Source organism: Dendropsophus ebraccatus, chromosome 14, assembly GCF_027789765.1.
Source record: "Dendropsophus ebraccatus isolate aDenEbr1 chromosome 14, aDenEbr1.pat, whole genome shotgun sequence".
In the NCBI taxonomy this organism is placed as follows: Eukaryota; Metazoa; Chordata; class Amphibia; order Anura; family Hylidae; genus Dendropsophus; species Dendropsophus ebraccatus.
The window spans coordinates 41,201,374-41,778,089 of NC_091467.1; the positions used below are offsets into that span (position 1 = coordinate 41,201,374).

The 576,716-nt window shown below is 41.8% G+C and overlaps 1 protein-coding gene across 1 annotated transcript; it reads right to left on the bottom strand.

Moving 5' to 3' along the window:
- Nucleotides 1-134,822: 134,822 nt before the first annotated feature.
- Nucleotides 134,823-423,152, bottom strand: ANKFN1 (ankyrin repeat and fibronectin type III domain containing 1). The gene is made up of 17 exons (XM_069953139.1): nt 422,973-423,152; nt 400,982-401,192; nt 347,034-347,228; nt 342,779-342,892; nt 297,727-297,824; nt 291,492-291,582; nt 262,166-262,273; nt 234,872-234,971; nt 232,789-232,921; nt 232,522-232,638; nt 231,284-231,499; nt 225,155-225,321; nt 223,016-223,166; nt 216,892-217,060; nt 191,314-191,480; nt 166,991-167,204; nt 134,823-135,622 (listed from the first exon to the last, which is right to left on the bottom strand). Exons 1-17 carry the CDS (start codon nt 423,150-423,152, stop codon nt 134,823-134,825), a joined length of 3,231 nt encoding a protein of 1,076 aa, XP_069809240.1.
- Between the last annotated feature and the right edge of the window lie 153,564 nt (nt 423,153-576,716).

Below are 576,716 nucleotides of genomic sequence, written 5' to 3' on the forward strand. Positions count from 1 at the left end.
AGGTTTTCTAAGATGTGCCATCTTATACCTCTATGTAAACTTCCTAACGCTCGTACTCTAGCCACGTTGTTCATCAACCATATTTTACGTTCACATGGTGTCCCTGAGAACATTGTCTCTGACAGGGGTGTTCAGTTTGTGTCCAGATTCTGGAGGGAGTTCTGTGGTAAGCTGTGGATCTCTTTGTCCTTCTCAACTGTGTTCCATCCTTAAACCTATGGACAGACTGAGAGGATCAATCAATCTCTAGAACAATTCCTTAGGTGTTTTGTGGCAGATGCTCAAGACAGATGGAGGAATTTTATTTCACTTGCCGAATTTGCCCTCAATAATCATGTACAACGTTCCATTAACATGTCGCCGTTTTATTGTAATTATGGTTTTAACCCTAGGTATTCATCCACCCACTCCGCCGAATCTGTGAATCCCTCAACGGAAGCCATATACTCAAAACTGTGCACAGTTTGGGCCCAAGCTCATCAGAGCTTGGTTAAAGCCCAAGAATCATACTAAAAACAGGCTAATAAAAGACGCATATCTGGCCATCATTATGTACTGGGCGATAAGGTATGGCTCTTAACCAGAAATCTGAGATTGAGGGTGCAATCAGGGAAACTGGCACCCAAATATATTGGGCCATATACTATTGTGGAGGTAATCAATCCTGTCACCTTCAGATTGAAACTGCCTACATCTCTTCAAATTCATTCAGTATTTCATAAATCACTGTTGAAGAAGTATGTGCCGCCGGTCTCTCTGTCATCTCCTCCTGCTCCACTTGTCATCCAGGGTGAGTTGGGGTATGAAGTGGAGAAAATTCTAGACTCACGTTGGGTCCAGGGCTCACTTCAGTATCTTGTCCACTCGAAAGGCTTTGGACCAGAAGAGCGCACATGGGTTTCAGTTAGAGACATGCACGCTCCCTTGCTGGTCCGGCAATATCATGCATGGAACCCTTCCAAGCCTGGTCCAGTAAATAAGGGTCCTGAGGCCCCTCCTGGAGGAGGGGGTAATGTCAGGAACTTACCCGACCGCGCTCCAGCGACGTCTGTCCCGGCCGGAGCGCAGCGCTGCCTTCCGCCGCGGGCTCCGATGACGTGCGGCGGCTCAGCTGAGCATTGTATGCTCAGCTGAGTAGTATCAGGCTCAAGCAGAGTGGCAGACGCCTCTGCCACCCGGCTTGCAGCCTGCACATGTGAATTGATCAGGACTCAGGAGTCCAGACCAATCACATCCTGGTCTGGGCTCCTGGTCCTGTATTTAAAGAGCCAGCAGTCATTCACTGATCGCTGGCTATTAGGTGTACTCCTGGTCCCAGCTCTGCCTTGTCTATTCCTGCATTCCCCGTCCTAATCCCTCCTACTGCTCGACTCGTTATTCTGACCTCCCGCCTGACTTGTGACTACTCTTTTGGATTGCTGACTTTGTACTGCGTTGCCCGTGTGGTTTGACCCGGCCTTGATTACTACTCCTTATTGTGTTTGTCTGTCCGTATTGTTTTGTGTACCACGTATATAGTGCAGGGAACATCTTCGTGGTTGTCCGTGACCGCCTAGGGTCAGCTGAGGCAATTAGGCAGGGACAGTGGGTGGTTCAGATCAGGGCCCACTGTCTGGTTGTGTCTGTGTTAGTCTGACACAGCTCCCACAAGTTGGATTGGTTGGATGGTCAGTTCTGGCGAACCATACGGTCAAGCTGCTCCCACAACAGCTCAATGGGGTTCAGATCTGGTGACTGTGCTGGCCACTCCATTACCGATAGAACACCAGCTGTCTGCTTCTGCTGTAAATAGTTCTTTCACAATTTGGAGGTGTGTTTAGGGTCATTGTCCTGTTGTAGGATGAAATTGGCTCCAATCAAGCGCTGTCCACTGGGTATGGCATGGCGTTGCAAAATTGAGTGATAGCCTTCCTTATTCAGAATCCCTTTTACCCTGTACAAATCTCCCACCTTACCAGCACCAAAGCAACCCCAGGCCATCACATTACCTCCACCATGCTTAACAGATGGCGTCAGGCATTCTTCCAGGATCTTTTCATTTGTTCTGCATCTCACAAACATTCTTCTTTGTGATCCAAACACCTCAAACTTGGATTCATCCGTCCACAACACTTTTTTCCAGTCTTCCTCTGTCCAATGTTTGTGTTCTTTTGCCCATCCTAATCTTTTTCTTTTATTGGCCAGTCTCAGATATGCCTTTTTCTTTGCCACTCTGCCCTGAAGCCCAAAATCCCGCAGCCGCCTCACTGTAGATGACTCTTGAGAAAGGAACCGGTGCGGTTCCGAAACGCGTTGAGTCTCTGTAATAAAACTATTTTATTCTTCACTCTGCCTCGATCCCAAGTTGGACCTGCGCCTCATGATCCGTGTATTTTGGTGTTGGAGGTGTTTCTGTCAATTGTTCCTTTGGATATTGGGAGTGGCTGCGGTCAGTGATCTATATGTTTCAGAGTGTTGTGCCTCCATATTTGCACAACCACACCAGGTGAGGGTTGCCGTGCACCCCATACCCCTTAACATCTTGTCCTTCTGATCCTCGCTATGGAGCGCTGTCGCCCTTTGTTTTGTCACTGTAGATGTTGACACTGGTGTTTTGCGGGTACTATTTAATGAAGATGCCAGTTGGGGACCTGTGAGGCGTCTGTTTCTCAAACTAGAGACTGTAATGTGCTTATCTTCTTGGCTTCACACTTTTTTTTCTACTCTGGTTAGAGCCTGTTTGTGCTGTCCTCTTAAGGGAGTAGTACACACTGTTGTAGGAAATCTTCAATTTCTTAGCAATCTCTTGCATGGAATAGCCTTAATTTCTAAGAACAAGAATAGACTGTCGAGTTTCAGATGAAAGTTCTCTTTTTCTGGCCATTTTGAGCGTTTAATTGACCCCACAAATGTTATGCTCCAGAAACTCAATCTGCTCAAAGGAAGGTCAGTTTTGTAGCTTCTGTAACGAGCTAGACTGTTTTCAGATGTGTGAACATGATTGCACAAGGGTTTTCTAATCATCAATTAGCCTTCTGAGCCAATGAGCAAACACATTGTACCATTAGAACACTGGAGTGATAGTTGCTGGAAATGGGCCTCTATAAACCTATGTAGATATTGCACCAAAAACCAGACATTTGCAGCTAGAATAGTCATTTACCACATTAGCAATGTATAGAGTGTATTTCTTTAAAGTTAGGACTAGTTTAAAGTTATCTTCATTGAAAAGTACAGTGCTTTTCCTTCAAAAATAAGGACATTTCAATGTGACCCCAAGCTTTTGAACGGTAGTGTATATATTACAGTTTATGGAATGCTTAGATGAAAAATTTAAAATTTAAAAAAAAAAAAAAAAAAGTTTTTGGGCCCTTCAGGCCTATATTGGGCTAGATTGAGATTAACCTGCTTTATGCACAGATATTTGTAGCTGTATATTTTAAATTGCAATAGATAACAGGATTTATATAATCCTTGTATATTTTTATATATTGTTATACATTGTTATAATACTTTGTACATGACTGGTGGGGAAGTAGTTAATGTGAGGATTTCTGCAGTGTATAGTTAAATTTATCCTTCAAAGTAATGCGGGTCGCAACATTAAACCCGAGCTATCTGCTTTACAAGTAAGGGGGGCAGAGTGTATTTAACCTTCCCAACAGAAGAGAAGGGTTACACAAATACAATAATGTGATACAACATGAGTGCACCGTAATTTAACAGTTATCACAGCTGCCTTCAAAAAATCTTTAGGGAAAAATAAGAGACAGCCAGGCACCTCCAGTAACCATCACAATCTTATCAAGGAGATATAATTCCTCTAGTGCAACTGAGCAATGTACAATACATAGACTTTTAGTTTAAGCAGTTTAACCCTTTATGATATACATTGCATGAATAAACTATTTATACCTTTAGAAGTTAGACAGTAAGGATAAAATTATATTATGGTGGTGTAAAATGAGCATAGCATTATTAAAGTCTTACATCTAGAAATGTTTCAATATGATTGTCCAGGGCAGGGTTATACATTCCATTAAGTGGTGCAGAATAAGAAAAGTTTTTTGAAATGGGATAGGGGCTGCTGGATGCGGCGGGGGATGGGGGGATGTGGCCGAGGATGGGCTAATGCGGAGGTTAAAGCACATATTCACAGCGGCATGTTAATCCCGCTGCGAATATGTGCTATCATAGGGGTGAATGGTACCGAATCCGCAGCGGTTTTCGCTTCGAATGCGCAGAAGTGAGATCCGCTGTGGATTCGGTAGGTGTGAAGACACCCTTAAAGTTTTTTCTTCCTGTTTCTAAATGTTGTTGCATCCCCGCATTCCTGAGCAAAGGTGTGTTCCTGTGTTTTCTATCCTGCTGCTACCATGTATCCTGACCTGTCCTTGCTCCTCAGATTATTTTGGTGTCCTCTAGTTGCAGCCCATAGTGGGATAAAGTGTAAAGTGGGCACTAGACTTCGCTCCTTGAAGTGTGGCCCAAAGCCAAACCAGTCCGGTAGCACAGCAGGACCACATGTGCTGCCCCTTACAGTAAAATACTTTTTAGGTACCCAAAATATTTTATGGTAATTTCAGACCTAGGTGCTTATTATAATTAAGTACCCTCCCCAACTTCAATTTTTACCAACTTGTCTATCAGCTCTTTATGGGGCACTGTATCAAAGGCTTTGCTGAAATCCAGTTTTCTGATATAGTTAAAGAAATCAATGAGACTGGTTTAATATGATCTCTGCCCCCCCCCCCCCCCAACTTTAAGGCCACGATGGGTATGGTCCATTGAGTTGGTTGGTTTTTAGGTGATCATTTATCATTTTTCTAAAAAAGTTTTTCCATTATTTTTACTACTTCAGATATCAAGCTAACTGACCTGTAGCTACCGACTTCTTCTCCACCAACTTTCTTGTTGATGGGTTATAACATTGGACAATTCTCCAATCATCAGGATTCAGCAACATCTCCTTTGTGCAAACTTTATGTGGGCTTCTATGTGTTTTTTTCTGATAAGCGGCTGCTTTCTGGCCACTCTACCACAAAGCCCAGATTAGCAAAGGGCTGCAGTAATGGTTGGCTTTCTGTAATTATCTCTTTTCTCCACACAGGATCTTAGGCGTTAAGTCATTTAGTTCTTGATCACTACTCTTACCATGACCCGTCTCTCCAGGGGCGTAGCTAGGATGGTGATGTGGCGGGAAAAAAATTCTCTTGTGGCCAGAGGCAGAACCCTGTGTGCAGCCACAACAGTGACTGGCAGACAAGAAAGCCAATGTCTGCTTGTTCTGTCCATCCACTGTATTTAACTATAACAGCCTATTAGGAGCCTCATGGTTATATACATAGGTGCAGGAGCAGACTACCTTTTGCTTAACCCCTTATGTACTGCAGTGTGTAAGTGACCCAGTGTTCTCTTACATGCTGCAACACAAAAAAAGGGTTAATACTGAAGACAATTAGCTCTCCTTCACTACTCCTGCACTGATAACCCCTAACCTCTGCAGGAGCTCAGAGAACAGAGGTCAGAGGTTATCAGAGTAGTGAGGCAGAGAGCTAATTGTCTTTAACAAATTAACCCTTTATTGTGTTGCAGCATGTAAGAGAACACTGGGTCACTTACACACTGCAGTACATAAGGGGTTAATGACACAGGAGGCTCTTATCTTCTCTGTGCATCCGGGCCCCCTCCCTCCATGGGCCCCATAGCAACCGCCTTCCCTGCTTCTATGGTAGCTACGCCACTGCGTCTCTCCTGATTTCTTAGTTTGATGGGGCGGACAGCTCTTGTAAGAGTCAAGGTCTTCTGGAGGTCAAATATGGAGGTCAGTGCGCTCTTAGGAACTGTTAGCACCACACAACTTTTTCTACCCTTCTCCAGATGAGTGCCTTCACCTAATCCTGTCTTTAAACTCTACAGGCAGTTCTTTCCACCTCCTGGTTTGGTTTATGCATTGTCAGCAGTGAGACCTTATGCTGACAGGGCTGTGTCTTTCCATATCATGTCCAATCAACTGAATCTACTATGGGTGACTCCAAACAAGTTATGGAAACATCTTAAAAATGATCAGGAGATATAGGAGATTAGAGCTACATTTCAAGTTTCATTAGGGGGGTCACTAAGCATTAATATTTGCCGTTCCCCCAGATAGGAAGGTCACTGCCCTGTCTACCAACACATGGCAACAAACAGCACCCCCTGCTATTGAACAGAGGGTGGCAGGAACAGGGGCAGCACATACTAAACTGGGTGCTGCATGTGGCTCTTTAACTATGAGTGCCTAAGAAGTGCTTACAGTTAAATAATGCAGCACTGTTATTGGCAGAGCAAAGAGCCATTGACTCCCTACCCTGGCATTAACACTTGGCCGCAGGCAGCATTTTGCCTCCAACCCCAAGAAGACTGTGGTGCATGAATGATGTTGAAGTGAAAAGACACACGCCAGAGGGAATGCAGAGCTGCAAGGCACACGGGGAACTAACTAAGCAATGATTATATGGGAATGGGGCTGCCTACATGGGGGATCTTTGCATGGGGAGGGGGATACCTAAAGGGGAGTTGTCTACATAGGGAGGAGGCTGCCTACATGGGGAGGAGGCTGCCTACATGGGGGGATGTCTTTACAGGCGGGGGCTGCCTACCTGGGACATAGCTACATGGGGAGGAGCTGGGGGGGATGCCTACATGGAGGGGGATGTTTACTGGGTCATTACCTAAAGAGGGGATGCCTACATGGGGATTACATTCATGTGGAATATTATTTACTAAGGGATGTAGGGAACTGCCAGGGGGACTACCTACAGGGGGGATGCCTACATGTGAACTATCTACATGTGGGATATTATTTAGTTAGAGGGGCCAACTACAACAGGGACTACCTATAGGGGATAACCTACATTGTGGATATGATTAACTGGAGGGGCTAAGTATTAGAGGTACACTAACTGCAGGGTGAGAGGGCGTTGGCTGCTGCATAGGGGATACTATCTGTTGTGGGCCTACCTGCACAGAGGGGCTTAACTACTAAATGTTGGCAAAGATGGGATCTAATTACTATATGTGCTGGAGCAAGGAGACTAAAATGTTTCTCTAGCAGATTCTAAAGAGAAGAGTAGTGGTGCGGGTTGAATGGAAATGAACAATTAAAGTGAGCAACTACAATTAGAGAAGACATCAACTATGAATCACTACATATAAGTAACTATATCAAATACTTTCATATATATCTTTTTAAAAATAAAATAAGTGATGTTCCTTCTTAATTAATTAGCAAAAAAAAAAACAACAACCCAGCATTAAAACAGCTAAAGGATATTACAGCTTCAATAGTAGGACTAAAGGGACTTTATTGCAGCAAAAAGCAAGTTTTAATGTCCCATTGATTTTAATAGGAGAAGCGTCTAAAATGCAAGTTTAAAAGCTGTGCGTAAAATTGAGTGACGTGTAATTTTTTTGGAGTGTCTGTTCTTGTTCCAGGCATTAAAAAGCACTTTTGCAACAAAACTTGCAAAATTCTTTCACCAGCGCTTTTGATGTCATTTAATAGTTAGTGGTTGGGTGAAGCCATTTATCGTCTAACTACTGTGTTTTCTCTTTTAAAATCATAATGACAACGAAAACCATCCAAATGTCCCTGATCAAAAGTTTACATACTCCAGTTTTTAAAGTGACTCTGTACCCACAATCTGATCCTCCAAACCGCTTGCACCTTCAGATAGCTGTCCTGGGGTCCATTCGGCAGGTGATGCAGGTATTGTCCTAAAAACAACTTTAAAACTTGCAGCCCTGTGTCAAATTGGCGTGGCCTAGAGTACCCATGTCATAGGATTGCAACACCCCTCCGCCCCTCCTGCCCACCCTTCTCACCATTAGGAATGCCCCTGGAACATTTTCTCCTATTCCTCACCTCTGTGAACACTGCACATGGACTGGATCATTAAGGCACCTTTGCAGTATTCAAACAGGTGAGGAATAGGAAAAAATGTTCTAGGATCATTCCTAGTGATGAGGAGGGTGGGAAGGAGGGATGGAGGGGTGTCACAATCCTATTGCACACACACACTCTAGGCCATGCCAATATGACACAGGGCTGCAAGATTAAAAGTTGTTTTTTAGGACAATAACTGCATCACCTGCCGAAAAGACCCCAGGACAGATCTTGGATTAAAAGCAGCTATCTGAAGGTACAAGTGATTTTTGGGGGTCAGATTGTGGGTACAGAGTGTGATACACTTTAATACAGTGTATTGCCCCCTCTAACATGAATGGCAGCTTGAAATCTTTTGTGATAGGCTCTTTATTTTCTTAGATGGTAAAGCTGGCCATTCTTCTTGTCAAAAATTCCTGGGCTGTCTTGGATAAATTGCATGCTTGAGATCTCCCCAGAGTGGCTCAATGATACTGAGAACTGGAGACTGAAATGGCCACTCCAGAACCTTCACTTTGTTCTGCTGTAGCCAATGACAGGTCAAATTGGCCTTGTATTTTGGATTGTTTTTGGAATGTGGGAATGTCCAACTATGTCCCATGCGCAGCTTCCGGGCTGATGAGTGCAAATTTGCCTCCAGTATTTGCTGCTAACACGCTGCATTCATCTTTCCTTCTACTTTGACCAAGTTTCCTGTGCCTTTGTAGCGTACACATGCCCAAAACATCAATTATTCACCTCCCTGCTTTACAGTAGGAATTATGGTGTTTGCCTCCAAATGACCTTGTTCCAGAAGTTTGAGGCTTGTCTCTGTGCTGTTTGGGATATTGCAGGTAAGATACTTTGTGGCATTTGCGCAGTGATGGCTTTCTTCTGGCGATTTGACCATGCAGCCCATTTTTCTTCAAGTGCCTCCTTATTGTGCATCTTGAAACAGTCACACCGCTAGTTTTAAGTGAGTCCTGTATTTCAGCTGATGTTATTTTGGGGTTTTTCTTTGCATCCCAAACTATTTTCCTAGCAGTTGTGGCCAACATTTTTGTCAGTTCGTGTCAACTTCTGTGCGTCTTTTCAGGCCAAAATCACCGGGGTATGTAAACTTTAGATTAGGATCATGTGGATGTTTTTGGTTGTCATTAGGATTTCAAAAGAGAAAACACAGTAGTCTGACAATAAATTGCCTCACCCAACCTCCTTTAACCATGAGTGGAAAATAAAAGTGTTTGTGTTATCATTCATATTCTCTGAAAAAAGGACAAGAAAGCATATATATATATATATATATATATATATATATATATATATATATATATCAGCCTTCTCCCTAACTAGGGAGATTATTTTAAATTGGAGGGCATTTCAATTTACCACAAGGGCATTTTCAATTAGCCCCACCAGCTCCAAATATCCAAATATCCTGGGAGAACACACCTCAACTTTCTACAGTTAACGCTAGGATTCAGTATTTAGCACTTAAAGTGTACAGAGTCACAAAACAATTCTTTTGACATCTTATAGATACGTGTTACAGGGCATCACTACAGATTTTATTTTTGTAGTAAAACAAAAATGATCCAAATTTGGTATAGTTGGAATTGTACTGACCAATAAAATAAATTAAGCGTGTCAGTTCTACTTCATGCTCGTTCTTAAACTCATTATCCTTTCTTTGCATTGTCTCAACATTTTGTCTTACAAATATTTTTTTTCTGGCTTTGTAATATATTATATGGTAAAATAAAAAAAGGCAATAAAAAGTCCAATTTTTCTTGCAAAAATAAGCCCTCCTAAGACTTTATCAGGTAATACACAAATGTTCTGGTTCTAAGAAAGAAAGCTGAAATTCAGGGAGCTTGGAAGGGGTTAAATGCAACAATTTGTCACAAATTCAAAGAGCACCACATGTGTTCATCAGAAGAATTTCCTGGAGAATAAAGCCTGAACACTGTGTGTGCCTAAGCTGTCACTGCACAGTTCAGTAGTGTTACATCTACACAGGTCTCTTGCTTGGTGGTATTAGAGATTGCTAGCTCTTCAGTCTAGGTGTAATAGAAGTAGCTGCCCACCATGTCCTTTTATTTTGGTGACAGCCCCTGGCTGCTCTCCATATCTCCAGCAGAGGACTGAGCCTCACACATGAAGAAGACATGACTGTGCCAGTAAACAAGTGTGGGCTGTGGGAGCTCCTTGTAGTGAGGAGACCTCCTCTCTCCTGCAGTCTTCATCTGATCCTGCCCATTCTGTGAAGCTGGCGCCAGAACATTAGTGCCTGCTCTGTGTATATGTCATTGAGACTAGGACAATCTTTCAGTGTGGAGCCAAGCCACAGGGATCCACTCAATAAAACCCTCACTAAAAATACCAGTGCCCAGCCCCCACACACACCTCTCTGTGCTTCTAGTCATTGGCAGGCAGGCAAGCATGAAAAAAGAGCTGAATTTACCAGCCCAGGTCCATTAAGAGACCTGCAGCCTCCGCCAGCTGATGGGGCACTGCTGCTCAATACTATCCTGCGTGAGGACTGCTATACCACCAGCACTGGGAGCCAGGGCAAGCAGGAACAGAGAACGCTGATGATAGATAGATCAGATTAGACAGATAAATAGATAGATAGATACCTATATGAGTAAACCAGTACTATAAATAAAGCATTATAGCCTGGAGCCCTGTTACAGATTTTGCATTAGGGCCCAACATCAATTTATACCGATAGATAGATAGATAGATAGATAGATAGATAGATAGATGCGATAGGATAAATAGCTATAGATAAAACTCTCTCTCTCTCTCTCTATATATATATATATATATATATGTAGAATAACAGACACTGACATTAGATGAAAAGAGATAGATCGCTGGTAGCTTAATAGATTTGATAAATACATCCATAGATAAGATAAAAAGGTATAGAAGACAACTAAGATTGGACAAAATAGATGGATAGATGGTAGTTATAGAGATAAATAGATAGATAAATAAGAGATTAAAGATAGCTAGAAGACACTGAGATTAGACAGATAGATAGATAGATAGATAGATAGATAGATAGATAGATAGATAGATAGATACTGAGATTAGATGAAAAGAGAGATACAGGCGACAGAGAGAGAGAGAGAGACTAGATACATTAGCTAGATAGAGATTAATAGACACTTGATTAAAAAAAATGATAGATATGATATAGATGCTGAGATTACTTAAAGAGAGACAGAGAAATATAGTAGATAGATATGAGATAAATAAAAGATAGTTGGATAGATAAATAAACATATACAGAGGGGGGGGGAATTGATAGATATGAGATAAATACATTAGATAGATGCTGAGATTACTTAAAGAAAGACAGATAGAGGGATACAGTAGATAGGTAGATGGATAGATAGATAGATAGATAGATAGATAGATAGATAGATAGATAGATAGATAGATAGATAGATAGCAAAATTCCGCAGCACTTTAGCTTCAGGTGAAAAAAGAATAATATTTATTGCAAGTAGCAAAAAATAATAGGGAAGATGCAACATTTCTGTCTTCTCACAAGACCATTATCAAGCTTGATAATGGTCTTGTGAGAAGACAGAAACGTTGCATCTTCCCTATTATTTTTTGCTACTTGCAATAAATATTATCCTTTTTTCACCTGAAGCTGGAGTGCTGCGGAATTTTGCTTTGTATCTACTTGAATCCTGAGCCAAGTGACTTACTCTGTACAGCACCCGCTACACACACTTGGAAGTGCGGCTTTCTCCTTTATCTAGATAGATAGATAGATAGATAGATAGATAGATAGGATACATATAGATAGATAATAGATAGATAAATAAATAGATAGATAGATAGATAGACAGACACTGAGATTAGATGATGATTAAAAAATTAGAAATAAGAGAGAAGATAAATATGTAGATAAATGCTTAGATAAGACAAAAAAGATAGATGATAGATATTGTTAAAAAAGTTGATTGATAGATGCTGAGATTAGGTAGAAAGAAGATATATAGACAGAGATATGAGATAGATATAAATACTGAGATTAGCTAATAGACAGGAGATAGTTAGAAAGATAGATAGATAGATAGATAGATAGATAGATAGATAGATAGATAGATAGATAGATAGATAGATACTGAGATTAGGTAGAAAGAAGATATATAGACAGAGAGATATGAGATAGATATAAATACTGAGATTAGCTAATAGATAGATAGATAGATAGATAGATAGATAGATAGATAGATACTGAGATTAGATAGTATGAGCTTTCTTAGAGCTTGAAAATGGCTTTGTAAGAAAGCTGAAATGTAGCTGTAACTTTGGATGGAATAAAACACTCTCTACACTTGTTAAACTGTAGTGTGCTGCAGACTCTTTTAGCTTCTGTAGATTGAAAGATAAAGAAAGATAGATACATTTGGAGATTAGATTTGGAGGTTAGAAATAGATGGATAGAATGCTATAGATAACTATAGATAACTAAAAGAGATAGATAGATAGATTGTTAAATAGACTGAGATTAGATAAATACATCCATAGCTACTAAAAAGCTATGGATAAATAAATAAATACTATATGTGCAATCCAGAGAGTGAATAAACGTATGTAAACAATGTTTTATTTCAGGGTGAAAATGGACATAACAGCAAGTACGATTCACAGAGCAATGACCCTTTTACACTATTCATGCTTTATCCGGCTCTAAGTGCGGATAGCATGAAACAGTCATTGCTCTGTAGATCATACCATTTTCACCCTGAAATAAAGCATCATTCACACTTGGAAGTGGGGAGTACCGCAGTTATTTCGTCTCTGGATTGCAAAAATTTTACTGACTTTTCTCAAGAAGCATGCACCGTGAGAGTGTTGTGTGATCTCCCGGGTGGGATTGCAGTCCGAAGCTGTGGATGGTGAAGAGTATTTTGTTGTAACGACAAGTCAGAGACCCAATATTACAAGACAATGTGAGGTCCTGGTGCTGTGCAAGCCAAACTGTTCCTACCTTTTGGGGAACCCGACTCCTTAACAGGCCAGCCCCAACCTGAAGACTGCAAGCTACTCTGGTTATGTGCATATAAGACAAAGACAAGACAAGACAAGCTGAACACAATAAAGAGGGTCCAAGATACCGTGTCAGAAACTGTTGGGCTAAGTGGTACAAAGTTAGATAGACAAAGTAAGTCCAATAAACTAAGTCAAGGTCCAGATACACAGGAAAAAGGTCAAGAAGATTCAGAATGCTAGCGTATGCATTACAAGTAGTCTTTATAGCAGGCAACTAGAACATGATGGGTGTTATAGTTTTGTGGAGACTGGAGTCCCAGCCCCAGGATGTGATTGGGGCACATTGCCTTATACCGACAGCCAAGCTGCAATTATGCCCAACAAAAGTGTAAGGTGTACTAACTAACCTCTCCCCATTCCTGCGGGGAGTGGCAGATCCAGCCATGTGACCCCTCCTGGAAGGGACTTTCCTGAGGAAAAGGCCTGTCTCGGCTGATGGACTGGCTGCTCAGCCAATCAGTAACTGGAGTGGCGTCCCGTCCCAGTCACTGACTGGCTGAGTGGCCAGTCCATCAGCCGAGTTGTGATGTGTCATCTCCGGAAATCCCAGAGCAATGGGAGAGGTAAGTTAGCACTTGTAATCATTTTCCCCCCTGCCCCTGCTGGCTGCCAGATTTTATAATACGTTGTTCTTCTCTTTTAACTGTGGAAAGAAAGGAAGATACAGTTTCCTTATCTGAAAAAATGAAGATGGCCTTGGCCAACAAAGGGGTCTTAGTACTATGATCGTTGTTCTACCACATACATGTTTATAATAGCTGTGCTGCCTATAGTGTACAGCATTATACTGAGAACTGGTTTCCCTCATTGACAGGCCTACTCCTACTATAAATAGAGCAGGGAGAAGGTTAGCACAAAGTTTTCCTTTGTTTTCACCTCAGGATAAGTGTAATTTGGTATTAAGAGCCATTAATCAGAAAACAAGAAAACTCTCGGGACATTTCAATAAGGTTTCCATAGTCCAAGTACATTTTCTATCCTTGTAGATAAGAACTAGTTTCTACTTTCAAACTAGACTTGCTGCCCTTCATTTACAAGATAAACAAGGAGACGTTAAGATAAAGAAAAAAATATTTTACTCTGTGACTTTTTCTTTTTTCCACTAAAAGTTCCATCTGGGTCAACTTACATTTGTCAGACAAAGGAGAGTGTCGGATCTAGATGCTAGGTAGAGATTTGTTTAAATATGATCGATTTGTTGTAATAATACTTTCTCATAGACTAGAAGAACAATGGGCCACATTTACTAAAACTATGGGGGAGATTTATCAAACATGCTGTAAAGTGAAACTAGCTTAGTTGCCCCTAGCAACCAATCAGATTCCACCTTTCATTCCTCACAGACTCTTTGGAAAATGAAAGGTGGAATCTGGTTGGTTGCTAGGGGCAACTGAGCCAGTTTCACTTCACACCACGTTTGATAAATCTCCCCCTATGTGCAAAGGGGCTGTCAAGGGAGCAGAGGACGCCAAACCTTCTGCCGCCCCCATCCCCCCGTGTTCACTTATAGGGATTCCGTGTCTCAGAAGTAAGCCCTTCAAGACATAAAGGGAAAAGCATGCATACCATGATCATTGCCTGTAGGCCAAACCAATCTTGATGCCTGATAGCTGCACAATGTTGCCACAGCAATTTATTTATCAACCATTTCTCCCTCTTCTCCACACAAAACAAATTTAATTCTTTTAATCCTGCCTAATAACTAAAGCCCCTATTACACGGGGCACTGTGGAGAGCAAGGCCTGAACTGTCAGGTTAGCGCTCGCTTGCTCATCATCGTCAGATTATCCGGGAAGCCCATAGGAGATAGCAGATCGTTAACAGGCTGATCATTGGCGTTTCAGCCTGTTGGAAGACAACGATTAGCTGACATTGTTCATGTTGGTTGATCGTTGTCTTTCATTACACAAAGCGATTATTGGCCGTGAACAAGTGAACAAGTATAAATTTGGAAGGGGAAGCCATCAGAGCCCGGGGAGGTATTACCAGAGAAGGATACCAGTGCTTCTCGCAATTCGGCTACTGTAATAGCCCCATTCAATCCAATTCGATCCTCGTCAGATAATGTCGGCAATGGAAGATTATTAATAATACTTTCTATTCTCTCCCTATCAGCACCCCCTGGCGAAGTATATAATCCTGAATAGAATTCTGTTATCACCCGCTCCATGCCTTCGCCACTACTTAGTAAAGATCTTTAATACATACAATTTCATGACTTTCCCGTTGACTATTCAGAATTCCACTCAACATTCTGTTCGGTTTACCTCCGGCTACGAATTTGTTATAACCCTGAAAGTACACTCGATGTTGTGCCTTAGAGGCCACAAAATCGGAATAACGCTCCTGGGCCGCCTTCAATTCATCCCAAGCCTCGACTGTTCTTCTCCTATCCCTTTCCTGAGTACATTTAACTACTTCATCCCTTATACTCTCCTCCTCTTCTCTAAATAATCTTTTACTCACCGAAATCTGTTTAATTAGTATCCCTCTCAGGAATGCCTAGGCTACCAACGGACAGGCCGTAGCCCTATTACTCTGACAGAACCATGAAATTTCCCTTTTGATAGACTCCTCTTTATCCACAATGGATAACCAATGCGGATTAATTTTCCGCATTTGAAACCCATTAGATTTTTTCTGCCCCCTAAACTCTACGAATAGCAGGGCGTGGTCTGATATTGTCTTGGGTTCGTATTTGATTACCTTAATTGTACTGACTCCAGCTATGTCGCACAGCAATAAGTCAATCCGGGAAGCCGCATCATACGATGCACTGAAGCAAGAAAACTCTTCCCTACCAGGGTGCAGTACCCTCCATGCATCCTGCAGACCAACTTCTCCACAGAAGTCACGAAGGGGAGAGCACCCAGCCCTATCCCCTCTATTACTCCCCCTTCTGTCCTTACTAGGATCCATAGGACAATTTAAATCCCCCAGAACATATACATGATCGTAGGATTTCCCTTCAATATACTCCATAAGTTTAAGTAAGGCGTTCAACCTAAAGGAAGGGGGGAATATAAACGAAAGGCAGTATAACTTTAATGTTATCCAAGATCCCATATAAAAAAGCAAAACACCCAGATTCATCCACCTTGGAGTCGATCAGATGAAACTTGACCTTATTATGTATATAAACTGACACTCCAGATGAATATGTAGATAACACCGAGTGCCACTCATAACTAGCCCATTTTTTCCTAAACCTAGACACTGTCTCTTTATCCAAGTGGGTTTCTACTAGTCCTACTATTGCCGGTAGGTATCTACTAATTATATCCGCAATAGCATTTCACTTTACCCAATCCGCCATTCCTCGTACATTCTACATCAGCACTCTAGTCATAACTTATATAGATAGGCGAAGGAAGAAAAGAGAGAAAGAAAGGAAAAGAAAAAACAAAACAAAAAAAAACCCATGCCGCTCCCGAGGCCCTCCCCCCCCTCTCCCCCCCAACTGCCATGCATAATTCTTTACACACAGCCCTATACCTGGCATACCACCTCACCCCCCCCCCCCACCTCCAATCCAAATAAAGGAACACTAAAGGATAAATCAGGTTGCACTTAATCACACATTTATTCCCTCCCGATCTAGCCGCTTCACCAACTCTGTAGCGGAATCAAAAAACTGTATTACATTATTATAAACAATATGCAGCTTAGCAGGAAATAATAATGAGAACGGTATCCCTGCCTTTGCAAGTCTTCTCTTTCCATCCCTAAATGAACTGCGTTTAATCTGGGTCTCCCTAGAGTAATCCGGAAATAGAGCAACTTTAGAGCCATTGTATCTAATTTCTCTGAGGTCCCTAGCTCTCTTAAGAATGTTGTCTCTATCATTGGAACACAAGACCTTAACAATTATCGTTCTAGGGGGGGCTCCCTTTGGGGGGGGGCCTTCGCAGGCACCCGGTGTGCATGCTCTAATCCAAACAGTTGTGACAGCGCTTCTTGGCCTATATTGTCCCTAATCCACTCCTGGCAGAACTGTACTGGATTGCTCCCTTCAGCTCCATCTGGAAACCCTAACAATCGTATATTACATCGCCGATTCCGATCTTCCATGTCCACTGATTTTGCTTTTATCAAACTGTTATCCTTCCGGAGCTCCTTGATGTCTTGAATAGCTACTGACATTTTATTCTCTAACTCTGGCAGCTGTTTCTCAACTACGGCGACTCTATCTCTATTTACTTGCGCATCCTGTCTGATCAGTGCTATTTCCGCAGAAACAGAGCCAACCTGCGACACCAGACCTGCAATAGTACTATTACATTTCAAGATTTCTGCCATAATTTCCTCTAAGCTCACCGATGAGGTCGGTCCCGTCTCCCCTCCCAAGATACTGCTATCCCCCTCCCCTGACAGAACCGAGTATCTAGAACCCGAAGACGGTCCTGGGGAGGAGGCCATCCCAGAATCCCGGGCACCTGCCACCCCTGGAGATTTTAAATACTTATTCAAATTGGCCACATTAGCAGTACTCTTTGCTGTAGTCCCTCCCCCTCTCCGATTCTTATTAGACATACCAAAAGAGTATATAATTTACAATCCAGGACAGGACAGAATGCAAATGAACAAAGATAAAATTATCACGGAACAGCAGGCAGGTAGAAAATAACACACTTTCTGCTGATCTTAGAGGGTCCGTCTGATAATCCCTCTGATGGCAGTCAGATTACGATTACTCCAATACATCCGCCATGCCTCCTCACTGAGGTAGGTTAAAGCTGAACACTCCCACCTCTTGCATGGTCCAATAGTCCATTCACTTCCAATCACCTGGATATAAGGTAGCGATGTTAGCAATACGCCGATAGGAGTCGAGTAGGTTTAATTCTAGTGCGTCAATACACTCTCCTCACCGGGACAGACTCAAGAAGGGCACACTCCACTTTTGCATAGGTCAGTAACGCGTCCACTTTAGTTCTTATATAGGAGAGAGAAGTAAGAGGTGACTATGTTAGCAATGCAGAAAAATTAAACCGATAGCACCGCCCCACCTCACAAGAGTGTAATTCCAATATTTGGCTAAATGAGTTATGTCCCAGCTTTCTAATCCATAAGTCACTTGGGCAGGGCAGTATAAAACATCACATATTCCCCTGTAAATAGCGAGGTCAACTGCATATAAGTCCACTGTTCATCGCCTCTCCTCTCTTTATGGTACTCCTACTTTCCCTATTGTTTGTTTACAGTAGCCTCCCTTCCACTCCCTATAGTCTAGAGAGCGTTCCAGGGCCCTGTGAGGAGGGGAATCACATATGGCATAAGGGAAAGTCAGGCAGAGTCACCAGATAACGCTCCCCATAATTTCCAGCATAGTATATCTGCAAAGATGTATCGCCATGTTACATTACCCAAAAAGCGCCAGCCAGCCACTCCACTCAGGGGGAACGTTTTTGGGGCGGATTGACCACTTCAAATCATGTAGGGGCCCTCGGGCAGTACACCATGCTGCCGACACCTCTCTCCAGGCATCTTGGCGTCCAGGTGCGTCATCAGGCTCGGCTGTTCCTCCTCTGGGCGGTCCTTTGTACACCTTCCCTTCCGTGTCCTAAAATTGAGGGAAGACCATGTGACCACACAGAGCAGCCTCACAGCGGGTCGCAAGCACATCCCCACACCCTACGTCCACCATCTCCAATCAGAGGATCCCGCACCGGACCACCACCGCAGCCCGCAGGCGTCCCCTCTCTAACAGCCTGGATCTGCCAAGACAGCCATCCCGATCGATCGTTGTCTGCATACACACAAAAAGATTAAAGTTTAAATTTGAACTATATAACGATTTTTGCGCACTATAATCGTGCTGTGTAATAGGGCCCTTAGAAGCAGCTGTTCTGTAGTCTATTATCTACAAGTCCTTCTCTACTAGTGACTCTCCCAGTTCAACTCCTCCTAGGACACAGATAGGGAAGCTTTGGTCCTCCAGCTGTTGAAAAACTACAATTCTCGTCATGCCTGGACAGTCAAATCCAGATGGAAATTGTCGATTTACAACAGCTGGAGTGCCTCAGCGTGTCAATATTCACTTGTAGCTTAGGCACCTCTTTCATAGACTGTACTGTACAACAAGTTAGTTCCACTCCAATATCATTTATAAAAAAAGTTAAGGTAAAGCGGGCCCTGTACTGAATTTTTGGGTACACCACTTATAACTGGGTACCATTTAGAGTAGGAATCATAGACCTCCACTCTCAGGATTGGACATTATTAGATCGATGTCCCCGACATGGACTCCCTCCTCCCTCCTATGGTGATATTTATCCTTATTTTCCTTTGGTCCTTATTTCTTTTCAGTTATCTCTTGCTAATCCTAGTTCTGTGTCCATCGGAGCATAGGCCCATGCACACATATGCACATTTACTCATTTACACATTGATATACTTTACTTATATACTACTTCTTTTTTGTGGTGAATTATTGTTTAGGCCAATAGGAGGGGGTGTTACATTGGTTCCTTGTCGGTGCGTTCTGGTACCGTGATTATCAGACACAGTCCTCTGTATGTTTTAGTGTTTTTAAATGATTTCTCATGTTTGTCTTGCACTTGTAGTCTGATGCATTAATGAAGATTTATTGTTTATTTATTTGAGGGTACAGTCTCTTATTTTGGTTGTGCCACCCATATGTATATGACATACTTTTCTTCTTTCATGTGTTGTCATAGGTATAGCAGATCCACGACACCCCTTCCATTACAAATGCTAATTATAGTAGTCATTTAAAAATCATACAAGGTCGTTTTCTGGAATCTTTTCAGATGTGTACCTAGGATAAAAAGTTACACACCTCTCCATTCTTTTTAGGTATGAAAACTAACAAAATCAGCAGTGTATGAAATTCTTATGTTCCCAACTGTATTTTCTGTAGTGACACTACTGCTTCTGTCTTCCATTCTATGCTACATCATATAATGTCATAGACGGGGAATTGGAGAGTATTGTAAAATATAGTGATTATTGTGTGTATTGTACGGTGGCTACATTTACATAATAAATGTGTAAAAGAGGTACTTTTGCTATAATAAATTTTTATATAAATGGTGATAAGTTCAGTGATTGTTAATACAATGTTTCTTTGACAAAGAAGGCAATTAAAATAGCACCTGGAAGTCCCCCTGATCAGACCGTGTCTCTTGCTGTCTGTCGCCATGTAGCCAAACTCTTATATTAATCTAATCTCCCAACTGAAAAACCCCCAAAGCACGACAGAGCAAGGAGACGGTCTTCTTAATTATGTAGACATTTTTCAATAAAAAAAAATACCTATGGGATAATATGTAGTCAGACTGTAGACAGCTTTTGGATGGTCCCCTGTGGACCATCTTCAGTTAATCAGATTATGGATGCTGGTCTCACAGACATAGATCCCGTTTTTTTGATAGCTAATAATGTTGTGGAGTCAGTGAAAGTGACTTTCTGGCATTCTTTTCGTTCACTAAGATGTCTGACAGATACGTCAGAATACTTCTGTGGTGCTGCAGGTTCCTATGCTCAAGACTGTGGACTCAGATTTATACATTTTAAATTATAGCAGTTTACAGCAAATGTTTAATCCCTGTCATTAGAGAAAAACTTTTCACATGTTGGCGAGAAAAGTTTTGATCGATTCGGGTCTGTTTTAATCCTTACTAGAGATCAGCGAGTAGTACTCGATGGAGTAGCTATTCGATCGAATACTACACTCTTCGACATACTCGTCTTTTATCGAGCATCCAACTGAAAACGCAATAAAAATTTGATTCTTCTCTCACCTTGCCTGGTGCCTTTTTCTAGCTAATAACTATGCAGGGTGTGTGTGTGACAGGCCTTAGAAGCACGCTGGCATTATGACAACAGCATTTACATTCCTTGGTTGCATTACTCATGTGACTTCCAGAGTATAAAAATTTGGCTTTTCCTGTTCGTCATCAGATGCCATCTTTAAGGTAGTGAGGGAGAGATCTTGGAGTAGGGACAGTAAAGATTTAGCTGATTGTAGGCAGGAAAGACCCCCAAAGCCCTTTTTAGGGCTACAATTATATACAGAAACGCATTTATATGTGGATAATCAGCTACCAACACATCATCTTATTCTTACAGACAGGCAAGCAGCTGCTGCTCACTGTGAAGAATAGGCTGCAGTGTATCCACTTCCTCCTTCAGTGTATGTGCTGCAGGTAGTTGGGTGGACAGATTTTGGAGTAGGGACAGTGAGGATTTTAAAAGATTGTAGGCAGGAGAGACCATAAAAGCCCTTATCAGGGCTACTACTTAGCCCAGCATATAGCTGCTTCCTCCATTAAGAGTGCATAGACTGTATAGCAGCATATCAGATAGTGACACAGACAGGCAGTTACGCAACTTAAAATAATCTTGCATAGCCTTGTGTCTGACTATTTTATCATAGTTATTGTCGCGGTAGTTGATTGCCCTCTGCGCCTCATTGAAAGCAGTAAAACACTACGCACCTGTTGCCTGTTGGCACACGCAAATGTTGAGATATAGGGGGAGATTTATCAATTTATCAAACATGGTGTAAAGTAGAATTGGCTCAGTTGCCTCTAGCAACCAATCAGATTCCACCTTTCATTTTTAAAAGAATCTGTGAGAAATGAAAAGTGGAATCTGATTGGCTGCTAGGGGCAACTGGGCCAGTTCTACTTTTCACCATCTCCCCCATAGTATATACACCTGTGTAGGCATAGTTTAACCAAAGAAAAAAAAAGAGTAAAACAACTGGCATCTGTCGCCATATATTTTCTTTGGAGTGTACCTGTGATAGTGGGGTAATATTGTGACTTTGGCGTGTAAGATGCACCCAGGCATGCTGCCCCTGCTGTCCCAGTTGCATTCCGGAGGTGTGCGCATCAATTTCTGAGGTGTCAATGTGGGCCTAAATTCAACCACTTGGAGGTCACCAAGAAACAAGGATTTTTCTCCTTTTGACTTTAATGGGGTTCGATATTCGATTGAATAGTTGAATTTCGCGGTGCGGTCTGTTCAAAATGAATATCGAGCTTTCAAATATTTCACTACTCACTCATCTCTAGTCCTTACTAGACTCGATGGACTCGAACCCGAACCCGGTTCGCTCATCTCTAGTCTTTACCAATCACTGAAACTTCTCACTGGCTTTTCTGTCATACTGTACAAGACTCTTTTTTTGTTAGCAATTTAGAATAATGTTTTTTTCTTTTTTTTTTTTTTTTTTGTATGTGTGCATTCAATTCATTGATTGAGGTAAAGCATTTGAGAACCCTGATGCAAATCTCTGTATAGTGTTTCAGACTATGAAAGCACTATATACAGTAAATAACAGAAATAATAATACATTCATGTTGGATCTGGCAGTCCTGTCCTCAGGAAAAATTTCCAAAATTTGAGAAAAAAATCGGATTTTCATAGAATATTTGTTTAAACCATACAATGAAAGAAAGGTTAATAATATAAATTAGATCACAAAAACTTCATTTTTACTCAAATTAGTCGGGGCAAAAATGAATGCACCCCATATCAAAAACTACTACAACTATTATTGTATACCTCAATACTAATTACAGTACCTCAGTAATATTTAATGACACTAAGTCATCTAGGCATGGAATGAACAATTTATTGACATATTGCAACATTTATCTTTTTCCATTCTTCAATTTTTTTTTAGTGCCTGGATGCTTAATAGTCAGTAAATGAGTGATGTTCAGCTTGCCTCTCCAGAATTCCCCAAGGCTATGTTCACACATAGCCTTGGGGGTCTAAAATAACAGATGTCATTTCGCTGTCTGGCCTTCCCTTCAAAGGAGAAGTCTGGCGAAAATATTTATTAAAAAAATTGCCCACCAAAAGTTATACAAATCCCTAATATACACTTATTATGGGAAATCCTCAAAAAGTGCTTTTTTCCCTGCACTAACTACTGCATTAAGGCTTCACTTATTGGATAAAATGGTGATGTCACGACCCGACTCCCAGAGCTGTGCGGGCTGTGGCTGCTGGAGAGGATGATGGCAGGGGGACACTGAGGAACACAGGGCACTGGAGGGACACTAAGCATCCCTCTGCCATCATCCTCTCCAGCAGCCACAGCCCGCAAAGCCCTGGGAGTCGGGTCGTGACATCACCATTTTATCCAGGAAGTGAAGCCTTAATGCAGTAGTAAAAGCAGGGAAAAAAACACTTTATAAGCATTTCCTGTAATAAGTGTATATTGGTGATTTGTATAACTTTTTGGGGGCAATACAATATTTTAATAAAAAATTTTCAACTCTGTTCTGGGTAAGTTCCCAAGGGCTTTTATACATAGGAATTTGGAAGCGATGCACGTGACCTCCAGATTCCTCTCCTGCAGGGCACTCTTCTAACCAATCAGTGCCAGGCTGGAGAAGAGAGAGGACTGTGCAGCTGTCAGTAGCTGCACAGGCCACCTAACAAGTGGGCACAATGCTTAATCAGCACTCTGCCTAAACATTAGTGAAGTAGTCAGAGCAGTCTGACACTGTCGGGCCCTCTTGCCATCCTGTCTCCTAAGATGCAGTCACTTTTAAGCATGATATTTTCGTGCAAAAAAGAAAATATTCCATGACGTTCCATAAAAATACTTATGCATCACCCCATTATGGCGGTTGGTGCTTTGGAACAGGCAATTATTCAAAGGGTCAACATCAGCGACTATAGTATGGTCAATATCAGCGACTATAGTGTGTAATGTGGACAACTCGACTGAGGAGACATTACTTTTCTGCAAATACCAACCAAGCTATTTTACTTTACTCACCATGAATAGCCTGTACCTTTACTAAATTTAAGCCTTCTTATAAAGTGAAACAATTTCAAACCAGTTATGACTCTAAAAGGAAACCAAGAACTTGAAAGGAAGACTCCTACAGCAAAGTACATAGCCCAGATTTTTATTTCCTTGCAGATTTTTGTGGGAAAGAAGAGGAGTTATATTCAACTTTATTTTCTTCCTGAGAAGAGAAAGAAGCATGGCACAATGCCATCTCTTCATGTGCCCCGAAGATTCATTTACTGTATTTTCAATGTAAACTATATTTTGATTAATTAATTGATTAATTAGAAAAATACGATGTGTGAGCCATAAACAACTACAATGGTTGTATACTACTTTTGGATTAAATAACTTTTGAGATATGCCTTTGCCTAACATGAGCTTAGACTTATAGGAATAAAACCTATACTCAACCTCAATTATTCCTTGAAGAAAGAAAGTCACAATTGATCTAATTTAACATACCAACATAGCCAATAAATTCATGACAGGTTTTCTTTAATATCCTCACCTTTAATATCCTCCTTTAATATCCTCACCTCTCCTATACTCTCCTATCTTGTGCCATATTACTATTTAGACACTTCAAACTAACAAATCTTATTCTCAAGAAATTAGCCATTTCCCCACTTCTCCTTCTCATAATCCTATGACCGTCTGCAGCAAGAGGCCCCTCCCTCTGCCCTGTCTTCATTTGGACACAAATATTGTTCAGGCCCACCCCCTTTGTTTAACCCCACCCCTCAGTCATGCCCCAGTCAAAACTGGAGCAGATGAGCAGAAGTAACCTTTATATTCTCAGCAGGATTTCAAGACTATTTCAAGAAAATTCAGAAAATAGTGGACTGAGAAAGAGTATAGGCAAGTTTATTTCCTGCTTACATTCATCCTACGTTTTTTTCTTCTTTTTTTTTTTTTTTGCTTTCACAGTAACATGTCTATTAAAGTCAAACTCTTCAAAGAGTATAGTCCAGCACCTCTGCAACCAGCTGGAATATCTGAACTGTGTACACAGGTATAATGCACAAAGGTTAAAGTTTAATTATGAACTAAGCTGTGCTATATACTGTTTTAATTGTATTTTGTTTTTATTGATTAGCAGCTGTTATTGCTAGAAGTAGCATTTAGAGCTTTCCAGTACACTATATTCCAATTCCAAATTTTCCAATGGGAAACTGGGCACAAGAATGTGATTTTTACATGTAGACACAATTATTTTATTGGAAGAGTTTTTCAATTATATTAGAATCTTATCAGACAACACAAAGGTACCAAGTTATAATTTGAATATAAAGGAAAAACACTTTTGCTTAAAAAAAGAATAACATTAATAATACATTATGTTTAAAATAAAGAGATAGCCAAAATGTGAGTCTGGAAGCTTCTGTTAATAAAGGGTTAAGTGTGTGTTTCATTTTCCCAAGCATCTGGAACTGTGACACATTCTCTAGGAGCAGGAAGTGGGCAAAGTGCTAATTGGGAATTAATCACTTCAAGGAAAGTGTGGCCCCTAACAGAGCATTGTGAGAGGAAGGAGAGAAAGTCGTAGTGAAGTCACTAATAATTCTGTAAACTAAATCATTGAGGGGGCGAGTACAGAGGCAATAAACCAATAACAACAGTTTACTTACATGTATTACCTAACAGTCAGCATTGACAGTCAGCACCTTGTCTGTTTTAGAACCCTGATTAAAGATATTTAAAAGGATTATATTGTGATGTTTCTCCTCTCCAGGTCTTGTCAAGCATTTGGCACCCTTATAGGTATGGATTGTAAGAAACTGATCTAGATTTAATTAAAATCAAAAAATAAAATAAAACTTGACTATTCTAGTTTTTACTAGTTTATAACCAATCGGAAATCGCCAAATGATGAGCAAAAGCACATTAGATTAATAGCTTCTGAACCCAACAATTTTGGTGGGGTCAAACCACCCACCTAATGTGTGGGGGCCATACACAGATGCTTATCTGGCCAGAAAGAGAAACATCAGATAATTTACATTCACCATGCCCAATTTTATTATAGGGGAAATAGGCTACAGCGGTGTCCATGGCATGCCTTTTTTTCTGCATAGTGGTTTCCAGCGCAAGGATGGAAAATAGAAAATATAAGCTTTTTTTTTTTATAATATGTAAACGAGACTCCAGGGGGGCAGTCTCCAACACAGTAAGGCCTCATGCGGAAATTCCGTGAACAGACGTGCGGCTGTGGCAGTGCAATACCACAAAGATTAATACTGATTCTGAGCTCCTGGCATCATAATGATACAAGATGCCGGGAATTCTAATAGTTCGCTCCATTGCACACTGTCCATATATTCATGTACATGTAACGTGTGCATGAGTCCTAAAGGCCCAGGTAGGTCCAGCTTCTCTTGCATCTGCCTCCCCCATTGACTGAAAGCCACTAGACATTGGATGGAGTTACCTGGGCTTTTGCCATGCTGGAGAATGCCTCTTGGGCTTTTGAGCCTCATTTATATATTAACAATTCCTGCTAACGGGTCTGCTTCAAATGTTCTTCCCACTGAAAGCGCATGCGTACTCAGCTTACATGCTTAGGTTGTTTATACGGGGGTCAGGAGGAATGGCTATCTTAAGTCAATGGCTATCTAAAGTAGTGGCAGTACTTTATTGCAGCTCTTCATTTCAATACAAATGTTGTGTCCCAGTACCTGTATCCCAATCTATAGTTGTTGTGCGACTGATAAATACCTTACTAAACATCTTAAACTGTGTCTGGGTATTGAAGGGAGGGAGGGAGTCCCCTAGGTCCACCTCTTTATGCAAAGTTAAGTCCAGCCCCTCTGCACAGAGGGATGGAACTGTCTAGGTTAGTTCTGAATTGTCCAGGGAAGAACCCGTTTTAGCACTAGGCCTAATGCTGTATTTACACGGAACGATTATTGTTCGAATTTTCACAATAACAATCGCATTTGAGCGATAATCGTTCCATGTAAACATGGCAAACGATCAAGCAACAAGCATGAAAATGTTCATTTTGATCTTTCAACATGTTCTCAAATCATCGTTCGACGTTTGCTAAAAATTCGGAGATCGCTTCGTGTAAACAGTCTTTCAAAGATTCACCCTATGTTAAACATAGGCTTAAGCGATCTTAAAAACTATCGCAATGACGATTTTTCTTATGAATATTTCTAACGATTTTTTTAACGATTTATTTGTCTAAACACAAATCGTTGCTTCAAAATCCTCAAATGGTCAATTGGGCGAATTATCTGTTTGTGTAAACGCAGCATTAGGCTATGTTCACACGTCGCATAGAACGGCCGGTCTCTGCAAAGATCCTCCTGGCTGGATAATCTTTCCGGCAGCAGTGTTCTGATGCGGGCGCATCAGCGCGCCCCCGCATCAGAACTCTCATAGTACACAATAAAGCAAGCTGCTGGAGCCGCTTGCTTCATTGTGTGAACTGACAGGTCTTTCTGTGGCCGCAATTCACTGAATTGCAGCCACAGAGAACTGACATGTCAGTTCTTTGCGGCGCCGCTTGGGATCCCGGCTGGAGCGTATACACATTGTATACACTCTGGCCAGGATCCCATAGAAGATAAGGCAGTGTGTTGCAGCGTACAAAGTACGGCTGTTGTTGCCGATGGCAACAACGGTTGTACTTTTACGCTGTGTGAACATAGCCTTACACAGCAGCATTACCCTACAACTACTTCCAGTTGCTCTGCTTAAGGACAGATCTGGCCAGCATCATGATTGAGGTTTCTCAAGCTTTACTCAAACACCTGTTCCTATTTCAGACAATGAAAGTTGGCTAGTCAAAAAAGGTAACAGTTCCTCAAGAGCTCTGATGGTTACCTTACTTCTTGTTGGCATAAGTTAAAGTCAGTTACAATAAGTGGCAACATGTGGCAATATGTCACAACCATCTTTTCTGTGTACACCCTTTAAGTAGGGCCGTACCACAACCTCAGCCATGAGTAAAGTGTACTTTGGTTCACTGAAGCAAGCTGAGCAGGGTGGCACTTTTGTCTATGGAATAAAAGTCCGCTTAGTTAATCACTGGCCATGGCGGTTTCTGATCTCAGTCAGTGAGTGATTGGCTGAGCAGGCTGTCACTCCCAAGATGAGCGTGACGGCATTCTCAGCCAATCACTGACTGAGTGAGACATGACAGTGCCGCGGCCAGTGATTGGCTGAGTGGGCTAGATGCGGCTGGAGACACTGGAGTCCTACAGGAGGACACTGGGGGAGCATTTTATTTTAAAGTATGCTTTTGGTTTCTAGTTAAAAAAAAAGTGGTAAAAACAAAACATATAAAAACTATAAAATTGAGTTTCATTGCAATCGAACTGAAGTGAAGAATACAGATAACATTTCAGTGATTGATTTACAAAAGACACCCTTCCTCCATTTGTCTTTTTTAGGCTATGTTCACACAACATCAGAAATAAAGAAAAGGCAGCAGCTTTTGCAATAAAAAAAACGTCAGTTATTGCCGCGTTTCAACTGACTGCAATGCAATGCATTGAAGTCAATAGAAAGACGGACGTACAATGCACACAATGTATTGAATAACGGACGTTATCACCGTGGACGTCAAAATAATGATCATGACAATTATTTTCGGACATCTTTTGGGCATTTTTTATTAGTTGTTCACACAGTTCTCACAGTTTTATTTTGTCACCGTTCTTTCTCCGTTTTTACTATTACATTCAATGGACTTTTCAATTAAACCACACCCAAAGGCAAATTAGTAACCCAAACTAGAATAATGTACCAACAGCTGTCATTGGGGAGGCCAAACAGATAAATGACATCCGTTATTTTAGACTCAAAAGGACGGCCGTCATTTTAAACAGAGCTGAAACGTGTGAACATAGCCTTACTTAATTTTACCTCACATATTTTGCTTTTTTGTTTCTCAGTACATTTTTATAAAAAAAATAATGATATTCTTACACAGTACAATTGGTTCCACAAAAAAAACAAGCCCTCACATGTCTCTGTAGATAAAAAAAAAAATGAAGATTTATGATCTTTAGAAGGAAAAGAAGGAAAAATCAAACTACTGGATGTTTTAGCGTCTGGTAATGCACCTGCTTTCCTCAATTTACTTTAACAATTCTTTTCTTGGCTAAACCCTGTAACAATTATTGATAATCACAACAGCTTCAAAATTGTCACGGTTGATGGATGGTTGCAAAGTATGTTACATCCTTTACCAGAGAAATTAAATGCCTGTCACTGTTCTTATCCTTGATATTCTGTTATATGACCGCATTATTTCCAGATGCTGTTCATTAAACAGCGCCCAGAAATAATAGGCAGGTACATTATTTTAATGCCCGTTCTAACATAACTCTGTGTGAAAACAGGGGGCGGCATTGCATTGACTTCTATTCCATTGCGATCAGCGTCCGTTCTTTGATGAAAAATTATGTTGTGTGAACGTAGCCTAATAGTGATCGGTATATGGTTTATACTGGCCTTACATCCTGACAATAATATCCTGGTATTTCCAGTTACGGCTCGGTTAACGTCATGTAAAAATGACGCCTGTCTTTCATAATAACAGCCATTATTTTTCAAACAATCACTGTTATTTGCACAATGAAGGCCGTTGTTATGAAAGACACATAGGGGGAGATATATCAAACTGGTGTAAAGTAGAATTGGCTTAGTTGCCCCTAGCAACCGATCAGATTCCACCTTTCATTTCTCGAACAATCTGTGAGGAATTAAAGGTGGACTCTGATTGGTTGCTAGGGGCAACTAAGACAATTCTACTTTACACCAGTTTAATAAATCTCCCCCTTAGTGTGAACCTAGTCTAAAACCTAATCATAAAGGCTTTATATTAAGCAATATACATAGCCGATTTCTATTTTCTGACTAGAATTTTCCTTAAAAGTCGCACCAACATACCTACATGTTCCAGGCCTCCCAGCTCCAGCAGATCTCTTTGATTTACCACACAATGGTACCTAACACTTACCTGTTCTGCCCTGTCAGGTTAGTAGTGCTTCAGTTCAGAAAATCCTGTCAAAACATCCCAGGGACATTTTACTGGATTATATAGCAATAAGTTGAGAAATGTTCTTTCCTAAACAGTAACAAAGAGACCACCCAAGGTGAAACGCTCTGCATCCTTCTGACCCTCCTAACAAGATGACTTTGAATGGAAATCTCTTTCAAACCACCACCTCCATTCAATCCTTATATCCAGCCACCTTATTGTGTAGAAATAGGAATCCCACTATTCCGTCACCACTATTGTTTTTCTGGAGGTTGTGCCTTCTCACTTGACAAATTAGATTTATATTATTCGCTAATGCCATAAATACTCTTCCTTAGTTCTACTTTGGCTGTGTTTTTACTCCCCACTGCCACACAAATTTCCTCTTGTGACATAAAGTCTGGATTACTGTTTAGAGAAATTGTTATCTTTGAGGAAAAACCCAGCGATTGCATCAATTTAATTAAAAATTATCCTAATACATTACATCTATTCTAGATCTTACCAGTGTTGACTGGATTTGAAAATTGTTGCATTAGTGTTTATAATTTTTTATTTTATTTTTTATTTATTTATTTATTTTTTATTTAACCCCTTAACGACCGCGGGCGTAAGTGTACGCCCCCAAAACCCGTGCCTTAACGCAAACGGGCGTACATTTACGCCCGCAGTTTCCCCGATCGCTGCGTGTACACACGCAGCGATCGGGGAAGATGGCCTGCTATAATGTATAGCAGGCCATCCCTGCTTGTCGGCACGGGGGGTGATTAACCCCTCCCGTGCTGACGATCGCCGCTATTGGCTGATCAATTCAGATCAGCATATGGCGGCGATCTGCAGCTTTCCGGGTCACCGGTGACCCGATGGCCCAGAAAGCAATGGCGGTCGGTGCTGTCCGAGGACGAGACCGACCGCCATTACTGTTAAAAGTAACGGTGGCCACGGTGCCACGTCCCGATCGCCGGGACCGGCTGGCCAGGAGCGGCCGGCCGATCACGGCGATATAAGTACCCCATGAAAGGGTTAAATACCTGCTGTGGACACCTCAGCTAGGTAGCTGAGGTGTCCAGAGCAGGTATTGACCCATACTCACCGGATCCAGCGTCCCGATCGCGTCTTCCGGGTTCCGAACGCGACTTCCGGGTTCCGAACGCGTCATCGTCTTCGTCGGCGTCTTCGTCTTTTTCCGGCGGTCCCCATCGGTAATCATCGGCTCCAGCGTCGTCAAACTTCGGCTTTTTCTGGAATTGGCGTTCTACTGCCCCCTAGCGGCTGATAAGTGTATATAATACACATATCAGTAGCTATAGGGTTGAAGAAAGATTTTTTTTTTTTTCCCAATTTTTTTTTTTCTATTTTCCGCACCCTATCGCCGGTGAGTGCTGATCAGCATCGCACGTAAGTGCGCCGCTGATCAGCAACTCCTCCTTTTTGACGTAGAGTGTTTTTTTCCTATATCCTACAGCCACGGTCTGCTTATAAGTGCCGCACATAAGTGCGCCATTTATCAGCAACTCCTTTCTTGGCGTAGTTTTTTCTTTTATACTTAATGTTAAAAAAACATGTAAAAAACACCATTACACTACACGGAATAAAGTTTTACACTACACCACTACATACCCCATATACCAATCCCCGTATAAAGATGACCCCCAGGGTGTTTTCGGTGTCGGACGCATACGCTATTATTGCCTCCGACACCGAAACAGCCAGTGAGGATGAATGGGGGGGTCCTTTGTTCCTCCATTCATCCTCATCCTCATCATCCAATGACGTATCTGGGCGTAGCGTAGCGTACGCTGCCCCCCAGACACGTCTTTTCCGCCAGTACCGTCCCAATAAGAGATGACGGTATGGCGTGAAATTCTACAAACTCTGTGAGAGTACCTCAGGGTACACTTACAGATTTAGGGTACGTGCACACTGCGGAATGGCGAAGGATAACCCTTTGTGCATTCCGCAGCTGGCACCCGCCGGCGGACTGATGCAGGCGCGCGTCTCCACCCGTATCATAGACTCCATGTTATGCTTGGGCGGATTCCATCGTCCGTCCAAAGAATGAACACATTTGACGGAGAGCGGAATCCGCCCGTGCATAGAATGGAGTCTATGACACGGACGGAGACGCGCGCCCTCATCAGTCCGCCGGTGGGTGCCAGCTGCGGAATGCACAAAGGGTTATCCTTCGCCATTCCGCAGTGTGCATGTGCACTTAGAGTGTATGAAGGAAGGGACACCCAAATCCAGCCCCCAGATGCCCCCCCCCCCATCCTCTGAGTTAGTGGGGAGATCGTTCGGGAACTGATCTTCCCACTGCTTGGTAAAGGTTACCACCTGTACGGGGATAACTTTTATACCAGCACCCCCTCTTCCGGTCCCTCGCTGCCCTGTAGCTTGCGGCACGATCCGAACATATCAGAAGTAGTAATAGCGCCCTAATATTAAGCAGCCATGGAGCGGACCCAGCGCTTCTGGATATGAAGGACCCCGTATCGCACCAGGACAACATTTTCCAAGTGACGTCCCCCACACTGGAAAACAGGAGACCCCAGAAGAAGTGCAGAGTGTGGCGTAACAGGGGGATCAGGAAGGACACCATTTTCCAGTGTGACGCCTGTCCTGATCACCCCGGCCTCTGCATACTGGATTGCTTCAAGGCGCACCACACGTCACTGGGGTTCTACATTATCTAAATTCTGTCCCTTATTCCTATTTCAGGGGTCACGTTGATCCGGGGATTATTCTGATCGCCATTATGGAGTCGGGAAGGAATTTTTTCCCTGTGATGAGGCTACTGTCGTCTGCCTTACGAGGGTTTTTTGCCTTCCTCTGGATCAACACAGGTTGAGTTTGATGGACACCTGTCATTTTCAACCTTATAAACTAATAATTGGCCTAATACCCCCAAATAAATTAGAATTGTCCCTTTTCCCCAGCTAAATAGGTATGGCCGCCATTCCCATTAGAGGATGCCATGATGCAATTACAAAGCCTCTGTGCGGCCAGGACAGTAGAAACCCCCGACAAGTGACCCCATTCTGGAAACTACACCCCATAAGGAATCTAACAAGGGGGGCAGCGGGGATATGGCCCCCTGGTGACGGCCACATTTGGGACGTGAAAATGAAAAAAAATTGTATTTTTTATTTTCACGGCACATGTTCTACATATGTGCCTGTTACCAGTGGGGTCCATATGCTCACTGCACCCCTTGTTAGATTCCTTATGGGGTGTAGTTTCCAGAATGTGGTCACTTGTGGGAGGTTTCTACTGTCCTGGCAGCACAGGAGCTTTGTAATTGCGACATGGCCTCCATCCTCCATTCCAGCCTCTAAATGGCGCTCTGTCCCTTTGGTGGCTTGCCCTGTGCCCATATGGCACATTATGTCCACATGTGGGGTATTTTCGTACTCAGGGGAAATTACCCTACACGCTTTGCGTTTATTTTCTTTTTTAACCCCTTGTGGAAATGGAAAAAAATCAAGGCTAGACCAACATTTGGTGTAATTTGTTTTAAATTTTTACTCTAAATCATTAATCTTGTCTTGATTTTTTCATTTTCACAAAGGGCTAAAAAATAAAAAAACCCACAAAATTTGTAGAGCAATTTCCCCTGAGTACGGAAATACCCCACTTGTGTACATAAAGCGCCATGCGGGTGCAGGGTAAGCCTCCAAAGGGAAGGAGCGCCATTTGGTTTTTTGAGGCTGGATTTGGCTGGAATGAATTTCGAGGGGCCATGTTGCATTTAAAAGGCCCCTGTGTTGCCAAGACAGTTGAAACCCCCCACAAGTGACCCCATTATGGAAACTTTACCCCTCAGGGAATGTAACAAGGGGTGTAGTGAGCATATGGACCCCACTGGTGACGGGCACAAATATGGAACAATGTGGCGTGAAAATGAAATATTACATTTTTTACACTATAATGTTGGTCTAGCCTTGAATTTATTATTTTCACAAGGGGTTAAAAGAGAAAAAAACACACAAAATGTTTAGAGCAATTTCCCCCGAGTCCGTAAATACCCCACATGTGGACATAAAGCGCCATGTGGGCGCAGGGCAAGCCTCTGAAGGGAAGGAGCGCCATTTGGATTTTGGAGGTTGGATTTGGCTAGAATGGATGATGAACGCCATGTCGCATTTATAGAGCCCTTGTGCTGCCAAGACAGTGGAAACCCCCCACAAGTGACCCCATTCTGGAAACTGCACCTCTCAGGGAATCTAACAAGGGGTGCAATGAGGATATGGACCCCTTGATGACGGGCACATTTTTGCTGTGAAAGTGAAAAAATGAAATTTTTCACTTTCACGTCACATTGTTCCACATTTGTGCCCGTCACCAGTGGGGTCCATATGCTCACTGCACCCCTTGAAATCCATTCCAGTGAAATCCAGCTTCCAAAAGCCAATTGGCGCTCCTTCCCTTTGGAGGCTCGTCTTGCGCCCCCTTGGCACTTTATGTCCACATGTGGGGTATTTCCGTACTCGGGAGAAACTGCGCTACATGTTTTGTGTTTTTTTTTTCCTTTTATCCCTTTGTGAAAATGAAAAATTGAAGTCTAGAACAACGTTTTAGTGTAAAAAATACTTTTGTCTTTTTTCACGCCATATTGTTGGGAAAATCTGTGAAGCACCTGTGGGGTCCTGATGTTCACCGCACCCCTTGTTACATTCCTTGAGGGGTGTAGTTTTCTGAATGGTGTCCCTTTAGTGGTGTTTTTTAGGTTTTGGCACCCCAGAGCCTCTGCCAAGCTGAAGTGATACAGTCAGAAATGACCAAATATAACGGAGCCATTGAAATGCACTAGGCGCTCCCTTATATCTGAGGCTTGTGGTTGCGTCAAATAGCGCAATAGGGTCACATATGGGGTATTTCTATAAACTGCAGAAACGGGGCAATAAATATTGGGGTGCATTTCTCTGGTAATAAGTTTATAATTATGAAAAATATTGGATTACAATAAAATCTCTGCACAGAAAATTAAAATTTTCTAATTTCTTACACACTTAGCTTTTATTTCTGTGACTCCCCTAAAGGGTTAAAAAACTTTCTGGATCTGCTTTTGCAGAGTTTGGGGGGTGCAGTTTCTGAAATGGGGTGCTTTGTGGGGCTTTCTAACATACAGGCCCCTCAAATACACTTTAAACCTGAACAGGTCCCTAAAAATATCTGATTTTGAAATTTTACTGAAAATTTGGAAATTTGCTACTAATGTTTTACGCTTTCTATTGTCTAAAAAAAATGAAATATAGTTTAATAAATGCTGCCAACATAAAGTAGACATGTTGCTAATGCTATTTAATATATAATTTATGTGGCATAACCATTTTCTGTATAAGCAGAAAAGGTTTAAAGTTGGAAAAATGCATTTTTTTACAATTTTTCACGTTATTTTGTTTTTTTTCATAAAGATTCGTTATAAGTATCGACTCCAATTTACAAGAAATGTGAAGTACAATATGTCACGAGAAAACAATCTCAGAATCAGCCGGATAGGTAAAAGCATCCCGAAGTTATTAATGAATAAAGTGACACAAGTCATATTCATAAAATTTGCTCCGGTCCTTAAGGCCATTTTAGGCCCGGTCCTTAAGGGGTTAACTGGGCCTTATGACTCCTGATATCCATGATATCCTAGGAAGATACTATTCATAATTACATACTGTATATGCACCTCACAAATGACATCTTTGCAGGGAGAAGCAGTTGCCATAGGCCTAGATGCACACACATTTGATAACATTTTTAAGCCATTCTTTTAGGCATTAATTTTTAGTATTGAAGTATTTTTCAAAAGATAATTTTTTTGTTTTGTTTATTTTTTAATTTTGACACTAAGGCAATTTTGTGTTTAGTAACAGCAAACAGTAAACAGACATCAGGTGTCCCTTTGCTGGCCCAATGAAGATAAATGCAGTTCACACCCCTATACCCTGCTGCAACTTTGTAGATCATGGGAAGTCATGTGATTAGTCACATGACTCTAAAAAATGTACAGTTCAGATACAGATAATGTATTTAGGGACAACCTCTATTAAAATTTACATGTGTGTCTGTATAGATTTAGCACAGCTGTTTGTGTATGGTGATCAGATCACTGATGTCAGGGAGACCAGCCAAGGATAACACTGTTGGCTCCCGGCCAAAGCACTCAATGCAGTGAAATCCCAGGTGCATTGCTTTCTGGGATATAGGAATAAGGAAAAAACTATCCTGTGGAGCCTCATTTAAGAGCCTCAAAACACAGGACTAGCCAGCTATCCCTCCGGGAAGAGCTCAGCCAAGGTGTGGCTCCTTTATGGATACCACCAAAACCACCATATTAAGTGGCCCTATAAGTCAATGTCATGACAAGGGAAAAACCAATGCCAGGTATCCATCCACAGACAACTGTTTCTGGGTGTTGCCACATATCAGTTTGGAGCAGGGTTCTGGTTCGGTGGGAGCAATGCCTAGTAAAGCCATACGGAAAACAGAGTTTACTGATCTTAGGGAGACCAGCCAAAGATGTCACTGTTGGCTGCCATTGCTTCCTGGGATATAGGAATATGCAAAAAAAAAAGAGTCCTTGGAGCCTCATTTAAGAGTCTCAAAACACAAGACTAGTGAGATATCCCTCTGGGAAGGACCCAGCCAAGGGTCTCCTGTAGGGAGATGATGTAGCAGAGGTATTTGTGTATGTATATATGTTTATGTAGCAGAGCTGTGTATATGTGTGTGTGTCTGTATGTAGCAGAGCTGTTTGTGTATGGTGATGTAGCAGAAGTCTGTGTCTGTATACTGATGTAGTAGCACTGTGTGTGTAACAGAGTTGTGTGGGTTATTTTGATGCAGCAGAGCTGAGAATGTACAGTGCAGCTGAGCTGGGTGTGTATTGTGCATGCATGATGCATGATCATGAGGTACAGCTGGGGAGAGCCATGTCTATGAGACTACCTCTACGGACAGAACAGGCAGCCAAGAAGTGGATCTGCTGCTGCCACAACCTCCCCCTGCCTAAATCTCCGGATCCCAGCGGGTTTCAGTGAGTCTCAGCAGTCAGACCTAGTGGGGTCAATAACTTAACATGTCTGATGACATGTCAAAAGTAATTTTTCGTGAGAGCACCTTTGATGTGTTTCAGTCATTGAGGGAATTTTTTTCTTCATTTGTTGATGTTGCTCACAGTGCACTATAACTATCACATTTACCAGATATATATGCATATATGTTGCACATTACATATGTCCATAGCAAAGCATTATTTTTAATATTATTTATTACTGAATTGCACTATTGTAAAAGAAAGAATAAGCTGTATCAATATTTCCAGAATAATCTGTGCAGATAACCTGCACCAACTACACAGTCACATTCTTTACATTTGTTTTAGGACATGGAAATAGTTAAAAAGAATTTTACATGTTTTATCACTAAAAAGTCCTCCATTGCAAGTCCTAGGCTGTTCTTTTCAATTCAGTTATTGACTTTGGAGTCAGTTCTATCACGTAACAATGGGTGCTTGGCGCCAGATGGATTTTACATGTGGTTAAAAATAAAACTGTTATATAACAAATTAGTTAAGTATGTGAGTAACACTCTGATTCTAGGCGATAAGTAGAATATTACTTATGGTAGCTATTGAGTTTGTTCTCTATTGGTACTTGTGGACATCAGAGTTAATTCCAAAGGACTGTGGACTATGGTTGAGTTAGTAAAATAATGCAGCTAAATATTGTAAAACCTAACCAGTGTTTCAATGAAGTCGCCCAGTGTAAAACCTCCTGTTTGGATTTGCAGCAGGAACAGTGCTGCGAGGCAATAATGCTAACCACTGAGCCACCATAGAGTAATGGTATGGGTCCTGTATCCCTAAACTTGGTCCTTCCTCTTATCTTACCCCTGCTGCTCTGATGGGCAGCCCTGAACAGTGTGTCATGTAACCTCCATTCTAGTACAATATGCTACATTACCCATCATCCCTCACAACTCCCCTGCGTTTGTGTACTTCAGCAAGAACCATTACAACAAAAGATTAAATAAATAAACAAGCTATGCTGCTACAATTCCATATAATTGGGACGTGTTTCTTTTGTATGCCGAAGGGTTCTTGCCCAAAGACAAACGGGTATTCAGCATCATCCAAGACAAAAGCTCCAGCAATATTCTTTAAAATCCAAATTTTATTTTCCTCAGTCCATAAAAAAACATTAACAGGAAAAGCCACATCCTCTCAAAAGCGTCTATGTGGTTCGGCATGCATTAGGCCTTGATAACAGCAAAAGATGTTGGTTTCCTCAAGTACATACAGGCGGGGCTGGGTTCACACTATGTATATTTGAGGCTGTATTTGTGAGGCTGTATAGCAACCAAAACCAGGAGTGGATTGAAAACACAGAAAGGCTATGTTCACATAATGTTGTAATTGAGTGGATGGCCGTCATTTAATGGCAAATTTTTGCTGTTATTTTAAAACAACGGCTGTTATATTGAAATAATGGCAGTTATTTACCGTTATATGACGGCCATCCACTCAATTTCAACATTGTGTGAACAGAGCCTTTCTGTGTTTTCAATCCACTCCTGGTTTTGGTTGCTATGAGGACCTGACTTGAGGACCAAATACTGCCTGAAGTATACAGTGTGTGAACCCAGATACACTGTTAAACTATAGTACACATGTTTGTCCTGCTGATAATGCAAGATGTATTTGGGATCAAGGTCAACAGTAGAATAGGATTTGAGGTACCTGGGCAATTATTTCTTGTCAACTATAAAAACTTGCTTGGTAATAGAAATTGCAAATATTAATAATTTATTATTTCCTTTAGATTGCATCTGAACAGGGTGCTATTTGGGCTAGTATTGCAGCCACAAGACTTGGTCACCTTGCATGGGCAAAACAGTTTTGTCTTCAGATGGATTTATAAATCTGGGTCAAGAGTTGGTTATAAATACCTCTGTATACCAAAGTATTCTAAAGTGAGAGGCAATGTATTCAACAGCTAAGGCTTTGCTAAAATTGGGTCAAGCAACAGGACAATGATTCCAAGCACACCAGCAAATTTACAATATAATGACTGAAAACAAAAAGTACCTGTTGTAATGTCCTATTTAAAATCCAGACCTGAACCCAATTGAAATGCTGTTGAAGTGCTGTTGGGAGGAACATAATAAAGAACCTTATATACTTACCTGTCCCTGTGCCCCCACAGTGCTGCATTCTCCCTCTCTGACCCCCGTCAGCCTTCTCTAGCTCCTGCTAATGCAACATTACAACCTGACTCAAGAATGCCCATTTAGCCAGTCAGTGTCTGGGGCAGGACACTGCTGCAGTAACTGATTGGCTGATCAGGTACTATCCCCCGGGTCATGATGTAGCAGGAAGTCCCTCCCCCTGCCTGCCGTGGATTTTGCCCGGAGTTCACCTTTAAGAGAGTTGTACATAAATCAATGCCCTGAAACATCAAATAACTGAAGTGTGATGGTAAAACATGTGGATGTTGTTGTTCATTTGAGATTGTACTTCCTGATTTTAGAACTTCCCAAGGGCCAGATATGTATATCCTGATACCTAAAACCATTAAATTTAAATAGATGTACTTTTCTGAAGTATTTAAAATGATGTGTCACAACCAAATCCGTGTGCCACATCATCTCCTGTTAGCTGTGTTCATCTTTTTGTGCAGGCTACATAGTCATCCATTGACTATAAGTAGAGAAAAAGGAATATATTTAAAACTAGGTGGCAACTCATTGGCAGTATGCAACTAACAGGAATCTCACAGGAAATAGTAGAACAATTAACTAAACACATTGTGCACCTTGCTTGGTATTCATTTTTACTATGAATTCAGAACTTCATCTTCATTTGAATATTTCAACCAGTCTCATGTAAAAAAACTTTATTCGGAGGAGGCTGCACAATTTATGTTACAATAAGAGATGAGAGAATGTACAGATTTAACAAAATGAAGCGCTTGGTTAGCTCAGCAGTCGGCCAATCCTCTGCCTTTGAATTCAGTGCTGCTCTGCTCCAGGTGCCTGAAAGCTGGACCCAGTCCAGGAAACTGGAAGAAGTTTCCTAGGACTGGATTCAGCTTTTCCAGGCACCTGGAGCAGAGCAGCATTGAATTCAAGGGCGGATGATTAGCCAACTGCTGAACTAACCAAGTGCTTCACTTTGTTAATACTGTAAATTTGCATATATCTAGTTGCAATCTTTTTCTATGCCAAAATCATTGCAAATATAGTTTTCCATTATAACATATACCATGTAAATCTCAGCTCTTTTTTTTTTTTTATCAAAGTAGTCAAGTAGGCAGTCCCACTCAATGATTGATAGGCGTCTGTCAAGTCATACTAAACCTTTTTCTACAAAACTATGTACAAAAAAAAAATCTATAATAACATTTTGTCAAAGTGCTAATTACTACAATGAATATTTTATGGTTCAAAATATTGCATTTAGGATAAAAAAAAACACAAATAATATACAAATATGAAAGCAAGAACATAGCCCATGTACATTAACAGAATATTTTAGATATAAAATATACATATCTTCTTATGCAACTATTCATTCTGTGTCTAAAGCTGAAACAAAATGGAACATGTGTGTTATTCAAACTCTGTTTCATGTGACTCTGGTTCTTTATTTTATATATAAAAAAGTACAAAAAAATTGTTGATTCTTTAAAATCTGAAATAAAATCTGAACAAAACAAAGAATTTACGAGTAAGTGAACTTGAGACCCCTGCACTTTATGTTAAACCACCTTATAAGGTGAAATCACGATCCTCTCCGGTCTTCATGTGCTACACATGCTGGGCCCCGCACATCTATATAAGAGTCAGAAGAAATATTATGTCCTTGTCTTAATCTGGCATAGTGGCCAAAATAAATAATGTGTGTTTGCTGGAGTGACTAAGTGCAATAATGAGGGATGCAGTGGAAAGGTTTAGGTAGATTAGAAACCCATGGTTTAATTCCATTAAGGACTTACATTTGTTTTATAGACTTCATCCGTTCTCTTTTGAAACCCAAAGTCGTAGCAAACAAGTAGAGTACTAAGTATTTGTTCACACAGTTATAATTTAGTCAGCAAGGTTATTACTTACAACTATTATTACCAGGTAACTATATTATTACTTACACCTAATACTAGGTGTACAAGGGCAGTACTGCCTGCTCCTGTAGAGCAGGCAGTAAGGCTCAGTGCATGGTTTCTGATTGTCTCTCTCTAGCCAAAATTAGGTAAGTGACAATGCTGTGCTTCCTAGTTTGGCATTGAGGATATGTAAAGTAGCAGGAACCCATGTTAAAGGGGAAATCCAGGTAGAGGGTAGAGGCAAAACAAAACAAAAAATAAACCTGCTGCAAAAGCATATAACATTACCTGTGTTACCTAGTTTTGAAACTACCAAAAATCCATTTGTTTTGGGGGTCTGCATCATCAGCCTGTGCTCAGCAAACAAACACATTGTGAGACAGAGGCATGTAATCTCTGTCTCCTGAGGAGGGAGAGCAGAGGGAGCAGGAGACAAAGTGGATTGGCACAGAGGCCAGTTTTCTTAAATTCCTAGACGTCAATCAACTAACAGTGTGGCAGAACTCTGCTATCAGCATGACAGCTAAGCTCAATTCATATCTACTAGGATTGGAGAAACTCAGGATCCTATCAGTTTAACTCATCACGTGCCACAATAAGATTATGACAGTGGTAATGTATTTGTAGCACTCTGTGACCCTATCAACAGCCCAGGAGCTTATCGGTTTCCCTGAAGACCCCCTGGTCTGCCATGTATGTCCCTCTTTACAGCTGTGCTGGAGACACGGCAATATAGATTGCCTGTCAGCATATTGCTTACAGACATAATACCCTGCAATACAATGGTAGTGTAGTATAGTATGTGGAATGTCATATGAAAATGGGATTAATAAAAAGTAAAAAAAAAAAACTTTCAACATATTTTCTCCATATAAAACAAATGTTTAAATAAAACATAAATAAATGAAAGAAACATATACATATACTGTATATTATCTCAACATCCACAATGACCTAAGCTATAAAATTATATAATAACATATCTTGTTTAGTGAATGATGTGAAAAAAAAATCATAGATGTCTTACAAAAAATGAAGAAAAAAATGAATTAAAGTGTCACTGTCAAAATCTAAATTAACAGTAGATGTAAAATTAAGCAAGTTTGCAGTTTACATTCATTATTCTTTTCAGTTATCATGCTGTAAAACAAAGCTGAACTTACCAGAAATCCAGGTCGAGTCTCCTGAAGGCAGATTTTTATTCTTGTGCTGTTTAAATAATCAGACTAAACTCAAGAAGTCTGACCGGTACAGAGTTTCACTGATCAATGTGTCCATCAATCACATGACTGCCTTCTCTGTGAATGCTCAGGTGACCTGAGAAACACGGGACTTCCTGTGTTTGGATTCTAAAAAAAAAAAAAAAACTGTCAGAAAACAGGAAGTGCTGTGTTTTCCACAATAACTTAAAAAAAAAAAGGAATGTAAATTGAAAATTTGCTTTATATCCCATGTAAAGTTGATTTAGCTTTTGAAAATTATAATGACAGTGACACTTTAAAAAAAGGGGAAAAATTTTTAAGGCATGTGGTTGGGTTGTAGTATAAGCCAAGGCAAGCGTTATGAGCTTGTAACTCTTTTTATCAAGGATTTCGAGATTGGAGATATTATTACACTTTCTCATTACTTTGTACAAAATGTTATTGTACGTTACATTGCAGTCATCACATTTCATGCTAAGATTAAAGCCTCATGCACAGGGAGGCATACAGAGTTCTTGCGGTTCCATGCCAGTGAGCTGTGGGCACCTTACATGACACTTGATGGGGCCACTGTTTTTATGGCATACATATTTAATGCAATCCTTAAAGTGTCACTGTCGTTATAACTTTCAAAATCTAAATCAACAGTAGACATGATATGAAGCAAATTTGCAATATACAATATATATTATTATTTTTTAGTTATCATGGAGAACACGGCACTTCCTATTTTCTGATGGACACATTGAGCTGTGACTCTCTGTACTGGGCAGAATTCCTGTCTTTAATTTTTTTTTTCAACCAGCACAAGTCAGAAAATCTGCCTTCAGGAGACTGGACCTGGATTTCTGGTAAGTTCAGCTTTGTTTTACAGCATGAGAACAAAAAAAAAATAAATAAATGTATGCATTTACTGTTGATTTAGATTTTAAAACGTATAACGACAGTGACACTTTAAAGGGGTTATTCAGTGAAAATCTTATTCTTTTAAATTAACCTCTAGGCGACCCTGGACGTACATCCAGGGCCACCTCCGCCGCGGTCCCGGGTGGCGCTCGTAGCCCGGGACCGCTGCTATTAGCGGGCAAGGTCCAATTGCCGTGCCCGCTAATAGAGTAATCGGATGCAGCTGTCAAAGTTGACAGCTGCATCCGATTACTTGATGCAGCCGTTCCCTGGTGTCTAGTGGGGATGATCACTCCTCCGGGACGTTGTCCCGGAGGAGCGATCGACACATCTTACCCCGTCCGGGGTCAGCGCCGTAATGGCGCTGATCCCGGCTCGGCACTCGATTGCTTCCGGCTACAGCAGCCGGAAGCAATTGATGTGCCTATCTCATCGATCTGTGCTGGATATCTATGCAGGTCAGATCTCAATGAGAGATCAGTGCACTTACTGTATACTAGAAGTCCCCCAGGGGGGCTTCTAGTATAAGTATAAAAGTACAAATAAAAGTGTTGTTGTTAATAAAAAGCCCCCTCCCCTAATAAGAATTAATTAGATCACCCCCCTTTTCCCATGTTATAAATAAAAATAAACAAATAAATAAACAAACATGTTTGGTATCGCCACGTGCGTAATCACCCGAACTATTAATTTATCCCATTCCCGATCTCGCATGGTAAATGGCGTAAGCGCAAAAAAATCCCAAAGTGCAAAATTGCACATTTTTGGTTGCATCAAATCCAGAAAAATTGTAATAAAAAGTGATCAAAAAGTCGCATATGCGCAATCAAGGTACCAATAGAAAGAACACATCATGGCGCAAAAAATGACACCTGACACAGCCCCATAGACCAAAGGATAAAAGCGTTATAAGCCTGGGAATGGAGCGATTTTTAGGAACATATATTTGTTAACAATGACAACAATCACATACAATAAAAGTTATACATATCGTTGTAATCGTAACAACTTGAGGAACATGTATAACAAGTCAGTTTTACCACAGGGCAAATGGCGTAAAAACAAATACCCACCAAATAAACAAAATGCGTTTTTTTTTCAACTTCACCACACTTTGAATTTTTTTCTGTTTTCGCAGTGTACTTTATGAAAAAATTCAGCCTGCCATTGCAAAGTACAATTAGTGACGCAAAAAATAAGGGCTCATATGGGTTTATAGGTGAAAAAATGCAAGTGCTATGGCCTCTTAAGCACAAGGAGGAAAAAGCGAAAATGCAAAAATTGAAATTGGCCGGGTCCTCTAAGGGTTAACTGGTGTCAGAAAGTTATATAGATTCGTAATTTACTTCTATTTTAAAATCTCCAGTCTTCCCATATTTATCAGCTGCTGTATGTCCTGCAGGAAGTGTTGTTTTCTTTTTAGTCTGGCACAGTGCTCTCTGCTGCCACCTATGTCTGAGGCAGGAACTATCCAGAGCAGCAGCAAATCCCCATAGAAAACCTCTCCTGCTCTGGATAGTTCCTGTCTCTGACAGAGATGTCAGCTGAGAATGGTGTGTCGGAGTGAAAAGAAATTATATAGTGCAGGACATCCAGCAGCTGATAAATATGGGAAGACTTGGAATTTTTAAAAATTAAGCACATTTCTGAAACCGGTTGATTTTTGCTGGATAACCCCTTTAAGCTCCTACTGGAAGACTTCTATTGGGGGTTGCCTCATTGCTGCATACAACAGTACATAAGCAGTAATGCACATATGAAAAAATATGAGAAAATAATTGCACTTTACTGTTTTGCAGAGTGAAAAAGAAATTTTGCTATTATTATTATTTATTTATTTATAAATCACCCTTGATTCTAGCGCTCTGTACAAATAATTAGGGTTAATATAAAAAATGTAACACAAAATCAAGAAAAAAAATTACATGAATAAAGTAAACAACAGACTGGGGAGTGATGATCCCACATGTGAGGGCCTACAATTTACAAGGTGAGAGGAGGGTGACTTTAGTTGAGGGGCAGCTAGTCAAAGTGTGGTCCAGAGTTCTTGTAGGTTGTAGCCTAGCCTGAAGAGATGGGTTTTCAGATTGCTCTTGAAGGTGCACCTAATCACCTCCCTATTAAAGCTGCAACTGTTCTGACATTCCCTGTTGGAGCCTCTGCATGCTTCCCTTTGTATGTGGTCCCAGCTCTCCGTTGTACCTGCTGGTTGTTTCTGCCCGTGGTTCCTGCCTGTGGTTCCTGCCACCTGTGCTTTCAGTCCAGAGTCCAGAGCTGTGTTCCTGCTGCCTGTGATCCCAGCCGTGAATCCTGCTGTGTTCCTGCTGCCTGGGATCCCAGCCGTGAGTCCTGCTGTGTTCCTGCCTGCCCGCGTGTCTCCAGCTGCACCTCGCCTACCGTCGTTAGCAAGGCTGGCCAGGGGTAGGGACCTGGGGGTCGTCCACTGCAGCAAGTCCATCATGCCCTGTATTGGGCACTGATAAAGACCAGCGGCCCCATAGACTCTGCTCCCTGATGCAGCTTACGCCATCGCTAATAGTGGTACAGAGGATCCTCGACTCCAGTCGTTACATTTATAGAGTTAAGCTGCTCCTTCTATGAGTGCCACAAACCAAGCTAAAAAATGAAACGAAGCATAGAAAACAAAAGGGGTTTATCCTATACGGCTTGCAGCATGGAAAATCTTTGTAAAAGATAGAAATATTTTTCCTTTGACATCACTTTCTATCTTAAGATCTCACAGAGATTTTTTATTTTTTTTGCTGATTAGTGTACTTAGTTTTTCAGACTTCTAACAAAAATAGCTTTTTTTTTTTGGCAGAAGAACGACTTAAAATGGCACTGCCAATTTGGAAAAAAAGGTTTAAATGTTATGAAAGGTTTTTCTTGTAAATAAAGAAATTTGCTGTATTAATTTTCATAACACAAATTGAAATTAAAATTTTCTACAGATGTTGTAGAGATGATGTCTGTCGTTTTGCATATCACATGTGATCATTTGTCTTCACTCAGAGCTGAGAGGAGGCCAAGGAAAGTGATCAATGCCGAGAGCTCTGGGCACTTAGCGAATATGGCCCACCTTCTGGATGCTTACCCTAGTCATAGGCAGCCATTAAAACATGTTTTTCTCAACCATGCAGTTTTTATGACCAGAACCTAAGGTACGACTGCAATCTTCTCCCCATCCTCTATATCATGCTGTCAGCAGCTTTGAAGGCTTAAAACTGTTAGCAGACTCTTTTAACATGCTAGATTTTTCTGGCTAGCATAGCACTACTTTTCTTTTGCTTTGTGTTGTAACCAGACATACAGATAATTTATATTTTTTTAATCTGACTTTGTATGAATTTGACAGGAAGAAAAGGAGGATTCATCCTTTGCATCATCTATGTACAGAGATAGTCTGACCTAGAATCATATCTCAATACATGACTCAGGATACTACTGTGTTACTTCCAGCTACCCCTTTTCTAAACATATCCCACAAACCATGGACTCGCAGGTTAACGTTGGAGTAAATGGCCATAACAGCTTCTTTAAGTGCTTAACAGAACAAAGAAATAAATACCGTGTAAATAATTTGAACATATGAACATATCCAGATCCACAAAGATAAGGGACATCTGGCAGTCTCCCTTCCGCAGGCTGTCATTGACAGAATCTAAACAAAAAGCCCACACCGGGACACCATTACATTTGGATTGGTGCTACCCAGGGTGGGTGGGCTGAAGCTGGTCTGGCAGGCAACTGAAGCTCCAGGTGAGCTTCACCTCTTCTTATAGGCTTGGAGCTCCACCTCTGGTGCGTGACCTAATACCCCCCTTTACTTAGTTAGCTTGGCTCTACACATCGGGACCAGCCTTTAACCCTTAAAATTTCTAACTTACTTCCCACACCATACATTATCAATATTAATCCCTATTCCTTTGCTTTCTGCCCCAGCTGATCCAGTTATGCCAGGCCTGTGCTAAGGCTGTGCCACTCGCTCCATGAGTACAGTGTACTGTACAAGGATAGACAGTGTAAACTTAACAGACATGAAAGTGAATCTGCTAAATGGAATTTACACTCCAAACTGCTGAAACAGTTGGATAGCTATTAGGTTAGGGAGACACATAGTAACTTCCATACATGCATCTGTGCTTCCCTCACATAGAAAAATGTTTTTATTCTCCAGTGCAAAGGATCAAATATGTAAAACTTTCAAAGTTCAAGCAAAAATTCGGGTGCATTTGCTGAAGTAAATCTGGGCCTCTGAGTTTAAAGGGGGAAAAATGAGCAAGAGTAAGAAACTCAGATGCGGCCGGAGTGTAGAGCAGGTAATGTATCATCCCGGTGGCAGGGGGTTAATGGGGCACGGACTTACATGCTCGCAGCGGGATGCCAGTATGTCTTCTCATTCTAAATGAATTAATGCAAATTTGCAGCGTAAAATCTGCTGCGAATCCGTTATGTGTGAAGGCACCTTTAGAGCAATACCGCTTGGCAGTGCATGTTAAAATTAATGCAAATTTGAAAAACACCTTAGTCTGAATTGAAGGGTATGTTTGCACTGTCAATAAAAAACACATCTAAAAACTATAGATTTTGAAAAGTATGGCCCGCCATGGCACTTTCTGTGGGAGAAGGGCACTTATACTTACCCTCCAAGGCTCATGTCTTTTTACTTTAGCAGCTGCAGCATCCTCTGTGCAATCTCTGCAGTCGTGTCCCACCTCAGCTACGGGTTGGTTGAGAAGAGATTGCAGGAGAGGCCATCCCAACACACAGGAAACACTGTGTGCCATGGCTGCTGAAGAAAGGAGACATAACCCCCCAGGGGCCCTGACTGGTGTCTATTTTGGGGGTTGCTGTGACGAAACGGAAAAGGTTTTGGTTTCACCTGAATGTGTCTCGTAAAAATCATACTGACTTTCAAGCTATTTTGGAAGCCATTTTTTTCCAGGTGGTTCAGGCACTTTTAGGGGTTAGATTCTGAAAGATTCATAATAGAAAGAAACTAATATGGCGCAAATTTTAGCACAAATCTGTGCTTGATATGACATTTTCTGTCTTCGGGAACATCTAAGATGTGCCAAATTTCTTAGGAGGCATGCACTTCTTAATATATTTGGCACATTTTACTCCAACGAACTTCAGTTTAAGACTTTTGTATAAATGCCGCTCTTCATAAATCTTCTCTAATTTCTCTTGGAATATCTCCAGGGCTCAAAATAGAAAAAAAAAAACCTTGTGTAATTTTGTTTTTCACAGGATCATGCAATTGCTTCTCTGGGGCTAATAAAAGAATATAATTGGAAGTGATCAACCTCCTTCTCATTGGAAAACCTCTAAGCATTGCCTACACCACTGAAGATAGTTGCAGTCATAACGCTGTTACACTGGGATGTTCAGTGTAGGGCTGTTCACAATCTTTAGGCATTAGGCAGAAACTTAGTGAATAAATCACAGTTTCTAATAATATAAAGCAGATCTTTAGCATAATAATATTTACTCTTAGTAGCTGTTTAGAACATGTTTATGAGGGTTTTGGAGGTATCTCTTGAATTATGTATATTCAATTGAATTAATTTATATTGAATTATGTATATACAGTAACATGTTATATTTATATAGTTTACATAGTACGGTTTAAAGAAGACATGCTCATCAGCAGTACATTTGCTTCAAGTTTTTGACATGGATAGATTGGAGCCAACGCGGGGAAGCCGGTGCCGCTATCCTTTTTTTGGATAGATAAGCCAGTAGGGTAAGGGGTATGGGTAACTAAACAACAATGTGCCCCCTATTGGTTCCTTCATTGAGAAAGTATTGATGGACATGGTGTAGGTAATGTGTCTCTTCACTCGTGCTCATACTGCATTCTTTTGATTTCCTCACCACCTATGGCCCTATTATTACTCAGGCAATCCCCTTAGTACTTACTTCTTAGGACCATGATACTGCTGACACAGCCAATGCACAATGTGGGGGCTGCCCTCCAAGATGGCAGAGAGGACTTCCCTGAACACAGTACTGCCCACCACCAGGACATTGTGGTTCAGCTAAAATGCTTACTCGCCCTCATATGAACAATCGAAGCTCGGCTACTTTGCTTGCTGGGGTGAAGAATCACTTGGATTGTATACCACTGCTAATCCCTTGAAGGGTCAATAGCCTACTGACACTAAGATTATTGCTGTGCCCAATGGAGTGCCTGGAAAGGGGAAAGAACCAACCCTCAGCTCTCAGCTATACAAATGCTTTCCTCACAAGTGGGATATTTCTATTGTATGTTACAATTCGATTGGTGGTGAACCCCTTTAAAGCCACGGTGACCATCATATGAAAACAATGAAGAAAGATAAAACATGGTTAATGCGAGTAATAAAATAGAAGCTTATTTAACAGATTAATTATGGGGAATGATAACATGAGAAATATATAATAGAGACCATGGGGCAAATGCTTAGTCAAAAAACTGTTACGTGGCTTATAGTGTCAAATGTGATGCCTATTGTACAAGCAACTGTTTTATTATATAGTTGTTACTGACATAAGGAATACCCTAATTCAGCACTCTTTTTGCCACCAAAACTCTTTTTGCCACCTGAAGGACCCCACTGTAAGCCAATCGATTTTCTCTATATCTTTAAATCTATATATTTTTTGTTAATAGCCGTATAGTGTTAGCCACAACTGTTTACAACCCCAACCAATAGAAGCTTCATTACATTTTAGTATCCGTACACTCCACTTTAGTAGGAGCTGAATTTGTACACCCGTGTTCTTTTACTTCTTATTACGCCTAGAGAAGAGGTATGTTTTTAGTTTTACTTAAAGGCAGAGCTTCTTTTTTGATTATCCGCTTCATAGCACCACATTGGCACTCTATATGCTTCATGCTTGTGACTTCCTGACGCTGGGTGGAATTATACAAACTTTACTTGGCTTTGTAATGCTATAGATTTAAAGTTCCATAAACATTTCTATATACTTTTTTATTCATGACAGAATGCCTTCTAGACACACCGAGCATTTAGTCACTGAATATTTACTCACTGCAAGGTTTCCTGATTGGCAGGTTCATGGTACATGCAGACATTTTATGGTCTTTACTGAGAAAAACAAATTCTTAGACATAAACAAAAATGAATCAAGACAAAATGTAAGATTTTAATGTGAGCCATTAATCTATCAAATGCCACCTTGGCGAGCAGCGACAATCTATAATACAATAACGTTTGCAAAGTAAGCAAGTGCCTGAGAAATATGTCTTGCCAATTAATTTACGATGTCACTAAAACTTACCTGCAGTGAAGGCTTGTAAATATGAAACACTATACAGTGACACTATTGCTGACAAGTCAAATCCCAAAGAGGTATTTTTCTGGAAGGGTCTGTTTGGGTTAATATAAAATCTCAAAATTGTAACCCAGTGACAGCCTCAAAGTAAAAGAAAGATGTTTTTAAGAGTTTTTGAATAGAACAGACTTATTCCTGGCTTGTTCTTAATAGTGATTGCTATAGTACAGGGCTGTGTAAGAGCCCTGTTAAAATGATCTATTGGCATAAACTTACATAGGTACATAGTAACATAGTTATTATTGTTGGGGAAAAAAAAGAACATGCCCATTAAGTTCAACTAAGGAGGGGATAGATGAAGGGTGGATGATGGGTAGGCTCTATAAATCTGCATTTATGTTATTTTGTTCAAAAAACTTGTCTTAGCCTATTTTGAAGCCCTCTATTGTTTTGCTGAGACAAGATCCTGGGGTAGACTGTTCTACAGATTCACTGTTCTCATGGTAAAGAAGGCTTGTCTCCTCTGAAGATTGAACCTTTTTCCTTTTCTCCAGGAGGAGGCAGTGCCCCCCCCCCCCTTTTTATGGCGTTTTACATGGAACATCTTTTCAACATATTTCTTGTAGGGGCCATTTATATTATTAAATGAATTAATCATATTTCCCCTAAATGACTCTCCTCGGGATTAAACTTCTTTTAAATCCATGCCTGTTTTAATGCATTACAATATCCCGCTGACCTTAGAAGCTTCTAATTGTCATTGCGTGCTGTTCTGTAGATCCTTCTCTACCAGTGACTCTCCCAGTGTAACTGTCTCTAGGACATATGATGCCTGTAGGTTATTACCTGAGAAGAGCGAATCATTCGAAAATTCGTTTCGCGAGATTTTTGAATATTCAGTCGGATTTGCGAACATTCGCGAACCGCATGCAAATGAATCTCAATACCACAGCCAAATTATTGTAGCTATAATAGTGGGACTATCACCAAGTAATGTTTTGTACAACAGCTGTTGCCGTGACGGTGCCAAAAATGTAAAATGTAAAAAAAAATCAGCAAGTCAATCATGAAATCTTCGCACTGGATGGCAGTGGATGTTGGTAAATCAGTGGCATAAAATCAATTTTCTTCCAGGACAGCAGTGAACATTAGTGTATGAGTGGCGAAAAATCTGAAATCTTTCTAATAAACTATTTAACATGTTGCAATCCCCCTTCAAATCCCCTTTCACCTTACCTTGTGTGGCACCCTTTGTATCCCCTGTTATTTTAAGTTTGATTAAAATAAACCAGTTATCCCAGATGAATTTTGCTTCTGCAAGCATGTGGAAGCATTCAAACAAGTCTGGCCTCTGTCAGGGTATGGCTAGTGGCATCGGCAGAGGTAGAAGTCAAGGGGGGTGGAAGTGGTGAAACATGGAGTCGTGGTAGTGGTGATCCTAACAGGCTTGGACAAAGGTTGCAGCTACCATTAACACCAAGTGGTCAGGTGAATACCAGCCAGGCTGTTAGGGGAGCAAGGGAGGGGGAGCCTATGAAAAAAGTATGTAATGCATGCCACTGGAAGAAGAGAGCTTAAGAGAGGAAACCTTTGTCCCAGACTATGATGATGATGTTGCAGACCCTACTTAGAATCTGGGTCCACAGATGTCATCACTATTAGGGGATGAAGATGTATTGTTCAGCCGAGCCAGCGTCAGTTCTCATCCACAGCTTGTCAAAAACCTCCCACTGTGACCACTGGTGTGGCCTCATTTATCATAATTTTTTCTTGCTCACAGGCGTAAATCATGATAGAAGCAGGCGTAAATTTGTTGCAACGGGTGCAGTGTCAGGCACATGGCCGGCCTAATTCACTTAGAGGCATGCGCCAGGCATTCAGCCAGGTAAAAGGTAATTTAAAAATTATACTTATAATCCCACCTGGACATACAATGATAACTCAATCTATACCCCCAACAGGTATTAGTCCAGATAAACCACAAAACATCAACACCTCTACATAAATTTGTATACTGAAAAAACACTGAGGCTAGTTCCCATAAAAAACCATGTACTTTATTGTTAAAATAATACACAAACACTAAAAAACAACAAAGAAACAGACCAGGAAGAAAAGTGGAAGTGTGCAAAAAATGGCATGTATTACAAAAGATTACATGTACAAAAGAGTAATTCATGGGGAGATAAATTCATAAATCTCACAATATTGTGTATGGTTAACTACCTATCTCACTGTAACCCCTACAAGGAGTCTTAGTACCGGTCTCCCAATACACATATATGATCTTAAATAAACATTAACAGAACTCACCCATTGTGATGTAAACTTATGCCACTGCCACCAGATCCCCCTAACGCACGTTTTCGCGTCTATCGCTTCCTCAGGAGGACGCCCGTATGCGTACGTCATATGTCCTCAATAGCATTTCAAAGCGCCTCGGTCCCGGGTGCCGCGTGTAGCCCGGGACCGCTGCTATTAGCAGGCACGGTCTGATCGCCGTGCCCACTAATTAGCTAATCGGAGGCAGCTGTCAAAGTTGACAGCTGCCTCCGATTACTGGAGGCAACCGTTCCCTGGAGGAGCGATTGTCCCAGAGGAGCGATCTCCCTGTCTGATGCCGGCCGGGGACTCATCCAAGATGGCGCCGTCCCCGGCTCGGCACTCGTTTGTTTCCGGCTGCAGCAGCCGAATGCAAACGAGTGCCGATCTCATTGATCTTTGCTGTATATCTATACAGCAAAGATCTCAATGAGAGATCAAAGTATATATACTAGAAGTGTAAAAAAAAAAAAAGTGTTGTTAATAGTAAAAAGCCCCCTCCCCTAATAAAAGTCTGAATCACCCCCATTTTCCCAGGTTTTAAATAAAAGCAAACAAATAAATAAATAAATAAATAAACATGTTTGGTATCGCCGCGTGCGTAATTGCCCGAACTATTAATTAATCACATTCCTGATCTCGCACGGTAAACGGGGTCAGCCCAAAAAAATCCCAAAGTGCAAAATTGCGCATTTTTGGTCGCATCAAATCCAGAAAAAATGTAATAAAAAGCGATCAAAAAGTCGTATATGCGCAATCAAGGTACCGATAGAAAGTAAACATCATGGCGCAAAAAATTACACAGCCCCATAGACCCAAGAATAAAAGCGTTATAAGCCTGGGAATGGAGCGATTTTAAGGAACGTATATTTGTTAACAATGGTTTGAATTTTTTACAGGCCATCAGATACAATATAAGTTATACATGTTATATATCGTTTTAATCGTAACGACTTGAGGAACATGCATAACAACTCAGTTTTACCCCAGGGCGAATGGCGTAAAAACACAGTTCCCCCAAATAAAAGAAATGCGTTTTTTTTTTTTCAATTTCACCACACTTTGAATTTTTTTCTGGTTTTGCAGTGTACTTAATGCAAAACTTCAGCCTGTCATTGCAAAGTACAATTAGTGACACAAAAAATAAGGGCTCATGTGGGTTTCTAGGTGGAAAAATGCAAGTGCTATGGCCTTTTAAAGGGTTAAAGGAGAAGTCCGGAATTTTTTTTATTAAGGTATTGTTTTGCCCCCCAAAAGTTATACAAATCACCAATATACACTTATTGTGGGAAATGCTTATAAAGTGCTTATTTCACTTACTACTGCATCACTTTCTGGATAAAATGTTGATGTCACGACCCGACTCCCAGAGCTGTGCGGGCTGTGGTTGCTGGAGAGGATTATGACAGAGGGATGCTCAGTGTCCCTCCAGTGCCCTGTGTCCATCAGTGTCCCCCTGCCATCATCCTCTCCAGCAGCCACAGCCCGCACAGCTCTGGGAGTCGGGTTGTGACATCACCATTTTATCCAGGAAGTGAAACCTTGATGCAGTGGTAAGTGCAGGGAAAAAAAGCCCTTTAGGTGCATTTCCTTAATAAGTATATATTGGCGATTTGTATAACTTTTAGGGGGCAATACAATACTTTAATAAAAATTTTTGCTGGCCATTGGTGGAGATTTATCAAACTGGTGTAAAGTAGAATTGTCTTAGTTGCCCCTAGCAACCAATCAGATGTCACCTTTCATTCCTCACAGATTCTTTGAAAAATGAAAGGTGAAATCTGATTGGTTGCTAGGGGTAACCAAGACAATTCTAGTTTGATAAATCTCCACCATTGTGTCTAAGTCAGTCTGTAATTTCTGCACATCTTCCATAAACTATACTGTACTACAAAGCTTGGTGTCATCTACAAACATAGAAACATTTCTGTTAATTCCATCCTCTATATCATTAATAAATTAGTTAAACAGAACTTACCGTAGCGGTGTAAAGCAGGGTTTATCATTTACAAGATCTTTGCATTATGTAATTTTATGCTATCAACCACTGTGACTTCTCTTTTAAAAGTTGTCAACCAGTGTTCTCAAGCATCTTAATAGGAATTCGGCCAGGCTTCATAGTGAAACTCTTATAGAAGAAAAATATAGGCAAATAACTGATAAATCCATACAGAACTAAATATGCAAATGGCAGCACCTCCGGTTGGCACCTGAAAAAGTGTGACAAAAATCACTAAATATTCTTCTGAACATCAAAAAGTTACTAATACAGGTAACTAGAGATAAGTGAACCGAATTTCACGAAAACAAATTCATTATGATCTTTGCAAAAATTTATCTATTTTTCTTCGTCCATCCCCTCCTTGGTTGAAGTTGATGGTCTTTGTAAGTATGTAAGTTACAGAACTGTTTGAAATGTTTGCAAAGTTCATGATGCACCAGGTCCAAGATGGCACCTGCACACTGCTGCTACATAGTAACATAGTTAATAAGGTTGAAAGAAGACAAGAGTCCATCAGGTTCAACCTAGGGAAAACCTACTGTGTTAATCCGGGGGAAGGCAAAACCCCCTATGGGGCAGATGACAATTGCCCCATCACAGGGAGAAAATTTCTTCCCGACTCCAATGGCAACCAGAATAATCCCTGGATCAAAGTATCACCGTAAATCTAATGCCCATAACTTGTAATATTATATTTTTCAAAAAAAGCTTCAAGGCCTCCCTTGAACTTATTTAATGAATTGTCCATGACAACATCATGTGGCAGAGAGTATCATCTGCAAAAATGGAGATTCTACTCTGCTATATAGAAAAAAAGAGCCTATGCTTTTATCAGTTCATGCTCCCCCGATGTTCTCCTATGGGTCTCTGGTGTACCCCGATGATCACAGTCACCTCCAGTTCTAAGACAAACTTACACCAAGACGAGAGTGACAGCGCTACAGCCAGTGATTGGATGAGCGGGCTGTCACTCTAGGGTTGGCACATATAGGGCATAGCTCTAGATATTCAGTGTGTTGGCATATTGTTAAACTTTTAAAACTGTTAAAAAGGCCATCCATAACAATTCCTATGTATTATGCTTATCCTCATTCTGCCCTACAGTGAGATACCTGATGCCAAAAACACAATCATTTTACCTGTCGAGAACGTCTAGAGTCTGGGTACCACCACTAAGCAGGAGAGCACATATAACGTCATTTCTGAACAGTCTCTGTGTTATCTAGACATTCTTGACAAGAATTACTGAGACACCTAACAAACACTATAGCTATGTAATGTTGCTGACAGATCCCTCTTGTTGCTATTTTAACTCAGCCTATTATTTTGACAGCCAGACGACTACTTACAAATGAAGATGTTATAATCTTAAGATTGTCCTAAATTCCTTTTAGGCTGCAGTAGAAGCACATATGAGTGGGATTGGCAGAACAGACTAAAGCAAGATCCAGGACTGTATGATAACTAAATAAAAAGGTGAGATAAGGTAGTAAATGTACATTGGTATAGTCTTTAGAACAGGGCATCCAAGGAGAAAAGTAAAATGGAATTTTTCGTTAGGGCATTTTCTTTCTGTATAAGTTTTTTTTATCGCATAAAGGGAAAAAAAAACTTCAGTACCGGCCAGGATGATCTTCACTTCTGGTAAATTCGGATGCGCCTGCATCCCAATTCACCGTTGCACACAATGGAGCGTGTGGCCGAAGCCGCACGCTCCATTGTGTGAACTGACTGGTTCTCTGCGGACGCTATTCAATGAACAGTTGCCGCAGAAAACTGACTCTCGGCCGAGAGGAAGCATGGTGATTAGACACAAGAAACAGGCTGTCGCCCATTCACTCGTCTCTATCCATGTACCTGCATTTATGTGAATAAAAGAAATTTATTTTATGAAGACGTGGTGGTGAGTGCCTCAATTTTCCAAGTGCTTACAGTGAATGATTCTTTATACAGTCTACCTGTTGATTTAGCACCACTTGCGTGTATTGAGGATCAAGGGACTGTTTACATGGTGCGGTTTCCCCTCCGGTTGGTAGTGCTGAAACTATCTTGATTAATAGATTGCTCTTTTGTATATGCCACTGTGTCTGGTATCTCAGCTTATGGCTCTCTTACACAGGCCAATAATGAAGAGCAGGACGGCAATAATTGTCCAGTGTAAAAGGGCCATCAGCCAATGAATTGTTGTTGTGAGCCTTCCTTCCTACACCAAAACACCAAGGATCTCTTTAAAAAGCTAGTAGGTAAATATCCTTTGATCCACATGAATCTCAAGACATTGCATAACTTGATTTATCATTGTTGTGGACTTTTGGCCATTGAATACTTTCTGCAGAGTAGGCGTCACCAGTATTGTGCCCACAACCTCTTTCTGCTAGACTTGCTCCAGCTTATTTTACTAGTACCTTACTTTCTTTTTGACAGAAGGGTCTACCACCCCATTAGCATAGTGGGACTGCTGTGAAGAGGTATTGTGCCCTAGTTTATGTTATAGGGTTGCCTGGTACTCAATTCCGCCGATTTCCCTTCTCAAATGCATGCAATGTATAATGGCTGCACAATGTCACCGCAACCTGTTTACATGCACTCAGACCAGACACTGGCACACATAAGACCATTCTGTTTTGGCAAACCATGTTTCTTTGAAGTGTTGGTCTACAGATTATTGAGTGTTCTATGGTAGATGATGTCTGAGGAATGATCATACTCTACTTTTTGTTTGGTATTGTGTATGCAACTATCTGTTTTGCAAAGTATTTTGTTTCCAATAATTCATTCTGTGGAAACCAATACTTACCTTAACTCCTTCAGGACTGGACTGATTTTGGCCTTCAGGACCAGAGCCAAATTTTTAAATCCAACCTGTCTCACTTTATACTGTTGTAGCTATGTGATGCTATAACTTTTCTTTATGATTCTGAGATCATTTTTTTGTGACATATTGTACTTTACGTAAGTGGCAAATTTTTGGCCGATATGTGGGAAAAAAATTTTGTGGGAAAAAAAAACTATTTTTTTCATGAGAAAATTAGCATTATTCTCATTTTAAATTTTTTGTGGTCACTGCACAGGTTTAATAATATAATAATTTTACTGCCAGCATCCTTACGCATGCAGCAATACTAAATATGTGTATTTTTTTTTTAAATGTCTGTACTTTTTTTATTTATTTTTTTTTCTCCCCAAACATTGTAGTGGGGGATTATATGTGATTTTTAATTTATGACTTTTTGTGTGTGTGTGTGTGTTTTTTTTAACTGTATTTTATTGTCCCACCGTGGGGACTTTACTGTACAATTGCCTGTGCTAATCAGCACTTCAATACAATATGCCTGTAATAGGCAAAGCTGATCAGATTCAGGCTAAGGCTGAGCCCACTGGCGTAGCGACCGTGGTCGCAGCGGTCGCTGCTGAGACCTGGCCCGCCAGCGAGGGGGCCTGTGGCCCCCCTCCTTGCCTCAGCACTGAGGCTACCTATACCCTGTGCCCGCCCGCCGCCGCTCTATTGATCGATCACTCTTGTGACCGCAAGCAGTGTTTTGCTTGGGGTCACAAAAGTGAGTGTTGGACGGGCCCCCTGGGGTGTCCTTGGGATTCTCCGGCAGCACACGCTCAGTGTACGCCGGAACTGTTACTTCCGGGTCAGGGAGCGACACGCTCTCTTACCTGGAAGTGACAGCCCAGGCACACACAGCTTCGTGGTGCGTGGAGGGAGCCAGCATCAGCCGGGGGCCTCCCAATACCGCAGAAGAAATGAGAAGGGAGCTGCGACGGGGGAGCAAGATTTTAGGTGAGTTGTTTTTCTTTTTTTTTCTTATTTTTTTTGCTTGACAAGATAAGGGGGCTATTTACAAGGGGGGGACAACACAGTGGGGGCATCTACAAGGGGGGCAACATAAGTGAGGCATCTATATGTGGGAACAGATAAGGGAGCCATGTATAAGGGGGCAACTTAAGGGGGGCATCTATATGGGGGAACAGATAAGGGAGGCATGTATAAGGGGGCATCTATATGGGGGGCAGATAAGGAAGGTATGTATAAGGGGGCAACATAAGGGGGGCATCTATATGGGGGAACAGATAAGGGAGGCATGTATAAGGGGGCAACATAAGGGGGGCATCTATATGGGGGAACAGATAAGGGAGGCATTTATAAGGGGGGTATCTATAGGGGGAAGCATCTATAAGGGGAAATAAAGGGGGGACAACACAGGGGGGCATCTTTAAGGGGTACAACAAAGGGGACCATCTATTGGGGCAACATAAGGGGTACAACACAGGGGGCCATCTATAGGAGGGGCAACACAAGGAGGCCATCTATAAGAGGTAAAACACAGGGGGCCATCTATAGGGGGGCAACATAAAGGGGCCATCTTTAATGATGGGCAACAAAAGGGGGCCATCTATAATGGGAGGCCACATAAGGGGGCCATCTATAATGGGAGGCAACATAAGGGGGCCATCAATAATGGGTTGCAACATAAGGGGGCCATCTGTAAGAGGAGGCAAAATAAGGGGGCATCTATAATGGGAGGCAACATAAGGGGGCCATCTATAAGGGGGACAACACAGAGATGGGCAGTCTGTAAGGGACACTACACAGAGGGGGGCATCTATAAGGGGGCCATCTGAAAGGGGGACTACACAGAGGGGGGCCGTATACTATAGGGTATACACAGAGGGGATCATCTATAAGGGGGGCATCGAAGGGGCCATCTATAAGGGGGACTACACAGAGAGGGGCTCTCAAGGAGATGCACATGGGGCCATCTATATGGAAGACTGAGCAAGGGGCTATCTCTACATAGTGGGGGGCATATACTATAAGGGGGATCACATGGAGTCAGCCTACCCACTAAATGAGGGTGTAAAAGAGCCAATACAGATGTGCAGTGTTTAGAGAGATTATCTATCTATCTATCTATCTATCTATCTATCTATCTATCTATCTATCTATCGCATCGCTTTGTCGAGGAAGGGGGGGGGCCCAAGTTGAACTCTTGCATCAGGGCCCAAGGGACATTAGCTATGCCCCTGGCTGAGCCTAACCAGCTTCCATAGCTGTGACACCAGAAGGCTTCAGGGAAGCTCCCTGGCGTCACAGCTCCATCGAGCTGTGTGATCTCACTGCACAGCCCCGATGGGTGATGAAGAGAGGATTCTCCCTTCTTGCAGCACTATAGGTTCTGCAATCGCACTGATCGCGGCACCTATAGGGTAAAATTACAAGATCCGGGCTCGGCCTGGATCTCGGCAGTTGCGGCGGTTGCCCGGCTATCACAGCCGGGCCCCCCGCAGATGACACAGGCGCAGGTCAAAATGTACCTACCATTAAAGAAACTTTTGACATGTCAAAAATTTTGATCAGTCCGACTTTGAGTGTTCAGATCAATATTGATCACGAGAACGAGCCGGGAGAAGACAGCTCTGAGCGCGTTCCTCTTCTGGCTCTGTGTCACGTGATGAGTCCGGCTCCTAATGTCAGTCTGCCTTTTTTCTGACACAAAGTGTCACATTACAGGTCTTAATACTTAGACCGATCAAAACTTTTGACATATCTCTATGACATGTCAAACGTTTTTTTATGATGACAGGTATCGACTGCTTTTAGCAGAGACTACTAAATTGTGTCTAAACATCTTGATGCTGAGACCATAATGTGTAGATTCTGATGTTGCGCCAACTCAAGTCTGGCCTTTGTACCCTCTTACTCTCCTGCATATCATATCCCCCTGTAATCTATGTAGAAAAATTATGGTTCTAGTACAGTGTATGGCAACCATTTTACCTAAAAGAATCCCCGATCTAGGCACACTGACCCTGAAATCCCCCCCCCCCTACACACAAACACACACACACACACACACACACACTGCAGAGCATGCCACAGCTTGGCTTGCTGCCAAATGGCCACTGATACAGAGTTTCCAAGGCTTGTGGTTGCTGCATATCATCTGAAATAGAAATTAAGCTGCAAAATATTATTTTACTCCCTTGCTCTACTGCATGGGTCTCCAAACTGCAGCCCTCCAGCTGTTGCAAAACTACATTTCCCATTATGCCTGGACAGGCAAATCCAAAGCTTTAGCTGTCCAGGCATGATCAGAGTTGTGGTTTCGCAACAGTTGGAGGGACGCAGTTTGGAGACCCATGCTCTACTATATATGTCTGCTGTACTTCTCTGTTGCAACCAGGACAAATTTTTACTATGTCTATGGCTCTCCTATAACTGAAATTTACAAGTGTGTTAAACTCTTCCTCTTTCTGCACTCTTGTGTAATTCAGCCATTAGTCACTCTCCTCAATCTATATTAACACAGTGTGCATGCCTATCCTGTACAATGAGAATGCCCAATGTATACTGTAGGGATCTTCCCGGGGGATGGTGTGTTTGGACACAGTTCACAGCAGACTTGGACTTGTAAAACAACAGCTTGGCGTTTATTTTCAGCATAAACAGTCCATAACAGAAATATAGCAACACTGTGCTTTAAGAACAAAACAAAAAGGTCTTGCCCGTCTGGGCGCTAACTAACAACGCAGGTTACCTCTCTGGCACTTCAGTGGTCAGTTTTGCGGGGTGTGAACAGGCCCCAGCAGCTGCTGTCTTCCCAGCTCTCACCAAACAGCATGCAGGCTGTTCACTCCTGGCTGAGAGAGAGAGACCTGTATACTGAGCCCACCTTTTGCCTTCTCAGGCTGATTGGGATCAGAGCTCACCTGATCCCAAAACCCACACTGGATCGAGGGGGAGGGAATGGCAGATCCCACTACCAACCTATCCACCATTCCAGTAAATCCAGGCCCGGTAAAAATAAATAATAACTCAGCAGCATAGCACTGCTGAGCAACAGATCCCTCCTGGACTTACCACCTCACACTACGCATCAGCCTAGGTGAGATGTACACCCCCTCGAACACATCTCCAGTGACATGTCCACATATCCCCCCCCTCTTCTTCAGACCGGAGGGCTGAGCGTTTTGTCCCCACAGGCAGTGTACCCTTGATAGGGCGTCAGCATTCGCCTGTAATTTCCCTGGCCGGTGTTCCACCATGAAATTAAAGTTTTGGAGGGAAAGAAACCACCTAGTCACCCTCGCGTTTTTCTCCTTGTTTAATTTCATCCATGTTAGGGGGGCATGGTCTGTCACTAACTTAAACCTCCTGCCTAGTAAGTAGTACTTCAGGGATTCTAGGGCCCACTTCACTGCCAGACATTCTCGCTCAACTATGGCGTAGTTTTTCTCGGCCGGGGATAGCTTCCTGCTTAAGTACATCACCGGGTGCTCCTCGCCATTCACGACCTGTGAGAGGACAGCACCTAACCCTGTGTTAGAGGCATCTGTCTGTACTAGAAACTCTCGCCTAAAGTCAGGGGTAACTAGCACAGGTTGTTGGCACAGGGCAGACTTAAGGCTTTGAAAAGCCTTCTCGGCCTCTGGAGTCCATGTCACCATTGCGGACTTCGCACCCTTTGTCAGGTCAGTTAGTGGGGCTGCAACTGAAGCAAAATTCGGCACAAACCTTCGGTAATAGCCCGTAATACCCAGGAAAGCTCTGACCTGTTTCTTTGTGAGGGGTTTGGGCCAATTCTGTATTGCCTCAATTTTATTTAGTTGTGGTTTCACTAACCCCCTCCCAATAATGTAGCCCAAGTATTTGGCCTCCTCTAAGGCTAGTGCACACTTCTCTGCATTGATGGTTAACCCCGCATCACTTATGGCATCTAACACCGCCTGGACCTTACAGAGGTGACTTTCCCAATCCGGGCTAAAAATGACCACATCATCGAGGTAGGCAGCGGAGTAATCACGATGTGGTCGCAGAATCAAGTCCATCAACCTCTGAAAAGTGGCAGGGGCTCCATGTAACCCGAATGGCATCACTACGTATTGGAAGAGCCCATCAGGGGTGGAGAATGCAGTCTTCTCTCTAGCCTTAGGAGTGAGTGGGATCTGCCAGTAGCCCTTAGTGAGATCGAGGGTAGTTATGTACCTGGCATTACCCATCCTTTCTATCAACTCATCTACCCTGGGCATGGGGTAGGCATCGAACTTGGAGATCTCATTTAACTTTCTAAAATCATTACAGAATCTCCAAGTTCCATTGGGCTTTGGGATTAACACAATCGGGCTGGACCACTCGCTCTGGGACACCTCAATGACTCCTAGGTCAAGCATACGTTTTACCTCAGATGATACCGCCTCCCTCCGTGCTTCTGGTATCCTATAGGGCTTCAGGTTTACTCTGCTTCTAGGCTCAGTTTCAATATGATGACTAATGAGATGCGTACGCCCTGGTAGGTCAGAAAACTTGTCTTTATTTCTCTGCAGGAACTCCTTAGCTTCCTGCTTCTGGGATACTGATAGGGTGTCACCAATCCTGACCGGAGGGATTGGTGGTGACAGATGACCAACAGGCTTTGTCGCCACCAAGGATTCCCTGTCTTTCCAGGGCTTGATCAAGTTTATGTGATAAACTTGGAAAGGCTTCCTTCTACCTGGTTGGTGTACCTTGTAGTTGACCTCACTGATCTTCTCTACAATTTCATAGGGACCCTGCCACTTGGCTAAGAATTTGCTTTCTACCGTGGGAACAAGTATGAGTACCCGGTCACCTGGGCTAAATGTCCTGACTCTTGCAGAACGATTGTAAATTCTGCTTTGGCCCTCTTGCGCCCTCTGGAGGTGTTCCCTTACTAGGGGCATTACAGTGGCTATACGGTCCTGCATTTGTGCTACATGCTCTATAACACTCTTGTATGGGGTGGACTCACTTTCCCATGTCTCTTTCGCTATATCCAACAAACCCCTAGGGTGACGACCATAGACTAATTCGAAGGGAGAGAACCCTGTGGACGCTTGGGGTACTTCCCTAATAGAAAACATCAGGTAAGGTAGTAAGTGATCCCAATCACGACCATCCTTTTCCACCACTTTTTTTAACATATGTTTCAGGGTTTTATTAAACCTCTCCACTAACCCGTCTGTCTGTGGGTGATATACAGAGGTACGTAGGTGTGAGATTTTAAACAGTTTGCATAGCTCTTTCATCACCTTTGACACAAATGGGGTACCTTGGTCAGTCAAGATTTCCTTGGGGATCCCCACCCTGGAAAACATATAAAACAATTCCCGTGCAATTGTTTTAGAGGCAGTGTTTCTTAGGGGTACAGCCTCAGGATAGCGGGTCGCGTAGTCTAACACAACTAGAATGTACTGGTGACCCCTAGCTGACTTTACAATGGGACCCACCAAGTCCATTGCGATCCGGTCAAAAGGTACCTCTATGATGGGGAGTGGGACCAAAGGACTGCGGAAATGCGACACTGGAGCGCTAAGCTGACATGTGGGGCACGACTCACAGTATTTTTTTATGTCAGCATAAATCGCAGGCCAATAAAACCTCTGGAGGACTCTCTCCTGCGTTTTATCTGTCCCCAAGTGGCCCCCAAGGACGTGATTATGGGCCATGTCGAGTACCTGACGCCGGTACGACTTAGGCACCAGGAGCTGTTCCACAACCTCATCATTAATTTTAGTGACTCTATAGTAGAGATCATTAGCCATAGAAAAATGTGGAAACTTTCTCTCAGCTTCTGGTTCCTGAGGTACCCCATTCATAACAGTGACCTGCTCTCTCGCATTTTTGAGAGTGGGGTCCTGTAATTGTGCAGTACCAAAATTATCCCTAGACACCTCTAAGTCTGGAACATTCTGCGCAGTGGGAGGAGCCTCTTCCTCACCAGCCAGGACCTGCAAAGGAAAAGCATCATTTTCATCCTGTACATTTTTATCATTTACCGTGGGTAATGCAATAGACTTAGGGGTCTCCTCACTCCTTTCAGGGGATTGTTGTTTTCCCCATAGAGCCCAGAACAATGGAAAATCACGCCCCAATATCACATTATGCATAAGATTTTTAACCACACCCACTTCATATTGTACAGCGCCTAGTTCAGTCCCGACATTAGCCCGTACTATAGGGTAAACCTTTGTATCACCATGTATGCATACCACACTCATATGTCTTGCTGGCACAAAGTCCCCAGTCACCAGACTGGCATGCACCAGGGTGACAAGGCTTCCTGAGTCCAGCAATGCCTTAACAGGAAAGTTATTTACAGTAATGTTGCAGATTTGCGGTTCAGTCTCTAGTCCAGTGACCGCAACAAAAGACGGTTCCGCAAATAGCGACTGACGCCGGCTAGCGTCACACTCCATGGGCTCAGTGGTAAGAGGGCAATGGGCAGACATATGTCCCGTCTCATGGCATCTCCAGCACTGGATAGGGCCTGGTCTCCTTGGCAGGGAGTCCTTTTTAGGGCCACTTAGCCACCGGGGACCATCACCAGTCTTTTGCCCCTGAGACACCTCCTGAGCGCTCTTCCCTCTATCAGCACCCCTCCACACTCCCCCAATAGATGGAAGTCTCTTACCAGCTGATGGCACAGATCTGGCACTCCGGGGAGGTGACGGTGCTGCAGGAACATCACGGAGGTAGTCCTCAGTCGCCTGGAACCTCTCCACAAGGTTGACAAGTTCGTCGGCACTCTTAGGGTCGCCTTGTCCCACCAAGCGTTGCAGATCAGCAGGAAGTGCACGGAGGTAGCGATCCATCACGACCCTCTCTAGGATCTGGGCAGGAGTAGAAGTGTCTGGCTCCAACCATTTTCTTGCCAGATGAATCAGGTCGTACATCTGGGACCTCGCTGACTTGTCCAGACTGTAGCTCCAGTTACGGACCCTCCGGGCACGGACAGCAGCAGTAACTCCTAGTCGGGCGAGTATCTCTGCTCTTAGCCGAGCATAGTCCTTGACCTCTTGCTCACTGAGGTCATAGTAGGCCTTTTGAGGTTCGCCTGTTAAATAGGGCGCAATCACTTCTGCCCATTCAGTGGAGGGTAGCTTTTCTCGCTCAGCCACACGCTCAAAGACAGTTAAGTAGGCCTCAACATCGTCATCAGCAGTCATCTTTTGCAGCGCACGCTGCACAGCTCTTCTTACAGACAAAGTCTCTGGCGCGGCTGCTGCCACCAGCTGGGGATTAGCACCTGCAGACGCCTCTTGCTTTGCTATCAGGTGCTCAATAAGTCTCTGTTGTTGAGCCATTGCTTGCTGATGTGCAGCCATTGTCTGTTCATGGCGCAGGTTAGCGTCTGTCAGAGCCTGTTGTTGCTGCCTATTAGCCTGTTCATGGCGCAGGTTAGCGTCTGTCAGAGCCTGTTGTTGCTGCATATTAGCCTGCTCATGGCGAAGGTTAGCGGCCTCCTGATCCTGTTTAGCGGCTGCCTGAGCCTGTTGTTGTGCGGCCAATGCCTGTTGCTGTTGCAGACTCACTTGCATTAACTGCTTCATCATCTCCTCCATGTTGCTTGTCTGTTTTTGGAGTGAAGCAGCAGCCTTCACCCAGGACATATGCCGCTGTAGCCAAGTTGATGCACACCGTTGCCCCTAGCAACCCTTTTGCCCGCATCCTCCACCAATTGTAGGGATCTTCCCGGGGGATGGTGTGTTTGGACACAGTTCACAGCAGACTTGGACTTGTAAAACAACAGCTTGGCGTTTATTTTCAGCATAAACAGTCCATAACAGAAATATAGCAACACTGTGCTTTAAGAACAAAACAAAAAGGTCTTGCCCGTCTGGGCGCTAACTAACAACGCAGGTTACCTCTCTGGCACTTCAGTGGTCAGTTTTGCGGGGTGTGAACAGGCCCCAGCAGCTGCTGTCTTCCCAGCTCTCACCAAACAGCATGCAGGCTGTTCACTCCTGGCTGAGAGAGAGAGACCTGTATACTGAGCCCACCTTTTGCCTTCTCAGGCTGATTGGGATCAGAGCTCACCTGATCCCAAAACCCACACTGGATCGAGGGGGAGGGAATGGCAGATCCCACTACCAACCTATCCACCATTCCAGTAAATCCAGGCCCGGTAAAAATAAATAATAACTCAGCAGCATAGCACTGCTGAGCAACAGATCCCTCCTGGACTTACCACCTCACACTACGCATCAGCCTAGGTGAGATGTACACCCCCTCGAACACATCTCCAGTGACATGTCCACAATACTCACTATAGAATAAGTAAACTGCACAGATTCCATCTAAGTAAAATACACTACTAAAGAATGTAGATATGGGGTATCCGTAATCTTGTAACATGGCAATTTTTGAGAGTGAGCATCAATCACCTTTGGGGGTTTTGAGTTTCAAAATATATATTTTTTTACTTGAGCAATGTTACTATAACAATCAATAGTGTGAATGTTAAAGGGGTAGTTCACCAAAATGTTATTCTTTCAAATCAACTGGTGCAAGAAATTTGTAATTTACTTCTATAAAAAAAATCCCAAGTCTTCCAGTAGTTATCAGCTGCTGAATGTTCTGCAGGAAGTGATGTATTCTTTCCAGTCATAGTGCTCTCTGCTGACACCTCTGTCCGTGACAGGAACTGTCCATAACAGTAGTGATTTCTCATAGAAAACCTTTTATTTCATATTGAAATACTGCAACCATCTGTACTATTGGAACAAATGCATTGCAAGTGTTGGACGCGAAGTTGAAAGGTATATTAATCGACTTTGCAAAAAAACATGAGGCTAGGTTCAAAGGTTGCTGCTGCAGCCTGGTAGGGTTACCCGCTGCTGAGAACTGCAGCTGGTGTACTGCAAATTGCTTCATATTCTGATAAGTAGGGGTGAATCATGTAGAGTTCAATTCATTTTATTAAATCAGACAACTGACTATTAACTATGGGTGTTATTGCTGCATTGTTTTTGGCCATCCCATATTATTGCCCTTTGACTACAGTCTAACCATGTATGTACAGCAGCAAGCAGGTGTTTTCTATTTCTCAGCATAGGGTAGAAGAATCAATAAACACCGTTTACATATAGAATTATAAAATTTTAAATAAGATATTATAAGCAATCTTAAAAAATAAATAATAAATTTAAAACTTAAGGCTCTTTTGAGCCTATATAAACTCTTACACGATAAATACAAAAAAAATATTTTTGGTTCGGGAATATGCAACAAAATCATTTACAAGAATTTCAAATCCAGTACTGAATCAACATCTAAAGACTAGCCTTTGTATATAAGACTCAGACCTACCTGGATGAAGATTCACGGAAACTGTTTTCTTTTCTCCTACGAAGCCTTTGAAGATTAAACAAGGAGGAAATCTTTTGTGGGAGATGTCAACTGCGGCTCCTCTCCTGTGAGTTGTATTCATAAAGTTCTCACTAGTTTTGAGAGATTACAGCAATGTAAACAGTGGGCCTCAATCTCGGTTGCATACAGGAATTTGTCCACAAAACTAGTAAGTTTCTGCTTGTGGAGCTTTAGATGACAATTATTTTACATATTTTAATGCACTTTTTTAGTTTATAACAAAGTATATAAAAAAGATTGCCCACAAAACTAGTCACTTCTTTGGATCATTAGTTTCAATAGATTGTTATATTTTCATATACTTTTTACATTTTTGGCTGCTAGTGTTTTATGATTTTAGGGTATGTGCACACTGATTCCGCTGCTTGTCCCCGCGCGCTCCCATTTCACTCTCCGTCCGAGCCATAGACTCCATTCTATGGTCAGGCAGATTCCGCCATCCGCCAAAAAATAAACCCGTTCACTCTGCCTGACCATCCAATGGAGTCTATGGCAGCGGAATCTTCCACAAGTCCTCCTCGTGTTTTCATCAGTGTGCACATACCCTTACTTTACACAAGGGGCCTGATGTGATAAAGGGGTTATTCTTTATGAGCAAATTGGATTAAATACAACTATCACCTTAAGATATATAACTTACTAATAAGGTGTTATTATTAATAGTACTGGAGGCTTGCCTCTAAACCCTCCCTCCGAGTCATTCACTATCTCTTACCCACTCCTAAAACATCACCATCTCTCTGAGTGGAAAAAGGAGTAAAAAAAAGTAGGTTCTGCAACTTCACTAATGATAGTCTACATTGAAAGGAGATGTTCTGCAACAACTTTGGGCAGGGAACTAACAGGAGTGCTGTGGGAGGGGAGTAGGCAGGGTGGGAGGACTGTGTTGAAGAGCTGATGGAAGCAATGCATTCTGGAACTTGTAGTCCTAAGCACCTGCTTATATAGTAAGTATAACCACAAGACCCCAACAAATGGATTTTTGATAGTATTAGAATTGGGGAAGACATGTAAGTTTTATTTACGGGATGAGCTTTTCTGAGACCATTTCATGACCCGGCCAGGTTACAGAACGGCCGTTCTTTTATGAGGTCTGAACATAGCCTTAGCATATTGCTCAATCAAGCTCGATTGGGCATCTTGGGGTGTTTGGAGAGCTCTTAAAATATTTATGCTACTGTATTTTTACAATTTCAAAGCTCCCGGCATAATTGTTCATTATGATTCTGGGAGCTCCAAAACTGTTTAAGGGTAGCTTCACAGTAAAAGTACCCTGAACAGTAAAGTAAAAAGCAATAAAGCAGCCATACTTATTTGACTCTGCTCCTCTTGATGCCCTACGATCCCTAGTCAGCCAATCACTGGCTGCAGCGGGACAATGCAGTGATTGGCTGTGTGGTAGGGATGGCCAGAACCCTCTGAGATTCGGGTTCGTATGAACCCGAACGCTCGGCATCAGATTCCCGCTGTCTGCCTATGGCTATGGCTGTATCCCAGTTTTCCAGGCAGTCCTACCGCTGGATCCGCCCGCTGCACGGAGCGGGCAAACAGCGAGAATCATTAACGAGAGTTCGGGTTCGTACGAATCTAAACCGAACTCGGTTCGGACCATCCCTACTGTGTGGATTGTTACTGAACAGGGGACCAGAACCGGCGATGGAGGGCATCAGAAGGAGTGCGGACAGGTAATTATGACTGCTTAACAGTATTGTATTTTATATACATTTGTTCTTTCTCATTTTTGTATATTTTGTTCAAACATCCAGGAACAAACTATAATGTAATAGGTTTCTGTAAGACACATTATAACTGTTGTGCAAAAACCTGTAATATTTTTTGTTATCATTTTTATTTCTCAAAGGGATGTTTAAACTAAATATACAAAATTAGAATACATTTTTTATAGGTTAACAAGGGACCCTCGCTCTGCCAAGCAGGTGGCATGTGGTTAAATACTCAAGTCTAACATTGATTTAAATAAGGTTGGTTACTTAAGTCAAGCACTCAAGCATCGAAAAAGTAACAAGCACTAGTGTATTTAAGTGCTCGATAAACCCTACTAGTTTGCCGTGACTTTTTGCTGATATATGCCTTGCTTGTCTGATGGACGGGCGGGGGGCGAAGAACAGTAAGTAGGGGGCATGACCCCCTTGCACCTGATTTATCATGATTTATACCATCATTTAAATCATGGTGAAAATTTACACCAGTTCTGGAAGGCAAGGCAGTCCTGGATTTACTAGACAAAACTTTATTACAAAGAAATCAGACTTTATTACAGCTATCTATAATTTATTTTTTTCAAACAGTCTCTGAACCCCTTTAACTAAGGAAGAAACCAGTCAGGGTCTGAAATGTGTACTACAGGACACAAGAAAATAAAGATTTTAAAATGCAGCTGTCTGAAGGAGCTGAAAAAAATCTAATGTGTTTTTTTTGCCATTACATAGTAACATAGTAAATAAGGTTGAAAGAAGACAAGAGTCCATCAGGTTCAACAACATCATGTGGCAGAGAGTTCCACAGTCTTACCGCTCGTACAGTAAAGAACCCGCGTCGATGCTGATGATGAAATCTTCTTTCCTCTAGACGTAGAGGATGCCCCCTTGTCATTGTTACAGACCTAGGAGTAAAAAGACCACTACAAAAATCTCTGTACTGTCCATTCATATATTTGTACATTGTGATCAGATCGCCCCTAAGACGTCTTTTTTCTAGCGTAAATAACCCCAAGCTTGATAACCTGTCCTGGTACTGTAACCCACCCATTCCCTTAATGACCTTTGTTGCCCTCCTCTGCACCCGCTCTAGTTCAGCTGTGTCCTTCTTATATACCGGTGCCCAAAACTGTACACAGTATTCCATGTGTGGTCTGACCAGTGATTTATAAAGAGGCAAAACTATGTTCTCATCTTTAGCATCTATATCTCTTTTGATGCACCCCATTATTTTATTAGCCTTGGCAGCTGCTGCCTGGCACTGATCACTAAAGTTGAGTTTACTGTCCACCAATACCCCCAGGTCCTTTTCGGAAGTAGTTTTACCCAGTGTTTTATTATTTAGCACATAACTGTACTTATTATTTCTATGGCCCAAATGCATAACCTTACATTTATCCACATTAAACTTCATTTGCCATTTCTCCGCCCAAGCCTCTAGCTTCTCCAAATCCCTCTGTAATATGATATTATCCTCCTCTGTACTGATTACTTTACCCAGTTTAGTATCATCTGCAAAAATGGAGATTCTACTCTGTAGCCCCTCTACAAGATCATTAATAAAAATATTAAAAAGAAGTGGACCCAACACTGACCCCTGTGGTACCCCACTAGTAACTAAAACCCAATCTGAATATGTTCCATCAATGACCACCCTCTGTTTTCTATCACACAACCAGTTACTTACCCATTTGCATTCGTTTTCCCCGAGTCCCAGTATCCTCATTTTGTAGACCAACCTTTCATGCGGCACAGTATCAAATGCCTTTGAAAAGTCCAGATACACAACATCCACAGCCTCCCCCAGGTCCAGTCTATAACTTACCTCTTCATAGAAGCCGATCAGATTAGTCTGACAGGACCGATCCCTCATAAATCCATGCTGGTGCTGCGTCATAAGATTATTTTCATTAAGATACTCCAGTATAGCATCTCTTACAATCCCCTCAAATACTTTACCTACTATAGATGTTAGACTTACAGGCCTGTAGTTTCCAGGATCACTCCTTGACCCCTTCTTGAATATTGGTACCACATTAGCTATGCGCCAGTCCTGTGGAAGAATCCCTGTCGTAATAGAATCTTTAAATAATAGGAATAATAGGAATAATAATAGTCCAACACAGTATTTAATTCTTGCAAAACTCTAGGATGGATACCTTCTGGGCCCGGTGACTTATGGATTTTAATTTTTTTAAGGCGTTTCCCCACTTCTTGTTGTGTTAGGCAGGTGAGATTTATGGGAGGATTAACATTATCCCTAGTCATATCGTCTGTTATGGGATTCTCCTCTGTGAATACAGTAGAGAAGAATGTATTTAGTAGATTGGCCTTTTCCTCTTCCCCCTCCACCATTACACCCAGATTCTTTTTGAGGGGACCAACATTTTCGGTTTTAAGTCTTTTGTTATTTATATAGGTGAAGAACATTTTGGGATTTGTTTTACTTTCTGTGGCTATCCTTCTTTCTGTTGCTATTTTTGCTTCTTTTATTTGCGTTTTACACATTCTATTCTTCTGTCTATAGTTGCTCAATGCTTCCCCACTACCTTCTTGTTTTAGTTGTCTGAATGCTTGTTTCTTATCATTTATTGCACCCCTTACAGCTGTAGTTAACCACATTGGATTTCTCTATTTCTATTTCTACTACGTTTATTCCCATATGGTATGTGTCGTTCACACGATTTACCCAGGATGCTCTTAAATATGTCCCATTTCTCTTGTGTACTTTTATTTTTGAAGGCATTGTCCCAGTCTATGTTCCCAAGGTCCTCTCTTAGTTTTTGGAAATTAGCCTTCCTGAAATTTAATGTTTTTGTAGCCCCTCTGCTAATCATTTTATTGAAGGATAATTGAAAACTTACTATGTTATGGTCACTATTACCTAGGTGACCCTCCACCTCTATTTTTGATATTCTGTCGGGCCTATTGGTTAAGATCAGGTCCAGAAGGGCCCCCCCTCTTGTTGGTTCCTCTACTAGTTGGGAAAGGTAATTATCTTTTACTATTTCCAAAAACACGCTTCCCTTCCTGGAGCTGCAGGTTTCTGCTTTCCAGTTGATATTTGGGTAGTTAAAGTCCCCCATAATAATGACTTCCCCCTGCTTCGCTGCCGCATCTATTTGTCTTATAAGAAGATTTTCTGATTCTTCCACTATACTTGGAGGTTTATAACTCACTCCTATAAGAATTTTATTATTCTTTGTCCCTCCCCTTATTTCTACCCAAAGAGACTCCTTATTATCATCACATATATCCTCCCGCAGAATAGGCTTACGGCATGATTTAACATATAGACAGACCCCTCCCCCTTTCTTATTTTTACGGTCATTTCTGAATAGACTATAACCCTGGATATTAACGGCCCAGTCATAGGTCTCGTTCGTCCAGCCATGTCTCGCTTATCCCCACTATATCATATTTCTCTTCAACCATTATGAGTTCTAATTCCTCAGCTTTATTAGTGAGGCTTCGAGCATTAGTATACATACATTTAATATATTTGTCCATATTCCCTTTCCTTTTATCACTAGTGACTATTCTAACCCCTCCCGCCGCTCCACCCCCAGTTCCATAATCTAGGCCCAGCTCTCCATCTACTCTGTCTTTACTTACTATATTGTAGTTGCCCTCCCCCCCGGTCCCTAGTTTAAACACTCCTCCAACCTCTTAGCCATCTTCTCCCCCAGCACGGCTGCACCCTCCCCATTGAGATGCAGCCCGTCCCTACCGTAGAGCCTGTAACCGACCGAGAAGTCGGCCCAGTTCTCCATGAACCCAAACCCCTCTATCCTACACCAGCTCTTGAGCCACTTATTTACCTCCCTAATCTCCCGCTGTCTCTCAGGTGTGGCTCGTGGTACAGGTAATATTTCGGAAAATATCACCTTGGAGGTCCTAGTTTTAAGCTTCCTGCCTAAGTCCCTGAAATCATTTTTAAGGACCCGCCACCTACCTCTAACTTTATCATTGGTGCCAATGTGCACCATGACACCATTGATATTTATAACAGTGTCATTTTTCTTCCAGTAAAAATTTAACAAATTTTTATGTCATACAGGTTTCTTTGATTTGGTCCTGAAACTGTATATAGAAACATAAAGTATCTCAATAATAATTTAAAAAATAAAATAAAACAAAATGAACCACAGTAGTGACATGTTAGCCTATTAAATAAACATTCCATCAAGTGTCAGGTGTATCATTTTCTTCACACAGATCTGTCACAACAAATGTAACATTAGAATCACAATGGTCAATTTGTCATTTCAAAAACTGTTCCATGATATATAACTGTCAGCAGTTATTTGGACTAGGAACTGTTGTGCAAGGCATTTGACAGTACTCACAAACTGATTTGAAGTAAATATTCACATGAATTTCCCCAGTATTGCATCACCACTATGATGAACAATCACATCTATAAAGCTATATGTTGCTTCCATGTAAATTGGCAAACTTTACATAGATGAACATAAGAAGTGCATATAAGAAACTTTGTAATGTAACTTATCAGAAAAAATGCTTCCTTCTCCTGTTATCAAGCATCTTCCCTATGCCCTCCTCTCTGTTCAATTGATAAATATTGGCAAGCATGGCAAGTCTATGGAGAGGGGGTGGAGAGAGATGGGGGAGAATTTGGGTACACATGCAGAGAGAGAGAAAGAGAGAGAGCGAGAATAGGAAAGTGAATTGGTGAGAAGGCAACAACTGTAAGTGAAATTATTAGAAAATGGAAGAAACACAAGATGACTGTCAAGCTTCTGTCTGGGGCTCCGTGCAAGATCTCGACTTGTGGCGTAATGATTCTGAACAAGGTCAAGAATCAGTCCAGAACTATATGGGAAGACCTGGTCAATAACTTGAAGAGAGCTAAGACCACAGTCTCAAAGATTATCATTTGTAACACACTACACCACCATAGAATAAAATCCTACATGCAAAAACACGTAAGATCCCCCCGCTCCCACCAGCACATGTCCAGGTCCATTTGAAATTTGCCATTGACCATCTTGACAATCCAGAACATGCATGGGGGGAAGGTCATGTTGTCAGATGAGATCAAAATAGAACTTTTTGGTATAAACTCCACTAGCCATGTTTGGAGGAAGAAGAAGGATGAGTACAACCCCAAAATCGCAGTCCCAACCGTGAAGAATTGGGTTGGAAACATCATACTTTGTGGGGTACTTTTCTGCAAAGGCCACAGGATAACTGCACTGTATTGAAGGGAGGATTGATTGGACCATACATCATGGCAAACAACCTCCTTCCCTGAGTAAAAGCATTGAGGATGGGCTGTCGCTGGGTCTTCCAGCATGACAATGACATGGGAGGGCAGTTAAAGGGGTTATCCAGTGCTAAAAAAACATGGCCACTTTTCCCCCTACTGTTGTCTCCAGTTTAGGTGCAGTTTGCAATTAAGCTCCATTTACTTCAATGGAATTGAGTTTCAAAACCCCACCCAAACTGGAGACAACAGTAGGGGGAAAGTGGCCATGTTTTTATAGCGCTGGATAACCCCTTTAAGTAGTAGTTCTGTAAGTCTAGCCAGTTTCCAGAACCTAACCCAATAAAAAGACTCGCAGGGCTCTGAAACTCTTTCCAGCAACAGCCCCAAGACTTTAAAGATCTAAGGAAGATTTGTATGGAGGAGTGATTTTTCTGTATTTTTTATAGATTATGTCTCTCACAGCTTGTCTATGTTAACACAACGTACAAACAATGGCCATTATTTGGTACGGTTCAGGGAATAAAAAGAGTGCTGCACCTCACACCTATGGCTGATACTAGTACCTCTCGGCTGCATAAAAAACATCAGAATTCTGTATGTGAATTGATCAAGCCACACTGCCCCATGTACCGCGTGCAGATATCTGATACACATGGGTCCCTACACTAAGTCCACACTGTGCCAGTCAGCGACCACCACCCCCGCAGGCGTGCACAGTCAGGGAAGGGAGGCCATGGAACGGCCCTGCAACCCCCATGCCACAGGACCAGACCCAAAAATGCCACACCAAAACCCAGCCAGCACCACCGGCGGAGGAAGCTGCCTCCAAACAGCACAAGTCTGGATAAGGTATTGCACTCACCATAGCTATCAAAGATAGAATGGGACAGACAGGAGGGATTAAAACCATGAGCACTCAGGTGTCTCCTGCTAATTGCGGTCATGTGGGTCTCACCAGGAGGAGTGCAAAACACGGAGAAAAGAGAGAAACCAAATACGGTTCAGGGAAGAAAAAGAGTGCTGCACCTCACACCTATGGCTGATACTAGTACCTCTCAGCTGCATAAAAAACATAAGAATTCTGTATGTGAATTGATCAAGCCACACTGCCCCATGTACCGCGTGCAGGTATCTGATACACATGGGTCCCTACGCTAAGTCCACACTGTGCCAGTCAGCGACCACCACCCCCGCAGGCGTGCACAGTCAGGGAAGGGAGGCCATGGAACTCAAAACGACGTCCTAACTCAACAGCTGACAACTGCATTGACGTCTATGGGCTGCTGCCAGGGGCGTAACTACCACTATAGAAGCCATAGCAGCTGCTATGGGGCCCGCCACATCAGGGGGCCCCATGGCCTGCTCCTGCAATACACTGGGCCCCCTGAGCCGTCATCATTTGCAGCACCGGGTGGCCCTGCTGGTCTCTTGGGTTTTTCAAATGTCCCTTCAACTGCAAGCACTCCTGACCAGAGCTAGCAGTTATGTAGTTATGACTTCACTTGACCGTTTAGTGGTCAGTCGGGGGGGGGGGGGGGGGGGGCCCAATCAAAAGTTTGCTATGGGGCCCAGCCATTTCTAGTTACGCCCCTGGCTGCTGCTGGTATTGCTGGCGTGATGCCAGACAAAACCAATGAACAAGAGTAATGCTATATATTACTATATATATATATATATATATTGCTATATATAATATTTTTTGTAATTATGAACAATTCCTTAAAAAAAGTCATAGCATAGGAATCATTTATAGCAACGTGTCAAAAGTTTTGTTTGGTGGGGGCTCTTTGAGTAGAGTCAAGTGTTGACAATGATGAAAACTATGACAAAAATACTGGGCTATTCTGCCGTGCTGAAGTTAAAAGTGTACTTTAGGAATTTATGAATTCTACAATTATTAATTATAAAGTCAATTTGTTCTACATTTTTTACATCTTATAAATTCTTTTGCATCATCTTGATCATTTTTCAAGCAGGTAGGTTTTGTGCTCATGGACAACTGTTGACTGACAGAACACAACACAGAGGAAGTAGAAGTATGTACTCACATCCTTATCTGGAATGCTTTCACGAGATGCGTGACATTCCCTTCCCCCACATAAGTATATATATATATATATATATATATATATATATATATATATATATATGTGTGTGTGTGTGTGTGTGTGTGTGTGTCATTTGTATGACAGGATTTATACTTATTTTGACCTTCTTAACATTTTTCATGACATTTAACTTTTGAGTAACACAATTCAATATTCCTCTGCTGCTACATATTTATTACAGTATATATAAAAAAGTAAATACGTATTGACCAGAGCTCAGTCTATATATATATATATATATATATATATATATATATTATATATATATATAGTTTGCACAGTTATTAAAGGGTAGTTTGGCTTCTTTGCTTTATACAGCCAAAAGTTTTGAGAATGACACAAATATTATATTTTTACATTATCTGCTGCCCTCTGTTTTTTATGTGTGTTTGTCAGATGTTTTTATCACATACAGAAATATAATTGCAACCATATTATGAGTAACAAAAGCTTATATTGACAGTTAGAATGAGTTAATGCAACAAGTCAGTATTTGCAGTGTTGACCCTTCTTCTTCAGGACCTCTGCAATTCTCCCTGGCAAGTTCTCAATCAACTTCTGGACCAAATCCTGACTGATAGCAGTCCATTCTTGCACAATCAATGCTTGCATTTTGTCCGAATTTGTTGTTTTTTGTTTGTCCACCCGTCTCTTGATGATTGACCACAAGTTCTCAATGGGATTAAGATCTGGGGAGTTTCCAGGCCATGGACCCAAAATCTCTATGTTTTGTTCCCTGAGCCATTTAGTTATTAGTTATTGTTTTTAGGCAAGACTTGAGAGAGCCTATTCCCTTGGCTGAGAAGCAACCCCAGAAGTGTAGCTAGGCTCTCCTGCACCCGGGACAAAGATTCAATTTTGCGCTCCCCCCCCCCCCTTGTGTGCGCAGTAAGCACAGGGGGGCCCAGTCGTCCTTTCACTGCTGGTATATATATATATATATATATTTTTTTTTTTTTAATGAAGTTTAGATTAGCGATTCGCTTATCTTTCCCGGCAGCACTAGTGTGGTGTTCACAATATGGGATAAATAATGTCATATTTACTGTGTGAACATGTAGTGGATAGTGTCAGCCCACCGATCCCAAACTCTCTGTTGCCCGGACTCACATATGGCTCGATGCGTAGATGCACAACACTGAAGAATAGATTCGACAGTCCAGCACTTCACAAAGACGTTTGTTTTTTCAGTCTTGAGCAATAAAACATCAAAACACCAACGTGCAGTGACTCCACAGATTAGACGCTTTCGAGCACATGCGCACTCTTGTTCACCTAGTGTTTCCCCACTTCCACCACCCTTAAATCATTACCATACAGGTGTACATACAAATGAAAGAAGAGATCCAATTAAAAGAACTAGTAACACATGCTGTGATTACATAGACAAAGGTTGCGGTTGCTAAATGAAAGTACATATATATATACAGCACTAGGATACAAACATAAATATCAATGAATATAATTAAACAATTAAATGAATTCATATTATAATAATGTGCATGAATTTATAATTTATGTTAGGACAAATAATCAATAAAAAGTGAATAGATAGCAATGTAAGTTGCATCAATATAGAAATTTCATAAACGAATAGTAATAATTTACATTTCTATAACTTATATACCTATATTGACACACCAATCAATAAGTTGGACTATATTTTTGTAATGTTATTATAAATTATATATTCCAAAATACTAACCCATAGATCATAACCGGCAGGGCTGTATTTACCACTAGGCACCCGTGGTCCGGTGCCTAGGGCAGCACAAGGGAGCATGGGGGACAGAAATTTCTTTTTGTTTGTTTTTATTTTTTTAGTTTCCCTCCTCCCATTCAGACTTGCCAGTAAATCTGTCGTCTTTTCCAGGGGTGTGTGTGTGTGTGTGTGTGGGGTACGGTGGTATTGGTCAGGTCTGGTATCGCCAATAGGTGCGTTAAGATGGGGCGTCTTCAGGTTTAGTGCCTAGGGCAGCAGCAGCTGTTAATACAGCCCTGATAATCGGGCCATGTGAATACTGCCCCAGCTACCTCTAAATGAAACCACTTGCTAAATAACTACCCTAATGTATTTGTCCTCATAGTGCTGAAATAAAAATACATGTGCACAAATTATTGCGCAACCATGGTGGTCATGTGGAAAAATGAATTTAATTTTTATTGAAAATTACATTATTCGTTAGTAATGATACATTAATTCACGTCATACTTTCAAACCCTCGAGTGCTCTGGTACCCAGCATGAATTGCCTCTCGGTTTCTAAGAAATTTTTCTGTGTCTCCTCCCCTAACTTTTGGGGTGATTTTTTTCAATGCCATATTCGTGGAATTACAATCCATCCTCTGTTTAATAGTAAATTGTTTATTAATGTTTTTTAATACATGTTTTAACATATGTGCATGTTCGACAGGGATAACCTCCACATTGAAAGAAGCCATGTTTTTGTAACCAAGTGGGAGTCCTTTTTTCAGTAACAATGAGACTTGGGGAGAGTAAATCCCCCAAAGTCTTGGCCTTTTTAGGGACAATAGCACAACCCTGTGCCAGTATTTCCCCACTTTGGCATCTTCAGTTAGAATATGAATGTGATTTTTTATTATATATTTAATTTGATTAAATATAGAGGTGTATACCATGGATAGTACTGGCTTGGAAATAGTTTTTTTTAGGACTGGATGTATTCTGTTTGGGTTTAACAAGGTTGTCACGATTTTTCCTAGATACGATATGTTTACCTCTATTAAAGTGATGATTGGCAAAGTCTCTGTTCTTCTTTGTCTTCTTTGAGAAAAACTTCATTATCCGTACAGTTCCTCCTGAGCCGAGTAAGTCCCCAACAGGAATCGCACGGATTGTATGTATCGAGTAATTACTATCTGCCCGTAATAGAGTATTACCCGAAATGGGTTTACGATATGTGGAAAATTGTATGTTGCAGGAAGGTATACCCTGCAATTGCAAGTCTAGAAATTCGATCTTTTCTTTCTGTAAATTATAAGTGAATTTTAAATTATAATTATTAGATCTCAAATACTCCACAAACAATGGTACGGGAGAAACATCTCTGTTCCAAATGATGATGACATGAAAGGTGTCAGAAAAAACAAAATGTTCTTCCCAGAAAGACATGGTCAAATTTGCTAATGAAGGGGAGTGTCTAGCTCCCATGGAAACTCCACTTTTTTGTAAAAATTTTTTTCGATTAAACATGAAAACATTTGGAGTAAAAAAGATGTAATTTTCATAATAAACTCATTTAACTCTTTTGTGTAATTACCATATTTTTCCAAATGAAACTGGAGTGCTTGTAAAGCTACCTGCCAAGGAATGCTAGTGTATAACGAGGTGACATCACATGTAAGCCAGTGCCACTCTGGCTGCCACGTGACGTCACTTAGGGAGGTCAAGACATCTCTAGAGTCTTGTAGATATCCCGGGACTCGTTTAACCATTGGTTGCAACAGGCAATCCAACCATTCGGACAATCGCTCCAGTAATGAGCCAGTACTGAAGACGATTGGACGCATTGAAGGTGGGTTAATGCCTTTTTGTGTTTTTGGGAGAGTATACAAAATGGGAATAACTGGTTGTTTCACCATCAAATATTCTGATTCCCTCTTGCTGAAAATACCTTGACTCAAACCATAAGAGATGATCTTCTGTAATTCCTCACTAAATTTTTTTGTTGGGTTATATGTAAGTGGCAAGTATACTGTTGTATACGTAGTAGACAAAGATTACCGGCACTACTGCTGGAGGAGTTCATCAGTCACCGTGCTTCCCATTAGCAGCCGGTTTGACACATACACTTCTAACGATCACTGGTTGGTGCTCACTAACTCCTTAATAAATAAGCAAGTCCAAGATCCAAAAGAATAAAAGGGAATCGGAGAAGGCACTCACCCTATAAACGTGATCTTCTTTATTGCATGTGGATCGATAAAATAGTACAGGACATATCAGGATTCGGGCATCACACGCTGCACACGCCAAACACCTAAAGGAGATAGGTAACAGCTGGTTCGAGCTTGCGAAGAAGCGCGCAAGAAGTGCGTCCCTAAGTTTGGTCCCTAAGTACCTTAACGGAGGCACCATTCTCTCCGATCCCTGCTGTCTGTACCTGAGGAGGCGCTGTTGTCTCCGCTCCCTGCTGTCTGTATCTTAGGAGGGGACGTTGTCTCCGCTCCCTGCTGTCTGTACCTGTGAATTAGGAGGCTAAGCTTCCTGATCTATCTCCGGTGTGACACCCAGTGTAATGTGATTCTATGGTGCCGTCTCAGGCATTCCATCACCAAATTCTAAATAGAAATAATTTAGAAAAATGACTCTTGTATCATGGTCACTGTATATACAGATACAGGTGCTTTATAGATTGGCGTAGGGAACCTCGGCTCTCCAGCTGTTGCAAAACTACAACTCCCATCATACATGGACAAAGCTAAAACTTTGGCTGTCCAGACATGATGGGAGTTGTAGTTCTGCAACAGTTGGATAGTAGGTAAGGTTTATATAAATGTGATATATATTTGGAGAGGACAGTAATTAAGGGGTTAAGTATAGAATAATGTACAACCAGATCAGACCCCTAAATAAACACTGGACCCCAACTCTCTTATGTGTCTCCCCCCATCCCAGACAAGCATCACCCTGTACCCCCCTGTCCCCCTCCCCTGCCCAGACTGTGCACGCCTGATTGTCCTTGCCTTCCCATGAAACATAAATCCTCCACTCCAACCACTGGGTAAGTTCGGGCGCTGGTCCAAGATAGGCCAAAAATAAATGATGAAGATAAAAAACTATTTACTAAAACACAACGCGTTTCGAAGTCGTGCTGACTTCTTTCTCAAGTGTATAACAAAAGAATGTTTTTCAAGATCTATAAAAAGGGTGGTTTGCACATGCCCAGTAGCAGCCAGAATACAGGTGATGTCTAATTACATACATAGTACCTCCCAACAGGGAGTAGATCAAGTTGCAAGTAAACCTGTTTTCACTTAGTACATAAAACACTTCTACAAAAAGGAAATAAAAAGCAAGCAAACCAAAAGAGATAAATACAAATATAAGAAAAATATATATAAGAAAAAAGTTATAATTTTTTTTTATATATAGAAAATTTAACATATATATCAAATTAGAAATAATAATAATAATAACAGCCTATCTTGTATTCTCAATGGTTTCATTTAATCCCTGCGGTGTAAGGGTAGCTAATTTAAAAATCCAAAAGGATTCCCGATTTATCAGTTGTCTATATCTGTTCGGGTAATTTTCTGGGATTTGTTCTAATATAATAAGGGTTAAGTCAGTGGGATTATTCTGGTGATAATTTGAAAAGTGTTTGGATATACTATGAAGAAGGAAAGCTTTTTTTATATTAGACCTATGTTTATTCATCCGTGAACGCACTGTCTGAACAGTGCGGCCAACATACTGCAGTCCACAACTACATTCCAATAGATATATAACGAACTGTGTTGCACAATTGAGTTTGCTACGAATAAAATATAATTCCCCTGTGGTATTAGATTTAAATGTAGTAACTGAAGTCGGGGGCATCCATTCACAACACTGGCATCGATTATGCCCGCATCTTGTGGATCCCACCTCTTTTCATATATTTTGTATTTGTTCAGGATTCCTATTCTGAACCCTTCTAAGTCTACTAGGGGCAACATGACCCCGCATAATTTTTGTTCTGCGGAAAATAATATTGGGTCTCTTAGGAATCACAGATTTTAATATTGGATCATCACGTAGGATAGACCAATTTTTTTGTAGATAATTTTTAATTACAGACACTCCACAGTTGTACTGAGTACAACTGTGGAGTGTCTGTAATTAAAAATTATCTACAAAAAAATTGGTCTATCCTACGTGATGATCCAATATTAAAATCTGTAGTTGTATCTGTAGAATGTAGTTGTGGACTGCAGTACGTGGGCCGCAATGTTCAGACAGTGCGGTCACAGATGAATAAACATAGGTCTAATATAAAAAAAGCTTTCCTTCTTCATAGTATATCCAAACACTTTTCAAATTATCACCAGAATAATCCCACTGACTTAACCCTTATTATATTAGAACAAATCCCAGAAAATTACCCGAACAGATAAAGACAACTGATAAATCGGGAATCCTTTTGGATTTTTAAATTAGCTACCCTTACACCGCAGGAATTAAGTGAAACCATTGAGAATACAAGATAGGCTTTTATTATTATTATTTCTAATTTTCATATATGTTAAATTTTCTATATATAAAAATTTTTTAAATAACTTTTTTCTTATATATATTTTTCTTATATTTGTATTTATCTCTTTTGGTTTGCTTGCTTTTTATTTCCTTTTTGTAGAAGTGTTTTAGGTACTAAGTGAAAACAGGTTTACTTGCAACTTGATCTACTCCCTGCTGGGAGGTGCTATGTATGTAATTAGACATCACCTGTATTCTGGCTGCTACTGGGCATGTGCAAACCACCCTTTTTATAGATCTTGAAAAACATTCTTTTGTTATACACTTAAGAAAGAAGTCAGCACGACCTCGAAATGCGTTGTGTTTTAGTAAATAGTTTTTTATCTTCATCATTTATTTTTGGCCTATCTTGGACCAGCGCCCGAACTTACCAAGTGGTTGGAGTGGAGTATTTATGTTTCATGTTATACCGGTTTGGTTTCTGGGAGTGGCTGTGGTCCACACACATGTGAGCATTGAGAGTTGTGCCTTGCATTTGCACAACCACGCCAGGTGAGAGTCTTCCCATTACTCCCCTGCTCTCACCTAAGTCTTGCAGACCCAACACATTGGAGCGCTGTTCACATTTATCTTCCCTTCCCACACACCTGTATCATCTTTCTTCCTTCTCCATAGTGTACATACAGGACCTGCAGTGACATCATAGTCACATGTCAAGGTCCTTCACCATCTACACAGTAACTTGGCGGTACTGTTTCCTTGCTGCTGTTTAGCCCTGATTTGCACAAAATTGCGGTAAAAATGCAGTGATTTTGCGCAAATTATAGCTAAACAGCAGCCAGGAGACAGTACAGTATGGGAAATACCTATTTTGATAAAGTAAAAATCGTTCCCTGCCTCCTCACACTGACAGAGGGCAGGAGGCTTCCAGGCTGCCTCATCCACTGCCATCCTCTCTCTGCTCCCTGTGATGGCGCCCCCCTGGTTTCGGCGCCCGGGGCAGCTGCCCCCTTTGCCCCCCCCAGATACGGCCCTGAGCAACCCCACACATGAATGGCTTCAGGATGCTTTACAGTTGGCACGAGACAAGACTGGTGGTAGCGCTCACCTCGTCTTCTTCGAATAAGCTGTTTTCCAGATGTCCCAAACGATCGGAAAGGGGATTCATCAGAGAAAATGACTTTACCCCAGTCCTTAGCAGTTCACTCCCTGTACCTTTTGCAGAATATCCGTCTGTCCATGATGTTTTTTCTGGAGAGAAGTGGCTTCATTGCTTCCCTCCTTGAGACCAGGCCTTGCTCCGCCTCACAGTGCGTGCAAATGCACTCACACCTGCCTGCTGCCATTCCTGAGCAAGCTCTGCACTGCTGGTAGCCCGATCCCGCAGCTGAAACACTTTTAAGAGACGATCCTGGCGCTTGCTGGTCTTTCTTGGGCGCCCTGGAGCCTTTTTGGCAATAATGGAACCTCTCTCCTTGAAGTTCTTGATGATACGATAGATTGTTGACTGAGGTGCAATCTTTCTAGCTGAGATACTCTTCTCTGTTAAGCAATTTTTGTGCAGAGCAATGATAACTGCACGTGTTTCTTTAGAGATAACCATGGTAAACAGAAGAGAAACAATGATGCCAAGCCCCATCCTCCTTTTAAAGTGTCCAGTGGTGTCATTCTTAATCATGACAGATTGAGCTCCAGCCCTGTCCTCATCAACACCCACACCTGTGTTAATGGAGCAATCACTGAATCGATGTTAGCTGGTCCTTTTAAGGCAGGGCTGCAATGATGTTGAAATGTGTTTTGGGGATAAAGTTCATTTTCTAGGCAAATATTGACTTTGCAAGTAATTGCTGTTAAGCTCTTTAAGATCACTCTTTATAACATTCTGGAGTATATGCAAATTGCCATTTTAAAAACTGAAGCAGTAGGCTTTGTAAAAATTTATATTTGCATCATTCTCAAAACTTTTGGCCATGACTGTAGCACTACAAGGTTACTGCAATGAAACTGCAATGTGTGTGAACACAGCCTAATGGTTTGTTCCCAAATCTAAGCTGCTGGCATGTCTCTGTTGCATACTGCACATGGCACCCAGGATGAAGGTGAGTCTCTTATCTACATAAACACAAGCACGCCGCTCACCGCTCTCCCACAGGACTATGGATGGGGCACAGGACTGCTGTTTAGGCAGACAGCCATTCAGGATCCACGAAAAGAAGAGTGTCCAGCTCCAAAATCCATGTCCTTGCAATGCTTTTTTGAGGTTAAAACCAACACTTCATAGTCCAAAGACTGACATGTTTCGGGCATTAGCCCTTATACGTGGTGTACAAGACAAATACAAAATTCATTCAAAAAGTTTCACCCATCAGGTCACATGGTGTCTAACTCCCCCACATGGGGCGACACATAAAACCCGGAACCCGGCATTTAAAACCCAGAAAATACATGCATTAATTGGAACAGAGATGTTCGTATACATTGTTAATTCATTCAAATATAACTCGTACATGATGACTTCTAGGCTATACTGAATTACTAAATCATAATACACAACAATGTAATATTGCTAACCATATTATGTTATATTGCTAACCATGGGCCTTCGCCTATGATCACCTCCTCTCTCCGGACGAGTAACTCTTTCAATACCTGTGAATCGCAAGGATTCTGTTGACCCTGTATGGATGTTCCGAAAGTGTCGTGTCAGCATGGAAACATTAACAGCCGAATTATATACATCTGATATATGTCTTCTGATACGTTCCTTGAGGGGGCGTGTTGTACAGCCCACGTACTGTATCTGGCATGTTTCACATGTGGCCAAATAGACCACATCGGAGGTATGGCAATTGATATACGAATTTAAATCATATTCATTGTCAGTTACAGTGGAATGGAACTTAGAATCTGTTCTGAGATGTTTACAGGTGATGCATTTGTTGTGTCCACATTTACAGCATCCTTTATGTCGTAGCCAAGCCCCCTCACATTCATTTGTGCACTTGTGTTGTGGAGCCCAGAGTATGATCTCGCTGTGAAACCACCCTGATCCCACCACCCACAATTCTATCAAGAACGGCATCTTGTCTGAGAACAGGTATATATTTATTATTGATAGATTTTATTTTTGTAAACTGGCGGCTATATGAGGTGACGAACGTGGGAGATGGAGAGGAATTGAATTGTTATTTTTGGTTCTGTTACTAGAATTATTAATCAGGTCTTTCTGTTCAAACCACATGCTCTGTGATATGCCTGTTCACACTGGTGTTCCGTGTACCCTCTGGAAAAAAAGTCGCCTTCACAACCCCTCCGATTCAGAGTCAAAAACTGCATCCACCGAGCAGTTGTGATGCAACCGATGCCAACCATTGCTTAGTTAAGTACTATATAGTCTTTTAGTCCAGTTGTTCCTGTGTATGCTGCACCATCTGTATCTAGAGCCAGAGCATCCTCTGTCTGGCTGCTTGCCAATGTCAGTGCCTGTGCTGCAGTATTATCTGTTCCAGTTCATGTGTCTGCTTAGCATGGATTGCTAAACCACCAGAAGTGCAACTACCACCAAACATGTCCACGCTGAGGGGCTAATTTGTCAAGTCCTTAGTCAAGTACTGCGTTCTGTAGTGTTCCTAGTCAAGTCAGAGGTTGATGTAGTTGCATCCCACCCCTCTGCGAGTCCTGTTGCCTAACATCGAAGGTCAGCTTCTACCATTGAACCTCCTGGTACCATGTAGTCCTTGATGTACCGCTCTGCATACTCACACAGCATGGATGAATGCTCAACCGTGAGTACTGAAGTCTTAACCCCTTAACGACAAATGACAGGTATACGGCCCTCTCTGCAGCCCGCGGTCCCCGGTTGCTATGTGTAGCCAGGGACCCTGCATATTGGCCGCCGGCTAATTAACTATTCAAATGCAGCTGTCAAAGCAGACAAAATATATGAAATAATAATATAAAATATATATACAAAAGGAGGAAAAAACGAAAATGCAAAAACGAAAATTAGCCCAGTCCTTAAGGGGTTAAAGTCATTGCAGCCAAGTCAAAGTTGTTTTGACCCTTTCCAGTAGCCTTCTTTACACTTTAAACAGTGCCCCTCTAGGTAGTCAACCCTGTCACCACTCCCTAAACTTTCTTCTAATTGATCAAAGTAAAAGCTCAAGTCCCTGTCTATTTCAAAGCTAAAGAATTCTCAAGTCTCAGTCCATCTGCCAGAAGTGTTGTCTCTCTGTTGAACTACTGACAGATCTATTACCAAGCTAAAACACCTTCTTAAAGCGACTCTGTACCCACAATATGCCCCCCACAAATCACTTGTACCTTCGGATAGCTGCTTTTAATCCAAGATCTGTCCTGGGGTCCGTTTGGCAGGGGATGCAGTTATTGTCATAAAAACAACTTTTAATCCTGAAGCGATGTGTCTAACGGCCGGGGCTTACATTTGTATATGCATTAGGCTGGCACACCCTCTCTGTCCTTTCTCCCCACTCTCCTCATCTTTAGGAATGATCCAGGAACATTTACTGCTTTTTGAGCTTTGGACAGGTGTATTAACGATCCAGTCCGTGTGCCGGGCTCACACAACTGACGAATAGGAAGAAATCTGCCTGGAGCTTTCCTAATGATGAGGAGGACAGGGAGGAAGGACAGAGAGGGTGTGCCAGCCTAATGTATATACAAATGTAAGCCCCGGCCGTTAGACACAGTGCTGCTGGATTAAAAGTTGTTTCTATGACAATAACTGCATCCCCTGCCGAACGGACCCCAGTACAGATCTTGGATTAAAAGCAGCTATCTGAAGGTACAAGCGGTTTGGGGGGGTGGGTCAGATTGTGGGTACAGAGTACAGAGTGGGTACAGAGTGAACAAGGACTTGTTTTCTGAAACTGTGACTGTATCCTGTATTTCAAAGAACTTTGCAAGTAAATTGTATTGTTTTGAAGTTACTTCTAAACTCTCCGAGATTGTGTCCTGCACCAACACACTGTAGGAAGGAACTAGTCTTGTAGTGTTTGTTGGAACCTAGGGAGAGCTAACTACCACTTAGGCCCTGTAACAAGTGCCGCTGCAGTACCACAACACCCCTAGCTCCTCCACAGTAATAATGCACTAATGTACTAATATCAGTCCCAACTGTGACCCCACTCTCATGTAATGCTTCTATGGTGATCCAATTCCCAAATGATACATATTAAATGTGTCTTAGTTTGCCAAGTATTCCTGATGAACAGAGTTTCTATGTCTCTTTTCTGACATCTAGTCTGTGGGCCACAGAGACAGGATCCCCAGGCAGGGGATGATGTCACATTGTTGCGGATGCTAGTTTCGGGATCGCATCCCAGCAGCTCACAGGCTGGTGGCCTGAAGTGATGCAGTGAAGAGAGGCAGTCATCTAGAAATTGGGGAGGCTGGGCTAAAAAAAAAATAAAAAAAAATCAAGGGCTTGCACCCTGGGTGGCTGGTGCTAGCCATACCCCCACTTTCGTACAACTAAAATCTGGGCTAGCGTGCTGGCATCCCTAGATTATTAATGAGCTGCTTCTTTATGGGTTCCTCAGTTTACCTGAGGAAGTAGGTGGTGGACATAATATTCATTGTATGTTTATGGATTTAAGTGTAAACACACGGCTCGTTGTTCTCTTCTCTATCTTTACTTCTGTAAAGCATAAAAGTTTGTTGGCATAAAACAGCCAGATGCGACTTAATTTTTTCACAAGCAGCCGTTTTGCGAATAAAATATTTGCATCTGGCCATTTTACGCCACCTTCGTCAGTGGAGAGGGGGTGTAAAGGGGTCGGGATGGGGGCGCAAAGAAAAATGATACTAAAACCGATGCCAGCTCTTCGCATGGAGAGGCTCTGTGAAATCGGGATTTATGTAAAGGGCTCTACATAAATCCCCTGAGCTCCGGAGCTGCGGGGACATTTTTACACCTGGCGTAAAAAAACGCCTGACTTAATAAATGTCCCCCTAGGTCTATTTTCACCTAGTCAGATGTCTCTGAGAACTTTCTCCCTCACCGTTTCTGCACGCTACACTCTACAGAACAGCACTAAACAAAATTGTCACTATCGTTAACATTTTTTTCTGCAGAAATCAATAGTACAGGCGATTTTAAGATAATTTGTAATGGCTGGGCCCCATAGCAAACTTTTGATTGGGCCCCCCTTAAAATATCTTGCCATTTAAAAGGATCCTTATCCACATAGATAAGACAATTTCCTATGCATATTAACACAGTATACTTAGCCCTTAGGCGACCCTGGACGTACCTGTACGTCCAGGGCCGCCCGCATGTGTTCAGAGTGGGGCCGCGCGGCAGCCGTGCTCTGAGCCGCCGCGGTCCCGGGTGCCGCATGTAGCCCAGGACCGCCTCTATTAGCGGGCACGGTCCGATCGCCACACCCGCTAATTAGATAAACGGATGCAGCTGTCAAAGATGACAGCTGCATCCGATTACCTGATGCAGCTGTTCCCTGGGGTCTAGTGGCGGAGATCGCCCCCCCCCCGGGACGTTGTCCCAGAGGAGCGATCTCCGTGTCTGTTACCTGCCGGGGTCTCCGCCAAAATGACGCTGATCCCGGCTTGGCATTCAGTTGCTTCCGGCTGCAGCAGCCGGTAGCAATCGAGTGCCTATTTCATTGATCTATGCTGCATATCTATACAACATAGGGCTGCGTTCACACTACGTATATTTCAGTCAGTATATTTCAGTCAGTATTGCAACCAAAACCAGGAGTGGATTAAAAACACAGAAAGGATCTGTTCACACAATGTTGAAATTGAGTGGATGGGCGCCATATAACAGTAAATAACTGCCATTATTTCAATATAACAGCCGTTGTTCTAAAATAACAGCAAATATTTGCCATTAAATGGCAGTCATCCACTCAATTACAACATTGTGTGAACAGATCATTTCTGTGTTTTTAATCCACTCCTGGTTTTGGTTGCAATACTGACTGAAATATACATATACTGACTGTAATATACGTAGTGTGAACGCAGCCTAAATCTGTATGGGAGATCAGTGTACTTATACTAGAAGTCCCCCATGGGGGCTTCTAGTATAAGTGTAAAAGTAAAAAAAAAAAGTGTTATTATTAGTAAAAAGCCCCCTCCCCTAATAAAAGTGTGAATCACCCCCATTTCCCATGTTATAAATAAAAATAAATAAATAAACATGTTTGGTATCGCTGCGTGCGTAATCGCCCGAAATATTAATTAATCACATTCCTGATCTCATACGGTAAACGGCGTAAGCACCAAAAAATCCCAAGTGCAAAATTGCGCATTTTTGGTCGCATCAAATCCTGAAAAAATTTAATAAAAAGCGATCAAAAAGTTGCATATGCGCAGTCAAGGTACCGATAGAACAGATCATGGTGCAAAAAATGACACCTCACATAGCCCCATAGACCAAAGGACAAAAGTGTTATAAGCATGGGAATGGAGCAATTTTAAGGAACAACATATATTTGTTAACGATGGTTAACAAGCCATCACATAATATAAAAGTTATACATGTTACATATCATTGTAATCGTAACGACTTGAGGAACATATATAACATGTCATGTTTTACCCCAGGGCGAATGGCATAGAAAAAATACCCAACAAATAAAAGAAATTATTTTTTTTTCAATTTCAGCACACATTGAATTTTTTTTCTGATTTCACAGTGTATTTTATGAAAAAATTCAGCCTGTCATTGTAAAGTACAGTTAGTGGCGCAAAAAATAAGGGCTCAGGTGGGTTTCTAGGTGAAAAAATGCAAGTGCTATGGCCTTTTAAGCACAAGGAGGAAAAAACAAAAATGCAAAAATTGAAATTGGCCTGGTCCTCTAAGGGTTAAAGAGGCTTTCCAGGAATAATTGACTTTTCCCCTATCCACAGGATAGAGTTGAAAAGTGAGAGATAAACATGGCGGACAACTGCTGCATCTGTTGCGACTTCTGTGCAATCTGGTTCTGCTGGGTGACCATTCCTGAGATTTTATAGATGTCTGGCACCTTGACAGGATCCTTGGTTGAAGCCTACTATAACAACTGGAGTCATGGATCCACTGGACTGCCACTAAAGATGCGAACAAAGTCTGAGGGGCCGCTGTTCTTTACCTAGCTGCTGTGATAGTTTGTGACTTTCCCTAAACATAAATGCCCAAATAATATAGTCCAGAACGTACAAAAGAATATAAATCAAAACAAAGATCCACAGGGATCATACGAAGTGCAGGACAATCATAGAAAAATATAATTAAATTCTTTATTCAAATGATTACATTTAAAATACACAACAATAGATAATGAATGAGAAAATGAAAATAAAAAAACAGGGAAAATGAAACTGAACCAAATACATAGATTAGTGAGGGGACATAAAAGCAGGGGCGGTCTTGGCATTTCTGGGGCCCCAAGCGAAGTTATGTCTGGGGCCCCCCCCCTCGACACGTGTTCCAAAACAATAGACCACTGTGTGTTGCCTCCAGTAGTATATACCCCTTGTGCGCTACCGCCAGTAATATATACTCCTTGTGTGCTGCCCCCAATAGTATATACCCCTTGTTTACTTCCCCCAGTAGTATATAGACCCCTGTGTGTTCCCCCAGTTATATATAGCCCCCCGTGTGCTCCCCCAGAAGTATATAGACCTCCTGTGTGCTGCCCCAGTTGTATATAGACCCCCTGTGTGCTGCCCCACAAGTATATAGGCCCCCTGTTTGCTCCCTCAGGGGTATTTAGCCCCCCTGTGTGCTCCCACACTTGGATATAGACCTCCTGTGTGCTCTCCCACTTGGATATAGACCCCTGTGTGCTCCTCCAGTAGTATATAAACCTCCTGTGTGGTTCCCCCAGTAGTATATAGACCCCCTGTGTGCCCCACCAGTATTATATAGACCCCTTGTGTGCTGCCCCAGTAGTATACAGACCCCTGTGTGCTCCCCCACTTGGACATAGACCTCATGTGTGCTCTCCGAGTTGTATATAGCCCCCCTGTGTGCTCCCCCACTTGGACATAGACCTCATGTGTGCTCTCCGAGTTGTATATAGACCCCATTCTGCTGCCCCAAGTAGTATATAGACCCCTGTGAAGCCCCAGTAGTCTATAGCCCCCCTGTGTGCTCCCCCTGTTATATAGCCCCCCTGTGTGCTCTCTCCATTTATATAGACCCCCAATGTGCGCTCCCCCAGTTTAACAGACCCCGTGTGCTCCCCCTTCCATATAGTATATAACACAATAAAACAAACACTTATACTCACCTGGGTCCAGGCGTCTCCTCTTCTCTTCACTCTTGTGGCCGCAGGAAGGGTTTTCCCTGCGATCACAAGAGGCTGCACTCCCCTTGTCCTGGCGCTGATGCTCCAGTGATGTCACTGGAGCGCCGGCACCACATGGACAAAGCTGCCACTTGTGACCGCAGGGAAAACCCTTCCTGCGGACACAAGAGTGACTGACAGGAAGGGGGCCAATGTCTCCCGCTCTGTCAGTGCTGCTGCATGTAACTATGAGCGCTCATTACGAGTGCTCATAGTTACAGTTCAGATGGCAGCAGCGAGCAGGGCAGCGGCCCTGTCCAGCGGTCTTGAGCACAAGAGCGGGGCGTGGGGGCCCCCCTGGATGTTGGGGGCCCCAAGCGACCGCTTGGGGTGCTTGGTGCCAAAGACCGCCACTGCATAAAAGTATATTTTATGGAATCATATATTGCACTTGCATAACAATTGATGAAGATTATAATAACCGTGGCAATGCAGGCAACCTCCACTGAAAAATAAATATTGTACATATGGGTAGATAGCAACAAAAAATAGGTTTGTAAACAGACAAAGTCCTATTTAAAACTACAGTTGCTCAATAAGGAAAATACACTGGTGAAGTCACCAAAAAATAAAGTAGTGTAAAATCTAGGAGGAAACATGCATTGCAACAGGTCCCACTCACCCACTCACCCTACGCACGTTTCGCGTGGCTCGCTTTGTCAAGTTTGTGACTTTCCCAGCATGACTAGTGTTCTGTTGTTCTAACTATCTGTGTATCCGATCTCTGCTTGTTTCCCTGACTTTGGTTTTGTCTCTGAATATGTGCCGTGCATCCATCTGTGTTTCTAACCTAAGCTAATTTTACGGTTCAGTTTTTGCTCTGATTTTGTCCTGTTTTTGCTCCCTCCGTTCTGACTCTTTTGGGTTTTTAAGTGACTGCTCTCAGGTTATTTAGCTATTTGGGAGGGGAGGGTGACCACAATGAAATGATAAAGTACTGCAAATAATTCAGTAACACAATGAGGCTATGTTCACACTGCGTATGAGTCCGGCCGCATTTCATACGCCGCCGTACATGTGCGGCTGAAACTACGGGCGTGGGAAAAGTAGACATGCGGCCGGATGCGTACAAACCGCGAACATACGCCCGTAGTACAGTTATGCTTCCCTAGCTTGTTTCAAAGCGATCTGAGGCAGGTCATTTACTTGGAAATCTTCGCCCAGCCCCGTAAACCACACAGAACCTTTTGGATCGAAAAATCAAGTTCAATTTGGCTGAAATAAGTACTTCGTATGGGAGCGCATAGAAATCCACGGCCATGAGTTTCAACATTTCCGTCCTCAAACAATGGTCTTGTTTATTTTTCACGGCACCGTATACGATCCGGCCATAAGCTCATACGTAGTGTGCATTGTGCGGGTGTATATCGTATACTTTCAAGCGAACGCATCAACCTCAAAACTACGTGCGTATATTCGCGGTTCGCACTACGGCCGGAAACATACGCAGTGTGAACATAGCCTGAAACTACAATGTGTTATGCCTAGATGTTCTGCAACAGCTTTGGGTAGGGAATAGGCAGGGTGGAAGACTGTGATGGAACAGCTAAGGGAAAGCATTGCATTCTGAAACCTGTAGTACTGAGTACATCTGCTCAAAAAAGACGGTTCAGGGAAGAAAAAGAGTGCTGCACCTCACACCTATGGCTGATACTAATACCTCTCGGCTGCATAAAAAACATCAGAATTCTGTATGTGAGTTGATCAAGCCACACTGCCCCATGTACTGCGTGCAGGTATCTGATACACATGGGTCCCTACACTAAGTCCACACTGTGCCAGTCAGCAACCACCACCCCCGCAGATGTGCACAGTCAGGGAAGGGAGGCCATGGAACAGCCCTGTAACCCCCATGCCACAGGACCAGACCCAAAAATGCCACACCAAAACCCAGCCAGCACCACCGGCGGAGGAAGCTGCCCCCAAACAGCACAAGTCTGGATAAGGTATTGCACTCACCATAGCTATCAAAGATAGAATGGGACAGACAGGAGGGATTAAAACCATGAGCACTCAGGTGTCTCCTGCTAATTGCGGTCATGTGGGTCTCACCAGGAGGAGTGCAAAACACGGCGAAAAGAGAGAAACAAAATACGGTTCAGGGAAGAAAAAGAGTGCAGCCTTCCCCGCCGGTGGTGCTGGCTGGGTTTTGGTGGGGCTTTCTGGGTCTGGTCCTGTGACATTGGGGTTGCAGGGCCGTTCCATGGCCTCCCTTCCCTGCATGTGCACGCTTTGCGGGGTTGGCGGTCGCTGACCGACACGGTGTGGAGTTAGCGTAGGGACCCGTGTGGACCAGAGGACCTGCGCGGTGGTACACGGGGCAATATGGCTTGATCAATTCATATACAGACACTCTGGTGTTGATTTTTAATATAGGCCAAGCGGCATTAGTATCAGCCATAGATGGGATGTGCAGCCGTTTCATTCTCTCCAGTTCGTGTTTCTCTGCTCAAAAAAGAAATATAGAAACATAAAACAGAACAAAACCCCCCAAAACAAATGGATTTTTGGCAGTTTCAAAACTGGGATAGATAGGTAAGTATTGTAATATGCTTCTGCAGAGGTTTCATTTTTTTTTACCTCTATCCGGAGTTCCCCTTTAAATATTCAACTGAAATGAGCGGGGAACCCTGGCTGCAAGTGTTCAGTCCTTCTGCAGATCCAGGACACGGCAGATAAAGCATCACATGGTGTTTATTAAATCAAATATTATACAGGCATGTGAAGAGAAGAGTTAACTCAGAATGTGCTGGCCGGACAAATGGGTGATTCCCTACTAATAAAATATTTCACATTGTGCTTTGAAATGAATGCAGTCGCATCGATAGCAATTCTCTCTAGCATCTATTACTACCATAGCATCTTGTCTGATTGCCACTTGAAGTGATAAGTCTACCTCACAAGGAAGTCTAGAGTATACATGTCATGTATAATCCACAGCACTTAAAAGGTTTTCCCGTGTGTAACAGCTCCTCTCTTCAGACATGCTCAGCCCCCAGCATCATTTGTCCCTTGGACTCTTGAGTTTCTAAGTGTTTTATCAGTTGGCCACTTCAGAACCAACAGGGCAAGATAACAATAAATTGAATTTTTTCAAGTACCCACCTTTCAAAGCAGAAGACAGGGAATGATCATGCATAGTTCAAGTAAAAACTGAGATATGATTTGATAAAAGGTCTAAAAAGGCAGAAATTAGAATGTAAAATTAGGCACCTATTAGTGTACCTGTAAGAGAGTGTAGGTTAAAAACAGAGTTTATAAAGTATAAGCTATACGGGAATTGTGAGCTCAACCTTACCCTATGTGGATCGGAGAGAAAGAGTACCTGGTTTTCAATAAATTGGGAAAATAAATACAAAAAATAGTGGTAGGCTCTCTAGAAAATCTATTCTTAAGACATAGATACTATGTTTAATTAGACAATTATTTTTTTATTGTATATATGCTGGTGGATAACCACCTCTCACCCTTCTTCTGGCTGATGCGATCATATACTTTAAGCCAGCATATGGTCACATTCGCATCAGCCAGAGGAAGGGTGAGAGGTGGTTATCCACCCAAATATATACTATATATACCACATAGACTTTTGTAATCTTAAGGTGGCCTATACCTCTGTGTACTGATAAAAAGTTACAACTCATATACATACAATTACGAATTTAAAGCCACAAAACAACTAGAAGCGGTCAACACCTTATTAACCCTTCCTAAACTATAGACTGTCAAAAACACAGATTACAATCACAAATGATGCAAGGAAAACGCAAGACACATCCTTCTGTATGAATGTTATACTCCAATGCATGAATGCTCCAATACTAACAAGTGGGCATATACTTACATCTACTTCAGACAGCTTGCAAGGGCCCTGCAATGCCGTATATAGAGAGACATATTTCTATATAAATCCGATGCTATCCACGATACATTGCATATCATCTTATGTTTAATGCATTTTCATTGTATACTAATGTCCTTGTACTGCATTGTCATTAGTTTGGGCTAAAAGGGGAGATCCATATATCCTACAAGTAAATATTTTCTAAGGTTGTCCTGATTTGAAAATCCTAATTTAATATTATGCATAAAATTAATCCACTTAATGCATATTGTGAAGTTTATGTATCCCACATGGCAGTGACATGTAACTACTTTACCACACATCAACTATAAAAATGCTTTGTCGACTTGCAAAGATTACGTGTTTCCACATTCATTTACAAAGTATCAATCAAGTGATAAGAATATTGTGTTAATAGGGATATCATTCACAATGTTATCAGACGTTCACCGAACAAAGACTCAGTGTGAGGCAAATCATATGTCAAAGCATCAAGAATTTCAATGTAACACGAATTTCTCCCTGGAACTGAATGGACACTAAGTAGATGGTTCTCTCATGATTAAGGTCACCTCAGGCTACTTTTTGGTTGACAAGCAGTTTTCTGATTTTCTTCGTTGCAGACAGCGATGTCAAAACGATTCAATATAAGCAGAATATTCATTGCAAACAGTAAATCTTAGAAATGGGTCTTACTTTTTTTATAAGCATAGGTGAAATAACATACTAGAAGGGATTATGTATAAATAATGTGGAAATAAAGTGATGCTGGCTACATTTCATATGAACACTATGGAGGACATTTATAATCTGGCGCCAGTGGTGCAGAGGGCATTTATGGGACTAATTTATGTGCAACCACTTATTTCAAACATAAATAATTTGCACAGAGGCAAAGAGGCGGAGAGAGGGCGAGCAGTGGACGTGGCCACACGCAATGGGGGTTGGTAACAGGTACGACAATTTATGTTGGCGAGATGGAGTAAATAGATGTCAAAATTAATACCAGCTATAGGCTGGCATAGATTTTACTGTGTGCGCATAAGATTTATGTAGAGGTGTGCACCACCACTAATATGGGCCTGTTCACAATGTTCACACTGTTTGACACTGAGGCAGGCGGGATTCACCATGGAATTCCACCAAATTTGCTCAGTGTGGCTCTAAGTGTCATTAGAGCTCCAATGAGCTGAGGGGCTGGACTATTGTTCAAATCAAGCACTTCACCTCTTGTGACACCCCTGCTACCTCACAGTGCCTCACATTCAATGCTTTTTGCATAGTTGTTAGTGATGATCGAATAGTGAAATATTCAAATATTCGATATTCGTTCGAATATCTCCCCGATATTCGAATATTCGATTGAATATTCGACCCCATTAAAGTTTATGGGAACAAGTATTCATTTATTGAAAAACATCTATTTGACCACTTAGAGGTCACCAAGTCCACAATGATGCCAACACCTCTGGAATGCAACTGGGACAGCAAGGGAAGCATCTAACACCCCAAAATCGCAGGTAATAAAGTCATAAGTCGATGTTATACAGGTGAATTACCTGGTTATTAAAGGGTGTATGAATATTTTATAGGTAAAGCTGGACGGCTGTATTATGTAGCACGTAGCACTTGGTAAACAGAGTGCCTTATAGTAGCACAGCAGCCTGCTTGTACCTCCCTGTGTATTTATGCATGATGTAGCAGCACGTAGCCAGAGGTGTAGCTAGGGTCTCCTGCACCCGGGGCAAAGATTCAATTTTGCGCCCCCCCCTCCTGTGTGCACAGTAAACACAGGGGGGCCCATGTCGTCCTTGGTATATAACATATACAGTATATATATATATATTTTTTTTTATGAAGTTTAGATGAGCGATTCGCTCATCTCTCCTGGCAGCACTAGTGTGGTGTTCACAATATGGGATAAATAATGTCATATTTACTGTGTACCTGGAATGTTTCTATGAAGAATGATTATCAGGCAGTTCTGGGCCCTAAGTACCCTAATTTGGTCCCTAAGTACCTTAACGGAGGCGCCATTGTCTCCGCTCCCTGCTGTCTGTACCTGAGGAGGAGTCGTTGTCTCCACTCTCTGCTGTCTATACCTGTGGAGGTGCCGTTGATGCCTTCCCGGTCTGTGGGGAAGGAGGAGAGTGCCCAGGTACTGACTGGAAATCCGGGATTCAGCCTATTACCTAGGCTATTACCTAGGCTGAATCACGGAATTCCAGTCAGTACCCAGGCAGTCTCCTCCTTCCCCAAAGACCGGGAAGGCATCAGCAATCTAATGCGGCAGGTTCATGAATGTTTGAATTCTATAGAACCTAGGATTTCCCGATGTTCGATCAACTAAACTCAGCAGCAGAGACAACAGCAGCAGCAATACCTTCAGTAAGGTATTCCGTCACCTCCAGTAAGGTATTCCGTCACCTCCAGTAAGGTATCCCGTCATCTCCAGTAAGCTATTATGTCACCTCCAGTAAGGTATTCCGTCACCTCCAGTAAGGTATTCCGTCACCTCCAGTAAGGAATTCCGTCACCTCCAGTAAGGTATCCTGTCACCTCCAGTAAGGTATCCTGTCACCTCCAGTAAGGTATTCCATCACCTCCAGTAAGGTATTCCGTCACCTCCAGTAAGGTATGCCATCACCAAATTCAAAATAGAAATAATTTTGAAAAATGACTCTTGGTATCATGGTCACTGTACACTCACCGGCCACTTTATTAGGTACACCATGCTAGTAACGGGTTGGACCCCCTTTTGCCTTCAGAACTGCCTCAATTCTTCATGGCATAGATACAACAAGGTGCTGGAAGCATTCCTCAGAGATTTTGGTGACTGTGGAGGCCATTGGAGTACAGTGAACTCATTGTCATGTTCAAGAAACCAGTCTGAGTTGATTCTAGCTTTATGACATGGCGCATTATCCTGCTGAAAGTAGCCAACAGATGTAGGGTACATTGTGGTCATAAAGGGATGGACATGGTCAGCAACAATACTCAGGTAGGCTGTGGCATTGCAACGATGCTCAATTGGTACCAAGGGGCCCAAAGACTGCCAAGAAAATATTCCCCACACCATGACACCACAACCACCAGCCTGAACAGTTGAACAAGGCAGGATGGATCCATGCTTTCATGTTGTTGACGCCAAATTCTGACCCTACCATGCGAATGTTTCAGCAGAAATCGAGACTCATAAGACCAGGCAACGTTTTTCCAATCTTTTACTGTCCAATTTCGATGAGCTTGTGCAAATTGTAGCCTGAGTTTCCTGTTCTTAGCTGAAAGCAGTGGCACCCGGTGTGGTCTTCTGCTGCTGTAGCCCATCTGCCTCAAAGTTTGACGTACTGTGCGTTCAGAGATGCTCTTCTGCCTACCTTGGTTGTAACAGTTGGCTATTTGAGTCACTGTTGCCTTTCTATCAGCTGGAACCAGTCTGCCCATTCTCCTCTGACCTCTGGCATCAACAAGGCATTTCCGCCCACAGAACTGCCGCTCACTGGATGTTTTTTCTTTTTCAGACCATTCTCTGTAAACCCTAGAGATGGTTGTGCGTGAAAATCCCAGTAGATCAGCAGTTTCTGAAATACTCAGACCAGACCTTCTGGCACCAGCAACCATGCCACTTTCAAAGGCACTCAAATCACCTTTCTTCCCCATACTGATGCTCGGTTTGAACTGCAGGAGATTGTCTTGACCATGTCTACATGCCTAAATGCACTGAGTTGCCGCCATGTGATTGGCTGATTACAAAATAAGTGGTAACGTGCAGTTGGACAGGTGTACCTAATAAAGTGGCCGGTGAGTGTATATACAGATACAGGGGCTTTATAGATTGGCGTAGGGAACTTTGGCTCTCCAGCTGTTGCAAAACTACAACTCGCATCATACATGGACAAATCTAAAACTTTGGCTGTCCAGGAGTTGTAATTCTGCAACAGCTGGAGAGCCAATGTTCCCTACCACTGCAGATAGTAGGCAAGGTTTATATAAATGTGATATATATTTGAAGAGGGCAGTTATTAAGGGGTTAAGTATAGAATAATGTACAACCAGACCAGACCCCTAAATAAACACTGGTCACTCTTGTGTGTCTCCCCCATCCCAGACTGGTGTCAACCTGTACCCCCCTGCCCCCCTCCTCACTGGGCAACCATCACCCCCCTCCAGACACTGTGCACCCCTGATTGTCCTCCCCTCTCCACACACCTGTATCTTCTTATTTCTTCCTCCTCCAAAGTGCAGTGTACATACAGGACCTGCGGCGACACCTGCGGTGACATCATAGTCACATGTCAAGGTCCTTCACCATCTCTTTCCTGCACTGTCTCCTGGCTGCTGTTTAGCCCTGATTTGCGCAAAATCGTGGTAAAAACGCAGCAATTTTGCGCAAATTATAGCTTATCAGCAGCCAGGAGACAGAACAGTACGGGAAATACCTCTTTTGATGAAGTAAAAATCCCCCTGTCTCCTCACACTGACAGAGAGCAGGGTGCTTCCAGGCTACCTTATCCACTGGGATCCTTCTCTCTCTGCTCCCTGTGATGGCGCCCCCCCTGGTGCCCCCCCTAGCTACAGCCCTGACGTAGCACTGGATGAACACGCGTACTACAATTTTTTTAGATCGAGCAGTCTAGCGCGTATCAGCAGCACAAAGCACTTGGTGAGTAGAGTGCTTGCACTACCCTTTGTATTTATGTATGACGTAGCAGCACATAGCACTGGATGAACACACGTATATATGTTATTGGGTCATCTGACTATGCCAACCAATCATTGTTATTCTTGTTTCTTGCGATGCTACGTTCACCAAGGGGCTGTGGCAGCCTCCCTGCATGTTGATTGGCTAAAAAAAACAGGGAAGAAGGGGGATTTGAATGCTCATCGAATATTTATCGAATATTCGGCAAACTATTCGATAATATTCGATACAATTGAATACCTTACTATTCGATCGAATATCTATTTGATCGAAAAGTATTTGCTCATCACTAATAGTTGTATATTCTGTTACTTTATGTCAGATTTTATTTTTAGTTTGAAGGCTTTTTGTGTATTGACACAATATTAGGCTGGGTTTACACGTCGTCACAGAACACAGAAAAAAAGACATATTTGGTCAGCTCTCCTAGAACACCATTAACACTAGGCAGGAGCACATTGCTACAACTGAAGTTGCAAACACACAAAAACACAAAAAAATGCAACAGCTCACCGCAATGGCAAGATACAGGCCCACTACAGACATGAAAATAGTTAAAAGCAGCCCCCCTAACTGCAAAAAAAAATTTCATGTGTCACAGAACGCCCGCTGTCAGTGAAGATAATCCCGGCCGGTACTGATCTTCATTTGTGTTGAATTGGGATGTGGTTGCATCTGTGTGCACCTGCATCCCAATTCAGCATAGCCGACAATTGTTGTAGGGTTGTGTGGCCGCTATTCAATGAATAGCGGTCGCACAAAACTGACATGTCAGTTTTTCATGCGGCCGCTAGGGATCCCAGACGGAGTGTATACACATAGTATACACTTCGGCCGGGATCCCTAGCAGCCGCACGAAAAACGGCCAGGATTCCCTTAGGGTACTATTACATGGAATGATAACACTATGTAACACAAGTTTTGTTGGCAATTTTTTATCATTATATTCCAATTGCTTATGTCTAAAACAAATTAAAAATTGCTTATATTCATCATAAACTTCGCTTTTGTGACCACGGCAATAAAAATTATGAATTTTGCATCTTCTCATTTATACAGTCAGACTAAGAAGACTATAGGCATTGCACATTTACACAGATTACCAAAAACTGTTCAGAAGTGTGTGTTTTTTTTCGAGATTTATGACTATACTGAAAATCAGATTCACGAATCAATCCCCAAATATAGTGGCCCATCATGTTCTCATTATATTGTCCTTGGTAACGGCCTTCAAAGTTCATAATGTCCTGGTGGAAGCGTTCGCCTTGCTCCTCTAAATAAGCTCCCATGTTTTCTTTGAACTTATCAAGATGAGCATCAAGGATATGGATTTTGAGTGACATCCTGCAGCCCATTGCAGCATAGTTCTTTATCAGACTCTGGACCAGTTGTACATAGTTTTCATCTTTATGATTACCTAGGAAGGTGGGACAAAACGGTTCCAAGCCGCTCTCTCCTTCCTATTCAGCTTCTTGGGAAATTCACTGTACTCTACACTATGATCTTCTTGATTTGTGGTCCGACGAAGACACCAGCTTTGATCTTTGCTTCTGACAGCTTAGGGAAAAGATCTTGTAGGTAATTGAAAGCTGTCGACTCCTTATCTAGAGCCCTGACAAATTGTTTTATGAGCCTCAACTTGATGTGTAGTGGTGGCATCAGTACCTTGCGTGGGTCCACCAGTGGCTCCCACTTTACATTGTTCTTCCCCACAGTGAACTCTGTCCGCCTGTGGTATCCCGGCTGTCCCAAAGGCAAATAAAGCAAGGATACTTAGTGAAAACACCTTGGAGGCCCATCAGGAATGACTCCATTTTGAAATCTCCAATAACTTCCCAGCCATACTCATCATACTTCAAGGCATCTAGCAACATCTTGACAATGGTGTATTCCTCTTTTAGGTGCACCAAGTGAGCTACAGAAAGAGATGGATACTTGTTCCCATTGTGAAGCAGCACAGCTTTGAGGCTCTTGCATGAGCTGTCTATCCGCTTACCTTCAAGAGTTTTCTAGCAGTGCTCACATCTGAAATGAGGAGCCCATGGTTTGTCTTGGTCACCAACAGGCATGCCGAAGTGTGCTTTGTAGGCCTTACACATCTTAGCAGATGCTTCCACAGAGTACTTTTTTGATTTTGTCTTTATAAAATGGCCACATACATAGCAAAATGCATTTGCTGGATGTATACAACCTCTTGATGCCATCTAAATTGACTAAGTTGCTGTATACAGTAAGGAAAAAGTATGTCTCTCCAAATTGCAAATAAAAATGGTCAATCTTTATACCATGCAATATCAAAGTACAAGAGTGTACTAAGGATTCAGCGGAGCAAGACTGATCACCCCATCAGTGTAACACACAATATATACCTTTGAAAGTACTGGTCCTTCCTAAGCTCCTCCGATTCGGACGATTATCACTCCATTTAATAAAGACAACGATCAGCCAACGTGTAATAGCGGAGCGCGGCCGGCGACCGAAGATCTACATTACCTATCCCCGCTCCAGGGCTGCTCCTGTTGTCCGCTTCTCCCCGGGTCTCCGCGGCGGTCCTGGCCTGTGATTGGCTGAGCGGCCTGTCAGCTGACAGGCTGCTCTAAAGCTAAAGCGTGCGGGACCCGGGGAGAAGCGGACCGTAGGAGCAGCCCTGGAGCATGGATAGGTAAAGTATACCGTTTAAGCAAGGGCTGCAAGGGCATCGGTAACAATGTCCTTGCAGCCCTTGTTAAACGATTATCGGGCAGTGTAATAGGCCCAGTAAACGAGCGCCGATCTAGCCGATTGGCGCTCGTTTACAGGTATTACCGGGCCTCCATCGGCCCCTGTAATACCACCCATAGAGTTCAGTGCAACGGAACCTTTGTATTTATCATTGCCGTTACAAATCAACAACAACGGCCGTGATTAATACAAGAGTTGTGTGAACATAACCTTGAAATGTCACTGTCGTTTTTTTTTATCACCTTCTTATCACCCTCTACCCCTCCCTCTCCATAAGAGAACCATGAAGACACGGGGGGAGAGCTTCTAACTGCTTTTTCATTATAAAAATTCATTTTTCAGCTAATAAACCCAAATTCAATGTTTCTTAAAATCACCTGTACTATTGATTTCTGGAAAAAAAAATAAAAAATTAAACGACAGTGACACTTTAATAAAGGTGACGATTGTAATGCTGATGGTCAGAAGACCTTTTTAAATCATTGTTCAGAGTTATAAAATGCAAGCATTCACTAAAGCTTACAAAGTCCTTGGTCCATTAGATCAACAAGAGGTGTTGGGTGCCTGACGCTGCCAGTTCTCATCCATTCCATTGATATTCATATTGATAACAAAATAAAATATGTTACTGGGCAGAATAACATCCTTTATTTTGGCAATTTGCTTTAATAAGATGAAAAAAAATAAATAAATATAATAATGTATTTTTAATGAACCGTAAATTGAAAAAAAAAAAAAAAAAAGAAAATATCAGCATTTTGAGCATCAACTTCTAAATATATTTGGATAAATTGTTAAGAAAATGTGGATTTAAAAGAAAATAAAATCTCAAGCGGAAAGTTTTGTTCTTTAATGATCTAAACATAAGTAAGTAAAAAAAAATAGAACACAAATAATTAAATGAAGAAGTAATTAAGTTGATTGCAATTAATAAACATTTTCCCAGTAAATAATTAGCATGTGCCAAGCTTTGTTTTATGTAGGATTTGGAAAGTAGTTTAGTGTATCTTTGTTAAAGAGGATGCGTCGCCTAGATTTATTTTTTACTGATTAGAGGCAGATACTGGAGCATTACACTTTTTCTGTTTCATTCTTCTGATTGTAATTTTATTTTATTTTTAGTCCATTTTTGTGTTGGCTGCCATCTTGCCTGAGCTGCTTTTGGCTATGTTCACACATCAAAAATAGAGAAAAGGCGCCCTCTTTGCAATTCGAAATAACGTCTCTTATTGACGCAATTTAACCGACTACAATGCAATGCCTTGTCAATGGAAAGACGGACGTCCAATGCACAGAATGTACTGAATAACAGAGGTTATCACCGCGGACGTCAAAATAATGATCATGACAACTATTTTCGGACATTTTTTATTAGTTGTTCACACACAGTTTTTCTTTTGTCACCGTTCTTTCTCCATTTTTACTATAAATGTCATTGGACTTTTCAATTAAGCCACACCCAAAAATTATGTTTAAGATAAAACTTACATTGCCTTAAAATATCAAACCAACTCACATACAATGTGTACAATATGTATCTGTAACACTTTGTTAAACTTATCTGAGTGAAATACTGTATATTTGAGATAAAGGTGTGACTTTACGTGGGCAGACTTCCTTTGTACTCAAGCACTGAGTTACACTGCAAACACCCTCTACAGCATGTCTATTAGGGTATGGGGTCTGATACATTCTGTACATATCCGGAATTGTTAAAAAAAAAACGTTAGTTCATGGTTATGTAAGTCGTACTGAAGTGGATAATATTTTTCCAAGGATATGATATATATATATATATATATATATATATACACAGTGTATATATATATATATATATATATATATATATATATATATATATAGGCCATGTTCACACAATGTATGTTTTGTATAAACCACGGCTGTTGCTGCACTTTGCAACAACTGCTGTGATTTATACAAAACATACTTGTATGTGCATAAATGGAATTCCGTCCGAAGCGTATACACATAGTATACTGACATGTCAGTTTTCTGCGGCCGCTATTAATTGAACAGCGGCCACACAGAACATGTCAGTTCACAAAATGGAGCTATTGTGTGCAGGGGTTAATTGGGGGGGGGGGGGGCACACTGATGCGCCCGCCTCCCAATTCATCAGAAATGAAGATCATCTAGCCGGTACTGCAGTACTGGCCGGGATGATCTTCCGTAACACTGGCCTTTCTGTATATATATATATCTTTACATCACTCTGAAGGTTTATTCACGAGAATAAATGCTTCTAACCAGCTTTGACTGACTTATGTTGATTTAGAACACCATTGACTCCCATGCAGAATAGAAGATTTGTAGAACGCCCCTCTGTTGTGTACTCAGGGAGACACCTTATTTTCAGCCCTTTTAGCCCGTTTTTGATAATGTGTACTTATCCAAGTGTTGAAGTGAGGCAGGAAATTCTTCTTTGTTTTAGCAAATCTCTTACCTTTGAACTACTGCAGAATAGGTAACCTAGAAAGACCCTATCAATAGCATATCACAGCATGGGTGTTTGTCAGATAACAGAGTGCTTGTGGCCTGTTAATTAAGTGACAGAATTAACATTGCATTTCAATAGGATTTTATAAGTTCTCTCAGACCACTAAGAATTTTTATGGAAATTATCTATTTTTTTTTTTAAATTCAAGAACAGGATATGTTATCCCTCCTTTAAATATTTAGCTGATAAACTGTATGTTATAATGAAGTCTGATACATTTTTCTCTTGAGTATGCCAAAGAGGAAGCACCCGTTTGATTTGCACTATGTACTATGTTCCTCACAGCCAGTATTATAAAAAGCAAACATACTGTAAGATATATTCTAAGTTTCACTAAATATTTGGTTGAATCTTACAGTATGTATATTATATACACATTGGAAATGCATTCAATCCCCTAAAAGTAAAAACATGTGTCTGAATTACAAATGACCCTCTAAACCAATATACTTTTAGGCTATGTTCACACACAGTATTTCCAAAAATAGAGTAAAGGCGGCTGCTTTTGCAATTTAAAATAACGTCTGTTTTTGGCGCGATTTAATGGCAATGCATGGGAGTCAATGGAAAAACGGACGTCCAGTACACAATGTATTGACTAATAGATGTTATCGTCGTGGACGTCAAAATAATGATAATGACAATTATTTTCGTATGTCTTTTGCAAATAACTGATGTTTTTTATTATTCGTTCACACACATTTTTTTTTGTCACCGTCCTTTCTCAGTTTTTACTATTAAATTCAATGGACCTTTCAATTAAGCCACACCCAAAGGCCAATTAGTAACCCAAACTAGTAAAATGTACTAACAGGGAAGGCTAGACAGCTAAATGACGACTGTTATTTTAGACTCAAAATAACGGAAATAATTTTAAACGGAGCAGAAAAAACGCAGTTGCATACAGATTGGGTACATTTGTCCTAGACATTATCAAGCGCAAAGTGTAAATTACACAGTTGCATATGTTTGCAAGTTCGAATATGTTAAAAAATGATCGTTATAATCAGTCCGAACATTGAAGAAATTGTTGTGATCAGCGAATATGAACAATTAGCCTCATGCTCTTATAAAAATACATACATTTACGAACATGTTCGCTCATTGCTACTATAGATGAGCGGACCGTCGGACTTTTAGTCCAACGGCGTCGGCATTCTCTCATCATGCCTTTGATCCCGGCCACATACTTGCGCTCCCGCAAATATCTGCCAAGATACTCCAAGGAATTCAACAGGGATTCCCTGAAATATCCTGGCCGCATATTCCCGTGAGCGCAAGTATGCGGCCGGGATCAAAGGCATGATGAGAGAGTGAACTGCTTTCGGACCAAAAGTCTGAGCAGTTTGCTCATCTTTAATTGCTAGCTGTGAATAATGAGAAAAAAAAGCAAATAGTAACATTGCTGCCACACAAATAACTATCATCAGGACCGTTCACATTGACATGAATGGGACACTGGGTTACTGGGTATACTCTGTAACCTTCGAAAATATCTATATACTGATGTTAGTTTTCAGTGCAAAACTATGTTCCCACAATGTTTTTTCATGTCCATTTATTAACTTTTAAAATGAAGTCCATCATTTTGTGTTTCGGGCACATGTGCAAAGATGGCTTATGGTACATTATTCTAGTTTAGGATTACTAATTGTCCTTTGGGTGTGTCTTTCATTGAAAAGTCCATTGAATTTATTAGTAAAGATGGTAAAAGGACGGTGAAAAATGAAAAACTGTGTGTGAACAATCAAAGAATAACGTCCGTTGTTTGCAAAAGAAGTCTGTGACAAATCGTCATGATCATTATTTTGACGTCCGCGGCAGACAACATCCGTTCTTTAATACACTGTGTGCATTGGCCAGCTGTCATTTCATTGACTTCTGAAAGCACTAAATGTATTTAGTAATGCTGCAGCTATTCTTTTTCTTCTTCCTGTCACTTATATATCTGAAGAAGGTTTTATTCCCCTCCCTAACAGATTTTGCCATTTCTTTTTCTTTTGAGGCTTTAGCAGCTTTTATAATTTCCAGTCTCTTTATACCTCCCATAGGCTTTCCTTTTTCCTATAAAATAGCCTTATCATCTCTAGTAAACCAAATTGGTTTCTTCTTCCTTTTCCTAATTTCTCGTACATGTGGTCTGGTTTCCTTTAATATGGCATTTTTTTAGCACTGACCACTGAACGTATGTTTTATTGGGAAGGAAATTATTTAAGTTTTTATAGTTTTTTTAAAATATTTTTTTTTCTACATTTTTTAAAACTTTTTTTTTAACACTTTTACACTTTTTTTTAACAGTTAAATATGCAGTCATTAGATTGCATATACTGGTCAATACTTTGCCATAGCATAGTAATGATCAGTAGTAACGGGAATTTCCTCATAAAGCCTGCTTGAGAGAAGACTCAGATGGCCGATACATTTGGCGTTTTTTCAGCAAACTGTGGCGCTTTTCTCCTGTAGCAGTTGCTACAATTTACACTGTATGTCCGAAACGTGTTGCAAATAAACACACCATCTGAATGCTACTCTATACATGGCTCTCTGATCATTTTGAATTATAACAGTTACCAGATGTTTCCTGTTACTTACCTCTACTTGGCACCTATGCTGATCCATCTGTGGGATTCTTCTGGTCCATCGGTCCGTTGTGGATAATCTCTGCTGCATACTCCTTGACCACTTGGTGGTATCCCCCAGACTAGCTGTGGTGTCAGCTATCTTCTACAATAGAGTTGTGCTTAGTCCATTAAACGCCCTCAGATGAGCACATTTCATCTTGTTTTCTATCTGGGGACTACCTACCTATTATTATTACACCACCCCTGCATTGTCTTTTTTGTTATTCAAGTTTATGTTTGACATGGCTGTTTTTTTTTTATCACCTTTTTGGGTGTGTTTATTTTAAAGTTCCATTCAGTATTGTGTAAATGACAGTAAAAGGACAGGGAAAAAATGTGTGAACATCTGTTCTCTACTTTCTGCATTATTGATAAAAGTCTGTAATTTCCATAGACTTTAAAGGAAATCATTAAAGGGTAAAAAAAAGTTTCCATTATTTTAAAGTAAAATAATTTGAACCCCTTCTGCTATGTCTTTGAATGGGAGGGCTCGCGAGCCCTCTCATTCAAAGACATAGCACACGGGATCTGGCGCCGAATCTGCAGTGTGAATGGGCCCTAAGGGTAGAAACACACACACTGGATGCGCAGCGGATTTCTCGCTGAAAATTCACAGCAAAATCCAGTGAGGATCCCTTGCTGGTAATTTTCAATGGGATTACATACTCGCAGCGGGATTGATATCCTGCTGCCAGTATTTAAGTGACAACCCCCTTAAACCCCCGCCAGCAGAAGAATACTTTACAGGCTCTGGCCTGCTTCGGGGGTTCCCCGCTGGATGTCCCGCTCAGCCAATCACTGCGCTGCCGCGCTGCAGCCACTGATTGGCTAAGCCAGACATCCAGACACTGGGAGCCCCCGAAGCAAGCCGGAGAGTGGAGCAGGTAATGTATGCTCCGGCTGGCAGGGGTTTAGGGGGCTGTCACTTACATACTTGCAGCAGGCTGTCAATCCCGCTGTGAGTATGTAATCTCATTGAAAATGACTGGCAAGGGATCCTCTGTGGATCAGGTGTGTGAATCTAGCCTAAAAGGCTATTTTACTAAAAAGACAGTGTGTGAACAGGGCCTTACAGTGCATTTGCTTCATGGCTGGACCCCTATACAAACCCAAAACGGAGGGCTTACTTTAATGTACTTCTATTTACAGTTCGCTACAAGACTTGATTTGTCTTACGATCTTGTTCATGGACCATTTAAAAAGTTTTATTTTGAAACAATGTTAGTAAATCTTTCTAGCAGTTTTTTCTTTTTTTATTTAATGGCTATTCCTTTGAGATGGTTCTAAAACTGAATTTCAGTAGTGTTAATACATCTGAAGCTATTTTACTTGTATAAAGGTTTCCCTTTGAAGTGCACAGAAAGTGTTTTCTTCCTAGTTTTTGACTGGATATGGTACAAAGGTTGTGTTTGTCATTGGCAGAGCAGAACTTGCAGTTTGTCTAATATTTGTTCTGTACATGAAATCATCTGAAGCTCCTTTAATGACCTCATTTATCCATTCAAGAAAAATAAAAAGAAATATTTCAATGAAGAAGCCATTAGACATTGTGAGTCCTAAGGAATGATTAGGTGTTTGAATAGAATTGGAGTTTTTTTTTATGTAAATGCAAAACAATAAATAACCTTAAGCCTCTTAAGGACGCAGCCTGTTTTGGCCTTGTGGACTTTTTCAATTATGACAATTTAAATTTTAAAGGGGTTATCCAGATTAGAAAAAAACACTGCTACTTTCTTGCAAAAACAGCAGCACACCTGTCCCCAGGTTGTGTGTGGCAACTTGCTTTACTAAAAAGGGTCACCAGGTGATGTACCGGGGGAGTAGTGGTTCACATGAATTGCAGGGACAGGCCGAGGTGGGGAGAAGGGAGCTCGACGGCCAAGAAGCCCCACCTCTATAACACTGACCACCAAAGGAGCCCCAGACATGATTTTAAACTGTGGCTGCTGCTACGAAGAACATAACCTCTGCCAACAGGGATGACAGTATCCCTTTAATACATTTGGGATGATTTTACCTATCCTAGTGCTTTTGTCACATTGTCACATTGTACTTTATGTTACTGGCAAATGTTGGTCAAAACTTGCAGCATTTTTTTGCGAAACTTTGGGTTTTTTGAAACTTTAACCCTTTTATGATGATGGGTCATTGATTCATCAATGCCCAGGTTGTTTTTTAAATTCAGCTTATGGGATCATAATGATCCCATAAGCTGAAATCCCTATCTCTGCCCCCTCCCCTCTGTCCCCTGCCACTGTTAGAAGCCTGTAACAGTGGCAGGGGAGAGAGGAGGGGCCAGAGCTTGCGGCTGCAAGCTCAAGCCGGCCTTACCTCCCTTCCTTTCTAGCCGGCCTCCGTAACCAGGACACTGGGAGCCTGAGGCTTCCAGTGTCCATGGCTACCTTCAAGACCCTGTGATCACATAGCAGAGCCCCGATGGTTACCAGACAATTTTTTTTTTGTAGAGGGAGACTTCTATTTTTGAAGCCCTGTGAATGTCGTGCTGACTGCAGTATCGATCGGGTTAACTGTCAACGGCTCGGGTGCTGATAGTTGTGGCGTGTCCCCGGGTATCCCTGACAGCCTAGGCCCGCCATGGATGACAAAGGCACAGCTTCTGTGCCTGTATCATCCTGTATCGTGAATTAATGTCGCTGCTGCCTCGAGCATAGAGGGCAACAACGTTAATTTACTGTGTGTCGGGGGGAGAGGGTTAAGAAAGGTTTTTAATTTTGCTTTTTCTTTTTAAGACATTAGAGGTCTCAAAAGTTTAGCAGCAATATTCCAATTTTTGCATTGTGGTCAAAGTAAGGAAATCCCTGACAAACATGTTTTAGCTAGAAAGAGCCTTGGTTGGTTGTCCTATTGGACATCACTGGAGGCCTCTTGGATTTTTCTGCAAAGTACTGCAAGCTTTAAGGGACTGGAACAGTGGAACACTGGTGTAGAGGTTATCCCCATAGACGTGTTAACAAATGTTGAGCAAGCACTAAAATTCTTGAGTGCTTGTTACTCATGTCGAGCATTTTTTTTATGCTTAAGTAATGAACCCTATTTAAATAAATGGGAGATGCAACCATTTAACCAGGTCTCCTCTGCTAAGTACCTGGTTCAACTATTGCATTCTTTTGTTCAAACCTTTCTATATTTGGTCCCTGAAGGGACGTGTAAATGAAACATAAAAAAATTAGAATGAAACCTGGGAATAGTCTTGGGGTACCTTCTTGGGCCCTCCTCATCACTGAATGATGAAGAGGTAGAGGAAGAAAGAAAGAATTTAGAATTTTTTTTCTACCACACTGGCTGTATTGGTGTCAGAGGTAAATGTGCCCAGTCAAAAAAATCTTTGATTCATTAAAATTTTTGTGCTTTACATGTGTTTTTATTTTTTTATTTTTCACAGTTTAAAGTGACCACAATCTGCCCAGCCCAAACCGCTTGTACCTTAAAATAGCAATTTATAATCCAAGATCTGTCATGGGTCCGTTTGGCAGGTGATGCAGTTATTGTCCTAAAAATAACTTTTAAACTTGCAGCCCTGTGCCAAACTGGCGTGGCCTGGAGTATCTGTGCCCTAACTTTGCACCACCCCTCCTTTTCTGCGCCCCACCTTCTTCATCATTAGGAATGCCACTGGCAGGATTTTTCCTATTCCTCTGCAGTAAACACTGCACAGGTGCCTTAACAATCCAGCCCATGTGCCATGTTCCCACAGCTGATTAATAGTAGAAAATCTGCCTGAGCATTCCTAATGATAAAGAGGGTGGGGAGGAGGGATGGAGAGGTTGTGCCAGCCTTATGCACAGACACTCTAGGCCACGCCAGTTTTGCACAGGGCTGCAAGTTTTAAAGTTGTTTTTAGGACAATATCACCTGCCGAATGGACTCCAAGACAGATCTTGGATTAAAAGCAGCTGTCTGAAGAAACAAGTGGTTTGGGGAGGACAGATTGTGGGTACAGAGTTGCTTTAAGAAAAAAAAGGTTAAACCCAAATTATTCTTATAGCAAGAAAATAAATAAATAAACAAGTAAATAAATAACATATGCCATAAAATAAACAGTTGCTGATCAGAGAAGTGTGTCATGATGGTAGACCTGATGATTGATCGCTCACAGTTATAATGTTTGGGTATGTCATGTTGCCTAAAGTACTAAGCAGCCATGAGGTACAAGGCTATGTTCACACAACGCCAAAAATAGTGAAAAGGCAGCTGCTTTTGCTATTTAAAAAAATTTCCGTTATTGCCGTAATTTAACTGACTGCAATGGCAAAGCATTAAAGTCAATGGAAAGACGGACGTCCAATGCACACAATGCATTGAATAACAGACATTTTTACTGCGGACGTCAAAATAATGATCATGACAATAATTTTGGACATCTTTTGCAAACAGCGGACTTTTTTATTAGTTGTTCACACACAGTTTTTCTTTTTACTTCGTCCTTTCACCGTTTTTATAATTAAATTCAATGGACTTTTCAATTAAGCCACATCCAAAGGCCAATTAGTAACCAAACTAGAATAATGTAACAACAGCCATCATTGAACGAAGGGGAGGCCAGGCTGCTAAATGACGTCCGTTATTTTAGACTCAAAATAACGGATGTCATTTTAAATGGAGTTGGAAAAAACGTTGTGTCAACATAGCCCATGTATGTTGTTAAGGAGATAAAGGGGTAAATCAGCTAAAACATTTGATACCTGGCCACCGGATAGTCAGCTGGATCCATCTACCAGAAGTAATTGCCATTTTACTTGAATGAAAACACTGTAACTAATAGGAATGCTAGGAATACAGTCCTAGATAAATATTCTCAGCAGCAATATATTGGTAAATGTCTGTGAAAGTTTTGCCAACAAAATGTAAACTATGTTAATGAGTACAGCAATTAATGTTTCTCACCTCTAATTTTAAAGCCTGATATCAAACTGTGAAAATAAATATTGAGAATTAACTGCGTGAGACATTCACAACTACTTGTTGTTTAGCCGCCTATGGACACACACTGATATTCTGGTGAATTCTACAGCACTGGTCAACATTAGATTCATTGCCACATTGAGGTGCTAATTCTGCATAAGGCATGGGTTTTGCTGAAACTGCTTTTTTTATAAGGGAAATCCCATGAAAAAAATAACAAAAAAAAAAAGTTAAATATTTATTGGTTTATAGTTAGCCTATAGTTTATGCAGGGTCATATGTGTCATTATGCGACACATGACCTTTCTCAAGGGCAGCAGTGTTCAGGGGGCAAAATGAAGAGTAAAAATAAATTACAAATAATTTTTACCTCATTTGGATGAATCCACATGGGTCAGAACTGCTGTGATCTGCAGGTTTGCACTAGTGACATGTTCATCATGTTGTAGATTTGTGATTGAATTCTACTTTCTGTGTATGGCTATGTTCACATTTTTTTTAAGCTCCGTTTAAAATGACGTTTCTCATTTTGAGTCTAAAAGAACGGACTTCATTTAGATGTCTGACCTTCCCTTAGTGCATTGACAGCTGTTCGTACATTATTCTAGTTTGGTTTACTAATTGGACTTTGGGTGCGGCTTAATTGAAAATTCAATTGAATTTAATCGTAAAAACGAAGAAAGAACGGTGACAAAAGAAAAACTTTGTGTGAACAATTAATAAAAAATGTCCGCTGTTTGCAAAAGAAGTGCAAAAATAATGATCATGTTCATTATTTTGGCATCCAAGGTAAAAATATCCATTATTCAAAACATAATGTGCATTGGACGTCCGTCTTTCAATGACTTCAATGCATTGCCATTGCAATCAGTTAAATTGTGTTGTGTGAACATAGCCTATAGTGGTTAAATTTTCGCAGAATTTGCAACAAAATCTGCATCCACATCCAAAGTTTTTAGTTTTTTGCTGTGTACAGATATTTTTGACAGATCTGCATGCATCTGCTTACTCCGTTTTTACCAATAAATTCAATGGACTTAATTAAGACACACCCAATGGCAATTAGTAATAGTAACCCCAAACTAGAATAATGTACCAACAGCGGTCATTGCAATAAGGGGAAGCCAGGCTGCTAAATAGGGTCTGTTATTTTAGACTCAAAATGACGGACATATTTTTAAACAGAACAGAAAAAAAAGTTGTGTGAACAGAACCTTAGGCTATGTTCACAAAACGTAAAACTTCATTAAACAACGCCCTTAGTTGCATTTTTGCAACTACGGACGTTATTTAATGAAATTGATGATTACATTGATTGTAATGGAATACAGGCTGGAGTATATACACTCTGTATACACTCCGGTCTGGAATCCTTGCAGCCACAGAAAAAAACGACTTGTATAGCGGCCACACAACACTGTCAGTTCAGACAATGTTAAGTACAGTTCCGGCTAGACTTTACATTGTCGGCTATGGGTAATTGGGATGCGGGCACCCCGGAATGTGTCTCCAGATCCCAATTCTAAAAAAAAAGGAAGTTTATCCGACTGGTACTGCAGTACCAGCTGGGATAACCTTCACTGACACCAGACGTACTTTGACACAGCTGATGTGTGAACCCCGGCCTAATGGGGCATATTCAGACTGAGTGCCTACAACAGCACAAGCTGTAGATATGCCCCTCAGTTTATAGACCTAATGTACTCACAAATGTAAAAAAAATTGGTTCAACTTACAGTATGTCAGCAGCTACAGTTCGTTTTGGGGTAAAATCATAATTTTAGAAGCATCCAGTATCTTAAAAAATAAAGCCAATTTGGTGACACTAACATTATTTTTGAATTCAACATCCCTGAAATATTTAAAATTTCTTCAAACATCATTGAACAACAAAAAAAACAAACACTTACTTTTAGTACGGCTGTCCTGATATCAGTCATCTCCAGCTCACATCACACATCATAATATTTTTAGCACAAATTTGGTATACATTTGACTCATCTGTATTAATAAATAATCAAACGATATTAAAGGATAGATAGATAGATAGATAGATAGATAGATGTAGCAAATAATGTAAATAACACCAATTTACCACTCTCTGTGCATTGGAAACCCTTTTATTTAAATATAGATTTTAGAAAATAATGCTAGTCTGCATAAAAAGTTGACAATTTGCCTTGGAAAAACAGTACATTTGTAAAAGACAAAAGCACACACCCATGAGTCAAAAAGAAAAATAAATCTCAAAAATAAAAACAGAAATTACAAACGTGCCAATACATAATTGACCTTATTTTCATTGTGAAGAAGTTTTTTTTTTGTATATCTGTGCACAATATAGGCGGAATGATCCCAAACTGCCTAAGAAGATGAACATGTGTGAAAGATGAAGATGGGTTTGGTCTTTATTAGCACAATATAGTCACTTGGAATTTTAATAATTACGCTACAATCCTTCAAACACAAAAGAGAATAAACAACAGAGGTATCAGCCAGATTAAAACAACTCACAGCAAAAATGCATGAAACATGCAAGAACAGCACCCAGATACATGTAGACATGCACATATAATATTTGTTCAGGAGATGCATTGTTCTTCCAGTTAAACAGTCTATAATTCAAGTAGAAGCTCCCGTGTTCTGAAGTTCTTTGGAAAATAAATCTTCCATTGAAATATTGTTCCCACCTGGAAATCAGTCTAAATATATCTTAGCAAACTATCAGATGTGATTCATTTAGATCTATAAGGGTTTGCATAAGTAACAAAAAATAAGGAACAACTTGCGTATCCAATGCTGTCAAAGGGATTTTGTTTGGCGCCAAACAGGAGTAGATGTGAATATTTACCTTTTAATGTATTTATGTTTGCTATTTCTGACCACTTACTATGGAATCCAGAAAAAGGGAATTGAGTATTGCCATGGCTCCCTGATCCTATCTAGTAGTTATTGATACCAATTTGACTTAGATCTAAAGGCCTGCATACATGTAGTCAGACATTAATCAGATTTTTTGATATTCTATCTTAAGGGCCAGTTCACACTGAGCAAATTTGCTGGAATTCGGCAGAATCCAGTCTGCTTTAGTGTCAAACGCCGTCTCTATGTGAGGTCTCGCGTGCCTCCGCTCTCCTCCGCTCTCTGCTCAAAGAATTGACTTGTCGTGAGACCTCACACAGAGACGGCGTTTGACACTAAAGCAGGCGAGATTGCCGTGGTATGCAGCCATATTTACTCAATGTGAACTGGCCCTAAATCTGTAAGTAAAATGCAAACTTTCATTATAGTTTACAGTGTGGATATCCTCCAAAATAAGTAATGCATATGCTCTTTCATACTATGAACATAATGGAAGCTATGCCATAGGCTCCATGGGTTACTTTCTGTTGTCAAGACGTAAACAGGTGAAAATTCAAGACAAGAGGATTAAGACTATTACTATTCTTCTATATAAAGCTTATAGGATTGGTACAGCTGAGATAACACATAAATCAGACAAGAAAATAGAAGCTATGATAACAGAAATATTCTATTTTTAAAATTAAAAGGTAGGGACATAATTTTACTAATTTAACCAGAAGAATATTAACCTGTTTCATACATTTGACCAAATAACAAAGATCATTAACCCCATCCTTATGTGTATGCTCTGACAAAGTGGAAAATGACCATGCAATAAGTAGTGAGCACTATGGGACTAGCTCCTAAAAAGTTTTATTTAGTGGGTCAAATTTCCTCTAATTTAAAGGCATTGTCTGTCATTAAGCAACCCAAAGCTAGTCAATTGGATCTAGTCTATGACGATGCTCAGGAGATGAGCTATAAACAAGAGCCAAACTTTGATAACCATGTGGCCAAGGTTGCACCAACAAATTGCTGGCCCTATATCTTCCTGATCTAACAGATAGTCATCCCCTTAGACTTGAGATTCCAACCACTTGGCAGATGGATGACCAATGAGCTATTCTATTGTCTTTTGGGTCATAAAATATTGGCAACCATGCACATCCATAACCTTTAGCTCATGGTTAACTTATCCCTAAGATGATGGACAACAGAAGAAAACTATTTTTCTGGAAATATTTTTTTTTTCATATCTGTGGTCAGTGTAACTAATCTAACTTAATGAGTAGTTTTAGAGAATAAAGAGGCAATGTTGCCGTTGATTCAACCGCTTGAGTTTACTGGGGTTCACTTTGTCTACTATTACATTTTGTTTGCTGATAAAATCCCATGCTTAGCTATTGTGTATTTCAAGAGTATAAAACATTTCTTTACAACTGACCCCTAAAATACAAAGTTAGATAAAAACAGATTTCGTACAAGTTTTATAAAGTCCAACACTTGCACCTCAAAAATGCACATCCAGTTTTGACCGACAGTCAAGACAACATAAACGGCTTGTTATCATTGTGCAAAAGCAGACCGACATTTAGTCCTTTGCATATTTATAGACCAGCCTCACCAAGAACAATTACCAAAATATCTACTATATACAGTAAAGGCAGGATTTCAATAAGACATAAATATAACATTCTAGTAGAATAGGATTTGCAACCTGAATTATCAGGCCAGATATTATCAATGTATTTTAACAGATTAAACAGATTGACCCCGATTCTTAAAACATATATCATATCTGGTTTATGTAAACAGCTTCTTAGGGACAACAGGAAATTATTGGTATTATTGTAAACAATACTGTGGATAAAGTACTGAACCGGTCAGACTTCAATTTACATTTTGAACATTATCACGATATATTATTATATATTTTCCTATTATTACACCTCCAACAACAATCCCTACAGATAGCAAGCATGCCCAAATAATTTTTTAAGCATAGGCTGGCTTTGCATAAGGAGAGCATTAATGGGATTGAGCAACTTCATTTGACTATATAACTGCATAAACTTCATTTGACAAGTGACTGCATATGTACAACCTTTGCTTTGCCTACAAAGCCCCTTTAACAACTAGCTCCCGTACACTCAAGGTGGCATTTATGACAAGTCTGATGGATATGTTATAAAAGTCACTCAGAATAACACATTTATAAAGCTAATTGAATGAATAAAACGGAAGTTACTATTAGAAGAGAGAGATGACATTTTTACATAATAATGAATGACACTTCCGCAAATAATAATCCATAATTGTAAGCTGTAAATGTAAGACTACGTTGAAAGAATCAGTTTTTACAAAGGTCACACATTTTTGAGCAATAAAGCAGTTCCACAAGAATCTATAACATTTTGAAAAACATAGCCATACTAAACTCCTTAGTTAATCCCCCCATCATGTTTAGCACATACCGTCAGCTTAACTAAATGAACATGTACTTTTATAAACATTAGTCTATTATTTCTTCTGCTAGCTATCCCATGGCATTAAAGGGGTTGTTCAGCGAAAATGTTTTACTTTCAAATCAACTGGTGTCATAAAGTTATATAGATTTGTAATTTAATTGTATTAGAAAATCTCAAGTCTTCCCATACTTATTAGCTACTGTATGTCATGCAGGAAATGTTGTTTTCTTTTCAGTCTGACACAGTGCTCTATGCTGACATCTCTGGCCGAGACAGGAACTGTCCAGAGGAGGAGAGGTTTTCTATGGTGATTCATAGAAAACCGAGACAGAGTTCATGTCTCGGCCAGAGATGTCAGCAGAGAGCAGTGTCAGACTGAAAGTATCCTGCAGGACATATAGTAGCTAATAAGTACTGGAAGACACGAGATTTTTTAATAGAAGTAAATTACAAATCTATATAACTTTCTGACACCAGTTGATTTGAAAGAAAAAGATTTTAACTGGACAACCCCTTTAAATCCCAACCAGTCCGCCTGCTACTATAAATGGCAACTGTATGGTAATCTATAGAAATGAAAAGAGGAGCAGAAAGGGCTTCTTAGGCTCTGAGATTGGCGATTCTGCAGGACTGCAGTTTTTAGGGAATACAGTTTTAAGGCAGACCATTAGGTTATGTCAACCAAACAGATGATTTTGGACAGAGACACACTGGCCCGTTGATTTTTAACATACCCAATCCTTTTGGGTATGTTGCCAGAGGTGTTTAGTAGTGGTTTACCCCCTCTCTCCGTTATGAACACATGCAAGTTCGATGGAGCTCAGTGTATATTTTTATTGGGGGGGGGGGGTGATAAAAGACATTTGTTAGGCCAACGGCTATCTACTGTGTATGGCCACCTTAAGGATTGGTCATTTAGATATGGCCTAATATAAATGGAGCTGCCTGTCTTGGTAACATGTTTCTATGCTCGGAGAGCATACGTAGTTGGAGTTGCCCACAAACAGTAAGTATAGAGTATAGCTACAACCTGTGCTATATACTTATAACATAAATGAATGAAGTTCTGTTTTTATTACAGTGTATAGTGTAGATTGTGCTACAGTGCCGCATGTTATTGCTGTGAAATAACATGAAAAAGCTACAGTTTCATATGAGCGCTAATAACATTAAAGGGGTTATCCAGCGCAACGAAAACATGGCCACTTTCTTCCAGAGACAGCCCCACTCTTGGCTCCAGCTTGTGAGGGGTTTTGCTGCTCATGTCCATTGAAGTGAATGGAGCTTAATTGCAAACCGCACCTGAACTGGACACAAGAGTCGTGTTGTCTCTGAAAGAACGTGGCCATGTTTTTGTAGCACTGGATAACCCCTTTAATAGTGCTGGTATTAGCTCATTAAAGTCAATAGCATAAAGCTAAATATACTGAAATCCAGTTAACATAACGAGATTTGTCCATTTCATATTACGATTATATATTGCTTCCAATGTGTCTAAAGGATTTTCACAGTACAGTATCTATTAGGATAATTCAGTTAACAATGAATCAAAAAGCTTGAAAGTGTTTACAGCTTATGGCAAACTATGGTGACAAGTGAATGGGGTTTTATATCATTGTTTTCCCAACAATTCCTTGTCCTCATCTTCTTGTCATAACTGACCTGGTTTTAAAACTATATTTCATCCTCAAAAATATTTTTTATTAACAAACATCATATACATTTTGTCTATAGTTATTTTCACCTACTTGATTTTTTTTGTTTTACTAATACCCTGTTATTTTAGGAATTTAACCTAAAGGCTATGTTCACACTATGTTCTTTTTATGTAAAGAACGGACGCTGATTGCAATGGAAATGGAAAAAATAGCTGTTCACACAATGTAAAGTGCAGCGGTGGCTGCACTTTGCATTAAAGTGAATGGTTAATTGATTTGCGGGCACACGCAATGGTGCCCGCAAGTCAATGTTAAAGAAATGAATGTTCCTGCAGCCGATACAGAGGAACGTCCTAAATGTAGCCCAGCAACTGGCAGTTTAACATAGCCATAGAAAGGTTATGGGACTAAGATGGACCTACATATTAGATTAATTTAACTGGGATCGACTGACCATCTAGTGTATGGAAGGCTCCAAATGTTACCCTGATGGCAGACATAAGGAGTGGGGGAAATGATATGGCAGTCAACATGTCCATTCCCTCCTTGTTCTCTTCCAGCAGCAGCTTTTTTTTTACTCTTCCCAACTTAAACCCACTTATGCTTTGCTGAGGTAAGTGTGCATATCACCTATTAACACATAATGGGCAGAGAATTGTTCATGGGGAGGGGCATGAAATGGTAACACTACCATTCTGTCATGGCTGGCAAACCATGACATCATAATAGGGGCCCATTTTTGTTTAGGTTCCCCTTACTTCTATGACAGCATGATGATATCTATGATAAAAATTTTAATCATAGGCATTCAAAACATTTGAGTTAAGCAATAACACAATAAGTTTTTAAAAGATAGTCCAGTAATTTCTTTGCCATCTGAATAATCCTAATTCTGTACACAATGTGGCTTTGTTCCCACGATGTTAAAATAACATCTGTCTTTCCGGACAGCTGTCATTTTAATGCTAAAAGACGTCCGTTTATTGATATCAATGGCTGCAAATATTGTTCATTATCAATAGAATGGAATCTGTCAGCACCCCGACACTACCACTGGTGCTGGCAGTGTCCCCTTATGAGTATAATACGTTTTGGTAATTTGTCCATGCAGCCGATTGTCTCAGGTCTCCTATTGTAATAAAGAGTCAATGAGGAGTTGTAGCTCAGCATTTGTATCACACTCTAGCAACCCTCACCACTCCTTACTCCTCCTCCTTCTTCTTCATGAATAATTAATGCTGCCCAGCCTCCTGCTCACTCAGTGCTGTCAGTCAGTATCTGCCAACAGAGGACAGATCTTCAAAAAGATATAGTTGAATCTCCTAGCCTGTGTGGGAACTGTGATCTAGCGGTAAATCACGTGTCTAGAGACCAGCAACATTTTTTTTTCCCCTTTGGTTCGATTCCCATGATGGAAATGAAATATAGTTAAATATTTCTTTTTTCTCATTATTGTATCAACAAGTGCAAAAAATTTACAATCAAGTCCAAATTAGTTTAGTTTAGTTTTGTTTTTAATATAATCATGAGAAAAAGCCACAACTCCTCCTTGACTCTTCATTACAGTAGTAGACCTCAGATTGCGCATAAGCCACACCACGGACAAATTACCGAAAAGGTACCATGCTCACAAGGGGATGGCCAACTAACTCACACTGTCAGCACCTCAGGTAAGGCCCGGTCGCTGACAGGTTCGCTTTAAGCATAAAATGTAAATTACATGAGAGAAGAATCTCTGAACTCTTTGCCACATGGGATCCCAATTGAATACATTTTTGATTGAGGAATGAATGATTTTTTTGATTCTCTTTAATAATGCCATGTTATACCATTTAAAAATAAACATTTAAAACCTCCAAGGCCCAGATTTATCACCGTGGGTAAAAAACAAACAAACTGGTGTAATCTGCCCATGGCAACCAATCACAGCTCAGCTTTTGTTTGTTTGTTTTCTGTAATAAGATCCTATACAAATCTAAAATGCATATTGACATGCAGATCTATTCTCATTCACCCTTCCTCCAAACAGTACCATCTGTACATACACCGTCAATATGTTCCTTGCTTTCATTACATAAACATCTCTTTAATTTTTGGTCAGTTGTCTTATCCCTCTGATATTGAATGTATTTTTGATCTATTTTTTTATGAAAAATGCATATATGAGTAATGTAGGAGGTAGATCATGTACAGCGATCATGATCTATTATCTAATATGAATGCTCATACACTCCTAGATAACATAGAATTGCTTTACAGTGGGACATTTGTGAGTGTTATAAAAGCACTTGTTAACCTGAAGGCTACAGTTGCATAACATGTATAACAGTCCAATGCCTTATACATTTCTCCCACTTCACACATAGACTTATTTATGCATCATTTACAGTTGACCGGCAACTGCATTTACTTAAAATTTGCACATACACGCATGCTACGTATACAAAGACGACCTTCAATAGTGTCAACACAGAATAAACACTTCTATAGAAAGCAAATGTAGAAATACACAAAACATGTCCAGAAAACATATTCTCTTTTATCATAAATACATTTGATGCACAGATAGGTTATTGTGAAACTATTTAGGTACAATGTGACAGACCAGATGGTATCAAAACTATAGACTTATCCCCTCAGTCTACAGGCACAAGACAGGGACCGCAGTGCCAATGGATGTTAACGGGCACATTCATTTAATAGGGAGAATGCTCAAAAGATGTTTGATAATTCTGCAGACATGAGTGGCAGCTGGAAGAAATCATAGAGGTCTAGGCTGGATAAAGAAAAAAAGGAAAAAACCCTGCAACCAAAGAAAATACTACTTATAAGTGAAAAAAATTCTATTAAAGGGAAGGCAAGTGAACTTTCTGGCAAGGAGTTGCCAGCTGGTTTGTTTGCATAAACTTGGTGATAGTTTCCCTTTAAGGGTACTATTAAACTTAGCATCTTTGCTATGCATTGTTTGCATGTGTTTGATTGTGCTTTAAAAATGCACTACAAGACAATGTGTATAGCAGCACTCTACTGTGCAGTTAAAAAAAAATTGTCCTAAAACTACATTTTGCTTGGGAAAGAAGAATTAAGGTAGACACAAAACCCTATATACTGTTCTTCAATTTTACTTTTATTGTAAGAGTTAAAAGGGTACTCTGGAGAGTAAAAAAAAAGTAAATATAAATAAACAAATTAATATATCCTTAATAAGGTTATCTTATTTTTTTTTACACTACTACTGAATATGTTGAGTGGCAGCAGTGAGAAAAAGGCCTCTAAAGGAGGATGGCTTTTTAGTAGCTGTTTTTTCACTCCCTTTAACCCCTTAAAGTCAAAGCCAATTTTCTTTTTTGCACTTTTGCTTTTTCCATTTTATGTTTAAAAGTCCATAGCGCTTACACTTTTTCACCTAGAGACCCATATGAGCCTTTATTTTTTGCGAAACCAATTGTACTTTTCAATGATAGGCATTATTTTACCATAAAATATGCTGTGAAACCGGAAAAAAATCATTTGCACTGTTAAATTTAAATAAAAAATGAATTTGTTTTGATTTCGGGGAGTTTTGCATTTAAGATGGTTTCCCTATGGTAAAACTGACTAGTTATATATGTTCCTCAATTCGTTACGATTACAAAAATATGTAGCATGTATAACTTTTATTGTATCTGATGGCTTGTAAAAAATTCAAACCATTGTTAACAAATATATGTTCCTTAAAATCGCTCTCTTCCCATGCTTATAGCGCTTTTATCCTTTGGTCTATGGGGCTGATTGAGGTGCCATGACATGCACTTTCTATCGGTACCTTGATTGCGCATATCCGACTTTTTGTTCGCTTTTTATTAAATTTTTTCTGGATTTGATGTGACCAAAAATGCGCAATTTTGTACTTTGGATTTTTTTGGGCGCTAACGCCGTTTACCGTCCGAGATCAGGAATGTTATAAATTAATAGCTCGGGCAATTACGCACACGGCGATACCAAATATGTTTGTTTATTTGTTTATTTATTTATATTTATAAAATGGGAAAAGGGGGGTGATTTGGACTTTTATTAGGGGAGGGGATTTTTTATTAATAAAAAAACATTTTTACTTTTATTTTTACATGAACTAGAAGCCCCCCTGGGGGACTTGTATATACACAGCACTGATCCATCAGATCGGTGATCCATTGCTATGGCCTGCTGCAGGCCATAGCAATGTATTGCCGAGCCGGGATCAGCGTCATTGCGACGCTGAGGCCCGGGCCGGCCAAAAGAACGGATCTCTTCCCCGCGATCGCATCGCGGGGGGGGGGGGGGATCCGTCACACTAGACACGAGGGACAGGGAGAGCAAAGCCTCTAAATGCAGCTGTCAGGTTTGACAGCTGCATTTAGAGGCTTAATTCGCCAGCGCGGCAAAGGGACCCGCGCCGGCTAATAGAGGCACTGCCTGGCTGCAGATTACAGCCGGGAGCTGTGCCGTTCAGAGCGGGGTCCCGGTGGGACCCCTCTCTGAACACCCCCCGCGGCACCATGAGGTATCAGATACGTCATGGGTCGCTAAGGGGTTAAAGAGTTTTTAACCTAGATAGACCTTACCTATTAGGCTAGGTTCACACAGTATATTTCAGGCAGTATTGTGGTCCTCATATTGCAACCAAAACCAGGAGTGGATTGAAAACTCAGAAAGGCTCTGTTCATACAATGTTGAAATTAAGTGGATGGCAGCAATATAGTGGCATATTTTTGCCATTAAATGACGGCTATCCACTCAATTTCAACATTGTGTGAACAGAGACTTTCTGTGTTTTTAATCCACTCCTGGTTTTGGTTGCAATATGAGGACCACAATACTGACTGAAATATACATAGTGTGAACCCAGCCTTACAGAGTATTAAGATGCTATTAAGAGGATTATTTATTTAAATTATTTGTTAAGTTAAACATATATCCTATGTTCACACAACGTCCAGAAAAGGAAAAAGGCATCTGCTTTTTTTTTTTATTTTTTTAAAAACATTATTTTAGGTGACTTGAATAAAATGCATTGAAGTCTAAAGAATAACATATAATAATTAATATTCTATATTAATCACTGCCATTGTTGCTGATTTCCCTAGCAGCAGCAGCGGCGAAAACTGACATGTCAGTTTTGTGCGGCCACTATTCATTGAATAGCGGCGGCACAACCCTAAAAGGTCACATAATGGGGAGTGCTGCTCCGCACACAACGGTGAATTGGGATGCTGGCGCACACGGATGCGCCTGCATCCCAATTCAACAGAAATTAAGATCATCAAGCAGGTACTTCAGGACCAGCTGGGATGATCTTCCCTGACACTGGTGCCTTACATAGTGTGAACCCGGCCTTAGGCTATGTTCTATTTTCTCTATGTTCTCGCTCTAATTAAAAAGACGTCCGTTATTGCAGCAATGTGATTAACTTCAATGCAATGTATTGCAGTCAATGAAATGACGGACGTCCAATGCACACAGTGTATGAAATAACGGACGTTGTCTGCACAGTCATGTCAAAATAATGATTGTGACAATTATTTTCGGATTTCTTTTGCAAACAGTGGACGTTATTTTTTCAGTTGTTCACACACAGTTTTTTTTTTCATTGTCCTTTCACTGTTTTTACTGCAGTGTAATGACGGGCATCATTCTTTCTTCTCAAAAACATTGGAGGAAAAAACATTGTATGAATATAGCCTTAAACAGAAGCAGGGAGCCTTATATAAATCTTTGCTGTGGAGCCCTGACACAACTATTATAAGGAAGCTAAAAAAAATGGTAATTGTGCCATTATACGGAGTTATGAAATGAAAACAATAGCAGCGTTGATACTTTTGTGTGCCCATGTATTCATGGTTAAATATCAATACTGTTTTTTGCAGTTACATAATATACACTATCTTTATAAGGCAAATTGCAAAGGTTAAAGTGCAAATAGCAAGAGCTAAACACATCTTGAAGGATCCTGTCAGATTACTGCTGCGTGCTTATGTATACTAAGAAGGAGTAGAAGTGTAGGGGTTAGTAAATATTGTCTTTACAATGGTGGAACATGTGATACTGAGATGGAGTCATGCTCGTGTGTCTCTAGTGTTTCACTGAGGATAAGAGACATTAAGATTTGCTTCCAGGGTTAAGAAAACAAACAGATCCTGACTCCACCATGGCTGGAGTGAGACACTTCAAAAGGAATCACCATGATGAGTAGATTGGATAAATAAAACCCTGTCAAGAGATTGTAAATGACAGCGCTCCCTGCCTGCTCTGTGGAAATGGAGCTGTCATTGATGGGAATGTTCTCTATAAGCTTAAAGGTGAAAGAATTTTAGTGAGGTTAAGCATGTTTTGCTAGAATTGCATAGCACTTAGTAGACCCTGAAGAATATTGGTAAAGCTTAAAAAATAGCTTAAAAAATTACTAATTTCTATTGTTGGGGCAGAAATGCTGATGATACATAGGTTGTTAGGGAAGGAAAAGATTAATTAAAGAAACGATATTTAAAACATACTGATTATTAGGAAGTAGATGTTTTTGACCCTTTTTATTGCTCCAGATACAAGAAAATATTTTAAACTCTATCAGGAAAGATTAATTTTTTTTTTTTTATTAAATCTGAGAACACTTTTAGGCTATGCTCACATATTGTCGTTTGTGGTCGTCTTTTTGGACAGCCGTCATTTTGATGGCAAAACATGCTAATCATTTTGATGGGAAAAGACCATAAAATGATTGTTGTGTGGACATAGTCTTAAAGGTTTTTTTTCCAGTCAAAAGTTTGTTTCTATTCACAGTGAGGAGTTGGCAACCGGTAATTGCAGCTTAACTGGTGTTGAGTTAAACGGGAGCTGAGCTGCAGTTAGAGGTTGCCACCTCTATACAGTGAACAGAGACAAACTGCTTGCGGGCGCTTGAACAGGGCAGATAACTTATCCGGTGGATAGCTCATCAGTCCATTTTGGCCAGAAAACCCCTTTAATATAATATGTCAGCATTTATGCAGTTTGTAATTTTGAAAGAAGACAGAATATTTCAGCTTTATACATTTGTGGAGACCACCAATCTGGCATAAGGAGTCTAAAAAAGCTCCCTGAGAAAAGGATGTGCAAATGAGCTCTTCTCCAGAAGGAAGAAAGCTAGGTTTTTAAAATACCATTATGTATTGGTCTATGGTACTGTAGCTCAGTCAGAGTGCTTAGATACACACAGAGACATCTGTCCAGTGTGGGTTCAGAGTACTGAATGTAGTGAGCGTACTGGCTCAGATCCCAGTGGGACAAACGTGGCAGCTTAGTAGATATCGAGCTAGTATGCGGGGGTAAATAGTGGTTAGAGCGGTGAGTGTGTCTTGTGTTTATCACTCACCACTAAGTATCAGTAAAAGTCGACAGAACATAGGTTCATCAGTTTAGCACCAACGGCCGAGGTGCTGCTTATGTTAACCACTTACCTACCGCTAACCCGTATGTTAGTCCATGGGAGCCCGTATGGTAACCAACACCTGGATCTATTTTAAACTCACTATCACTGTAGATTGAGCACATTATAGTTATTTTAAGACATCATTAAAAGCTAAGTTTTAGTCCACAGGGAATCACAGGCATAGGGGTTAACTCCCAACATAATTCCAATCAATCACATATTAAAAAGTTATCCTAGGGGTAGGCTAACCTATACAGATGTTTATCGAGAAAACTTATTGCTCCACAAGAAAGCTATGGTCTCAGTTCCTAGTGTGTCCAAGATTTCTCTGGCTATTATGAAAAATTATACAAGAACAATTTGAGCTGGAAGACTAGCAGGCAGGCAATCAGAGACAGTACACCACAGTTCAGCGCTTGCCAGCTACCTACACTCCTACAACTTTCATATTAAAGAAGTGCTCTTAGCCATAGAGGATGAAGAAAATAGGAGCCACGGAAAATATACAATTGCCGTGTACCCCTGAAACATACACCCATGAGGCCCTTGCAAAACTTACTTTTATCCCAACTAGGCCCAAACAGAGACGCTGAAATTAAAATTTGAGTGAATCCATAGGGCCTTGAGAACTAAACCTGGCACAGGGGACCCTTCAAGAAACGTCATTTGTGCACTTATATCTTACGTCTGCACAACTGTTAGACCGTTAGTTCAGGGCTTCCTCACAATTGAGGGATTCACCTACTAAAGCTTCCAGGACTCTGCCCCATGACACACAATTTGTGAGATTGTGTGCTGACAGTGAGCTTAGGCATTAATTGGGTTAACCCCCCTTCCCAACCAGACATAAAGATGCTTAATTAACAATATAATTTTACCATCATTATTATCTGTCTAACACTCTACTTGTGTGTTTTTCACGTGACCTTATTTATGTTAAAGGACAACTCCCGCGGGACCCCCCCCCCAAAAAAAACACAGACACACACAGACACCATACTCACCATCCCTCCGGTGATGATCGCCACTCCATTCGCCCGCCGTCCGCCTCACCGTCACTGCCATCCGCCGTCCAGCGATGTCTCTGATTTCCGGGTCCTGTGGATGGAAAAGGCTGCCAGTGCGCTTGCGCACCGGCAGCCTTTTCATTGGCTGGAGCGCATCACATGGCTTCCAGCAACCTCAGCCAATCAGGGCTGACGAAGCTGGAAGCCATGTGATGCCCTCCAGCCAATGAAAAGGCTGCTGGTGCGCATGTGCACCAGCAGCCTTTTCCGTCCCATTCACTCTCTATGAAGACGCCGAGGAGGAAGAAGACCCGGACCGCCCCCCGGCTCTGACGTCATCGTCACCAGATGCCGCCTGGGAGAAGAGGACCGTGACGATCGTAATAGGTAATGTATATATTCTTTAACTTCCGGGCGGGGGGGTCGGGGGTCCGAAAGTGGGGGAAGGGGGCCAGACCGGGTATTTAACCACATTACAAAGTTATATAACTTTGTAATGTGTGTTAAATAAGCTAAAAAAAAATTTCGTGGGAGTTGTCCTTTAACCCTTTGAGGACCAGGCCCAAAATGACCCAGTGGACCGCGCAAATTTTGATCTTAGTGTTTTCGTTTTTACCTCCTCCCCTTCTAAGAGCTCTAGCACTCTCAGTTTTCTATCTACAAGCCATGTAAGTGCTTGTTTTTTACAGGAATAGTTGTACTGTGTAATGGCGTCATTCATTTTACCATAACATGTATGATGGAATTCCAAATATATTATTTATGAAGATATAAATAGGTGAAATCGTAAATAAGAATGCAATATGGTAACATTTGGGGGGTTCCTGTGTCTACGTAATGCACTATATGGTAACAGCGACATGATACAATTATTCTATAGGTCAGCCCGAACACAACCATATGCAGGTTACACAGATTCTCTAATGTTATATATATTTTTTTTTATGAAATCCTTTTTTTTGGCAATTAAATATTAATAAAATGGGCCTATTTTGACGCTTATAACGGTTTTATTTTTTCACCTACGGGGCTGTATGGGGTGTAATTTTTTCCGCCATGATCTCTAGTTTTTATTAATACCATATTTGTGAAGATCGGAAGTTTTGATCACTTTTTATAGATTTTTTTAAATATATAATGTAACATAAAATCGGTAATCTGCGCACTTTTTCCCATCTTTTCGTGTACGCCGTTTACCGATCACAATGACGCTTGTTATATTTTTATAGATCGGACAATTACGCACGCTACGGTATATTATATGTTTATCTATTTATTTATTTTTATATGTTTTATTTATATAATGGGAAAGGGGGGTGATTTAGACTTTTATTGGGGGAGGGGCTTTGGGGTAGTGTAATAGTGTTTTGAACTTTTTTTTTTTTACACTTTTGAAGTCCCTTTGGGGGACTTTTACATACACTACTTTGATTTATACACTGATCATTGCTATGCCATAGGCACAGCATTGATCAGTGTTATCGGCGATCTGCTCATTAAACCTGCCTGTGCAGGCTCAGTGTAGCAGATCGCCGATCGGACCGCACGGAGGAAGGTGAGAGACCTCCGGCGGTCCGTTTCAACGATCGGGACCCCCGCAGTCACACTACGGGGGTCCCGATCGGTAAGTGACAGGGGACTCCCCCTGTCACTTACACTTAAACGCCGCGGTCGCGCCGCGATCCGGCATTTAAGGGGTTAGTGACACGCGGCAGCGCGATCGCTGCAGCGTGTCATTACCGGTGAGGTCCCTGCTGCTGTTTGCAGCCGGCCCCCACCTGCTATGAAGCGCGCTCCGCTCCGGAGCACGCTTCATAGCGGGAGAAACACCTAGGACGTAAGGTTATGTCATGGGTCGTCTGGGGACAGACTTCCATGACGTAACCCTACGTCCAGGGTCGTCTAGGGGTTAAGGACCTCCATACAGTCTAGCTACATTATTTCTGTATGTTTATCTGTAGGTCACAAATGTTATGTATAGTGTTGAGCAGACTTGCCAAACTGTTTAGGGTTGGCAACATTCTGCAAACCCAAATGCTCGGCATTTGACTCCCAGGGGCTGGAGAAGTTGAAAGCTGCCCTAGGAAAGCCTAGAAAATATGGATACAGCCACGTACTTCTGTCAGCTCTAGAACGACAACCAACTTCTCTGTGCCGAGCGTTCGGGTTTGGAGAGCGTTGCTGAACCTGAACAGTTCAGGAAGTCTGCTGAACACTAGTTATGATGCTCCTTTCATCTTCACCTGTCATGTCCTTGGCCTCCGTCCCCCATAGAACTCCTCAGTCCCTTAACAAGACACTAACAAAATAGACTCTTCATCTTGGAGAACAATTCACCTGAAGTTTGAAAACGAATATTGTGCAAGACTTAAGGCCTTATTACACAAAACGATTATCGTCCGTATTTGTCCTATATTGGCCATTATGGCCGATAATTGTCTTGTGTAATATAAGGCAACGATCAGCCACCATAAACGATGTTGACTGATTGTTGCAGTCGTTTGTCTTTCAACATGTTGAAAGACAAACGACTAATATAGCAACAATGCTGAAGTGGCTCTGCGGAATAGGAGCGGTGGCAGCAGACCGCTTCTATCTGCTATGGGCTGCCCGGACGATCTAGCGATCACCCGTGCAGCCCCCCCGCAGCTCCCCACGTCCCCCTCTGCACTCACCCACTAGCTGCCACCATGTGTAATAGCCCAACTTTACAAGTTGGTAATCAGCTGAAAAATGTATTAAAAAAATATTTTTCAGATGGGAGATTGTTCACATGATTTGAGGATATAGCTTCAGAATTTTCAAAATTCTACTAGTATCTATATCATTTATGCCCCTTAATGATCCCCCTGACCCTCAAGACTATAACTATTTTACTAGCTCCTTTTTAGACTCCCTCTCCTTACCACCATGTGTCTCCCACCTAACAATCTTCTAACCTATAACTTTAGATTAAATATTCTCCACTATACCCACTGACAACACCCATGGACTGGATGGATTCACCATCTCTTAATAGAAGAAATTCAAATCTATGTTGCTTCGCTACTTCTCTCCCCACTGAAATGCCTTCCTCCAAGCCTCCCCTTTACCCAGCTATGCTTCCTAACTCAACACCTTGGTAAAATGGTGAGCACTCTATTGCCATTCCTTATTGGGCCCAAATAATGTCTTTAAGAGATGGCAATACACCTTCAAAACTGAGGTATAAAAAGCAGGCCTTAATAAACCTTCCTCAACATGTTTCACACTTTATTTAGAAATATAGAATGCCTTCAAGTTCCTAAAAATAGATGTACACACAATGTTTTCAGTTTTTGAAGCAAGTGTTTAGGTATGTCCAGGCTTACCTAGTTTATCCTAGAGCTGCTCAGACAGCAAGCAACGTTGAGGATCATGCTTGTTTGGAAATAGCTTTCTAAAATGAATCCAAGCAGTCTGCACTATAGAGATATTTAATTATTGATTGAAATAAATACATGGCAGTTATATTTAGAAGTCTATATCCTAGAAACGCTGCCTATATAAGCTTATGCATAAATACAGCCTGTACCAGTCATAAATGACTTGTCTTGTACTCTAGTTAGTGGTCTGAAATAGTTTGTACAGAAATTGCACTGGAAGGGGGTTTATCTCAGGTTATTTTACAGCTCAGGTCTTATGTAAAGAAAAAATAACAACCTGTAAGTATTATTGCTATTAACTCTACTTAAACTATGCTTCTATTTTCCACCGTCACTTGTGTACTTTAAGAAACACTCTAAAGTATGTTGGTTTGAAATGCAATGCAATGCAAACACCTCAACTCAAAAAAACATTTTTTTTCCACTCATGCAGTCCTTAAAAACTTTTATGCTCATTATTTTGTCATTTACTATGTTCTAATATTAAGCCATTACTTATTCACAGTGTCTGAAAATGTATATATTTATTGCTAATTTAATTTAAGGAGTGTCTTCCTTTAAAATAATTTTATGTCACTTTGGTTCTTTTAAAGGGGGTTTCCAATTAAAATCTATGGAGCCACCCGAGAGAGCTGGGTACAGCACTCTGCTCTTTCTGCCTGCTCCATAGAGAATGAATAAATCCACGAGTCACACGCTGACCCGAAGTTTTATTAAAAATTAAAGTGCTGTGGGACTATCTGGAGATTGCTGGGGGGCACAGTGGTCGGATCTTGTGGATAAGGGACAATTAAAGTTTTAATTCGAAAACCCCTTTAAGACAAAAAAGAATAGTTTTACTGCTAGAACTCTTCAAAATCAGTTGTAATCTGTGGAAAGATCCAGCAGCAATTAAGCTAATCAGTGGCCACAGTGGTTTCCTGCCTCTGATTGGTTGACTGGGAAGGTTCTTGTGTGACACAGACACAAGGAAGTACAGCACAGCAGGGGACTACAACAGAGATGGTGACAGGGGTGTAAGACGAGTGAGTATAAGGTTTTTTTTTATACATATCGCTTTGTTGGTTGTTCCGATCAGTGAAACAAACGAGTGCCAATCAGCGACACATTTATGGCTGGGCTGCACAAACGATCCTTGTATTGCTCGTGCAGCCCTGGAAATGAACAGATATGTACATAACTGTGCTGTCAGTTTCCAGATTACAGGCAGTGTATCCAGAGATGTTTGTGATCCGGCAACCAGCTGTCCAGTCCTCCGGACACATCCTTATGCTCCACTTCCTCAGGCTGTCAATCATTCTGGAGGAAGTGGCATTTTGAAGATATGGCAGTGGCTGAGGATGGGAGAAAAGTATACCAGATCACAAGCAGCGCTGATGGTAAGAATACACTCCTTATGATCTGGAACCTAACAGCATGGATTTATACATATCCTGTTATAACAGGAAGCACACATAACTCTGTTTACACAGGAAGATGTGCGACCAATAACACATTTTGAAGCAGGCTCAAAAGACACAATCACCTAAGGATCAGGCGTTTTCCCTCTCCTCACCTAATTGCTGTCACTTTTATTTAAGCTAATTATTGGCTAAAGGCGTGTTTCTAGCAATGTTCCTGGCCCTGTAAAAGGCCCTTAAGTTTTCTTTCTATTTTTGGGGGGGGCCCTGAACCCAGTTTAAAAGAAAAATAAATTCTCCAGAATACCCCTTAAAATACATTTTCTTATGCATAAAGACAAAATATATAAATAAATAAATAATGATAATTAATGATAAACATAAAGAATTAATTTAACATGAATAAAGTAAGTAAACAAAATGAAAAAAAAACACAGTATTTTATATATCCATGACAAAATATATAAATATATATGTTAAATAGTGTTGAGCAGACTTGTCAAACTGTTCAGGTTCAGCAACGTTCTCCAAACCCGAACATCCGGCATTTGACTCCCCGGTATGTTTGAAGAAGTTGGATTCTGCCCTAGGGAGTCCTGGAAAACATGGATAAAACCATAGGCTGTATCGATGTTTTACTTGCAGCCCTTGGGAGACAAATGTCAAGCACTCGGGATTTGGCAAGTTCAGCCAATCTGCTTAACACTACTCTTAAACAGTAATTTCTAAGTATTTCCAAAGAGCACTGAATTGGATTACCTATTGGCTGAAAAGTTGATGATAATTGGGTTTCACACACACCTCCTGTGCATCAAACGTTTAAAAGGAATTCTGTATATATAAAGTTACGAACACAAAACACAATAATACCAAGTTATGATGGGTTGGTTGATAGGCAGCAAGATGAAAAATGGGCGTGTAGGATTCTTAAAATTTGAACAAATGTTCCAAGTTTTGCTACAATTTGTCTCTTTGACATTACAATGTGCTGCTAAACACCTCGGGTAACTGCAAGTTGCTCTTCTCATCAGGGTCCAAATCTGGAGCAGCAATAATCTGCACGGAGGGCTCCTTGGCTGGAGAATGGGAACCCTCTATATTTAAGGTCCACGTTTTACTCTCATCTTCCAATAAGCTCTGTTTGTAAGGCTCAACATAAATCCTGCGTACATTAGTCTTTGTTTCACTGTACTTGCATTTGCTATCTTCTGGCAAACTTGCAGTATGAGGTAAAAAAGTGCTTCTAGGGCTATTCACCGGTATTGGGATATGTTGACCAGAGGTAGGCTCTTCATTGAAATCTACGGCTCTTGACTTGTGCTGTGTGTAAATGCCTTCAGACAGAGACAATGACTGAGATTCACTATGCACCCGAAGCCAGCGGTGATGACGACTAAAGTAGCTGCAATGCTGATGTTTCCCAGACCTCTTTTTGCCTAAAAGACTTAAGTGCTGCTTGGAGTTGGATGTTTTCTCTGTGGTTTTTGATGGGAAACCCATTACTGAGAGGTTTTCCATATATCTAGAACACAACTCTGTATTGGGATCTAAAGCACTGCACTCTTCTTTCAGAGTCAGACAAGGCTTCATATCATGGACTTGGAGAACGTCAGGTGCACTTCCGCTGAGGCCAGAAAGAGCTTGCTGAGAGATGTCCTGGGAAGATGAATACACCAAGTCTAGTTCACGAGGACTCAGGGCATCACTAGAATCGTAATCGCTGTCTGTAGGGAGAAACACCTCGGAGCAGCCTTCTTCATCAGAGCATGTTTGAGAATCTGAAAAGTAGAGAGCAGAGTCCATTATTTCTAGTTATTATAATTATTTTATTATATTTTATATTATATTTTTATATTTATTTTTAAAGTGCCTTTGATTCCAGAGCGCTATACAACCAAAACTGGTTAAGAATCAAAACATTCCAAAATCAAAACACATTACATTAATCTTGTAAATGGCATACTGGTACGTAAGGAACGAGGACCCTGCCCGCCAGGGAATACAATCTACAAGGTAAGGGGAGGGAGACAGCTAAAAAATACTTGAAGTAAAATAAGCCTATTACAAGTCAGTGAATTAAAGTGAATACATAGCAGTGGTTCCTAAAGTGTGGCTCAGGGTGGGGGTGGGTTTGTCGCAAGCCAGTGAATGAAATGTTGTGCAGCTGTTGTGCTGCTGGCTACTATTGGCTCAGCAGCAAAAACGGAACTGCCCATTCCTTCTTCTGCCCATGGCTTACCCTGCTGTGGCTGTTGTGTCAATCAGCAGACCACTTTCGTCATTGGCTTTCACTTATTGAAAGTAAATTGAGAGCCTATGAAGAAAACTGGGGCCTGTATGTGCCAATTATTACAGGTTCCAAATCTAGAGGCAGTATACAGGGGGACAGGAATATAGAGGCAGTATACAGGGGGGCAGAAATATAGAGGCAGTATACAAAAGAATAGGAGTAGGGATGGTCCAAACCGCCGAGGTTCGGGTTAGTATAAACCAGAACGCTCGGCATCAGATTCCCGCTGTCTGCCCGCTCTGTGGAGCGGGTGGATACAGCGGGAGGACCGCCTGGAAAACTGGGATACAGCCTATGGCTATGGCTGTATCCCAGTTTTCCAGGCGGTCCTCCCGCTGTATCCACCCTCTCCACGGAGAGGGCAGACAGCGGGAATCATTGCCGAGCGTTCGGGTTCGTACGAACCCGAACCAAACTCGGTTCGGACCATCCCTAAATAGGAGTATAGCGGAAGTATACAGGGAGACACAAAAAGACACTATATACAAGAGCATGGAGACAATGTACAGGAGGACAAAACAATACACTATATAAAAGGGGTATAGATGCAGTCTACAGAAAGACAGGTGTATGGAGGCAGTATGCAGGTGGGCAAAAAAAAACAAAAACATATAAGGCCGGGTTCACACTAAAAAACAGTTGTAATTGCGCAAAAAAATGGGCGTTCTTTGTGAAATAACGGCCGTTGTTTGCGCAATTACGGCTGTTGTTATGAAATACGTCAGTGTTTTTTACATACTGTGAACATAGCCTAAAGGAGTATAGAGGCAGCATACAAAAAAAATAGATGCTGCATATAGGAGCATAAAGGTATCAGACAGGGGGACAGGAGTATAGAATGGACAGGGAAACCAAATGATGTTCGATCGATGGTCATCGATGTTTGTTTGGTAATTTGGTGAGTTCCATCACCCCAGCCAATTATCTTCAATGAGATCATTATCATGTGCCACTGCACAATGGATATAGGTCATCAATGTAAAAATCCTGGAAAACCCCTTTAATGGGTACCTGTCACTATACACTGCCATATCCTCTGCTATATGTTTGGCTTGGAGAAATGCAGATTATGCTGGGGGATCAGGCTATTGGAGTAACACTTTACTTTTTCACCTACAGGGATGGTTGGGGGTCATTTTTTGTACTGGTGTAAATGGAAATTTTGAATAATTTTTTTTCTGATATATAATACATAAAATCAGCAATCTTGGTGTATTTCCTCCTCATTTACGCTGTTCACCATGTGGGAACAATATTATAACTAGAGATGAGCGAACCTCGAGCATGCTCAAGTCCATCCGAACCCGATCGTTCGGCATTTGATTAGCGGTGGCTACTGAACTTGGATAAAACTCTAAGCATGTCTGGAAAACATGGATGCAGCCAATGACTGGATCCATGTTTTCTACATAGCCTTAGGGCTTTATCCAACTTCAGCAGCCACCGCTAATCAAATGCCAAACATTCGGGTTCAGATGGACTTGAGCATGCTCGAGGTTCGCTCATCTCTAATTATAACATTTTTAATATTATGGATCAGTATCATCGGTGTTATGCACATAGAGTCTGCCTGAGGCTGATCCGAAAGGATGAAGGTAAAAATTCTTCCTCCGTCTGTCAGGGAGACTGATTGGGTCTGCTGCAAGTCCTTATCAGTCAGTGACAGGTACTGTGTTTGTCACCGACTCCTTTAAATGTCACAATCGCTATAGATTGCAATGTTTAAAGTGTTAAAGGCAGAAAGCTGTGTGATTGTGGCTGCCTGGCTCCTGGCACATTATACCAGGAACATATATATATATATATATATATATAGAAAAGTCTGCTTTCCTCCCAGAAACAGCATCAATTTAGTTATTGGGCCATCTCCTATTGCAGTTTAACTGAAGTGCAACGCCAGAGAAAGGCCACTGACAGTGGTGGAGCTGTTTTTCAATCTCGTATAAGCCTATGAATATAATAGGAGCAGTAGGACAGTATCTGATAAAATACATCTATATTAAAAAAGCGAGCAACCACAGCAAACTAAATCAATGTTTACTGCCAGCAACAACTGACTATATTCAATGGATAACACGGAAGAGCTGACAACAGAGAAGGTACTTTGCTTGTAATAGACAAATTCCTATACAGCATGTTTAAATTTGTCGCCCCTTGCTAAGTGATCCATTGAGAACATTCCTATTAAGACATCCTAAATCAGGAAGAGCCCTTATTTATTTTTTTGGCTTCATTTACTTCCTGTGTTTGTACTTTGCAAACCTCCCTTTAGTATCTGTAGAAGAGTGGGGGCAGTATTGGTTTCATCAGTAGCACTCTGCAGCACCAACCCTGGGGAGACGTTCCTTTCAATCCTCCATTTAATTGCCAACACCACAAATCTCGACCTCAGTAATCAGGCATAGTTCCCTTGTTTTGTCCTCTCTCGCTGCCTTTGAAAGAGATTTGCACCCCTTCAATGCCGGTGGAGACTGTGATGCTCATTTTTTTTTCTTTATAAGGGTGTTTATGTCACAGACAATCTGCCACACTGGTGTTACTTGCACATTGCTAGTATATTATAGTTTCCTACCTTCTGTCTCCTGTCTAGTCTTAGTTATGTCTGCAAAGGATTCTGCTTTGTTTGATGAAGCTAATCTTTTCATGCCAGGGTTATGATGAAGAGAGAACGGTATTCAGGATTATGCCACTTTCTTTAAATAGAGAAGGAGCCACGTGCCTTTGTATGACTGACATTTTAGGGCTAGGAACGTAGGTACTGTAATACTTCAAACCCAGTTCAGACATATGTTTTTTACTAAGATTATACATTTAAACAAATTAAATGTGCTTTTGTAACCATATATGATTTATTCAGGTTGCACGTTGCTCTATTTGACGTCAAACTTCTCAGTAGACAGCAGTGATCACTGAATGTTTAATACAATGTTAAAAACCTCCAGAAATTATATATTTTACTGTACGCTGAAAGAAGGGCAAACTTGTATGTCTGCTTTTTATGATAATAGCAAATGCTTAAGATTAAAAATAAAAAGTGAAAATAGAAGCACACAGCACCCCCCATTCTCACCCTGGCCCCCCTTGTTCCACAGAGCTAACGGGCCATGTATACTTGTTTTTTTCGCCAGCAGGGGATCCATGGGGCAACATACAGTTTTTTGCTATGTGATGTGGCCCCATGAATCCTACCTACACCTTGGCAGTACAATGAACTGAACACACACATGTACATTAGGTAGAGAGAGATAGGTAAAGGCAGGGAGAGAGAAGGTTGATTAGCTATCAGGGAAAGTGTAAGGAAAGTAGTAGTGTAAGCTGTGTAAAAGTGAAATTGCTCCTGCACATGCTGTCCACCACTGTTCCCAAATCCCCTGGGTGAATTTAAAGCGATTCTGTACCCACAATCTGACTCCCAAACCCCTTGTACCTTTGGATAGCTGCTTTTAATCCAAGATCTGTCCTGGGGTCCGTTCGGCAGGGGATGCAGTTATTGTTTTAAAAACAACTTTTAATCCTACAGCACTGTGTCTAACGGCCGGGGCTTACATTTATATATGCATTAGGGTGGCACACCGCTCCTTACCTCCTCCCCACCCTCCTCAGCATTCAGTATGATCCAGGAACATTTACTACTGTTTCAGCTTTGCACAGGTATCTTAACGATTCAGCCTGTGTTCATTATGCACAAAGCTGGGGAATAGGAAGCAATCTGCCTGGAGCATTCCTAATCATGAGGAGGGTGGGGAGGAAGGACAGAGAGGTTGTGCTAGCCTAATGCATGTAAACCCCGGCCGTTAGACACAGCGCTGCAAGTTTAAAAGTTGTTTTTAAAACAATAACTGCATCACCTGCCGAACGGACCCCAGGACAGATCTTGGATTAAAAGCAGCTATCTGAAGCTACAAGTGGTTTGGGGGGGACAGATTGTGGGTACAGAGTCACTTTAAGCCTGTGAATCACCTGTCTGGTTATACCTTTAGACCTTTCGTAAAACTGTATCTGGCAACATAATAACTGCCATTGTAAGGCTATGTTCCCACAATGTCACTGTTATTTGGTCTCAAACAGGCAAAAAAACAAACAAAAAAAAAACCCAAAAAAACTTTGTGATCAGTGATCCACCTCTGCTGGGTGAGTTATCTGTCAGGTTATATCTTTATTCCTTTAATAAAACTGCATCTGGCAGCATAATAACTGCCACTGCATGTTAGTGATCCACTGCTGCTGGGTTAATAATACTCTTATCTCAGTATAGATACTGTAGTCCATGCAAGTCAAGATTGTGTATTCAAACTCAAAGCTTTAATGGGCACTGCCGATGTAACCTTCAAAATCTAAATTAACAGGGGATGTGAAAAATGCATGTCTGAAATTTACATAATTTTTTTTTAGGTATCATGCTTTAAAACACAGCTATGCTTAGGGTACTATTACACGCAACGATAATCGGCCGAATCAGCCCTATCTGGACAATTATCGTTTTGTGTAATAAACACTGTTTGGCAAAGACCGCGCATCGATACGTGTAATAGCGGTGCGCGGCCGGCGGCTGACGATTTGCAAAGTGCATACATTACCTATCCATGGTCCAGGGCTCCTTCTGCGCTCTGCTTCTCCTCCGGTCCCGCGCTCTGCAGCTTCAGAGCAGCCTGTCTTAGCTGACAGGCCGCTCAGCCAATCATTGCCAGTGATCGCCTTCACACCAGCAAAGTCCACTGCGGATCCAGTGTCATTCAATCCTATGACACTACATACTCGCAACGGGATTGACATCCCACTGCGAGTATGTAAATTAACCCCTTTGGCGGCCGGAGAGTAACTTACACTGACAGAGGCACCCATCACCCCGCCCGCACAGACCTCTGTTAGATCGTGCAGGCTCCCCTCCAGTGTGTTCAACTGGGAGAAGTTTCCCAGGATTGGATCCAGCTTTTCCTGGAATAATGGGAGGTATGGCAGGCTGACAGCCGGTGGCTTGATGAGCGGAGTGCAGATCAAATAAACGCTTCTCTTCATTTGGATCTGAGATTCGCTCATCTCTATGTAAAAGCATGCTACTCTACAGTATGTGACTGTTTTATTTGTGTATTCCCAGATACAACAGTAGATCTTACATTCATGTTCTAGAAATTGTGCATATTAAGACGGTAAAGGGGTACTTTGACATTAGATTAAAAAAAAATGTATCCATTTATTTTGTGTGTAGATAATTCTCTTCTCTACATTATCCTCTAACCACTGCCTGGCTGAGCAGCTGCTCAGCACTACAAATGTCAGAATGCATTGCTTTAGAGGCCCTACCACATCACTTCTGATAGTTCCCCACCCATTGCTGTTATAGAACATCTCAGTACACATCACACTGCTCTGCAGTTAGTTAATATGCAGCACCTGCTGTGTTTATTCATCACAAGACAGTATTTTTTTTCCTTTACTGCCAATGTTTTCTTCTATGGGCTTGTTTTCTCTTGGACCCCATCATATTTTTAATAGTTGGGGTTAGATTTGAGTGAACCTAACTTCCCGGACTGAGATATGTTCCAAACTTTGCAAAAGTTTGGCTAGTACACACCCACCTTAAAAATGGCGGCCGCACATTGCGACTGGGCGCCTATGCCAGGGGGGCCCGCCAGGCCCCCCTCGCCACTTTCTCCCCTGGACTCTCCACCCCAACACCTCCCTTACAGGCCTTCTGATAGTCCGAGGCCGCTGCACTGCTGGCAAAGCTAAGGGTCATAGCATACTGTCATCTGACTGGGCCTCCTAGTCAGATGACAGCAAGTACCAGCAGCCCCTGGCCCCTCCCCTTGACATATGTGCCTGTGGCTGTGCCGTACCTATACGGTGTCGGCTTGTGGGAGGGTCCTCGTCAGGCAGGCTCTGCACTTGAGAGGTACAATAGTGGATCGCACTGCTGCAATCCACCTCTCCTGTCCTCAGTAATGAAAGCCGGTGCCAGCAGAGCTGAGGCCCCGCCCCCTAGGCTGACATCACAACATCACTGTATTCAATGATTTTCACTTGCCTGCTGAATAGCCATGCTGTGATCCGGTCTGGGGGAGGGGCCTCAACCCTGCTGGCAGCGGCTTACACTACTGAGGAGAGGAGAGGTGGATTACAGCAGCAGGATAGTGAGTGTGGGAGCTGCATTCTCTCTGCTCCTTTCCTCTCTCTCTCTGCCTCTGCTAAGCCTCTGTTTCCTGTCACTGCTGGAAGTGACGAAAGATGCTGCTGAAGCGCCACTCCCCCCACTTGGTGGACTTCTATAGATGGGTAAGTATGTGTTTAATTAATTTTGAAGGAGTGTGGGCTTTTAACATGGGGATGCTACCTGTTTCAATGACTACCTATTGGGGTGCAGCAATAGGATTACCTGCTGGGGCATATTTACTAAATGGGGGATTAGATTAAGTGGGGTGCCATCTACATGAGAATACTGCCTATTGCTATGGCTACCTATTGGGGGGGGGGCACTATGGGATTACCTACTGGTGGATATCTACTATATGGGGATTAGATTAGGGGGGATATCATCTACATGGGGTATACTATTTATTGGGGGAACTACCAGGAAGAATTACATGAGGATGCCTGTATAAATGCACAGAAGGGCATGACTACTATAAGAAGGCACAGAAGGGCATGACTACTATAAGAAGGCACAGAAGGGCATGACTACTATAAGGACGCACGCACAGAAGGGCATGACTACTATAAGGACGCACAGAAGGGCATGACTACTATATGGATACACAGAGGGGTGCCCAACTACTATATGGATGCTCAAAAGGGCACCTAACTACCATATGGATGCTCAATGGGGCATCTAATTACTATATGGATGCACAATGGGGAATCTAATTACTATATGGATGCACAATGGGGCATCTAATTACTACATGGATGCACAGCGGGGCACCTTATTACTATATGGATGCAAAGTGGGGCACCTTATTACTACATGGATGCACAGCGGGGCACCTTATTATTACATGGATGCACAGCGGGGCACCTTATTACTGTATGGATGCACAGCGGGGAACCTTATTACTATATGGATGCAAAGCAGGGCACCTTATTACTATATAGATGCACAGCGGGACACCTTATTACTATATGGATGCACAGCGGGACACCTTATTACTATATGGATGCACAGCGGGGCACCTTATTACTATATGGATGCACAGCGGTGGCACCTTATTACTGTATGGATGCACAGCGGGGCACCTTATTACTATATGGATGCACAGCAGGGCACCTTATTACTATATAGATGCACAGCGGGGCACCTTATTACTATATGGATGCACAGCGGGGCACCTTATTACTATATGGATGCACAGCGGGGCACCTTATTACTATATGGATGCACAGCGGGGGCACCTTTTTACTATATGGGGACACTGAGAGGGTTTTACCACTATATGGATGCACAGCGGGGCACCTTGTTACTATATGGATGCACAGCGGGGTACCTTGTTACTATATGGGGACACAAAAGTGAAAAATGAACAGCTGCGATCAGAGAAGACATCACCTGTGAGTCACTGGATGTTACTGCATGGTGTGCAGAACCTTTGTACAGCTGGTATCTACCTAAATGGGTCAGTGTATGGGGATGATCCTGGTATTTGTACAGTGGATGTTATATAATAATGGTATGAGGATGGTAATGGTGGTGATGAAGGTGTTGTGATAATATTTGTTTCTTATATACTGGTATTATTGGTCTTGGTATATTAGATTTCAGTAATTGTATGGTGGTATTAGTCACTATATGTTTGTAATGATTGTGGTCACGGTGAGGTGATGATAGTTGTTTCTTATATACTGGTAATATTTTTCTTGGTTTAGTGATATGTACGGAGTGGTGATAAAATATATACAGTATATATATATATATATATATATATATATATATATTATATATATTTTTTTTTTTGTATACCCTATTAGTGTAACTATGCATAACTATGTGTTCTGATCTCCCACAAAGCATTCGGTGTACAATGCACCAAGAATCCGCCAATTACAACAGTTGCAAACACTACAACTCCCAGCTTCCAGCATTTACTGACAGTCTCCAGTCCTAACGTTATGCTGGAAGATGTAATACATTTGAACAGAAAATCTTGTGATAACCAATTAGCAATTAGCTCTGCCCCCATACACAGCCCTAGAGAAGAGCAGGAACCTGGAGAGGTGAGATTATCCCTAGAACTACAAACCCCATCATGCCCTGTTAACAGTCCATGATGGGAGTTGTAGTTTTGCAGTCTGTGGTTCTCCAGGTTGCAGAACTACAACAACCATCATGCCTTGCTGACAGTTTATGATGGGAATTGTAGTTGTGCAGTCTGTGGCTCTCCAGGTTGCACAACCACAACACCCATAATGCCTTGCTGACAGTTTATGATGGGAGTTATAGTTGTACAGTCTGTGTTCTCCAGGTTGCAGAAATACAACCTCCATAATGCCCTACTGACAGTTCATGATTGAAGTTGTAAGTTTGCAGCATGTGCCTCTCCAGGTTGCAGCACTACAACACCCATCATATCATACTGGCAGTTCATGATGGGAGTTATAGTTCTTCAGCTGGAGAGTCAAAGATTGGGAAACAATGATTAGAGAATGACACAGTACAGTCAATTAACTATAGGGGGCAGTGGCACAGTACATGAGGGGACATAGTGACAGTTTATTAGGACATGGTGGCAAATTTGGGGGCGTCACCATAGAGTAATTGTATATAACGCTTTTTGGCCTCTGACTGCGCCTGATTGGATGGGGGATGGGGGGGGGGCAAGGGGGAGCTAAAACCTTGCACCAGGGCCCATCAGCCTTTAGCTATGCCCCTGTGTAGAACCCTGGGTGCAAGACATTGTCCAAGGCAGCCCACTTTACCCAACTGCACTTCATTGAGCTGAAGATTTATTATCAGTAAATTTCCCCGTTGTTACTATACTATGGTATACCCAGCTATAAGGTTTTTGATGCATGGCATAGGTGGCACATGGCATTGGAAAGAAAATTTTGGGGAAGTCAATTCTTCCTGATCCCTCATGGAATTCAGACCACATATAATGTAAATTATTTGATGCTGCAGCCAATAAGTATAATGCAAGGCTGTCAAGGCCAATGATTGGTTGGACCATCACGTAAATTATATGCAATGTCATTATTGCAGTACCAGTGGGGAACTCCGGAGCAGTATAGGTGGAATCACATAGAATTAGTGGACGAGGAAAGGTTTTAATCCAAAGTCATTTTCAGCTCTTAAACAATTTACAGAAACCTGTACAACCCTTTAAGCCTGAAAAGGGTGGGTTGTTCCCTAATACTGAGGGGATATATAAAAAGGTGAAATGTCTTAATGATTACACCTTTTCACAATAGACTGACGGTATTGTTATGCATGATAAAAAAAAAATAAGCAATTTATTGAAAAGTAATTTCTTCATTGTAATCAATTAAATTATTTATTTAGTGTTCATAAAACATGGTGGCTTACTGCTAGTAACAGCACCACTTCTGTCCTCAGTTCAGGTATAGTTTTTTATCTCAGTTCCTTTGAAGTGAATGGAGCTGAATTGTAATAACACATACAACCTAAAGACAGGGGTGGTGCTGGTTGTGTTAGAAGTAACTCCATTCATTCTAATCCTGGATGACACCATTAAAGGGGTTATCCAGCGAAAATCTTTTCCTTTCAAATCAACTGGTGTCAGAAAACTATATAGATTTGTAATTTACACAGTGCTCTCTGCTGCCATCTCTGTCTGAGACAGGAACTGTCCAGAGCAGTAGCAAATCCCCATAGAAAACCTCTCATGCTCTGGACAGTTCCCGTCCCAGCCAGAGATGGCAGCAGAGAGCACTGTGTCAGACTGAAAAGAATACGCCACTTCCTGCAGGACATACAGCAGCAGATAAGCATGGGAAGAGTTGTGATTTTTTTTTTTCACATAGAAGTTACAAATCTATATAACTTTCTAAAACCAGTTGATTTGAAAGAAAAAGATTTTCACTGGATAACTCCTTTAAGTGAAGTGATTTTCATGAAGAACCACTAAAATCCATCTGTTTATGCCCCAAAGATAAAGTTTTAATGCACAGAACCATGCACCTTTATGCAAACCAGTCAAGTTTGTCAAGGAAATTATATTTTACTGGTGCAATTGTATCATTTATGTGCTGGAGATAAAGCTCACAGTCATTTTGTAGTTTTTTTTTATTTTACGTTAAAACTTTGGTGCACATAAGAGTTTCGAAAACGAGAAACTTTGAGATGCCTCTGTAGATTAAAGGGGTAATTTAGCGCTACAAAAACATGGCCACTTTTCCCCCTCTCTTGTCTCCAGTTCAGGTGTGGTTTGCAATTAAGCTTCATTTTCTTCAATGGAACTGAGTTTAAAGGACACCTGTCACCCCCCGTGCCGGGGTGACAGGCTCCCGACCCCTGTTAGATCCCCCTATACTTACGTGATCCCGCCGGGTCCTGCTTCCTGAGCCGGCCGGGTCCCGGAGATATCAGCTCCCGAAGCCCAGCGCGCGCGCTGACAGCAGAGTCAGATGCCCATAGAGAATGAATGGGGAGTCCGATGCTCCGTCATTCTCTATGGGCATCGGACTCATCTCTCAGCGCGCGCCGGGCTTCGGGCGCTGAAATCTCCGTGACCCGACCGCATCAGGACCCGGCGGGATCACGTAAGTATAGGGGGATCTAACAGGGGGTCGGGAGCCTGTCACCCCGGCACGGGGGGTGACAGGTCCTCTTTAAAGCCCCACCCAGACAAGAGAGGGGGAAAAGTGGTCATGTTTTTGTAGTGCTGGATAACCCCTTTAAGATTTACTAAGAGAAGGCAAAGTCGCAGAAAGCCAGGAATACTCAAAATCTCAAGAATACTCAAAATGTCACCAGCTCCTTCTGTGATGCCCATATTAACCCCTTAAGGACCGGGCCAATTTAGATTTTTTGCTCTTCCGTTTTTTTCTTCCTTGTACTTAAAATGCCATAGCACTTGTATTTTTTCACCTAGAAACCAACATGAACCCTTATTTTTTGCCCCACTAATTGTACTTTGCAATGACAGACTGAATTTTTTTCATAAAGTACACTGCAAAAGCAGAAAAAAAATAAATGTGTTGTTAAATTGAAAAACAAAAATGCATTTTGTTTATTTGGGGGGTATTTGTTTTTATGTCGTTCGCCCTGGGGTAAAACTGTCTTTTTATATATGTTCCTCAAGTCATTACGATGACAACAATATGTAACATGTATAACTTCTCTTTTATCTGATGGCTTGTAAAAAATTCAAACCATTGTTAACAATATATGTTTCTTAAAATCGCTCCATTCCAAGGCTTATAACGCTTTTATCTTTTGGTCTATGGGGCTGTGGGAGGTGTAATTTTTTGCGCCATGATGTGTTCTTTCTATCAGTATCTTGATTGTGCATGTGCGACTTTTTGATTGCTTTTTATGTCAGTTTTTCTGGATTTAATGCGACCAAAAATGCGCAATTTTTCACTTTGGGATTTTTTTTATGCTTATGCCGTTTACCGTGCGAGATCAGGAATGAAATAAATGAATAATTCGGGCGATTACGCACGCGGTGATAACAAACATGTTCATTTTTATTAGGGGAGGGGGCTTTTTATTAATATTAACACTTTATTTTAATTTTTTTACACATATACTAGATGCTCCCCGGGGGACTTCTAGTATAAGCACACTGATCTCTCATTGAGATCTATGCTGTCTAGTTACACTGCATAGATCAATGAGATAGGCACTGGATTGCTCTTGGCTGCTGCAGCCGAAAGCAATTGAGTGGCGAGCTGGGATCAGCCCCATTATGGCGCTGACCCCGGCTGGTAAAGGATGTGTAGATCGCTCCTCCGGGACAACGTCCCGGGGGGGGGGGGGGGATCCACCCAACTAGACACCAGGGAATCGGCTGCATAAAGGTTTCAGATGCAGCTGTCAACTTTGCCAGCTGCATCTAAATTCTTAATTAACAGGCACGGCAATCGGAATTCTTAATTAGCGGGCACGCCGCGTGGCCCCGCTCTGAATTCCGCTCTGAATATATTAAATATACGTCCGTGGTCGTTAAGGAGTTAATACTATTAATGGGTTAAGGGGTTAATACTATTAGTATAGAAGCTATTACTATTTATTACTGCTATTAGTATAGAGACTATTTTTAGGTATAACCACTATAAGTATAGAGCCTATTACTATTTATTACTACTATAAGTATAGATACTGTTACTATTTATAACTACTATTAGTATAGAGCCTATTACTATTTATAACTACTATTAGTATAGATACTATTATTCTTTATTACTAGTATAGAGACATCTTTAGTGAACATAGCATACATTTAGTATCCTTATATAATAAGAGAATATTATAATAAGAGAATGTTATATTGATAATCCACAGAACAGATGTGGAGAAAAATATACAACATGGCTGAATTCAGATCTCAAATTCTCTGCTGGCAGTGCTGACATTTATACCTTGTTCACCTGTCCATAGGGCCCCTGTTCTCTTGTAATTTGTCTGCGCCATATACTATGTGTTATACCAGTTGACATGCCATTTGAGCTGCAGTAAAGCTGGCGACACTACGGAACACTGTACATTTTCAAAAGTGCTGCTAAACAGAAGTGGGGTCAGGTTTCCTAATGTAAACTGTAATATTATGGCAGGGGAAATATATTCTTCAGGGCCTGAGTATTTGATGAGAACAGCTGAAAGGCATTAATAGAGTGGAGTTTTCATTTACTGAAATAAGATTTTTTTTTTTTTAAATTAGCATTAATAATAAAACAAACATAGTTATTACCATCTGTGTTATTAGGTGTCATGTCATTAAACAGTTAATTTGCTTAATTTTCTGATTAGAGGTTGTGTTTTGACCCCTGCGGTTCTGAAAGCCGAATATTTAGAAAACTGTGGAAAATACGCCTTTGCAACTATTTATAACTAGAATGATGACTCACGCCACTAGCAAAAGCATCTTGACCACAAGTACGCAGAGATTTCAGGCAGGCATCTAGTAAAAAAAAAAAAAAGGGCTTACACACATATATATGTATATGCTGTATCCTGCTAGAATTCCACAATGATGGGATTGAGTAACTGGGAGTCCAATAAACCCTGAAGCAGTTGCAAGGAGGACATTACCAAACCTGAAGGAGCTCACTGTTCTACCTAGACTACATCCCCAAGGCACCACTGTATTTTTAGTGTGTGGCTGAATGATGTCTCTATGTGCACTGAACGCACAGGACTTAAGCGACTACAGGGCCCTCCTGCATAGTCACAAAAACCAAGCAGCTTAGTTTTTACAGGGTCCATGACTTACAGCAGTAGCAGTATAAATCTTTTAAATTACATCTGAGTATCCAGTGTTTAACTCTGCTTAAGTACACAGAAGGGGGTATATAAAAAAAAAAAGTAAATTAAATCATATACACAGTATATACTTCATATACTTATAGATAGATCGATAGATATAAAGAAAATACTTTATAATTACATACTAAGGTGTATGGTGTATTAAAAACGCATTGTATTTTACCCTTGTAATATTATTCCTAGAAAGGAATACCATGGCCCTGATTTATCTATCTATCCATAGGGTTTTCCATTAGCAACCAATGAACTGACGACAGCCACTCTTTCATCCGTGAACCCCTTCATGACCAAGCCCAAAATGGCGTAAATGACCGCGCCAATTTTCATTTTTGCCTTTTCCTTTTTTCCTCCTTGTCTTGTAAGAGCTATAGCGCTTTCATGTTTCTATCTACAGGGCTTGTTTTTTTCAGCAACAAGTGTGATTTGTAATGGCTCCTTTCAATCTAAAATAACAAATAGGATGGAACCCCCAAGAAATTATTCATAAAAATTGGTGAAATTGGTAAAAAAATAATGCAATTTTGTAACTTTTGGGGGTTTCTGTGTCTATGTAATGCACTTTATGGTAAAATTGACATGATACTGTAACTATATAAGTCAGTCTGAACACAACAATATGCTTACACAGTTTTTTAATTTTTTTTTTTTTTTTGCAATTAATTATGATTAACCCCTTAGTGCTGCAGCTAGTTTGGGCCTTAATGACCAGGCTGATTTTTCAAAATCTGACCTGTCTCACTTTATGCGCTTATAGCTCAGTGATGCTTTACCGTATGCTAGCGATTCCGAGATTGTTTTTTCGTAACATATGGCAATTTATGTTAGTAATTTGGTCACTACTTTGTGTGTTTTTTTGTGAAAAACATCAAAATATCATGAAATTAAAAAAATTGAAATTCTCTGCTTCTACAAAAAGGAAGTCATAGCACATAAATTAGTTACTAAGTCACATTACCAATATGTCTTCTTTATTCTGGCATAATTTGGTAAACATATTTTACTTTTTTAGGGTGTTATGGGGCTTAGAAATTTATCAGCAAATTATCACACTTGGGGTATGTGCACACTGAGGAAAAGGTGAGGAATTCAGCTTGAAATTCAGCTTGAAATTCAGCTTGAATTTCCTCCCGTAAAATATGTACAGAGCAAAGTCCCATTGTGTTCAATGGGTTTTCTGCTCTGTTGTTCACACTGCAGAATTTCCGAGCAGAATTTTCTGCTGTAGATCTGCTAGAGGAATCCTACAGAAGTCAATGGGGGGCTTAAATTCTGCTTGAATTGTGCCTGAAAACTTTCAGCTACAATTCCTCGAGAATTGCTCAGTGTGCAAGGGCCCATAGATAAAAAAAAAATTCCAAAACAGATTTTTTTTTAGGGACCAGTTCTTTTTTAAAATGGATTTAGGAGGCTTGTATCCTGAAAACCCCCATAAGTGACCACATTTTGGAAACTACACACCCTAAAGAATTAATCTAGGGGTATAATGATTAAAAAGTACCCAAAATTTGTAACACTGAGTATAATGGTACCTCATATGTGGGTATAAACCAGTTTTGGGGACACAGCAGGGCTCAGAAGGGAAGGAGCGCCAAGTAGCTTTTTCAATGCAGATTTTGCTGAAGACGTTTCTGAGCGCCAGATGCGTTTGCAGTGCCCCTGTAGCATCAGCAGAGAGAACCCCCCTGTAAGTCACCCCATTTTGGAAAGTACACCCCTCAAAGAATTCATCTTGGGGTAGGATGAGCATTTTGACCCCACAGGAAAAACTCAAATTTTTCCAATATGTTCTTTTAGTTTGAATTTTCTCAATTCCACGAGAAACAGGAGGAAATGTACCCCAAAATTTGTAACGCAGGTTCTCCTGAGTACAATGGATCCTCATATGTGGGCATAAACCACTGTATGGGCACACAGCAGGGCTCAGAAGGAAAGCAGTGCCAATTAGCATTTTCAGTGCAGATTTTGCTGAAAAAGTTTTGCAGTGCCCCTGTAGTGCCAGTGGAGTGAATCCCCTCCCATAAGTTACCCCATTTTGGAAAGTACTCCCCTCAAATAATTCATCTTGGGGTGCGGTGAGCAAGAACAGGTGAACAGGAGAGAAAATACACCCCTAAATCTGTAAAGCAGGTTCTCCTGAGTACAACAGTACCCCATATGTGGGCATAAATAACTGTATGGGCACACAGCAGGGCTCAGAACGGAAGGAGCGCCAATTTGCTGGAGCAAAACCACAGCTAGAAACAGTTATTAGAATAGCGCTGTTACTAAAATGAGATTACAGATAATCTGGAGGTGGTTACAGGCAACCAGCGGTGGTTACGGGCAACCTGCTGTGGTTACAGGCAACCTGCGGTGTTTACGGACAACCTGCTGTGGTTACGGATGATCTGGGGTGGTTACAGGCAACCTGCTGTAGTTACAGCAACCTGGGGAGGTTACAGGCAACCTACTGTGGTTATGGGCAATATGCGGTGCTTACAGACAATTTGGGTTTGTTATGGGCAAAGTGGGGTGGTTACGGGCAACATGGGGTGATAACGGGCAACATGGGGTGGTCACGAGCAACATGGGGTGGTTACGGGCAACATGGGGTTGTTAGAGGCAACGTGCAGTGGTTAGAGGCAACGTGCAGTAGTTAGATGCAACGTGTGGTTGTTAGAGGTACAGTGCGGTGGTTAGAGGTAACGTGCGGTGGTTGGAGGCAGCATGGCACAAGCGATCAGCGGTACATAGTATATACCACTGATCGCTTGTACCGGGACATACACAGGGTGGTCCCCGATCGCTGTCCTATGCTCTCCTCCGCTGGCGGAGAACATGGGGCTTTGATTGTGTTTTTTATTTACATCGCTGTGAACAGACATAGTCTGTTCACAGTAATGGGGGCAGCCATCTTGGATGCGATGACCACCCGGGGAGGGTTAGTGACTGGCTACTAGGGGGTTAAACTGGGGGGTGAGACACTTTTTCATGTCCCCTCACTGTGGATTCATGGTGAGGGGAGATTAAAGTATGCAGCAGCGCCGGTAATGCCCGGTACCGGTGGCCGCCGTTATAACGTTAATAATGACGATTAATAACGTTATAATGGGGGACCGGCCGGGACGGACCCCACACACTACGCCGACCACTCAGCAACCTTCGGTAGGAGGGGGGAAGGGGTGGGGGCCTCCCCGGCGCCGCACCATTATTCTCTGCCATTGCCGTAAAAAGCTGATGACAGCAGAATAAGGCCCCTTAGTGACCGCTGTAAAAAGCCGTATCGGCGGTCACTAAGGGGTTAAACTGGCCTGATTGTGACTCCCAGAATATTTCCCCCCCCCCCTACAGGACTGTATAGGATGTAATTTTTTTGCACCATGATCTCTCTTTTTTTTTTATTTTTTTTTTTACTAATACCATTTTTATAATTTTTTTTAATGTAACAAAAAATCATCAATCCTGTTTTTTTTTCTCTTTTCATTTATGCCAAGAACCGTACAGGATGACTGTTGTTAAATTTCAATAGATTACGCACAACAATTACGCACGCTAGGACATATAACATGTTTTCTTTATTTAATTATTTTTACATGTTTTATTTGTATAATAGGATGGGGAGTTATTTTAAATTCTATTGGGGGGAGGGCTTTGAGGTATTTTTAAAAATATTTTCACTTTTTATATTTCTTTAGACTACATACACTGATCTTTGCTATGCCATAGCATAGCATTGATCAGTGTTATTAACGTTCTGCACATAGTAGGCTCTATGTGCAGCACGCCAATAACACTGATCAATGCTATGCTATGCCTGAGGCAGACTCTATGAGCCAAAAGCTGGCCGGAGGGCACGGAAGTACGGAAAACTCATCCGGCGGTCAGGGAAAGTGATCAGGACCCCCGCAAAAGCAGCTTCTGAGCTCACTTTATAGCAGCCATCTTGTACCGCATTTTTTTTACATGGATCTGCAAATATGGATGCATTGCAGATGTTTTGCTTTTAAGTAGTTTGTGGTAGTTGTGGATAAGGCTCTTTATTTTCTCAGGTGGTAAAGCTGCCCATTCTTCTTGGCAAAGAGTCTCAAGTAAGTTGTAAGTTCCTGGGCTGTCTTCCATGAACTGTGCTCTTTAGATATCCCCGGAAGGCTCACTGATATTGAGGTCAGGAGACTGAGATGGCCACTCCAGAATCTTCACTTTGTTCTGCTGTAGCCAATGACAGGTCAACTTGGCCTTGTGTTTTGGATTGTTGTAATGCTGGAATGTCAAAATACATCCCATGGGCAGCCTCCAGGCTGATGAGTGCAAAATTTCCTTCATTATTTGCTGATAACACGCTGCATTTATCTGTCCTTCAACTTTGACCAAGTTTCCTGTGCATTTGTAGCTCACACATTCCTGAAACATCAGCGATCCACCTCCCTGCTTTAGGGTGGGTTTACACTGAGGAATTCTCGCAGATAAATTCCGCGGAACTCCGTCGGCTGTATGTGCGCACGGCCATGCGTCTCTCCGTCTGTGCCATAGAAGCCATTCTATGCACGGGCGGATTCCGCATTCCGACGAAAGAATTAACACGTCAATTCTATGGAGCCAGCGGAAAGGCGTGCGGCCGTGTTCCCGTACAGCCGATGGAATTCCGCAGAATTTATCCGCGAGAATTCCTCAGTGTGAACCCACCCTTACAGTAGGAATGGCGTTCCTTTTATCACAGGCCTTGTTGACACCTCTCCAAATGTAACATTTATGGTTGTGGCCAAAAAGTTCGATTTAGGACTTAATAATTACCTTTTCTCAGAAGTTTTGAGGGATGTCTCTGTGCTGTTTGGTGTATTGTAGACAAGCTACTGTGTGGCATTTGCGCAGTAATTGCTTTCTTCTGACTACACAACCATGCAGACCATTTTTCTTCCAGCGCCTCCTTATTGTGCATGTTGAAACAGCCACACCACTATTCTTCCAAGAGTCCTATATTTTAGTTTAATTTATTTGTGTTTTTCTTTGCATCCCGAACTATTTTCTTGGCAGTTGTGGACAAAATTTTTGTTAGCGTACCCGATCGTGGTTTGGTTTGTACAGAGCCCCGGATTTTCCATTTGTTAATCACATTTTGAACACTGCTAACTGGTATTATCAATTATCAATATTATCAATTATCAGAAGGAAGTGAAGGTTCGGGAGCGGTCATCTGAGTTTTCTGACCCTAATATCGTTGAGCCACTCTAGGGAGATCTCAGGCGAGCAGTTCATGCAACACAGTCCAGGAAATTACAGGAACTGGAGGCTTTTTTTGCCAAGAAGAATGGGCAGCTTTACCATCTGATAAAATAAAAAGCCTTATCCTCAAACTTTCGATCAGGATCATTTGGATGTTTTTGGTTGTCCTTATCATTTAAAAAGGGGAAACACAATAGTTTGACTATATATATATATATATATATATATATATATATATATATAGTCAAACTATTGTGTTTTCTTTTTTTAAAACATAAATAGTGATGAGCGAGTACTAACATGCTCGGGTGCTCGTTACTCGAGACAAATATCTTCCGATACTCGAGTGCTCGTTTCAAGTAACAAACCCCATTGAAGTCAATGGCACACTCGCATTTTTGCAGGGGACCCAAGTTTGGTAGAGGGAAGGTCGTGTGAAAGCCTGTCAACTTCAGAAAATTATGGAAACACCACGGAAATAGACAGGAAAAAGCAGGGGCAGCATGTATGGATGCCTCTGAGGCTGCCTAATCGCACCATTATGCCAAATTCTGGGCAACAGCTGTGGGATACAATCTGTTGGTGGCTGCACCTATACACACTCTGTGACACCCCCTTTACACTGAGCAAGCAGTAGTGAACTTAGATATGTCTTGCCTAAGACATACAGAAATCAGGAAATATAGTAGAGGGCCCACTAGTTTTTAGGGGGCTGTGGGATACAATCTGTTGGTGGCTGCACCTATATACACTCTGTGACACCCCCTTTACACTGTGGAAGCAGTAATGAACTAAGACATGCTTTGTGTAAGAAATACAGAAATCAGAAAATATGGTAGAGGTCCCAATAAAATAGTACTGAGCATTTCTTAGGGGTCTGTATGCAACACCCAGTATCTCCTTTCTGCCAGCAGCCGATCACCACAGTGTGCTGCTGAAATCGTGGTAGCTGCACTGCAAGTCCCAGCCAGCAGTCTGTAGTAATAGAATTCAAAGCGACCCTGCACCCACAATCTGACCCCCCCAAACCACTTGTACCTTCAGATAGCTGCTTTTAATCCAAGATCTGTCCTTCGGTCCGTTCGGCAGGTGATGCAGTTATTGTGCTAAAAAACTACTTTTAAACTTCCAGCGCCATCCCAAACGGGAGTATCTGTGCCCTAACTTTGCACCACCCATTTTCTCCATGCTGAACATTTGCACAGTTGTCTTAACGATGTGCCGGGCTGACACAGGTGGGAAATAGGAGGCAATCTGCCTGGAGCATTCCTAATGATGAGGAGGGTGGGGAGGATGGACAGAGAGGGTGTGCAAGTCTAATGCATACACAATCTAGGCCACTCCCGTAGGGCACAGGGCTGACAGTTTAAAAGTTGTTTTTTAGCACAATAACTGCGTCACCTGCCAAACTGACCGCAGGACAGATCTTGGATTAAAAGCAGCTATCCGAAGGTACAAGTGGTTTGGGGGGGGTCAGATTGTGGGTACAGGGTCGCTTTAAAAACGACTTGAAGCCCTTACAAGGGCTGTTTGGTTGTTTTGCTAGTATTCCCTACTGGAACGCTAATTCCCTTCCTAAAGCTTTCCCTGACCAGCAGCAGCTCTGTCCCTAATCTCTTCCAGCTGAGCCTCGGCGACCGAGATTTTTATATGGCAGCTTCATCTGATCTGGCCAACCAATCGCTGCTATGCTATGCTATCGACATGGGTCCCACGTGATCGCAGGATGTACCAAAGAGTGTCATACATGTTTATAGGCTGAGAAATAGCACCCAAACTTACAGGAAACGGATGAATAGATTTTCTCGAGTATCGCGAGATGCTCGTCCGAGTAACGAGTAACCTACTGTAATACTCGAACGAGTACAAAGCTTCGACGAGCATGTTTGCTATATAGTATTTCCACATTGTAGTTAAATTGTGGTTATATTGTGGTTAAATTGCCCCCAATATGTCTTTTTTTCTTGTATTGTTAATGTAATCAATCCAATCCCTTAAAGGAGTGCTCCTTATACTAAGGCGACGTTCACACAACATATTTGTTAATAAAACAACGGCTGTTGTTGCAGCTTGAAACAATGGCCATTGTTAACTAAAAATACTTGACTGCATTGAAGTAAATAGAACACCAGCTGAGGTATATACACACTGTATACACTACGGCTGGTGTTCTATGCGGCCACACAAAATAACTGACAGCTCTATTTTGTGAGACCGCTATTCATTGAACAGCGACCATAAAGAACAGCCTATTCTCACAATGTAAAGTACGGCTCCCGACCAAACATTTTGCTCTATTCCTATTTGGAGTGTGGGCACACCTGAATGTGTCTCTCTTTCAATTAAAATGAAGTGATGTTTACCCGGCCGATACTGCAGTATCGGCTGGGTGAACATCTGAGACATTGGCCGTTGTTTTACGTGTCAAACACAGACCAATGTTCATACAGTGTCTGAACATGGCCTAAAAGTTTATGTTTAATACTTTTCTTCATAGCCCCCTCTGCTGCCACCAACATTTGTGTCGGGAACTGCGGGGCTACTAAGCACCACAGTTCACAATTCCCTGCACTTGTTTTTTAAACAATTTTTTTTATTACTTCTTTTTATTAGCTGTTGGGCTCCTTACAAGTTATATATAAAAAGAATAATTTTCATCCGATGCCTAACAGGTTTATTCCCATAGCATACAGTATATTGTTCACAGGAACTATTTGCGATGCTTTCAAGAATGTCCCATTCAGCTTACTTTTATTTGTGAGATCAGTACCCCAATTTATACACTGTCACTCCTGGCCGTGGTCGCTTTGACAGCTTGTGCAACGCCACCTCCTCATGCTCCCTGTCAGCCATGCGTGAGTCTCCGTCTCCTAGGGAGTGTGTACGCCAACTCTGCTTAAATTTAAAGGCCAGCGTGCCCTTAATTGGCTGCTGCACAATTGCAGCCTTTCCTGGCTGTCCCCAATTGGAGCCTCTGCATGCTTTTCATAGTGTGTGGTCCCAGCTCTCCCGTGGTTCCTGCCCCATGTTTGCCATTTATGGTTTTTGCTACCAATGGTTCTAGCCCTTGACTGCTATTCTGGTTCCAGTTGTGAGCCCTGCTGTGTTCCTGTCTGCCTATTTGTCTTCAGCTGCACTTCGCCCACCGCCGCTAGCAAGTCAAGCCAGGGGTAGCGACCTGGAGGTTGTCTGCTGCAGCAAGACCAACGCACCTTGCTGTGGGCCCCGCTCCCTGGTGTGGCTACGCCATCACTAGCGGTGGTTAAGCGGATCTACGACTCCTGCCATTACAGGCACTCTGATAACTCTTTATTACACATAAAGGAGGACCTCATGCACACACTGTAAACATTTTGTACGAGAGCCTGGTGACGATCCTGCATGTAATTGGGGGAGAGAGCATGGTGGTGACCCTATTCAAAATTGTAGAAGAGAGTCTGGTGCGACTCTCTCAAAAATTGTGAAGCATGACCTTCATTCCACCTTGTTAGGTGCTTTGCTGACATGTGCTAGCAAATGCTAGAGGTGACCAACCTTGTAACAGTGGCTCCCCTGTTGATCTTTGTACGACACACTTTTCAAAGGACAGTGGGAGAGATTTATCAGGGTGTAAAATATACACTGGTGTAAACTGTCCATAGCAGCCAATCACAGTTCAGCTTACAGCTCTGGTACAATGAAAGAGAAGCTGTAATTGGTTGCTGTGGGCAGTTTACACCATTGTATATTTACACCCTTTGATAAAAGAATGGAAAAATGTGTGGAGAAAAACTGACTGGCTAAATTGTAACACCTGTTTGCGCTGCTGTGGATTTCATTGTGGCATAGTGTGTGTGTTTTTTCACTGCTATGGTCAATATTGCTGCTGCATAACAGAATCTCCCAGCCATTTTCCTCACAAGTTTATTGGCTAATTGTAGCTGCCAAACAAGACAGTATCCTTTTTAATTGGGCACCAAGCAGTACTCGTTTGAAAATCGTGAACTTTCAAGTACCCCAATACTCAAGCCAATAGTAAGCTCGAACTAGCATATTTTCTCATCTCTATGCATTATATAACTTGCAAAGCCTGTATTTTCAGGTGTTTCAGGTATTTTTAGTGTTTTACTAATAACAACAAAAAACAAACAAAAAAAGATTTCAGTTAAAAAGAGTAGGTGAGGTGTATTGTATTTAACTTCATAATTCAGAGACCAGATGACCATTTTTATTATTATTATTATTATTATTATTATTATTATTATTATTATTATTATTAATTTATTTATAACGCACCCTTAGACCATAGAGGCATTACATTCAAAGAACATATACAAAAATCTAACGCACAATTATAGAATATACTTTATCTTCTCTCTTTACATATGTTTTTAAAAGTGTAATAATTACTACGCTATGTTTAACTATATTAAAGGAGTACTATGGAAAACATTCTCTCTTTAAAGTGACATATCATACGTCATGGTGCTTGTTCAAGTAAAAAGTGTCCTTTTATCAACTGCAGATTGTATTAAGTAGGCGTGGCCTTGTGGCATTAGCGCCACTTAGCACCGCCCATAACGGCACCGTTGGCCCCGCCCCTCACCGGCCATTGGAACCGGCTGGCCGAAAGGTCTAGACTCCACCCCCTTTACGTCGGCCACCCAATGGACGTCAAGGGGCCGGGCCAACTGTGCCGTTGTGGGTGGGGCTAAGTGGCACTAATGCCGCGAGGCCATGCCCACTTAATACAACACTTTTTACTTGAACAAGCACCATGACGTATGATATTAAATAAGGTATGAAAAACGCTAAATTTACCCTTTACACCGGTGTCAATATGTCAGAATGCAAAAAGGAGGTGACAGTGTCACTTTAAATCAGTTGGTTGCATAAAGTAATAACAGATTTGCAAGTGACTTCTATATGGCTACTGTATGCCGTTATGTCCTGCAGGAAGTGGTGTATTCTTTCCAGTCTGACACAGTGCTCTCTGCTGCCACCACTGTCCGTGTCAGGAACTTTTCAGAGCAAGACAAATTTTCTGAACAGCAGACACATAGAAACATTTAGTGTAGTTTCTAGATTATTCAAAACACTATACAATGTTCAAGTCAAACATATATTATTAACAGGACACAAGTAAAGTTTTCTTTCTTTCTTCTTTCTTTTTTAATCATATTTTTGTAGGTTTTATTTTTTATCATAACAAAGAGACTCTATTTAAACACAAGTTAAATTAAGTACTATGTGTCCTCATGGGGGATATTAAATTACAGGGATAGCCAAACAAATAAGCTTTAGCTGTCTGACCAGGATATGAGATAACAAAGGGGTTAAGTAACTGATAAATGGTTATTATTGTATTCCTCTTTTATAGAACATTTAGGCTAAAACTAATTTAGGCATTTTTTTTTAATTTACTAAGAAAATTAGCAATAGTCTATTCTGTCTGGAATAAGACTAATTAATAAATGCCCTCAACAAAAAGGAGTCCTTATGGCCAGTTTACCCAGACTGTAAATAATGGGGGACTGCCAGCAGTTTCTACTAACAGAGCCCTTTCCCCAGAACTTCATCTGTCTGTAGAGTGATTTTAGCTCCTTACCCAAGTGTGTTCCTTCTTAATGGAGATCTGTCTGTGAAACAGAAACTCTTTTCAGCATCGAGCAAACTCCTATTTGTCTTCACGCTGTAGCATTTTTTTTTTCTGTCGAAAGAACCCACGCTGAAATGAGTTAATGGGCTGTGGAGCCTTTCAGACAGTTATAGGTATAAAGGATTAAGTATCAGGATCATATTGTTGCTGTGTAATGTGTCAATGGGAAAAATATTTTACTTTCTGGAGCCTGTATTAACTTGTAAAATCAAGTTTCAAGGCTTTTTTAAACATGTACTGAAACTGTGACATGTTATCAGCCCTATGTTAAGTTTTTGTTTTTTTTCTTAAATAACATATATATGGTAAGAACTGTACACAGGCTTCAGGAAATGAGACAATAGTTTTAGTAAAAACATGGTAATTATACAATAGAAATGCTGGGAAAAAAACAACTATAATCTTTTTAATAGTAATTGTTGAGATTTCAATGATATGTACTGTTTGGTTCTAAGCACCATGGGAGACATGTATAAAAAGGCGAATATGAAATTTTCTGGCGCAGATGGGGCAGATTGTCGTCAAAATATTCGCAAAGGGTATTTTTGCAAATATTTTGTTTGCATCTACCCCATCTGCGCCACCTTCGCCAGTGGGGCGGAGAGGGGGCGGAGAGGCAGGTGCGGCAGCACGCAGAGGGGGTGCGGCCTCTGCGTTTGCGCATTTATAATTTTTCCGGTGGAAAAATGACACTGAAACCTATGCCAGCTCTGAGCTGGCATAGGTTTCAAAATCTTTGCACGGACCGGCTCCGTGCAATCGGGATTTATGTAGAGGCAGTGCGCCTCTACATAACTCCCCTGAGCTCTGGAGCTGCGGGGACATTTGTAAGCCCGGCGTAAAAAACGCCAGACTTCATAAATGTCCCCCCATGTGTCCCTGTGCTGATATATCATTACGTAAGGTTCCTAGAGCTCCATGTCCATATGACAGCCCTAGGCTATATTAATATACCATCCTGTTTTGGCTGCTTGGCTGCCGTCTTTCTGGTTTTTGTATAATCACGGCCATCATTATAAAATATTGTCCGTCATTATAAAATAATGGTCGTTAAAAGATGGCTGTCCATTGGCTATGGAAATATGGTATATGAACATAGCTTTACAGTACAAAATTCAGGTCAGAGGTCATTTGTAATGGATCTTTTGTAGAATTACACTGTGATTGTCTCTTTTATCAGAGAGATATGTTGAAAGGATGTCCTAAAAAATACATGTGAGTTAAGGCTGCAACATACGCCACTTTAAAGCCATACAGTTATGTACATGACCAATAGGTCCCATGGTATAAAGGAACACTAAGATATATGTCAGGTGAATATGACCCTATGCATATATTTGAGCCTTAACCTCATTTATTTGCTTTGCAGAGGTTAGTGTCAGTGTAAGCACTCATAATTTTCCTTGAGAGTAGTTAAAGTTGAACTAAACAAGCTTTTTTTTCTGTGTTTCTTTTTGATATTTTTAAAATTAATGTTAGTGCAGTCTTGTAAGAAAGTAGTTGCCTTTTTTTTAAACTCCTGTGCTATAATAATATTTTTTGAAGCTTTCCATAATGTATACATACTGTAGAGCAAGCAGAGAACAAGAGTTAGGTGTGTGTTCAGTGATTTCCTGGCTTTCTGTCCGTTTTTATTAGATGTCCGTCACTTCATGGTAGATAACATCTATTATTTTGTAATAATGTCCATGATTTCTATAATAACAGCCGCTATTTGGCATTAAATAATGTCTGTCCAATTAAAGCGGCTGTCATTTCAACATTGTGTGAACATAGCCATAGTCTGTACATTGCACAGGTCTGGTGATAAAGACTTGGTATTTAAAAGTTTAGTAGCCATGTACCTGTAATCCTGATCTGGCCACATCTCTGGTGTCTAGTAGTTAAGTGCCATTGTGCTTGATGTTTTGTAGTTTCAATTCACAGTCCTGTCTCAGAAACGAAGGGTCCTATCTGGGATCTGTTAGATCGGCGCTCATTTACTGAGCCTATTACATGGCCCAATAATTGTTTAGCAGGGGCTGGACGAACATCGATAGCGATGTCCATGCAGCCCTTGCCCAAACAGTTAATACTTTACCTGTCCATGCTTCTGGTCTTCCCCTCTGCTCTGTATGTGTTCCAGTACTGCACACTGCAGCTTTAGAGCGGCCTATCTGAGCTGACAGGCCGTCTGCCAATTACTGGCTGCGGCGCTCCTGGCCAGTGATTGGCTGAGCGACCTGTCAGCTCAGACAGCCAGCTGTGAAGAAACTTACAGAACTTAGGAGAAGACTGGGAGTGTGGCCAGGTAAAGTATTAACTGTTTGGGCAATCATCAGCCACCAGCCGCGCATAGCTATTACTCGTAGAGATACGCGGTCGTCGACCAATGATTTTAAGCCTGTGCCTAAAGAAACAATTAGTTAATGATGGTTTTATCATCTAATCGTTGTCTCCCACAGAGCGATAATCGGACGAATCAGGCATATTTTCATGTTTAAAGCTCCCTGTAATAGGACCCAAACACTGTATATGTGATCACTGATCAGTGTACACCGATCAGTTATGACTTTAAATCCACCTGCCTAGTATTGTGTGGGCTTCTTATGCCACCAACATGATAGCAACAGACATGAATGCATTAATTCCAGGACTCAAAGATTTTCCACTGACCAAACTATCATTCTGCCTACATTGGGTTTCCTTCCGCCTGTAGTGTATTCTCGTACCATCTGTTCACCAAGTAAGGAACGCACATGCCCCTGGCCATGCATATGAGGAAAACAAATGTGATTTCTAAGGTCAGGCCACGTGTTCCCCACGTGGTCCATATAACACTTTAATTGCATACTGTATATATGCAACTTTTTGTTCACCTTTTATTACAATTTTTTCTGTGACCGTGCGTGATCAGGAATGTGATCATTTGATAGTCTGGGCAATTACGCATTACGCAGTGATACCAAATTTCATTGATTATTTACTTATTTTTATCTATTAAATGGGAAAAGGGAGGTGATTTGAACTTTCATTAGGGGAGGGGATTTTTTATTAATAAAACTTCTATATACACAGCACTGATCTCTCATAGAGATCAATGCTGTATGTATATACTATACAACACACACACACACATATATATATATATATATATTTATATATATATATATATATCTGAACAATGATATCAGTGAATATATATATATATATTTATATACACAGTATATATATATATATATATATATATATATATAGCACTAATCAATGAGATCAGTGATACATTGCTCTGGGCTGCTGGAGCCCAGAGCAATGGATTGCTGTGTTGGGATCAGTGTCATTGGGGTCCTAAGGTCTGGCCTGGGCAGGAGAATGGATGGAATGGATCCGACCCACTAGACACCAGGGATGTGCTTTTCAGAGCATTTAAATGCAGCTGTCAGGTTTGACAGCAGTGTTCAAATACTTTATTAGCCCGTTAAGGGGCAAACCCCGGCTAATAAAGGTGTTCCCCAGCTGACTATAGCAGCTGGGAGCCGTGCCGTTCAGAGCAGGGTCCCGGCAAGACCTCTCTCTGACCCCTTTGTGCCGCCATGATGTATGAGGTACATGTGACATTAAGGGTTAAGAATAATATTTCTTCTATGTTTCTCTCCATGTATAACAAGGCTGAGGAACATACCAAGCATTTTTAGCGCTTACTAAAATTTAAGAACTACTTTAAACATGGCTAATGTAATGTTCGCTTTGTTAGTCATTCATTGACAATGGTTTGTTGTCTGTATTTTATTGCATTCCTATCAATTCCTTTATTATCAAAGTACAAAGAAAAATCAAGTCCTTACATAAAAAAGAGAGAGGGGGGGGGGGGATAAACCACAAACCTCCAGAACATTTACAGCTAAATCAAGTGACCTATTTCAACCACATCAAGGAATGTAAAAGCAAACAACTTGAGGTGCACAGAACCATGTACAAACTATGTATAAATCCCAGCTTTTCCTAAAATATAAATAAGCAAACACCCAATCTTTACCATGAGCCCATTTTACTTCTTCTCAAGTTAAAGTAGATCACTGGAGCAGATCCATGGGGCATTATTTTAGCTTCTAAGAGGAATTGTCACTTTTTTCATGCTCTGCTCCAAACCATAGACATCCAGAATGAGTTGATTGCACTCACACTTATTCCACCACCTGTCTGGAACTGTTTAGATGGGAGGGTTTTCATTTAGTGGTTTTCTGGTTAAACTGACTTAGTGGTAAATTGGACTTGTTTGAAGTGGCGAAGCCTGTAACATTTACTGTATACACTACAGCTACCCACTGTTATTCTTCATTAGAGTTTTGCTGTATGAGATGGGAAATTTGCGGGAAATTAGAGGATTAAAGTCTACGCACAATAAACTGACACTATATAAATCGTATCGATTTAATAGATAAGATAAGGTCAGAATAAAAAAATCAGATATGTGACAGAAAAGGACATTTTGGTGAATCCATAATAGCCACCAAATGGCTAGATATTCATAACAGTTCATTACTTATTTACTTTAGGGGTTTTAACGGTTTTACTTCCAGGGGTTTTTGGTTGTGTCAAGATTTTCGTTGTTTCAACAAACAAATTCTCAAAAATTTAGACACTGGTCACATTGTCAAAATGACACTCAAAGCTATATAAAGCTATCTATGGCCCAAGAGGAAAATGAAAAGATATAAAACCACAATAAAAATTCTTTAAAAAATTATTAAATCATGATTATTTTGAGTTATTTTGAGTACCAAACAGTCGTTGTTTATCATACTTTGGTGTCCGTCATTGCAATAACGGGCGTTGGTACATTATTTAAGTGTAAGTTGAATGATGGCCGCGTTCAACACTCTTTGGCTGTGTTTACACAACTATACACTGTCTGTGTATAATTTTTTGAAATGATGTCCATCATTTTGAGTTCAAAATTATGTCTGTTATTTTGAGGATTGGCCACCCATCAGTGCAATAACAGCTGCTGGTACATTATTCTAGCTCAGGGTCCCTTTACACAGAAAGATTATCTGACAGATTATCTGCCAAAGATTTGAAACCAAAGCCAGAAACAGACTATAAATAGAGATCAGGTCATAAAGGAAAGCCTGAGATTTCTCCTCTTTTCAAATCCATTCCTGACCATTTGGCTTCAATCTTTGGCAGATAATTTGTCAGATAATCTTTCTGTGTAAATGGACCATTAGATGGACTAATTGGCTTTTGGTTGTGTCCATTGAAATCAATAGTAAAAACGGAGAAAGGACAGTGAAAAAAAGAAAAAAATTACGTCCCCCTTAATTGACCTTAAAAATAGCCATACCCAAAAGGCTATAGCTATTTTTAAGGTCAATTAAATATTGTTGATAAGACAGTGAAAGTATGGCCAAAAAAAATAAATCTGTGTGTGAACAACTTAAAACGTTGCTTGCTAAACAATGGTCACCAATAAATGACCTGAACATTAATTTGACAGCTGCTGCAAACAGCGGGCGTTATTCTATGCGTTGTGTGATCTAATGGCTGTTGTTTCCATAGACATCAAGACTGAAAATAACAGCTGTTATTTTAGGTATCAATAACGACCGTTATTTTCCTAAAAAAAAAAAAAACAGGGTGTAAACCTAGCCATAGGCTAAGTTCCCACTTCAGGTACATATTGGGGGAAGGTGGCTGTCTCGTTATATAGATGGCCGCTTCTAAAGATCCTTCTTGATATGTTGATATAGATGGCCGCTTCTTGATATGTTCCCAAAGTGGCAACATAGCTACAAGCAGAAGCTTACACACACACAAATTAAGAATAATAAGATTAAGGCAATGCAAGTTCATATATACTATACACGTGCTTGTGCTCTCACAAACTCTGAAATAGAGGTTATGATAGAACCTGTCCTATTTTAATCCGGAATTCCATCTGGGGTGTCCCCATAGAAGTCTATAGGAACATCCAGAATTATGGACACTTTCCTGATGCTCATCCAGAAAGAATTCTGGACGCAACAATACATTTTTTTTCTTGATCAGGAAATCCTGAAGGCATTCCTGAAAATAAATACTGATTAGTGGAAAGAAATCCTGATGGTTCCCTGAAGACTCCTGAAGGGGACCATAGCCTAAAATTCTGGACTTGTAAAATCCAGCTTTTCCCACCTTAAATCACCAATGGGGGAATGGATGGAGCACAAGATCCAAAGGGCAGAAGCCACATATAATATAGAAATGCTAAAGTTAGTGAGTACAGTCAATAAAAGTAATATACCTTAATTTAAAATAAATATGCTTAGTCATATTACTTTTATTGGATGTGCTGGCCAATTTCCTGAATTTCTATATTTTATGTGGGGGAGTGGCTGCTCCCATTTGGATCTTGCGCTCCACCCATCCCTCATGATAATTTAAGCTGGGAAAAGCTAGATCCTACATTTGTAGGCTTGGTGCTAGAGTAAGAGAGGTAATGTACTGAAATGTTGAGAGGATAAATAAAAGGATAGATAATTAAGACTTTGTTGTAACCCGAATATGAATATTGTATCTCCATCTATCTGTGAAGAGTAAGTGACCAAAAATCATCTTACCACTTGCAGTCTTCCTCCGATGCAGCTCTGGTGATGGTGAAGGAGAAGGTAGACAGTCTAGGTGAGAGGATGTAGAATTATTTTTCTTTTGATTTTGTTCTTCTGAGAGGTCCAGAAATCTTGTGATCGGCAATCCAGCTACTGGTTGTTTATATCTAGCATACTGAAGAGCATCCATGATCCATCTCATTTCACGCCAAATTTCATCTGTTTGCTGCAAAACATGAATCATTCTTCAAACTCATGATCCCATGCTCCACTCACTTGGAATACTACAGATTATATTCTATACAAGGTTCACCATGCATACATGTTGAATTCATTCTGTACTACCAGATATATTAAGATTTTTTTTTTAACGTTTAACAATTTTTTTCACAATAAAACACTTTACATTTTCTTTGCATTAAGGTATTTTAGGAGTCAGATTTTTATATTTCTGTCAACAGAGCTATGTAAGGGTGTTTTTGTAGGATAAGCTTACATTTACATTGGTAACCATTCAATGTACTTGAATTTATTTCATTTTATTTTTCATAGTTACATAGTTAATAAGGTTGAAAAAAGTCCATCAAGTTTAATCTATAACTAGAGCAAGCTAGGCCAAGGTTTGGGTTCGTAAGAACCAGAACCATCAGCATTTGAGGCCTATAATTTAAAAGAAAAAATCATTGATTGTTGTTTGCTAAATGAGTCCTTAAGTGACTTATTTGTATAGGTTATATGGGTTGATTGCCCTTGATAATACTGCTATCTTTTACTTGAATAGTTTTCTTAAATTTTTTCACATATATGTGTCAATATAAAGCAATGCAATTGCACAATATCCACTTATGTACATCATACATGTATTTAAGAAAATAAGCAAGTACTAAATATTGTCACACAAAAAGTCATTTATTTAGGTACAGAACATGGCATTGTGTAACCAAATAATGTAATAAAATAATGCACTTGAAGAGAAGGAATCCTGTATTCAAGTATCATGTCGGCAGTTCTGCATTAGGCTATGTTCACACAACGTCAAAAATAGAGAAAAGGTGGCTGATTTTGCCATTTAAAAAACATCCGTTATTGCAGCGATTTAAGTGACTGCTATGCAATGCAATGACAAATATATGTGGTAGATGCACCGACAAAATTACAGGGTGCTCAGAAGATGTCAGGAATATGAATAATACCAACAAAACGAAAAGGGAAGGCCTGTCATATGCACACCGAACAAGGAAAAAAAGAAGAAAATATATATCTTTATTTCATCTAAAAAAACCCCACACAAAATATATCAAGGGGGCCCAGGACACTCCGACAAGCAAAAATGGCAAGGACCATATCTAACCAATGAATCTGGTGTCATAACTGTGCACCACTACTGTAAACAATAATGATGAGGTAAAAAAAACTGCCAAAAGATGGGCAAAACAAGCAAGGGCAGGTATGACCAAAGAATGACCAAAATATCACCAAATTGTCAGGAGGTCCATGTTGAGGTCCATGTCGAGGTCCACTGCTTCCCACGCATTCTGTTCCTCACTGGGAACTTCCTCAGGGGTTAATGGCCTCATTGTTGAAACCAGATATATATGTGAAAAATAATGAGATAATAGAACATACCTGGGCCCGTGCAACATGCCAGAGATGGAGATCAACAAACAAGATGGCGACGGTCACCTTAGTGGCTAAACATATTATTAGAGATGAGCAATTTTTGGAAGTCCGCTCCGATTTTTTTTTTCTTGCTTTCTAAAATGGCAGCCACCATTTTAGAAAGCAGAAAGTGTTCCGGGCAGGAAACGCGCTTTCCCATGATGCCCGAAACACATCCAATCAGCAGGGATCTTGCAGTAGCCCACCCCCTGTTTGACGTCGGTATTGCTTTAATAGGAGCGGCCACATGACCGCACAACGCAGTCTGCAGAAAGAGAGAGAGGAAGGAGACTAGCAGTGCACAGAGCTTGTCATTGTCAAAACGCTGCTGGTGCTGCTGTACTACTGACTACTGAGAAGATATTGAAGAAAAGCAAAGACCAAAAGATTAGGAAAGCGGAGAGGAGAAACATATAGTGATTGAAAGAGAAATATATAGAGGGCGAAACATAGATAGATAGATAGATAGATAGATAGATAGATAGATAGATAGATAGATAGATTAGGCATAGAAGAGCAAAGGGTACGCGGAACAAAAACGTGCTCTACAGATAGACAAGTCCTATAGTTGGATCCTTGTGATAGTGTCTATCACATACGTGTTATCCTGAGAGGAAAATATACCTGGTGCATGTGTCTAGCATAAAACAAAAAAAAGTGCTATACAGATAGACAATTCCTATAGTTGGACCCTTGTGATAGTGTCCATCACATACGTGTTATCCTGAGAGGAAAATATACCTGGTGCATGTGTGTAGCATAAAACTATAAAAAAAAAGTGCTATACAGATAGAAAATTCCTATAGTTTGACCCTTGTGATAGTGTCTATCACATACGTGTTATCCTGAGAAACAAATATACCTGGTGCATGTGTGTAGCATAAAACTATAAAAAAAAGTGCTATACAGATAGACAATTCCTATAGTTGGGCCCTTGTCATAGTGTCTATCACATACGTGTTATCCTGAGAGACAAATATACCTGGTGCATGTGTGTAGCATAAAACTGTAAACAAAAAACTGCTATACAGATAGACAAGTACTAAAGTGGGACGCCTGCTAGACTGTATTACAGAAAATACTGTTCTCATCTACCAAGTGTAGAAATCCTAATTTGAATATAAAGTCATGGCACAGCGGCAGCAGGAAACCTCACAAAGAGTTTCAGGCAGAGGGCAGGGCAGAGAGTCTGGCTCAAGAGGCAGAAGAGGAAGTAGTGCAGGAAGAGGGTCCAGTGGCAGTGGAATCCGTCCGCCAGCAGGCCCGCCACAACTAAAAAGCAGGCAGGCAGCAGTACTCAACTAACAAGTCGGAAGCGTAGCCGGGACAAGCACATGACCACTGGGGAACCCTACTCCACTGCAGGTCCTAGTATCGGCAGCGCCCGCCCATCCTCGCAGCCTGTCGGTACTAGACTGTACACCTCGCCTGTATGGGAGTTTTTAAAAAAAGTACCAGGAGGATACCTATGTGGTCATCTGTCACCTGTGTGACAGGCGCATTAAAAGAGGCAAGAGTTGCCATCCTGGCACCAGCGCCATGGCTGCCCATATGAAGCGCCACCACCTTTCCACCTGGGAGAAACGGGGTGATAGTGGGTCACAGAAGGACCAACAGCAGCAGGAAGCAGCAGTAGTCAGGGGGGCCTTTCACAGAGTCAGACCTCCTCTGTGGAAGGGAGTGTGGCTTCACTCCCATCTTCAGCTGGTGGCCCCTGTGTTGCTAGTAGTAGGCAGCCTGGCATCATGGAGTCCCTATACCGCAGGCAGACCTACAGTATGCACCCAGCAATCCCGAAGCAGTCAAGCTGAACGCCCACCAGGCCAAGTTGCTGGTGCTCCAGGCTCTGCCGTTTAAAGTTGTCGACTCGGCACGTTTCCCTGAACCGATGTTGTGTGTGTAGCCACGGTGGAAGGTGCCGAGTCGACACTATTTTTCCAACACAGCTCTACCGGCCATGTACAGCTATGTTCGTGAAAAGGTTGCTTACTCGCTGAGCCATTCAGTGAGCAGACATGTACATTTAACCACAGACATCTGCAGCTGTAATTACCGGCAAGGGCAGTATATGTCCATTACTGCTCAGTGGGTAAATGTAATATGGCCGGCGGACCCCCAGCAACTTGGCCAGGGAAGGACGATTACATCACCCCGTTGTCACAGCAGGGTTCCTGTGTCGCGGTCCTCCACCACCTCCTCCAGTAGGTCCAAAGCCTCCTCTAACGCCAGTGTTTCTCCCTTGTACCACTTGGGTGTAGCACGGAGGTGTCACGCTGTGCTGCACCTAGCCTACCTGGGGGAAAGGAAACACAGAGAAAGAGCTGCACTGCCTGCTCGAGATGGAAATCCTCTAGTGGCTAACTCCACGCCATCTGAAAGTTGGGACAGTGGTAAGTGACAATGGGAGCAACATTCTGTCCAAGCTGCGTCGAGGAGGTATGAGGCACGCCCCGTGTATGGCACATGTTTTAAACCTAAGTCTTCATCTAACTTACAGACTGTGCTGTCTATGGCTCGAAAGCTGTGTAACCATTTCAGCCATTCAAGTCGCTCTCACCACATCCTCCTCGACCTGCAGCAGAGGAATGGTCTTCCCAAACATAGTCTCATTTGCGATGTAGCCACACGGTGGAATTCCACCCTTCACATGCTGGACCGGCTCTATGAGCAGAGGAAGGCTTTGACTGATTTCCTCTTGATGCAGGCGGACATGGCGACCCCCCTGTGTAACCTGGAGCTTGGGCAGTGGCAGCTCATGCGTGACACCTGCCGCTTGCTACGACCCTTTGAGGAGGCCACCTTTCTGGTCACTGTCGCAGCCTGGGTCACTGGAGTAAGGCTTGGCGGAGGAGGAGGTAGAGGAAGTTGAGGAGGAGGAGGAGCACTTGTAAGCACAGGAACTCTTAGGGGAGACGGGTGGAGGAGAAGGATATGAGCCTTCCTGCCAGACCAGAGGAGGATATGCAGGGCTATGAGGAGGATGGAGGCAGTACCCATTGGCAGTATGCTGTGGAGAGACGGAGGCGGGGACTCCTTCCCACTCTCTGGTGGAAATGGCTAAGCGCATGTTGATATGCTTTCGGGCTGACCCACGCTTGCAAAGGATTCGTCAACGGGGCGACTTCTGGCTGGCAACACTACTGGACCCACGGTATCGCAACAAGCTGTATGAATTCATTTACCCTTCCCAACGGGAGGAAAAAATGAATTATTATAGAGAGGAGCTGGATGCACAGTTAGTGGCAGCCTTTGGAACACGACGCTCTCATTAATGCCATTTCCACCAGGGCCACACCTACAGCGCTGCCTCCTCCACATCCTCCTCTAGCAGCTTGGGTGGCATGAGCAGGGGCACCAGTCTAAGCCTGATGTCCGTGATGCATGCTTTCATACAGCCACAGGCCGGGGTAACAGGGGCACCTGCACAGCATCAAGACATGGAGGCACACCTCAAACAGAAAGTCCAGGTGCTTTTGGACTCTACGTTGCCACCTAACGTGCCGGAACCCCTTGACTACTGAGTGGGAAAATTAGATGTCTGGCCACAACTTGCTGAATTTGCTTTGGACATACTCTCCTGTCCGGCCTGCAGTGTGTCATCCAAACGAGTTTTCAGCGCAGCAGGTCATATTGTCAGTCCCAGGAGAACCAGATTGTCCTGTAATAGTGTGGAGAGTCTGACTTTCATCAAAATGAACGCCACATGGATAGATAAGGACTTTGCGACACCTGTTCCTGATACCACAGGGTAGGATTTGGTCCTGTTGATTATTATGGCCTATATGTGAACTAGACCTTACTGGTCATTCCACCATTCCTGCTGCTGCTGCCCTGCCACCTCTGCCTGTCCATGGACCTCATTATTCTGCTTCCGCTGCTCATGTCACCTGATTACAACTGCTACCCTGCTCTGGCCTCCATGTTGGCTACTGCCGCTCCTGCCCTTGCCTCCATGTTGGCTACTGCTGGGCCTTAACTGTCATCGACGTTGACTACTGCTGGGCCTTCACTGGCATCCATGTTGACTACTGCTGTGCCTGCCCTTGCCTCCATGTTGGCTACTGCTGGGCCTTTACAGACATCCATGTTGACTACTGCTGTGCCTTAACTGGCATCCATGTTGACGGCTGCTGGGCCTTAACTGGCATCTATGTTGACTCTTGCTGTGCCTTAACTGGCATTTATGTTGACTACTGCTGTGCCTGCCCTTGCCTCCATGTTGGCTTCTGCTGGGCCTTAACTGGCATCCATGTTGACTACTTCTGGGCCTTAACTGGCATCCATGTTGACTACTGCTGGGCCTCAACTGGTATCCATGTTGACTACTGCTGGGCCTTAACTGTCATCCATGTTGGCTACTGCTGGGCTTTAACTGGCATCCATGTTGACTACTGCATTGCCTGCTCTTGTCTCCATGTTGGCTACTGCTGGGCCTTAACTGGCATCCATGTTGACTACTGCTGGGCCTTAACTGGCATCCATGTTGACTACTGCTGTGCCTGCCCTTGCCTCCATGTTGGCTACTGATGGGCCTTAATTGGTATCAATCTTGACTACTGCTGGGCCTTCACTGGCATCCATGTTGACTACTGCTGTGCCTGCCCTTGCCTACATGTTGGCTATTCCTGATCCTGCCTGGCCTCCATGTTGGCTACTGCTGATCCTGCCTGGCCTCCATGTTGACTACTGTTGCTCCTGCCTGGCCTCCATGTTCGCTACTGCTGATCCTGCCTGCCCTCCCTGTTGACTACTGTTGCTCCTGCCTGGCCTCCATGTTGGCTACTGTTGCTCCTGCCTGGCCTCCATGTTGGCTACTGCTGCTCCTTCCTGGCCTCCATGTTGGCTACTGCTGATTCTGCCTGGCCTCCATGTTAGCTACTGCTGATCCTGCCTGCCCTCCATGTTGACTACTGTTGCTCCTGCCTGGCCTCCATGTTGGCTACTGTTGCTCCTGCCTGGCATCCATGTTGGCTACTGCTGATCCTGCCTGCCCTCCCTTTTGGCTACTGCTGATTCTGCCTGGCCTCAATGTTGGCTACTGCTAATCCTGCCTGCCCTCCACGTTGACTACTGTTGCTCCTGCCTGGCCTCCATGTTGGCTACTGTTGTCCTGCCTGGCCTCCATGTTGGCTACTGCTGCTCCTGCCTGGCCTCCATGTTGGCTACTGCTGCTCCTGCCTGGCCTCCATGTTGGCTACTGCTGATCCTGCCCGCCCTCCACGTTGACTACTGTTGCTCCTGCCTGGCCTCCATGTTGGCTACTGTTGCTCCTGCCTGGCCTTCATGTTGACTACTGATGCTCCTGTACTAGTCTCAAATGATTATTGCTGGACCCCCACTAACCTCCAATGACTACTGTTGCTCCTTCATTGCATTTGTGACCTTTTTCCTGCATAGACCCTGTAATGGTGAATATTGAAGTAAAAAAAAATAAAAAAAAATGACTTTGAGATATTGAAAAGATAACGATGTAACGGACATGTAGAGCCCTAAATTCAACCAAATACACTACCCCCGTATCATATAGATGCTTTAAACTATGAAATCCAAAAAAATACAAAATTCGGTCGAACTGAACTTTTCAAAAAAATCTGGAAGTCCGGTCGGAATGAACTTTTGAAAAGTTCGCTCATACCTGGAAGGGAGAAGCCATAACTAACATGGCCCGTACCATCAAACATCCCACTGCATATGCTCAAATCTCTGCACATGAGAGGGTCACATGAGCAGCTGACAAGCCATGTTATACTCCTTTATTGAATAACTTTATTGACAATAACCCGATGAGGATCGTGCTACAGCTACCATTATACTTAAAGTGACTGTACCAGGCCCAGGCTGAGACACTGGAGGTGGGCCGACACACCCTTAGTGGGAAGAAACTCCAGCCCCTCCATGACGTGACTCCATTAGAATCAATGGAACCCTATCATAGAGGGGCTAGGGTTTCCTCCCACTAAGGGTGTGTCAGCCCGCCTCCAGTGCTTCAGCCTGGGCCTGGTGGTACAGTCACTTTAAAATGTGTAAATCATCAGCAATCAACTAAATAAAGCCGGACATATCATATATACCTAAACAGATACCTTCATATAAATTAGATGTGTGAACAGATGCACCAAACTCCAATGAGCAAATCAAGTGTGTGAATATGGCCCAATGCAGAGCAAACACTATAGTGCAAGTGATTACTCTAAAAATAAATAAAAGAGAAACCCAGAGAATAAAAAAAGTATACAAATAATAAATATATATATATATATATATATATACACACACACAGTGTATATATATATATATATATATATATATATATATATATATACACACACACACATATATATATATATATATATATATATATATATAAAATAAAATATTTTTTCCCCTTCTACCTATTCAGTCATGTGATACCATGTTCAAGGTAACAACAACCTAAATGTGCCTATTGAGTGATGGGCAAGGGTTTCATCGGCAACCAAGAAACAAAAATGGTGCTTAAAGTGACTGTACCACCAGGCCCAGGCTGAAGCACTGGAGGCAGGCCGACCCACCCTTAGTGGGAGGAAACCCCAGCCCCTCTATGATAGGGTTCCATTTATTGTAATGGAGTTAGGTCATAGAGGGGCTGGAGTTTCTTCCCACTAAGGGTGGGTCGGCCCCCTGGGCCTGGTGGTACAGTCACTTTAATTATAGGAAAAACACCAAAACCGCACATCTGTTCTAGCGATATTGACACCGATATTTGATTCCTGAGAATCAAACAGTTAGAATTTGTGTGTTTTTAAGATGTTTTTAAATGTTTATGTCCCAGTGTGATGTTTGTTACTTTGATTTATGTGAAATAAAGATATATATTTTCTTCTTTATTTGTTTGGTGTGCCAGTGAGTACATATGACAGACCTTCCCTTTTCATTTTGTTGGTGATGTGCAATGCATTGAAGTCAATGGAAAGACGGACGTCCAATGCACATAATGTATTGAATAACAGACGTTTTCAGAGAGGACGTCAAAATATTGATCATGACAATTATTTTCGGTCGTCTTTTGCAAACAGCGGACATTTTTTATTAGTTGTTCACACATAGTTTTTCTTTTGTCGCTGTTCTTTCTCCATTTTTCTATTGAATCAAATGGACTTTTCAATTAATTCTCACCCAAAGTGCAATTAGTAACCCCAAACTAAAATAATGTGCCAACAGCCGTGATTGCAGTAAGGGGAGGCCAGACAGAATGACGTCCGTTATTTTAGACTCAAAACGACGGGCATAATTTTAAACGGGACTGAAAAAATGTTGTGTAAACATAGCCTTAGGCCCCGTGCAAACAGAGCAAGAGAGGCGGAATTATCCGGAGAAAGGAGTCGCTCGAGCCTCCCATAGAGTGTCATTATGACACGGAGGCTGGCGCCATTCCGCGGTGGAATTGTCCACCTTTCTTGCTCTGTGTGCAGGGGGCCTTACCCTGTTTCCCCGACAATAAGACATCCTCCAAAAATAAGGCATAGTGGAGGATAATAGGATAGGTTAAAATAAGGCATCCCCCTAAAAATAAGGCATCCCCCGAACGTAAGAACCCGCCACCATGCGGCTAAGGGAGTGGGTTTTCTGGTTATATATTCATTTGTTTGTGTTAATTCTTCTTCATGGAAAAATAAGACATTCCCTGAAAATAAGACATGGTGCATCTTTTAGAGCAAAAATTAATATAAGACACTTTTTTTAATTTTTGGGGAAACAGGGTAGCAAAGACTTCAGAAGAGAATGATTTAGAGGTAGTGATTTCTGGTATTCTGGGCTGTATAGCTAGAGGTATAACCAGTAGGAAGAGGGAGATTGTGATCCCGCTGTATAGAGCTCTGGTGAGGCCACATCTGGAATACTGTGTCCAGTTCTGGAGACCTCACCTACAAAAAGAAGTTGACAAAATAGAATGGGTATAAAGACGGGCTAGAAAAATGGTGGAGGGACTCAGGCATAAAACATATCAGGAAAGACTTGGGGATCTAAAGCTGTATAGTCTGGAGGAAGGAAGGGAAAGTGGGGGCATGATCGAAACCTTTAAGTGTGTTAAAGGACTAAATAAGGTTCAGGAGGGAAGTGTTTTTAATAAAAGAAAGATGAAAATGAGAACACGGGGACACAATATGAGGTTAGTTGAGGGAAAGATCAGAAACAACACAAGAAAATATTACATTAGTGAAAGAGTAGTAGATGCTTAGAACAAACTTCCAGCAGATGTGGTTGGTAAATTTACAATAACAGAATGTAAACATGCCTCGGATAAACATATAACTATCCTAAGATAATAGGGCTATGTTCACACATAGCATTTAATGTGTGATTTTGACAGAACTGCAGCAAAAATATTGTTATTGTTAAAAAAAACCAATAAACACTAATTAAACGCTCATTAAATACTATGTGTGATCATATCCTAAGAAAGTATTACTAGAAGGGCAGACAAGATGGACCAGGTGGGCTTTTTCTACCGACAGGCTCCTATGTTTCACGGACAGTTAAGGAATTTGAACATTTTTTTTTAATTGCTAGTAAAATATTTTTTTACATTTCTTTACTCCTTTTATGGGCCATATTATAGACTATTATAAAGTGGTTTCTAGATAATAAAAATTAAAAATGTTGAAGGCATCAGAAAAGAACAATGTATTTTCGGCGTTCTAAAGTAACGTATTATCAATTTGTGTCACAATCTGTATATAAACATGCAGGAAAAGCTTCTCCCTTGGTATGTCTGGTGCTAGATTTTCATAACTATACCATATTTACATAGCCTTTCCCTGCTCTCTGTAATGTGCGGTTTGTAGAATGACTGTTGTACAGTTTTAATGTATGATCACACACATGTTCCTGTGGTTTGTGGTCAGTGCCGAAGATCACTGTGGTCTGCACAGATGATTTATTCCTTACAAGGTATGGTACAGCTGCTTTTTATTAGCAGGGAACCTGGGGCAATCCTATAATCAATTTAGCGATATTCTTTGCTTATGTGTGGACAATGATAAGCAGTGAGATCAGGATACCTACTGTCTAGTGTATGCGAGGCAAAGGGATTACATATTACTAGACAAGGGCATCATTTATCAATGTGTCAGAAGAAAAAACAAACAGTCACTGCCGAGTATTATGAAAAATGAAGAAGTTTTCTTTATTTTAAATGTATTATTAAAGTGACATGGAAAGATGAAGAATCTTTTGTGCGGATTAAAAAAAAAATCTGTTGCTCTAGCATGCCAGTGCAGACACCGTAATATAAATGTTTAACATTGTCACGTAAAGGTAACACTGTAATTATTCTATGTAAGGCTAGGTTCACACTACGTTAGCCATGTCCATTAGACATATATGTCGGAGGGAGTCCCCATACAGTATACATTTTTTAATTGGATCAAGCCAGGTGGAGAAGTGTGATAGTCTTTGATATTCCATCCATTGGGGCAATGTATCAATAGAGACTCTTAAATGTGTACTCTGTTGTATTTTTGTTTGTTTTTTTTGTGCTGAACTTGATGAGCTCAGTGATTGTTGCGTTTTGTCCATCCAAGAAAACCCTTATGTATATGTCCTGAATGGAGGCTAAAATGACACACTGTAAGGTGAATGGAGCTTTATGGATGTGTTTAACGCATATGTCAATACTTGTATAAAATGGAGGCTGCCAGATCACTGCTAAATGTAGTGCAAACATATACTTACCCCAACAGTCTATAGTCTAAGGTGGGGAAAAAAGGTAAAAGGATACAAACTTATCACCCAGAACTAGAATTGAGCGAACTTCCAGCGTGCTCCAGTTTTTCGAACCTGAGCGTGCAGCACTTGATTAGCAGTGGATGCTACAGTTGGATGCAGTCCTGGAAAACATGACTGCATCCAACTTAGGCAACCATCACTAATCAAATGCCACGCACTGGATTTTGTCTTTGAAGCATGCTCAAAGTTTGCTCAACTCTATCCAGGACCTAAAACATATAGTAAGAAATACTTCAGACAGGCTATATGCAGCTCTGTGAAATGAGTACATATTTAGTACATATTTAGACCAAAAACATTTTGGGGCAGATGTATCATCTGCACATTTTTTGTGGTACTTTTTATGGGATAAATATTGCACAATTTTTGAACTAAAACAACATTATGAAGTTACTACAGTGTATGATTATGTGTATGGTAGTTTTATTTCAATTCTGTATGGCAATTTTTTTCCTCAACTTTGTCCCATTAATATGCAGTCACTTAATAGCTGTACAGTGATACCTTGGTTTAAGAGTAACTTGGATTGAGAGTGTTTTACAAGAAGAAAATTGTAACTTGGTTTAAGAGCATTTGTTTGGGTTTAAGCGTGGTCTACAGCACTGTACTCTACCCTCACCTTCCAATATCAGATCCACTTCAGGTTGGGGCTTGTATCAGGGGACAGGACTGTGGAGGTAATCTCTTTATAGTTGTAACCCCTCTCTCCCCGGACAGAGGGCTGCATTTATGTGCCCACATCTGCCCTGCTCATTCCTTAATACTCCTTCCAGACTGTTAGCCCTTGTGTTTCACATCCTCTTCATTCCTGCTATAATGTACCTGCACTCACAGTCAGCTATACAGACTGCTGCTATAATGTGCCTGCACTCACACTCAGCTATACACATTGCTAATATAATGGGCCTGCACTCACCCTCAGCTATACACATTGCTGCTAAAGGCTATGTTCACATTAGGTATCAGACCGGCCGTTCAGCACGCCCCCGCATCAGAGCTTCCCATAGCCGCAGCCACTCGCTTCACTGTGTGAACTGACAGGTTTTTTTCCGGCGCCGCTTGGGATTCCCGGCCGGAGCGCAAACGATGTGTGTACGCTCCAGCCGGGATCCCATTCAAAGTAAGGCTATGTTCCGCCCCTTAAAACTACGGCCGCAGTTCTGCGTAGTGTAAACATAGCCATAATGTGCTATTCACACTGCTGTATAGAAAAGTTTCTCTCAATTTCTGACTAGTCCATGCTAAACACACCCTTCCCAATTGCTGTCATGTGACCACACAGACTTCTAACAGCAGCCCTGCTTTTCTATTCTATCCTGTTGTACTACACTACTGCATCAGGGGGATCTGCAGTTCCATCCTGTATCTACAAACTGCTGCTTTTTTTCTTCTTCAGATTTATGCACTTACTGTACATTATACACCACATGCTGAGTGCTACTGTACAGTAACTTGACATATAACATATTCAGCTTCTTCTCATTGTTTGTTTCATCTATTCTACATGTTGTTCAGAATATAAAAATCATTATTTTTGGAGTGTGGAACAAATTGTCGGCATTACAATGATTTCTTATAGGAAAATTTGCTTTGGTTTAAGAGTGATTTGGATTACAGGCACAATCCTGGAACAAATTATGCTTGTAATCCAAGCACCACTGTATTAGGGCTTCGAACAGGGGACCTTATACTATGGGGAATGCACAAAGAGGTCCAATACTATATAGGGCTCCACACAGGGGGCTAATAGAATATAGAGGCTTCAAAGAGATGGCCTATAATATATGAACAAATACTATACAGGGACTGTACAGGGGACATGACTATTATATATGGGCACAGAAGGGGGTCTATGAGGGCTGAACAGTGTGGCCTAATACTGAATGGGGGCAGTACAGAGGGACTGACAGAACAACTACAGTGCTGCATTTAGTACAGTTATTGTGTTTATGTGGGCCTACTCCTTTCTGTGTTGTTTACTGATCACTGTCACTCACAACAATGCCTCTGTCTTCTCCCAACAATGCCTCTATCTAATATGGCTACTAAAGCTATGTGCATAGAGTGGCTTTGGCATTACCTCTTTACTGCCTCCTAATGCAAGAGCTATTTGCAAGGAATTATAGAATACCCTGAGGTCATGTGATCATTCTCCATTTGCTATTTAGCAGGATAGAATTGCCCAAGGTTTCAGTTTTCACTGAACCAAACTTTTAATAAAATTTGAACCAACCTTGGGTACGACTAGTTCTCTTTATTTCTATTTTTTTTCCTTTAAAGTTATTAAATTAGATTTTGTGCATATTTTTTTTCTGTGATATTTACTGTACTTTTGTTTATATGTCATTTTTACATTATTCTTTTTTCTGGTATAAAAAAAAAATGTGCACAAATACTAAAATTTCCCCCCCCAAAAAAAATAATTCTGTTTTGCACAAACGACCATTAAAATATTTCCTATATCCACTTTGAATTATTATGATCATTTTTATATAAAGGATATATCATTTTGGGTTTTAGGGACAGGGCTATAAACTATGGTTTAGGCTATTGGTGCCTATGTTTATGTGTTTTATTATGTTTTATTTATTTTTGAGTTTACTTAAATATTTATCTTATACACAGTATAGTTGCCCCTGGAATACAGCTCCCTGACACATCCTGCAGTTCTGAGTCTAACAATACTGAGCAGCTCTTACAGCTATTTGGCACCTATCGATCACATGATCACCCGGACAGAAGCGGAAAGTGTCATCATGGCAGCTTCCTGAACATTATAAAAGGGGTTCATTAAACACTGTGTATACAGAGATCAGGAAGGTGAAAATAGTAATATACCATGCATTCTCTATTGATGTACAATGTATGCTGGTGCACCTGTTCCATGCACAGTTCAAGACCATTCAGAAATGTCATATGTTAATCAGCTGGACATTTCAGTAATTTGGTGGCCTGTGAGACTTTAATAATGCCAAATAGGAATATTCCTGTAAAGGGAGGGAAGTATCAGGGAAGTATTATTATTATTATTATTAATATTATTATTTTAATTATTGTATGTGCCAGGACCTAAAATATTATTATTAATAATAATATTGACCATCCTTATTTTCATCATATCTGTTATCTGTTATCTCTGCAATCTTCTCATCAGCCAAGTTACTTTTTATCTCACTCCATGCCACTCTTCCCTGGGTGCTGGGAAAAGCTGGACCCAATCCTGGGAAATTTCTCCCAGGACTGGATACAGCTTTTCACAGCACCTCGGGAGAAGCAGCATGGAATGGCAGTCAATTAAACGGCAGCAGGCTGATGAGCGGAGTACAGAGATAACGAAGCGTTTCGCTACGTTATTAGTAGAGATGAGCGAAAAGGGTTCGAGTCCATTCGAACCCAAACTTTCGGCATTTGATTAGCGGGGGCTGCTGAACTTGGATAAAGCTCTTAGGTTGTCTGGAAAACATGGATACAGCCAATGACTATATCCATGTTTTCCACATAGCCTTAGGGCTTTATCCAAGTTCAGCAGCCACCGCTAATCAAATGCCGAAAGTTCGGGTTCGGATGGACTTGAGCATGCTCGAGGTTCGCTCATCTCTAGTTATTACTCATCTCTAATCATAGTTGTTATTATTCATTTAGCATTTATTAACAAGATTCATTTTGTGAATTCTGTATGTAGAAATACTGTTAGCCTTGTGTACTTTTTTCCCATTTGGAGACGTACAAATTTATTTAATTAAAATGTGGTGGCTTTTCCATATATCTTGGATAATGATGCTATTGTTAAGTAATAAGACATGACAGGATGCCTTTTATTAAGCTGTTTACCCATGCTGCGAGTAGGCTGGGAGGTACAGAGTCAAAGGCCAAGTGATTTCAACCATCCGAGACGTGCTGAAAAGTGCCAATAAAACACAGTTGAGTGTGTTTCTTGTAATGTATTTTGGACCTGAGAATGAATGCAAGCTTACAGGGAGGGTGTGCTATAAGTGTGAAATCTAATAGGCATGTGTGTATCAATGCCCCGGGCTGATAACAAGAAGAACATGTTATTTTAGTGCTAATAAAGTTTAAATAAAATCCAAACTATGACTGAAATACAAATAAACAATTCACCTTTTTTGGCAAATGAAAAATACAGATAATGTAAGTTTAATATATATATATATATATATATATATATATATATATATATATATATATATAGTAGTGGATGGTCCAAGCACAAGGAGATGGATCCCCTGGATCACCAAGGAGTGTGGCATTCCTTCTCTGAGGAGTGGAGTCTAAAAGGCTCCTGTTTCCCACCGGCGCCTGGACTTGGTTGTGGGAAACTTCCAGGTGGCTACCCTCAGAGAAGGACTGGGGTGACCAACGACTGAAGAGCTGAATGAATGTTGGAGTCCGGGACTAGGTGCTCTTCCTCAATAGTAGAAATGCAGGATGCAATGTAAGTATATAGTTCAGACTAAAGCTAAGCTGGAAGGAGAAATGGACTGAGATCAAAATTGTAAGAAGATCGCAAGGAAGTGGTGGAAAGCCAGGGAGCACAAACACGGTTGCTCACTGACAAACAACTAAGCAAAGAGGAGGTGGAGACTATATACACCCTCGGGAGAACATGCCCGAAGATTCCAGAGCCTGTGGGCTGAGCTTATAAATACAGGTGGACAGGCCCATGTCTGCCACTAGAGGGAGCCCTATCCTCCAGAAAGCCAGTACAGAGCAAGAGAAGGTGCCAGTGAACGGCACAGTGCGACCCAGAGCAGGTAGGGGGTAACAGACATGGCCGTGTGCCGCTACAAAAAGTATTTTAAAGGGGTTTTCCAGGAAAACCAAATAGTTAATGCATGATACATTAAAGGAGAAGTCTAGCGAATTTTTTTTTTTAAGTATTGTATTGCCCCCCAAAAGTTATTACAAATTACCAATATACACTTATTACAGTAAAAACACATAAAGTGCTTTTTTCCCTGCACTTACTGCTGCATCAAGGCTTCACTTCCTGGATAAAATGGTGATGTCACGACCTGACTCCCAGAGCTGTGCGGGCTCTGGCTGCTGGAGAGGATGATGGCAGGGGGACACTGAGGGACACAGGACACCGGAGGTACACTGAGCATCCCCCTGCCATCATCCTCTCCAGCAGCCACAGCCCGCACAGCTCTGGGAGTCGGGTCGTGACATCACCATTTTATCCAGGAAGTGAAGCCTTGATGCAGGAAAAAAAAAAACACTTTATAAGCATTTCCTGTAATAAGTGTATATTGATCATTTGTATAACTTTTGGCGAGCAATACAATACAATACAAAAATTTTTAGCTGGACTTCTCCTTTAAAACAAAAGCCTGCATACCTAGCTCACCTGTTCCCCTGGTGCTGAAGATTTCATATCTCAGGGTCACCATTCCCATGCTGTTCTCCAGCATGGCAACCAGAATAAATGGCACCTGGTAATTATGTGGGATTTTGTTGTTTTAATGCTTAGGGAGGCATAGCATTGATAAAGTACATGGTACACAGAGGAGAGGTGCAATGATTCACATAATATTGAGATCCCTCTGGCTGCCATTGCCATCCGATTCTATGGGTAACGGACCCACTGCAGTTAAGTCTCTAGTATTGTCAATATCCCTCTACTGCTATAGATTAAAACATTGGTTCTGCTCTCCTCAACATGTTTCAGCACTGTATGTGCCTTTTTCAAGAGGTAAGTCGGCACTGAGAGAGGGATCTTCAACCATTGGTCCACAGTGACTATAGTGGATCTGGCGCTGCTCCTGTCACTGAAACATGATTGCAGCATTTAAGAGGTTAATATCTGACATCAACATGATTACTGATGTCAGTCATTAACAGTATGTATTGACTACTGATAGCACCCTGCACTTACAATCTATGACCCTAGCCCAGCTCCTGCATTAGCATCATAGCCTGCCTGTAACTGCATAATGTACAGTTATTACATGGTTTACCAAGGTCAAGGCAGCCATGCTGTAACTGTGCGACATAGGGGTTGTCATTTCTGTCATGTAATTTCTGACCCTGCATGCTGTGCCTGTTCAGCGTTCCCCATCTGTCCTGCGTTGATGATGTCACATTAGTCATTCTTGTGAGGCTGCAGCTATCAGTGGTGATGCTTGCATGTATAGTACAATACTGTGGAGGCCAGTGATTGTCCTTTGCATCACTTGAACAATGTATGGAACAGCACCAATGCAGGGAACACCTGAGGGGTTGCGATTAGAGATGAGCGAACCTCAAGCATGCTCGAGTTCATCCGTACCCGAGCGTTCTGCATTTGATTAGCGGTGGCTGCGGAAGTTAGATAAAGCCCTAAGGCTATGTGGAAAACATGGATATAATCATTGGCTGTATCCATGTTTTCCAGACAACCTCAGAGCTTTATCTAAGTTCAGCAGCCCCCGCTTATCAAATGCCGAACGTTCAGGTTCGGATGAACTCGCGCATGCTCGAGGTTCGCTCATCTCTAGTTGTAATGCTAAGGCAGCAACGGTTTTATCGCTGTGTAAAGATCATTTTCTTAATTTTTTTATATTTCTAGAGAGTTTTCTGAAAATCCCAGCCAATACCTTTCTTGGCAAGGGTACTCCTTTGCCAATAGATTAAAATGCACTTTTTTTCTCTACTGTTTTTGGTCTTGGAAAGCGAAAAATTTTAGTTTTAACCTCAGAAACATATCAGCAATCTGCTAACAAAATAAACAAAATTAAAAGGCATAATGAGTTTGAAAGAATTAAAAGTTTTTTTTCTAGAATGAAATATAATGACCATAGTACTTGAAGTTAACTTGAAGCGACTCTGTACCCACAATCTGCCCCCCCCCAAACCACTTGTACCTTCGGATAGCTGCTTTTAATCCAAGATCTGTCCTGTGGTGCGTTTGGCAGGTGATGCAGTTATTGTCCTAAAAAAATACTTTTAAACTTGAAGCCCCGTGCCAAACGGGAGTATCTGTGCCCTAACTTTGTACAACCTCTCCGTTCCTCCTCCCCACCCTCTTCACCATTAGGAATGCCCTAGGCAGATTGCGTCCTATTCCCCACCTGTGTCAGCCCGGCACATGGGCTCTATCGTTAAGGACCTGTGCAGTGTGTTCAGCATGGAGAAAATATTCCAGTGGCATTCCTAATGATGAAGAGGGTGGGGAGGAGGGACGCAAGGGGGAGGAGGGGTGGTGCAAAAATAGGGCACAGATACTCCCGTTTGGCACGTGCTTCAAATTTAAAGGAATTTTTTTAGGACAATAACTGCATCACCTGCCGAACGGACCACAGGACAGATCTTGGATTAAAAGCAGCTATCTGAAGGTACAAGTGCTTTGGGGGGGGGGGGGGGTCAGATTGTGGGTACAAAGTCACTTTAACCCCTTAAGGACAGAGCCTGAAATGGCCTTAAGGACAGAGACAAATTTTATGAATATGACCTGTGTCACTTTAGTCATTAATAACTTCGGGATGCTTTTACCTATCCGGCTGATTCTGAGATTGTTTTCTCGTGACATATTGTACTTCACATTTCTGGTAAAATGGAGTCAATACTCATAACGAATCTTTATGAAAAACACCAAAATAACGTGAAAAATTGTGAAAAAATGCATTTTTCCAATTTTGAAACCTTCCTGCTTATACAGAAAATGGTTATGCCACATAAATTATATATTAAATAGCATTAGCAACATGTCTACTTTATGTTGGCGGCATTTATTAAACTATATTTCATTTTTTTTAGACAATAGAAAGCTTAAATCATTAGCAGCAATTTTCCAAATTTTCTGTAAAATTTCAAAATCAGATATTTTCAGGGACCTGTTCAGGTGGGGGCTGGGTTCACACTATGTATATTTGAGGCTGTATTTGGTCCTCATGTCAGGTCCTCATAGCAACCAAAACCAGGAGTGGATTGAAAACACAGAAAGGATCTGTTCACACAATGTTGAAATTGAGTGGATGGCCGCCATATAACAGTAAATAACGGCCATTATTTCAATACCACAGCCGTTGTTTTAAAATAACAGCAAATATTTGCCATTAAATGATGGCCATCCACTCAATTACAACATTATGTGAACAGAGCCTTTCTGTGTTTTCAATCCACTCCTGGTTTTGGTTGCTATACAGCCTCACAAATACAGCCTCAAATATACATAGTGTGAACCCAGCCTAATAAAAGTGTATTTGAGGGGCCTGTATGTTAGAAAACCCCACAAAGCACCCCATTTCAGAAACTGCACCCCCCAAACTCTGCAAAAGCACATCCAGAAAGTGTTTTAACCCTTTAGGGGAGTCACAGAAATAAAAGCCAAGTGTGTAAGAAATTTTAAAATTTTTATTTTCTGTGCAGAGATTTTATTGTAATCCAATATCTTTCATAATGATAAACCTATTACCAGAGAAATGCACCCCAATATTGATTGCCCCGTTTCTGCAGTTTATAGAAATACCCCATATGTGGCCTTATTGCACTATTTGACGCAACCACAAGCCTCAGATATAAAGGAGCGCCCAGTGAATTTCAACGCCACCGTTATATTTGGTTATTTTTGACCGTACCACTTCAGGTTGGCAGAGGCTCTGGGGTGCCAAAACATTAAAAACACCCCTAAAGGGACACCATTTAGAAAACTACACCCCGCAAGGAATGTAACAAGGGGTGCGGTGAGCATTTGGACCCCAAAGGGGCTTCACAGATTTTCAGAACAATGTGGTGTAAAAAAGGAAAAATTCTATTTTTTACACTAAAATGTTGTTCTAGCCTTCATTTTTCATTTTTGTCAAGGGGATAAAAGAAAAAAAAAACACCAAACGTGTAGCGCAGTTTCTCCCGAGTACAGAAATACCCCACATGTGGACATAAAGTGCCAAGCGGGCGCAGGACGAGCCTCCAAAGGGAAGGAACGCCAATTGTCCTTTGCAAGCTGGATTTTACTGGAATGGATTTCAAGGGTCATGTCGCATTTACAGACCCCTCGTGCTGCCAAGACACTGGAAACCCCCCACAAGTGACCCCATTTTGGAAACTACACCCCTCAAGGAATCTAACAAGGGGTGCAGTGAGCATAAGGACCCCACTGGTGACTGGCACAAATGTGGAACAATGTGACGTGAAAGGGAAAATTTTCATTTTTTCACTTTCTCGGCACAAATGTGGCCGTCATCAAGGGGTCCATATCCTCACTGCACCCCTTAATAGATTCCTTGAGGGGTGTAGTTTCCAGAATGGGGTCATTTGTGGGGGGTTTCCAGTGTTTTGGCAGAACGAGGGCTCTGTAAATGCAACATGGCGTTCATCATCCATTCTGGCCAAATCCAGCCTCCAAAATCCAAATGGCGCTCCTTCCCTTCGGAGGCTTGCCCTGCACCCACACGGCGCTTTATGTCCACATGTGGGGTATTTACGGACTCAGGGGGAATTGCTCTACACATTTTGTGTGTTTTTTTCTCTTTTAACCCCTTGTGAAAATGAAAAATTTAAGGCTAAACCAACATTATAGTGTAAAAAATGTAATATTTAATTTTCACGCCATATTGTTCCACATTTGTGCCCGTCACCAGTGGGGTCCATATGCTCACTACACCCCTTGTTACATTCCCTGAGGGGTGTAGTTTCCATAATGGAGTCAATTGTGGGGGGGGGTTCAACTGTCTTGGCAACACAGGGGCCTTTTAAATGCAACAAGGCCCTTGGAATCCATTCCAGCCAAATCCAGCCTTCAAAAACCAAATGGCGCTCCTTCCCTTTGGAGGCTTACCCTGCACCCACATGGCGCTTTATGTCCACATCTCGAGTATTTCCATACTCAGGGGAAATTGCGCTACACATTTAGTGTTTTTTTTTTATCTTTTAACCCCTTGTGAAAATGAAAAAATCAAGACAAGATCAATGATTTAGTGTAAAAATTAAACATTTTTTACACTAAATGTTGGTTTAGCCTTGATTTTTTTCCTTTTCCACAAGGGGATAAAAAAGAAAGTGAACACAAAACGTGTAGGGTAGTTTCCCCTGAGTACGAAAATACCCCACATGTGGACATAATGTGCCATATTGGCACAGGGCAAGCCACCAAAGGGACAGAGCGCCATTTAGAGGCTGGAATGGAGGATGGAGGCCATGTCGCATTTACAAAGCTCCTGTGCTGCCAGAACAGTAGAAACCCCCCCACAAGTGACCCCATTATGGAAACTACACCCCATAAGGAATCCAACAAGGGGTGCAGTGAGCATATGGACTCCACTGGTGATGGGCACTTACGTAGAACATGTGCCGAGAAAATAAAAAATACAATTTTTTTCATTTTCACGTTCCAAATGTGGCCGTCACCAGTTGCCCCTCTTGTTAGATTCCTTATGGGGTGTAGTTTCCAGAATGGGGTCACTTGTGGGGGGTTTCTACTGTCCAGGCAGCACAGAGGCTTTGTAATTGCATCATGGCATCCTCTAATGGGAATGGCAGCCATACCTACTTAGCTGGGGAAAAGGGACAATTCTAATTTATTTGGGGGTATTAGGCCAATTATTAGTTTATAAGGTTGAAAATGACAGGTGTCCATCAAATTCAACCTGTGTTGATCCAGAGGAAGGCAAAAAACCCTCGTGAGGCAGACGACAGTAGCCTCATCACAGGGGAAAAATTCCTTCCCGACTCCATAATGGCGATCAGAATAATCCCTGGATCAACGTGACCCCTGAAATAGGAATAAGGGACAGAATTTAGATAATGTAGAACTCCAATGACGTGTGGTGCGCCTTGGAGCGATCCTGTATGCAGAGGCCGTGGGGATCAGGACAGGAGTCACACTGGAAAATGGTGTCCTTCCTGATCCCCCTGTTACGCCACACTCTACACTTCTTCTGGGGTCTCCTGTTTTCCAGTGTGGGGGACGTCACCTGGAAAATGTTGTCCTGGTGCGATCCGGGGTCCTTCATATCCAGAAGCGCTGGGTCCGCTCCATGGTTGCTAAATATTAGGGCTCTATTACGGCTTCTGATATTTTTGGATTGTGCCGCAAGCTACAGTAGCTCAGGCAGCGAGGGACCGGAAGAGGGGGTGCTGGTATAAATGTTATCCCCGTACAGGTGGTGGTGACCTTTATCCAGCAGTGGGAAGATCAGTTCCTGGACGATCTCCCCACTAACTCCGAGGATGGGGGGGGGGGCATCTGGGGGCAGGATTCGGGTGTCCCCCATTCCGCAGCTGGCACCTGCCGGCGGACTGATGCAGGCGTGCGTCTCCGCTCGTGTCACACTCCATTCTATGCACGGGCAGATTCCGCCCTCTGTCCAAAGAATGAACGTGTTCATTCTTTGGACGGACAACGGAATCCGCCCGTGCATAGAATAGAGTCTATGACACGGGCGGAGACGCACGCCTGCATCAGTCCGCCGGCGGGTGCCAGCTGCGGAATGCACAAAGGGTTATCCTTCGCCATTCCGCAGTGTGCACGTACTCTAAATCTGTAAGTGTACCCTGAGGTACTGTCACAGAGTTTGTAGAATTTCACGCCATACCGTGATCTCTTATTGGGACGGTACTGGCGGAAAAGACGTGTCTGGGGGGCAGCGTACGCTACGCTACCCCCAGACACGTCACTTGATGATGATGATGATGATGAGGATGAATGGAGGAAAGAAGGATCCCCCCCATTCATTCTTACTGGCTGTTTCGGTGTTGGAGGCAATAATAGCATATGCGTCCGACGCCGAAAACACCCTGGGGGCCATCTTTATACGGGGACTAGTATATGGGGTATGTAAATGTTTATTGTAAAACTTTATTTCATGTAGTGTAGTGTAATGTAATGTTTTTTAAGTTTTTTTGACAGTAAGAAAATAATATCCCTACGCCAAGAAAGGAGCTGCTGATAAATGCCACACTTACGTGCGGCACTTATCAGCAGACAGTGGCGGTAGGATAAAGGGGGGAAAAACGCTCTTACGCCAAAAAGGAGGAGTTGCTGATCAGTGGCGCACTTACGTGCGATGCTGATCGGTACTCAGCGGCGTTAGGGCGCAAAAAAGTAAAAAAAAAAAAAAAAATTGGGGGGAAAAAAAAATTAAAATCTTTTTAACCCAAAGCAACTGATCAGTGAATGATATTCACTGATCAGCCGCTAGGGGGCAGTAGAGAGAAGATTGCCGGAGATTACCGAGGCCCGCCGAAAACGAAGACCCGAATGTTTCCGAAGATTTCCGACGCTGGACGGACGAACCCGGAAGCGACGCGAAGAAGACGCGAGGATGGCGCGGACCGCAGATCTTCGCTCCGGACGGCCAGATCAGGTGAGTATGGTACACCTGCACCACACACACCTGTTCTGCACCTCTCAGCTACCTAGCTGGGGGGTGCAGAACCCGGCAAAACTGTTTTTTATAGTATGATCGCCGTGATGGGCCGGCCGGTACTGGCCGGCCTATCACGGCGATCGTGGGGGTGGCACCGCGGCCATCTTTGTTGGGGACACTAATGGCGATTGGTGCTATCTCGGACAGCACCAATCGCCATTGCTTTCCAGGCCACCGGGTCACCGATGACCCGGAAAGCTGTTTTCAGCTGCTATATGCTGATCTGTATTGATCAGCATATAGCAGCGATCGTCGGCACGGGAGGGGTTAATCACCCCCCGTGCCGACGAGCAGAGATGGCCTGCTATACATTATAGCAGGCCATCTTCCCCGACCGCTGTGTGTGAACACACAGCGATCGGGGAAACATCGGGCGTACCTATACACCCGTTTGCGTTAAAGCCCACCCTGCGGGGGCGTATAGGTACGCCCGATGTCGTTAAGGGGTTAAGGCAACATATCATACCAAGCCTAGCAGTTCCACTGCTGCAAATCAATTTTTATTTTATAATATATTTTTGGACATACAATATCTTATCATACCTGTATATAATCTAAGACTTGCTGGTGTCTCTGCTTTGCAGCTCCAACTTCTTCATCTGTAATTGCTTCCCGCAAAGACTGCTGGGAAATTAATGAGTCCAGCTCTACTATTGCAGACAGGCGACAATAAAGGTTGATGAACTTCTCTTTGTAGCAGCAAAAGTGAACTGCATTTTTGAAAAGAAAACAAGAAAATCATTGTGACAATATTGTTATTCAAAGGGTGGGGTATATGAGGGAGCAAATAAAAAGTCAGTTCAATATTGATCTGTTGTATCCTATGGATACCCTAATAAATAGATAGCAATTGCCAAAAGTGTTTTGCGTCTCCAGATTACTTTGTGTACTAATAACGCTTGGACATGTTTCTATCACTAGGAGTAGCCTGCGTGGCAATTAACATGGAGAAAATTTGTTATCTTGAAACACATTCTCTCTCATAAAGTACAGTGATACTTCTATACTTAAAAAGGTTGGCCACTTTATAGTAATAATTTTTTTTTTATTAATAATTTATTTATTTATTTTATTTAATTTATATAGCGCCAACAGATTCCGCAGCACTTTACAATTCTGGGGTACATACATAGACAGAAATCAGACATTACAGAGATATACATATAATTATCCATACATGAGGAGTGAGGTTCCTGCTCGCATGCATGAGCTTACACACTATCGGGAGGGGGTTTGAGACAGTATGGTAGAGGGGCAAAGTGCATCATCGTTCTTATGGTCCGGCCATCTTTATAAATAAGGCAGTGCAAGTAAGGGTGGGTGAACCTGTCACCAGCCAATGCCTGCATGTGTAGGCCTAAGTGCTTAAATGCTTGGTGTGTGTGTGTGTGGGGGGGAGGGGGGGGGGGGTTGGGTTTTAGGGTTGCAGTCAAAATGAGGGAACCTGGTAAGCCTGCTTGAACAGATGAGTTTTGAGGGCACGTTTGAAGCTTTGTGTATTGGAGGTGAGCCTGACGGTCTTGGGTAATGCATTCCATAGAGCTGGTGCAGTTTGGGTGATATCCTGGAGACGGGAGTGAGAGGTGCGGATTAAGGTAAAAGTAAAAGTAAAATAGTTCAGTGTACAGTATTAGTAAGTGTACTCACTGTATATACTGACAGCAGCTCCCTGTGTACCTCATAGAGCTAAAATCAGGCTCCCCTCCTTCAGGCTGTGCTGTTCTGCTCTGTGGTGAGTCTGTCCTTAACCCTTTTTCTCCGCAGGACATCCTGCGGGGGGTGGGGAGGTACAGAAAGGGGCCGCGCCACGACCCCGCTCTGAAGTCTGCTTTCTGCAGCCTGGGACCGCAGCTATCGACCGCAATCGTCCTACGGTGCCCCCCATCCCTGGTGTCTAGTGGCGGATCGCAATGCGGGGGGACTCAGCGTCGAAATGATGCTGATCCCGGCTCGGCACTCCATGTATCTGGTCTGCAGTGTTCTATTATGTATACAGCATTGATCTCAATGGGAGATCAATGCTGTGCATATAGAAGTCCCCCAGGGGCTTTAAGTTACTGTATGTGAAAAAAAAAAGTGTTTTTAATAATAAAAAATCCCCTCCCATAGTAAAAGTGAGAATCACCCCCATCCAATTTTATAAATAAAAATAAATAAATAAATGTAAACATTAACATATTTCGTATCGCCGCGTGTGTAATCGCCCAAACTATTAAATTATCACATCCTGCACAGTAAACAGTGTACGCACAAAAAAATCCAAAGTACAAAGTTGCGCATTTTTGGTCGCATCAAATCCAGAATAATTGTGATAAAAAGTGATCAAAAAGTCGCATATACACAAGTAAGGATACACAAGCACAAAATTGCTCATTTTTGGTTGGATGAAATCCAGAATAATTGTGATAAAAAGTGATCAAAAAGTCGCATATACACAAGTAAGGTACCAATAGAAAGTACAGATCATGGCGCAAAAAATTACACCTCACACAGCCCCATAGGTCTAAGGATGAAAGCATTATAACAATGGGAATAGAGCTATTTTAAAGAACATTAATTTTTTAAATGCCGTTAAATAAAATAAAAGTTAAGCAAGTTACATATAGTTGTAATCGTAGCGACTTGAGGAACATAGATAACATGTCAATTTTACCATAGGGCGAATGGCGTAAACACAACACTATCCCAAATAAAAAATATTTTGTTTTAATTTAAATTTCACTATGCATATATTTTTTCATGGTTTTGCAGCATTGTTCATGTAACAATTAAGTCTACTTTTGAAAAGTACAATTAGTGGCGCAAAAAATAAGGGCTTATGTGGGTCTGTAGGTGAAAAAATGCAAGTGCTGTGGCCTTTTAAACATGAGGCGGAAAAAATGAAAATTGTTATGGGAGGGAAAGGGTTAAGATGGTCTACATAGACGAGCATGTGACCATGCCACGCCCCCAGTGTCCTCCATAGGAACATACAGACTCAGTGGTGGACCCTGGGGTCGGGGCATGGTCACATGCTCCTCTATGTCAGCCATCTTATGGACAGACACACCATAGAGTAGAACAGCACAACCTGGAGGAGGGGAGTCAGATTTAGCTTTATGGGACACACGGGGAGCTGCTGTCACTTACTTATACTGTACACTGAACTATTTTACTATAAAGTGGCCAGCCCCTTTAACCACAATCGAGAACTAAGCAATTTGAGAACCATGCAATTTTTTTCCTATAAGAAACAATGTAAATGTGCTTCATTGGTTTTATCATCCACCAATAGCTTGTACCTGTATGTTTCAATCAAATATATACAATTTAACCACTACAGTACAGTACTATACAATTAAAACCCCATATACATTTACTACCTCATTCTTAATAGTGCATAGTAGCTGGTCAGTACAGACAATACAGTAGAGGAGGCAAACAAGAGGCAGTACAGCCACACAGTGATGCGGACATCATTGGTGACAGGGTCACCTTCCACCCTCTGCATTTACTCTATAAGGGTGGGTTCACATTGAGGAATTCTCGCGGAAAAACTCATGTCAATTCTTTCGGCGGAATGCGGAATCAGCCGGCCCATAGAATGGTGTCTATGGAGCCGGCGGAAAGGCGCGCATCCGTGAGCGCGTACAGCCGACGGAATTCCGCAGAGTTTATTCGCGAGAATTCCTCAATGTGAACCCACCCTAAGTGTGTGTCTTCCTTCTCCTTTTAAATACTGTAGTTTTCATTCCAATGAACAACACATTGAAATAAAGCTTGAAATATTTTCCTTTCATCTTCAATCAATTTGCCTTTGTTAATGTATTTGTAACCTCTAATGTGTGTGTGTGTCTGTGTGTGTACTCCTAGTGTATCTGTACCCAGAATGAATTCATATTGCTGGCTGTACACTTGATTTATGAAGAGTAATATGATTGATTTATTAGACATGTACTTTTCCATGTTTGGAGAATGTAGAAATTGATGAATGTTTTTCTAGTCTTGTTTTAGTCTAGATGAAGAACGCAGGCTGACATGCTTATTCTGCAACTATAATACATTATTAATGGGAAAAAAGGACGGTATCATGTAATGATAATGTTTCTTTTGGCATGTAGAGTCAGCCCCCTGCTGAAAGAACAATTCTTTTAACAACATTTTTTTCAAGATATCTGAAGTAATAAATTAGCAATGAACATATAATCTCAATTAAAAAATTACTTGTAATACTTTGACACATAAATATGCCTATACAAATTTATATAAAAAAATATTTCAGTACTTATCAGCTGCTGTATGTGCTGCAAGAAATGGTATATCCCTTTCAGCCTGACACAGTGCTGTCAGCTGCCAGCGCTATCTGTGACAGAAACTGTTTATAGTAGTACCAAATCCCCATAGAAAACCTCTCCTGCTTTGTACAGTTCCTGTCACAGACAGTGGTGGCAGCAGAGTTTATCATGTCAGATTGGAAAGAATACATCACTTCCTGTAGGGCATACAGCAGCTGATAAGTACTGGAAAGATTGAGATTTTAATATAAAAGTAATTTCCAAAGCTGTATAACTTTATATGACCAGTTGATTTGAAAAAATAAAATAAATTCTCCGGAGCATCCCTTTAAGCTTATTTGACCACTGTTGATGTTGCAGTGCTAACAAACATTCCCCTAACCTCTGGCATCAGCGTGGGTTGGTCTCTAGCCCTCACATTGTATAATTACTTAGCACAATCCCAATTAACTTGATTACTGGAGCATTTCAGCATGATGGAATATCTTGTCATCATGATTGTAATTTTAATCTGATAGTGATGATGAACGAACAACAGATATCTACTCATTGCAAACTTTTCATCACAATGGCAACCAATAGGAAAACGTTTGACACCTACAATTATCCATTGACATCTGAAAGAACTGTCAACTGCTTACAAAGATGGTAATAATTTCATAGCTAAGCCAGTGTTTAGCTTGGAAAAACTGATATCACTAGAGTATCGTGTAACTAATATTCTCAGCCCACTAGTCATATTCACTGTTGCCGGTTAAGTTATAGTCATGCAGTAAAATTCTCCATAAATATGCAATGTTTGGTAGGTTCATACTCTATTCACATTTATTTTTAGGTATAGTCTAGAAATTGCCAGTATGATGCATTGTAACTTATTTTTTGTACCTAGAACCTTACCATAAATTAGAAAATTTGTTCATGATTTTCATATTAGTAAAACTGATCCCATGATCAAGGATGTTATTAACTTAAAGGGAATCTATCAACACCCAGGCCCTACCTGACATTGGTGCTGACAGTGTGCTATAGCTGGCAGTCTCCTAGTGAGCATGATAGCTTTTGGTAATTTGTTCGTAAAGTAAATTATGCACAACCTCCATTCTCCAACTGTAATGAAGAGTCAAACAGCAGTTGTGGCTCAGTGTTTGTCCTCTTCTTCATGAATAATCAATGCTACCCTCAGCTGTATCTGCCAACAGAGGACTGATCTGCAATTAGATATAGTTGAATCTCTGAGCCTAAGGGCGGGTTCAGACTATGGAATTCTCGCAGATAAATTTTGCGGAACTCACGGCCGCACGCCTTTCCGCTGGCTCCATAGACATGTGGAATCAGGCGGCCCATAGAATGGTGTCTATGGAGCTGACGGAAAGGCGCTCGGCCGTGAGTGCGTACAGGTGATGAAATTCCGTGCAATTTATCAGTGAGAATTCCGCAGTCTAAACCCACCCTAAATGTGTTGGAGCTGTGGCCTAGGAGAAAATCCCCTTTCTAGAGCCCACCAGCAGGTCTTTCTTTGGTTTGAATCCCATGATGCAAATTAAATGTGATTATTACTATTTTTTTTTCATTACTATATAATTGTTCAAAGAATTTCCAATCAGGTCCAAATTAGTTTAGTTTCTTTTTAATAATTGAATTATAGAAAACTAATTTTCAAATTATTTTGGACGTGATTGGGAATTCTTTGCAGTTTTAAAAACTATACAATAATGAGAAAAAAAGAAAAAATAAAGACGTATATTTAATTTTCATCAGGGGCTAGAACCAAAGAAAGACCTGCTGCAGGTCTCTAGACAGGTGATTTACCCCTAGACCACAGCTCCAACACATTTGGTCTCAAAGATTCAAATATATCCAAGTGTTTCTTTCAGACATAAACTGCCTACAGAGGATTGATCTGCAATCAGAGACACTGGCTGACAGCTGAGACAGCAGGAGGCCTTGCATCATTGAATATTCATGAAAAAGAGGGAGGAGGAAGGAGTAGTGAGGCATGCCAGAGTGTGGCACAAACTTCTCCTTTTTTGACTCTTCATTAGACGTACATTAGACCTGAGATTTTCCGTAATCCACTGCACAAATTACCAAAAGGTACCATGCTCACAAGGGGACTGCCAGCTACAGCACACTGTCAGCACCTTAGGTAGGGCCTGTGAGCTGACAGATTGCCTTTAAGTTTATTGCATGATTTTCTTTGTTTGCCCCCTTGGTGCTGCTGCTAGCAATATAGTTCTTTGTTGCTTCCCCTGCAGATAGACTCTCCTACTACCATGCCGCTTTGTTGTGGATACTCTAGAGAAACTAGAGAAAAAAAATATACTTCTGATTTTAATTTAAACTTTTGTTTTAAACAATAGGTAATGTTCTGATGATGCTTTCCCTTTACCAGTCTTAATTTAATGTTTAGTTTGACCTCAACTTGCAATAACACATCCCCATCCAGCTTCAGGATACATGATATTTTACATATCCCAAATTGTGAAAGGGAGACAAAATGTCAGATTTTGTAGGGTGGGGGGTATCCATGTCAGCAGGAGACAGAAGAAATGAAACTCCTCCAAGGGGTCATCTGATCTTACATACAAGATGATGAACTACATTTCACTCTGAACGCTCTGGTCATTGGAAGGGTTGACCCCTTAAACATGACATGACTATTAGTACACTTTGGCCTTAAAAAGGATCTGACCCTATAAACATGTCACTGCCATTAGGACACTAAGTCATAGCAAAGACCGACCCTTTAAACAGGCTACTGCCATTGGCAGTGTTAGGAAACTTGCTTAAGATAAAAGAGACTTGGTCTATTTGCTTCTATCTATGGTTAATTAATTAGGTTAATTTAAAGGAAGCATAACAAGTAATGTATGCAGCATACTGCTTCATCAGTGTCAGGAGTGTCAGTGATGGAAACATCCAGTATAAATTCAAATATTGAAAATGTTCTCAGGTTTAATGCTGCTCTCACATCTGAGGGTTGGGTACAATTTTTTTAAGGTAATTCTATATTGAAAATTATTGTCCTGTCCTCTACACCAACAAGAACTTAGCTGTGTGTGCAGATACAGGCAAAAGTCTCAGGATACCTTTTTAAATCAGAAATGAAAGATAAAATGGTAAATACGCAAGCAAGTAATGGAAGACAGAGCCTATGTTTTACGCTATTTCTGGAACATGGACCCAATCTTGAAACAAGTTTTTCAATGAGAAGGTGGTCGTGTAGCATATCAAAGAAGACCAGAGTTTTCAAAGAAATCGATTGCTTCAATCAGATCTGCAATATCTCTTGTTCTGCAATTGATTTCTGAGGCAGGGTTTACACGCTATAAAACACTGTTCTGTGACCCGGCTGGTGAAGATGAACTTTATTTGTGCCCGCACCTCAATTCTCCATAGCACACAATGGAAAGTGCAGCCGGAGCCGCACTTTCCATTGTGTCAACTGTCAGTTCTGTGCCCTCGCTATTCAATAAATAGCAGCTGCACAAAACTGACATGTTTATTTTATAAGCGGCCACAAAGAATCCCGGCTGGAGTGTATACTATGTGTCTACACTCCTGCCGGGATTCCCTCTAATTTTAATGCAATGTATCTTTTTAAATAATCACAGGCGTTGTTACAATTTGCCACAATGGCCATGATTAATAGAAAAGATACGTTGAGTGAACTCAGCCTAAAACAAATCTACCCATTGGAAAAAAAAACTTGCTCTTGATCCAATATGGCAGCATTCAAGATGGTGGCCATGTTCTGGACATAGCCTTAAAGATAGCCCCCTCATCCATTACATGCTGGGTTATTAAGAAATGTATTTTTTATTTTGTTTCTTAAAGAAAAGTGTGTTCTGAGACTTTTGACTTACCCCGTATAGAATATTAGTCCAAAGGATGGCAAAATAATTCTCTATGAAGCAGAGTGGCAAGTAGTAGCTTCTCTTTAGGCTGTAGTTTCTCCCCAGTCATCTTTCAGGCTACTATAATCTAGCTATTCTATATTCAATAATATTTTATTGAAAATTGATTTATAAAAAAAAATGGTTTTCCTATTGCTCAGCTCTTCCGATTCCTTAGCTTATCCTTCTAGTTCTAGAACATTGTTTGGCTGTATCTGAAAATGTATTCTGTCCTCTATTTCATGCCACAGCCATAGAGATGCCAAAGAGAGCTATATCCCAGAGCACACAACAAACTTTGTTGTCTGGAACTAAGATGAAAAATTGCCCTCCTGTAAGATTGAAGTTTGACTGAGGAAATCTGTCGGTACACTATTTTCCATAGTGTAATAATCTTAACATAAAAAGTCTCTTGACAGTCAAACATATAAGCCATATTTATGTAACAGTATACAGGAAAAAAAATAAGCACTACTCCTAAAATGGCTCAAAAATTATGTCAAGCGGTAAGAATGAAAAAAACAACAAAAAAAAAAAACACACACAACAAGATTTTCAAGTTAACTCAATGACAGTCTTTAAGTAGAAAGATTAGAGCAGCCTTAAGACCATTTCACACAGCCTGACTGGGGCACAATAACAAGCACTGATGTCAATGATTGGCACATGTGTAATGAGCCTTCACGTGGCTCAATCCATCATAGACCAGAATGAATCATTCTTGAATCTTTAACTTTGAAACTGATATGCTGGAAGCAGGTAAAATGGGCAAACATCAGAGTTTTAGTGACAGGGGCAAAGTCTTAGATGACAGAGCATCTCCAAAACAGCTGGTCTTATGGACCCAGTTCTTCCTGGTAAGCATTGGTTGGTACTTGGTAAAGTAGTAACTACTAAACTGGCAAGAACCAGGACACAAGTCTGTTATGATATTATACCGCTTGGAGATTCTCCTTGGTGGTGTATGATATACTGGATTTCCCTACACCTGCGCCAGGCTTGTTTGGAAGGTTCTTTCCTGTCCCAGTTGGTTGCTGCTGGGAATTCGCTCTACTGCTACTAGTTCATTCCCAGAGAAAAGCTACTGTAGCACAAATACGTAAAACAAAAAGTTTATGCATCATCTAGTCACCAAACTAACTAAACTTTGTTGTAGACCAGGTACACCCCTGCACCATAGTAGTATTCCTTAATAGCAGTGGCATCTTTCAGGTAGGATAATGCTTCAGCCACACTGTGTAAATTGTACAGCTATGGTTTGGGGAACATGACAAAAAGTTCAAGGTGTTGCCTTTAAATTCTTAATCTGATCAAGATCACAACTCGCAATTTACTTAACTTAAAAGTTCTACTGCTATCGTCTTGTTGCTAGATACCTCTGACACAATCAGAGGTCTTGTGGAGTTAATACTATAATGTTTTAGAGCTGTCATGGCAGCCAAAGTGAGAACTATGAAATAATAGATGGTTTAATTGTTATGGCTGATTATTATATCCCTGAATTTGGTCCGTTCCAATATACACAAAGTAACACCTAAGAGAAGATGTTTTCGAACTTGAAGCTCCCAGGCCACAGTGCAAACTGTATAACAGGGTCTCTCTGTATCATGTGCCATTTATAATGCAGGTTTCTGATTTTGTGGCAAGATAGACCTTTAAGGCAACTTATCGGTCAGAGGTCTGCTCACCTGTGCCTTTAGTATAAGCAATAGTATTGACACAAGATCATTTATTAACTATGATGTTCTCTAGGTCTGCACGTAAGATGCAGGGAGAAGATGAGAGCCAACACAAAGAGGTAAAGAGAATTGGTTCTATGGGGGGCATCAGTGGCAATTATCTAAATAATAGAGGACAGTATCCTTGCACCTACATAAAGTATTCCCCATAAGAAACAACCTTCCTGTGTTCTTTTAAGTGCTACATTCAGATGAAAAACTATATTTTTCATTGCAGAAATCTTTATCTAGGTATTTACTGAAGTCACTGCTTAGGCAATCACGGTACGAAATGGATACCATTATTCCAAAATCCGCTATTGTCAGTATAATGTCCCTGAAATCCTCAACCTGCCAACTAGACTCCTTTTTAATACAGGTGTTTTAAGTTCTGGCCTCCCACCAAAGATCATAAAGCTTTCCACAAACAACGCTGTCATGTCCCAGTCATGTCACGCATCATTTCCTACAAACTGGGGCCATGCATAATTTTTAAAATGAGTCTTAAGAAGATACTAACGTGAGGAATTTGCCATGCCGTACTTAAAAATAAATACACTTAAGAGTCTAGACAAGCTGTCTCTGCGGGTGATGGAGCATAAGTAAATTATACACCTCATGATTCGACCATATTGTGACGAGTCTTTGTTTACACCCTAGGAATTATAACTTGGCATAGCAGTGAACTAATGCTGTATTAACACAGCTGTCATTAAACTGACTGATAAATTTTGTGTGACATATCAATGTACAGTAGATATATAAAGATAAGACACAAATCTGTGTACTGGCAGTGCTGTCTCCTAGGAGGACTTTTATTAGGTTAACTCTACAAAGGAAAAGTCTTAGGTTAAAATATGTAAATGTTAATACATTTTTAAAAGAATGTGTTGCAGGCCGCGATGGGCACGTAATCATGGCTCACCTTCTTTGTAGGGTGAGGTCAACAGGAAGGAGGAGTGATAGATTTCTTATTAGTTACAGTACAAATTATAGTGCAAAATCTATGCCTGCTTTCAATTTCTATATACAAGGCTGAGGGCACTCCATATGTCTGTGGTGCACAAGGAAGAAAAGTCCCATGTGTAGAAAGTAGAAGACAAAGCACTCACCAAATCAGATGCCTTTAGTACTTTACTGCAAAATCACAACTAAAGATGCAGAAACATTGAATGTAGGATACGTTTCAGCAGATGTCTAGAAGTTTTCTGTCATTCGAACAGCCCAGGATGCACCAGATTTATTAAGAGGCATATATTTTAAGCAAATGCAATGCCATTCTTAGTAAATACCTCCCAATGGCTTCAAATAAAGCAATATGTTAAGTTTTAGTCCTCAGCCGTCCCTACTGTACATTGACAATGAAAAGGCCTAAGTTAAGCAGGAAAAAACCAAGCTCTGAGCCATGGATGGTTCCCTAATTCCTTGTAGAGTTTGTATGGAATAACCTGTGAATGCTTGGCTTGTAATACCATTTTAAGGCTATGTTCCCACTTCGGGAACATATCAGGGGACTGCGGCTTTCTTGTTAAATCCTGATCTTTATTAGTGGCCGTCTATTTAGTGGGACGGCTGCGTTCCCCCAATATATTCCCAAATGGGACCATAGTCTAAAGGGGTTATCCGGATTAAGCAAAATATGTCCACTGTTTGCAAAAGACATCCAAAAATAATTGTCATGTTCATTATTTTGACGTCCACGCAGACAACCTTCGTATTTAATTTTGTGCGTTGGACGTCCGTCATCCAATTGTTTTCACCTTATTGCAGCAAAACGGACATATTTTTAAATGGAAAAAGCGGCCGCCTTTTCCCCTTTTTTTTTTTTTGGACGTGTGAACATAGCCTTTGTCAGAAATTTATATAAATTGTAGTGATGATCTTGTAAAAAAATAGATTTTAATTTGTGGCACCTAGCTAACCACAGTCCAAATTTATTAAGAGGTTTTGTTACAATAGATTTGATACTTCATCTAGCATCATTTACATAAAGATGATTTTTGTAGTAAATCCCCCCCCCCCCCGTGCAGTCTAACAACAGTGTTTACTGCTCTAAAATAATAATAATAATAATAATAATAATAATAATAATAATAATAATAATAATAATAAAACACTTTTACAGTCCGAGGCTGGGTTCACACTAAGTTTTTTTCATCCGTTTTTTTTTCATCCATTTTTGCAAAAACTGTTGAAAAAATGGATCCGTTTGTGTGCATCTGTTTTGATCCATTTTTCCATTGACTTCCATTATAACAAAAAGGTTCAAAATGCATCTTTTTTTTACGTTCATAAAAACGTTTATCACCGATGTACAAGGACCACTATAGGGCATATAAAATATAGCTTTTAATAATTTATTAAAAACACAGTCCATATACAACATAAACAGACAGACTATCGTGTACTATATATACAGTGTACTTTCCTCATGGGCACCAATAAATGGGGGAAATAGCCAAATGGCATACAACCAGAGATGCTGGTATAATGCAATGAGAAGATAGTAGGGAGAAGGGGGGGGGGGAGGGGTGATGGTGCACCCTACTCTAGACCCAGATACCCTCTTTCCCTGTCTTTTGGGGTGCCCACCTCCTTAACAGGGTGGCCCCAACCACGATGACAGTCCCTCTCCTGTTGCAGGTGCCCAGGAGAAAATAACAAACGAAGAGACAGAAGACAGAAAAGTGTGCAAAAAAGTGACAACTCAAACCACCTACAACACAATAAAATGCAGCAGTAGGATATACGCTTGTGACTATTAGGAGTACGTATTGGGTAAACCGCACTCGTTCCGACGCGTTTCTGCCGTCTGGTTCTCAGACGGGTTCATCAGGGAACAACTCTAGCACTCCCTGCATTGTAACTGCTGTAAAGATCTCCTCTCAACGAAATGGACCTCTTATGATACACCAATACATAATATAACAAACTCGTGATACATACGGCAGCAGGAAATACAAGTAGCCAGCCCACCAGATGTCAGTTATACTAATCCCTAAAACAATATAACAGGTATGGAGTAAAAAGCCCAATGTATATGGATACAGATATACCAGAGTATTAGATATAGATGAGGTTACTTAGCTGGAGCTTGCTGGGTCAGAAGGTGGTAGTGGTCTGATCACTGTGTCTCAAGAGAGTCCATGATCCCCCCACGATGAGAGGGAGATGTTATTTTCTCCTGGGCACCTGCAACAGGAGACGGACTGTCATCGTGGTTGGGGCCACCCTGTTAAGGAGGTGGGCACCCCAAAAGGCAGGGAAAGAGGGTATCTGGGTCTAGAGTAGGGTGCACCATCACCCCCCCCCCCCTTCTCCCTACTATCTTCTCATTGCATTATACCAGCATCTCTGGTTGTATGCCATTTGGCTATATGTTTCCCCCCATTTATTGGTGCCCATGAGGAAAGTACACTGTATATATAGTACACGATAGGGTGTCTATGTCTGTTTATGTTGTATATGGACAGTGTTTTTATTAAATTATTAAAAGTTATATTTTATATGCCCTATAGTGGTCCTTGTACGTCAGTGATAAACAATAATTACGTTTCGACCACTGGGTCTGACAGTTATTGTTGGGAGGCAGTGCCCTGATTTCCGCCATTTTGGATTTTTGGGTTCATAAAAACGTAGCTGACCTCCTTTTTTTATATTGGAAGTCAATGGAAATATGGATGAAAATGGATGCACAAAAATGCATCAGTTTTTCCATCCATGATGGATTAAAAAACATAGGGTGAACCCAACCTAACCACATAAAAGAAAATGAAAGAAACAGGTTTGCATAGGATCGATAAAAAAAATTGGTTGTGGAAGTACATTTATTTCTATTCGGGGCATTTGTATCAGGTGATGTGTAAGTGGAGGATGTTGGCACATTTCTTCTCAATAACATCAGTAGCTTTCTGGTTATATCAAGAAAATAACATAAGTTATAGATAGATAAACCTGCATAAAACTGCCAGCTTGCACACTACTACAAGAAATGAATAATCTTTTCATTAGGGCTAAAGTTGACTACTTCTCCCTGCCCTGTCACTTTCCTACTTAGAAACTAGCTGCACCCGTATTACAATAACCCAGGTTTATCTGTCAGGGTTCATTACCTGGCATTCTATGACATATGTCTTAAGCAAAGATTGTTTGCATCATTCAGGTTAGTGACGACGGTAAGCGGCTATCAGAGAACGCATAGAGCATCTATATGCACGCACAGTTTCAATTAGCCAAAGGAACATTGTTTTTCATGACAGAGATGACTTATGCAGAATCAGCTCAGTTTACATACACAGCTTGCCTATACCTGTATACATGCTGTAAGACTACAGTGGCTCAGTGTATGCATGTCCATTACTTGCCAATATCAGCCCTGAAAGGCTAGCTGTTGAGTCTAAAAGTCGTAATTATGGAGAATGTGTGGGAAGCATGAGCTATATTTTGCTGTTTCTGTTGAAATTTAACGGGGCGGCCCAATCCTGCCCTCCCACTACCACCCATAACAACATTTCATTGAAAATAAGCATAGTCTTCTACAGTGCTGTGTTTCTTCATAGTAGCCTTATTTTCCCGATTCCTAGTAATTTCTTATATTTAAAGTCCTAGAATACTTGCATTACAATTTAAAGTAACTGTTCAGAGAAAATGGTTTTCTTTATATATACCATATGGCAGACTTTTTAGTATGCTTTTTTTCCTCTATTTAACTTTAATATCATTGTTCCAACTAAAACTAATAATAAAATAAAGTATTAATAAAAATAGATCTAAATATTTTCTATTAATAACAATGGAAATATTATAGCAGCCTTTTTTTCAGCATGTTCAAAAGGGTCAGAAAAAATGGGGATACTTTTGTTTCCCATGACTAGTGAGGGTGTGAAATGAATAAACATGGTTCATCACTAGTCAATGCTCCTTCCTGTTTCCTGTAATATGCTGGCTACACAAGAAGTGCCCGTACATTCTTTGGGCAGACAACGGAATCCGCCTGTGCCTGTGCACTGCATATGACACGGGCAAAATGCAGTGTGAACAACAGAGTAGAAAATTCTTTAAACACAATGGGACATTGCTTTGTTTTTATTTTACGGGAGGAATTTCAAGCGGAAATTAAGAGCGGATTCATCTTCAATTCCTTGCCTATTACTCAGTGTGGACTTACCCTAAGGATATGTGCACACTGAGGAATACGTGAAGAATAGGCAAAGAATTAAAGAGAAATCACTCTTATTTCAGCTTGAAATTCCTCCTGTAAAATATGAACAGAGCAATGTCCTTTTGTGTTCAATAAAGATGAGCGAATACGATTTAATCGTGTAGGTATTCGATCGACTATTGCGATATTCTAAAGATTTGAATTCAATCGTGTAGTGTGATGAATACGCGGGAAACATTCGAAAGCCCTCCCATCGCAGTTGGCGCTTTTTTTAATCCAATGACCATGCAGGGAGGCCATGAGGGACCCTGAGAGTACGCACGCAGCGCAAAAAACAGCGTCTACCCTCATTGGATAGCTGAACCACATGACCTTGAATCTTAAATACTTGACTTCCGCCTCTCGACCGCAGATGAGCTTTTAACCTAGCCAGGGAGAGATCTTGCAGCAGGAAGAGATAGGTTTTAGTACCGTATTGGTAAGGCAGGATTACTACAGAACTCAAAAGTCCTTTTCAGGGCTAAGATCAAGCAAAAAAGTCATCTCTGAATCAAAAGCTCTTCTCAGTGCTAAGAAATAGATGATATAACAGCAGCATCAGCATCAGCAGGTGTATTCATTCCAGTACCCTGTGTGTACAAGTGACTTATAGTGTCCCTGTTTAACACCACTAAGGGCATGTTATACATATTGTTCCAGTAGCCCACTAAGGGCACTTGATATATACTGTTTCAGTAGCCCAGTAAAAGGCACGCCATACAAACTGTTCCAGTAACATTCGTACAACATTATGCGCAATACGCGGGAATAACATGACGCTCTGCGGAGACACATTGGAATCATGTATGTAACACTGCACAAGAAATACGAACAAAATGTGTGAACATTGCCATAAATGTTCGTAAAGCGTTCGCAAATATTTTTCCTTCGCAACTGCATAAGCTACATGACTGATAAAATATATGAGGGAACTATAAGTCTAAGAAACTCTTATAGGTCATAAGGCCAGATTCGGCCGATTATCACCCCGTGGAATAGAGAGAACGATCAATCAATGATCGTGTCATCGGCTGATCGTTCATTTAGGTTCAAACCTAAAATCATCAGTCGCCACCCGCGCATCACTATGTGGAATAGCGGGCGCGGAGGGCGACCGACGATTTCACAAACATCATACATTACCTGTCCAGGCGCAAGTCTTCTCCTTCTCCCGGTCCCGTGCGGCAGCATCAGCTTTGGAGCGGCCTGTCTGAGCTGACAGAGCATTCAGCCAATCACTGGCCAGGACCGCCGCGGCCAGTGATTGGCTGAGCGTTCTGTCCATTCAGTCAGGCCGCTCTGAAGCTGATGCTGCGTTGGACCGGGAGAAGGAGAAGACTTGCACCTGGACAGGTAATGTATGAAACAAGGGCTGCAAGGACATCGGTAATGATGTCCCTGCAGCCCTCGCTAATGATTGTCGGGCTGTGGAATAGGCCCAGTAAACGAGCGCCGATCTAGCAGATCAGCGCTCGTTTACATAGTTGATCGGGCCCTGCTCGGCCCGTGGAATAGGACCCTTACTGCAGAGGCATAGCTAGCCTTTCCTGTCCCAAAGATTCAGTTTGGTGCTAAACACTCCACTCTTCACCCATCCTCCTTGGTGTTAAAGTATATTATGTACTGTGCCTCCTTAACTCAATACATTGTGTCCCCCTAAATTTAGTATAATGCACTGCATCCACCCTTAATACACGGTGCCCTCCAATGAGATATAATGCACTGAAAGGTATAAAGAACTGTGCCCCCTTAATGCAATGCTCCCTCTGATAGGATCTAATAAGAAAGGGAATAGTGTATTATATCTTATTAAGGGGGAGGAGGAGATCATGCATTATAATACACAATGCCCACTCCTTGCTTAATGAGATATCATTAAAGATGAGAAAATTTACAGTAATGAAGTAGTGATGCGCTTCATTGTCGTTATCTGGGTGCTGGGAAAAGCTGTATCCAGTCCTGGGAGCTGTATCCAGCCCTGAATGGTAACTAAATACTAAGTGTGAACATAGCCTTAAAATTGTAGCTAAAATATTTTCCAGGGTTTTTCGTTTGTTAACTATCATGCTGGAAACATTTGAAAACACAGGGTTAACTAAAGAGGATGGTGCCTTTTGGGGTCACTTAGGGCAAAAAGTGAATCTCTCTATACATTGCATCATCTTGGCACTGATGTGATAGCTGCACATGGTACAGTACACAACATGTTCCACTAAATTAAAAGTTTAATTAAAAGCAATTAAGCTGAAAACGCCGGAATATGAGGTAATATAATGAAACATTTTTGCATGCAATTTTGCAGTCTGGAATAGTTTGACTATTTGCATTTTTGCTCATTGTTCAAGGACCTGGCTCGACCTGGCTGTACAGTAATAAAGGTAAAATGCTCAGAGAGAGAAATTCATAGAATATTTGATGTCTGATATGGGGAGGGGGTGGGGGGGTGGTTAGAGTGACAGTGGAGGCTCCATTGAGTAAATTAGTATGCCAAAATAGTTTCAAAATATAGATAAACAGTACTACTGAATATTTTGGAATAAAAGTAATGATTCGGTAGTAAGGATAACCGATTCCCCTTAATGAGTATTATAGGATTATTTTATGGCTCCATGTGAAAAGTGGTCATATTGATTATAGGCAATAGTGTGATAAATATAGATATTATAGATCGTAAATTGAAAAGAAAAAAAATCTCCAAAAATTCTTCAAATATATGTTTAACCCCCTCAAGGACCCATGACATACCAGTATGGCATGGGAGACTATCACTTAAGGACCCATGCGGTACTGGTACGCCAGTGGGTCCGGCGGCGCAATGAAGTGAGTTTAGTTACTGATCTAGTGTAAGGCTATGTTCACACTATGTAAGTTCCACGGAAATCACGGCCGTTGTTTCAACGGCTGTGATTTCAACAGAACTTACGTAGTCCTGCAGGCTGAAGAGATAGTATACACTCTGGCCGGGATCCCTAGCGGCACAATAGAAAACTAACTATAAATTTTCTGTGGCCGCTATTCAGTGAATAGTGGCCACAGAAAACCCTGTCAGTTCACACAATAGAGCGAGCGGCCGGAGCTGTGCTGTGGGGAGATGCGGGCGTCTGCATCAGAACTCTGCGGCCCTAAAGATCATCCGGCTGGTACTTCAGTACCGTTCCGGATGATCTTTTCTGAGAACGGCCGTTCTGTGACTGGGCCGGTCTTATACTGTGTATGAACATGGGGTCCTAGTCCTAGACTTCAATTTAAAAAAAATATATACCATAGCCCCTCCCCGATAAATGTTTAAATAACCCCCTTTCTTAGTTTATAAATAAAACATATAAAAATAAATAAACAAACAAACGTATTATATACCATAGCTTGAGTATTTGTCGATCGATCAAAAAAAAACCAATATTGTTCCTGCAGGGTGAACGGCGTAAACAAAAAAGCAGTAAAAAACGCCAGGATTGCTGATATTTTATTACATTTTATAAAAAAATAATAAAAGGTGATCAATACATCCGATCTACACAAATTTGGTACTAATTAAAAACTAGAGATCATGGCGCAAAAAATAATGTCCCATATAGCCCTGTAGGTAAATAAAATAAAATCGTTATGGGAGTTACAATAGAGCCATTGTAATCACACCTATTTGCAAAAATATTTTTTTACTGTAAAAAAAAACAGTAAAACATTATAAAAGCTATATAAACTGCACACCACAGTATTCAAACTGACCTATAAGTAATGTTATCATGTCGGTTTTAACATGCATTTCGTAAATACGGAACCCATAAAAAATTTGCGAAATTGTATTTTTTACCCAATTTCACCCATAAGTGATATTTTGGGGGCTTCATCATTAACTTTATGGTAGATTCAAAGGTGCCATTACAAAGTACACCTGTCTCTGAAAAAAATAAGCCCTTACATGGCCCTGTAGGTGGAAGGCTCTTAAAAGGCGAGGAGAAAAAAATGAAAACACAAAACAGGAAAATGGTGCAGTCCTTAAGGCCATTTCGGGCTCCATCCTTAAGGGGTTAACATAATACCTTAAGTTAAACAATAGGTCAGTTTCTAATTACTTAATCCCATTCATTCTGCAGCCTAACTAATTCACTCCTCTCTTGCTCGTTTCTTTTTCCCCTCTTCCAATCTCTTCACTAGCTACCTGTTGCCCAACAAATTTAGTTTAACTTGTTTGTCATTAAAGGGGTACTCCGTAGACAATTTTTTTTTTAATACACTGTATTCTAAGGCCATGTTCCCACATTGTATGATACCAGCTGTTCTGTGACCCAGCCAGGTCACGGAACGGCCGGTGTCAGAAAAGATCATCCCATCCGGTACTGCTGTACCAGCCGGGTGATCTTTACTGCAGCTGAATTCAGATGTGGCAATATACACTACGGTTGGGATTCCATAGAAGGCAGCACTACGTAAGTTCCATTACTACACAACTTACGTAGTGGGAACATGGCCTAATACATAAAATTATTTTATTTTAAAATATAACTTTAAGAAATAAAGAGATTTTTTAATTTACATATTTACTTCTTTTTACTTCCATTTAGACATATGGGTTTATAATGGGTTTATATATCAGGGAATTGTTAAGTGGGTGTGAACTTTGTTTTAATAATGGAAGTAATTATTAGGTAATAGGCATGATTATACAGTCAGCGGAATGTATTAGATATATATATATATCCTTCATTTTAAAGCGTTCCCATCCCCCAACTGTATCATTATGCCCGTCCGCTTCCATTATAAAATTAGGGTTATGCTCATCCATAACTTCCCTGCAATGTCAGACTATGAACCTAATGGGAAGGCCTATCTAGAATCTGTAAAATGTTTGTTATCAGGATATTTTATTTCTTTTCCCTCTTTACGCCTTCATTTAATCAACAGCTGACCTGCTAGGCTTTTCACATCTCCTTCATGTTGTCCCCACCCCATCTGTCATCTTGGTTATGGATACAGACCAGTGTGATGTTAGTGCTCTTGCCTGTATCCAGTTGCAAGCCTGGTTTCCATTGAATAGGGGCTCCTCTATCTTGAGGCCCTGTTACACGGAACGTTTATCAGCCGAATTCGGCCTAATACTGCACTTATATAGCTGAATGATTCTCATGGAGAATTTGTATTTCCCTATATAGTTTTGCTAGATATTTACCAGCCGCCTATAGGCTGTGACATATACTGTACTTGTGGACAAAGATTCTTTGGCTACAGGTTATTAGCGATTCATTACATTCTCAACACTCTCAAGAGCTATTAACGTTCAGCAGCCTGCTTCATAAAGGGTTAATACCAGACTATTTCTGCAGTGACATTGTAAGTGCTGGGCAGGTCAGGACAACCAGTGTGTGACATATCACAAGGGGACTACAATTCCTGGTTCCATCCTGGCTGGCTCCATAGCCCCTCAGGCATGTCACCTTATCTTACTATTGTGAACTGATATTTCTCCCTTGTCCAACATGGCATAGTCCTACTGTCAAACAAGCAATATTATGGGAATACATATACATCCAGTGGTAAGATGAATAAATGGAAAGACAATTTTTCTAAAAGAGTGGTAAATATACCAAACATCTGCCTCTATTCATCAGCAATATTCGATATATGGGGTATATTCTATATATGGAAGATGAAAAAATACATCTAACCCAATCATCATACATTAGAAATGATAGATTATGTAGCTCTAAAGTCATTGGCATTTTTAGAGTCTTTTAACAATATTTAATTTTCTAGTATACAGTATGTGTATTATATTATACTTATTTTCTTACTTTATAAGTGGTCAAATTATCAGACTCTGCAGTATATTTAATGGCACTACGTCTATTGTAATAAAGGGTTGTCTGAATTATTTTTAAAAACTATTATTTCTAAATTGGTAAATGTACAAAAGGGAAGGGGGCAGTGTTTAGAAACCATGTGACTCTCCAAAACTACAACTCCAATCATGTACTGCTAGCAGGACATTATGGGAGTTGTATTTTGGCAACAGCACAGGAGTCACTTGTTGGGAAACAAACTGTGATTTGTAGGACGCAGCACATGATGGGAGTTGTAGTTTGATTACAACTTAAGAGTCACTTGTTGGAAAACAGTGATTTGGGGGACAGTTTATTAGTGCAGTGTTCTCTAACCTGTGACTTTTCAGTTGCTTAAAAACTACAACTCCCACCACGCATAGCTAGCTGGGCATAATGAGAGTTATAGTTTGGCAACAGCTGAAAAGCCACTTAATGGGAGGACAGTTTATTCAGTCCAGTGATCTCCAAAAAGTGACTCTCCAGTTGCTGCAAAACTACAACATCCATTATCCAACTACAGAATAAGGCATAAAGAAAGGACATAACTTTAGGGGCACAAAGAGGGTCCTGTTACTGTTGGGAGCTTGTATAGAAGAAGGGAAAGATGTTTGTCTGGCACAGGTGGGGTACACAGGGGGGACCTACTGTTTTACTGTTGTCTCTTGATTTGCTCAACAAAGGGGCCCGCTGAGGCTCTGTCGCCAAAGGGCTCACAAAACCTTGGAGCTGGCCCTGGCATCAATAATTATGTACAGTACCCTACCAGCCAAAATTGCAGTTAATAGCACTTTCTCTCTTTCTTTTACCATTAGCAATGGCTCTTGTTAGGGATGCCCACCCTCCTAAATACTCTGTCCTGACAGTTGAAAAAACAAGAGAGCTCTAGGTCTTTCAAAAAAAAAAAAAAAAATATATATATATGTACACAAAATTGTTGGTGTCCTTTGGTTAAAAAAAAGGAAATCTCACAATGGTCACTGAAATAACTAGAAACTGACAAAAGTAATAATACAGTTGTTTAAGGCCATGTTCACACTTTGTAAGACACTGGCCGTTCCGTGACCCGGCCGAACAGCCCGGTGTCTGAGAAGATCATCCCAGCCGGTACTGCAGGATGATCTTCACTGCAGTTGAATTCGGATGCGGGCACATCCGTGCACGCCCATATCTGAATTTGCGCATTCGTGCACACCCGTTTCTGAATTCGGCCGCAGCTGCACACTCCATTGAATATGGAGTATATGTGTATACACTCCAGCCGGGATTCCCTTAGCCTGCAGCACAATGTAAGTAAAGGATTAATCACGGCCGTGTTTCAAATAGGCAACAACGGCCGTGATCAATAATTTACTTACGTTTTGTGAACATAGCCCTAGGCTTTGTTTCCACTACATACCAATTAGAGCAAGAAGAGGGCATTGTTATAAAACAACGGTCAGAATTAATGTTCATGATTATTAATCCTGGCCGCTGTTTTGCAACAACGGCCTTGGTTTAGCGGGAAACAATGGCCGTTCACTAAAGAAGGTGAACAAACGCGTACCATCAATTATATATATATATATACACACACAACTTTCCTGGGTTAAAAAGTAGTCTTATACACAGGAAAATTATATATATATATATATATATATATATATATATATATATATATATATATTAAGGATGGTCCGAACCTGCCAAGGTTCAGGTTCGTATGAACCCGAACGCTCGGCATCAGATTCCCGCTGTCTGGCCTCTCCGTGCAGCGGGTGGATACAGCGCGAGGACCGCCTGGAAAACTGGGATACAGCCTATGGCTATGGCTGTATCCCAGTTTTCCAGGCGGTCCTCCCGCTGTATCCACCTGCTGCAGGGAGCGGGCAGACAGCGGGAATCATTGCCGAGAGTTCGGGTTCATACGAACTCGAACCTCGGCAGGTTCGGACCATCCCTAATATATATCACCATCGTTCCTCATAACAAATCAGTACATATGTAGAGTAGTCGATTGGCTTTGACAACTTGAACATAAATTATAGGTTTTTATAGGACTACATATCTTACATCCCCCTTAGGCAACTGATTCCTAACAAAACTAGTATGATAGCCACACAAATTCTATGACTAACTCTAAAGTAACCTTTAACATATGGCACTCAACACCATTGACATCTACCTGCCTATCCACCCCACCTACTATCCCCCACGTCAGAGACCTTCTAACAACTATCAATAGCCTTTAGAAAGTCTTATTTTCCACAACTCTTAGAAATACCTCAAGGCCTGTACAGAATTTATTGCCAGAAAATTTAGTTGTAACATCTGAACGCCTTAACACCATACTTGAATTCTATATCTTTTGATAAGAATATGCCATCATTACATGACTACACCAAGGACCTTGAAACAGAAACTTCCCCTGGATTATTTGTAAAACTCATTCTTCAAACTAAACTCCCCCCTAGGCTCCTATATTTTCTATAAACAACTTCTCTCCATGTCTACGAAGGATTGTAAAGATCCCTCTTTTATCTCTAGGAAAAGAAACTTTAAAAAACCTTTTCCTCTACAGCTCTCACCTCCATCCTCACTGTCCCAAAACTAGTTTTTCAGTGTATTCGTTTAGAGGAAAATGGTTTTAAAGGTTCTAACTAGATAGTAAACTACCTCATCCAAAAATTGATGGAAACTATTCAAATATCTGCTGGAAATTCAAAAATGATACCAGGAATCACTTTCATACAGTATATGGTTACTGTGTCTCCTCCTTCAACCTCATACAGTTGTACTACCAAAACCCTCCTTAGAACCTGCCTAGCTGCTGCCAGACAGCTTTTAGCTCATTCCTGGAAAACCGCTAACATACCTTCTACCCAATATTGGACTGCCAAAATACTCCAACAAAATACTCCAAGGAGTAGAGCAAATTGTCTACTGGGAACATAGATCCCATCAAAGATTCCTGAAAATATGGATGCCATGGGTGATATACAACAAATTTAACCAGGATAACAACTTATGACCCGGCTCCTCTGTCTTTGAACTTCCCTCGGTTCATTCTCTTACACATCCACATACTACCAACCTTAACACTGAGCTGACACCGACACTACTCATATGACCATTTCCGTTTTTGTTGTTCCTACTTTGTATTTAGTTAGTTCCTACTTTTTATTGTATACACACACCTAAGCATCAACATTGGAACACTACAGGTGCCTTTACACAGAGAGATGTATCTGACAGAGTTCTGAAGCCAAAGCCAGTAACAGACTATAAAGAGAGAACAGGTCGTAAAGGAAAGAGACTTCTCCTCTTTTCAAATCCATACCTGGCTTTGGCTCCAAAAATCTGTCAGATAAATCTGTCTGTGTAAAGGCACCCTAAGACTACCTGTAAGGTAGGTAATTGAGAAGGTAGCAGGTATTTGTAAGATATGCAAATAACCTTTAAAATACCTACTGTAGCTCCAATCTCCGTCCTGTTGGAGGGGCTTAAATGGTATAAAAGTCAGATCGAATGCAACTTTTGTCAAGCACATGAAATTTCAAAAATTGGATCAAGTCAGTACAGTATCACTGTACAATGCATTTGTTCTTTGACACGTCTGTTATTGCTACAAAGAGGAACAGAATACTTGAAATGAGAGGCCTTAGTTTATCACTGTCAATTTTCTACTCAAGTAGCATTTGTGTGTCCCAGTAGTCGGTAGACCAACAACAAACTGGACTGACAGGAAGAGGTCGACTGAGGTGAGCCTCATGGATAGATCAACAGATTAGAGTGATGTGAAGTGTTCTGTACTGCAAGTAAAATTGGACATCACATACCAAGCCTAGGGCATCCAACAGTGTGTACACAAACCATATGAAGGTGCTTGCATGACAACTAGGAATAGTGCATCCATGCCTTATATTTGGTAAAAAAAAAGCTTTCATAAAATAGTGTACTGGAGGTGGACCTAGGGTCCCTGTGCCCTAGGCGTGCTATGCCCTGCTTCACATTACCTTTGCCACTTTCCATTATGTCCACCGCTTGCTGAAGTCAGCGAGCCCTTTATATTTCTGCACTGGAGCTACATATTGGCTCAGGCACAGTGAGTCATAGGACTTGCTGTGGCTTCAAAGCCTTCACCTGCCTGCACCGATAAGGAGAAAAGCATCTTCAGGTCAATATATCTAAGGAGGCTCGATGACATCAGCAGAGGCATAGGCATAAATGGAAGTGGAAAGATGTTGGGATTAGGTGAAGAAAATTGTAATGGGCCAAAGGCATGGATGCACTATTTCTAGGTATCGCCAAAAGGATGGAGAAAGAAAGGGTCCTTCTGCGCAGGTTATTATTCACACACACTTTATTGGTACTAATTTGTAAGGACCAATAAAGTGTGTGTGAATAATGGCCTGCGTAGAAGGACCCTTTCTCCATCTTTTTGGCTATTTTTCCCGGACCCTCGAGTAGTGTGTGCTGTCAGTGGGCTAAGTGTGTAAGTGGGCTAATGAGAAATTTGCGCTCATAACCTCAGTGACATCATGAGGTTTATGTGTATTTCTGCGTATGGCCCTCATACTTTATATTAAATAAAAGGAGATGTTTTAAATATTTTGTTTCCATCTTCTGCATACCATTGACATTGATAGTAATTTCCGAATACTCTTGACTTTTCTTTCTTTCTTGGTGTTGCACTTTCAATGTTAAGGAGTGTATTATACATTGAATAATCAGTACTTCTTTTTTGTTGCTTATATCATAGAAAATCTGATACCTTCTAGGTACGGCAATGTATCTAGAATTGAATGAATGCAAAACTATATACTCCAGATACTGCTTAATGACATACACAGAAAGCAGTAGTAGAAGTATTTAAACTATGTGTGTCTAGAAGGTGGAATTTGTAGCGATGATATAATTAACTTAATACAATGGATTAATGTTACAGACGCCATATATATTACATTCATTACTTAGTATAAACAGATCTCAACAATTCACAAAGGCTAAAAGAGTCTGTCTTTCCCGTGACACTATTGCTCAGTCCAAACACAATGATTGTGTGTATGAGACCACAAAGTAACACTGTGTGCAGCCCATATAGATCACACTAGAGATTTGTGGCCATCCTGTGATTTATTGGGCCACTACTGGGAAAGAAAGAATGCTATGATAGATAGATTATTTAATGCACAGGTTAGCACTAATATGTCTAGGCAAGAAAACAAGCTTGTGTACCTAGCTCAAACATTTGAAGGGGGAGGTTAAGGAATCCTGAGTGAAGGGTGTAAGGATTACTCTGTCCTGGGGCACTGCAGACATCGTCTGAGGCAGGGAGCAGCAGAAGAAAGGAAACATTGTGACCCAGCTCCAACACCTCTTGTGTATACAGACGGAAGTGCTTGGCCTGCAGAGGGACACAGTGAGAGAACAAGGGTTACAATATATAAACACCAGCGACAAGCGACAATCAAGTCAACAGGTAAAAATAACACTCCACAAAGGCTCATTACAAAGTAAGCAGTGGAATGAGTGTGCCCTGAATCACAAAGCTGTCCTCCTCCACCTGATGGATGTTTTACCTGAACAGGATCACAATTCCATAGCATCTCCTCATAAATAATCATTCTTTACATGCAGAACAATCTAGATAGCAACACCTCATACAGTAGTCAGCTGAGCAGAACTGACTTTATTCTACTTGTTCTGCATCCATATGCTGCTTGCAGCTGCTGCCAGTGGCGAAATTGAAACTTTTCTAGCACGCAGGCAGAAATATACTAAACAAGCGCTACTGCCTTAGGCTGGGTTCACACTGCGTTTTTTGCCATGTTTTTTGCAAAAAAAGGATGAAAAAAACTGATGCATTTGTGTGCATCCGTTTTGATCCGTTTTTCCATTGACTTCCATTGCAAAAAAAAAAAAAAAAAAACGGATCAAAACGGATCCGTTTTTTTTTGACGGACACAAAAACGTAGACACTACTGACACTACTTTTGTGTCCGTTAAAAAAAAGGATCTGTTTTGATCCGTTTTTTTTTTTTTACAATTAAAGTCAATGGAAAAACGGAAGCACACAAATGCATCCGTTTTTTTCATCCGTTTTTAACCCTTTTTTTGTGTGCAAAAAACCGATGAAAAAAACGGATTGCAAAAACGCAGTGTGAACTTAGCCTTACCGTTATGGGACTCCTGCCGGACTCTCCTTCTCCAGCAATGTCATGACCTGAGTGATGGATTGCCCGCCCAGCCAGGTAGTGAATGGGGCAGAACACTGCTCCAGTCACTGATTGGCTGAGCAGGCAATCCATCAGTCAGGTCAAGTATTTTCCCGAAAGAAGCCTTAGATGCAGCATAGGGGGGGAAGGTAGAGATTCTCACTGAAGAGAACCAGTGATTTATAAAGACTAGTCAGGCAATGCTTCATGGGAAAAAAATTATTCAAATGTTCTTTCCTTTAAAAGATAAACCACAGTCTTCTCCAAAGGAAAAGTCAATCCAACCATCTGAAGATGGACAGGAGCACTGACATAACTTCCTAAAGGTGGGTTATTATTTATGAAGGAGACTCCGGATTGACTGAAATAGTTATTTTCTATTCGCAGGACAACTAGTTTGTATACTTTCTCATGCTGACCTCTATGTGTGAGTAAAGGCCCTATTGCGCCAAGCGATTATTGGCCATAACTTGGTGTAATAGCTACTGTTAAAAGGCAACAATCAGCTGACATGCTCAATGTCGGCTTATCCTTGTTTTTGTACATGTTGAAAATTTTTGAACGATAACGATTTTCTGCTGGCTATCACTCTGTGCACTAGGAGCTGCAGTAGACTGCTGCTATCTCCTAAGGGCTCCCTGGATCGTCTGGGGGCCCCTTTGTCAGCTGACCGAGCCCCCCTCCCCCACTCTTACCCGCTCGCTGTCGGTGCATGTAATAGCATCGGCAGCGAGGAGGAACAAGGAGCAAGTGATCTCTGACAGGTCGGCTCATGCTTGCGCCTCACCATTAGTTTATGTATTAGGGTGTTAAGTAAAGTGCCCATTATTTACAACAGTTTTTTCCTGCTGTTTATTGGTATCACAATATCTCATTTACCACCATGGGCATGCCCTCTTTCACAAGCATTGATAATATATAAAAAAGCTATTTAAAAATCACTGGATTGAGCAAGCACCTATTTGTGTATTGAGACTTGCATACTGGAGCAGGTTGAACCTCTACTTCGGCACTTTGGGCCCATATTATTGGTGTAGTTACTTTCTACATTACATTGTGCACATGGCACTGCAGTAAATTGGTCGCTTCAGCTGTCTCTTGGCAGTGAATTTAGGGGTGAGTACAGCTTTTTTTTATTTTTTATTCCTGCCCTTATCTGTACAATTTATTTTAAAACCCCTGTGCTATACATTCATGTGTATGGAGAGGACAGGACAGATAACATTTGAATGTTTACACAGTTGACCCTTTTTGAAGGAATATAGTAAATTTTAGTGATGGAATTTCCAGCCAAGACAATATATGGCATGACCGCCTTCTCCTGCAAGAAGGATGAGTAGTGCTTATTTATTCATTGCTGTATGACAATGTTTTGTATAATATAACATGTCTTATTGTTATTTTATTGGACTTTTTTGTCCAAGATAGTAAATATATAACTTTACTAAAGTCAACTTTAGAGGATCGACATATTACAAAACAGTGCACAACTATAATTTGCTTGGCCTAAGACCCTGGGCTACATGAATCAAATCTAGCGGTAGAACCTGCCCACTGAGCCATAATAAAAATATTTCATTTTGATAAATATCTTTACACACAGTGCTCCTATTTAGGTAAATGCCTATAAACGTAGATGTCTTGTGTTTTTACTCAGAGACGTTCCTGTCACTTTTGAGACGTCCACAAATTAATGGCTACCTTTATGTATACAATGGAGCTGCAATTAACTCGAGGGACACAGCTTGTGTCCTACTCATGTATTTTATGTTGTTTTTAATAAAAGCAGTTTTATGGGTGGTGGAAATAAATGCACAGAGGAATCCAAGTGATTTTAGGGTCTAGGTTTCACTATAGAAATTTTAGAGACCACCCAAAAGTTATTATTTTTCATACCTGGCTGACATTTAAAATATATTACTGTAAGTCCTATAAAAATAAATCAACAAGCAGTAGATATATTCAACATAGGCGGACATACCAATATTTGATTTTTAGTTAAACTGTATATAAGGAAAACGGTGATGTAATGGAAAAAAAAAGTAACAAAAAACTTTCTGATTTATTTAGGCTATGTTTACATATTGTTGTTTTGCGGCTTTCTTTTTAGACGGCCATCATTCTTAGGCAAAAATAAATCTGGATTTTAATAATTACGGGCGTAATTATAAAAAAAAAATGCCCATATTTTTGTCTCAAAATGACAGCTGTCTAAAAGGGTACTCCAGCGAAAATCTTGTTCATTCAAATTAATTGGTTTCAGAAAGTTATAGATTTGTAATTTACTTCTATTTAAAAATGTCAAGTCTTCCAGTACTTATCAGCTGCTGTATGTCCTATGGGAAGTGTTTTTTTTTGTCAGTCTGACACAGTGCTCTCTGCTGACATCTCTGGCCGAGAATATGTGCACACTGAGGAATAGGTGAGGAATTGAAGAGAAATCTGCTCTTAACTTCTGCTTGAAATTCCTCCAGTAAAATATGAACAGAGTTTTCAATGGAATTTCCGCTCTCTTGTTCACACTGCAGAATTTCCAAGCCAAATTTTCTGCCGCAGATCCGCTTTCTGCCCAATGAATTGACATGTCAATTCTTTGGACGGATTCTGCTATTGAGATCCTATAGAAGTCAATGGGGGCTTAAATTCTGCTTGAATTCCGCTCAAATTCAGCCAGAGCTAAATAGGTGAGGAATTTCAAGCAGAAAACTTTCCTCTTTAAGGGCCAGTTCACACTGAGCAAGATCGTCGGAATCACCTCATTGTGCTGCTGTAAGTGAATGTTAGTTCATTGAACGGAGAGGAAGCGGACAAGCGCGCCCTCTCCATTCAGACAGCGGAAATCATTACCGAGAGTTCGGGTTTGCACAAACCCGAACCGAACTCGGTTCGGACCATCCCTAATGTGAGGTAACTGTTAGCATAGCTATATTGCTTGCATATCTGTGCTGTCATTTTAATTTTTTTGTTTGTTTGTTTCAGAAAATAAAAGATAGAATTGGGTGCAAATGGTTAGAACACGATCAGAGAAGTTTGATCTGAATTTAGTTTGGTTTGATACTTATGATGTCCCAGGTCTAAATCCAAAGGTTGCCCTTACAGTTCTCATAGACTTTACAGAAAGGTCCAGACCCTGAAAAATTATGCAGTAACATATTGAATTTCAGCATCTGATTCTTACGGTTTGTATCGAGATAAGTTGCTGCCAGAATTATCTGGCAACAGATTTCTCTCCTCATGCAAAACATGTTTGCTCATCTGAGCCTAGTGAGCATGTGTATGGAAGAATCTGGAGAAAAAATTGTTGGCTGAAAAAAATCTGAAAGCTACTGGATATGTAAGGCATCCAGAAAGACGGTCGTCGTAGAGTTTAGGTGGGGATTTATAGATTCCCTTAGGCTAGGTTCACACTGCGTTTTCAGCATCCGTTTAACGGATCCGTTTTTTTTAACGTCCAGAAAAATAGGGTCAGCAACGTTTTTTGGTCCGTTTTGGTCCGCCAAAAAAAACGGATCCGTTTTTTTTTTATAATGGAAGTCAATGGAAAAACGGATGCACACAAATGAATCCGTTTTTTGCAATCCGTTTTTCATGCGTTTTTTGCAAAAAACGGATGCGTTAAACGGATGCTGAAAACGCAGTGTGAACCTAGCCTTAGAGTATGTTCACTCACGTTGGAGTTTCATTGCGTTAATGCAATGAAGTACGGCTAGACGGCAATTAAATGAATAATTGCTGGTATAAACTGATGTAGTAATGCAATGAAATGATTAATTATTGAAATTAAATGATGCATCCACATTGCAAGTTCATTGTGTTACGGGCATGTGTGAACATAGTCAAACAAATGACCAATGATTTTGGAAGACTATCTACATGCATAAACATCAAACAGCTTCCAACTTTCTCAGCACCCACCTTTACCCAGGAGCAGGACACTAAGGGGGAAATTTATTGAGGGCTTTGCGCCTATTTTTTAGGTGAATACTTGGATTTCTATTTATGAACCAGTATTCAACGGGCAAAGATTTTTTAGATGCGACTTTTTGGTTTTAATCTGCCTCTTTTGAGTATTTACCCAAAAGTTTGCATAATCTGGGATTAGCGCCCAATTTATTGTTTGCAACTTTTTAAAAAGTTGCACAAACTGGTGCAGGCCTACGTCTGATTAATATTAGGAGAATATGTTTGTGCACTTTTTTCCTTTTTGCAGTAATTTTGTGATTTTTTTTGCGACTTTTTACTTAGATGCAGTCACTATGGCAGTGCTACATTTTAATAAATTAGTCTTAAGATATTGGAACAAAATATACACCAATCCTCATTAGAAGAGTCACACATATTAGACTCCTTAGTAAATGTCCCTCTAAATTCTGAAAGGTGTGTCTGAGAACACACATTAGTTTTTATGGGACCTATTTGTAAATGCACAAGCCCACAAATAAAGTATATGTTTAATTATTAACAAAAAATAATTATAGTGAAGGAATTCTCTGTCTTCTAGGTGTCTAGAATTCTATGGCACTGGGTCTCACACTAGCTACAGGTGCTATGGGGACAGTGCAAAATATTCTATCCCCTATTGGTTAATTTTAATTTGCCAGGAACACAGAATACAGACAGTCCTTGCACTTGTTTAAAAATTATAGGGAAAAGGATTTAGAAACAGTCTTGCGCTATAATTATTTTTTGTTTAGAACTGGGGTACACTTTGGGGTACCCATGTATATTAGTTTCAAATTAATGTAAGTGATCAATTTAAAATAAAATAATTGTTTGGAGTGTGAAATTTAACAACTTTTTTTTGTTTACCATAGCACCAGTGATGAGGATGTTTGAAATATTTTTCCAAAGTGTGGTAGCCTATTAAAGATCTTTTCCTTAAAGAATATTCCTAGAAAAGATTATTCTAGCTCTTTCTATTTATATTAGAGATGAGCAAGCAGAACCTGTAAAACCCAAGCTCAGTTTTGTGCAGACTTAAATCTTGGGAGGTTCATTTTGGGCAAATCTTCTGAAATCGGGTCAGCATCGTGGCAGAAGGGTTAAGGAGGTAGGGTAGCCCATATTGTTGTGCAAGCAGCTCTCCCAGTCAATCAGGAGGCATCATCATAAGTGATGGAGTGATAAGGCGATCATTTCCTTACCTGGTGAAGAGGTAGATTGATTTGTTTCAGTAGGGCTTTCACTGCCACCTGGAGATCACACAGAAACAGGTGAGTATGTGCATCCAGTGAGAGCTCTGTATTTTCCAAAGACTCTGACATGGAAAGATTTTGAATCCATTCCCATTCATCTCTGAGAACAGAAATTAACAATTCCAACCAATGAAACTTTTTGTCAAATTACGAATCGTTTAATGATATAATAGGAAAGCTAGACAATATGGGCAACTTTAAAATAGAACATCAAGGGGATTAATTCCTGCTACTATATAAAAGCACTACTTTCTAGGATGTTGAATCATGTGTAATTCTATCACCATATATTCAGGTTGAGCGCTATCTAGCACCAGAAAATAATCAAGATAGTTGTCATTCCTCGGCTTTGGATTGACATTACAATAGAAAATATAGTCATTTTTTTCTACTTCAGAATGCACTTCCAAAGAGGCTAGTGGGTATATTCAACAAAAATTCTTGAGCCAATATGGTGGTTGTCTCTGGATATAAAACATTTTTTGTCCAGTGCCGAATGTAAATTAATCAAACTTACTAATTGTTATGAATAACGGTACACTCAGGAAAGGGACAGGATAGACATAGACAGTGAAACATACACATGTCCCAGCCTACTTGCCACCATCAGCCCTAGGTGACTGCGGACAACTGGGCAACCATCCCTGATTTAAGGTATGTGCCAACACAGAACGCAGACAGACAAACAAGTATGGATGGTTAAATCGGCCGAGGTTACAAAAAGCAGGCAGCAGAGGTACAAAAACTTAATCCAAAAAGAAATCAAGTCACAAGCCAAAAGGACAGGGCAGGCGGAAAACCAGGATAGTCAGAAAAAATGGAGCAGCGGTCAGATAAGCCAAATGAAAAACATGGGGGGGGGGGGTCACAGAAGGAGCTGAGCTTGTTAGGGAGAACTAGACTCAATAGCCAGTAAAATATAGGCAGACACTGAGACCTTTTATAGGAAACCAGGAGCCCAGTCCAGAAGGCGACTGGACCACACACGGAACAGATACAACAAGTGTAAATGGAGATATAGTTAGTAGTGCATTGGAAAGCCTTGTTTTACTCCTTCACTACACTTCACTTCACTTAATCACTCCACTCCCCTCCCGGCCTGGAAAGCGTAACTACACGGCCCGGGTGATTACACCTCTTTAAGGAACTTCAATCCTATACTCACATGGAAGGTAAGTTACATTTGGATAACAGCCAAAAAACATTATCCTGTGGTTATATAGTGGTGCTCAAAATCATAAACAGATCCTTACTGTCAGGGCTCTGCTGGCACCCTGGTAACACCGTAGACGTCCCTATGGCGTTAAACTGTGTCGAGTTACTGTGATCCTGAATGACAGGTGAAGCTGTCAGTCAGTTTTTGTTGGCCACAGGAGGTTGAAGTCCAAGGCCCCAATCAGTCTTGGGGCTGGGACTTCACCTCCTATATAAGCCTGCCTATTCCCCTCCCTCCTTGCCTGCGATAGGCTCTTGACTTTTTGACTACTCCCTTGGATTCTGCATTGTACTTCACTGCTCGTTTGTTATTGACCTGGACCCCTGACTTTGCTTTATTGTGTGTGTTTGTCTTGTTTTGTTCTGTGTTGCACTTACTGTAGTTTAGATCAGGGTTTGCCATCCAGTTGTCCTTTGCTGCCTAGGGCTTCTGAGGAAAGTAGGCAGGGACAGCGGGGCGGGTGCCAGCTTCAGGGCTCACCTGTCCTTATGTCATCCTGTCCCTGATTCCTAACACCCACCTTCAAAAATCTATAGAGGAGGTAGATATCTGACCTATGGACATTTTGCGTAGGTTGAGGCATAATAGTACAGCGGCCATAGGCTGGGAAACTACCTCCTCTCCCTGCCGGAAAATGATATAAAATTGTGCAATAATGGTAAGTGCCACTATAACATATTTTTTCTAAAGCTTATTGCAATTATATTACACATTTTAGTAAAAAATGTGAACTCCACAAATGTATATTAATACAGAAATCATAGGAATTTTACATAACTGTGTCAGCATTTGCTCAAGGCAAAACGACATGAGATCATTTGAAAACCATTGTACAGTCTTTTCTTCTCAAAAAATGTAAACAGTAGACGTACTTGGAAATATTGCTGTTGTCCCTAATCTTGACGTGGCACAACATATTGGGAAGTCTCTGAGAGACAAGAACCTTAATTTGATCTACCGAGCTGCAGAGTTTGAGGAAGCCGAGGTACAGTCCAGGGGAAAGGCGCTGTTGGCTCCGCTTCTGATAATTCAATATTTCCTAAGGAGGAAACAACACAAACTAGAATGAAGTATAAAAGAACTGGCGAGTTACATTATCAGGCGTAGTGTAATAGACCACTGTTTTTCAAATGCAGTCCTTCTAAGAAATCATATTTTCCAGATTTTCTTTGTATTTGAGTTGGTCAAAGTTTAGCTTAATGGATTGTTCAGGAGAAGAGGGAGTGGGGCTGGAGACCAGGCTCCTCTGACTCATTCTACTGTGATATTCAAGGAGCAGTCAGCGATATATGTGAACATGCAGGGTGCAGAAAAATATAGGACCAAATGGAAAAAAATTAGAGATCTCTCTATGAACATTTATTCCCTGAAGGGGAGATTTATGAAAGAATGTAAGTATACACCTGCTGTAAACTGCCCACAGTAACCAATCACAGCTCAGCTTTCAGCTCTGGTAAAATATAAGAGGAGCTGTAATTGGTTGCTGTGGGCAGTTTACACCAGATGTATATTTATACCCTTATATAAATCTCCCCCTTAGTGTTCAAAAGCAACATTTCACTCCAGTGAGGAGCTGAAATGTTGCTTTTTCTCAATAGGTGAATACATGCTCTATATTTTCATCCTTGGACTGCTGATTTTTCTGCTGGATTTTCTATTAATGCAAATTGTATCTGCCTGTGAAGTCCAATGATTTAATAGTGTTTCTTTTAGTCACTTACAGCCCCCTACAGTGTTTTTAACTGCCCTTCAATACATTTTGTGGCCTAGGGCATTTTCCTTTTTATCAGATTTAAAGTAAATATGCCATTATCTGCACTTAAAAAGACTTTCCCCAGGTCCCCCCCCCCCTCCTCTCTCTCCTTCACTGCTCATTATCAGGAAATCCCTGTGTAACCTATGAAGAGGGGAGAGGGGAGGAGGGAGATTAGTCGCCAGCAGAGAGCAAAGAACACAGCGGAACCTGTGTGAAAGCTGCTATTCAGAGTTCAGAGAGGTCAGTGCTGACTTCAGAGGAGATAGCAAGGTGATGTAGATGTAAATTAACTCTTTGTTCTCCTGTTTTAGTGCCTCATCTCCCTCAACCCCTCCCATCTCCATAAGAGAACCATGAAGACAGGAGGGAGAGCTTAAATTGCTTTTTCATGATAAAAATGCATTTTTTTTGGCTAATAAACCCAATTACAAAGTTTCTTAAATTCGCCTGTACTATTGATTTCTGCAAAACAAAATTTAAACGACAGTGACACTAAGTTCCTCAAAATGTCCTTACAGTGTTAGGCTATGTTCACACTGCGTATGAGTCCAGCCGCATTTCGTACGCCGCCGTACATGTGCGGCTGAAACTACGGGCGTGGGAAAAATCGGCATGCGGTCGGATGTGTACGAACCGCGAACATACGCCCCTAGTACAGTTATGCTTCCCTAGCTTGTTTCGAAGCGATCTGAAACAGGCCATTTACTTGGAAGTCTTCGCCCAGCCCAATAAAACTCACAGAACCTTTTGGGTCGAAAAATCAAGTTCAATTTGGCTCAAATAAGTACTTTGTACAGGACCACATGGAAATCCATGGCCGTGAGTTGGAACATTTCCGTCCTCAAACAATGGTCTTGTTCATTTTTCACGGCATACGCATACAATCCGGCCATATGCTCATACGTAGTGTGCATTGTGTATATCATATACTTTCAAGCGAACGCATCAACCTCAAAACTACGTGCGTATATTCGCGGTTCGCACTACGGCCGGACTCATACGCAGTGTGAACATAGCCTAAGGCCGCATCAGGTTGCGAGTGCATCCTCTTGGGCCCGCATCCCAAATCACCATTGAACACAATATGGGGTGCGGCCGGAGCCGCACTCACCATTGTGTGACCTGTCAGGCTTGTGCAGCCGCTATTCAATAAATACCGGCTGCACAAAACTGACATGTGTTTTTCGTGCGGCCACTATGGATGTATATACTATGTGTATACACTCCGGCCTGGATTTCCTCTGACTGCAGTACAACTTAAGTTTTGTATAAGTCACGGCTGTTGTTGCAAATTGGCAACAGCGTCCGTGATTAATTAAAAACCAACGTTGTGTAAACATAGCCTTACATTGTTTTTAATCTGATCATCAACTTGTGTCTGGGAGTTTAGGCCATTTTAAAGGGGCTGGTCATTGAGCAAATGAGCGTTCCTCATATGTGGCAGTGAGCTCCACTCCGCAGCCAGAAGAGACATCTGACTTGTTTACTCCATAGGCTCTTATTTTGATTTGATGTACAGACTTGGAGTAAAGCACGTTGCTACCCATTCTCTCTGGTTGTATCTTGGGATCACAGCAGGTTTCAGGAGTGAGACCAGGTGCTATCAATAACTTTGACATGTCTAAACACATAAAAAATGACTAGGTCCAAGAGCACCGTGGAACTAGGTCTAAGTTGGCAGGTAGAGAAGCAAATACACACTAGAGTGTCACTGCTTGATAGAGCATATGGTATTTAAAGCGACTCTGTACCCACAATCTGACCCCCCCAAACCACTTGTACCTTCGCTGCTTTTAATCCATGATCTGTCCTTGGGTCTGTTCGGCAGGTGATGCAGTTATTGTCCTAAATAACAACTTTTAAACTTGCAGTCCTGTGTCAAATTGGCGTGGCCTAGAGTACCCAGAGTGTCCTAGGATTGCAAGACCTCTCTGTCCCTCCTCCCTGCCCTCCTCATCATTAGGAATGCCCCTAGAACAATTTCACCTATTCCTCACCTGAATGAACACTGCACATGAGCTAGATCGTTAAGGCACCTGTGCAGTGTTCAGACAGGTGATGAATAGGAAAAATGCTGCCTCCTAGTTATGAGGAGGGATGGAGGTGAGTTGCAATCCTAGAGCATACACACTATAGGCCACGCTAATTTGACACAGGACTGCAAGTTTAAAGGACAATAACTACATCACCTGTCGAACAGACCCCAGGACAGATCTTGGATTAAAAACAGCTATCTAAAGGTAGAAGCGGTTTGGGGGTCAGATTGTGGGTAGAGATGAGCCTTTGATTCCGGCCGCATAGTTGCAATCCCGCGAATATGCGGCCGGGATATTCCAGGGAATTCAACTGCGATTCCGTGGAATATCCTGGCCGCATATTCCCGTGAGCGCAACTACGCAGCCGGGATCATGCCGGGAGGCATGATGAGAGAGCGAACTTCTTTTGGACCAAAAGTCCGAGCAGTTCGCTCATCTCTAATTGTGGGTACAGAGTCGCTTTAATAAAGACCCATCGAGCCGAAACATGGTGTTATGTACTTAGATATGCAATAAATCTGGAATATGTTTATTAAATGCAGTTGCTAAGAAATGACAGTAACACTTTAAAGGCAACAAACAAGAACAGTCAGGTGGTAACTATTTTCAACTATAGCTTAAAATACATAAAAGAATTTCCCTTTTATTTGATTGTTGCGCTCAATTATTGCTTTTGGTTCATGGAACTACAGTTAAGACTTCAGGGCTAGAGAAATTCTTTATTTTAATGCATGGACAAAAACACATATACTTTGACCATATCCAACAAAAAGCAGCATAAAAAAAAAAGAAAAAAAAAAGTCTATTGTAGATGCTCCCTTACTTCCCTATATGAGATATATCATCAATAATAATTTAGGTCTACTTGAGTGTAAAAAGAAAGCGCTAATGCTGTATGTAATAGCTGTACAGAGTACATAAAAACTATGTCTGAGATTCCTCCATCATCGATACCTGGAGCCTACAATAGTTTAACATTATAGATTGTATAAAAGTCATCAGCCTGAAAGACAACCAAAGAAAGTGTATTAGACTTTTTGTGTGGGTTTCCTTTAGAACAGGAAAGACAGGCATTTTTTATGTAAGCACATGTCATCTCTAGAATTCATTTCTAGGAATGTTGAATAAATCATTGTCATTTCAAACCAGTGTATGCCACAGGAAGTATTCCATTAGTCTAAATATTGATTGTCTAGTAAACTCACTGGGCTGGAATCCCTCAAGACAGTCTGAACTTTAGTTTTACTTCTCAATTACTGACACCTCTGACTTCAAATGCAGAGCTAAAAGGAATAAAAAATCTAGCATAGTTGGGGTAGGGCATCGCCTGGCTGCGAAAAAGGAAATCTGTCCGCACCCAAGCCCAACCTGAGAGGCTGACGGTGTGCTGTAGGTTGTATTACATCAGGTAGCAGGTTACTTGTGGCTATTCTGTCGGTAGAGGGGGTGCGGTACAATATCAATTTTCTAACTTTAACTAAGAGTCATAGAGAAGTCATGGTGAGGTGCTTTTGCCACACTGTGGCACACCTCACCACTCCTTCCTTCTCCATAAAAATACTGAATTGCCAGGCCTCCTGCAAGATTGCACCATCTTCCTGGTCTGCTCATGCGCTGCTGATGCCATAGGCCGTGTGCCTACTGCATTTGCCATCATTATTGACAGGGATGGTGAGGTGTGCCAGAGTGCGGCACCAGTGCCTCACCGCAACTCCTTACCTCCTACTATGACTACCACTATTACCAATATGACTTGGTTACCGTTGGAAAATTGATATTATACAGTGCCCCCTCCACTGATGTAATAGCCACAGTTAGGCTATGTTCACACTAAGTAAAAGTCCGGCAACAACGGCCGAACTTTGTACGGGGTGGAACACTGCCTATTCTTGTATGGGATCCCGACTGGAGCGTATACACATAGTGTATGCTCCGAGCGGGATCTCATGCGGCGCCGAAAAAAAACTGACATGTCAGTTTTCTGCGGCCGCAATTCAATGAATTGCGCCCGCATCAGAACTTCCCATAGCACACAATGAAGCAAGCGGCTCCAGCTTACAGATTTGAAGAAGAGACATTGGTCTCCTGAACTGAGCCTGTGTTGTTTCAGAGTACTGTACTTTGTCTCTCTTTCCTGAGATAAATACTAACTGCTTAACTTACAATTTTTCCCCAAATTCTCCACTCACTTATCTGGCTGTAATGCCTTATTGTACAATACAGTATTCTGAAATTATGTAGCTTGGCAACCACTTTTTCCTAGGCCCGGACGAAAGCACAGGAAGGTCCTTGGTTACTTTGGGGCTTTGGGGTTACTTTGTTTGCCTCTGTTTGTGCCCTGTCTGTACTGTGTCTTATTTCTTCTGGTCTGCTAATTGTTTTCCCTGCCCCACCCATGTCTGTGCTGCTAAGTTTCCTCTGGTCATGTAACGGTTAACCTGCCTTTGCCTCAGTGATTGACAGCTGGTCCCTCCTATCATCTTCTGGACTTGGTTCCTGGTCTCCTATTTAAGATTTCAGCTTCTGCCTGTGCCTTGCCGGTTATTGACTTAGTCTCTGCCTGCTTGAGTTTTTGCTATTATCTGTCGTTTCTCTGACCCTTCTGCCTTGTGTTCTGACCTTCCTTGCTAACCGCCTGCCCCTGACCATACTGCTTGTTTTTTGACTCTGCTTATTGGATTGTGATTTTGTACTTTTGCTGCCCGATTGTTGTGACCCGGACTGTCGACTATTCTTCATTGTGTTTTGTCTGTCTGTCTTGTCTTTTTGTCCCACCAAGCCAGTGCAGGGACCGCCACCCAGTTGCTGCCCTAGGGTTTAGCCTAGGGGGACAAGTAGGTAGAGTCAGTGGGCGGGGCTGAGCTTAGGGCTCACTGTCTCTGTGTGTCTGGTGTCACCGGTTCCTGACAATATGCCTGCATTTGCTGTCCGATGGCCACCTGATATTAAGAGGACATTGTGCAACTATTGGACATTGCATACAGCCATGTTTTAGTAGCGATGATCATAAATTGCTACCCGCTCCCTCTCATCTCTCAAGTTCTTGTGTGGCCATAGTTGAAGTATATGCACATACCTTGTTACACTTCATATTTTAATAAATATAATTGTGAGAGCTGTCTAAAAATAGAAGATAATGTATTTTTTGGTAATATGATGGTTCTACTAATGTAAGGATAACAGTATTTTACAGCAAGTACCGTCATTACCTGGATTGTTATGAGCAGGATGTCCAGTGCTGTTGGTTCCTCAGGGGTTGAAAGGGATTTTCTCTGACTTTGCAACTTAGAAATTTGCATCCATTTACCATTAAAAAATGAATACAAGGTTTCAACTTCTCGAATTGTGACTATTAAGACATTGCCATGTCTATCCTTTATGGGCTCATAATATACTCTTCCTAAGTTATGGGTGCCAAGTAAATTCTAGGGGGAAAAAAAATCAAATTTAGACATTTTAATAAAACTGCATGTAAAGTCAAGCATACCACTGGAATGACTGTATGTATTTACTCTTAAAGGTGTATAGTTTTATGATAGTTTGGCATCTGACTTCTGGCCTCCTCGGCCTATTGTAAATAAGAAAGGGCCGCTGCTCTACTGTAGTGCTGCTTTCCCTTCACTGTTTCTCCATCACATTACAGGGCTGTATTTACAGTTTTACTGCCCAAGGAACTCTGACTGGAAAAGGGGTGCCAGAAAGGTATAAAGATTTGTCATTTACTTCTATTTAAAAATCTCCTGTCTTCCAATACTTATAAGCTGCTGTATTCTCTGCAGAAAATGGTGTATTCTTTCCAGTCTGACACAGTGCTCTCTGCTGCCACCTCTGTCCATGTCAGGAACTGTCCAGAGCAGGAGAGGTTTTATGTGCGCATTTGATACTGCTCTGGACAGTTCCTGACATGGACAGAGTTGGCAGCAGAGAGCACTGTGCCAGCCTGGAAAGAATACACCACTTCCTGCAGGACACACAGCAGCTGATAAGTGCTGGAAGACTGGAGATATTTAAATAAAAGGAATTTACAAATTTGTACAATAATTTAATTTTTTTTCACTGGAGTGCTGCCCCCCTTAACACTGCTGTCCTAGGCACAGAACCACGAGTGCCTAATGGCAAATACAGCCCTGATCGTACAGCACCTTTTAACAAGAAATAGAACTGCATTGTGGCCCCATTCAAGTCAAAAGGGCCGATTGCACAGAGGTATCTATGGCGGCACAGAGCACAACTCAGAAGGGACATGGCAGTACACTTGCACTGAATACCCTTCATTGTCACAATCAAACCCATCACCATAAAGAGATGAGCAAAGCCTCTATAATAAAAGTGGCATTTGACATATTAAATATGAATTACAACAACGTTAAGGGAGCAAAGTGTAACTTTACGCAGGTGTAAGTGCTGAACTTCTGGAGGGGTTAACATTAATGTATACCATACTGACCTGAAGCTGAGCAGCTGCTGCCAACATCTTCTGTCTAGCTTGCAAAGCGGTGGAAGAAGACATAGATATAGACATACTTTGACGTAGCCACCTAATGTCATCCCACATGCATGACAACTGTAAAGATAGAAGCAAGAAGTGATTATTTTGTAAAATATATTGGTAAATAAATAAATAAATAACACATAGATTTAGAACTAGACAAGGTAATACAATAACATGGGATAATTTCCATTGTGGATAAAATGATAAAAAAACAGCACATACCTTTGTAAACCAGACAAAATCTTGCATAATTGAACTGGTGCAAGAATCATCGATTTCTACAATGGGAATGTGATCTTCATTTGTTACTAACATATTATCTTTGTAATAAAATATCACAGCTATGTACAACCCCCTGAAAGATAAAGGAAACAATCAGCACACGGTTATGGCGACAGAGAAAAGGACAATAAAGAAGTGATGTCACTATATTTATTGGACCCTTTGTCTTTGTGGATGGCAAGAACATGCATATGAGTGACAATGGGTTCCCTAGAAATAATTTGTCTGTTTGTCTGAATGTCCCCATTGTCCCAACACTTCTCTATGGATGTATGGAAGGTACAGGGCACAAATGTGAAAAAGATCTTGCTGCACTTAAAGGAGAAGTCTGGCCAAATTTATAATTACAGGGCAGGCAGGGGGTGGGGAGAACATAATAAAGAACCTACTGTATACTTACTGGTTCCTGTCCCCTTGCAGTGCTGCATCACCGCACCGCATGTCATCTTCTAGCCATTTCTTACTATGTTATGACGAGGCAGAAAAGGGTGGTAGATACCCTGCTCAGCCAGTCACTGACTACAGTGGAGTCCTGCCCAAGTCACTCACTGGCTGAGCGGGACATCCATCAGCCGGGTCATGATGTAGCGGGAGGGATAGAGAGAAAGAATCCTGGCAGGGGTCCAGGAGTGGGATGAGGTGCTGCAAAGGCACAAGGACTGGTAAGTGTAGGTTTTTTAATATGTCCCCAGCACCACCCCCTGTCTGTTTGGATTTTTTTGGGGGGGCCAGACTTCCCCTTTAAGGTCCTCTGGCAAAACAGTGGGGTTTCCTGACAACTCGGTTGTTTAGCTCTTATATTGATGCCGAGTTGTCAGAAACCATTGGAAAAGCATTGTAAAAACATGTATCCCTGAGCAGGAGTCCTTTTTGAACAAAGATGAAGTGTGAAAAGAAACTCTGTTAGTTCTATATCATGCGCAGAGGTCAAAGTGTCAAAGAGGTATGCTTGTATACTGGTATTACTGGTCTTGGTATTTTGATTGATCAGTAACAATATGATGATAAAATTTATGGTGATAATATTTGCTTCATGTGCCTGGGGAGCAAGGACATTAGCTATGATAAGAACGTACAGACTTAACAACTTAAAGGGGTTATCCAGAGCTGCAAAAACATGGCCGCTTTCTTCCAGAGACAGCACCACTCTTGTCTCCAGTTTAGATGTGGTTTGCAATTAAGCTCCGTTCACTTTAATGGAACTAAGTTGAAAAACCTATTCCCAAACTGGAGACAAGAAAGGTGCTGTCTCTGGAGGAGAGTGTCCATGTTTTTGTAGCGCTGGATAACCCCTTTAAGTTATGGTGTTACGGAGGTTTGAGGAGTTATAGGAAAATCTCTGTGAATACAACTGGCACTTTATCGCTATGATCACCCAACATGCCGTTGTTGCAATTTGCAACAGCGCCCATGATTTTTACAAAACATATGTTCTATTTGAATTAATGGAATCCCGCCTGAAGCCTGTACGCATAGTATACGCTCCGGCCACGATTCCATCTGTGCACAGGAAAAACTGACATGCCAGTTTTCTGCAGCGGCCGCACAAAACATGTCAGTTCACATAATGGAGCATGTGGCTACGGCCGCACGCTCCATTGTGTACAGCGCCGAATTGGGATGCATCCAAATTCACCAAAAGTGAAGATCATCCGGCCAATACTGTAGTACCACCCGGGATGATCTTCAGTAACACTGGCCATTCTGTGACATAGTGTGAAACTGGCCTAACACAGTGAGTCAATTAGAATGTGTTAATCTCTCAGTTCATCAACCATAACTGGCATTATCAGAAGCATAAACAGCATGTGAATGATTCAGGTTTTCTGTCTAAACCATGGGCTGACGCAGGAAGCATAGACAGATAGTGTAATGCAGTTTTCTTTCTTTACAATGTTTACAATTTACTATTAAAAAAATTAGTATAGATAGAATGACAAACGTATATGGCTGAAATTCAGTATTCATGAAGCTAACATCAACAATGGAAAAAAGAATATATATGTGATCTTGTGTGACCAACCTTTTTAATGTTTTCACAAATTTATTTGATGAATGGAAAAGATGTTTTAGACTTCTGGACACAGACTGCTTGCGACTCGGATTTTGTAATTTAGCATTTTCTGAAATAAAGCATACACAAGACTCACATATTTTATAGTGCATATAAAACTTTTTTTCCCCATTATATTTGTTTACTAAAACAACATGATGTAATCTGCTAATAAAACTATTAACCAGACCAGAAATGCTATTTTTGGGACAGTCTGATAGAAACCCTCACAAAAGCATGGGTGGAAAAAAAAAACTCTTACGCATCAGCTACATTATAAGGATATTCAGAGAAAAACACCAGGTATCAGCTAGCAATCAGACATGTATGGCTTCTCTTTACAACCAGTGACCTCTCAATCCAAGACTCCAGCTGGGATAAGCACCAGGCAGCCATAAGTAATTCCCTCATTGTTGAATGATTTGTTTCACATCCATATTATGGATGTAAATGCCTGTTTGTTTGTATGGCTGTCCTCTATAGATGTCTGAACGCCTTAAATGTTAGACCTCAAACTTAGCATGTGGGAACACTGGGTGTCCAGAAAGGCTGCTGGAGGTACATAGCACTCACTAACTCTGGTTCTATGTTATCAGACATTATGGCTGCCTGTAGCTTATAGGCATCAAAAAGCAGTTTGGGAAAGAATCATTGCGTGGTGTTATAGTGAGATTCTCTTTGTTATAGTGAATACATAGAATATAGGAGACAAGTAGGAAGATTGCAGAAGGTCCGATCTCCATATCCCCCGGTGATCTCCAGATCGGCCCCCAGCTTCTTTGTTTTGAATACAGCCGTAGGTATGGCACGTGACCCATAACTTTAGTCATTCCTGTGGAGCAGATCGAAAGAGCAGAGTGCTATACTTGGCTCTCTCTCTCTGCTCTTTCCAACGGCTCCATAAGATTGAATAGAGCCACACCCGTAGCTGTATTCAAAGCGACTCTGTACCCCCAACCTGCCCCCCCCAAACCACTTGTACCTTCGGATAGCTGCTTTAAATCCAAGATATGTCCTGGGGTCCGTTCGGTAGGTGATGCAGTTATTGTCCTAAAAAACAACTTTTAAACTTGCAGCCCATGCCCTAACTTTGCATCACCCCTCCGTCCCTCCTCCCCACCCTCTTCATCATTAGGAATGCCACTGAAACATTTACTCCTGTCTGAACATTGTACAGCTGTTTAACAATCCAGCCCATGTGCCAGGCTAACCCAGCTGATGAATAGGAGGCAATCTGCCTGGAGCATTCCTAATGATGAAAAGGGCGGGGAGGAGAAGCAGAGAGGGTGTGCCAGTCTAATGCATACACAATCTAGGCCACGCCTGTTGGGCACAGGGCTGACAGTTTAAAAGTTGTCTTTTTAGGACAATGACTGCATCACCTGCCGAACGGACCACAGGACAGATCTTGGATTAAAAGTAGCTGTCTGACGGTACAAGCGGTTTGCCCCCCCCTCCCCAAACCGTTTGTACCGTCAGATAGCTGCTTTTAATCCAAGATTGTGGGTACAAAGTCGCTTCAAAGCAAAGAAACCAGGGGACAATCTGGAGATCGCTGGGGGATCGGAGGTCAGACCATCCGGAAATCTCTTCCATCAAATCTCTTGTCCCCTGTCCTGTAGAGAGGGGACAAGTTAGTTTAAGGTGGATAACCTCTTTAAGACAGTATAAAACTTAGTATAATGGCACACTTGACCTATAATAATAATAATAATAATAATAATAATAACAATAACAACAACAACAACAACAACAACAACAACAATAATAATAATATTATGGGCTTGTATGGCGTCAAGAAAAACCGCAGTGTTTTTTCTTTTTTTATTTTTTTTTTACACAGTAGCACAATACAGAGGTCACATTTAGACAGTACAGGATTAAATAATTAAAATAAATAAAAATATAAATAGAGTGAGCGACCCGTTCACAAGAACTTACAGACTAGGAGGACACAAGAGGCAATAAATGCTTTTTTTGCAGATAATCCGGCCATTGTACATAGAATCGGGAATCGTCTGTAAGTGTTGGGAGAGCCGGTTACCCGCTAATCTTTAAGTACAGGTAAAAAGTACGTGGAACTGTCAGAGCTATACAGGAAAAGGTCTTTGGTTGTACAGCTGATTTCCAGGACTACCTAAGAATGCATCCAACTTTGTCAGCCACTGGTACTCAAATTCTGCACAATCCGACTCAAGCATGCTCAGGTCGCATTGATTTCTAGTAGTGATATATCACAGCGGTCATGTTGCTGAGACCTCCCACTGATTGCTTAAAAGAAACAGGGTAATGCTGTGTTTACACGGAACGATTATCGTTCAAATTTTTGCAATAACGATCGCATTTGAGCGATAATCGTTTCGTGTAAACACAGAAAACGATCAAGCGACAAGCAAGAAAACGTTCTAATCTTTCAACATGTTCTCAAATCATCGTTCGTCGTTCGCTAAAAATTCGCAGATCGCTTCGTGTAAACAGTCTTTCAAAGATTCACCCTATGTGAAAGATGGGCTTGAGCGATCTTAAAAAGGATCGCAATAAGTATTTTTCTTACAAATTTTCTAACAATTTTTCTAACAATTTTTTTATCTAAACGCTGATTGTTATAAAAACCAAATTGTTGCTTCAAAATCGTTAAACGATCGATTGGGCAAATTGTCATTTCGTGTAAACGCAGCATAAGTGTTCAGCATTCTCATGGCTTAAAGGGGATCTCCAGATCGGAGAATTATTTTCTATTAAAAAGTACATTAAAATGTCGCTGTCGTTATAACTTTCAAAATCTAAATCAATAGTAGATGTGATATAAAGCCAGATTGCAGTTTACATTGATTATTTTTTTTTTTTAGTTATCATGGAAAACACGGCACTTCCTGTTTTCTGACTCTTTTTTTCTCAAAAAACAGGAAACAGTCAGAAAACAGGAAGTCCTGTGTATCCCAGGCCATCTGATTGCTCACAGAGAGAAGGCAGTCATGTGATTGATGGACATATTGAGCCGTTACTCTCTGTACTGAATTCGTGTGTTTAGTGTTTTTTGAACCAGCACATTCCAGTCAGAAAATCTGCCTTCAGGAGACTGGACCTGGATTTCTGGTAAGTTCAGCTTTGTTTTACAGCATGAGAACAAGAAAAAATAATGAATGTATATTGCAAACTTGCTTTATATCACTTTTACTGTTGATTTAGATTTTGAAAGTTATAATGACAGTGACACTTTAAGGCTATGTTCACACACCATCAAAATTATGTCTGTTTTTGTCGGAAGGCCATTTTTTAATGGAAACTAACGGCTGTTACTGTATTTCAAAACAGTGGCAGTTGGTTAAAAAAATGGCTTACATTTCCCATTAACCTCTTCCCTCCCAAGCCAATTTTCGTTTTTGCGTCTTTGTTTTTTCCTCCTCGTGTGTAAAAGGCCACAGTGCTTGCAATTTTTTACCTACAGACCCACATGAGCCCTTATTTTTTGAGCCGCTAATTGTACTTTGCAATGGCAGACTTTATTTTTGCATAAAATATGCAGCAAAACCGGGGAAAAAAATAATATGCGTGGTGAAATTAAAAATAAAATGCAATATTTCTTATTTGGGGTGGTTTTGTGTTTACTCTATGCGCCCTTTAGTAAAAATCTATATTCCTCAAGTTGATAGGATTACAACAATATGCAACTTGCATGACTTTTGTTTTGACAACTTTTAAAAAAATTAAAACCTTTTAAAAAACTAAATGTTCCTTAAAGTGCTCTATTCCTATCCTTATAACGCTTTTATTGATTAGTCTCTGGGGCTGTGTAAGGTGTCAATTTTTGCGCCATGATGTCTACTTTCTATCGGTACCTTACTTGCACAATGCGACTTTTTTCTGGATTTGATGCAACCAAAAATGTGCAATTTTGCACTTTGGATTTTTTTTTTGCGTTTACACCATTTACCGTGTGAGATCAGGAATTTGATAAGTCGAGCGATTTTGCATGCGATGATACCAAATATTATTAGGGACAAGATTTTTATTTAAAAAAAAACCCTGCTGTAAATTTTCACTTACAGCAATTAGAACCCCCTTGGGGGACTTCTATATACACAACACTGATCTCCCATTGAGATCAATGCTGTGTATATAATAGAGCACTGATCCATCAGATCAGTGCTCTATTATACTGGTATGCTGCAGAGCAGATACATGGATTGCTGAGCCAGGATCAGCTTCATTCCGATGCTGAGCCTGGCCAGGCCAGTATACCGGATCTCGCCCCCGCCGTTGCATCACGGGGGGAATTCCGGCCACTAGACACCAGGGAAAGTCCTGTTTGACAGCTCCATTTACCTGTCCTAATTAGCCGGTGCGATAATCGGCCACACCCGCTAATAGCCGCGGCCCCAGGCTGCAGAAATCAGCCGGGATCGTGGCGGCTCAGAGCCGGGTCACGATGCGGGCCCTCTCTGAATCTCCCCACCCGCCGCAGGAAGTGCCAGTACGAAGGGGTTAAATGATGGCTGTGCAATACATTTGTCTTTTTGACAGTGTGCAAACATAGCCTAAATGTTATATAGATGTCTCTATATGATGTATTGCTGTGTCTGCGTGGTTCATTGGTAGCCGAATTGGTAGTTGGTAGAGAAAACTGTGCAATCCCCTCTGTCTCCTGCTCCCCCCCCCCCCGCTTTTTATCATGTGACCTCTGTCTTACATTGAGTTCGTTTGCTGTAACTGATGATGCAAATGTGACAGGGGGTAGGGTGTGGAAAGAAATGGGCGGGGCATCAAGGTGAAGCCCAGAAATGGATGGGGCATTTGTGGGAGGGGTAACAGGGGTTAGAGAAAAAGTATGTTCTGAGAGTGGACCGCAGTCTGAGCAGTGCATGGGGAACAGCAAGAGATATGGAGAAAACTGCATCAAATAGCTGGAAGACTGTAGCATCACATAAAGAATGTCAAGCGAACATAGGACAGAAAGCTGCACCATTTTTTTTTTTTTTTTTTTACAAGGTTGTCCGGAGTTCCCCTTTAATTCTGCTTTGTTGCTAATATTACGAATGCACTGTGGCCTTAGTGAATGGCTGCAGATTGACATCAACAGAGCAAAGACAGGGTAAGTAAATAGAGGGATTGGGGTGGACCAGAGTGCCAATATCCTGAAGTTAGACTTTTCAATTAAATAAAAATACCCATTTAAGACCAGTTTAGCACTAAATATGTTTACTTAGAAGTGAAAATGAGTGAAATTACCCAAGGGGCTTGGGCACATTGGATGTATTTAAAGCATTGGGATTTAGCTAGACAAGCGCTAAACTGTTTATGAGGCCCCTTGCTTTAATCCTCCATCAGCCTCACATCTGCAATTACACGGGGAGATAGGCAATAATGATGAGCAAACTTACTGTAAGTTCTCTTATCTCTAATGTGCAAACTACAGTCAATTATTTTTGAACTGTCAGAACTGAACAATCAGCCGACTAACGGCATTCGCGTATTTATCAGCTGGTCTTTTGCCCTATCACATAGGGAGATATCTGATTTTAGTTTTGGCTCAAAAACTGTCTGCAAGTTACATTTATTTTCTTTTAGTTATTGTAAAAAACACGGCAGTTTCTGTTTTCGGACAGAGAGAAGGCAGCCATGTGACTGATGGACACATTGAGCTGTGACTCTCTGTACTGGCCGGAATTCCTGTGTTAAGTCTGTTTTTTTCAACCAGCACAAGTCAGAAAATCTGCCTTCAGGAGACTGGAACTTGATTTCTGGTAAGTTCAGCTTTGTTTAACTGCACGATAACAACAACAAAAAAATAATGAATGTACATGGCAAACTTGCTTTATTTTACATCTACTGTTGATTTAGATTTTGAAAGTTATAACGACAGTAGCATTTTAAATTAAAAATAATTCAAATAATTCAAATTTTTTTAAAGGGAAACTGAGATATATCCGTGCTGCCTGTTTTCAGACACCGATCACAAGAGCAGTGCATAAATACGTTTAGCAATGCTTTGGGATCTGGCATCTTCGGTAAAAAGCATGTTTATTCTGGACTGATTTTTCTATCTGATAGAACAGATAAACATATATCCGTGCTGCTAGTTTCCAGACGCCAATTACAGAAGGGGTGCATACGTACCTTTGGCCATGATCTGTTATCCAGTGTCTTCCGTGACACTGTAAGGCTGGAGGACACTGGATCACAGATCATAGCAAAAGGTTTGTATGCACTAAAAACTGGCAGTATATATATATATATATATATATATATATATATATATATATATATATATATATATATATATCCACTTATCCTGGCTATCAGTTTCCCTTTAAAAGCTACCAAAATTTTTGTTCCTATGAATTTACTTTGTTCTTGAATAGAATGCTAAAGATTAGGAGAAAGGGAGATCTGTTTTTTTCTTTCTTTTCTTTTCTTTTTTTTTTTTTGTAGCCATTCGGGTACTGCATCTTTCAATCCAGTTTAAAAAAAATATAAGTAACTTGCTACATGCTTCATTTTCCTATAAATACTGTAGCTTTTAGAAAAGATTTCATGATCACAAAGAACATAATGTCAATATTTCTAATACCACAAGATGTCACTATAAGATGGACACTGTTTATCATGAGTGGAAAGCAAAACAGGAAAAAACAAATATTACAGACAGTATTATTAAAACATATTTGGTAACCTAACATGTTTTATAATATACAAATGTAGCTACACACATTATAAGAAATATGGACCTTAGAAAATAAATGGCTTATGGTATCTCATATTTGATAATAAAGTACTTTATTTCGGTTAATTTTGCTGGAAAGTTTTCCTTATTAGTGATGAGCAGACCTGAAAAATTCGGGTTCGTGCCCAAATCCACGTATTTGGCTACACAGAGCGGATCCCAGATAAAAAAAAGGCTGCTATGCAGACACCTAAGCAGCCAATCAGCAAATTTTACTGCTGCTGGGCACAAAATACTTTCGGCTGTTCTAGACTATTCTAATCAGTCGGGGCCAAAATGTCTGGGACTTAGGGAGCTGGGGGAACAAAATCCATGAGTTAGGTAGCCAGTAACTGATGTGGCTCACGCTAGAACTCCACCTTTTATATGCTGCAAAGAGTCCACGAGTAGTAACAGGCCATAGTCGACGTTCAGCTGCAGAATGCATAGGTGAGTCTCAGCATGGGACAAGAGCTCTTCACAACAAACAAGTGAGTCACCATTCAGAGGCTTTGAAGGTGCTACAAGTATGAAAGACACCCACATTCCCACCACGGGTGTTTCTTATGTCACACCTGTCACAAAAGCCCCTTACTCAAAGCTAAGTGGTGATGAAGGTAGTTTATTATTTTGCTACTAGATGTCAGTGTTTTTTATGTATGCCCTTATGGATTGCACAGCTGTTACTGTTTCTTATATTTTATATACTTTTATTGTCCAATGAAGATACCAATGCAGTTGGAGCCCCAGTACCACTTTGGAAGAGAAGGTGAGACTGGCTTTAATGTGAAACACCTTCCTCAGCACTCCACAACATCCACCGCCACCATCAGATACGGCACATAGCGGGAAGCTGAATTATAAGTACACGGTGGATGACAATGTGTCAACATGTCTCCTGGTTCTGAGTAATGGTTATTCCCCATTCAAGATCTGGGTTTCAAAAATGGACACCTGGCCAGAGCTTACTGTCTATGTCTTCGAGGTGTCAGACGGTCCTGCAGCACTTGTACTCTCTGAGAGGGTGTTAAGCACCACAGGGGGTTTCATTACCAACAAGCAGATCTGCCTATCTACAGCCAACATGGACAAGCTGACATTCATAAAAATGAACAACGCATGGATGCCAGATGACTTGTCAGTCCTGGGTGCCTGATTAAAGAGACAGTCTACAAATTTGGAGTGTTGGCTTCTTCCACCCTTGCCTTTTCCTTTCCCCCTCTACTTCCACCTCCTCTTCCTTCTCTGCTTGGTCATCCATCTCCTCTTTTCAAATTATGTCTTTATTAATTTATTTCTTTATTAGTTTTACTTTATGTTATTTTGTTCTTGTTCTTACTCCAATTTTGATACCTTTTTCAGACTTCTACCCTTTTCAACACCAATTGTACAGCCATTTTTTTTGCCCCAAATTTGGGTCTCTATTGACTTCAATGGGATTTGGGTGTGGATCTGCATCCATTGAACTGTTTTTTTCCCCCAAGTTCATCTGAATCCATCAAACCCAAATTCCTAAAGGTCTGCTTATCACTATTGCTTATAGATGCATGTCTGCATTGTATTCATTTATCATGATGCACAATGTAAGCCTCACAGGATTCAGGAAAAGGTCGGAGATATGAAATTAGGATGTTGGTTCACCTTCAAGCAGGACAATGTCACCAAAAAAATTTCTAAAACCCCAATAGAGTGATTTAATGGCAACGTTTTCAATGTTCTGGAATAGTCTAGTTAAAGCCCATACCTCAGTTCAATAAAGCATATATGGCATGCCTGTAGTACATATATGCAACCAATCTACCTGGAGCAGTTTTGTCTGGAAAAAGTGGCAAAAATGGGCAACAATCCCAGTGTCCATTACCTTGTCAGTATGTCTCTACATCTAGAGACACATTCCAAGATACTTGCATCTGTAATTTGCGAAACTAAACTGCGGTGACTTAATCGAGCAAAACAATAACATACAACCAGAAAGGAAAGGAAAAGTCTTATAGTTGTATATGTATATAGTGTACATCTTCCAGGTTTGTATGTGTATATCCTGTACATCTTCCAACATGGTCTCAAAGCTCAGACTTAACAATTAAAAACATGGCATGCCTTTGTATAAGTGCTGCTGCCACATGCTTTTAATGACTGGCAGAGGCCATATCATTTCAGGCCCCCACTGATCATACAATTTTCAGTAAAACAAACACTATAATCCCACCCATATTATATTATTAATTCTATGAAAAGAAATATAAAAATGGAATGGTCTAATTGTTGTAAGGTAACTCTGAAGAGGGTGATCTTGGTAACTAGAGAGTCAACCTAGACATACAGACATAACTCATTTTCCATGTATAACTATCCTATTTATGTTTTTTGTTGTGCAACAGCCAACAGATGGAAGGAAACAACCTGTGCTAGTTTACTTGGAAAATTATATTTTTCCTTAATTTATTACATGTTTCCTTTTAATAGGAGAAAAAAAAAATTGTCTTTTAGGTGGCATTTTCCATAGCTGTTAAAAGAAAATGAACGTCTGAAATGAACAACAGTTTCTGTTAGTTTCAAATAGAACAGGAAATTCAATGGCAAAAGGATACAGCATTTTGTTAGTAGGATTTCGGCATTAATTATTATAACAATGGTGATGAGAGCTATGTCAGCCAATCAAAGGTTGTTGTGATGAACATCTACACAATTCTTTCTTCACTTTTCTCTGATCTGACAAGAAATGTGTTTGACTATCATAAAGATAAAATGTTTATTGGAATAGTTATCCTTTCATGTATATTGTAGATGAAGATTAATTGTTATTTTAAAACAATCTAACATCCAGCCCACAAAGAAAGAATTGAAATGATGACTAAATATCTTATGATGCCGCGGCTTTGTATGTAATCTGCAGCACGGAATAAGGCTGGGTTTAAAGAGAGGGAAATAGAGTGCATAACTAAAGTTTAAAGAGCCCCCTAGCAAAGCCAAGAATAAGCCCCATGTGGATCTGAACAACTCTCACAGTTGTAGAACCTGACCTTCTATGGGATGGTAAACAGAAGCAATACTTACCTGCCACATTCCCCTTCTCCTGCTCAGCATTTGATGCAGTCTTCAAAGCAAAAGCCAGAAAGTGATCATGGACTAGTGATGAGCAAACATTGTTCGTAAATGTTCGTATGTTTGTACGAACATGCTGCTATACTGTATGTTCTTGTTTGCCAATCACAAACAATTTGTTCGATGATCAGAATGGTTATAACAATAATTTTTTAACATTTTATTATTATTATTATTTATTTATAAAGCGCACTTAATTCCAGAGCGCTATACAGGCGACTGGTAACAAACAAGAACATTTCAAGATCAAAACACATTACATGAAGGCATATGGCAGACTGATACATGGGGAAGAGGACCCTGCCCGCGAGGGCTTACAATCTATAACATTTTTCGATTATGTGAATGTTAATCTCTCTATGTATGCAACTGCGCAATTTATGCTTTGCACCTGATGATCATTTTTTTTTTAATGTTCGCTTTTGGGACCCGAACCCGAAAATCAGGATGTTCGCTCATCACTGTTAAGGACACGTTTAATGGAAAGACTGACACTTTGCCTCTTTTTAGATTCTACCTGGATTGGGCCTTAAAATGCCATCAGAAATTCTGAACATGAGAATAGATGTGCCATTCCAAGAGGGAGCACAGGTAAAATCTTGGGGGAATGAACACAATGGAGAGTGCGGCCTGAGGCGCATACTCCATTATGTGACCTGTATTGGCTGTACAAAACTGAGATGTCAGGTTTTTGTACGGCCGCTAGCGATCCCGGCTGGAGTGTATACTATGTGTATATACTCTGGCTGGTATTCCTTCACAATGCAGTGCATGTAAGTTGTGTATTAATCAAGGCCGTTGTTGCAAATCTGCAAAGACAGACGTGATAAATACACAACTTATGTTGTGTGAACATGGCCTAAACATGTTTAGAGGTAAGTAGGAGGCTTACATAGCTGAGATGCAGGCCCCAGAGACTATTTGTATTGGTACTGTCTCTAGAGTGGGGAGATTTTAAGACAAGTTTGACATAGGGTATAGGGACTTGATTGTTTATTTTTTGCTATTTGTGATTTATTCAATAAAGATATAACTTTTTGACTCCACTTGGTGTGCTCCATACTTTATGACCCATTTTCTCTTTTATTATACATTTCTATGTGTTATTGGTATGTCATAGAGCACCCAAACACAGGCTGCGCAGATCCCTTTCTCCTTAGAAGGAATTGTAACAATGTAATCTGAAGCTATAGAAAATAGGGTATGCTAATTAAGGTTAGATGTCAAATAATTGTCTATTTAAAAAAAAAAAATCTCATAAAATGTATTTATCTTCTATACCCCAGTATAACCATTAATCATGGGATGAAAGTTGGAATTTGAGTTGCATTTTAGAGCAATTTACATGGCACTGACTGACATTTTCTCAGAAAAATATCTTTTAAAAGAAAGCTTTGAGTTCCAGTCGTACATGCTAATTTTAGTGACCTGAAATGTACTGTTTGTAATTGTGTCTCTCTTTTCTAAACATGATAATGGGAGCCGATTTAATTCTGTTTAATCTATAAGTAAACCATAAATCTTTGCTCATACGGCGACCTTATGATGAGCCGACTCATCGGTGCCAGATATAAATTTTAAGTCATTGTCAAATTAATAAAAAAAAACAATAGTATTCCAGAAAGATTGTGTAAACATTCCTAATGATGTGTAGAGACTGTAAAAAGAAAGCCGATCTTCAGCATAATAAAAGTAATAAATGTGTTAGCCGTTTTCCAAAGTAATAAGTTACACATTTAGTGTGGAATTAAGATGTATTTTCCTGGAAGGCAGTGTACACAAACAGAAACCGCAACAGAAGACGAGAGAAGAGAAGAAAAAAAAAAGAAAAAGAAAAAAGGGTTTAAGGAATTACTGGGATAATCCTGGGACATAAAGGTCACTTTGTAACTTGCAGAGCCTTTGACAACAGGACTGTTTTAGCAATGTATGAAAGGAGCTGTCAATGACCTGTTAATACATTCATTCCAATAAACCCCACAGAATGGAAAGGATTGCTAGAGGAGGACAGAGGTCAGACGGCTACATGTATTTGTTTGGTGCACTTCTATAAAAGGTGAAGCCATATGGAAGCTTGTGTGACACAGGAATGAGCCTGTTGAAATGAGTTGCCAAATAAGTGAATGCGACAAACATACCAGTAACAGGATACAGAATTAGCAGATTAAATAGCAGCCATTGTATGCTCTAGAGGAATGCACTGAGATGAGAAAATAAAGCGAGATAAAAATACAGAGATTTACAATGCCTATCATCTATATTATCTATCTACAGATCTTAGCTTATCTGCATACGGCTATTTATGTAGAGCTATAAACACATAATACAGTGGAATACACTAGTATTAGCAGCTGTGGCACTGTGTCACAGCGTCTTTAGGTTTCTGCTGTCTTACCAATATCTGATAGCCATAGTGAAAAAGATGTATTAATGATTAGACAAGCGTCCCTACTATTAATCAGGTCAAGGACAGATATTCTGCTAGAAAAAAAAAAATGATTTTCTTGTAACCAATTCTTCCAACTGGTCCATCCATCCAAACAGCTGCTTAGATGAGGCCTGTTTACAGACACCAATTGGGCAGACCTGTGACATCATGACCCCCAACCTGAGGGGGGTTTCACAGCAGGGACTAGCACAGCATAATACAGATGACATTGTGGAAGTCAGGAAGGTGTTTATTTTATTCGTACTCCGCTGCTATATATATATAAAGTTGCCTTGCCCAATCAGCCCCTTTTTTATAGGGGTTGAGTCTGCGGTGATATAGTACTATAAGAAAAGGTCTGGGGTCTGATAATATTATAAGGATCTGGTTTATAGTCTTTAATATGTGCCACAACCCAATGCTATTTTTTGCCTTGACTCTCTGTTCAAGCATCACTTTGTGAAGTTCTCTCTCAGACTGACGTCTCTGTGTGTATATGAGAAAAAGGTCAGCATATAGACTATACATGCAGAAAATTCTCATAAATTCAGCATACTCTAGGACAAACAGTGGAGACAGTTTTTGATGCAATAAAGCTATACTTCTCCTGTTTAAAATCTCCTATCATACTTTAGGATTTAGGATTAAGACCACTAAACCTGTGTAGAGCTAATAATTTGCACTTTGTGTTTGATACTGCCCTGTGCAAGCTAAGTACACTAGCCAGCTCATTTCTCTTCCGCGTCGTTTGCGACAATGTCTGGCCTCCTGGCTTTGTAAGTGACACAGTATTAATTAGCTTGAATCTACTTGTTTTAACATTCAAGTTTGAGAACTTGAACTTCATCCACTGACATTTTATCCTTGCTTCCTTACCAATGCCTGAACTTTACATAATAAATGAAATTAAAGTAAAAGTCTGGCGAAATTTTTTTAAAACAGTTTTGTATTGCCCCCCAAAAGTTGTACAAATCACGAATATACACTTATTACGGGAAATGCTTATAAAGTGCTTTTTTCCCTGCACTTACTACTGTATCAAGGCTTCACTTCTTTGATAAAATGGTGATGTCATGCCCCGACTCCCAGTGCTGTGCGGCTGCTGGAGAGGATTAAGACAGGGGGACACTGAGGGGCAGAGGGCACTGAAGGGACACTGATCATCCCTCTACCATCATCCTCTCCAGCAGCCACTTCTCCTTTAAATAGAATGCTTAGGTTTAGGTAGGGTTCACACATGTTGCAGTTTTCTTGTAGTACTATTGTGGTACTGCAGTGTTTTAAACAAAATTAAAGTGACAGTACCACTAAAGTACTGCAACAAAACTTTGTTGTCAGTTAGAAAATCAGTAAAGTATTGCAGTTTTGTTTTCTGATAAAACTCTCCCTTGAAATCCATATAGAAAGCAAGCAAAATTATTAAAATTTTCAAACCGGCATCTACAAAACTTTACAAAGTTGCCATTCTGCAGTCTAGATTGGTCATAACTATGGATTGGAGACATACAGTAGCTCCTGGCTTCATCTTGACAGCTCCCATAGCCAGGGGCTCTTATGCCAGCTATGGGTGCTGTAAAGATGGCCCAGGAGGTCACATCTCCTAATTCACTGATTTAGGCACCTGGGGGCACAGACAATGAATTACTCGTTAGCAGCATTTCCCAACTTGGGTGCTGCGGCACACTGGGGTGCCTGGAGAACCCGCCAGGGGTGCCACGGCATCCCGTTGGAATTGGGACACTGTCACTTTAATATCCCTTGAAGCTGCTGTCGCGCAGCTTCTACAGATATACCGATCAGTTTGATGTTCAATTGAGCAGAATGCAGAAGTAGGACCTGTCAGCATCCTGCTCCTACATTCAATCCCATAGGCCGCCAGCAGTTAATGCCAGCAGCCTATGGGAAATCGTCACAGTGGTCTGGACAGGGATGGAGAGGAAAAAAGAAAGTAACATCTCGGATCAAAGAAGAGGTCACCTGTGAGTCACTAAATGGCGGTTTTGATATCATGTAGAACATTATTTAGTAGGGGTGCCCCAAACTAAGTTTTTTTTCTAAGGGGTGCCCCGAGGTAGAAAAAGTTCAGAAGCACTGCCCTATAGAAATGTGGAAGATAGTTGTGGCATTTTAAGTACACAAAAAATACACCACATGTGACTCCATCTTTAGATATGTATTTGCCCATAAATATTTATTGTGTAAAATGTACAAAAGCACTAGAAAATATTTGGCTTAGGTATGGGCTAGGTAAAAGAAAAAAAAAATGGGTTCATTATGCAATTCAATGCCTATTAACAAAGGAAACCATGGTAGTTTAGTCATGCTGCATTATATGGTTTTATAAAGATAAATGAATGACTTTGTTTCCATAAGCATTTACATTTTTCCAGAAGATTAAGTATTTGAAAACAAGATAGTCCCAGGATGATTTAGTCATAATACGCAGCATCCAAGAACCACTGATGTATCCAACCCATACAGACACTGCATGGTTTCAATTATTTCACTTTACTACATGGCTGTTTTGTCAAGTTTGCTTTATTTCTTTAGATTTTGCCCATTTATTACTATATCCCCCCCATTTAAAATAACATTTTACCTTATCCACTAAACTAAACAGCTAGACTTATTGTTAGAAACATATATGTAAGAAAAATAATAAATATATATATATATATATATATATATATATATATATATATAAATAATTAGTTTTTATACATATATTTAGAAACTTATATTATTTTATTATCTTTATTTTTGCTTGTTTTCATCAAATCAATCTTGACTTTTGGTCTTGAAAATCAATTTAGTTATTAAAGTCACATTCACATGCTGTAAGACAGCGGCCGTTCTATGACATGACCTTGTCACAGAACAGCCGCCATCTGTGAAGTTCACATCACTTCTTTGGAACTGGAATGTGGTCACATTCAGGTGTGCGCGTTCCATTTAACTATAGGATACAATGTAAAGTACGGCTGGACTTATTCAATGAATAGCGGCCGCACAAAATTCATGTTAGTTTTTTGTGTGGCCGCATGGAATCCCCGCCAGAGTGTATACAGTGGGTTCAATGTGATCGGCCGCTGTTATTAAATAATGGCTGGTGTTGCAAACTTGCTAGAACAGCCGTTGTTTAATAAAAATGTATGTTGTGTGAACGTGGCCTAACTCATCATGCACATGAAGGCATTATGGCTCCACACAACCTCTGAGTTACATTAGTGATATGCTGATGTACAGTCCAACATGATCCCAGGGGCCCCTCGACTTTAATGATCCAAACATACTCTTATTGTATTTACCACGTTTTGGAGTACTGCTTAGAAAAAGGAAACGGTAAGGACATGGTCCGAACGTAATTACAGGTAGACTATGTTTGTCCTGATAAATGCAGTAGGCACATTTAGCTGTATGTTGGCATGTCTTTTTGACTGGTTAACAATGTATAGCCCAGCATATGCCCAAAATGCAAAAATAGACCAATTTAAAATACAAATAAAATGTTCATGTAAAGAAATAGTAAACAGTTCGAAGGAAAGAAAGGGGGTGTTCTGACCTATCAATCCTCCCACATCAATGTGCCACTAGTCTAGATTGGCTTAGTAGTTAAAGGGTTATTCCCCCCCAATTTTTTTCTTTTGCATTAATACATTGCCCACCCATAGCTTTCCATCTTTCCAATATCAATTTATTATGGATTCTGCACAGTTTTGCTGTTATCTAAATGCATTGACCCCTAAAGAATGCATAGAATCATCAAATCTCAGTCCAACCCGACACACTCCCTGCTCCAGGCCCCCACCCTCGGAGTTGGCATCACGTGTCCTCTGTCTCTTCAATGGGCTGGCTTCTAACCCGGCTCACTGAAGTGAGGGAGGACACTCAGACAGTGACAGCTGCTGATCACTGTCTCCCTCCGACACTGGCCCTCAACACTAACCCCCCCTTCTCACCTGCAGTGCTCCCGGCCTCCCCCGGTACAATGCACAGTGCGGCCGCCCCCTACCACCCGCGGCAACCCCCCCCTTCCTGGTGAAGTCCACTGTGCAGCCGGATTCCCCTTGCCCAGTGCACAGAGCAGCCGCCCCCCCCCCCCCCGTGAAGTCCACTGTGCGGCCGGATTCCCCGCTCACCCACGGCACTCCAGCCCCCGTCCAGTGCACATTATGGCCCAGTGCACCTGGATCACTCCCCCCCAGTGAAGTCCACAGTGCAGCCGGCCATCCCGCCCCCATTCTGACCCCAGCACAGTCCACAGTGCGGCTGGCCATCCCGCCCCCGTTCTTATCCCAGCACAGTCCACAGTGTGGCCGGCCATCCCGCCCCCGTTCTCACCCCAGCACAGTCCACAGCGCACAATGCGCCCCCAGTGTGCCCCTTTCTGCTATTCCGCTGCCTTAACTCTGCTACCTCAATTCTGCTATTCCGCTGCCTCAACTCTGCTATTCCGCTGCCTCAACTCTGCTACCTCAACTCTGCTATTCCGCTGCCTCAACTGTGATACCTCAACTCTGCTATTCTGCTGCCTCACCTCTGCTATTCTGCTGCCTCACCTCTGCTATTCTGCTGCCTCAACTCTGTTACTCCGCTGCCTCAATTCTGCTACTCCACTGCCTCAACTCTGCTTCCTCAACTCTGCTATTCTGCTGCCTCAACTCTACCGTTCCGCTGCCTCAACTCTGCTACTCCGCTGCCTCAACTCTGCTACTCCGCTGCCTCAACTCTGCTTCCTCAACTCTGCTATTCTGCTGCCTCAACTCTACCGTTCCGCTGCCTCAACTCTGCTACTCCGCTGCCTCAACTCTGCTACTCCGCTGCCTCAACTCTGCTACTCCACTGCCTCAACTCTGCTACTCCGCTGCCTCAACTCTACTATTTTGCTGCCTCACCTCTGCTATTCTGCTGCCTTACCTCAACTCTGCTATTCTGCTGCCTCAACTCTGCTATATCTTGTGGATGTCAGCTCTGCTACATCATGGACCAATTAGGCATAAGCATTGCATGATGGGAGATGTAGTTTTCTGGCCAGCGCCATGTTGGATATAGTTCGGCTTTTCAAAAAATGTGTAACTATGGAACGAAAGCAGCTAGAAAGACGGGATATGGCTCAAAATACTAGGGGGGACTTGATAAGTAAGACCAGCTAGGTTTGGGAGCATTTATGTTTTTTTTTAGCTCTTAGGGGAATACCCCTTTAAAAGGGGACTCCAGGCCTTTTATTATATATATTTTTGGGGTTGTAGAGAAAACAATAAACAACCCATACTCACCTAACATGCTCCCTCGAGTGTCCTCCTGTGATGTCTTCAGGTCCCCCTGCGGAACACTCTGGTTCTTATTTCCAAGACAAACGTGTATCAGAAGTGACCACACAGGTAAGTCTGTCTCGGAAGTAGCGGCTAAAGCGTTCAGTGGGGGACCTGAAGGCATAACAGAAAAACCCTGAGGGAGTGTGTTAGGTGAATATGGTTTGTTCATTATTTTTTCTACAAATCCTGCTATAAAAAAAAAAAAAATGGTCAGAGTACCCCTTTTATGTCTTGTGTGGTATCTTCAGTGGTCTAAGCTGATGAATAGGTTAATACTGACTGATAAGTGGTGCTGTCGGTGGTTATGCATTAAATAATAAGCTACGGTCTACGGTGGTTTCATCATTAACATATTATTATACAGAAATTTAATTGTGTTGGGTTGTTATTATTAGGTTTAGGATTGTGAAGAGGGTAATGGTAGTGCTATGGGGTAGGAAAATGCAGCTAGAATTTATTTAAATCAATCTAAATAGCTTTGTTTTTCCTGCTACAGCCCTTTATCATCTGTTTCCTTCCACATAGCTGTAAAGAACAGTTCAATTACAGATGCCACTAGAGGGGGCTTACTGCATAGACCCCCTATTGAATGTAATTATACATCAATATATCATAAGCTCCTCGTAGTAATACCCTAAATTGCTCACAAGATGGTGCCCGGTTACGAGGAGACATACAGAATTAACAGAATCAATGTGGCATGCTCGGTCAAATCATGTGTTTGTATAAGAGTGTATCTTATACACAGAAAAAAAAACATAGGGGGAGATTTATCAATCATGGTGTAAAGTTAAACTGGCTCAGTTGCCCCTAGTAACCAATTAGATTCCACTTTTCATTCCTCACAGACTCTGTAAAATGAAAGGTGGAATCTGATTGGTTGCTAGGGGCAACTGAGCCAGTTTAACTTTACACCATGTTTGATAAATCTCCCCCAAAATATGTTTATGTATATACATATGGTCAGATTGGATTCCAAGATAATCAATCAGATCAAATGCAGTGTCAAGTGGATAAAGTGCCACAGTAAGCAGGGTATGATTTCCAATTCTGTCTCCAAAGACTTCCTTGGGGGAGACAATACCTAACTAATTCTTTACAAGCACATCACAACCTTATACAGCAGGTCTGCTGTTAAAGCATGAAAAAATATGCACAAAAACACAGGTGTCGCTTCAGAAAGATTGGCTAAGGAAATTTCTGCAGATTAGCTAAACAAATTGTTGACTAGACTGAAGAGGGCTGCATTCTATATGGCTATAATATTCTATATTATCTATATAGCTTTTTTATTTTTATACGCTGAATGTTTAACAAAAATGTTGCGCAAATAATGCCGTTGTTGCAAAACAATGGTCGTTATTAATGTTTGTGATCATTAACCCCTTAGGGACCAAGCCTATTTGAGCCTTAATGACCAGGCTCATTTTTCAAAATCTGACCTGTCTCACTTTATGCGCTTATAGCTCAGTGATGCTTTAACATATGCTAGCGATTCTGAGATTGTTTTTTTGTAACATATGGTACTTTATATTAGTGGTAAAATTTGGTCACTATCTTTTGTGTTTTTTGTGAAAAACATAAAAATATCATGAAAAATTTGAAAAATTTGCACTTTACAAACTTTGAAATTCTCTGCTTCTAAGAAAAGAAAGTCATATCACATAAATTAGTTACTAGGTCACATTATCAATATGTCCTCTTTATTCTGGCATAATTTCGTAAACATATTTTACTTTTCTTCGGTGTTACAGGGCTTAGAAATGTATCAGCAAATTACCAATTTTTCATGAATTTTCTAAAACTAATTTTTTTAGAGACCAGTTCTTTTTTGAAGTGTGTTTAGGAGGCTTGTATACTTGAAACCCCCATAAATGACCCCATTTTGGAAACTAGACACCTTAAAGAATTAATCTAGGGGTATAATGAGCATTTTAACCCTACAGGGGCTGGAGGAAAGTATTCACAATTAGGCCGAAAAAAAATGGAAAATAGAAATTTTCAAATAATATGTTTGTTCAGATTAGTATCTCATTTTCACAAGCAACAGGAGAGAAAAAGCACCCCAAAATTTGTAACGCAGGTTCTCCTGAGTACAATGGTACCCCATATGGGGGCGTAAACCACTGTATGGGCACACAGCGGGGCTCAGAAGGGAAAGAGCGCCAATTAGCATTTTCAGTGCAGATTTTGCTGTACAAGTTTTCAGGTGCCAGGTGCGTTTGCAGAGCCCCTGTAGTGTCCGCAGAAGAGAAACCCCCCAAAAGTCACACCATTTTGGAAAGGGCACCCCTCAAAGAAGTCATCTTGGGGTGCAGTGAGCATTTTGACCCCACAGGTATTAGAGGAAAGGATTCAAAATTAGAAAGTAAAAATGAAAAAAATGTTTTTTTTCAATAATATGTTTGTTTAGTTTAAAATTTCTCAATTTCACGAGAAACAGGAGAGAAAATGCACTGCAAAATTTGTAAAGCATGTTCTCCTGAGTACCCCATATGTGGGCATAAACCACTGTATGGGCACGCAGCAGGGCTCAGAAGGGAAGGAGCATCATTTTGCTGGTGCAAAACCGCAGCTAGTATCGGTTATTAGAATAGCGCAGGTGCTAAAATATTTTTTTTAAATGAGATTACAGGTAATCTGGGGTAGTGACGGGCAACCTGGGAGTGTTTACTTGCTATCTGGCGTGTTTATGGGCAATCTGGGGTGTTACGAGCAGTCTGTGGCAATCTGGGGTGTTTATGGGCAATCTGGGGTGGTACGAGCAGTCTGTGGCAATCTGGGGTGTTTATGGGCAATCTGGGGTGGTACGAGCAGTCTGTGGCAATCTGGGGTGTTTACTTGGCGGGATGGACTTGCTGCGGCAGGCGACACCCAGGTCGCTACCCCTGGCTTGGTTGCTAGTGACGGCAGGCGAGGCGTGGCAGGAGCAGTAGGCAGGAGATGGTGCTGGCAGAGGTCTGTAGGTGTAACCGCAATTGACAGGCTGAACACAGGAGCAATAGTGTAACAGAGGAGCAGGAACCAGGAACAAGGACTAGGGACCAGGTAGCGGACAGGAATCAGGAACAACGACTAGGGACCAGGTAGCGGACAGGAATCAGGAACAACAGGGAGCTGGGCCAAACGCTATGGGAAGCATGTAGAGGCTCCAACACCTGGAAGGGGGCAGGGCTGGAACTTATAGGGGAGTGATTGACATACAGGCCAATTAGGAGCGCACTGCCCCTTTAAATCTGAGACAGCCGGCGCGCGCGCCTAGGAGGCGGGGACGCGCGCACCGGCCGGCACAGCGACGGACAGGAGCGCGGTAAGGTGAGGTGCCCCCCGGGGCCGAAGCAACAGCAGCGCCGGGTCCCTGCCTATGGACACAGGGACGCAGATGCAGGAGAGAGGGTGCGGCGGTGGTCCGGAGCACGGGCCGCCGCTGTGGCCCTAACATAAATCAACTGGTGTCATAAAGCTTTACAGATTTTTAAATTACTTCTATTTAAAAATCTCAAGTCTCCTGCCGATGATGCATTGAATGCATGGGGGCCAGATGTGGTCCGACACCGTCGGCGCCCTATGCGGTTGCCCGGTCCTAGAAACAGCCCTAATTCCCAGAACAACCCTAGGGAGCAGTGCATTCGTTGGGGAAGAGAGGAGAAGAGAGCCGTGATGGGGGAGCAAGTTGTTAGGGGAATTGTGCTTTGTTTGTTTTTTCTCTTTTTATCTGCTTTGCACAGTGGTGGACAACACAAGGGGAGGGTCATCTAAAAGGGGACAAAACGGGGGGCTATCTATAAGGGGGACAACACAGGAGGGCCATTTATAAGGGGGAAAAACAGAGGGGCCATCTATTAGGGGGACAACATAAGGGGGGCATCTATAAGGGGGATAACACAGGAGGACCATCTATAAGGGGAACAACATGGGGAGGGCATTTATAAGGGCGATGGGCACTAATGGGGGCCATTTATAAGGGGAACAACATAAGGCGCCCATCCCTAACAGGGACAACACAGGGGGGTATCTAAAAGGGAGACAACACAGGGGTGTATACAATAGGAGATGAATGCGGGGGGGGGTGCATCTACTATAGTGGACTACACAGAGGGGCCATTTATAAGGGTGGCTACAGAGAGAGGGGAACTATAAAGGAGGCTACACAGAAGGGAAGCCATATACTATAGGGGATGCACAGAGGGTGTCATCTACTATAGGGGGACTACACAGAAGGAGCTATCTACTAAAGGAGATGCATATGGGGCCAGCTATATGGTAGATTACACATGGGGCTAACTATACGGTGGCTACACAGAGGGGGCATATACTATAAGGAGGAGTACATAGAGTCGGACCTACCCACTAAATAATCACACAAAGGGGCCAATACAGATGTGCAGTTTGTAAAAATGTGAGGATGATGCCAGCGTGAGAAGCCCAATATGTTTGTCTGGCAGATTCTGTGGATTTGTGGCTCGGATAAGTTCATAGAATGGCCAAGGGCAGATGAAGAAGAAAATTAAAAGGGAACCACTCTTATTAGAGAACATGTCCCCTATGAGTCATTTGATGTTACTGCACTGTAATTGATATAGTGTTCAAAAGCTGAGTAGAGCTTTTTATGACTTTTTTTTTTTTTTTTTTTAGTTTTCCACCTCCTGTTTAGACTTGTCAGTAAATCTGGTGTCTTTTCGAAGGTAGGGGTATTGGTCAGGTCTGGCGTGGTGGTGTTACCCAATATGGCAGTATTATTTAGGTTTGGTGTGGTGGTGTTAAATGTGACGCCTTGAGCTATTTAGTAACTAGAAAATTGTAAAGCTAATTGGTGAGTGAAGATGGGCTTTCATTTGCAACCCTTAACTGCCCCAAATCGAGTCATGTAAATGGACCCTTATTTACAGTATGTTAACATAGATAAGTATTGTGGCTGAAGGATGAGCCCCTAGTTGGATTGCCCCTGGTGGGCCCAAGGCACTCCATTCTGACACTGTAACAAAGAAACCTTTCCCAAAGGAAGCTTGACACAAAATATACTTTATAGGATAGGATCCAAACCTGTCTTTGGCACTAATTCTATAGTTTGTAGTGTGAAGCAATATTATAGCAAAGTGCTAGGTCTAAAATTCATGGCAATCATTCTAATTAGAGATTAGCGAATCATTTAAAAAATTGGTTTGTAACTTTACACATTTTTTGCATGTATCCATGTAAACTTCATGTATCCAATTTAACATATCTAAACATACTGTACTCCCCTTTGTCCTCTTCCGTGTCTTCAGTCACCTCCCAGCCCCCTCAGGCAATCACTGACTGAGGAACACAGTTGCAGCCAGTTGTTGGCCGAGCTAGCTGTCACTCTCGAAAGATAAGTGTGACGGACTCTCAACCAATCACTGGCAACCCTGCTGTCCCTTCTCAGTCAATGATTGGCTGAGTGGGCTATCACTCTCCACTCAGCCAATCCCTGACTGACTGAGAAGGAACAGCGCCATGGCCATTTATAGGCTAAGCAGGCTGTCACACTTCTGTCTTGAGAGTGACAGCCGCTAAGCTAATCACTGGCCGTGGCTTTTTCCCTCAGTCAGTGATTGCTTGAGCGGGCTGGAGGCGGGTGAAGACATGGAAGCTAATTGAATATTTGCTGCAAATCCACTTAGCTTCTAATGAAAGAACTTGTCAAATCTTCTAGAGGAACTTTGCAGTACAAAATAAATTCCTTTTATAAAATTATTTATTCCTTTAATGATAGAGAACGGGAAAACATTTACGCTACCTTTCTTGGCTGCAATGCATTTCGCATATCCTCAACAACATACCTCTAGAGCCACGTCCCCATTTAAATCCTTTTTTTTTTTTTAATCGACGTCTGTTCATGATAACACTGGCTCCAAAGAGCTTTAACAGTCAAACTTTATTCTTTCACCATCAAAGTATCAGCTAAAAGTTGAAGAATGTCTTTCAGCTGCCTGAAAACTAATACGGAGCATTTAGGATAAGACAGTTTATCCAAGAATTATGTCTCAACTAATTTTCTCCCTCAGCTGTAATTTAGTCGGAAATACAAATAAACCACATTCGGTTTCAAAGAACAAATTTTTTGGTGTGTATAATTATTTTTCCCACCTCGTCCAGTCCCAGATTCATCTTAATTAACTTCAAATGTGATTTATAAACAATTGGATTAAGAAAAAAATTGCAATACTTGAAATTCTTTGAACTCAGAAAATTATTCCAACTAACCACAAAATAAAACTGTTTCCTTTTTCTGTCTCAAAGCATGACTTTTTTTTTTTTATTTAGCCTTTCTTTTAATGACATGTTTAACTAGCACCACTTAAAACAGGCCCCCTAGATAACAAATTTGGGAATAATTTAAAAAGTGGTCAGACCACAATTACACATAAGTAAATAGGCCTTAAATTGCTTCACAAACACAACAACCAGAGAGGTGGAACAAGATATATATTAATAACATTAATTTATGACACTGAAAAAATGTTATTCACATTTAAAAGACCACAAAATAGATTTACAAGTAGCTGAAAAGGCTTGGTACACTAAATAAATATACTTAAAGGAAAGCCAACCCCTTCCCATAAGCAAAATATGGGGATCCCCCTTCTCTATGAGTTAAAGCTAAGAACAACTCACAAGAATCTAATAAAATAGACCCTGGACATTGCGGTCTGCTTTGGACCTATATGTATTTTTAGATACCCTAGATCCGCACACATAGGTTTTTGCTCGCAAGGTTGCTCGCAAGTTTATCTCTTTACAGTAAGAAGCCTCACAATAGTGTACCTGAGGTCCTGTCGAACTCCATCACTTATAATATGTTTCGAGGGACTCTTTTCCTTCATCAGATAAAGTGCACTTTATCTGATGAAGGGAGAGCATCTTCCAAAACACTTTATACTGGTGCTATGCTATACATGTTTCTTTTTCCTTCAAGTACCTTGTCTGATGGACTTTTTGGGGCAGAGCTGACCATTGCTAGTGTTTTTCTTTTCTATTTTTATTGATAAATATATTGTGGCACTCTTTTTTTACTTAGTAGTAGTGACAACTTAGCAGCAAAATAACTCAATGGAATGCCAACTCTGAGGTAGGTGTTAGCGTATGGGACTGAACGACACAAGAGTGGTGCAGCCCTGATGCTGGCACCCACACCACTGTCCCTGCCTACTTCCCTCAACTGCTCTAGGCAGCAGTGGACAGCTTGGCGGCAGTCCCTAACTTAAGTAAGTGAACAAGGAACAAGACAGACAGACAGAAAAGACTGTAGCTCAGGGTCAATAAGTCCGGGTCAAAACACACACTAGCAAGGTGGTACCAATATGAGTCCAGAGTCAAAGTCAAAAGTCAAAGCCAGAAAGTCCAAATGCCAGGAAATGATTGCAGGAACAATTGCTAGTTCGAGACACACTAGTAAACTAGGCTCTATCGTAGGCAAGGACTGAACACAAGTGGAGGATACTCATGGGACCAGAAGTCCCAGCCCAGATCATGTCAGGCAGCTGACTGGCGGTACCAGCTGTCAGTCAGCTGATAGCAAACTACTAACACCTAGTGCCGATTGGCCGGGGTTGGTGAGGCCCCAGCCACAGCTACATCAGAAAGAAGTGTCGCCATGCCCCTAGCAACAGCTGGGCCAGTTGACCGGGACACAATCGATGTGGTCCCTGCACCTGGCCAGGCCGGTTGTCAGGGATGCCGCAAGCAAGGGGCTGGCCACACGGATGGCGTGCAGATTTTTTTCTAACAGTAAGATTTTTAACATAAGGAATCTCTTGCTCCAACATTGGATCAGGATCTTCACACACAAAGCAAAGCAAAACTATTCTAAAGCACATTGCAAAAGTAAACTCTAGTCCAACTCACCTTTAACTATAATGCTTTGTACCTCTAAGCCAACAAAGTTCATACCATATACATAATTGTGGCTCCCAAAAGTCACCGTTGAACACTCCCTAGTTGCTAGAAATACAAAACTTTAGAGTAAGACCCATGCGTGGCTGCACGTAGTTAAAATATGGAAGCCAATGGCTGAATGAGTTTGCTGGTAAATACTACTCAGTTTCAGGTGTGTTAACATCATTCCACTTAAGAAAATATTGCTCTAAATTTTCCTAGAATTCCATAATAATATTTATACATTTATACAGAAAGAGACAAATGGCTTTGAAGGAAAGTTAATACTTCTATGAAAACAAACCACATTTTCCTGTTGCCTTTGAGGCTACTAACCACGTCTGGGTACTATCCAACATTTTGTATAAGCTGCAAAGCACTTCTATCCAGTGCTTAAGACCAGCCTTTTCATCCCCAATCCTTCAATTTGCTGGTGTTCAATGAAGGTGTAAAGTGTTTAAAAAAACAGTGTCTGGTTTGAAAACTGTCAAGGACTTTGCTTGGAAAAATAGTGGATATAGGTAATTGTAGCATGGATTTCAATAATTCTAACAACCTGTTCTATACATAACAAGTGATTTTATAAGAATTCATATAAAAACGGTAGAAAAGGGTCTTTAGGTGCTATAATAGCTAAGAACAGGCCACATGAAAAAGGGAGCAACTGATACTTTAGATCTATCAGTGTCACTGATAATAACATGTCATGGTGCCCTTCAAAGTCTACCAACATACTGACAGAGAATCATTGCAACAAAAGATTCAATTTCATACAGATATACTTGAATCTTCATCCAAATCTTAATCAAAAAGAACATTTCTATATTACAGCTAGAAAAAGGTCAAAATCGAAGGACTGAAACATCACTACTTTGTTCCACATGTTTTTCTATGGAATAAATCACTAGATCACTGTGAGATCACTGCTATTATTTGCCATTAAATGACGACCATCCACTCAATTTCAACAGTGTGTGAACATTGTCTTTGGCTAGGTTTACGCTAGATTTACGCTTATTTGCTAACGGATCCATCCATTTTAATTGAACGGATAAGCATAAACTAATGAGCAGACTGATGCAAACTGATTGCAAAATGTTTTTTTTTTTCTTTTTGTCCATTTGTATTTTGGCTTTAAAAAACTGACTTTTGTACATCAGTTTGTATCAGTCAGCATCAGTTTGCATCAGTCACCATCCGTTTTCATATCAGTTTATTTTTCTTCTTCGCTTTCTTCTTCTTCTTTTGCGCATGCTCGTCAAAAAACTGAACAAAATTGTTAACTTGAAAACGGATGTAAATAAAAATACCTTCTGTTTAGATCCATCCCCAGTGACTATAATGTAAAAAAAAAAATTGAAAGTGCACTTTCTGTTCGTGATCCCTTTTTTGAAACAAAAAAAAAAAAATACTTCAAACGCAATTTTTTTCTCCGTTCCAAAAAACTGAACTTGAACGGATTGCGTGCCAGTTTCCGTTCTGCTTACTTCAAAAAAGAAAAGGTTGACGGAATGGTGCCGGATAGTCAAATGCTAATGTGAACGCAGCCTTCCTGTGTTTTCAATCCACTCCTGGTTTCGGTTGCAAAATACTGAACAAAATACTGAACAAAAATACTGTGCGGGAACAATAAAAATGACCTTTTGAAATACTGTTTATTATGAATAATATATAAAATTTGCTAGGCTTTTAGCTTTCTGAGAGCTGACACATTGGACACTCTTTTAGATGAAAGAAAAGCCTCTGAATATAGTATGTAAGTCAATTGAGAAACTTCTGCAGCCAAGTCTCAGAGTTTATATTCTCACTCTTACCTCGACTACTGTAATGTTGATGAACTGTTCGGACCTGCTGGAGTAGACGCTCCAGTGCCTCAATCTGTCCCTTGTGCCGGAGCTCTCGTCCATCGCAGTCTTTCCAGTCTGAAGAAAATGCAGGAAAAGTTGGTTACAGAGAAGAGGTGTCAGTAATGGCAGAAGGTCACAGGAGTCTGCTGTGACATTAAAAGATCAACACTTACATTCACTCTCATCTCTTACAACTTTGTTTTTAGTACCTTATAAATAGAGACTTTAGAAAAAGTTGAATGCTATCCACCTATATGGGGTCTTTCTTTGTTATTCAACTGTTTCAGAGTTATCTTGATGGGAACAGACACTAAATGGTATCTATTTATGTTAATTAATACAATTCCCATATAGCAGCAAAATTTCTAACTACATTGAAAGACATGGAAATTTTCCCTGCCATGCAGAGCTAATTCTACGATCCTATATTTCTATATGAATCCTATATTCATAAATCAGATGGATTAGGACAAGCAGGGAAAAATTTAACCCCTAGATGACCCTGGACGTACCTGGACGCCCTGGACACCTGTCACCAGACGATCCTGGGCGTACAGGTACATCCTAGGTGTAAATTCTGCTATTAAGTGGGCTCCAGAGTGGAGCATGCTTTATTGCAGGTGGGGGCCAGCTGCAATCAGCAGCCAGCTTCACACTGTTAATTACAGGTTACACCGATCGCGCTGCAGCCTGTCATTAATCCCTTAAACGCCGTGATCGTTTAAGTGTCAGTGACAGGAGCAGCTACTGATCGGGACTCCTGCAGTGTGACCAGTCACTATGCTGGACCGCTCTTACCTTCCTCTGAGCGTTCCGATCGGCGCTCTGCTCATTGAGCGCAGACTCAATGAGCAGAGCACCGATAAAAGCGATCAATGCTATGCCTATGGCATAGCATTGTAAAGTGTATGCAATCTGATAAGTAAATAGATGTAGTCAGCTCACCTAAATAAATGTACGTCGGTCACAATTCATTTAGGAGGGTGCACGGTTCCAACGATAGCTAGTCATAGCGTACATAGGAAGTGTAAAAAGTGAGGGTCCCGGCACTCCAATAGAAATTAAAATCTTGTTGCTTTCATATCAAACAGATAAAACGTGCTGCAGGTCAACACCAACACGTTTCGCGCGTATGTGCACTTAGTCCTGGTATTACTATGGTACCAGTACTAAGCGCGCATGCGCACGAAACGTGTCGGTGTTGACCTGCAGCATGTTTTATCTGTTTGATATGAAATAAAGCAACAAGATTTTAATTTCTATTGGAGTGCCGGGACCCTCACTTTTTACACTTCCTATGCAATCTGATGATTGCATGTAAAAGTCCCCCAAGGGAACTTAAAATGTATACAGAAAAAAGTAAAAATGTTTTTCTAAATAGACCAAAGCCCCTCTCCCAATAAAAATTTAAATCACCCCCCATCCCATTATACAAAGACAACATTTATAAACAAATTAATAATTGAACATATTATACTCTAGCTTGCATAATTGTCCGATCCATTAAAATATAACAATTGTCATCCCATACGGCAAAAGGTGTAAACAAAAGAAGGGAAAAAGCACCAGAATTGCTGATTTTTTGTTACATCATATATAAAAAAAATTAATAAAAAGTGATCAAAACATCAAATGTAGAAAACTAGAAATCATGGCACAAAAATTGACACCCCATACAGTCCTGTAGGTGAAAAACTAAATCCGTTATCAGACTCACAATAGGTCCATTTTATTAATAATGAATTGCAAAAAAAAGGTTTAATTAAAAAAAGCTACAAGAAATACATTCTTTTTTCCAATTTTGTATTTTCATAAATAATATTTTGGGGATTCCATCAAACATGTTATGGTAGAATGAAAGGCGCAATTATAAAGTACATCTGATCCTGAAAAAAAACAAGCCCTTACATTTCCCTGTAGATAAAAAAATAAAAGTGCAAAAACTCTTAGAAGGGAAGGAGGAAAAAATGAAAATGCAAAAATGAAAATTGGAGCGGTCATTTGGGTAATTTTGGGCTGGGCCTTGAGGGGGTTAAGCAATAGGACACATCATAGGAGCTCATAGGACAGTTCACTGACAGCTTGTGAACTGATTTTGAACAAAATTTTTTGAAGTGAAGGAAATAGCATAAAAAAATCTTAATTAAAATAATTTAATGATTTGATTTCATACATAAGAACTGGGGGGGGGGGTTGCAATTTACATAGATATTATATATGTTTTTTATTTTTTACCTTTAATTAAACACACAAGTTCATGGAGAAATCACACTTGAAAACCATTTTTATATCTGTAATTTGACACACTGTAGATCTTAATGCATTATGATTAGCATACAAGCCCTTCAATGTGTAACATCATGATAGAAGACAAATCACAGCAAATTACAGCAATACATTACAGAAAATTATAGAACCCCAAATAATGACATCACTTAACATTGGGCGCCAGACATACATGTCTAGGTGCCAAGTATTCTTTCTGCTCAGCCTTGTTTCATCTTTTCTTTGTTTTGCTGTCATGGATTACAGATATGTTTTAGATTTGTACACTGGCTGAATTTCTGTGGTATGTGATCATCATCTGCACAATTACCAATCACCAAAACCGGATCCCATGAATTAAGGTTTTTTGGCAAGTCATATATCATTTTGTAAAACAGTTGTGTGATGAATATAATGCATTTGATATGTGTGTGGATGCTCTTGGCAAACCAGTGTGTGTTTGTGTGTGTGTGTGTCGGGATATTTATAAACTTGGGCAAATTTTCGCTTTTTTGTTTTTTCCTTCTAGTGTTTAAAAGGACATAGCACTTCCTTTTTTTCACCTATAGACCCACACGAACCCTTATTTGTTGTGCCACTAATTGTGCTTTGCAAGGACAGACTTAAACTTTTCTAAAAAATATGCTGCAAAACTGGGAAAAAATTATTTGCGCCTTGAAATGGAAAATGTTATCTATGTTCCTCAAGTTGGTACGATTACAATAATAGGCAACTTTTATCACTTATTTTATTTGATAGATTTCAAAAAAATTCTAAAACTTTGCTCTATTGCCATTCTTATAACGCTTATATTTGTTGGTCTATGGGGCTGTGTGAGGTGTCAGTTTTTGTGCCATGATCTTTACTTTTTATCTGTACCTTGCTTTTTTATATGCAACCTTTTTTTTATCACTTTTTATTACAATTTTTCTGGATTTGATGTGACAAAAAAATCAGCAATTTTGCACTTTGGCGGGTGTTTGCGCTTACGCCATTTACTGTGTGAGATCACGAATGTGCCGATTTAATAGTTTGGGCGAATACGCACGTGGCGATACCAAATATCTTTATTTATTTATATTTATAAAATGGGAAAAGGGGTGATTTAAATTTTTATTAGGGGAGGGGATTTTCTTTTTTACCCCCCCCCCCCAGTTCACAGTAATTAGAAGTCCACACACATATCAACTACACTGATCTAAAATATAGATCAGTAAAGTATACATAATACAGCACTGATCCATTAGATCAATGCTGTAGTGTTCTGGTTTGCCGCAGACCAGAGATCTATAGATTACGAAGCCGGGATGCTAGGTAGGGATGCTTGAACGGATCTTCCCTCCACAGTCGCATTGCAAGGGAGTGATCCATACACTAGACCACCAGAGATGGGCGAAATAGCCATTTAAATGCTTGTGATCCCTCTCTGACACTCCCCCCTACCCAACCCAGGACACACAGTTACGTTGTGGGTCGTGAAGGGGTTAAATAAAATTGAGTAGAGTATAATGGAAAGATTAACACCTTTTGTGTATTTTAGGGAGACTCCTGGGTTTGGTTAATAAATGAGGGTTAAAATTTTTTTTTTATTAGCTGACATACACTTAAGTTTCAAGAGTAAAGAATCTCCAGAAATGTAACACAATAATTGGATTCTGATTCTGACTGCTTGGTGATGCCTGCCCAACATGTACAGCCGATGTGTCTTCAGGGATTATGAGCAGGCTCCATACACAAAAGGTGCCAATTGTTATCTGAAGCAGACACTAACTTGTCAGTGACTGACATTGGAGATCAGTTTGACGCTTGTCATTTAACCCCCTAGATGCTGTGGTCAATAGCAATAAGGGACATGTTGGTGAAGATTTGTCAGATACCAGTCATGTCAAAACTTCAATTGGTGCCCTCACAATACACTTAGTTGCATCGGCAGCCAGAGGTCTTCTCAACGTCTCCATGGCTGCCATGGTAGAGCAATTAAGCTACCTCTTGTACCTGAGGGGACTTAAAAAGTGATAAAAAAAATATTCAAAACATCTCTCTTAAAAATTCAATCACCCTCTTACAGTCTGTAAACAAAGAACATTAAACTAAAAAGAAAAACAAAAACACTTGAAAATGTGCAAATTATTAGAATATAATATTATTTATCCTGCATAGTAAAGGCTGTAAACATAAATAAATAAATATACAATGTACCTCATAATGGTACTGATAAAAACTACAGCTACATAGAAGTAAAAATGAAGTAGTAATTAACCCCTTAAGGTCAAAACCAATTTTCGTTTTTGCACTTTTGCTTTTTCCACTTTATGTTTAACCCCTTAGTGATTGCCGTGCTGCCTTTTCACGGCGGCCACTAATGGTCTTTATTACGATGCGTACGCCTTTTAATGGCGTACGCATCGGAATGAATTGCCGCCCGCCGGCGGCAGCAGAGCAGTACATCAGGTACTGCAATGTATTGTATCAGTGATCTAAGTATTTTACACTAGTGTACACTATACATATTTGGTATTGTTTCGTCCGTAACGACCCAATCTACAAAAGTATATCAATAATTGTACCGCACGACACACGCTGTAAAAAAAAATAAAAAAGACAGTACCAGACTAGCTATATTTTATCAATCCACTTTAGAAAATACGTCATAAAAGAGATCAAAAAGTCATATACATATAAAACTTGGTAGCAATAGAAACTACAGATCTTCCCGCAAAAAATAAGCCCCAAACCAGCTCTGTCGCGCAAAAGAAAAGAACGCTATGGATCTTGCAATGCGGCGACAGTTTTTGTGGGTTTTTGCTAGGAAGATAGTTTCTAATGCGCCAAAGTGATAATAGTTAAAAAAAAACTACACAAATGTGATATCGCTGTAATCGTAGTGACCCAGAGAATACATTTATTATGTTAATAGTAGTGATGAGCGAATACTGTTCGATCGAATAGATATTCAAACGACTAGTGAGATATTCGAATATTCGATATTCGTACAAATATCCCGCGAATATTCGATACATATTCGATAAGCGTTCAAATCCCCCAGTTTCCGGTTTCACCCTCCAAATGGTCAAATAGTTGTTTTTCACTAATCGAATACTTGTTCCCATAGACTTAAATGGGATCGAATATTCGATCGAATATTCGCAGGATATTCGTACGAATATCGAATATTCGAATGTTTCACTATTCGCTCATCACTAGTTATTAGTGACCGCCGATACGGATTTTTACGGCGATGACTAATGGGCTCTATTCTGCTGCCATCAGCTCTTCATGGCGATGGTGCAGAATAGTGCAGCGGCGCTGGTAATGCCCGCAGCCCCCTCCTCTCAGCTATTGGAGGTCGCTGAGAAGTCGAGGCAGAGTGTGGGCTCAGTCCCGGCCAGTCCCCTCACCGGCATTATTAACAGTATAACGGCGGCCACCGGTAAAGGGCATTGCCAGCGCAGCTGAACGCTTTAATCTCTTCTCACAGTGTATCCACGGTGAGAGGAGATGAGAACATGTCACCCCCCTGTCCCCAGAATTTACCCTAGTGACCTGGTCACTGACCCTTCCCTCCCTGGGCGGCCATCTGATCCAACAGACTCTGTTCACAGTGATGGAATTTCTAAAAATGATCAAAGCTCCATTCTCTCCACCACCAGAGGTGGCAGAGAGCATGGGGCAATGATCGGGGACCACTATATACCACTGACTGCTTGTTCCAAATGGTGCTGGCACTTTTTTACCTTTCACCAAAGTCAAGTGCCCTGGATTACCCGTAACCACCCCGGATTACCTGTAACCACCCCAGATTACCTGTAACCACCCCAGATTACCCGTAACCACCCCAGATTACCCATAACCACCCCAGATTACCTGTAACCACCTCAGATTGCCCATCACCTCCCCAGATTGCCCGTCACCTCCCCAGATTGCCCGTAACCACCCAGATTGCCCGTAATCCCCCAGACTGCCCGTAACCCCCCAGATTGCCCGTAACCCCCCAGATTGCCCGTAACCCCCCAGATTGCCCGTAACCATCGCAGACAGCCCGTAACCATCGCAGACAGCCCGTAACCATCGCAGACAGCCTGTAACCACCGCAGATTGCCCGTAACCACCACAGATTGCCACAGACTGCCCGTAGCTACCCCAAATTGCCTGTCACCACCCCAGATTGCTCGAAACCTCCCCAAATTGCGTGTCACCACCCCAGATTGCTCGCAACCTCCCCAGATTGCTCGTCACCTCCCCAGATTGCCCGTAACCCCCCCCAGATTGCCCTTCACCACCCCAGATTGTCCGTCGCCAACCCAGATAGACCGTCGACACCCTAGATTGCCCATCACCACCCCAGATAGCCAGTCAACACCCCCAGATAACCAGTAAACACCCCCATATTGCCTGTAACCACCCCAGATTGCCTGTAACCACCCCAGATTGCCCGTAACCACCCCAGATTGCCCGTAACCACCCCAGATTGCCCGTAACCACCCCAGATTGGCACACACTGCTCGAAATTACCCCAGATTGCCTATAACCACACCAGATTGCCTGTAGCAACCTCAGATAGCCAGTAAACACCCCAAGATTGTCCATTACCACCCCAGATAGCCAGTAAACACTAAACAAACATTGCCTGTAACTTAAATGACACTCCTTCCCTTCTGAGCCCTGCTGTGTACCCATACAGTGGTTTATGCCCACATGTGGGGTACCATTGTACTCAGGAGAAGCTCCGTTACAAATGTTGGGGTGCTTTTTCTCCCCTGTTCCTAGTGAAATTGAAAAATTTCAAACTAAACAAACATGTTATTGGAAAAATTCATTTTTTTTTCTTTTTTACTGTCTAGTTTTGAATACTTTCCTCCAATACATGTGGGGTCAAAATGCTCACCACACCCCAAGATGAATTCTATGAGGGGTGCAATTTCCTAAATGGGGTGACTTTTGGGGGGGTTCTATTCTGCAGACATTACAGGGGCACTGCAAACACACCTGGTGCTCAGAAACTTCTTCAGAAAAATCATGCACTGAAAATGCTAATTGGCGCTCCCTTCCTTCTGAGGCCTGCTGTATGCCCATACAGTGGTTTACGCCCACATATGGGGTACCGTTCTACTCAGGAGAACCTGCTTTACATATATTGTGGTGAGTTTTCTCCCCTCTTCCTTGTGAAATTGAGAAATTTCAAACTAAATGAACTTATTATTGGAAAAATTCTATTTTTTTCATTTTTACGGTCTAGTTTTGAATACTTTCCTCCAATACCTGTGGGGTCAAAATGCTCACTGCACCCCAAGATGTATTATTTGAGGGTTGTACTTTCCAAAATGGGGTGACTTTTTTTTTTTTTTTTTATTCTACTGACACTATAGGTGCTCTGCAAACTTCTCAGCAAACTTCTGGTGCTCAGAAACTTCTTCAGCAACATCTGAACTGGAAATGCTAATTGGCGATCCTTCCCTTCTGAGCCCCGCTGTGTGCCCATACAGTGGTTTACGCCCACATATGGGATACCATTGTACTCAGGAGAACCTGCGTTATAAAATTTGGGGTGCATTTTCTCTCATGTTTATTATGCAAATTAGATACTTTAATCTTAACAAATATATTATTGGAAAATTTCTATTTTCCATTTTTTTCCGGCCTAATTGTGAATACTTTCCTCCAGCCCCTGTAGGGTTAAAATGCTCATTATACCCCTAGATTAGTTCTTTAAGGTGTCTAGTTTCTAAAATGGGGTCACTTATGGGGGTTTCCAGTATACTAGCCTCCTAAATCAACTTAAAAAAAAGAACTGGACCCTAAAAAAAAATCAGTTTTGGAAATTTTATGAAAGTGTCATAATTTGCTGATACACTTCTAACCCCCTAACACCCTAAAAAAGTGTATGTTTACGAAATGAAGCCAGAATAAAGAGGACATATTGATAATGTGACTTACTAACTAATTTATGTGATATGACTTTCTTTTTTTAGAAGCAAAGAATTTCAAAGTTCGTAAAGTGCAAATTTTTCATGATATTTTGATGTTTTTCACAAAAACACACACAAGACAGTGACCAAATTTTGCCACTAACATAAAGTACCATATGTTAGGAAAAAACAATCTCAGAATCGCTAGCATACGTTAAAACATCACTGAGCTATAAGCGCATAAAGTGAGACAGGTCAGATTTTGAAAAAGGAGCCTGGTCATTAAGGTCCAAATAGGCTTGGTCCCTAAGGGGTTAAAAGGACATAGCGCTTGCATTTTTTCACCTAGAGACCCACATGAGCCCTTATTTTTTGTGAAACCAATTGTACTTTGCAATGACAGGCATTATTTTTCCTGCTGCAGGCTATAGCAATCTATTGCCGAGCCGGGATCAGCGTCATTCCGACGCTGAGGCCCGGCACGGGTAGAAGAACTTATCTCCCCCTCGCGATGCGATCGCGGGGGGGAGATCTGTCCCACTAGACACCAGGGATGCACGGATCAAAGCCTCTAACTGCAACTGTCAGGTTTGACAGCTGCACTTAGAGGCTTAAATTAGCCGGCGCGGCAATGGTACCCGTGCCGGCTAATAGAGGCACTGCCCGGCTGCACATGTCAAATGGGATCAGCGCCGTTCAGAGCAAGGTCCCGGCGGGACCCCGCTCTGAACACCCCCCGCGGCACCATGACGTATCAGATACGTCATGGGTCACGTCATGGGTCGCTAAGGGGTTAAAGTGAGAATACAGCAGTGGAAATATTTTTTCTTGTTAGGTTCTAATTTTAAAAGTAGTAAACATAACAAGATATGAGCAAAGCGAATCAGGCAAAGGTTGGATTAGTAGTCAAGTTTGCAAAAATTCTCTTAGTTGAATAACTTGTAGTTCTCTTAGTTGAATAACTGTATACCTGTAGTGTAAAGTTTGGGGTCCTATATACCTGTAATATAGAGTTGGTGGGGGTGCTGTATACCTGTAGTGTATAGTTTGGGGTTTCTGTACACCCGTAGTGTATAGTTTGGGGTCCTGTATACCTGTAGTATATAGTTGGTGGAGGTCCGGTATACCTGTAGTTTAAAGTTTGGGGGTCCTGTATACCTGTATTATAGAGTTGGTGAAGGTCCTGTATACCTGTAGTGTATAGTTTTGGGTTTCTGTAAACCCGTAGTGTATAGTTTAGGGTCCTGTATACCTGTAGTATATAGTTGGTGGAGGTCCAGTATACCTGTAGTGTGAAGTTTGGAGGTCCTGTATACCTGTAGTATAGAGTTGGGTGAAGGTGCTGTATACCTGTATTATAGAGTTGATGGAGGTCCTGTATACCTGTAGTGTATAGTTTTGGGGTCCTGTATACCTGTAGTGTATAGTTTGTGGTCCTATATACCTGTAGTATATAGTTGGAGTTCCTGTATACTTGTAGTGTATAGTTTTGGGGTCCTGTATACCTGTAGTGTATAGTTTGGGGTCCTGTATACCTGTAGTATATAGTTGGTGGAGGTCCTGTATACCTATAATATATAGTTGGTGGAGGTCCTGTATACCTGTAGTGTATAGTTTTGGGGTCCTGTATACCTGTAGTGTAAAGTTTGGGGTCCTGTATACCTGTAGTATATAGTTGGTGGAGGTTCTGTGCACCTGTAGTGTATAGTTTTGGGGTCCTGTATACCTGTAGTGTACTGTATACCTGCAGGGTCGTATTTACCATTAGGCACCCATGGTCTGGTTCCTAGGGTAGCACCTTGCAGAGGGGCAGTACCCTCCTGTTCAGAAAATCTGGTGTCTTTTCGAGGGGGGTATGGCAGTATTGGTCAGGTCTGGTATAGCGGTGTTATCCAGTCACAGTATGGCGGTATTGGACAGGTCTGGTATAGCGGTGTTATCCAGTCACAGTATGGTGGTATTGGTCAGGTCTGGTATAGCGGTGTTATCCAGTCACAGTATAGCGGTATTGGACAGGTCTGGTATAGCGGTGTTATCCAGTCACAGTATAGCGGTATTGGTCAGGTCTGGTGTGACGGTGTTATCCAGTAACAGTACAGCGGTATTGGTCAGGTCTGGTGTGGCAGTATTATCCAGTTACAGTAAGGTGGTATTGGTCAGGTCTGGTATGGCAGTGTTATCCAGTCACAGTATGGCGGTATTGGTCAGTTCTGGTGTGGCAGTGTTATCCAGTCACAGTATGGCGGTATTGTTCAGGTCTGGTGTGGCGGTGTTAAATGTGACGTCTGGAGCTCTTACCTACCTATCCTGATGCTAATTGGTGAGTGAGGATGGGGCGTCTTCAGGTTTAGTGCTTAGGGCAGCAGCAGCTGGCAATACTGCCCTGTATACCTGTATAGATGGAGTAGGTGGTCCTGTATACATGTACTGTATAGATGGAGTAGGGGGTCCTGTATACATGTACTGTATAGATGGAGTAGGGGGTCCTGTATACATGTACTTTATAGATGGAGTAGGGGGCCCTGTATATAAGTACTGTATAGATGGAGTAGAGGGTCCTGTAAAAAATATACTGTATAGATGTAGTAGGGGGTGCTGTATACATGTACTGTATAGATGGAGTAGGTGGTCCTGTATACATGTACTGTATAGATGGAGTAGGAGGTCCTGTATACATGTACTGTATAGATGGAGTAGGGGGTCCTGTATACATGTACTGTATAGATGGAGTAGGGGGTCCTGTATACATGTACTGTATAGATGGAGTAGGGGGTCCTGTATACATGTACTGTATTGATGGAGTAGGGGGCCCTGTATACATGTACTGTATAAATAGAGTAGGGGGTCCTGTATACATGTACTGTATAGATGGAGTAGGGGGTCCTGTATACATATACTATATAGATGGAGTAGGGGGTCTACCAGTTATTTCTGTGGATGTTGTGAGGCAGCTGGCCCTAGCAACCATTCACATTAAAGTTCCCTGTGAAAGCAGTAATCCTATTGGTTGCTAAGGCTCCCAACTGCCAACTGCTGGGCAGCTGCAGCTAATTATATCACCTGTGCTTGCAGTGAGGAGATTTTCCCATTCATCTCTATGGGGCGCCGCTCTTCCCCCTCCCCCTCCTCTCCTGTACATCTGGCGGGGACGGGACCTTCGTGTAACGCCTGGAGTAGTGGATCCACTGGACCGTCACCAGCGATGGCACTAACCTCACCAGGGAGCGGAGTCTAAGGGGCCGCTGGTTTTCACCAGAGCCCGCCGCAAGGCGGGATGGACTTGCTGCGGCAGGCGACCCCCAGGTCGCTACCCCTGGCTTGGTTGCTAGTGACGGCAGGCGAGGCGTTGCAGGAGCAGTAGGCAGGAGATAGTGCAGGCAGTGCAGGCAGAGGACTGTAGACGTGCTCGCAGGTGGCGGACAGGACTCAGGAACAATGGGAAGGCAGCGGGCAAGGACTAGGGACAAGGACTGAAGACAGGAACAAGGGACAAGGACTAAGGTCAGGAACAACAGGGAGCTGGGCCAAACGCTATGGGAAGCATGTAGAGGCTCCAACACCTGGAAGGGGGCAGGGCTGGAACTTATAGGGAGTTATTGTGTGCAACACCAATTAGGGGCGGACTGGCCCTTTAACTCTGAGACAGCCGGTGCGCGCGCACCCTAGGAGGCGGGGACGCGTGCGCCGGCCGGCACAGACGGAGACAGGAGCGGAGGAGAGGTGAGGCACCCCCAGGGGCCGAACTAGCAGCAGCGCCGGGTCCCTGCACAAGGACCCCGGCGGCTGCATGGGGCAGGAGGAGGTCGTGGCGGCGGCGACAGTACCCCCCCCTTTGGCCTCCCCCTCTTTCTTGCCTGCAGATGGAGGCATCAGGCAAGTCTTGGTATTCCGCCGGTAGGCCGGACAAAGGCTTGGCGGGCTCGGGTGACAACATAGAGTACTTGGGCTGAGGTGACATCAGACACTGGTTGGAACAGTCCTGACCCCAACTAAGAATCTTCCCGGTTCTCCAGTCCAGCTTAGGGGCATGTAATTGCAGCCAAGGGAGTCCCAGGAGGATGGTGGAAGAAGAATGGGGCAGGACGTAGAAGGAGATCTTTTCCAGATGTGAAGTGCCCACCTGGAGGACTAGAGGTGTGGTCTGGTAGTGCACATGGTCGGTAAGAATCTCGGTAAGAATGGTCCAGAGATGGCGGCTACCCGTGACCCCACTAGCCAGACCCCTGACTATCTCCTCGGTCACGGGTAGCCGCCATCTCTGGACCAATGTAGCTGCAATAAAATTGCCTGCTGACCTAGAATCGAGAAAGGCAGTAGTCTGGTGAGTTTGTCCTAAGGGTGTCTGGATGGAGACTGGCACAGACAACTTTGGAGAGGTGGCATTCACAGTTAGGGAGACCTCTCCCACCGGACCTAGGTGCTGGCGTTTCCCGGACGCTTAAGGACGGTGGGGACATCTCAGCCGAAAGTGATCCGAACCACCGCAGTAGAGGCAGAGATTCAGCTCCAGACGACGAATTCTTTCATCAGGCGTCAGGTGAGCCCGTTCCACCCGCATAGGAATCTCAGGAGTCGGCTTGGACACTGGAACGTCAGGATTCTGGAAGACCGGCGCCAGCTGGTGATGGCGACGGGACAGGCTTAGTCGCCGTTCATACCAGACCTCCTCCTCTCTCTCAGAAAAACGAGTATCGACCCTGATGGCCAGTAGGATGAGTTCGTTCAGGGAGGTAGGTAGGTCTCGTGCGGAAAGCACGTCTCTCACCCAACTGGACAGGCCCCTCTTATAGGTGGCTATTAGAGCGGCCTCATTCCAGTCTAATTCTGCCGCCAGGGTGCGGAACTGGATGGAGTAGTCACCAACAGAGGAGCTCCCTTGAGAGAGGTTGAGGAGAGCAGTTTCAGCTGAAGAGGCACGGGCAGGTTCCTCAAAGACGGAGCGAAACTCGACTAGGAAGGTTCAGAGATTGGCAGCAACAGGATCATCTCGGTCCCACAGCGGCGTGGCCCAGGCCAGAGCTCTACCCTCCAATAAGCTGTGATGAAAGCTACTTTAGAGCGCTCGGTGGAAAACTGACTACTTAAAAGTTCAATATGCATGGTGCAGTGAGTCAGGAATCCTCTGCACAACTTGGAGTCACCAGAGTATTTGCTTGGGAGAGCCAGTCGAAGTGTAGAAAAAGCAGCAGGAGGTGGTGTGCGCTGGGCTGTAGTATGCTGCTGTAAGGCGGCAGTGAGTTGCTGGATCTGCTGCGACTGTTTCTGGATTTGTTTCGCCTGTAGGGCGACCACTCGGGCTACTTCGCGGATATCAGGCACCTCGCCGGGATCCATGGTTGGAGCCTACTGTAACGCCTGGAGTAGTGGATCCACTGGACCGTCACCAGCGATGGCACTAACCTCACCAGGGAGCGGAGTCTAAGGGGCCGCTGGTTTTCACCAGAGCCCGTCGCAAGGCGGGATGGACTTGCTGCGGCAGGCGACCCCCAGGTCGCTACCCCTGGCTTGGTTGCTAGTGACGGCAGGCGAGGCGAGGCAGGAGCAGTAGGCAGGAGATAGTGCAGGCAGAGGACTGTAGACGTGCTCGCAGGTGGCGGACAGGACTCAGGAACAATGGGAAGGCAGCGGGCAAGGACTAGGGACAAGGACTGAAGACAGGAACAACAGGGAGCTGGGCCAAACGCTATGGGAAGCATGTAGAGGCTCCAACACCTGGAAGGGGGCAGGGCTTGAACTTATAGGGAGTTATTGTGTGCAACACCAATTAGGGGCGGACTGGCCCTTTAAATCTGAGACAGCCGGCGCGCGCGCGCCCTAGGAGGCGGGGACGCGCGCGCCGGCCGGCACAGACGGAGACAGGAGCGGAGGAGAGGTGAGGCACCCCCAGGGGCCGAACTAGCAGCAGCGCCGGGTCCCTGCACAAGGACCCCGGCGGCTGCATGGGGCAGGAGGAGGTCGCGGCGGCGGCCCGGAACACGGGACGCCGCCGCGGCCATGACACTTCGCAATAACCTTCCCGGGCACCCAATGTATCTGTGTGCCAAATTTGGGGTCAAACGGTTCAGGTGTTTGGAAGTCTATTTGGGACAGACAGACTTTTATTTTTATGATATAGATGAGTATTGTTGAAATCATACAGCACGGCATAATGAGCTTAACACATGGCACATTGAATAGCATAGGAAAAAAAACAAAATTGTTTTATTTTTTTCAGTTTCACACACATATGTATTGTGCAATAAAAACAATGTGTGAACAAGTAAAAGAAAAAAAAATACCCTATTGTTTTTTTTTTGTTTTTTTTTTTTGCAAAAGCAGGGCACAAATAAAGACCATGTTCAGTATTTTGACAGTCATATTCAATTAGAGCCATTTTATAAAGCAGGAGGAATTCATGAAAATGCACCTGCCATACCTCAACAAAAAGGCACAGATATTTGGGCAAACCAAATTTGCAATTTAAAATAAAGTCCGTTATTGCCGCAATTTAATTGCCTGCAAGTGCTTTGCAGAGAATCAAGAGGAGAGGAGTTGCAAGAGGAGCCCGGCCCAATGTAGTATATGTGCTCTGCCGTAACAGGTGTGCAGCAAAGAAGAGATAAGTGATACTCGTACTCACGTATAGACTATAGCCTCACCGCCTTCTGCCCCCTAGTTGCGTATAACCTATCCTAGTGTTACGGCCGCGGCGGCGTCCCGCGTTCCGGGCCGCCGCCGCGACCGCTACCTGCCCTATGCAGCAGCCGGTGTCCATAGTCGGGGACCCGGCGCTGCTGTCACCTCGGCCCCGGGGGGCGCCTCACCTCTCCACGCTCCTGTCTCCCGCTGTGCCGGCCGGCGCGCGCGTCCCCGCCTCCTAGGGCGCGCGCGCGCCGGCTGTCTCAGATTTAAAGGGGCAGTGCGCTCCTAATTGGTAGTTGCACCCAATCACTCCCCTATAAATCCCAGCATGCCCTGTCCTTAGTGTTGGATCCACTACTCCTGGCGTTACAGTAGGCTCCAACCATGGATCCCGGCGAGGTGCCTGATCTCCGTGATGTCGCCAGAGTGGTCACTCAGCAGGCGCAACAAATCCAGAAGCAGTCACAGCAGATCCAGCAACTCACTGCCGCCTTACAGCAGCAGACTACTGCCCAGCGCACACCACCTCCTGACGCTTCTTCTTCACTCCGACTGGCCCTCCCAAGCAAGTACTCTGGGGACTCTAAGTTGTGCAGAGGATTCTTGACTCAGTGCACCATGCACATTGAACTTTTGAGTAGTCAGTTTTCCACCGAGCGCTCTAAAGTGGCTTTCATCATCAGCCTATTAGAAGGTAGAGCCCTGGCCTGGGCCACGCCACTGTGGGACCGTGATGATCCAGTTGCTGCCAATCTCCGGGCCTTCCTATTCGAGTTTCGCTCCGTCTTTGAGGAACCTGCCCGTGCTTCTTCAGCCGAGACTGCTCTCCTCAACCTCTCTCAAGGCAGCTCCTCTGTTGGTGACTACGCCATCCAGTTCCGCACCCTGGCAGCCGAATTGGACTGGAACGAGGCCGCCCTATTGGCCACCTTCAAGAAGGGCCTGTCTAGTCGTGTGAGAGACGTGCTCGCTGCCCGAGACCTGCCTACCTCCCTGAACGAACTCATTCTACTGGCCACCCGAGTTGATACTCGTTTTTCGGAGAGGGAGGAGGAGGTTCGGCATGAACATTTACTAACCCGTTCCCGTCGCCACCCCCAGCTGGCGCCGGTTTTCCAGAATCCTGACCTTTCGATGTCCCAGCCCTCTCCTGAGATTCCTATGCAGGTGGAACGGGCTCACCTGACGCCTGATGAAAGAATCCGGCGCCTGGAGCAGAATCTCTGTCTCTATTGCGGTGGTTCCGATCACTTCCGGCTGGGATGTTCCCTACGTCCCCAAACATCCGGAGGACGCTCGCACCTAGGTCCGGTGGGACAGGTGTCCCTAGGTGCGAATGCCACCATTCCAAGTCTGTCTATGCCTGTTTCCATCCGGACTCCCTCAGGACAAAATCATCAGACTACTGCCTTCCTCGATTCTGGCTCAGCAGGCAGTTTTATTGCGGCAACATTGGTCCAAAGATGGCGGCTACCCGTGACCCGACTAGCCAGGCCCCTGACTATCTCCTCGGTCACGGGCGAAATTCTTACCGACCGTGTGTACTACCAGACCGCATCTTTAGTCCTCCAGGTGGGTCCTTCACATCAAGAAGAGATATCCTTCTACGTTCTGCCCCATTCTTCCCCCGCGGTCCTCCTGGGACTCCCGTGGCTACAAGAACATGCCCCTCAGCTGGACTGGAGAACCGGGGAGATTCTCAGTTGGGGTCAGGACTGTTCCCACCAGTGTCTCAAGTCACCTCAGACCAAGTGTATTTTGTCATTTCCTGTCCCGGCCAAGCCTCTATCCGGCCTACCGGCAGAAGACCAAGACTCGGCGGATGCCTTCTCTGCCGAGGTGTACCCTCTCCCCGTACCCAAGACTAAGGTCGTGTCCTCTCACCACCGGAAGAACTTACAGAAGGTCCCTTGCCACGTTATACCGCCTGATCGCCTAGTACCAGTCGTCACCTCCACTCTTCAGAGAGTACCCCCCGGAAAGACTCATGTTCACCCTGCGCTTCGAAGAGGTATTTTGAACTGGGGACATTCCTCGTTGGAGGCCGGGCACCCGGGAGTCCGTAAGACCGGCCAACGGATCTCTCGCCACTACTGGTGGCCCAGCCTATCCCAAGATGTCAAAGACTTTGTGGCTTCCTGTGCCATTTGCAGGCAAGAAAGAGGGGGAGGCCAAAGGGGGGGGGTACTGTTACGGCCGCGGCGGCGTCCCGCGTTCCGGGCCGCCGCCGCGACCGCTACCTGCCCTATGCAGCAGCCGGTGTCCATAGTCGGGGACCCGGCGCTGCTGTCACCTCGGCCCCGGGGGGCGCCTCACCTCTCCACGCTCCTGTCTCCCGCTGTGCCGGCCGGCGCGCGCGTCCCCGCCTCCTAGGGCGCGCGCGCGCCGGCTGTCTCAGATTTAAAGGGGCAGTGCGCTCCTAATTGGTAGTTGCACCCAATCACTCCCCTATAAATCCCAGCATGCCCTGTCCTTAGTGTTGGATCCACTACTCCTGGCGTTACACCTAGGTGGGTAGCACGAGCCCCAGTCATTGGTAATATGGGTGTAGCAAGTTCCTGAGACTACCCAGTCATCCTGCGCTGCGCAGTAGGATACATAGACCTATTCTTGGTAACTTTGTTATACTGGGGTCAGTTCCTCTAGTATTAGAAGACTGCCCTGCATCTTTTAAAAGGGTTCCTGGCGTTTTCAAGGTTTATCCAAGGTGGTTTCTCTCCCCTAAGGTGAGCTTAGCACTGCATAGTGAACTTGGTTATTTGCATCAAATAAAGTCTAGGGTTTGTGATCTCTGGTCCATGTCAGGAGTCCTGGCTCAGCCAGGCCCCGATTTAACTAGGTCTCTTTGTGTCCTCGCACTCTTGAAACCAACTAACAACTCAAATCACTTTCTCCACCTGGTTAACTCCTCCTACAGTGGTAAATCTAAATCCCCCTGTGAGTAGTGGGGCTGAGTGTGGGTGAGAGAGAAGAAGGATAGAATAGGAAGAAAGAGCACCATTGACTGGTCCGCATAAATAGCACATGGTATAAGAGAGTTAACCCGAGACTCTACAGCTGTGCATAGAAGACATAAAACAGAAGTGACACCTACTGGAGAAAATAAGGTACTACATCTCCCACTTTGTTAATCCGAGAGAATGACTTACTAAGGTGCATAGGACTGCACCAATGGTGGGACACCACATGACCTGAGGGCGGCCCTTCAAGAAGAGTAGAATGCAATGCCTCAGCCGACAATACATTGACTTTTAAACAGCATGAGATGTCATCAATTTACGTAATTTGTGCTCAAGGACAAATGATTTAGTGATTGACATTTTTGTTGGGGTACACCACTGTTGCTGGCTTTTATTTAAATAAATTGATAAATCAAGGAAATTACCATTGCATGATTCTACTTATATGCCCTTCTTTTATGATTAATATCACTCTAGCATGAACTTTTTACATTTTCCATAACTTTTGCCCACAAGACAAATAAATGCTTCTGACTGTAATGGCAGGCTGTGGCTGTAAAGACAAGTTGCCTTAGGGGGTTGCTCAAGCTGAACTTTTGCACCAGGGCCCATGAGCAATTAGCTTCACCCCTGATTACATGTAGCACTTATTTTAGTAAGCAGCTACGAGAAGGAATTTTAGCACCTCAGGTTAATACCTGTCATTTTATCCCCTATTTTAAAATGTTCTTCCAGCCAAAAAAGAAATCTTTACATTGCTAATAAATCTTTCAAAGTATGCCTTAAAAGGAATATTTTGGTGAAATATATAACTTTTCACATTTTTTAAATAAAGTTATCAAACTTTGTTATGTACCTTTTTTTTAAATAAAATGTTTTTTTTATTTCTTTTCTTTTTCTTTTAACCCCTTCAAGACTAAGCCTATTTGGGCCTTAACCCTTTAAGGACAGAGCCAATTTCGATTTTTGCGTTTTCGTTTTTAAATCCATGTGCTTAAAAGGCCATAGCACTTACATTTTTCCACCTAGAAACCCACATAAACCCTTATTTTTTGCGACACTAATTGTACTTTGCAATGACAGGCTGAATTTTTTTTCATAAAGTACAGTGGAAAACCAAAAAAAAAATAATGTGAAATTGAAAAAACAAACAAACCGCATTTTGTTTATTTGGGGGGTATTTGTTTTTACGCCTTTCGCCTTGGGGTAAAAATGACTTATGTTATATATGTTCCTCAAGTCGTTACGATTAAAACGATATATAACATGTATAACTTTCATTGTATCTGATGGCCTGTAAAAAATTCAAACCATTGTTAACAAATATATCATCTTGGGGTAGGATGAGCATTTTGACCCCACAGGTATTAGAGGAAAGTATTCAAAATTAGACAGTAAAAATGAAAAACTCGAATTTTTCCAATAATATGTTCGTTTAGTTTGAAATTTCTCAATTTCACGAGGAACCAGAGAAAAAAAGTGCAACTTGTGGGGGACTGACACTTTTTATCCCCTGTCACCAATCATTTATGGCGCAGGGCATAAAAAAGGCTGATCAGCACAGGGCACAAGCAATCAGTGGTATATAGTATATACCACAGCAGAATAAAGCCCATTAGTAACCGCCGTATTGGCGGTTACTAAAGGGTTAAATGCCGAGATCCCGCCCGGGCCGGATCTCGGCAGTTGCGGCGGGTGCTGCCGGGGATGACAGGAGCGCAGCTCCTGCGCCCCTGTCACCCCGAGGATGTGCCGGCACGTCCATCTGCCGGAACGGTGAACAGATTTGGACGTGCCGGTACGTCCTTATGCGGGAAGGGGTAAAGATTTCCATTGACTAGCAGCAGTAAGGGGTGGCACCATTGGTTGTTTTGGGAACTGCAGGGCTTCACGCTGTTACAATTACAACTGGGGAAGTTTTGTGTGTGTGTGCGTGCATGCGTGTGTGTGTGTGTGTGTGTGTGCGCGTGTGTGTGTAAAGTGCTCCAGCCATAACAAAGTAAAGTAGAATGAGCAGTGATTGACTGCTATCCCTGCTCACTCTGCTTCACCGTGTCGGGTCTGCAGCACTCCACACACAGTTTTCCCAGGTATAATGCTAATATGAATTAGAATAGACATGAAGGGGAGGCTTGGTATCTGCATGCAGCAGTGTTGGTGATATCTAACTGTGCAAGGACTAGGGATTCTAAACCTTAACACAGCCATTGGTGGCAGCAGAGGGGCTGTGTCATCCCTTATGAGTCAATAAAAACATAAAGAAAAATTTTAAAATAAATTTTTAAGAAATTTTTAAGAAAAAGAAGTAATTTTCTTTAGAAAAGTTATAATAAAAAGTTATATAACTTTATTTCTCAGGAATACCCCTTTAAGTTTCTGAATAAAAAAAGAGACTGCCCTCTTGTCTTCTCCTTTATCCTGTATGCCCTGTCAGCACTAGCTGGCAGACAATCACTGGGAAAACACATTGGGGGAGATTAATTAACCCCTTGCCGCAAAATGACGTTTGGGGAACGTCATGTAAAGTAGGTAGTTAATGCAACATGACGTTCCCCAAACATTATGTTGTTCCTGCCTACCCCCGCTGTCGGTAAGTGAGATCGGGCAGCGGGAGGAGGCAGTATCACACCACATCCTCCCGCTGCCTCTGCGTGGAGGGGAGCCGCGCTCCCCCCGGGCAGTTAACCCCATAAACGCTGCGGTCGATGCGACCGCATCGTCTATGGGGGAAATGTGATGTTTGACGTTAATCGGGCGGCGGGAGGAGGCTGCAGCACGTTGCCTCCTCCCGCCACCACTGTCACTGTGTCAACCGCCCCCCCTGCCCCCGGCTCCCGTACCGGAGATCGCCGCTATCAATGTTATAATGGCAATCTCCGGTACCGGCGCCGCCGACAGCTTTCATCTCCCCCCACCGTGAATCCATGGTGGGGGGAGATCGGGCGGCCATCAAATCCAAGATGGCCACCCCCATCCCTGCGAACAAACGATGTTTGAAAATAAGAAACTTTAATCTAAACGTATATATTATTGGAAAATTTAAATTTTCAATTTTTTTTTAATGGCCTAATGGTGAACACTTTCCTCCAGCCCCTGTAGGGTTAAAATGCTCATTCTACCCCTAGATTAATTCTTTAAGGTGTCTAGTTTCCAAAATGGGGTTACTTATGGGGGTTTCCAGTATACAAGCCTCCTAAATCCATTTAAAAAAAGAACTGGTCCCTATAAAAAAAAAAATCAGTTTTGGAAATGTCATGAAAATTTGATATATTGCTGATACATTTCTAAGCCCCGTAACACCCTAAAAAAGTAAAATATGTTTACCAAATTATGCCAGAATAAAGAGGACATATTGGTAATGTGACTTCGTAACTAATGTATGTGCTATGACTTCCTTTTTAAGAAGCAGAGAATTTCAAAGTTCATAAAATGCAAATTATTCAAATTTTTCATGATATTTTGATGTTTTTCACAAAAAACACACAAAGTAGTGACCAAATTTTGCCACTGACATAAAGTGCCATATATGACAAAAAAAAACAATCTTAGAATCGCTAGCATACGTTAAAGCATCATTGAGCTATAAGCGCATAAAGTGAGACAGGTCAGATTTTGAAAAATTAGCCTGGTCATTAAGGCCAAAACAGGCTTTAGAGGCAAGGGGTTAAATATGGTTTTAAGCAAAATTGTCACAGTTGCCCCTAGCAACCAATCAGATTCCATCTTTCATTTTCCAAAGACTCTGTGAGGAATGAAAAATGGAATCTGATTTGTTGCTAGGGGCAACTGAGCCAGGTCTACTTTACACCAGTTTGATAAATCCCCTGCCTATCAGCTGCTTCAAAGTAACACCTCCCTCCAACCAGGGTGTATTCGGGCGCAGATCCAGGATAGATGCAAGAACGTAAACGTTAAAAATTTATTGTAAGAAATAAACACATTTTTATAAGCTGCTTAGAACAACTATAAGGCTGGGTTAACACTATGTATATTTCAGTCAGTATTGTGGTCCTCATATTGCAACCAAAACCAGGAGTGGATTAAAAACACAGAAAAGATGTGTTCACACAATGTTGAAATTGAGTGGATGGCCGCCATTTAATGGCAAATACTTGCTGGTATTTTAAAACAACGGCTGTTATATTGAAATAATGGCAGTTATTTACTGTTATATGGCGGCCATCCACTCAATTTTAACATTATGTGAACAGATCCTTTCTGTGTTTTTAATCCACTCCTGGTTTTGGTTGCAATATGAGGACCACAATACTGACTGAAATATACGTAGTGTGAACCCAGCCAAACAATGTACAGGGCCAGAAGTCTTGGCTCCATAAATGATGTAGTAGTAGTAGTAGTAGTAGTAGTAGTAGTAGTAGTAGTAACCCCGTGCCACCACTAGACAATATATAGAGTCAACGCCTCCAGCTCCTGATTTTGTGTGCACCTAAGCACTGTGGATGAATCTTGAAGCTTATTGGTAGAGGCACCAGTTGTCGCCACCAACCAGTTATTGATTGGCTATCCTATGGTATTAATTCATTTTCCCTGAAGAATCCCAGTAACTGTACAAACAATAACTTGTTTATATACACTGTGGCAGAAAGGTGATTTAGGATTGGAAGCAATAAATCAACTTTCTTCTATGACCTAATAAAATGGTCATTTACATTTATACCACATGAACATTTGTTAAATTAACTTAAAATAAATGGAAACAAATATTCTGAAGTTTGTCCTTTGAATTGATTCAAGATTGAAAGTTGTCTTTGAATTTTTAGAACTAGTAAATATCCTCTAGACCAACTAATCAGAGCCAATTACAAAGTCTGATCTGGGGCACTGAATAAACATTTAAAGGGAATCTGTCAGCTCTCGGGCACTACCTAAGGTGCTGACAGTGTGCTGTAGCTGGCAGTCCCCCAGTGAGCATGGTGCCTTTTTGGTAATTTTCTGTGCAGCAGATTATGTACAATCTTATGTCTCCTACTGTCACAGAGCAGTTGTTCGTGCCACACTTGGCATGCATCCTCCTCCCTCTTCATTAATAATCAATGCTGCCCGGCCTCCTGCTCGCTCAGCTGTTAGATTGCAGATCAGTACTCTGTAGGCAGGTTATGTCTGAAAGAATATTTCCTCTGTAATGGGTTGAAGCTGTGGTCTAGGGGTAACTCACTTGTCTAGAGACCTGACAGCAGGTCATTCTCTGGTTTGAATCCCCTGATCGAAATTAAATCGATGTCTTTTTTTCCTCATTATTGTATCATTTTTAAGGCTATGTTCACACACATAGTATTTTTGCTCAGTATTTTGGTCAGTATTTTGCAACCAAAACCAGAAGTGGATTAAAAACACCGAACGGCTATGTTCACACACTATTGAAATTGAGTGGATGGCTGTCATTTAATGGCAAATAATTACTGTTTTTTTTTAAACAACGGCCGATATTTGCCATTAAATGATGGCCATCTGCTCGATTTCAACAGTGTGAGAACATAGCCTTTCTGTGTTCTCAATCCACTCCTGGTTTTGGTTGCAAAATACTGACCAAAATACTGAGCAAAAATACTGTGTGAACATAGCCTTAAAAATGCAATAACGAAAAAAAAAAGACATCTATTTAATTTTCATCAGGGGATTTGAACCAGAGAATCAGCTGCTGGCAGGTTTCTAGGCAGGTGAGTTACCACTAGACCACAGCTCCAACACATTACAAAGAAGAGATTCTTTCAGAGATAAACTGCCTACAGAGGACTGATCTGCAATCAGCTGACAGCTGAGTGAGCAGGAGGCCGGGCAGCATTGATTATTCATGAAGAGGGAGGAGGATGCATGCCAAGTGTGGCACGAACAACTGCTCTGTGACAGTAGGAGACATAAGATTGTACATAATCCACTGCACGGAAAATCACCAAAAAGGTACCATGCTCACTGGGGGACTGCCAGCTACAGCACACTGTCAACACCTTAGGTAGTGCCCAGGAGCTGACGGATTCCCTTTAACCCTTTGAGGACCAGGCCCAAAATGACCCAGTGGACCGCGCAAATTTTGATCTTAGTGCTTTCGTTTTTCCCTCCTCCCCTTCTAAGAGCTCTAGCACTCTCAGTTTTCTATCTACAAGCCATGTAAGTGCTTGTTTGTTACAGGAATAGTTGTACTTTGTAATGGCGTCATTCATTTTACCATAACATGTATGATGGAATTCCAAATATATTATTTATGAAGATATAAATAGGTGAAATCGTAAAAAAGAATGCAATATGGTAACTTTTGGGGGGTTCCTGTGTCTACGTAATGCACTATATGGTAACAGCGACATGACACTATTATTCTATAGGTCAGTCCGAACACAACCATATGCAGGTTACACAGATTCTCTAATGTTATATATGTATTTTTTTTTATGAAATCCTTTTTTTTGGCAATTAAATATTAATAAAATGGGCCTATTGTGACGCTTATAACGGTTTTATTTTTTCACCTATGGGGCTGTATGGGGTGTCATTTTTTCCGCCATGATCTCTAGTTTTTATTAATACCATATTTGTGAAGATCGGACGTTTTGATCACTTTTTATTGATTTTTTTTAATATATAATGTAACATAAAATCGGTAATCTGCGCACTTTTCCCCCTCTTTTCGTGTACGCCGTTTACCGATCACAATGACGCTTGTTATATTTTAATAGATCGGACAATTACGCACGCTACGGTATATCATATGTTTATCTATTTATTAATTTTTATATGTTTTATTTATATAATGGGAAAGGGGGGTGATTTAGACTTTTATTGGGGGAGGGGTTTTGGGGTAGTGTGTTAGTGTTTTGAACTTTTTTTTTTTTACACTTTTGAAGTCCCTTTGAGGGACTTTTACATACAGTACTTTGATTTTTACACTGACCATTGCTATGCCATAGGCATAGCATTGATCAGTGTTATCGGCGCTCTGCTCATTGAGCCTGCCTGTGCAGGCTCAGTGTAGCAGATTGCCGATCGGACCGCACGGAGGCAGGTGAGAGACCTCCGGCAGTCCGTTTCAACGATCGGGACCCCCGCAGTCACACTGCGGGGGTCCCGATCGGTAATGACAGGGGACTCCCCCTGTCATTTACACTTAAACGCCGCGGTCGCGGCGTTTAAGGGGTTAATGACACGCGGCAGCGCGATCGCTGCAGTGTGTCATTACCGGTGAGGTCCCGGCTGCTCACTGCAGCCGGCCCCCACCTGCTATGAAGCGCGCTCCGCTCCGGAGCGCGCTTCATAGCGGGAAAAACACCCAGGACGTAAGGTTACGTCATGGGTCGTCTGGGGACAGACTTCCATGACGTAACCCTACGTCCAGGGTCGTCTAGGGGTTAAGGTCCAGTGTGAGGCTAATTTGTACAGTGATTTTAAGAAACACATCACTAGTCTGACATAAAGAGATTGACCACATGGTATGGCGTGTAACACATGTAAATAAAACGAGACTATGTTATTGTGTTCATTTTTCTAATGACACTAATGTCTACTGAATAACTACTGAAGAGGTGTCAAAGGCTTTATGTGGCCTATGAATGTTTTCAGAAAAATTAGTTCTTCAGGCTATAGATTAGAATGCTGTCAGATTGCATGTCAAGCATACAACCATATGATTCAGTTTTTTACCTGTTTTTTTTTTTTTTTTTTACTTTTTTCACATTTTCATTGTGTATATTGGTAAACATGTCTTTACAAACAGCATCAATGTATCAGCCATATTAACAATTTGAGAAGAACCTCTCAAAAAACAGAATAATGAACATTGTTAGGTAACATTTACTACCTAAGAACTACAAAATTTTGCTTTGTGATTTATAGCAAGTAATCTAAATAGATACTCCCAAATCTTCCAAATCAACTGGCCTCAGGGTGCCAAAGTTTATCAAGAACAGCGTTTAGGTATCTGCTTACCTTGTTGCTCAAGCATCTCATCCAGCCTCTTCCAGATCAGTGGTTAAGTCCGCTCTCTGGACGGAAGTTCAGGTTTCCATACTGTGAACATGCATGAGACCATAATGTGTGCGACCCTCCTTCTGATTCAATGGTAAGCGCACACCTTATGGTCTTAAGTGTGTTCATAGCTATGGAGTTGCCAACCTTGTTCTGCAGGTATGCATGCAGAGATGGAATAGCCTTGTTGGCAAAGAAATGGCTGAGCACAAGCCATCACATCCCTAAATGGCTTAGACTCCACTAACTGGAACGGGAGAGACTGCAGGGCAATAAGCTTATCTAGGTGTCTCCTGGTGATGGCTTCAGACAGTGACTGCTGTCTCAACAGCGATGTTGTTTGCTCACTGTGCCCCACAGAGAAGGCAGAGGTAGAAGAGAGGGACAAACTGCTTTCAACCAAAACTAGTTTGCTTGCAACAATGGACTGCTTCTGAGCAAGAAGTGGCATGGGAGTCGAAGTTCTTCCAGATAGTTGGGTGATGGTGCTCCATATGCTGACGCATAGAAGCTTTGCCTGTGTTTGAACCAAAACACAGAGTTTTTGGTCACAGATGCTGCAAATGGCTGCATGGTCTTTGCCGGCACTGACACAAAAGAACTGCCAGACTGCTGTGGATGGTTTTTTGTAGCAGACACACTGCTAGGCTGTTGTTGAGTGACACCTCTTCCTTGGGGTACCTGTTGAATGCCTGGGCCTTGCCAATGTCTACTGGCTGATGCTTCTTTGCCTCAGGACCCAAGAGATGTGGAAGGGACCTGATGCTGGGTTGGTGGAAGAAATACAGCTTCATAACCTGATAAGGATGGCGATGATGACATTTGTGGACCGAGATTTCATGTGGGGTTTGTGACATCATCATCATAGTCCAGGACAAATGTTGCATTTCCTAAGCTGTCACCCTTCAAAGGCATGCAGTACGAGCCTGGACTTTGGCCAGAAGCTGTCCCTCCCTGGCTCTCCTGACACCTTTGTGGCCTTCTGAACTCCTGTAGTCTCAATGCTGCTTTCCAATTGCTGACTGTCAGGACATTTTTCCAAAAGATCCTCTGAGTACAGTGGCTGAGAATCTGGGGGGAGTGTTAGGCTCTCCAGGAGCTTTCTTGCTGATGGCCCTGCCAAGCTGAATTGCTTCCCTGACACCAGAGGACACCGGCCAAGGAAAAATCCTGCTTTTGCCATGAAATGGTGGTGGCACTACTTTAGAATGACCAATCAGATGACTGCTGTCTCTGGGATTGACTACTGCCTGACGAGGAGCTGAAACTGCAAGATCCAGTCAACAATCCCAGCCTGCCTGGTGCCAACTAGGTTACAGGGAGCTGAAACCTTCCTCCAATCCATTCGGGATCATTACTCCCATGAGCCTGTGTTCCAATTGGACTACTTTGTGTGTCACCTCAGCTGCTGATACTGAGCATATCCTGAAAAGGGACAGACTTTTTGTTCTAAGCCAGGTTTTTATTTTAGAAGGAGCAAAAGAAATTATTTATATGGGGGATAGTGCCACTACCGGTTCTTCACTAGATGGAAAAGGCCACGGATGTAGCCTAATTTTGGGCGAGGGGTTCGCTCTGGGAATGGAAGGGGTTGAATACTTTATTGTACAGGAGTTGGAAGGGGTTATAAAGAGTTTTTTATTACTTTTTTGTAGTGTGTTTTACATTGCAGTACAGATCTACAGTATCCAACTATCCAGTTATCCCATTCTCCAGAAAGCAGGAACACAGAGTTAACTTCACCCACAGCACCCACACAATGGGTTTTCTCACTGGATTAACAATGGGTTAATTTTATCCACATCACACACAAAATGGGTTAACTTTACCTTGGGTTAACAATGGGTTAACTTCACTCACAGCACACATTGGATTAACAGGACATTAGCTTAACAATGGTTTAACTTCACCCACACACTAGGTAAATTGGACACTGATGTAACACTGTGTTAACTTCACCCACAGCACCCACACTGGTTTAACTTGACACTGGCTTAACACTGGGTTAACTTCACCTACAACAGCCATACAATGTTAATTAGTTAATTAGTTAATTAGTTAATGTTAATTAGATACTGGCTTAACACTGTGTTAACTTCACCCCTAGCACAGATACTGGGTTAAGTGGGCACTGGCTTTATACTGGATTAACTTCACACACACACTGGGCTAACTGGCCACTGGCTTAACAATGGGTTAACTTCACCAACAGCCCCCACACTGGGTTAACTGGACAGTGGATTAACACTGAGTTAACTTTACTTAGAGCACCCACACTGGGTTACCTGGAGAGTGCCTTAAAACTGGGTTAACTTCACCCACACATTGGGTTAATTGGACATTGGCTTAACGTTGGGTTGATTTCACCCACATTGCGGTTGCCATGTTAACAAATTTATTAAATTAGCACCCTGAATTTGCTTTGCAGTGAAGCAAATGAACAGCCTACTTTGCAGCAAATTCAACTTTGCTTTGATCACCCCTAGCTTTAATAGATATTTGACAATGGGATTCATTAAAAGGAAAAAAAAAATTAATTGTGGTGAGTTTTCCAATTTATTATTGGCTTTTACCAAACATCTGGACCCAGTACTAGAAAAAAAAAATGCCACACCCATATAGTATGCAAATAATTTATGTAGAATAAGCCTTTCTTGCCCCTCTATAATGGGAGATTTATCAAACCTTTTGTAGAGGAGCAGTGGACCAGTTGCCTACAGCAACCAATGAGATTCCAGATTTTTATTTATTTAAGACTACTAGAAAAAAAAATATGGAATCTGGTTGCTGTGCGGAATTGCTTCACTGTTTCTCTGCCCAAGGTTTGATAAATACATTAAAAACAAAAACAAGACAACATTATTGTAAAACCTTAGTCTGTATTTTTAGTGCATTTTTTTGGACATGTAATCCACTCCTGTTTCATAAAGACCCCAACCACTTTTTGCAATGAGGGAGTTCTCAAGAAAACATACTGATCAGCTATCCACAGTGGCAAATAGCTTTCAGCCCCCTTCACTGTGTAGTACAGGCGTCAAAAAGCTGATCGGCAGGGTAGTTTGTATGTCGGCACCCGCTGTTGAGCGACTAATGAGAAAAATTAACAACCCATGCTCACAAGTCAGGAATTTTGGTCATTTAGAACTAAATGGAAAATATCAAGGTCAAGATATAGATAATACAACAGATTAGAATTTGAAGAAAGACTCCATGCCCCCGCAGTGCAGCATCACCAGCACTCTGCCGGCTTCTGGTCTTCAGCTTCTACCAACTTCCTACATAGTAACGTCCCTGCTGGAAGGGCCAGCTCAGCCAGTCAGTGACTGCAGCTGTGTCCCACCCCAGTCACTAACTGTCTGAGCGGACATTTCTGAGCCGGGACATGATGGCAATGGACTGGGAGCTGTAGGAGGCTGGCGAGGGTCCATGAGTGGTGACACTGCACTGTGAGTTAGTACTCTTTATTATGTTCCACCTGCCTACCCAGAATTTTTAGACTTGTCAGGAGTTCTCCTGTATTAACAATGTCATCTATATCTGTTATAGTATTATAAATTGTTAACTTACTGGAAGGCGAAGCACAAGGAGGGCTTGAAATTTCTGCAGCCCCCCATCCCTTCATGTTGTAGGCAGAAACTCTAGCATAATATTCAGTGCCCTGTCAAACAAGAAAGAACATGTGACAACAATATAATTTTATAAAATCAGTTTCCATTATGATAATAATAATAATCATTATGTTTAATTTAGACAGAATAATGTCTATTTTTGGTTATGTGTAACTGTTTTTTAAATAGTTGTGCAAGAAAGTTTGTGAACAGTAAAAAGGGTCTTCTAAGTATATGGTTAGCTCCTTTATTGTACACTTCTCAACATCGTATTGCACCAAGAAGGAAAAGCTATTGATCACAATTGAGATGCCAGGAACCAGGCAAACAATTGACAGTCATTGTACCACTATTTATCCACTTCATACATTTTAAGGTCCTGTTCACACAGGGTATTTTTTGATTAAACAACGTTATTTAATCACAGCAGCTAATCGCTTTAACTACTATGGAATTCTGGCCTGAGTGGACTGGACTGGACTTGACAGGACCTCACTGACTACCTGGAACTGCCTCGACATCCTGTTACTGGAGTAGAGGTCTTCCCCTGAGGGGATTAGACGGGAGTTGCTGCAGATTTACTACTGTATGTGCTATCAGTAAAAGTTGTGCCTTATATCTGCACAAATCATGAAGGTGAGCGTTCCATATATACGTCCTCACCTCATTTTTACTATCTGGATTACGCTATGGAGCACTGACTTATATTCTATTTTAACTGTGTGTGAATATAGCCTTAAGGCTATCCTGAGATCGCCTCTTCCTGTCTTTCCTCCGTCAGTGGGTAGATTTGCAAACTTTTTAAACATTCCTTGACAGGTGACTGACATTGGTTACCTTTCTGGTAACCCTCTTCAGTCTCTGAAGCCATAACTGAACTCCGTTTACCTATCCTAAGTGCCTCACAGTGCAGTGGTTGCTCCCCACACACCTTAAGTGAAAGTGTATGCACTGTGGGACTGACTCCTACATATGCTCCATGGTGGAGGGTGCCATGGCTTTGTTAATGGGCATATATAATGCCACTATGGGCACCACAGTGCTCTACAGTGAGATTGAGAACCTCCACCCACATCCTTCACAGACCTGCTGCAAGAGAGAGAGTTCCATTGGTGGACTTGGGGGTCACCTAAGGGTTTGTGGGCTAGGGTTTCCCCTTCCTGGCCTCCCTCCTTGCCCTTTGCCCACTCCACAGCAACGGAACATCATCCAAAGCCCTGCTTTAAAGGGTCGCCCCTTCTGACGTTCCTCCTTTAAATTCTGCCCACTCCACAGGAGCAGAGGGTCACCCGAGGACCTCCAGGCTTGGATGACCTCTTTCCAGCCTCCCTTCTCACTTTTAGCAAGCTCCAAATGAGTGGAGAGTTGCCCAAGGACCTGTGGGCTAGAGGCATCACTTCCCATCCCCCCACCTCACCCTCCACCTGCTCCGCAGTTGCGGAGGACTTGCAGGTTAGGGTCGCGCCATCCTGCCCTCCCTCCTCACCCTCTGCACACTTTGCAGAAGTGGAGGATCGCCCAATGGCCTGCGGGCTAGGGCTGTCCCTTTATGGCCTCCTTCCTTGCTCACTCCACAGTAGCAGAGGGTTGCCAAAGGGTCTGCGGTCTAGGGTTTCCCCTTCCCTATCTCCCTCCTTGCACTCCACTTGCTTCACAAGAGAAGGGGTTCAAACGAGGGATTGAGGGCTAAGGTAATCAATATTACTGACCTCCCTTCTCGCCCTCTACTCCCAGGAGCAGAAGGACATCTGACGGCCTGCAGGATCAGGAGCACTGTTCCACAGTATGCCTGTGTCCCATCTGCCCTCTAACTGGCAGTGGATGGCAGCCACTCTGGTTAAGGTATACCCTTTACCCTCTTTCGAACCCACAAGGACTCAGGGTCATGTTTACGCTGGGCAGATCTTGCCCTTCTTCTCAACCACCACCACAGGCTTCCTGCATTAATACATGAGCTGAGATTAACCCTTCCCTGGAATTCCCGTGAGTTCACCATAGGAACCTTAGTTACGATTTGACAGGTTTACCACCCCAGCCCACATCTGGTGGGCTGCTGGGAAGGAATTAATGCTGCCCTTAAAATAATTTGTCCTAATACTCTTTATATCACCCTTAGAGGGATTTTGCTTTAAGGGAATCAATCACGCCGAATATGCCCCTAATGATGAGGAATCGTGCTGGTACATAACCCAGCACTCTTCCCAAACATACTCCTGTACCCTCCGAGCCCTCCTTGTTTACACGGTAATCTTACATTTCTGAAGTCCCACGCTATATGGTTATTATGTGTAAGTAGTCATGGTGGGCATATGTAGTCACGGTCCTGAGCGGTTGCGAGCGCTGTAATCAGGCCCAGAGGGGTGTGATTGAAAGACCCGCGCTCCGCTGACGTCACTCGGGGCCTGCGTTACACTTCGGCAGCACGCGGGAGAAGACGCTGACGTACTGCGTAAGCACGTCGTGCTAAAGACATCGGCGCGCTTGTGTAAACAAGGAGGGCACGGAAGCTACAGGGGTATGTTTAGGAAGCGTGCTGGGTGATGTACCAGCACGTATCCTTTTCATTAGGGGCATATTCGGCATGATTGGTTCCCTTTAATCTCAAGTCTCTTAAGGCTGTGTTACATGCAATGATTTGCCTTTATTCCTCACTTTCTGCCTGTGCTATTACACACTCAGACAGCGAGCAGGGAAGAGCGGGCAGCTGCCGAAGTCAGAAGTCAGTGGTGGTCTACTGCTGCCGTTCCCATTACAAAGAGCAACAAGCAGAAGACCATTGCTGTAATGTTTGGCCCATTTCAACATGTTGAAAGATGATGATGAGTCGACATTGTGCATGTCGGATGATTGTGGTCTTTTAACATGTGCTTTTCACCAAACGATTATCATCCAAATGGCTCGTAATCGGCCAAGTATGGCTGATAATCGTTTGGTATAATAGAGCCATTAGCCTTTTCACAAGCTCCTTTAGCTGCAGTTTTCATGGTCTTTATGGTTAGTTTGGAATATTGTCCTAACAAATCTCTCTTTTCTGCAAGGGCTTCCTTTTTTCCATTTAAGTGTCACCCCTGCACCCTCTCCTCTCTACATATCTTCTATCACTATTAAATTTGCTCACATTTTATCTTGATTATCTGTCGTCATGACTGTACCTGATAAACCCTTGGTTTTAAGCTTTGGCCACCAGCTATGGCCGTTACGGCAAAGGTTACATTCTTGATAGGTGTTCTCACATTTGCATTTTACTGGTGTGAGCATGGTTGAATTCTATCTTGGCCTAATAGATCATTTTCTGGAACATATTCTACCAGCAAATTAACAGTTAATTCATTGGTTGACCAGTGATTGACAGCCCTATCCCCCTATCTTAGTTCTTATCTGCTTGCCCCAATCACCTCTGAGACCAGGACCTGGTTTCCTTTAAGACTCCATCATTTACTATGCTTGTTGCTTCCTATTGCGTTACCTTGTGTGCCTATACTCACTTTGTACTCTGTGCTAGTTATCTTGACTTATTGGTTTCCTGACTTTGACTTGTGTCCCTGACTACATGTTTGCCTTCTGATTTGGTCAGTATTTTGGTCCTTTGGTTTTTTGACTCATTGACTCTATTTATTGCCCAGCAACTTTGTACTTGTATCTGACTTTCCTGGTTTGATCCTAGCTTGCTGATCAACCGCCATTGTGTATTTTTGTCTTTGTCTTGCAATTGTCTCGTGTTTGTCTTGTGTGGAGACATTCCCTGTGCTTAAATTGGTGCACTATTTTAGCGCAGGAAACGTTTCCAAGTTTTCCTGTGTTGCTTAGGATACGTTGAGGCAAGTAGGCAGGGACAGTAGGCATGGGACAGTGTCAGGGCTGCACTTGTCTCTGTGTCTTCTCTGTGTACTCTAATCAGTCCTGACATCTTTTGTTACAAATTTCTTCTGATTTTGTTCGAATTGTAATAGAACCAATTAATAAGAAGAAATTTGATGAGAACAATGGAGACACTGGCTTATGTGTGTGGAGATCTGTCAGATTGATAAACCAAAGTGTCAGTTCACATTTTTTGTTCCCATCAGTTTGCAACAAGTTGCAATAACTGGCATGTCAATGAGCAGAAAGCATTGCATAATTTCCAATCTTTCGGTCTGGTTTTTATACCATTGCAGCTCCTACATGCCACATATTAGCACTAGGTACTTAAAAATGTCATGATTTGTTATTTACATTACCTTGCGGAATCACATGGCCACTGGGACTGTACACATATAATGGCAACATAGACTACATGTATATAACAATAGGTTTTAGTTTACTTTGTATTTGTTAAATTCTTTGCACTAGGCATTTTATTCTGGTTTGTGATTCTGTGATATTTTACATGTAGTAATTAATATCTTGCATAGGCAGCTATACTATTTTATTACATATTGTTTACTACTCATGTTGCTCTATGATATTTATATACTCTTTGTCCCATGTCACTCATTTTATCAGTGCTGACTCTTCTTCTTTTTTTCTGTTCTTTATGCATGTTTTTATCTAATAAAGAGTAAGTAAATTGGTATTTTGGCAGTTTGGCGTTTTTAGCAGTGTCACACATAGTATTAATAAAAAACAGTACAATTGTCTTCAAATCATATCTGCCAAAGATTTAGACCACTACATTACATTGTTCACTCTACAAAGGGGGTTCAGTTATATCGGGATATACTTTGACTACAAGAGGAAGTGGCACTGTCATTCTTGCATTACAAACACAGTGCTCAATTAAGCCTGTATACATAACAACTTGCAAAGTTGGCATTTAGCCCTTATAAGACTGCACTATTATTAGGCATTGTAAAAATGATCTAAAAATAAAACCTTTAAAAAAAGTATATGGGTGGTTAATAGGGGGTTAAAAGAGGGCACAGTTAGGAGCTGATTAACATGACTGAGAACAAAAGTGCTATAAGAATGCTCAGACGGAGAAGATGATGCCTCTTCAAATCTGATAAGCAGCAGCTATATCTATTTCACAGTCATAATGCATAGGGAATTTATGGAGCTCTGGCATGAATACACATGTGTTATTCTACTCATCAGTCACAGATATTTTCTTCAGAGGGACTGACGTATTTTATTCTGACGAAGATTATGCTGTTATCCACACAGCAGTGACATAAATATGTTCCTGACCTGCATGTGTGTGAATAAAGTTCCAAAATGCTTCACGCTAATTGACAATTGCCATCTGGTGTGCAGCGTACAGATATGACAAGCCAAGTTGTCAAGGGAAGGATTGAACTCCTGGTAGCTAAAACTGCCTGTACACATAAGCAAAAAGTAATCTGAAAAGGCCTGCTAGGTTCACACAACGTAAATTTTCTATTAATCACGGCCGCTGTTGCCGATTTGCAACTACGGCCGTGATTAATAGAAAATTTACATTGTGCTGCAGTCTATGGAATCACGGCCGGAGTGTATACACATAGTATATGCCCAGGCCGGGATTCCTAGCAGCCGCAACAAAAACTGACATGTCAGTTTTGTGCGGCCGCTATTCATTGAATAGCGGCTACACAACCCTGACGGTGCACACGATGGAAAGTGCGGCTCCATCCGCACTTTCCATTGTGTGCGATGGTGAATTGGGATGCGGGCGCACACTAATGCACCTGCATCCCAATTCAGTAGAAATTAATTTTATCCCAGCCGGTAGTGCAGTACCGGCCCAGATAAGCTTCACTGGCACTGGCCGTTCTGTGACACAGCATGGCACATAATGGCCGTTGTCTCACATAGTGTGAACATTGCCTTAAAATGACTTGTTATCAATAACTTGCTACGGCTAATGTTTGCCAAAAATGGCTGTCAGGTTGGATTTTTTTTTTTTTTTAGAAACTATAGTTGAATATTTGTTATTTCGTGAGATTCCATTTTGCATGATTTTTCAGCCTAGATCAGCCAGTTTAGTCTGGCATGTTGCTGGTGGGATCATTTGTATGAATGTCCCCACGGGTGATTGTGCAGTGTCCCAGAACCCTGCTTTATGTACTGCCAAAGGTGTTCTTATGTAACACAGGACACGTGCTGCAGCAGTACCGCAACACCTGCTAGCTCCGCCTTATAACCTCTTGCAGACCCCTCGGGCACCACAAATAATCAGATACATTCTAACAAAATCTAAGGTTGACTATGAATAGATTGAAAGACCTTAAATTTACCATAGTGAGGCCTGTTATTGTGTACTTCAATGACTGCAGATTATCCAAAATAACTTCACCAGCTAATGGACAGAAGTCAGATGAGATGCTCCATTCAACTGTAAGAAAAGGAGATATAAAAATCAGGAAATTAAGTCAGATAGCGTATTGCACAACATGTATATCTCTCTGTTGTATTTAAAGTATAACCATAAAATGGATTCAGTTAAAGTGGATCTATTGTTTCTGTTCTAAATAGGTCAAAACTCCTATACCTTCCTCAAATAATTGTATGTAGCTTGGAGCTCAATTTCAGATACACAGCGTAAAAGTACGGTGTGGAAGACTGTCTATTCTTCTATGGGATCCCGGGCGGAGCGTATACACATCGTATACGCTCTGGCCGGGATCCCATGCGGCGCTGCAAAGAACTGACATGTCAGTTTTCTGCGGCTGCAATTCAGTGAATTCAGTGCAGTACCTGCCGGGATGATCTTTGCAGAGACCGGCTGTTCCGTGACCTGGCCAGGTCACGGAACGTCCGGTCTCTAACGTAATGTGAACGTAGCCTTAAATGACAAAGTTTGTCTTCCCATAGCCACCTCTAGGGAGCCACTTAAAAGCCTACTAAAGATGGGTTAAATATTATTTTCAATATTAGCTACAGATAGCCAGACTTGTATCATTTAAAAAGCACTCCTGCAAATTTAGTTTTTTAATTTGCCCAAATAATGCACACTTATCATTACCATTCCTTCCTTATGTGTCATCTGTTTTATCCCAGCTCTGCTGTATTCATGCATTTCATTGCTGCATCTGGATCATGCGATCTCTGATCAGTCATCATTTTTATTTAAGATTGCAAACTACATCCTCTTCCATTTCAATCTGCTATTAGTCCTATGATTTATCAGCACAACATCACATGAACAGCTACAACAGTACCATGATGGCCTGCTGTAATAATTCTCATCTCTTGCAGGGGAGATGTATCAAAGGTGTATAAAGTAGAACTGGCTCAGTTGCCCTAGCAACCAATCAGATTCCACTCTTCATCCTTCAAAGATTCCTTGGAAAATAAAAGTTTGAATCTGGTTGCTAGGGGCAACTGAGACAATTCTACCTCTTTATATTTATAAATAAGCTAAGACACTATAAAAATACAATCAGGGAAAATTAGCTGTCATCATACTCTTTATATGTCTATGTTCACACAACGTCAAAAATATTGAAAAGGTGGACGTTTTTAATAAAAGAAAACGTCAATTTTGCTGCAATTTAACTGACTACAATGGCGATGCATTGAAGTCAATGAGAAGACGGACGTCCAATGCACACTGTGTATTGAAGAACGGACGTTAATGAACATGATCATTATTTTTGGACGTCTGTTGCAAACAGCGGACGTTTTTTATTAGTAGTTCACACACAGTTTTCCTTTTGTCACCGTTCTTTCTCCGTCTTTACTATTAAATTCACAGCCAAAGTCCAATTAGTAATCCCAAACTAAAATAATGTACAAACACCAGTCATTGCAATAAGGGGAGGCCAGGCTGGTAAATAACGTCCGATATTTTAGACTTAAAATAATGGACGTCATTTTAAACGGAGCTGAAAAAACTTTTTGTGAACATAGCCTAACTGTGTAACAGAAATGTCATGATCATCATCAGTTTACTTGATTATATGTTCTGACATGGTCTGTCACGCCAATGAGGGGAAAAAAAAACATTCCTGGGGGTCACCGTAGGCTCAAATGACCAAAGTGAAGTGTTATAATGCTACGTTTACACGGAACGCCCGATCGTAAGATTAACGATGTCGGAGTAAAGTTTTTTGTTTATAATGATCAGCGTTTAGACGGTACAATATATCGTATGGTAAATTCGTTTTGCGGTTGCTTAAGCCTATCTCACACATTGGTTAAATCGTCGAACGACTGATCACACGTAACGACAATTTGAGAAGTTGTTGAAAGATCAAAGTGAACGATTTCTCGCTCATCGTTTGATCGTTCGCAGCGTTTACACGTACGATTATTGTTCAAATTCGATCGATATCGTGCAAATTTGCACGATAATCGTTCCGTGTAAACGATCTACTACTTTTCCCCTATCCTGTGGAAAAAAGTACAATTTTCCCAGAATACCCCTTTAATGCTTTGCCACAGTACAATGTGCAACCAATGCCCCAAGAACAGGATTATCAAGACAGAAATCCCCATAACTATGGTTCACAAAGAGGACATTTCTCTTCTTGTTAAAGCAACTCTGTACCCACAATCTGACCCCCCCCAAACCACTTGTACCTTCAGATAGCTTCTTTTAATCCAAGATCTGTCCTGGGGTCCGTTCAGCAGGGGATGCAGTTATTGTCATAAAAACAACTTTTAATCTGGCAGCGCTGTGTCTAACGGCCGGGGCTTACATTTGTATATGCATTAGGCTGGCACGACCTCTCTGTCCTTCTTCCTCGCCCTCCTCATCATTAGGAATGCTCCAGGCAGATTGCTTCCTATTCCCCACCTGTGTGTATAATGAATATGGGCTGGATCCTTAATACACCTGTGCAAAGCTCAAACAGCAGTAAATGTTCCTGGATCATTCCGAATGATGAGGAGGGTTGGGAGGAAGGACAGAGAGGTGGTGCCAGCTTAATGCATATACAAATGTAAGCCCCGGCCATTAGACACAGCGCTGCCAGATTAAAAGTTGTTTTTATGAAAATAACTGCATCCCCTGCCGAACAGACCCCAGGACAGATCTTGGATTAAAAGCAGCTATCAAAAGGTACAAGTGGTTTTGGGGGGGTCAGATTGTGGGTACAGAGTCGCTTTAACCATAGCCGTGGGGTTTCATTTGATGCACATTTCATTTGATGTTACTAATATCCACTGCTGTTCTAGGAGAAAACTGATATTGCATCACTGATCAACCAAGTCCCACTACTGCCCAGGGCGAAAATTGAATGATTGACTGTCTTTTTTTTTTTTAATTGTCATTTTCCAATTTTTTACACTGTTATCACATCTGTTGAAAAAAACACTACTCTGTTATAATCCCACTATTGTAGCTACCATAGTTTGCATGCAAAGTTCATGATTCATGATTCAAGATTTGCATGATATTTGTGAATATTTGCGAATCCGACCCAGAATTCACGAACCTCGCAGAGCCAATTTTCAACTGCTTCGCTCATCTCTAGAAGTATTTATTTGCATGCTATAATAGATGTTGTGCCCTGCGTACAATACTATCAGAGGAGCTAGTTTCTTTGTTTTTGCACTAGAACCTTCTCTTCTAGGTCTGCACCATGGCCGGATTAAAGAGGGGGCAACAGGGGCACCTGCCCACGGGCCTCCACCACTAGGGGGGGCCCCCACCAGCAGGAACCTGTAAGTGAGTGAAAACAGTACCTGTGGAGTGAAAACAGTACCTGGACACAGCACTGGACAAACTACATGCTGTCCAGGGAAGGAGGGAGGTATAGGGTTAACCTTGTTCAAATATCTTCTGCCCAGCAAACTCAGACTCCCCCCTGGCAGGCGCTGAGTGGATTCTTCCTGTCAGGATGTCTGTCTCCTGCCAATGACCTCACTCCCCCTCCTTCGCCTCACTGAGGAGAGGACAACGCGGGACCTGAGCAGTGAAACCTGATCTCTCCAGTAGCAGCAGGAGGTGACATCATGGAGCCTGCTGGGGGATCTGTCACAGCGGATGCCAGGATGAAGATACAGTACAGAGCCAGAAGAGAGAAGAGCTAGGAGAGAGAAGATCCAGAAGAGAGAAGAGCCAGAAGAGGGAAGAGCCAGAAAAGAGAAGAGCCATCCCCCGCCCAGATCAGGTGAGTAGGAGGTTTTGTTTTGTGTTGGGGCACATCAGAGCACTATGGAGGACATTACAGCAGGTGTATATACTATGGAGGACATTACAGCAGGTGTATATACTATGGAGGACATTACAGCAGGGTATATACTATGGAGGACATTACAGCAGAGGTATATACTATGGAGGACATTACAGCAGGTGTATATACTATGGAGGACATTACAGCAGGGGTATATACTATGGAGGACATTACAGCAGGGGTATATACTATGGAGGACATTACAGCAGGGGTATATACTATGGAGGACATTACAGCAGGTGTATATACTATGGGAGACATTACAGAAGGTGTATATACTATGGAGGACATTACAGCAGGGGTATATACTATGGAGGACATTATAGCAGGGGTATATACTATGGAGGACACTACAGCAGGGGTATATACTATGGGGGACATTACAGCAGGGGTATATACTATGGAGGACATTACAGCAGGGGTATATACTATGGGGGACATTACAGCAGGGGTATATACTATGGAGGACATTACAGCAGAAGTATATACAGTATATAGTCTGTGTGCCGCATACTTCAGGTAGTGTACATGGTTGGGAACTGAAGATGGGAGTTAGACCAGGTTTTGCCTGTGATTCACATCTCCATATGCTGCTGTGGGGGCTAACACAGGGGGCAAGAGCGCACAGAAAGTACTGAAGTGCTGTGTTTTCGCATTATGTATTATTAACATAAACACAAAGTGGGAATACACCCCTCCCCGGGCATCTTCCTCTGGACTGCAGCCTCTAGTGACCATCATATGCAGAACAGAGGAGGATGCTGAGCCATACAGCCAGGAGTGAGGAGGCATAGGTGCTACAGTAAGAAGAACCTAAATAGAGCACTGTATGGGTTATATTTGAAAAAAAAAAAAAACAGGGGGCCCCCAACAAAATTTACGCCCAGGGCCTCCACCAACCTTAATCCGGCCCTGGTCTGCACATAAGCACTTTTTCTTTTATTTTATCATCAGCCACAGAGTATAAGGGTGCTTTCACACCACCGTATCCGCAGCGGATTTTACAGTGCGGATTTAATGCTGTGTTCATTCATTTAGTCAAATCCTCTGCGGATCTGCTGCGGATCTGCAGCAGAAAATCCGCTGCAGATCGGGTAGGTGTGAAGCACCCTTAGACAGTATAGGAAAGAGCAAATCCACTTTCATAGTCTGACTGAGCAACCTTTACCTTTAAACTAGACAGAAAGGGTAGAGAATTCTCCATTATTGTCTGAGGTAAACTGAGAAAAGGAGAACTGATTTTTTTGTTGCATATTTTACACTTATTTTATTATTATTTAAAGTGAAAGAGGAATATGTTAGCTAATATTTCTTTGAAAAAGAACTGTAGTTGGTTATCCTGAATTTTACCTTGTAGTGGTAACAATGAACATATCCCTACTGAATGTCACAAAAGAGGAAAGCTCTGGTTTGGAGTTTAATAAAAGCTGATTGATACACATGTCAAACACCTTGGAGATTCTCTTGTAGAGTCAGAGAAAATAAAAAATACATTCTGTTTCTGTGCTTAGCATGGTTAAGATTTCTAGTGTCTGTTAATGCTTACTAGCCTTTGGATAATATATAGCAAAGCCCATATGTAAGAAGCATTATCAGTCTGCATCTTTATTTACTTGCTTTCTGTAATTGGATACCATCTCATCTATGTAGAAGTTTTAGAGGGGTCAATTTTAAAGGGGTAGTCCAGCCAGGACCCCTTTTTCAGAATACCCGGGGAAGGGGTGGGTGAAAAAATGACATCTACTTTCCACCATGGCTCCTGCTTTTCCACTTCCGACCTCAGGTGTGTGGCCGCTTCCTGGTATTGAAATGGGACTAGAGACGTAATGTGGCAGACCCACTCAATCATTTAGCGGCTGTAGCTGCCACTGCCGCTGAATGGCTGAGCAGGTCGCCACATCAGGTCTCTAGTTGGATCTCAATAACAGGACACTGGAGCCCAGAGACTGGAGCGGTGGAAAGTGGGCTTTTTTTAATGTGTTTATGGAATGATAGAGATGCTCAAAGGGAACCGAGCAAGGCAAATTCCATGTAATATGTTAACAAATTATCCTAATATGGCGGCCACAATGGTGGATGCACATGGTTAAAGTACTGTCACTTGGCAGGAGCAAGGCTGCACCCACTGTGATGTCAGCAACTCACCCTGTATATAGTGTGATTCACTTTCTGGAGGTGGGCAGTTGACTGTGTGTGTGCAGGGCCGCAAGTCACATTTGGTGGACCATCAGCCAAAAAGCTTCAGACAATCCTAACATAGTGAGAACCCTTTAGATGATTGCTGGCTCCGGGATTGAATTCTGACTGCGGTGGAATTGGAACTTTGAAGTATCCAGTCCACAATACCAGTCTGGCTAATATTCATCTGACCACAGGGTCTTACTGGGAGCTGCAACCTTCATCCAAGCTAGTGAAGATTGCCACTATCTGCACCCTGTGTTGAACCACCTCCCTCTTGACTGCTACGTTTTCCACTGCCACTGGCCACTATAGATTTTACGCCACTGATCCACCAAGGTCCACTGCTGTCTTGGGAAATAAATTGACATTTTTAAAAATTTTACATTTTCCAATTCTTGGCACAATAATAATAATAATAATAATAATAATAATAATAATAATAATAATATTGTAGCTACAATTAGTCTAGTGCCCTGGTGGTCCTGTTGGCACACTCATATGCTGATTAAGTTTGAGTCCCAGCTGGTCTCATAAATGTTTGATTTGTGATAAATCTGGCAACCAAGAAGCCTAAGGAAATGTTTCAATCTAACAAAGCCATTCCTGGGAAAACCTTAACTCCCTTTTACATGGGGCGATTATTGCTATTAATCATTCTTTTAACCAGCCACTGTAAAAGGGCAATCGATCAGTCGGTTGATTGAATCCTTTGTGCATCTAGTAAAATTCCTTGTTAATGGCTGCACATCGCTGTAATGCAATAAAATGGGTGCATGAAAGATGCCAGTTGACAACCTTACCACTAGAGGCAACACATGTTGTGTGTGGCTGCAGGATGTCCTGTACATATCAATGAGCTGTTGGTATGTCTTTCAGGGTTCATCCACCACCATATGCCATGGTGTCCCAGATCATCGCACAAGCATTTGGGGCAGTGTGCTGCTCCACAGAAAAGACAAGATTGAAGCACTTATTATGAGGCCTCCATATTCAACCCCAACTGTCATTGTACCCCAAACAGAACCTGGATTCAACAATTAGGAAGATACAGTTCCAGCCCATAAAAAGTCCAGGTTTCTAGTTCACTATGGTGGCTAGCTGCCAATGGCAGGACATATAACAAGTGCTATGACATTAGATTCCCTACTCTCAAGTGCTTGGAAATAGTCTAGACAGAGATAAGGGTGTGTAATGAAGGTGATATGTATACCTGGATGGTGGACAGGGAAACTGCATGAGCTGCTCATGCCTGTTTTTAGATCAAACAGCCGTCTCTATAAGTGGTCTGCCTCCAGCACAGTAGTGTGGTATTATTAGGTGCATTATAGATGCCTGTCAATGATCTCTCACCAAGAGGTATCTGTAGTGCACCACACACACACACAGACACACACACACGAACAAGTGTGCTGTTTCAGTAAAGAATTTTACATAACTATACTGTTTTTCTTCCCTATGCATCTGATTTCTTCATTGTGTACTCTTTGAACTGCCATGCAAGTGCAGACACTTTCCCACAATCCCCCTTGCTGCATGTGACATTAAAATCAATTGCCAGTACTAATCAGACAGCTCATGTGATTAGAAGTGAACGGAACACAAGCGTCCCAATAAAGTTGATGCTTACTAGGGCAACAGGTTATAAAAAAATCAGCACATAGGAGATTATTAAGTCTATACATGATTATTGTGATGCTGACTGGCAGATGCAGCTGCCAGTCAGCTTTGGTTTTGTACAGGAGGTTGGAGTCCCAGGCCCTAATCAATCCTGGTGCTGGGACTTCACCTCCCATGCCTGTCTATCCCCCTCCCTCCTTGCCTGTGATAGAGCCTCATTTCCTGAGTGTCCCTACACCTAGCGTGTATTCTGATTGTGATCCTGGTTCCTAGATTCTGGCTTTTGGCTTTTTGACTACTCCTCTGACTAACGATTTTGTACTGCGCTGACCAACCGATTTTGTACTGTTACCGACCTTGCCTCCTGACCACGTATTATTGTGTTTGTCTGTCTAGTCCGCATTTGTGTAACACATGTGTAGGCCAGGGACTGTCACCCAGTAATCCACTGCCATTTAGGGCAGTTGCAGTAAGCAGGCAGGGACAGCTGGGTGGGTGTCAGTGCTAGGGCATTCCTGTCCTCCAGTTCCCAAGTCCTGACAGATTCCTTGCATTGGATGCTCATTAGACTGGATTGGCAGTCCATTTGATCATGTCCATGGTAAAGTATTTTCTGTGCTGGCTTTTCATCTACATTCTATATACATATTTTACTAAATATTAGCAGCACTTGAGTTAGGTTAGTGGTATTCATTTTTAATGCTTTAAAAATATTTTACAATTCATATCACAGACCACAGGTGGCTTAATATACTTATCAAAATGAAAAAATTCCATAGACCATTTCTAAGCCAATAAGAAGAACAGATATGCAGACACTGAAGTTTTTGGAAGCCTCACAGAGAGTACTAGAGAACTCTCAAGAGTTGAAAATAATGAACACTATAAGGTTATTCAGTGTTAACAAGAACTGTCTCCTTTGTGTCCAATTTGTTTACTTTGGACACTCAATTGCTGAAATTTCACTGCAGAAGCAAAGTCTATAACTATGTTAAACCAACTGAAAATGACAGTGCTTAAAAAACTAACATCTCTGCTAGTAAATTCCCTTCATTATTCGTACCCTTCATTACCTTCTTAGTCAACAGTCAAATGTCAATAGTCTAAGAAAAAAAGTCCATTTAACACCCTAGATAGAAACATATTATAAAGTTGTTTCCTGACAAAGGAGTAAAATAACCCAAAATACAAAAGCCATTGAGCTAGCATTTTGATGGTAAACTGATGTTAAGATGAAGAAGCCAACCCCGTCACTTCTACTAAATTATTACATGTCCTTGCTGTTTTCCTCCTTTGTAAGTACCTTTTGTCTTTTTGAAAAGTACCGTTTTGGTAAAATGAATAATAATAATAATAATAATAATAATAATAATAATAATAATAATAGAAAAGGGGTAATAAAAAGGGTCTTGAATAATAGAATAAAGCTCTGTGTGAATGATTATAGAATCTACAACTAATCTACTGAATGGATAACATTCTTAAACTCCTGCATTTGGCAGCAAGAGCGTGTTCCACCCTTTTTGCATTAGTTTCTCAGACTAGTGTTGAGCAAGCACTAAAATGCTCTAGTGCTTGTTATTCTAATGCTTGAGTGCTTGACTCAAGCAACAAAGCCTATTGAAATTAATGAGAGACTCAAGCATTTAACCAGGTGTCCCCTGCTTGGCAGAGAGGGGGTGCCTGGTTAACCTAGTTCACTTTTTCATTCTAATTTTTATAAATTTCTTCCCTTGAATGGATACTTAAATTGCCGACATACCGCCAGAATTCTAATGTATCTTGAATTTTTGCATTCTGATTTTTGCATGTTTAGTTTAAACATAAGTCTCTGAATGTGGTTGAAATAGCGCAGATAAGATGGCAGCCCCCCACAAAAAAGGTAAAAAATACAACAACAAAATAAAAACAGTAAACACAAAACAATAAAAACAATTGTTTCATTACCTGGCACTGATCAGTAAAAAAAATTATAATAAAATCTAGGCAATATTGTCATGTCTCCAGGGGTAAAGTGAGCCCTGAATTCAGGCCACTGACTCTGCCTGGGTGACAATCCCTAGTAATACTAGGTGTAAAACAAGTCAGGGGAAAAACCAAGGTTGTCAGTCACGGATAGAGCAAGATCAGAAATACAAAAACTAAGTCAGAAAACATGTCTGTGGTTCCAAAGCCAAAAAAGCAACGGTAGAGACAAAATCGAAATTAAATGCACTACCACAGACAAACCAGGTTCAACCCAAGACTTCACTCTAGGTAACAATAAAAAAAGCAGGGGTCAGAGAGTACAAGCCAGGTTAACCAGGAATCAGTGTGAAGGGTAAAACACAATCATGGGCTTCTGTCAGAGACAATGGCCTATTTAAACCTTGGCCACTGATAGAACATGGAATGTCAGTATCACGGACAGGTAAGTTCATCATATCTACCTCACACAAGCACCTTCTATACATAATATTCCAGTTGAATTTTAGTTGATACATAATTTCTTTCTTGTCTAATAATACAGTTTGTTTTCAGGTAAAGAGTGACCCTATGTCGAGTAAATTTTCACCTCCATTAGCTAAGCTTGTAATGGTGTTTTTAGGAAGAAATGTTCATTTTCTCTTTGAGTAGCCCATTTTTGGCTTGGATTGTGCAGTATTGGGGCTAAGTTGATAACATCTTGTTTGGAGTAACAATTTGTCCTCCATGCCATCATTTCTCCAGTGCATAAATTTCCATTACTCTGGGACCCATGGCCTCTCAAATCACCCATATTCACTACAGACCTTGGTCCAGGAATTCCGGGCTACTAACTCTGCAATTCCTGATATGTGCAGCCTTTTAGTAACAGAGCAGAGAGCCATTGGTTCCTGCTCCTCACTCTCCCAAACCGAAGGCATCTTTAGGCCTGCGTGCTAGAAGGGAAGAAAAGAAGCTGAAGATGTTGTGTTCCAGCTCAGACAATGTCATACATGCTGGCTGCTTTGGGCACCTAGAGCAGGAAGAAGAGCTGGGAAAGGTAAGTATTTTTTTACCCTTTCTCCTGAAGGAGCACAATTAGCTGTGGAAGAGAGGGACTATTGAGGGGCACTATTATAAAGCATAGTGTTCTGGCTTATTGCTCTGAAGAGACATTAACATTCTATGTGGTGGCTATCTTCTTCAGTAGGCACTTTTGAGGGACTAACTTCTGACATGGTACAATATTAGAGTGGGCTAATTACTGTATGGGGACATGGTGTAACAATTCATAAGGTGTGGACCCACTCCATTACCTACTAGTAGAGGTGATGGCTGACCAGGGATGTGGCCAGTGTTATGGGTCTATTGCAGGAGAGTCAGTACAGTCCAGAGTAGCAGTGTGATGCAGATCCAGCAGCTGGTGATGGTTAGTACGACATGATGCAGCACAGTGGATTGAGCTGAGTGAGTTTCTGTTGGAGATCTGGATAAGTTCTTATAGCAGATAAAGCCAGTAGCTGGTGGAGCAGCAGAGCTGAGTGAGTTCACAGAGTGGCTATAGTCAATAGCTGGTGTAGCAGCAGAGCAGAATGAGTTCGGGGAGTAGCTATAGCTAGTTGATAGAGATGAAGTTGAAAGGCTTGCGAATCAGCGAGCTACACAAGGGTCAGGCATAGGCAAGGTCAGGAAACATGCAAAGGTCAAATACAGGATACAGGATCAGAAACCTTTGCAGAAGTAAACTATTATGTTGCTCAGGCCCAGGTGAGCATGTAGAGCTTCCTAAAATACATGAAGCCAAACAGGGATAGGCATGCACTTGCCCTTTCTAGGCAATACAAAAGTTTCAGCCAGTGCGAGCACACAACCCCTAGAGGGCAGACAAGGAACGGCAGGCGATGAACCAGCAGTAGAGTGACCAGCAGCGACAGAGAATGGGGTAACATGTCCTGGAGGGGGTAAGTGCCTGGAAATGTTACATGCCGGGCAACCACCAATGTTACAATTTGATGGGTGACTATTGGGGAGGTTTTTGGTGGTAAATTGTCATACACAGCAGCTTTCACAGACAATTTTCAGTCACTAGGAGAGAAAGCTGCTGTGTAGGGCAATTTTGTATATAACTATTGTGTAGAGGCACTATTATAGGCAATAGCACTGTGTCGATACCAAAGGTGGCATTATCCTTACTGTAATTTATGGGTGGGCCATTTGTGAGCCAATTACACCACAGAGAACAAAAAGTGACCAGAAGACCTGAGCAGGGAAGGTACAGCGAGCCTGTGTTGACTTATTGTTTTGGGGAGGCAGATAGTCAACTATTGTGGTTTAATGGAAACCCCCTTTAATGTTTGCACAATCACAGACAATTTCAGTATGTTTGCTTGCACACAAATCAGTATGATTCTATTCTACTTCTGCATTCCAGAATTGTAATTCAGCCCATGTTGTTAATTCGGTACTCTTCAAAGCGTGTAATTTGTACTTTGTGGGGTGTACATCCCATAAGCTCGAGAAACAGTTCTATAAGTGTTCCTTTTATATTAAGAAGAAACAACAACAAGCATCAGGTGTTTCTAAGCATTTTCTTGAATTTCATGAAGGCAAAACTACTAATTTAGTTTATCTTATTTTATTTGCCAGAGATCAAGTTCAGTCACTTGAAGGGATGACTTGAAACATTTGTTGTATGAAAAGGAAGGACTCTGAAATACCAGACTTAACAGTAAATTCCCTCAAGGTCTCAATTTCAAGTCTGATTTACTTTATGTTTATTAGTATTCGCTATCTTAATTTCAGATGTATTAGCTCAGCTCTGTGATGGTGAACCTATGACACGCGTGTTAGCACTGACACGCATTGCCAAGGTTGCTGCCATGCTGCTGCCATGCGACCGCATACAGAAAAGTATGCGGCCACATGCCGCAACATATCTGCCTGAAATGAACATCCCCTGTAGACACTAGACTTAAAGCGTAACTGTCATGTTTTTTTTTATTGCAAAAATCAGTAGTATAAGCGATTTTAAGAAACTCGGTAATAGGTTTCATCAGCCAAAAAAGCCTCCTTCTGTACTCAAGAAGCAATCTCCCAGCCTCCCCCCCTGACTTCTTATCTGTGCATTATCAGGCAAACACGTCTTCATTACAGAGAAGCCAGTGAAGACGGGTTCTGCTCTCTCCATTGTAAGCCTATGAAGGGGGGAGGGGCTGAGGGAAATGAGGGAGCAGGAAGAGGTAACATGAAGGTCAGCTGTTTGTAGACTCTCTGGGCACCTAAAACGCTAAATTCAGGTGTCAGAAAGGTCAGTGCTTATCTAGGAACTTACTGAGAGAAGATTGCAGGGTGTTGTGCTTTGCAGAAATCCTCTGTGCTCAGTCACTCCTAACAGCCCCTCCCCTCTCCATAGCCACATAATGGAGACAGAAATCCTGCTTCATTTGATGTGAGGGGGGAGGCTGGGAGATTGCTTTTTCAGTACAGAAGGAAACTCTTTTAGTACATAAAACCTATTACAGAGTTTCTTAAAATCGCTTGTACTGTTGATATTTAATGTTTTCAGAAAAATGGCCCTGAAATGACAGTTACGCTTTAAGAATATTATAGCACAACTCCACATGGTACTGCTGTATACAAGAAATGTATTGAGCTTTGTGTCTACAAAAATCATAGAAATCACTCAACCTACCATTTTAATCTGAAATGTAACCAAAAACACATACTGTGGACAACATAAATAAGCAAAAAAGTATGTGTAATACACAGATAATTATTTATGCTTATACAGGACATTAAGTTAGACAGGAAGCTTTACCCAGGAGACCATCTCCATTTATGCCGCCAGCCATTAATATATGTATAGCTAACACATCTTACATGATGTGTAAAGATATTTTCCATGTTTGCTAGCGTGGTCACTGTATGTTTTAATGAAGGTACTCTGTGTTTTAAAAGTTAGCAAACAGACGATGTGTTGCTGCGGTTGGCAGTGTAAGTACTGATGTTTCAATAAACAGCACTGTAAATAAGTATATAAAACAGTGTAAGTTTCTGGCACATAGGCAAACTTAAATTATGCACCCTCCTTTCTGCCAAGGTTTTTTTTTTTACCCTCTAAACGTTTCAACAGATGCTGGCTTTCAGGTGCTCAGATGATAATGTACCATAAATACAATGTAAGTGAAGTTATTTTGTTTACATCAATGATTCTATGACGACTATTATGTCTCTGAAGAGAGACAAATCTGTATCTTAGAAATAGTAAGGAAGTATCACAAATATTTTTATTTTCCAAAGACTAACAACCTGCACAATACTTGCTATTGCTTTATCAGTATTCTTCCCCGAGTTCTGAGACTGCTGCCTGCTTCATACACTGTTTTTTTCCATCCGAACTCCCCTCCCTTTAAAGACGATCATATAAAAAGTGTAGTATTGTGCTCTGCTCATCAACTTTGCTGTGTAAGGCTATGTTCACACAACGTCAAAAATGGAGAAAAAACATCCAATTTCGCTATTTAAAAAAACGTCCGTTTTTGCAGCAATTTAACTGAAGACGGACGTCCTATGCACACAATGTATTGAAAAACGGACGTTTTTGCCGTGGACGTCAAAATAATGAACATGAACATTATTTTCAGACGTTTTTTGCAAATAGCGGACGTTTTGTATTAGTTGTTCACACACAGTTCTTCTATTGTCACTGTTCTTTCTCCGTTTTTACTATTAAATTCAATGGATTTTTCAATTAAGCCACAACCAAAGGGCAATTAGTAACCCCAAACTAAGATAACTAAGGGGATGCCAGGCTTCGAAAAACGTCCGTTATTTAAGACTCAAAATAACGGATTGCATTTTAAACGGAGCTGAAAAAAACGTTGTGTGAACATAGCCTAAGGGTAGTCCTTGTTATTTTTTGATAATTGAGGGCTACAAGTAGATTTGCCACTGTGTAAAGTATCAAGCCTTGTCCCACCTGCAGATAACAAATTAATGCAGTAGCAGCAGCTGGTAGCACCATGTGTAAAAGCCCTACTGCACGGGCCGATGTTTCCCCGCTCGCTGCTGGTGCTATTACACATGTCAACAGCGAGCAGGTAAGAGCAGGGGAAGTAGCTGCGGGAGAGGCTGCTTGGATGATCTTTAGATTGTCTGGGGAGCCCATAGGAGATACTGTAGCTATACTGTCATTATCGTAAAAAAAATGTCAACACGTTGAAAAACAAGGATAAGCCAACATTGTGCATGTTGGCTGAATATTGCCTTTCAACAGGAGCTATTACACAAATCGATTATCGGCTGTAACAGTCGATAATCATCCAAATACAACCGATAATATCTTTGTGTAATTAAGTCTGAAGAGGGTTTTTCTAGATGCAGAAATGCTACATCAAATATGCAATGAGAAAAATGCATGCAAAAAAACAGCATGGACACAAAAAAGAAGCATCTACTAATGCACAGTATTTTGGTAAAAAAGCCAGTAAAATTGCATCATGAAAGAGAAAAAAACATGCGATCAGCCAAGGCCAGGGCATGCTGCAAAAGAAAAAAAAAAGTCACTCATCTCCCCCCCCAAAAAAAACAAACAAACAAACACCTAAACCAAAACTGCTATGTATGTATGTATATATGTATGGCATTTTACATTTCCCTACTGTCTTCCAGCTAGCACTTGCTCCTAAAACAATACCATGCATCATCAATAATATTATTTGGGAAAAACACTGTGTGTGAATTTACCCAAAAGGGTCTGCATAATAAGCGTTGGTATCATGTACAGTGCTGCACATCTAAAAGGATGTTTAGGATGATGTTCACAAGGGAAATACGCAGCTAAATGTTCACAGTGTGTTTGTAGAAAATTTGTTGTTTATTATACATGTGATAAGAATTCATTTTTAGGAAATCTCTGTAGTTAAAGGGGTACTCCGGCCTAAAGGTATTTTTCAGTTATGGCCGGGGAGGGGGTGGCGATCCGGGACCCGATGCAGGAACAGGGTAGGTAAGTGACCTCCGCCATAACCATCCCATCCCTGGCCATAACTGAAAAATAACCCCGAGCCGGAGTACCCCTTTAAGGATAAATTTTGATCATGAACACCCCCTTTTAGAGCATCCCCTTTAAAATTACAAGCTTCAACAGTTAAGAGAAAGTTAATAGTTTGCTATAATTTAGGTATCTGAATTTTTTTAGGAGCATTCTTGGAGGAAGTTTTTATTGTTAACACAGTACTTGTGTAAGTCGTTTGGTCAGTCTTTTTTTTCAACCAAGTTGAAAATACACAAAGCTATGTTCACAATTTTTTTCTGCTCCATTTAAAATAATGTCTGTCATTTAACGGACATCATTTAGTAGCCTGGCCTTCCTTCCATTCAATTTAATAGTAAAAACAGAGAAACGGTAGGAAAAAAAACTGTGTGTGAACAACTAATAAAAATTGTCTGCTGTTTGCAAAAGATGTCCGAAAATAATGATCATGTTCATTATTTTGATGTCCGCGATAAAAATATTTGTTATTCAATACGTTGTGTGCATTGGATGTCCGTCTTCCCTCAGACTGCAAGTTGAATTGTAACAATAACAGACATTTTTTTAAATATCAAAATCGCCCGCCTTCTCTCTATTTTTGATGTTGTGTAAACATAGCCAAAGAGTGCAAATCTTTACATTCTAATTTTGCCCTTTCTGTTTCACTTCACTTCTAATTTTGGTTGAAAAATACTCACCAAAAGCCTGATGGAGGTACTACAGTATTTGTGAACATAGCCGTAACATTTTTCAGGTTTTTTTCATGCCAGAAAAGATGTCATACCCAGAGCAGGGTACATATTGGGAAACACATGTACCAAAAAACCGCACAAACAAAAAGGTATACTATGTATGTATTGTGGGGGGTTAGCTCCGTCACAGCTATCACAGACACAGCAGAGTTAAAATCACTGGGTTTTTATTTCACAAAGTCCAAGCAGTAACAAAATAGCTTCTCTTCAGCAGGTGCAAATAACATAAAGATAGCCTTGCTTCAGGCACAAAGGGTTAAACGAAAACAGGATTTCTCACCAGAACAGTCTTTTTAGGCTACAGCAGATTCTCCAGCTTCTCTGCCTGGAACCAACACAGCAGAACCTCCAAACAAGCTCCAGCCTTGGAGTTACACACCACACACAGCTCACCTAGTCTCCTGGCTGTTATAGGCCAGGGAAAACCCGGGATGGATACGTGGGAGCAGTCATCCCACCCAACTCTGAGACTGCTCCAGTAAAAGCCGGCCCGGAACAACTGCTTGAAAGCAGGTATACTAAATTAGAAAAAAACTGTCAGTAACCTATGGTTACTGACCAATTCTATCCGGCCTACTCCACCGAGGCCTTGAACCACGGTGACACGTATCTGTCATCGACCACCATACCTTGTGCCTTGTCACATACCCCCCCCCCCTCTGCCCAAAGCCGTGGGGCTGGGCACTTTCAACCAGCAGGCAGTGTACCCTTGACAGGGCATCTGCATTACCATGCAATTTACCTGCTCTATGTTCCACATTGAAACAATAATCTTGTAATGCCAGAAACCAGCGTGTTATCCTGGCATTATTCCCCTTTTTCATTCTCATCCATTTCAGTGGGGCATGGTCAGAAACCAACTTAAACCTTCTGCCCAGTAGGTAATACTTAAGGGAATCCAATGCCCACTTAATGGCCAGGCACTCCTTTTCCACAATGGAGTAATTTTTCTCGGCTGGGGAAAGTTTACGGCTGAGATACATAACTGGGTGCTCTTCTCCATTTATGTCCTGGGACATTACTGCACCCAGGCCTACATCGGACGCATCCGTCTGGACCACAAATTCCTTAGAGAAATCGGGTGCTACCAAGACTGGCTGCTTGCATAAGGCAAGTTTTAGTTCATTAAAGGCTCTCTCTGCCTCCGGTGACCATTTAACCATAACTGACTGGGTCCCTTTTGTGAGTTCAGTTAATGGAGCTGCTATTGTGGCAAAGTCTGGGACAAACCGTCTGTAGTAGCCTACGATACCCAAGAATGCCCTTACTTGTTTTTTTGTTAGTGGGCGGGGCCAATTCTGTATGGCTTCGACCTTGTTAACCTGAGGTTTAATTAAGCCTCTACCTACAACGTACCCCAGATATTTGGCCTCTTCCATCCCAACCGCACATTTTTGGGGGTTGATGGTAAATCCCGCTCTCCTTAGGGCATCTAAGACTGCCTGCAGTTTTTCTAGATGACTTCCCCAGTCACGGCTAAATATCACAATGTCATCTAGGTACGCAGCGGCATACTTCTTGTGAGGGATCAGTATGCGATCCATCGCCCTTTGAAATGTGGCAGGAGCTCCCTGCAACCCAAAAGGCATTCTGGTGTATTGGTAGCATCCCTCCGAGGTGGAAAAGGCAGTCTTTTCCTTGGCCTCCTTAGACAGGGGGATTTGCCAATACCCTTTTGTGAGGTCCAAGGTGGTGATGTACCGGGCTGGACCTAGCCTTTCGATGAGTTCATCCACCCGTGGCATCGGGTATGCATCCACACTGGAGACCTCATTAAGCTTTCTATAGTCGTTGCAGAAGCGCCACTCCCCACTTGGTTTTGGCACTAAGACTATTGGGCTTGACCACCCACTCTTAGACTCTTCTATAACACCCAACTTTAGCATTCGTTCTACCTCTTGGGAAACCACTTGTCTACGGGCCTCAGGTATTATATAAGGTTTTAGGTTTACCCTAATATGAGGGTCTGTGACAATCTCATGCTCAATCACGGAGGTGAGACCAGGTAGCTCAGAGAACAGATCCTTATTCTGTTCTAAGAGTTCCCTGCATTGCTGTTTCTGAGACGGTGAAAGGGTGTCTGCAATAGTGACATTTTGGAAACCCACCTCTCGCTGAGTAAGGAAACAAGGTGTGTCTATAGAATCCCTATCTTTCCAGGGTTTGAGGAGGTTTACATGATATACCTGGATGGGCTTCCTTTTACCTGGCTGGTGTATTTTGTAATTAACCTCATTTACTTTTTCAAGGAATTCAAACGGTCCCTGCCACTTCGCAAGGAATTTACTTTCCACTGTGGGTACCAGTACAAGTACCCGATCCCCAGGGTGAAACTGTCTAATCCTGGCTGTTCTGTTATATACCCTACTTTGGGCTTCTTGAGCATGGAGAAGATGGGCCTTTACTATTGGCATAACATTTGCTATTCTTTCTTGCATTTGGGCAACATGCTCTATTATGCTTTTATATGGCGTTGCCTCGCTTTCCCAGGTCTCTTTAGCTACATCCAGTAACCCTCGAGGGTGTCGTCCGTACAAGAGTTCAAAGGGTGAAAACCCTGTGGAGGCTTGAGGGACTTCCCTTATAGAGAATAATAGATAGGGTATCAGACAGTCCCAATCTCGCCCATCTTTCTCTACAGCCTTTCTTAACATAGCCTTCAGCGTCTTATTGAAACGCTCTACTAACCCATCAGTCTGTGGATGGTATACTGATGTTCGTAGTTGCTTTATATTCAGGACTTTACATAATTCTTTCATAACCCGTGACATGAAGGGTGTTCCCTGATCGGTCAAGATCTCTTTAGGCAGCCCTGTCCTGGAAAAAATATGGACCAATTCTCGTGCAATACATTTTGATGAGGCATTTCTTAAGGGTACGGCCTCTGGGTATCGTGTAGCATAGTCCAGGATAACCAAAATGTATTGGTGGCCTCTAGCAGATTTCACTAACGGGCCTACAATGTCCATGGCTATGCGCTCAAATGGTGTTTCTATGATGGGCAGGGGTACTAATGGGCTACGGAAATGGGAGACCGGAGCGGTTATTTGGCAGGTTGGACATGACTGACAAAAATTTGCTATCTCCCTGTAACATCCTGGCCAATAAAATCTTTGCAAAATACGCTCCTGGGTCTTATCTACACCCAAGTGACCTCCCAACACATGGGAGTGGGCCATGTCCAACACCATCCGTCTATATGGGCCTGGTACCAGCAGTTGCTCTACCACCTCATCCCTTATTTTATGTACACGATACAGCAGGTCATTATTCATAGCAAAATAAGGAAACCTTTGGTCTGCACCTGGTTCTTGGGGAACACCATTTATCACAGTGACATTTCCCATGGCACTCTTTAATGTCAGATCCCTGAGCTGAGCAGTCCCAAAATTTTCTCGGGACACTGCTAGATCAGGGATATGAGTTTCAGAGGACGATTCCTCATCCTCAGTCCCCACTAACACAGTCAGAGGAAATTCACGTGTGACCCCATCATACACATCAACAGTTTTATTAATGATTGCTTTAGAGTCTAAGGCCTTGCCCCACAAGTCCCAAAACAAAGGAAAGTCTCTTCCCACGATTATGGGGTACATTAGACCTTTGACAATTCCCACAGTATGGGATATGGTGGTCTGCTTCACAGATATGGTGACCTGGGCAACCGGATAGTCTTTAGTGTCCCCATGGATACACTGTACCCCCACCCGCTTCCCAGGAACAAGCACATGTGGGAGTGTGGCCCTTAGTAGGGTCACCAAACTCCCCGAGTCTAAAAGGCCAAATACTGCAACCCCATTTACCGTTACCTGACAGACCTGGGGACCCTCTTTGGGGTGAGGTACGGCACTATAGGCAGGACAGGCGAACCAAGAACCACGGCGGCCTACGTTGCAGTCCATCGGTTTTGAAGACAGAGGGCAGTGTGCTGCAATATGCCCCTGGCCATGACACCTCCAGCAAATTACGGGGCGAGGCTGCCTCCCCGGGACAGATTGGGGATCTACCGTGTCTCGGATACGCCACTCTGCAGAGGGTTTAGGCCATTTTTTTGAGGGGTCTGGACCACTTCGGGAACGCATGGAAGATTACTTTCCCCCACCTTGTCTCTCATAGGACACTTCCACTGCCTGGTATCTTTCCACCAGGTTCACCAGGTCATCTGCACACTGGGGGTCTCCCTGGGCAACCCAGCATTGTATGGTCCTTGGCAGAGTTTGGATGAACCGGTCCATGACAACTCTTTCCACCATCTGTGCTGGGGTGCAGGACTCTGGCTGCAGCCATTTTTGTACAAGATGAAACAAGTCAAACATTTGTGACCTGGGTGGCTTATCTTTATTATATGCCCAGTGTTGCACCCGTTGGGCTCGGACAGCCAGGTTCACACCCAGGCGGGCCAGGATCTCCGCTTTTAGTTTGCTGTAGTCTTTGGCCTCTGGTAGTGGTAAATCAAAATAGGCCTTCTGAGGCTCCCCGGTCAGGTAAGGTGCAAGGACCTCCGCCCATTGCTCTGGCGGTAATTTTTCCCTCTCTGCTACTCTTTCAAATATGGTCAAAAAAGCCTCAACATCGTCCTCCGGTGTCATCTTTTGTAGCGCCTCCCTGACCGATTTCCGGGTTCTGCCAATGTCCTCTTTCCCAGAAGGAGCTGCCTCCTCTTTCCTCTGGGATGTCTCGTTCAGTGCGGCAAGCTGACGGAGCAGGAGTTTATTGGTCTCCTGTTGGGCCTGCATGGCCTCCATGTGGGCTCTCTGCTGCTGGGCGCTGGTTTGCTGCTGCTGCTGATTAGCCTGCACCAACTGTTTTATCAGCTCCTCCATGCTGGGAGATCCTGATTGCACTCCTGCCACTGCTTTAACCCAGGACATGCAAAGTCTTTATAACCTCTCTGTGACTCTTCTGGGAGCGCTAGATGCCCGCATCCAAACACCACTTGTGGGGGGTTAGCTCCGTCACAGCTATCACAGACACAGCAGAGTTAAAATCACTGGGTTTTTATTTCACAAAGTCCAAGCAGTAACAAAATAGCTTCTCTTCAGCAGGTGCAAATAACATAAAGATAGCCTTGCTTCAGGCACAAAGGGTTAAACGAAAACATGATTTCTCACCAGAACAGTCTTTTTAGGCTACAGCAGATTCTCCAGCTTCTCTGCCTGGAACCAACACAGCAGAACCTCCAAACAAGCTCCAGCCTTGGAGTTACACACCACACACAGCTCACCTAGTCTCCTGGCTGTTATAGGCCAGGGAAAACCCGGGATGGATACGTGGGAGCAGTCATCCCACCCAACTCTGAGACTGCTCCAGTAAAAGCCGGCCCTAACAACTGCTTGAAAGCAGGTATACTAAATTAGAAAAAAACTGTCAGTAACCTATGGTTACTGACCAATTCTATCCGGCCTACTCCACCGAGGCCTTGAACCACGGTGACACGTATCTGTCATCGACCACCATACCTTGTGCCTTGTCACAGTATGTATACTAATCAATAATGTCATGTAGATTTTAATTAGGCACTGTTACTTTAAAAAAAAAAAAAAAGACATGTTCTTTAGATGTGAAAGTTTTTGAACAGTTGGGGCCTGGGTGTTTAGGCCCCAAATGATCATATTACATGGTGAACAGTAGTGTTGAGCAGACCTGTCAAACTGTTCAGGTTTGGCAATGTCCTCCAAATCAGAAAGCTCAGTTTTTGATTCCACACAGCTGCAAAAGTTGGAGGCTTTTCATCACTCCATAGCGGGTCATCCAACTTTTGCAGCCGTGGGGGAATCAAATGCGAGCGCTCGGGTTCGAGAACATTGACGAACCCGAACTGTTTGACAGGTCCACTCAAAGAGTTAACAAGTTTGAAATAAGTACAGGTGAATAGTAGGCGTAATTTTTAGTAGTTTTCAGAAGCATCATAATGGTGGTGGTTGCTGTAGCATCAAGTATTTGTCAGGTAGATATGGGGGAGGAGATCTGGGGTCCAGCATTAAAGGGGTATTCCCCCCAAAATTATTTTTGCATTAATATGTTGCCCACCCGTAGCTTTCCATCTTTCCAATATAAACTTATTATGGATTCTGCACAGTTTTGCTGCTATCTAGATGCATTCACCCCCCCCACCAAATGCAGAGAATCATCAGCTCTCAGTCCAACCCTGACACTTTCCCTGCTCCTGGCCCGCACCCTCCGAGACGGCATCACGTGTCCTCAGTCTCTTCAATGGGCCGGGTTAGCGCTTGTACCCCAGTCCACTGAAGAGAGGGAGGATAGTGAGACAGTCACAGCTGCTGCTGCTGTACACTGTCTGCCTCACTAAGAGCACCCAGAGCTCACCCGCCCCGCACCCTGTATCCCTCCCCCCCCCGCAGCTCACCCATTGGCCTGTGAGTGCAGCCCCCCCTCCCCGCCCCCCAAAGCGATCTCCCGGCGACCCACGTCCCCCTCCCTACAGCCCGATCTCCAGGTGCCCCCCCAGTATAGCCCGCAGCCACCCTCCATCACCGATCCCTCCCCCCTGCGTCTCACCCGGCAGAAGCTGTGGCTTTCCCAGTTCTTGCAGAACTACAGCTCCCAGCATGCTCAGCCTTCTCTCGGTGCATGCAGGGAGTTGTAGTTCTGCCCAAGCCGGGAGAGCCGGCCTGTAAGTGCATGTGATCCCAACCATGTAATGCCGCCTGCCGACTGCCCCCACCGTGTAATGCCGCCTGCCCCAACCATGTAACTCGGCCGCCCGCATCGCCACCTCCGCACTGGCGTCTCACCCGGCCACTGATCTCACCTGGTTGCTAATGCGGGCGGCCGGATGAGACGCCAGTGCGGAGGTGGCAATGCGGCCGGCCGGGTTACATGGTTGGGGCATGCGGCATTACACGGTGGGGGCAGTCGGCAGGCGGCATTACACGGTGGGGGCAGTTGGCAGGCGGCATTACACGGTGGGGGCAGTCGGCATGCTGCATTACACGGTGGGGGCAGTCGGCAAGCGGCATTACATGGTTGGGATCACATGCACTTACAGGCTGGCTCTCCCGGCTCAGGCAGAACTACAACTCCCTGCATGCACGGAGAGAAGGCTGAGCACGCTGGGAGCTGTAGTTCTGCAAGAACTGGGAAAGCCACAGCTTCTGCCGGGTGAGACGCAGGGGGGAGGGATCGGTGATGGAGGGTGGCTGCGGGCTATACTGGGGGGGGCACCTGGAGATCGGGCTGTAGGGAGGGGGACGGGGGGTCGCCAGGAGATCGCTTTGGGGGGGTGGGGAGGGGGGGCTGCACTCACAGGCCAACGGGTGAGCTGCGGGGGTGGGGGGATACAGGGTGCGGGGTGGGTGAGCTCTATGTGCTCTTAGTGAGGCAGACAGTGAACAGCAGCAGCTGTGACTGTCTCACTATCCTCCCTCTCTTCAGTGGACTGGGGTACAATGGCTAACCCGGCCCATTGAAGAGACTGAGGACACGTGATGCCGTCTCGGAGGGTGCGGGCCAGGAGCAGGGAAAGTGTCAGGGTTGGACTGAGAGCTGATGATTCTCTGCATTTGGTGGGGGGGGGGTGAATGCATCTAGATAGCAGCAAAACTGTGCAGAATCCATAATAAGTTTATATTGGAAAGATGGAAAGCTACGGGTGGGCAACATATTAATGCAAAAATAATTTTTGGGGGAATACCCCTTTAATGTATTAGCAGCCTGTGATCATTCTCTTGGATTTGAATGCATCTGAAGGAGCCATGTGAGTGTCGGGAGGATTCTGAAAGATTGCCAAGATCTTTTGCAATGCTTTTAGGCTAGGGAGTATAAGTGATATAATTTAACATGTAGGAATGGGGGAAGTCAATAGCGAAGGCACTACATATGTTTGTAACAAAGCATTTCTGCCCATCCATGAGAGGTGGGGAAGTGCATAAAAGTGAATCTGTTTAGTCAGTTTCACAAGTAGGAGTTGTATGTTTGACTCCCTAGAGTTTGCCTAGGGAGGTAAGTAGCATGATCACAAAATATTTAATTCAATGGGCTTGCCATCCTGCTGTGGCAGCTGGAAACATAACAGACGTGTATACTCACTGCTGATGCCTGGTATCGGCTGCCATCCTCTTCTTTCAAACCTCCACTGATGCGCTGTGCAGACTGGAAATGACAGCATGAAGAAGAGGACAATGGAGAACACTGGGCTACCTGGAAACTGGCTGCGGAGTGGAATGGGTAAGTACTGTATACATGCTCTGACAACTGCAGCAGAATCTTAAATTTATACTAAGGATAGGAAAACCCAATATGTTCGCGCACGTTGGAGTTTCATTGCAGTAACCCAATGAAGGGCGGCTGGATGGCAATTAATGAAGTATTGCAATGACATGATGAAGTGAAAATGTATGTGTGAACACTGCCTAAATGGTTTAAACGCAGAGGATATCACAGTATCAGGCATTGTTCCCGCAATGCCTTTTTTGGCTGTTTTACCAACGTCTTTTTGGCACCGAGACAGGACAGTGTAATGTTAAATATTATGTTAAATTCTATTGTGATACCAAAATGATATCTTTTTAAAAAGATGGCCATAAAAGGGCAAGAAAAAGATGTTGTGGGAATATAGCCTAAAGGGGTTGAATGGTGAGAAATAGAGATAAGCAAACCGGGTTTGGGTTCGAGTCCATCCAAACCCGATCATTCGTCATTTGATTAGCGGGGGCTGCTGAACTTGGATAAAGCTCTAAGGTTGTCTGGAAAACATGGATACAGCCAATGACTATATCCATGTTTTTCACATACCCTTAGGGCTTTATCCAAGCTCAGCAGCCACCGCTAATCAAATGCCGAACGTTCGGGTTTGGATGGACTATATACCTATACAGCTGATCTATAGCTATCAGCAAGACCACTGCTTTTAGAGCACAGTAATGGCTGGTAACCTAGAAAACAAGTGGTCAACAATGGGAGGGAAAGAGCAAAGAAGGAGACAAGTTTGTTAAATGAATTTATTTGCAAACATATTTAACTTGATGAGCCCTATAAGTGTAACTATTTAGAATCAAAGGAGCCGCGTCATAGAGGGGAGGGAATTCCCTCCCACTGGGGGCAGGCCAGCCTACCTCCAGTGCTTGAGTACCGGCCAGTAACCGTGGAAAGAATGGCACCGTACAGGGGATTCGGGCCGCGGTTTGAAAAGCGGACCGCGGCACCGGCTTCCCCGTGACGGCGCCATTCTATCCCTGTGTCAGGTTAAAGAGGATGTACCTGGTGGTACATCCTCTTTAGGGTGTTTAAAAGTGTCTTGAGCTTTTTTTGAATACCAATGTATATGGTGTTTAAAGTGTCACTGTCATTATAACTTTCAAAATGTAAACCAACAGTAGATAAGATATAAAGCAAGTTTGCAATTTACATCCATTATTTATTTTATTTTTTTAAGTTAGCATAGAAAACACTGCACTTCCTGTGTTCTGGCTCTATTTCTGTGTTCTGGCTGTGTACTGTGTTTTTCTAAACACAGTAAGTCCCGTGCTTCCCAGGTCATCTGCATGATCACAGAGAAGTCATGTGATTGATGGACGCATTGAGCCGTGACACTCTGTACAGGCTGGGACTTCATGTGTTTAGTCTCTTTTTTTCCAACTAGCAGAAGACTAAAAAGCTGCCTTCAGGAGACTGGACCTGGATTACTGTTAAGTAAAGCTATGTTTTACAGCATAACAAAAAATGTAATAATAATAATAATAATAATAATGGATTTAAATTGCAATTTTTTCCCATCTACTGTTGATTTAGATTTTGAAAGTTATAACAACAGGTACACACTTTAATTTACACTGTATTTTACATTTTCCGCTACTTCTATCTACTAGTAGCATGTACACTATTGGAGATCTTCTTTGCTATTCAGTTTGCTCTTAAATTAATTTCTCTGTCTTCACAATAAAAAATGCAACATTGTCAATGAATGCAGCAAGCGTTAAACATTCAGATGGGTGTTAACTTTCACCCACTTACTAATTTTTCTATCAATACAGAAAAGAGGTAAAAGAGTAAAAGAATATCTGAGAAACCTGATATAAAATAATCAGAACAAGCCTTTTAAATGTTTTCATTATGCTGGAGTCTACAAAATCTGAAACTCAATTAGTCTACAAGGCAGAATTGACAAAATCCTTTTCATGTAGATGTAATTGCAATTTGAGTATATATTATTGTCTTCAATGACTAAAGCTTGCCTTGATTACTGTTTTGTACTTCCCTCCCCCGTGGGCTAAAATCAGGACTAGGCAGTGCTTGTATATAGTTAATTCCATATGTGTCCAGCATGTTTCATTGTTGATAAGAATTAGTAGTGACATTCTGTTGGTGCATAGATGAATTGTTTACTGTAGAGTCTCCCTTTAAAATCTTGCCAATAAACAGGAATATTTGGTTTACGGCGTCTTTGCTTTGCAAAAACTAATTATTAAATTCAGACGTTTCAAAAATACACGAGGGTTAGTGTCATATGCAAAGTCCAATGTCCAAACATTTTTATTTTTTCTTTCAGAAGTGATGCCAGCTGATGGCTTTATTAAACAATCGGAAATTTATGATTTCTAATAAAGATTTTTCCAGCATGGCAATATTGTTTTTTTGCTAGTATGCCAGAATGAATACTCATTAGAACCTATTAGTCTTAGCCTGGCCACTGCTTACGTGAACACTTCTCATTGGGGAGATGCGAAAAATTGTATGAATGCTTCTTAATGCAATGCTCCATGGGAAAAAAGCTGCCAACTACTCCCTACTATAAAAGAAAAATCCTGTAAAGCAAAACAGAGACTGTTCTGAATGATGATACAGCTGTTTTAGGGTTTCCGCCGCTCATCAGTATAGAGAAGGTTACTAGTTGACTAGAGTAATAACTGATGCAACTCACCCATTGAAGAAGTCTGCTTGGTGTAGTTTCTATACACCAAATTTATTTCTTTAATTAAAAAAAATGCAATAACTACAAATGAGGGTAACTACAGCATCTATCCGTGATAATGGCTTAGGAAAAGGAATCTCCACACTGTATGTAAGCAGTCTGTCCCAATATGACCCATGACATGGAAAGGAGCACATAAGTTGCAGTCGCACTTACATTTTAAGCTTTTGAGTTATGTGTATGTATATTAACATAATCACATTAAAAAGTATCACTGTTGTTTTAAAAAAAAACAACTTACTGTTGAATCAGCTAAAACTTTTATTGTCGCTCTGATTCATTCCCATGTAGACTACTGCAATTCCTTACTACAATTCCTTACAGATCATGTGAATGGCTGCATGCCACTTCAATGGTCCCTAAAATTGTCTGTGATCGCAGATCCCCAACCACGGACAATTTTACAGGACGTGTGAATGCAGCCTAAGATCTATCTTTAGGACTTTACTCGAGCTGCACCAGTACTACGGAATGCACTGCCTAAGAATGTCAGACTCAATACCTCCAATAACCAAAGCTTCAAACCTGTGTTCAAAACTCATCTTTTCAAACAGGCTTATCAGGTTCCCTTATTTGGTCAACACCCCCTCCCCCTTCCCATCAAGAACTTAGACCTGCAGCATGCAGGCATTGGTTTATTCGCCCACCCTTACCTGCACTGTCCTATTTTTAAAGATGTCTGGACCATAGTAAAAATGAAGCACTTTTATCCCTCTGCCTTTTCTCCAACCCTCTCCTCATAGTGTGTAAGCTCATGCATGCGAGCAGGCCCTTCACTTCTCATGTATGGATAATTATATGTATACATCTGTAATGTCCGATTTTCATCTATGTATGGTACCCCCAAAATTGTAAAGTGCAGCAAAATCTTTTGGTGCTATATAAATAAAAACTATTATTATTATTAATAATAATAATAATAATAATAATAATAATAATAATAATAATTATTATTATTATTATTATTATTATTATTATTATCATCTAATAGGGACATGTCAAAAGTTTTAATCATCCTAATCGTGACAACGAGCTGGGAGAAAACCCTGCTAAGCGCAGTTCTCTCCCAGATCTGTTTCATGTGATAATTCAGGCTCCTAATGTAAGTCTATGGAGCCTGACTCATTCACTGACATAGAGCGGGTAGCGGACTGCGCTGCTGTGTGGTCCTCTTCCTGCTTGTTCTCATGATCAGTCTTCACATGACCAGACGATCAAACCTTTTGAAATGTCTCAATGACTTGTCAAAAGTTTTTCTTTAATTGACAGGTACGCTTTAAAATATATGTGTGTTTAATATGGACATGTGGCCAGGATTTAAACCCATAATAGGTCGTTTTTGCCACTCCGCTATGTAATCTGCATGATGCACTTCATGATGTATTCATATTCTGAACTAATGACACTGTTAGATAGCTGTTATATCGGGGAGACACCTAGCACCTTTTATATATGAGAAATATAAAGAAACATCTTTTTATTATATAGTAAGAGTCAAAGCGGTTTTCCCGAGCAGCAAGCTGTAACACTTCTTCGCTCCCTCCTCCCATATTGAAGCAGCTTGGGTCTCAGCTTTTAGAAGTTGAATAACCATTCTTGTAATGGGGTCCCCAGCAGTGACTTGACATGTATCCTTTGCATAGGTGTTAAACGTTGTTCTTGGGAAAACATGTGCAGCTGCATGAACCAATATTACAGCTCACTGATGATACTCTAATATACTGTAGATTATTTTTTCAGGCAGCTTTGGTTAGCTAATTTTCAAGAGAATAGACTAAATATTAATCTATTCATTTCTATGGATAATTCTTGACTGCAGCTTTTCCATTCCAAAACTTTTTTTTTTTTTTTATTCCAGGAAATGCCCCAATTGAATTAGTATCGTAAAGCTGAGGACTGTGTCAGTAATAAGGCAGTGACTGTTCAGTATTTTTAAAGGTTTAACACTACAGTACTACCTGTATACAGCACTGATGTCATTGAACTACATAACCGGCGACAGTCTGGGACAGAACAGCCAAACATTAGATCTCATTCTAAGTGCCCCTATTATTGAATGTTTTTTTTTTTTTTTTTTTTTGCAAAGATTATTAAAGTCAGTTTGTCCTGAGGGATTTCCATGTATTTACTTCTTTTTTACACACCACCTGCTTACTGCAAAGACTTCACATTCATAACATAGGAAAGTGAATGTCTACAGCGCAGATTATTCCAAAACTCATAGTTGTAATGTTTTGAAGGAATAAAATGTCATATTTCTCATCCATCCATTTCTAAAATGATGATTTGCCCTAATAGACCATTGTAACAACCCTTCCCTTCAGTTATATAAACTCTATTCCACTGCATTCTGCCAAGAAAACGGTGCCAGTTCATATTGTTAATTAAATATATATCTCCAACGGCATGGGCCCTTTTTTTTGCTGTGCTGTATTCACATTATATGGAATAAATCACAAAGTTTTGTTTCCACTAACTGGAGTGTAGTTGGAGATTTCATTCTATCTAGCAATAACCCTGGTCAAGGTTAACTAACTGTTACTCACAAACTTGGATGCAATGTGCCATTACTATTACGAACGATAGATAGATAGATAGATAGATAGATAGATAGATAGATAGATAGATAGATAGATAGATAGATAGATAGATAGATAATTAGTCCAAGAATTCTGCAGCCTTTTAGTGAAAAAAATCCAAAAGTGTATGAGGATTTATCTCTGAGGAAGAGATAGAAACGTTGCATGTTATTTTTGTGTGTGCAGAATTCTTGGACTATTTATGGGAAAACGTGGATTTGGTCTCCAGCTGTTGGCACCCTAATCACTGTCTAAACAGAGTGCACTCCATTGTGGAAGTTAGATAGATAATTAGATAGATACATTAGATACATACATTAGACATTTTGGTGCACTGGGGGAGGGACTACCACTACCAGTGCACTGAACCATCCTGCCCCCAGCTGGCCGACTCTGCTGATATTCTTTAGATGGATCAGGCTGGCCGGGGGGTGGATCAGTGCCCTCAAGGCAGTAGTTCCGTCCTTAGGGCAACCAAACACCTAATTAGCATAAAGATTAAACCCCAAATAGCGTGGAAACAGTGCACAGAATGAAGTAAGAAGTTTACCTTCATCCTCTAAGCCCCATGCACATTAGGGAGATATCAGCAGGTTGGATTCTATGCATGTGTGTAATAATTATGTTCACACAACGTATGAGACCGGCCGTTCCATGACCCGGCCGGATTACAGAAGGGCCAGTCTCTGAAAAGATCATCCCGGACAGTACTGCAGTATCGGCCAGATGATCTTTCGGGCCGCAGAGTTCTGATGCGGGGGCATCCATGCGTGCCCGCATCAGAACTCCCCACTGCACACTATGGAGCACTGATAGGGTGCACTGTAAGGATTTTCACTGAATACCAGCCACAGAAAACTGACATGTCAATTTTCTATGGCACCGCTAGGGATCCCGGACGGAGTGTATAGCATGTGTATACACTCCAGCCAGGATCCCTTCAGCCTGCAGCACTACATAAGTTCCATGGAAATCACGGCCGTTGAAACAACAACCGTGATTTCAACTGAACTTATGTAATATGAACATAGCCTAACACTTGATTTGACATTTTAAACAAGAAAATGGGCTTTTGATTTTCTATATGGTTGTTATGGGATAGAATGTTCCAGAAAATTGGATTAAAAAGAACCCATGTGGAACACTCAAGATATGCCATTAGTGTCTACTAGATGCGAGCCTTACCTGCACTTATCTTCAGGTCGGGGTTACACAAACAGTGTAGCTTGGAGGGCTAAACTGTTTGCACAACTATTAAAGTCAATAGGAGTTGACTGTTTTAAACTTACCAATCACCTCAGTGACCACAAACAGGCCAAAGGGGACAAGGCACCTCTCAGGCTTTAGATAAGTGTGTTTCCTAGAGGTGGGAATCACACATTTATGGGCTATCATGTGGATATGATGGGTATACCCCTTAAATATTCAGAAATAGATTTATACTTGCATGTGTGGACCACCATGTAAGTTGGTCAAGGCTTCATATCTTATGAAATCAGGTATTCCCATACCACTCAGGATCTTCAGTTTCATCAAGGCTAAGATGGAGAATCTAGTTTTATAATTTTGCCAATCATATCGGTAAAGTAGGCTATCCTTGGTAATACCATCAGGGGTGAATAAAAACCAGTTTAGACTCACCTTCCTACAGGGGTGGATTAAATATACCCTGGGCCTTGGGCCATCACCCAACTTGCGCTTCCCCCAAGTAAGGTGATGAGCAGATGGCGCTCCTGTGCTGCTGCCACCTCAGAGTAGTCCTTCTATAGTAGTAGCCCCCCCAAGATACTAAATAAAAATAAAAAAACAAACTCACCTCACATACTCTGCTCCGATGTTGCTGGTCTCCCGATACACGCTCTCCACTTCTGTCTTTCAGCACAGGCAGCATGTGTTACAGATGCCATCTGTGCAGAAAGTCCCATCCACATGTCATTGCTCCTTTCAGGGGCACACACATGTCATGCCAGGACAGTCCTGCAGTGCAGCCAGGGCCAATTCTACATTTCCTGTTGCCAGTGGTGGTGTAGAGAGACTCCCCCTCCCACCTAATAGTGCTAGCCTCAGAGACCCTATAATAGTGACAGCCTTAAAGGCCCTTTAACACTGCTAGCAGCAGCGACCCAGATAATACTCCCCACATACTGCTTTCATGCCCCCCACTACATATGCTGCCACATAAAATGTTCCCTATATACTGCCCCTCATACTGTTCCCAGTGGTCCCTTGCCCTATATATAATATGCGTATGTAGTTCCCATTTCCCACTCCTCACATATATTGCCGCTCCCCCATATATACATTTTCCCACCCCCTATGCTTTCCCTATTACCTTCTTCTTCACATGTCAATATGTTGCCTGCAGGTAGATAAAGACATTTTAGTCCGATGAATTTGCACAAAACTGTGACAATTTTGTTCAAATAGCTGCAGAATGAGAGAGATATGCCTAAGCTATTCTAGGGCCCCCTTTGGAATCCCAAAAGTGGACACTGAGGTAGTCTCTTAGGGAAGCAGAAGCAGTCCTGAGTGCAGACCATCACTCAATGGCCCTCCATTGGATCCTCTGGCAGGCCCCTGAGTGATGGGATGAGCTGTCAATTCACAGTGTATGATGAAGTGGGCTGCTTGGACAGCCATAGGCCCCCCAGAAGCCTTGTGTGGCCCCCCAAACCGCCCACAATATAATCCTCCCCTACCCTCCTGGCTTTCACATCACCTGTATTGTGCATTCCCTGCAGTCCCGGCTGTGCACCCGTTTCCAGGTTGTGACGTCAAAGGTCCTCCAGTCCAATCTGGCCTTTGATATCACAACTTACGTGGCTTACGTGGGTAATGGTTAATGGTTAAATGGTGCACAAGCTTTATGCACTGAAAGATTTTTATTTTTATTGGTAGACATCTTTACAAGACAACTGGAATGCCTTAGTAGGCTTCTCCGAATAGCTTTATAGGAAAAACATTTACATTTTAGCCTGTATTATAATTTGTTTTAGTTATACCCCACCTAGTTGGTAAACTTCTTTTAAACTATGTTTAATCAGAAAAATTGGTGACCAAACATGAATACATATAAATGGCATCAATATCCAGGCTCTAACTGGATATACTGTAGACATAGAAAAAACTTGGTAGGGTAGAGTTTTAAACTATAAAAACACTGCACAGTTGATCTTGTGACTCAGTGATTTGAATATACTCACGGAATGATCTTTTTCAAGCTCCTAGGATATCCGCCTTATGGCAACCCTTTTATCTACTTGCCAGAACAAAGCAATTTTAAAAATTCAAGTACCAGAAGTGATTTGACTTCACTTACTGTACTGATTATACAAGGCGCACTGATGTATTCCAGTTATTGTTATTGTAATATTTTCCAGCTAAATCATCATGCTAGCCGTGTGACGCGTATTAATGTGGGAGCAGGTACAGTAACAGGAGAGGGCTTTGTGGGGACTAAATTACACAAAGCAGTTCCGGTGTTTTTGTTGGATAAAGAGATCTTGAATATTATTGTGAAACACAGCAAGATACACAATGTTCCAAAACTGCTACAGATTCATGTCAGAACAATGTCAAGTTCCATAGTAGGAATTTTATTTTTTCTTTCTTTTTTTTTTTTATCATTGCTTTATGAAGTCAATGACATTTATTCACAATGTAAAAATAAAATCTGTAAAACTTTAATTATTGCAATATGTTACAAATAAGTCCTGGGAGAAAATTTATATTATGCTGCTAAACCACCAGCGTAAATGATTGACAGGCTGATTGAATTTTTTTTTTTTTTTAATTGACATTTTCCAATTTTGACACTGTTACAGCAACAGAAAAAAATCGCTACTCTGTAACAGTCCCACTAATGTAGCTACTATACTTTCCCTTTTTTAATCAAAATTTGTATGCGATTCGTAAATATTTTCAAATTTGTGCAAATATTCGCTTATCTCTAGATGTAAACTGTCCCTCTTGTATAAGTATTACACAGTACCAAACCAGACATCTTTTTAACTAGTAAAAATGAGAACTTACCAAAACAAACAAGTCTTGCTGTCACTTTACTCCTGCTGGGTTCAAACTACTGCAGTTTTTAAAACGATTCCTTTTGTCCTGCGGAACCTATGTCACAATGAACACTCCAGCCATGAACTCACAGAGTAAACACCACAGCGCTGGTGTGTTCCTTTAGTCCCATAAGGGGACTTAAAGGACAAATGCCATGAAAAACTTTTTCCCAGTAACTGAAGCACATTACAAAGTTATATAACTCTGTAATGTGCTTCAATCACCTATCTGCCTCCCTTCCCTGTCTTTTCCCCCCTCCACCCCCCACCAGGAAGTGTCCTGACTCAAACAGACCTGATTACTGTCGTCACCGTCACCAAGCTCTTCTCTCAGCTCCTTCTCCTGTTACACTAGCCTCCCCCCTCCCCTTCCTTGTCAGGTGACAGGCTTGCTCAGCTCCCATTGGCTGAACAACTGCAAGCCATCACTTGTCACATCTCACTTGCTTATCTTCCCTCAGACTGACTCCGGCACATAGGCAGCTCCCCCCTCCCCTCATACCCTCTCTCCTGCTGCCGTGGACTCAGTGAAGGAGTCATGTCACTAGAGAAGATAAGCTGAGCAAGCAGAGTCACCTGACAAGGAGTGGGATGCTGGTGTAACAGGAGCTAGAGCAGCCCTCCTGCTGATGACTCATCCTCACAAGAAGGAGCTGCCTGGTGACGGTGACGACAGTAATCAGGTCTGTGTGAGTCAGGACACTTCCTGGTGGGGGGTGGTGGGGTGAAAAGACAGGGAAGGGAGGCAGATAGGTGATTGAAGCATATTACAGAGTTATATAACTTTGTAATGTGCTTCAATTACTGGGAAAAAGTTTTTCATGGCACTTGTCCTTTAAATATGTGATCTTCTGATTTCTCATATAATGCACTGCACTACTACCAGAGTGCACAGTATTATATCATACAGTTGTGCCTCTAACAACACTGTTTAGAGGCACCTACATGGCAGAACTGGGGGCCTCCAAACGGCCCCCAGCTGCCATGGTGATCATGTCATTGGCTGTCGATGGGCTAAGAGAGCAGTGTGTAGTGTGGCCTCACTGCACTGCTGCCTTGGTTCCTATTCAATTCACAGGGAACAGAGCCATTGTTCTCACTGTAGCGGGCATCGGACAGGTCATCAATTGTCTTCTTTGGGAACATCTCTTTAAACAGGACACGTCAGTATGGATTTGCCTGCTGAAGTAATTGTACATGTAGATTTTGGAGGCCAATATTTTTTAAGCCTACAGTTATTTTTAGAGAATGTTAAATTTGGCAATCATGAAAACAAATTTGATCTTATTCTGTGAAGGCTGTAAAGTTAACAGCTTTTATATTCTGTGTACAGTACTTGGAAGGTATGTAAGAACTCCCAGTTCCAAGAGTTTGACTAGAGAGTAAAGTGCTATATGTGCAACCTGTGCAGCTTGGCCCTATATACTTAAAGCGAATGTACCATCGGGTACATTCGCTTTAACACGACCCACGGATAGATCGGCGCCAGCGCAGGGAAGCCGGTGCCGCTGTCTATTTTTTAAACCGTGGCCTGGTTCCTGTGTACTGCGCCGTTCTATCCACGGGTACCGGGACAGGGCTGAAGCACTGGAGGCGGACCGGCCCGCCCCCAGTGGGAGGAATCCCCTCTATGATGCAGCTCTGTTAGAATCAATAGAGCCGTGTCATAGAGGGGCCTCCCACTGGGGCGGGCCGGCCTGTCTCCAGTGCCTCATACTCGTGGATAGAATGACCCCATACAGGGGAACCGGACCACGCTTTGAAAAAATGGACTGCTGCACTGGTTCCTCCGTGGCGCCACTATCCATGGCTCATGTTAAAGCGAATATACCTGATGGTAAATTCGCTTTAAGTCCATATGCACACCGATCTATCCACCGAACCAATAACGGAGTAATCCAAAAACAAATTCAGGATCAGATGTAAAAATATTATTCTTTATTAAGATATAATCAGATATATAGAAAAATCACAAACAATGATAAAATTCACATAATAAGGAGCTGACACATTATACAGATCCCCAAGGTATAGGTGGGAGTAAATTATGCTACACAATAAATCCTCTAGAACTAGATAGATATATATACAGTAACCCAAACAATTTACACACAAAAGTACTGTGCGCTGGGTACATTAAACTTTATAACCATACTTAAAAGAAGGTAGAGATCACATAAATAACAAATTAAATTAATACATATTACCCATATACTGTGTTCTTAGTACAATGCCCACCACAGTCTCGCCTATACCTTGGGGATCTGTATAATGTGTCAGCTCCTTATTATATGAACTAGATAATTGTTTGTGATTTTTCTATATATCTGATATAGCTCTGATATTTATTTTTACATTTGGTCCTGCATTTTTTTTAGGTTAATCCCTTATTGGTTTGGTGTGCAATTGGTTAGGTATGCCATAAAGCTCACTATTTATTTATTTGGCTCACAATACTGGTAAATTATGAGCCATTCTTTAGCTGGGGCCTATATAGTGTATGTACAAAGCTGCCTGTCTGGCCCTGAAACAGACCAGTACTCTACAAACTCTTTCTCCAGTTTGGTTGTTTAAAACAAACTAGAAATGACTGGGCCCATAGCAAACTTTTGATTAGGCCCCCTTCCTATAATATTGGGATGTCTTGAAGGGCCCTTATTCACATTCATAGGACAATTTTCCATGCATGTTAACACACCATGCAAAAATACATCTACCAAATAACACCACTATATATTAAGCAAATCTTATCACTATATTTATTACACATCAAAAATAAAAGTAAAGTTGCACAATCTGCTCTTCTATCAATCCCAGCCACTAATCCGGCAGTGGGCTCTCATGACAAGTACACTTAAAAATGGAGTTGATACACATCCAAAATGTGTTTGCTTTTTTACCAGTCGTGGTAAACTGCTGGCCGCCAGGCTGCATTCAGGACGTTCCTGCAGCCCATACCTCTGTATCAGCTGTTTGTTTTTTTTACATTGACTTGCAAGCACCATCGGGTGTTCCAGCAAATCAATTAACCATTCATTTTAATGCAAAGTGCGGCCGCCTCTGCACTTTACTTTTTGTATGCAGCGATTATTTAAATAATAGGCATGTACATTATTTGAATGCCGCTCCTGCAGTAAAGAATGGACGCTGATTCCATCGCAATCAGCGTCCGTTCTTTACATAAAAAGTACGTAGTGTGAACATTGAAGTTAATTAAATGTCCTTTTTTGGACATTGTGTGAACATGGGCGTACAATAATGATATAGAGGTAGATACCAGCTGAACACAGGCTGTGTACTTTTCCACCGGGCCCCTCATGAACTGTAACTGTCCCCTGATGCACTGTGCCACTGTGCTTCTAATGATTTGTGCCATCATGCCTCTAATGAACTGTGCCACCAGGCCTCTAATGAACTGTGCCACCAGGCCTCTAATGGACTGTGCCACCATTACCTAATATACTGTGCCACTACACCCCTAGTAGACTGTGCCACTGTATCCTTATGAACTTTGCTGCTGTTTGCTGCTGAGCTTGTCACCGTCTTCTAATGAACTTTGCTGCTGTCCCCAATGAGCTGTGCCATGGCTTTAAAATTAATCGTGCCTTTGTTTTCTTAATTAACTGTGGCACTGTGCCACTATTCCTCTTATGAACTGTGGCACTGTCCCCTTATGAACTTTGCAACAACCTCTAATATACTATGCCACTGTGCCTCTAGATAAACTGTGGCACTGCCCCCTAATGAACTATGCCCCTAATGAAATTTGCCACTGGCCCCAATACACTGTGTTACTGTGCTCTAATATACTGTGCCACTGTCCCCCCAATTCACTGTGTTATTGTGCTCCTTGTATAGTGTGCTGCTGCCTCTCAATAAACTGTGCCACTTTTTCTCGAAATAACTGTGCCATTGTCAAAAAATAAACTTTGCTGCTTAACACTTATACGTTTGTATAGTCTATAAGAAAAAAGGGAAGGGGGGGACATGATCACTTTTGGTTCACCAAGTAACTTTTATACCTATGCTTGTAATGGATTTTGTTCAGTGCTTGAAAAAGGCTCTTCTGGATTAGGACTGGGCCAATTTTGTTTTTTGTGTTTTCGTTTTTTCCTCCTTGTGCTTAAAAGGCCATAGCACTTGCAATTTTTCACCTAGAAACCCACATGAGCCCTTATTTTTTGCACCACTAATTGTACTTCGCAATGACAGGCTGAATTTTTTCATAAAGTACACTGCAAAAGCAGGAAAAAATAATAAATGTGTTGTGAAATTGAAAAAAAACAACAACCACATTTTGTTAATTTGCGGGTATTTGTTTTTACGCCATTCACCCTGGGGTAAAACTGACTTGTTATATATGTCCATCAAGTTGTTTTGATTACAACGATATGTAACATGTATAACTTTTCTTGTATGTGATGGCTTGTAAAAAAATTCAAACCATTGTTAACAAAAATATGATCCTTAAAATCGCTCCATTCCCCGGCTTATAGCGCTTTTATCCTTTGGTATATGGGGCTGTGTAAGGGCCCTATTCCACCGGACGATTATCGTTCAGATTATCGTTAAATCGTTCGAATCTAAACGATAATCGTTCGGTTGAAATGCAGTTAACGATTAACGACCAAATGAGAAATCGTTGATCGCTTTATAAGACCTGGACCTATTTTTATTGTTGCTCGTTCGCAAAACGTTCGTTCATCAACCAACACCAAGATATAGAGTAACAGTGGTAAGCACACCATGACATATTAACTAGAATTCATTCTTTATTGAAAAATCACAAATACAAAATAATCCGGCAAAAATACATGTAAGAACCCCCCCTAAAAACAAAACAAGAGAAGTCAGGTAAATAGCCAACAACTCACTCCCTGGCCCATATATACAGCGAAGCTCACTGGTGCAAAAAATGTAAATCAGATATTACTGGTACTGTGCAAAATAAGCATCCTGCCTGCAAAGACCTATAAAGTGCAAGTGCATAACAATAAATATACTACTAGCAGGAAAGAATCACAGTATATCACCAGAGATATACGTTCGCAAATCGTTCGCAATGAATAAGACGTCGTTCGGTCGTTCACAGTAGATACGAACGCAATTGCGAAGAGATAGCGCAGAAAAAACGATTGCAAATACGATCATAAGTAACGATTATCGTTCCATGAAAATGAGTGAACGTTTTCAGGTCTTTCGCAATAGCGGTCGTTTGAGATTGTTAATCGCTAACGATTATGCAAACGATAATCGTCCGGTGGAATAGGGCCCTAAAGCTTTTTATTACAATTTTTCTGGATTTGATGCGACCGAAAATGCAGAATTTTGCACTCTGGGATTTTTTTGCACTTACACCGTTTACCGTGCGAGATCAGGAATGTGATAAATTAATAGTTTGGGCGATAATGCACGCGGCGATATCAAACACGTTTATTTATTTATTTTTATTTATAACATGGGGAAAGGGGGGTGATTCAAACTTTTATCAGGGCAGGGGGCTTTTTATTAATAAAACTTTTTTTTTTTTTTTTTTTACACTTATACTAGAAGACCTCATGGGTCACTTCTAGTATAAGTACACTGATTTCGCATTACGATCTATGCTGTATAGATATACAGCATAGATCGATGAGATAGGCACCCGATTGCTTCCGGCTGCTGCAGCCGGAAGAAACCGAATGCCAAGCCGGTATCGGCGCCATTACATCGCAGACCCCGGACGGTAAAGGTTGTGTGGATCGCTCCTCTGGGAGCGATCCACCCCACTAGACACCAGGGAACCGACTCCGGAAGGTAATCTGATGCAACGGGCACGGTGATCGGACTGTGCCTGCTAATAGCCGCGGTCCCGGGCTACATGCGGCACCCGGGACCATGGTTGTTCAGAGCGGGGTCGCCGTGCAGCCCTGCTCTGAACTCCCTTAACGACTGCAGGACATAAATATACGTCCGCGGTCGTTAAGGGGTTAAAGAGCCAAAACATATTTCCGCAATAAATTTTATATTGTCTGTACATCACCAGTATGCTTACTACTGGAATCACTGGAGGGCGGTTTTCATGCAGTTTTAAGCAGCCTTGTGTGCACCTGCACTCATCATTTGAAAGGAATTGTTTTGTTTCGCTGGTCTATCTGTTATATATTCCAGCTGAGTCTGTGGTGATCCTCAGAGCTGCGGTGCTCTTTCTTTGAAGCCTTCGATAGAGGTGTGCCTATCATTTCACACAACCCTGGACTTGTCATTACTGTTTACATGTTTAATAAAATCTATATTTACCCCCCAAAAGTTATTGATCACAGTTGGTCCCAAGGCTGAGACCCACTCTAATCAGAAATTTAGTCAGGGAGAGGATGCGGTAGTGAGGTCCACTCCCTGGCCAGATGCTAAATCCGTAAATGTATTCTTATTTACTGCTGCATCCTCTCCCTGTTTTGCATGTCTGATGACATAATAAAGAACAAAAAATGTCCAGCACACCAATACCAATGTTCACACTATGCAAGTGTACACTGCTGTGGCTAATTTACAGACAAAAACAGAAAAGTACAACCACAAAGTGCAAGTGCTGGGACTTACAGTATATACTCCCCCCATCGTAAGGCCATGTTCGCACAACGTATAGTTTAATTAAAGAACGGTTGTTGTTGCAGGCTTGCAACAACGGCCGTTGTTTAATGACAGTGACCGATCGCTTTAATTAGTATGGAATCCCGTCCGGAGTGTATACACGCTGTATATAGTCCGTCTCGGATTTCATGTGGCCATGTCACAGAACGTTTGCTGTTATAAAGCGTCTGAACGTGGCCTAAACATTTTAATTGTGTTTACATCAGGGGAAGTATAGACAGTAAGTCCCAGCACTTGCACTTTGCGGTTGCACTTTTCTATTCAAGTATGTCTGATGACATGTCAAAAGTTATTTGTAGTGGCAGGTACACTTTACAGGAAGCTACATTTTTGTATTTCAGCAATTACAGCTTATAGCACAACAGATATTTTCTTAAAAAATAAACGGTAAAATCAACCCATTCTCATGATTGGGGAGCCTCCCAGTGATCAAAAAACTCGGAAAAAATGTTTTATACGTTTATTAAATCCCAGTACTTCTAAATGTCAAATAAAATAAAATGTTAAATGTCAAACCTTGTTTTCTGCCCAATGTCAGCCTATACATCAGAAGTAGTGTTGAGCAGACCCGGACTGTAAAGTCTGGTTTTGTACCCAGACTCGAAATCCGTGTTCAGGTACAGCGTTCGTATTTTTAGGCTATGTTCACACTATGTATGTGTGCGGCTGCATTTTTTATGCGGCTGGAAATGTGCGGCTGAAACTACGGCCGTGGGAAAAAATAGACATGCGGCTGAAAACATACGGTCATTTACTTGGAAATCTGGTTCAATTAAAAATAACAAATAAAATCTTAAGAAAGTGATGCAAACACCTCTGGGAAAGCAGGGAAACAGTTTACATGAATTGCTATTACCGGGGTTTGCGATCCTCTGCAGTATGCTAATTATATGTGCGTTAAGCCGATCAGCTAATTATATGTGCGTTAAGCCGATCAGCTAATTATATGTGCGTTAAGCCGATCAGCCATTCAGCTGAGCGCACATATAATTCTAAATGTTTCTTCTAATAATGCTATTGTGATAACATAATTAGAAGAAACATTTGATGTTTTAATTAAAGTAAAGTGATGATTAGTACACAATGCTCTATTGCCGGCAATATGAATTAACGGCTTATGGAGCTTCCTGTACTAATTAATATTTAATTAATAAAACACATTTTCGTTGAAATAAAATCAGTGTCGTTGTTCAATAATTTAATTTAAACGAATCCATTATTGTGCAATTAAATATACTGTCAAAAAATAAATATATATATAAATATACATTTATTTATATATATATTTATTTTAACAGTATATTTAATTGCAAAATGATGGATTAGTTAGAATTAAATTATTGAACAACGAAAGGGACTTTATTACAAAGAAAATGTGTTTTATTAATTTAATATATTAACTATTAGAGGCATCGGCTTTCGGCATCATTGCCGGCTATTTTTGAAGTACTCCGTACGGACCGCCTGTCAATCCACGGCCGCATTTCCAGCCGCAAACAATGGTCTTGTTCATTTTTTACGGGTCCGCTTACGATCGGGCCGTAGATTCATACATAGTGTGCACTGTGCAGCCGTATATCGTATACTTTCCAGCGTAAGCATGAACCGGAAAAAATCCGGCCGATGATTTACCGCCCGCAATACAGCCGCACAGATCCAGAGTGGGAACCTAGCCTTAATAAAGTTTGTTTAAAGATGTTGCCTAGCAGCCGATCACCAAACTTTATACTGTGAGCATTGCAGATTCGATCCCAGCCATGCATAGAATGCAATAACAGTGGCGGTAACGCGGCCCACCACCATTCTGCTGCCGATTAGAGTAATAACAGTTATTAAATGTTGTGGCCACCTTAAATAGGTGGTGTCACAAAGAAAACTAGGACTATACTAATGCCTTATGTTAAATGTAACACATTTCAATTTACAAACTTTAAAATGTATTATTTGAGAGATATAGACTCACTAATCCCCCATGTGCCTGCTTTGTTTGATCTGATCCAGAAAATGGTACAGGGATGTAACAATCCTCAAGGTCTGCTACCTTTCAATGCTTACATTTGACTTTAGATTAATATGAGCCGTAAGAATTTTTTCCCCTACTTTTACATGTTTACATATTTTATATGTGGAAGTATTATATTCTCTCATGTAAATGCATAGTGTTTCCCAATTGTTTTTACCCATACATGAGCTGAAGAAGTTGGATTGTGCAATAAATGTGAATAAAAACCGTTGAATAATTTGCAAGTCAAGTAACTCTACACCCTCTCCCTTCTTGTTACCATTTGGCTACATTATATTTCATTAACTGAGCCAACGCCCATTTTGTCACTGAGAATGTGTTAAGTTGGATTCATTGGTTTGAGATACACAGTTCAAAAGATACGTTCTCAATTTTATTTTGCTTGAATTGAAGACAAAATTGAATTTATTCCATCCCTTGTACTACACATATAATAAATTCCAGTGACAAAAAGCCCTAGAGCGATCATTTCCCTTAATATTAGTCCTCTGTGGTAGAAAAACTGATGAGGTGTGCCAAGGTTGGCAAAGTCTCTACTCAAATTTCTATTAGTCATTGAATCGAGTAGGCAGAGGAACTATCTCAAAGGGATAGTCATTTCATACAGTGAACAAGATCTGACCAGCTGCATGTAACTATTATTATTATTATTATTATTATTATTATTATTATTATTATTATTAATATTAAGAGACTGGCTTTACAGGATGTAGGCATGTCTCCTTTATGGGTGGTTTTATAGCACTTCATATCAAAGTACTGTCCTTGAATGCACCCCTGAAGTTTTCAGCCATAGCAAAGTAACATTTAGGCTGATTTATTTAAGACAAATATAATACATTACCATTTCCAATACCTGGCTTATGTAAAAAGCAGACTGATCAGTATCTAGCTCAGTAATTCTAAAGAAAATTCTAAAGAATTACAGTTATAATTATACTCATAATAGTGTACCAGGGAGAACAATAAACAATGGATCACAAGATATGGAGACTAGAACAATGGATCACCAGAATAAGACATTACACTACTTGGTAATGCCAGGCTCTTTGTCAGAATACCAGTGTCTGGATATTGTATCTATGGCTCCTTGATACCATATCATTGGGGCATCATGGTGTGATTGAATGCTAAGTTAGTCCAACCAACAGAATGAGGAGCTAGTAAACTAGTTTGGGGTGGATTAAGTCAAGGCCTAAGGCCTCATGGAACACGGACTTGGAATGCCTGTAATGGAGTCTCACTCGCCCAGGCAGCATCTGGGATAAGATGATGGGAGCAGGGGAACTGTATGAATATGCGCCACGCTGTAATGAAGCAGCCGCGCGGCGTTGTCTTTAACAGTTTCACCAGGTGAACAGGGAGTGTGTGCCATCAGTCGTTGATTTAGATCTGAACCTAAAATTATCGTTAATCGTTCACTAATCGTTCTCTGTAATTCCATGTTCATTCGCTCAAGTTCCACATTTTTTCACTAATCGTTTAGTGTAATTGCACATTGCCCTTTGTTTTGCTGGGATCAGAAGGAACAAACGATCATAGTAACAATCGCCATAACGATCGTAGTAACGATCATAACTAACGATTATCGCTCTGTGTAATATGGTGAACGATTTCAGGTTAACGATAAACAATCTCGTTTGTGATCGTTTATTGTTAGTCGCTAATCGTTAAAAATCACTCCGTGTAATAGGACCCTTACAACATAAATATGGTAAATATTAAGATAGCAACTAAAACATGTTAGGTATCAACTTGATCCTTGCATGGTCAGAAACACATTTACATAGTTGCCCAAGATCTAATTTTCTGAATATATTAATGTCATTGACAGTTTCCTTCCCACACAATGAAGGACAAAAAAAAAGAACAACCTCTAATGTTCACTGGTACCTAAGATCCTAACCCTCAACATTCTAAATGAATAGAACTGATTGACAGGGTACAATATATTTTGGAAAAGATATATATATATATATATATATATATATATATATATATATATATTCAAATATGAAACTGAATACTAAAGTAAAGGCATGTTCTAAATGTTGACTATGCTTATTTAAAGAGATTCATATGTATTGAAATTACTATGTAAAGTGATTGATCATATCTGTTACTTTTTCTCTACCAAGCAATACATTCTGTGCTGAAATTCAATATAAAGTGACAGGTGTAATATAAACCATAAGTTCTCCCATCTTTATAATCAGCTTCTGGGCCTCTATTAGCACAAGAAGCATAAACACATTTTGTCTTGTAAGGAACCGATACATTAAACGGAAGATTTCATAAAATGCAAATATAATCTCCTGTCCGATTTAAAATGGGCCTTAATGGGGGGGAAAGACATCTACAAAGAGCAAATGCAGAACAGAGGGAAGTAGCGTAAATTAATCTTCAGTCCTACCTTTGTATTTGGTGACAACAGCTGAATTGACACTCAGGGGCTCCTGGAAGGTGACAGTGAGTGATGTGCTGCTTGTTATCATGAGGCAGACATTGGTCGGCACCTCAGGGGCTCCTGAAAAGAAACAGTCTTTAGAACTCTGCTCTAATAATCTTAACTAAACAAGGAGTTGAAAACATGCACAGAGTTTCTTTGCCATTCACTGTCTCAATCTGAGTTGCAACAGAATTGATGGAGTGAGTGTCTAATACTTGGCAAATAAAGGTTTAAAGCTTATACAAAGTAGAATGTGTTTATGTCATAGGACACCCCTTAGTAAATATAAGACTCTTAGTAAAATATTTCATGCTCATACTAGCACACATATGCGCGCGCACACACACACACATACACATATACATCTATAAAATGAAAACCACTGCTGGGTGAAATAAATAGCATCAATTGCCGCATCAAGGGGTGGGTTCTATTACTAACAGTCCTGGAAGTGGAGCTGCAGGCAGCATCTTAAAGGGATTATCAAGGATTTAAAAAAAAGCACAGCTACTTTCTTGCTAAAACAGCTCCACCCCTGTCCTGAGGTTGTGTGTGGTATTGCAATCCAGCTCCATTCACTTCAGTGGGAGTGAGCTGCAAAACCCACACCCAAACTGAGGACAAGAGTGAGGCCATTTCTGGAAAAAAAAATGGCCATGTTATTTTATGCCTTGACAACCCCTTTAAGCCTGCAACTTACCAGAGAGGATCAAAGGCAGACTGGGACTGGTAGGCATAAGCCAGTCCAGAAATAAGCCCGACACAGCTTTCAATCTGACCAGACTTTGTACGCTTTCCATACAGTTTTGTGTGCTTCCTCCCACAGTCTAAGGCCAGATTAAAGGGGCTGTGACAGCCTGTGAACCCCTGTCAAACACCTAATTTTGCTAGTGAAGCCACATTTTACCAGACATTTCCCCTGCATGACCTGATAAAACACGACTAGGGCTGCATGCACACGCTCTATAGATAACAGATGCTATTGAGCGCGAAGGCATCGGGAACTCCCGGCTGTGTCACTACAGTAGCATAAAGATTTTAATAGGTTTGGAGTTCTTGGCATCATAATGATATATGACGCCAGTCTGCAGCTTCCCACTCCATAGAATCCGTAATCTACGGAACGTGTGCATGCGGCCTAACAGTTGTTCTTTTAGACCAACCCATTAATAGGCTATTTTTTTTAAATGGTACTATCAAGAACATATGTTTGTGAAAGTTTGATGTACTCCTCTGACGGATGAGAACTGATTGTCCATATATGAATATTGCAAGATCTGTTGTCGTTATATTAGGTAAACTAATGTGACTCAATGCACAGTAGGAAATCTAAAAGTTAAACATCTGAAAAGTCATGTAAAAAAAACCCCTGAATTTTCTAGAAACTATTAAGCCAAGTATTAAATATGTAATGCACACAAAAGTCATCTATTCAAAGGATACCCTGTTACACAGGTCTGCCCTGTTTAAAAGCCAATAGAGCAATCTACTGTAACCAGAACTATGAGTGAGAGTGATAGCGGTCTGGAGTGGGACAGAAGACGTCATCACCCAACTTAAAGGGAGAAGAGAGAGGGTGCTACAACGATGTGCCAGTTGGAAACATGGTAGTCAGCTCATTGTGGAGAAAAGGGGAAAGAAAAGAAAGCTTGTTTGAGCAGCAGAAAAAATGGACGTGCCACTCACTCAGTTAAATCACTGAGGAGCCTGTTCCATTTTAACCTTCCCAAACCATAGCCTGTTGGGGGAAAGTTAGAGACAGGCTCCATCTCCTGCCAGCAAGGACCACCCAAAGAGACAGGACACAGTGTGCTTTCTGAGGAGCGCCTCTCACCCACCACTAATTAGTTGACTCTGAGACACTTTGCATTCGGGACAAATGGAACTTGCAATGTATTCATAAACCCATGAATATTTCAGAAACTGGATGATCGCATTGACCCTCCATGTACTGTATGCCTCAAAGCTGTGAACATTACAAATACTGCCAGTGTGTATCACAGGAATATGCATTTATTTCATCATCCATAAAGAAAAGAAAAGCTAAGCTAGCCGAGCATTTCAAATAGTGTTAAAAAAAATCTATCTATCTAGTTCCAGTAAATAGTTCTGAAAAAGTCATAAACATTTTGCAGATCAATAAACTAGAAATTCTTTAAACATTTCATTATTATTATTATTTTTTTTTTTTTTGCAAACACTTAATATACAACACGCATAAATGATATATGTTCTTTTTGTGTTTGCTGGGTTTCCATCACATTATATCGTTTCCTATGGTCTAAATCATAATAAAATATTTGTGCGTGTGTGTGTGTGTGTCTGCCTATTTTTCTGAGATTGGGAAATAGATGGTACCATCCACTGGTATGCTGTGGTTCATTGCTAAAAGTAATCCGAGGGAGGACAATGGATGGACTGTTAACATGGTTATTAGTGCCCAAGGCTCATTGATGTGTGTAGAGAAGATTGGTTGCCCATCTGATGTTGTCCCACAGGAGAGACACAGTACACAGTATATATATAAAAAAAAAAAAAAAAAAAAAGTTTGAGCTATGATAGGTATAGCACACTATACATCACAATTTGCTGCATATAGAACCTTAATGGCAAAAGTATTCTATAAGGACAATGGCCACAGAATAATGCATTACTCGACTGAAAAAAAATGTTCAGGAATTATTTTAGGAAAAAGACAAAATGACACCAACAGATATCTGACAGATTTTTGTTACCAAAGCCAGGAATGGACTATAAACAGAGAACAGGTCATAAAGGAAAGACTGGATGTCTCTTCTTTTCAAATCCATTCCTGTTTTTGGCTATAAAAGTCTGTCAGATATCTGTTGGTGTATTAAGGCCCTAAGCAGATGGTCAGGACCAATACAATGCCATGTCGACAAGCATGCACTGATGACACCTGTCAGGATGGGTTCATCAATTCCTTTTGCTTGTGACAAAACACCATAAGCATGGTGTAACACAAACCTGGATTCATCTGATCAGACAATATTTTTCCACGGCTTATTGATTAAATTTTTGTGTTCTTCCACCACTAAAGTCTTTTTTTCTGTTTCCCTTAGAAAGTAGAGATGAGCAAACCTTTGTAAGCTCGGCAGTTGGCTTTGAACTCTGTGCCACTCCTTGCTTCTCAGCTTCAGGTGCCTGGAAAAGCTGAATCCAGTCCTGGGAAACTTCTTCAAGTTTCCCAGGACTGTATTTAGTTTTTCCAGGCAGCCGGAGCAGCACAGAGTGGCACAGAGTTCAAAGTAAGCTGGCTGATAAGCAGGCTGCCGAGCTAACAAAGAAATTTGTACTGTTAATTTGTTCATCTCTATTGGAAAGCAATAGCAATTGAACTGACTGTCCATGATAAGGAACTATATGATATAAATTTGGATATGATATTTAGTGCATTTGGTGCATTTAGTACACAGAACGCATTGGGGGAAATTTATCAAAGGTTGTAAAATTTAGACTGGTGCAAACTGCCCACAGCAACCAATCACAGCTCAGCTTTACGCAGTGCTGAAAGGAAAGCTGAGCTGTGATTGGTTGCTGTGGGCAGTTTGCACCAGTCTAAATTTTACACCCTTTGATAAATCTCCCCCATAGTCTTTCTTGTCTTTCAATAAAGAAACCTTTCTTATTTTATGTCCAGCCCTGGATTTCTCCTTACAAAGGCAGGTACGGCGGATTTGCACCATTAGTCTACCAACCTGTCACAGGAGATCTTCATTAATCTTATCCCAAGCATCTTTGCTGAAGATAATGGCACATTCTTTTGCACTACTTGTTTCTTCTATTTTCCCATATAGCATTAAAATATCTTAGTATTATGCACTGGATGCACATTTCAGCAAAGTTAAACATCTTCTTCTCATGATGTGACTATCAATTAACCATTCAATATGTCTATACTGTACTTGGATATAAATGTTTCCTCTGTAAAAAATAGGGTAATGGTACATAACATAACATAATAATAATGAAAACATAAAATAATGAAAACATAAAAACATAACATAATAATAATGAAAATGAGTTTTCTGGGCTTTTACCAGTTTGCCCAGGGACATGGAATTGATGTGGACAAGAAAAAAAAGAATTACCCCTCCACTCACTCCCAGTCTGGCTCTGCACCACTCTGCAGCCCCCAGCAGAAGTTCCTTGATGTTTCCATTTTTTCTATTTATATGTATAAAAAAAAACTACTCACGTGCATATTCATAACCAGTTTTCATCCTTTTATAAAGTCGATATCTCCACTCCCAGGATTTAAGCTGCTTCTCCCTGTCAGTGCTGTCTGCTCCCAATCCTTCATTTTGTATTTTTGCAGACAATTCGCTCATTCTCAACTGGGCTTCTTCCACTAGAGAATTCAGGTGCATGGATCTAGTTTCCAGACTGACAACTGTACAAACAAGCAAGATGGCATTATTTTATGTTTCCATAACCATGCATGTCTGCATAAAATATACAGTAAGATTATTATAAAAAACAAAAACCAAGTCAATGGCTGAGACTACTTTCCTAGTAAGTCCTCTGAAACTAACAGAGGTAGAGCTATAACATGATCTGGAATGTATGGCTCAGATACCAAAAATTCCTATCAATATACCTAAATTACTATAATGGCAGAAGCAAAGAATATCAATGTGATATTACATGGCAGCCATTTCTCCAAATGGTCATTCATGTAATAAAGGGATAGATCAAACCAGACTGGCTCCCCTTTCTGACTCTTAGAGGGGGCTTATGAGTAGGGGATCACCTTCTATTATTTTCCTATATCCTAATAGGTCATATGGATAGGGGTTGTCTTCATGAGACAATATTTTCAAGGGAATACCCTATGTTAAAGTTTATAATTAAATTGAAATTAAATTAGATATTTTTGTAATCTCTTGAATTTTTAAATATTGTTACGGCCGGGTTTAAACATTGTCAGGGTAAATTCACACGGGCGTCTCGCATAAGGAATCCGCAGCTAATCCGCAATACACATATTATTCTTATTATTATTAATACATGTATTGCGGATTAGCTGCGGATTAGCTGCGGATTTCTTATGCGAGACGCCCGTGTGAATTTACCCTAAGGGTAAATTCACACGGGCGTCTCGCATAAAAAAAACGCAGCTAATCCACAGCTAATCCGCAATACATTTATTATTTTTATTATTATTAATACGTGTATTGTGGATTAGGTGCGGATTAGCTGCGGATTACCTGTGGTTTTTTGATGCGAGACGCCCGTGTGAATTTACCCTAAGACACCGGCCATTCTGTTAACCGGCCGTGTCTCAGAACAGCCGGGGTCAGTGACACTTATTTTCTGGTGAATTGGGATACAGGCACACCTGTGTGCACCCGCATCCCAATTCACCCTAGCTGACAATGGAGAGTGTGGCTGGAGCCATTGTGTGCACTGTCAGAGTTGTTCAGTGAATAGCAGCCACACAAAACTGACATGTCAGTTTTTCGTGCGGCTGCTAGGGATTCCATCCCAATTATATACCATATGTATACACTCTGGCCTGGATTCCCTCTGACTGCAATGCAACACAACTTTCGTATTAATCACAGCCGTTGTTGCAAATCGGCAACAACAGCGGTGATTTATACAAAAGTTACGTTGTGTAAACATAGCCTAATGCTACTGTGTCTAGCTGATTATGAGGGCAGACATCCTGGCAAAGCTGTGACTCTGGACTGGGAACAACATTCAAGATTTTCTTTGTAGCACATAAATTTAAGAAGCCATAATACATAAGAATCCCTATTACACCAAACGATTATCAGGCGTATACAAAGACAAAAGGTCAGCTCACCATGTGCGTAGAACACCAAATGGTACGCAGGTTCCCAGGTAAGAAAGGAGCACGTGAAAAGAAAAAAGGCTGGGTTGTACACCAGTTGGTCAATCACATGAAGAAGGCAGGTTCACAGCTCAGAATAAAGCTTCAAAAATGTCTTGCGTGGCATGTTTTTTAACCTTTTTTTGTATTTTTATGGACAAGAAAGAAGCTGTTGAAGCTGTATTCGGAGCTGTGGACCTGCCTTCTTCAAGTGATTATTAGGCAGTTAATGTGATTATTAGGCGTTCTGGCCTATAAATGTTTGGTGTAATAATGCATGTTAAAAGACCACGATCCGCTGACATGTACATTTTGAAAAATCGTGATCATGTCAGCAACAGTCTGCTGCTCGTCGTTCTGTATAACAGGAGTGGCTGCTGACATCAATGGGCAGCCCTTGTTGCTGCTCCTTGCTTGCTGTCGGTGCACGTAATAGCACAGGCAGCAAGTGAAAGCGAGGGGGAAGCGAGCGCTTCCCTCATTATCGGGCCGTGTAGTATGGCCTTTAGTTCTCAGTTTAAATGTGGCTTTGCTGAAAAGCGCAGGCTGTAGCTAAGGGTAAGTACAAGATAAATGTCTTTTTTTTTAACATGAATACTTACATGTATCACATAGTATCACCCTAGGGGACAAGGAATGTGCACTAAAGGCAGTCCTGTAAACCTAAGGACACCGAACCGCTAGCTCCTGCAGAACACTTCCTCGTGAAAATTCATGATAGTGCTCTGCAGTGAAATCACTCTCTGGCTATTACAAATGTTCGAAAGGTGGCTTGCTGCAGAAGCCAGTGATGGGCAGAACGATGCATTGAGGGCTATAGGACAGGCCAATTTTAAATAAAGGTATCGACACACTCCCCGTCCCCTGTCCTATTAGAATCTATAAGCAGATTATATCAATCTAACCTGATGTAGATTCACTTTAACAGTATTAATACATCATTGACACCATGTTTCAATGTCTCATGGAAATCAGTGCATTACTACATAATATTATAACAAGATGCTAAAAAGGTTTTTATAATTCAGCCGCACAAATTACTTCTGACTGTGAAACAATCCAAATTGACTGCCAAAGCTTTCATATAAAGTTTATGATACAAAGCCAATGGAAGGTTTGATTCTTGATGATCCAGAACAAGCATTTCATTGTCTGCAGACTTTGAAGATAACTAGACATGGATAATAAAATCTCAAGCTTAGTCCCACTGCTATAACATTAAGGCCGAGGACATTAGCCATATCAAGTATGGGCTATTAACATTGCAGATAATAATAATGTATTACATCTATTAATGCATGTTTACCATTAGCATCAACAGAATGATGTAAACTGTCATTGAAGGTTTTATGGATTATATTTTGTAAGAAAAAGCTGGGCATCTTTTTATTTAGCTATTTTAATTTGCTATTGTGTTTTATTATTTTTATTGGCTTTTATGTAATATCCCATTAAGTTGGCCATTAGACATGGGGTTGGAATAACGAAAATCCCTGATAAAGAATAGACCTTTCTTGCTTAAAAGGGTTTTCCCACAAAATATTTGTGTGCCCTCCAACAGTATACCCCTTTAAGGAAGTCTCCTGATTATTAGAGTTAGGGTAAATATCAATTTTCATTTCTCACTCCTTTGTTGGCTCAGCTCCAGATGAAGGGGGCCTATGGGCCTTGTGACTAACAGCAAACATTATGTTTACTCAAATTGAAATGACCCCCCCCCCCCCCCCCCCATTCACCACCAAGCTTAGTGACCCCCATATGTCTTGGTATGTTAGCCTGTTCCCTGGTTGAACACTCTAATAACTGTTTTCCTTTACTGTAAAGTGAACTAGACTATATCGATAATGAAAATGACTGACTTTCATATACAGTATTAATAATATCAACTATCTTTTTGGAAAAAGAAAAAGAAAGTAACAATTTTTGCCATTGGGCAGCACGATGGCTCAGTGTTTAGCACAGTAGCCTTGCAGCGCTGGGGTCCTGGGTTCAAATCCCACAAAGGACAACATCTGCAAAGAGTTTGTATGTTCTCTCTGTTTGTGTGGGTTTCCTCCGGGTACTTCGGTTTCCTACCACACTCAAAACATACAGGTGGGTGAATTTAGATTGTGAGCCCTAGTGGGGACAGGGAGCAATAATGGGCAATACTATGTAAAGTGTTGCGGAATCTGTGTGCGCTATACAAATAAAAGCATTATTATTATAGAAGAAACACATTTCCCAACAGTATTTACATGCTCATTAACAGTAAAGTTAAAGGCTATGGACAGCAATGAGAAGGAAAATCAAATTTTTACATATAGGTACTTATACTAGTTACCTTGGATTGTACAAGTTGTACAAGTTTTAGGGAACAAGCTCTATTTCTCCATTCATTAATATGTAATATGTATGAAAATGTAGTTTGCAACCTGCACCTAGTTTAAGACTTGGCCCATGTTGTAACAGACACAAGTATGGACCTATTGTGCTACTCAACCAGTTTGGCTTTGGCCCAAACCAGGGTCCAGAATCTAAATGCCCTCTAGGTCTTCACTGTTTATTCCACTCCAGGACGCAGAAGGTGGACGTCTGCGGCCTCTCTAAATCCAAAACAGTTTTTGTTATTTATTTTGAATCTACTTAATCCATGCTCCATGCTCCAGAACACTGAGTGGACACAGAACAGAGCATGTGGATACAGTGCTTGCCAAAGCAGTGGCTTTCTGTGACTCTGTGGTGCTCACACTTCAGCATCTGGAGAATAGATCGTTTTTGCTGATCGAGGATCAGGAAAATAGAGGCATGAAAAAAAATGTTAGAATAAAAGGCCAGTCAGAGTCAAGCACTTCTGGAACATTGCCCTCAGTGATTGAGCAGATCTTTGTAAAACTGCTGGTAGATGGAAGAGAGTACACAGGGCTTTCATACCACCACCAAAATCAGATGTCATATGTGGCCTGTTACATTATGTGGAAATGGCCGCCATTCTCAAGTTCAGCAAGGAAGATGGCGATGTGCAGTTTGAGTCCAATCCAATTTGGCTCTTCCAAAACATAGCGGCTTCCATGCTAGCTAAGATATGGATACTCAACCTGCTGCTCCAGAAGCTAAGGCAGCTGAAGCTACCATATACTTTGACATTCCTATTTCTCTTATCTATCCAAAAAGATGGCAGACGTGTCAGAGATTCAGCAGATCTCGCTGATGTGTGCCCCAAACTAGGCATAGAACTGATGTACCAGAAGATACTATTACATAGCCAATACAGCTATGCCACACAATGCCTTCAGTCCCTAAGATGATGCCATGGACCAGAGTGGAAAAACCTAAGTCTTCAAGTCTGAGAAAAAAGATTCCTCTTCCCCGGATCCAGATTATCTTTCAAATTGCCCATGTTAGGTGTCCACATTTCAGATGAGACACTATTTGAGAACATTTTCCCTGAAGGACTTTGCATAGTCCTAGACAGCCTTAAGGCTAATAATGTCTTTGCATTCTAATTTTGCCTATATAAAGAGAAAATCCTCCTTACACCAATTCCTTGCATGGGTCTGTCTAATTCAAATCTTTGCTGGAAATTCCAGAAAGGCACCATAGCTCAATTATGGACCTACCCACTCATAGCTCATTTTAGTCTAAGATAGAAACGAAAATTAACAAAACTTGAACCAAAACTATTAAGCTCACTATAGAGACAGTGACTGTGGGTCTCTCCTAGAAAAGTTCCAATAAACAGCAATTTCTTATTAACACATTTGATAGCAGCTGGTAAATTTCTTGTGCCTCTCCACTGGCTGAGCCAGTCTGTCCCTAAGGTGGCACAATGGTCAGATAAAGTAAACCAAATATGTAGAAAGGAAGAATTGACTAGTAATATAATGCACATGCAACACACTTTCCATAAGGTGTGGGCACCGTGGGTGGCAAATAGCAAACACCTTGTTACCTAAGAACCAAGTGACCTCTTAGTAAGGTTTCTGCATGCCTGAAGGAATAAACTCATAATAAAACCTTCACAAAAGCTACCCCCCCCTCCTCATTCTCTTGTTTCTGTCTTTGCCAATATATGTTGAGTGTAGTATTGGACAATGGTCTAGTTAACAGATTACCATAATACATGCAATACAATGCAATACATGCAATACATACATACAATATCATAGCTTCCCATGGCTTTCACTTGTCAGGTTTCTCATGGGGACTTTATTATTTGAACCATCTCTGAATGCCCAGTCCAGTTGGTATTAGGAGTCTAACTTCTCTATAGGACACCCTAGAAGACAAGAGTTTGACAACCCAAAAACTTATGCCACTGGGTCATTTGGAACTGGTATTGCTAGACAGTTGAAAGTAGGGTATTACCCTTGCAATGCTAATTCATCAGTGTATACACTTTCCAACTAAGCTTGTGCTCTACCAATGTCCGCTGTTATGTTGACATTGTTCTGCTTCACTTAACTTATATATTATTGTGTGATCTTATGGAACTTGCAGTATTTAAAAAGTAAATAATTAATTTAAAAAATTCAAAAAAAGGATTGATAAAAATCAGATTTATAAAATTTATCTAATCATAACGCTTCTTGAAATAAATGTGGGATGTAAGTTATGTGAGTGCAGAATACTGCTGCCTTAACGATCTCTTATGTTCTAGAACAATGTTCTCCTATCCCCTGTCCAGACACTGATGCCGCATCCCATTTAGATTTACCTGTTCCTGAGCTTCCTATTTACACTCAAAAGAACAGTAAAAGTAATCCGACTGAAATATCTAACTCAAATAAAGGAACAATAGTAAACTTGATAATGGGATTAATAAAATATATCTAACAATTAATGGTATTAGGAGTTATAATGTATAAATGATGGTAGAAGTAAACTATACCTCCAAAGATCCGCCCCCCAAAAAATAATAATAAGATATATATATATATATACAGTGGTACCTTCGTTTAAGAGTAACTTGGTTTAAGAGCGTTTTGCTTTAAGAGCTCACAGTTTTTCAAAATTGTGACTTGGTTTAAGAGCATTGTTTTGGTTTAAGAGCTCCCTGTACTGGGTGGGAGGGCAAGTTGGTGAGGGGCATATTCTGTATTGCAGGGTATACAGCACTGTACTCTGACCCCTGAAGTCTCCCTCACCTTCCAAATAATAGCAGATACATTTCAGGCTGGGGCTTGCATCAGGGGACAGGACTGTGGAGGTAATCTCGCCATAGCTGTAACCCATCTTCTCGGACAGAAAGTGCTGCTACATTGTGCTCACATTTGCCCTGCTCATTCCTTCAGTCTCCCTGCAGTCTCTGTCAGTCCTAATGGGTCCATGCTGAACCCACCCCTTTCCCCATTGCTGTCATGTGACCACACAAACCTCTGACAGCAGCCCTGCTTCTCTATTCTAGGCTGTTGTACTACACTACTGCATTATGGGGATCTGCAGTTCCATCCTCTATCTACAAACTGCTGTTTTTCAGGTTAATGCCCTTACTATACATTATACTCCACATGCTGATTACTATACTGTATAGTAACTATTAATATCACATATTCAGCTGTTTATAATTGTTTGTTTCATCTGTTCTACATGTTATTCAGAATATAAAATCATTATTTTTGGGGTGTGGAACCAATTGCCTGCATTTACATGATTTCTTATGGGAAAATTTGCTTTGGTTTAAGAGTGGATTTGGATTACAAGCACCGTCCCGGAACGAATTATGCTCGTAATCCAAGGCACCACTGTATATAAGGATAGTGTACCTTATATATTCAAATTTGTATTGTAGAAATGCTATGCTGTTTATTCATTACTATTATTATTATTAGTTTTAGTAATTTTCAAGCCTGCACATAAGACAGCAATAATAACTAGAGATGAGCGAGTACTAGAATGCTTGGGTGCTCGATACTCGAGACGAATGCGAACCCCATTGAAGTCAATGGAAAACTTGAGTATTTCTGCAGGGGACAAAAGCTCTGCACAGGGAAGGTTGCGTTAAAAACTGGAAACCTCAGAAAATTATGGAAACAACACGGAAGTGGACAGGAAATAGCAGGGGCAGCATGCATTAATGCCTCTGGGGCTGGCTAATCGCAACATTATGCCAAATTATGGGCAACAGATGGGTGGTGGCCCTTAATACAATTTTGCTCACCCAGACCACGATGGGCAAGACACATGTGCTGGCACATGTTAGGAAAGCACCCAACTAGGTGCAACTGGGAGGACTTTTGGTGTAGTCTATGGAGTCTGTGTGTACCAGGTACCAGGTGCTGTTTGTTTTCCAGCACCCGTTACACTGCACACTACACAGCCAGGATAAATGTAGCTGCACTACAGATCCCAGCAAGCCAAGGTACAGCAGCAGCAAAAATGAGTACTGAGAAGACTTTGGGCAATTTATTTGGGGTCTATGTGGACGGTGCACAGTGTGCAGCCAAGATGGTGGTAGCTGCACTACAAGTCCCAGCCAGCAGCCAAGAGGAGGCCAAAAAAATGTAGTTGTAGCCCTTAGAAGGACTGTTGGGTTCTTTGTGGATGATTCCTGCCTAACAGACACTATTTTTCTCACCCTAACACTCTCCCTGACAGACAGCAGCTCTCTCCCTAATCCCTTCCAGCCATTCTTATATGACCAGGTCCTCTTATCTGCCCAGCCAATCACTGCTTTCAACATGTAGGGTTCCCACGTGATGCTACAAGCTGCCAAAGACTCTCCTGCATGATGATTGGCTGAGAAAAAAAACACCAAACATGCAGGAAGAGGGAGATGCCATTGTCTCGAGTATCGCGAAATGCTCTCTGAGTAACGAACACCATTGAGTACCCTAATACTCGAACGAGTACCAAGCTTGGACGAGCATGCTTACTCATCTCTAATAATAACCTAACCTAATAACCTATAATACTAGGATCAGAAAGCTGTGTATGTATCTGTACATTGAATGTGCAAGGTAATTTATATACCATTTTTTTTTACCCATGGAGTATTTCCTAAATTGTCTCCACTTACCCATGTCTCTTATGTTCCTAAAGAGGAACTGTTGCTCAAAATAAAACTTTTGACATGTCAGAGATACATGTCAAAAGTTTGGATTGGTCCAGGTTTGCCCAAGAAAGTTAAGGCAGTGCTGGAAAATAATAATGGTCACACAAAATATTGACAGTTTCTGCACAATTTGGCCACTTAGGGGTGTACTCACTTTTGTTTCTAGGAGTTTAGATACTAAGGGCTGTGTATTCAGTTGTTTCTAGGGCACACCAAATTTACATTGTTATACAAGCTGGGTTCACACTACGTATATTTCAGTCAGTATTGTGGTCCTCATATTGCAACCAAAACCAGGAGTGGATTAAAAACACAAAAAGGATCTGTTCACATAATGTTGAAATTGAGTGGATGGCCGCCATTTGATGGCAAATATTTGCTGTTATTTTAAAACAACAGCTGTTATATTGAAATAATGACAGTTATTTACCGTTATATGACGGCCATCCACTCAATTTCAACATTGTGTGAACAGATCCTTTCTGTGTTTTTAATCCACTCCTGGTTTTGGTTGCAATATGAGGACCACAATACTGACTGAAATGTACATAGTGTGAACCCAGCATACAAGCTGTACACTGATTACTTATTGTATAATATTGTATCGTATCAAAGAGACATTTCCACAATGTTGTCCCATGAAGAGAAATATAATATGTGAGGCTTGCACTTACTTTCGTGATATACTGTACGTTGGCATCCCAGGTTGTCGACGTATATACACATCACAAAGGGTACAACCACAATATGGTTGTGGCCCAATACTGTGAGGATAAAAGATGAGATAAGGTGTCTGGTCCTACACTGGTGTTACAGTACTGGCTGGTAATGTATTAAAAACTCACACTGAATTTATATAACTGTGGTAGACTATGCCGGAGAAAGGGATCTTGGATATTCTAAATGAAATGAAAAGTGACAGAAAAATATGTTCTTTACTCAAGAAAATCTATTACAGTCTATTATATCATTTGTGACATGTGGATAATGAACAATCAATCTTGATAAACTGGATGGATAATGGTACATTCTGCACATATTTCTTATATTCAAGTACAGTGTATAGATTATACAGGTTTTTTTTTTTAACTTTCTGAAATGAATCTGACATATACTTTAAGTAGCATAAGAAAGAAAAAAAAAGACATCAGAAGAATAAAATTAAACGTAAAACTGTGGATTATTATTTCCGTACACTTTGGAACATCTCACTCAGCAGCCTCCATTGAAGCCTGAGCTTGTTCACACAGGGTACATGTGTGTTCTCAAAACACAGAAAATGATGGCAGATGAGATCCATGTCTTGTATACTGCTTTATGCAACTACATGCCCACATTCTGGTTTAGGGTTGCAATACATAATGTAGTGGTGTAATAAAATGTACAATATACATATGTCTATATACATAGTATACAGTATACATTCCATAATTTAATATGTTGATAGAATAGTTTGCATTACCACAATGTCTAAGTAAGATATTTATGAATATAGAGTGTTTGGTGATTTACTTTCTGATAAGTAAAAATTTGTCCAAGGGGTTTTACAGAATCAGAATACCATGGCTGTCTTTTTCCTAACCTGCTTCAAAAATGTACTGCGTATGATTTTTCTGGGTATTGCATCTGAGCATCATTAAAGATTGAAGGGGTAGATCTGCAATAATACCTATAACATTTGAACAGCTATGTGAATGTTTAAAACAAAAAAATAATTGACTCTTTAACTCCTTAGATGCTTCCTACTTGTTTTTTTTTTTTTTTTTTTTTTGCAAAAAAAAAAAAGTATGAACAAAACGGATTGCAAAAACGTAGTGTAAACCCAGCCTAAGAAAAACAATTAAATTATTTGAACCCATGGTCAGTTAACCACAATAAGAGAATTCACATTTACAATATGTCTACTTTATGTCTGCATTAGGTCCTTTTATGTTTAAAGAAGTTATAGGGCGCAGAAGTTTGGCAGAAAATTTTTCATATTTCACGTACAATAATGGGCTACAATCAGGTACATTAAAAGGGGCAACAATTGGGTTCATTAACAGGGATATGATCAGGCACTGTAAAGGGTGACAACCAGGTACACTAACAGGGCTACAATCAGCTGGTCATTAATGTAGTCCACCGATTCCAATGTAGTTCTCAGAATACCCGTATGAAAAAGGAGAGGGAAAAAAAAAGGCAGGAGCAGAGCACCCCTCATTTTGTCAGTTGTTCTGATCCCTAACAGTATGTAACATCTGTACAGATAGTTGCTTACTTTCTGGCCCCCAGGAGATTAAGTGGGGATGGGTCAAAATGTGCTACATCTACTGTGCTCTGCCTGCCCAGCAAGAAAGGGGTTAAGTAACTTAACTCCTTCCTGGCTGGGGCAGGCACAGTGTGTTTAGCACAGCAGATAGAGCACAATCCAGCCCCCAGGGGATTAGGTGAGAATGCACAGCATCCCAATTTAACCCATTGGGGGAAATACTGTATTTTGTTGGGAGGGAAGGGGTTATTCTTACCCTCCTGGGTATTGAGTCATCAATCTTTCATTAGGTCCTCTCCTTACCTGCAATCTGCGAATATGTGGATGAGGTGGGACATCTGCTGCGTGTGAATATACCTTACAGATGCAGGAATGTATATATTCTTACAATTCACTGCAACTGTATATGCAAAGAAAAAAATAACACAAACGGCGCTGCATGTGCAGGTCAAAACACACTTTGGAGAAACATGCATATGTGTGCAAATGCACGCTCACCTGAGTGGGTCGTACACAATTAGGCACGACTCTAATAAGCGCTCTGGATCAACGGGGCATGCTGCCTTCCAACTTCCGATTCTCCAAAGTGGATCCTCGGTGTCAATCACAATAGTGGTAAAATGAAGAAACGCGTTGCATCAAATAAAAGCCTGAATTTGACTTCACACCAGTGCCAGTGTCAGAGAAGGTACAGGGGAACGTGGCCGGTGTTCCAAAAGGGGTGTTTGCGCCAGACAAATCCCACCAACCTCTTCCTTTTACCACTATTGTAATTCACTGCAACTGTCGCTCTTTTTATTCTGATCAGTACAAAAACTGCAATTAGACAGTTTGATTGATTAGCGACGTTTGAATCGTAGGAAGCAAAACGAAGCTGCTTCGCTCATCTCTAATGGCAATGTTGAACAGTATAATATACAGCATAATATAACATAATATAACATATAACATATAATATAATATAACATATAAAATCTTCACAAGAAACTCTTCCCTCAAAAACAATCCCTTGTCCTTTAAAAACACTAAACAGATTTTTTTTTCTTTTACTAGACAAAATGAATCTTAAACTTATGTTTTTTTTTTTTTTTTTTACAATCCAGGCTATATTTATTTACAGATGAGGTCAATGAATTCAATAAAAGTAAATTTTTTCTTTTTACTGCTGTTTCGAACACTCAGTGCTGTGTTTTAAAAACACATTTGTCATGGTTAATGAATGTTGCCTTAGCAGTCAATCACAGACTCTAAATAATGTCACACTTCTCTGCAAAAAAATAAGTCATGATCCGTGACAGAAAAATAAACAAATAAATAGAAAACTAAAAGTTGGGGGGAGAGAGAGAAAAAAAACCTCTTTCAGTGATTGCTTATGCGTGAGAAATCCCCAGGGGGAGGTAAGGAAGAATACAAGATAATGTGGCACAGTCTTGCAGCAGGTACAACTACATTTAAGAAAAAAAAATCCCCAATGGAAAGCTTGGATATATTATTAGCCTGAAGGTGCAATTTCCTGCAGTTTCCCAGATTGACATCAGCTTTAAATGTTGTTAATTTAACTAACTTTAATTTAATGGTATAGTGTCCAGAGGCGACCTCCCCTGACTGTTGCAGAGTTTTATTATGGCCTTATAAAAAAAAATTGTTGAGCTCAAGACAGTGTCTCAGTATGTGTCACTCCAGCCGCAGGTAGGCACACAAAATGTTGTAATGGTTTGAGTAAGTAAAATAATATTTTAAATCCCATCACTTACTTAGCCTCGGAGTACATAACAAACATAAATGTAATTATGTAATTAGAAGATTAAATTGCGAATTAGTCATCGCACTGAGAAGTACCTCTTTGATTATGTTTTCATGTCTGCAACTTTAGGTACTACTGATCGGCAAACTACAAGGCATCAGGTGTACTGCAACGATTTACAGACAAATGTCCTTTACTTAAGATTATATAACTTCAGAAACATTCAAAAGGGGTTTTCCAGTCTCCATTCCATTCATGTTAATTGGACAGTCCTGCAATTTGTAGCACAGCTGCTATGAAAACAACTGGGAGTGTTGGTACTGTGGAAGCTCAGAGGGAGCAGATGGAGCAGTATTGAGGAAGCTATTGTGATGGCTGAGGATTTTATTCTGGTTATGGCCTGTTTGTTTCATTGGTTACTGTGGCTTCAGGGCCTCCAAAGGGACAGTGAAATGGGGGTTACAAGCCGATTTAGACAAAAATCCTCACATTTCCATGGCATACACCCTGCTCACTTAGTGGGCAGGAGTAAGGGGCTCACAGCAAGGCAGAAAGAAGGTATGACCTCCTTCCGCACCTAATTTATCATGATTTACTTCTGCCAACAAGTGTAAATCATCGTAAAAATCTACATCTATGCAGGTGTAGATTTCTGTGTATGCCATGAGGCAGGCCCAGATCTGCCAGATTTACTAAGAGACATGCACCTCTTAGTAAATCCTGCAGGAATACATGGGGGTGTGGGGCTTTATTTAGGACCATCCCATGGGTATGGCGGTCTTAAAGAGGATGTACCACCAGGTATATCCTCTTTAAGGTGAACCCACGGATCAAGCGGTGCCATCATGGGGAATCCGGTGCCGTGGTCCGTTTTTCGGACCGAGGCCCGGTTTCCATGCACGGCGCCGTTCTATGCACTGGAACCGGCCGGTGCTTAAGCACTGGAGGTAGGCCTGGCCGCCCCCAATGGGAGGGAATTCCCTCCCCTGTATGACGTGGCTCCATTCATTCTAATGGAGCCGCGTCATACAGGGGAGGGAATTCCCTCCCACTGGGGGTGGCCCGGCCTACCTCCAGTGCTTGAACAACGGACTGCGGCATCGGCTTCCCAATTCAGCTTAAAGAGCATGTATCTGGGGGTACATCCTCTTTAATAATCTCCACCACATCAACTTTTTTAGACCCTATTCTTTATATGGGATGCATTTGTAAGAATGCTCAGTGGCCTCAGAGCCACAGGAGAGAGGGTCTGAGTTGTTATTGTTTTTGACTGGTATCACCTTTTACTATAATGCTGTATAGATTCCCAGCAGCACCACTACTTGTGGCTAGAAAATGAGCGAATACGATTTGATTGAGTAGGTATTCGATCGAATATTGCAGTATTCGAAAGATTCAATTTCAATCGAGTAGTGAGGCGAATATGCGGGAAACATTCGAAAGCCCTCCCATCGCAGTTGTCACTTTTTTTTAATCCAATGACCATGCAGGGAGTACGCACGCAGCGCAAAAACGGCGTCTACCCTCATTGGATAGCTGAACCACATGACCTCGAATCTTAAATACTTGGCTCCCGCCTCTCGACCGCAGATGAGCTTTCAAACTAGCCAAGAAAAGATCTTGCAGCAGGGAGAGAGAGGTTTAGTAGCGTTTTGGCTAGGCAGGCTTACTACAGAACCCAAAAGTCCTTTTCAGGGCTAAGATCAAGCGAAAAAGTCATCTCTGAATCAAAAGCACTTCTCAGTGCTAAGAAATAGATTATATAACAGCAGCAGCAGCATCAGCAGGTGTATTCATTCCAGTACCCTGTGTGTACAAGTGACTTATAGTGTCCCTGTTTAACACCACTAAGGGCACATTATACATATTGTTCCAGTAGCCCACTAAGGGCACTTGATATATACTGTTTCACTGGCCCAGCAAAAGGCACATGATACATATTGTTCCAGTATCCCAGAAAAAGGCACGTTATACATACTGTTCCAGTAACGTTCGTACAGCATTACGCGTGATACGCGCGAATAACATGACACTCTGCGGACGCACATTGGAATCATGTGTGTAAAACTGCGCAAGAAATACGAACGAAATGTGTGAACATTGCCATAAATGTTCGTAAAGCGTTCGAAAATATTTTTCCTTCGCAACTGCAGAGAATGGCATTATACTGCAATTTTAGGGTGTTGGGTGCACCCAGGCATGCTCCCCCTAATGTCCCAGTGTCATTCCGGAGGTGTTTGCATCATTTAGGGAGGTTTCATGGGGGACTTGCAAGTGGTCAAATTTTGATTTCTAAGTGCCACAATTTTTTTTCCCATAGACTATAATGGGATCGAATACTCGTTTGAATAGTCGAATATCGGTGCCTATTTGATTCGAATTCTCGAAAGTCGAATATTTCACTAGTTGCTCATCTCTACTTGTGATCAAAAAATTTTAATATTTCAGAATTACTTTATACTATAGATAATAAAATTAAACATTTGAAAAAATTCTTAAAAAAAATGTTTACCATTAAAAAAAAAGTGATTTTAACAATAGGTCATTTTCTAATGATACTTTCCCTTTAAACAGTCAAAAGATCAGGCTTGGCTTTAAGCTAGCCATACACCTTCAATACCTGAGGGCCAAATGATCCATCTAACCCGTCACCCATCCCCCTGTATATAGGAACGTTTGACATGGCCAAGCTAGTCTTTTATATAACTTGTCATTAGTATTTTAACTTGCTGCCTGAAGCAGGTGGTAACTAAATCACAGAAGAGCTCATTCACAATGCCTGTAAAATTAGGATTTAAGTGGCTCTCCCATTAGGACAAGCCATTTTAATTTGTGCTAATAGGCACATTATGCACATGCAACATACATAGTATTTAATATAAGTTGTAAGGTTGGAAAAATATATTTTCTTGCTAAGAATTAATCCTGGTTCCATGATAACCCTTATACAGTAAACACAGAGTATCTCTCCTACTCAAGACCCCTCCCCAACCTGTATTGGTCAGGTAGAGAGCTCATTCTGTCATAGGCTGTGCATGCATTTAAAGGGAACCTATCGGCTGTAATTCAAAAACCAAACTAGGGTCAGTGTTAAAAAGCTGTTAGATAAAGCAACCACATAGTACTTTTCATATATATACAGCTGTGTTTCCAGAATGTATAAAATGGTTTTATTCTACAGTACAAGGAGTTAAAGAGGCTTTCCCGTGCTTCTGAACAGCTGTAAGCTGTAATGCCTCCTCTCTTCCCTCCTTCCTGCTTGATTGACACCTGGCAGCTGAGTTCCAAGCAGGATCAGGCACTTCAGGAGCTTAGGAAAGCCTCTTTGACTCAATATAATAAAAGCATTTTTCTACATTCTGGAAGAACAGACAGATATATGAAAGTTACCATGTGTCTCCTTGACTTAACAGCTATCTAACAGCATCAGGACTCTGGAATGTGAAAACAGCTGACAGATTCCCTTTAAGTGGTAACTAAGCCTCTTTTTACACGAAAACATTTTTTGTGGTGTTTGGTCAGAGTACATGTTAGTAGACTACTAGGATGGATGCCACTTTGTAGCATAAATTGTACATAAAATGTAAAAAAATATTAACATGTGGTGTGAAAGTAGCCAATGACAAGTATATTCATCATGGCATCACTAAAGGGGTGCAGTGAGGGTGTAATGACGTGGCTAATAGCCGCTAGTAATCTCTGTTGCCGGCTATTTTAACAGTTTAAATGCTGCTGTCAGTTCTGTACTCACAACCTGGGCCTCTTGGATGCCTCTGCAATGATGAGTGCTTTAACAGCCCCTAGCAATCCAGTACAGATAGTATTGATCAATGCAGTATATAGATACTGCATTGATTTCTATGAACATTGATCTCTATGAGAAATCCCCTAGGGGAACTACAAATAAATAAATATATATATATATATATATATATATATATATATATAAATATATAAGTCAAATCACGCCCCCCCCCCCCACACCTTGCCAAATATTTTAATAAGAATATTGCTGTGTGCAGAATCACCCTAAGTTGTTAAATTATCACGGTAAGAGGTGTAAGCGCAAAACCCAGACATTTGCAGATATATGATCACATCCAGGAAATGTTGAATAAAAAGTGTTAAAAAAGTTGCACATATACAGACCATAAGTACCAATAAAAAGTACAGACATTTGTGCAAAAAAACGACACCTCAGATTTACCTACCACACGGAAAACAATGTAAAGACACCCCTATGTTGTTAACAGCCAAGTAAAGCTTGCACAGAATATATAGTGGAAAAAGAGGTGAAGTCTTTTAAAATGAAAAACCTAAACATGTGACTTTTTTGTTGTTGCTATGGTTGAATTTTTTTTTACCATAACTTAAATGTCAATAAAATGCAATAATACTGTAAATGGATTCCAATGTTCATTGTGTAATAATGACACAGTTTTATTTAAGTATGTGCTAAATGATTCCTGTAGATTGCTGACTATATAGAATAAAGTTTTGAGAATATACATAAAAATAACAATAAATGACTTTAAACCACCATTTCTCTATTATTATCCAAAACTATATCTCTGTGGAATTATCACTTCCATCGGTTGATGTGACAGATCTGCAACGCCATCAATAGGCTGAATGTAAAATGTGCACAGCGAGACTGTGTTTTCTTATTCCAAAATAACTAATCTGTGAGCTTTCAGCAGAGAACAAAGGGATGAGCTAATATATTAGTTTTGAAAGTGAACTGGGCAAGCAGCGCCAAGTTCGTGTTTGCAAGTTCTGAGTAAATTCATCATGAGAATATTGTGAGGCTGAAGTTTCAGTCTCGGAGGAGCCTGTACCATATTACGGTTTTAATTAAACTACTCTTTTATCTGTATCATAAAGTTGAAAATGTTTATATTGCACTTAAACAAGCTTTATGGAATAAACATATATAACTTCTTATTACTTCTATTTTTTTTTTATTTACTTGAAGTGGATGTACCATCAGGTCCATTCGCTTTAAAGTGGCACTGCATTTTGCATTTTGACTGCCCCCCACAAGTGTAAAGGGTAAATGTTACAGCTTTCATTACTTATTTTATATCACACCTCATGGTGCTTGTTCTGGCAAAATGTCGTTTTTATCACCTGTGGATTTGTATATGTGGACGGGGCCTCCCAGCCCTTCGTGCCACATCGCTCCGCCCCTAGCACCACTTTGCCCCGCCCCCTTAGCGGCCATTGGTGTGGGACAATCTAGGGGGGTGGGGCCTAGAGCTTTAGGCTGGCCCTTCCAATGACAGATGGGGGCGTGGCTAAGTGGTACTAGGGGCGGAGCGATGTGACACATAGGCCCCACCCACATATACCAATCCACAGGTGATAAAAATGACATTTTACTGGCACAAGCACCATGAGGGCTGACCTACCCCCAGTGTGACAAAACCTCATCCCCTTTTTGACACGTCTCCATTAGAATCAATGGAGCCCATCATAGAGGGCTGGGTTTTTCTCCCACTGGGAGTGGTTAAGTCCGCCTCCATTACTTCAGCCCAGGTCAGTGCTCAGTAATAGATTGAGCATGGCCAGGCCGTGACATTGCTGCTTCAGGAGCTGGGTGTGTGAAAAGAACCCCAGTGTGGCGTAACAGAGACTCGGCATCGGTGAGATCACTTGTTTGCACATTTTTTTTCCCACCCCGAGCGCCAGACAATTTTTTACCGTTTGTGGGACTTCCTATTTAAAACTAAACTGAGACTTCCTGTTCGGTACAGGTCATTTCCAAGCAGTGCCCTCATTATCACTACAGATAGGAGGACACTGAAAGGTGACCCCAGTATATAAATAACAAAGTTACACACAATAACCTTCCCTGACCATTGCGACCTATGGTCTATGGTGTACAGAATATTGCTAAATGCTGTTAAAAAAGCTAAGGCAAGATGGCAGCCCCCATAATAATATAGGAATATAAAAATACGGGTAATAAATTACCTTTTCTTTTTATAAAAGTAATTTAATAGTGAATAAGGAGAGAAAAAGAAGCTCACATTCACCAAAGCTAACATCTTCTGTACCTTTATTGAAGTCAAACACACAGGGAGGGGTAGAGGTTCAAGTGCGGGTTGCATCTCTTGAGGGATGGCCTTACGGTATTACACTCTTGTTCCGGCGACATCCCTTCCTGTTAAGGCTGATACAGGCAGTGGTGAGCATCTAATCACAGTAATTAACTGTCTGCATCATCTGCTCCGTGCGGACAGTGTTTAAAACAACAAAGTACTAGATTTTTTAACCTGTTTAGTACTGCTAAGCGCACACCTATTACTTTTCTTACTCCAAAAGGTGCCAATACTTGCAAATAGCATTAATAATAGTATAATTTAGAGGTGAGCTTTGAAATGCAAAAGCTAACCTTTTTTCCTGACTTCCTTATGAGGTTTCAAGTGTAACAAAGCAGTCCTATCAAGTGCCCTAGCCCGATAACAAGCATCCACCACATTTTTTTAGGTTAATTCTGAACTGTATCCTCCAATTCTTGAGCCTGCTCAGTAAAGGAGTCATTTACTGTGGCTGATGCTTGCAATAGCGTTCATCTTGTGCGTCTATACTCGCTTCTTATTCTCTGTTTGCTATCCTGATTTATTGGTGTCCCTGATGTGTTTGTTTTCTGGATTGGCCTATATTTTTGCCCTCAGTTTTTTTTATAGTGCTTGAAAAAGCACTATATTGTAATCCGTATTCTTCTTCTTCTTCCAACCATTGTTCTGCGATTAATACAGCCCGAACCGCTTTGCGCACAGACCCTGTTTGAGTTGCGCTGCAAAGCCATTGGTGGTCACAGGTGTGCTATCTATTTTTTTTTCTATCGGATTTGTCGTTTTTAACAAATTTACGTTTGAAGACCCCTAATTTCCCATAGAAAATAATGGCCCATTGATAATAATGGCCACAATGTATACGCTAACAGCCAATAACAGCACATATGCAAATAGCTGAAATACAGCAGCCAATAGAAATTCTAAGGTCTTGTCAGTCAATGCCTCACAACATCCACACAGTCACATGTCCACTTTTGGCAAGTAGAAGATGGAAGGTCCTTAACCCCTAGACGACCCTGGACGTAGGGTTAAGTCATGGAAGTCTGTCCCCAGACGACCCATGACGTAACCTTACGTCCTGGGTGTTTCTCCCGCTATGAAGCGTGCTCCGGAGCGGAGCGTGCTTCATAGCAGGTGGGGGCCGGCTGCAAACAGCAGCCGGGACCTCACCGGTAATGACACGCTGCAGCGATCGCGCTGCCGCGTGTCATTAACCCCTTAAACGCCGCGATCTGCGGCGTTTAAGTGTAAGTGACAGGGGGAGTCCCCTGTCACTTACCGATCGGGACCCCCGCAGTGTGACTGCGGGGGTCCCGATCGTTGAAACGGACTGCCGGAGGTCTCTTACCTGCCTCCGTGCGGTCCGATCGGCGATCTGCTACACTGAGCCTGCACAGGCAGGCTCAATGAGCAGATCGCCGATAACACTGATCAATGCTATGCCTATGGCATAGCAATGATCAGTGTATAAATCAAAGTAGTGAATGTAGAAGTCCCCCAAAGGGAATTCAAAAGTGTAAAAAAAAAAAAGTTCAAATCACTATTACACTACCCCAAAGCCCCTCCCCAATAAAAGTCTAAATCACCCCCCTTTCCCATTATATAAATAAAACATCTAAAAATAAATAAATAGATAAACATATAATATACCGTAGCGTGCGTAATTGTCCGATCTATTAAAATATAACAAGCGTCATTGTGATCGGTTAGCGGCGTACACGAAAAGAGGGGAAAAAGTGCGCAGATTACCGATTTTATGTTACATTATATAATTAAAAAATCAATAAAATGTGATCAAAACGTCCGATCTTCACAAATATGGTATTAATAAAAACTAGAGATCATGGCGGAAAAAATGACACCCCATACAGCCCCGTAGGTGAAAAAATAAAACCGTTATAAGCTTCACAATAGGCCCATTTTATTAATATTTAATTGCCAAAAAAAAGGATTTCATTAAAAAATACATATATAACATTAGAGAATCTGTGTAACCTGCATATGGTTGTGTTCGGACTGACCTATAGAATAATAGTGTCATGTCGCTGTTACCATATAGTGCATTACGTAGACACAGGAACCCCCCAAATGTTACCATATTGCATTCTTATTTACGATTTCACCTATTTATATCTTCATAAATAATATATTTGGGATTCCATCATACATGTTATGGTAAAATGAATGACGCCATAACACAGTACAACTATTCCTGTAAAAAACAAGCACTTACATGGCTTGTAGATAGAAAACTGAGAGTGCTAGAGCTCTTAGAAGGGGAGGAGGGGAAAACGAAAACACTAAGATCAAAATTTACGCGGTCCACTGGGTCATTTTGGGCCTGGTCCTCAAAGGGTTAAAGTGTCACTGTCGTGAAATTTTTTTTGCAGAAATCAATAGTCCAGGCGATTTTAAGAAACTTTGTCATTGGGTTTATTATCTGAAAAATGCATTTTTATCATGAAAAAGCAGTTTGAAGCTCTCCCCCCTGTCTTCATTGTTCTCCTATGGAGAGAGCTAAAGAAAAGACCAAAACAGGACAACAAAGAGTTAATCTACAAATCCCTCACGGGATATCTCCTGTGACAGTCACCAGTGACCTGTCTGAGCTCGGATTACAGCTGTCACCCAGCTCCGTGCCTGTAATCCTCTGTTATCTGCTTTCTGCTGCCGGCTAACTCCCTCCTTCCTCCTCCCCCCTCCCCTCTCCCTAGAGCAGACAGGGTACGACTCCTGCAACAAGTCACAATTTTCAGATTTTTCAGAGTGGATGAAAAAGAGGAAGGAGGGGGGGACCTGGGAAAAGGCTTTTTACATGCAGATAATGGCAGATTTGGCTAATAAACCCAATTACAAAGTTTCTTAAAATCGCCTGGACTATTGATTTCTGCAAAAAAAAAAAAAAAAAAAAAAAATACGACAGTGACTCTTTAACAATTTTGTCTTACTGAAATGAGAAAGATTGTCATGGTAACCGAGCAATGATCTTTAAGTAGCAAAGGTCAGTCAGTGATGTAGTAGAGCTGATACCCGCATGACGCAGAGGTCAGTTAGTAAAGTAGCTCTTAAAGGGACTGTACCAAAGTTGCTCTGAAAGGGACTGTACCACAGTTAGTCTTTGATGATCATCAGTGATGTCAAAGGATGATGTTGTCAATAAAGTTATCATTGTTATCAATGATTGTAATCAGTGATGTCATTGATAATGTCGTCAGTAATGTCATTGATGATGTCATTGAAGATGTCATCGATGACTATTCGATAATGTCATTGATGATGTTATTAGTAAAGTCAACGATGATGTTGTTGATAAAGTTATTGTTGCCAATCATTGTCATTGATGATGTCCTTAGTGATGTCATTGAGGTTAGTCAGTAAAGTAGCAAAGAAGAGGGGGCAGTACCAAGTCACTCTTAAAGGGACTGTACCAAAGTTGCTCTTAAAGGGACTGTACCAAAGTTGCTCTGAAAAGGACTGAACCAAAGTTACTCTTTTTGAAGATCATCAGTTATGTCAATGATGATGTTGTCGATAAAGTTATCATTGTTGTCAATGATTGTCATCAGTGATGTTATTGATTATGCCATCGATGATCTCATCATTATTCGATGATGTCAACGATGATGTTGTCGAGAAAGTTATCATTGTTGTCAATTATTGTCATTGATGTCATCAGTGACGTCATTGATGATGTCATCAAAGATGTAATCGATGATGTCATCACTATTTAATGATGTCAACAATGATGTTGTCGATAAAGTTATCATTGTTGTAAATCATTGTCATCAGTGATGTCATTGATGATGTCATCAATGATTTCATCTATAATGTCATCAGTGATGTCATCACTGCTCGATGTCATCACTGATGTCAACGGTGATGTTGTGGATAAAGTTATAATTGTTGTCAATTATTGTTATCAGTGATGTCATTGATAATGTAATTGATGATGTCATCAAAAATGTCATTAATGTTGTCATGACTATTCGATGATGTCATCGATGATGTCCACGATGATGTTGTCAATAAAGTTATCATTGTTGTCAATCATTGTCATCGGTGATGTCAGATGTGATCAGTGATATTATCACTACTTAATGATGTCATCAGTGATGTCAACGGTGATGTTGTCGATAAAGTTATCATTGTTGTCAATGATTGTTATCAGTGATGTCCTCAATGATGTCTACGATCATACTATTAATGTCATTATAGTGCTTGAAAAAGCACTATATTGTAATCCGTATTCTTCTCCTTCTTCCAGCCATTATTCTGCGATTAATACTGTGCTTCGAAGCTCTGGGTGGCAACAGGTGTGCTATCTATTTTTGGTTTTGATCGGATTTGTCGTTTTTAACAAATTTACATTTAAAGACACCTAATTTCCCATAGAAAATAATGGCCTATTGGAAATAATGGCCACACTGTAAACGCTAACAGCCAATCACAGCACATATGCAAATAGCTGAAATATAGCAACCAATAGAAAATCTAAGGTCTTGTCAGTCAATGCCTCACAACATCCACACAGTCACATGTACAACTGGCCAATAGAAGATGTAGAAAATGGAAGGTCCTTAACAATTTTGTCTCACTGACATGAGAGACTCGCAATGATCTTTACCATTATAAGTAGCAGCGGTCAGTCAGTGATGTAGTAGAGCCAATACCCGCATGACGTAGCAGAGGTTAGTCATTAAAGTAGCAAAGAAGAGGGGACAGCACCAAGTCGCTCTTAAAGGGTCTGTACCAAAGTTGCTCTGAAAGGGACTGTACCAAAGTTACTCTTTTTGATGATTAACAGTTATGTCAATGATGATGTTGTTGATAAAGTTATCATTGTTGTCAATGATTGTCATCAGTGATGTCATCAGTAATGTTATTGATGATGTAATCGATGATATCATCGATGATGTCATCACTATTCAATGATGTCATAGATGATGTCAACGATAATGTCGTTGATAAAGTTATTGTTGTCAATGATCAGGTGTGCTATCTAGTAGAGCCGATACCTGCATGACGTAGCAGAGGTCAGTCAGTAAAGTAGAAGAAGAGGGGACAGTACCAAGTCGCTCTTAAAGAGACTGTACCAAAGTTGCTCTGAAAGGGACTACCAAAGTTACTCTTTTTGATAATGATCAGTTATGTCAATGATGATGTTGTCGATAAAGTTATCATTGTTGTCAATTATTGTCATCAGTGATGTCATCGATGATGTAATCAGTGATGTTATTGATGATGTTATTGATGATGTCATCACTATTCGATGATGTCATAGATTATTTTATCAGTGATGTCAACAATGATGTTGTTGATAAAGTTATCAATGTTGTCAATCATTGTCATCAGTGATGTTATTGATGATGTCATCAGTGTCAATAAAGTTATTAATAAAGTTATCATTGCTGTCAATCATTGTCATCAGTGATGTCATTGATAATGTCATCGACGATGTCAACAGTGATGTCATCACTACTCGCTGATGTCAACGGTGATGTTTTCGATAAAGTTATCATTGTTGTCAATGATTGTTATCAGTGATGTCGTCAATGATGTCTACGATTATCCTTTGAATGATGTCATTATAGTGCTTGAAAAAGCACTATATTTTTATCCTTACTATAGTGCTTGAAAAAGCACTATATTGTAATGCGTATTCTTTTTTTTCCGCTTCTGCTTCTTCTTCTTCCAGCCTTTCCTCTGAGATTAATACAGCCCGAACCGCTTTGCGCACAGACTCAGTTCAAACTGTGTTTCAACGCCCTCGACGGTGACAGGTGTGCTACCTATTTTTGGTTCCGATCGGATTTGTAGTTTTTAAGAAATTTACGTTTAAAGACCCCTAATTTCCCATAGAAAATAATGGCCCATAGCAAATAATGGCTGAGCTAACAGCCAATCACAGCACATATGCAAATAGCTAAAATATAGCAGCCAATACAAATTCTAAGGTCTGGTCAGTCAATGCCTCACAACATCCACACAGTCACATGTCCACTATTGGCCAATAGAAGATGTAGAAGATAGCAGGTCCTTAACGATTTTGTCCCACTGACATGAGTAAGATTGTCATGGTAACTGAACAATGATCTTTACCATTATAAGTAGCAGAGTTCAGTCAGTAAAGTGGCAGAGCTGAGTCAGCCATGCAGCAGCGCTGAGCCAGCCGTGTAGCAGAGCCTATACCCGCACTACGTAGCAGAGCTGAGCCAGCCCTGTAGCAGAGCCGACACCCACATTACGTAGCAGAGCATAGCCAGACGTGTAGCAGAGCGGACACCCGCACTACGTAGCAGAGCTGAGCCAACCGCGCAGCACAGCCGATACCCGCACTACGTAGCAGCGCAGAGGCAGCCGTGTAGCAGAGCCGGCAGCTGGACTATGTAGCAGCGCTAAGGCAGCTGTGTAGCAGAGCCAACACCCTCACTATGTAGCAGAGCAGAGGCAGCAGTGTAGCAGAGCCGACACCCGCACTACGTAGCAGAGCTGAGGCAGCCGTGTAGCAGAGCCGACACCCGCACTACGTAGCAGAGCTGAGGCAGCCGTGTAGCAGAGCTGACACCCGCCTTACGTAGCAGAGCTGAGGCAGCCGTGTAGTAGAGCCGACACCAGCACTACGTAGCAGAGCTGAGGCAGCCGTGTAGCAGAGCTGACATTCGCACTGCTTAGCAGAGCTGAGGAAGACGTGTAGCAGAGCCTTAAGGGACGGTACCCAAGTCGCTCTTAAAGGGGCAGTACACAAGTCGCTCTTGAAGGGATGGTACCCAAGTTGCTCTTAAGGGGACGGTACCCAAGTCGCTCTTAAAGAGATAGTACCCAAATCGCCCTTAAAGGAACGGTACCCAAGTCGCTATTTAATTAATGGTTCCCAAGTCTTTCTTAAAGGGACAGTACCCAAGTCACTCTTAAAGAGTCGGTACCCAAGTCACTCTTAAAGTAAGGGTATCAAGGGTTAAAGTTTCTCTTAAATGGAATTTTCTGTTAAAGGGACGCTCTTTTCATGCACTCTGTATTTCCCTGGAAATGAAAATCTAGTTTTTATTGTAGTTTGCCTCATTGACTCTGTTGCCCAGTGACTTTGTACTAGTATCTGATTCTCCTGGTTTGACTCTAGCTTGCTGACAACCCGCCACTGTGTATTTTTGTCCTTGTCTCAAAATTTTCTTGTGTCCTATTACACCTATTTTAGTGCAGGAACATCTCCAAATTCTCCTGTGTCACTAAGGATACTGTTACCCGATCTGGTCGGGAAAAGGAGTTCCACGACTCATCGAGCATGTGAGAGCAGCCCATTGAAGTTCTTACTGTTCTTACGACTAGAGAGGGTCATACTGCAGAGGAGGGAGGTTACAGGCATCAGCTTTTACTGAGAAGGGAGGCAAAGTTTGGATGGATAGCAAGGTTAGATGCAACGGGACCTCTGGACTTAAATGAGAGGAATGATTGGAGTGTCTTCTTGTAAGTCTATTTTGTTGGCCCTCCCCCAGTGGGTGGAATCCCCCGTCCCTGTATGACGCGGCTCCATTGATTCTAATGGGGCCGCGTGATAGGCACACATCGCACAGTGATTAGCAGAGAGACAAAGCTAAAAGAGTAAATAGAACCATTACAATGTTTCTTAACTATTATTAACCTACTGTTTTCGCTATAGCACTTCAGTGATTTTTTTTTCTTTTAAATCAACTGGTTTAAGAAAATGAATGGCTCATGGGCTTTTTGTTAAACTGTTACACAGTGGTGATGTCAGAAAGTGCCAGAGATTTCCTTATTTCCTTCTATTAAAAAAATAAATACATCTTCAGTCTTTCTGTACCTATCATCTGCTGTATGTCCTGCAGGAAGTGGTCTATTCTTTTCAGACTGACACAATGCTGTCATCTCTGTCCATGACAGGAACTGTCGAGAACAGTAGCAAACCTCTGTAGAAAACCTATCATGCTCCGCAGACTGGAAAGAATGCAGCACTTCCTGTAGGATATACACCAGCTAATCAGTACTGGAAGATGAGATTTTGTTAATAGAATAAATTACTAATCTCTGGCACTTTATGGCACAAGTTGATCTGAAATATTTTTTGTTGGAGTACCCTTTTAGTTATTTTTCTATATATTGAATGAAATAGAATGTAAGCACTAGGTCTTTAGCCAATAACAGAGAGATTTTTATTAAGCAAATATAAGCTGGCTATTTGTTGTATAACTGTCCCTCTTCCCTGCTGTCTCAAGCAGTAGTGCTAAATGATCACTTGGAAACACAAGGCTTTGCAATCAACATGTTCAAGAGTCTCCTGAACTCCTGTTATAACAGCACAGAAGAAATTACAGCTATACAAGCTTTCAAGTGAAATTTGGTCACGACACAGATTATGTCCAAGGACATACCACTGTATGAGCTTATATCTGTAAGAACCAAGACACAAACATAATCATTATTTAAAGTGCATCACATGTATAGCTGGGTTTATTGTAAAGCTAGCATTAAAAAAAAAAAAAATCATTGTACCCAAGATTATAGTTTGAAAGGGTTTATCCAAAAACAGTACTGTATCTGTCCAAAGGCCCATAGCTAGAATGTATCTTGCATTAAAAGAGAACTCCGGCAAAATGTATTTTTTAATATGTTATTACATAAGCAAAGTTAGACAAATTCCCAATGTACACTAATTATGGGAAATACACAAAGGCTGGGTTCACACTACGTATATTTCAGTCAGTATTGTGGTCCTCATATTGCAACCAAAACCAGGAGTGGATTAAAAACACAGAAAGGATCTCTTCACACAATGTTGAAAGCGAGTGGATGGCCGCCATTTAATGGCAAATATTTGCTGTTATTTTAAAACAATGGCTGTTATATTGAAATAATGGCCGTTATTTACTGTTATATGGCGGCCATCCACTCAATTTCACCATTGTGTGAACAGAGCCTTTCTGTGTTTTTAATCCACTCCTGGTTTTGGTTGCAATATGAGGACCACAATACTGACTGAAATATACGTAGTGTGAACCCAGCCTTATAGTGCTATTTCACTCAATTTAGTAGATCAGCCAGGCTTCAATTTCTCTAAAAATTATTTTTTTTAAATTGACGTTACAAATCAGGTGTAATTCATATGAAGTGTCCAGCAGGGGGCGCAGTATGTAAAGAAATTACATTGTATTGCTTTCCTGTACTTTATTCACAAACTACTCAGCTACTGTGGCCCCCCAACCTGACAGCAGTCTCCATTGAAAACAACCCCCCACACACACACCCTAAAGACCCCTAAACTCCCCCAGCCACCCAAACCACATTAGGAGAACCATCCCTTCATGTGTCTGGCGTGTCTCCCCGCTCTCCTGCTGCAGTAAATGACTATGTGCGGCGGGAGAGAGGCAGTGGGGACTGCAGTATTAGCAGCTGTGAGGAAGGAATATGGACAGCGCTGTCCCTATTTATAAATATGTGTGGTGGCTGCCCTGCAGCTGTAACCGGTCACTTGCTCAGTTGTGTGATGCCACTCCTATGATGGATGGTCTGTGGAATATAGCTCAGCCAGTTAGGAGGTTGTCGTGACGCCAGTGTTAACTCAGCACACAGGTGTGATGCTATACCTGCTTTTATTTTTTTGTGGCTGGCTATATTGGTCCCCAATGGTCGGTGACCTGCCGGGTTGTGATGGGTCCTTTGGGCGCTTATCACAGTAGTGAGTTGAGCTAAGTGTCCGAGGGTGTTCCGGGGTCACCTGCATTGTGAGATAGAGTATGTAGGCTCTTGGCTGCTTTGCTCTATCTGGATCAGTTCCTCTGCTCTAGGATACTTTTCTGCACTGTGTTGAGATGTTCACGGCGTGGGTTGTTTTCTGACTTGTCCTCTCTGTAGGTGTTAAAGGGATAGTGCGGTGGTAAAGAATTATTCACAGACTAACACACATTACAAAGTTATACAACTTTGTAATGTATGTTATGTCTGTGAATGGCCCCCTTCCCCGTGTCCCACCACCCCCACCCATGTACCCGGAAGTGTGGTGCGCTATACTCACCTGTCACTTGCCGACACCCATCTCCAATCTTCAGCGAGTGACGTCTTCTTCGGGCGGACCGCGAACAGCTCCAACTGTCCCGAATGCTGGCTGCCCTCTGCAGCGTCATCCGATGCTCAGCCGCGATTGGCTGAGCATAACTGTGCTCAGCCGATCGTGGCTGAGCACAGTTGTGACGTGGCGGAGGGGGGACGGGCGGCACCGACTCGGCCGTCAATCCGAAGATGACGTTTGGAACAAGATGGCGGACGGCCCTCGACACGGATCAGGTAATGTATAATGCACCATACTTCCGGGTACACGGGTGGGGGTGGGGGGACACGGGGAACGGGGCGATTCACAGACATAACATACATTACAAAGTTGTATAACTTTGTAATGTGTGTTATTCTGTGAATAATTTCTGAGCGCCGCACTACCCCTACCCCTGCCGCACTACCACTACCCCTACCTGCATTGTAGGTAGAAGTGTTGCTTTAAGAGTGGCTAACTCAGCAGGGATGCCTGATCTGTGTGTCTAGCTCCTCAGAGAAACAAAGAAGAACTAACTACACTTCCTCCCCACATGTAGCTACCTCCTACAGGGTTTATGTAACAGCTCCTGTGAGTGGTGGAGAAGAGAGTGTGAGAAGAAAGTAGGATACATACATGAATATACATTATACTGACATCTAGTGGCAAAACTTATACATGACTTCATCACCACTTTACTTTTAAGGTACCAGGCTTTTGCGAGGGGGTGTTCTAAGCAGAAACACCAATGGTGGGACACCACATATGTAAAGTGGTTTTATATGTGGTGTGTTTTATATGTATTTGTGCAATGGATATTTTATAGATGAGTGTAATAGCATTTTGGTGCAGGCCCATAGCTGATCCAAGTTAATGATATGCACTTATTTATTAGCTTAGAGTCAGGCCATATGTTTACCTTTTAGAAAAGACCGAAAAGGTTCTTTGCAAAGGGCATTAAGTACAGAGCTGCAAAGGAGATGGTGGATTAGATTGTGCCTAGAGTGTTGAGATTGCACTTCTAAGGCAGGTTTACTGACTCCAGTCAGCAGGGGGTAGATTCTCATTGAGAAAAGGAATAGGAATATGAAATCTTCCTTAACTTTCCCAAAATAAAACATACAGAGAAGCAATTTCCTAGCATCGGGTATAAGGAAGGCATCGCAGGAAGTCCAAATATGGTCTATTTATGTGTCCTTATCATCCCATAAAGGATATCTCACGTTCTGAATATCTGGGGCATATGATGTTTGGATATGCCAGAATCAGAACAGTGAGATGTGAAATGATGAGAACGTCTGGGCCCGTACCCTCAGGGGGACACCTGGGAAAATATCTTTTTTTATATTTTCAGACGCGTTCCCTTGTTAGCTAAGGGGGGTGACTGAAGCTTTGAGTCGGAGATGTCAGGTAACACCCCTCAGGCCAACCCTTTCAATGAGACCTAGGGAGCATGTGAGTGTCACAAAGTTGGGGATCCAATCAAATTGGTTTGTGCACCACTTTCTAAGCCTAAATCCCCTGGGAAGGAAGAACCTACACAACGCATCCCAATGCTAAGTATCTGAACTTTCTTATTTTATCTGTTTTGTTTTCATTATTTGCTGTATTACGTATGTCTTTTGTTAACCATCTTTTTGTAACCACGTACTGTCCATTTTAATGCATTAAACTTAAAAGTTTGATGGTTTGTCTTGTACCCTAAAACAAACCTATTTAGCTCAGTGAAGAGTGCATATATTGTATGACCGGATGGCTTACTCTACCATGTGGGTGTGTCTGCTTGCGAGTGGAACACTTTTGAAGTTTCTTGCCACCCCAGTAATGTAACATATTGAGTAGCCCGCATATGTCCTTTAAGTTTTAATCCACTATGCTGCAATAAAGAAAGTCACGTCAAAAGGGTGAGTGCCCTCTCTGTTCCCTCTTCTTGGATTGCGATATGTGTTTTTGCTATTTAGAAGAGAGTGAGCACCAACCAGTGAGCACAGACAGCATATGTGTTTGGCGTGTCTAACCCGGCAGGATACAAGAAAAAGGTGACTGTTATATTCCTCCTGGAGTAGTGCCGGTAGCTTTTGCTTTTTTCTCTGTTGAGTAACATATTGAGTGGTGGCAGCAAAGTTGGGTGTCTGGCAGTGGCTGGTGGGTCACGTGTATGACAACAGCCGGTGGGTCCCAACATAGCAAAGTTTTGTGTGCGTGCTTCATCGGTGTGTGTCTGGAAGTGGTTGGTGGGTCACGTGTATGCGACTGGAGGGTCCAGACACATTGAAGTATCGTGTTTGTGTTGGCCAGCGAACAGGGAGTGTTCGTCTCAAAGTAGGCGTCTTGTGTCTGGGTTTGCAGGAGGCGTCAGGTGGCATTTTACACTCGCGTTACGGCCCGGGAAGCATGAATGTGTGAGGTGGATCGACCTGTAGGGCTAGCGCAACCCAGGGGAACCCAGAGCCCTCAAATTCCTCAGATCCCCTAGTCTAATCCTTTCCCTCTTTGGGTTAGGATTCCCCTCCCCTTGTCATGTCACGGCTGGGCTTGGTGCGTGTTTCCGTGTCAGCAGTGTTCACCCCGCTGCTCACAGGATCTGTCCTGTGAGCAGTGGGGTGAAGGCTGCTGATATCACGGTCCCCACTGTCTCTCTTCTGGCCCACATTTACTGCAGCGGGAGACAGACAGCGGGGAGACACAGGGAGTGTGTGTGTGTTTTCAATCGGAGCTCCTGGCACAGGATGGGGGAGCAGGGGGGCAGCAGTCCCACAAGTGCCAGCAGCCCCATACTATGTGTTGTTGACAGGGCTGCTGCCACTTATTATGGGGATGGTGCAGCCAGGATGAGGGGAGTTTATGGGGTCCTTGGGGGGGGGTTACACTACAGGGCTCCTGTCATATTGGGGGACCACAGTAGCTAAAGTTTGTGAATAAAGTACAGGAAAGCAATACAATGTCATTTCTATACTGCGCCCCCTGCTGGGCACTATGAATTACACCTGATTTGTAACATCACTTTTTTTTTAGAGAAATTGAAGCCTGACTGATCTACTAAATTGAGGTAAATAGCACTATATGTGCATTTCCCACAATTAGCATACATTAGGAATTTGTCTAACTTTGCTTTTGTAATAACACATAAAAAAATACGTTTTGGCTGGAGTTCTTCTTTAACCACTTTACAGTTCTGCCTGAGTCTACCTCGGGTTGAATAGATCAGGCCAATATAGTTTTGCTTGAGCAAAACTGTAATGCACCCCTGCGATCAGTAAGCAGGGCCCAGTTGTTATACACAGCTGACTCCCTGATGTAACTGTTGAGAACGAAAATAAGTAAGTTCCCGACACCATGTACAGGAGGAAAGACAAAGGGTTGGAGCTCCCTCTGTCATTCTGCGGTGCTAGAGCAGTAGGATCCTGGTTGTAATACACAGCCGGAATATTGCTATTACTGCCAGGAAAGGAGGTGAGTCTGGGTCTGTCATTTAACCTTTGCCATGTTGTGTGGTCACTACTGCACAGCATGTGAAAAGCGGGAAAGAGCAGTAGGCTGGGAAAGTGCACCACTGCCCATAAACCATCATATAAAAAGAGAAGAAAATCCAAGAGCACTCACCAAATGCAGAAATGTCTTAATTTTCTTTCTTCAGTGCACATAGTACTTGCGGACAGCCAACTTGCCAACACCCCCCACTGATGATGACAGCTGTCTTGCACGTGGACTCATAACAGCAGTGATATATCCTGACAATTTAATAATTAGTAACCCAGCATAGATAACATCGATCAATGCAGTTCATATGTACTGCATTGATCCCTATGAACAATGGTATTGCTCCAAGAAGTCACTTAGGGGGCTAACAAATTAGTGCTAAAAAAAAGTTTTTCATAAATAAAAGTCCTTTTACATACTAAGGCTATGTCCATACAACGTACATTTTATGACAAGAACAGCCATTGTTTTAATTGAAAAATTGTTCTTTTCATAGTAAAATTTCCATCTGTTGTGCATTGATTACAATGCAATTATCATTGCCTACAATGGCTGTTGTTTGGTACTCAGTACAGTGGCTGCTGTTTGAGCATTGTTATCCCCCTTTTCCTATTTTATAAAAAAAAAAATCTTTGTTTTCGTTGCATGTGGAATTACCCAGACTTTTAAAGTATCACATTTCCAATCTCGTACGGAAAATGGCATAAGCACATAAGACAGTTAAAGTGCAAAAGTGCAGATTTTTGGTCACCGGACGTAACCTGGTGGGAGACTCACAGGGTTTACTTAACTCAGGAGAGCTGTGGATAGCGGAGGATCACTGACATACAATGACACTTCTGCTGCTGCCAGACACAGTTTTAAAATAGGCCACCAAATGAAACCTGAGAGGTGATTTCCGGAAGCTCACATACAATGAGCTCAGATAGCATCCATGTAAATTCAAGATAAGATTAAGATTTAGGCCAATTGAATACAATATTGATAAATAGTGTCCAAACCTGGCAGATAATAAACTAGACTATATGAATGAGAAATAAGCAAAATTAAAAGAACAAAGAGATGTACTATAGTTGAAAAAAAAAGGCTTTCAAAACCACAATATAGTTGGATATAGCATTGGCTCCAGCTGTATGGGTTCCACTCCAGTTTTCAGAGGTCGAAATTTCAGAGGAACTTGCTGCCCAGTCAACACCAAGTGACTTGGTATATCACATAGTCAGCAGCCAGTGACTTGGTTTAATGCCCAGCCAGCACCCAGTGACTTGGTCTAATGCCAAGCTATCAGCCAGTCACTTGGTATAATGCCCAACCAGCAACCAGTCACTTGTTACAATGCACACCCAGCAACTTGGTAAAATGCAAAAAAAAAAAAAAACAGTGAGTTTTTATGCATGCCCAGCACCCAGTGACTTGGTATAATGCACAAAACCTGCACCTAGTAACTTGTGGTACTGGACACTGTCTTCACAGCTGCCACATAAAACCACCCACAATCTACCCAGTATCTATTCACTACCCACACTCCTTTCATTTCCTCTCTTATCTGTCCCTATATGTCTCTATATTTCTCTCCTTGCTCTGCTTTCTGCTGCAACCTACTCTTTACTACACACACAACCGACTGTCCGCCTCCAGGAAACAAATTACCCTATATATATATAGGGTGAGATGAGAGGGACTTGCAGATGATTGGACGTGGTGCAAGGCATATAGATAATCCTGCCAAATGACAGTACTGTAAGGAAACGTTTGGCTGCCATCTTGGACGATATGTTTAGCCAATTTAGTAACAAATTGCTGTAGATGGGCTGAGCAAGACTATATGAATTGACAACGCGATTTGCAGCGAATGTGGCTTTACATATGTCTAATAATAAAAGAAAATAATATGAGATTAGATTAGTTCTTCTGCCAACAATTTTCTATGTTTCTTTGGTTAGCATAAGTTTAACACAGAAGAAAGGATCTGTTCTGGTCCTTATTATAGAAAAGGTTTATGACTAACCATGCCTGTGCCAGGAAAAAATGGCAAGAACAGTAGATGGGGTAATTATTTTCCTTTGGATTGGATCATGCTAAGCCTATATTTTAGCACCTACCTATCCACAGAATAGAAGTTAAATAGGCACAGTTATTTCAACAAACCTTTTATAGATCAACAGTACAAGCAAATATAAGAAACTTTGTAATATATCTTATCAGACAAAAATACCTCTTTTACCTGTTATAAAGCATCTTTCCTATTCCCCCTCTCCCTACTAGTAATTAGAAAATTCAGCACATACCATTCTGTAGCTACAGTAGCTTAGGGATCAAGTAGCAAAAGAGGCTTCAATATAGAGGAGGGAGAAAGGAGAGAGGGAGAGCCTGTGTATGTCGGCAGAGAAAGAGAGACAGATCATTGATCAATGATCATTTAATGATCAATGCAGAATGGCCATTTTTTGTATGGCATGGGAACATAGCCTTAGGCTGTACAGAAAGACAGGATCTCCTTTCCTGTGTTTGCAGACACCATAGACATTAGGCTCCACCCACCAACTCTGAGGTAAGTAAAAATTACAGATTTAGCTTGCAGGGAAATAAATTGCTGTGCAAAAGATATATGATAGGCAGATATAGAGCTAATCCTCATGTACACATACAGGATTTTTTTTTATTTTTTTTTAAGTCATCAGAAACAACAGCTAAGTGCAATGTAAAAAAAAAAATAATAATAATAGTGTGTGGCAATTGTACTAAAACCTTTTCTTAAGATGACTTTCATTTATGGGCCTATCCCAATGTTACACATTAAGGAATATAGATCTGTCTTAAGACCTGAGCTTTAACTCTTATCCATTAACCTACTTTACGACATTTTGAAATCGTTGCATACCCATTTCATGAGCTAAAACGTTTCCAGATAACAGGAAGCTAAAGATATGTGACACATGCTGTTTGATTGCATAGGAATATAAAGGCACGCCTTTGTTTCAGAAGTATTAGATCTCTGTTCACTGGTCAGGAATGTAATAAATAGTGTTTGTCATTAAAGTTCCTCGTTGAGCGCTATGTAAAACACAAAAAGGTCAAGTGAGCTTCTCTGACAGCCCATATAATATAAATGGGCCAGGAGATGACAAGTATGAATGGAGAAATCAACTCGAATTTAAAGTCGTGTGATCACAAGACTACTTCAAATAAATATTTCAGATTAATCAGCATATCTGAATGTTCTCTTTTCTGAGTTTTCATGGCTCCAAGAATAATGATATCAGTTCCTCTGAGCCTTTGTTTGTGGCACGAAATGAAAGATTGGAGCTTAGCTTTACTACAATAAACAGGTTCTAAGTTATAGTAACAGTATTTAGTCGAATTAGAACAAATTATAGGAAGTTAAAAAATAGAATGATACTGAAGGGTTAATATAAGAATATGAAGTCCACTGTTGGCTTAGTAAAAGGGGGCCATCCACATGGTGATGGATACGTTAATACAGAAGACTGTTTATGCATCTATGGAAAGAATGTTGGCGTCACTATATTCAATCAGCTATTTCTGTATACACAGGGCCGATTTTGGGGTTTCTGCCGCCTGAGGCAAACCTCAGGCGGCCGCCCCGAGTGATGGCCGGCAACCCCCCCCAGGCCCCCCCCCCCCGCAGCCAGCCACTCACCTGTCACCCCGTGCTCTACGCTGTCTCCACATCCAGTCAGGTCCGGCGACGTCACCCTGCAGCTGTCACGGACCTCCAGGCTGTGGTGAGTGAGTGGGGTGATCGGGTCGCGACCCGATCACCCCAGCGCGTCCCCAACTGACCCCGGGCACTCACCACAGCCTGGAGGTCCGTGACAGCTGCAGGGTGACATCGCGGGACCTGACGGGATGTGGAGAGTGTGGGCGACGGGACAGGTGAGCGGCCGCTGTAATTTTTGTTAAGTCATTCCGCCTCATGGCAGAAGTGGGCCTGTGTATACATTTAAGGAGCCTCTCTGTTTGTTTGACAAAGGTTGAACAAAGGGGATTCTTACCAAGAGCACCAATTTTAAGGTCTAAGGGTGGTATTACACCGGCCGATGGGGGCCCGATAACACCTGTAAACGCTAGATCGGCGCTCCGTTACTGGGCCTATTACACAGGCCGATAATTGTTTAACAAGGGCTGCAGGGACATCGTTACCGATGTCCTTGCAGCCTTTGTTTAAACTGTATACATACCTGTCCAGGTTGCAGGGCTCCTCTCCCTCTGTGCTTCTCCCCGGGTCCCGCATGCTCCAGCTTCACAGCGGCTTGTCTCAGCTGACAGGCCGCTCAGCCAATCACTGGCCGCGGCGATCTCCGCCTGTGATTGGCCGAGCGGTCTGTCAGCTGAGACAGGCCGATATAAAGCCGGAGCGCGAGACCCGGTGAGAAGCTCAGAGGAAAAGGAGCCCTGCAACCTGGATAGGTATGTATTCCTCTTTGCATATCATCAGCGTTGGCTGCGTACCGCTATTACACATAGTGGTGCGCGGTCGGTGCCCGACGATTATAGGTCAGAACCTATATCAACGATCAGCCAATGACAACGATCATCGGCTGATCGTTGTCTTTATTACACGGAACAATAATCAGCCAGATAGGACCGATTCCGCCTATTATCAGTTGTGTAATAGTACCCTAGGGGTCCTATTTCACCAACAGATTAACTGACAGATTTATTTGAGCCAAAGCCAGGAATGGTCTATAAACAGAGAACAGGTAACAAAGGAAAGATTAAAATTTCCCTCTTTTCAAATACATTCCTGGCTTTGGCTTGAAAAAAAATCTGTCAGATAATCTGTTGGTGTAATAGGCTCCTTCTACTTGGCCCATGTAAAAAAGGCAGCAAACAACCAAAGAACCATTGATTGAGCCTTGTAGATCTCTAAGGGCCCTGTTAACAATAAACAATGACAAAAGAGTGCTTTTGTAAACCACATAAAATCATTCACCATAATACACGGAATGATAGTCGTTAGTTATGATTGTAATAACGATTGTTATTATGATCCTTTGTATACTCTACTGTATACTATATGAACGATTAAACGATGTGTACATACACTGAATGGCTATGTTCACACAACGTCCTAAAAAGGAAAAAGGCGTTAGCTTTTTGGCTATGTTCACACAACGTTTTTTCAGCTCAGTGTAAAATGACGTTCATTATTTTGAGTCTAAAATAACGGATGTTATTTAGCAGCCTGGCCTCCCCTTAGTGCAATGACAGGTGTTGTACATTATTCTAGTTTGGGGGTCTTCCCATTATCTTCAATGCATTGCAATTGCAGTCAGTTAAATCGCGGCAAAAATGGCCGTTATTTTAAATCTGAAAATCAGCCGTCTTTTCTCTATTTTTGACGTTGTGTGAAGATAGCCTTTGCGTTTAAAAAGACGTCCGTTATTGCATCATTTTTAATATGCTTGACTAAAATGCATTGAAGTCCATGGAATAACGGACGTCTTTTTCACACAATGTATTAAATAACGGACGTCTTTTGCGGCTGACGCTTTCAATACATTGTGTGAAAAAGCAATGCATTTTAGTCAGGCATATTAAAATTATACAATAACGGACGTCTTTTTAAATGCAAAAAGCGGTTGCTTTTTTCCTTTTTAGGACGTTGTGTGAACATAGCCTCACTTAAAATTTCACTTAGAAATATAGTGCAGAGCCAAATTCCATTGAATTCATTTGAATTTGCGCTTTGCATTTGACAGAGCGGAACTTCCATGTGGAATTTTCGGTGGCAGATCCTCTTTCCGCCAGAAGAATGAACAAGTCAATTCTTCTGGCGGATTCCGCTGACGGAATCCCATTGAAATGAATTAAGCAGTGAGTTTCTGCTCTGAAATTTTTCAGCGCAAATTCTGTGCAGAATGCTTGTGGAAATTATGGTCAGCCTAAAAGATGCAATCACCAGCAAATTTCCGTTAGTTGTTTGATCATTGTCTGCATACACACGGAAAAATTCCTAAGCCTAGAAAATGAAGCTCTAAAGTTATGGCTTTTTTCTGTGTCTCAATATCCATTAATGAAAAATAAAATACTACATTTTATTCCATTCAAATTGATTTTGCGGTTTTCTGCATTGACATGCCAGAACCCATTCTACGATTCCTGGGCTGCATGTCACTAATCTTGATAGCAGTCATTTGAAATGAATGTAAGTCGTAATAAAAAAGTAATCTTAAATGCTCACTGTAGTTTCAGACAAAGCCAGTCCATTTGATTTCAGAAAAGGTCACACCATTTGTCAATGTGATCTGTAAGATAATTTCGTAATGATTTCTAGCCACTAGATGTCTTACTGCAATCTGTAACACCAAGACAGAACAAAAGAAGTGGGGACAGGATTTAGCTACTGTATGTGCAGAAGAGAAAGTAAATCTGGACTGTGTTACTGCCTCCATCCTCTAGGGGTGTCCATGGGGTAAATAAAGGTGAGGTTATGTTCACACAACGGGTTTTTTTAAATAAAGAGTGTTCTTTACTGCAGGGGCGGCATTGCATTGAAGTCAATGCAATGCCACCCGCTGTGTTCACACATTGTTATTTTAAAGCCCGTTTTTTAGAACGGACGTTAAAATAATGTATATGCCTATTATTTCCGGACACTGTTCAGTGAACAGCATTTGGAAAATAACGCTGTTCACACAATGTAAAGTGCAGTGACAGCCGCACTTTACATTGAGGTGAATGGCTTATTGATTTGCGGGCACACCTGACGGTAAAAAAAAAAACGTTCCTGCAGCCGCTACCTCTGTATCGGCTGCAGGAATGTCCTGAATGCAGCCCGGCGGCCGGCAGTTTAATGGCGTCTGTTGCCTCCTGTCACAACAGTAATGAATAGATGCTAAGGTCCTATGCTGTAAGTGACCACATACTTTAAGGGCTTTTCCATCTGTAGTGGGGTCCACCTCTTGGCCCCCTATCGGTTTTGAGAATTACAGGGGCAATATACTAGTTAAGTCTTTTTTTTAGGTATTTAAATGTATTTGTGTAATAGCTTTCAAGCATGATTCTTTATTTTTTTGTTTATTTCTTTATGTTAATTATTTCTTTATTTTGTTTCCATATTTTACTATATACTATAGATTACTTAATGGGTAATAAAATTCCACAACGCCAGCACAGACACCTGCGCTGTTATGACTGACCAGGAGTATAATGGCAGATAATATAAAGCAAGGCACACAAAATTCAATGACAAAATGCATTCTGCATGTTGTTGAGGCGTGTGTATGATGTATGACATCAGTGCTGGGGAAAATATAAATAATTTTTTTTTTAGGTAGGAACATTTTTTAAATAGAGCAAAAACCTTCTGAAGTAATCACTATTATTAGCAGTAGTAATACTAGATAGACTTGTTATACAAACATAATCATTTTATTTTAAGTATTTCCAAGGTCTTAAAGTATTACTTCAGCTAATCATTCCTCAAATTATTTTTTCTTTTTATCTCTAAAATATATAAATAGAAGGCAAACAATTAAAAACAGGTGGGGAAAGCTAAACAAAATGAATAGGAATGTTAGACTTGTTTTTAGCTGCTAAAAACATAAATTTTAAATACTGTTGAGAAATGTATCTTTACAAGTTAGTTTGTCTTGAACGGGACAAGCCAAAATCAATAATGTTTGTAAGATAAATTGTTACAACTGGCAAGCAGCTTTAGAAGCAAACAACTCATTAATTATAATAAGTTAAAGTTCCTAAATTAGAAGCATGGGGTTGCACTTTCCGCCTTGCCCACTGCCCAGGAAATACACAGCCTGTCCGGAGTTTGTTTGTTCACATCTCTTGTTGACTTCTGCAACCACCTTGTGTGTTTCAGCCTAGAAATAAGTAAACTTGGGGCTAAGTTCACACACCATCTTTTCATCTCTGTTTAAAATGACGTCCGTCATTTTGAGTCTAAAATAATGGACGTTATTTAGCAGCCTGACCCCCCCTTAGTGCACTGACGGGTGTTTGTACATTATACTAGTTTGGAATTACTAATTGGACTTTGCCTGTGGCTTAATTGAAAAGTCCATTGAATTTAATAGTAAAACGGAGACAGAACGGTGACAAAAGGAAAACTGTGTGTGAACTACAAATAAAAAACGTCCATTGTTTGTAAAAGACGTCCGAAAATAATGATCATATTCATTATTTTGACGTCCTCGGCAAAAACGTCCGTTATTCAATACACTATGTGCATTGGGCGTCTGTCTTCCCATTGGCTTCAATGCATTGCACTGCAGTCAGTTAAATCTCGGCAAAAACGGACGTTATTTTAAATATGAAAATCGGCCGCCTTTTTAATATTTTTGACGTTGTGTGAACATAGCCAAAGAGTGGTCTTAAGACTTCAATGGAACTTTTTTTATTTTTTTTATTTAAGGCGAATGTACCACTAGGTACATCGCTTTATATTTTTTATATGAACATACCGGTGCTGGCGTGGGAATGCTGGTGGTGTGGTCCTTTTTGTGAACCTGGTTTTGGGTTTTCTGAGTACAGTGAAAGTGTGGACCCGAACCTGAAGTAGAGGACTAGTAGAGGCTTCAATGTAGGCTTAGACAAGTTCTTAGACCAAAATAACATAACTGCATATGTAGAAATATAGAATTTACCCATCCATCCTCAGCTCGGTTAAACTTGATGGACATGTGTCTTTTTTGAACCGTACCATCTTTGTAACTATGTAACTGTGCAATATATTTGACTGCTTTTCTTTGATTTTGCTAGCAATGTGTGCACTGTAAAATGATTGTGTTAAAGCGAATGTATTATTAGGTACATCGCTTTGTGTTTTTTACATGAACAGACTGGCGCAGGCTGGTGGCTGGTGCCAGTGTGACAAAGCTCCCTTCCCTCTCAATTCTCCATTAGAATTGTTGGAGCCTTATCACAGAGGGGAGACCGTCACACTGGGGGGGCGGTGGGTCCACTCCCAGTGCTTCATATCGGGCTGATACTAAGCCCGGTACTTGCTTTATACTTGCTTTAAATTATTTTTAAGATTTGTTTAAATCAATGTTATACATATTTTTTTGCAAAAGACATCCGAAAAATAATTGTCATGATCATTATTTTGACATATACGCAATGTCCGTCATTTTATACACTGTATGCATTGGTTGGCCGTCATACCATTGACTTCAATGCATTGCATTGAGGTCAATGAATATGCTGCAATTACAGACGACTTTTTAAGAAGGAAAATGCCTTTTCTCCTTTCTTTATTTTCACTTAGTGTGAATATAGCCATGGCCAAACTTTGATCCATGCTGATATTTGGTATTTTCTCAGTTTAGAAAAAGAGCCCAAACACAGGAAATCCCAATACTTTGTGCACTCACGCAAGGAAAGACACCTGTATGCATGCTTACCAGAAGATAATGCAACAATTCTGTCAGTATAATATCACTGTGTGGTAACAGAGGGTTTGGTGCTGTGTGACAGAGAGCTGACCTTATAATGTGAGCACCTCCAGGATTCTCTGCTACTAAATGTGGATTCCCAGCACCTGTACACATGCACAGTGAAGGGAGACACCTAGTGGGCATATGTATAATGTTAATTTAAACATAGAGAACTTAAAAAAAATGGTATAGTGTAAAACTGCTTGCGATCACAACCCGTTGATTTCCTAAACAAAAAATTCTGACAATGCATCTTTAAATCTTTTCTGATATGTTTTATGCTTTAGACCATACACCATTTTTGCAGTCCATCTTGGAACCCATTCTATTTTATCAATATCTTTATGTAGGTGAAGCCTCCAGAACTAGACATAGTATTCCAGATGTGGTCTCACTAGAGCTCTATACAGCGGCATCACAATCCTCTTCCTCCCTCTTCCTACTGGTTATACCTCTAGCTATAAAGCCCAGCATATGGTTTGCTTTTCCTACTCCCTGGTTGCAATCATTTTAAAGTGACTCTGTACCCACAATCTGACCCCCCCCCCCCAAACCACTTGTACCTTCAGATAGCTGCTTTTAATTCAAGATCTGTCCTGGGGTCCGTTCGGCAAGTGATGCAGTTACTGTCCTAAAAAACAACTTTTAAACTTGCAACCCTGTGCCCCATGTGCGTGGCCTAGATTGTGTATGCATTAGGCTGGCACACTCTCTTTGTCCCTCCTCCCCACCCTCTTCATCATCAGAAATGCTCCAGGCAGATTTTCTACTATTCATCACCTGTGTCAGCACAGCACATGGGCTGGATCGTTAAGGCACCTGTGTAGTTTTCACTGCAGAGGAATAGGAAAAATGGTGAAGAGGGTGGGGAGGAGGGACGGAAGGGGGGTGCAAAGTTAGGGCACAGATACTCCAAGCCACGGCTGTTGGGGACAGGGCTGCAAGTTTAAAAGTTGTTTTTTAGGACAATAACTGCATCACCTGCAGAATGGACCCCAGGACAGATTTTAGATTAAAAGCAGGTATCTGAAGGTACAAGTGTTTGGGGGGAGGGGGGGGCGGATTGTGGCTACAGAGTCGCTTTAAGGCTTTACACTATACTGGTAAGCCCTCCACCCAAAGGAATTGGGGCCAAAACCAGTACATGGCTGTGTTCCTACAATTTTTTTTCCTCTCCGTTTTTGAAAAGAAAAATGTTTGTCATTTTGAGTTTAAAATGACATCCACCATTTCGCTGTTTGGCCGCCCATCAGTGCAATGACGGCTGTTGGTACAATATTCTTGTTCAGGTGGACTAATTGCCCTTTGGGTTTGTCTTTAATTGAAAAGTCTTGAATTTAATTGTAAAAATCGACAGTGAAAAAAGAAAAACTACATGTAAACAACTAAAAAAAATGTCTGAAAATAATTATAATTATTATTTTGATGTACGTGCAAACAACGCCTGTCATTTAAAACACTGTGTACATTGGACAGCCATCATTCCATTGACTTCAATGCACTGCATTGAAATCAAATAAATTGCGACATTAACAGACGTCTTTTTAAATAGAAAAATCGGACACCTTTTCAGTTTTTTAAATGTAGTGTGAACATAGCCTATAGGTTCCCATCTACATTTTTGTCATCATGAAACAAAATCCATCTCATTGTGTAAAAAGCCACTCATCTATAGAATTGGTAACTGAGGTTAGGCATTAACTTATTTATTCAACATGTTATAACCCGCAGGCATTGTAGTTATTGTTTGACTATGATAACAAAAATTAGATATAATAAACAGGTATAATAAAAGTATAGTTTAGTACAATTTTCTTCTGTGCAGATAAATTATTTAACTAAAAAATGCAATGCCCCATCATCTATAACTAAATTGCTTTTAAAGATGGAAAACACAAACTGGCACATTACTTGACATTATAAAATTTTATACAGATACAAACTTAAAAAAATAAGTCTTAGGTATAATTTTCATATGTTTTTTTTTTTTAAATGTGGAAAGAATTTGTCATTTCTATTTTGTTTGCTCCTCTCTATTTTCCTGTTACCATCTATTTTGACTAATAACAATCTCAGTCCTCTCACAGATGCCGACAGGAAAAAAAAAAGTGCCCACGACCTCTAAGTGTAGTATCACATTTCTCTTTCTGTCATTCCAACTTCCTAATGCAGGTCCTGGGTACCATTTGTGGATTTTTAACATTTTTAAAGCCGGCAGGAGGTGGACAATCCATCAACATCACCCGCCTTGAATGCTTACCAAACACACAGTAAGGCAGCAATCTGGAAGGAGGTCGCTGTGCTATGCCAGATAGTCATTAAAAAAAAATACCCTCATTTTTAATAAAATGTGATCATGTTCAAAATCTATGTAACCTATGTAGGGTTCTATAAAATGAGGACAGCATAAAGAATAAGTTCAAATCTATCTATCTAGTTATCTAAAGTCTTTGTATCTTTGAGCAGCACAACATAGTAACTTTACAGGGTGCCTGCAGGTTGTTGTGGCCGAAACCTCCACAAGATATATATATATATATACAAGATGTTTGCTTGTCAAACCCTAATCATATGAATTTATTTGCTCCAATCAGCACTAATTAATGCACCTGTATAAGGCTGCATTCCCGCGTTCCGTGATCCCGCCGGATCACGGACGTGGAATGCATGTACCGGAGTCCCCCCGCGGCCGGACAGCATCTGTAATTAGATGCTGGGAGCGGGGGATATTGTATTTATAAGCGCCGCGCTGTAATGAATCAGCCGTGCGGTGCTGTTACTACAGCGCGGCGCTTATGAATACAGTCTCCCCCGCTCCCAGCATCTAATTACAGATGTTGTCCGGCCGCGGGGGGACTCCGTTACATGCATTCCACGTCCGTGATCCATCAGGATCACGGAACGTGGGAATGCAGCCTTAGAAAGTCTGTTGGGGTTTGATAGTCACGCTTGATAAAGACGAAGGAGGCCGTTGAAATGTTGCACTTGACTTGTTTGCTGTCCTCTATCTATCTATCTATCTATCTATCTATCGTCTGTATGCTGCACTTGCTTTTTGAATAAATCGCACTTTGAAATTCCACAGAGGTGTGCTGTGGATTTTCCATGACTATATTGTACGGTCCCTGGTCTCAACTTGGATCCGCTGGCACCTGAAATTTACCTTTCACGAAGTGCCGCTTCTTCTTTCAGATTGATATCTATCTATCTATCTAGAAAACAAAAAAATACAAAATACGCAGCACTCAGAGAAAAAGTAGATTGCTGGGTGCTAGCTGCCTCACCCTGATCCAAAAGGTGTCTATTCAGATAATTCAAAAAATGGTTGCAGCACTCCAGACTAAGGTGAAGAAGTGTAAGGATTTATTCCATTAAAATCACACATGGAAAATAGGCGACGTTTCGCTCTCACATTGAGAGCTTTCTCAAGCCAGTGAATACACTCATGAAAATCAGTGGTATATATCTAACAAAGTGATTACTAAATCTTGTGCAGCTGTGTACGTGTGATGCTTCAACGTATTGACCAATCCCATAGTGTCAAAATTAGCATAATACATAAGGGAATAAAAAAAATTCCAAAAACAAGGTGAAAATGAACTTTCAAGGCATAAGTTCGTGATTATAAAGTGAGTTCAAAAAAGTATTAAGTATTGTACTAATCGGAGTAGATATGTTTCGCTCACACACACAGCAGTTCCTTCAGCATCATCCGCAGAGAAAGTTTCTTGGACCGCACGCTCTGTTGGAACGCACGGCCATCTTGAATGAGTCAAAAAATGAGAATGAGGCGTCTTCGTATCCAGGCAACCATGTACACCAGGTAAGGACTTAAAGATGTAGACTGCAATAGAGGTGTGCTGTGGATTTTCCATCACTATATTGTACGGTCCCTGGTCTCGACTTGGATCCGCTGGCACCCGACATTTACCTTTCACGAAGTGCCGCTTCTAATTTCAGATAGATAGCTATGTATGTATCTATCTATCTATCTATCTATCTATCTATCTATCTATCTTATGTAATCCATCACCTTGCTCTGAGGTATAATATTACTTCTTTTGGTAATGGGGTTTTTATAGGCCAGGCAATGCTTCCCTGGGGAAAAAAAGGATGTAAATAAGCTCCACTTCAGAAAGCTCTCTAGTGCCACCTATTGTATGTAAAATTCTTATATGTGGATCACTCAGGATACTCTGGATCATAGAAATATCCCAGCAGATTGTCGGGCGCAGGTATTCAAGGTAGGAACATAGCATCCCTTGGGACCAAGGCAATGTTATGGATCAAACGCTGTTTTACAGGGTACCCACATGCAATAGGTGGCACTAGAGAGACAGTGTTCTATCTTCTGAAAGTATTACTTACAGTACCAACTTATTATGTGGCATTTATAATACCAGTCCTTTGCCTTAATGGAGAACTGTCCTGAACAGCCAGCATGGACTGCATCATGAATTATATATAATGCATGCCTGTCTTTGACTTTCTCTCGCAATAACAGACAATTGTATGGGTATGTTCTTAGAAAGGGTTAGTCTTCATTAGACAATCTCTCCAAAAAGAATTTGTGGTTATTTTAGCCCCTTCGTGCTGCAGCTAGTTTGAGCTAATTTTTTGAAATCTGACATCTCACGTCTTACTTAATGTCTTACTGAAATGTCTTATCCATGGCGTTTTTATCTTTCACATGACATAGCTGGTATTACAGTATGCATTGTGCAGTATATAAATAATGTTAAAATTTTATAGATTTGGTCGTTACGGATGTTGCAATACCAAACATGTAAAGTTTTTCTGCCTTTAAGTGTTTTATGTAACACTTTATTATGTACGGGGAATACAATGCATTTTTAGTATTGGGGGAGGTTTTTTTTTTTTTTTTAAATGTTTTATTGCAAACTTGTTTTAACTTTTACATTAGTGATCATTACCGGTGATCTTCTGATCACTGTTACCATACACTGCACTTCCACTGTAATGCAGTGTAATGTCTGTGTCAACATGGCTGTGTAGAGGTCTATCAATGGCAACAGCCTTTTGAAGGCCCCCGGGATTTCCATAGAACCAATCAGAAGCAGCATTCCTATTTACGTGAGGGGTTTAAAGGGGTACTCCAGGGAAATAGTGGTCTAGTGGAGAGGCTGCTGTGCTATAGTATTGGGCACTCTCCCCCGGGTAGAAGAGTATACAGTACACATAGGGGAGATGTGAGCGGAGTGAGTCTAGATCAGAGCGGAGCAGAGTTTGTTCTTAACATGAACATTGGTGCCAAAGAGCAAAGGGGCCTGTGTTGCCCCTTATTGATGCCATTCAAGTTTAACACAGGGAAGAAGTATGCATTAATTTTAATTAAGCTATATTACAAAGTAATACAACTTTATTAAAGCAATGCATTATTAATAATAATAATAATAATAATAATAATTATTATTATTATTATTATTATTATTAATATTATTATTATTATTATGCCTTTAAGCTTAGACCATTATATGAGCCAATATAGCGCTGTTTTTGAAGAGAAAGTAAGAATGCCTTAGAGCACCGAGTTCTTCAGTGTTCTTATGTCCTCTTTCCCAAACTAGGTTAAACAAACCCCATGTCATGATCTCTGGGGCTGTATACATTGACTCTTAGTAATGACGGCTAGTTGCTATGTAGCAATCTGTGCAGTGCATGAAGCAGAAGGGAAACTAAGGAGGAGATCTAGTTTGCTGCAGTTGAACTGTGTCACTTCATCCCAGATCTGCAGCAGCAGTCTGTGTCTTTTCCTAACCACTTGGTGTCACTTATCACTTGTTCTAGCAGGAGAGAAATTCTCTATAGGCTTTCCATTAAACTACTGCAGATGTGTCCCTTGTAACTTCAACTCCAGCACCAACTCTCAGACTGGGTATTCTATATGTAGTTGAGATATCAGTCCTCAATGCGTGTTGAATTTGGTGGCTTATGTGATATGTTTGCAGCACAGGGCCACTGGCTTCCATATATTCAGACCATATACACATTCTCAGTAACCTTATGACATTTTTGAGTGACTTCTCCAAGTTCTTATTGTTAATCCTTTCTGGGCAACAAGACTTTACTGGTCCTGATGCTAAATTATAATGGCAGCTACACGGGATCTGTAGTTCATCAGGCTTCTGTCACTTTCTCAGGCCATTGAATTAACCCTTTGAGGACCAGGCCCAAAATGACCCAGTGGACCGTGCAAATTTTGATCTTTGCGCTTTCATTTTTCCCTCCTCCCCTTCTCAGAGCTCTAGCACTTTCAGTTTTCTATCTACAAGGCCATGTAATGGCTTATTTGTTACAGGAATAGTTGTACTTTGTAATGGCGTCATTCATTTTACCATAACATGTATGATGGAATTCCAAATATATTATTTATGAAGATATAAATAGGTGAAATCGTAAAAAAGAATGCAATATGGTAACGTTTGGGGGGTTCCTGTGTCTACGTAATGCACTATATGGTAAAAGCGACATGATAGCATTATTTTATAGGTCAGTCCGAATACAACCATATGCAGGTTTACACTGATTCTCTAATATTATATATTTTTTTTAATGAAATCCTTTTTTTTGGCAATTAAAAATTAATAAAATGGGACTATTGTGATGCTTATAACGGTTTTATTTTTTTACCTATAGGGCTGTATGGGGTGTCATTTTTTCCGCCATGATCTCTAGTTTTTAATAATACCATATTTGTGAAGATCGGACGTTTTGATCACTTTTTATTATTTTTTTTTTATATATAATGTAACATAAAATCGGTAATCCGCGCTCTTTTCGTGTACGCCGTTCGCAATAATGCTTGTTATAGTTTAATAGATCGGACAATTACGCACGCTACGGTATATTATATGTTTATCTATTTATGTATTTTTATATGTTTTATTTGTATAATGGGAAATGGGGGGTGATTTAAACTTTTATTGGGGGAGGGGTTTTGGGGTTGTGTGTTGGTGTTTTTAACTTTTTTTTTACACATTTGAAGTCCCTTTGGGGGACTTGTACATACACTACTTTGATTTCTACACTGATGATTGCTATGCCATAGGCATAGCATTGAACAGTGTTAACGGCGCTCTGCTCATTGAGCCTGCCTGTGCAGGCTCAGTGTAGCAGATCGCCGATCGGACCACACGGAGGCAGGTGAGAGACCTCCCTCCCGTCCGTTTCACCGATTGGGACCCCGCAGTCACACTGCCGGGGTCCCGATCGGTAAGTCACTTACACTTAAACGCTGCGGCAGCGCCGGCGTTTAAGGGGTTAATGAAACGTGGCAGCTCGATCGCTGCAGCGTGTCATTACCGGTGAGGTCCCGGCTGCTGATTGCAGCCGGCCCCGACCTGCTATGAAGCGCGCTCCGCTCCGGAGCGCGCTTCATAGCTCAGGACGTACCGGTACGTCCAGGGTCGTCTGGGGACAGACTTCAAGGACATACCGGTACGTCCTAGGTCGCCTAGGGGTTAATTGTTGACTGACCTACTGTTCTCTTTCTCAGAGAAGGTCTATCTATCATGCCTGAGAAGTCTATCTATCATGTCATCTTACCAAGTCCTCAACCCCTCCTACAAACACTGTACTGTGTCACTATCATGTCGGCACAATCGCAAAGACAAAGACATTAGCTCCTTGTTGACATGTCCATAAAATATTATGGGCCTGTTGTCTGGTGACATGCTTTATGTATGAAAAGCCATATCTGATTACCTATTTAGGGCCTTTTTTACAAAGTTTGAATATCAGCCAGGTAAGCACTTTCAGTAATGCTTGTTTCCAATAATTGTCCATCAATCAGTTGATTGAACATTAATGAGCCAAGAGAACAATTTGCTTGTTGTCTGACTAGATGGTATCTGTTCTGCTGATATAAAAGGGATTGGACACAGCAAGACCGCATAACAAACTTGATTAATTGCCCCCACCCCTTGCCGACTGATCACAAACCCATCAAGTTTAGTCAATAACGTTAAAATGTATCTGCAAGTGCACATCAGTGGGAGAAATGGAAAAAACACATGTTTTAAAGCCGCACTGACATGTAACTTAATAGGAGCATCTCTGCCAGGTATTAAAAAGTGCGCTTTTGATGCAAAGCTGCAGCAAAAAAAAGCGTGCACTTTAATAACTGTATGAATATTGCTGCTGGAAGCAGCAGTGGGTTTTCCTGTAAAAATAAAGTGTAAAAATAGACTGTGTAAAAAACGTCAATCCTCAGCCAGGGCATCAACTTTGACAATATCTGAAACATGTCACAGTGTTGAAGCTATCATCAGCAGTGCCAGAGAGCCAAAAACACAAAGTATATGATGATGAGAGCCTAATAGACTGCATAGTGGTAACAGCAGTCTCAGTGACCTCACAAGCTCAAAAACAGACAGGTGTAAGATTTAGTTAGACCTTATTTGTCCTGTAACAGCTTTGGTGACATTAGCACAGTGTAAGTTACTCACAGGGCCTAGAACACAAAGTTGAAGGTGGTAGCAAAAGCAGTATTATCTTGGACCAAGAAGGGTGTGAAACAGTTGACAGTGAAAGCAGTAGCAGCACTCTGAATTGCTTTGCAGGGTTACCTTCACCCAGGAGAGCAGTGGACATTGGTAGATCACTGGGACAATGACACTTATTCTGCTGCCAGACACGGTTTTAGGACAGGCCATCTGACGTAACCTGACAGGTGCTTCACAGGGTTAACTCCACCCAGGAGAGCTGTGGTCAGAAATGGATCACTAACATACAATGACGGTTATAATGCTGCCAGATACTGTTTTATTAATGACTAAAGATGTAACCTGACAGATGATTCACCCATTCACTTAAATTCACCCAGGAAATCTATGGACAATTTTACTGCTACACAGTTTACACTACTACCTTAGTCACACTTTATTCTATTTTTCCCTGATACCTAATCAACATTCTCGCTACCTTTCTCTAACTGTCTCTTCTTATCTCTCTCTGCCTAATGTATGTGTGTGCAGTTCACTGTACAGGAGCTGACTGGCGGGCTGCTGGTGTGCTCTTGTAGATATATATATTTAGAGAGAGAGAGAGAAAGTGTGACGTTGCAAGAAGGTGGCTTGCAGACGATTGACCAGCTGCAAAGGATTATGGATAATGGATCAGTAAATGAAGCGTGGGTTTTACATAATCAGTGCTCGCACTCCACTCCCACTCTGTTATACAAGTTGGGTTTCAATAGAATGGATGTTTGGCTGGCTGATTGACATTTTTTTTTTAATTGTGATTTTCCAATTTTTAACACTTTTACAAGAACATGCTTTAACAAATTTGTCCTTCTGTAATAGTTGCAGTACTGTAGCTACTATTGTTTGGCTGTTTTATTGAAATTCCTTAAGATTCGATTTGCGAATATTAATGAATTTGACCCAAAATTTCCGAAGCTTGCTAAACAAATTTCCGTCTGCTTCGCTGAGTGACATATATTGGCTTAGGAAGTTCGGTTCTCTAATTTCTAACGTTCTCAAAGCTCTACCTTTACCTTACTCTCGTTTTTATGGTTCTAAAATAACCAATATTATGAAGTGTAGAATTTTGTTCAATCCTCATGTGCCCTGAATTATTACAGTACTTTCTGCTGTTGTAGTCAGCACCATTTGTCACATAAGAAAAACTGATTTTTTTATGCAATTGTAACTAGCTTAGGAGAAAACTGCCTCATGTATATTTATAATGGAGAGTTCTAGCTTTTATTCTAACCTGCTTTTAGACAGCTGATCATCAATGAAATCCAGGAGAGATATAGGGATGGCAAGGAACCTATGGACTAAGCTATAGCTTCTTTATCATTTCAAGTTCATCTGTGTTGTTAATGTGTTAAAGAGTATAAAATGCCTGTATTTTTCTTGAAATATAAGACGACTTATTCCTGATGCTTAGTAAATAGCGTGCAATGCAAAATCTAAATGGTGCAGTGTAATAAATCTATTAACACGTTCCCATAAGACAGGAAAAGCAAACACAATTATTGTGCATATAGACTATATTTCTTTATAAAGCCCTCTGTCATGTCCCAATTCCTACACAACAGTGTGTTCATTTACATCTGATTATATTATCAAGCTGGTGATTGATTTCTGCAGCGGCTGCACTGCTTCTATGGCATAGTGAGCAGTGTAGCCTGACAGATCCCTGACAGCAGAGGAAAGTTGGAGGCTGAAGTTCCTCATCTGCACCCTTCTCCAGACTCCGGTGCTGCCTCAGTTAGTTATGATCTCAGCAGGGCGCGTGTTTTTCACAGCCTTTGGGGGTAATAGGCCCCAGGCTCTATTAGTGGCACAGCCCACTGAGGATTCTGTAGCCTCTGATAGCTGGCTCCAGCCTGTCCACTGACTAACAGCATTTCCTGATTGGTATCCATAAGGCAACTCTGCACAGTTATTCTTTATTAAAGAAGCTTTGTGCTGTATGCAATCATTAGCAATATAAGAAAAAGGCCTACAGTCAGAGGGTGGGAGTATTGTACTTGCAATAGCCAATCCTTCACTTTTAAGAATCAAGTTTCAGTGTTCATCTCATGTGATGGATCTGCTATGTAAAAAGCTACTGCAGAAAATTCAGAATAGCCAAAAATCTTACATCTACCAGCAACTGATACATCCATCTTTTAGAAAAACAGTATTAGAAAATGTCTTGCTGATTAGTTGCTAAAAACATAGTCATCTGTACTCTAGGGTTAACTTGCCAGAAGTGCAGAGTATGACTTTTGAAAACTTATGAATTTTTGGATACATGATCTAACATATGTAATTTATGCTTATAGGGGGAGTGGGTGAAATGCAAGCTCTTTACAACTTTTTACTGGATTGCATATCGTGGTAGATACTTGTGATCAAAGTATTTTAGGATTGCAGTAAGCCTCAGTACACACAAAAGAAATCACGTGGATAACTTGCCACAGATTCTGTAGCTTGCCCCCGCGCTCCACCTTGAAGTTCTACGGGTTCTATAGGCTACATTCGGTGCGCAGGCAGATTCCGCTGTCCGCCCAAAGAATTGTCATGTCATGGGTGGATGGTGGAATCCGCCTGACCATAGAATGGAGTCTATAGGACGGGAGGAGAGTGAAGCGGGAGCGCGCAGGGACAAGTTATCCGCGAGATTTCCTGTGCCTATACCCTCTACTCCATTACTTTCTATGTAACAGACCTCACTTCCTAGAAGGCGAGGATCAGTGTGACTTTGGAAGTTCTGATCAGTCATCTCATATACCAGAAAAAAATTATATAATGCACAAATTCCCATCTAATGAAAAAAATGGCACACAAAATGGGCCTCCAAACAGCCCTGCCGCTGTAAAAAAAAAAAAAAAGAAATTCTAAGAGTTACAATAGGGCATCTTCACACTACCTGTGCACCCTCACTCAGCTTGGAATGCCTAGAGTGCCCGTGCGGGCCCACTGAGATCAGCTTGGAGCTGGAGTAGATTTCAGCTATGAAAATTTTTTGTTGGTGTATGTGTAGGACGTGCCTCACTACACAAAGCTGTGCAGCCTTTAGGCCTCCTTATCGTGAGTGCGTCATAACCTTTTGATCAAATGAAAAATCCAGCAAATTTCTCTGTGTAAACAGAGTTATATTTTTGTTAAAGTGTCACTGTCATGAATTTTTTTTTTTTTTTCAGAAATAAATAGTACACGCTATTTTAAGAAACTTTGTAATTGCGATTATTAGCCGAAAAATGAATTTTTATCATGAAAAAGCAGTTCCCCCGCTGAGGAATCCTTTATTCTCTGTTTTTTGCTGTTGACATTTCTCTTTTCCCCCTAACCTCTTCATAGAACAGACATATGTCTGATTGAGATGTCCTGATTCTGAAGAGTGGATGACAGAAAGAGGAGGAGGGGGGGGGGGGGGACCTGGAAAAAGGCTTTTTAAATGCAGATAATGGCATATTTGCCTGATAAACCCAATTACAAAGTTACTTAAAATCGCCTGGACTATCGATTTCTGCAAAAAATTAAAAATAAATTCACGACAGTGACCCTTTAAGTGCAGCTATAAAAACCTTTATCAATCAGTTCTATGGCAGAGGGAATCAGATAATGTTGACCTCTAAAATGGTACATTGAATGGACGCAGAATATTTTGGTAAAAGGTTGACAGTCAAAGAGCTATATTAGTTTTGCCATATTATTGTACATAGGATTGTACTGTTGATTACTAGAGATGAGCGAACCTTGAGCACGCTCCACAGGGTACCAGAAAACTAACATTACTTACAGTGTGGGCTCTCCCTTGCTCCAGCTTTCAGAAGAGTCCTTGCAATAGGCACATTATTTGTCATGATAGCAATATCCAATGGTGTCAGTCCTTCACTGTTGGGTGTGTTAAGGTCCAGCTCATCAGCTGTGTACTGATAAAGAAGAATCTGGACAGCTTCCAGGTCCTGCTGCTCCACTGCCTCGAACATGGCTTCATTGCACTGGAAGTTCTGTTATAAAAAAAAAAACAACAACTATAATCCAGTGTGACAAACCTCAATACATTTAGGAAGTCTGCTCGCTAACTTGTGTAATTACAGCAAATGAAACGCTTGATTTACTTCAACAACTTAGAAGCAGACCAGTGTGATTATAGTCCGTGCTGCACATTACAAAAATAATCATTTCCAATCTGCACAGTACAGAATACTGTGACTTCTTGTGATTGTTACTGTATGTGAACAGCTTAAATATTATATTCAGTTGTTTGTTTGTTTTTTTTAATTTGGAAAGATAGCAAACAGTAATGGCCACCACTACAGTTTTATGGAGAACAGTATTTATTTTTTAGTTATCATGTTAAACACAGCTATTCCTAAGTTTTGACTTAAAAAAAAACAAACAAACAAACACAGGAAGCCCAGTGTTTCCCAGGTCACTTGAGCACTCACAAAGAAGGCAGTCATGTGATTGATGGACAAGTAGAGCCGTGACTCTCTGTACAGGTCAAACTTTTTGTGTTTAGTCTCTTTTTTTCAACCAGCACAAGACTAAAAATTTGCCTTCAGGAGACTGGACCTGACTTTGTTTTACTGCATGATAACTAAAAGAAAAAAAAAAGAATGTAAATTGCAAACTTGCTTTATTTAACATCTACTGTTTGTTTACATTTTTGAAAGTTGTAATGAGTAGCGTACACAGATTTCACTTACATTCTATTTCATCATCAACTACTCTGTATGTGTATTAAGAACCTGAAGAAATGGATCCATCAATATATCCAGTTTTCCTCATTCAATAACATAACATTCAATCCCTCATTCTAGGCTTTATTTTTACCAGCATTCACCTTTTTTAATTTACAAGGTAGATACCTCTTAAAGGTGTCATTAGGCAATAGAGCTAATATCCATACCCAATAACCATGAAGCATTGTTGAAACAGTGCCAAAATGGTTATCTCTTTTGGAGGGGACTCTGGTTTGGCTTAGAGGTTGCAGAGTTCAATGCACTGCATGACAGATGTTAACAGGACAGGATTTTTGTTTTTTAAGGTAAAAAATTTAATGTTAAAAAACAGTGGCAGAGTTGCTTTCTCTCAGTGGCCCTTATTTATCAGTCTCCCTGATGTCATTCTCGCTTTGCCTAGAGAAACCTATACACAGTTTCACTTTTGAGGACCACATTCAATGTATTATTGGATGTCACTATTAAACTTTAAATCAGGTTTATCAATATGGTGCACACCACATGCAACTTTTTTTTCACACCAGTAAAAGTGCCTTTCTGTAAGTAAAGAACAGCATTCATTGAATTCCTTGAACACTGCTTGTCTTTTCACACAGTAGCAAGATCAACGGTAGCAAGGTCTAACCCATAAGGTTCTGGTCCAGGAAGATAAATCCTTGATGTCTCGTAGGAATGAACTTGAAAGTTAATAACTTTCAGTTTTTTGCTAGAAACCTTATGTGTTCCCTTTGTGTTCACTGAACTTTTCAGTCTTTGAAAACCCTTGAACACAAATAACCCAAAGAACTTTTCCAACTGTACTATTCTGTGATAAAGTAGAGGGATAGCATCCAGAGGAGGCCTACAAAACTTCCAAGATCTGAACGATAACTATTTCCCAAGAAAGTCCTTTTATTTTCAATAGCATATTCTTAAAATGAGAGCTACAAATGTGTTCATGCCTGTCTGTATATGTAACAGTTATGTACTGGTTACTACAAGGAGTTTGCCTATTTGTTAGATTTATAATGCATAGAGTGTATAGTGGATGCAGGCTGTGTCATTTTCTTGCATTCCACATGTTTTTGGAGAGGCATTAATGGAAAAGTATGACCATACAGTAGGTCATTAATAGAGATGAGCGAACCGGCCGAGGCTGTATCCACCCTCTCCACGGAGCGGGCAGAAAGCGGGAATCAGAAGCAGAGAGTTCAGGTTCATACGAACCTGAACCTAGGCCGGTTCGCTCATTTCTAGTCATTAAAGGAGAAGTCCAGTGAAATTTTTTATTAAAGTATTATTTTGCCCCCCAAAAGTTATACAAATTACCAATATACACTTAATATGGGAAATGCTTATAAAGTACTTTTTTCCCTGCACTTACTACTGCATCAAGGTTTTACTTCCTGGATAACATGGTGATGCCACTTCCTGGATAAAACGGTGATGTCACGACCCGACTCCCAGAGCTGTGCGGGCTGTGGCTGCTGGAGAGGATGATGGCAGGGGGACAATGAGGGACACAGGGCACTGGAGGGACACTAAGCATCCCCATGCCATCATCCTCTCCAGCAGCCACAGCCCGCACAGCTCTGGGAGTGGGTTCGTGAAATCACCATTTTATCCAAGAAGTGAAGCCTTAATGCAGTAATAAGTGCAGAAAAAAAAACACTCTATAAGCATTTCCTGTAATAACTGTTGGGGGGGGGGGGGGGGGCAATATAACACTTTAACAAAAATTTTCGCCAGACTTTTCCTTTAACTATTAAAGGGCATAGGTCAGCTAAATTTTCTTTTACTGATTAGAGTCAGATACTTGTTCTTTTATTCCAATCTGTTTCTTTTTTTCAATTTTTGTACATTGTTATGGGGGCTTTTATCTTAACTGAGATATTTTTAACAGCATTTAGTGATTTGCTTTACAGCAAGCCTCATGGACATGGACAATATAAAGAGTCTGCCCCCTTGAGATGAATGTGAAACATTACTGAGTGTGCTCTGTAACCTTTGAAGAGGTGATTCCAAAATGAGTTGCTATTGTCTCCTCTATCTTTTGGTGTCACATGTCGCTGCAATGCTGTACAGATCACTCTACAGTAGTCTGCTGTTATCACCACATACACAACAGGAAGCTTAGTTCTAGCCCCAGTGGTGAGAATAAAAACTGCAAAATTTCTGAATTATTTTATAATATAGACAAAAAATAAAAAATTAGAAAAAAGGCACCAAAAATGGTCAAAAAATTATGTTCAACAGAAAAACATTATTTAAGCCATAAGTCATTTTCTTACACATTCCCTTTATAGGACTGTTTGCTTTTTTTTGTATTCTTACCAATCAATTACAAAAAAAGAAACATAATTCTTAATTTTTTCAAAAAAGGAGGCAGAAGAAAAAATACATTAATCCAATAACACTGCCGTGATCTTTTTAATAATGCAGTCTTTCATATTCTATAACTGAGTTAACATAATTACTTCGCAAACCGTGGGCAGCTTAATAAATCTGGACCATTCACTTCATTTTCTTTTTTCAGGAATTTTTCCAAACCTTAAAGTTATATTGTCATCCACCCCCCCCCCTTCCAGCACAATTCTTAGGCTTATATTTTGAGCATTTTATATCATACTGTATAAAGGAATGCTAGGTTGTCTCTCCGCCTTAAAATGCATGTTATTATTGGTGAACAGTGTCATCTGGGTGGGGCTTCAAAGCCATGGTGCTCCATCTCCCCACCTACTTCAGTGCTGTAAGTCCCGCCCCTCAGGGACATTATCAGCACCTAGGCCCAGGCCCCCCCCTATGAAGTTATCTGGAGGTCTAGGCTCTGCTCTCTTTATGATGTCATGAGAACTAGCTGGATAAGAAGGAGCTGAGATAGGGTTTCAGTAAGTTCACTGCATGTGGGCTAAATACCACACATTTCATTCTTCTCCACATTGAGAAGATGGTCTTCCAGGAGGAGTTGGGTAAAATGTGGAGAAGAACAACATGTGTCACATGCAGTGAACTTACTAAAATCCTCCTTCAGTTCTCTCTGATCCGGCCAGTTCTGATGACATAACTCCGATGATGTCATGGAGAGGACAGGCCTAGGCATCAAGGTCACGAAGTGGCGGGGCCTACAAGGCCGATGTAGGTGGGGAGATGGGGCAAGACAAGTGTGAAGCCCCACCCAGAAGGCACTGTCCACCAATGATAAAATGCATCTTTGAACTGAGAGACCGCCACAAAATCCTTTAGGCTATGTTCACAAAATGTTAAAAATAGAGAAAAAGCAGATGATTTTGAGATTTAAAGTAACGTGTTATTGCTGCGATTTAACTGACTGCAATGGTAATGCATTGAAGTCAATGGAAAGACGGACGTACAAAGCACACAATGTATTGAATAATGGACGTTTTTACCGCAGACGTCAAAATAATGAACATGATCATTATTTCTGGATGTATTTTGCAAACAGCAGACGTTTTTTATTATTTGTTCACGCACAGTTTTTCTTTTGTCACTGTTCTTTTTCAATTTTTTCTATTAAATTTAATGGACTTTTCAATTAAGCCACACCCAAAGTCCAATTATTAATAAATAGAGATGAGCGAACCTCGAGCATGCTCGAGTCCATCCGAACCCGAACTTTCGGCATTTGATCAGTGGTGGCTGCTGAACTTGGATAAAGCCCTAAGGCTATGTGGAAAACATGGATATAGTCATTGGCTGTGTCCATGTTTTCCAGACAACCTTAGAGCTTTATCCAAGTTCAGCAGCCCCAGCTAATCAAATACCGAACGTTTGGGTTCGGATCAACTTGAACCCGAACCCGGTTCGCTCATTTCTAGTAATAAACCCAAATTAGAATAATGTACCAACAGCTGTCATTGCACTAAGGGGAGGCTAGATAGCTAAATGATGTCCGTTATTTTAGACTCAGAAAAAATGTGTGAACATAGCCTTACACAGTAAGATATGAAATGCCCAGAATATAAAATATATATATGTGTGTGTGTGTGTGTGTGTGTACTCCTTATATAGAAAGGGGGACGCCAATATCACTTTAAGAGCCTTACTATTCAAAGTTTAGCTGTAAAAAGAGTTTAAAGACAAAGACAATTCTTTCACAAACCATGCCCCGACAATATATAAGGTTAAGTGTAAAATCCACTTTCAGATGAAATTGTCTATATACTTCTTCAAATATATTATGAGAGAATTCCAAAATGTTTGGGCAGTGCAACAAAATAAATATATAGAAACTGGGAGGTCAAAAAATGTTGGCTAACATCCAGTAGAGATAATCCACCTTTATCCTTAGATATACAGAGACGATCTTACTTTATTCAAACTCTTTTCTACCCCAGATTAAATCATTAAATCAAGTTTTGATTTTCTAAGATAATTTGTCCAGAATCCAGAGTGGAAAGGGCGAGATTATATACAATAATTTGGGGTAGCCCATTCAAAGTCTTAATTTTTTTTTTTAGTTCTTTTGTTACAGGAGAAAGATTTATATTGATAAATTCTCTTACTTTTTGAAATCCCCTGTCAGAGATTTTTGGCAAATTTGTAAAGCCCCTAGTACACGGGTTGATTGTGAGGAGCAAACGAGCGCTGTCAGCGGGATCGTTCGGGCAGCCTATAGCAGATAGCAGCAGTCTGCTGCCACCGCCCCTATTCCATGGAGCAATGGCAGCAGATTGCTGCTATCATTGTTGTTTGTCTTTCAAAATGTTGAAAGACAAACGACAGCAACGGTCAGCCGACACTGTTCACGTATTCGGCCGATAATCGTCCCGTGTAATAGTGCCTTAACTCCACACATTCTAACAGCCATCTGTTTTATATTTCCATATCTAGAACTATGTCGGGGCTTCTTTTTTTTTTTTTTGAGGGACGAGTACTTTTTAAAAATACCTGACATGTTATATTTGGCCTGCAGATTATTATGATTATAGTGATACCTAATTTATATAATGTTTTTTATTATCTTTCACTAACTTTTTACTAATTTTTAAACAAAAAAAAGGTTTTTGATCACCATATTCTGACCCTTATAATTGTTAATTTTAGCACCTATAGAGCATTATGATCATTTTTTTTTTTTTTTTTTTTTGCTATGATCTATAGTTTTTATCAGTTTGGGATTGAAAGATCATTATGGTAGCTTTTTACTCTAATTTATCTAATATATTATGACAGAAAATTAGCATTTCTGGTATCTGACATTATTAGTTTACACCAACAACCCGGGGAATAATTACATTTTTTTTTACTATTTATTAAAGGGATATTTCGGTCAGGTAAAATACATTCTGAATTATCCCCCCTACTGGAAACAGTTTATTCCATACTCGTCATTACCTTTTCTTTCTCCTCCCCCCCCCCCCCCAAGTTTTGAGCCTGCTGCTTTTGTTGAAAACTGTATGTGAGTTCCCCCCCCCCCCCCCCCCCCAAAGACAGCTCATATCCCTGGTTGGCTGTTTCTGCTCCAGGAGGGTTAATTACAGTGAGTCTATGAGTTAACTTGAGCTTAGATTACCCTCCTGGATTCACGGACCACTGCAGCTGACCACTGTTTGCATGAGCTATCTCGTGAGGGATGGGGGTAGATGGAGGGAGCAGCTCACATACAGTTTTAAGTATCTTTAGCAGGAGCAGCAGCCTCAGAACTGGGGGAAGAAGACGGAAAAGGTAATAATAAATATAAAATTAATTGTTAATCTCCATTTTTCCACCTAGAAACCCGAATGAGCCCTTATTTTTTGCGTCACTAATTGTACTTTGCAATGACCGGCTGAATTTTTGCATAAAGTACACTGCGAAACCAGAAAAAAATTCAAAGTGTAGTAAAATTGAAAAAAAAAAAAACACTTTTTTTTTTTGGGGGGGGGGGGGGGGGGGGGGAATGTGTTTTTACGCCATTCGCCCTGGGGTAAAACTGACTTGTTATGCATGTTCCTCAAGTCGTTACTATTACAACGATATGTAACATGTATAACTTATATTGTATCTGATGGCCTGTAAAAAATTCAAACCATTGTCAACAATTATACGTCACTTAAAATCGCTCCATTCCCATACTTATAGCGCTTTTATCCTTTGGTCTATGGGGCTGTGTCAGGTGTCATTTTTGATGTGTTCTTTCTATCGGTACCTTGACTGCGCATATCCGACTTTTTGATCGCTTTTTATTACAATTTTTCTGGATTTGATGCGACCGAAAAATTTTGCACTTTGGGATTTTTTTGTGCTGACCGTTTACCGTGCGAGATCAGTAATGTGATTAATTAATAGTTCAGGTGATTACGCACGCGGCGATAGCAAACATGTTTACTTATTTATTTATTTGTTTACTTTTATTAATAACCTGGGAAAAGGGGGGTGATTCAGACTTTTATTAGGGGAGGGGGCTTTTTACTATTAACAACACTTTTTTTTTCTTTTACACTTATACTAGAAGCCCCCCTGGGGGACTTCTAGTATATACACTTTGATCTCTCATAGAGATCTCTGCAGCATAGATATGCTGCAGAGATCCATGAGATAGGCACTCGTTTACTTCCGGCTGCTGCAGCCGGAAGTAAACGAGTGCCGAGCCGGGGACGGAGCCATCTTGGAGCGGTCCCCGGCCGGCTTCAGTTACGGAGATCGCTCCTCCGGGATAACATCACGGAGGAGCGATCTCCCCACTAGACACCAGGGATGACGCTGCGTCCGCGAATTGGATGCAGCTGTCAACTTTGACAGCTGCATCTGATTACTGTATTAGCGGGCAAGGCGATCGGACCGTGCCCGCTAATACCTGCAGTCCCGGCCTACAAGTGGCACCCCGGACCGCCGCGGTTCAGAGCGCGGCCGCCGCGCGGCCCCGCTCTGAACGTCCCTAACGGCATCAGGGCGTAAATATACGCCCTATGTCATTAAGGGGTTAATATCAATACTATACTGGCTCACAACATTAATTAAATTTCTAGTGATGAATTTATTAGTCTTAATGTCACCGGCAACAGAGCATCATCTATTCTCCCATAGGTTTGAAAAAAACATCCATTTTACGGCTGATAATTCCTTCATAGAACATCTGTTTATTAAGTGGGACATTTAGTGGGACAAAAGAAAAAATATAACTATAATAATAATAAACTATAACTATTACTATAACTATAGCAATTTCTATAATTTAAATTCTGGAGCTAACTTTTTCAAACTGGCATCTTGGTCCTCAAAGCACATTACTATAACTATAACTATCCTTGGATTAACCCAGTGATCTGTAAAATCTGGGTCATCTGGAAACCTATGAGCCCTTTCAATTTAGAAAAGAGGTGACAAATACTCCCTATTTGATTAATGAGCCAGTTTTGTATGAAAGTTAATGTATTATTTTTAATTCTCGTTCTAGAATACCAAAAATTATTATATTGCTTCCTTTAGAGTGTTCCTCCAGATTCATAACTTTATTTTTTAGGGCCTCATTTCTTTATTTTAACTTACTTCTTTTTACTTTACATTTTAAGATAACCTTATCATTCTTTATTGTATTCTCTCTATTTTCTGCCTCAGTGAATCTTTCTTTTATTTTCCTCATTTCATTTTTCAGTCTTGTAATATCTGCACTAATATTCCCAACCTGAGAGGACACTTTATTTATTGCCTCCATTATAGCAGCCTGAGAAGGCATTTCTGATTGCTCAGTTATTTTTCTTGCAGATCTTCTTAAAATTAATTTAAGTCGCTGACAAAAGAAATTTGTCCATCTTCCCTGCCGTTTTACTATCCTAAGATAGGCTGATTGACTTCGACTCCTGGTTGGCTTTTATTGATTGCTTACCCCAGCGCGCCCCCCGCCCACCCCAAGTATACTTTCCAAAAGTGCAGGAGGAGGCGGGTGACCAGACCTTAGCATTGCAGCAGACGGACGTGGCACCGCGCCCAATCATCAGAAAGGCTGCAGGGTAACGTCACAAACCGTGCGTACGGCGGTGAGCATCGGCGGCAGGAGGTGGGGGTAGGTGAGCGGCTGCCCACGGACTGAGAGGGGCCCTGGCTGCTGTCATTTTTGTTAGGTTAAACTTAGCTAAAATGACAACGGCAGGGAAGATTATGCTGCCCTGTCAGGGACCGTAGAATCTGCTGCCGGAGAGCAGAAGCGGCCCTGTTAACAGGTTACCAATGCTACACATTGGGGTAGGTCATCAGTCTGTTTTGTCTAAAAAAAGATCGCACATTAAAGCGAAGCACTTTGTTAGATCGGCGAGAAGCTTATCAGCTGCCTTGCTTTCAACTCTGTTTTGCTGCCTGATGCTCCTCCTCGGGTGTTGGGAAAAGCTGGATCCGGTGAGTTGAAAGCCACTTGCCAATTAAACAAAGTGCTTTGATTAGATGGGAGATTCACTTATCTCTATGAAAAAGGTCCTCCAGCCCTGGTAGTGCTGATACAGAATCTCCTCCACCCACCGGGCCTAGGTCCTGGGAGCCCTCTCCAAGCCGCCTATCAGACTCCACTGGCTGATTTGGTGTCTTTAAATTCAAAAAGCGTCCTCTGCATCTCTCCCCACCAAAGTGGACACAAATGCCGGCCTGCCTGAGCTTGGGGGAGCATTGCACAAGGAGAAGTGTCAGCTGAAGCAGCAGCAGTTGCCTACAGATGTTGGCAGTAGCTACAGAGGAGCATGAGTGAATGTCCTGCAGCTGCTGCAATGATCTTGTTTACTTTGTCCCAATGTTTTTATGGAAAAACCTCCCTTCCCACCTCCACCTAGAAGCTACCCAGCACAAGTGGCACCCTATATCAGGTTGCTCAGGTTGGTCTGGGAGCAGTGGTGCCAGGGAGGTAACCTTTAATGAGCTATAGTTTTTTTTAGCTCATTGAGGGTTAATTCACTGGCACCACTGCTCCCAGAACAATCTAAGCAACCTGATATATTCTGTCTACTACACAGCTGTAACTGCAGCTTAGCTTCTATTAACTTGAATTGGAGCTGAACTGCAGTTAAATATTACCACTTTTACCCAATGAATGGATACAGACTTCCTTGACTGTTGTGTGGCACCAAACAACTTTGTCCTATTTTTCCCCCTCTAAAACATAGATGCATCTTATTATCAGGTTCATCTTCTATAGTGAAAGATAGGGTACCAGAGAATAAAAGCATACTAAAAAAAAAATGCAATACCTAAGGCAACTAGATTAAAAGTACGAGAAATTAGCAAAAGTATTAGTCATCACGCATTCTTGTATGTGTGTATATATGTTCTGGACTGAAGTTTGCTTTCTACTCTTTTGCCACTTGGTGTCTCACTTTCTTCTTGTCGCACTGCTGAAGTTATCACAAGGGTTAATATGGCACTTATTATGTTTACTGTTTCACCATTCCTTAAGCTGAGTACCACATACCACAACAGCCTATCTCACGCTCAGGGTTAGGCCTTTCCAGAAGCTTCCCCACCAATGAGAGACAAGTCCTGTCTTTTACTCTAAAACTGCCTGTATGTCCTTAGGTGGGTGTTCAAGTTTAAAGTTAGTTGCATGAGAGAGAGAGAGTACTAAAGAGCCTGTTCCTACAGAAGTCCATTCCAGGGCCTGGCCTGGAGGTTGCCTGACAAGTCACACAATAGAGCGTGCGGCTCCGGCCACACGCTACATTGTCAGCTAAGGTGAATTGGGGTGCGGGCGCAATTCAGCACAAAGGGAGATCATCCAGCTGGTACTGCAGTATTGACAGGGATGATCTTCACAAACACCAGCCGTTCTGTGACCAGACAGTATTTTACGGTGTGTGAACATAGCCTAAAGGAGCAATTCGCTGGGTAACTCTTTAGATGTGACGTTAAAAGTTAGGTGAAAAATGTCTCTTTTTAATGTATCACTTATCCAATCTTTTTTCAAACAATTGTATTAGAGAAAAAATGAGAATTGTGCCCAATGTCCGCAAAATTTTGTGCAAAGCACAAAAAATACTAGTAATTTCCCCCATAAAGCTTAGGCCGTCATGATCTGGAACTGCGGTCTAAGAGGAGCTCTTGTAATACTGTAGCTCCTGTCTCAATAACAGGACATCGGTTCTAAATAAGGTTTGTAATCAGTTTAGATGTGGTATTGCATTGGGTCTGAATTTACCTTTAGCCATTCCTCAGCAATCACAGTATTATCATTCCAGCCCTTCATTGTTTCCTTTCCTTGGGCATAAGTCAGACATAATTAGATTTGTATACTGTAGCCTTAAACCCCAGTAGTAGTCAAACCCATCTGTTTCTATATTTAACCTGGATTAATTTCCAGCATTTGAAGATGCTAAATGGCAATATGTTAATGGTATTGAACATGTATAAACTAGGAGCAAACTATGTAATTGCAGCTTGAAAGTAATAAACAGAACATGTGCAAGTCGTGCCAAATTGTAACACAATCTAATGTTAATAATTTCCTTCCACCCAGACATGAATGGGTATGAACTATACTAGAGCCATATGACACAACAAAGAACAAAAGTGATTACATCAATCCAGCTTTATCAATTGGCTTTAACCCCTTAAGGTCAAAGCCAATTTTCATTTTTGCACTTTTCCGTTTTGCGTTTTCCACTTTATGTTTAAAAGGCCATAGCACTTGCATTTTTTCACCTAAAGATCCATATGAGCCCTTATTTTTTGCGAAACCAATTGTAATTTGCAATGACAGGCATTATTTTTCCATAAAATATGCTGCGAAACCGGAAAAAAATAATTTGCGCTGTCAAATTGAAAAAAAAAAGGAATTTTTGTTTTGATTTCGGGGAGTTTTGCATTTACCCCGTTCGCCTATGGTAAAACTGGCTTGTTATGCATGTTCCTCAAGTTGTTACGATTGCAATGATATGTAACATGTATAACTTTTCTTTTATCTGATGATCTGTAAAAAATTCAAACCATTGTTAACAAAAATATGTTCCTTAAAATCGCCCTATTCCCAGGCTTATAACGCTTTTATCCTTTGGTCTATGGGGCTGTGTGAGGTGTCATTTTTTGCGCCATGAAATGTACTTTCTATCGGTACCTTGATTGCGCATATGAAACTTTTTTATCGCTTTTTATTACATTTTTTATGGATTTGATCCGACCAAAAATGCGCAATTTTGCACTTTGGAATTTTTTGCGCTGACGCCGTTTACCGTGCGAGATCGGGAATGTGATTAATTAATAGTTCGGGCAATTACGTGCGCGGTGATACCAAATATGTTTATTTGTTTATTTATTTATATTTGTAAAATGGGAAAAGGGGGGTGATTTGGACTTTTATTAGGGGAGGGGATTTTTTATAAAAAAAAAAAACATTTTTACTTTTTTTTTTACTGTAACTAGAAGCCCCCCTGGGGGACTTGTATATAGACAGCACTGATCTCTCATAGAGATCAATGCTGTGTATATACACAGCAAAGATCAATTACATGGGTCATAGACTGCTTTGGCCTGCTGCAGGCCACAGCAATCTATTGCCGAGCCGGGATCAGCGTCATTGCAAAGCTGAGGCCCGGAACAGGCAGAAGAACGGATCTCCCTAACCGCGATCGCATCGCGGAGGGGGAGATCCGTCCCAATAAACACCAGGGACTTGCGGCGTAAAGCCTCTAAATGCAGCTGTCAGGTTTGACAGCTGCATTTAGAGGCTTAATTAGCCGGCGCGGCAACGGGACCCGCGCCGGCTAATAGAGGCACTGCCCGGCTGTACATATCAGCCGGGATCAGCGCCTTTCAGAGCGGGTCCCGGCGAGACCTCTCTCTGAACACCCCCAGCGGCACCATGACGTATCAGATACGTCATGGGTCGCTAAGGGGTTAAAGGGGTCCAGAAGTTTTCTTTTTAATCAACTGGTGTTTGAAAATTACTTCTTTTTACAAATCTCAAGCCTTCATGTACTGCATCAGCTGCTGTATGACCTGCAGGAAGTGGTGTATTCTTACCAATCGGCTCTGAACAGTTCCTGTCATGGACAGAGGTGGTAGAAAAGAGCATCACTGTGTCAGAATGGAAACAAAACTTCTCCTCCTGCAGGCCATACAGCAGCTCATAAGTACTTGAAGGCTTGAAATTTTTTAACTAAAAGTAACTTACAAATCTGTATACATTTCTGATCCAAGCTGATTGGTTGCTATGGGCAAAATAAGACACCTTTTGGTTTCGGGCATATTCATACATCTGGACCAAAGGCTTTTATACTTTATTCCACCTGAAAAGTTGGTGCAGAGCAACTTCCATTGAGTTCAATGGGATTTCCGCTCTGATCCATTCACATGCCAGGATTTCCACGTACAATGTTCCGCTGCAGATGTGTTTCGCGCCCAAAGAATTGACATGTCAATTCTTTGAGTGGATTTGCAAGATAAATGCTATAGAAGTCAATGGGTCTTAAATTCTTCTTGAATTCTGCTCGAATTCTGTCCAAAAAAAGACAGAGCTGATTGGGAGAGGAATTTCAATTTGTGTTTGATTCCCCATGCCTGCAGAAGTTGGATGCAGCATTAGGGAGTCCTGGAAAACATGAAAACATGTAGGCAGCATCTAACTTCTGCTGCTTCAGGGAATTAAAGTCACTCTGTACCACAATCTGAACCCCCCCCCCCCCCCCCAAAAAAAAAAAAAACAAAAAAAAACAAAAAAAAAAAACACTTGTACCTTTGGATAGCTGCTTTTAATCCAAGATCTGTCCTGGGGTCCGTTCGGCAGGTGATGCAGTTATCCCCAAAAATACAACTTTTAAACTGGCAATATCTGCAATATCTGTGCCCTAACTTTGCATCACCCCTCTGTCCCTCCTCCACACCCTCCTCATCATTAGGAATGCCCCTAGAACATTGTCTCCTGTCTGAACATTGCACAGGTGCCTTAACTATCCAGCCCATGTGCCTTGTTGACACAGGTGAGGAATAGGAGAAAATCTGCCTGGAGCATTCCTAATGATGAGGAGGGCAGGGAGGAGGGACAGAGAAGTTGTGCCAGTCTAATGCATACACAATCTAGGCCAGGCCGTTGGGCATGGGGCTGCAAGTTTAAAAGTTGTTTTTTTAGACAATAACTGCATCACTTATCGAACGGACCCCAGGACAGATCTTGAATTAAATGTAGCTATCTGAAGGTACAAGCAGTTTTGGGGGGTCAGATTGTGGGTGCAGAGTCACTTTAAACATAGAGCGTTTGGGTAATGTTGCTGAACCCGAACATTTTGACAGATCTGCTCAACACTACTTCCTTTCTGGGGCAGACACCAGACCAGGCACACTAAGTTTTCGTCAGCTTAATCTCAAAACTGACTATCTTACCATATTAAACCCTGATAAACAATGTCAGTAAATAAATTATTATTTTGTCAGACAGTCTTAATTAGTGATGATTGAACAGTAAATTGTTCGAGTTCGATTCAAATCTCGAACAGTAGTGAAGTTGAACTCAAACCCCATTAAAGTCAATGGGAGATGTTCGGGTTAATTTTGACACCTATATGTAGTAGGAGAAGCTGTAATTATCATCCGGAATAGTAAACTGGAAACATGGAACAACTTATAGCCTGAAATTTGGCTTTAAGAATGAAAGGGAAAAAAAGTGGGGGAAAAAATACTGCTAGAGATGAGCGAATAGTAAAATATTCGATAATTCAAAATTCAATTCGAATATCTCCCGAAATTCGTATATTCAAACAAATATTGAAAATACTTGGGAACTCCTCTGTATGAAACAGCAATACATCTAACCGATGAAGATTATTTTTTAAAAAATTGTTCCGCAATGCAGACTGTCAAAAATGGGCTCTGTACCCACTCAGGATAAATTTGACCATCAACTCCTCCAAACTCTCGGACTGATATTAAATACTACATGATTGATATTCTTGACTATCGGACTCATATTCCACATTATCAGACTGATATACCAGACTACATTAGTCATATTTCAGACCATTGGACTGATATTCCAGACTACAGGACTGATATTCCAGACTATTGGACTTATATTCCAGACTATAGGACACATATTCCAGACTATCGGACTGATATTCCAGACTACAGGACTGATATTCCAGACTATCGGACTGATATAACAGACTACAGGACAGATATTCCAGACTATCAGACTCATATTACAGACTACAGGACTCATATTACAGACTATTGGACTGATATTACAGACAACAGGACTCATATTCCAGACTATGGGACTGATATGACAGACTACAGCACTCATATTACAGACTATCAGACTCATATTACAGAATACAGGACTCATATTACAGACTATCAGACTCATATTACAGAATACATGACTCATATTACAGACTATCGGACTGATATTTCAGACTACAGGACTCAAATTTCAGACTACAGGACTGATATTCCAGACTAACGGACTTATATTACACACTACAGGACTGATATTCCAGACTAACGGACTTATATAACACACTACAGGACTGATATTCCAGACTAGAGGACTCATATTCCAGACTACAGGACACATATTACAGACTATCGGACTAATATTCCAGACTACAGGACTCATATTACAGACTATTGGACTGATATTTCAGACTACAGGACTGATATGACAGACTACAGGATTTATATTCCAGACTATCAGAATGATATTAGAGACTACAGGACTCATATTCCAGACTATCGGACTGATATTACAGACTTTTGGACTGATATTACAGACTACAGAATTTAAATTCCAGACATCAAATCATATTACAGACAACAGGACTTATATTACAGACTTTTGGAGTGATATTACAGACTACAGGACTGATATTTCCGACTATCGGAATGATATTACAGACTGAAGGACTCATAATCCAAACTACAGGACTGATATTACAGACTTTTGGGCACTATGTATAAATTGGCAAATCCAATATGCAGCCAGCAATACCACAGCTAAGTATTGCTGTGACTGCAATGCTGTCTATGGACAGGAAAATGCTAGTCTAACCTTGCTAAACACCCCACGAATCTCACTACCTATATCCAGGCCTGTATTTAGAGTTCATGCTGCCCTAGGCACCTTGCTTGCTGAGGCGCCCCCCCTCCCCCCCCCCCCCGGCACTGGCAGGTTACATGCATGGTATATACCCTGGCACTTGTGTGCCGCTCTGCTTGATGCCCACTATTCTCATCAAACAGACGTGATGGAGGAGGGAAGAAGGCCGGGAACGTCTTAGTTTGGGGACCGCTTCTGTCCAGTGTGGGACTGGGGTACCTGGAGCCCACCAATATAGAACCAGTTAAACACGACATGCTGACCCGCTCCTTTCCTGAATTCATCTGTATCTGTGACAAATCCCTACATTTATACAGCTCTCAGGGTATGCTGGGAGTTGTAGTTTCTCAGTGGACCACCCTTTAATAAATCACTGTGTGCAGAGTCTCCTGGTGGCTGCAATCTGTGGGTGACAATCATCAGCCCTAAAGGTCCAGCAATACATCTGTCTACGCTGTACTACAACTCCCAGCATATCCTGAGGGCAGCAGACTGTCAGTAAATGCTGGGAGTTGTAGTTCCTGCAGCTGTTGTAGTTGGGTCCTAGGTGCATTATACACTGGATACTTTGTGGGAGATCAGAATACGGAGATCTGTGGGGGCTCAGTGTAGGGAAGTGACCCCACAACATCACTAATGGGGGATAAAACAAACAAAAACATCTCCCCCTATCCCCTACTAGTGATGTTCTGGGGTCACGTCCCTGCACTTAGCCCCCACAGATCTATGTATTCTTATATACCACAAAGCATCCAGTGTATAGGACCCAACTACAACAGCTGCAGGCACTACAACTCCCAGCATATGCTGAGGGCTGCAGACTGTCAGTACATGCTGGGAGTTGTAGTGCCTGCAGCTGTTGTAGTTGGGTCCTAGGTGCATTATACACTGGATGCTGTGTGGCATATAAGAATACATAGATCTGTGGGGGCTCAGTGCAGGGAAGTGACCCCAGAACATCACTAATAGGGGATAAAACAAAAACAGCTGGGGGAACTGAGGAAGGGAGGCAGCTGGGGGGGCTGAGGAAGGGAGGCAGCTGGGGGGGGGCTGAGGAAGGGAGGCAGCTTGGGGTTGGCTGAGGAAGGGAGGCAGCTGGGGGGGGGGCTGAAGAAGGGAGGCAGCTGGGGGTGACTGGGGAAGGGAGGCAGCTGGGGGGGACTGAGGAAGGGAGGCAGCTGGGGGGGACTGAGGAAGGGAGGCAACTGGGGGGGCTGAGGAAAGGAGGCAGCTGGGGGTGACTGGGAAAGGGAGGCAGCTGGGGGGGACTGAGGAAGGGAGGCAGCTGGGGGGGACTGGTGAAGGGAGGCAGCTGGGGGGGGCTGGGGAAGGGAGGCAGCTGGGGAGAGGGCTGAGGAAGGGAGGCAGCTGGGGGGGACTGAGGAAGGGAGGCAGCTGGGGGGGGACTGAGGAAGGGAGGCAGCTGGGGGGGACTGAGGAAGGGAGGCAGCTGGGGGGCTGAGAAAGGGAGGCAGCTGGGGGGGATGAGGAAGGGAGGCAGCTGGGGGGGGACTGGGGAAGGGAGGCAGCTGGGGGGGCTGAGGAAGGGAGGCAGCTGGGGGGACTGAGGAAGGGAGGCAGCTGGGGGGGACTGAGGAAGGGAGGCAGCTGGGGGGGGGGCTGAGGAAGGGAGGCAGCTGGGGGGGATGAGTAAGGGAGGCAGCTGGGGGGGACTGGAGAAGGGAGGCAGCTGGGGGGGCTGAGGAAGGGAGGCAGCTGGGGGGGATGAGTAAGGGAGGCAGCTGGGGGGGGACTGGAGAAGGGAGGCAGCTGGGGGGGCTGAGGAAGGGAGGCAGCTGGGGGGGATGAGTAAGGGAGGCAGCTGGGGGGGACTGGAGAAGGGAGGCAGCTGGGGGAGACAGGGGGGAAAAGCTGGGGTGACAGGGGGAGAGCAGCTGGGGTGATGGAAAGGGGGAGCAGCTGGGGGTGGCAGGGGCAGGGCGAGAATCTGGGGAGGCAGGGGGAACAGGGGAGCCGCTGGGGTGGCAGGGAGAGAATGGGGGCAGCTGAAGTGGCAGAGGAGAAGCTGGGGTGGAAGGGGGAGAAGATGGGGGGTAGATGGAGAAGCTGGGGGGGCAAGGGGAGAAGAGGGAGCAGCTGGGGGGCACAGGCAGGGGGAGCAGATGGGGGCAGTGGGGGCAGATGGGGGCAGGGGAGCAGATGGGGGCAGGGGGAGCAGATGGGGGGCACAGGCAGGGGGAGCAGATGGGGGCAGGGGGAGCAGATGGGGGCAGATGGGGGGCACAGGCAGGGGGAGCAGATGGGGGGCACAGGCAGGGGGAGCAGATGGGGGCAGTGGGGGCAGATGGGGGCAGGGGGAGCAGATGGGGGCAGGGGAAGCAGATGGGGGCAGGGGGAGCAGATGGGGGGCACAGGCAGGGGGAGCGAGAGGGGGGCAGGGGGAGCAGATGGGGCAGAGGGGGCACAGGCAGGGGGAGCAGATGGGGGGCATAGGCAGGGGGAGCAGATGGGAGGCACAGGCAGGGGGAGAAGATGGGGCAGAGGGGGCACAGGCAGGGGGAGCAGATAAGGGCAGGGGGAGCAGATGGGGGCACAGGCAGGGGGAGAAGCTGTGGGGGGAAGAGGGAACAGCCGGGGGAGACAGGGGGGAAAAGCTGGGGTGACAGGGGGAGAGCAGCTGGGGTGATGGAAAGGGGGAGCAGCTGGGGGTGGCAGGGGCAGGGCGAGAATCTGGGGAGGCAGGGGGAACAGGGGAGCCGCTGGGGTGGCAGGGAGAGAATGGGGGCAGCTGAAGTGGCAGGGGAGAAGCTGGGGTGGAAGGGGGAGAAGATGGGGGGTAGACGGAGAAGCTGGGGGGGCAAGGGGAGAAGAGGGAGCAGCTGGGGGGCACAGGCAGGGGGAGCAGATGGGGGCAGATGGGGGCAGGGGAGCAGATGGGGGTAGGGGGAGCAGATGGGGGCAGGGGGAGCAGATGGGGGGCACAGGCAGGGGGAGCAGATGGGGGCAGGGGGGGGCAGATGGGGGGCACAGGCAGGGGGAGCAGATGGGGGCAGTGGGGGCAGATGGGGGCAGGGGGAGCAGATGGGGGCAGGGGAAGCAGATGGGGGCAGGGGAGCAGATGGGGGGCACAGGCAGGGGGAGCAGATGGGGGCAGGGGGAGCAGATGGGAGGCACAGGCAGGGGGAGCAGATGGGGCAGAGGGGGCACAGGCAGGGGGAGCAGATGGGGGCAGGGGGAGCAGATGGGGGCACAGGCAGGGGGAGAAGCTGTGGGGGGAAGAGGGAACAGCCGGGGGCAGAGGCAGACTAGGCAGGTCCCCCCAAAGTAGCTTCGGGGCACCCGGGGTGAGCTCCTTCCGACACACGCTGCTTCTATCTCAGGACGGCAGCTCACCCCTGCAGCCCCGCGGTGCCCGAACTTCTTCCTGCTGCAGTGCTCGTGACGTCATCGCGCCGAGCAGGAAGAAGTTCGGGCACCGTGGGGCTGCAGGGGTGAGCTGCCGTCCTGAGATAAAAGCAGCGTGTGCCGGAAGGCTGCACAACGGCGGCGGCGTACCCCGCACCCAGCCCCCACCGGCCCCCCACCGGCCGCGGACTAGGTACCCGTAGCAAATACGGCCCTGCCTATATCACTAATCTCACTACCTATCTGTCTAATCAAAATGCCAGCAGGCAGGGAAACAATGAGACACTGAGTGAGCGGAAAATGGCGTCCAGAACGCAGCACAGTGAGTTTTATATGAGATGGTCATGTGATTTTAGCAGCTTACGCCTACATACGCCTACACATCAGCACTGACGTTTCTAATACTTCTGTGTGCTCTGCACTGATTGGCTGGCAAAAAGGCGCTCAAACGCTAACTCGAACACTAACTGAAATTAACAGTAAAACGTTCGGTTTGAATCCGAGAAAATCGAGATGTTCGAATAGAACCTAACTTTTCTCGAACAGTTCGATCAACACCAGTCTTAATGAGCTAGTTAAGTTAGAAAAATATTCCTCAACTCATTTTATTCTCTGTAGACTGATTAAATTACACAAGGGGTCAAAATGTGCGTTTAATCTCAATGTGATCTGCACTCAATGCATCTCTTCAATCATAGGCTGAATAGAGTTGTTATTTTCAGCTCTATGCAGAGAAGTGAGCTACATCTAGATGAAGCTCTTAATTTCCGTAACATTCACCACCACAAATGGGGAAGGAGCATTACAGTCCTTTCATTTAAAATTATAGCGTTTTAGCTAGATATGTGTGAATGAAATGCCGCATTAACATCTCAGTAATAAAAACACAAAACAGCTGGTGCCTAAGGGTCCCCCAATTAATATGACCACACCAAGAACAAAGTCACTTATGCAAATCAAACCATAAGGTTAACTTGACTTTAATTTATGTTAACTCCTTATGGTGAGGAAGATTTATCTGACAGATTTGTGGTGTAAACACAATATTAGGGTCCTTTTACACACATACAGATATCTGACAGATTTATCTGGCAGATTTTTGAAGACAAAGCCAAGAATGGATTTGAAAAGCGGAAAAATCTCAGTCTTTCCTTTATGACCTGCTCCCTGTTTATAGTCTGTTCCTGGCTTTGACTGCAAAAATCTGTTGGATAATCTGTGTACTGTATGTAAAAGGACCCCTAAGGATCCTCGCTCTTGTCACTCCCCAAAAGCCTCACCCTAAGGCTGGGTTCACACTATGTATGTTTCAGTCAGTATTGTGGTCCTCATATTACAACCAAAACCAGGAGTGGATTAAAACCACAGAAAGGCTCTGGCCACACAATGTTGAAATTGAGTGGATGGCCGCCATATAACAGTAAATAACGGCAATTATTTCAATATAACAGCCTTTGTTTTAAAATAACAGCAAATATTTGCCATTAAATGGCGGCCATCCACTCAATTTCAACATTGTGTGAACAGAGCCTTTCTGTGTTTTTAATCCACTCCTGGTTTTGGTTGCAATATGAGGACCACAATACTGACTAAAATATACGTAGTGTGAACCCAGTAATGGTGCATTCACATGTCGCTCCAGGGCTGTTGCATAAAACCATCAGTGGATTATTATGCTCATCAGTACTATGTAGAATTCGGGGAATACAGGATTTCCCTGCATATAAGACTACTTTTTAACCCAGAAAAAATCTTCACTAAAGTCAGGGGTCATCTTATACGTCGGGGGTCATCTAGGGCAGGTGCTGAAGAGCTTCGGAACCGGACTGGAGAATCTGCGGTCGCTGCATTCGGTGAGGCGAGATGAAAAACAGACGCATCCCCACCGTATGCAGAAACTATATGAAGGGCAGGGCAAGTTGCTGGCGTCCGGGTTATGGAAAAAAGATATACGGTATAGTGGCGCTATACTCAGAAAAACACACCTTATTTACCCGCCTGGCCGCCCCTTGGATACTGCCAGTATTACTGTACCTCCTTCTCTGGCTCTCAGATCTCACTGATGTCTAATTTTTTTTTTATTAATTTTTGTTTAGTGTGTGTTGTAAGAGGGGTAGTATAGGGCAAGTATAATCCCAAACTCTCTATTTTAACTGGAAAAGTTGGGGGTTGCCTTATACGTCCAGCCGTCTGATACGCCGGAAAATTCGGAATGTCGTTTCCGTGTTGAACTAGGTAGTTCGTCACTGGACTTTGTATTCTTCGCTCTCCCCAAATTACTGAAAGGTGGCTGAAAAACAGTTGCACATTCGCTCAGGATTTTAGGCAGCAGAAACCAAAAGGCAATCATTGAGGGATGAATGCACTATAATTAAGGCAAGGTAACATACATTTTAGCAACATAGGGTTGCTGGTAATAACTTTAGAAGTTTCTTATATCATGTTATATCCTCTGTAATAGATATCCCATCAAGAACCCTTCCTATACCTTTAAGCCACTCCAAAAAAAAAAAAACACATATCACAACAAATACCCTATCAGGAACCACTGTGCGAGCTCTAAGTACACTTGTGCAAAATATTATAAATAAGTTATACTGTATACAGTAGGTATTCTGCAAGGAAAGTTGACCACTAAAATATGACCTTGTGTTCCTTCAAACTAGAGTGCAGCTAAAAAGATAAAAACTTACCACAGAAGGTTTCCGGAAACGGTCAGCTCTAGCTCTGAAATATGCTTCATCAAATGATGAGTGGCTGCCCTTTATTTTTTCAGACAGGTTTCGATATAGGCGTTTGGCTGCATTTGGTGAAGAGGGGGCACTGATTTTTTTGGATTGTGTAAGCTGTAGATTTTGCATCTGTTGTGTCATGATTGCCTGGTAAAACAAGAAATGGCAAATGTTATGGTTGGTGTCAAGCTCAATGCAACTTACTGTACATATAACATACCAGCATGAAAGGAATTCATATTATAGAGAGGCACCAAACAATAAAATACACTTTAGATGTCCGTTTTATAACAATTGCTAAGTGCTGCTTAGTGATGGCGATCCAATAAAAACGCCAGTCATTTTGACTGTGTGCGAACATAGTCTAAAGTGGTTACAAAATAAACAAACTCCTGCAGCATCTAAGATACTGTAGGTCTCAGAACAGCAATGTATTGCATAATGTGCTCAGAGATCAGCGATGTGTAAATTATCTTGTGGTCTTTTTTTAAGAGTCCATCAGGTTCAACCTAGGTAAACCCTACTGTGTTGATCCAGGGAAGGCAAAAACCCCTATGAGGCAGACGACAATTGCCCCACCACAGGGAGAAAACTCCCTTCCGACTCTAATGGCAACCAGAATAATCCCTGGATCAACGGATCACCGGAAATCTAATGCCCATAACTTGTAATATTATATTGTTCAAGAAAAGCATCCAGGCCTCCCTTGAACTTATTTAATGAATCGGCCATGACAACATCATGTGGCAGAGAGTTCCACAGTCTTAAGGCCCTATTCCACGGAACGATTATCGTCCGTATTCAGCCGATATCGCCCGCTACAGTCGATAATCGTCCCACGGAATAGAGTGCAACGATCAGCCGACATCAGTGCAACGATCAGCTGATCGTTGCAGTCGCTTGTTTTTCAAAATGTTGAAAAACAAGCGACTGATACAGCAACGATCTGCTGCCGTCGCTCCGTTGAACAGGAGCATCGGCAGCAGACGCTGCTGTATCCTATGGGCTGCCCGGACGATTAGCGATCACCCGGTGTAGCCCACCCTAGCAGCTCCCCGACGCCCCTCCTGCACTCACCCGCTCTCTGCTGCCACACTGAATAGCGGCGGCAGCGAGCAGGGAACAAGGAGCAAACGAGCGCTGAGAGCGCTCGTTTGGTCCTCTAAACGACCCGTGAAATAGGGCCTTTACCGCTCGTACAGTAAAGAACCCGCGCCAATGCTGATGATAAAATCTTCTTTCCTCTAGACATAGAGGATGCCCCCTTGTCATGTTTACAGACCTAGGAGTAAAAAGACCACTACAAAGATCTCTGTACTGTCCAATCTGTACATTGTGATCAGATCGCCCCTAAGACGTCTTTTTTCTAGCATAAATAACCCCAAGCTTGATAACCTATCCTGGTACTGTAACCTACCCATTCCCTTAATGACCTTTGTTGCCCTCCTCTGCACCCGCTCCAGTTCAGCTGTGTCCTTCTTATATACCGGTGCCAAAAACTGTACACAATATTCTATGTGCGGTCTGACCAGTGATTTATAAAGAGGCAAAACTATGTTCTCATCTTTAGCATCTATACCTCTTTTGATGCATCCCATTATTTTATTAGCCTTGGTAGCTGCTGCCTGGCACTGATCACTAAAGTTGAGTTTACTGTCCACCAATACCCCCAGGTCCTTTTCGGGAGTAGTTTTACCCAGTGTTTTATTATTTAGCACATACTGTAACTGTACTTATTATTTCTATGGCCCAAGTGCATAACCTTACATTTATCCACATTAAACTTCATTTGCCATTTCACCGCCTCTGGCTTCTCCAAATCCCTCTGTAATATGATATTATCCTCCTCTTTACTGATTACTTTACCCAGTTTAGTATCATCTGCAAAAATGGAGATTCTACTCTGGTATTGCTTCTAGAAAGTTATGAATAACTAGACAACGGGGTATTACTATTCCCCTTGTGAAAGGCTTGAGTCCATATACAGCGTTATTAGACAATGTCCAATTGTATAGTGACATGCCTCTGACTAGTAACACTTGCCATTTTATTTTGAAAATTCTAGGATGAATAATAGATAAATAGCACAATGCTACTTAAAGCAGCGTTTCCCAACCGGGGTGCCGCGGCACACTGGTGTGCCAGGAGAACCCACCAGGGGTGCCGCGGGATCCCGGTGGGAAATGCACGCTATCTCTTTAAGCATCCCGAGAAGCTGTGGCCGCGCAGCTTCTCGGGATGCACAGAGCGCTTTGATGTTCTGGGATGCACAGAGCGCTTTGATGACCTGCTCCTATATTCACTCCCATAGGCTGCCGGCGCTTCCTGGACAAGTAAAAAAATAAATTGGGAATGCTATTGATGCCCCAAACAACCTTTCCTGGAGTACATGACATTATTCTTAACTTCTTAACCTTTTATTTTATTTACATAGTAGGCGGATATTATTTAAGCCAAATATTGTTGTTCCTTTCAGGAGTCACATTGAATGTAATGTGCCCCGAATTAAATACGAGGTGTTCCATGTTATTATGAGACATACAGTACATTAAAACAGCTTATTTACCAGTTCTTTGTAGCATTACATAAAAATATTTCATGGTTTGAAATTGCTAAAGAAGGTTAAGAGAAAGAATAGACTAAACATCGTTGGTTCAGATGCCTTAATAAAAGCTACAGAGACCTTGGTTCTCCTGCATATAGTTATGACATTCAAATCACAATGGTCTGTTGTATTATTTTATTCTATTAACCTTGGCAGAATTGTATTCTAGCATTAAACTAAAATACATGAACTAAATTCCCAAAGTATGTAATTGCTGTAAGAATATTTCCTCTAAAAATGCTCTAAGTGTATGTGAACACCTGAACATGCTTACTATGGCTGCATTTAAACGCTGCAAAATAAGGTCCGCAATTGGAATTTAAAATAACAGCTGTTTTCGTAAGATTAATATTCGTGTCATTACTTTGCAGCCATTATTGTGCTAACAGCGGCTGTTATTTAACCTCTTAAGGACGGAGCTCAAAATGGCCTTAAGGACCACACCAAATTTCAGGAATATGACCTGTGTTCACTTTATCCATTAATAACTTTGGTATGCTTTTTCCGATCTGGCTGATTCTGAGACTGTTTTCTCGTGACATGTTATACTTTATATTTCTGGTAAATCTGAGTCGATACTTACAGCCTATATTGCGCTATTTGATGCAACCTCAAGTCTCAGATCTAAAAGAGTGCCTAGTGAATTTTGAAGCCTCCTTACAATTTGCCAATTTTCAAAGTACCACTTCTGGTTGGCAAACACCCCTAGAGAGACACCATTTAGGAAACTACACCCTTCAAGAAATGTAATAAGGGGTATAGTGAGCATATGGACCCCACTGGTGACAGACACAATGTGCCGTGAAATTGAAAAATGTAATTTTTTTTTGCACTAACTTGGTCTAGCCTTATATTTTTCAGGTTGACAAGGGGTTAAAAGGAAAAAAAAACATAAAACTTGTAGAGAAATTTCCCCCGAGTACAAGCTGGAAGCTGGTTTTGGCCATTATGGAAACTACACCCCTCAAAGAATGTAACAGGAAGTAAAATGAGCATACATTACAGAAGTACCCCACATGTGGACACAAAGTGCAAAGCCGGTGCACGGAAAGCCTCCAAAGGGAAGGAGCGCAATTTGGATTTTGGAAGCTGGATTTGGCCAGAATGGAGGACGAAGGCCATGTCGTGTTCGCAGAGCCCTCGTGCTGCCAAAACATTGGAAACCCCCCATATATGACCCCAACAAACTCAGGATTCTGTGGTTCGTACGAGGTGGGGTCACTTGAGGGGGCTTGTGGGGCTTCCTGGGGTCTAGTCCTGGCCGGCGCCTTGGGGGCTTATCATCACTTAATGATGATGATGATTCCTCTTCTCCCTCAGTGGTTGTCTCAGTATTGGAGGCAATCCAGGCGTATGTCTCCTCAGCCGAGAACAACCTGTGGGCAATTTTTTTGTTTTTTTCTTTAGAATGCCTTCACACACACTGGATCACGATGTGGATTTGCAGGGAAATCCGCTGCGGATCCAGTGTCAGTTCATCCCTATGAGAATACATACTCGCAGTGGGAATGACATCCCCCTGCTGGCCGGAGCATACATCACCTTCTCACCCCTCCGGCTTGCTTTGGGGCTCCCGGCGTCTGCTCATCTCGCGCAGCCAATCAGTGTGCAGCCCCGCTGCAGCCACTGATTGGCTGAGCAGGACGTCCAGCTAAGAACCCCCGAAGCAAGCCGTAGCAGGGAGGAGGTGCTGTATGCTTCAGGGGGGTTAACTTACAAACACGCAGCGGGATGTCATTACCGCTGCATGTATTTAGTCTCATAGTAATGAACTGACACTGGATCCGCAGCGGATTTCCCTGCGAATCCACAGTGTGAAATCCACAGCGGATCCGGTGTGTGTGAAGGCATCCTTAGAGGGGTGTGTAAGTGTTATGCTTTATTACGTGTAAGTGTTAGTGTGTGTGTTTTATGTACTGTTTTTACATTTTATTTGTGTGGGGTTTTTTTACTTTTTTTTTTTTTTTTTACTTGGGGGGCACAAAAAAAAAGAATTAGCACCACCGATCCAGGGGAGAGGGTGGCAGGAGAGGGGCGGCAGGACAGAGGGGAGAAAGTGGCAGGAGAGGGGCAGCAGGACAGAGGGGAGAGGGTGGCAGGAGAGGGGCGGCAGGACAGAAGGGAGTGGGTAAGAGGAGAGAGTGGCAGGAAAGAGGAGAGGGTGGCAGGAGAGGAAAGAAGGAAAGAAGGTAAGAGGAGAGGGTGGCAGCAGAGAGGGTAAGAGGAGAGAGTGGCAGGATGGAGGGGAGAGGGTAAGAGGAGAGAGGAGAGGGTGGCAGGATGGAGGGGAGAGGGTAAGAGGAGAGAGGAGAGGGTGGCAGCAGAAAAGGGTAAGAGTAGAGGGTGGCAGGATGAAGGGGAGGGGGTAAAAGGAGAGGGAAGAGGGTGGTAGGAAAGAGGAGAGGGTGGCAGAGGAGGGGAGAGGGTGGCAGGAGAGGAAAGAGGGTAAGAGGGGAGAGGAGGGGGTGGCAGGACGGAGTGGAGAGGGTAAGAGGAGGGAGGAGAGGGTAGCAGGACGGAGGGGAGAGGGTAAGAGGAGAGGGTGGCAGGATGTAGGGGTTGGAGTGGCAGGACGCAGGGGGTAGGGTGGCAGGACACAGGGGGTGGCAGGATGCAGGGGATGGGGTGGTAGGATGCAGGGGGTGGCAGGATGCAGGGAGTTAGGTCGCAGGACACGAGGTGGGGTGGAAGGACACAGGGGGTGGGGTGGCAGGACGCATGGGGTGGGATGGCAGGATGCAGAGGCTGGGGTGGCAGGATGCAGAGGGTGGCGGAACGCAGAGGTGGGTAGCAGGATGCAGGTGGTGGGGTGGCAGGACGCAAGGGGGGTGGCAGGACGGATGGGGGTGGCAGGACGCAGGGGTGGTGGCAGGACTGAGGGGGGGGTGGCAGGATCAAGAGGGGTGGTGGCAGGACACAGGGTGGTGGCAGGATTGAGGGGGGGTGGCAAGATTGAGGCAGGGGTGGCAGGACTGAGGGGGGGTGGCAGGGTGGCGGCAGCGCAGCATAGGGAGGAGGAAGAGAACGCACCAAGGAGAGGGTGCAATGGAGGCATGGGGGAGTGGCAGAGGAGGAGAGAGGAGGACGCAGCCAGTACTGTGGCCGGCACCCGAAGGTATCAGAGGGGGAGGGGGAGGAGGCGATCCGGTACTGGGGGGGAGGAGGACGCAGAACAGGGAGATCAGCTAGCTAGCTGATCCCCCTGCAACGGAGGCAGTTCGGGGAGGGGGCAGAGGAGGAGGCACCATGGTTGGAGGACTGCACACCGGGCGCCGGGCACAGGGCTCACCACACCCATCATCACCTTCTCTGCTGCTGATTCTCAGCAAGCAGAGAAGGTGATGATGGGAGTAGTAGTGTGGATTGCCCATGATTGGCTGGCTGTTGGTTACCAGCCAATCACGGGCGATCGGGGAGCCGGATCCATGTGCAGGTGATGCCCGGGCACAGCTATGATTGGTGCTGTCTCGACAGCACCAATCACAGCTCTGTGCCGGGGTCCGGTGCCGGAAACACAGCAAATTGCTGTGACTGCCCGATGAGAAGTCATCAGCCAGTCACAGCAATCGTCGTCACGGGGGCAGGGAAACTGTCCCCTATGTGACAAAGTAAGATGGCTCCTGTAAGAATCAGCAGCCATCTTTAACGGAGGGCCTGCGTACCGGTACGTCATGGGTCCTTAAGTGACAGTAATCCAAGTCATAGGTCCCCAAGAGGTTAAAGCTACTTTTTTGGCTATGTTCACGACAACGAACGTTATTGCCACGGACGTCAAAATAATGATCAAGACAATTATTTTTGGACTTCTTTTGCAAACAGCAGACATTTTTTTATTAGTTGTTGGCTATGTTCACACAACAACAAAAAAAGAGAAAAGGCGACCGACATTGATATTTAAAAATACGTCCGTTATTGCAGTTATTTAACTGACTGCAATGGCAATGCATTGAAGTTAATGGAAAGACAGACGTCCAATGCACACAATGTATAGAATAACAGACATTTTTAACGCGGATGTCAAAATAATGAACATGATCATTATTTCCATACGTCTTTTGCAAACAGTGGAAGTTTTTTATTAGTTGTACACACACAGTTTTACTTTTGTCACCGTTGTTTCTCTATTTTTACTATTAAATTCAATGGATTTTTAAATTAAGCCACACCCAAAGGGCTATTAGTAACCACAAACTAGAATTATTTTCCAACAGCCGTCATTGTACTTAGGGATGGCTGGACAGCTAAATGACGTCCGTTATTTTAGAAACATAGAAGATTGTCGGCAGAAAAAGACCACTGGGTCCATCTAGTCTGCCCTTTTAGTATTTTCTTTCTTATTATCTTAGGATAGGTGTATGTTTATCCCAGGCGTGTTTAAATTCTGTTATTGTAGATTTACCAACCACCTCTGCTGGAAGTTTGTTCCAGGTATCTACTACTCTTTCAGTAAAATAATATTTTCTCACATTGCTTCTGATCTTTCCCCCAACTAGCCTCTCAGTATGTCCTCTTGTTCTTGAGCTTAGTTTTTTACTAAAAACACTCCCCTCTTGAACCTTATTTAGTCCCTTAACATACTTAAAGGTTTCAATCATGTCCCCCCTTTCCCTTTTTTCCTCCAGACTATACAGATTCAAATCCTTAAAGCGTAACTGTCATGTTTTTTTTTGTATTGCAGAAATCAGTAGTATAAGCGATTTTAAGAAACTCTGTAATAGGTTTCATCAGCCAAAAAAGCTTCCTTGTCAGGACCAGTCACACCAAACACACAGAGACAGTGAGCCCTGAGCTCAGCCCCTCCCACTGTCCCTACCTAATTGCCACAATCTGCCCTAAAATGGCAGCGGACAACTTGGCGGCAATCCCTGGCCTGGATACGTGAAACAATAGACAAGACAAAACAAACAAACACAATAAGAATGGTCAGAAATCCGGGTCACAACAGTCTGGCAGCAAAGGTACAAAATCAGGATCCAAAAGAGTAGTCAAATAAAAGGCAATATGGTCGGGGGCAGGCAGCAAGCAAGCGAGGTCAAAAGATACAAGGCAGAAATCAGGAGAAGCAAAGAAACAGAACCACAAGCAGGCAGAGACTAAGTCAATAACCGGCAAGGCACAGGCAGAAGCTGCAATCTTAAATAGGAGACCAGGAACCAAGTCCACAAGATGATAGGAGGGACCAGCTGTCAATCACTGAGGCAAGGCAGGTTAACTGTTACATGACCAGAGGAAACTTAGCAGCACAGACACGGGTGGGGCAGGGAAAACAATTAGCAGACCAGAAGGAAAAAGACACAGTTCAGACTGGCAAAAACAAAGGCAAACAAAACACAGAATAAATGGAAGATTATGGCCAAAATCGCAGTCTTTGGCGCAGAGGTCGAATCTTCGCAGCAGAGGGTGGCACTGATGCCATTTCAGGCGCGATCATGACATCCTTCTGTACTCAAGAAGCAATCTCCCAGCCTCCCCCCCACCCCCCGACTTCCTATCTGTGCATTATCAGGCAAACACGTCTTCATTACAGAGAAGCCAGTGAAGACGGGCTCTGCTCTCTCCATTGTAAGCCTATGAAGGGGGGAGGGGCCGAGGGAGATGAGGGGGCAGGAAGAAGTGACATGAAGGTCAGCTGATTGTAGATTGTCTGGGCACCTAAAACGCTAAATTCAGGTGTCAGAAAGGTCAGTGCTTATCTATGAACTTACTGAGAGAAGATTGCAGGGTGTTGTGCTTTGCAGAAATCCTCCGTGTTCATTTACTCCTCTCAGCCCCTCCCCTCTCCATAGCCACATAATGGAGATAGAAATCCTGCTGTTTCTGAAGTGAGGGGGGAGGCTGGGAGATTGCTTTTTCAGTCCAGAAGGAAACTCTTTTAGTACATAAAACCTATTACAGAGTTTCTTAAAATTGCTTGTACTGTTGATATTTAATGTTTTCAGAAAAATGACCCTGAAATGACAGTTACGCTTTAAGTCTTTCCTGATATGGTTTATGCCTCACACCCTCCACCATTTTTTTAGCCCATCTTTGGACCCGTTCTATTTTATTAATATCCTTTTTTAGATGAGGTCTCCAGAACTGGACACAGTCTTCCAGATGTGGCCTCACCAGAGCTCTATACAGCGGGATCACAATCTCCTTCTTCCTACTGGTTATACCTCTGGCTATACACCCCAGCATACGATTTGCTTTCCCCACCGCCTGGTTGCACTGGTGACTCATTTTAAGGGTGTCAGAAATCACTACCCCTTAATCCTTCTCTTCTGAAATCTTTTCCAACACAGAACTGCCAATGTGATACTCGGATAGAGGATTCCTCCTCCCCAAGTGCATTATTTTACATTTGGAACCGTTGAACTTCAATTTCCACTGTTTGGACCACTTATCTAGCAAAGCTAAATCATTTTCCATTTTACTGACACCTCCAGGAATAACAACCCTATTGCACACTTTTGTGTCGTCAGCAAACAGACAAACTTTACCTACTAAACCTTCTCCAATGTCACTTACAAACATATTAAAAAGAATAGGACCCAGAACAGACCCTTGTGGCACACCACTTGTAACCAGTCTCTGTTCGGAATATACACCATTAACAACATCCCTCTTATATCTATCCTTCAGCCAACCACTAATCCACTGAACTATTCAGGGATTAAGTCCAATTTTCTCCAACTTCTCTATCAGCTCATTATTTGGAACAGTATCAAAAGCTTTGCTGAAGTCCGGATAGGCAATATCCACAGCACCACCTTCACCCAGCACTTTTGTGGCATAATCAAAGAAATCAATGAGATTAGTCTGACATGATCGCCCCGCAGTAAAGCCATGCTGGTTTGGATCCATCAAAATTTTAGCCTCAAAATCCTTCCTTTGTATTAACCCCTTAACGACAAAGGGCGTATATTTACGCTCTATTGCCGGTAATGACGTTCAGAGCGGGGCCGCGCGGCGACCCCGCTCTGAACCGCGGCGGTCCCGGGTGCCGCTTGTAGCCCGGGACCGCAGGTATTAGCGGGCATGGTCCGATCGCCATGTTCGCTAATACAGTAATCAGATGCAGCTGTCAAACATGACAGCTGCATCCGATTACCAGATTCAGCCGTTCCCTGGTGTTTAGTGGAGCAATCTCCGTAACTGAAGCCGGCCGGGGACTGCTCCAAGATGGCGCGGTCCCCGGCTCGGCACTCGTTTGTTATTGGCTGCAGCAGCCGAAAGCAAACGAGCGCCGATATCATTGATCTTTGCTGTATATCTTTACAGCAAAGATCTCAATGAGAGATCAAAGTGTATATACTAGAAGTCCCCCAGAGAGGCTTCTAGTATATGTGTAAAAAAAATAAATAAAGTGTTGTTGTCAATAAAAAGCCCTCCCCTAATAAAAGTTTGAATCACCCCCCTTTTCCCAGGTTATAAATAAAAGTAAATAAATAAATAAATAAATAAACATGTTTGCTATCGCCGCATGTGTAATCACCAGAACTATGAATTAATCACATTCCTGATCTCGTACCGTAAACGGCGTCAGCGCCAAAAAATCTCAAAGTGCAAAATTGCGCATTTTTGGTTGCATCAAATCCAGAAAATTGTAATAAAAAGCGATCAAAAAGTCGTATATGCGCCATCAAGTTACCGATAGAAAGTAAACATCATGGCGCAAAAAATTACACCTGACACAGCCCCATAGACCAAAGGATAAAAGCGCTATAAGCCTGGAAACGGAGCGGTTTTAAGTGACATATATTTGTTGACAATGGTTTGAATTTTTTACAGGCCATCAGATACAATAAAAGTTATACATGTTACATATCGTTTTAATCGTAACGACTTGAGGAACATGCATAACAAGTCAGTTTTACCCCAGGGCGAATGGCGTAAAAACACATTTCCCCCAAATAAACAAAATGCGTTTTTTTTTTCAATGTCACCACACTTTGAATTTTTTTCTGGTTTCACGGTGTACTTTATGAAAAACTTCAGCCTGTCATTGCAAAGTACAATTAGTGACACAAAAAATAAGGGCTCATGTGGGTTTCTAGGTGGAAAAATGCAAGTGCTATGGCCTTTTAAGCACAAGGAGGAAAAAACGAAAATGCAAAAATCGAAATTGGCTCTGTCTTTAACCCCTTAACGACATCGGGCGTAAATTTACGCCCTGATGCCGGTAAGGGAGTTCAGAGCGGGGCCGCGCGGCGGCCCCGCTCTGAACCGCGCCGGTCCCGGGTGCCGCGTGTAGCCCGGGACCGTAGGTATTAGCGGGCACGGTCCGATCGCCGTGCCCGCTAATACAGTAATCGGATGCAGCTGTCAAAGTTGACAGCTGCATCCGATTACCGGACGCAGCGTCATCCCTGGTGTCTAGTGGGGAGATCGCTCCTCCGGGATGTTGTCCCGGAGGAGCGATCTCCGCAAATGAAGCCGGCCGGGGACCGCTCCAAGATGGCGCCGTCACCGGCTCGGCACTCGTTTACTTCCGGCTGCAGCAGCCGGAAGTAAACGAGTGCCTATCTCATGGATCTCTGCAGCATATCTATGCTGCAGAGATCTCAATGAGAGATCAAAGCACTTATACTAGAAGTCCCCCAGGGGGGCTTCTAGTATAAGTGTAAAAGTAAAAAAAAAAGTGTTGTTAATAGTAAAAAGCCCCCTCCCCTAATAAAAGTCTGAATCACCCCCCTTTTCCCAGGTTATAAATAAAAGTAAATAAATAAATACATAAACAAACATGTTTGCTATCGCCGCGTGCGTAATCGCCCGAACTATTAATTAATCACATTCCTGATCTCGCACGGTAAATGGCGTCAGCGCAAAAAAATCCCAAAGTGCAAAATTGCGCATTTTTGGTCGCATCAAATCCAGAAAAATTGTAATAAAAAGCGATCAAAAAGTCGTATATGCGCAATCAAGGTACCGATAGAAAGAACACATCATGGCGCAAAAAATGACACCTCACACAGCCCCATAGACCAAAGGATAAAAGCGCTATAAGCCTGGGAATGGAGCGATTTTAAGTGTTGTATATTTGTTGACAATGGTTTAAATTTTTTACAGGCCATCAGATACAATATAAGTTATACATGTTACATATCGTTTTAATCGTAACGACTTGAGGAACATATATAACAAGTCAGTTTTACCCCAGGGCGAATGGCGTAAAAACACATTTCCCCCAAATAAACAAAATGCGTTTTTTTTTTCAATTTCACCACACTTTAAATTTTTTTCTGGTTTCGCAGTGTACTTTATGGAAAAATTCAGCCTGTCATTGCAAAGTACAATTAGTGACGCAAAAAATAAGGGCTCATGTGGGTTTCTAGGTGGAAAAATGCAAGTGCTATGGCCTTTTATGCACAAGGAGGAAAAACCGAAAACGCAAAAATCGAAATTTGCTCTGTCCTTAAAGGGTTAAAGGGGTTAAAATCAATGGACCTTTTAAATAAAGACAAACCCAAAAGGGCCATTTTTCACTTTGAACTAGAATTTTTTTATTTAGCAGTCAAAACCATGGCCGTTATTTTGAATATCAAATAGAAAAATCATTATGTAGACATAGCCTATGCGTGTTTATCAAACCAAAACCTTGGAAAGCAATGGTAAATAGGTACCTTTGGAAAGCCTTGAAAAACATTTTGTTCATTCTTGCTTTGTATTTATTATTGATAAAAATAAATAAATGGTTTTCCAGATTTTCCAATATTAAAAAAGATAGTATATATCGTATAGTATACAAGAAATACAGCTTAGCTTCTCTTCTTTCAGTCTCTGCATCCTTTCTCTGCTTCCTCTCCACACTAAAACACAATCTGTCTCCCCCAAACCACTTGTACCTTCAGATAGCTGCTTTTAATCCAAGATCTCTCCTGGGGTCCGTTCTTCAGGTGATGCAGTTATTGTCCTAAAAAACAACTTTTAAACTTGCTGCCCTGTGCCCAACGGCCGTGGCTTGGAGTATCTGTGCCCTAACTATGCACCACCCCTCCATCCCTCCTCCCCACCCTCTTTCCTATTTCTCTGCAGTGAACACTGCACAGGTGCCTTAATGATACAGCCCATGTGCTGTGCTCACACACGTGATGAATAATAGAAAATATTCCTGGAGCATTCCTAATGATGAAGAGGGTGGGGAGGACGGATGGCGAGGTTGTGCCAGCCTAATGCATACACAATCTAGGCCACGGCAGTTGTACACAGGGCTGCAAGTTTAAAAGTAGTTTTTTAGGACAATAACTACATCACCTGCCGAACGGTCCCCAGGACAGATCTTGGATTAAAAGCAGCTATCCGATGGTACAAGTGGTTTGGGGGGGGGGGGGTAGATTGTGGGTACAAAGTCACTTTGAAGATTGTGGTGTTGATCTAAGATTGTCTAGTTTTCTAAAACCCTACTGTTAGGACTCGAGCTGTGCATTCAGTGTGGCATAGGTAACAAACGCTCAAGCCGGTTGCTGGGGGCGCGAAGACGGCATCCATAGCAGGTAGACTGATTCTAATGTTTTTCACCTACTCTGCTCTGCTATTCTGTGTTGTTGCAGAGGCCAGGGTTTCACTCCCTTGGCTGATGAGAATAGGTGATGTGTATGTTCACTGATTGTTGACTGACAGCTGACTCACCAGTTAGCTGTCGGTATCTGTGCAGGACCTTGTGCCTCAGCTCCAACTAAGCCTGAGGCTGGGACTTAAGGTTCCATAAGTACCAGCATTTGTATAATGTTCTTGCCTGTGATAGAATCTGGTTCCTAGTTACTTGAAATAGTGTTCTTCTGCATTAATATCTGGTTTTATGACTTTGGCTATTGACCCTTTGACTTCCCCTTGGACACATTTTGGTACCTTCTCTGACTGGCTGGTTTTGTGACTCGGATTTCTGACCTCGCTTCTATTCTGTTGTTTGTCTTGTTTTGTTCTGTGTTAAACCTCAGAAAGCCCAGTGACTGCCGTCCAGTTGTCTGTAGCTGCTAGAGCTTTGTGTCAAGTAGGCAGAGAAACGGGGCGGGTGCAAGCTTGAGGGCTCACCAGTCCGTGTCCGCTGTCCCTTCCTGACACCTACACATCAATGTTTTAGTTACCCAAACCAACAGATTTATTAATATTTCTCTGGCCCTCAGTAATTCTGGCGGGCTTTTCACATGACAAAGCTAAAGCCTGACTATCCAGGGTAGTCTCAAGCAGAAGATGTGAGAGCAGGCTCCTCAAACATGCATTAGAACTCTGATAGAAAGGCCTGGGGCTTAGCGGTGACAGGATCATTCTAATCCCACAGTGGAATTACCCAGGCCAAGGCCTTCCCCTCAATGAGGCTGATGACAAATGCCACCTTGGAGTGCTCCTTGGTGAATTAGTTGGCCATGAGTTCAATGTGCATGGTGCACAGAGACACAAAACCCCTGCACATCTTCAGATCACCTTCATATTTGGACAGCAAAACCAGGTGTACATTCGTTCTGAAGGGAGATGCTACTGGCACTGGAGGTGATGGAGGAGCTGTTAGAGTCTTCGGAGCTAAAATGAGCTTCTTCTACATGCCAGACAACTGCTGTAGCTGCTGCGACTACTGTGCGATCAGCTGAGTCTGCTGGGAGGCCACTCTGTCAGTCTTGCAGACTTCTGGCACCTTGCCGGGATCCATGGTTATAATCTCCTTTCATAGAGGAGTGAATATGCTGATCACCACTAGCGATGGCGTAAGCCGCACTAAGGAGCAAAGTCTAAGGGGCTGCTGGTTTTCATCAGAGCCCACTGTAAGATGGGTTGGACTTTTTGTGGCAGTTGACCCTCAGGTCACAACCTCTGGATTGGCTTGCTAGTGGCGACGAACGAGGTACAGTTGGAGTCATGCAGGCAAGCAGGATGGCAGCAGGATGGCAGCAGGATGGTCCCCTTAAGGACAGTGGGCATACATTTACGCCCCTGCTGCCTGGGCCTTAAGGAGGGCATAAATGTACACCCTGCCGCGGTCCCGGGCTAATAAAAACTAGAGATCCTGTCGCAAAAAATGATGCCCCATATGACCCAGTAGGTGAAAAAATAAAAGTGCTATAAGATTCACAATATGGCCATTTTAAATATACCTATTTGCAAAAAAAAAGTCTTACTGCTAATAAAAATAGCAACGTTAGAAAACCTAGTAAACCTGCATATCACCGTGTTCAGACTGACCTATAGAATAAAGGAAAAATGCCAATTTTACCGCAAAGTAGATTACGTAAACGTGGAAGCCCCCCCAAATTTGCCGAATCGCATCTTTTGACCCAAATTTACCCCATAAATGATATTTTGGGGGTTCCATTCATTTTATGGCAGATTAAAAGATGCCATTACAAAGTACACCTGTTCCTGAAAAAAAACAAGCACTCACATGGCCCTGTAGGTGGAAAAATAAAAGCGTTATGGGTCTTAGAAGGAGAGAAGGAAAAAACGAAAACGCAAAAGTGACAATTGGCCCGGTCCTTAAGGTCATTTCAGGCTTTGTCCTTAAGGGGTTAATCATAAGGCTCCGCTCACAAAGAGCAAAACAGGTGTAATTCCGCAGTGGAGAATTCCCGCCAGCCTCCCTGTCATAATGACAGTCTATGGGAGGCTTGCGCGCCTCCTCTCTGTCCAGTGCGGAGAGACCCCGAGAGAGTAGGCACTTGAGCCTCCTATTGACTGTCATTATGACAGGGAAGCTGGCGGGATTCCGTGGCAGAGAATTCCCCTGCGGAATTTCGCCTGTTTTGTTCCGTGTGAAAGGAGCCTAATTCATATTGGTATTTATCAGGAACATTTGCATTTTTCAACCATTTTCCACTCATTATGCTTCCCTCACTTTCCTTCCTATATCAGGACGTAAGAAGAAAATTAATATGACACTCCACATGAGATGGGTATTCCATATACCTAATGCTTAAAAAAAATTACAGACCACGGTGAAATAATAACCCTCACAGAGGTCCATAGGTTAAAAAAAAAGTTACAGGGGGCAGAATATGGTGATGCATAGGTAAAATAATGTTGTTGTTCAGTTTTTTTGTTTTTTTTAACAGTAAAACAAAGCAAAAGCCGGCCAAGTTTGGTTTCTCCAGATTTGTACCAACATGTAGAATAAATTTAACACATCAGTTTTGCCCATATATATATATATATATATATATATATATATATATATATATCCACTAAAGGATTCCAGTAAATAGTATACCGTGGTGCATAAAAATAAACCCTTTATATGATTTTATGATTCTATGACTCTTAATGGTTTAGTGGAAAAACAAAAACATAGTGGGTCTTAGAAAGTAAACAGTAAGAGAAAAATATGCCCAAAATTCAAGGAGCCAGGAAGGGATTAATGTAGCACAAAAGTAGAGAACAGTAACTTTCATTTTACTGTGTGTGAATCAAGCCTGAATCTCCACCTTGTATTCCACTAATAACCAGGGTCCAATAAATGGCCGTCCAACATCCAGAAAAAGACGTGTGGTCGTGGCCTTACTCTGCAGGAAAGATCTAAACCCAGATATCACTTTCCTTCATGATAGTGAGGAAATGATTAGGGATCTTTGTGATACAAACAATATAAATTTCTAATTTCGCTCTCCAACAATAAGCTTATGTAGAAGTAGACCTGTTTTGGCAATCTGATTTGTAGCAGTTGACTGAGATTACAATGAAAGGGTCCTCTATTTCTATTTCTAGAAACAGTGTCACGCTTGTCTAAGATATGTGTAGGGTTATACAGATATGCCACATTCAAGGGAAGGTTGTAACACCCGACACAGCCCGCCGACAAAAGCAGTGTTGTTTTTACCAAAATAACTGACCCTTTTTTTAAATATCCTCGGACAACCCCTTAAAAATAATTTTTGTTTACTCTCTAACTACCTCTTAAACTATATTTAAACACGTCCAAAAATAGCTAATTGCCTCCATCAACAATACATGTTTTCTGCGGAGAGTTATTTTAAAGCATTATTTGCATCATTGTACATTAACATATCATTTTATAACAGCCATCGATCTCTATGACTCCTCAGTTCGTCATATGAAAATGTAATACTCATTGTTAAGATCTTCATTTTTAAATAATTTCCTATATGCTGCAGTACCCGATGTCCTTTGCTTAGCTATTTTGACACTGTATAGCAATAATAATATTAAAAAAAAAAAAAAAAAAAAAGGTAATTGCTGGATAATGCTATTCCTGGATAATATGGGGTGAATAATTTTCAGTTAGCAGAAAATATCTTTAATATTTAACATTTTTAATATCTTACACAAAGCAAAGAATATTCCAAATTAGTATTAAAAAAATGCACTTCAGAAATGAAAAGAATAGTGGAGGCTGAAGGATGCCTCAGTTCCTCGATGGAGCTATAGAACTTAAGGCTCAGCTGTCCTTCTTGTTAATACTCTTGAAATGTGAAGAATTTTGAACATTTTTCAACCTAATTATTTCAATATGAAACTCGGAATGAGCTTCCGTTTTGCCTTCTTCTAAGCCCTGTGCCAAAGAAACAAAGATTGTGCAAGCCCCCTCATGTCTCCCATCTGTTCCAGTTGTTTAGGAAAAGGGGTAATACTCATGTCATAAACACAGGGGTATTCGATTACAAATAATCCCCAGGGGGAATGATCCACAGAAAGCAGTCAAGGGCTCATCCTTACAAGCACATAGTCACAAGGCTGGGGATAATTTGGGAGCTTGACGTGTCAGCTTCCTCTTACATCAGAAAGTAATTGATGAAGTGTTTTCCTGAAGCTAATGCAGAAAATTTCAACAATCTCAGGCATCCCCTTAGAGCTTCCTGCATATTTCCAATACAATACATTAAATAAGAGGGAAAACCAAAAACTTCTTATCAGTCACATGTACAAAGAATAGTACAAGTTAGAATTAATTTAACTTGTGGATGAACTTATTTAAATAGTGTTTATTTATTTTATTTATTTATTTTTTTGTTCTACGTTGCAGAGCGTTCTTATTAAAATGTTTCTTTGAGAAGGTTGTATATCTTGTGTGAGGTGGTACCGTATATACTGCATTAAACAATACATTTCTAAATAGCATCACAGTGTGGATAGCTTTTAGATTGTCCACATGAATGGTGTTTGTTCTGATATATATGTAATAAGCAAATAGAGGTGGTCATATTGATGCTGGAATGTGAACAGCTGCAACATTACAATTGGACTTTGAATATCTAGAAAGTATTTCTGTTACATCTCTTGTTTCTGTCCTTCCTGCTCTTGTTTCCATTTTGTTACAAATACTGGTTCCTAATTCTTTTTTATATAATATAGTATAGTACAAGCAACCTCACTATTAGTTAATGTGCATCTAAACATGCAGTAAAGGTCTACTTCTTCTTGTTGGTTTTAATGGTAAAAACTATGCTTCCATTTAAAGGGGTTGGCAACTTTATAGTATAGTGTACAGTACTGGTAAGTGTACTCACATTACTAACTGAGAGCAGCTTCCTGTATACCTCATAGAGCTAAAATCAGATGCCTCTTCTCCAGGCTGTGCTGCCCTGCTCTGTGGTGAGTCTGTCCATAAGATGGCTGACATGGAAGAGCATTCGACCAGGCATGGTCACATGCTTCTCCATGTCAGCCATCTTATGGACAAAATCATGCTGGATAGATAAAGCATCCAAAACACAACTATGTTGCCTGTGTCTGTGTTTTTATTTTTATTGTAAATAGTGCCACAATTTCACTACACTTCACTGTGTTGTATGTCCGGAGTAGGAGTGCAAGGGCCCCAGAAACAATAGGAAAGAAGTTGTCAAATCAACCTAACATTTTTTTATGAACAGGTGAGTAGCCTTGATATTGGGGTGCATATAGTGTACCTGGATTTTGCTAAAGTGTTTGACACAGTCCCTCATGGGTGTCTGATGGGTAAATTAAGCTCTATGGGTTTAGAAAGTTTAGTTTGTAACTGGCTTGAAAACTGGCTTAATGACAGTACTCAGAGATTGCTGCTCTGAATGGTCCCCGGTTATAAAGCAGACCGCCACTATCCTCTATGGGCTGCCCAGACGATCTAGCAATCGACGAGTGTGATAGCGGAGGCAGCTAGCGGGGAATGAGGAGCAAACGAGCGCTGACAGCTAGAGATTAGCAAACCGGTTCGGCCGGTATGGGACCTGATTTGGATTTTTCCAAAAGTCCGAATCCGGTCGGATTCGGATTTTTAGAAGTCCGCTCCGATTTTTCTTCTTCTTGCTTTCTAAAATGGTAGCCGCCATTTTAGAAAGCAGAAAGTGTTCCGGGCTGGAAAAGCGCTTTCCCATGATGCCCGGAACACATCCAATCAGTAGGGATCTTGCACTAACCCACCCCCTGTGTGACGTGGTATTGCTTTAAAAAGAGCGGTCACATGACCACACGACGCAGAGAGAGAGGAAGGAGTCTGTTACTGCACACAGCTCGTTAGTGATAAAACGCTGCTGCTGTTGTACTCTGCTGTACTCCACTGTACTGACTACTGAGACGATATTTACAAGAGCAAAGACCACAAGATTATTAGGAAAGCGGACAGGAGAAACATATACTGATTGAGAGAGAAAAATAAAGAGGGTGAAAGATAAGGGTGCACAGAAGAAAAAAGGTCTCTACAGATATATAAGCACTATACTGTCTCCCTTGTGAGAGTGTATATGACATACGTGTTCTCCTGAGGCACAAATATACCTTGTGCATTTGTGGAGAATAAAACTCTAAAAAAAGGTCTCTACAGATATATAAGTACTATACTGTCTCCCTTGTGAGAGTATATATGACATAGGTGTTCTCCTGAGGCACAGGAAGCAGCAGTAGTCAGGGGGGGCCTTTCACAGAGTCAGACCTCCTCTGTGGAAGGGAGTGTGGCTTCATTCCCTTCTTCAGTTGGTGGCCCCTGTTTTGCTAGCAGTAGGCAGCCTGGCATCATGGAGTCCCTATACCGGAGGCAAACATATGCACCCAGCAATCCCGCAGCAGTCAAGCTGAACGCCCACCTGGCCAAGTTGCTGGTGCTCCAGGCTCTGCTGTTTAAAGTTGTCGACTCGGCACCTTTCCGTGAATTGATGTTGTGTGCGGAGCCACGGTGGAAGGTGCCGAGTCGACACTACTTTTCCAACACAGCTATACCGGCCATGTATAGCTATGTTCGCAAAATGGTTGCTGACTCACTGAGCCATTCAGTGAGCAGACATGTACATTTAATCACAGACATCTGGAGCTGTAATATGTCCATTATTGGTCAGTGGGTAAATGTAATATGGCCGGCGGACCCCCAGGAACTTAGCCAGGGAAGGGCGATGACACCACCCCGTTGTCACAGCAGGGTTCCTGTGTCGTGGTCCTCCTCCACCTCCTCCAGTAGGTCTAAAGCCTCCACAACCGCCAGTGTTCCTCCCTTGTACCACTTTGGTGTAGCACGGAGGTGTCAAGCTGTGCTGCACCTAGCCTGCCTGGGGGAAAGGAGACACACAGGGGAAGAGCTGCACTGCCTGCTCGAGACAGAAATCCTGTGGATGACTCCACGCCATCTTAAAGTTGGGACGGTGGTGAGTGACAATGGGAGCAACATTCTTTCTGCGCTGCATCAAGGAGGTATGAGGCAAGCCCCGTGTATGGCACATGTTTTAAACCTATTAGTTACACACTTTCTAAAGTCTTCATCCCATTTACAGACTGTGCTGTCAATTGTTCGAAAGCTGTGTAACCATTTCAGCCATTCAAGTCGCTCTCACAACATCCTCCTCGATCTGCAGCGGAGGAATGGTCTTCCCAAACATCGTCTCATTTGCGATGTAGCCACGCGTTGGAACTCCACCCTCCACATGCTGGACCGGCTCTATGAGCTGAGGAAGGCCTTGACTGATTTCTTCTTGATGCAGGTGGACACGGCGACCCCCCTGTGTAACCTGGAGCTAGGGAAGTGGCAGCTCATGCGTGACACCTGCCGCTTGCTAGGACCCTTTGAGGAGGCCACCTTTCTGGTCAGTGGGCAAGACACCGGACTGAGCTCCATCATACCCATGCTTCATGTACTGGAGCTGATGTGACTCGGTGGCGAGGGGGAACAGGTCTTGCAACTGTCGCAGCCTGGGTCACTGGAGGAAGTCTTGGCGGAGGAGGAGGCAGAGGAAGTTGAGGAGGAGGACCTTTACGCACAGCAACTCTTAGGGGAGATGGGTGGAGGAGAAGGAGATGAGCCTTCCTGCCAGAACAGAGGGAGGCCAGAGGAGGATATGCAGGGCTATGAGGAGGATGAGGAGGATGGAGGCAGCACTGTGGAGACTGAGGCAGGATCTCCCTCCCACTCCCTGGTGTAAATGGCTAAGCGCATGTTGATATGCTTTCGGGCCGACCCACACTTGCAACAGATTCGTAAACGGGACGATTCTGGCTGGCCACACTACTGGACCACCGGTATCACAAAAAGCTGTGTGAATTCATTCACCCTTCCCAACAGGAGGAAAAAATGAATTATTATAGAGATGAGCTGGGTGCACAGTTAGTGGCAGCCTCTAATTCACGCCATTCCCACCAGGGCCACACCAGCAGCGCTGCCTCCTCCACATCCTCCTCTAGCAGCGGCACCAGTCTGAGCCTGATGTCCATGATGCACGCTTTCATGCAGCCACAGGCTGGGGTAACAGGAGCACCTGCACAGCAGCAGGACATGGCGGCACACCTCAAACAGCAAGTACAGTTGTTTTTGGACTCTACGTTGCCACCTAATGTCCCCGAACCCCTGGACTACTGGGTGGGAAAATTAGATGTCTGGCCACAACTCGCTGAATTTGCTTTGGACATACTCTCCTGTCCGGCCAGCAGTGTGTCATCCGAGCGAGTTTTCAGCGCTAAAGGTCATATTGTCAGTCTCAGGAGAACCAGATTGTCCTGTGATAGTGTGGAGCATCTGACTTTCATCAAAATGAACACCACATGGATAGATAAGGACTTTGTTACACCTGCTCCAGATACCACAAAGTAGGGTTTGGTCGTGTTGTCACCAAGATGTAGGACCTTTTCTGCTTCTATTATGGCCTATATGTGAACTAGACCTTACTGGTCCTTCCACCATTCCTGCTGCTGCTGCCCTGCTACCTTTCGCCTGTCCATAGACCTCATTATTCTGCTACCGCTGCTCATGTCACCCCATTACAACTGCTACTCCTGCCCTGGCCTCTATGTTGGCTACTGCTGCTCCTGCCTGGCCTCCATGTTGACTATTGCTGCTCCTGCCTGGCATCCATGTTGGCTACTGCTGCTCCTGCTTGGCCTCCATGTTGGCTACTGCTGCTCCTGCCTGGCCTCCCTGTTGGCTGCTGCTGCTCCTGCCTGGCCTCCCTGTTGGCTACTGCTGCTCCTACTTGGCCTCCATGTTGACTACTGTTGCTGATGCCTGGCCTCCATGTTGACTACTGCTGCTCCTGTACTGGCCTTAAATGACTATTGCTGGACCTCCACTGGCCTCCAATGACTACTGCTGCTCCTTCACTGCATTTGTAACCTTTTTCCGGCATAGACCATGTAATGGTGAATTTCCTGCATAGACCTTGTAATGGTGAATATTGAAGTCTAAAAAAAAAAATTGACTTTGAGAAATCGAAAAGATAATGATATTACTGACATGTAGAGCCCTACATTAAACCAAAAACACTACCCCCGTATCATATAGATGCTTTAAACTATGAAATCCGAAGAAATCCGAAATTCAGTCGAACCAAACTTTCCGAAAAAATCCGGAAGTCTGGTCGGAACGAACTTTTGAAAAGTTCGCTCATCTCTACTGACAGCTCTTGTTTGCTCCTCTATGTCGCCCCGTGTAATAGGGGCCTAAGCAGTGTACCCCAAGGGTCAGTACTGGGCCCCTCTCTATCTTTGCAGATGACACCAAGCTTTATAGTACAGTACAGTCTATGGAAGATGTGCAGATGTTGAAAGCTGACTTTGACACATTGGGGCATGCACCTATTTGATTCACTTAGAGGCGCATGTCTTGTTTCCCATTTCCAGGTGTAAAACCTTGATAAATTAGCTGTGGGAGATGGCCACACCGTCCATCCCCTTTCCCTTAGTCTATCCCTTATTTGTTTTAGTTTTTTTCAACTGTACAAACTATGGAAATTTGTAAAATGACCCATTATTCAATTGTAGTTTGCACAAAGATAAATATATTACTTTTAGAGATGAGCGAACGAGGTTCGGGTTTGAGTCCATCCGAACCCGAACGATCGGCATTTGATTAGCGGGGGCTGCTGAACTTGGATAAAGCTCTAAGGTTGTCTGGAAAACATGGATACAGCCAATGACTAAATCCATGTTTTCCACATAGCCTTAGGGCTTTATCCAACTTCAGCAGCCACCGCTAATCAAATGCCGAAAGTTCGGGTTCGGATGGACTCGAGCATGCTCGAGGTTCGCTCATCTCTAATTACTTTTTAAAATTTAAATTTACAATTTTTTAAAGTAAAACTTTAGAATGGCAAAAAAAAAAAAAAAAACATGGGGCAACATGTCAGCAATGGTTAAATGAACAAATTTAACCAATAGTCATTAAAAAAAAAAAACAAGGGGGTGTGGCCTGACTGGCAATGTAAAGAGTCCTGCTGTTTATTGCTCTTGCTGATCCTGCTGCTGTTGCTGTGAAGATGGGTGGTACAGCTAACCCCAGGGAAAAACAGACTGTGAAACACCTAAATGGGGAATTTTCTCTATCAGTATCTGACAATGGCGGATGGAGATGCAGTGAAGCAGAATAAAGAATTATCGGCCAGGAACATTGTGATCAGCCGAGGAGAGGGAAAATGGCCAGTCCCTGGCTGATTGCATCTTTTGTACTACAGCAAAATATATTGCTATCTTGCGCACATCTCACTGTGTGAACAGGGGATGTGCGGCCAATAGCAATACATTTAAATGGCTTCACAAAAGATACAGTGATCATCTGTGCAGCCTGGCCACTCGATACATTGCGCCTTCTAAAGGCACTGCAAGTGAGTGCCGATCTCTCAATGGCTGAAGATCTTTATATGTAAAAGGACCCTAATGTTCTTCTATGCCATTCACTCATGCACTTTAGGCCTCCAGCCTGTGAGCTGCTGAGATGCGATTCCTTGCTCTTACAGCACAATCATATGACAATATTGTTCCTGGTAGAGAATCCCTTCTCTGCAGCCCATGTCCTAGAGTCCTCAGGAAAGGAGAACTATTCGATGCTGCTCTGTGTATTGGGGGGATGGTGCTATTACTATATGAGACACAGGGGGGATTATTACTATATGGGGCACAGGAGGCATTATTACTATATGAAGGCACAGGAGGAATTAACATATGGGGCACAGGGGACATTACTACTGTATGAGGCAGAGATGAGGCATTGCTATATGTAGGCACAAGGGGGCATTATTACTATACTTTACAGGAAACAGATAACATTATTAATATATGGGTGCCCAGGGACATTATTGCTGTATAGAGGCACAGGGGATATTACTAATGTGTAAGGTACATGGAGGGCATTATCAAAATACCAAGGCACAGGGCATTATTACTATATGGGGACAAATTATTAACCCCTTAAGGACGGCGGGCGTACATGTACCGGCTGCTATCAGTAGCCAGGCTATGGCATAGCAGTGATCAGTGTATGAAATCTAATGTAATAACATAAAAGTCCCCTAAAGGGACTTCAAAAATGTAAAAAAAAAAAAAATTATCAAAGTTTTAATAAATGTCCCAAAGCCCCTCCCCTAATAAAAGTGAAAATCACCCCCCCTTCCCATTTTATACATGAAACATATCATATGCCATAGCGTGTGTAATCGTTCGATCTATTAAAATAAAACAATATTATTATCGCATAGTGAATGGCGTGAAGAAAAAGCGTTAAAAAAAAATGCAGGGATTGTTTTTTTTTAAATTACATTTTATGTATAAAAAAAATAATAGAACGTGATCAATATTACTAATTACTAATAAAAACTAGAGATCTTAGCGCAAAAAATGACGCCCTATATGACCCAGTAGGTGAAAAAATAAAAGCGCTGTAAGAATTACAAAAGGACCATTTTAAATATAGCTATTTGCAAAAAAAAAAGTTTTTCTGCTAATATAAATAGTAAAATGTTAGAAACCAGTTTTACCGTAAAGTGCATTATGTAACCATAGAACCCCTCCCCCCAAAATTAGCGGAATCACATTTTTTGACCCAAATTACCCCCATAAATGATATTTTGGGGGTTCCGTCATGGCAGATTGAAATATGCCATTACAAAGTACACCTTTTCCTGAAAAACACAAGCCCTCACATAGCCCTGTAGGTGGAAAATTGAAAGAGTTATGGGTCTTAGAAGGCGAGGAGGAAAAAACAAAAAGCAAAAGTGACAATTGGGCCGGTCCTTAAGGTCATTTCATGCGATCTCTTTGCACAGACCTGATGTGAACAGAGGGAGAATTCTCCCTCTATCCTGCACTAAAGGTGTTTCGATCACACTGATTGCAGCATCTGTAGGGTTAACTGCCACAATCCAAGCTCTGCCCATGTCTCGGCAGATGCAGTGGATGCCCAGGTATCACTGACAACTGGGACCCACCACAGATGGCACAGGCGCAGCTCCTGTGCCATGTGTCATCCCAGCACCTAGCTGTAAGTGGTAACAAACCGCAAAAATGAACCTACAATTACGCCACAGGTCCAGAATGGGTTAAAATTATTTTAGGATCCTCCATCTACAGTATATGTAAAATATGTATTTAGTAATGATACAAACAAATGATAATTGCAGGCAACAATGAAACAGAAAAGCATAACACAAAGGCAAACATGGGAATAGGCCCTAATGCTCCCTTATATTCCTCCAGATCTTCCTTTCCCTAATCTGAGACTAACACTAAACAAAACCTTACTGTCTCTGCAATACGACTAGCTATAACGTATGCTAAAATAGCAAGAGAAAATGCAATCATGAACAAAACAGAATTTTGCAAGAACAACCAACTAAAGCAGGCTCCAATCACTTCCAAATAAAAATATTTGGATATCTCAATTAGACAAGGAACATGGACAAAAACATAGAACTTATGAGATACCAGAAACACTTGCAAATACTTTACATAGCATATGCTATAATCAAAGTGCACAGGATCTAGACCTTTTAAAATCTAATGAAACTCTACCCAAACTATCCAGTTCCAAGCAGTCAAGACTGTCTGATCCATTGCTATGAGACAGTTGCATAGCAACTGCCTGAAACAGACTAATAAATAGAAGAGCAGGAAGATCCCTCTTATTCATACCACATGTATAAATCCTGTAACTAAACCATTCTACATGCTCCACCCATGGATTCATAGAGTGTAAATCATTTTGACAAAATGTCTTCTAAATAAGCTTTTATGTACATTTTACTAAGTAATATATTATCATGAATAGTGCAAACTTTGTTTAGAATTGACACTCTAAATGAACATTGGGCTTAGGTGCTCTGATCATGTGTTAGAGAGTTTACGTCTCGGTCCTTTTACACCCAGTTACGACCAATATGAAAGCTTTGATGTGGCTGGCTCTATTGGTGGTCAGCTTACATCTCTGAGGTGACTTTCTGACTTAAAACCAAATACGTAGCTTCCTTTGGAGATTGGAGATACCTTTAAGTCCTATGACTACCTTTAATACTCATGCACACTTTATCCTTCTTACTGTATATATGACACTATGCAATGCTGCCACTAAAGGGATGTCCTCATCTAAGTACTGGGAGTGCAGGGAGTGCATCGACGGCGTCCCTGACCACCGTCCAGGCCAGTTTCTAGGGGCGCGTTGGCAAAGCGTCCTACAATTGTTGCCGTGGCCAGGAATTCACCACCCCTGGCCGATCAGCTCAGATGTTTTGAATTGTGACTTACTGACTGGTGGCTGGCACTGCCAGTCAGCTCTTTAGTGTGCATTGGCAGCTGGAGTTTCTGCCCCAATCAAGCCTCCAGACCCCATATAACTATCACCCCTATCATGCGTCCTTGCCTGTGATAGAGCCTCTTTGAGTGTGACTAAGCTAGCGTTTTATCCTGATTATTATTCCCTGCTTTTCCTGATTTTGGCTTGACTTCCAATTATTCCACTGATTTCTGATTTTGAACCGCAACGACCGATAGATTCTGACCCGGCTAGCTGACCCTGCAAATATTGTGCTTGTTTGTCTTGTCACTGTTCACCTGTCCTGGGTCTCAGTCCTGATATCTTGAAAGGGTGGAATACAGTACATACAACAGTCATATCTGAGCAACGGAGAGAAACTCAGTTCCGTATTATGGACCATGCGACGTATGGGTTTACCTTCCCTAGGATTCAGTCCTAGAATCCATCCATAGAATCATAGCTTGCCCGAATTGTGGGGAAATGGGTACAGATTTGGAAAATGGGTTATGCTCTTGCTCAAAGGTTCAGTCATTCTGGAGGTCATTCATTGATTGGCTTAATAGTAAATACTGTCTTTCCCTTCCCTTGATTCTGCGTCGTATCTTGCTACAGATATCTCCTCCTGAGGCATCAGCCACTCTTCTACTCCACACCTTTATCTTGGTAACCAAATGTTGCCTGTTAGCCAGGTGGTTGACTAATGGTATGCCCACAAATGACATGTCCTTGCGCAAATGAAGCACTTCTTGTGGTTGAATCAACAAGATGCTGAACCAGAGCAGGAGAAAAGGGCAAAATCCTTTTTAAAAAATGGAAGAAGTTCATAGTCATCTTTCTAGACCAGACAGAAATATGTAAGGTGGTGACACCATTCCAGATCACATTGTGGTTAAGGTCTGATGTAGCAGGCTCATTAGGAGCCCTAATGCTGCATTTACACAGAGTGTTTATCGTTTGAATTTTTGAGATAACGATCGCATTTGAGCGATAATCTGCTCGTATAAACACAGTGAACGGTCAAGCGACGAGGTAGAAATCGTTCATTTTGATCTTTCAACATGTTTCCAAATCGTCATTGGTCGACATTGGTTGTCTTAACTGGATCTAATATAATGTTGATGGGCACAAGACCCCGTGAGGGAGGGCAGGCAGGCAGAGCGAGTTACTGATGGGATTGTTGTTTATTTCCTGTGTTTATGACAGATCTAATACTACTGTGAATTTATTGTGCAACAATGTTATATGGAAAATGTTTTGAAAAATAGAAATATGTTTGCAAAAAAAACCCTAGCATTTCCAAAAACATTGCAAAAGGAAAGTAAACAAAATGTTTTGTGTAATACTTATGTTAAACTTTATCCCAGCCATTTATAAAAAAGCAAAATGATAGCAATTATTATAAAAATGCAGGAAAACTGCATTCAATTCAGTGTAAAACAATCCTCAGTAAAATGAAATCTTATTGACTATCAATACTACCTAAGAGGATATTTGAGAAAATGTCAGTGTCTCTCCCAAATGCATTATAATTCCATATGATGTGCCCCAACAACATGAAAGAACAGAGTAGATTTTAATGTTAATGTAAATGAAAAACAGAACTAATACAATCCAAATGTATACCAAGGGATGGGATTCAAATTTTTAACAGGTTTCCTACTTGTCTAACAAAAATATACATAAGTTCCCTGCAATCACATCTCAGAAACTTATTCTTACTCTAATAACTTAATGGAATGGACGCTTGGGCGCTGTCGGCAGTGGCAACCATTTTGTGTGTCAGCTGGAAAAGAGTACAACCTAATGAGGGACATTTATTAAGACTGACATGTCCCGAAGAGGCTATGAGGACATGTCATATCTAAAGGAAGTCTTCATGATGGCCCATGTTGATGGCTAATTCCTCTCGGCCCCTATTTGTATGGGACTTCAATGGGTGACATAACGGGGGGGGGGGGCTACCTGCAGATGGGCTGGCCGTGAGGCATTATGGATGATGTCTATCTCCTTGACTTCTTCTTGGTGCCCAAATCAAAACAAAATTTGGAACAACCAACCTTAACCTCTAGACGACCTAGGATGTACTGGTACGTCCTGGAATTCTGTGCCCAGACGACCAAGGACGTACCAGTACGTCCGGAGAGCGCTTCATAGGAGGTGAGGGCCGGTGTGACTGCGAGGGCCCCGATCGTTAAAACGGACCGCCGGAGGTCTCTCACCTGCCTCCTTGCAGTCTGATCGGTGATCTGTTCACTGAGCATAGCGCCGAAAACACTGATCAATGCTATGCCTATGGCATAGCAATGATCAGTGTAAAAAATCAAAGTATTGTATTTAAAAGTCCCCCAAGGGGACTTAAAAAGTGTAAAAAAAAAGTAAAAATCACTTTTACCCCAAAGCTCCTCCCCCAATAAAAGTTGAAATCACCCCCCTTTCCCATTATATAAATAAAACATATAAAAATAAACATATAATATACCGTAGCGTGCGTAATTGTCCAATCTATCAAAATATAACAAGCGTCATTGCGAACGGTGAATGGCGTAGACGAAAAGAGGGAAAAAGTGCGCAGATTACCGATTTTATGTTACATTATATATATATATATATATATATATAAAATCTATTGAAAGTGATCAAAATGTCCGATCTTCACAAATATGGTATTATTAAAAACTAGAGATTATTAATAATTAATTGTCAAACAAAAGGTTTTCATAAAAAAATATTAGAGATTCTGTGTAAACCTGCATGTGGTTGTGTTCGAGCTGACCTATAGAATAATGGTATTGTGTTGCTTTTACCATATAGTGCATTATGTAGACACAGGAACCCCCCAAAAGTTACCATATTGCATTCTTTTTTACAATTTCACTTATTTATATCTTCATAAATAATAACTTTGGGATTCCATCATACATGTTATGGTAAAATGAAAGACGCCATTACAAAGTACAACTATTCCTGTAAAAAACAAGCCATTACATGGCCTTGTACATAGAAAACTGAAAGTGCTAGAGTTCTTAGAAGGGGAGGAGGGAAAAACTAAAGCACAAAGATCAAAATTTGCGTGGTCCACTGAATCATTTTGGGCCTGGTCCTCAAAGGGTTAAAGGACCTCAAGGTAGAGAGGAAAAATAATGAAACTTCTGTAGAAGCATATAGCATTACTTACTTACCCATCTATCCCAGTTTTGGAACTACCAACAATCCATTTGTTTTGGGGGGTTTTGTTCTGTATTGTCTGGCTGTGTTAACTTTTAATTTTTTTTTTTTTTTTCTTTTCATCTCCACACACATATTATGATCAAGCTTTTTTTATCTTTGTAGTTGAGCCCAACAATAAGGAGTTTATCCGATAGTATCTTACTTGGGATATACTGTATATGCCTTGTTGTTTGTCCAGGTGGGATTGGCAGTGCCGGCTCTGATCCTCTGTGCCGTTTAGGATCATTTAGTTGTGTTACTGCATCATTTTTGTGAATACGCTGCAGTACTGCAATGAAGCATTCAACATGTGTGAACATAGCCCTAATTTCACTGCAGATTTTTTCACAATTAGCGAATTTGCTGCACTTGCTTCTGGCTGAACAGAGATGGTGAATCATTTAGGGGATTGGGGGATCCAGCCAAGCCTCCTGAGACATCACGCCCTGCCCCCTGTCTGCATCATCAGCCTGTGCCTAGCAAACACACACAATGTGAGACAGAGGCATGGAATATGTATCTCCCTAGGTGGAAGAGCAGAGGGAGCAGGAGACAATGTGGATTGGCACAGAGGCCATTTTTCTTCACTTCCTGGACTTTAGTCAGCTACCAGTGTGGCAGAACTGCACAGATATGGTAATACATTATATAGACACATCTATATAACTTTTAATGTACTTTTAATAGAAAACAAGTTTTTCTTATGTGGAGTTCCCCTTTAACTCCATTTGCTGAAAGGCAGCCCCAGACTGACAAAGGACTTCCACCATACTTCATTGAAGGCTGCAGACATTTAATTTTGTGCTACTCTTTAGCCTTTTTGGTGCGAAAAATGCACTCTGCTACTACCAAATTTTGATTTTCAGCACCCTAGTTCTTATGTTTTTGTCAATAGTTTAGTCACTTTGCCTTGTTACTATGTCAAAGGTATAGCTTTTTGGATGCAATTCTTCCATTAATACTACTTCTAGTGTAGCAAGCTGTGGGGTGGAAGAGACTGAAAGGGATAGTGGAGGGGATAATGGTGGTAGTAGAAGTAAAGTCTGTAGGTGGCTAGGCCTCTCTCTCCTGTGTGTATTGCACTGAGCTCTGGAATAAGGGGATGCTAGGAGGTGTACCACAGCCTTACTTACTGACTTATTACATTCTTAGGTGGGCAGGAGGGCTTCCATACGGCAAACTACTCTCTCATGCTTCCCTGTAATCTTTGTCTCTTTTGGGGACCATACCTCCCAATCATACCGGCGGGACAGTCTTGCAGACAGTTTGGGGTGATGTCCCCCTGTCCCGGGATGGCCCCCATGTGTACCACTGTCCCTTAGCCCCCTTAGCCCCCGTCCAGGGTTCACACCGGCAGCTGCCGGATGCTCCCTAGGGCCCTTTCACTGTGAGCGCTCCTAATGAGCACTCACAGTGACACAGCTTCCTGTTTCAGCCCCGCGGCGCCTGCACTTCTCTTCTGCTTGGCCCAGATGTGATGTCATGTCCGGAGTTAAGAAGGAAAGAAGAATGCGGGGCCCGCGAGGCTGGAAAAGCAAGCACCAGACGTCAGTACTTGGAAACAGCCAGAGGAGACTACGGGGTAGCGAGGAGAGAGGTGAGTATTTTACACATAGAAGGAACTACAGGGGAGGGGGGTTATACAATGTTGGGGCTAGACAATGGGGGCAACAAAAGGAGGATATACTATGTTGGGGCTACACAGGGGGCTATACTAAGTAGGGGCTTCACAGGGGGCTATACTAAGTAGGAGCTACACAGGGGGGCTATACTAAGTAGGAGCTACACAGGGGGGCTTTACTATGTGGGAGGCTACAAAGGGGGTCTATACTAGGTGGGGCCTACACAGAGGGGGCTATACTCAATGGGGCCTACACAGGGGGGGTTATACTATGTTGGGGGCTACAAAGCGGGGATATACTATGTGGGGGGCTACAAAGTGGGGATATATTATGTGGGGGCTATACTAGGTTGGGGCTGTGGGGCCTGTGCTTTTTTGGGGCTCTTGCACAGGAATGGGGCCTATACTATATATACTATGGCCTGCTACCTGTGTGTATGTGTGTGTGTGTGTGTGTGTGTGTGTGTGTGTGTGTATTATGGGGACTGCTGCACAGGGGGAGGGGCAAGATGACAAAGAAACACAAAACTGAACAGCAAGAGAAGACGTCCCCTGTTAGTCACTGAATAAGTCTGCAGAACCCGTGTACAGCCTAATCTACCCCATGTGGTCAATGCTGAGGGAGAATATTGATCTTTGTATAGTAGACGTTATGTATAGTTACCCCCAGGGTCAACTCTTGATACTGCTGCCCGGCAAGATGGCCCTTGATGATGGTAAGGTGCAGGTGAACCAGACAACAGGGAGAAAAGGAGGGAGGTTGTGCAACAATAACTTCTTTGCTGATAAAACACACAGTCCAGTTGCATACAGTTCTTAAGGCTGACAGCCAAGAATGGGTCACCATACTTTGTATTACAATGATTGCCCAGGCTTAGAAAAACATGGTTGTTTTCTTTCACAAACATTTTGACTCTTGTCTCCAGTGTGACTGTGGTTTTGCAGCTCAGTTCTATTTAAGTAAAAGGAGCCCAACTGCCCAAATTTTTTACACAGGGGGCCAGTTCATTGTCCCTAGGAGCGGTGGAGGGCCAGACTGTATGCTGCTGCTATATCTGGTCCACGGGGGAACTGTTCCTGCTGGAGGATGACACTGTCTCTGCACATGAGGAGGAGGTGGAGTGGAGGATCATACTGCTCATCTGTCTCTGGTCCGGGGAGGAGCATTGGGGGGGGGGCTTAGGATGATGGAGTTGTAGTTCTACCACAGCCACACACAGCCACACAGGAGCATGCTGGGAGTTGTAGTTCTACCACAGCCACACAGGAGCATGCTGGGAGTTGTAGTTCTACCACAGCCACACAGGAGCATGCTGGGAGCTGTGGTTCTACCAAAGCCACATGGGCATGCTGGGAGCTGTAGTTCTCCCACAGCCACACAGGAGCATGCTGGAAGCTGTAGTATTACCACAACCACACAGTAGCATGCTGGGAGCTTTAATTCTACCTCTGTCACACAGGAACATGCTGGGAGCTGTAGTTCTACCACTGCCACACAGGAGCATGCTGGGAGCTGTAGTTCTACCGCAGCCACACAGGAGCATGCTGGGATCTGTATTTCTACCTCTTTCACACAGGAGCATGCTGGGAGCTGTAGTTCTACCTCTGTCACACAGAAGCATGCTGGGAGCTGTAGTTCTACCGCAGCCACACAGGAGCATGCTAGGATCTGTATTTCTACCTCTGTCACACAGGAGCATGCTGGGAGCTTTAATTCTACCTCTGTCACACAGGAACATGCTGGGAGCTGTAGTTCTACCACTGCCACACAGGAGCATGCTGGGATCTGTATTTCTACCTCTGTCACACAGGAGCATGCTGGGAGCTGTAGTTCTACCTCTGTCACACAGAAGCATGCTGGGAACTGTAGTTCTACCTCTGCCACACAGGAGCATGCTGGGAGTTGTAGTTCTACCTCTGCCACACAGGAGCATGGTAGGAGCTGTAGTTCTACCACAGCCACACAGGAGCATGCTGGGAGTTGTTGTCCTACCTCAGCCACACATGAGCACTAACATACACACACACATACACACACACACACAGATACATACATATGCTCAACCACTCAGCAGAAACAGTGGAGGATGACACAGTCTCTGAGCCGAGGATCAGACTCCTCATCTGTCTCTGTCGGGAGGGGGGTCGGGAGTTGGAGCATCTGTAATTACACTTGTCCCTGCACTTCTCCCCTCTCCTGATTGGCTTCAGAGGTCATGTGACATTAATCAGAAGCATTTCTTTAGCTCCGGATCCAAGTAGCAGAAGAGAGGAGGAGAGCAGGTCTTGCCACTGTGGGCTGGAGCCTTTAGCAGCTGTGGGGCATAGCGGGGAAGGGATGCTGGTGTGTGTGAGGTCGGGTGGTGGGATTTTTACTTGAGGATACATTGCGCCCCATGTAATTCAGCAGGAGGTGGCGTTCTAGGCCATCGCCTACCCTGGCCTTACCTTTTGCCCTGGCCCTGGTCTCAACTTTAGCTGTCTTCCTCCTGATGCTCAGCTTGTCCTCCAACAGCTACTCATTGATTCCTACATTCAGCATCTCTCTCTCTCTCTCTCTCTCTCTCTCTCTCTGTTTGTTCTGACAGTTATTAAACTTTCACTCAGCTAAACCATGTCCTATTAGGCTTTTTATGTGGAACATCAAGTTCTACAAAGAGCTAGAAAGTACTGGTAATTTCTAACTCTTACTTATGCAGTTCCTACCAAAGACTGTGGGTGTTACTGTTACCTAACAGGTTAGTGTAGTGTAGTGTGAGACAAAGTAACCCATTCTCTGCCTGCACTTTACACTGATTCAGAAAATAAATAATATAACTGTATAGATAAATCCTAACACATAAAACATATACAATACTGTTAGTGAGCAGGTGCTGTCCTAGGCCCATCCGCAGGTATTGTGCTCTGGGATACTACACTAGTCAGAGTTATCTGAACAGTAAATTGGGAATATCTAAGTCCCACTGGTTACTGATTCTGAGCCAGTGGTACTGCTGGACATCTAGATTCTGCAGGTCAGTAAGCGTGGTGTGTCTTTGATCTGCTAAGCTAAGTTTCTCCAAATTGCCCAGTAATGGAGCCAAAGATGAAGTTAAGAGACTTACCACCATTCTCAGTGCCCCATGTGCAATATGGAGCTTACAGCAGGTTAGATTTGTCTAGCCTGTGGCTAGTTCCCCTTTAACCCTTAGACGACCCAGGGCGTATAGTTACGCCATGGAAGTATGTCCCCAGACGACCTAGGGCGTAACTGTACGCCCTGGGTGTTTCTCCCGCTATGAAGCGTGCTCCGCTCATAGCAGGTGGGGGCCGGCTGAAATCAGCAGCCGGGACCTCACCGGTAATGACACGCTGCAGCGATCGCGCTGCCGCGTGTCATTAACTCCTTAAGCGACCGCGGCGTTTAAGTGTAAGTGACAGGGGGAGTCCCCTGTCACTTACCGATCGGGACCTCCGCAGTGTGACTGCGGGGGTCCCGATCGGTAAAACAGACCGCTGAAGGTCTCTCACCTGCCTCCGTGCGGTCCGATCGGCGATCTGCTGCACTGAGCCTGCACAGGCAGGCTCAATGAGCAGATCGCCGATAACACTGATCAATGCTATGCCTATGGCATAGCAATGATCAGTGTAAAAATCAAACTAATGTATGTACAAGTCCCCCAAAGGGACTTCAAATGTGTAAAAAAAAAAAAGTTAAAAACACTAAAACACTACCCCAAAACCCCTCCCCCAATAAAAGTTGAAATCACCCCCCTCTCCCATTATATAAATAAAACATATAAAAATAAATAAATAGATAAACATATAATATACCGTAGCGTGCATAAGTGTCCAATCTATTAAAATATAACAAGCGTCATTGTGAACGGCGAACGGCGTACACAAAAAGAGGGAAAAAAGTGCGCAGATTACCGATTTTATGTTACATTATATATAAAAAAAATTTATAAAAAGTGATCAAAACGTCCGATCTTCACAAATATGGTATTAATAAAAACTAGAGATCATGGCGGAAAAAATTACACCCCATACAGCCCCGTAGGTGAAAAAATAAAACCGTTATAAGCGTCACAATAGTCCCATTTTATTTATAATTAATTTCCAAAAAAAAGGATTTCATTAAAAAAAAAAATAAATAACATTAGAGAATCTGTGTAACCTGCATATGGTTGTGTTCGGGCTGACCTATAAAATAATGGTATCATGTCGCTTTTACCATATAGTGCATTACGTAGACACAGGAACCCCCCAAACGTTACCATATTGCATTCTTTTTTACGATTTCACCAATTTATATCTTCATAAATAATATATTTGGGATTCCGTCATACATGTTATGGTAAAATGAATGACGCCATTACAAAGTACAACTAATCCTGTAACAAACAAGCCCTCACATGGCTTGTAGATAGAAAACTGAGAGTGCTAGAGCTCTTAGAAGGGGAGGAGGGAAAAACGAAAACACTAAGATCAAAATTTGTGCGGTCCACTGGGTCATTTTGGGCCTGGTCCTCAAAGGGTTAATCAGTGAGTCACCTGTCAGGTTATGTCAGGTGGCCTGTTCGAAAACTGTGTAAATGACAATGATATTTAACCCCTTAAGGACAGAGCCAATTTCGATTTTTGCGTTTTAGTTTTTTCCTCCTTGTGCTTAAAAGGCCATAGCACTTGCATTTTTCCACCTAGAAACCCGAATGAGCCCTTATTTTTTGCGTCACTAATTGTACTTTGCAATGACAGGCTGAATTTTTGCATAAAGTACACTGCGAAACCAGAAAAAAATTCAAAGTGTGGTGAAATTGAAAAAAAAAAATCATTTTGTTTATTTGGGGGAAATGTGTTTTTACGACATTCGCCCTGGGGTAAAACTGACTTGTTATATATGTTCCTCAAGTCGTTACGATTAAAACGATATGTAACATGTATAACTTATATTGTATCTGATGGCCTGTAAAAAATTTAAACCATTGTCAACAAATATACGTCACTTAAAATCGCTCCATTCCCAGGCTTATAGCGCTTTTATCCTTTGGTCTATGGGGCTTTGTTAGGTGTCATTTTTTGCGCCATGATGTGATCTTTCTATCGGTACCTTGACTGCGCATATACGACTTTTTGATTGCTTTTTATTACAATTTTTCTGGATTTGATGCGACCAAAAATGCGCAATTTTGCACTTTGGGATTTTTTTGCGCTGACACCGTTTACCGTGCGAGATCAGGAATGTGATTAATTAATAGTTCGGGCGATTGCGCACGCGGCGATAGCAAACATGTTTGTTTATTTATTTATTTATTTACTTTTATTTATAACCTGGGAAAAGGGGGGTGGTTCAGACTTTTATTAGGGGAGGAGGCTTTTTACTATTAACAACACTTTTTTTTTTACTTTAACACTTATACTAGAAGCCCCCCTAGGGGACTTCTAGTATAAGTGCTTTGATCTCTCATAGAGTTCTCTGCAGCATAGATATGCTGCAGAGATCCATGAGATAGGCACTCGTTTACTTCCGGCTGCTGCGGCCCCGCTCTGAACGTCCTTACCGGCATCAGGGAGTAAATTTACGCCCGATGTCGTTAAGGGGTTAATCATCTGCCAGACAGGGTTTTACAACAGGCCACTTGATGTAACTTAGCAGATTTAACTTCACCTAGGACAGCTGTGGACGTTGTACAACAGTAATCCACCACCGCCTACAGCTCTTCTGGGTAAAGTTAACCCATTGAGTCACCTTTCAGGTGCAGGGACACACTTGGTGTTGGTGAGGTGCAAAAGAAATCAGCCAACATGGAGAGATCAGCCAGCTACAGATGGGTTAATAAGTGCAAATTTATATCTCGAATATATTGCATATACCTTACATGCAAGTTACTAGCAGCATAGGTAATATTAACAAAAAAAGTGCAACGTGCATACAGATCACAATAAATAGAAACAGCAGGTATAAAGTGAGATGTCTTCTGCCCAATGGTAAACACTCAAAGCCTATTATAATGCACTTGTTATCAGTGTTCATTATGGTACAGAGTACCCCTCTAACTTTAAAAGTCACTTGACACAGCATCCATATTATATTACAGTTTTCCTATAAACCCCTATAAACAAAAGAGTCTGGTGACTGCCATAAAGGTGATGAGATGAGATAAGACTTCTGTAAATCTGTATAGTGTCCTTTAAAATAGAAGTCCCTTTTTGTAGATAGAGGTTCTCTAGCACATAGCAAGTAGTATCCAGTAGAGTCTCTGCCTAAAATAGTTACCAAACCTTCCTTCATCCTTTATAAAATATAGCAGTAGCAATCACTTTAGTAGCATTTTTTCCTGTCACACACATGGGGTAATGACCAGGCACTTTTCGTAGACATTACATGTAGCTAACATGGCACCATTTAAAGGGGAACTCCGGGTAGAGGTAAAAAAATGAACCTTCTGCAGAAGCATATAGCATTGTTTACCTGTCTAACCCAGTTTTGAAACAACCAAAAATCCATTTGCTTTGGGGGGTTTTCTTCTGTATTGTGTGGCTGTACTTCCTGCTTGAGCAGTTGTACTCAGTACTACAAGTTCCAGAATGCATTACTTTCCCTCAGCTGTTTCTCACTGTCCCCCACCCTGCCCATTCCAAGCCCAAATCTGTTGCAGAAGATCTAGGCAGTGTTCACACATTGAAGTTTCATTGTGTTAATGAATTATTTGTAGTACTTTATCATTTCATTATGTTTCCACCCACACATCGCACTGTTACTACCTATACATCGATATTGGAATAAAGTAAAAAACTTTTTTTTAATTATTATTTTTTTCTTTTCATCTCGACGCACATATTATGATCAAGCATCTTTTATCTGTAAGGTTGAGCTCACAATAAAGACTTTATCCGATATTATGTTACATCATTTTACACTGTTTATGCCTTGATTTTTATCCAGGTGGGATTGGCAGTGCAGGCTCTGATACTCTGTGCCATTTAGAATCATTTAATTGTGTTACTGCATCAGTATTGCAATGAATCGCCAGCATGTGTGAACATAGCCCTAATTTCACTGCAGAGTTTTGCAAATTCAGTAAAGTTGCAGCACCTGCTTCTGGCTGGTTAGAGATGGTGAATCACTCAGGGCATTGGTGGATCCAGCCAAGCCTTCTGTGACATCAGGCTCTGTCCCCTGTCTGCATCATCAGCCTGTGCTCAGCAAACACACAATATGAGATAGAGGCATGGAATCTTTTGTCTTATAAGGGGGGATAGCAAAAGGAGCAGAAGACAATGTGGATCAGCACAGATGCCAGTTTTCTTCACTTCCTGAATTTCAATCAGTTACCGGTGTGGCAGAACTGCATAGATATGGTAATACTTTATATAGACACATCTATATAACTTTTAATGTACTTTTAATAGAAAAACAGTTTTCTTTATATGGAGTTCCCCTTAAACACTTTGCCCATCTGGACATACATAAGACAAACCATACCTGCTCCTTTCTTTGTCCAAACCATGTACGATGTACAGGGGTGGAGTAGAAGGAGATGGGTGATGGCCTTAATGGGACTGCTGCATGCACACAGCTTGACAGCCTTACTGGGACTGTAGTTAGGCAGTGGTAAAAAGGGTTGTCATGACATATTCCCCTCCTTTTCATGGATGCCTAGGCTCCTTATCCTCCCCAGGCTACCCTTGAAGAACAGGTGGATACCAGGACTTCTCATTCTCCTCAGGCCATCAACAAAGCACCAGTGGATGCAAGCGCTCCTCATCCCCCTCAGGCCACCCCATAAACACTTGTGGACAGCCGGACTGCCAGTAAGCATGTCGGTTATAACCGCTTTCACCCCCCTACCAATCTGCCACCATACTTTTCGCTGCTGTGGTTTCACTTTTATTCAGGGCTGGAAACAGAGGCAAAGATCCAGCTCCACAAGGGTGTAAACACACGGGCAGAGATGCAGCTGGTGTGAAAGGTCTTCTCTTACACAGAAGTCCTTTGCACAGTAATTTTAAATGCATTATAGTGTTATTTAAAATTTTAATGGATTGTCTTTTTTGTCCACATGAGGCATGAGATGCACATACCTATACTGCAGATATATTTCTATATATCATATTATTGTAGCTACAGTATATAGTTTGTATACTGCATTTTATCATGCTCGTGTCAAGAACTTATATGCATTCATACAGTGATACAGCCATTAAAAACAATGAGGCAGTTAAGGTGGAAACACAGGCTTACGTGTAAGTAATTGGTAGACCCAGTTGGCTCCACATTGATTATATAATGACTTCTGACCTATGTTTTATATACCTATGTTATTTTTGAACGCATCTGGCCATTCGATCTGACAATCCATAATATAAGCCTCTGGCAATAATGAGCATTCAATTCATGTTGTTTAGCATCTGTGGAAATGCACAGTAGTAAACAATGTATATCCCTGAATGTAACAGTATGGCAATATAGCGCCATTCATTAAACTGTGTTGCTAAGCAACACTACATCATACACCACAGAAACCAGCAGGAAAGCATTACGGAAGGGCACAGAGCTTGACAACAGTACAAAAGACCATCTAGACAGGCGTAGCCCCAGTGTAGCAACTAATTTAACTAATGGTAGTGATCTTCTTTCTGAGTGTAGGAGTATACGCCTTAGAGAGGGTTAGGCTGATTGGAAATATGTCTAGCTTACTATCAGTATGAGGTAAAATAATCCTGCTAAATGCTGTTTACTATGTTATTCTTTCCCCTCATTCATGGCAGTACAGATATAACAGCTGATGAGTTGGAGCCTAAGGCCATGTTCGCACAACGTACTATTTTTTTTAAAGAACAGCAGCTGTTTTCAATGAAAACAGTGGCCTTTCTTTTTAGTGTGGGCGGCATTGCATCGAAATCAATACAATTCCGCCCATTCCATGCATATGCTGCACAGTCAACGGCCATTGTTCGGTTTGGCCGTGCAAAAGAATGATCATGTCAATTAATAACGGCCACTGTTCCGTGAACAGTGGCTGTTATTAATCTTCCATACACACACAGATGCAGTCTGTTCATCCATGGTGTGTATGGAAATCAATGTTTAATTGATTTCCATACACACCACAAATGGACTGTATAGAAATAAATGTTCCTGCGTCTGTCAGAGCTCTGACGGCCAATTTGCTAAACAAAAAGAAAAAAAAAAGCTGTATAAGGACATAGGTTGCAGGCTACCTATTCGGATTTGCCTCAGATTTCTACCATGTTTCCCATTGTAAAATACTCATCAGATTTACCATAACACATCTGGGACAAGTGAATGTACTCTAAAGCAGGCTATACAGTATTTCTTAATATGATTAAGGTTTTCCAGAGACAGAAGGAGTAGAGTCATAAGACATTGTTCTTGGAGTCCTATCTAAGGGCACTAAATCAGATCAGTGACATAGACCTTTGGTGAAATAACTCACATTGAACAGTCCAGGGAATTCCTATGTAATGCAGCTACAGACTGTCCCCCACTTGAGAATAATATTGGTTTCTTTCTGTTAGCTCATAAGCAGAAGGAAAAGGGTAAAGCATTTGGAACTGTACTTTACAATAGTTTTGAACTCAAGCTGCAGATGCAGGGTCTACAGTAAAGATAAACGAATTAACAGAGTTAGCGAAGGGAAGTGATTCGCTACACTCGCCATCGGCTTGTCAGTGTGCTGCCTTGGTTTCTCCTCTCCTTTCCAGGTGCCTGGAAGAGCTGAATGCAGTCCTGGAAGAATTTTCCATCTTTTCAGGCCACTTGAAGTGGAGCAGAGAGGCAGGTGGCTAACAAGCCTACAGGTGAGTGTACAAGCATCTGTGCTAAGCCCAATTCTTTTTAGGTCGTGTTCATGTGTTGTCATGAATTTTTCCATGAAACTGCTGCAAACACTATGTTATTTCACCGTAATTGTGTTCAAATATCGAAATCACAGTAAAAAAAAAAAATGTAAATTTTTGCCATGATTTCGGTAAAAATGCAGGGAAAAATACAACAACAACACGTGATGAGTCTTTTTATTAATAATGAACCAGAGGATGAAGCTGAAATACTGAAAGCTGAAAGTTTGCAGCATAATTACATTAACGTGTTACAGAGAGATCTATATAGGCTGACAGCTTGAGCAGGTACATGAGATAATAATTTTATTGCTGATTAAGGTAAAGTAATGTACCTAGGCCACAGTGACTATGTTATAATAATAACCGTTTTACTCCACATACGTTAAATCAAATAAAACTTATAGGCACTCAATGTCAAACAACAACAGAAAAAGCACATAAGATTTTAATATGCAAAAAAGAAGGGCTCAACCTGTGACCACAATAAAATATTATGCCTTTATAAGACCACATCTCAAATGCTGGATTAAGTTTTGGGTTCCATATTGGTAGAGGGTTATAGGTAAGCTGGACAAAGTTCAAAGACAGATGGTCTTTAAAAAAAATTTAAAGGGGTTATCTGGAAGATAACTGGTCCTACTTGTTCTGCTTTATGACATTCAACTTTCTCTGGCTATCAGTTACATTTTGCAAGCATTGTGTGTAGGTGAAACCACGTCCACACAGAAGGTCAGCTGCCTGATGTTACCGAGACATTGGACATTGAACATCTCCCGCACCATGCACATGCCCCCTCTCTTCTTTGAAGATACCTTCTGTGATAGCCAGAATAAGAAAGTGGAACACTGGAGAGCAGAACAGGTAGGACCTTTTCTGATCTCAATGTAACCCCTTTAAGACTTTTTAAAGCAGTACTGTCATCCGTGCAAACTTTTAACATGTCATCCAGACCTCACTTCTGAGATCTGCTGGAATCGTCATAGCTGGGTGAAGTGAGCAGCCTCACACCCTACTCGTGTCAGAATATGGGACCAGAACAACAAAGGACAGGTGTAGCCTTGATGCTGGCACCCGCCCTGCTGTCCCTGTCTGATTGTCTCAACAGCCCTAACAGCAGCGAACAACTGGTCGATGGTCCTTAATATTAATCTTATGTGTGAACACAGAACAAAGACAAGACAAAACGCAACACAATACAACAGGGTCAGAAGTCCAAGTCAGCAACAAAATGGCAGCGAAGTACAAAACTTGATCCAAGAGAGTAGACAAAGTCTAATAAGCCAGAAGTCAGAACACCAAGTACACAATGCAGGAATGAATGCGAGGTCAAGACACACTAGTTAACTAGGCTCTAACGCAGGCAAGGAACAGTAGGAAGAGGAAGATACTTATGGGGTCTGGAGTCCCAGCTAGAGATGAGCGAACTATTTCGCTCTCTCATTATGCCTGAGATCCCGGCTGCATACTTGCTCTCCCGGGAATATGCGGCCAGGATATTCCAGGGAATCCATGGTGAATTCCCTGCAATATCCTGGCCGCATATTCGCGGGATCGCAACTATGCGGTCGGGATCTCAGGCATAATGAGAGAGCGCCGATGCCGTCGGACCAAAAGTCCGGCGGTCCGCTCATCTCTAGTTCCAGCCCCAGGCAAGATACAGACTTCTGACTTCTGCCGCCAATCGGTGCATAAGTCAAACACACCTGATGCCAATCGGCCAGGGACAGTGGAGCCACGGCCACTTTAAAAGAAAGCCTCGCTGTGCCTCCAGCAACCAGGCCGGATGCTAGGGACGCCGTCATGACTACTCGCCTGTGAATCCGACTGATTCTAGAAATAACTAGATAGTTATCCAATAGCACATAGCAATAAAGGTCATAATTATTCTAGTGATTGATGATATATAATTGATTGACCTGTCGTTAAAAAAAAAAATGTATGTGCTATAGCTAAGTGAAACAAATAAAATAAAGTAGTCCTTCAACATGCACTAGATGTAAAATGTTTCCATATACACTGGGAAATTACAGCTCTGTTATGAATTTGTTGACATTAATTGAAATTATCCTGGACTAATCTGAATTGTATATTAGAATTGTAATAGGATCAGGTCACAGTAAGACTACAAAGGCTGTGTGCAAACCTCTAATGTAACCTCAAATGTATTAAATGTCAGGCCAAGATGTGTCTAGGTTCTGCTCTTTTTGACAATGCTAACACACATTCTGACAATTCCTTACAGAATTAATTGCAGATTGTTTCAATATTGTATCATAGTTATATATATACTATGTATTTATATCCATCAAGTTCAAAAAGGTTTACAGAAAGGACTCGAAAGAAATGTGGAGATGTAACTCTTTTTTTCTCTTTTACATGGACCAATGATTGGATGAACGTTCATCCCCGATCATCAGAAACATCCCAGCAAGCAGTTGGCAAATGAGCCAATGACAGCTGATTGTATCTTTTATTCTCACCTAGTGTTAATCACTTGAAGGCAGCACATCTTCTTGTGTGAACAGGGTATGGGCTGCCAACAAACAGTGTTTTTCTTATGGGGGATTGTTCATTCTGGAAAGTGAAAAATGAAAGGAAATGAGGGCTGATCAACTTCCGTCATTATTGATAATTGCTTTTTATTAGGTACTTCATCTGCCTGTGTAAAAGGATCTTTAAAAAAAAATGTCATGCGAAAATCAAATGCTTTGATCATATGACAAATAAGTATATCAGAGCCAATATTAAGGAGAATATGTCATTACTGCCATCCCTGGAAACAAATATACTGATTTTCTAAAAAAGAACAATTATCCAATGAAGTAAACTATATTGTAAATGCTTGTTCTCTCCATATAATTGTACAGTTAAAATACCAATTTTCTTAAAGTGGTTTCCTAGGCAAAACAAATTGATGGCATATCCAGAAGATCAACAATTACTTATTGTCACCTGACACCCAGCACCCCTATGGATCAACTGTTTGGCACCTGTACTGCACAGTGAACAGTTACAAAGGAAGATGTTTCTATTCACTATGAAGTGGCCAGACCTTTAGATGACTATGGACATTAGACATCAGCATATGTTTACCTAAAAACCTGATTTAAAGGACATCTCCGTTGAAAAGCTTTTTCCCAGTAATTGAAACACATTACAAAGTTATATAACTTTGTAATATGCGTCAATCACCTATCTGCTCCCTTTGCCTATCTTTTCCCATTGTAACTCCCCACCAGGAAGTTAAGTAAACTCATTCTTACCTAATGACTATTGCCCCCAGGCTTTTCTGTGGCAGCTATTTAGTGACAATGACATCATTAGGAGGGAAATTGGTCTAAGCCCTGTTAGGCCAGCTTCCCTTTGTCAGATGACTCATTTTGCTCAGCTCTGATTGGCTGAGCAAGCTGTACGCCATCTAACATTTCTACAGAGTCAGTTAGACATCACAGGAGACAAAGTGCATCATGGGAAAGTCCAAACCAGAAAGTGAAGAAAAAAGCAAGACTTCAACTGGAGCTTCTGTTCAGTATTTTCAGCGCCGGAGTTGTCCTTTATACATTAGGTCATTTTCTGATGTCACCTACCCTGTGAAAATTATGTCATCCAAAAAACAGTATGTTCATTCACAGGTAACAAACCTGAACTCACTAAGCTTACTCCATGACTCTTTTTTACTAAATATATGAAGAGAACTGATGTGAATACAGTGGCCCATATTGATCAATCTGTCAGGGATAAGAATTAGACACGTTTTTGCCTCCAACAGAGAGCAGCCAATCAAATTCCATTTTGAAAAATGAAAGCTGAGCTGTGATTTGTTGCTATTTGCTTAAACAAAAAAAATGTGTCTGATTTGTGTTTCAGACAGATTGTTAAATCTGGGCTAGTGGAAACCTCCTTACAGGCCAAGTAGACAGTTAAGTTTGTGGCCATTACTCAATAGTATTATTGTTTCTCTTGGATATTATATCTATATATTGTTACCTTAACATGAACTGTTTAAAGGGAATCTGAACAGATCGATGTGTTACTTACATCATTTTGATCAGACGTTCTCCTAATATGCAGGAGAATAGGATTCTTGCCCCGCCCTCCAGCTGCTGATTGGCAGTTATCTATCCATGCTGTGTATAGGCAGTCAACTGTCAATCAGCAGCTGTTGGGCGGAGTTTCCTGCTTTTCATTAATATCCAGGACTACTGTACTCATTCACGTAATGGAGAGGACTACACATTGCCTAAGATATTCAGGAGGATATCTCTGAATCAGCTGCACAGAACAATGTAAATGATACATCATCCTGCTTAGCTTCTCTGTCACTAGTTTATGCTAAACTTAGATAGGACCTTAGATAGGACAGCATAAACTAACTGAGTCTCTTAAACTTTAATTTTTTTCCCTTTGGAAAATTTAATTTGCAAGTAAACTTGAAAGTATTGCAAGATCATCAGGTTAACATGTATGGCCAGTTCAAGGGCAAATAGTATAAAAAATCAGGGCAACACAGATGACTGGGTCACATTATAGTGAAGTTTGAAACCAGTGCATTATACTGTACACATAAGCCTTATGGATACTTGCACAACCAGAGTGTAATGCAGGTACTGGTATACAAGTTACCCAAATAAGAAGTAAAGAATTAAAATATAGTTCCCACACAATATCTTCGGGACCCACTCCAGTTTTGTTCCTTTAATTTAGTTAAGGGTGGTAATTTCCCATGAAACCAGTCCGACACAATATCACAATATGCTATCAGAACACATAGAACATTTACATAACAATCACTTGGTGTTGTACAGAGCTCACATCTCATGTCACCAAATAATGTAACTGTGAAGAGCAAGTAATCTTGCAATACTTATCGGACGATATATTGTTTAGAAAAAAGATATGTTCTGTTATTCTATATACTAGAGGTTTGTTCCACGCATCTACTACTCTTTCAGTAAAGTAATATTTTCTCATGTTGCTTCGGATCTTTCCCCCAACTAACCTCAGATTGTGTCCCCTTGTTCTTGAGTTCAGTTTTCTATTAAAACGATGGGATTGGTTGGGACAACATATTTATTATCACATATGGCTATCGCTTCAAGCTTTTCTTAGTCAGATTAGGTTAGTTGACTTGTATGGTAACAAAAAGGAAAAGTGCAAGAGTTTCTCTTTGGAGAAGTCAAAAGAAATGTAACACTGCACTTACACAACATCGTAAAACAGTGTCAGGCAGCTGGTTAGCCATTCCTATAGGACAATGCCTTTATGCACAAAAGATTCTGCTGGCAGCGCTGAAGTAACTTGTATTCCAAATTTTTAACAGGCATATTCCTTTAACCCTTAAAATACAAATGATTTCTTCATTACCATAAACTTGTATATACATGATTCTATGCAGAGCACGCAAGTGTTCATATTCACACTCAACGTAAGAGTCAGTATTTTATTATCTACAAATCTATGGGGACTTAGAAAACACTCGTTGCTACATATGAGATGTATCTGTAGAGTGTAAAGCAGTCGTCTCCAACCAGTGGTCCTCCATCTATTGGAAAACTACAAATACAAGCATGCTTTGGTACTATCACCGCATGCTAGGAGTTGTAGCTTCCCAACAGAAGGAGACCCACTGAGCAAAAAGTAAAACATAAAGAAAAATGAGACAGAGAAAAGCTCAATACACAATATTATGGCATATTTTGTTGGCTGCACTATACTAATGCAGTGAACTATTTAGTTGTATACATGATGCAATGACTACCGGGTGATATATGTACCTAAAAGGATCTGTTGGGCACTGTATACAATGACATCTCAACTGCTTTCTGTTTTTCTCACCTCTTCTAAGGATTTTCAAATCATCTATTGTTTTGCATGGGAATGAAGGTTTAATGGCCACATCATTACCGTTTAATACCTGCTGAGTAATATTACGGATACATTTATAAGCTTCAGTATCCCTAGTGGACCTCTGGAGTAGTAATTTATAGGCGTTAACTGCTTCAGTTCTGAAGAGGGCAAAGACTTGCCAATATTATAGATAATTAATATAAAGCAGAAATAATAGAGGGGGCACGCACCCACAAAAAACACACACACAAACATGGGTTACGTTATTACGGGTTACTATTTGTTTAAACTACATTTCAGAAAAAAATATTTACAAATTTCTTGCTATAATGTATAAAGCTAGAAAACAAACATGAGACATAACATAAATATTAGTACATGTTCTATGATGACAAAGCAAGATCTTATGTTGTACTCACCAATTTCTTCTATGCAGTAGGATATGGGAAGTTGCTGCATGTGATGCTCCAAAGACTTCATTCAATAAGTCAGACCGGCTTCAGCTTTATTATTATTATTTTTTACCTTGCTTCTTCTATGCTGTATGAATATTCAAGAGAAAGAAAAGCTTAGTTCCCAACATTTCAGCTACATGAACAGTGCATCTCTGCATCTCAATGGAGAGGCAACCTGTTAGCAGCAGTGAGTAGTAGTGCTGCTGTTGGCAACCTCTGCTGAGGCAATTGGCCAGCTCACTCAAGATGCAGCAGAGAGCGAGATAAGAAACATAGTGACAAAATGTAAGAGTGCCGCTCTCCTACTATATTACTGAAGCCATGTCCAAGTATTACGAGGAACAAACAATGAAAGAGAACTAATCCTAGTAATAATGTCCAGCTATGCATGGTGCAGTCTTAACGCTCTATTCATGTCTTCAGTGTCAAGCTGCTCTTACAACTGCTTCTCGCTTTCATAGCAACACAGACAGCAACCATATCTATAGCTATGGGACATCTGCAAGATCACTTGAAAACATCGACTGTGATTACAAGATAGCAACGCGAAAGGCAAGAGCTGCACTGTGCTAGAGTACATGATGGATTTTGTAAAACATAGCTTGTCTAAGGGCACACTAATCTATCTATCTATCTATCTAACTATCTATACATGTGTGTATGTGTATATATATATATATATATATATATATATATATATATATATATATACACACTTTCTAAGAATTATGCAAATTGCTGAAAAGAATATCAGGCGGATGCCTGGATGCTGGGTAATACAATGCTAGTAATGGGTAGATAATTGGTCTATTCATAAGATATCCTTAGGCCAGGCTCACATATTAATTAGTGGTATATTTCCCAAAGGGCACCTTTATTTTAATTTTATTTTTATTTAACCATTTATGCTTATGATTTGGAGACGGAAAGTCCAAAACAATACAGTAGCAGCAAACTTGACAAGATTTTACCAAATCTTATGCCTATGACGCAGCAGATTGGAACTTGGTGTACAATTGACCTGTGGGGCGTACACATGAGTGAAGCAATTCAGCATCAATTGGACAGAATTTCAAAATTTGTTTTTCAAAATTTGTTCCGAATTTGTTTTCCCCACTCCCAGTATGATATTGATACATTATGCCATGCGGGAAAAGACTCCACAATCGGTCTTCCCTGTCCATGTTTTAAGGAATACAAGTCTTGTTGTGTCAATGTAGGGATTGGATACAATTGGTAAAGGTTTACGCTTAACTGTGTTGCAGGAGTTACTGAGGATTAGGAAAACATTCTATTCCAATCCACTGGTTGTGTAAAGTAATGCATCTTATCTCTATCCTTCTTCATTTCTATGGAATTGTTTTTGAAAAGTTTTTTTAATCTCTTGTACTTCACTTAGAAAGAGGGATATTTGGCGTGCAAGTAAAAAGTATTGAAAACATAAAAAGTTCACGTAACAGTGATATTATATTTTCAAAGTAGTGAAATAATTAAAAGCATGTAATGGTGATTTCCTGATCTGAAGCAAAAGCCAACAAGAGTAATGAGTATACCCCAACAAAAAAGTCAGTGTCTCAATAACTAGTCATGGACCCTTGAACATTAAGTACAGCTCAGGTCATTGAGGTTCTGGGGTACAAAGCCTCTACACGGCGACTCAGCTGACCGAATTTTGGTTTTCTATGGGATTTAGCTCTGGAGAAAGCACATACCTCTCCATTTGTGATGTTCATAAAAAGGCACTGTTTTGTATTGACTAGATACACTTACATTGTAACACTTCCAGTGGGGTTTATTGTTTACCCCATGTAAGTTACGGTTACAACTAATGTCATTTGTGTTTCGTGAGTCAGTACAATTACAAGGTTACCAAATTTATATTGTTTTTGTTTACTTTTACTTTTATTTTTTTCTTAAAAAATAGAATAAACTTAAAATTGCTCTAGTCTACCTCCTTTAATTGTTTTTTATTTTTCCATCTGCTGTTTTTTTTGGGGTGTGCCTTTCTGCACTGTTGAAATGTCACTGTCAGTTTTCACTGTGACATTTAAATAGTTAAACGACTCATGAGCATGACTGCTGATGGTGTTCGTTATCAGTGGTGTCAGCGCAGCGGTGTATCCCTTGACATCACTGACAATTTACAGATCAGCAGTGTGAAGGGGTTAAGTCAGTTTACCTAGACTAGTGTAATATACACCAGTCTTAATAAGTTTTCCCCTAAATGTTTAAAATTTATTAGTTTTTCATGTATTTATTTAGTTTGTATGCAGCACCTTAAGATGTGTGTTTTTTTAAACATTAAAATTTTAAGATTTTAACTATGCATCAGGAATTGGAGTGATTTTGTTGTTGTTGTTTTTTTGCTAGCTCCAGGATACTACCTGTTACGTGGAGGGTGGAGTCATGATACATTAACAAACAACATCAACATCATTTTTGTTCATTCTAATAAACATGTACTATTTCAAAGCACAACATAATATAGTGGTGCCTTGGATTACAAACATAATTCGTTCCAAAACCATGCTTGTAATTCAAATCACTCTTAAACCAAAGCAAATTTTCCCATAAGAAATCACTGATATGCAGACAATTGGTTCCACACCCCAAAAATAATAATTTTTTTATTCTGAATAACATGTAAAACAAATGAAACAAACAATGAGAAACAGCTGAATATGTCATATTATAAGTTAGTGTACAGTATAGCAATCAGCATGTGACAAATAATGTATAGTAAGTACATAAACCTGAAAAGAATGCAGCAATTAGTAGGTACAGGATGGAGCCACTATCCACTGGCCACTGTGCAAACAGGCTAGAATAGAGAAGTAGGGCTGCTGTCAGAGGTCTGTGTGGCCATGTGACAGCAATGGGGAAAGGGGGGGGGGTGTTCAGGCACATTATAGCAGCAGTGTGTGCAGTTGAGTGTATATGCAGGCACATTATAGCAGCAGTGTTTATAGCTGAGTGTGAGTGCAGGCACATTATAGCAGAAATGGAGAGGATGGGAAACACAAGGGCTAACAGAGATTGCAGGGAGCATGAAGGAATGAGCAGGGCAGATGTAAACACATACATGCAGCACTCTCTGTGAGAGAAGAGAGGGGTTACAGCTTCACAGTCCTGTCCTCTAATGCAAGCCCCAGCCTGAGGTAGATCTGCTATGTTACTCTTAAACCAAGGTACCACTGTAAAGATTTATATTTTCCAGATGATGGTATTGCCATGATGGACGGGTTACATGATAGATACACTGAAACAAGCATCATCAGAAATCCCAAACAGGAAATCTGAGGCACTGAATATTATACATCATAAATCCAGTGTTTTATAAGACATGAAATGAATGCAACAAAGGCTATTTATTTAATGTGAACCCCAGAGTGCCATTATAGCTTATTCATTAGACCGAAATGGTAATTTAGTCAGGAAGTAAAAATTGTGTTAAAGAGCAGCAACTTTCTCCATAATGTTCTCCTTTAAAATTACAAGTGCACATAGCAGAAAAAAACACCATTAGGTACCTAGCAACAAAAAAGAATTTACCAGCAGTTTTGGAAAAATCAGCAATAATTGTGAATACTGAAAAACAAATTTAACCCTATCCAAAGGATTCTCGTAATGTCTGCATGTTAGTACAAACTGATGCCTCTACCACCCTAAATATAGAGGCTTCTATATATCCTGTTTACATCACAGAAGCATTTTTGACTCATGACTTTTTTTTTATTATATTAGGTTGTGACAGTTAGCATATTTGACTGATTTTTAGACATTTAGGCGTTTATAGACCAAAAAGGTTTTCTTACTTAATATTTAGAAAAGTGGGTGGAACATAGCATAAAAGGAAAATGGTCACAGCAGCCAATTAAATTAACTTAGAAACATAGAAAATTGTTGGCATCTAGTCTGCCCTTTTGGTATTTCCCTTCTTGTTATCTAAGGATAGATATATACTTATGACAGTCCACTGGTGCAAATCATAGAGCTGACATAGATTTCATTGTGTAATGTACAGTCACTGCACATCGGCAGATTTATAAAGATTCTGGTGCCTTATGATATATCTGCTTATTAGAACAACAGCGTGAGTTTACTTAAAAGGTTTATTGAGGGTAATAAAAATATGGCAATGTTCTTCCAGTTCTTCTGTTTGGGTGTTGGTTTTACTGCTCAGTTCTATTGAAGTGAATAGAGCTGAATAGTAATACCACAACTTGGGGACAAGTGTGATGCTGGTTTTTGTAGGAAAGTAGCTGTATTCTTTTTCTAATTCTAGATAACCCCTTTAAGATCAGTTAAACACCAGACTTAACAAATTCTCTCCAATGAGCATTTTCCCTGTCTATATTTAAAGCGACTCTGTACCCACAATCTGACCCCCCCAAACCACTTGTACCTTCGGATAGCTGCTATTAATCCAAGATCTGTCCTGGGGTCCGTTCGGCAGGTGATGCAGTTATTGTTCTAAAAAACAACTTTTAAACTTGCAGCCCTGTGCAATTGCCGTGGCCTAGAGTGTCTATGCCCTAACCTTGCACCACCCCTCCATCCCTCCTTCCCACCCTCCTCATCATTAGGAATGCCACTGCCAGGATTTTTCCTATTCCTCTGCAGTGAACACTGCACAGGTGCTTTAATGATCCAGCCCATGTGCAATGTTCACACAGCTTATGAATAGGAAAATACCTTCCTGGGGTATTTCTAATGATGAAGAGGGCAGGGCTAGTTGGGCACAGAGCTGCAAGTTTAAAAGTCATTTTTTAGGACAATAACTGCATCACCTGCCGAATGGAACCCAGGACAGATCTTGGATTAAAAGCAGCTATCCGAAGGTACAAGCGATGTGGGGGTCAGATTGTGGGTACAGAGTCGTTTTAAGGGAAATAGCCTAAGCATGCAGACCTCTTTATTAGGAAAAGGACACAGTTACCCCTATTCACAAGGTTATATCCTGTACAGACTGTGGCATCTCCTCAAAAGTTTCTAATAGTTAGATTCTTAAGAAGAAGACATTTGTTGTGGAACCCATTTCAAAATTCTGGACAGACGTAAGGTGTAATGTAAGTGAATAGGATTGGAACAAACTTGGCTATCTTTCCACACAGTATTTTTGCTCAGTATTTTGCAACGTAAACCAGGAGTGAATTGAAAAGTATGACTATATTCACACTGTTGAAATTGAGTGGTTGACCATCATTTATTGGCAAATAACGGCCGTTATTTCAAAGTAACCATTGTTGTTTTAAAATAAGGGCCATTATTTGCCATTACATGGCGGCCATGCAATCCATTTTAAACAGTGTGTGAACATAGCCTTTCTGTGTTTTCAATCTACTCTTGGTTTTGGTTGCAAAATACTGACCAAAATACTGTGTGGGAACATAGCCTCACAATGTAAAAAAAAAAAGAAAATATGCAGCAAATTTGAGACAAACTCAGCAGATTTTACAAAACAGTTAATTAAATTTCAGCTCGACTTTTAAACTCATCATACCATCCATTTTCTCCCTGATATCTGCACAGTGTCCATTGGTCATTAATATTGTATGACATTAGTCTAATATGTATGAGCACCGTGCAGATATTTCATGAACAAGCATGCAACACCAGGCTTAGAAAAGGAGTCTCATAGATAGAGAAGGAGGCATTTTTTTGGAATACTATCATATCTTACAAAGTTTCTATCACCTGTACTTTATATTTAATCAGAGTTTACGACCATGTAACACAAGTAGGCAATGTAAAAAAAACAAAAAAAAACATACAAGTGCATACAAGTTTCTTATCCCTTGAGTAGTGGAACAAATTTCTCCCAGTAGAAATTTGTCCTATGATGAATTAACAGATGTAAAAAAGGTCTGCTTACATTTGCAATTTTTGTTTAATTTGATGTCATCTCCCTTATGCTGTATAAAGCCTCTCAAGTACCTTATAGCTATTGAGCACAGTATTTAGGCACTGTGTTTGTAGGTCTGCTGCAATGCAGCATTAAATAACATGATCTTACTGCAGATGCCTGGTAAGTAGGCAGCATCTAAGTGGCAGGCAGTCAATTTGCCCCGGAATAAAGGCTTGATTGGCATCCTGAGTGCTGGGCTTTGTATGACGTTCCCAGCACTTAGGGTGTCAATTAAGCCTGAGTAGCAGGCAGGAGGCCTGATCACTATTAAAATGCTGCTTCATAGCAGACTTACAGTACATTTATAAGGTACTAGGGAGGTTTTATATTGAACAATAAAGCTGCAGATTCCTTTTGATGACATACGGTACTAATGACATAGAGATTACAGGTGCATTGGTGTTTTCAACACTTCTCATAGACTTTAAAGCGACTCTGTACTCACAATCTGCCCCCCCCTCCCCCCTCAAACCGACTTACTGTCGGATAGCTGCTTTTAATCCAAGATCTGTCCTGTGATGCAGTTTTTGTCCTAAGAAAATAATTTTTTAACTTCCAGTTCTGTGTCAAACTGGCGTGGCCTAGAGTGTCTATGCCCTAGGTCTCTCTGTTTCTCCTCAAATCCCTCATCATCATTAGAAACACCCCTGGGTAGGATCTCTCCTAATCCTGAACACTAAACACATGCCTTATCGATCCAGCGCCTGTGTAGTGTTCAGACAAGTGATGATTAGGAGGAATCCTTCCTTCTAGGGGCATTCCTAATGTTGAAGAGGGCGGGAAGGAGGGATGGAGGGGCGTCACAGGCCTAGGGCACAGACACTGTAGGCCACGTCAATTTGACACAGCGCTGAAAGTTTAAAAAGTGTTTTCAGGACAATAACTGCATCACCTGCGGAATGGACCCCAGGACAAATCTTGGATTAAGAGCAGTTGTTCAATGGTACAGGCTGTTTAGGGGGGGGGATTGTGGGTACAGAGTTTTTTTTAATAGATGTCTTCCATTCAAAATGGATAATTTAGCACATGCCATATTTTTAAAACATGTGCACATTTTATATGTCCGCGTGAGTAGCCCCATAGATAAACATTAGCTTCATGTTGTAAACTCATTAAAACAGATGTAATATTGATGTGACAGAGGTCTAACAAAAAGACACATTCACTATCATTATAACTGGTGGGTTACTTGAAATGCTTTATAGATGTTATGGCCTTTCCATTAATACTAACGTCATGAAAATCACAGCCATGAACTAGGGTGTGGAAGGCTCATCTCCAGAAGCTTTGAGTATAATAATTTAATGCAGAGAAATGTAATCGTGATCAATATACTGTAACACCTGGAGTAGTGGATCCACTGGACCGTCACCAGCGATGGCACTGATCTCACCAGGGAGCGGAGTCTAAGGGGCCGCTGGTTTTCACCAGAGCCTGCCGCAAGGCGGGATGGACTTGCTGCGGCAGGCGACCCCCAGGTCGCTACCCCTGGCTTGGTTGCTAGTGACGGCAGGCGAGGCGTGGCAGGAGCAGTAGGCAGGAGATGGTGCTGGCAGAGGTCTGTAGGAGTAACCGCAGGTGACAGGCTGAACACAGGAGCAATGGAGTAACAGGGGAGCAGGAACCAGGAACAAGGACTAGGGACCAGGTAGCGGATAGGAATCAGGAACAGGGACTAGAGACCAGGTAGCGGGTAGGAATCAGGAACAACAGGGAGCTGGGCCAAACGTTAAGGGAAGCATGTAGAGGCTCCAACACCTGTAGTGGGGCAGGGCTGGAATTTATAGGGAGTGATAGACATGTGGACCAATTAGGAGCGCACTGCCCCTTTAAATCTGAGACAGTCGGCGCGTGCGCGCCCTAGGAGGCGGGGACGCACGCGCCGGCCGGCACAGACGGAGACAGGAGCGGAGGAGAGGAGAGGTGAGGCGCCCCCAGGGGCCGAACTAGCAGCAGCGCCGGGTCCCTGCACAAGGACCCCGGCGGCTGCATGGGGCAGGAGGAGGTTGTGGCGGCGGCCCGGAACACGGGATGCCGCGGCCGTGACATATACTCTACAGTCGGTATTCTTCTCCAAAGGCCTATACAGTTTTGATAAGTAAATTGTTTTTTTTTAGCCCTTTGACACATTTATGGGATACAAGTACAATAAAACATTAAGCTCAACACCTGCATTTTTTTCTGTATCTGAGATCTGCCAAGTGTAATTAAATAGATTGTGAGACCCTTGAGTATCAGGTGCAGGAAAACAATTCCCTTTGATTTTCCTGTAGATTTTGCTTTATAATTCATCTTAATCTTAGCTCTAAAGATGACTTCTTCCAGGCACTTTAATTTATGTTCCTGATGAAAAGCAGAGTATCCAAGATCCTTTATTCTCAGGCTCATGCACACTACTGTATTACAGTGCTTTACAACCTCCAAGTGGCATAGCAGTATACCACTGTACTGTGCTGTTATGAATTTCATATTGTATAATAATATTTAAATATTTTTTAAGGAAACAATTCCTGTAAATTTGCTGTTTGCTGGGAAACCACTCTACCACTTTTCCGCTAACAATTATGAGTAATTTTAAATCATGAAATTTAGTGGAAGGAATAGAGGTTGGGACTGGAGATGAGCAAACTTTTGAAAAGTTTGACTCAAACAATGCGTTGAATCTTAACGCAACGTTCGGGTCATTTCGGACTGAACAAAAACAAACCTCATTATAATAGGAGAAGGATTGCAGCTATATTAGTGGTAGTATTACAGAGAAAAGGTTTGAGAGGGAGGAGGAGCTATTACAGTAGAAAAAAGTCAAAATTTCATAGTGCCAAAATGTTATTCGTCAGAAAAGTGCATTATACTTTCACCACAACTGTCACGGCTGCTGCCATCTCTTCAGCCCTGCAGAGCGACTCACGGATCTACTCTCCTGTTCCACTGCCCTGCTGTTAGCGCGCGCATTCACCGCCTCACTTAGAATTAAAGGGCCAGAGTGCCCTCTATTGACTGCAGCCTGCAGTCTTTAATTTTTTTAAACCCTGGCTTCACTTGGCTCTACTGTTGGGGACTCCGCTATTGCAACCTTGCATAGTGGTCCCAGCTTTCCTGCCTGTGTTTTCTGCCCATGATTTTTGACCTTGGTTCCTGTCCTCTATGACTGTTGTCCAAGTTCCAGTCGTGAGTTCTGCTGCATTCCAGCCTGCCAGCCTATGTGTCTCCTGGCTGGCAAGCCAAGCCAGGGGTAGCGACCTGGGGTTTTCCATGCTGCAAGTCAAGACCACCTTGCAGAGGGCATTGGTGAAAAACAGTGGCCCCTTAGGCCCCGCTCCATGGTGCAGCTTACGCCGTCACTATCAGTGGTACAGCAGCTCCACAACTATTGACATTACAATATCTGACACGTTACAGCATTGAAGCTGTCAATGGCAGATGGTATTGACTGTTTTGGTGGCTGAGTGTTGTAAAATGACACTTATTTTCAGGACAGCAGTGGACATTGTTTAATCAGTGGTGCACAATGATGGGGCTCTCTCTATTACTGCTGTCTGAGGTGTTGGTGGAGACAACCTTGATGTTGGTGAGGTGCATAGTAAAACAGATATGTGATAATTTTATTGCCGGAGTCATTATGGATGTGGCAATACTAAATGTGTATTTTTTATATTTAGCCTTTTTTTCCACATTTATTATTGTATTAGGGGCTATGGTGGATTATGTGTGTATTTGTTTAGTTATTTTTCTTTTTTTTTTTTTTTTCTTTTTTTTTCTTTTTTTTTACTTTATTTTATTGTCCTACCATGGGGACTTTACTTTAGTATTGCTTGATTACATGCATATCTGCTGATCCGCACTGCAATACAATGTGCCTAGTGAAGGCAAAACTGACCAGGCTGAACTTTATAGAGCATTTACACAGACAGATTCAGTTGACAGATTTTTTAAGCCAAAGCCAGAAATGGATTTGAAAAGAGGAGAAATCTGTCTTTCCTTTATGACCTGTTTTTAGTCTGTTTCTGGCTTTGGCTTTAAAATTTTGTCAAGTAAAACTGTCTGTGTAATGGCTCTATTAGGCTGAACCTGATCAGCTTCTATAGATGTGATACAGGAGGCCTTGGGGAAACCTTCTGACATCACAGCAACCAAGGGGGCTGTGCGATCACTTCGCTCAGCCCCGATAAGTGCTATGATCACACTAATTGCAGGGCTTATCTAAGAACCGGATACCAGTAGTTCTGGAGCATCAAAATTGGTGCTCCTTGAGTGGGTGGTAGTAGTTTGGTATTATTAGGCTGGGAAAAAATGGTCCTTCCCACCCTGGTACTTCTAGGATGCTGCTGTTTGGTTTTTAAATCTGGATGGTTATGGAAGTAGAGGGAACACTAGTCTTTTTTTTTTTCATTAAAAAAAGTTTAGGATTCCCCCCATTTTTCATAACCAGGCAGGTTAAAAACACCAACCAGCAGCAGGGTAGGAAGGGCCATTTGTTTTTGTAATGAATGGAGTCGTGAATCCGCTGTACCACCACTAGCAATGATGTTAGCCGCACCACGGAGTGAAGTCTAAGGGGCCGCTGGTCTCCACCAGTGCTCACCACAAGGCAGGATGGACTTGCTGCTGCAGGTGACCCCTAGGTCGCTACCCCTGGCTTAGCTTGCTAGCCACAGTGCAGCTGGAGACAGATAGGCACAGCAGGACTCACGGCTGAAACCAGGATAGCAGTCACTGGCAGGAACCACAGATGGCAGGAATCATGGGCAGGTATCACAGGAGAGCTGGGACCACATGCTAGGAAGCAGGAGGTATTTGGTGCAATAAACCAATCTGAGATGTACTGTCCCTTTAAATTTGTGCCAGCCGTCGCCCGCGCCCTTGACTACACGCACACCGGCCGAGAGAAGAGCAGGCTGGAGTGTAGTAAGGTACCCCAATGGGATGAAGATGAGGTGGCGCTGAGCCCGGGTACATGGTACATCGCAAGCATAATAATACCAGCCTGCCACCGCACAGTCTAGGAGTGGTCCTGATGGACCTGAACATAGCTAGCATATTGATTGTCACTCGGTGTATGGCAATACATCCAAGTAAGCAGGGACAGTGGGTTAGTTAAAGTTTAGGGCTCACTGTTAAGGCCGTATTCCACGGCCCGACTCTGAGGAGCAAACAAGCACTGTCAGCGCTCGTTTGCTTCTCGCTCCCGCTATTGGACGTGGCTGCAGCGAGCAGGTGAGTCCGGGGAGGGCCGGAGGGAAGCTACGGGGGGGCTGCCCGCTGATCATATACCACAGAGCGGTGGCAGCACATCGCTGCTATATAAGTCGTTTGTCTTTCCACATGTTGAAAGACAAACAACTTCAACGATCAGCTGACGGCCAATTACGGCCGATTATCGTTCAGTGGAATAGGGCCTTCGCCCTATCGATGTTATAGAAATATTAAGACAGATTTCCCCAATGTGGAGCCAGCTATGATTGTTGTCATCCTTTTACAGGTCACATTAACTTTTGATTATGTTTTATATGTATTTTTTAATCACAGAGAAACTAATATTCATATAACCAAAGTAATAAGACAACAAGCCACAGTTCTTGGGATCTGAACTCTGATCAGATTTTGATATTTTCTGTATGTTACAATCCTTGAGAATTTTCAAAACTTTGTTAAAAACTATTGATTCCACTGAAAGCCCATTCACATAGCCACAAAGCAAAGGAAACAAGCAGTCTTTATGTAGAAATCCCAGGTATCTATTGTACTGTTAAAATGTTCTGTAATTCTTTTATTTATTTTTATTCTTTCTTTCATTATTAAAATACACGGAGCAGAAAAGCGAGAAACTAGTTAGTGTCGCTTTTTTCTCTTTTGTCTTCGCTAGTATAAAGTATGGAAAACAATGTATCTTAAAGACAGGGGATCAGCACATTACAGAGCTGTAAAAAAATAGGAGATCTTATTATTTCAAGGGCATTGCATGTATTTGTTAAAACACAAGAGATTTATTAAGCAAATTGCATTAACTGATGATTTCAGATTTTGCTGGAATAGTTTCTAGAGGCCGTGGTGTATTTCATTAGCCACAGTAAAACCCTCCAAAATTTATCCCCATTTTAGAAACTTCTTCTGTGTTCAAAACTGGAGTGAAAGAATCCATTTGGATTTTCTGTGCATAATTCTGTTTTTATTTTTTTTAAATTATTGAGCCATTTCACATATGTTCAGGGAAAATACTCAACCAGGCTCTTATCTTCTTCCTGGACACACAAACATTTGCACGCTTTACCCAGCACAGTTTGAACTAGAGGCAGTCGCGAAAAGCAGGAAAAGAATACACGCACAAAGAGAGTTCTCCCTGGTAGTCTTTTTTGATGACCTGCACTGAGCAACGTGTGCAAGCATAGAGAGCATGCACCTGTACTGACTTTTTATTTTCTGAACTGGTCTCACAACTCCAGCACATGACATTAGATAACCATGAACCAGGTCAGGACTTTCTGTAGAGTTACATTCTATATACTCCAGAGCTGTACTCACTATTCTGTTGGTTGGTTTATTAGATACAGTCAGCAAACCTGTCATTTGGCAACTATATACAGATTATCGGATCTTATCTATGATACTTGACTGTATAGGGTCTAGTGTAAAGAGAACATTTTTCAGAATGAAGTTCTCTAAAGCTTTACTCTTATCCTGGTATTTCTCTAAATTTGAAAGTCTCTGCCAAAAAGGAAAAAAGTAATACTACATATATTATTTATTAATTCATATCTATAACATGTCTACTTTATATTAAAGTACTCAATATATTTACCACTAACATAAAGTAGAATATGTCACAGAGAAAAAAAAACTTGGAATCAAAAGAATAGGTAAAGGCATTCCAAAGTTATTATTGCATAAATTGACACGTCATATTTGAAAACTTTGTCTAGTACTAGTAATAAAATTACACTAGTGTATCCCACTGTCATTAGCTTTCACATAGGCACTTTTTCTGTCAGGGTCTGTGTCAGGAGCAGTAAAAGGGCAATAACATAAATGGGCACCTGGCACCATGGCTTATCTTCCTGCTTCATTCCCTTCTCATATTCCCTGCTTTCAAATTCTTCATCCTCCTTTCCTCTTCACCCACTTCAACTTACTTCTTGCTAATTGCCCAATATATAGTCCAGAATCCCTCCGATCCTCCCTGACACACCATAACAGGGAGCCTTCCACAGTGTCTGTAGAACCTCCTACAAGATAGGAGTACATGAATATTTTTGTGTCTTTTTTTTTTTTTTTTTTTCATATTGTGGGGCAACCCTTTTAATAGTTTTCTAAAGTTCCAGCTCCCCTACTTAAACAACTATGAGAATATTTTTTTAACAAATATCAAAGCTATTGACTTTCTCTCAAACTATCAATGTGTAATGGGTTTGCTACATTTAATAGCAGAATGTCATGTTAATGGCAGTCTCTGACCTCCATGTACAGTCGTTTCTTTTTATAACAGATCTTTTCCTATCCGTAACTCCCATTTGCCCCGCATTACATAAATCACTTAAAGATTTATTCTATTGGTCCTTGAAGTCCCCGAATATGGTTGTTTAATAGAAATGGATTATATAAATGTTATTAGAAATTATTCTGTATGTTGCCTGTGCAGATAACATCCCACTTTTCTCATTCCTGACCACTTAGGAGGTGTCTACAAGTGTGTAAATAAACCACGATTTGAAAACAGGGACAATGCTTTCTAGTTTCTCTGTAAATATGAATTAAGTAACTTGCATGACGGTTTTTAGTTGCTCTGCCTCTCATGCCTAACTATTCTTCTCTTGATTTACCATGCTTTAGAAAGAGATTGTGCAGCTGCCTGCCAAACCCATTGAACCAACTATAACGATGGAAATGTTTAAGGGAGTCAGTGAAAGAAGAGAACCTGTTACTTACCAGGACTTCTGCAGGGGGTCCTGTTCCCTTTCTCTGACAAGCGGAGAAGTAATACTTACCACAATCCTGTTGGATCAGCGATCTTCTCATCTGCCCTCAGTGAGATACTATGTGCAGAGCGCCGATAATACTGATCAGTGGTATGCAATGGCATAGCATTGATAAGTATATATCTAATGATCCCTAGTGAACAGCGTCCGGAAATAATTGACAGGCACATTATTCTAATGCCCGTTCTAAAGAACGGGCATTAGAATAACAATGTGTGAACACAGCGGGCGGCATTGCACTGATTTCAATGCAATGCCGCCCTCTGCAGTAAAGAACGGACTCTGAGGCCATTGCAATCAGTGTCTGTTCTTTACTTAAAAAAACCATGTGTAAACATAGCTCTAGGGTGTAAAAAAAAAAAAAAGAAGAAAAACTTTTTACAAAATAGAACTTTTTACACATTTTTTAAAAATCCATTTCCAAACCCCCTTTCCTATTATACAATAAAAATCTGTAAAATATAAATACATATCTATATATTTGGTATCATAGAGTGCCGACTTGTCTGATCTATTAAAACATTAGTGAAAAAGAAACGAAAAATGTTAAAGCTTACTCCCAAGGGCCATCTTCTAAAGCCCCCCCGCATGCACATGCGCACGCACACACACATTTCGTCTCAGTTTTCCACTTTAATATATGTTTAACGTAAAAACATTATTTAAACAATAAGTCCTTTTCTGATGACAATTCCCTTAAGGCTATGTTTAGACAACGTCAAAAATAGAGAAAAGGCGGCTGATTTTGATATTTAAAAAATTTCCGTTATTGCCATTTTTGAAATGGCAATAACGGACACACACGTCTCAGTTTTCCACCTTCTAAAAACAAAAACAAAAACACCTAAAACAAAAAAAAGAAAAAGGTTTCTAGAAATCAGCACACTTTGAAGGAGTGGTTACATTTTGGCAATTTTCTTCACAGTCTACGTAGATGTAGGTAGACACATCTATAAACTAGCCTCTTCAATTTTTATTATGGCACAAAGAGATTGGAAAATATTTTGGAAAAAAATTGGAAAAAAAGTAGAATTTTGTAGTGGATAATGGTTGCTGCTGATTTTCTGTTATGAATTATTACACTGGAAGTGTAGGTTTCATATTTCTTCTCTGTAATTTTCCAATTATTGAAAATGATAAAGTATGAAAAATGAAAAAAAAAATGAAAAAGTAAATACGATCTTTCTGCTGCTATTTACTATTTAAACTGTCACCGTATAAATATATTCTTTTATTACTGGATATCAATTTAATTTCCTGGATCTAAATTATTCAACAGAAGGAAATGAGAAGTCTTTTTGCTATAATTTAAAATGTAGTACTTCCTTTGTGGAATCCGGAATCATGCAACCATGTGATAAGGTTAGGAAAACAATTGTTTTGTTATTGTTAAACTATTTAAATAATTTAGTTATATAATTCTACTTGAACAGTAATGGTATTCTAATAAACTAAAATGTTTGCTATAGCTTATCATTGTGCTTATTCACTGGATCTATGAGTATGGAATTTCTCCACAGACTATTGCATCAGTGATGTTGCAGCAACTGCTGCATTTACTTCCTGCCTGCTCTTTCTGCAGCATCATTAATCACAAAGCAGCAAGCTGTAATCACATCACACTCTCTCTAAGTGTCCCAATGAAGATATATTCGTATCTTTGTATGTGACAGGAAGATGGCGATGTAGGCAGGAGTGTCAGATAATGACATCACTAGGGTAGGGGCTAGAGCTCAAAGAAGATCCAGCCAAGCCTCCTGTGACACCAGAAAATAATGCATTATCTATGGGGAGAGGGAGGAACTGGAGACAATTTTTGTAGTTATATTTTTAACTTCCTTGCAGAGGTGAATTATAAAAAATAAAACTGAAGCCAGTGCTATTAGTGATAATAGTAAAAGGCGGATGCTTTTGCAATTCAAAATAACGGCCGTTTTTGCCCTGATTTAACTGACTACAATGTAATGCATTGAAGTCAATAAAAAGACTGACGTCCAATGCACACAATGTATTGAATAACGTGCGTTATCACCATGGACATCAAAATAATGATCATGACAATTATTTTCGGACGTCTTTTGCAAACAGCGGACTTTTTTTTATTAGTTGTTCACACACAGTTTTTCTTTTTTCACCGTTCTTTCTCCGTTTTTACTATTAAATTCATTGGACTTTTCAATTAAGATGCACCCAAAGGGAAATTAGTAACCCCAAACTAGAATAATGTACCAACAGCTGTCATTGCATTTAGGCCATGCAGCTAGATGAAGTCTGTTATTTTACACTCAAAATGATGGACGTAATTTTAAACGGAGCTGAAAAAACATTGTATGAACATAGCCATACAAATACTATATTAAGCCATGTTCACACCGGCCGAATCACAGAACGCAGGATGTTACTGAAGATCATTCCTGCAGTACCAGCCGGATGATCTTTTCCTACTAATGAATTTGGATGCTGGCGCATCAGTGTGTGCCCGCATCTGAATTCCCTGCTGCACACAGTGGAGCGTGCAGCCGGAGCCGCACGCTCCATTGTGTGAACTGACAGGTTCTGACGTGTCAGTTTTTTGCGTTGCCGCTAGCAATCCCGGATGGGGTGTATACTATGTGTATACACTCCAGACGTGATTCCATAGACGGCAGCACAATGTAAGTTTCATATTAATCAAGGCCTTTGTTGCAAATGTTGATATGAAACTTAGGTTATGTGAACATGGCCTTATACAGTAGAACAAGTAGAACTTTTTAACTTTTTTTAGCATGTGACACTAGTGAAGCAGAACTGTTTGAACATACTTATAGGTCAACATGAATGAAATAGAATGTCATTCATAAAAAAAAACATTAAGCTTGTAGGTTAAGATCTTACCAGAAAACATCACATCCATTTATGTAAACCATGACTACAAATTTCTTTCTTTCTTGGATTTTTTGCAATGTATTGCCGTTATATTAGTGTTCCTTAGTAATGTATATCATGAATATTTTTAGAAGTACAGGAAGGCTGCTACGATGGACATTTAGGGGCACATTTATCACTTGCGCAAAAAAATGTCCATGAAAACAGTGTACAACAATTGTTGTTTAAAATATGTTTTACTATTCGATCAGCTAACATGGACAAAAAATTTGAGAATGTAGAAATCATTTTGTAGTACTTGCTAAAGAACAGATTTAATTTTCCATTTTACTAATTTGTGGAAAAAATGAATCATGTGAAACTAAAAGTATTAAGCTTTTTTTTATCCCTTAAGGAGTTAAGAATGATCATTAAATTATCCCTGAGATTCTTGGCTTTTTCCTCTTCATTTAAATTAATTGAATGTATTGTTGCTTGCATGTGAATTAAGGGGAAACAACCTGCTTTTCAAAGCTGTTTTGCTTTTTTTTTTTTTTAAAGGAACTGCCAGATACAATTCATGTTCCGAACTGCTGACACTGTTAGATAGCTGCTAGGGCAAGGAAACACATGGTACCTTTCATATATCCAGCTGTGCTTCCAAAAAATATTTTTATTCTCTAGTACAAATAGTGAAAGAGGCTTCCCCAAGCTCATGAAAAGCTGTAAACTGAAATGCTTCATCTCTCCCCCTTCCTGATTGACACCTGGAAGCAGAGTCCCAAGCAGGGTCAGGTATGGGAGGGGGAGTAAGGGTGCGTTAACGCAGAGAGATTTATCTGACAGATCTTTGAAGCCAAAGCCATAATATAGATTTGAAAAGAGGAGAAATCTTAGTCTTTTCTTTATGACCTGTTCTGATCTGTTCATAAGTGTGTCCCTCAAAAATCAGTCACCTTAGAAGGTGTTAAAGCTTGCTGCACTTCAGGGGCTTATGAACACCTCTTTCACTCTTTGCCCAATAGAATAAAAGCAATATTCTATGTCTTGGAAGCGCAGCAGGACATATGAAAGGCACTACGTGTCTCCCTGCCCTCACAGCTATCTAAGGCTATGTTGACACTACGTAAAATTACGGCCATCGGCAACAACGGACGTACTTTATGCAGTGTGGAACATTGCCTACATTTCTATGGGATCCCAGCCGGAGTGTATACACATCGTATACGCTCCGGCTGGGATCCCGTGTGGACCAGGAAATAACTGACATGTCAGTTTTCTGTGGTTGCAACTTAATGAATTGCAGCCGTAGGAAACCCTGTCAGTTCACACAATGAAGCGATGGTGGCTCCAGCCGCTTGCTTCATTGTGTGCTGCGGGAGGTTCTGATGCAAGTGCGCGCTGATGCGCCCGCATCAGAACCCTGCGTCCGGAAAGATCATCCGGCTGGTACTTAAGTACTGGCCGGGATGATGCGGGCAGAGACCGGCCATTCCGTGACCCGGCTGGGTAACGGAACGGCCGGTCTCATACGTAGTGTGAACCTAGCCTAACAGTGTAAGCAGTCAATTTTTTTTTAAAAACCTAAACAGGTCCAACATTCTCTGTTAATTTGCTACTATTGTTTATAAAGATCAGAACTTTTTTTACATAGTGATCTAAAGATCTCTACAAAGACGGTTTTAAAGGATTGCCTGATGACTGTCTGCTGTTGCATCTAGGGGCAGCCTACTAAGTTCAATAATACAACAGTACAGTATATGGTTCTTAGGTGCCTTTGTAGTAATAACTATATTCAATAGGATTTGTATAATTTAAAGGTGGCATCTAACCCTAGAAAATAACTGAGTAAGAGCTGAGCTTGGAAATAAAATACCAAAAAAAATAAATTAATAAATTAATAAATTGCCAAATCCCCTGCCCGATGTATCTTAACTTAACTGTGCCCAGTTAGCAGCACTTCCTGTATTATTTTATTTTATTTTTTTACATATACAGATAAATCACTTAAAGCGGTTATCCACTACAGAAATATGGCCACTTTCTTCCAGAGACAGCACCACTCTTGTTTCCAGTTTGGTTGAGGTTTTGCTACTCAGTTCCATTGAAGTGAATGGAGCTTAATTGCAAACCACACCTGAACTGGAGACAAGAACGATGCGTGTGTGTGTGTGTGTGTGTGTGTGTGTGTGTGTGTGTATATATATATATATATATATACACACACTGTGAATGATCGTAATTGCTTTTGTATCTATATAGTGTTTACACTGAAAGGCTTGAAAACGATTAACAATGATTTTGAGGTCAGCTCAAAAGATGCTGTGTTTACCAGAAAATTATTGATACTGTGCCGCATGAAAGGTTGGTCTACAAAATGAGGATGCTGGGACTCGGGGAAAACATATGCAAATGGGTAAGTAACTGGTTGTGTGATAGAAAACAGAGGGTGGTCATTGATGGAACATATTCAGATTGGATTTTAGTTACTAGTGGGGTACCACAGGGGTCAGAGTTGGGTCCACTTCTTTTTCATATTTTTATTAATGATCTTGTTGAGGGGCTACAGAGTAGAATCTCCATTTTTGCAAAAGATACTAAACTGGGTAAAGTAATGAGCACAGAGGATGATAATATCACATTACAGAGGGATTTGGAGAAGCTAGAGGCTTGGGCGGTGAAATGGCAAATGAAGTTTAATGTGGATAAATGTAAGGTTATGCACTTGGGCCATAGAAATAATAAGTACAGTTATGTGCTAAATAATAAAACACTGGGTAAAACTACTTCCGAAAAGGACCTGGGGGTATTGGTGGACAGTAAACTCAACTTTAGTGATCAGTGCCAGGCAGCAGCTGCCAAGGCTAATAAAATAATGGGGTGCATCAAAAGAGGTATAGATGCTAAAGATGAGAACATAGTTTTGCCTCTTTATAAATCGCTGGTCAGACCACACATGGTATATACTGTGTACAGTTTTGGACACCGGTATATAAGAAGGACACAGCTGAACTGGAGCGGGTGCAGAGGAGGGCAACAAAGGTCATTAAGGGAATGGGTGGGTTACAGTACCAGGGCAGGTTATCAAGCTTGGGGTTATTTACGCTAGAAAAAAGACGTCTTAGGGGCGATCTGATCACAATGTACAAATATATGAATGGACAGTACAGAGATCTTTGTAGTTATCTTTTTACTCCTAGGTCTGTAACCATGACAAGGGGGCATCCTCTACGTCTAGAGGAAAAAAGATTTTATCATCAGCATCGACGCAGGTTCTTTACTGTACGAGCGGTAAGACTGTGGAACTCTCTGCCACATGATGTTGTCATGGACGATTCATTAAATAAGTTCAAGGGAGGCCTGGATGCTTTTCTTGTTTAGAAGAAATAGGGGTGCACAGCAGGAATACTTGGTGCTAATTACGGACGGATGTTTTCATCCAAACATAATCCAATAGAAAAAAATCCGAAGCACTCGTTTTTTATATGCAAAAGTGTTCATAAATTTATTAACAGCGTGCAGGAGAGAAGCCAGGAAAATAACAATGCTTTCATTAGCAAGACAATTATTGGATGCAAAGCGACTGTGGACGTTTTGATCCTATCCAGGACCTTTTTCAACGTCGCTGTGGGTATGTCTGGTGGGGAGCGCTCCTGGCGCTATCCTTGGGCGTATCAAGCGCTGTGACACAGCGCTTGATACGCCCAAGGATAGCGCCAGGAGCGCTCCCCACCAGACATACCCACAGCGACGTTGAAAAAGGTCCTGGATAGGATCGAAACGTCCACAGTCGCTTTGCATCCAATAATTGTCTTGCTAATGAAAGCATTGTTATTTTCCTGGCTTCTCTCCTGCACGCTGTTAATAAATTTATGAACACTTTTGCATATAAAAAACGAGTGCTTTGGATTTTTTTCTATTGCATGCTTTTCTTGAACAATATAATATTAAGTTATGGGCATTAGATTTCCGGTGATAAGTTGATCCAGGGATTATTCTGGTTGCCATTGGAGTCGGGAGGTGTTTTCTCCCTGTGGTGGGGCAATTGTCGTCTGCCTCACATGGGTTTTTGCCTTCCCTGGATCAACACAGTAGGGTTCCCCTAGGTTGAACCTGATGGACTCTAGTCTTCTTTCAATCTTATTTACTATGTTACTATGTTACTATTTTACTATTGCTTGAACTCGAATGATTTAATGTTTTTCTGCACGATAATTGGTCCGTGTAAAAGGCCTTTAAAAAGCTCTTACCAAGCAAACCTGTAGAAACAAAAGCAGGAAGCACTGTTCTGCCAGGACTGAGCACTATCAGCTCTGTGTCCCATAAAAAGAATAGAGTATGGAGATGTTCATTGGGTCTATGTCTATGGGGTGTGCTGTAAAGCATGTCACTAAATGCTATTCAAAACAGCTTAGGCAAGATGGCAGCCCTCATAATAATGTACTACAGATAAAATAAAATAAAAAAAATTACAACCTGAGGCCATGTTCACACAATGTAAGTTCTGTACTAATCACGGCTGTTGCTACAATGGCCGTGATTAGTATGGAACTTACGTTGTGCTTCAGCCTGAGGGAATCCCGGCCGGAGTGTATGGTATACATGGTATACACTCCAGGCCGGGACTCCTAGCGGCGCCGTAGAAAACTGACATGTCAGTTTTCTGCAGTCGTTATTCATTAAATAGAGGCCGCAGAAAACCCTGTCAGTGCACACAGTGGAGCGAGCCGCTCTGGCCGCACGCTACATAGTGTGCAGTGGGGAGTTCTGATGCGGGTGTGCACGGATGCGCCAGAACTTAGCAGTGCTAAAGATCATCCGGTCGGGTACTGTAGTACCAACCGGGAGGATCTTTTCAAAGATCGGCCGTTCCATGACCTGGCCGGGTCACGGAACGCCCGGTCTCATACGTAGTGTGAACATAGCCTGAAAATAAAAACAGTTTAGACAAAAAGAACATGTTTCAGTACCTGTCTCTAATCAATAAAAACTATTTCAGATGATACACTCCCTTTTACTGGCAGCACATGCTATACATTGTACTTGTCGAATAGTCATCCTTTTTAAAAAGCAGTATGCATATGTATGTTAGGAGAATGACCATTACTTTCTCATTCTGACTGTCATTTTATCCGTCATCTTTTGGTGTACTTGCTTCGCTTCAGAGGAAACATAAAGGGATTGTTGTGCAAGGGAGGGCTCTCTGTTGCCTGGTGACGGCTTTGAGATGGTCACGACACAGAATTGTTGCAATTATTCACAGGCTCATAATTCTCTTTTCATTTCTTCACCTTCACAGGAGATGTACTACAGAATGAGAGATATCTAATAATGTTGTCAAGAGACAGTGTGACACGTCAGTAAGACTTCTGGCAGGTATACTATTAGGAAGTACCAAAAAGCACAGTCATGAAATGCTGAAACTGATTTGATGTTATGACCAGAAAATATATTGGTTTTTAGTTAAAATACAAAATGGTGGTGGTGGTAAGGGGGGGTGCCATTTTTTGTATCCTATGTAGATTTCTATTATATATGTTGGACAATACCTAGCTAAACTATTACTAGACCCGCTCACATTCACTTCAGGCTCAAAACTCAGACCATCTAATTGCAATATGTGTATGGCTACGTTCACACAAAGTCAAAAATAGAGAGAGGCTATGTTCACACAACGTCTTAAATAAAGAAAAGGCGGCCAATTTTGGACGTTTTTACCGCAGACATTAATATAATGAACATGATCATTATTTTCGAACGTCTTTTGCAAACAGCGGATGTTTTTCATTTGTTGTTAAAACACAGTTTTTCTTTTGTCACCGTTCTTTCTCCATTTTTAAGCCACACCTAAAGTCCAATTAGTAACCCCAAACTAGAATAACGTACAAACACCAGTCTATGCACTAGGGGGAGGCCAGACTGCTAAATGACGTCCGTTATTTTAGACTCAAAATTATGGACGTAATTTTAAACAGAGCTGCAAAACAGATATTCAACATATCATACCTATTGGTGCATGTGCTTTTTCCAATAGGTTTAGTGTCTGAAAGGATTTTGCAATTGTGATGATCAGGGGGAGTTTTTTTTATTATTATTCGCATAAAATATACACATTGTTCTCCCTAATGATTATATAAGGATCCGAACGAGTGTACAATGTCAGCAACCAGTTTAATTTTAGTTTAATTACAAAAGTATTCACAGAATGCAAAAAAATAAGCAACAACTCTTGTCAAACGCAATCAAATGCATCAAGTAGCATAATAAAAATATTTTGTTCAAAAGATGCATTAAAAAGGCATCTGGTATAGACATGACCCTATAATTGCATAAGAAGTCTAAAGAGAGAAATCTTCTAGAACATAATTAAATATATACAATAGCAGGACAAAATATTTTCATAGCAAAAACAAATCAAAACCACATCAGGATAAGTTAATTTAAAAAGAGATCTAGTAGTTCTAATAGTAGATTTAACCCCTTGCCTCCGCAGCCTGTTTTAGCCTTAATGACCAGGCTCATTTTTCAAAATCTGACCTGTCTCACTTTATGCGCTTATAGCTCAGTGATGCTTTAACGTATGCTAGCGATTCTGAGATTGTTTTTTCGTCACATATGGCACTTTATATTAGTGGCAAAATTTGGTCATTACTTTGTGTGTTTTTTGTGAAAAACATCAAAATATCATGAAAAATTTGAAAATTTTGCATTTTATGAACTTATGAAATTCTCTGCTTCTAAAAAAGGAAGTCATAGCACATAAATTAGTTACTAAATCACATTACCAATATGTCCTATTTATTCTGGCATAATTTGGGAAACATATTTTACTTTTTTAGGCTGTTATGGGGCTTAGAAATTTATTAGCAAATTATCACATTTTCATAAAATTTCCAAACTGATTTTTTTAGGGACCAGTTCTTTTTTTAAGTGGGTTTAGGAGGCTTGTATACTGGAAACCCCCATAAGTGACCCCATTTTGGAAACTAGACACCTTAAAGAATTAATCTAGGGGTATAATGAGCATTTTAACCCTACAGGGGCTGGAGGAAAGTATTCACAATTAGGCCTTAAAAAAATCGAAAATTTTAATTTCCAATAATATATATGTTTAGATTAAAGTTTCTCCTTTCCAAAAGGAACATGAGAGAATCTGCACCCTAAAATTTGTAACGCAGGTTCTCTTGAGTACAACGGTACCCCATATGTGGGCGTAAACCACTGTATGGGCACACAGCCGGGCTCAGAAGGGAAGGAGCGACAATTAGCTTTTTTAAAAAGTTTGAGCGCCAGGTGCATTTGCAGTGCCCCTGTAGTGTCAGCAGAATAGAATCCCCCCAAAAGTCACTCCATTTTCGAAAGTGCACCCCTCAAAGAATTCATCTTGGGGTAGGATGAGCATTTTGACCCCACATGCATTAGAGGAAAGTATTCAAAATTAGACAGTAAAAATGAAAAACACGAATTTTTCCAATAATATGTTCGTTTAGTTTGAAATTTCTCAATTTCACAAGGAAAAAGAGAAAAAAGTACCCCAAAAATTGTAACGCAGGTTCTCCTGAATACAACGGTACCCCATATGTGGGCATAAACCACTGTATGGGCACACAGCGGGGCTCAGAAGGGAAGGAGTGCCAATTAGCATTTTCAGTGCAGATTTTGCTGAAGAAGTTTCGGAGCGCCAGGTGCGTTTGCAGCGCCCCTGTAGTGTCCGTAGAAAAGAACCCCCCCAAAAGTCACCCCATTTTGGAAAGTACACCCCTCAAAGAATTCATCTTGGGGTGTGGTGACCATTTTGACCCCACAGGTATTAGAGCAAAGTATTTAAAATTAGACAGTAAAAATGAAAAACTCGAATTTTTCCAATAATATGTTCGTTTAGTTTAAAATTTCTCAATTTCACAAGGAACATGAGAGAATCGGCACCCCAATCTTTGTAACGCAGGTTCTCCTGAGTACAACGGTACCCGATATGGGGGTATAAACCACTGTATGGGCACACAGGAGGGCTCAGAAGGAAGGGAGCGCCAATTAGCATTTTCAGTTCAGATTTTGCTGAAGAAGTTTCTGAGCGCCAGGTGCGTTTGCAGAGCCCCTGTAGTGTCCGCAGAAGAGAACCCCCCTAAAAGTCACCCCATTTTGGAAAGTGCACCCCTCAAAGAATTCATCTTGCGGTGTGGTGACCATTTTGACCCCACAGGTATTAGAGGAAAGTATTCAACATAAGACAGTAAAATTGAAAAACTTGAATTTTTCCAATAATATGTTTGTTTAGTTTGAAATTTCTCAATTTCACGAGGAACAGGAGAGAAGCTGCATGCCCAAATCTGTAACGCAGGTTCCCCTGAGTAGAACGGTACCCCATATGTGGGCATAAACCACTGTATGGGCACACAGCCGGGCTCAGAAGGGAAGGAGCGCCAATTAGCATTTTCAGTGCAGATTTTTCCAAAGAAGTTTCTGAGCGCCAGGTGCGTTTGCAGTGCCCCTGTAGTGTCAGCAGAAGAGAACCCCCCCAAAAGTCACCCCATTTAGGAAAGTACACCCCTCAAAGAATTTATCTTGGGGTGCAGTGAGCGGTTTGACCCCACAGGTATTAGAGGAAAGTATAGTTCAAAATAAGACAGTAAAAATGAAAAACTCCAATATATGTTCGTTTAGTTTAAAATTTCTCAATTTCACGAGGAATGGGAGAAAAAATGTACCCCAAAATCTGTAACGCAGGTTCTCCTGAGTACAACGGTACCCCATATGTGGGCATAAACCACTGTATGGGCACACAGCAGGGCTCAGAAGGAAGGGAGCGCCAATTTGCTGGAGCAAAACCGCAGCTAGTAATGGTTATTAGAATAGCGCAGTTACTAAAATACAATAAAAAAATGAGATTACAGGTAATGTGGGGTGGTTACGGATAATCTGGGGTGGTTACGGGCAACCTGCGGTGGTTACGGGCAACGTGGGGTGGTAACGGGCAACGTGGGGTGGTTACGGATAAACTGAAGTGCTTATAGGTAATCTGGGATGGGAACCTGTAACGTGCAGTGGTCGGGGGCAACGTGCGGTGGTCGGAGGCAACGTGCGGTGGTCGGGGGCAACGTGCGGTGGTCGGGGGCAACGTGCGGTGGTCGGGGGCAACGTGCGGTGGTCGGGGGCAACGTGCGGTGGTTGGAGGCAACGTGCGGTGGTCGGGGGCAACGTGCGGTGGTCGGGGGCAATGTGCGGTGGTCAGAGGCAATCTGGGGGGAATTACATGTGATTAGGGGCAACATGGGGTGGTTACAGACAATCTGCGATGGTTACGGGCAACATGGGGTGGTTACAGACAATCTGGGGTGGTTACGGATAAACTGAAGTGCTTATAGGTAATCAGGGGTGGGTACATGTAATTTTGGGTGGTTACGGCAATCTGGTGTGGTTACGGGCAATCTGGAGGGGGTCACTGGCAACGTGTGTGAGTTAGAGGCAACGTGCAGTGGTTACGTGCAATATGGGGGGGTTACGGGCAATCGGGGCTGATTACGGACCATCTGGAGGGGCTCACTGGCAATTTTCTGAGATAACTGATTCTGGAGCGCATGCGCACTTCAGAATCCGCCTGGACGTCGAGGAGGACAGAGCTCCGTGGATCCAGTGAGTATATGGGGAAGGGGGGGTGACTGGGGGACGGGGGTGACTGGGGGGTGGGGGGCGACTTGGGGGGGGGCACGGTGACACTTTTTATCCCCTGTCACCAATGATTTATGGTGACAGGGGATAAAAAGTGCTGATCACTGGGAACAGGCGATCGGCGGTATATAGTATATACCGCCGATCGCCTGCTCCGGGACCACACGGGGGGGTCCCCGATCACTGCCCCATGCTCTCCGCTACCTCCGGTGGCGGAGAGCATGGGGCTTTGATCACTAATTCATTTCCATCCCTGCGAACAAACATCGTTTGTTCGCAGGGATGGGGGCGGCCATCTTGGATCTGATGGCCGCCCGGGTAGGGTGATCGGGGGGCTGATCTGGGGTCTGAGGGGACATTTTTCATCTCCCCCCACCGTGGATTCACGGTGGGGGGAGATGAAAGCTATCAGCGGCGCCGGTAATGCCCGGTACAGGCGGATCGCCGCTAAAACGGTAGTAGCGGCGATCCGCCGGTATCGGAGGATGAGGGGAGGGGGCTGGCGGACACAGATTGAGTGGCGGTGGGGGGAGGCAGCGTTCTGCAGCCTCCCCCCGCCGCCCGATCGGCGGGGGACACTGAATCTCCCCATAGACGCTGCAGTCGCATTGACCGCGGCGTTTATGGGGTTAACTGCCCGGGGGGGAGCGCGGCTCCCCTCCGGGCAGTGGCAGCAGGAGGATGCTGTGTGACACAGCCTCCTCCTGCTGCCCGATCTCACCTAGGGACAGAGGGGGGAGGCAGGGAAAGCATGACGTCCAGGGACGTCATGATGCATTCTGCCACTGCTTTTCATGACGTCCCTGGACGTCATATTGGGGGAAGGGGTTAAGAAAGCATGCTAGAAATACCTAATCGTATGGAGCAGGTGGTTGAGAGATACATGGGGGAAGAGTAAAGAGAAATATATGCAATAGGACCTAACTGGTAGGTTATTTCTTTTGTGTTTTATTTTTTTTTTTTTTTTTTCCCCTCCTCTATTTATTTTCCTTCTCCTTCTTCTTGGACAGGGATCAGCATTCTTGGTGTTGTGCCCCCCCCCCCCCATTTACTCTGCAATGTGGGAACAATAATGTTATATTTTAATTCATCGGACAATTCCGCATGCTATGTTTATTAATTTTAAAAAAATATTTTTAGTTTTATAATGGGCAAAGGGGGTATATTAAACCTTTATTTGGAGGGGGGGGTTATAAGTTGTTTTTTTTTTAAATACCTTTAAAAACTTTTTTATTAGACTTTTTTCCACTTTTATTTTATAGTAAAACATACAATCATTAGATTGCATGTACTGATCTATGCTATGCCATAGCATAGCATACTGTTACATCCACGGCCGCGGCACATACCTCTCACCGCGCCGCTGCTGCCCCATCTTCTGCTCTGTGCCAGGGCTCCTCCTCCTCCAGCTTCCTGTCAGCGCGACGGGCGCGTCCCTGTCTTCTAGGGAACGCGCGTCGGCTCTGCTACAATTTAAAGGGTTAGTGTGCATTTAATTGGCTTCTGCTCTGAGGCTCTCCTATAAATTGCAGCCCTGCCCCACCACAGGTGTTGGAGCCTCTGCATACTTCCCATTAGTGTGTGGCCCAGCTCGCCATTGTTCCTGTTCATTGTTCCTGCCCTTGTTTCTGCCTGTAGTCTCTGTCACCTGCGGTTTCACTCGTGCCTGCTATCCGTGTGACCCCCTGCCTGCCTACTTGCCTACTGTTCTCGCTACACCTCGTCAGCCGTCACTAGCAAGCCAAGCCAGGGTTGAGACCTGGGGGTCGCCTGCCGCAGCAAGTCCATCCCGCCTTGCGGTGGGCTCTGGTGAAGACCAGCGGCCCCTTAGACTCCGCTCCCTGGTGCGGCTTACGCCATCGCTGGTGAAGGTCCAGTGGATCCACGACTCCAGTCGTTACACATACATCAGTGTTATCGACGATCTATGCATAGAGCATGCCTGAGAGCAGACTCTATGCATGGATGGCCGATCCGACAGGACAGAGGTAAGTGACTTACCCCCGCCCATCGGTACAACTGATCAGTGACAGGAGCTTGTCCTGTCACTGAGTACCTTAAACGCTGCAATCTATATAGGAACATACATTAGATCAGGGAAAGAAATACAGATAGATAGGGACAGAGAGGAGATGATAGCAGGATGGATTGTAGGTGCTTGTTGGAGCAGTGAAGCCATTGTCCAGTATACTAAATAACTGGGTGACTGTTGTTCATTTTACTAAGTCACTGGGCGTGCGTTATACCAAGTTACTGGGTGCTGGGTGTGCATTATAGGAAGTCACAGTGAACACAGTGCCCATCTTAATAACTCACTGGGTTCTCATTTACCAATGTCCACTGCTGTCCTGGAGAAAAAAAATTGAGTTTATGCCGCTGATCCACCAACATCCACTACTGTCCATAGTAGAAACTGAATGATTCACAATTATTAGTTTGCTTGTGCAGTTTTAAAACAAATTTTTGGCTAACACAAAAAGCACATTTTACTTTTTGAGCAAAAACACCAAGTTAGCCAAATAAGGATGCAAAGAAAACAATAAATGTACCCCAAATCATTTGACTTGTTCCTATCGAAGACATTCACAATCAAAGATGAAAAGATGAACAGATTGATCTACCTAAATTGAGCTTTATTATTTTGCAAAAAAATCTATCTATCATTTGGATAAATTGGGAGATGCAACTTGATGTAATAGCGTGTTTTTGACAAGATACAACGAATAATCAGTGAACCAAATTGACCAATAAATTATTATCGAGCTGGCTACAAGAAAGTTAGCTAATTTCTTTTCACAAGAATAGTAAAAAGTCTTAGAACATTCTGAAAAATTAAAGCGTTTCAGTAAGAAAACGTTTAAATACATTGTCCTGGGCCATGAAAGGAAGTATTTTTATGACATTGTATTTTTACTGAGTTCTACTGGAGCTGATTTAACTGCTTTACCTTCAACTTGCTGGCAATTACTTTAGCATGACTGTGTGGTATAATTTCATCAAATCTTTCCAATTTCATAATTAGACAATGTTATATGTTCTGTTTTTAGCTCAACTCTCTACAGTCACACCAGAACTAAAAGGATGACTAGAAATTTTTCCAATTAATCCTAATGATGATTCTCTTACCAGCTTTAGCAGTGTCAGCAGATTTTTGTATATTTTATTGTCTTAGCTCTTGTTGCCAAACTGGCAAAGATGATATTTTAATATTGCTTGTAAAATGTTTAAGAATCAATTATTGTTAAAACGATTCCCTTTTAAGGAAATCAGATGGAAAATACCTGTGAAAGTTACCTGAATGGTCTGTACTCATATTATAATGAAGCCATTCCTTGTGGAAGACTAAGGTCAATGCAGGGAACTGCATCATTTAATCTTTGGGGCGTGTGTGCTCTTAAAGATGGGAGGGATTTCTTTTAGGCTACATTCCCACTAAAGGAATGTGTCTTCATTCATCAGGAAAAGGCTGCCGTCTATTGATAGGGAAGGCAGCAAATAATGTTCATGATCAATATCATTATCAATAAATGTCTGCCTTTTCCTGATAAATGTTAGCCCTTTCCTGTAGTGTTAACTAGACATGAGCAAATTTGCCGAAGTTCAAGTTCGTATGAACCTGAACTCTCGGCTTCTGATTCCTGCTGTCTGCAGCCTTCGTGAACAGGTTGGATACAGCCTAAGGACCGCCTGGAAAACTGGGATACAGCCTATGCCAATGTCTGTATCCCAGCTTTCCAGGCGGTCCGTAAGGCTGTATCCACCCTGTTCATGGAGGCTGCAAACAGCAGGAATCAGAAGCCGATAGTTCAGGTTCATACGAACCCAAACTTTGACAAATTTGCTCATCTCTAGTGTTAACATACACCATAAAAGGACGTCCGTCATTTTGAGTCTAAAATAGAGTGATTTAGCTGTCTAGCCTCCCCTTAGTGCAATGACAGCTGTTAGTACATTATTCTAGTTTGGGGTTACTAATTGGACTTTGGGTGTTGCTTAATTGAAAAGTCCATTGAATTTAATGGAAAAAAACGGTGACAAAGAAAAACTGTGTGTGAACAACTAATAAAAAATCTCCGCTGTTTGCGAAAGCCGTCCCAAAATATTTGTAAGGATCGTTATTTTGACGTCCGCGGTATAATATCCAATTACTCAATACTTTGTGCGCATTGCACATTAATTTTTATCAAAAAGAACATAGACCATGTCACAGGTTATAAAAAAAATCCAAAATACATTGCTATTAAAAAAAAATACAAAACATATCTGAATTTAGCATGACACTATGGAATAAAAAAAATCAAGAAAAACTAATGAGAAAAATCTGCATTGTAATACAAAGTCATACACTGAACCCAGTCACTCACAAGCAGCCAATCACAACCAAAGACATTGGGGGAGACTTATGAAAGGGTGTACAATTTAGACTAGTGCAAACTGCCCACAGCAACCAATCACAGCTCAGCTTTCAGCTGTGGTGAAAGGAAAGAGGAGCTGTAATTGGATGCTATGGGCAGTTTGCACCAGACTAAATTTTACACCCTTTCATAAATCTCCCCTATAGAGTGCATATCACCATCCACAACCTTTATGACCATACAATCAAGTACTACTCATGATTCTCATATATGCTTTTAACAATGTGTTAAATTTATTGACCAAAACTTTCAATACACATTGGATCAATGTCAGCCAAACCTGACAATTTTGGCAGGGCCAGGCAACTATTTAACATACATATATGGGGGCCTGACATAAAATGCTGATCTACCTTCTTAAGGGAGATAAACTGCCTCCATAAGCATCTTCTCAAGCTGACATCAGTACTTTACCACAAATAAGCAAATCGCAAAATAACAAAATGGTCCTTGTCCCCAATAAGCCTCATGTGGAACCTCAAACATGCTCGAGTGCATCCGAACCCGAAAGTTCGGCATTTGATTAGTGGTGGCTGCTGAACTTGGATAAAGCCCTAAGGCTATGTGGAAAACATGGATACAGTCATTGGCAGTATCCATGTTTTCCTGACAACCTTAGCGCTTTATCCACGTTCATCAGCTCCCGCTAATCAAATGCCAAACGTTCGGGTTCGGATGGACTCGAACCTGAACCCGGTGCGCTCATCTCTACTCATGATCAGTATGTCTGTGGAGCATGGGAGGAAACTGGACTATCCCTAGAATTCTATACAGAAATATATATATAATATTTTTTTTCTGTATAGAATTCTAGGGGTAGTCCAGCTTCCTCATATCTATCTATCTATCTATCTATCTCAAGTCTTCCCATACTTATTATCCCCTATATGTCATGCAGGAAATGTTGTTTTTCAGTCTGACACAGTGCTCTCTGCTGACATCTCTGGCTGAGACAGGAACTGCAGAAGGATTCATAGAAAACCGAAACAGAGTCCTTGTCTCAGCCAGAGATGTCAGCAGAGAGCACTGTGTCAGACTGAAAAAAACCAACATTTCCTGCATGACATATAGTAGCTAATAAGTAGGGGAAGACTTGAGATTTTTTAATAGAAGTAAATTTCAAATCTATATAAGTTTCTGATATCAGTTTGAAAGATTTGATTGATGAAAAGAAATAGATTTTCGAAGGACAACCCCTGTAAGCCTCCAGTTGGCATAGACTGACTCTGTGGCTACAAAGTATGGCTTCACATTGGCAAATGCTTGACCAGCAACCTGCTTAGGGGACTTTCAAGCACACTTTTAGAAGTGGGCAATGGCAGACATGAAACATAGGAAGAAACTTAGGAAAGGCCATTTTTAAAGGTGTTGTCCAGGCAGAGAAGTTTTAGGTATGTGCCCACCTGCACCACTCTGTAGTATGGTGTTCTGTCTCTGCTGTTTAGCTGCGTCTAGGTTAGGGGTTGTGACACTGCAGGCCTCCTCAGCCAATCAAAATATTTTTGTAACCCAGATAATATGCTTACTCCTCAATATTTAATTTGCGTTATTAGCAACAGAAGAAACATATAGTCATTTCAGGTTGTCCATAGAAGTACAAGCCAGTGCGAAACAGGCTGTTAACTTGTACCCTGTTAGGCATCTGCACACAGTTATCAACACTGTACTTGGCTGATTATCGGCCGTTCCCACCGACAATTGCTTGGTGCTACGTGCATGATTTGGCTGATCGTGGTCTTTCAACGGGTTGAAAAATCACCATAATGACAGCCATGGTCTGCTGTATGTCACTTTGAGTGATAGGATTGATGGTAACAGACCGCCACTAATTACAATCAGCAGCCCAGATTATCTAAGAATTATCCAGGCAGCCCCTCCCACAGCTCCATGCCCCCTTCTTAGGAACAAAGAGGAAGGAAGCGCAGATCTGACAGTTTAGCATTTGCTTCTTTACCTTAATCTTGGCATGTGATACAGTATCACCCAGCTATCCCAACAAAGCAGGTCCACACCTGACACATACTTCTATATTGCCAACTACAATGACTTTACTGGTCATTTCAGTCAACTGGTGGTTTTCACCAACTGACTTTTACATTTTGATTGGCCGTTTCTTATAGGCTATAAAAAGAAGTGTGCTGTCCTATTTGGAATCCTCTTTTCCAAAGTCATTCAGCTGGTGGATGGAAGACCAGTGCCAGCTGTTTTTTGTTGGGAGTACCAGCAGTCAGACCGCCACTGACAAAATATTCAGTAAATATATTTAGTAAACATTTACAGATTATAGATAATAAACATGATTTGGTTGTTGTCATGTGAGGAAAATTACCTCGACAAAACTAAATGTCAAATTGTTACTTCTCAGCAAAGATAGTAAGACTGCTAAAATATTTTTGAGATTTTACAATATTCAATTAACAACTATGCCAGCTAGTAACATTCATTGCCCCACACTTTTATACAAACTGCAATTTGTTCTTAGTTTGTTTTAGGTATTTTTATGCATTTTTTAGATATTTACCATACTGTAAATCTCATAAATGTTTATGTATATATTTTTTATTTACATTCCAGTCCATAATTTCCAACCTTCCCCCATTATTGCAAACTAAGCAAGCATCTTCTTTGCTTTACATTTCTCCTGACCCTGATTGCCTCCTATAATTACGCATGTATTTATCTTACCGTAGATAGTAAAAGAAGGCACGTAACCTGCCAGACAACTATGGTGCTTTTTTTTTTTTTCTTGTAACGAAAAACACTTAGCTAGCACAATCTGTCATTGATCGTCCTCTAAAAATAGCAAGAAACATTCATTTACAAAAAGGTGTATTACACGCAATAGTTTACACTGTGTGGGTGGGATAAATTGTTAAGATCTTACCATATTTGCTTCTGGATGTGAAGTAATAAACACTACCACAGAGGGGTTAGAAAAGACAGCATTATACATTGCCAAGGACTGCAATCATATAGGAGAAATATCCGTGCATTATTAAGTAAGCGCTGAATTCCAGTTGCTCTTAGCAATTATTTATGGATTTCCATTTATTGCTGAGGCTTTACGGCCAATCTTTCCTTTCTGCTTTTTGAAAATCACTACTTGCTACTAAATAAAAGTGGTTTGATAACTAAGTGGCTTAATTAGGAAAATTCAGCTTTTCACCCAGAGGAAATAATTTTCTTTAGAGTCAAAAGACTGGTGGTCGCACCCAGACATCACATAAACCTCTGTACCATTTAACATGATTAACGGTCTCTGCACAGAGACTTATGAGGTGTTTTACAGGGTGGAATGAACCAATTTCACACAATGTTAATGGAATAATTGTATGCTCAATGGCTTTAAATTTTACACAGGCACATATTGGGGTGGGCCAGGCTTATATATAAATTATTTTAACTGCTATATCGAAAAAAAAATCCACTTTGCATATGTATTGTCCATTTATAATATTGTTTAAGGCGAGTCTGTCAGCCTATCTGCATGCTATGAGCTTCATAAAGGGGCTGGCAAATAATGATGCAATAACATAATCATTTGATGTTATCTAACATATGATCTGTATTGCAAGCTGAAGTGTCAATGAGGTAGGGCTTAGTTGTTAAAATGCCGCAGAACTAGGGATGGTCCGAACCGAGTTTGGTTCGGGTTCGTACGAACCCGAACTCTCGGCAATGATTCCCGCTGTCTGCCCTCTCCGTGGAGAGGGTGGATACAGCAAGAGGACCGCCTGGAAAACTGGGATACAGCCATAGCCATAGACTGTATCCCAGTTTTCTAGGCGGTCCTCCCGCTGTATCCACCTGCTGCACAGAGCGGGCAGACAGCGGGAATCTGATACTGAGCGTTCAGGTTCATACGGACCCGAACCTCGGCAGTTTCGGACCATCCCTACACAGAACTCATCTTCAATAGCTCAGCTCTGTCTCCTTGACACTTCAGCCCAGAATTAAAGTTTATTTTTGAACCTCTTCCAAGGCCATTAGCTTTTTACAAGGTAACTTTGCTATTTTATGGTGGTAATAATAATAATAATAATAATAATAATAATAATAATAATAATATTTGGTTGTATAGCACCAACAGATTCCACTGTGCTTGTATTGTATTATTATCTGTCAGACCATTGCTACGTTCACACAAAGTTTTTTTGTTTCCATTTATTATTTTTTTAAATGCCGTCTGTCATTTTGAGTTCAAAATGGTGTTAGTCATTCTGTGTTTTGGATGATCGTCATTAGGCTATGTTCAGACAACGTATAAACAATGGCCGTTATTTGGCTCTCAAAACAACGGACATTGTTTTGAGTGTTAAACAACGCTCATAGTTTTAAATGAAAATTTCATTGAAGTCTATGAACAACAGCCAGAGATAATTAACGTGATCATTATTTCAATAGCCGTAGCAAACAACCGCCGTTGTTCAATACATTGTGTGAAACAATGGTCGTTGTTTGCATTGACTTTAATGCAAATCACTGCATTATGACAAGTATGGCCGTTGCTTTCATAGTGTGTACATTGTGGCTATTGGTACATTTAATGCAAGTGATTGCATTATGAAAAGAACGGCCGTTGCTTTCATTGTGTGTACATTGTGACATTGTAACCAACTAAAAAATAACATCAGCTGTTTGCAAAAGACGTCTGCAAATTATTGTTATGATCATTATTTTGACGTCCATGCAAACAACACAGGATGCAAAAATTGGCCCGCCTGCATTAAGGTGTTTTTATGTAAAACAAAGGTAAGTTCTGAATGCTGTTACTGATATCTATCGGGTGGGGCCGGTAGCTTAGTAGACAGTCAGGAGGCAACAGATTTACTTTGAAATAAAGATGCCCAATAGTGTGAAAGAGACTCCACACATTTCACCACATCACTGGTAACTTTGTTTCATTTTTGAGGCATCTAACTATGGGGGTAGATTCAAACTGAGGAACCCGCGCGGAAAAGTTTCTTTAGATCCCGTCACGCACCCACGAGCATTATTGCCCGTGCCATAGACTACATACTATGGTCGGGCAAATTCCGCTGTCAGCCAAAAGAATTGACATGTCTATGCGGATTCTTCAGTGTGAACCCACCCTCAAAGTGGAATGGGTTTGGATGTTTAAGGATCTAGCTATTTCAGTTCTGGAGAACCAGGATAAACCTGCCAGATTCCACATAGGCAATTAATAATAAAGTCTACAGATGAGCGCATATACTAGTCGCTCGAGTATCAGGGGCCTCGAAAGTTAACAAAGCTAACAAACAGCCAAAAGTTATTTTTAGGAGCATTAATCTCAGCGTGACACACACAAAAAAACTATATTACATACAATATACCAGTTTAGGCTGCGTTCACACTACGTATATTTCAGTCAGTATATGTATATTTCAGTCAGTAATGCAACCAAAACCAGGAGTGGATTAAAAACACAGAAAGGATCTGTTCACACAATGGTGAAATTGAGTGGATGGCTGCCATTTAATGGCAAATATTTGCTGTTATTTTAAAACAACGGCTGTTATATTGAAATAATAGCAGTTATTTACTGTTATATGGCGGCCATCCACTCAATTTCAACATTGTGTGAACAGATCCTTTCTGTGTTTTTAATCCACTCCTGGTTTTGGTTGCAATACTGACTGAAATATACTGACTGAAATATACGTAGTGTGAACGCAGCCTTATACAGTATACTGATACGGATAGTGGTACATTATACTGGTACTGATATATAGCTAGCATTCCTGTGACACAGAAAAAAGCATCTGACAAATAGGGGAGTTGTGATAATTTTAAGCTAATGAACAGTGTCTAGATAAATCAACTACAGAGTACCCATTGATCCTTAGAATAAAGATGCTGCTCATGATTACGGACATTAGCAGGGGCGTAGCTAGGATTCACTGGGCCGTATAGCAAAAAAACTGTCCCCTCCCTCCCCTACACACAACACAAAGCACTGTGCATATATATATATATATATATATATATATATATATATATATATATATATATATATATATACTCAGTGATGTGGCCAAAAAATAAAATCTCTTGTGGCCAGAGGCAGAATCCGGCATGCAGCTATGAGAGTGACTGGTAGAGCAGAGTGCTATGTCAGTCCACTGTTTTTAACTATAAGGGTCTGTTTGGAGCCCTTATGGTTAAATACATAGGTGCAGGAGCAGACTACCTTCTGCCTAACCACTTATGTACTGCAGTGTGTAAGTGACCCAAAATTCTGAAGACAAGGAGATATCTGCTTTACTGCTGGTGCACTGATAAACCGTGTCCTCTGCATGGAGATCTGCTCAGAGGTCAGGGGTTATCAGTGCAATGAAGCAGAGATCTCTGTCTTCTGCTTGTTATTCCTATTTTTGTGTTGCAGCAAACAGCAAGTAAACATTGGGCCACTTACACACAGCAGTACATAAGGTGTTTTAGCAGAAGGACACAAGATGGCTCTTACCTTCTTCCCCGGGGGCCCCTGCTGCATGGGCTCCATAGCAGCTGCCTACCCTGCCTCCATGGTAGCTATGGCACTGGTGATAAGGAATAGGTGAACGGTGCTATGCTGCAGTCACCTAAGCATCCTAAATTACAGTACAATGTACAGTAGATAATATAGACAAATGAGAGAAATGGATTATACATGTTTTTATTACTCAGAAAAAGTAGTGTTGGCAAAGCTCTACAGCCATAGGAAACATGGCATCATTCTAGCATATTTTAATGAATGTAAAAATATTCTAACACAATTATTCCATTTGTCTTTCTCTCATTATATTAGAAATCTAACCATTCGTTTTTACACAGCATTCTTCATTTATTGAGCAGGGATATTATCACAAACAATACAGAAATGTAATGACGGTAGTACTGCAATTAGACCTTATGGACCTGGCAATTCATTGCTGAGCAACAATAACTATTATCTGTATTATTAAACAGCAAATTATCTCTGCAATATTCCTGGTATTTGGATCTAATAATGCTTAGTCTTTGTTTTTGTTTTTTATTATTATTAGGTTGAGTATCACATGGCATCAGATGGAATTATAGGGTTTATCACTTATTAGAAATGTTACAATGCTACCAAAGTATGAGTCATTAAGAAGTGTTTGATCCCACAATCTTCTCAGGATAGTCATACCATATACAGCGGTACTTAGCAGGTTCACTCACCAATAGCTTGAGATACCAGCACCTGCCGTCCTACTGAGCAAAGTTCGAGTTCCAAATGAGTACAATTTTGTTCAAACACCAAACAGTTTGAACTCTGTAAATTTTGAAAACCAGTGTACCGCTGTACTGTTAAAGTACCTACTGTTTTTTAAATTGCCTACACAGTGGATAAGTGAAACTGTTCTGCTGTTGAAATTATACATTTTGGAATATATTTAGAACTGCATTCACATCTTAAAAGCATAGTACAGTATGTATTGTTCCTTAATGGGGTTATGGGCAACTTTTATGGACAACTTTTTTTTTCTTCTTTTGCTTAACCCCTTAACGACATCGGGCGTAAATTTACACCCTCGCGCCCTGGTACTTAACGCATCAGGGCGTAAATTTACGCCCGATGTTTCCCCGATCGCTGTGTGTTCGCACACGGCGATCGGGGAAGATGGCCTGCTATAAATCCTAGCAGGCCATCTTAGCTTCTCGGCACGGGGGATGGTTAACACCCCCTGTGCTTACGATCGCCGCTATTGGCTGATCAATTCAGACCGGAAAAAATGGCGGTCGGTGCTGTTCGAGGACGGCACCGACCGCCATTACTGTAAAAAGTAATGGTGGTCACGGTGCCACCGGCCCAATCGGGCCGGTGGCACAGCGATCAGAGTCCACAAAAATAGTAAATACCTGCTCTGGACCCCTCAGCTAGGTAGCTGAGGGGTCCAGAGCAGGTATTTGTACATTACTCACCTGTCCCAGGGTCCTGATCGGCGTCTTCCGGGTTCGCGGCGTCCTCCGTCTTTCCGTCAGGTCTTCAGCTATTTCCAGCGGTCCCCATCGACTTTTTTCGGCTCCAGCCTCGGCTTTTTCCGGATTTTGCTCTCTGCTGCCCTCTAGCGGCTGACATGTGTAATACACTTATCAGCAGCTACAGGGATGTTCAGAATGTAGAAAAAGTATTTTGTTTTGTTTTTTCCAAATTTTTTTTTTTCTATTTTCCGCACCCTATTGCCGCTGAGTGTTGATCAGCATCGCACATAAGTGCGGCATTTATCAGCAACTCTTTTGTTGGCGTAGGTTTTTTTTTATACTTACTGTAAAAAAACATGTAAAAAACACTACATTACACCACACTACATTGAATAAAGTTTGACACTACACCACTACATACCCCATATACCAATCCCCGTATAAAGATGGCCCCCAGGGCGTCAGAGGGATACGTTATTATTGCCTCCGACACCGAAACAGCCAGTGAGGATGAATGGGGGGATCCTTCTTTCCTCCATTCATCCTCATCATCCTGTGACGTGTCTGGGGGTAGCATAGCGTATGCTGCCCCCCAGACACGTCTTTTCCGCTAGTACCGTCCCAATAAGAGATGACGGTATGAAATTCTACAAACTCTGTGAGAGTACCTCAGGGTACACTTACAGATTTAGGGTACGTGCACACTGCGGAATGGCGAAGGATAACCCTTTGTGCATTCCGCAGCTGGCACCCGCCGGCGGACTAATGCGGGCGCGTGTCTCCACCCATGTCATAGACTTCAATCTATGCATGGGCGGATTCCATCGTCCATCCAAAGAATGAACACGTTGGACGGAGAGCGGAATCCGCCCGTGCATAGAATGGAGTCTATGACACGGATGGAGACGTGCGCCTGCATCACTCCGCCGGTGGGTGCCAGCTGTGGAATGCACGAAGGGTTATCTGTCGCGATTCCGCAGTGTGCACGTACCCTTAGAGTGTATGTAGGAAGGGACACCCGAATCCAGCCCCAGATGCCCCCAAATGCCCCTTCCCCCCCATCCTCGGAACAAGTGGGAAGATCGTCCGGGAACTGATCTTCCCACTGCTGGATAAAGGTTACCACTTGTACGGGGATAACTTTTATACCAGCACCCCCTCTTCCGGTCCCTCGCTGCCTGAGCTACTGTAGCTTGCGGCACGATCCGAACATATCAGAAGTAGTAATAGCGCCCTAATATTTAGCAGCCATGGAGCGGACCCAGCGCTTCTGGATATGAAGGACCCCGTATCACACCAGGACAACATTTTCCAGGTCACGTTCCCCACACTGGAGAACGGGAGACCCCAGAAGAAGTGCAGAGTGTGGCGTAACAGGGTGATCAGGAAGGACACCATTTTCCAGTGTGACACCTGTCCTGATCCCCCCCGGCCTCTGCATACTGGATCGCTTCAAGACGCACTGGGGTTCTACATTATCTAAATTCTGTCCCTTATTCCTATTTAAGGGGTCACGTTAATCCGGGGATTATTCTGATCGCCATTATGGAGTCGGGAAGGAAATTTTCCCCTATGATGAGGCTACTGTCGTCTGCCTAACGAGGGTTTTTTGCCTTCCTCTGGATCAACACAGATTGAGTTTGATGGACTCCTGTAATTTTCAACCTTATAAACCAATAATTGGCCTAATACCCCCAAATAAATTAGAATTGTCCCTTTTCCCCAACTAAATAGGTATGGCCGCCATTCCCATTAGAGGATGCCATGATGCAATTAGAATTAGAATTACTGCCAGGACAGTAGAAACCCCCCACAAGTGACCCCATTCTGGAAACTACACCCCATAAGGAATCTAACAAGGGAGCAGCGGGGATGTGGCCCCCTGGTGACAGACACATTTGGGACGTGAAAATAAAAAAAAATGTATTTTTTATTTTTTCAGCACATGTTCTACGTAAGTGCCCGTCACCAGTGGGGTCCATATGCTCACTGCACCCCTTGTTAGATTCCATATGGGGTGTAGTTTCCAGAATGGGGTCACTTGTGGGGGGTTTCTACTGACCTGGCAGCACAGGAGCTTTGTAATTGCGACATGGCCTCCATCCTCCATTCCAGCCTCTAAATGTCGCTCTGTCCCTTTGGTGGCTTGCCCTGTGCCCATATGGCACATTATGCCCACATGTGGGGTATTTTCGTACTCAGGAGAAACTACCCTACACGTTTTGTGTTCATTTTCTTTTTTAACCCCTTGTGGAAATGGAAAAAATCAAGGCTAGACCAACATTTAGTGTAATTTTTGTAAAATTTTTACTCTAAATCATTAATCTTGTCATGATTTTTTCATTTTCACAAGGGGCTAAAAGATAAAAAAAAACACTAAATGTGTAGCGCAATTTCCCCTGAGTACGGAAATACCCCCCATGTGGACATAAAGCGCCATGCGGGTGCAGGGTAAGCCTCCGAAGGGAAGGAGCGCCATTTGGTTTTTGAAGGCTGGATTTGGATGGAATGGATTTCGAGGGGCCATGTTGCATTCAAAAGGCCCTTGTGTTGCCAAGACAGTTGAAACCCCCCACAAGTGACCCGATTATGGAAACTACACCCCTCAAGGAATGTAACAAGGGGTGTAGTGAGCATATGGACCCCACTGGTGACGGGCACAAATGTGGAACAATGTGGCGTGAAAATGAAATATTACATTTTTTACACTATAATGTTGGTTTAGCCTTAAATTTATCATTTTCACAAGGGGTTAAAAGAGGAAAAAAAAAAAAAATGTGTAGAGCAATTCCCCCTGAGTCCGTAAATACCCCACATGTGGACATAAAGCGCCATGTGGGCACAGGGCAAACCGCCGAAGGGAAGGAGCGCCATTTGGATTTTGGAGGTTGGATTTGGCTAGAATGGATGATGAACGCCATGTCGCATTTACAGAGCCCTCGTGCTGCCAAAACACTGAAAACCCCCCAAAAGTGACCCCATTCTGGAAACTACACCCCTCAAGGAATCTAACAAGGGGTGCAATGAGGATATTGACCCCTTGATGATGGGCACATTTGTGCCATGAAAGTGAAAAAATGAAAATATTCCCTTTCACGTCACATTGTTCCACATTTTTGCCCGTCACCAGTGGGGTCCATATGCTCACTGCACCCCTTGTTAGATTCCTTGAGGGGTGTAGTTTCCAGAATGGGGTCACTTGGCGCTCCTTCCCTTTGGAGGCTCGTCCTGCGCCCCCCTTGGTGCTTTATCGCCACATGTGGGGTATTTCCGTACTCGGGAGAAACTGCGCTACACATTTTGTGTCTATTTTTCCTCTTATCCCTTTAAGAAAATGAAAAATTGAAGGCTAGAACAACATTTTTGTGTAAATTTTTTTTTTTCTTTTTTCACTCCATATTGTTCGGAAAATCTGTGAAGCACCTGTGGGGTCCAGACCCCCTGTTACATTCCTTGAGGGGTGCAGTTTTCTAAATGGTGTCCCTTTAGGGGTGTTTTTTAGGTTTTGGCACCCCAGAGCCTCTGCCAACCTGAAGTGGTACGGTCAAAAATGACCAAATATAACGGAGGCGTTGAAATTCACTAGGCACTCCTTTATATCTGGGGCTTGTGGTTGCATCAAATAGCGCAATAGGGCCACATATGGGGTATTTCTATGAACTGCAGAAACGGAGCAATCAATATTGGGGTGCATTTCTCTGGTAATAGGTTTATAATTATTAAAAATATTGGATTACAATATTTAGCTTTTATTTCTGTGACTCCCCTAAAGGGTTAAAAAACTTTCTGGATATGCTTTTGCAGAGTGTGGGGGGTGCAGTTTCTGAAATGGGGTGCTTTGTGGGGCTTTCTAACATACAGGCCCCTCAAATACACTTTAAACCTTAACAGGTCCCTAAAAATATCTGATTTTGAAATTTTACTGAAAATTTGGAAATTTGCTGCTAATGTTTTAAGCTTCCTATTGTCGAAAAAAAATGAAAGATCGTTTAATAAATTCCGCCAACATAAAGTAGACATGTTGCTAATGCTATTTAATATATAATTTATGTGGTATAACCACTTTCTGTATAAGCAAAAAAGTTTAAAAAGTTGGAAAAATGCATTTTTTCACGTTATTTGGGTTTTTTTTTCATAAAGATTCGTTATGAGTATCGACTCAAATTTTCCAGAAATGTAAAGAACAATATGTCCTGAGAAAACAATCTCAGAATCAGCCGGATAGGTAAAAGCATCCCGAAGTTATTAATGAATAAAGTGACACTGGTCATATTCATAAAATTTGTCTCTGTCATTAAGGCCATTTCAGGCTCTGTCCTTAAGGGGTTAATTAAAGAGATGGGAACAAAAACCCACATACTTACCTACACTGCTCCCTCTCTGTCTCTGATGCCCAGCACTTCCAGGATTGGGGTCAGCACGAGTCATTGCCAGCTCAGTGGTTATATTGGTGTTGCACAGTAATAGTTTAACTTTGACGGTTTAACTGGTGACAGGTCCTGGAAACCAGCCATAGTGATGCCTGGGGATCAATGTGATTGGTCTATTATTTTAGTGTGACCAATCGCAGGGTAAACTGACAGAAGGTGCTGGGTTTTTACAGCTCTTCTCATCTGTTTGTAAGAGTGGATCAGAGTCAGGACAGGGGCGGGCTGGGCCGGGGGGCAGGGGGGCATATGCCCCCCGGGCCGCTCTTCCCCCAGCTGTCAGGGCCGCATGGCTGCTGACAGCTGGCTGGAGTCCTCAGTGCCTCCCCTGCTTACAGCCCCGGCCTCTTCAGTTTTATTTACCTGTGGCTGTGCTGTGGATCCGGACTGTGATGGAAGCGGCCGCTGAAGCCCCGCCCCCATTACGTTAAGCCCCGCCCCCTTTATGGCCATTATGCTTTCTATAAGCCTATGAGGCTTATGGTAAAAAGCAAACTGCTGTACGCAGTATCTTCCTCCGGCCACCAGAGTGCGCTCTCTCCTCCCAGCTCGTTCTCCTGTGTCTGGGCTAGAAGAGCCTGAAGACAGAGAAGATGGTGTCTGCAGGAAGCCAGGTACCTACACAGCAGGACATAGGGCAGGGGGAGGGGACCAAGGCTCTCCAGATGTTGCAAAACTACAACTCCCATCATACCTGGGCAGCCATAGGCTGTCCATGCATGATGGGAGTTGTAGTTTTGCAACAGCTGAAGAGCCAAGGTTCCCTATCCCCGACATAGAGGATACATATACACAGGAGACCTACACAGGAGGATACATATATACAGGAGACCTACCCAGGAGGATACATATATACAGGAGGAGACATACAGAGGAGTATATAGAGGATACATATATACAGGAGGATACATATATACAGGAAGAGACATATATACAGGAGTATATAGAGGATACATATATACAGGAGACCTACACAGGAGGATACATATATACAGGAGGAGACATACAGAGGAGTATATAGAGGATACATATATACAGGAGGATACATATATACAGGAGGAGACATATATACAGGAGTATATAGAGGATACATATATACAGGAGACCTACACAGGAGGATACATATATACATGAGGAGACATACAGAGGAGTATATAGAGGATACATATATACAGGAGGATACATATATACAGGAGGAGACATATATACGGGGGTACATGGAGGATACATATATACAGGAGGATACATATATACAGGAGGAGACATACAGAGGAGTATATAGAGGATACATATATACAGGAGGATACATATATACAGGAGGAGACATATATACAGGGGTACATGGAGGATACATATACACAGGAGGATACATATATACAGGAGGAGACATACAGAGGAGTATATAGAGGATACATATATACAGGAGAGGACATACAGAGGAGTATATAGAGGATACATATATACAGGAGGTTACATACAGAGGAGTATATAGAGGATACATATATACAGGAGGAGACATATATACAGGGGTACATGGAGGATACATATATACAAGAGGAGACATACAGAGGAATTAGGGCTGGGTGAGTAATCAAATTAATTCGCCCAGAAGGTTAGAATCGATTAGATTTTTTGTGAAAATCTTAAATTAAATTTTCACAAAAAATCATTGCAGGCGGAGCAGCATGGATTGTCGGGTTGGCGGCCGGGCAAGAGGTGCAGGTCAAGCGGGCGGCGCGGAGGTGAGGTGCATGGCGGGCTTATGGCGGTGCGTGGAGTGTCGGGCCGGAGGTGAGGTGCAGGGCGGTCGGGCAGTCCGCCTAACAGAGCTGCGACTGACCTGCCAGAGCTATTAATATCACGTCCTGCTCCCCTCCTGGCCACACGTGCAGGTCCCCGGTCTCTGGAGCAGGCCGCAGGGACTGTAGTGGTGATATCACCACTACAGTCCCTGCGGCCTCCTTCAAAGACCGGGGACCTGCACGTGTGGCGGGGAGGGGAACTTGTGTGCCAGGGTGAGAGGAAGAGGAGGAGGGCTATGTGCACTCCTGCCCCAATCACCCCCAGCTGCCCCAGTCCCCCTAGAGTCACCCCCAGTCTGCCTCAGTGCCCCTCAATCACTCCCAGTCTGCCCCAGTCCCCCTCAGTCACCCCCAGTCTTTCCCATTTCCCCTCCGTCATCCCCAGTCTGTCCCAGTCCCCCTTCAGTCAACTCCAACTGTCCCCAGTCCCCCTTCAGTCACCCCCAGTTTGCCCCATACACCCCCAGCTCTCCCAGTCACCCCCAGCTCCCCAGTTTGCCCCATACACCCCCAGCTCTCCCAGTCACCCCCAGCTCCCCCAGTTTGCCCCATACAGCCCCAGCTCTCCCAGTCACCCCCAGCTCCCCCAGTTTGCCCCATACACCCCCAGCTCTCCCAGTCACCCCCAGCTCCCCCAGTTTGCCCCATACACCCCCAGCTCTCCCAGTCACCCCCAGCTCCCCCAGTTTGCCCCATACACCCCCAGCTCTCCCAGTCACCCCCAGCTCCCCCAGTTTCCCCCAGTGACCCCTCAGCTATACCCGTATTACTACTACACCCCTCATCTTTACCTGTACTACTACAGCCCACATCTGTACCTGTACTACTAATCCCCCTCATCTGTACTACTAATACACCCCTCATTTATACCTGTACTACTACACCCCTCATCTATACCTGTACTACTACTACTACACCCCTCATCTATACCTGTACTACTACTACACCCCCATCTATACCTGTACTACTACTACACCCCCATCTATACCTGTACTACTACTACACCACTTATCTATACCTGTACTACTACTACACTCCTCGTCTATACCTGTACTACTACTACTACTACACCCCCATCTATACCTGTACTACTACTACACCACTTATCTTTACCTGTACTACTACTACTACTACACCCCCATCTATACCTGTACTACTACTACACCACTTATCTATACCTGTACTACTACTACACCCCTCATCTATACCTGTACTACTACTACACCACTTATCTATACCTGTACTACTACTACACCTCTCATCTATACATGTACTACTACTACACCCCCATCTATACCTGTACTACTACTACACTCCTCATCTGTACCTGTACTACTACTACACCCCCATCTATACCTGTACTACTACTACTACACCCCTCATCTATACCTGTACTACTACTACACCCCCATCTATACCTGTACTACTACACCCCTCATCTATACCTGTACTACTACTACTAATCCCCTCATCTGTATTACTAATACACCCCATATCTATACCTGTACTACTACTACACCCCCATCTATACCTGTACTACTACACCCCTCATCTATACCTGTACTACTACTACACCCCCATCTATACCTGTACTACTACTACTACTACACCCCTCATCTATACCTGTACTACTACTACACCCCCATCTATACCTGTACTACTACACCCCTCATCTATACCTGTACTACTACTACACCCCTCATCTATACCTGTACTACTACTACTGCACCCCTCATCTATACCTGTACTACTACTACACCCCCATCTATACCTGTACTACTACACCCCTCATCTATACCTGTACTACTACTACACCCCCATCTATACCTGTACTACTACTACTACTACACCCCCATCTATACCTGTACTACTACACCCCTCATCTATACCTGTACTACTACTACACTCCTCATCTGTACCTGTACTACTACTACACCCCCATCTATACCTGTACTACTACTACTACTACACCCCTCATCTATACCTGTACTACTACTACACCCCCATCTATACCTGTACTACTACACCCCTCATCTATACCTGTACTACTACTACTAATCCCCTCATCTGTATTACTAATACACCCCATATCTATACCTGTACTACTACTACTAATCCCCCTCATCTGTACTACTAATACACCCCTCATTTATACCTGTACTACCACACCCCTCATCTTTACCTGTACTACTACTACACCCCTCATCTTTACCTGTACTACTACTACTACTAATCCCCTCATCTGTATTACTAATACCCCCCATATCTATACCTGTACTACCTCACCCCTCATCTTTACCTGTACTACTACACCCCTTATTCACTATACCTCCACTACTACACCCTACCTAGATGAAGGCACCAGTGGTATGGTGGTATAAGTAACTACCGTATGTGGTGAAGGAGTGGTGATAATATTTGTTACTTATATAATGGTAATAGATGATGTGGCTATGGGGTCATAGAGCGCAGTTATGGGCGTGGCTATGTCCCTCTTTCCCCCCAGCAAAAGTTGGGGGGTATGCATATATACAGGAGTACATAGAGAAGATATATATACAGAAGTATATAGATGATACATACAGTATATACAGTAGTACATAGAGGAGACATATATACAGAAGTATATAGATGATACATATATACAGGAGTACATAGAGGATACATCATATATCCACTATGTACTCCTATATATATGCATCCTCTATGTACTGCTGTATATATGTCTCCTCTGTACTGCTGTATATATGTCTCCTCTATGTACTCCTGTATATATGCATCCTCTATGTACTCCTGTATATATGCATCCTCTATGTACTGCTGTATATATGTCTCCTCTGTACTGCTGTATATATGTCTCCTCTATGTACTGCTGTATATATGTCTCCTCTATGTACTACTGTATATATGTCTCCTCTATGTACTCCTGTATATATGCATCCTCTATGTACTGCTGTGTAGGTCTCCTCCTGTGTGTATATATATATATATATATATATATATATATATATATATATATATTTATACTGATCCAAATTTTCCTGCATTGCATATTCCCTCGTGAATATATATATATATATATATATATATATATATATATATATATATATATACACGCACACATAGGAGGAGACCTACACAGCAGTACATAGAGGATACATATATACAGCAGTACATAGAGGATACATATATACAGGAGGAGACATACACAGCAGTACATAGAGGATACATATATACAGGAGTAGACATACACAGCAGTACATAGAGGATACATATATACAGGAGTAGACATACACAGCAGTGCATAGAGGGGACATATATACAGGAGGAGACATATACAGGAGTACATAGAGGATACATATATACAGGAGTACATAGAGGATACATATAAGTATGTGTGTTTGTTGTTTTGTTTATTATTATTTTTACTAATGGGGGGTGCACACACGAGGGGGGTGTTCTAAAAAGAGGAATGCCTATACCCACAGGACCACAGAAGTGATATAAACTATTGTAAAAAAAAATACAGAAACCCCAGCTTTCCCAGCATCTTGTATTTGTAGTCAGTATAATGGAGGTCACCCAGCTTTTCCACCATCTTATACTCAGTATGATGGAGGTCACCCAGCTTTCCCAGCATCTTGTATTTGTAGTCAGTATAATGGAGGTCACCCAGCTTTTCCACCATCTTATACTCAGTATGATGGAGGTCACCCAGCTTTCCAGCATCTTATACTCAGTATGATAGAGGTCACCCAGCATTCCTAGCATCTGTCTATGGGTACGTTCCGTGTCATCGCTGAGCCGCCCCATAGACTTATACAGGAAAGTGACTTCTGATCCCTTCACAGGGCACAGTAGGATATTTGCTCACAAATGACGAAGATGTTATAGGTAAGGGCCAGAGTGGTCCTTAAAGGATGGGCCGCCAGCCTGCTACTTATGGGCCAGTGCTGTGTGCTTGCCCCCCGGGCTAAAATTTGCCAGCCAGCCCCTGAGTCAGGAGGTTTGAACAGCCTCAAGCCACAACATACAGTAAGAAAAAACACAGACAGGTACAGTAAATGAACCCTTTCCTACCCTGATTGTCCCTCTTTTTGCTGTACCTGATTGTCACCCCTGTTACAGTACGTGAAACTTTACAAATTTGCTGCTAAAATTCTAAGCTCTAGAACATCCTAAAAAGTAAAAAGACCTTAACCAAATAATGCAACATAAAGTAAACATATTGTCCATGTGAATTATTTGATTTGTGTTGCATGATTGTCTTTGTTACAAGCAAAAAATTTTAAACCCAAGTTGCAAATTTTCACAAAAAAGAGTGAATGTATTGACCAGAATTTACTACTAACACGAAGTACATGGACATGGTACATGGAAAAAAAACATCCTTAAAATAATTTTTCACAAAGATACTAGCATGTAAAATAAGAATGGTCAGATAGGAATTGGTCCTTAATGCCAAAGTGGTTGCAAAAGGATATTCCAGAGACTGAGCAAAAAAAAAATTTTTAATTATTTATTTTGCTAAAAGAGTGCTTTAATAAGGCTTTATTACTGTGTAGCATAACTTTATTGACAGCAGTAAGGGGTGACACAACCCCGAACCAACGTTTGTGTCTGGAAATGCAGAGTCCCATTCCCTTGTGTACTGTATATTCTATATATACAGTACATGGGGGGGGGGGGGAGGTTGCAAGACACAATCACTGTGTCTGGTATCCTCTGCACAGTGAGCCCCTCACCGCCAAAGGTACTGTATATAAGAATAAATAATACACGGGGAACAGGACCCTGTCTGTAGTGCTGTGTCACAGCCCTAGAACAAATTATGGGATCAGGAACTGCAGGGCTAAGATAACGCTGCAGTTCCTGAAACAAACATTGGTGGTAGTAAAGTAGTCTGTGTCACCCCTTACTGCTGTCAGTCATTGCCTATATTCACACTAAGTAAAAAAAAAAAAAAAAAAAAAAATCAAAAAGGTGTCCGCTTTTTCTTTTTAAAATTACTTCCGTTATTACCAGTTTTAATTTTTTAATGGACCTCAATGAAATGCATCAAAGTCGAAGGAATTGCGGCCGCCCAATGCACAGTATATTAACAATCAAGTAAATTGTAGCTTTTACATTCTAATATTTCAACACTAAAGAAAAAAATTGTTTCTTGGTTATATGTTAACTAGATATTTTCTGGGTATGGCTTTAAGGGTATGTTCACACTGAGTAAACATGTCACCTCTTTGAGCAGAGAGCGGCAGCAGTGAAGGAGCGCAGGCCCTCCCATAGACAGGCTATGGAACACTGAGACTGGTGGGATTCCTCAGGAGAAAGTTGCGCTGCGGAATTTAGCCTGATTTACCCAGTGTGAACATGCCCTAATGTTTCATATAGGAATTCTCACAGCCTCCTAGAAATGGCTGCCTCATGGGGACTGGTGTAAGTTCCCCTAGACTTTTGCATGTTCTGGGCCTTTCTGTTAATATAGGGATTATCATATGGGAGATAGGTAGAGCCACAGGACCTTGGCGACCATCCAAACTGCCTATATGATAATCCACTATTGAAATATCTCGTTTTAGCAAGATAACTGCTACCAATTTGTTCAATACTATGCAGAATATAAAAAAAAAAAAATTAAAGTATGATAAAATTTTTGTTCCAAATAGCTGTTGTACATGTCTTGCACTACATTAAAAATGTGTTTTAATACTTTTTTGCCATGTGAGACAAGGGCATGGCTTGGAGGGTAAGATGGCATGGCTTAGAAGTAAGAAGTACATCACAAACTTTGGTGCAAAAGAGGGAGCGTAAACCAAACAATAAGTGGTTTTAAGTTATACAAAGGTGTTTGAAATATTTAGCAAAATGTAGTAAAACTGTGCAAACTGAGAGTAGACAATCTTCAAATGTGCCAGATTTACCAAACAGCCTGCTCCGCATTGATAAATCAGGCACTTTTGAAGACTGTCTACTCTTAGGGCCCTATTACACCAACAGATTATTATTATTATTATTTACACCAGCTATTACTTTGCTTTAAGTGTGGCAGAATTTCCAGCCAGATGTTTTGTTTTTGGTGCATTGCACTGTGACTAAGGTCTTACCACAATAACTGTGGGAAAAAAAAGTCCTGTAAGCCACTTTTTAGTCAGAATTCTGGTGGAGATATATTAGCATATCTGGGCTAATGTGTATGTGTGTGACATGGGGAGTTAAGAATATGATTTCACAATTTTTGAGGGCACAATTTTTGTATAGAACTGAAGAATTTAATGTCACTGCAGGGGAATCTTTTGCAGCTTGCCTTAGAGCAGTTGTCTCATCTAGACTTCTTATAAACATGTTGAAATATACCACAGGTATACATATAAGAGAAATAAAACAATATTTTAATAATCACGGCCGTTGTTGCCGATTTGCAACAACAACCGTGATTAATAGAAAATTTATGTTGCACTGCAGTCAATAGAATCCCGGCTGGAGTGTATAGGCATAGTATACACTCCTGCCGGGAGTCGTAGCAGCCGCATGAAAAACTGACAAGTGACAACACTGACAGCTCACACAATGAAAGTGCGGCTCCGGCTGCACTTTCCATTGTGTGCTATGGTGAATTGGGATGTGGGCACACACAAATGCACCCACACCCCAATTCAGCACAAATGAAGTTAATCCGGCTGGTACGGCCTTAAAGGGGTGGTGCGGTGCTAAACAATTATTCACAAAATAATACACATTATCCGTACGCAGGTCTTACGCTGCCGTACATGTGCTGCTGAAACTACGGGCGTGCGAAAAATCGACATGTGGCCGGATGCGTACGCACCGAGAACATACGCCCGTAGTACAGTTATGCTTCCCTAGCTTGTTTCGAAGCGATCTGAGGCAGGTCATTTACTTGGAAATCTTCGCCCAGCCCCGTAAACCACACAGAACCTTTTGGATCGAAAAATCAAGTTCAATTTGGCTGAAATAAGTACTTCGTAGGGGACCGCATGGAAATCCGAGGCCGTGAGTTTCAACATTTCCGTTCTCAAACAATGGTCTTGTTCATTTTTCACGGCGCCGTATACGATCCGGCCGTAAGCTCATATGTAGTGTGCACTGTGCGGGTGTATATCGTATACTTTCAAGCGAACGCATCAACCTCAAAACTAAGTGGGTATATTCGCGGTTCGCACTATGGACGGATTTATACGCAGTGTGAACATAGCCTCGTAATGTATGTTATGTATGTGAATGGCCTCCTTCCCCATGTTTCCCCCCACCCAGAAGTGTGGTGCATTATACCCACCGCATCTCGTGTCGACCCCCAGCCGCCATCTTGGGACAATGACATAGTCTTCAGAAGGCTGGCCGAACTGCTCCCTCCGTCCCTCATGCCGGCCCCCCTCTGCTGCTTCATCAGCAGCTCAGCCGCGATTGGCTGAGCATAACTGAGCATACTCCTAGCCTGGAGTAACGGCGCCTGCCAGCATCCGAAATCAAGTGCCGGCTGCCGCACTGCTAGTGGTGTGTGATCCTCCCCCTTCTCTGAGTGCGGATGGATCCGTGATTGCAGCCAAGTCCCGGCCGGTACCAGCCATGGGGTTTCTCCTCCTCTCCTCATCCTACACTGTTTTCAATCTTGCATTTCTGGCTCCAAGCGTCTAGGTTTCCCCTCTCCTCCACCACTCCCGGCTCCGTCCCTCCACCTCCGTGCCATCGCACCAAGACGCGGTCCTCTCCCTCTGCCAATTACATCCATGTCGGCCTCTATCTCACATGAACGCGTTCCTCCGGGATCACATCCGCCTGAACATGGCACCTCACTCGGGTAAGGGGCCTGGGTTCACCCGCTACTTTGGGTCACATGATGAGATGGGATTTTGCGGAGCTCCGGCAACTAGCACATCCTGCCGCGTGGCCACGCCTCCTGACACGAGATGCGGTGAGTATAATGCACCACACTTCCGGGTCTAGCGTGGGTGGGGGTACATGGGGAAGGGGGCCATTCACATACATTTCAAAGTTGTATAACTTTGTAATGTGTGTTATTTTGTGAATAATTGTTTAGCGCCGCACTACCCCTTTAAAGATATTAGTGTAACAGTCAAAGAATGTTATCTCTATTTGAAAGTCTATGACCCCTTACAGACAACAGATAAAAAAAAGTCAAAAATTCAAGGGCATACCTTTTGCATTCTGATGCAAATTTTCACTGGGGTTTTGAACACAGATTAACTCCATACAACAGAACTTATCAACAAAGTTTTGTGTGCAATCCGTCAATCCGTACATGTGTCAGAAAAGTCTGCACCACATACAGGAGCATACATTCTTTATTAAAGAACAAAGGAATTCACATGAATTCTGATTCAGAAAACATAAATTCCATGTTAAAAAAAAAATACAATTTTATCATTTGAAATAACTTAAAGGGGTTATCCAGTAAAAATCTTTTTCTTTCAGATCAACTGGTTTCAGAAAGTTATATAGATTTGTAATTAACCTCTATTTAAAAATATCAAGTCTTCCCACACTTATCAGCTGCTGTATGTTCTCTAAGAAATGTTTTATTTTCAGTCTGACACAGTGCTCTTTGCTACCACCTCTGTCCGAGACAGGAACTGTCCAGAGCAGGAAAGGTTTTCTATGGGGATTTGCAGAGATGTCAGCAAAGAGCAGTGTGTCAGACTAAAAAGAAAACTACATTTCCAGCAGAATATACAGCAGCTGATAAGGACTTGAGACTTAAGATTTTTATATAGAAGTAAATTACAAATCTATATAACTTTCTGACACCAGTTGATTTGTAAGAAAAAGATCTTCACTGAATAATAACTTCAAGATGCAAGATTAGCATAAATTATGGCTGACAAATAATAGCAAAAGCAACAATATAACATTAATACATAAAACTTGGTTGATATACAGTACATTGAAGAAAGGCAGATAAGTAACAGTTGACTCAACAGTTGATGAGTAACACATTGGAGGCTTCTAGAATTAAGACTATGTACAATACTTTCTTGAGCCATTGTTCACTATTCTCTTCTAAGTTCAGAATTATGTAGATACTCTGCAGTAAAGTACAATGCATTCTAAATTCCCACATGTATTTCTTGGTACAGTTGATAAAAGGAAATGATTGTGCAAACAGCGGCTGCAGGGACTTGTCCTTGGAACCTTTGTTTGAATAATTTCCATAAAACTATAATGAGATCAAACATACATACAATTGTCGGTGACAATACAGCCAGTGCTGCCACTCCCACCTGCCACTAGCAACTTGAGAACATGGAACATGGTTGTGTAATGGAATGTTCAAACAGCCTGAAAATGAATCCACTTTGGTCATCAAAGCACTGTCTGAATTTCTAGATTACTTCATATTTTCCAAAACCTTGGCTCAAGAAAGCAAAACAAAAAGATTCTTGTATCTGTAATTAGAAGCAGGTCGTCTAGAGAGCCGCATTCCTTTTTAGAGAAGTGTAAAGGAATGAAGTATCAAATAATGTCATCATTATTAGAAACTGTACATCTATTGACATAGAATATGACATCATAAGCGCAAATTTACTAATACTGTCAAATTCTTAGAGTGCAGCCAGTTTTCAAATGCACCCGATTTATCACAGTGCATGGCATACTTTATTAAGACGTCACCGTTCTGTCAGATACGAAAGAAAAGTGTCTAAAACTCATAATTAGAGATGAGCGAACCTCGAGCATGCTCGAGTCGATCCGAACCCAAACTTTCGGCATTTGATTAGCGGTGGCTGCTGAACTTGGATAAAGCCCTAAGGCTATGTGGAAAACATGGATATAGTCATTGGTATCCATGTTTTCCAGACAACCTTAGAGCTTTATCCAAGTTCAGCTGCCCCAGCTAATCAAATATCGAACGTTCGGGTTCAGATCGACTCGAACCCGGTTCGCTCATCTCTACTCATAATGAATGTGGAATATAATTTCATGTAAGGGGTCGTTCACATGCTCCGCAGATCATGGATGCTACGGAGCGTGAAGCTGAGGACCGGCATCAGAAACTAACGGCATCATGTATCATTATGATGCCTGAAGCTCCAAACCTGTTCAAATTTTCCTGCTACTATAGTGACACAGCCATATGGCCATGTGTCAGTACAGTAGCGGGAATGCTACATGATACCAGAAGTTCCTGATGCCGGCCTGCAGCTTCACGCTTGGTAGCATCTGTGGCCATTGTCGTGAATGCCCCCTAAGGAAGGATTTTGTCACAAACTGCATCAGATTTATGTGCAGTGGTGCGTATGGCCCAATCCGCACTAAAAAATATATTATGAGTTTCTTATAGTTTAATGGATAAAGGAAAAAACTGAAAAACAAACTGTTACGGAAAAAAAAACTCTTATACAGTATTAGGTACCAGTTTTACATTAGGTCTGCAGATTGTACAAATGATGACAGTGTGCTATATACAATCACTCACAGGTGAAGATTTCTCCTTTTCATCCAACCTGGGCCACAACTTTTCTCTACAGAATCTTTCAGAGAAACATTTTGAGTTCATTGTTCTAGCATATATAGTAGAAGGCATCTCTGTGCCCCCTTATAGTATTATGGCCTTTCTGTGCCACCATATAGTAGTTGGGCAGCTCTGTCCCCATATAGCAGTTAAGCCTGTCTGTGATCCTATATAATAGTTAGGCCCCTCACATAAAGTAGAAGGCCCCTCCGTGCCACCTTCCCCCTTATAGAACTATGGTCTTTCTGTGCCACCATATGGTAGTTGGGCAGCTTTGTACCTATATAGCACGTAGGCCTCTATGTGATCCTATATAATAGTTAGGCCCCTCTGTGCCCCCATATAGTAGTTAGGCTTCTCTTTAAAGGGGTTGTCCGGCGATAAAAAATTATTCACAGAATAACACACATTACAAAGTTATACAACTTTGTAATGTATGTTATGTCTGTGAATGGCCCCCTTCCCCGTGTCCCACCACCCCCACCCGTGTACCCGGAAGTGTGGTGCGCTATACATTACCTGTCACGTGCCGACCACGGTCTCCGATCCTCAGCAGTGACGTCTTCTTCGGGAGGCCAGCACTCGGGAAGATCCGCCGGCCTCCCGAAGAAGACGTCACTGCTGACGATCGGAGACCGTGGACGACACGAGATGCGGTGAGTATAATGCACCACACTTCCGGGTCTAGCGTGGGTGGGGGGAAACACGGGGAAGGGGGCCATTCACAGACATAACATACATTACAAAGTTGTATAACTTTGTAATGTGTGTTATTCTGTGAATAATTTTTTATCGCCGGACAACCCCTTTAACTAGTATCCCCATATAGCAAAACCTCCATAGGTAGTCTTTTGATTGGTTACCCCCTCATAGGTATTTCCATTATGTAAGCATCCCCCTTCTACAATATAGAAAAACTAAAACCAATATACTCACCTGGCTGCTGCACAGTCAATCAGTGTCTGCTCTTCTACTCTGCAAGTGTACAGGTGCCATCACTCAATTGCTGTTTCTATTTATTATTACCTCAAGGGATTTATTCTATGCTGGTAGCATTCTTATTCAGGTTTACCATGCAGGATTTCTATGCATGCACTCTACTGCATCACTGCTATCTGAGGGATGGGGTGAGTTAGAAAGCGATGTTGCGTTTTGATTTTAAAGTTATGTGTACAACTTTATACTTTAATGAAGATTGGCATGCTGTAAAGCTTTTAAGATGTAGTACATATAAAAAAAAATGTGGTTTAACTAGCCATATGAGTGCCTGATATCCTCGCTCTGATGACAGTGACATATTGTCTGTGAAGGTTCATATCATGAAATAACAGCTAATTACTACTGTATGACGTTATGTCAGAACAACTGTCTTCACAGGCAGCTACTGTACACTAATTTAACACTACACCAGATATTATTTAACTGATAAACCATTCAACACCACCAAGTGTATAATTTTTGTGCAACATTGTCAGTATTGATCCATGGTTCATATAACTGAAATACTGTTTCAGTACACAATTGTAAACACAACATTTGCCGGCACCAGAAATTTGAGACTCTATCCCCAAGTTAAGCTCTGACTCCATGTTAAGCAATTTTTACATATTCTTAATGTTCAATTTTGAAATGATAGTTAAGTAGAGCAATGGGATTGGCCACTTTACAGTAAAAATGTTTAGTATACATTATTAGTAACTGTACTCACTGTACTTACTGACATTCCCTCCCTGTGTAGTTCATTGAGCTAAAATCAGACTCCCCTCCTCCAGGCTGTGCTGCTCTGTGGAGATTATGTCCATAAGATGGCAAACGTGGAAGAGCATGTGACCATGCTCCACCCCCAGTGTCCATCACTGAGCCTGTATATGTCAATGAAAGACACTTGTGGACGTGGCATGTAACATGCTTCTCCATCTTGGCCAGACAGAAAAACCACAGAGAAGCCTAATGGAGGGGAGTGTGTGATTTTAGTTCTATAAGATACAAAGGGAGCTGGTGTCAGTAAGGGTTGTGAGTAGAGATGAGTGAACCGGTTCAGCCGGTATGGGGTCCGGTTCGGATTTTTCCAAAAGTCCGAGTCCGATCGGATTTGGATTTTTGTAAATTCGCTCCGATTTTTTTCCCCTTGCTTTCTAAAATGGCAGCCGCCATTCTAGAAAGCAGGAAGTGTGCCGGACGGGAAAAGCGCTTTCCCATGATCCCCGGAACACATCCAATCAGCAGCGATCTTGAACTAGCCCACCCCCTGTGTGACGTCGGTATTGCTTTAAGAGGAGCGGTCACATGACCGCACCACGCAGTGTGTAGAGACAGAGAGAGAGATGAAGCATACCGTTAGCGGTGCACAGAGCTTGTCATTGACAAAAAGCTGCTGCTGCTGTTGTGTACTACAGACTACTGAGAAGATATTGTAGGAAAGGAAATATTAGGAAAGCAGAGAGGAGAAACATCTAGTGATTGAGAGAGAAATATAGAGAGGGCGAAAGATAGAAAGATTAGGCATAGGACAGCAAAGGGTGCACGGAACAAAAATGTGCTGTACAGATATACAAGTCCTATACTTCTGATGTGTGTGTTTATCACATCCGTCTTATCCTGAGAGACAAAAATACCTAGTGCAGTTGTATAGCAGAATATCTTTAAAAAAAGTGCTATACTGTGTATATATATATATATATATATATATATATATATATATATATATATATAGACAATTTCTATACTTGGACCCAGGTCCAGTGGCCTGTGCTTCCTTTGTCACACCAGGGTCGTGTCCACATGTCTAATTCCACAGTCTTGGAGTGGCTGGCTCACACTTCGACCTCCACAAGGATGAGTAGTGAGACAGCCAGCCAGGTATCTGTGGGTACCTCGGACACGACCCTGACTTGGCACGGGCACGCAGCAATTCCCCCACGTCCTCCATCTGACATCCTCAGCAACATCCCGCTAACTTTTGACCCGCCGCCTGCAAGGGAACTGTTTGCGTCTATGAGTAGCGAACTGCTCTTTGATGATGATGAGCACGTGGGGGAAGAGACAGGGGACAATCAAGTGTAGGGCATAGCTGTGTCGGAGGCGATATCAGAGCAGGACCATGTTAGGCCTGGCAGGAGAGCAGTAGGCAGTAGACGAGAGAGAGCTGGGCAGGAGCCTGATGAGAATGATAGCATCATTCTGGAGTTGGCTTATTCGACGGATTCGTCAACCGGGAATTTGTCCGCCAGCAGGCCTGCCACAACTAAAAAGCAGACAGGCAGCAGTAGTCAACTAACAAGTCGGAAGCGTAGCCTGGTCAAGCAGATGACCACTGGGGAAACCTCCTCCACTGCAGATCCTAGTATCGGCAGCGCCCACCCATCTTCGCAGACTCTACACCTCACCTGTGTGGCAGTTTTTAAAACAGCCCGGAGGATACCTATGTGGTCATCTGTCGCCTGTGCGACAGGCAGATTAAAAGAGGCAAGAGTTGCCATCCTGGCATGAGCCCCATGGCTGCCAATATGAAGCGCCACCACCTTTCTGCCTGAGAGAAACGGGCTGATAGTGGGTCACAGCAGATCCAAGCAGACCCGCTGTCAACAGCAGCTGGAATCAGCAGTAGTCAGGTGGGTCTTTCACAGAGTCAGACCTCCTCTGTGGAAGGGAGTGTGTCTTCACTCCCTTCTTTAAATGGTGGCCCCTGTGTTGTTAGCAGTAGGCAGCCTGGCATCATGGAGTCCCTATACCAGAGGCAGACATATGCACCGAGCAATCACGCAGCAGTCAAGCTGTACGCCTACCTGGCCAAGTTGCTGGTGCTCCAGGTTCTGCCATTTAAAGTTGTCAACACTACTTTTCCAACACAGCTATGCCGGCCATGTACAGCTATGATCGCGAAAAGATTGCTGACTCGCTGAGCCATTCAGTGAGCAGACATGTACATTTAACCACAGACATGTGGAGCTGTAATTACGGGCAAGGGTAGTATATGTCCATTACTGCTCAGTGGGTAAATGTAACATGGCTGGCGGACCCCCAGCAACTTGGCCAAGGAAGGGCGATGACACACCCCATTGTCAAAGCAGGGTTCCTGTGTCGCGGTCCTCCTCCACTTCCTCCAGTAGGTCCAAAAACTCCTTAACAGCCGGGGTTCCTCCATTGTACCACTTGGGTGTAGCACGGAGGTGTCACGCTGTGCTGCATCTAGCCTGCCTGGGTGAAAGGAGACACACAGGGGAAGAGCTGCACCACCTGTTCGAGACGGAAATCCTCTCGTGGCTGACTTCACGCTATCTTCAAGTTGGGATGGTGGTGAGTGACAATGGGATCAACATTCTCTCCGCGCTGCGTCGAGGAGGTATGAGGCCCGCCTCGTGTATAGCACATGTTTTAAACCTAATAGTTACACACTTTCTAAAGTCTTCATCCCATTTACAGACTGCTGTCAATGGCTCAACAGCTGTTTAACCATTTCAGCCATTCAAGTCGCTCTCACCACATCCTCCTCGACCTGCAGCGGAGGAATGGTCTTCCCAACCATCGTCTCATTTGCGATGTAGCCACGCTGTGGAACTCCACCCTCCACATGCTGGACCGGATCTATGAGCAGAGGAAGGCCTTTACTGATTTCCTCTTGATGCGGGCAGACACGGCGACTCTCCTGTGTAACCTGGAGCTCGGCCAGTGGCAGCTCATGCGTGACACCTGCCGCTTGCTATGACCCTTTGAGGAGGCCATCTTTCTGGTCAGTTGGCAAGACACAGGACTGAGCGACATCATACCCATGCTTCATGTACTAGAGCTAATACTGATGCGACTCAGTGGCGAAGGGGAAGAGGTCTTGCCACTGTCGCAGCCTGGGTCGCTGGAGAAAGGCTTGGTGAAAAAGGAGGGAGAGGAAGTTGAGGAGGAGGACCTGAACGCACAGGAACTCTTAGGGGAGACGGGTGAAGGAGAAGGAGATGAGCCTTCCTGCCAGACCAGAGGGGGGCCAGAGGAGGATATGCAGGGCTATGAGGAGGATGGAGGCAGTACCCATTGGCAGTATGCTGTGGAGACGGAGGCGGGGACTCCTTCCCACTCCCTGGTGGAAATGGCTAAGCACATGTTGATATGCTTTCGGGCTGACCCACGCTTGCAAAGGATTAGTCAACGAGACGAGTTCTGGCTGGCCACACTACTGGAGCCACAGTATCACAACAAGCTGTGTGAATTCATTCACCCTTCCCAACGGGAGGAGAAAATGAATTATTATAGAGAGGAGCTGGGTGCACAGTTAGTGGCAGCCTTTGGAACACGATGCTCTCATTCATGCCATTCCCACCAGGGCCACACCAGCAGTGCTGCCTCCTCCACATCCTCATCTAGCAGCTTGGGTGGCACGAGCAGCGGCACCAGTCTGAGCCTGATGTCCATGATGCACGCTTTCATGCAGCCACAGGCGGGGGTAACAGGAGCACCCACACAGCAGCAGGACATGGCGGCACACCTCAAACAGCAAGTCCAGGTGTTTTTGGACTCTACGTTGCCTCCTAACGTGCCGGAACCCCTGGACTACTGGGGGGGAAAATTAGATGTCTGGCCACAATTCGCTGAATTTGCTTTGGACATACTCTCCTGTCCGGCCAGCAGTGTGTCATCCGAGCGAGTTTTCAGCGCAGCAGGTCATATTGTCAGTCCAAGGAGAACCAGATTGTCCTGTGATAGTGTGGAACGTCTGACTTTCATCAAAATGAACACCACATGGATAGATAAGGACTTTGTGACACCTGCTCCTGATACCACAGAGTAGGATTTGGTTGTATTGTCACCAAGATGTATGACCTTTTCTGCATCTATTATAGCCTATATGTGAACTAGACCTTACTGGTCATTCCACCATTTCTGCTGCCCTGCTACCTCTCACCTGTCCATGGACCTCATTATTCTGCTTCTGCTGCTTATGCCACCACATTACAACTGCTACTCCTGCCCTGGCCTCCATATTGGCTACTGCTGGGCCTTCACTGGCCTCCATATCGGCTACTGCTGGGCCTTCAGTGGCCTCCATATTGGCTACTGCTTGGCCTTAACTGGCATCCATGTTGACTACTGCTGCTCCTGCCTGGCCTCAATGTTGGCTACTGCTGCTCCTGCTTGGCCTCCATGTTGGCTACTACTGCTCCTGCCTGGCCTCCATGTTGGCTACTGCTGCTCCTGCCTGCCCTCTATGTTGACTACTGTTGCTCCTGCCTGTCCTCCATGTTGTCTACTGCTGCTCCTGCCTGGCCTCCAGGTTGGCTCCTGCTGCTCCTGCCTGGCCTCCATGTTGGCTACTGCTGCTCCTGCCTGGACTCCATGTTGACTACTGTTGCTCCTGTACTGGCCTCAAATGACTATTGCTGGACCTCCACTGGCCTCCAATGACTACTGCTGCTCCTTCACTGCATTTGTGACCTTTTTCCTGCATAGATCCTGTAATGGTGAGTTTCCTGCATAGACCCTGTAATGGTAAATTTTGAAGTATAAAAAAAAAATGACTGAGATATCGAAAAGATAATGATGTTACTGACATGTAGAGCCCTAAATTCAACCAAATACACTACCCCTGTGTCATATAGATACTTTAAACTATGAAATCCGAAAAAATCCGAAATTCGGTCGAACCGAACTTTCCCAAAAAATCCGAACGTCCGGTCGGACCGAACGTTTGAGAAGTTCGCTCATCTCTAGTTGTGAGTACACTTACTAATACTGTTAACTGAACTATTTTATTATAAAGTGGCCAACCCCTTCAAGCTTCAGTGATTTCAATAAGAGTTACAGTTCCTCAGTGAAATTGTCTGGACAAGAGCATAGAAACAACCTGTCTTAAATGTTAAATCAGGGCATAGGTAGGTGGGAGATGCTATGCTAGCAGAGAAATTACTGTAATGCTTCTTCATATGATGTATCATAGCTGAGCCTCTTGGCATTTAGTCAAAACCCCAGCTAGCTGTTTTAGAGAAACTCCAGGATGCCAATGTGCTCTCGAGACATATTATCACTGTTCCTTCTCTATTCATTGAGATTTACTCCTAATTAGCTGAGGGGAAGGAGTTCTGATTATTTAGTAGATGTGATTTGCAGAAAGACAAATTAATTATGGGCCACAAGTGATTCAGTATAAACTCCTGATGGGGATTTCAATGTTTAGCCCCGTGCGGTGTATAGAATGGGTTGTTTTCTCCTCTTAGGAAACTTGAAGAATAAATTACATGTTACGTAATATATCAAAACTATTGTAATTGTGTTATCAAAGTCGGATATGATTATAGGCTCACATGAATATAACACCTTTATGTCTCAAGAGCTTCTGAAGGAGTGTAGCTGTATAGGGTATTGAGGTAGCATCCACATTTGAGCTCTGGTACCAGTTTGGAACTAAAGGCCACTGTGCCACATAAAAAAAACACCAATGTTAAAAATAGCACATGGCACATAAGGGGTTCTGTTACAGATTTTGCACTGGAGCCTAAGGGGGAGATTTATCAAAGGGTGTAAAATTTAGACGGGTGCAAACTGCCCACAGCAACCAATCACAGCTCAGCTTTCCTTTCAGCACTGCCTAAAGCTGAGCAGTGATTGATTGCTGTGGGTAGTTTGCACCAGTCTAAATTTTACACCCTTTGATAAATCTCCCCATAAGAGTTTAAAGTCATGTATCTGAGCTGGCAGTGGCATGTTAATTATAGTGGAGTAATAATAAAATACAATTAAAAAGAACTATTCTCTTCCATAAGAATCATTCAAAAAGACATCTATTAAATAAAAATTAAAGTACAGTGGTACCTTGGTGTAAGAGTAACTTGGATTGAAAGCTCACAGTTTTTCAAAATTTTAACTTGGTTTAAAAGCTCCCTTTAGGGAGGGGGAATGGGGGAGCGGCATGTTCTGCATTGCTGGGTCTACAGTACATCACAGTACTCTGATCCAGGAAGTCTCCCTCACCTTCCAAATCATGGCAGATCTACTTCAGGCTGGGGCTTAATCTCTTCTGTGGACTGTGGAGGTAATCTCTCCATAGCTCTAACCCCTCTCTCCCCGGACAGAGAGTGCTGCATTTATGCGGCCATAAATGCCTTGCTCATTCCTTTATACTCCCTGCAGTCTCTGTCAGCCCTCGTGTTTCCCATCCTCTCCATTCATGCTATATTATGCCTGCACTTACAGTCAGCTATGCACACTGCTTCTATAATGTGCCTGCACTTAAACTCAGCTATACACACTGTGGCTATAATGTGCCTGAATTTACACTCAGCCATTCACACTGCTGTACGGAGAAGTTTCTAACTGCTGTATAGAGAAGTTTCTCACTTCCTGATTGGTCCCTTGCTGAACACACACCCGATTGCTGTCATGTGACCACACAGACTTCTGACAGCAGCCTTTTTTCTCTTTTCTAACCTGTTGTACTACTCTACTGCATTATAGGAATCTGCAGTTCCATCCTGTATGTAGAAACTGCTGCAGTTTTTTTAGGTTTATGACCTTACTATACATTATAATCCACATGCTAATGGCTATACTGTACAGTAACTTATAATATAACATATTCAGCAGTTTCTGCATGTTTATTTCATTTGTTTTACATGTTATTCAGAATAATAAATCATTTATTTTGGGGTGGGGAACCAATTTTCTGCAGTTCAATAAAAATCTATTTAACTATAGGATGGAAGAATGTTTAAAGGTGAACTATCAGCAGGTTAGACAAATCTAACCTGCTAATAGCTTCCTATTGCACATGGGGCACTGAGGATGAGGGTACGTCTCTTACCTTCATCCTCAGCACTGTTCCTGTGCTGTTTAATGTAATCCTGTGTCCGGTAAGGCCGTTTGGCCCCACCTACAAAGCACCGCTCCCAGCCAACCCGTTCTTTCTAATGATTATCAGTGGAGCGGGGCGGCAGGGGGCCAAGCTGGATTGTCACTGTGGGAGTGGGGCAGTGCTCTGAACAACCCTACCAGATATAGGAGTATATTAAAACTGCACGGGATAACAGAGTGGATGAAGATAAGAAATTTGCCTTCATCCTCATCCTGTAGAGATGCTATCAGAAGGTTTAATTTGTCTAACCTGCTAAAAGTGCCTCTTTAATGGTTAAAATAAAAGCAAGATGTTCCTACATATCTTCCCGAGATTCAAAATTGACTTTTTGCTGCCAGATTTTCAAGATCTAAGGAATCAATGGATGGCTTTGGAGGGTCTTAAGGTCTTTAGACGTGCAAGGTTTATCATCATTTTCGAACAATCCTTCACCTCTGCGGATGGAATATATGACAGTGTTACAGCTCAGATCTATTTTCTGCTACATACATAAAAATGGCATATTTATACAATATAAACTTATTGAGCCTGACAACAAAAGGCAGAACTTTAATCTTAGTATATTTACCATATTTCAATAAATTGAGGACATTAAGTGGGCTCTTGGCCTGTCAACAATTTCTCAGTGAGGTAATGTTTTTCATGCTTGAGAAGATGCTGAGAAATGAGGCAGATCTTTTAACTCATCAAGGTCGTGTAATATTTATCTGTGCCAAACCATTGAAAATACTTCAGCCAAGACCCATTCAAGCCGTCTGGGAAAAATAAGCTATGTTAGATAGCTGGCAATTGCTGTATGTCTACCTACGCATCTAGAGAAAAGCCAATTTTGGCACCACAATTTTTGACTGAACTTGAAGATCACTGCTAAAAACACAGGAAAATTAAATAATTTCCTCAGAGTCATTAAAAGATTGTGAACTCATTTTTATAAATGTGTAGCTGTGTTTTTACATTGCCATGTCTACTACATGAAGTGTTAATTTAATAGGAGGCAAATGGCAGGAAGTTGCCAGAGATCAGCAAAATGGCTCTGCAGGCTTCTCGGCTCTAGATTTCAGAGAATTGCACAATTTTAATATTTGAAAGGGAACTGTTCCAATGCAGTGTTCAACAGTGCCTCTTGCCAACAATGTTAAGGAATATTTGCCTTTGATAATTATTTGGGTTCTCATATAGTGTATCCAGAGAGAACTTCACATTAAGCTAATTTACCAGAACAGATATTTTATATTACTTACTACATTTTTACTACTATGCACTAAACACTTTTTTTGTACTTGTTGAAAAAGTTCATTTTTTTTTTAGGTTTTTATTGACTGGCAGCAGCAAGGGATGACATGGTGTCAGGAACTGCAGGGCTTCAGAAGTCTTGGTTCATGCAAACTTGGTGCTCTACTACATCTACTCAATCAGGCTCATTCGGGCAGATATTGTTCCGTGTAATAAAGACAACGATAAGTCGAGAAATCAGCTGATGTTTTTCAACATGTTTAAAAATCATTGGTCACTAGTCCCACTCTTCTCCATATAATAGCTCTTGCACTGCTGATGGCCGATGTGTGGGTAAAGAAAATAATAAAGACTTAGGCTATGTTCACACAACATCAAAAATAGAGAAAAGGCCTCCGATTTTGAAATTTAAAATAACGTCCGTTATTGCCGCGATTTAACTGACTGCTATGGCAGTGCATTGAAGTCATTGGAAAGACGGACAACCAATGCACACAATGTATTAAATAACGGACGTTTTTACCAGGGACGTCAAAATAATGAACATGATCATTATTTTTGGGCGTCTTTTGCAAACAGCGGACGTTTTTTGTTGGTGGTTCACACACAGTTTTTCTTGTGTCCCTGTTCTTTCTCCATTTTTACTATTAAATTCAATGGGATTTTTAATTAAAAGCATGCGGAGTCTATACTAGTGGGGTAGCACACAAGGGGTCTATACTTATGAGGCAGCAAAAAGGGGGTCTATACTATTGGGGCAGCCCACAGCGGTCTATATCACATTGGGGTTGCACACAGGGGCCTGCACAGAGGAGCCTTATATTATATGGGGACTGCACAGAGGGGCCTGATACTATCTTGGGACTGCAAAAGAAGAGCCCGTGGAGCCTCATCAAAGAGTCTTAAAACACAGGACTAGCCAGATATCCCTCCGGGAAGGACCCAGCCAAGGGGTGGCTCCTGCAAGGAAACCACCAAATCCACCATATTAAGTGGCCCTGTAAGTCAATGTAATGACAAGGGAAAAACCAAGGCCTGGTAACCATCCACATACAGCTGTTTCGGGGTGTTGCCCCTCATCAATGTGGAACAGGATTCTGGCTAGGTGGGAGCAATGCCTAGTAGAGCCATAACATATTCATGTTTCCTAGGGGGCAATGCACCTAGGACTTCACTGCTTAGAGCGCTTTCACTAGCAGCTGGTCTGACTGAGATCTATATGGGGACTGAACAGAGAGGCCTTAACTAAGTGTGAACTTCACAAAGGTTTTTTTTTTTTTTTTCTAAATATATGGAGCTTACTACTATATTGGGGGCAAAGAGCATACCTTATTATTATGTGGGGGCACAGGGGCACCTTAAAAATATGAGGGGTTTAACTACTATATAGGGGCACAGGGGACCAAACTACTGTATGTGTTGGAGCCTAATATGTTTCTCTGGCAGATTCTGAAGAGAGGATTTACAGCCAGGGGAAGACTTCAAGGTGGCCAGGGCTGGATTGAGAGAGAAAAACAAAATGAAATACTTTGATCCGAGAAGACACTTCCTGTGAGTCACTGTCAAGTGAAACTGGCTCAGTTGCCCCTAGCAACCAATCAGATTCCACTTTTCATTCCTTACAGACTCTTTGGAAAATGAAAGGTGGAATCTGATTGGTTGCTGTGGGCAACTGAGACAGTTTCACTTTACACCATGTTTAATAAATCTCCCTCTGTGTGCATTGGGCGGCCATCATTCCGTTGACTTCAATGCATTGTATTGAAGTAAATTAAATTGCAGCAATAATGGACGTATTTTTTCTCTTTTTTTGATGGTGTGTAAACATTGCTGCAAGGTGACTGGATCAGCAAATATATAATAAAAGTAAACATATCGGGCCACCTCACTATATAGACGGCCGGTAACAAAAATCACAATAATTTTTAGAGGCCATATATATAACAAGACAGCCACCTTCCCCTGATATGGTTCCTAGATGGGAACATTGCCTAAGGCTATGTTCACACAACGTAAGTAAATTATTACTCACAGCTGTTGTTGCCGATTTGCAACACGGTTAATCCTTTACTCACATTGTGCTGCAGGCCAAGGGAATCACGGCCGGAGTGTATACACATAGTATTCACTCCAGCCGGGACCCCTGCGCCACAAAAAACGGACATATTTGATCTTCTCAGACACCGGCCGTTGCAGAATGGTGTGAACATAGCCTAATGCTGTAAAATACTACACTGTTTTCCTTCCGATATACTTCATATACTACTTTCATCATGCAAGATAATTTTTTTTTTTTTCATTTTTAGACCAAACATTTAGTATAGAAGTGCGATAAAGATATTAAAGATGATTTCACATCTCTAAAGCGGCTTCAGGTGTTCTGGCAGAAGCATCATTTTATTGTTTATAGAAGAAATTACAAGTGTTTAAATGAATGTGAGGATTTGCTATTGTGAATAATTCATTAAATCAGTTAATGGCACAGCTGTTGCTGTGAAGATGTTCATTTGGCAGGAAAAATAGCTAATTAATTTGCACAATTTGCAACTGATCTGAGACACAAGCTTGGTAAATGAATATATATTTACATCATATGTTGGGAATTTCCAGTATACACAATACATTAAGGAATATGAAGTTTAATACCAGAGGGACTGGCAAGTCTCATTCATACATTTTTAATTTCCTAATATTAACATAAGTAGCTTTAAGCATGCATCATGGAGAGCCCTGTCAATGTAAACTAGATTGATAACAATGTGATAATCTTTTATAGGTTATAAAGATAAAGTTAGAGAGGAGCAGAAGAGTTTAGACTAAAGGAATATAAATAAAGCTAAATCTGCCACCTAGCTAGTATGGTAGACCACATGATACAGAGTGAGGCCATGTTCACATGGTGTAAGACACTGGCTGTTCTGTGACCCTAGAAGATAATCCCAGCAGGTACCGGCCGGATGATCTTCTTTCCAGATGAATTTGCCGCTGGACACAAAGGAGCTGCACGCTCCATTGTGTGAACTGACAGGTTCTCTGTGGCCGCTATTCAATGAATAGTGGCCGCAGAAAACTGACATGTCCGTTTTTCCTGCTGCCATATGGAATCCTGGCCGGAGCGTATACTATATGTATACACTCCGGCTGGGATTCCAATTATTCAGAGACAACGTATGATTTGCAACAACGGCCATGATTTATACAAACCATACGTTGTGCGAACATGGCCTGACAAAGTAATAGGATAGAATGAAGATATTTGCATGGTTCATTGACTATGGTTATATAACATAGGCCACCTTAGTAAAATGAGTTTTCAAGGCACTATAAAAACTGTAAATATTAGAAGTAAGTCTAATGGTTGAGGGCTGTGAGCGCCAAACAATGGGTGCAGCACAGAAATTCATTTGCTGTTAGCTGAAGTAGGATAAAAAGTCTGAAGTATCTCCTGCTTTTCACCCTAAGACTATGCTCCCACTATGGGAACTTGCTGTCATTTAAAAGCAAAGCAAGCCTGGTCTTCTATTGGTAATGACAGCCTCAAATAATAAAAAAATGTCTTTAAAGTGGTACTCCAGTGGGGGGGGGGGGGGCTGAGGGAAAAGATGTCCACTCACCTCCCCGGTTCCAGCGGCGGGTCCCGCATCGCGGTGCTCCGGTGCCTGGTTCCCGGACGCTTCCTGGTGTCTGATGCGGGCCCGAGACGTGACGTCTCAGGTCCGCTCAGCCAGTCAGTGAAGGAGGCAGGATCCGTTTCAAGTCCGCTCAGATCCCGCCTCTGTCACTGACTGGCTGAGCGGACCTTAGACGTATCGCACCGCGATGCGGGACCTGCCGCTGGAACCGGGGAGGTGAGTGGATGTCTTTTCCCTCAGCCACCTCCTCCCTGGTCCCAGCAAAAAAGTGCCTCCCCGCTGGAGTACCCCTTTAAGAGTTGTGGTCTCTTATTATAATGAGTATTATGTGGAAACTGAATGAGGCAAGCATGGCAGAGACAGCAGTGCCGGGGAGAAGGGAAATGTAGTGAAAATAATAGGAGGGCACAGCTATTGTTAAAAAACAATAATTTTATATGCCCAGAATACCCCTTTAGTTTAAAAAAAAAGCATGGAGAGAAATCAGATGAAACATCCCCATGAAAAGCTTGCATTAGCTATTATAACCATGAATCAGTAAAGGCACAAAGAATACATTTGTTGGACCGAGTTGTTGTATAATGTCACTATACACACTAGTTATTGTAGATAAAATACAGAGGGGAAAATAAGTATTTGATACACTGCCAATTTTGCAAGTTTTCCCAAGTAAGAAGAATGGAGATGTCTGTTGTCTGTAAAACTTTTTGGTGTCAACTCTACTTGCATGTTTAGAGGAAGAAGGAGGATGATTACAACCCCAAGAATTTAGTCCTAACTGTGAAGCGAGGGTGTGGAAACATCATACTTTGGGGATGCAAACAACATTGGATAACTGCACTATATTGAAGGGATAATGGATGTATTGCAAGATTTGTCTAACAACCTGCTTCCCTCAGTATTGAAGAAGGCCCGTGGCTAGGTCTTCCAGCATGACAATGACACTAAACATACAGCCAGGGTAACTAAGGAGTGACTCTGTAAGAAGCATTTGGTAATGACACCAGTTCTTCAGTAATATGACCCAGCTAATCCATACCACAACTCTATCAGCAACAGTGGGCCCTCTCAACTTTGAAGGGGGAAGGAAGATGTGCTCTGGGCCTACTCTTCCACCAGTTCCACATTTTAATTCTCACAAAATTTGGACACTGTTGCAGAACTAAAACATGTTTTCCACATTTGGTCCAATAAAATACCTTTTATTTTATTTCATTATTATATGTGTATAGTTTATTGCTACTCACAGACCCCTATTAATATGTAGGTTTTGCTAGCTACACCATGGTTTTATCAGAGAGACCTGTCAATCAGGAGAATGAGCCGGGAGAAGTCACAGCACATTCACCCCCGGTTCAGTGTGACTTGACCTTGATAAATTTTCAATGTAAGTCTAAGGGGTCAATTTAGGTAGCAGCCACAGAGTGGGTAATTTATCATTGTCTCATTTAAATTTTAATAATGTAGATAAAAAAAGCAAAATGATAATTTTGCTAAAAATGTAAAGATCATGATAGATATGTAAATAGAAAGGAAAAATAGATAGGAATGAAATATTTTACTTAAAAATCAATATCCTGTGCAGGAAATTATATTATACACACACATATATATATATATATATATATATATATATATATATATATATATATATATATGTACATTTCCAATGTAAACAAAATACACATATAAAGTAATGGAGGCCCGTGGAGCTTTTGTAGGTTACTATTACTTGCCACTAGTCACTATCTAAGGAACTTGGGCAATATATTTTTGAACTCTAAATTCTAGATTATTGCACAATGTACAATGTACAAAAATGTACAATCATCTAGAATTTGGAGTTCAACATAAAATATATAATAAGGAAAAAAACATTCAATTCCACACAAGGTAAAAATAAGTTAGGTTACAATACCTGTATTAGCTTTAAATATCCAAGAAGCAATGAAGTGGAATGAGTCCCAATCATGCAGATCCATAGATAAAACCTTCCAGCTCTGAATGTGGATTTGAAAGCCTGAAACAAATATATTTCCTGGTCAAAGAACTGCACATAGTAAGCTGATCACATGTAATCCATTCCCTAATAAGAGCCATGGATCCTCAGCACAAAGGACGGCTGCTATTTAGGAGTATCCTAATGTAACCCACTGAAAGCCTAACTGTGGCAGACTTCAAAGCCTAGGCAACTAAAAGTTCAGAGCCGAGCGCATTTATATCTGCATTACAAAAGAATACCAGGCCATTGTGTTAAGGCCTTTAATTTCCGCAACTTAATTATTGATGAATCACACCTTTGATGCACATGGGAATGGAGATATCCTATTTGTTATTGCCTTACACCACAAATATGCAATTCCTATACTTTTTTTGTAATGAATCTTTTCCCTTTTGTATGTGACATTAGCCCTTTTGTTTTACTCTTTTTCTTCACAATTGATTAAAAAAAGGTCTTCTGATATGCCGTAGAATGTAACATGGCTCATCATAAATAATTACTGATGACCAGAATACGTACCGCCAGAAGACTGACTGAGGTAACAGAAACCCAGGGTTACTCATAGCACATATTGTAGTGCTCAGTGATAACTCATGTGATAAAATAGAATATTTAAGATTAAAGTGAAAAAAATATAATTAATAATACTAACTAATAATAACACTGCCTTTATGTGAAATTGTGTCTTTTTTTTTTTGTATGTACTTGGAATCGTGACTGTTTACAAGGGTTAACAATGTATCTACCAAGAATTGCTTTCATAGTTGAGAACATTTCTATCTTCTAGGAACCATAGAGAGGTCTCTTGTCGCATACTTTTATGGTAGGTATGGTATGCAGTAACTATAAATGAAATTATTTTTTGAAGGCTGTTTTACCAGTAACATTGTATATATTCTTGTTACTTGATGTTGTTCAAATGGTTTAGACAAAAAGAAAATGCTGAGATAAAAAGTTAACAAAACGTTCAGCTTATTTTCAGCATCCTTCCTAACATAATAGACTAAATAGAAAAAACTGTAATATGACACTAAGTGAGATCAAATTTAGTTTTTATTTGTTATATTATGCTACTTTTTGTTATATTATGCATAAATAAAAGGTTTTTTTGCCTCTCAGTTGTGGTGTGCTGTGTACATCAAGTGATCATGTTTGATACAATTGGTTGCTATATCCTATTATACCTTACCTGACCTATGACATTTTGTGTTTGTTCACCTGTCTCTATTTTGTGTTCCACCTTAGCAGTAAAGGGACTGTCATCGTTGTTGCCCGTAGTCGCTTATGGCAGTCTTGAGGCAAGTAGGAAGGGACAGAGGGCGGGTCCAGCTTAGGGCTCACTGTCTGTGCCCTGTCTCCTACCTTGTTGTGTCTTTCCCTGACAGTAAGTGTGTTAAATTATGTGCTATGCATTGGTAATAACAAAGATGCACTTACGATAATATGCTGCAAGGTATTTATCTGGAAAACAGAGAGTGCTGTTAAGATATAAAGAGAGCCCTGGTGCCCGTTCCGTTCTAAGGAACCGATGTGTGGTAGATCTTAGACACCATATACCAATAGTGGACCAGTAGGTAATTAATATCTATGTGGTAGAGGTAAACTGGATTATCAAATATCTATTGTAGTGGGCTGTGCTACAGCAAGAGTGTCGGCCAGAAAGCTGTGTGCTTCAATTGATAGCAAGTGTTTTGCAACCTCTATATCAGACTATCTTTACACAACAGACCCAGTGTAGGCACACATCATGGGGATGCCCACACTGAGGGATGTCATATGTCAGGTAGAGAATACGGCAACTAACTGTATAAAACATGAACATTTGCTGTATATATCACACCACACCTGAGTGGCAAATAGATTTTTATGGTAAATATATTGTAACACATAAATGATGTTTTATCTCACATAGTGTCTTACTACAGTTTTTTTCTATTTAGCATATTTTGTGGATAGCCTACTGTAGACCACACATATAGGTTTTCATCCTTCCTAACAAGAAATAATTACTGTATTTTACATTTCATAAGGCACTTGTACTAAAAAGTGCCTGCGTCTTATATTGCTGAGACAGGACGGCCCAACAGTGTCAAGCCATTCTGATTGCTTCCCTAATGGAGTGCTGAGTGGCCTGTGCAGCTACTAAGAGCTACACTGTCCTCCTGCCAGGAATGGATCAGGGAGATCAGAGTCGGGTAGGAGAGGAATCTGAAGGGGATGTGGATTACGTCAAAATTTCTACATGTAAAAACCCTGGGAATTTAGCAACAAAGAGGACCTGCAGGACCATTAGTAACATAGTTAATAAGGCTGAAAGAAGACAAGAGTCCATCATGTTCAACCTAGGGAAACCCTACTGTATTAATCCAGGGAAAGACAAAACCCCCTATGAGGCAGATAACAATTGCCACATCACAGAGAAATATTCCTTTCTGACTCCAATGGCAATCAGAATAATCACTGGAAATCTAATACCTATAACTTTTAATATTATATTTTTCAAGAAAAGCATCCAGATCTCTCTTGAACTCTCTTAATGAATAAGCCATGACAACATTATGTGGCAGAGAGTCCCATGGTCTCAGTGCTCGTACAGTAAAGAATCTACATCTGTGCTGATGGTGAAATTTTCTTTCCTCTAGACGTAGAGGATGCCCACTTGTCTTGGTTACATACCTAGGAGTAAAAAGATCACTAGAAAGAAAAATCTGTTCTTTATGGTAGGACAGCATCTAATTTCCAATCTTGGACCAATGATCTTTGATCCCTGTTGATGATCCTTGTGTTCAGTAGATTTCACAATGTGTGGGTGATAGCTGAAGCAGTACCTTTCCCTCCAATTCTTTTAGTGACCAGCGATTTGTAATAGTGCCTCCTCTGCTGCACTGATCTTGCAGTGTCTCCTATACTGATCCTCTCAGATCAACTTACCCCATACCACTTGTTCCAACCATTGCCAGTCCCTGTGCCACCTTTGTTAGTGGTTCAACCCACATCAGTCACTGTTGCCAAATTCTTTACCTTCCCAAATTATATGTAGCAATTCCTGTCACCCCCCAGTGTCCTATCATTACTCTACACAATTCTATACCATTATTTGTCACAGGATTGCTACATTTTGACACTCTTTTCCCCCTGGGTTCCCCATTAAAATTAGCAGTTTTGAGCTAAAAGTGAATTTTTGGGGACAACATTTAAAATAATAGAGACTGAGGGCTCTATTCATAACAGAGCTGGTGGGGCCTGATACAGAGATCGTCGGGGGTACAGAGGTCAGGCTCCCTGCGACCTCCTACTTTTCCCCCTATCCTGTGGATACAAGAAAAGTGAATTTTTCCTGAACCTCTTGTAGGACTCCAATTTGTCAATTCAACAACATATCTTGTCATGCTATCAGAACACTCACATGTCACCAAATTTTGTGCAAAGCAGGTAGGCTAATGCCATACATCTGAGGATATGAAGAGTTCAGAGAAGTTATAAAAGGACATATATGTAGCTTTATGCCACTCAAGATTCCAGCCACTAATCTAATCTGCATGGCTAGCCTATTCCAATGTCAGCCACCTTTAACAGCTTCTAAAAGATTTAGCAAAATAGCAGGTTCTCTCAATGAACTGTGCAAACAACTTATTTGTAAAAAGCATGTAAAATCATGTCATAGAGATAAATTCGGGGTCGTTCCATTCTATTTGTATTTAAAATCCATAATTTCAGGGCAGCAACGGGATCGCCACACATTAATCAATAAAATGTAATAAAAGTCTTTTACTCCATAACAAAACACAGGATAGAGGTACATCAATGAAATCAATAGGCTTTGTTAAGCTGAACATAAAAAGCATACACACTTTTCCAGCGAAATCCGCTGCAGATATTTGCCCATGCATTTCAATGGGCTAACATACTGTAGTATGTTAAATTTAGTGCTGTTAACTAGAGAGGAGCGGACTTTTCAGATTTCTGGTTTGTGAGAACCAGAACGATCGGCGTCGGATTCCCGCTGTCTGCTCGCTCCGTGCAGTGGGTGGAAACCTCCTAAGGAACACCTGGAAAACTGGGATACAGCCAATGCCAATGCCAGACGTTCCTTAGAAGGTATCCACCCGCTGCACGGAGTGAGCAGACAGCGGGAATCCGACGCCGATCGTTCTGGTTCTCACGAACCAGAAATCTGAAAAGTCCGCTCCTCTATACTGTTAACCCCTGCGGCCCCAGAGCATGCATCACCTGCTCCAGGCTCCTGCTTGCTTCGGGGCCTCCCGGCGGTCAGCCAATCAGTGCACTTCCCGCCACAGCGCACTGATTGGCTGAGCGGGATGAGCAGATGTCGGAAATCCCCGAAGCAAGCCGAAGCGGGAAGCAGGTGATGTATGCTCCAGACAGTGGGGGGGGTAGCTTACATACTTGCAGCGGGTCCCACTGCGAGTATGTATTTTTATAGGGATGAACTGCCACTGGAACCGCAGTGGATTTCGCTGCAAATTCGCAGTGTGAAATCCGCTGCAGATCCGTTGTGTGTGAAGCTACCTTTAAGAGTTTATTAAGGTGTTAGGCCGGTTTCACACTATGTAAGACACCGGCCATTCTGTGACCCGGTTGTGTCACAGAACGGCCGGTGTCAGTGAAGATTATCCTGGCCAGTACTGCAGAAATGGCCAGATTATCTTAATTTCTGTTGAATTGGGATTTAATTTTTAAGGTGCATGGAAATTAGTAGCAAGGAGAGCAGGGTGAGAAGTAGTATTTAGTGTATAGTAAATCCCCTGTGATTTTTGCCACTAGAAAATCCTGATGAATGCGAGGGGGGAGGGAGGAGCTGATGAACTATAACACCAAAACAGTTGTCTGTAGATGTTTGATTCTTCCCTTTGGTAGTGTCTGGTTTTTCTAGCCAGGAGAGTACATTTGCCTGCATTTATTATTTTCCTGTCAAATTTCATTCTACCCTCATACCAAGACTGACTTCCCTGAACATAAGACCTAGTTAGAGGTTTTGCTTAGTTGCTAATTATAAGGCTTCCCTTAAAGTAAGAACTAGCAAAAAAAATTTTTTTGAAAAATGCCTGCTTAGCAGAACACCAGGGCATGAAGCTGTTCTTCTTTTTAGCCAGCCCCATTGTACCCGACCTTCACCGTCCATTGCAGAGCAGCTAGACATGACATGAAGACATAAAGACTGCCACTTGCTGCTCTCCTCGATGTTCCATACCACTTGATGTAGAACTGCACACATTCTGACGTTATCCCGTCTCCTGCCGCCATATCGTACACTGTCCCTGCTGTGCTGTACAAGTGTGCTGTGGTGGTCTCCCCCTGGTGGCCAGAAGCCGATATACCGTAGCCTATGTCCCTGTTGTACATGTAAATTCTTCTAGGAAAAATATGATATCCTCTGCAAATAAGACCAAGCGCATCTTTGGGAGCAAAAATTTATACAAGACATGGTCTTAATTTGTGGAAACACGGTATCTGTGTCAGTAGGAGAGTATAAAATGTCATATAACTGTTATCCATTTAAAGAAATAACATACTGATAAAAAGACTAAGAGCATTGAGAATGAGTAGTCACAATATTACACGTAGGATTTTTTTCATTTATTTAGATGAAAGGGATTGAAAGTGGAGTTTTACAGGACATACTACTTTAATGTGGGATTTTAATGCAGAAAGAGGTTATAGCGAGAGAATAGAGGGTAAAAATGCACATAATAGTTTGCTGTCATTTAGTCTAACCCTTAGAAGGACCTGGCAGATCAAATACTATATTAACTTTAAAGTTAGGTTCAAAATGATGTGCTCATCAATTTTTCATGAATCAGGGATATCTGTCACTTCAAATATCTTTGCAGAAATCAATTGAAAAGACAAAGAAATTCTGTTCTGGATCTTATTAGGTTGAAGAACTTTCTTCTTTACTCACAAGGCTTGTTTTCCTCCTCCCACCTCACTTCTTAAATGTTTATTACTCAAGGAAAGCCATCTAGAGCAGAGTAAAGCAGAGTGAAGATGTGCTTGAACTGCCCATACAAGCCTATGGTGGATGAAGGGGCCTATGGGAATGAGTGAGCAGGAAGTGCTGAGAAGCAGAGTATGCAGATTTCTGGCTGGGGAAATGGCTGAAATAACAGGTCATGTTTATTGCTGGTTTGGGAACTGCTGAAGGTTTGCTACAGTGAGGTAGGATTGCAGAATCCTATATTTAGTGTATATAGTGTGTATAGCAAGCAGCACAGAGGCTAGTCTGCATCCACACAATAGCTGGGCATAGGAAAAGTAGTGACAGACATGGAGTCACCAGTGTCATAAATGCCATATCCTAGTGACAGAATGGCCAGAAATATTGCTGCTCTTCATGTACACACACAGAATAGCTTATCCTAAAACTTACCTAAAGTAATAGGTAACATTGTTGCAGTTCTATTTTTCTGAGACTTTAACCCCTTCAGGACCGGACTAATTTTCGTTTTTTCCTTCTCTTGTTTAAAGCGACTCTGTACCCACAATCTGTTCCCCCCAAACCACTTGTAACTTCGGATAGCTGCTTTTAATCCAAGATCTGTCCTGGGGTCCGTTCGGCAGGTGATGCAGTTATTGTCATAAAAACAACTTTTAATCCGGCAGCGCTGTGTCTAAAGGCCGGGGCTTACATTTGTATATGCATTAGGCTGGCACCACCTCTCCGTCCTTCCTCCCCACCCTCCTCATCATTAGGAATGATCCAGGAACATTTACTGCTGTTTGAGCTTTGCACAGGTGTATTAACGATCAAGCCCATGTTCATTATGCACACAGAAGGGGAATAGGAAGCAATCTGCCTGGAGCATTCCTAATGATGAGGAGGGCGGGGAGGAAGGACAGAGAGTTTGTGCCTCAGTCCCGGCTCGGTAAAAAGCAGGGATTTCCCCTCCACAATCACATCATGGGGGCAGGGGGGGGGGTGATCCAGTCCATCACCCGGGACCCAGCCAGTCCATCACCCGGGACAAGCATTTTTTTTTTCCATATTGTTAGAATATCTCCTTTCTTAAAAGAAACATTAAAAGGTACATTTTATGCCACTAGGGAAAGTGGGGTATAATTATCGGGAATGTTTCCCTGAAATAATTATGTAATAGTACACAGGGGACACAATGTTGGGTCTAATACTATAAAGGGGGCACAGAGAAGGGCTAATACTATACAGGTGTGCAACACAGAGACATTAAGCTTAACACTATAAAGAAAGCACTATGTTGGGCCTAATTCTATACAGGGGCCACAGGGTGATGTCATACCACATAGAGGTCACAACAGTGGGCTTTATACTACATAGGGGGCCCAGTGTTGAGCCTTATACTATAAAGGTGTCAAAGATGAGCTTAAAGTGTACCTGTTATTCTTTTTGTCAAAAGTTTTGATTGGTTCGGGTCTAAGTGTTAAGGCCTTATTCCCACATCCTGTATTTTATGGATCCGTATTTCCGTATTCGAGTTAGTGCACATTGTTGTCTATTGGGCTATTCACACAGTATAGGATGCAAACCAATGCTGAAAAAAAAGGACATGTCCTAGTGCGGACCCAGGATTAATTTTTTTTTTCAAGGATCCTCTCATAGAAATCAATGGGATCTGCTATTTTTTACAGATTGTAACCTGTTTGACATCCGTATTTCTGTAAATAAATACGGATGACTCATAGGTCATAAGGTTGTGTTTCTAAGCAATCATAACCAGGAAGAAGGAACTACAGAAGCACGTGTGCTTGCAAACAGAAAGAGAATGAAGTAATCATTCAATAGAACTGTCTTACTATAAAGCAAACCAGAAATGGCAAAGTAAAATGGCTGACAAGCAAATATGTGACTTTTTTTAGGGATTGGACATACTGGTGCTAGTTTCTTTTAACCTACTCAACTTTAATAACTAGTATTTTGCAGTCAGTAAAAAAAAAAAAACGGATTTACGGAAATACAGATACCCAATCCGTAATTTTCAGCGGATTGTGCGTGAGGGCTCTACGGACTTGAAAACAATACTGAACGTGTGAATAAGGCCTAAAAGCCGTACAAGCAGGAGAACAAGCGAGGAGAGGACCGTGCTAAAGCGTGTCCACTCTCCGCTCTGTGTTAGAAAAAAGGCTCCATAGAGCTCCATTATAAACCTGATTCTTTTTTCTAACACAGACGCGCTGAGAGGACGCGCTGACATTTCAAACTTTTTTTGAAGCGACAGGTACAGTTTAGGAGAACAAAGAGTGCATAGAGTGGCCTAATACTATACAAACAGCACAATTGTGGGCCTATTACTATACAGATATACTTATTTGCCCTAGCAAAGTTAATTCTTCAGGTAGGCCTCATGAATTATTTTCTTTAACCCCTTAAGGACCGGGTCTGAAATGGCCTTAAGGATCGGGCCAATTGTCACTTTTCTGTTTTCACTTTTACTGGGGGAGGGGCTTTGGGGCATTTTGTAAATCAGTTATTTATTTAATTATTTTCACTTTTATAGTTCCCTTAGGGAACGATCACTTACATACATTGGATCAGTAACACTGATCCCTGCTATGGGAATCGGGCCGCGATTCTAATAAAGTATGCAAAAGAACACTGCAGAGACACCATCACATGTCTCGACGTCAGTGAACTAGCCAGACCTTCCCTCCGGGAAGGAACAACCAAGCCAAAGCGTTCTCCAGTCAAGGAAACCACCTCAGCAAGGTATCCATCCACAGACAGCTGTTTCGGGGTTTTTGCCCCTCATCAGTGTGGAGTAGGTTTCTGGCTAGTGGGAGCAATGACTAGTAAGTGCATGCAAAAGGATGCTGGTTGACCTCAGGGAGATCAACCAAAACACCGCAGAGACAGCTGTCTGTGGATGGATACCTTGCTGAGGTGGTTTCCTTGACTGGAGAACGCTTTGGCTTGGTTGTTCCTTCCCGGAGGGAAGGTCTGGCTAGTTCACTGACGTCGAGACATGTGATGGTGTCTCTGCAGTGTTCTTTTGCATATTCAATTTCCCAGGGGGCAATCTTCTAGAATACACTGACGTTGAGACACGTGATGGTGTCTCTGCGGTGTTTTGGTTGATCTCCCTGAGGTCAACCAGCATCCTTTTGCATGCACTTACTAGTCATTGCTCCCACTAGCCAGAAACCTACTCCACACTGATGAGGGGCAAAAACCCTGAAACAGCTGTCTGTGGATGGATACCTTGCTGAGGTGGTTTCCTTGACTGGAGAACGCTTTGGCTTGGTTGTTCCTTCCCGGAGGGACGGTCTGGCTAGTTCACTGACGTCGAGACATGTGATGGTGTCTCTGCAGTGTTCTTTTGCATATTCAATTTCCCAGGGGGCAATGTTCTAGAATACACTGACGTTGAGACACATGATGGTGTCTCTGCGGTGTTTTGGTTGATCTCCCTGAGGTCAACCAGCATCCTTTTGCATGCACTTACTAGTCATTGCTCCCACTAGCCAGAAACCTACTCCACACTGATGAGGGGCAAAAACCCCGAAACAGCTGTCTGTGGATGGATACCTTGCTGAGGTGGTTTCCTTGACTGGAGAACGCTTTGGCTTGGTTGTTCCTTCCCGGAGGGAAGGTCTGGCTAGTTCACTGACGTCGAGACATGTGATGGTGTCTCTGCAGTGTTCTTTTGCATATTCAATTTCCCAGGGGGCAATGTTCTAGAATACACTGACGTTGAGACACGTGATGGTGTCTCTGCGGTGTTTTGGTTGATCTCCCTGAGGTCAACCAGCATCCTTTTGCGATTCTAATAAAGGACTGTGGCCCTGGCATCCCCACACCGGCACCAGTCTATTAATGTGATGGTCTTAAAGCGATGTACCTGAAGGTACATTTGCTTTATATAGTAGTGAAATAGCGAAAGCACTAAAATCATCATATCACTTCTCTGAAGGGTATACCCTTGTCTTATGTCGTTATATTCGCCACAGAGTTAGACTTTGACTTACAGGGGCCACCCTGGTGTTTCCCTATTTAGGTCCCAAAGCTCGCAACAGAGTGAGGACCTGAGGGACTACGTATCAGGGTGGTTTGGTGCTCTCCCCACTAGGAGGCACCCCTTGGCAATGGGCTTCCTTCTCTGGAGAGAGGGATATCTGGCTATTCCCGTGTTTTGAGACTTGTAACTGAGGCTCCACGGACCCCTTCTTTGCATATTCAAATTTTGTACGGGGCAATCAGTGGAGACTCGTAAATGAGTACTTGATTGGATTTTTTCGCTGTTCTCACTGAGTTCAGTGATTGTTGTGTTTTGTTGGTGTATATATATATATATTATATATATATATATACTGTATATATAAAATCAGTACTATACAGACTTGTAAACAATGTTTTGAAACAACAGGCAGACTTAAATTTTTTTATTAATATAATGAATTCTGAAATGGTCATATTTTTATAACTGTATAAATGTAATCTGAGATTTGCCGCTGTATAATAGACAAAAAAAAGTCTGCTGTACAACTTTCTTATGTTTACTTTCGATTTATTTTTTTATTATATTATATTTTGGGCTAAATAAAGCCAAGTCTGGACTTTTCAACTGTAAATCCAATGAAGCGTCAACACCAGCCATGTCATGAACAGACCCCAGCAATTCCAGTCATCTACCGGTCTTCAAACGCATTGATGATTCCATCATTAAAATCCTTTGTTGTTCTATATTTGTCACAGCTTTAAATCTTCTTGATGTTCTTTTATTTTTGTAAAGAATCATTCAGTACATGGCTGTGTTTTATGGGCAGAATGACAATTATTTAAGAGTGTGACCTAACTGTGTTCATAATTCAACAACACGATGGAACTGACTAGTGCTGGTGCATATATTATTAATAGCTGAGATACAAGTAGTTCAAAGGGACAAACCCATGATGTCCTTTTCAGTAAAACTTAAAGTTGAGTCTTGAATTCAGATAGAAAGCCTTTGTACTGCAAGTCGTGACCAGAAATATCTATAAACCTCTGTTTCGTTAATAAACAGGAACTAATCAAGGATCTTGAAAGGTGAATGATTAATTTTTCTATGTAATGTTTGCACTTGAAACTATACACCTGTACATGGAGCAATGTCTGTATTGCCAATCCGTGACAGCACTCATATTTATATAAGCCTAAGGGTCTGAATATGCGTTACAAGGATCTCTTGACTTGCGAACCTACGAAATGACACAGTTCCGCACAAGAGATCTGATTAATAAGCAAAAGTTGGCTGTCAGTGTTGGGCAATGGACCGCTGCCAACTGATACATTGTAGCATGCCCCATCGACCATCGTTTATGTGAATATATCCATATGGATGTATAAACACATACCTCAACCCTTACTTTATATTCATGAGATTCAAAATGGCTGTTACTGATGAGAAAGGAAAAGTGTTAGCTTGTTTCATATGGAATAAGACCACCTAGGTGTACAGAAAATTATAATAGTTACAATATGATAATGTAAAAAAAAAAACAGTAATAATAGGCATTGCTACTTAGCACACACACCTTAGAGAAAGTACACACATCGGGGGAGATTTATCAAACATGGTGTAAAGTGAAACTGGCTCAGTTGCCCCTAGCAACCAATCAGATTCCACTTTTCATTCCTCACAGACTCTTTGGAAAATGAAAAGTGGAATCTGATTGGTTGCTGGGCAAATGAGCCAGTCTCACTTTACACCATGTTTGATAAATATCCCCCATACAATACAAAGGTGTTATAGTAATATAAAACATGAATGAAAATAAGACGAACCTAAACCTGCAGCCTTAGGTTTCAGAGGTCATGCCTTTTGTGATCCTCTGTAGCTGATTCTTTAAAACCAAGACTACATCAGGATAGGTGTTTTGCAGTTAGAGGAAACCTACATGGTATCAGGTAGCACGCAGGTTATAAATTATACAAAACAGACACAGATGGATTTCACAGAAACATGGTGACTGCTTCGCACAAGAACAGAAATGTGATAGAGGAGAGGTAACTGATGGAAGGAAATGGAGGATCATTCACCACATGTGCAAATAAAGCTTAACCCCTTCACATTGTTGATCTGTATAGGTACACAACCCGATATTGAAAACGTGAAGAAGGACATGGAGCAGGCTCAGGAGCTGAGACCACTCCGTACATTACAGGTGCTGTCTGTTATACATCAATCCCTCAAATAATCTAAACAGCATAAAAAGGGGGGAAAAATGACAAATAACAAAATTGATGATTTTTGGTCATATCTCCAAAGAAGTAGCAATAAAAACAACACATTATTGCCCAAGAGATAAGCCCTCATAAAGTCTTATATATGGAAAAATAAAAAGGTATAGGGATCAGGACAGAGCAATTTTAAATGGGCTCAGTAGAGAAAGTTTTCAAAATGTTATAAAGATTTTTAAATTACTCCTTAAAAAAAAAAAAAAAGAGTATTTCAAGACTGATAAGTCTGCTATATGCAGCAGGTGTTGCAGTCTTTCCAGTCTGATCTGATCTGCTTTCCACTGCCACCTTTGTCCGTGACAGAAACTGGCCTAAACAGTAGCAAATCTTCATAGAAAACATCTTCTACTTGGGACAATTCAAAGAGATTCAAAGCAAATCTGGGCCGACAAATCTGCTGCGGACCCTGTACCAAATGTACATAAAAGCCATTTATATGGCTAATATGTTCTGTGAGCGGCCAGAAGAGAGAACGAATAGGTACTTCATAGGAAGTAAGCGGGTGTGCCCGCAAATCAAGTAGCTATTCACTTCAATGTAAAGTGCGGCCGCTTCACTTTACATTCTGTGAACAGCTATTATTTCCGGATGCTGTTCGGTGGACAGCATCCAGAAACGTCTGTTCTAAAGAATGGGCGTTAAAAGAACAATGTGTGCATACAGCGGACGGCATTGCATTGACTGCAATGCAATGCTGCCCCTACAGTAAAGCACGGACGCTGATTCCATTGCAATTAGTGTCCGTTCTTTACTGAAAAAGAATGAACATAGCCTTACAGAGTTTCTTAAAATGGCTTGCACTATTAATTTCTGCAACAAAAAAAGTAAGAAAAGAGTTAATCACAGAAAAACTGTGATTGATGCATATTAGATCTAACAGATATGCCAAGACAACAGAAGTGCAGAATACAATGGATTGGGAACATGATGTCATACAGGCAGTCAGTGAGATATTCTTTAGCACACAGCACAAAACTTATTGACGTTAAGGAACATATGTTTTGTACAAAAGGCTTTACAACAAGAAATTAGATCATTTTTAGCTCATGGAATAATGTGTCTTACAAGCTGCTTATTGTCACATTAGATCAGAAACAGGTAGTGCATGACCAATGTGCAGATCATTGTCATATGAATGTTACATATAGTATGAATCAAATTATATATCTAATCTTAGGATGGGTTTCCACATATGCGTTACGGGTGCAGTTGTTGCCTTTAAAAGAAAAAATATGCTTATTGTTTTATGCAGAACCTTGTGTTCTGGGCCTTAAAGGGGTAAACCCCTTCACAATTACCAGGAAGGGGATGGATGAATACAATTACATCTACTTACGACCCCCCACCCCACCCGCAATGCTAATCATTGCTGTATCCATGTTTTCCAAGCATTTTCAAGGCGGTTTCTGGGCAGTATACTGTCTCTGCATGGAGCTGGCAGCCTAAGGCTATGTTCACACAATGTTTTCTCTCTAGCTCTCTAGCCTTACCTTAGTGCAATTACTGCTGTTGGTGCACTATTCTAGTTTGGGTTACTAATTGGCCTTTGGATGTATCTTAATTGAAAAGTCCATTGAATTTAATAGTAAAAACAGAGAAAGAACGGTGACAAAAGAAAAACTGTGTGTGAACAACCAATAAAAAACTTCAGCTGTTTTCAAAAGACGTCCGGAATTAATTGTCATGATCAATATTTCGACGTCCGCGGTGATAACGTTCGTTATTTAATACATTGGACGTCCGTCTTTCCATTGACTTCAATACATTGCATTGCAGTCAGTTAAATCACGGCATTAATGGGCAATTTTTTAAATAGCAAAAGCGGACGCCTTTTCTCTATTTTTGACGTTGTGTGAACATAGCCTAAGGGTGTTGGGCACAGATCAGTTTTCTTCATACAAAGCAAAACAAATCTGATTCACTCATCTCTAGTCTAGACTAGGGATGGTCCGAACCCTCCGAGGTTCGGGTTCGTATGAACCCGAACGCTCTGCTTCAGATTTCCACTGTCTGCCTGCTCCGTGGCGGGCGGATACAGCGGGAGGACCACCTGGAAAACTGGGATACAGCCTATGGATATGGCTGTATCCCAGTTTTCCAGGTGGTCCTCCCACTGGATCCGCCCACTCCACGGAGCGGGAAGACAGCGGGAATCTGATGCCGAGCGTTCGGACCATCCCTAGTCTAGACCCATAAAATAAAAAACACATCACCACAGTCACCTTGGGTACCCTTTTTGGTACTAGGGTACTTGGTACCCTTACTCATGGATGGTAAATTTCTATTTGTACCATCATGGAGTATATATGGCATCTTATTACTTTTCAGCGAGATAATAATAGTAATTTAATCATATTTTTTGCATATTTTTAATGGCATCCATTGTGCGGCATAAATGACAAGTTATCTTTGTTCTGCAGGTCGGTGGCCATATTGAAGGCCTATTTGTATTACCTGTATTGGGAGTGCAACAGTTGTTTGTGCTTTATAGAAGCTGTAATTAACGTAAGGTAATTGTCACATGTTTATATGTAAATTAACACAAAAATAAATAAATAAAAAGAACACCATAATTTAATATGTATTTAAATTCATAAGTGTCCAATAATGTATTAAAATGTTTACATAATTAAATGTGTTATGTAAACCAATTTAGAAAGGAAAATAAGAGCAGGAAAAACAACCGCTAGCTAATTTAATTAGGATTCAGCTGATAATGTGGTTATAGCTGTATATATTTATTCTGTAATCGTGTTTGAAATAATTGAGAAATACGAGAAGCATGGTTACTAGTAAGCACAGGGAACACAGTGCTTCATTTGATGTTGTATGACATATTCAAAAAATAACTTAAAGGGGTTATCCAGGATTACAAAAACATGGCTACTTTTTCTAAAAAAACAATCACACATTTTTAGATTCTGTGTAGTGTTATTAGTGATAAGCGAACATCCCAATGTTCAGTTCAGATCCCGCTATGTTTTTCTGAATAGCCCTTTTAAGACCCTGGATTTTTTTTTTTTTGCATTTCATTTTTTCTTCTTTTAATGTAAGAGCCACAAAGCAGTCTGCAGTCCAATTAGCATCTACACAGCCATTTTTCTTTTATTTAGCAGGCCCAAATGTACTTTTGTAATAAAACCCTTGATTTTACCATAAATTATATGGCGAAACACAGAAGAAAATTTTATGTGGGATAAACTTTAAAGTAAGCACTTTTGCTTATAAGTGGCGTGTATGTGTGTCTGGGGGTGTGTGTTATTCTTACATCATTCATTACATATTTATTTATTTATGAGTATTACACAACCCTATTTGAGGGGGGTATGCTGACAACATCTCCATATCAACCACTACACCATAGTCTTTACCACTATAGCCTTTACCAACCATCACTATTTCCCATTGCTACCCATTTTCCTACTCCTAATTGCTGTGTATTTATCAGGTTGGTACAATTACAACAATACCCAATTTGTAGTTTTTTTTTCATGTTTTACTACTTTTAAAAAATGCTAAACTTTTGTTAAATGTATAAATAAATTGCCATTTTCTGGACAGAAAATTATTTGTCTACAGAGCTGAATTGGGATTCATCCTTTGTGCCATAATCTGATGTTATTGATTGGTATAATGTTTGAAAAGATTTGATCACATTTTTAATTTCATTTTTTGTGGAAAATGATGGGACCAAAAAGACACAATTATGTTATTTTTATGTGTACGCTGTACACCCTGTGGTTTTGATGTTATATCTTAATATTTTGGATATATCTGCATGTGGTGATACCAGACATGTTCAGATTTGCTCAATTTTAACCCTTGTTATTTGAAAACCGAAAAGGGGGTGGGGGTGCGAGTAGAATTTTTATTATGGGATGGATTTATTTATATATATTCCTCACTTTTGTAGACTGACTAGAGGATTTTTATGAGCAGTCACTCATTGATTGATTAGATCGGCACTGGTAAAGCTTGCTGAGGGCAGGCTGTATTAATTGCCAAATAAGGCAGCCACAGGAGGCCAATGGCATTGCGGGGAGCCAATACATGCTACTGCACCATTTAGATGGAGCTGTCAGTTTTGACAACAGCATCTAGATCAGACATGTCAAACTCTGGCCCTTAGGCCAAATCTGGCCTGTGGTGCCATTATTTTTGGCCAGCCAGGCAATTAAGAGTTTGAATTACATCTGGCCCGCCACTGGGGAGGGCTGCCTACTATATGAGACTACTGGAGAGGGCTGGCTTCTATATGAGACTAATGGGGAGGGCTGGCTACTATTTCAGACTACTGAGGAGGTCGTGCTCTCATATATAAGACTACTGGGGAGGGCTGGTTACTATATAAGAGACTATGGGGGAGGGCTGGCTTTTATATAAGAGACTATGGGGCAGGGCTGGCTACTACATGAGACTACTGGTGATGTCTGTTTACTATATAAGAAACTATTGGGGAGGGCTGGCTTCTATATGAGACTACTGAGGAGGGCTGGCTAATATATGAGACTATTGGGGAGGGCTGGCTTCTATTTGAGACTACTGGGGAGGGCTGGCTACTATTAAAGATGAGCGAACCGGCCGAGGTTCGGGTTTGTATGAACCTGAACTCTGGGCTTCTGATTCCCGCTGTCTACCAGCTCAGTGGAGAAGATGGATACAGCCTGAGGACCACCAAGAAAACTGGGATACAGCCTATGGCTATGGCTGTATCCCAGTTTTCCAGGCGGAGCAGGCAGACAGCGGGAATCAGAAGCCAGAGTTCAGGTTCATACGAACTCAAACCTTGGCCGGTTCGCTCATCTCTAGCTACTATATGAGACTACTGGGGAGGTCTAGCTACTATATGAGACTACTTGGGAGGGCTGGTTACTATATAAGAGACTATGGGGTAGGGCTCACTACTATATAAGAGACTATGGGGGAGGGCTGGCAACTATATAAGAGACTATGGAGGAGGGCTTACTACTATATGAGCCTACTGGAAAGGCTGGCTACTATATAAGAAACTATGGGGGAGGGCTGGCTACTATATAAGAAACTATGGGGGAGGGCTGGTTACTATATAAGAGACTATGGGGGAGGGCTGGCTATTATATAAGAGACTATGGGGGAGGGCTGGCTACTTTAAAAGAGACTATGGGGAGGGCTGGCTACTATATGGGACACATGGGGGGCTGGCTACTATTTGGGCACTATTGGGAGGGCTGGCTAATATATGGGGCAATTTTGGTTGGGTTGGCTACTACATGAGGCAATATTAGGGGGAGGGTTGGCTATTACATGGGTTGTGGTTTAATCATGTCATAGCAATATATCATGTCATTTATCATAGTGCACAGCGATGGGAGATGCACACCATTGACAGTGCCAGGAATGACGCATGCTTCTCTGACAGTTTGTTTAATATTTTAATTTTTTCCCACTGTGTATTTGAGTTTGACACCCCTGATCTAGATGGTTATATTGCCAGCATGGCGATTAGTCTGTGCTTGCTATTTGTGCTGCCTGAAAGCAGACAGGAGTTGCCATGTGTAAAATGGGCTAGAATACCAAGCTCTCTATATCTTCTTCACAGCCCATGAAAAAAATAAATGTCATGGGTCATTAAGAGAATAATATTTCAGAAGGAGTTTTTACATTACACTGAAAACTTTTTGATGGAACCCCCCCAAAGAAAAAAAAAAGCTTTTTTCCACCTGTTAGTACCTGTTTAATGTTCACTCAAAATTTTGCGCATTTTATGTGTGTGTTTGTGTGTGTGAACATAGCCAGAATGAAAAAAACTGTTCTAATATTTTGTTACAGTAAAACCTCTAAAATTTAAAATTTTGCATGCAAATTTTACCTAGATAGAGAAGTCAATTTTGAATTTCAGTTGTTTTTATTTTAACAAAAAATAAATAATCTGAATATAAATATCTAGTAGCTTATAGTTATAAACATTATCATGAAACTTTATGACACATATTTGAGGAGGGGAAATTTGTATCAATATAAGGAAATGCAGATAATTACATTAAGACTATGTTCACACGGCGTATCAGATCGGCCGTTCCATGACCCCGGCCGGGATCCCATTGCACATAAGTCTATGTCACACACCGCACAACTACAGCCGTAGTTCTGTGGCGAGAACTACGGCAGTAGTTTTACGTAGTGTGAACATAGCCTAAAGGTGTGCAAACTTTAAACATAAAATACATTTCCATGTATATTGTCAAATTATAAAAAGCCATAATCATCTTTATGCAATTTTGTGACACAAAACTGCATGGAAATTAATGAAAAAATTAATGAGGCCTACATTAACCCTTAGAGGACTGGGCCAATTTAAATTTTTGCATTTTCGTTTTTTCCCTAAAAGGCCATAGCACTTGCATTTTTTCACCTAGAAACCCACATGAGCCCTTATTTTTTGCGCCACTAATTGTACTTTGCAATGACAGGCTGAATTTTTTCATAAAGGACACTGCAAAACCAGAAAAAAATTCGATGTGTGGTGAAATTGAAAAAAAAAAAACGCATTTCTTTTATTTATTTTTTTTTTTCATTTTTATGCCGCTCGCCCTGGGGTAAAACTTGTTATACATGTATATGTTCCTCAAGTCATTACGATTACAACGATATGTAACATGTATAATTTTTATTGTATCTGATGGCTTGTAACAAATTCAAACCATTGTTAACAAATATATGTTCCTTAAAATCGCTCTATTCCCAGACTTATAGCGCTTTTATCCTTTGTTCTATAGGGCTGTGTGAGGTGTCATTTTTTGCGCCATGATGTGTTCTATCGGTTGCCCATATGCGACTTTTTCATCGCTTTTTATTACAACTTTTCTGGATTTGATACGACCAAAAATGCACAATTTTGCACTTTGGGATTTTTTACACTTACACCATTTACAGTGCGAGAATCAGGAATGTGATGAATTAATAGTTCGGGCGATTACGCACGCGGCGATAAACAAAAAAGTTTATTTATTTGTTTATTTATTATTCTTTATAACATGGGAAAAGGGGGGTGATTCAAACTTTTATTGGGGGAGAGGGCTTTTTATTAATAACACACTTTTTTTTTACTTTTACTTTTACACTTATACTAAAAGCCCCCCTGGGGGACTTCTAGTATAAGCACTCTGATCTCTCATTGAGATCTATCCTTTTTACTAATACAGGATACATCGATGAGATAGGCACTTTGATTGCTTCCGGCTGGGTCGTTTAAGGGTTAAGAAAGAAAAAAAAAGTTTTGTCCTAAGTTTGTATTCAAGCAAAGGCTTACAAACAAAAACACTTTAAGGATATGTTCACACAGCGTATGATTCCGTCCATAGATCGTACGCCGCCGTACATGTGTGGCTGAAACTACGGGCGTGGGAAAAATAGACATGCGGCCGGATGCGTACGAACCGCGAACATACGCCCGTAGTACAGTTATGCTTCCCTAACTTGTTTCGAAGCGATCTGAGGCAGGTCATTTACTTGGAAATCTTTGCCCAGCCGCGTAAACCACACAAAACGTTTTGGATCGAAAAATCAAGTTCAATTTGGCTGAAATAAGTACTTCGTACAGGACCGCATGGAAATCCACGGCCGGGAGTTTCAACATTTCCGTCCTCAAACAATGGTCTTGTTCATTTTTCACAGCGCCGTATACTATCCGGTCGTAAGCTCATACGTAGTGTGCACTGTGCGGGCGTATATCGTATACTTTTAAGCGAACGCATCAACCACAAAACTACATGTGTATATTCGCGGTTCGCACTACGGACAGAATCATACGCAGTGTGAACATAGCCTTAAGCTACTGTACGTTTTTACTATGGATTCAGAGCCGGGAATGGAATGCATCTCATGACACTGATGGCAGCAATGATCATGATTATAGATAATTTTTAAAAATGCGGTTTGCGTTTTTTAGCAATGTTTTATGGCTACATTTGTGAACTTTGCAAACCAAACCTTAACCCCTTACGGACAGAGCCAATTTCGATTTTTGCATTTTAGTTTTTTCCTCCTTGTGCTTAAAAGGCCATAGCACTTGCATTTTTCCACCTAGAGACCCACATGAGCCCTTATTTTTTGCGTCACTAATTGTACTTTGCAATGACAGGCTGAATTTTTGCATAAAGTACACTGCGAAACCAGAAAAAAATTCAAAGTGTGGTGAAATTGAAAAAAAAAAAAAAGCATTTTGTTTATTTGGGGGAAATGTGTTTTTACGCCATTCGCCCTGGGGTAAAATTGACTTGTTATATATGTTCCTCAAATCGTTACGATTAAAACGATATGTAACATGTTTAACTTATATTGTATCTGATGGCCTGTAAAAAATTTAAACCATTGTCAACAAATATATGTCACTTAAAATCGCTCCATTCCCAGGCTTATAGCGCTTTTATCGTTTGGTCTATGGGGCTGTGTCAGGTGACATTTTTTGCGCCATGATGTGTTCTATCGGTACCTTGATTTTGCATATATGACTTTTTGATCGCTTTTTATTACAATTTTTCTGGATTTGATGCGACCAAAAATGTGCAATTTTGCACTTTGGGATTTTTTTGCGCTGACGCCATTTACCGTGCGAGATCAGGAATGTGATTAATAGTTCGGGCGATTACGCACGCGGCGACAGCAAACATGTTTGTTTATTTATTTATTTACTTTTATTTATAACCTGGGAAAAGGGGGGTGATTCAGACTTTTATTAGGGGAGGGGGCTTTTTACTATTAACAACACTTTTTTTTTTACTTTAACACTTATACTAGAAGCCCCCCTAGGGGACTTCTAGTATAAGTGCACTGATCTCTCATAGAGATCTCTGCAGCATAGATATGCTGCAGAGATCCATGAGATAGGCACTCGTTTACTTCCGGCTGCTGCAGCCGGAAGTAAACGAGTGCCGAGCTGGGGACGCGCCATCTTGGAGCGGTCCCCGGCCGGCTTCAGAAACGGAGATCGCTCCTCCGGGATAACATCCCGGGGGAGCGATCTCCGCCACTAGACACCAGGGAACAGCTGAATCCGGTAATCGGATGCAGCTGTCATGTTTGACAGCTGCATCTGATTACTGTATTAGCGGGCACGGCGATCGGACCGTGCCCGCTAATACCTACGGTCCCGAGCTACAAGCGGCACCCGGGACCACCGCGGTTCAGAGCGGGGTCGCCGCGCGGCCCCGCTCTGAACGTCCTTACCAGCATCAGGGCGTAAATATACGCCCAATGTCGTTAACGGGTTAATGAATCTATGCTTACCTGTCCATTGGTGATTGGTTTAGTGGGCTGTCACTCTATGGTCAGCCAGTCTAACTGAGAAGGGACAGCACCAGGGCCAGTGATTGGCTGAGATGGCGGTCTTTTCTTGTGTCTCCAAAGTGACAGCCCGCTCAGCCAATCACTGCCTATGGTGCTATTGCTCAATCAGTGATTGCCTGAGTGTGCTGGAGGCAGTTGGAAACACTGGAAGAGGATGCTGGGGGAGTGTAGATATGTGAGAAAACTATTTTTTTATGAATTTTGTTAACAAATTTAGCAAAAATTCCTAAATTCCTTTTCCCGCTATGATCCCATAGTAAAAACATAGCCTTTAATCTAAAGGTATTAAGAGTCCATGCAAAAAGATATAGCCTAAAAAACACTGTTAGGCTGTGTTCCCATTTTAGAAACATAGTGGGAAAAGTCCTTTGTCTCGTAATATATACAGCCCTTGATATTCATCATGATTGTTATTAGTGTCTGTCTATATTACGAGATGGCTGTCTTTCCCTGCTGGGAAAACAAGAGGGACAGTAGGGCGCTTCTAGGTGCAGTAAAATGAGTATCAGGGGAGGAGAGGATACAGGGCGCAATAGGTAGCTGTACCAACTCACCTATTAGAGTTGTGTGAATACCAGGCATGCCTGTGATCCCGGCCTCATAGTTGCGCTCCAGGGAATATGCGGCCAGCATATTCCAGGGAATCGATCTGGAATTCCCTGGAATATCCTGGCCGCATACTTGCAGGATCGCAACTATGCGGCCAGGATCACAGGCATGATAATAGAGTGCAGATGCCGTCGGACCAAAAGTCTGACGGTCCGCTTATCACTAATAACAGGCACAACTCTATTGCAAAGCTCAATTAATCCACCGCAGCTCAGCAAGAGGATCAACAGCACTACAATCCGAGGAATACATACAGCCACTTCTGGCTGCTGCTGATGTAGTAGCACTGTGCTTTTTATAATTCATGCTTTCATTACATATCTATGCAAAAAGCAGCTGTTGCATTCTGGAAGTGGTGGTAGTTTTGTAAACAATTGAGTCACTGAATTTAGATTTGTGTGGTACTCATCAATTCCTTCTAAGACTACGTTTACACAATGCACTCTTCGCAATTTTTTTTATTTTTTTTATCCCAAAAATCGTGGCAGAACGGCCAAAAAAAAAGATGCTTTGGGAACAAAGCCTATGACTATGTTGGGAAACATACAGCAAAGGTGTCCTGCTTAGACCCAGCAGGGGAGGGAAACCTCTATATCGGATGAGCGCAGGTTTCAATCAACTCCAATAAGACGCATCAGAACCGCAACTGGATATAGCACAATCCACAGATCACACAGTACTGGATAAACTTTTTTTTGCATGTGACAACACGTTTCAACTCTCCATTGCTTGAGAGACTCTCACATAATGGAGAGTTGAAACGCGTTGCCACATGCAAAATAAATAGTTTATCCAGTACTACTAATGGATGTGTAATCCGTGGATTGTGCTATATGCAGTTGCGGTTTTCATGTTTCTTCTTGGAGTTGATTGACACCTGCACTCATCCAATATAAAGGTTTCCTTCCCCTGATGGGTTTATGCAGGACATCTTTGCTGTATGTTTCCCTCCTGAAAACATAGTCGTAGGCTTTGTTCCCACAGCATATTTTTTTTTCCGGCCGTTCTGCCACCATTTTTGGGTGACTGTAATTTTGGAGCCAAAATGCATCCATAAAAAAAAACTACTAGCGAAGAGTGCAGAAAAAAGACATTGTATAAACATAGTCTTAGAAGGAATTAATTAATGTACCACAAATCTAAATTCAATGACTCAGGTGTTTACAAAACTACCACCACTTCCAGAATGCAACAGCTGCTTTTTGCATAAATATGTAATGAAAGCATGAATTATAAAAAGCACAGTGCTACTACATCAGCAGTAACCAGAAGTCATGGATATTGTATAAATGTACAATAACAAAAAGCTGGATGAGGAAAAGTTTAAGAGAATAGAGAGTAAGAGTGTTCATATAAATAATGAAGTTAGAGATGAAGAGAGCAAGGGAGAGGAAGGGGCCAAGTGAGGTGGAAGATGCGGGAATATCACAGTGTGTTTCCCAGGATCTCAAAGGATCATCTTGACAAGTGAGGGTGTGAAGGCAGGAGATATCAAGAGGTCCCAAAGTGTTTCCCAAAGCCAGGAAATTTCACCCCAGAAAATTACAGTCCATGTGAACAAAGCCCCAGAGACGAGTGACTATATCCAGGCTGTGCAAGGTGGCCTTACCAGAGTCTGTGGAGTCTGAGGTGAGGATGGAAGGAGGTCTCCTGACAGCAATTAATCTGCAGTAGCCCTCATCAAGAAAAAACAAGAAGTTTATTCTTTGGGAAAGAACTGGGTGACAATTGCTGTGGACACTATTCCCACTGGCATCTGTAGTGGGACTAGTAAGATCAGTAAGCTCCAGTTTAGGGGCCTACAGATAGAATAATGGAGATGTGTTCTGGTGCCCTACTCACATGCCCCTTATTGTATGAAGAGGCAGTGATGAATGTCCCCCAAAGGGAATAACAACTTAAGTGTTTAGGGAACACAAATTAGGTATTACCTGTGTTATTACTTACTGTAGGTTACCCAATTGGCTGGTGTCCATGCTCTTTCTCCACTGCTGCATTTACAGTTTGGGAGAGTTGGTTGGTTGCCTCTGGGAGGAGACCAGCAGAAAAGAGGGGCACCAAAGTCAGTGAAGACAAAGCATAACTAAAGTGAGAGGTGAAGTACAGAAGAAACAGGTAATTAGGGAGTTGTCAACTAGTAGGGGTGGTCCAGTTCCTGCTACTGGCCCTGGCTCAGATTGGCAGGCTTAAGCTCTGGAGAAGTGAAATGAGAAGAGAAGGATAATTCATTGAGAGGGAGGTCATTGTCAATTCCTCTAGTTCTTGGCCCTTCAGATGTTTCACAATTGTAATTCCAATAATAATAAAAATATGGCTTTTATTTGTATAGTGGCAAATGATTCAGCAGCACTTTACATAGTGTACATGTCCCTATTAGGGCTCACAATCTAAATTCGCCTATCTGTATGTTTTGGGTGTTGGAGAAAACCGGAGTACCAGGAGGAAAGCCAAGCAAACACGGAGAGAACATACAAACTTGTTGCAAGTGTTGCCTTGGGCCCAGGATCCCAGTGCTATCCACTGAGCCACCGTGCTGCCCATATAAGAGTCTGAATAAAGGGGGAGAAAAAAGAAGACAAAGAGAGAAAAAAGGTATAAAGGGAAGAGTGGAAAAAGTGCTAAAGGCAACTTTACCCTTTAATTCCAGTGTTTCAGGCTAATTGTAGAAGGACACGCTAAAAGACTTCCCTCTGGTCTCTTAAGCCTTCTGGATAAGCCTTTATAAGGTGTCAAGTCATTTATTTAGGGGGCAGGTGTACCCAGGATCTTGGGAGAAAGATCAGAGTATGCATATTACTGCAACCTTAATGAGGTCTAAAGAACTTAACAAAGAAATAGGGAATAGGGGAAGAAGGCATGCCACTCACCCCATTGATATTGGCATTGATTAACTGTGCCAGTATTAAGTCGGATATGGCTAGATTTACAACCTTTGATATGTTATGTTTATATTTTTAAGCTGTTAGGTAGGTTAAGGCTTAATAAGCCATGTGAAGTAAATTAAATATCTTCACACCAGGATGATATATTTCCATTACAATGATTTAATAATACAATGATGCTGTTTTCAAATAAAAACCACTACACAGTCCAATATCACTAGAGGGATAGGACAGACAAAAGCCACTCTCACCTTGGTCAGAGTTAATTTTTCTTCAAATCATTGGCATGTTAATTACAGAAGTCTCTCATTGGAGAGAGATCATCAACAAATACTCATACAAATACTGGTCTGAAAGAAAATCGTCTCCATTAATCATTAACCAAAAAAGGTTAAAGTGTGGGTGATAGGTTGCTACATACCCATTACTGAACATTACTGTAGCAACTCCCCTTGTGACATGTGTTGTGTCTGTATATTCATGAGCAAGATCCAAACCTACATAAACTCCACAATGGGCGACAATCTTAAGAGATTTCATCATCTGCTATTCAATGGATGTGATATAGTTCTGCCAATGATCATGTCCTAAAGTTTATATTGGCAATACCTTTTGTGAGATTTGTGGAATAAGGGATTTGGTCAATGGATTAGATACCACAGTCTCCAGGCATGATTTTGAATGAAAGGATACCCGAAGGATACCCCAAATCTATAAGTTATAGGGCCCGTAAACTGGTACAACAGTCTCTCGGACAGGGCAATTGGAACAAATGAATCCTCCAAAAAATGGGCCTACAGATTTAGCTAATTTCCATTCCTTGGTTTAAATAAGAGACTTTCCTTTGGCTGTTACCTATAATTTTACATTTTAGGTTACAATGTACATCTGTGAATGTAGTACCTAAAGTGTCTATGCTTATCAGGTTCATGGAGGCCAGTTAAGGTAACACATAAGTGATGTAATTTTCTTTACACTGGCACTACTTTGTATAAGAAAAAAACAGCAGCGCAAACTACTAACAGACCATAAACTCTTATGTATATACATATGTATGTCTTAATAAATAGTTTAGAATTTAGACCCTACCCTCGTCTTGACATTCGACAGTTACATGTCAAATCACATACAGTACATACTTGAATACACATCTCACCCACAGACTCTAAAGGCTCTCTATAAGCCTGTACGTTGTACGATGCATTGCTTAGCTAAGCAATTCTGTCTCTTTGTTTTAGCAACTTGTGGGGGTTTCAGTACCAGGACCAGCACCAATTAAATTTAATTAAAAAAAATTATATAATCATAGTTACTCTTTCAGTATTGCTGTACTGTGCTATATGTGAAGGAGAGTATTGTTTGTGTTACTGAAACCAGAGGTAGTTTCAGATCATGGCAAATTCTGCAGATAGCAAGGGTCCTCAATTTCTAGGGAAAATTTAAGAAAGAAGCTTTCCTTCACTACCCTTGACCACCTAGATTAAAAAATTACTCTTAGGCTGCGTTCACACTATGTATATTTCAGTCAGTATTGTGGTCCTCATATTGCAACCAAAACCAGGAGTGGATTAAAAACATAGAAAGGCTCTGTTCACACAATGTTGAAATTGAGTGGATGACTGCCATATAACAGTAAATAACTGCCATTATTTCAATATAACAGCCGTTGTTGTAAAATAACAGCAAATATTTGCCATTAAATGGCGGCCATCCACTCAATTTCAACATTGTGTAAACAGATCCTTTCTGTGTTTTTAACCCCTTAAGGACAGAGCCTGAAATGGCCTTAATGACAGAGACAAATTTTATGAATATGACCAGTGTCACTTTAGTCATTAATACCTTTGGGATGCTTTTACCTATCCGGCTGATTCTGAGATTGTTTTCTCGTGACATATTGTACTTTACATTTCTGGTAAATTGGAGTCGATACTCATAACAAATCTTTATGAAAAAAACCCAAATAATGTGAAAAAATGTGAAAAAATGCATTTTTCCAACTTTGAAACTTTTTTGCGTATACAGAAAGTGGTTATACCACATAAATTATATATTAAATAGCATTAGCAACATGTCTACTTTATGTTGGCGGCATTTATTAAACTATTTTTCATTTTTTTTACACAATAGGGAGCTTAAAACATTAGCAGCAAATTTCCAAATTTTCAGTAAAATTTCAAAATCAGATATTTTTAGGGACCTGTTCAGGTTTAAAGTGTATTTGAGGGGCCTGTATGTTAGAAAGCCCCACAAAGCACCCCATTTCAGAAACTGCACCCCCCAAACTCTGCAAAAGCACATCCAGAAAGTGTTTTAACCCTTTAGGGGAGTCACAGAAATAAAAGCTAAGTGTGTAAGGAATTTGAAAATTTTAATTTTCTGTGCAGAGATTTTATTGTAATCCAATATTTTTCATAATTATAAACCTATTACCAGAGAAATGCACCCCAATAATTATTGCCCCGTTTCTGCAGTTTATAGAAATACCCCATATGTGACCCTATTGCGCTATTTGACGCAACCACAAGCCTCAGATATAAGGGAGCGCCTAGTGAATTTCAACGCCTCCGTTATATTTGGTCATTTTTGACTGTACCACTTCAGGTTGGCAGAGGCTCTGGGGTGTCAAAACCTAAAAAACACCCCTAAAGGGACACCATTTAGAAAACTACACCCCTCAAGGAATGTAACAAGGGGTGCGGTGAGCATCTGGACCCCACAGGTGCTTCACAGATTTTCCAAACAATATGGCGTGAAAAAAGAAAAATTTATTTTTTACACTAAAACGTTGTTCTAGCCTTCAATTTTTCATTTTCTTAAAGGGATAAGAGGCAAAAAAAGACAAAAAATTTGTAGCGCAGTTTCTCCCGAGTACAGAAATACCCCACATGTGGCGATAAAGTGCCAAGGGGGCGCAGGACGAGCCTCCAAAGGGAAGGAGCGCCAATTGGCTTTTGGAAGCTGAATTTCACTGAAAAGGATTTCAAGGGCCATGTCGCATTTACAGAGCCCTCGTGCTGCCAAGACACTGGAAACCCCCCACAAGTGATTCCATTCTGGAAACTACACCCCTCAAGGAATCTAACAAGGGGTGCAGTGAGCATATGGACCCCACTGGTGACGGGCACAAATGTGGAACAATGTGACGTGAAAGGGAAAAATTTCATTTTTTCACTTTCATGGCACAAATGTGCCCGTCATCAAGGGGTCCATATCCTCTTTTCCCCCCCTGTTAGATTCCTTGAGGGGTGCAGTTTCCAGAATGGGGTCACTTGTGGGGGGTTTCCAGTGTTTTGGCAGCACGAGGGCTCTGTAAATGCGACATGGCGTTCATCATCCATTCTAGCCAAATCCAACCTCCAAAATCCAAATGGCGCTCCTTCCCTTCGGAGGCTTGCCCTGCACCCACATGGCGGTTTATGTCCACATGTGGGGTATTTACGGACTCGGGGGAAATTGCTCTACACATATTGCGTGTTTTTTTCTCTTTTAACCCCTTGTGAAAATGATAAATTCAAGGCTAAACCAACATTATAGTGTAAAAAATGTAATATTTCATTTTCACGCCACATTGTTCCACATTTGTGCCCGTCACCAGTGGAGTCCATATGCTCACTACACCCCTTGTTACATTCCTTGAGGGGTGTAGTTTCCATAATGGGGTCACTTGTGGGGGGTTTCAACTGTCTTGGCAACACAGAGGCCTTTTGAATGCAACATGGCCCCTCAAAATCCATTCCATCCAAATCCAGCCTTCAAAAACAAAATGGTGCTCCTTCCTTTCGGAGGCTTACCCTGCACCCGCATGGCGCTTTATGTCCACATGTGGGGTATTTACGGACTCGGGGGAAATTGCGCTACACATTTTGTTTTTTTTCTCCTCTTTTAACCCCTTGTGAAAATGATATATTCAAGGCTAAACCAACATTATAGTGTAAAAAATGTAATATTTCATTTTCACACCACATTGTTCCACATTTGTGTCCGTCACCAGTGGGGTCCATATGCTCACTACACCCCTTGTTACATTCCTTGAGGGGTGCAGTTTCCATAATGGGGTCACTTGTGGGGGGTTTCAACTGTCTTGGCAACACAGGGGCCTTTTGAATGCAACATGGCCCCTCGAAATCCATTCCATCCAAATCCAGCCTTCAAAAACCAAATGGCGCTTCTTCCCTTCGGAGGCTTACCCTGCACCCGCATGGCGCTTTATGTCCACATGTGGGGTATTTCCGTACTCAGGGGAAATTGCTCTACACATTAAACGTTTTTTTTTATCTTTTAACCCCTTGTGAAAATGAAAAAACATGACAAGATTAATAATTTAGAGTAAAAATTTTACAAAAATTACACTAAATGTTGGTCTAGCCTTGATTTTTTTCCATTTCCACAAGGGGTTAAAAAAGAAAATGAACACAAAACGTGTAGGGTAGTGTCCCCTGAGTACGAAAATACCCCACATGTGGGCATAATGTGCCATATGGGCACAGGGCAAGTCACCAAAGGGACAGAGCGCCATTTAGAGGCTGGAATGGAGGATGGAGGCCATGTCGCAATTACAAAGCTCCTGTGCTGCCAGGACAGTAGAAACCCCCGACAAGTGACCCCATTCTGGAAACTACACCCCATAAGGAATCTAACAAGTGGTGCAGTGAGCATATGGACCCCACTGGTGACGGGCACTTACGTAGAACATGTGCCGAGAAAATAAAAAATACAATTTTTTTCATTTTCACGTCCCAAATGTAGCCGTCACCAGGGGGCCATATACCAGCTGCCCCCCTTCTTAGATTCCTTATGGGGTGTAGTTTCCAGAATGGGGTCACTTGTGGGGGGTTTCTACTGTCCTGGCCGCACAGAGGCTTTGTAATTGCATCATGGCATCCTCTAATGGGAATGGCGGCCATACCTACTTAGCTGGGGAAAAGGGACAATTCTAATTTATTTGGGGGTATTAGGCCAATTATTAGTTTATAAGGTTGGAAATGACAGGTGTCCATCAAATTCAACCTGTGTTGATCCAGAGGAAGGCAAAAAAACCTTGTGAGGCAGACAACAGTAGCCTCATCACTGGGAAAAAATTCCTTCCCGACTCCATAATGGCGATCAGAATAATCCCTGGACCAACGTGACCCCTGAAATAGGAATAAGGGACAGAATTTAGATAATGTAGAACCCCAGTGACGTGTGGTGCGCCTTGGAGCGATCCAGTATGCAGAGGCCGGGGTGATCAGGACAAGTGTCACACTGGAAAATGGTGTCCTTCCTGATCCCCCTGTTACGCCACACTCTGCACTTCTTCTGGGGTCTCCTGTTTTCCTGTGTGGGGGACGTCACCTGGAAAATGTTGTCCTGGTGCGATACGGGGTCCCTCATATCCAGAAGCACTGGGTCCGCTCCATGGCTGCTAAATATTAGGGCGCTATTACTACTTCTGATATTTACGGATCGTGCCGCAAGCTACAGGGCAGCGAGGGACCGGAAGAGGGGGCGCTGGTATAAAAGTTATCCCCGTACAGGTGGTAACCTTTATCCAGCAGTGGGAAGATCAGTTCCCGGACGACCTTCCCACTAACTCCAAGGATGGGGGGGGGGGGGGGGGGGGGCATCTGGGGGCTGGATTCGGGTGTCCCTTCCTACATACACTCTAAGGGTACGTGCACACTGCGGAATCGCGACAGATAACCCTTCGTGCATTCCACAGCTGGCACCCACCGGCGGACTGATGCAGGCGCACGTCTCCATCCGTGTCATAGACTCCATTCTATGCACGGGCGGATTCCGCTCTCCGTCCAACGTGTTCATTCTTTGGATGGACGACGGATTCCGCCCGTGCATAGAATGGAGTCTATGACACGGGTAGAGAAATGCGCCCGCATCAGTCCTCCGGTGGGTGCCAGCTGCGGAATGCACAAAGGGTTATCCTTCGCCATTCCGCAGTGTGCACGTACCCTAAATCTGTAAGAGTACCCTGAGGTACTCTCACAGTGTTTGTAGAATTTCACTCCATACCGTCATCTCTTATTGGGACGGTACTGGCGGAAAAGACGTGTCTGGGGGGCAGCGTACGCTACGCTACCCCCAGACACGTCACTGGATGATGAGGATGAATGGAGGAAAGAAGGATCCCCCCCATTCATCCTCACTGGCTGTTTCGGTGTCGGAGGCAATAATAACGTATCCCTCTGACGCCGAAAACACCCTGGGGGCCATCTTTATACGTGGATTGGTATATGGGGTATGTAGTGGTGTAGTGTCAAACTTTATTCAGTGTAGTGTGGTGTAATGTAGTGTTTTTTACGTGTTTTTTTACAGTAAGTATAAAAAAAAAACCTACGCCAACAAAGGAGTTGCTGATAAATGCCGCACTTATGTGCGGCACTTATAAGCAGACCGTGGCAGTAGGATATAGAAAAAAAACACCCTACGCCAAAAAGGAGGAGTTGCTGATTAGCAGCGCACTTTCGTGCGATGCTGATCAACACTCAGCGGCGATAGGGTGCGGAAAATAGAAAAAAAAAAAATTTGGAAAAAAAAAAAACCTTTTTCTACATTCTGAATATCCCTGTAGCTGCTGATAAGTGTATTACACATATCAGCCGCTAGGGGGCAGCAGAGCGCAAAATCCGGAAAATGACGAGGCTGGAGCCGAAAATAGCCGAAAGAAGACGACGGGGACCGCCGGAAAGACCCGAACACCGAACGGAATGACGGAGGACGCCGCGAACCCGGAAGACGCCGATCAGGAGCCTGGGACAGGTGAGTAATGTACAAATACCTGCTCTGGACCCCTCGGCTACCTAGCTGAGGGTTCCAGGGCAGGTATTTACTATATTGTGGGACTCTGATCGCCGTGCCACCGGCCCGATCGCCGTGAACGGCCGGCCGGCCGTTCACGGCGATCGGGCCGGTGGCACGGCGATCACCATTACTTTTTACAGTAATGGCGGTCGTTGCCGTCCTCGGACAGCACCGACCGCCATTTTTTTCCGGGTCATCGGGTCACCGATGACCCGGAAAGGTTCCGATCGCCACTATTGGCTGATCTGAATTGATCAGCCTATAGCGGCGATCGTAAGCACGGGGGGTGTTAACCACCCCCCGTGCCGTGAAGCTAAGATGGCCTGCTATGATTTATAGCAGGCCATCTTCCCCGATCGCTGTGTGTGAACACACAGCGATCGGGGAAACATCGGGCGTACCTATACGCCCGTTTGCGTTAAAGCCCAGGCAACGGGGGCGTATGGGTACGCCCGATGTCGTTAAGGGGTTAATGCACTCCTGGTTTTGGTTGCAATACTGACTGAAATATACGTAGTGTGAACCCAGCCTAAAGCAGAGATGAGCAAACTTTTGAAAAGTTTGGTTTCTTTGGTTCGGCAAACTTTATCACAAAGTTCATTTAGGTTCAAAGCGAACATAAACGAACCACATTAAAATAGCAGTTCTATTGTAGCTATAGATGGTATTGACTGTTTTGGTGATGAGTGAACGTGGTAGATAAGCTACATTTTCTCTCAGGACAGCAGTGGACGTTAGTTGATCAGCGACGTATACTCCGACGTTGTCTCCCAGGACTTCAGTGGGTTAACAGACTCACTGATTGACAGATAATACTCTAAAGTAGTCCTGATTCACTTTCTAACTACAAATTGCCCTGCTAAAGCTATAATCTACCTCTCTCTCTCTCCCTCTCACTACTCTACACAGATGCTTCTCTGCAACTAATAGTTCAGCAACTAACGGATGACTTCCTGTTCCCTGCTATTGCCGTGGCCCGGGTCTCTAGATATTGGTATCTGGAGTTTTGAGGGCTACTTGTCACTGTGTCCAGGAGTGGTAACACCCAACACCGGGACACACAGGCAATCAGACCTTAAAATAGAACAGATGTGAGGTGCACAGTATGGGTGCAGGTGCGACAGCAGGGAGTGCCAGAGTCCCACTTTACTGGACAATATTTAACTTTACTGGAACTTATCTTCACTCCAACACAATGGTAACAGTGCTTAGGTACTAGGTGCAAAATCATTGATAACAGTAGTAGCTTGAAGTAGAGTAAAGTAAGAAGAAGAAGTTGAAACAGGAGATAGGGACCAGATAGGAGGGCCCTTTTTTTAAGTTAGAAATTTAATTTAGGAAGTACTCTGCTTGTATGTAGGTGAAGTGTGTGAAATATCTTGAAGAACTCCTCATACTCATGTATAGATAAGTCCTAGTTACCTTATCTGACTGCCATCAGCCTCTCAGTATCGGTTACTGGTAGTATTGGTAGTATGAGTCCAAGGCCTCTGTCTCTGGGGGTAGCTAACTAGTAGTTTCCTTCCTACTTAGTTAAACAAAGTTCAGTAGAGAGTGGCTATCTTACACTGTGCTCTACTGTGGATCAGCCTTTCTTTCCTCTCCTTCTTTAGGGATTTGACTGTCCTGACAAATGAAGCCATGGCATAGGCAAGGGGATTGCTCTTTTATCTCCGGTTATCCGGAAGTCAGGTATAGCAGTGCATAACTGCTGTTGTCGGTCACACTAGAAAACAAGTCTGGTCTCTTCCTAACCTACAATCAACTGCACTACACAGAAAGAAAGTGCTTAGTGTGAGAGTGTGTGTGACAGGCTAAACCTTCCTTCTGGACTGCAGCTGTGCCCTGGGGGAGTGGTTGGAGTAGGGCACAGCAGCTAACTATACTAACTGTGATACCTGACAGAAGCACTACACTAACCTATATAGAAGGGGGATGGCCATTAATAGTGGGAGATTTTAAGCAGACATTACACTCACAAAAGGGATTAGAGGTAATCCCTTGCTCAAGCCACTGTCATTTTGTTAAAGGTTTATTTCGTTAAAGGTCGAACTTGTCAAAAAGTTTGGTTCGTTTTAGACAAAGTAACTTTTGACAAAGTTAGAAACGAACCCAGGTTCGACGGGTTTCGTTCGGTCATTCTGCCATAAAGTATATATGTTTCTAGACAGACAGAAGGTGCTTTTTATAGTTTGATTGCATATTGTACAATACATTTTTGTAAATATACAATCTGTTGCTCTACTCCCCTAGTAGACTAATATTAGTGTAGAACCTACAGTACTTTAAATCCAGCAATATAATCATATATTGTATTAGAATTTCATCCTTTAACAGCAGAGACAGTCTGCTAATACCATGCAACTCTTCAGAAAAGATCAAACTCCCCACTGTTTTTTAAATTTGCAGAATACAACCTGATATAATTAGAATTTTTTTCAGCTGCTGATGCTTAGAGAGTAATTGCAAGAATAACACTACAAAGGACAAAGCCAATGTCAGGACAGGAGGTAGAGAGAAGACGAGACAGTGGACCCTAAGGCCGAACCCACCCACTGTCCCTACCTACTTGCCTCAGTCAGCCCTAGGCTGCCGCGGACAACCACGAAGACGTAACCTACACTTAATAAGTGTAACAGACAAACACAATATAGGAGAGTTGACAAGCCAAGTCAGAACCAAACGGACAGTGCAGTACAGAATCAGGGATCAAACGGAGAGTCAAAAGATCAAGTGAGAGGTCAGGTTACAAGTCAAACAAACAGAGGAGTTAGAAATGGGGATCACAGGAGTAGACAAGAGGAGCTGGAATCAGGGTATGAAGCCTAATTGCCAGCCATCAGGATATGACCACTGGCACTTAAAATACCGGACCAGGAGCCCGGCCCAGAACACAATTGGTCCGGACTCCTGAGTCCTGACCGCAAACACCTGTAGCGCTACAGGCTGGGTGGCAGCTGCGTCTCCCACTCAACCTGAGCGCAAACACCACTCAGCTGAACGGCCATAGTGAGCGGAGCCCACGGTGTCCCTGGTTACCAGGGGCGCCGTCAGGTATCCGTGATGTCACCCGGGAGGAAGCCGGAAGGCGGCGCTAAGAGCGGTCAGGTAAGTTCCTAACAGCCAATTTTAGTTTTTCCTCTTTATGTTTAAAAGGCCATAGCATTTGCATATTTTTACTTACAGACCCCTATGAGTCCTTATTTCTTGCGACACCAAGCGTACTTTGCACATTTGCACTTTATTTTCCA

Coding starts and splice junctions, on each gene's coding strand:
- ANKFN1 (XM_069953139.1), bottom strand. CDS start 423,152: ATGACACAACAGATGCAAAATCTACAGCTTACACAATCCAAAAAAATC. Junction 297,825..342,778: donor TGTTGTCACCAAATACAAAG/GTAGGACTGAAG, acceptor CTTTTCTTACAG/TTGAATGGAGCATCTCATCT. Junction 232,922..234,871: donor TTTGTGAAAACATTAAAAAG/GTTGGTCACACA, acceptor TTTATCTTTCAG/GGGGTTGTACATAGCTGTGA.